General features: G+C 44.2%; 6 protein-coding genes and 1 non-coding gene across 21 annotated transcripts in view; 3 read left to right on the top strand and 4 right to left on the bottom strand.

The window, feature by feature from the left end:
• The window catches only part of LOC126076495 (uncharacterized), a 170,717-nt gene extending 133,429 nt beyond the window's left edge, over positions 1-37,288 (top strand). The window contains exon 5 of the mRNA XM_049884988.1: positions 37,188-37,288. Coding sequence (XP_049740945.1) covers positions 37,188-37,270 — 83 coding nt within the window. The 3' untranslated portion in view covers positions 37,271-37,288. The remainder of the gene's footprint in view (positions 1-37,187) is intronic.
• MRTFA (myocardin related transcription factor A) overlaps positions 1-110,746 on the top strand; it is a 138,068-nt gene extending 27,322 nt beyond the window's left edge. The window contains exons 1-14 of one of the 6 annotated variants that reach the window (XM_049885188.1): positions 37,640-37,660; positions 52,919-53,179; positions 69,594-69,659; positions 92,435-92,490; positions 94,657-94,732; positions 95,727-95,888; positions 99,411-99,586; positions 100,126-100,275; positions 102,533-102,792; positions 103,128-103,299; positions 104,348-105,385; positions 106,404-106,556; positions 106,771-106,831; positions 109,015-110,746. In XM_049885188.1, coding sequence (XP_049741145.1) covers positions 69,653-69,659; positions 92,435-92,490; positions 94,657-94,732; positions 95,727-95,888; positions 99,411-99,586; positions 100,126-100,275; positions 102,533-102,792; positions 103,128-103,299; positions 104,348-105,385; positions 106,404-106,556; positions 106,771-106,831; positions 109,015-109,532 — 2,829 coding nt within the window. In that variant the 5' untranslated portion in view covers positions 37,640-37,660; positions 52,919-53,179; positions 69,594-69,652 and the 3' untranslated portion in view covers positions 109,533-110,746. The other 5 variants (XM_049885186.1, XM_049885187.1, XM_049885185.1 and 2 more) reach the window with 5 other exon arrangements.
• Positions 15,517-15,618, top strand: LOC126076579 (U6 spliceosomal RNA). Its single transcript, XR_007517513.1, has one exon. It is a non-coding gene; the product is annotated as a U6 spliceosomal RNA (small nuclear RNA).
• A 65-nt stretch (positions 110,747-110,811) lies between the features above and the next one.
• SGSM3 (small G protein signaling modulator 3) lies at positions 110,812-123,737 on the bottom strand. The gene is made up of 21 exons (XM_049885191.1): positions 123,647-123,737; positions 123,064-123,149; positions 122,053-122,119; positions 118,366-118,571; positions 118,175-118,282; positions 117,178-117,321; positions 116,417-116,612; positions 115,777-115,922; positions 115,278-115,502; positions 114,802-114,856; positions 114,537-114,664; positions 114,218-114,373; positions 113,901-113,955; positions 113,524-113,573; positions 113,261-113,413; positions 112,993-113,063; positions 112,857-112,905; positions 112,685-112,770; positions 111,678-111,800; positions 111,502-111,562; positions 110,812-111,334 (listed from the first exon to the last, which is right to left on the bottom strand). The coding sequence occupies exons 1-21, from the start codon at positions 123,651-123,653 to the stop codon at positions 111,254-111,256; spliced, it is 2,253 nt and encodes a 750-aa protein (XP_049741148.1). The 5' UTR covers positions 123,654-123,737; the 3' UTR covers positions 110,812-111,253.
• Positions 123,738-144,100: 20,363 nt separating this feature from the next.
• ADSL (adenylosuccinate lyase) lies at positions 144,101-180,366 on the bottom strand. 2 transcript variants are annotated; one of them, XM_049885194.1, is made up of 14 exons: positions 180,153-180,366; positions 176,393-176,596; positions 174,406-174,450; positions 173,801-173,880; positions 168,996-169,167; positions 168,782-168,828; positions 167,651-167,741; positions 167,047-167,116; positions 166,765-166,912; positions 165,401-165,491; positions 164,674-164,763; positions 163,972-164,148; positions 162,246-162,308; positions 144,101-144,182 (listed from the first exon to the last, which is right to left on the bottom strand). In XM_049885194.1, the coding sequence occupies exons 1-14, from the start codon at positions 180,321-180,323 to the stop codon at positions 144,123-144,125; spliced, it is 1,509 nt and encodes a 502-aa protein (XP_049741151.1). In that variant the 5' UTR covers positions 180,324-180,366; the 3' UTR covers positions 144,101-144,122. The 2 variants fall into 2 exon arrangements, with proteins under 2 accessions (XP_049741151.1, XP_049741150.1); XM_049885193.1 differs by lacking the exon at positions 144,101-144,182 and adding an exon at positions 152,191-156,147.
• A 23,081-nt stretch (positions 180,367-203,447) lies between these two features.
• Positions 203,448-499,466, bottom strand: TNRC6B (trinucleotide repeat containing adaptor 6B). Of its 8 annotated transcripts, XM_049885184.1 has the most exons (27): positions 498,832-499,466; positions 420,133-420,290; positions 408,772-408,846; positions 399,114-399,204; positions 358,517-358,584; positions 270,823-270,910; positions 266,154-266,175; positions 252,344-252,685; positions 247,700-250,048; positions 245,330-245,488; positions 242,401-242,576; positions 240,075-240,149; positions 238,937-238,982; positions 237,279-237,415; positions 236,103-236,273; positions 232,080-232,205; positions 221,854-221,985; positions 221,218-221,316; positions 220,643-220,817; positions 215,505-215,642; positions 213,117-213,293; positions 211,689-211,835; positions 210,825-210,920; positions 208,252-208,476; positions 207,744-207,814; positions 205,104-205,243; positions 203,448-203,917 (listed from the first exon to the last, which is right to left on the bottom strand). In XM_049885184.1, exons 2-27 carry the CDS (start codon positions 420,156-420,158, stop codon positions 203,530-203,532), a joined length of 5,739 nt encoding a protein of 1,912 aa, XP_049741141.1. In that variant the 5' UTR covers positions 420,159-420,290; positions 498,832-499,466; the 3' UTR covers positions 203,448-203,529. The 8 variants fall into 8 exon arrangements, with proteins under 8 accessions (XP_049741141.1, XP_049741134.1, XP_049741137.1 ...); XM_049885177.1 differs by lacking the exon at positions 236,103-236,273 and having other exon boundaries at positions 498,832-499,463; XM_049885180.1 differs by lacking the exons at positions 236,103-236,273; positions 245,330-245,488 and having other exon boundaries at positions 498,832-499,461.
• A 13,106-nt stretch (positions 499,467-512,572) lies between these two features.
• Positions 512,573-550,366, bottom strand: FAM83F (family with sequence similarity 83 member F). 2 transcript variants are annotated; one of them, XR_007517505.1, is made up of 6 exons: positions 549,773-550,366; positions 526,972-527,139; positions 526,372-526,493; positions 524,447-525,141; positions 514,898-515,219; positions 512,573-514,570 (listed from the first exon to the last, which is right to left on the bottom strand). XR_007517505.1 is itself a non-coding variant. In XM_049885198.1 (5 exons), exons 1-5 carry the CDS (start codon positions 550,244-550,246, stop codon positions 515,170-515,172), a joined length of 1,509 nt encoding a protein of 502 aa, XP_049741155.1. In that variant the 5' UTR covers positions 550,247-550,366; the 3' UTR covers positions 514,581-515,169. The 2 variants fall into 2 exon arrangements, 1 of the variants encoding a protein (XP_049741155.1); XM_049885198.1 differs by lacking the exon at positions 512,573-514,570 and having other exon boundaries at positions 514,581-515,219.
• Positions 550,367-576,716: the final 26,350 nt, after the last annotated feature.

The raw sequence follows: 576,716 nt of genomic DNA, 5'->3' as shown, positions 1-576,716 counted from the left end.
TTTCTCCATCTCTTAAAAAAAAATGCCATTAGAGTTTAATCTGGATTGCATTCTATCTATAGATTGCTTTGGGTAAAATAGACATTTTCACAATGTTGAGTCTTTCTATCCATGAGCAAGGTATGTTTTTCCACTTATGTAGGCCTCTTTTGGTTTCTTGCAGTTTTTTTTTTTTAATAGTTCTTTTACGTCTCTGTTTAGATTTATTACTAAGTATTTTATCTTCTTTGGGGCTGTTGTAAGTGGTATTGATTTGGTGATTTCCTCTTCCAAGTTCTCTTTGTTAGTGTAAAGGAATCCAACTGATTTTTGTTTGTTTATCTTGTATCCTGATACTCTGCTGAAATCGTCTATTAGTTCCAGTAGTTTTCTTGAGGATTCTGTAGGGTTTTCTGTGTGTAAGATCATGTCATCTGCAAATAGAGATACTTTGATGTCTTCCTTACCAATCTGCATGCCCTTTATTTCTTTATCTAGCCTAATTGCTCTGGTTAGGACCTCAGAGCCCAAGGTTGAATAAGAGTGGTGAGAAAGGGCATCCTTGTCTGGTTCCTGATCTGAAGGGGAATGGTTTTAGAATCTTTCTGTTTAGGATGATGTTGGCTGTTGGCTTTGTGTAAATGCCCTTTATTATTCTGTGGAATTTCCCTTTTATTCCTATTCTGCTGAAAGTTTTTATCATGAATGAGTGTTGGACTTTGCGAAATGCGTTTTCTACATCTATCGATAAGATCTTATGGTTCTTATCTTTTGTTGTATTTATGTGATGGATTACATTGATGGTTTTTCTAATGTTGAACCATCCCTGCATACCTGGTATGAATCCCACTTGGTTATGGTGAGTTATTTTTTTGATATGTTGTTGAATTCTATTGGCAAGACTTGTGTTGAGGATTTTTGTGTCTAAGTTCTTGAGGGATATTGGTCTATAGTTTTCTTTTATTGTGGTGCCTCTACCTGGTTTTGGTATCAGGGCTATGCTGGCTTCACAGAATGAGGTTTGCGAGTATTCCATCCTTTTCTATGCTCTGAAATACCTTTAATAGTAGTAGTGTAAGCTTTTCTCTGGAAATTTGGCAGAATTCTCCAGTGAAGTCATCAGGGCTAGGGCTTTTTTTTTCTGGTGGGGGGAGTTTTTTTAATTACCTTTTAAATCTCTTGTTTTGTTATAGGTTTATTTAGTTGTTCTACCTCTGTTGGTATTAGTTTTAGGTAGGTAGTCTGTTTCTTGAAATTTGTCCATTTCCTCTAGGTTTTCAAATTTGTTATAGTATAATTTTTCATAGTGTTCTTTTATTATTCTTTTAGTTGCTGTTGGGTGTGTTGTGATATCACCCATTTCATTTATTAATCAGGTTATTTTCTTCCTCTTCTGTTTTTCTTTTGTCAGTTTGGCTAATTTATTGTGTTGATCTTTTCACAGAACCAGCTTTGGTCTTGTTTACTCTTTCAATTGTTTTTCTTTTTCATTTAATTCTGCTCTAATTTTTATTATTTGCTTTGTTCTGGTGTCCGAGGGCTTCTTTTGCTGCTCTCTTTCTATTTGTTCAAGTTGTAGAGTTGATACTTTGATTTTGACCTTTTTTTTTTTTTTTTGGATGTGTGTGTTTACTGCTATAAATTTACCTCTGAGCACTGCTTTTTCTGTGTCCCAAAGGTTCTGGTAGCATGTGTTTTCATTCTTATTTGACTCTATGAGTTTTTTATTCTGTCCTTAATTTCTTCTGTAACACAGTAGTTTTTAAGCAAGGTGTTGTTTAGTTTCTACATGTTTGATTTTTTTCTCTTGCTTTTTTTGTTGTCGATTTCTACTTTTATGGCTTTATGGTCAGGAAAGATGCTTTGTAATATTTTGATGTTTTGGATTCTGTTAAGGGTTGCTTTATCGCCTAATATGTGGTCTTTTCTTTATAATGTTCTATGTGCTTTGGAAAAGAAAGCATACTTGGCTGCTTTTGGGTGGAGTGTTCTGTATATGTCTATGAGGTCCAGTTGGTTGACTGTAACATTTAGATCTTCTGTATCTTTATTGAGCTTCTTTCTGAATGTTCTGTCCCTAACTGAAAGTGGTGTGTTAAAGTCTCCTACTCTGTTGTGGAGCTGTCTATTTCTCTTTTCAGTGCTGTTAGAGTTTATGTGTTTCGGAGCTCTGTCATTGGGTACGTAAATATTTAATATGATTATGTCCTTCTGGTGTATTGACCCTTTAATTATTATGTAGTGTCCTTCCTCATCCTTTGTGGTGGATTTTACTTTAAAGTCTATTTTGTCAGAAATTAACATTGCCACTTCTTCTCTTTTTTGATTGTTGTTTGCTTGATACATATTTTTTCTGTCCTTTGAATTTTAATTTGTGTCTTCGAATCTAAGGTGTGTCTCTTGTAGGCAACATATAGACGGATCATGTTGTTTTGTCCATTCTGCAGCTTGCTCTCTTTATTGGTGCATTTAGTCCATTTACATTCAGCGTAATTATTGATACGTATGAGTTTAGTGCTGTCATTTTCATGTCTTTTTTTGTGTGTTTTTGACGGTTTCTTTGTTACACTTAGTTTTCTGTGCTGAGTCATTTTTTCTGTATGTATTTTCTTTTCATCTTTTTCTTTGCTGTTGGTTTTGTATTTGCTGAGTCTTCATATTTTTCTTGTTTTTTATTTTGGTGTGTAGCATTGTTAGTTTCCTTTATGATTACCTTAACATTTACCCCTATTTTTCTAAGCTTAAACCAAACTTTTATTTCTTTATATCACCTTGATTTCTTCATATGAAAGATGTATGACTATATTTTTTAAGTCCCTGTTTTTTTGTTTTAATGCTATCATCTTTTACATAATGATGTCTCTGTTTCCCTATTTTCAGTATTTTAGCTTTGATTTATTTTTGTGATTTCCCTATCTGGGTTGATATCTGGTTGCTCTGTCCCGTGTTCTAGTTTTGGGTTGTTATCTGATGTTATTGGAGAGAGAGTCCCTTTAGTATTTTTGTAATTTTGGCTTGGTTTTTGCAAATTCCTTAAACATCTGTTTATCTGGAAATGTCCTAAGTTCACCATCATATTTTAGACAGTTTTGCTGGATACATAATTCTTGGCTGGCAGTTTTTTTTTCCTTCAAGGCTTTATGTATGTCATTCCATTGCCTTCTTGCCTGCATGGTTTCTGCTCAGTAGTCCGAACTACAGACTCTCCTTCGTAGATCTTTTTTTTTTTTTTTATCCTGTAGCTCTTAAAATTCTCTCTTTATGTTTGGCTTTGGAAAGTTTGATTAGAGTATGTATGGGTGACTTTCTTTTGAGATCTACCTTGTGTGGGGTTTGATGAGCATCTTGAATAGATGCCTTCTCATCTTTTATGATATCAGGAATGTTTTCCGCGAACAAATCTTCAACAGTTCTCTCTGTCTTCTCTGTTATTCCCCCCGTTCTGGTATGCCTGTCACTCATAGGTTATTCCTCTTGATAGAGTCCCACGTAATTTTTAGGGTTTCTTCATTTTTTTAAATTCTTCTGTCTGATTTTTCTTCAACTATGTTGGTGTCAAGTGCTTTGTCTTCAGTCTCACTAATTTTGACTTCCATTGCCTCAATCCTGCCCCTTTGACTTTCTATTGAGTTGTCGAATTCTGAAATTTTATAGTTAATCTTCTGGATCTCTGTTTGCTGTCTCTTTGTGCATTCTTGTAGCCTGTTAAATTTGTCATTATGTACTTCTCTAATCTTCAGTTCCTCTGTTGCTGTGTCTGCGTGCTCCTTAGCTTGTTCTGGGTTTTGCCTGATCTCTTGAAGAGTTCTGGGTATTAGTCTTTTGTATTCTACCTCTGGTAATTCCAGGAAGTTCTCTTCATCCAGAAGATTCCTTCAGTCTTTGTTTTGGGAGCTTGCTGAAGCCATCATAGTCTGCCTCTTAATGTGATTTGTTACTGACTATTGTCTCCGAGCCATCGTTAAGTTATTGTATTTATTTATTTTATGTTTGCTTACTGTGTCCTAGCTTCTTGTTTGGTTTGGTTTTGATATGCCAAATAGGCTGCTCGTGTGAGTTAGTTTGATTATCGGTGTCTTTGAAGCTCTAATGTCCTGTCACCAGGTGGTTAGAGCTGTTATTAGGTATGTGAGTCCACGAGTCCATTTACTTTTTTTGTATGTATTGAGCTCAGGTGTCCTAGTAGTTGGTCACCAAGTGTGTGATGCAGGCTCTCACCTACAATCCTAGATGGGCAGGGGTGATCGTTGTAGGCACAGGTGTCTGGCTGCAGTAGGGGGTCATGTGCTGAGCAAGACAGAGGGCTGACAGCTGCCCCTGAGGGGGAGAAAAGCATTCCCTGTTGCCTAAAGCGCGTAAGTGGGTGGGCTTTGCAGCTGGAGTATGGGCACCCAGTGCTGTTGGCTATATGGACTGGGAGGCATCACTTATTCTCGGACCCATGTCACGTATGCCTAGGTGGCACGGATGGAGCTACCAGTCTGCAGGTCCCTGATGTGGGTGGGTGAAGATCCTGCTTAATAGGCAGAGTGGTGTCAAATGTCACAAACTTGCCACAGCTGTTGAAATGGGCCCACACAGGTCCCTGTAGGGGTGAAAGGCATTCAGAGTCCATGGACCCCTTATGCCTGTGCCTAAGCATAGGAGTTGTGCCTGCCCAGAGTTACTGGCTGAGGGGAGCCAGTGGATTATTTTTTCCTTTTTGTTAATTTGTTCCCTCTCCAAGGCGGGAGAATGGCTCAGGATGCCTGGCAGGTCCTACTTCTGGCCCAGAGCACACAGCAGTCTCTGAAGCTGGTTTGGACCCAGTGCCGAGTGGGAAGGGACAGGTAAATGGGAGAGAAGTTTTTCTCAATGGAGTGTTTTTTGAACTGTGTGGTAGGTTAGATTCATGTACATTTTTGCCATTTGAGCACTGCTTTTCACTGATTCTGGGGGTGTGAGTAGACTCCCTGCTGCTCAGTCTCTCCCGATGTGGAAAACATGCCCCGCACGCCACTGCTTGGTTTACCGCGCTCGTGGCAGCAGATCCATTGTGCGGGTTGTCCATTCCCACTGGGTCATGTCTGGCAACTCCTCGCTGCTTCTGAACCGTTTCTCCCTCCCCCTGCTGCTCAGTCCAGTTCCTCACCTTTGCCTTAGATTGTCATATATATAATCAATTCACATGTTTTTTCAGATCTTTGTTATAAGAGGGACAACAGGAAGCATCTGATTACTCCACTGTCTTGGCCCGGCCTCAGCTTCCGTGTTTTTAACGGTGAATCTGGTACCTGTTCACCATGGTTAAAAGGGATGGCATTTTGAATTACAGCATAGTAAGATTTCTCACTGTACCTCCTGTGGCCAAAACCAGCATCATATGTTTGATACTAAGCAAGAACATTTTCAGTGTCTTGCCCTTAACATGCATTAGAAATTTTTTCCGAGGTAGCAAAGTAGCTTCTGTGAATAGGAAGTAAATTTAATCCTGTATATCTTTAGAATAGGAACACGGGCTGCGTGAAGGTCCTTGTTGGCTCTGGTAAGAAAAAAGGCCTTGTGCCTCTTCCCCCCTTCTCTTCTGAGCCGTGTAGTCCAGAGCTTTGAGGAACTTCTTAACAGCTGAGTTTTATATCTGGACTAAGTCATTCTATGAGATGTTTGCAAATAATCTTCCATTAGTTCTATCCTGAAAACCCCATTGCAGTTAGGCTTTTGTTCAGTTGGCTCATTGTAACTAAATTTATGTTTAATCTCAACTAAGGTGGTTATTATTAACGTTTTTAGAACAGTCTTCATAAATTTGAAGAGAAAGTATATTTTTCCATGTACTCATAACGAGCCCTGGTGGCACAATAGTTACACACTAAGCTGTTAACCAAAAGGTTGGTGGTTTGAACCCACCCAGTGCATCCACGGGGGAAAGACTCAGTAATCTGTTCCTGTAAAGATTACAGCCTAGAAAACCATATGGGACATTTCTACTCTATCACATGGTGTCACTATGAGTCAAAATCAACTCGACAGCACCCAACAACATAGAATTTGCTGGGTGTTACATAAAGGGTGTTTCAGAATCTAGAGTAAACATGGTCATCACCTTCATAAGAATCATGCTCTGATTGAGACGGTTTTGAATAAGAGTTTAAATAATATCTACCATATTTTTACACAAGTAACATGTGTGGAAACCCTGGTGGTATAGTGGTTAAGTACTATGGCTGCTAACCAAAAGATCGGCAGTTCAAATCCACCAGGTGCTCCTTAGAAACTTTATAGAGTGGCTCTCCTCTGTCCTATAGGGTTACTATGAGTTGGAATTGACTCGATGGCAATGGGGGCAACGGGAGGAACATGTGTGTTACGTGTTTTTACATGCGCCCTCCCTCTATGAGGTATTTTCGTAAACACTATGCTAATTTTTTGTACATTGTAAAAAATTAGCGTAGTGTACTTACAAAAATACTTGGCAGGGGGATCAGAGGACATGGTTGACCAAAAAATGGATACCATGTGTTACATCTACTCCTCACTTATCAACATGGTTAGGTTCCGAAGACCAGGTTGTTAGGTGAAAATAGGCATTATACGAAAATGAAGGGTGACCACATCAGGTCACAAAATGGAGGATAACTACATCGGTATACATAACTGCAAAAGTACATCATTACAAAAAACCAAAACCCGTTGCCATCAATTCTGACTCACAGTGACCCTCTAGGACAGAGTAGAACTGCCCCGTAGCATTTCCAAGGCTGTAAATCTTTATAGAAGCAGACTGCCACGTCTTTCTCCTGTGGAGTGGCTGGTGGGTATGAAGTATTGACCTTTCAGTTAGCAGCTGAAGACTTTAAACGGTGCACTACCAGGGCTCCTCTAGATCATTACATAACAGGTAAATTACATCATTACATAACTGCTGAACCACTGGGAATCATAGCCCAGTGAAGTTGACACATAACCTTCACCGTCACAGCCAGCATTACTCTTGCCTTGCACCTCAGCATTCATTACTACCAGACATACGCTGTTAACGCTCAAAGCAGATAGTAGACTTTTTATTATTGTCGTAAATGTGAAATGTCAGATAGTGAGATAGTTGGTAAGTGAGGAGTGGGTATATTTGTGTAAAAATACGGTAGGCCTGAAATCAATGTTTTTATTTATGGAGTAGTTGGTCAGTTTTCTGGAGTGCATGGGCCTGTATGATCTATCCTGCCTACTTCTTCAGCCTCATCCCTTGTGCATCCCTTTTTGCTTTCTAGGTTCCATTCTTTTCTCCCTCCTTCCTCTCCTCTTAATTTCTGACCTACTTTTCATCCTTTAGGTCTCATTTATTGCCCCCTGCCCTGGATATTTTCATTCTCTCTCATTCTCTCTTTTTGTTTTCTTCATTATACTTTGAGATTATATGTTTGTTTGTAGGATTTGTTTGTTTAATGTGTATTTCTCTCACTAGATTGTAAATTTTATAAAGGCAGGAATCTTATGTCATCGTTATTATTTTACCATTTAAAAATTATTTTATTGTTGAGAATATACTGAGCAAAACATACACAAACTCAACGGTTTCTACATGTACCATTTAATAACATTGATTAAATTCTTTGAGTTGTGCAAACATTCTCACCCTCCTTTTCTGAGTTGTCCTTCCCCCGAAACATAAATTCACGCCCCCTAAGGTCCCTGTTTTTTTTAAGGTCCCTGTCTCATAGGGTCAGTGAATAATTTCTTTTATAAGGGTCAGCATAAAGCTGGTTCCTATGAGGCAGAGGTTAAAGATACCCTAAATGTCCAACATTTCCAAATTGCGGTACCAGTCTGTCATCTCTAGCATCAACTACTCCTCCTCAGTACTCTCCTTCACGTCTTTGGGTTCCTTAATTTGCTGCACTGTCTCACAGAACTCATGAACCGCATTAAGGAAATGGCTCATGCGGTTGTGGAGGCTGGCAAGTCCCAAATCCGTGGGTCAGGCATAGGCTTCTCCTGACTCATATGACCGCAGGGGCCAATGAACTCAAATCAGCAGGCCAGACCACAAGGCTGTGGCTCACAAGGCTGCGGAAGCTGGCAAATCAGGTCAGAAAATAGGCTGCTGGCCCACGGGGCTGTGGAAGCTGGTAAATCCCAGAATCGACAGATCATATGGCAGGCCGCTAGCTCAAGTCCCAAGAACCAGAGGTCAGACAGTGATGAGCCAGATGCAGGATCCAGATGCAGAAAGAGAGAGAGAGCCCCACCAGAGCACCCATGCATACTTTGGATACAGGCCACACCCTGGGGAGGGGCAGGACTTGAATAAGGGTGGGACCCCGAGTCATGCCCTTCTGCAGGGCTGTGACTCAAGATATACCCACACTAATCCTGGCTCATTAACATATAGAGGTTAGGATTTACAACACATAAAATGGAGGATACTTAGGATAATTACATCAGATCACAAAATGGAGGACAGCCACACAATACTGGGAATTGTGGCCCAGCCAAGCCAACACACAACCCCAGCCATCACTGGTTCCATATACCTTATTTGCATAGTCCCACTTAATCATGGTGTGTGTGTCAGAAAGACTGTGGCTAGAACTCGTACCTGTTGCCATCAAGTCAATTCTGACTCATAGCGACCCCATAGGACACAGTAAAAAAAAAAAAAAAACCACCCTAAAGTGTTTCCAAGGAGTGGCTAGTGGATTTGAACTGCCGACCTTTTTGTTAGCAGCCAAGCTCTTAACCACTGCTCCACCAGAGCTAGGAGGGCCATGTTAAATAATGCGTTGTACCACATAGGGTCGCTATGAGTTGCAACTGACTCAACGGCAGTGGTTTTGTTTTAAGGTTCTTATCTAATCTTTCGAGTTGCTGTTGTCACTTTGATCCCATGTAGATGGTTCTTAAAAGCACATAATGCTCAAGGCAGACCTTTTTTACTAGTTAAGGTAAACGGTTGTTCAGTTTTAAGAATTCCGTAGGGGATATTTTTGGTTTAAGGTTTTAAGATTATCTCAGGGCAGTAGTTTCAGGGGTTCATCCAATCTTTGTGTCTCCAGGAAGCCTGGATTTCATGATAATTTTAAATTCTGTTCTGCATTTTCCCCCTTTTGATCAGAATTATAGAACCTTTGATCAAAATGTTTAGCAATGGTAGCTGGGCACCATTCAGCTCTTCTGGTCTCATGGCAAAGGAGGCATTTGTTCATGGAGGTATTCTACCATTTTATATCCAACATTTCTCAAAGTGCTTGATACATAGTAGAGGCTGAATAAGTTTATGTTAATAAATTAATGAAGTGAATGGCAAATATTAGAGAGATTGGAAAGGAAAAAGCCACACTGGAACATTCTATATTCAGGTCCCCAGCCCAACAGCTTCTCACAAAAAATATTTCCCTGCAGAGAAAATACAAACCATCCTGCTAAGCATGACTCTCTATTTCCTTTAGAAGATGTAGAGGATTATATTTTTTATACCCCTCCCCCCATTCATTTTAAGGAATGTCAGTTTTAATTTTTGTGAAATTTTCAAGATATATAAACTATAGAACGTTTGTATCCATTATCACTAGATCGCCTCTGCCCAGGGTTGAACCAAAAATTGTCTCATTTCAAATAAGGAACTATCACGTATTTAGAAACATTATATATTTTGACTTATTGATAAGAGATTTTAATTTTTGTTCTTTTTGGTTTTGTCTCAGGCTTTGGGATATAATCATGGCATATTTAAGTCATAGGATTTACCAATTTTTATTAAAATGGCAAGCATTTATTTTGAAGTTTAATAACTCAAGCTCAAATCAAGAGTGTTAGTGTCTTAATACTTCTGCTCCCCACCCACTGATTCTTATCTCTTCTAAAGTACTTCTAAAGTTAAGATTGACAGTTTCTATGCGATATATGATGCCCCTGAAATCTTTTGGCTTAACGTACTCAGTTTCAAAAATTGTTTTTATAAGAATGTCAGACAGCTTTAAGCTTGCTGTGCTAGTAGTGGAATTAAAATGCCACAAACAGACTTTATGCCTTAAAAAGCTTTCCTTTCTTCTAATTTCTTTCATTACTTTAAGCTTTTTAAATTGTTCTTTGGAGCTGCTTAAGAATTTCTTTTCCTAGCGGAAGAGGTATATAAAATAAGAAATAGAAAATTTATAGTTTAACAAATGCTCTTGTACCCTACTCATGGTAGAGAGTGCATGGCTCCCTACCATGGTAGAGATGGATCAGTTAAAGTTCACAAATTACTTTTAAGATGCAGATTGCTAAGTGGTGGTGTTATGGGTATGAGTTTCTTGGCTTTCCAGGATGTCATCCCTTTTAGCCCTTAAGCTAAATACCAGGAGGGAACATGTTCAACTATAAAACATTAGCCTCTGCCAACATTACATCAACTCCACAAAACCTCATTGACTAATTATCCCCTGGGACTAGGACATAGATTTGGCAGTTTGTGAAAGCTGCTTTTTCCAATTTCTCCCTTCCTGGCTGTGACATATCCCAAAGGAATGAAGTTGAGAAATAACCTTCTTTTGAAAGTTCTCAACGTCTCATTCCCACAGTGGTTCTCATGGTCAGGGATAGAAGATATCTTCTTCCTCTTGAAGAGTCTCTTGTAGCTGATGATGTGTTCTTAGAGTAGTGACAAAGGCAGCACGAATGAACCATGGAAGGATGATGGCCAGGAATCTTCTTAGGGATGTTTCTGAGTCGTTGTCTATAAGGAGCCTATGCTTTTGTTAGGATCTTCTTTATATTACAAAAATTGAAGAAGTCGTAAAACCAGGATTAGGAACTATATATGGCTATCATCTATGCCAATTGACATTCAGTATAAGAATGAGTATAGACATTTAACATCTCCTTTATTTTTTTTTTAGTGAGCATCTTTAAAATAATTTCATCTTGAGGGCAACCTTGGATAGTAAAAAGAACTTTATGACCTTAAGTAATCTTAATCTCCTTTAGAGTCAGTGTTTTCATCCCTAAAATAAAGATATAGTACCTGCCTTCTCTTCCTCACAAGGTGTTGTAAGGATGGAATGAGAACCCACATTTACCCAAGATCACCAGTGACCTACCAGTAAGTCACTCTACCCAGTGGGCCCATTTTAGTCCTCATCTTACTTGATCTTCTTTACCATTGACCCTGTTTGATACTCTCCCCCATTCTATATCACTCAGGGTTCTTTGGGTTAACCAACACTGGCTAACCTAGGCATATAATAAACTTATTTAAAAAGTATTGGATAGTGCACAGCCTTAATGAGAAGGTTGGATAAGGAAGTTCAGAAGATGAGCAGAAACTGAGTGAGGCAAGACATAGTGAAGACTGTGTCATGGGAGCAGTCTGCTTAGGGTTCTGTGACTAGTACTACTCACTGGACTTCTCTGCTGCTGGCCTGGCTACTGAACACTTGATGCTGTTAACACCACCACCAGTAGACACTGGCCACAATGCCATGAATAATTCTGATTACATTCTCCACCATTGTGCCATTCCCTCAACGTTCAAAGTTCTAGATGGGAGAATCTGATTGGCTGGACTTTGGTTACGTATTTGTGAGCTAGATGCCAGGGAGAGAGGGCTGTCTGTTCCTCTTCGGCATCTCACATAGGAAGAGGGAGGGGCCTGCCTTCTACCTGCATTGGAATTTCCCCCATAGGAAAGGTATTCCAGTGCTGGGCAGCTGTAGACATATGCTATAGACACAGTTCTCTCTCTCCTATCTCTCTGGCCTTCGTTCACTCCTTTTTTAATTTTTTAGTCTTCTCTTCCTTTGCTTGCTCTTTAAATGTCAGTATTTCCCAGGGTTAATTCTTGACTCTTTTCTGCTCAGTCTACACATTCTCTCTAACAATCTCATCCTGAGCTGTGGCTTCAACCACCGCTGATTCAGGGATGCATGTATCTTTATCTCTACCCCCAGCCTATTTCCTGAGCTCCAAATTCACTTATTCCACTAATTCTTTGCACCTGGGAGTCTAGAAGAAACCCTGGTGGGATAGTGGTTAAATGCTATGGCTGCTAACCAAGACGTCGGTAGTTCAAATCCACCAGGTGCTCCTTGGAAACTCTGTGGGGCAGTTTTACTCTGTCCTGTAGGGTTGCTGTGAGTCGAAATTGACTTGATGGCGATGGATTTAGTTTTTTGGGAATCCAGGTGACTCACATGCACTTCAGATTCCACACATTTAAAACTGGTACGATCATTCCCCAGGACTACCCTGAGGCCAGCTTCGCCAACTTGGTACCAGTTGTCCAAACCAGAAAGTTGGGAGTCGTTCTCGATTCTTTACTCCTACATCTGTTTGATCTCTGAATTCTATAGATTCTACCTCTACTTTTACCTTCTCATCTTCACTGTCCTAGATCAGACTCAACGTTTCTCACTGTGACTTCAGTAGCGTCCTTACTGGCTACCTGCCTATAGCCAGATCCTCCTCTAATCTGTCCTTTACAGAGTTGCCAAGATAACTTTTCGAATTATTGATTCTAATCATTTTATTCTCCTGCTCAGAATTCTTTGGTGGCTTCTAATTTCCTACAGGGTAGAATTTAAACTATTATATTTGTCTATCTAGTCTCTGACTAACTATTCATTCATCTCCTGTCACTTCCAACTTCACACCCTCCAGCAGTGCTGAACTGCTTTTAGTTTCCAGAACACTCTGTGCTCTTTTACTTTTCTATTCCTCTGTATATGGTCTTCTCTCTGCCTTGTCCATTCCACTCTGTGCTTGGAAGCCGGCTGACTTCTACTTATCCTTCAAATTTCAGCTCAAAGGGTCACCACCTCTGAGATGGGTGCTGTCTTTGATTCCCCCAGACAGAGTGAGGTTGCTCTTTCCCTGTACTCCATGTGTATTTGGTACATACCACCATAGAGCAATTGCTTGATTGCATTGTTGTTCCTAGCAGGTCTCATCATTAAACATAAACCCCCTGAAAGCAGGCATGTTGTCTTAAATCTGTGTCCCCAGTTCCTGGCACATAGCAGGTACATAATTTTTCTTTTTTAAGAGACTAAATGAATGAAAGCACTTTGAGAAGTAAAGTACTGTACAAATGGATCAGTGTTTTCGTCACTGGCATTTTCTTGTAAGCATTAAACTAAAAGCCAAACTCATTGCCGCTGAGTCAATTTTGACTCGTAGCGACCTTGTAGGACAGAGTAGAGCTGTCCCATAGGGTTTCCAAGGAGCGGCTGGTGGATTTGAACTATTGACCTTTTGGTTAGCAGCTGTAGCTCTTAACCACTGCCCCACCAGGGCTCCTTGTAAGCATTAGATCCTTCCTAATTCTAAAGCTCTGTGATCTATAAATCAGTTCTTGGAAACAGCTCCATTTTTATTTCATTCTCATCTGGGATTGCCCATTGCTATCATCTGCACGTGGCCAGGGATCCCAGAGCCCAGCAGCCCTTCAGATGAGTCTGCATTCTCTATGATCAACCTTGTACTCTTTCCCCAAGAAGTTGATGAAATGTCCTTTCTTGTAGTCTTCCCAACCTTCCGCCTAGTATACATTTTAATCTTTAATAATGATTTTATTTTCTGTATGTGTGACTCCATTTCTTCACCCCACAACCACCAATTCAGTCACTTTGCTTTAGTTGCTCCAGTTATTTTAACTTATACAGTGGTTGGAAACATACAATGTATTAATATTCTAGAGATTTATCTATGAATTTGGTTAGACTGCTGATCCAGCAGTTGCCTTGTCTCCCATCCCACAGCTCCTATCCTGGTTCTGTACTCCCACTGGGGGCCTTGACAGAGCAGACAGTATATAGTTTAACGTCACTCTTTTTTTTTTTTTTTTAAAACGACTTGGCTGCTTACTCTTGATTTACTGCACTGGGAAGAGTAAGTTTTGATTTTTTCCCTTGTTCCTCCCTCTGAGGGAGCCTGCGTCATCGAGAAATGTTTAACCTCATGGCCTTGCACTGGGACTGGAAATTTGCCTAAGGGAACTGGAAGCTGGCAGTGTTTTCACTCAGATTCCCCCTTATGAGGAGGGGGATTTCAACAGGACCTGCCCGAACAGGAAGATATTGGGGAGTTTTTTAGTAGCAAAACTGTTGCCATTGGGTTACCTAAAGTATTTGAAGAGTTTTCTGGAGATAAGCTTAGACATTTTGAATTCTGTCTGGGAGAAAGCTGTAGCTTCAGCCAGGTATGAAGGATGACAATTCAGGCCCAGAAATTTAGCTTTACACTTATGTGGTATGTTGTTGTGTGAAAGCTGATCAGCTGGGTGAGGAGGAGAGGCCAACCAGAGGGAGTCTCAGGAGTGTTAAACTCTCCTTTAGGAAAAATAGGCCCAGGCTGAGGCAAATCTCTATGGACTATGAGAAGAATTTGGCATTTTATCAACTCTGGATTATCCCAAGGGTAGATCATCACAGGGATTTTCTCTGGCAGATTTTTTTTTCCAATTCTTATTGATATTGTCACTATATTCTATTTACAAAAGCACTTTGTTGACATAATCAAGATATTTGCCCAGTAGGAGTTAGAAGAGATGATCTTTTGTGCCTGAACAATACTCTCCCTATTAGAGGAAGGTGTGAACCAGCAAATGTTTAGAATATGACTACCTCTGATTATTTTTATCTCTGTGTCACTGATGAGGAGAGATTGTACGGTCGTTCACCAGTGTGGAACCATAAGCTGAGCAGGCACTGGGCCCTGACAAGGGAGGGATTGTACACTTAGACCATTGTGGCAGCTTTGTGACTTCCTAGAAAATTAGAAGCAACTCCACAGTACTTAGTACAAACAACAGGCTCTAAAAGATAGTTGGATTTATCCACATTTTTTCCTTTAGGTGCAATAGCTCTACTGTTAGCATGGACTCATCGAGGGTTGATTATATTCGTGTCTAAAATGAGACTTCTCTTTTTATCAGCAAGTATTCAGTAATTATTGATTGTATAATTAACCCGTGGTAGATACTCTGAGGGATCCCTGAGATGTAGAAGGCACGATGCTGAGACTGAAGCACTTTCTATTCTTGTTGGAGACACAGGGGTAATAGAGGATTAAAGGGCCCTAAGACAGAAGACATGAGGTCAGAAAGATTTCACAGTGAAGGTGAAATTAGAGTTAGACCTTAACAGGCAAGAGGAATTTGGATAGGCAAGAGGCATCAGAGGAGGGAAGGACATACTAGGTGGTGTTCAGGTAGGAAGAGTACCCTAAGGAAGCACCTGGAAACTAGAAGCATGGTATGTGAGGGAGAATAAGGTTTTCACCTTGATTAGAATAGGAAGTATGGAACAGTTGGAAGAATTGTTTGAATAGGTAATAACCAAACCAAAACCAAACCAAACCCAGTGCTGCAGAGTCAATTCTGACTCATATTGACCCTATAGGACACAGTAGAACTACCCCATAGGGTTTCCAAGGAGTGGCTGGTGGATTCGAACTGCCAACCTTTTGGTCAGCAGCCGAGCTTTTAACCACTGTGCCACCAGGACTCCTGAATAGGTAATGAGTTGGATTGTTGAGGACTCTGAATGTTAAATTGGGGAGTTGGGTCTTCAGATAGTACGAGGGCTCTTCAGCAGCACATATACTAAAACTGGAAGGATACAGAGAAAATTAGCATGGCTCCTGTGCAGGGATGACCAGATAGTGGGGGTCTTTTAAGCTCTTGAGTAATTCATTATTTATCAATCCGTTTCTTACAGTAATTACTTTTTAAATTGAAATTTGTATTGAGATAATTGTACATTTACATGCAATTATAAGGAATATTACAGAGATTCTCTTTTACACAATAATTACTTTTAAGTGGTAAGTTTGTGAAAGTTACTTCAGGGGTCACATAGATACATAGGGTGATGCACCTGTTTTTCATAAGCGTATAGGAAGAAGGCATATATATACATCCTTTAAATAGATATGTAATAAAATGTGAAGTATAAACTATGTGACATGTGAACAGGGCTCTTAGAGAAATGACCAGTTACTCTTGGAAGTGGGTTAAGAAAAGCTTCATGATGGTGGTGCCTTGTAAATTCACTCAGGACCTAATATATTCCAGGGCCTGTGTCAGGTGCTAGGCATACAGCAAGACAGACATGATCTGTGCCCTCATGCAGCCTGGGATTTATTGGTGAAGGCAGGCAAGTAATTATAATAAAGTAGAATTTGGTGTTATAACACGGATTTCAGAATGCTGTGGGAGAACATAGAAGGGGGATCTAACTAACTCTGGGGAAGACTGCAGGGAAGGCCTCACGGAGGAAGGTTGTTTAACCTATGACCTGAAGGACGTTCTCACAGAACAGTGTGAAGACCTGGTGGTACACGGTAAAAAAGCACATTTCAGAAACTGATGGACTTTAATTATAGTTGGTGTAGAGGCAGCTCTGGAGTCAGACTGCCTGGGTTTACATCCTGGCCTCACCACTTAGTAGTTGCCCTGGTTTCTTCACCTGGAAAGAGGTATGACAATAATCCGTACATCATATATTAGAACTAAATGATTTAGTACATATAATAATGCCTTTAGACTGGTGCACGGCACACAAGTGCTCCATATATGTTAGCTATAACTGCTACTGGTATTGTTGTTAGGTGCCATTGAGTCAGCTGTGACTCATAGTGACCCTACATACAAGAGAACGAAACACTGCCTGGTCCTTCGCCATCCTCACAATCGTCCTTATGCTTGAGCCCATCGTTGCAGCCACTGCCTCAGTTTATCTCATTGAGGATCTTCCTCTCTTTTGCTGACCATCTGCTTTACCAAGCATGATGTCCTTCTCCAGGGACTGGTCTCTCATGATGACCTGCCCAAAGTACATGAGATGAAGTTTTACCATCCTTGCTTCTAAGGAGCATTCTGGCTGTACTTCTTCCAAGACAGATTTGTTCGTTCTTCTGGCAGTCCATGGCATATTCAGTATTCTTCGCCATCACCATAATTCAAGGATATCAGTTCTTCTTTGGTATTCCTTATTCATTGTCCAACTTTCACTGCATATGAGGCCATTGAAAACACTATGCCTTGGGTCAGGTACACTTTAGTCCTCAAAGTTACATCTTTGCTTTTTAACACATTAAAGAGGTCTTTTACAGCAGTTTTGCCCAGTGCAATGTGTCTTTTCATTTCTTGACTGCTGCTTCCATGGGTGTTGATTGTGGATCTAAGTAAAATGAAATCCTTGACAACTCCAATATTTTCTCCGTTTGTCATGGTGTTGCTTACTGGTCCAGTTGTGAGTGTAACCAGATTGTTCCAGGCCTGCTCCGCGTGGCCATAGAGACACGAAATGGGTGAAAGCGAAAGAAGCAGCTTTATTTGATTGGCCAAGCAAAGGAGCACACTTAGACTTGCATCTCCAAGATGGCTCCCAGAACAGTAGCCCAAGGGGTTTATATGGGTGAAGTAAATTGGGTCTGAGGTTTTCAGCAACGCCCGAAGGTGGGGCCAGCATGCTGTTTGGTCTGGTCCAAAAAGGCATTCCTGCAGTGGTCCGGCATTTATGTGTTTGCTTAGTCTAAAAGGAAGGGCCTCTCAAACCAGATCTTAGGCTCAGAACCCCTCACTTCTGAAAGCCTTCCCCCAATGTTGGGCCACTAAAGTTTTGGTTCCATCAGGTAGGAGAAGAGTTCCGGGGTCATCCAGAGGATGGGGTTGATGGTTCTCTGCATGTCAGGGGGGCCAGATCTAGTTCTTGCCAGTTTCATCTGGTCCTGAAACCCCAGTCTCTTGTTTCCCTCAGCTTGGCCAGAAATAGAAAGCATACCTAAATAAGGAGATAGCTTAAAGACATGGAGTTAGTTCCTATATCACAGAAGATGGCGGGCATAGCCCTTTGCTTATTCAGGATGGCGGGTAGGCTACCGGTCTCATCCCCTCCTTTTCTCGTCAGGATTTGAATATTCATACCAAATCATGACTTTCACTGGGAGTAGGGAACGAAGATTATTCCTCTGTAACTGCTTCAGGCTGGACAGGGGCGTTGACAAGAACTAAAGTCTACTTTGTACAGGCTCAGGAGGGATGGGTCTATAACCCTGGAGAATATACAGGCCTGAGAGCCTTAACCTTTTCCTATAAATTCATAAGTACTTGTAAGAGGCAGGGTCCAAAAAAGGCAAATGGCAAAAATAATTAATACAAGGGTTATTATCGGCCAAACCCATTTGAGCAAAATGGATACCCAGCTACTTGACATTTCCAGGTTGAAATGAGGAGAAAAAAGGTTTTGCTTAAGCTGATGTAGCCAAGCTGCATTCACTCGTGTTAAAACAAGGGACAAACTAATAAGTAAGATGAGCATTCTTGTTTTCTTTATGGTAAGGTGTAATCCATACTCAAGGCTGTAGTCTTTGATCTTCATCAATAAATGCTTCAAGTCCTCTCCACTTTTAGCAAGCAAGTTAAGACTATTAAATGTGAGGAAGAAAATAGCTTTAGAGGTACAAACCAAAAAACCAAACCTATTGCTATCGAGCCGATTCCAACTCGTTAGTGACCCTATAGGACAGAGTAGAACTGGCCCACAGAGTTTCCAAGGAGTGCCTGGTGGATTTGAACTGCTGACCTTTTGGTTAGCAGCCATAGCTCTTAACCACTAAGCTACCAGGGTTTCCTCAGAGGTATTTCAAAAAACCCACTGCTGTCGAGTCGATTCCGACTCATAGCTACTCTATAGGACAGAGTAGAACTGGCCTGCAGAGTTTCCAGAGAGTGCCTTAAAAGCCGCGTTAGGAGTCTGTACTTTCCTCTAAGATTAACTGCAACGTTTTAAGTGGAGGACTAGCATTAGATTTGCATTTTAGCAATATAACTCATTTCCATGTGGAAGACAGGTTGAAAGGTGTAAAAAAGGTCACAGAGAGACAAATTAAAGGCAGTTGCAAAAGTTCAGGTGAGAGATGGTGGTTATGATAAAGTGGTTAGATTGAAAAGCCATTTTTAAATTCTTTCATTGAACAAATATTTATTGACTACCATGTGCCAGGTGTTCTTCTTGGTGCTGGAGATAGAGCGCTCATGGAGCTTACTTTCTATTGGTAGGAGGGAGGTCAGTGACAACAATTAATTGTATTAGGAATGATAAATACCATTAAGAAAAATAAAGCGGAGAAAGGTGGTAAGAGTATAGTTAATTTAGAAAGGGTGGTCAGGGAAGGCCTTTCTGAGAAGGTGACTTTTAAGCAGACACCTAAATGAAGCAAAGGAGTGAGCCATGCTGAATTCTGGGGAAAACCTTTCCAGGCAGAGGTGGGAGCCTGCATAGCATGTTCAAGGAGCGGTGGAGTAATATGAGTGAGGAACGTATGTAGTACAAGGCAGAGATCATGTCCATCTTGTTCAACTAGTGTTGCCTTGAGCAGTACCTGGCACATAGGAGATGCTCAGTGAATACTTGTTGAATGGATGGGTGGGTGGGTGGGCAGGTGGGTAGATGAAGTTTTGAATGATGAGTGAAGAAATGATGTATTCTCTCAGACAAGCCTGGAATCTAGGAAAAGAGGGAGAGAAGAGGAAGATTGTACAGAGAAAGTTGTGGGTAAGTTTCCCAATTCCAAAAACCAAAAACCAAACCCACTGCTGTCAAGTCGATCCTGACTCGTAGCGACCCTACAGGACAGAGTAGAACTGCTCCATAGAGTTTCCAAGGAGCTCCTGGCAGATTCGAACTGCCGACCTTTTGGTTAGCAGCCGTAGTACTTAACCACTATGCCACCAGGGTTTCCAATTAGTGTCCTTCATAGAAGAGGTTAAGAGGAAGGACTCTAGAGCTAGACTGCTAGGTTCAAATCCTGGCGTTGCCATCTGCTAGATATGTGACCTTAGCTCTGGTGGCACGGTGGTTAAGCAGTTTGACCAAAAGGTCAGCAGTTTGAACCCGCCAGCTGCTCCCTGGGAGAAAGATGTGTCAGTCTGCTTCCGTAAAGATTACAGCCTCGGAAACCCTGTGGGGCAATTCTGCTCTGTCGTGTAGGGTTGCCGCGAGTCAGGATCGACTTGAGTCTGGATCGACTTGAAGGCAACCAGTAGATATGTGACCTTAGGCAAGTTACTTATCAGGGATTTGGGGATGGTTTTTTTGTAATGTAAGAATTTTGGTTTCTGAGATCAGCTTACCCTTCTGCTTGGGTATACAGTAGTTTTCAACAAGGTGCTAGTGAACACTGTAATCTATCCTAGTTAGAACTCACCAACCATAATAAGCACATCAGTATTTAGTAAGTATTTGGCCATTGCAGAATTCAAATAATAATGTTTTGAACATTATTTCATGGTTATATTTTACAAAGTATATTTTTCTTGCCTGTCACTTGTGTTTGCTGGTGACTTGAGTTACTTGTTTGCTGATAGTGTTTAAACTGCTGTGGGTCTTAACTCTGACTTCTTAGGCTGTGAAAGTCGTGATAAACCAAGAGCTATTAGTTTTAGAGACGTGTATGCTGAAAAATATCAGCTGACAAGTGCCGCAATCAGAATGAGGTAATTGAATAGTTTAAAGGCATGATTTATCAATACTCATTTAGGGGGGATAAGGAGCCCTGGTGGTGCAATTGTTAAAGTGCTCTGCCACGAACCAAAAGGTCAGCAGTTTCGAACTTACCAGCCTCTCTGTGGGAGAAGGGTGTGGCAGTCTGCTTCCCTAAAGATTTACAGCCTTGGAAACGGTATGAGGCAGTTCTGCTCTGTCCTATAGGGTCGCTGAGTCAGAATTGACTTGACGGCAGTAGGTTTGGTTTTTGGATTTATTTCTCCTGTTCCCCATTGCTGTCGAATTTGATTCTGACTCATAGCGACCCTGTAGGACAGAGTAGAACTGCCCCATAGAGTTACCAAGGAGCGGCTGGTAGATTTGAACTGCTGACCTTTTGGTTAGCACCTGAGCTCTTAACTACTGCTCTATGAGAGCTCCTTGGATTTATTTAGGGGATTATTAATATTTTAAAATTTGCCTAAGAAGTCTTCATGCATGTTATTAGCTGCCATCAAGTTGGCCCTGTACATATATACATAATTTTATATAGATGTGTAAGTCTGAGTATTTACATTCTTTTTTAAGTGCAGCCTTCTCCTTTTTGCTTAGTTCTCCCTCCCCTTCTTTTTCCTCATTCTGCACACACTGGTATATCTTTACCCCAGAACCATGTAAAATAACCTAGTATGTGTCCTTCCATGTTTCCCTGTGCACTCACATAAGCCTGTACAGGTCCATAAGCACACACAAACACCCACTCACAGAGGAGGGCCTCCTCCACTTTGCCATTTACTTGTTTTTAAACAGTATTATAGGGGCTTTTTGCCATTCGCTTTTCTCATGCAACAATACTTAATGAAATCCTTCTGCATCATCCGATAGAGCTCAAATTGATTCTGTTCAATGGCTGCATAATACTTCATGGCCTGTATATATTGTAATGTATTCAGCTTTTCATGTATTAGTGGCCGTTCATGTCTTGTCTTTTTTTTTTTTTTTTTTGCCATTATAAACAAGGCTGCAGTAAACATCCTTTTACATATGATTTTATATATTGCTGTACATATTTCTATGGAATATATTCCTAGTAGTGGAATTAATGAGTATTTTAAAATTCAGTGGACACTGCTACCAGAGTACTTCTTAGAAAGCTGTAACACTTCACATTTCCAGCAGCAGCGCATGACAGTACCATTCTCTCTACCTCTCTGCTAGATACAGGCAGCCCCCAACTTACCACATATTTGAGTTACGTCGAATCGCATTTAGGACCGTCCTTATCGGTTGGTGGCACAGTGGCTAAGAGCTACAGTTGCTAACCAAAAGGTCAGCAGTTCGAATCCACCAGCTGCTCCTTGGAAATCCTATGGGGCAGTTCCACTCTGTCCTATAGGATCATCATGGGTCGGAATTGACTCGATGGAATCAACGACAGGTTTGGCTTGTTTTTTTTTTATTACAAGTGATATGTACCACATGCAGTGTTGCAGCTTGTAATTTACTGATGTTGTCATTCTCAGGTGTTTACTTGCAGATGCTCAATTTTATAATTTAACTCCAGCAAATACTGCGGTATTTATAAAGATACTGATAATAAGAGGCAATAATAATGAAAAGTAAAACAACAAAAAAAATGAGGTATTCAACTTAAGTCAGAACGGCTTACAAGAGACTCGTCTGAACAGAACCCCGTCTTAAGTCAGGGACTACCAGTATAAAATAGGGTATTACAAACTCTCCGATGTTTTTTTTCGGCCAGTCTAATGAATGTGAAATAATAGCTTATTGTTACTTTAATGTTCTTCCAATCAAGATTTTAATTAGGACTCTTTAACAGACTGATCAGAAAAACTTGATATGAAAGCCCAACCTCTTTGGGCACCACAGCCAAATCTTGAAGTACCTGTGAGTCGTGGATTGTAAGACATCAGGGGATGAATACGGTTCCTTAACAATAAAAAGTTGGGCATTCTGATTCTATGGCATCTATTAGTGTGAAACTGTTGTATAAAATAGAGTTATGCTGAAGAAACCTTCTTCTTGGCAAATTACCTTGCTGCAGAGATAATTTTTCTGGGGAAGTTTACCACAGTGGTAAGCAGATCACACCTAAGAAGGGATTGCACTTTATATACCATACTTTACCAAACAGTTGATGCCATAATGCTAGTTTAATAAGATAATTTGTATTACTACTAGTTTTTTTTTTAACCTCGTAATGAATCATAACTTTAACAGCAATAGTAACCAGCAGCCACTTGCTGTGGGTTCCTTTCTGGCTCCTGGTGACCCCGTGTGTGTCGCAGCAGCACTGTGCTCCACAGGGTTTTCAGTGGCTGATTTCTCAGAAGAGGATCACCAGGCCTTTCTTCTGAGGTACCTCTGGGTGGACTCAAACCACCAGCCTTTCAGTTAGTGGCCCAGCACATTAACTGTTTGGTACTGACTGCCTGTCTTGTATTGGATACTTTAAATAGTTATTTCACTTCCAACAGCAGTCCTTCAAGTTAAGTAAAATTTTAGCTTGAGAAAAAGTGGAACCTTGCTAGAGTTAGGGTTGAAACCTTTGACTCAAAAGCAGTCCCTTGATTAGATGCAACATGAAAGAGCATAGATAAGACTCAAGATGATTTTGTTTTGACATATAGGCCACTACAGTCTAGGCCTTATCAATATCAGGGGCTAATTTGAATTATGATCTATCTCCATTTTCCTTTGTCTAGGATCTGGCAGTGATGATAAATAACATTACTAAGGCTTCAGTAAGTATTTGCTGGCTGAAAGACAGCTGGATGCTGTGGGTATCCATAATGTTTATTGAGTATTTGTTGGGTAGATGCCTGTTTTATTTAGATGATGTAGCAAGATGAAATAAGAAACAAGGTGCTGCTACTCCTTTCCTTCAGAGAGTTAGCATTCAGCTGCAGTTAGACATAGCCATGATGCCACCATATAAGAGGAAATTTATTCTGAAGGCACAGCAGGTAGAGTGACTAGAGTTTTTTGAGGTTAATCAGGGAATCTTTCTTGGAATAGGTAAGATTTAAGCCAGGTTTTTAAGATGATGGACATGAACAGGTGGCGGGACTACAAGTTTCCCGGAAGATACTATACTCAAAGAGTCCGTTCTCATTTGGAATGTTTCAAAATTGTAAAAAGACTGGAGTATCCTTCATCACACGTCTTTCATTTCAGATTCTAAGGTGAGGATTCCATATGATCAGATTCTTTCCTAGGCTCTTACTAACTTAAGTGACTGCTTCTTTCTGCCTCTCCTTGTCATTTTGATTGCTAGAAATTGTGGGAGTAAAGTTGAAATACAAGATGTGGATTCAACAGAATCATTTTCAGTTCTCTGTTGCTTTTCATAAAAATATAAGGATTAGAGAGAATTTTCAATTGTTCCTGGCCATTCACCTGATTTTGTTCATCAAAAAAGTTACTGTTTCCTAACAGAAAGGCCAGATGTAGCATTTTTCTTGAGATTATATGAAAATTTGAGCTCTAAGAAATTTGAGAGGATCTAGGCTAATTTTTTTCAACCACAAGGCAATTCGGTGATCAGTTTTGAATTTTTTTAATTAGTTTTTAATTACAAAAGTAATATATTTGTTTTCTTAAAATAGTAAACCTTTACAGAGAGGGCCCGTCATCCCCAATCCAATTTTGAACTCTCTTAACTTCATTGTTTACATTTAAAGCTGTGAAGTTTATTTTTATTGTACATTTAACTAAATATTTTCAATTGGTCAGTGAAGCTTTAGATAGTTAATTATTTTTTAAGAAGCGTCTTGGGAAATGCTGGTGCCTTCTTTGCAGTACAGTGTTAATAAAGAATTTGTTGTTGAATAGTGTCAAAATAGCACAAGTTCAAATATGTGATGAGGGACACTCTTTTTAAAATTATGAAGCATTTCAATTGAAATTGACTCCTTCAGTACAGTGCCTTTCAGGGTGCTCAGTAAACTCACTATCTTAAAGAGCTAAAACTTCTTTCACATTCCCAAATTGCAGACACTATGCAGTCAGGGAAACCCTGGGTGGGGCATAGCAGTTAAGAGCTATGTCTGCAGACTTTGTCTGCTAACCAAAAAGTCGGCAGTTTGAATCCACCAGGTGCTCCTTAGAAACTATGGGGCCATTCTACTGCGTCCTGTAGGGTCGCTATCAGTCAGAATCGACTCGACAGCAGTGGGCAGTGGGTATGCAGTTCAACCACCACTCGTCTGTCAGCTTGTCATACTGTGGTGGCTTGTGTGCTGCTGTGATGCTGGAAGCTGTGCCACTGGTATTTCAAATGCCAGCAGGATCACCCGTGGTGGACACGTTTCAGAGGAGCTTCCAGACTGAGACCGACTGGAAAGAAGGACCAGGCAATCTACTGCTGAAAAAATTGGCCAGTGAAACCTTCTGAATAGCAGCAGAACATTGATACGGTGCCGGAAGACGAGCCCCTCAGGTTGGAAGGCACTCAAAAGATAACTGGGGAAGAGCTGCCTCCTGAGAGTAGAGCCAGCCTTAATGATGTGGATGGAGTAAAGCTTTCGGGTACTTCATTTGCTGATGTAGCACAACTCAAAATGAGAACAACCGCAGACATCCATTAATAATTAGAACATGGAATGTAAAGTAGGAAAATTGGAAGCTGTCAAAAATGAAATGGAACACAGAAAGATATCACAGGCATTAGTGAGCTGAAATGGACTGGTATTGGCCATTTTGAATCAGACAGTTATATGGTCTACTATGCCAGGAGTGACTAATTGAAGATGAACGGCGTTGCATTCATTGTCAAAATGAACATTTTAAGATCTGTCCTGAAGTACAGTGTTGTCAGTGTTAGGACAATATCCATATGCCTACAAGGAAGACCTGTTAATAGGACTGTTATTCAAATTTATACACCAACCACTAATGCCAACCAAACCTCTTACCTTCGAGTTGATTCCGGCTTGTAGTAGTAACCTTGTAGGACAGAATAGAACTACCCAACGGGGTATCCAAGGAGCAGCTGGTGGATTCAAACTGCTGACCTTTTGGCTAGCGGTCTTAATGTTTAACCACTGTGCCACCAGGATTCCACTAACGCCAAAGGTAAAGAAATTGAAGATTTTTTTTTACCAATTTCTACAGTCTGAAATTGATCAAACATGCAATCAGGATGCATTGATAAATACTGGTGATTGGAATGCAAAAGTTGGAAACGAAGAAGGACCAGTAGTTGGAAAATACGACCTTGGTGATAGAAACGACACTGTAGATCACATAACACAGTTTTGCAAAACCAACAGCCTATTCATTGGGAATACCATTTCTCAACAACAGAAATGGAGACTGTACCGTGTGACCTAACCAGATGGAATACACAGGAATCAAATTGACTACATCTGTGGAAAGAGATGGAGAAGCTCAATATTAGTCAGAACAAAGCCACGGGCTGACTGTGAAACAGACTATCAATTGCTCATATGCAAGTTCAGTCTGAAGCTGAAAAAAATTAAAACAAGTCCGTGAAAAGCAAAGTATGACCCTGAGTATATCCCGCCTGAATTTAGAGACCATCCTAAGAATAAATTTGACACACTGCACACTAATGCCAGAGACCAAACATGAAGAAAACAAAGGGACATTAAAAAGAAAGAAAAGACCAAAATGGGTGTTAGAACAGACTCTGATATTTGCTCTTAAACATAGAGTGGTTAAAGTTTATGGAAGAAATGATTAAGTAAAAGAGCTGAACAGAAGATTTCAAAGTGTGGCTGGAGAAGACCAAGTAAAAGTATTATAATGACATGTGCAAAGACCTGGAGTTAGAAAACCAAAAAGGAAGAATACACTTGGCATTTCCCAAGCTGAAAGAACTGAAGAAAAAATTCAAGCCCTGAGTTGCAGTATTGAAGGATTCTGTGGGCAAAATATTGACTGATGCAGGAAGCATCAAAAGAAGATAGAATACAGAGTCACTGTACCAAAAAGAATTGGTCGACATTCAAACATTACAGCTTGTAGCATATAATCAAGAACCGATGGTATGGAAAGAAGGCCATCCGGCAGGAAGGCATTGGCAAAAAACAAGTCTTCAGGAATTGAGAGAATACCAGTTGAGATGTTTCAACAAACGGATGAAGCATTGGAAGTGTTCACTCATCCGTGCCAAGAAATTTGGAAGATAGCTACCTGGCCAACCGCTGGAAGAGATCCATATACATGCCCATTCCAAAGAAATGTGATCCAACAGAATGCGGAAATTACTGAATAATGTCATTAATACCATACGCAGGTAAAATTTTGCAGAAGATCATTCAGAAGCGGTTGCAGCAGTACATCAACGGGGAACTGCCAGAAATTCAAGCTGGATTCAGAAGAGGACATGGAATGAGAGATGTCATTTCTGATGCTAGATGGATCTTGGCTGAAAGCAGAGAATACCGGAAAGATGTTTATAGGTGTTTTCTGGACTGCGCAAAGATATTTGGCTGAATCATAACAAATTATGGATAACATTGCAAAGAATGGAAATTCCTGAGCATTTAGTTATGGTCATGCGGAAGCTGTACATAGACCAAGAGGCAGTCGTTTGAACAGAACAAGGGGATACTGTGTGGTTTAAAATAGGGAAAAGTGTGCATCAGGGTTGTATCCTTTCTACTGTAGTTAGTCTGTACACTGAGCAAGTAACCCAAGAAGCTGGACTATATGAAGAAGAACATGGCATCAGGATTGGAGAAAGACTCGTTAACAACCTGCATTATACAAATGACACAAGCTTGCTTGCTAAAAGTGAAGAGGACCTGAAGTACTTACTGGTGAAGATAAAAGACTGCAGCCTTCAGTATGAATTACACCTCAACATAAAACAGAAATCCTCACAACTGGACCAATGAGCAACATCATGATAAACAGAGAAGATAAAAGATTGAGGTTGTCAAGGATTTCATTTTACTTGGATTCACAACCCACACCCATGGAAGCAGCAGTCAGGAAATCAAACGACATACTGCATTGGGCAGGTCTCCTGCAAATGACCTCTTTAAAATGTTGAAGAGCAAAGATGTCACCTTAAGCACTAAGGTGTGCCTGACCCAAGCCATGGTGTTTTCAGTTGCCTCATGCATTCGAAAGCTGGATAATGAGTAAGGAAGACTGAAGAAGTATTGACACCTTTGAATTATGGTGTTGGTGAGGAATATTGAATATCCCATGGACTGCCAGAAGAACGAACAAGTCTGTCTTGGAAGAAGTACAGAGTGTTCTTTAGAAGGGAGGATAGTGAGATTTCGTCTTATGCACTTTGAACATGTTATCAGGAGGAACCAGTCCCTGGAGAAGGACATCATGCTTTGTAAAGTAGAGGATCAGAAAAAAAGAGGAAGACCTTCAGTGAGATGGATTGACACAGTGGCTGCAATAATGGGCTCAAACATAGCAACGATTGTAAGGATGGTGTAGGACCAGGCAGTGTTTCATTCTGTTGTACATACGGTTGCTATGAGTCGGAACTGACTTGATATAACCTAACAACATGCAGTTCAGTGGCCCTCCTGTTTGTACTCTCCTCAGACTGGAGCTTGTATGTGTCTGTGTGAACTAGTGGGATGGTGAGTCAGTGAGTGGCTACTAGGCACCCTGCTTCTAGGGAGAATGTATGGATTTACAGAAGGATTAGCATGAAGTACCCTTGCTTCAGAGGACATAAGTGAAGGGAGATGGCCTTGTGGTAGAGGGGATATGGCAGCTTTCAACTTTGAAAGATGCAAAGAATTCAAGAATCAAAGACAGTGAAGTAATGAGAAAGAGCCAGCAGATAGATTTTTACTGGACTGTACAATTCAAATTTTGTTGCCATTTCATAATGTTGAGGGTTTGATTGACTAGTGATGTCTGAGCAAATGGTACATTGCAGGGCTCTCACAAGCGGCTATGCTGAAGCACAAATGAAGAGGTTTCTAGCCTTGTTACCTCAGCTCTCCTGCATCTCAAGGGAAGAACCTACCTTTGTGCTCTATGGGGCTTTTCTTGCTAATTCACTGTAGAGCCTGGAGACCTTTGAGCAGAGTGGAACAGAGCAGGGACGCTGAGGTTGTTCAGAAGCTTCGCTAGCTGCTGGCTTCCCCGTGCATTGACAAAGGTGCAGGAATGGAGGAGGGTAGCAAAAAGATGTCCTTTGTGACACTGGGTAGGGAAAAGATGCTAGGGCTCCCTGGAAGCATGGTAATTAATCTACAGAAGGCCATCATTGTAAAGGAAATTATAAGCCACCAATAAGAAAAAGGAATGTAACTAGGTATGCGGGGATGGTTCAGCATTAGAAAAACAATTAACATAATCTATCATATTAAAAAAAAATTATTTTATTTTATTTTTTTTAATCGTATAAATAAAACAAAAGACAAGAACCACCTGATTTTATCAATTGATGCAGAAAAGGCACTTGACAAAGTTTGGCACCCATTCGTGACAAAAAAAAAACTCTCAGCAAAATAGGAATAGAAGAAAAATTCCTCAGCATACTAAAGGGCACTTATACAAAGCCAGTAGCCAACATCATCCTAAATGGAGAGAGTCTGAAAGCATCCCCCTTGAGATCGGGAACCAGACAAGGATGCCTTTTATCACCACTCCTATTCAACGTTGTGCTGGAGGTCCTAGCCAGAGCAATTAGGCTAGAGAAAGCAATAAAGGGCATCCAGATTGGTAAGGAAGAAGTAAAAGTATCTCTGTTTGCATTTGACATGATCTTATACACAGAAAACCCTAAGGAATCCTCAAGAAAACTACTGAAGCTAATAGAAGAGTTCAGCAGAGCATCAGGATACAAGATAAACATACACAAATCGGTCGGATTCCTTTACACCAACAAAAAGAACATCGAAGAGGAAATCACCAAATCAATACAATTTACAGTGGCCCCGAAGATAAAGTACTTAGGAGTAAATCTTACCAGATATGTAAAAGACTTATACAAAGAAAACTACAAAACACTTCTGCAAGAAACCAAAAGAGACCTACGTAAGTGGAAAAAACATACCTTGCTCAGGGATAGGAAGACTTAACGTTGTAAAAATGTCTATTCTACAAAAAGCCATCTATAGATACAATGCAGTTCTGATCCAAATTCCAATGACATTTTTTAATGAGATAGAGAAATCACCAACTTCATATGGAAGGGAAAGAGGCCCCGGATAAGTAAAGCATTACTGAAAAAGAAGAACAAAGTGGGAGGCCTCACTCTACCTGATTTTAGAACCTATTGTACTGCCACAGTAGTCAAAACAGCCTGGTACTGGTACAACAACAGATACGTAGACCAATGAAATAGGATTGAGAATCCAGACATAAATCCATCCACATATGAGCAGCTGATATTTTACAAAGGCCCAAATCCAGTTAATTGGGGAGAAGACTGTCTTTTTAACAAATGGTGGTGGCATAACTGGCTATCCATCTGCAAAAAAATGAAACAAGACCGTGCACAAAAACGAACTCAAAATGGTTCAAAGACCTAAACGTAAAATCTAAAACGATAAAAGATCATGGAAGAAAAAATAGGGACAATGTTAAGAGCCTTAATACGTGGCATAAACAATATACAAAACATTACTAAAAATGCAGAAGAGAAACCAGATAACTGGGAGCTCCTAAAAATCAAACACCTATGCTCATCGAAAGACTTCACCAAAAGAATAAAAAGACTACAGACTGGGAAAAAGTTTTTAGCTGTGACATTTCCGATCAGCACCTGATCTCTAAAGTCTGTATGATTTCTGCATAAACTCAACTCAAAAGGCAAATAGCCCAGTTAAAAAATGGGCAAAGGATATGAACAGGCACTTCGCTAAAGAAGACATTCAGGTGGGTAATAGGTACATGAGGAAATGCTCACGATCATTAGCCATTAGAGAAACGCAGATCAGAACTACAATGAGATTCCATTTCACTCCAACAAGAGTAGCATTAATCCAGGAAACACAGAATAATAAATGTTTGCCATCAATGGATGAATGGGTAAATAAATTATGGTATATTCACACAATGGAATACTACCCATCGATAAAGAACAGTGATAAAACTGTGAAACATTTCATAACATGGAGGAATCTGGAAGGCATTATGCTGAGTGAAATTAGTTGCAAAAGGACAAATATAGTATAAGACCACTATTATAAGAACTCGATAAATAGTTTAAACAGAAAAGAATATATTCTTTGATGGTTATGAGAGGGGGGAGGGAGGGAGGGTGAGGGGTATTCACTAATTAGATAGAAGATAAGAACTACTTTAGGTGAAGGGAAAGACAGCACACGGTACAGAAGAGGTCAGCACAACTGGACTAAACTAAAAGCAAAGAAGTTTCCTGAATAAACTGAATGCTTTGAAGGCCAACCTAGCAGGGGTGGGGGTTTGGGGACCATGGTCTCAGGGGACATCTAAGTTAATTGGCATAATAAAATCTATTAGGAAAACGTTCTGCATCCCACTTTGGAGAGTGGCGTCTGGGGTCTTAGACACTAGCAAGCAGCCATCTAAGATGCATCAATGAGTCCAATGAGTCTCAACCCACCTGGAGCAAAGGAGAATGAAGAACACCAAAGACACAAGGTAACTATGAGCCCAAGAGACAGAAAGGGCCACATAAACCAGAGACTACATCAGCCTGAGACCCGAAGAACTAGATGGTGCCTGGCTACAACCGATGACTGCCCTGACAGGGAACACAACAGAGAACCCCCTGAGGGAGCAGGAGAGCAGTGGGATGCAGACCCCAAATTCTCGTAAAAAGACCAGACTTAATGGTCTGACTGAGACTGGAAGGATCCCGGAGGTCATGCTCCCCAGACCTTCTGTTAGCCTAAGACAGGAACCATTCCCAAAGCCAACTCTTCAGACAGGGATTGGACTGGACAATGGGATAGAAAATGATGCTGGTGAAGAATGAGCTTCTTGTGTCAAGTAGACACATGAGACTCTGTTGGCATTTCCTATCTGGAGGGGAGATGAGAAGGCAGAGGGGGTCAGAAGCTGGTGGAATGGACACAAAAAGAGTGGAGGGAAGAAGTGTGCCGTCTCATTACGGGGAGAGCAGTTAGTATGCAAACCGAAACCAAACCCAGTGCCGTTGAGTCGATTCCGACTCACAGCGACCCTATTGGACAGAGGAGAACTGCCCCATAGAGTTTCCAAGGAGCGCCTGGCGGATTCGAACTGCTGACCTTTTGGTTAACAGCCGTGGCATTGAACCGCTATGCCACCGGGTACCAAAGCGTATATAAATTTTTGTATGAGAGACTGACTTGATTTGTAAACTTTCACTTAAAGCACAATAAAAAATTTAAGAAAGAAAAAGAAATGTAAAAGTATGGTATCCTTTTTGTTTATAAGCTTAGGCTTTTACTTTGGTAGAAGAGATTATAGACTGTACTTGAAAATCCTGTCCTGTTTCTCCTTTGCTTCAATTTTCCTGTTTGGGCTGAAGCCTCACATGCCTGCTTTCAGTGCAGAAGAGAACGTATGTGGTAAAGTTTGAATAAAATCAGTTTGACTTTTAAGGTCTGAGATCACAAAAAAGCCGTTCTCTCTTTGTGTTGTATATTCTGGCTTCAAAATCTTTAAATGCCCGCTGTTGTTTTGAAGTCATTTGTTAAGAAATATACATTCTTAAAAGACAGTGAAAGCATTCTTGAGTATGTGATTATAGGGAGGCATCAGTCTTGTCTTTTTGGCTTGAAAAATATACTAATTGCTCTGCCTCTTTTCTCCTGGGAGGCATGGTTACTCAAAGGCACAGCCAGTTGGAAAACTCCTTCCCCCTTGGTTTTTCTGTTTCAAAAAATTCTGCTTGCAGTAAACAGCCTGTCCACAGTGGGCTCTGGCCCCTCTGCCCCACAGCTTATGTTCAGACTGCGTATCAGTTCCCTGTGCTGTCTCTGCTCTTCACATGACTCCGTATTAGAGAACCAGAGCCAGGAGTCCTGGGAGAGATTGGGGCTGGCTCCCTATTTTAGGTGATGGTTTTTATTTAATTTACGGGGTCATGTAATACAGACAGATGTTAGCAGTTTGAGAAATCCTAAAGGAATGTTAGTTCCAAGCATGACAACTTTACAAGCAAGCTGTTGTGAATTCATTAAAGTGTGAATTTGGTAACATTGGACAGATCTTTTTTTTATACCTTTATACCTTGCTCCCCCGGTTTTCTAGCCTGTGAGTATTTTTGTATGGATGATGGGAGATCATGGCTGTCCTAAAGATGGAATATCAAAATGAAACAAAAATAAAACAAAAGGGACCATTTGCTGAGTATTTTCTGTATACTTGACACACTGACTTACAGATTGATTATCTCATCAAATTCATCCTACAGCCATAGGAATGCGGTGATGTTTTCCCCATCTTCAGGTAAGGAGATGAAAGCTCAGAGAGTTTAAGGGACTTGCCCAAAGCCAGACTGGTGGTAGGTGGGAAGGCTGGAATTTGAACAAAGGTCTGATTCCCAAGTGCAAAGCTGTCAACTATCACAAGGCTTCTATCCTATTTCTGAGGGGCAGAGGATTTTGCTAAGTCTTGGGCAGAAGAAAACGTAATCTGGTTCTCTTGGTGGCTTGGTCGTTCATTTATTTAATACCTGACTCGTCTCTCCCCAGCCTCTGCTAGCACGCGAGTTCTGTGGGGAGACCCTGTCTGCCCTGGGCATTGCTGTGTCTCCAGCTCCTAGCATTTGCCTAACAGACGCTTAGTGAATATTTATCGAATGAACAAGTGTGTACAATTAACCACAGAAAACGGAAGTCAACTGACATTTTGTTTGTAAAATTTTTGTTAGTCTGTGGCATATTTGTAAATACAGTAAAGTGCGTCTTAGACTAGTATTGAACAGGCTTATTAGTGGCATATATAGACTTTTGGATAAGAAAGAAACATATACCGCCCCATATGCTTTCTGGAAATTATCAGCAGTGTGAGTGTTCTTCATTTCCCTGCTCACCATCACCCTTGTCATTTCCACTCTACTGTCAAAGGGACTGTCTGTTCTCCATTCCTCAACTAAATGCTATTTTCACACCTTTTGATTTTGTATGTTCTTCCCTCCCTTTGGTTGGAATGCTCTTGCCCATCTTTTTTTGCTTTGTTTTGGACTTTTCTTTTTTTAATCATTCAGGACCCTGCTCAGGTGTATTCTCCTCCTGGAGACCTTTTCTGACTCCTCCAAGCCCAGTGACATACCCCTCTTCTGTGTACCCCTCATCATGCTGGAGAATTTTCTAATTGGGCACAAGCCTATTTTTGAACAGCTGGTGTTGTAAGTTCCATGAGGGCAGGGACTCAGGTGTTTCATCTCTGCTTGTGTCCACAGTGCCTGGTAGGCAGAGAGTAAGGATTTAAAGAAAAATGAAACGAACAGCGTAGCTTGCCTAGTCTAACCATAAATCTTAGAGAACCATCCCTTTTTAGAGATGGAGGAAACCCTGTTTGTCCCATCCCCTCCTTTTCTAGAGATGAAGGTGACTCCCCTGAGGTCATACAACTAGTACAGGTGCAAACCAGGGCTTCGACTCATTGCTTTTTGAGAGAAAAAAAAATTTTTTTGTTTTTCTTATTATAAAAAAAAAAAAAAAATTTTTTTTATTATAAAGGCGTTTAATTTAGAACGTTTAGAAAATTCAGATTTAAAAAAGGGAGAAAGAGAGAAAATAAAACTATCGGTTCCCACTACTTACATAGTGACCATCTTTCTACCCTTCTGTGCATATATAGAGAGGTATATGTAGATGTTACACAATCGTGTAACTCTTGACAGCCCGCATTTACTGAATGCTTATAGAGCAGGTTCTGTTCTAAGTGCTTACATCTGTTAACTCATTTATTACTTACACCAACTCTATGAGGTAGATACTATTATTATCCCTACTTTACAGATGAAGGAACGGAGGCATCGAGAAAGGTTAAGTATCTCAGGGTCACACAGCTAGTAAGTGATGGAGCCAAGATTTAAGCCCAGGCAATCTAGCTCTATAGCCAATATTCTTAACTACTACTCCATACGACCTCTATCCGTAATATTTTGTAATCTGCTTTTTAAAAAAGTTGAGGGATAATTTACTTACAGCAACAGTTACCCATTTCGGGGGGTTCAGGTTGATGAGCTTCGATAAATGGTCAACTACCACCACAATCAAGATATATAGAATATATTTCCATCATCCTCAAAAGTTCCCTCTTAAGACCAGACTTAATGATTTGACTGAGGCTGGCGGGGCCAGGGAAGACACAGGTGCCGGACTGTTAGCCCAGAATGGAAACCATTCCCAAAGCCAACTCTTCAGACAAAGATTAGACTGGACTATAAGATATAAAATGATACTGGTGAGGAGCGTGCCTTTTAGCTCAAGTAGACACAGAGACTAAATGGGCAGCTCCTGTCCGGAGGAGAGATGAAAAGGCAGAGGGGGACAGGAGCTGGTTGAAGGGACACGGGAAATACGAGGTGGAGAGGAGGAGTGTGCTGTCACATCATAGAGAGAGCAACTAGGGTCACATATCCATGCGTGTTTAAGTTTTTGCATGAGAAACTGATGGGAATTGTAAACTTTAACTTAAAGCGTGCGTGTGCGCATGCACACACACACAGAGACACACACACAGAGGCAGACACACAAAGTTCCCTCTTGCTTCTTTGTAATCAGTCTATTTTCCTACTCTCAGTCCCTGGCAACCACTGATCTGATGATTTCTGCTCCTGTAGTTTTTTAAAGTTTTGCCTTTTCCAGAATCTCATATAAATGCAGTCATACAGTATCTAGCATTTTGTGCCTGACTTCTTTCTTTCACTTAGCATAATGCTTTTGAGATTCATCCATCCCTTTGCCTGTAGCAGTAGTTTGTGGTGTTTTTTTTTTTTTTTTTTTTTAATTGCTGAGTACTAGTCCATTATATGGATGTACCACGATTTTTTGTTTTGTTCAGCAGTTAAAGGACGCTTAGGTTGTTTCTAGTTTTTGGCAATTACAAATTAAAGCTGCTATGAATACTCACATACACTTCTTTATGTGGGTATATGTTTTCATTTATCTTGGATAAATACTCAGGAGTGGAATTACTAGGTTATATGGCAAAAGTATAAGTTTAACTTTATAAGAAAATACCAAATTGTTTTCCAAAGTAGCAATAGCATTTTGCATTCCCCCAAGTAATTGTTTCTCATCCTTACCAGCAAGTTATTTATTGGTAATATTTGTATTCTAGCACTAGCCAAATATGTGTCTCTGCATGGGCTGGTTAGAAAAGGTTGTTACCTAAATGAAGAATTTCTGATTGAAGTTTTCTTGTTTTAAAAAAATTTTTTTTTTTCTATAGCTTTACCTTTGCATTTTACAAATATAACATCTTACAATGAGAGGGGAGTGGACGAGAATGAGTGAGTCTTCTCTCAAAGCCTCCTGGTTGACCCTACGAGTAGGGGCTATGGTGGGTGATGGTGACACACTTGAGTCTTATACAGTACCTATTTTTCTCCTGGGACAGAAGCTCAGCAGAGAGGTTATCCTTCCATACTCTGTACTGTGTGCCTTTCACAGCTTTCAAGTGCTGAGGAGCCTTGTGGGGAGAAGAATATGGGGGCACATCTGGCTGTGCTGCCAGCCTGGCTCCCTCTGTCTTTAGATGGGAACACCAATGAGTGTCCTAGTGGTAGCTATTTATATAATTAGCCGGATAACCAAAAAACCAAACCCAAACCCGTTGCAGTGGAGTTGATTCTGACTCATAGTGACCCTATAAGACAGAGCAGAATTGTCCCATAGGGTTTCAAAGGAGTGGCTGGTGGATTCGAACTGCCCACCTTTTGGTTAGTAGTTGCAGTTCTTAACCACTGCACCACTGGGGTTCCAATAAGCTGGGTAGGTTTTTCAATTCAGTCTGTTGGTGTAGCTGTGTTGATTTCCTACCCAGTAATTTGAATAATGGAACTCTGACATCCTAGGTAGTAAAAGCAATGGTGAAGTAAGATGAGGTTAACAAGAGAAGGGTGGGAATCTCAGATCTTTGGTGGACTGACATTATAGTCCGAAACCCTGGTGTGTAGTGGTTAAGTGCTACAGCTGCTAACCAGAAGGTTGGAAGTTCAGATCTACCAGGTGCTCCTTGGAAACTGTGGGGCAGTTCTGCTCTGTCCTGTAGGGTCGCTATGAGTTGGAATTGACTTGACAGCAATGAGTTTGGTTTTAGTTTTGGCCACTATTGTCCAGTTCATTGTCTCTGACACTAGCTAGCATTTTAAGAATATTTATTTCATTTCTAAACAGAAAACTCAAATATGTACTGAGCTATATCTTCTTTTAGAGATTTTATCAGCAAAATGTTTGCAAATTGCTAAGCTTTATTATTCATTCATTTGTTCATTCATTAAGCAAAATTGTCAGTTAACTACTATGTTTATGGTACCCTTCTAGGTGCTTGTTTCAAAGTAAATTCTTCCAGAGTTTTTTCCTTGATACTTTTTTTAACCCACATTTGATATCTTTCATATAAAAACACTTTACAAACAAATGACAAGAAAAATTAGAGCTCTCATCCCAGCTTGTGCAGGCTTTGCACAAGAAGGAAGGGAGTCAGAGGAGAGAAGAGGGAACCTGGTCATGTGATATGGCATGTCTGACAGACGCCTTTTGGTTCTGAGCAAAGAAACCAACTGTTTGCTATTTTGGGTGAATGAGGTTGGTTGGTTGATACGAGCATTTTCTCTAAGGGAACCCTCTTCTCTTCCAGCTCTACACATTGAAATCATCCCAGTCCTGCTTTTTGGCATTTGGCTAGCGGAGGGAGGTGTTTGTGTCAAGGCCCAGTGCTGACAGGAAGAAATGTTTTGCCAGGAGACTTACTGATTCTGACCTTCTGCTGTCACTGCTTTTCATGCCCCACTCCCCAAGTGGACTTGGGATCTAGCTGTTCCTGCAAGCCTTCGCACTGCAGACGTGCAGAGTGCCCGCTTTAACCTAGAGAGCCACGCTAATCAGCTCTTCAGCAAATGATGAATGGCCTCTTCAAGGAGTGAGGGAAGGAGGACTGGTTTTTGTAACATTGGCCTTCAGAGTCGCACATCTCCTCCAGCATGCTGGAGGAGACAACCAAGATTTGTCAGCCCACCTGCAGGCGTCTGCCACTCTCATGGATTGTCCTGAAGCCGGGGAAGGACAGCTCCTCGGCAGTGTGCCTGGCCCCTTATCACAGTTTGCGGGAAGGTTAGCATATTTATCCCTTTGGGATTTGCATGCTTTTGTTTCCTCTTAAATTTACTGCTGCCTTTTTTTTATCCCGTCACTATTTCTCTGTAGCCATCCAGACTTTGACTTTGCATAGTTGATTCCCCCAGGGTTTATATTACTGTGTTTTGAGCACACAACAGGTAACTGACAGTACTGAGTGTAGTACTGAAGGGTGCATTACAGGACCAGATGGAACAGAGTTTAGGACGTTTTACTTTATTATTCCTTTACTTCACCCATGCAGAGCCAAGACTAGATTGTGGAGGAAGGGAAGAAAAAACTTTAATAATTATCTCCAAGGCCCAAGAACACTAAGATACCATAATTCAAAATAAAATAACAGTTGGAAGGGTTTTTACTTGTATTACATTATTAATTTTGGTTAATTTGAACTGGCTTTCCCAATCTTTTTAGAAACTCTAGAATTGCATTAGAATTACGTACAGGTGATGCAGATAGAAGACTTTTTTGGTTAACATCCAACAAGAAGTTCTTCTCTGTGAACAGCCCTTTTTGTATTCTGAAACTGCTGGAAAAAAAATTATTCTTTGGGAGTAGAATGGACAGATTTGAGTTCTATAAAAAAGTTGTAAATTTGATGAAAATTCTTTCAGAATCAAATCTGAATGGAAAAGAATTATCAACATTTTCCTTCTCCTACCTTGGAAATCCTGTATTATCCATTCTCAGAATTTATATGTAATCTATAATATTGATTTCATAAATGCTACTTTTCTGAACACTCAAAGACATTTGAATTTTCGCGATTTCCTGGGGACTTTTCTAACCCTCGACAGGGTGAGCTGAGCATGTGGAGTAGGCAATGAATGAAGGCCCTGAAGACGAGGTGAGTGATTATCGGTGTCCACATAGTTTTCAAAGCTGGTTGAGAGGCAGTTGGTTTTTCTTGGAATATCTAGAAATGTTCTGGACTAATGCCAGAGAAACAGGAGGGCAACATTAGAGGGAAGATGATCGAGAGACGGAGAGGCAGTATGGGTCGAGACCAAAAACTTTGGTCTGCTACTGCTGACTTTCTCTAGTGCAGAGGGTTGTAACGTTTCACATTCCCAGCCTGATCCTTAAGAGTATCTTTCTCTACGTACAGAATCCTGGAGGGACTAGAAATGAAGACTTGTTGTTATAAGGAGGATCAGGATGGCAAGTTTAGATAAGTACCCCATACATTTATCTGATTTTCGGATGTGCTTAGAACCTTGTACTTAGAATTCATTGTGTCTCCTGGGTCTGGAGAGGACTCAGATAACTTTATATATATACATACATGCATAATACTATATATTATTTTGTAAACTGCAGAAAAGAAATTGGGCATTAGATGGTGAAAGTATAAAAGGTGTCTAAGGTAACTCCTTTTGGGCTGAAGCAGGTGTTTGAGGGACAAAGAGATCTTCCTTGAATTACTCAATTAAAGATACCCAGTGGAAATGACTCTTAGTCTTGTGTTTCATTATAGAAGAATCTCTACTAATAATCTTTCTCTTCTTTTATAGTTTTCATAGTTCTGTCTTTTTCCTAATAAAGAAAAAAAGATTCTAAAGCTGGTACACTTTTTTTTTTTTAAGAAATAATTATTCAGGATCATACCTGTGATACTATTCTCATTGTTTTAGTTGACAGTTGAAAAGGCCTAGAATAATAGGAACCACACTTTTTTACTTACCCCTTAGGCATTAGGACCTGCAGTTTTCTTTCTCTATAGACTTTGGCAAGGATTGGTTTTACATTTTTTAGGAGTGAGCGGCCTTGGAAGATTGGCAGTTTGTGGTTTTATACAACCTTCTGGTACAGCAGTGTCTGATAGAATACTCTTCAGTGATGGAAATGTTCTATACCTGCACGTCCAGTACAGTAGCTGCTAGCTGCATGTGGTTATGAGACTTGAAATGTGGTTAGAGTGACTGAGAAACTTAATTTTTAATCTTACTGTATTTTAATTAAATTTAAATAGCATATGTGGCTAGTGGCTGGCTACCATATTGGACAGCACAGTTCTAGACCCTTCACAGCCTGACCTTACCCAGCTTTTCCAGCTACCTTCTACTGTTCCCTTTTACAAGCTTAATGCCCCAGCTAGATTGGAGAGGATTGGTTATATTCTGAACCTTACAGCATTTCCCACCTCCAGGCCTTGGCCAGTGCTGCTCCTCTGTGGTTTGTGAAACCCTGTCTTTCCTGCAAAGACACTTTGTATGCTACTTCTCTTAGAAAGTTTACCTAATCCTCTTTTTTGTAATCTGGTAGTTTATTATCTATAAACCCTTAAAGCACTTATAACACGTATCTTTAATTACAGTGATTTGTTTTACATTTCTTATCTTCTCTGTAAGGGGCTTATGTAGTTTTTATGGTTATGTGTATGTGATATGTTTAAGTCTTTGCTCTTCTTTTCCCTCCAAATGCCTAGCAAAGTGTTTTTATACATAATAGGAGGTTAGTAGGCATTGGCTGAAATAGTCTACGGAGATTGCTGATGGTTACCGTGCTTCCCAGGCACTAGAGGGCAGTATGATGTCCAAGCAAAATGTGATGTTTTTCCCCAAGTGGCATAAGTATTTTGAGCACTGTATCCTAATTCAGTTTTGTTCAGAGTCTCGTATTAACAACTCTAGCCTACAGAAGGAACTCATATCTGTCAATTGTTAGTGGTATTAATAAATAACCTTTTCCCATAATTGTCTTCAGTTAGATTCAGAATATGATGTTGGACCATGAGATTGGTAAGATTCTTACTGGGAGGAAACTTGGAACATCTGAGAAACACTGGCCAAGGCATCAGGTATCAGAGATTAATTCCTTGAGGACGGAAGCCTTTTTGTGGTAGTCAGCTAGGGCTCCAGCACCGAGCTGGTAGTCAGGAACCTCAAATTCTTGGTTTGATCTTTCCAATGGTGAGCTTGGCTGAGTTGCTCTAAGCTTGGTGAACCAGTTTTTCTCGTTGTTTAATGGGTATAATGTCTGCTGTCTTAACTCACAGGGTCAAATGAGATACCATGTGTGAAAGTTAACTCTGTAAAGTATTATCTAGATGAGTAGTGTTATTTTCCTTCTTGATTCTGACCTAGTACCAAGGACCAAGGCGTGCACATAGTGATTCACTATATTTATGACATTAATTTTTAAATTTTAGATAAAGGATTACTCTGTGAAGATTGCCGAGCAATGTATTGATACAGTTACCCCACCCAAGTGGACACACAGAGAGGTGATTAGAGTCACAATAGTTTGGTTAACATATATCCTGTCCTTTGATGTTATGCAACCTCGAAATGAACTATATTTAAAAAAAAAAAAAAAAAACAGTTTAAACTCTTTATAGTCTCATCTCTAGTGGATTTATTCTTGTCCTTAATAGTAACAACAATAAAAAACCCTTTGCTGTCAAGTCAATTCAACTCATAGTGACCCTCTAGGACAGAGCAGAACTGTCCCATAGGGTTCCCAAGGAGCGGCTGGTGAATTCAAACTGCCGACCTTTTGGTTAGCAGCTGAACGCTTAACCACGGTGGCACCAGGGCTCCCTCTCCTTAATACTGACTTAAAATATTCAGAATGAGCCAATTATTGTGAGGTTTTTGAACTCATTATAGAAAACCAGGTTCAACTACGATTACCTAGCCCAAACTGATACAGCTTTTTGGATTAGAAAATAAGCAAGCTATTCTAGAAGAGGATAGTGTAGTGGTTGCTTTTTGTTGAGCACTACAATCAGCCTGAATGGAGCCTTCTCTAGTAAATCATTAGATATGTTGAATAAAATGTTCAGCTGAAGGTTGTCATGCAACCTCCCAGTTACAAAACACTCTTGCCAAAGAGAGTTGCAGTTATGATATCTGCAATCGAATCATTTCCTGTTCAGGCTTGAAGGTGGGGAACCGTCCAAAACTTCAGTCTTGAAAGATCTAGAAATGCCTTGGGGTGAGGCCAAGGTGGCAGAGTAGTCAGACATGTCCTGTGGTCCCTCTTGCAACAAAGACCTGAAAAAACAAGTGAATCAATTATATATGACAATCTAGGAGCCCTGAACATAAAAGACAAAGTTGAGGAGTCAGAGCAGCAGGAGGAAGGAGACATAGTTCAGAAGCAGCGAGGATTTGCCAGACCTGACCTGGCCAGCACCCTGCAGGCTGGATTGATTGGTGAGCATGGGCTCAGGTAAGCAGTAGTGCTCAGGATGTGTTTTCCACACCAGGAGAAACTGAGCAGCGTAGAGTCTGCACGAGCCTCCGGAACCAGGGAGAACCGGTGCTGAGTCTGAGAAGGTTAAGTGTGAGCATCTAATATACCAAGTGAGATTTTAAAAAAAAAACCCTTCCCTTGTCTGGGAAGTACCTCTTTCCCATTTACAGGCCCCCTCCCCACTCTGTTTCAGTCCAGTCAGGCTTCAGTGATTGCCACACCCCCTGGACTGGAAGTGGGGCCCATCAGCTTTGAAAGGGAACAAATTAACAAACAGGAAAAAATAACCTGCCAGCACCTCTAAGCTGGGAACTCAGAGCAGTTAGAGCCCCTTTGCCTAGGCACACGCATAAGGGATCCACAGACTTTGAACACCTTTTACCCCTGCCTAGACCTATGTGGGCCCATTTCAACAGCGTAGGCCTTCGTTGTTGTGGTTAGGTGCCATCGAGTGGGTTCCAACTCATTACAACCCCACGTATAACGGAACGAAACACTACCCAGTCCTGTGCCATCCTCACAATTGTTATGCATAAGTTGACTGTTGCACCCACTGTGTCAATCCATCTCATCGAGGGTCTTCCTCTTTTTTGCCGACCCTGTACTTCACCAAGCATGATGTGCTTATCCAGAGACTGATCCCTCCTGACAATGTGTCCAAAGTATGTGAGATGTAGTCTCACCATCCTTGCTTCTAAGAAGCATTCTGGTTATACTTCTTCAAGACAAATTTATTCATTCTTTTCACAGTCCATGGTATATTCAATATTCTTCTCCAACACCACAATTCAAAGGTGTCAGTTCTTCTTCGGCCTTCGTTATTCATCATTCAGCTTTCACCTGCATAGGAGGCAGTTGAAAAACACCATGGCTCGGGTCAGGTGCACCTTAGTCTTCAAGGTGACATCTTTGCTTTTCAACACTGCAAAAAGGTCTTTTACAGCAGATTTGCCCAATGCAATGCATCTTTTGATTTCTTGACTGTTGATTGTAGAGCCAAATAAAATGAAATCCTTGACAACTTCAACCTTTTCTCTATTTATCGTGCTGTTGCTTATTGGTCCAGTTGTGAGGATTTTTGTTTATGTTGAGGAGTAATCCATACTAAAGGCTGTGGTCTTACATCTTCATCAGTAAGTGCTTCCAGTCCTCTTCACTTCCAGCAAGCGAGGTTACGTCATCTGCATAATGCAGGTTGTTGATGAGTCTCCCTCCAATTCTGATGCCCTATTCTTGTTTATATAGTCCAGCTTCTCGGATTATTTGCTCAACATATAGGTTGAATAAGTATGGTGAAAGGATATAACCCTGACATACACCTTTTCTGACTTTAAACCACTCAGTATCCCCTTGTTCTTTGTGAACAACTGCCTCTTCATCTATGTACAGATTTTTCATGAGCACAATTAAATGTTATGGAATTCCCATTCTTCGTCATGTTATCCCTAATTTGTTATGGTCCACACAGCTGAATGTCTTTGCATAGTCAGTAAAACACAGGTAAACATCTTTCTGGTATTCTCTGCTTTCAGCTATGATCCATCTGACATCAGTAATGACATTCCTGGTTCCACGTCCTCTTCTGAATCCGGCTTGAGTTTCTGGCAGTTCCTTGTTGATATGCTGCTGCAGCCGCTTTTGAATAATCTTGAGAAAAATTTTACTTGTGTGCGATATTAAGGCCCTCATTAGCACAGTACAACAGAATATATACGTGAAGCCTGTTTTTCAACTGCAGCAGCTAAGAGGGAGTGACAGATTTGTGACTTTTGACACTACCCTGCCCATTAAGCAGCATCCTCACCTACCCACATCAGGGACCTGAGGACTAGTGGCTCCACCCACTTCACCTAGGCACCTGTGACAGGGGTCTGAGAATAAGTGGTGCCTCCCAGTCCTTACAGCCACAGCATTGGGTGCCCAAAGTCAAGCTGCAAAACCTACCCACCTATGTGCTCTAAGAAACAGGGGCATGCCTTTCACCTAGGCAGTCAGGGGTAGCCATCAGCCTCCTACCTTGCTTAGCATGTAACACTCTCCTGCAGCCAGATACCTGTGCCTACTCCAATCAACCCTGTGTAGCCCTGCCTGTCTAGGGCTGTAGGTGAGAACCTGGACTGCACACTTGGTGAGCAATGACCTGAACACCTGAACTGAATCCACACAAGAAAAGTAAATGGACTTGTGGCCTCACATACCTAGTAACAGCTCTAACCACCTGGTGACAAGAACGTGAGAGCATCAGAGACACCAATAATCAAAGTAGTTCACACGACCAACCTATTTGGGCATATCAAAACAAAATAAAACAAGCCAGGATACAGTAAGCAAACATAAAATAAATAAATATAAAGACTGATTGATGGCTCAGAGGCAACAGTCAATATCAGATCACATAAAGAGACAGACCATGATGTCTTCAGCAAGCGGCCAGAACAAAGAACCAAGAAACCTCCCAGAGGAAGATAAGATCTTGGAGTTACTAGAGGTACAATTCAAAAGATTAATACACAGAGCTCTTCAAAAGATCAGGAAGGTGATCAGGCAAAATGGAGACCAAGCCAAGGAACACACAGGCAGAGCAACAGAGAAACTTAAGAAGGTTATACAAGAGCATAATGACAAATTTAACAAGCTGCAGGAACTCATAGAGAGACCACAAACAAATCCAATTAGCAATAAAATTTACGAATGAGACAACGCAAGAGAAAGCCACAGGAGCAGAATTGAGATAATGGAAGTCAGAATTGGTGAGATTGTAGATAAAGCACTTGACACCAATTTATTTGAGGAAAAATCAGATAAAAGAATTAAAAAAAATGAAGAAACCCTAAGAGTTATATGGGAATCTATCAAGAGGAATAACCTACGAGTGACTGGAGTACCAGAACGGGTGGAGGGGGGGGATAACAAAAAATACAGAGAATTGTTGAAGATCTGTTGGCAGAAAACTTCCGTTATACCATGAAAGACAAGAAGATATCTACCATGAAAGATGGGAAGATATCTATCCAAGAAGCTCATTGAACCCCACACGGGGTAGGATCCCAAAAGAAAGTCACCAAGACATATTATAATCAAACTTGCCAAAACCAAACCAAAGATAGAGAATTTTAAGAGCAGCTAGAGATAAATGAAAAGTCATCTACAAAGGAGAGTCAATAAGACTAAGTTCTGACTACTCGGCAGAAACTTGCAGGCAAGAAGGCAATGGGATGACATCTGTAAAGCCTTGAAGGAAAAAAATTGCCAACAGGAATTATATATTCAGCAAAACAGTCTCTCAAATATGATGGCGAAATTAGGGCATTTCCAGATAAAACAGACGTTAAGGGAATTTGTAAAAACCAAACGAAAATTACAAGAGATACTAAACGGAGTCCCCTGGTTAGAAAATAACATCAGATAACAACCAAACAACCCAGATAGAGAAGTCGCAAAAATTAATCAAAGGTAAAACACTGAAAATAGGGAGAGATGTCAGTATGTAAAAGATGATAATATTAAAAGGAAAAAGAGGGACTAAGTAATATAGTCATAGAACTTTCATATGAAGAGGAAGTCAGTGTGATACTAAGAAATAAAAGATTGCTTTAAACTTAGAAAAATAGGAGTAAATATTCAGGTAGCCACAAAGGAAACTAATAGTTCTACACATCAAAATAAAAAACAAGAAAAAGATAAAGACTCAGTGAATACAAAATCAACAACAGTGAAAAAGATGAAAAGAAAGTACATACAGAAAAACAACACAGAAAATTAAGTAGAACGAAGAAACTGTCAGCACACACAAAAAATACATCAAAATGACAGCACTAAACTCATAAAAAAATTTTTTTTTTTTTACTTATCAATAATTATGCTGAATGTAAATGGACAAAACACACCAATAAAAACAGTGGAGAATGGACAAAAAAAAACACGATCAGCGTGCTGCCTACAAGAGACAGACCTTAGACTCAAAGACACAAACAAACTCAAAAGATGGGGGGAAAAAATATATCAAGCAAACAACAATCAAAAAAGAGCAGGAGTGGCAATGTTAATTTCTGACAAAATAGACTTTAAAGCAAAATCCACCACAAAGAATAAGGAAGGATGCTGTATAATGATTAAACAGTCAGTACACCAGGAGGACATAACCATAATAAGTATTTACACACCCAATGACAGGGCTCCGAAATACATGAAACAAACTCTAACAGCATTGAAAAGAGAACTAGACAGCTCCACAATAATACCAGGAGACTTCAACACCACTTTTGGTGAAGGACAGAACATCTGGAAAGAAGCTCAGTGAAGACATGGAAGATCTAAATGCCACAGTCAGCCAACTCGATCTCATAGACATATACAGAACATTCCACCCAACAGCAGCCAAGTATAGTTTCTTTTCCAATGCACATGGAACATTCCCCAGAACAGACCACATATTAAGCCACAAAGCAAGGCTTAACAGAATCCAAAACATCTTTTTTGACCATAAAGCCATAAAAGTAGAAATCAATAACAGAAAAAGCAAGGAAAAAAAATCAAACACATGGAAACTGAACAACACCTTGCTCAAAAACTACTGGGTTATAGAAGAAATTAAGGATGGAATAAAGAAATTCACAGACTCAAATGAGAATGAAAACACATCCTACCAGAACCTTTGGGACATAGCAAAAGCAGTGCTCAGAGGTCAATATATAGCAATAAATGCACACACCCAAAAAGAAGAAAGGACCAAAGTCAAAATATTAACCCTACAACTCGAACAAACAGTAGCAAAAGAAGACCTTGAGTACCAGAAGAAAGAAAATAATAAAAAATTAGAGCAGAAATAAATGAAATAGAGAACAGAAAAACAATTGAAAGAGTTAACAAACCCAAAAGCTGGTTCTTTGAAAAGATCAACAAAATTGATAAACCATGGGCCAAACTGACAAAGGAAAAACAGGAGAGGAAGCAAATAGCCCAAATAAGAAATGAGATAGGGGATATCACAACAAACGCAACTGGAATTAAAAAAATAACAACAGAATACTATGAAAAATTGTACTCCAACAAATTTGAAAACCTAAAGGAAATGGACAAATTTTAGAAACACACTACCCACCTAAATTAACACAAACTGATGTAGAAAAACTAAATAAACCTATAACAAATGAAGAGATTGAAAAGGTAATTTAAAAACTCCCAACAACAACAACAAAAAAAGCCCTGGCCCTGATGGCTTCACTGGAGAGTTGTACCAAACTTTCAGAGAAGAGTTAGCCCTTAAAGGTATTTCAGAGAAAAGGATGGAATACCCCTGAACTCATTCTGTGAAACCAGCATAACCCTGATACCAAAATCAGGTAGAGACACCACAAAAAAAGAAAATTACAGACCTGTATCCCTCATGAACATAGATGCAAAAATCCTCAACAAAATTCTAGCCAATAGAATTCAACAACATATCAAAAAAATAATTCACCATGGCTAAGTGGGATTCATACCAGGTATGCAGGAATGGTTCAACATTAGAAAAACAGTTAATGTAATCCATCACATAAATGAAACAAAAGAGAAGAACCACATGATCTTACCAGTTGATGCAGAAAAGGCATTTGACAATGTCCAACACCCATTCATAATAAAACTCTAAAATAGAAATAGAAATAGAAGGGAAATTCCTCAACATAATAAAGGGCGTTTATACAAAGCCAGCAGGCAACATCATCCTAAATGGAGACAATCTGAAAAATTCCCCTTGAGAACAAACCAGACAAGGATGCCCTTTATTACCACTCTTATTCAACCTTGTGCTTTGAGGTCCTAGCAATTAGGCTAGAAAAAGAAACAGAGGGCATCCATATTGGTAAGGAAGAAGTGAAAGTATTTGTATTTGCAGATGTTATGCTCTTATACACAGAAAACCCCAGAGAATCCAGAAGAAAACTACTGGAACTAATACAAGATTTCAGCAAAGTATCAAGATACAAGACAGACATATAAAAATCAGTTGGATTCCTCTACACCAACAAAGGGAACTTTGAAGAGGAAATCACCAAATCAATACCATTTACTATAGCCTCCAAGAAGATAAAATACTTAGGGATAAATCTAACCAGAGATGTAAAAGACCTATAAAAAGAAAACTACAGGACACTACTGCAAGAAATCAAAAGAGACCTACATAACTGGAAAAACATACCTTGCTCAGGGATAGGAAGACTCAACATTGTGAACATGTCAGTTCTACCCAGAGCAATCTACAGATGCAATGCAATCCTGATCCAGATTCCAATGGCATTTTTTAACGAGGTAGAGAAACAAATCACCAACTTCATATGGAAAGGGAAGAGGCTCTGGGTAAGTAAAGCATTACTGAAGAAGAACAAAGCCTCACACTACCTGATTTTAGGATCTGTTAACTGCCACAGTAGTCAAAACAGCCTGGTACTGGTATGACAACAGATACATACAATGGCACAGAATTGAGAATCCAGACGTAAATTCATCCACCTGTGAGCAGCGATATTTGACAAAGGCCCAAAGTCTGTTAAATGGGGAAAAGACAGTCTCTTTAACAAGTAGTGCTGGCATAACTGGATATCCATCTGCAAAAACATGAAACAAGACCTGTACCTCACACCACGTACAAAAACTAACTCAAAATGAATCAAAGACCTAAATATAAAATCTAAAATGATAAAGATCATGGAAGAAAAAATAGGGACAGTGCTAGGAGCCCTAAGACATGGCATAAACAGAATATGAAACATAACTAACAACATACAAACACCAGAAGAGAAACTAGATAACTGGGCACTCCTAAAAATCAAACACACTCATTCGAAGACTTTACCAGAAGAGTAAAAAGATTACCTACAGACTGGGAAAAAGATTTTAGCTATGACATTCCTGATCAGCACCTGATCTCTACAATCTGTAAAATCTGTATGATTCTGCAAAAACTCAACTACAAAAAGGCAAATAACCCAATTTAAAAAATGGGCAAAGGATATGAACAGGTACTTCACTAAAGAAGACATTCAGGTGGCTAATAGATACATGAGGAAATGCTCACGATCATTAGCTGTTAGAGAAATGCAAATCAAAACTACAATGAGATTCTATCTCACTCCAACAAGGCTGGCATTAATTCAAAAAAACACAAAATAATAAATGTTGGAGAGGTTGTGGAGAGATCGGAACACTTATGCACTGCTGTCAGGAATGTAAAATGGTACAGCCACTTTGGAAATCAATTTAGCACCTCTTTAAAAAACTAGAACTAGAACTACCATACGATTCAGCAGTCTCACTCCTTGGAATATATCCTAGAGAATTAAGAGCCTTTATACGAGCAGATACATACACACCCATGTTCACTGCAGCACTGTTTACAATAGCAAAAAAAGGGAAACAACCCAGGTGCCCTTCAGCAGACAAATGGATAAACAAATTATGGTATTTACACACAATGGAATACTGTGCAGTGATAAAGAACAATGAGGAATTGTGAAACATCTCACAACATGGATGAATCTGAAGACATTATGTTGAGTGAAATTAGTGAGTCTCAAAAGGACAAATATTATATGAGACCGCTATTATGAGAACTCAAGAAAAGGGTTAAATCAGAAGAAAACATTCTTTGATGGTTACTAGGGTGGGCAGGGAGGGAGAGGGGAGTTCACTATCTGGATAGTGGACAAGAATTAGGTGAAGGGAAGGACAACACCCAGTGCAGGGGAAGTCAGGACAACGGACTAAACCAAAAGCTAAGAAGTTTCCTGAACACAACTGAACACTTTGAGGGACAGAGTGGCAGGGGTCTGGGGACCATGGTTTTGGAGGACATCTAGGTCAATTGTTATAACAAAGTTTATTTTAAAAATGTTCTGCTTCCCGCTTTGGTGAGTGGCATCTGGAGTTCTAAAAGGTTGCGAGCGGCCATCTAAGATGCATTAGTTGGTCCCAGCGCACCTGGAGCAAAGGAGACTGAAGAACACCAAAAACACAAGGAAAATATGAGCCCAAGATCCAGTAGGGCCACATAAACTGGAGACTTCATCAGCCTGAGACCAGAAGAACTAGATAATGCCCAGCTACCACCAGTGATTACCCTGACAGTGAACACAACAGAGTCCCGGTGACTGAGCAGGAGAAAAGTGGGATGCAGAACTCAAATTCCCGTAAAAAGACCAAAGTTAATGGCCTGACTGAGACTAGAGGAACTCCAGAAGACGTGGCTCCTGGACTCTCTGTTAACCCAGAACTAAAACCATTCCCAAAGCCAACTCTTCAGACAAAGATTAGACTGGATTGTAAAACAGAAAAGAATACTCCTGAAGAATGTGCTCTTAGTTGAAGTGGATACGTGGGACTAGATGGCCAGCTCCTGTCCGGAGGTGGGTTGAGAAGGCAGAAAGGGATAGGAGCTGGTTGAATGAACACGGGAAACCCTGGGGCAGAAAGGGGGAGTGTGCTGTCACAGTCTAGGAATTGCAACTAGTGTCACGTAATAATACGTGTATAAATTTTTATATGAAGAATTAACGTGAGGTATAAACTTTCACCTAAAGCACAATTAAAAAAAAAAAAAAGTCTTGATGGGGGAGGCCTGGGTGATGTTGAATGGCAACCTAGCAAGTATGGGGATAGAGAGGGTATTCCAGGATCCTGGGGCTAATCAGGGAAACCCTGGTGGCGTAGTGATTAAGTGCTACAGCTGCTAATCTAAAGGCTGGCAGTTCAAATCCACCACGTGCTGCTTGGAAACTCTATGGGGCAGTTCTGCTCTGTCCTATAGGGTCGCTATGAGTCGAAATCGACTCGATGGCAGTGGGTTTGGTTTTTTGTTTTTTTTTTTTTTTGGTTTGGGGCTAATAAGACGAAAAGGCACTGATCAGGACATGCAAACTTGCTCCCTTGGCATGATCAGAGTAACGTTTCTTTAGGGCATTCAGATATGTGCTGAACACACTCCGGCAGTGGGTCAGGCAGATGGCACATTCGTGCACTGCTCCTCAGAGGGCTGCCAGCTTACAGAGATATCATTGGAGGTGTAGCTGTGCTCTGGCAAGAACAGCCTGGGAGCCTGGATTTCATCTGGCATTTGATCCTTCCCAGTTGAGAGGATCCTTCAGGACTGGTTTGGTCTCTGAGTCCACTTCGAGGTCGGCATGTATTTGTACCCCTCCTTCCCCTACCCTGTCTAGGAGTTGATTTTTACTTTCAGCACAGCCCAGAACGGACTCACCTCCTCTAAGTGGTTCCTTCAGGCCGGGGATGACCAGGGCTAGCCTTTTGAGATACCACCACTGCCTCCCTTCCTACCCCCAGCCTGTCTCCATGCAGATCCAAATTTTCAGGTTTGACCTTCCATCCAAGAATAAATGGTTTTTGTTTTTTTTTTAAGTATAGGGTCACTATGAGTTGGAATCGACTCAGTGCCACTGGGGTACTGGGTAGGCAAGCTAGACCGCAGTCACGTGGCCCATCATTTGCACAGTTCATCCCTTTGGCTGTGTGAAGGAAATTTGGGTGTGACCCAACCCTTGGGCTTCACTGACACTCCTCCCTTTCCTGTTGCCCTTTTGATTTGTTTAAATCTGATATTCAGCCTCTCCTCCCCCCTCCTCACACCCCATTGGAGTCTCCGGAGCTATTTCTGTCGGTTTGATGATCCCCAGCTGTTGCTGTAGTTCTGGCTGTTTTCATGCCCAGGAGAGGCCGAAGAGCTAGAGGAGAAGGGGGTTTGCCTGCCGTATGTTACACAGCGTGTCAATCAAGTCCAATTCATTTTTTCTGAAACAATTAGAGTGAGATCTCTCAGGGAGGGATGATAGTACTGGAACTGTCTGAAAATGCAGGAGATGGGTAAGTGCAAGCCAGTATCAGGGAAATATTAAAAACAAGCTTTCTGCTGATAAGGGTGGTGACTGGGTAATGATCTGATCACTTTGCATTCTATTTCCATTTTAGCTTTGGAGCTGGAATGTCCCCTCCACCCATGGTATGTGTGGAAGGAGCCAAACATCTAGATTAAAGGGGATTCTGTGTTAGGAAAATACATGGAAATCATTCCTGAAGTAGCCAGAAAAGGCATTGATTTCAGTTCTGCTTTTACTTAATGTAGGTTTGTTTCATAAAGTTTTGTGCAAGACCTGCAGTAATGAAACATTCCACTTGCAAATATAACCACACAAACTTCAGGAAATACAGAGTTGTGGTTCTTATAACAACATGACTTCCTCTATGGTTACACATTCATTTATTTTGAGCTGTTCTTTACTACTTCTGGGGCACAGGAACTGGGAGAATCCCACAGTAGTTAAATGGACTACTGTATTTTAATAAAGTGGCTTTTCCTCATGTATTTGATCTTGATAACTTTTAACCCTTTCCAACAATTTTAGTTAATAGACTTGTAGCTTTTTTTTACCTCATTTACTACATGAAGTTGAATTTCATTCTTCCAGAGAAGAGAAATTTTGCTGCGGCTTTTACCAACATTTATTTTTAAACCTTCCTTGAATTTTTTTGAGACAGATCATTGAAGTGTTATATCCTCTAGGATATAAGGATGAGAAATTATTTTTTTCTTTAAATATCCATAGAAAACTTTACACATAAACATTTGAAGAACTTTCAAATTTGTATATATTTTTTAAAAACTCAGTTGGCCAAATTTCTAATCACCTCTTTTCTCTAATCCCTTCCCCTAAAAAAAAAAAAAAAAAGTATATTAAGCAGAGTTTGCTTTTTTCCAAAATGTCAGTTAATTACTATAAACACTCAAAGTTAATTTCAAGAATATCAAGAAGCAAAACAGGAAAAACCTATCAGATAAGCTTGAAATACTTTAATAGAAAAAATTAATACTGTCCAAGTATTTGCACAATTTATGTGAGAAGATAGGCCTCCCTTGTGATTTCAGTCATTATTCTTCTGTCATAGTAGATATTTTTCAAGTCCATGTTATACAAATGTACAAAGCATAAGTACTCTGATCTTGTTTTAAGAAAAAAAAAATTTGTCTTTTCTGCCTTGCTGTAGAATGACTGCCCTGTTCCATGTTTTGGATCTGCTCACCTGTTACTTGCCCACAGCAAAGTTGGAGGCAAAATGACAGCATCAGTAATACCAGGAGGGACTAACAACTGAGATTCCAGACTGCCCACATTTCTGGATGAACGCGCAGAACTGATGTGGCAGGGAAAGTGCTGTTGCTGGTGCCTTTAACTTTGGAAGGGATTGTTCAGACGGCCATGCCCATCTAGAGGAAGCACATTCCCACGTCATCTCCACGCCATTCAGGTGTTTGGTACAAGCGAACACTATGCTCGGGTCTTATGTGATGGGCTTGTTTGAACATGGCCTTATAAATGTCAGGAAAAGATTCTGATGCCACTGAAATAGTTGGCAGTTTGAGATCTGTCTGCCCCAATTAGAGAAGGAAATTATATCAACGAGGGGAGATGGGAAACTACCCAAAATGAAATGGTGAGCCCCAGATCTTTTGAGGATTTGAGAAAGAGTTTGCTGTATGTACTTATTTGCTTATCTGTTTACTTATTTTTAATTGTTGATATTTTTGCTATAACTCTGTCCTTAAATGTAGTGCAATAGAAAGAGCATACATAGACTTTGGAATCAGGCCCCTGTGTTTGGAGTATGACTCTACCTCCTACTAGCTGTCCAACCAGTTACTTAACCAGTTTGAACTTCAGTTTCTTCATTTATGAGTAGAGGTAATACATACCTCAAATAGTTGTTGAGATTAAATGAGTCATTGTATTTAGGAGTTCCACATACTAGATTCCTCATTTCTTACATATTAGTTTCCTTCCCCAGGTAAGCCTTTTCTTACCTCAGGGCCTTTGTACTTGCTGTTCTTACTACGTGGAACATCTTCCTCTAGAGGTCATGGTGTTATTTTGGTCTCTGTGTAGAGACTCATAGTGACCCCATGTAACAGTAGAACTGCCCCATAAGATTTTCTAGACTGTAGTCTTTATGGGAGCAGATTGCCAGGTCTTTCTCCCATGCAGCCACTGAGCAGGTTTGAACCGCCAACCTTTTGGTTAACAGCCAAGCACTTAACTGTTATGCCATTAGGACTGCTTGAAGTTACAATATATACAACTTACTGTGTTTTCCTCCCTAGAATATATGTTCTGTGGGGGCAGGGATCTCATCTGTCCATTTTACTGCTTTATAACCTAATATGGTGCCTGGCAGATAATACCAAAAACCAACCCCATTGCCGTCAAGTGGATTCTGACTCATAGGTACCCTATAGGACAGAGTAGAACTGCTCCATAGGATTTCCAAGGCTGTATGTCTTTTCGGAAGACTGTCACATCTTTTTCCAGTGGAGTGGCTGGTGGGTTCAAACTACCGAACTTACGGTTAGCAGTCAACTGCTTTAACCACTGTGCCACCAGGGCTCCTCTCTGTATTATAATAGGTGTGCGATAAATACTAGTTTAATGAGTTAATGAATGAATGAATCAATCAAGATTCTCCCTAGTACCAGGGAAGAACCCCTGGTGAATGCAGGAAGGAAGTCGTACTATGAAATGGGTGTTCTCCGCCTTTGCAGAGTAGATGAGACAGCCAAATAGGAAGTAGGCCTGTGAAGTTTTCTTGTGTCCTTTCAGACTTCCTGTTGTCTCTGGGAGGAGCCTTTTTGAATGACCTTTAGACATGGCCACCGTTGTCCTATTAGAGCCTCTATTCCTTTTAGAATTGGAATGTAAGGAGCCTTTTCAGATTCTGGAGCCCTGGTGGCATAGTGATGAAGAGCTTGGCTGTTAACCAAAAGGTCGGCAGTTTGAATCCGCCACCTGCTCCTTGGACACCCTATGGGGCAGTTCTACTCTGTCCTATAGGGTCGCTATGAGCCAGAATCAATTTGGCAGCAACGGTTTTTTTTTTTTTTCCCCCCAGATTCTGGGAGACCTGATGGTGCAGTGGTTAAGAGCTTGGCTGCTAACCAGAAGGTTGGGAGTTTGTATCCACCAGCTGCTCCTTGGAAACCCTATGAGGCAGTTCTGTTCTGTCCTTACAGGGTTGCCATGAGATGGAATTGACTCAATGGCAATGGGTTTTTTTTAAGATTTCTAGAGTTTTGATGGGTCATATACTGTACTCATCACATACTGTCCCCTGAAATCACCTGGATTTTCCCCTGGTTAGTAAGTATATAGACCTCTAATCATTTTTTTCCAGCCACATCACACTGATAGCACTATTAATATAGTATCATTTTAAAACATGGAGGACTGGTGTGTTTTATGAAAGAAACATATAATAGTGGCTAATTTTTTTTTTAAGGGCTGAGGCTGTAGATACAGACAGAGCTGGGTTCCAGTTTCTGTTTGTCCTTTATGACCATGGACAAGTTGCTTAATCTCTCTAAACTTCAATTTCCTCACTGACAAAATAGAGTATAATAATAGTATCTTCCACATAGCTTCGTTGTGAGAATTAAATGAAATAATGCATGCAAAGTTTCTAGCACAGAATATTGTTCGTACTATTTTATTAGTATTATTAAAGAATACTGAGATCTTTTATTTTCCATATTTTAATAGCTTAAATCAGATTTTGATAAGTTGATTTATAAATTGGAGCCCTGGGGTGATACAGTGGTTAAGACCTCGGCTGCTAACCAAGAGGTCGGCTGTTTGAATCCACCACCTGCTCCTATAGGGGCAGTTCTGCTCTGTCCTGTAGGGTAGCTATGAGTCGGAATGGACACAGTGGCAACGGGTATGGGTTATCCTTTATAAATTACCAAGTTAAATGTATTAGTAGCCCAGGTTTACCAACCCAAAAAAATGCTTCATTTCTCTGCCTTTATCCTTGACGGTATTCAGATTAAATGATTACAAATTTATCATTTTCTTGTATTATTTATGGTTTCTAAAGTGGATTATTTGAAAGAATAACTCAGAAGGCATTGGTGGGTCAGTGGTAGAGTTCTCCCCTTCCATGTGGGAGATCTGGATTTGATTCACAGCCAATGCACCTCACATGCAGCCACCACCTATCTGTCAGTGGAGGTTTGCCTGTTGCTCTGATGCTGAACAGATCTCAGCAGCATTTCCAGGCCAAGACAGGCTAGGAAGAAAGGCCTGGTGATCTCCTTCTGTAAAATCAACCAGTGAAACCCTATGGATCACAGTGGTCCAGTCCTCAGCTGATCATGGGGGTAGTGCAGGACTGGGCAGTGTTTGGCTGCCATGAGTTGGGGGCCAACTTGATGGCAGGTAACAGCAGCAATGACAGGTTAACTTGTGTTCACACACCTTATGCAGAGATGGAAGGGGGATTTATAAAGTTGTGACAAGTTGTGATTAAGTATCGACAATACTTAGTCAAATTGGAAATCCGTGGATAGATTTTGGGATGTGTAATTTGAAACCAAATTAGAGATTCTCCTCTTCATGCCTTTACATTACATTGTGGTTAACTGTGTTTATGTCACAAACCACTTTGTAATTTGAATTTACTAGAATGTCCTTTATTTGTTCATAATTAATAGTTTATAGAAACTAATCAGTAATTCCTATCTGTCCAAGAGATGGCAGCATTTCAGTTTGAAAGACACAAACCTTGATATGTTTCAGCAATTGATTCATAAATCTTCCTGTTGTTAGGTACCGTCAAGTCGTTTCCAGCATAGCAACCCTGTGTACAACTGAACGAAATATTGCCTGGTCCTGCACCATCCTCACAATCATTGCTATGTTTGAGCCCATTTTTGCAGCCAAGTTCTCCTCGTTTTAAGCAAGCAAGGTTGTATCATCTGTATAACTCAGGTTGTTAATGAGTCTTCCTCCAATCCTTCTTCGTATTGTCTGGCTTCTTGGATTATTTGCTCAGCATACAGATTGAGTAAGTATGGCAAAAAGATACAACCCTGACTCACACCTTTGCTGATTTTAAACCTTGCAGTATCTCCTTGTTCTTTTTGAACGACTGCCTCTTCGCCTATGTATAGGTTCCTCATGAGCACAATCAAGTGTTCTGGAGTCCCATGCTTCTCAGTGTTATCCATAATTTATTATGATCCATACAGTTGAATGCCTTTGTGTAGTCAATAAAACAGAGGTAAACATCTTTCTGGTATTCTCTGCTTTCAGCAAGGGTCCATCTGACATCAGCAGTGATATCCCATGTTCTACATCCTTTTCTGAATCCAGCTTGAATTTCTAGCATTTCCCTATCGTTGTACTGCTGCAACCACTTTTGAATGGTCTTCAGCAAAATTTTATTTGTGTGTGAAATTAATAATATTGTTCGATAATTTCCACATTCTGTTGAATCACCTTTCTTTGAAATGAGCACAAATATGGAACCGTTCCAGGCATTTAGCCAGGTAGCTGTCTTCTAAATTTCTTGGCACCTCTAGCACTGCATTCCTTTGTTGAAACACCTCAATTGGTATTCCATCAATTCCTGGAGCCTTGTTTTATGCCAGTGGCTTCAGTGCAGCTTGGAGTTCTTCCTTCAGTACCATCAGTTCTTGATCGTATGTTACCTCCTGAAATGGTTGAACACACTGACTCCTTGTATTCCTTCCATCTTCTTTTGATGCTTCCTGCATCATTTAATATTTTCCCCATAGAATCCTTCAGTGTTGCAATTCGAGGCTTGAATTTTTTCTTCAGTTCTTTCAGCTTGAGAAATGCTGAGCATGTTCTTCCCTTTTGGGTTTCTATCTCCAGGTCTTTGCACATATCATCATAATACTTGACTTTGTCTTCTCCAGCCACCCTTTGAAATCTTCTGTTCAACTCTTTTACTTCATCATTTTTTCCTTTTGCTTTAGCTACTCGACATTCAAGAGCGAGTTTCAGAGTCTCTTCTAACATCCATTTAGGTCTTCTCTTTCTTTCCTGTCTTTTTAATGACCTCTTGCTTTCTTCATGTATGATGTCCTTGAGCAACTCATCTGGTCTTCAGTCATTAGTGTTCAGTGTGTCAGATCTATTCTCGATATGGTCTCTAAATTCAGGTCGGATATACTCAAGGTCGTACCTTGGCTCTCGTGGACTTGTAACTTTCTTCAGTTTCAACTTGAACTTGCATATGAGTAATTGATGATCTGATCTGCAGTCAGCCCCTCTTCTTGTTCTGACTGATGATACTGAGGCTTTCCATCGTCTGTTTCCACAGATGTAGTCAATTTGGTTCTTGCGTATTCCATCTGGCGAGGTCCATGTATGTAGTGACTGTTTATGTCGGTGAAAAAAGGTATTTACAGTGAAAAGATCATTGGTCTTGCAAAATTGAATCATTTGATCCCCAGCATCGTTTTTATCACCAAGTCCATATTTTCCAACTACCAATCCTTCTTCTGTGTTTCCAGCTTTCACATGCCGATCACCAGTAATTATCAGTGCATCCTGATTGCATGTTCGATCAATTTCAGACTGCAGAAGTTGGTAAAAATTGAACTGAATCGTGGGAATAATCAAACCATTTAAATAGTTGGGATGTGGTGTCTGGATATGTTCTCTTATAGAAGTATTTGATGTTTGTTTCCCCCATCAAAGTGTCTTTGTAACATAACCCCTTAAATCCATGATTTTCCTTCTAAGCGCTGCTTTAACTGCATCCCATAAATTTGGATATATTGTTCTGTTCAAAGCCTGACCACAACTATATTCCCAGCAACGAGCAAAGTGTCTGGCACATAGTAGACCCTCGTGTTTCTTGAATGAGTGCTTAAGGAAAGAGAAGTTTAGAAAAGGAACTAAGGAAGAACTGAATAAGGAATGGATATGAGGAGGATAAATGGGCTGACCAACTAATACATGAACCTAGAACAACTAAGCAAATAAAAGTAAACTATGAATGAAACGACGTGCCAGTAACTTATCCAGGTCTCTATTTTTTAAATAGTTTTGGTGTCTTATGCAATTGGCTGTACTACAGTAAAGAGGAAATGTAGAAAAGATAGTTATCATCGAACAGTAATGAAGGAAAAGGTGTGCATTCCAGGATCTATCCTCTCTCATATCCCTTACTCTTTTCTTATAAAACATTTATCACAAGTTGTATTTATTTATTTGTGGTCAGTCATTTGATGTCTGCTTCCCCACTGGACCGAAAGCTTTATGTGGGTAGAAACCATAGGTGTATCCAGCATTTAGCACAGGGCCTGACACATTGTAGTTATTTAATGAATATTTTGTTAGATGAATGAATGAATGAATGAATGAGTGAGTGAATGGAGAAGAACTCTTTCCCTACCCTGAGTCCCAATCCCTATGTCAGTGGTGATGCCGAAAATAACCCAGGCAGCAGAACATGGGGAACACCCTCTTCTGGGAACATCCCTCACCTACTCTTAAATCGTACATTCTAAGAATAGCCTTTGGTCCTAAGTGCTAGGCAATTTGGATGTCACTAGATAATTTTTGGATCCTGGCTGAAAGCAGAGAATACCAGAAGGATGTTTACCTGTGTTTTATTGATTATGCAAAGGCATTTGACTGTGTGGATCATAACAACCTATGGATAACACTGCAAAGAACGGGAATTCCAGAAGAATTCATTGTCCTCATGAGGAACCTTTACATAGATCAAGAGGCAGTTGTTCGGACAGAACAAGGGGAGACTGATTGGTTTAAAGTCAGGAAAGGTGTGCATCAGAATCCAAGAAGCTGGACTATATGAAGAAGAACAGGGCATCAAGATTGGAGGAGGACTCATTAACAACCTGCGTTATGCAGATGACACAACCTTGCTTGCTGAAAGTGAAGAGGACTTGAAGCACTTACTAATGAAGATCAAAGACCACAGCCTTCAGTATGGATTACACCTCAACATAAAGAAAACAAAAATCCTCACAACTGGACCAATGAGCAACATCATGATAAACGGAGAAAAGATTGAAGTTGTCGAGGCTTTCATTTTACCTGGATCCACAATCAACAGCCATGGAAGCAGCAGTCAAGAAACCAGAAGACGCATCGCATTGGGCAAATCTGCTGCAAAGGACCTCTTCAAAGTGTTGAAGAGCAAAGATGTCACCCTGAAGACTAAGGTGCGCCTGAGCCAAACCATGATATTTTCAATTGCATCATATGCATGTGAAAGCTGGACAGTGAATAAGAAAGACCGAAGAAGATTTGACGCCTTTGAATTGTGGTGTTGGCGAAGATTATTGAATATACCAAGGACTGCCAAAAGAACGATCAAATCTGTCTTGGACGAAGTGCGGCCAGAATGCTCGTTAGAGCAAGGATGGCGAGACTGCGTCTTCCATACTTTGGACATGTTGTCAGGAGGGATCAGTCTCTGAAGAAGGACATCATGCTTGGCAGTGTACAGGGTCAGCGGAAAAGGGGAAGACCCTCAACGAGGTGGATTGACACAGTGGCTGCAACGGTGAACTCAAGCATCACAATGATTGTAAGGATGGCGCAGGACCGGGCAATGTTTCGTTCTGTTGTGCATAGGGTCGCTATGAGTTGGAACCGACTCGACGGCACCTAACAAGAACAACAACAGAGTTTTTCAGGCATATACTATAAATTGAAACGTAAAAATAAAATACACCAACAAAATATGTATAATACACTGACTGCTCCAAAGATGAACATTCTAATTATCAGCAGGCTAAGCTTCATGTAAGGCTAAAACCCAGTCTGTTCCTTCTCTGACCTTCCCAGGAAAACATATTCTCCAGTTTAAAGCTGGAAACGGTAGTCCGTGTTGCTGAATTAAGTCGCATTTGCTTGTTTATTCTGGGATTGGCACCTGAAGATTAATGAAGGAAAAAAAATGAACTAATTACTAGCAGATCAGGCCTTGTGAATTTATAGAAGGAACAGCACTTAGAGTAAAAAATTACTATCTGAAATTACGTTCAACAATATTTATTAAATATGCTAGGCCGTATATAAAAGAGAACTTAGAAGATGATCACATCACATGCCTTTAGGATTTTGATAAAAAAAACTTACAGAAGTGAGTCTAGAGATAACAGATTTTATTTCTCAATTGGCTTGTCTTTTAGCCGTTTTTTTTCCCGTTTTGACAAGTCTTCAGCGGTAGGCTGCAAATAATTTTTGTGGAAAAAGTGCGTTTGAAAACGAAAATTCTCTCCCATTACAAACTTTTTAACTCAAGTTTAAAACTGAATTTTTAACTTAAAAAGATTGAACCATCGTTTAATAAACATCAGAAGATGATGTGCCCTAAAGCAGTTGGTTGGGAGCATCAGAAGAAAGACTGTTGTTTATTGATTAAATCTGCTTTGCAGTATTTAGTTGACATGATATATAATTGACGTTGTGAACATCAATGGAGCATGTTTAACTTCCCAGCGTAAGGTGAGTTTAAGGCTAAAGCAGCCTTGAGTAGGCTAATGGTCCTTAACCTGCACTACAGTACAATCCTCTGGCAAACTTTTAAAAAATACTCCATTCCAGACCAATTAAAAAGTTCCCCAAATGATTTTACTGTGAAGCAAAGGTTGAGAATCACTGGAATGGGGGGAAAGTACAGGAACAGGGATACAGAAAATTTGGTTCCAGTACTGGCTTCTATTTGCGAATATTTTGTGGAGGATTTTGAGATCTGTACTCATGAAGGATAGCGATCTCTAGTTTTCTTGTGATGCATGTGTCTGACTTTGGTATCGGGGCAGTTCTGTATTCATAGAATGAGTTGGGAAGTGTTCCCTCCTCCTCTTTTTTTCTGGCAGAGTTTGTAAAGGACTAGTATTAATCCTTTTCTTAAATGTTTAGTAAAATTCACCAGTGAAACTGTCTGGGCTGGGACTTGCCTTTGAAGGGAGATTTTTAGTCATTAATGCAATTTCTACTTGTTATATAGGTCTATTTAGATTTTCGTTTTCCTTGACCAATTCAGGTAATGTATGGTCTTCTTATGAAAAAAGTTATCTAATTTGATGTAATATAGTTATTCATAGTATTCCCATATAATCCTTTTAATTTCTATAGAGTTAATGGTAATGTCTCCTCCTCTTACATTGCTGAGTTTTTCCTCTCTCTCTCTCTTTTTTTTTTCCTTGGTCAGTCTAGGTAAAGCTTGTCAATTTTGTTGATCTTTTCAAAGAATATACTTTTGGTTCCACTGATTTTCTGTTTTTTTTTTTTTTTTTCTGAATCATTGCTTTTCACTTTAATCATATTTATTTCCTTTTTCTAATTAGGCTTAGTTTTCTTTTTCTAGCTTCTTAAAGTGAAGTATTGATTTGAGATCTTCTTATATGGGTACTTCTATGAATTTCCCTCTGAGCTCTGCTTTAGCTGCATCCCATAAATTTTGATATATTCAATTCAAAAACTTCCTAATTTCCCTTACTGAGTTCAAAATACTCCGTTTTTAAAAAGTGATTTCTTGTTTGACCCGTTGGTTAAGAGTGTGTTGTTTAATTTTGACATATTTGTGAATTCCCCCAGTTTCCTTCTGTTGTTGATTTCTAATTTAATTCCATTGTGATCAGAGAACATACCTTGTATAATTTTAATCCCCTTAATTTTATCGAGACTTTTTTATGGTCTAGCATATGATTTGTCCTGGAGAATGTTCCATGTGCACTTGAGAAGAATGTTGTTAAATAGAGTGTTCTGCAGATGTTCATTAGTTCTTGGTTGGTTACTGTTTTTCAGATCTTCTATATTTTTGTAATTTTCTGGCTAGTTGTTTTATCTGTTATTGAGAATGAAGTAGATTGTGGTTCTTGAGATAAATTTAAATACTCATTCTAAATCCTTCAATAAAAATCAAGCAATTTAATTAAAATAAAACATATTCTCTAGTATTAGTTGTGTGTTAGGGAAGCCAGAAATGATACCTACTAATTTATTCCTAGTATACTGGGGCTTTTTATTTTTGTTTGAGGGTCACTTTTAATTGTCACGAAAACTGATGCTTTCAAATTTGGCTCCAGTCAGATCTGTTTCTCGGTTGATTATTTTGGGGAGCCGTTTTTTCCTTGGAAGTATGAGGGCCTCCATAGCTTAGAGCCAAATATCTGAGTTGGGAGAAAGTTAGGTTTTGAGAAGACTTGTTTGCTTTTTGATCTCCTCACGTATATAAACCTCATTGATTTTCAGATACAGCACTCTGCTTTTTTATTTTGTTGAGAACAAACACAGAACATACATCATTTCAACCATTTCTTCATGTACATTTCATTGACATTGATTATATTCTTCAAGTTGTGTAACCATTCTTACCCTCCTTTACTGAGTTGTTCTTGTTGTGCCTTGGATGGCTGCTTGCAAGCTTTTAAGGCCCCAGGCACTGCACCTTGAACTAGGAGGCAGAACGGGAGCACAATACATGTTATTAGACATTAACATGAAGCACTGTGCACTTTTGGCTAGCACATAATTTCTAATCCAGAAAAATTTCCCTTACTAATAAGTTTATTCTGAAGCCTTTGCTAACATAAATATTCTGAAAAGCTGTGGCCAAATTCATTGTCATTTGATTAGTTTTTATTTAAAGTTTCATATTCACATTTAAAGAAATGAGAAAAATACTTGTCAGTCTTCCTGAATTAGGGCTGTTATGAAATGCCCATACAGTTGGAACCCTTGGGGCAAAGAAGAGGGATGCAGAAGTCAGGTTTTTGCTCTTTCGGTATTCTGTCATTCCCATACCAGCCCCCTTCCTATTCTTGTCTACTTCCCTCATTACTTAGACTTTCTTTCCTTGTTCTCGAAGCCTTAGTTGAATCAATAATTGGACAAGATAGGAATAGCCCACCAAGCCACACTTCTCCTTTTTCAGTGAAACCCAGAGCCAAGGACTGGTGGGAACCACAGAGCTGGGCTTGAGAACACCTCGCTCCTTTTTTTCTTTCTAGTCCTGATCAACCCAATTGTTTGACGTGTCCAGTTCTTGGACATTACCACTTGAATGCTGTCAACATGCTTCCATGGTCTTAACAGGACAGAAATTACAGGCTTTGATTTCCCAAGTAGCCAGCTATTCAAATAGCAGTAGATCACCTTTTTTGAAGGCCAGTGGAAAACTCGATTCCTTCCATGGAAAATAGGGAGCCTCAGGTTCCCCACTATATAGTTCTGTTTGTTTTCTCTTTATTCCAGCCCTATTCTGGCAGGCAACTCAGCTGATTCACCGTCCATCAGTTTTAAAGACATCTGTTCATCTACATATAGGCTGCTCACCACAGACCCATTTAGAAACAGATGATATGTTACATTTCTGGAGTTCAATAACACTGAAGGTATAAAGCTTCATGCTTGTGCACAAATAGGTATTTTTGTGTAGTTTTTATTGTTTGGGGTGCAGAGAGGGGATCAAAATGGTGATGTACGATGCAATAGATTATGTCAAGTTTCTGTTCTCTAGAATCTCCCTGATCTAGCACTGTTCTTAAAAATAATCATTTGAACTGGTTTTAAATACTTTTTAGTGAAGGTGGGTGTACATTAAATTTATGGTCTCTGAAGTAGCCTCCTGATTTGGGTACTTTTCTCCAGTGAATACAGAATATATGGCTCTTGAGTTATTTATTGAAAGTGAGTTATTAAATAATTTCTTCTAAGATGAATAGCCTCTAAGTTCTAGAAATATAAAGGCATTTTATTTAAAGTGCTTAGAATTAAGAGAAATTAAAATACACTACCCAAAAACAAACTCACTGCCATTGAGTCGATTCCGATTAATAGCGACCCTATAGGACAGGGTCCATAGGATTTCCAAGGCCGTGGTGGGTGATCTTTACGGAAGCAGACTCTCAACGTCATTTGCCCTTAGAGTGGCTGGTGGGTTCAAACCGCTGACCTTTTGGTTAGCAGCTGAGCTCTTAAACACTGTGCGACCAGGGCTCCTTAAGATAGACTAAGAAAGGGGATTCATACTTCATACTTCCCCTTCCATAGTCTATGAATCTAGGAAAACTGGAAGTTATCAAAAATTAACTGAAACAAATAGTAAGCTGAAATGGACTGATATTGGCCACTTGAATCAGATAATCATATGTTCTACTATGCCAAGATGACAAATTGAAGAGGAATGGCATCGCATTCATCGTCAAAAGAACATTTCAAGATCAGTCCTGTAGTAGTTAGTGATAGGATAATGTGCACTGCAAATAACCCTTTTTTCAACAACATAAATGGCAACTATACACATGGACCTGCAAAATGGAATACACAGGAATCAAATCGACTACATCTGTGGAAAGAGACGATGGAAAAGCTCAATATCATCAGCCAGAACAAGGCCAAGGGACGACTACAAAACAGACCATTAATTGCTCATACGCAAGTTCAAGTTGATGCTGAAAAAAAATTAAAACAAGTCCATGAGAGCCAAAATACAACTTGAGTATATTCCACCTGAATTTAGAAACCATCTCAAGAATAGATTTGATGCATTGAACACTAATGACTGAAAACCAGACAAGTTGTGGGATGACTTCAAGGACATTATTCATGAAGAAAGCAAAAGGTCATTAAAAAGACAGGAAAGAAGGAAAAGATCAAAATGCATGTTCAGAAGAGACTCTGAAATTTGCTTCTGAAGGTAGAGTAGCTAAAGGGAATGGAAGAAATGATGAAGTAAAAGAGCTGAACACAAAATTTCAAAGGGCGGCTGAAGAAGACAAAGTAAAGTATTATAAGGAAATGTTGCGAAGACATAGAGTTAGAAAACCAAAAGAGAAAAAGCATGCCTAGCATTTCCCAACCTAAAAGAACTGAAGAAAAAGACTGCAGCCTTCAGTATGAATTACACCTCGACATAAAGAAAACAAAAATCCTCACAACTGGACCAGTAAGCAACATTATTACCAACGGAGAAAATATTGAAGTTGTCAAGGATTTCTTTTTACTTGAATCCACAATTAATACCCATGGAAGCAGTAGTCAGGAGATCAAATGACATACTGCATTGAGCAAATCTGCTGCAAAAGACTGAAGAAGAATTGATGCCTTTGAATTATGGTGTTGGTAAAGAATATTGACTGCCAGAAGAACAAACAAATCCATCTCAGAAGAAGTACAGCCAGAATGCTCCTAAGAAGCAAGGATAGCAAGACTTGATCTCACATACTTTGGACACGTTTTAAAGATGGATCAGACCCTGGAGAAGGACATTGTGCTTGGTAAAGTAGAGGGTCAGCAAAAAAGAGAAAGACCTTCAAGGAGATGGATTGACACAGTGGCTGCAACGGTGGGCTCAAACATAGCAATGATTGTGAGGGTGGCACAGGACTGGGCAGTGTTTTGTTCTGTTGTACGTAGGTAGCTATGAGTCGGAAACAACCTGATGGCATCTGTCTTAGGCTGGGTTCTTTAGAGAAACAAAACCAGTGAAATGTGTAGATAGATGGAAAGAGATAGGGAGGGAGAGAGATATCAAGGAAATGGCTTGCGTTGTTGTAGAGGTTGGAAAGTTACAAGGCTGCTTCTGACTCACCTAGCTGCAGGGGCTGAGGGACCCAAGATTGGCAGGTAAGACCCCAGGCTGCTGGCTCATGGGCTGTGGATGCTAACGAATGAATACAAGTTTGGCAGGTAAGATGGCAGGCTGGTGGCTCAAGTTCCAGGAACTAGAGGTCAGATGATAATGCGCGGGATGCAGGATCCAGAGTGAGCAAAAGCCAGTAAGCTTTGCCAGAAAGTCCATATATATTGGATGCAGGCCACACCCCCAAGGAAACTCCCTTTTAACTGATAGGCTGCTCGTAACAGATCTCATTGTGGAGATGATTGCATCATTGCATAACTCCCAAACTACATCATAACTGCCAGACCATTGACAGTCATGGCCCAGCCAAGTTGACACACAACCTTAAACATCACAGCACCTAACAACAAGAAGGAAGGGGAAATTTCTGTAAATAGCCAGTTCTTCATAATTGTAAGTCTTAGAAGGATCACTACATGTATACATAGCCAAGGAGATAAATTATAAAGTAAAATGAAGTATAGGTTGTAAATCTATGTTTACTGCTTTCATTTGTTTATTCCTCCTTGTACACATTATTGGAGTTCACTGGAGAGGGTTATGCAATGTATAAAACAATACTCTTTGGAGTCACAGAGACCTGGGTATGAAGTTCATCCCGTCACAGCTCTGTGAGCTAAGGCAAATATTTCATGCCTGAGCCTTGGTTTCCTCATCTGTAAAATGGTAATAGTAATTGTACTGTCCTCACAGAGTTTTTTTTTTTTTTGTTTTTTGAGGGTTATATAAGTTAAAAGCATGTCAGTCACTTAACACAAGGCCTCACATATAGTAACAGCTAGTGACCCCTGTTATTATTTGTCTTCTGTTGTAATTATTATTGCTTTTAAAGTATAGTTACAATTTATTCTGTAGTCAAGTTCCTGGATTAATTAGAATTTATTTCACTGAAGTAGATCACCTGAGCCCCTTTGACCCTGGTGCCCCTTGTCTGTCACACCAGAGAAGGAACCCAGGTGATCACTCTCTATGCCTGTTACCTCAGTAGCTTCAGGAAGCCTCTGGAGAAGCAGAGGAATAAGGAGCCCAGGTTCTGAAATTAAAAAGCTTCAGTTCAAATCCTTGCTCCACCTCTAGTTAAGTGAGATAACCTTAGGTAAATTACTTAATCCCTGTAGGTGTCAGTTTCCTTATCTGTAAAATGGGATTAATAATACCCAACTCTCCATAAAGAAGCCCTGGTGGCCAAATGGCTAAACCCTTGGCTGCTAACCGAAAGGTCTTCAGTTCGAACCTACTAGCAGCTCTGCAGGAGAAAAGACCTCACAATCTGCTCCCATAAGGATTACAGCCTAAGGAACACGATGGGGCAGTTCTGCTCTGTTCTGCAGAGTCACTGTAAGTTGGATTCGATTTGATGGCATCCAACAACAACTCCATGGGATGTCATGAGATTAAATGAGTTAAAAAGTGAGAGTACTAGAACAGTATCTGGCACAGTACATGCTCAGTAAATGTTAGCTGTTAGTGTGGCCGCCACAGGCTTTATCTGCTTTATTCTCCAAGACTGTGTTTTTAACAATGTTAAATTGTGAAGTAATATCCTGATTAGATTTCTCAGATTGTCTTTATCATCACTTTGACATCCAGTTTAATTCAAGAAACAGTTATCAAATGCTGTGTGTTAAGTGCTGTGAAGAGCATAGATCAATAAGATATGTGCCCTGCCCTGTAGGAGTTTCAAACCTGCTAGCAGAGAGAGGTAGCTATTACACAGGAAAAAATATTGATACACTATTGATAACTGATAAAAAGGTAGCTCATAAGAAAGGTAGAGTAGTTCAGGATGCTGAGACGCTATTGGGAAGTCAGATAGAGGACAGGTGTTCCAGGTGAAGTGAATAAATGAGAAAAGGTCCAGAGGTGGGAGAGCACATGTACTTGAGGCGGAGTACCTGGACAACCTTGACTGGGAGGAATGAGGTGGAAGAGGCACAGGTAGGCAAGGACACGAGCAAGTGAACTGTCACCGTAACGTGTGAAAAACCAGGTGAAACAAAATTGGCAAGACAGGAGCATGAAGAGGTAGAAGAGGTGAGAGTAGCTTAAAATTTTTAACTTTAGTTAGTACTGGGGGGCATAGCGATACCATTAGAGAGATAAGGATGGGAAGTGGGTTGAGTTTTGGAGAGAAAGCTAAGTTCTGCTTTAGACCTACAGAGATGTAGGCAGGAGCCTAGTTATGGTCCTGCCATTCTTGGAGACCTTCTTAAAAACTGTGTGGGTGTAAAAGGAAAAGGCAGATATCAGGACGCTATGATTCCCAGGACATGGAGGCTCTCCTCAGGCATGACTTGCACGGCCCCTACAATTGAAGGCTTATCATGGAAGTGACTTTTCTTTGGCCAATCAGATCCCCTAACCCTCCTTCTCTGGCAGTTTTCTTATTCAGTCCCTGAGTGCAGGCCATGCCACTGCCATTCTGCATGATGTGTGGTCGTAACCTCTTCTAGGTTTTATTGGCATTTTAAATAAAGATAATTGGTTTTTAACTTAAAAAAAAAAAAAAATCCCTATTAAGTTGTTTCCTGAAGTGATGCTACCAGAGTGGAAATAGGAGAAACGCCCTTCACCCTCCCCTAGCCGGATGTGCTTTGAATCGTGTAGCTTGGTTGTTTCACCTCAACTGGAAAAAAAAAGGTTCTTAGTGAAGGAGTAAGAGGAAGAAAAGAGGTATGTTGATGTGAAATCTTTACTGATCTAGAGAAACGCATTGCTTGGTGAAAATAGGTATAATTTTTAGACACAAAAGAAAAGATTTTACAAATAAGCAGTACTTCCGGCTCTATGTGAATAGCTGTATCAGTCACAGTACGTACGGTCGTAATCATTTGCCACTACCAGGAAGGAAGTGTGGGGCATCTGGAAAGCATTTTAGATGCTGGGTCGTGCTCTTCATTATGATATTTTCTTTAAGAATTTGTGTTTTCTAGTCTTAGGAGGAGGACACAGTGTTGTAGGAAGTTTTGAGCAAGAGGCAAGACTCTGGTACTTTGTGGATTGTTATCACCCTGCAAGACCCTAAGCAACTTCCTCTTGCCGCCCACAGCAGAATACGGAAACCCTGCTGTATCAGGCCACTTCTGCAATTACAGACAGTCACAATTAAAGGGGACCCTCCTGTCACACTACACTCCTCTGTTTTAAGACTTTTTTGCATTTGAGAATGTGTCTTTTGTGGTGGCGCGCCCGGCTGACCGTCCATCTCTCCTCTCTCTTTACCGCCCCACAGTGCTGCAGTTGAAGCTCCAGCAGCGCCGGACCCGAGAAGAGCTGGTGAGCCAAGGGATCATGCCGCGTAAGTGCCTCTCTCATCGTGCTCTAGAGTTGCTATGAGGACAACTTGTGGTGCCCAGCGTGCCATGGGAAACACCTAACGTAAAACAAACACAGTGGGTTTTATTTCCCACTCTTTCTTTCTCCTGCTTTGCCAAGCTCAGGGACTTACAACACTCAGTAGTTCAGATAATGGCCCTCTTTGATCAAGCTGAGTGAAATAAACAGCATTAGGTTGAAAGGGTATGTGTTAGTTATCTGGTGCTGGTCTAACAGAAATACCACAAATGAGTAACTTGAACAAATTATTTTCTCACAGTTTAGGAGGCTAAAGTCTGAATTCGGGGTGCTGGCTCTAGGGGCAGGCTTTCTCTTTCTGTTAGCTCTGGAGGAAGGTCCTTTTCTCCTTGAGCTTCTGCTCTAGGGCAGTCTTCATGTGGCTTGGCATCTCTCTTCCCCCATCTCTACTCTGCTTGCTTGTTTAATCTCTTTTATATCTCAAAAGAGATTGACTCAAGATACACCCTACACTAGTCATGCCTCATTAACATAACAAAGACAACCCATCCCCAAATGTAATTAAAACCACAGGTTAGGATTTACGACACATATTTTTGGGGGACATAATTCAGTCCATAACAGGGTGCCATTTGAATCATCTCTGACTTTTTAGTTGCACCTTGTGAAAGGGTTTCTACACCCTGTTACACTTCTCCTTGTAGCAGGGCGGCTCTTAGCTGGGGTCTGGTGAGGAAGAAGCCACTTCTTCTGTAAGCTTTGCCATAGTGTTCGGGTTCCTGATAATTGGAGACAAGCGCAGTTCCGTTGTCAGGCGAGACCCTCAGGTCCTGAGGCTGGCACGGGTGACGATGTCCATAGGAGAAGCTGTTGACAGGGTTGTCCCAGGCCGGGCTCGTGGGGTGCGGAACCGCATCACTTGGGGGAAATGAAACCAGCCTTGGGATCTGGTGGAACTAAGAAATTTTGCTTTCAATGCCAGCAGCATTACAAACTAAGTAGAAACTGGAACCAGCAAGATTTTGCTCTTCGACATTTCTTTTTAAGCCATCAGCAGAGAACATAGGCTCTCCCTCTTCTTTCTTTTCTGTTTATATGCTACTGTCACCTAGAAACACCCTAATGAAGTCACAGAACTATGCCATACAACTGTTGGGTGGCTTCACAGTGGGAGGTGATGCTTCTCACCTTCACTCAATGCTGCTGACCTGCTACCCCAAACTCTCCTTCAGTCATTCATTCAAAACATTTGAGTGCTTACTATGTGCCGGTTTATATAGGAAGATAAATCCAGGTCCTGCTCTCGGGAGGTTTATATTCTATAAGGGTAAAATTTGATAAAAAACAAGGAAACGAAGATCATCTTAGAAAATGGTAAATGAAGTAAATTAACTGGTTGATTTGTTAACAAGTAATTGGAGTGAGATGGGGATCACTTTGGATAGCTGGCTTAGAAAGGCCTCTCTGAAGAGGAAATATTTCACCTGAGATCTAAGGGAGGAGGAGGAGGAGTCAGCCACTCAGCAGGAAGAGGCCCAGAGAGAGGGACAGGTAAGCTCGAGGGCCTTAGTACAGGCAAGAGCTTGGCATGTTTGAAAAACACCAAGAAAGCCAGTGTGGCTAGAGCCGTGGTGGGTGAGGGGAGAGGGGGGCAAGTTAAGATTGGCCAGGTGGGCAGGAGCCAGAACAAGGGCCTTGTCAACTGCATGATAAGGAGGTGATTTTATTTTAGGTGCGATGGGAAGACATTGAAAGCTTTTAAGCAACTGAGGACGGGATTTGCTTCATGTCATGGTAGTAGTAGGGCCAGACTTAGAACCTTATAGCAAGGTGTAAGGAAGCTAAGGCCTCTCTGTATTCTGAGCTTCAGCCTGGGAGCCCAGGTCTCAAATTCAGCTTGTGTTTACTGAAATTCACTACCAGACCATTTACCCACACCATGCTATCTTCTGCTATGGCCGTCCAGTGAGGGGTCCCCCCCACTCCAACCTTTAAAGTGTCAGATAGAGCAGATGGCTTGTGTGGTGGATCAGTAATGTGACCTGGTAGGACAAGACTCCGGACCTGCCGACGTGCAAACCTTTGTAGAGGTTGCCCAGCATCTCCGCTTACCCTTTCACCAAGGACGTTGTGTATTTAGCATTTACTTTGTACCCAGGGTGGCTGTAGATGCTGTAAGAGATTAAAGAAACATGAGGCATGGTCCCTGGCCTGAAGACATGTACAGTCTACTTGGGTAGCTAAAAATCACCCACAGGCAAGATAAAGAGCAGTTCGGTGCTGACGGTAATTCTAGCACTGGTTCTGAGCGCATCGTGCTACTTCTCAGGCTGTGTAACGTGCTCAGGGCTAAAAGCCACGTCGGGGAGGGATGCCCTGCATTCTTCTCCCTGTCTTGCATTTAATACGAGAGGCTACTGGTGATCACTGTTTAATTGGATTTATTGATTTACAGTCTCCTTGCTTAGCATTTCTTGTAGTATTCCCTGTTGTTAAGACAAATAGTGCTTAAATTATTGCAGTTATTTGCTTACATGTTTGTCCATCTGGACCATGAGCTCCTTCAGAAAGTATCTTATTTGTATTTCTGTCCCTGGTGCCTGGCACTGAATGAATGAATGAAGACAGCCAGTTGTAAAGTATGTGTGTGTGAGAGAGAGACAGGCAGACAGACAGAGACAGATACCACTCTGTTGCAGACCTGTTGGAATTCCGTGCATAGAATTTGAGTTGAAGCTCCCATCCTACTAGGAGCCAAAGTTTTAAAATTGCTCTGAATATCTAGTTGTATAGTTTTGAGTTGTTCTCTGTCTCTGTAAAGTGGGAAGAATCAACCTTCCTACAGAAAGAGAAGTGACTTGTTTCTGTGGGAACACTGAGTCTTCCCACCTACCAAGAGCCACCTTCAGCAACCAGGTAGCAAACTCTTAGATGCTGAGAGAGAATGTTGAGACTTGAGAATAGTTTTAGGTGTGACATTCTCTGGTCACCTACATACCTGGAGATACATGCATATAGTTTCCTGAGTCCCCAGAGATGAGGCTCATTTTCTCCTTGCCATCCCCAACCTGGGAGGAACTCAGCCTCCTCAGCACCACCCTGTCTCCCCTAATTCCCATGGCCATCTCCAGCATCCTCCACCTCCACACATCTCCACCACCTGCTGTCTTCCATCAGCCTTATTCCTTACCCTCCACTCTGTGTCTTTCAAAGAAAATATGAGCAGTGCTGGGCAAATCATAAATGGTCAGCAAATTGTTGTTAATTGTGGGAGGTTTGGAGACTTGAAAAAAGTAAGATCCAGTTTGAAATGCCAGCTTCCATTGCCCTCTTAGTGGCCTGAGGAGCTTCTGAAAAGAACCCTTATCTTACCTTCCTTCAAGCTGAGGGAAAAGAGCATACATCCTGCTTCATCATTTCTGTGTTTATACCTTTTATCAGTTTCTTCTCATCCTAAGCTTTTTTCCTAGCTCTGGGAAGGGGGGAAGGGGGAAACCTTCCACCTTATTTCCAGAACATTTCACACAGTTTCCATTGAGGAGCTGGTTTTAGTTCTGATATCATATCTGTAGGATGTGTTGTGTTTCAGTGGCTCTCTTGCCTTCATGTTTCTAAGTATCATTCAAAGTTGAGATGTAGTTTTTCCACAAAGTTTAGGGGATTTAGGAGGTTAAAGTGTCCCCTGGTTCCTGTGCACCTCTCTCTGCTGCTTGATGTGCTCTGTCTATGGCATCTAAATTATGAGCATAGAAGCTAGTTTCTGATATGCTGTTAAACAGGATCATTTCCCAGTATCCTTTATTCCATCATGCAAACACAACACCTCAAATCTAACACCAGCTAAACCCTACCAAATACAGGATGCCAGATAGCAAAGGATAACATATTCTAGGCCCTGAGCTTTCTCTAATGATGTATGATGCTTGACATATCTTGAGGAAGTTAAACTGGGAGAAAGGAGATGGCACAGATAGGGAGCTGGTCTTTAAATCCAAAGATGAAGACCAGGAATGGCGCCGTGTTCAGCATGAAGATCATAGAAGAGATGGGTCGTGTGTGGTACACGATGTTCTCAAACAGAGCTTCCTGTGCAGCCTTTCTCTTTGACATTTAAAGGTGTACAAGGTCATAAGGTTAAGATGAGAGTCAAGAAAAATGTTCTGGCAGAGATCTTTTGCAGTGGGATGACCTTTTAAAGGAAACCAGACAAATGAGAAAGAAGTCTCCTGTAATCTTTCTGAATGGGAGAGAAGAACCTTGTTTGTCTCTTCCTTTTCAGCCTTTTGTCATGCTATTGAGAATCCTTGAGAAAAAGCATAGAGTAGCATGTTTCTTATCCTACAATTAACCCTCAATTCCTTATTTTACCCTGTGCGAGTACTGGAGAAACTCTCGCGTCTTTGTAGACAGGTTATGAAAGAATTACTGCTGTCCTACAGATTCTCTAAGGACCTTGCTCTGTTTTCTTGCGTGAGCTCGTTTTTGTTTTCATTTTAAGTGGTGTTGCTGTATACCTAGCCCGTGCCATTGGTGATGCTTAACCTCCAAATGGCTAAGAGGATGCAAAGGGCATGAGGGCAGCATGTGTCAGGAAGAGCAGCCAGTTAGTGTCAGTCTAAGAGGCCTCTCAAACGGCCTGACCCTCGAAAGGTGCTTCAATGTGTTACTGAGTGAAAAAGTGAACAAATCAGCCAGCTAGTTTTGACTGGTTCATAGGCCTGCCAGTCGGCCCTGTGCATCTCACAGTGAAACTGGAAAGAATGGCTTCGTGTGCTGGCTTCCTACAGCTCTCTTTTTAATAAGCTTTGCCACATCTTCACTCCTAGTCGCTTCAATTCTACAATTTGATCCTTCTTTTGTCACTCTTCAGCTGTCGGTGTTTCTACGCAGAGAAATCGTGGCCCAGTTGTAGCACCCACAGCTGATGTAGTGGTGGTTTTAGTGGGCGCTAACATTAGCTGAAATCTCCTGTTCATCTGACTGTAACAGCCCCTGTACTGAGAACTTTCTTCTTCACTCTGACAGAGGGTCATTTAACACCTCAGAGTGCATTACTGTGGTCCGTTTTCCTCTGAAGATAAAATTCTTCTTAATAAAGCTTTTACTGTTTATAACTTGGGAATTAGTACTTACGTTATTCTTCCCCCTGTTGTACAAACTGGGTTTCGAGATTCTTTTTCCTGAGTACATGTAGATTAAATTCATTTTGGTAAAGCTCTTTTAAAACTAATTTTTAGTTTTTTTACCCCCGAGATGATAAACCAATCTCTTTAAGCCTCTCATTATCGTAATGAGAAAGGGGTTATGATTTAGCATTCTTCATTAATTTTAATTTAAATAGTCACATATGGCTAGTGGCTATTGGATTAAACAGTGGAGTTGTAGACCCTAACTGTACCACTTAGCAATTAAGTGACCTTGGGCAACTCAGCTTCACTTTTCTGAACTCAGTTTCCACGTCTATAAAATTGGAATAATAACCCCTCTTACCTGCCCCTCAGAGTTGGTGTGAAGATCAAATGAGATGACAGATGGTTCATGCTTTTGAAATCTAGGCAGCATGATTCTCATTTTACAAGTACAGAATGAGTATCAGGGACAGCTAGCAGCAACAACCTTCTTATGAATCTGAAGGCAGCTTTTAATATATCTCATGAAGCTCTGTGAAAGCCAGTGTTTGGGAACAGGAACTAGTTTTTAAGAAATAAAATCCTCCTTAATTTCACTTTCCTCCCTCCCTGTGAATTAAAAAACAATTGCTATAAATTATTAGAGTCAAAGAACCACTAGGCAACTAGTGGTAGGTAACTGGTTAAGATCGTTCCCCTTTCAGTCATGTATTAACAGGATGATTGTTTCGTTAGCTTGTCTTCTTCATGGTGGTGGATGTTTTCTTCTTAACCTCTCTCTCGCTCTCTCTTAAAACAAGCATACAAGTGCCTGGGTCACAAATAATGCTGCTGCTGCTGTTGTTTTCTGGGCAGCTTGTCAAGAGATAGAAATGTGTATCAGTGGGGACATGGTGGTTATTCCAGAGCAGAACTGGGTCTGGTTTGAGAGTCAACAGACATTTTTTTTTTTTTTTTAACTTTCAAAGATTTAAGTTGGCCAGATTGTAAGTTTCAAGTAAATGTCATTTGTTTTGCTTTTAAATGAAGTGTTACATTGTCAGGGACATTAGTTGCCAACGGATAGCTCATAGATTTGTGAGTTGGAGTGGGGGCCAGGGTGAGGGTAGATCTCGCCTCTCTGGCCTTGGTCCTCTCATGTTTGCTCCCGTTCCATTCGGGAGTGGCTGGAAGCTTGTGTGTGGTAGTCTCCAAACTGGTGCTCCTGTGAGCCAGAGGAGCTTGGCCACAGTGTCACTAGTGGCTCTTTCTGGTAGGAGTTGAGAAAAGGCCTCTCCTCCAAGCCCTGCAGTTCACCTGCTCCTCTAGTCTGGGCAGTGGCCTCAGGCCCGTGTTTCTTTTGATTACTCGCAGTATGTTAGTACAATCCATTTGGCTTTTTCAGATACATAAATAACTTCAGGCAAAAGAACTAGGTTTTTTTTTTTTTTTTGAAGAAACAGAAAACCGCACCTAGGAGATGATGCCTCCTCATCACAGGAATGTGACAGTTTAACTGTGGTTGAATCCCAAGTTTCAATGGCATTTGCTAAGCATTGTAGTAAAACATGTGTGTCCCAGGAATCAGGCTAACCTGATCCCTAGATCTGAAGCTAAGAGAAAATTGTGTTAGGCATGTGGCCTCAGGAATCTGCTCTTTTATCTCAGGCACAGCACTCCTGGGCGTTTGATGTTAGATCTGTGATAGATGTCAGCAGTCTTCATCCTGCCGGTGGTGTAGGGTGTGTTTCTACCTCAGTGGTCAGTGACTAGCATTAGTCGCTAACAGAACCTCCTCCTTGGCCAGTTGCTAACAAATCCTAAAATAGTTCCCTGGAGTGAGCGTACTCATTGTTGAATCCAAAGAAAACTCTGGCAGTGAACTCTGTTGAACAGATCATTAAAAGTAGTCTTCTTGATATAATTTAATATCTAAAAAGTATAGTAGGTATAAGTATAACCCCCAAACCAAACTCGTCAACGAGTTGATTCCGACTCATAGCAGCCCTATAAGAAGGAGTAGAACTGCCCCACAGAATTTTCAGGGAGTGGCTGGTGGATTCAAACTGCCAGCCTTTTGGTTCGTGGCCGAGCTCTTAACCACTTCGCCACCAGGGCTCCAGTGTAAGTATAAAAAACTCCAAACCAAACCTATGGCCATCAAGTTGATTCCGACTCATAGCAACCCTGTAGGACAGAGTGAAACTGCGCCATAGAGTTTCCAAGGAGCACCTGGTGGATTCGAACTGCCGACCTTTTGGTTAACAGCTGTAGCTTTTAACCACTGTGCTACTGGGGTTTCTGGTGTAAGTATAATAGGTATTAAATTTCATTCAATAATTGGTTCTGGAGTATCTGCGATGTTCCATCTTCTTTTAAAGATAATGAATGAAGTAGCGTAGATGATAAAGTCAGTTGTTTGGCTACTCGCTGCTTCTACTCAAATGGTACACATCCTAAAGAATCCCGTGCCCAGGGGAGACCTGACAGACTTCTGAGGATGGTGGTGGTTTAAAATTCTTCAGCCCACTGGGGTGTTATTGCAGAGGGCAAAGGCGATTTAGAGCTTGTGATTTGAGCATATTCATTATGGGCCTTCAGAAGAGGCTGGAGTGTTTTTTTCCATCTTGTTGGGCTTTACCAACGAGTATATACTGGAATGATAGTTTAGCAATCCAGAGCCTTAGATTGGGCTGTGGTGTGACAGGTAGATACAAACACAGCTGATATATATGTCAAAAAAGAAGCATGAATTGTGTGTGTGTGTTTTTTTTTGTGCTTTAGATGAAGGTTTACAGGGCAAATTAGTTTCTCATTAAATAATTAATACATGTATTGTTTTGTGACGTTGGCTGCCAATCCCAGTGACATATCAACACTCTCCCCTTCTCGACCTTGGGTTCCCCGTTTCCATTCGTTCAGCTTTCCTGTCCCCTCCTGCCTTCTTGTCCTTGCCCCCTGGGCTGGTGTGCCCATTTAGTCTTGTATACATGGTTGAGCTACGTGTATTTCATGGGCCTGTCCAACCTTTGGCTGAAGGGTGAACCTCAGGAATGACTGTAGTACTGTTTTAAAAGGGTATTCGTGGGCCACACCCTCGGGATTTCTCCAGTCTCTGTCAGACCAGTAAGTCTGGTCCTTTTTTGTGAAACTGAATTTTGTTCTACATTTTTCTCCTGTTTTGTTCAGGACCCTCTGTTGTGATGCCTGTCAGAGTAGCCTGTAGCAGTAGCCGGGCACCATCTAGTTATGCTAGGCTCAGTCTAGTGGAGGCTGTGATGGTTGTGGTCCATCAGTCAAATTGTGTTTTAAGGCCATGTTCAAAATTTTTGGCCCTTAATATGCTAATCTTTTGGAATGGCCATACCTGTTGACACTCATGTTACACAAGATCGTGTGCGGAGCTTCTCTCCCGGTGGAAACGTCCTTCACCACCATTGAGTCAAGGGTGGGAGATGCTGAAGCAGCTTGTGCTTCTGAGAAAGAAAACATTCAGTTTCCCAAGCCTTCACTTTTTTTTTTTTTTTGTGGTAAAAACATATATAACAAAACATTTGCCATTGCAGCGTTTTTACCCGTCCTGTGTAATGACATCATGTTGCACGACCGTCATCTCTGTCCCTTTCCATGTCTCCATCAGCCTTAACAGGAACTCAGTGTCCCCTCTCTCCTGCCCCTGGTCACCACTGATAAACTTTGGTTTCTATTATCTTTACCCATTCTAGATATTTCATGTATGTGGGGCCATACAGTATGTGGTGTTTTGGGACTGACTGACTTCACTTGGCGTAGTGTTTTCAAGGTTCATCACATTGTAGCATGAGCCTCCACTTGTTACATTCATTCTCCATAGTTGGCTTTCCTGCTGGTTTGGGTGGGGATGGCAGCCCAGATGCCGAAACAGGGGTAGTGGTAACCCTGAGTACCCAAACAGGATGTGTACAAAGAGCGTTTTATGACTGCTGCTTTGGATCTTTGCTCACCCAAGAATGTGTGGTCCCTTCTTCACACCCTGCCACCAAGGCTTTTCCTTTAATTCACATGAACTTCACCTTGGGTCTCATTCTCGTGATCAGACCCTGGAACTGTTGACACAACTCTTTGGTGAATGGTTTTTGTTGCAGGATATTTTCGTATGCAGGATATTTTAGTGTGTCGGCTAAAAGCAGAAAGACAAAAAATGCAAGTCAAGCCCAGTTAGCTCTCAGCTTTTGACTCCGTACATGCGCCGTTGCCTTTAGAAGGAGGATGATACAGAAAAAAAAGTTAACAGAACAATGTCTCAAGCTTAATATAGCTTCTGGCAGATGGCACAGCCCTTTCACTTTATTTAATGCAAACAGTTACCCGGGGCAGTAGTTAGTGGAATTGCCATTTTGTGGATGAGCATACTGAGGCTTATGGGGGTTATGTGACCTGCCCAAGGTCACACTGCCAGTAAAAGAGGCAGATTCATCCCAGGTCTTCTGACTTCAACCTCTGTGCTAATTCCTGAAAGTCACAGTCTAGACTGGAATTTTGTGATGATAGCCTGCAATGCTTTTACCAAAATCTCGACTTTGAAAATACTTGAAAACTGAAAACAGTGTCAGGTCAGGCAGGTGAGGCTGTGGGCGGCTGGTGAGGTGAGGTCAGAGTTGTTGGGACTGAGAGTAACGGTCGTGTTTCAGCCCACCAGTGGAATTGCTGCCAGCTCGCTGCTCTTGTCTGCTGCTTGTGAGGCCTGAAGGCTGTGGACGAGCTTCCACTTCTGTCTGAATAACCTTTGGTTGAGTTAGAGGTTCTCAGTTTCCTTTGTGTTGTGGTTTCTCCGTGGAGAACCTTACACACCCTCTCACCAGACAGTTGCCCAAGCAAGCATATGGTTTCTGGGTATTTGTAGATGCTCTAAGCTGATATAGTTTGCCCCAGGTTAAGAGCCCCTGCTCTGCCTGGACACGGAACCCTAAAAACAAACCATCTACCTAATTCTGGTGTAAACCTCACACATCAGTGACACAGCTGACCTCTGCCCTTTAGTCCCTCAGTGTGTCAGTGACCCATTTCCTGCACCGATGCCAGTGAACCTCTGTGCCCCTCACCCACTGGGTGCTCAGACCGAGGCCGGCATTTCTGTAGCTGCCTTCCATTGGGCACGGCTGCCAGGCCTCAGATAGAATCAGCAGGGGTGTGGAATCTCTCCCTCTGAACGAGGCCCTCGCCAGGGCAGGAGGAATTGGCAGGCAGTAAGCTCTGATTCTTTGACTCCCAGGAATTCATACCTTGTAGCTGCAGTGAGCCTGAAAGGGGTTCAGGAAAGAAAAACTCTTTTCCAACTTGTAGGCACCCACACAACCAGCAGAATTGAAAGTTTGACTTTGGCTCCTTGAGAAAATCCATCAAGTCCTTACCAGGGGTCCTTTTGAACCTCCCCTGGTTGTGGAGAATGAGCAGATAACACCCTCACTTTCTCATCTGCATTGTTACCACCCCTCCACCTTTTGGGCTGTGCAAGCAGTGGCTTTCCAATTTTAGTGGCATCAGAGTCACCCGAAGAGCTTACTAAAGATTAAAATTCTCAAGGCCGAGGAATCTGCATTCCAGAGAGTTGCTTGCATTCCAGAGACATTCTGATGCCAGTGGTTTCTTGACCACACTTGGATCTACTCCCCTTTCCATTTTTAGCGGTGCCCTCGGATATTGCTGTCTTCTTCTCCCCAGGAGGCTGCAGTAGAGGATAGCCCTGTCCGCAAGAGTTGATAGCAAAGCTCTAAGAGGGTGGGGTGTAGACAGCGTCTGACCCCTGCCTGAAGGCTAGGAAAAGCCCGACATGGCTGCCCCTCTCCTGGCCTTGTCAGTGGTCAGTTTGGGCAGTTAATGAACTGCCTAGAATTGTGGGACAAACTTCTGTGCTAGGGCCAAGGGATGTGGACGGAGTTCACTTTGGACGGAGTTTGATTACACAGTGACTCCCTTTTCTGGTATGCTGGCCCTTTCAAGAGACAGCTGGAGGGAAAAGGAAGGGGCGAACGTGTTCCCCCTTGGCATTTTCCAAGTTCTCCCTTCTGTCCCCTTGTCAATATTAGAGGAAAAGACAAGGCAGCGTTTATTTCCAAACGAATAGCTAGGAGAAGTCAAAATGTGAAGGATCAGATTAAAATCACAGTTGTTTGTTATTTTTTGGTGTTTTGTCACATTTTGTGGGGGGGGGGAGATACTTGATCAAGGGAGTACTTACTACCTCCCTGTCTCTCTCATGCTGAATATACGTAAATATCTAAGTTTGGGATCAAATAACCCGAGTCCAGTTAGAAAAAAACCAGTTGAGTTGAGTCTGTGTAACTCTGTGTATCAAAGTAGGACTGTGCTCCATAGGGTTTTCAGTGGCTGCTTTTTTGGAAGTAGATCACCAGGCTTTTCTTCTGAGGCACCTCTGGGTGGACTCAAACCTCCAACCTTTTGCTTAGTAGCTGAGCGCATTAACTATTTGCACCACCCACGGACTCCTCAACTCTGTTATCTTTGTTAGGTGCTGTTGAGTCGACTCTAACCTATGTGACCTTCTGTATAACAGAACAGAATGTTGCCTGGTTCTGCACCATCTCCATGATCTTTTGTTGGAGCCCATTTTTGAGGCTATTGTGTTAGTCCATCCGATTGCTCTTTTCTAGGGATTGGTCTTTCCTGGTGACGTGTCCAAAATAAGCAAGACAAAGTCTTGCCAGTTTTGCTTCTAAGGAGCACTCTGATTATATCTTCTCCTAAGACAGATTTATTCATTCTTCCGGAAGTCCACGGTATATTCAGTATTCTTCGCCAGCACAATTCAAGTGCATCAATGGAAAATACTAGGTGCGAAGAGGGTTCAACAAGGCAATTCCTAACATGCTATGCAAATGTTAGGGTGAAACAAGGAAGCTGTTTCCAGCAGATCTTTTATTTATGTTACCCTCTGAAGCCTTTTCGTCAGTGCTAAGGTTCACAGGCACCATCCTCCTTTTTTTCTGCTCCCCGTTTCATTTCCTCTAGCACCACTTCAGGGCAGAGTAGAGTCTCAAGTCCTACAAGGCCCTACATGGCTACTCCTCTCACCGAATCTCCCCCACTCTTCTTTTGTTTCCTCTGTTCCTGCCATGCTGGCCTCCTTGATGTTTCTCTGCCTTCAGCAGATTTCCACCCAGGGCCTTTGCACTTGCTGTTCTCCTTGCCTGGAAGGTTCTGCCCCACATCACTGCAGGGCTCACTCCCTTCCTCCTGCTCAAACATCACCTTACCAGAGAGCCTTTCCCTGACAACTCCATGTCAAAGTGCCCCCTGCCCCAGTCAGTCATGCCACCCATACCCTGCTTTATATTTCTTCATTGTGTAGATCACCCCCTGCTGTGGTATACGTTTACTTACTTTATGTGTCTTTCTCCACATGCATATCCTGGTGGCAAAACAGGGTCTGACACATGTGGGCTCTGAATAAATAGTTGTTGGAAGAATGAGTAACTGTTCGCACATCTGTGGTCTCTAAGGGCAGACTTACACCTCTGACTTTGCTTTCTTACCTCTGATCTACTCTTCAACCTGTCACCAGTTAGTTTCTGCCTAAGGCACTGAAGTAGCTCAGAGACCTCTGGTCACGGCCCAAGCCCGAGATTCCATCCTCTGGAAACACTGTTGAAGCCGTGTCTCCCTGACCTCCGCACTGTTACCACGTCTCTCTGTCTAGCTGCGCCTTTTTCTGGAGGCGTGCTCCCGGTACCAGTTTTGCCTCGTCTGCCTCCTGCCTCTGTGACCTCCTCAGTCCTTTCACTGGATGCTCTTCATCACCTCTCCTTAAATCCTGGAGTTCTCTGAGATTGGGCCTTGGAAGTATTCTTTCTCTACGTATGATGTCACATTGTCCCTAGATGATGTTATCTGTCATCGGACCTTCCTCCTAACACACGCACACAGACACACCTTAATAGGATGTCTCAAAAGCAACTTGTATTTGGCATGTCCAAAACTGAACACAATCTCTGTCACCCCGTCCCAGGTTTACCAGTTGCTGTCAAGTTGATTCTAACTCATGGTGACACCTTGTGTGTCAGAGTAGAACTGTGCTCCATAGGGTTTTTGGTGGCTGATTTTTTGGGAGTATATTGCCAGGCCTTTCTTCTGAGGTGCTTTTGGGTAGACTCAAACCTCTCTTCTCTTGGTTTGCGTCTCCCAGGGACTCCATCCCAAGTTACTCCCCCTGTATCCTCTGTCTGGGAGTGTTAATAGCGTAGTCATTCACCTAGGTACTCCATTTTGTTCTTCTAAGTAGATCTCTTGATCACTACCAGAATGATTTTGTACAAATAAAATTCTCACTATTTTGCTATCCCCCGTTTAATAATTAATTCTGGCAAGGATCATCAATAGATGCTATAACCGTTAGTTAAATGATTATAGGTAACAAGATTTTCACAGGGTCTCAAAGTGTCACCCCACAGACTACATATTACTTAGAAAAAGGGGACAGTGCTACCATTAAGATGGGGGAAATCTGGTGTCACTCTTTAAACTTTCAGACTCATTGGCGATTGGACAACCTGATGTTATGTACCTCTTGATGCTAAGAAGTACACACCATCTATGTAGTCTTCTTGCCAAGTGCAGACTGTAGGACATTCTGCAGGATGACCAGCTTGAATAATTAAGTTAGTATCATGAAAAACAACAGCAGGCAGGGGGACTGTTCTAGACCGTGAGACTAAATAGACAACAGCCAAATGCTGGGCATGACACTTGATGATATGGTGGATTGGGGGAAATCCAGATAGCTATAAAAGACATTTTTGGGAGCAATTGAGAAAATTTAAATATGGACTGTAAATTAGATTATATTATGAATGTTAATTTTCTTGGGTGTAATAAAGATAGTTATGTTAGAGAATGTCCTTATTCTTAGGAAACGATTGCCGAGAAATCAGAGGCCAAGTGTCATGATTATCTGCAGCCTACTTTCAAGTAATTCCATAAACAAAGTAAATGTGTGTGTGAATGAGAGCGTGATAGAAACAAATATGCCCAGAACATAACTGGTAAATCTAGATCAGAGTTATGGGGCTGCTCATTATTTATTCTTTCAGTGATTTTGTAAGCTTGAGAAGTTCAAAGTTAAAAGGCGTGGCAATAAAGGGGAGGATGTGAGTGTAGATAGGAGTCCCTGGGTGGCACGAACAGTGAAGCACTTGACTATTTAACCAAAAGGTTGGTGGTTCAGGCCTACCCAGAGGCCCCTCAGAAGATAAACCTAGCGATCTGCATCCAAAAGGTCACAACCCTGAAAACCCTATAGAGCCGTTCTCGTCTGCATACAAGGCGCCACCATGAATCAAAATCTACTCAACTGTAACTGGTTTGGTTTGAGTTTTTGGTGAGTGCAGAGAGATGAAATGAATACATTCCAATTGTCAGGTGTGCTGCTCATTTTATTTTTTTAACAGAAAACATCAAGTTGGGAATGATCTCCTCTACCCTCCTTCCACCTCCCTCCTCCTTTCGGTTCTGATGATGTTACTCCCTGGGTTAAAACCCTTTAGTCTCCTAAGGACCTCGGAATATAGTCCTTAATAGCACTTGAAAAATATTGTCCACCTTCTTCTGGCTGCCATGGTTTCTGATGAGAAATCTGCTGTCACTGAATTGTCTTTCCACATAGGTAAGATGTTATTTTTCTCTGACTGCTTGCAAGGTTTTTTCTTTGTGTTTAGTTCTGACGTTTAATTATGGTGTATCTTGGTGTGAACTTCTTTGGATTTATCTTGTTTGGGATTCACTTAGCTTCTTGAATTTGTAGGTTTGTTTCTCTTGCCCAATTTTGGATGTTTTCAGCCTTCTTTCTCCTTTCCTTCTGGGACTCCAGTGATAAAATGTTAGATTTTTTTGTTGTTGTTGTTATAGTCTACACCTCCCTGAATCTCAGTTCTTTATTTTTTTCCGTCTATTTTCTTTCTGTTATTCAGACAGGGTAATTTCTTTTGTTCTGCCTTCCAGTTCACTGCTTCTTTTCTTTGTTCTCTCCATTCTGTGGTTAAGCTTATCCATTTAGCTTTTTATTTTAGTTACGGTATTTTTTAGTTCTAAAATTTCCATTAATTCATAAGTATGTCTTCTGCTTCTCCACTGAGATCTTGTATTTCTTTGCTGAGGGTTTCTATTTTATTTTTTGTATGTTTGTAACTGTTAATTGAAGCATTTTTTTTTATCATGGCTGCTTTAAAGTCTTTGTCAGGTAATTCTCACATCTCTATCATCTTGATCTTGGCGTCCTTTTTTCATTCAGTTTTAGATCTGCCTGGTTCTTGGTGTAACAAGTTATTTTCAATTAAAACATGGGCATTTTCATAATATGAGATTCTGGATTTTGTTAAGCCTTCGGTTTAGCTGGCTCACTGTGGTACGGCCTCATTTCTGTCAGGTGGAGGTAGAAGTTCAGCTTCCCCACTCAGCATCCATGGACACCTGAGTGGGAGTGGGAGAGGGACAGCTTGTTACTGCTGGAGAGGGTTTAAGTCCGGCTTCCCACGTGGTCTCCACTGACACTGTGGTGGGGGTGGCCTCGTCACCACTCAGCAGTGGTCAAAGTCATGACTCCTCTGGCCCCACCCTAGTCGGGGAGAGGGAGGGCTGCTTCCTTACTGTAGGTGGGGGTGCAAGTTCAGGCTTCCCACGGAGTCGTCACTTGCTCTGTGGGCCAGCAGGGTGAAAGTCCTACCTGGCCTTCACCAACACCACCCCAGCAGGGTGTTCAGGCACCCCTTTAGAGCTTTGTGAGGGTGGAAGTCTAGATGCCCCATGTGGCCTTTGCTGGCTTGGGTGGCACTACAGTTTCTTCTGTGTTGTTTGGCTGGAGTAGATCGGTTATTGTCTAAAAGTTTTTTGCCCTGCTAGGCTGCTACTTCCCTGGTCCTTTGGCTAAAGAGAGCAGGCGTTGGTTAGAACTTTTTTTGTTTGCATCTCGTGGCATTTCTGGGTTGCTAGTTTCTTCAGTTCCAAGTCTGGGCTATATGAGGCAAAAAAAAAAAACAAAAAAAAACCAGGGAACCATGATGTTCCTTTTGTGTCCCAAGGTCCCAAAGTCTGCCTTCTTCTCTCCACTTTTCAGAGTCCTCTTACGTTTGTTTTATATACTATATCCTGGGTTTTTTAGTGGGAAGAATAGAAAAAAGTAAGTCAATGCCATTTTCCTGGAAGCAGAAATCCCTGCACATTTAATGCTCTTATGGGCTGGGTCTTCCAGCCACACGGTCCCTACATGAACTCTCGTTTGACCGTATCAAACCACTGGTAGTTCCTTGAACTTGCCTCACTCTTTTGTACCCTCATGCTTCTGCTCGTGCTCTTTCTCAGCCTCGCGTGACCCCTCCCACTTGTCTGCTTGCAGGGCCCCCACCCAGCTCGTTTAGATTTTTCTCTGTGAAATCTGCCTGGACAATCACACCCCCTGCCCTGGCTGAGTTTTGCTGTTTCTGTGCTTTGTAGCACCTTAAATTACTTCCCCTGTTGAACTTGCAGCTTGTGTTGCAGTTATTTATCTTCTTCCTCGACCAGATCATGAGTTCTTTCTGAGGGCTGGGACCTTGGCTTGTATATCCGTGAATCTTCAGTAGCTAGCATAGGATTTATTCATGTTTGGTTTGGTTTGGTTGGACTGGATGGATGGATGGGTGGATGGGTGGGTGGGTGGATGGGTGGGTGGACACTTGTCTAGTTGCCCACCTGGCTTGTTAGTGTGTTCATTCTCTCACACACAGACAGCCCCCCTTAATGCACTGCATGTGTGCCCCCTGCTTCTCCAGTGGAAACAGAAACCCAACAGGTTTGCCTGAAAGAAAGCCGACTTAGACCACGGCACTCCAGAATCTCTATAAGATGTGCTTTGCTTATAGCCTCTGAGTTCCTGTCAATACAAAATTGCTGGTGAGCTTCTGGCCTGTTATCTTCTCAAGGCTGGGAACCATCTTGGTAATTGTAAAAAAAAATCCAGTGCCGTCGAGTCGATTCTGACTCATAGCAACCCTGTAGGACAGAATAGAACTGCCCCACAGAGTTTCCATGGAGCGTCTGGTGGATTCGAACTGTCGACCTCTTGGGTAGCAGCCGTAGTACTTAACCACTATGCCATCAGGGTAATTGTAAGCACCTAATAAAGTGACATGCAGACCCAAGCACCTCATAAACACTCTTTAATGATAATGATGAGGAAATGAGGCTTAATGGCTAACTGCTGTGCTCACCCGCTGAGAGGTGTCCAGAGCTGCTCCGCAGGGACGCCAGAAGGCAACTTTGACTTGACTGTGTGTTTAAGGAAACCAGGTGATGGTGGGGGAAGCACTGGCTTCTGTCCTGAGTGAATGGCATAGGTTGACTTGTCACGGTGCTCATACTGACTGCTGAGTGCTAGATTAGCTCATGCCAGGTCTGATCCTGGGACTTCTACACAGTAAGCTGCAAAGTCCTGCAGACACACACTGAACAAGGCAGTGGTGCTCCTTGTATATGAAAAAAGAATAAAAGGATGCAGTTTTTCTCTCTTTATTGCTTTAATTCACAAATGACTGCATTTAATTAAGGCCGCAAATGCATAAGGGGAGAAAGAAAATGGGTGAAGATGGAGAGAGAGAGCAGAGCACAGATTGGTGGTCACAGCCAGGCAGGGCTGCTCCCGCATCACGAGCTGAAACTGATGAAGGGCGCCACACCTTTTAGCCACTTCTTTTGATTTCCACGAGAGGCTTGGTTATTTGTCCTTTTCAGTGCCTGTTGAACATGCCTTTTATTCACTCGGCTGTACAAGTGTTCCAGCAGAACCAGCTCCCAGAGGATGGCAGTGAAGGATCAAGACCTGCCCCTGACACAGCACCTAGCTATTTCTGTAGGCACACACAAGGAGCCCTGGTGGCAGAGTGGTTAAAGCGCTCGCCTGCTAACCGAAAAGTCAGCGAGCTGCACCCACCAGCCGTTGCTGGAGAGAAAGACATCACAGTCTGCTCCCGTAAAGATTACAGCCTTGGAAACCCTATGGGCAGTTCTCTTCCATCCTGTGGGGTCCCTATGAGTCGAAACTGACTCGACAGCACACAACAGCGTAGACACACATAGTTCTTTGTCTTCATTGGGAGCTGCTTTTTTCCAGAGACTGCCTTCTAGGAGTTTCTGGGAAAATGAAATTTCTCAGTGAGTAATATCCTGACTCCTACTGGCAAAGCCATTAAGGCAGTGAGGAGGAAGAGGAGCAGCAGGAGGGTGGCCCAAGATGAATATAGCCCTTCCGTGTTGGACACACAGATGGGTTAACTGTGACTTTTGTGTTTTTCCACAGTTGTTGCTGTGTGTCATCAAATTGATTTCAACTCACAACAACCCATATGACAGAATGGAACTGCCCCATAAGGTTTCCTAGGCTGTAATCTTTACGGGAGCAGATCACCAGATCCTTTCTCCTGTGGAGCTGCTGGTGGGTTCAAACTGCTGACCTTTCAGTTAGCAGCCGAGCGTGTAACCATTGCATCACCAGCAGGCCTTTGAACTGGTTTGTTCAGGTTCAAACCCCTGCTGAGAATTTGCATTTCTAACCAGTTCCCAGCTGATAACTTGTATTTCCACTCCCAGATATACTGAATCAGAATCCACATTTTAACACGATCCCCTGGTGATTCTTACGTATAACTTCCCCGGGGACTTGTTAGAAATGTGAATTCTCAGCAGGAGTTCAAATCGGAACAAACCAGGTTTAAAGCCCTGGCCACCAGGGCTTCTTTTTCCACAACTAGCAGAGGCCTAAACTTTAAAGCCATTTTCTGCTTTGGTCTGCATCCTTGTGTCTCATCCCTGCAGCTTGGAAGCTTGAGGCGCTTTGCCTAATAACAGTACCATTCGCTCCTACATCAGGAAAGCCCAGGGCTCACCTGCAGCACCCTTCCTTCTACTGTGCTAGCTGGGTTACTGTCCGCAGTTGTGGGTTTAACAAGCTGGGCTGGACATTAAGCAGGAGGGTCCTCACTTCCCAAACCCCGGTGTGCCGAGAGCCCTTGCATCCCCAGGTCCAGTCTCCCCAGGTGGACCGGAGAAGGAAGTCCTGACAGAAACCGGAAGGAAGAGAGGCCATGGCTCCCTCCTCCTTCCAGCCATCAGAAGTGGCTATTAAAATTGTCAAACCTGCCACATGAGAGCAGGATTCAAAACGGGGAAAGAGCAGCACAAACTGAGTTGGGATCCTCAGGGAGTGGGAGAAACCGACATTGTCGAAAGGTTTACACAAAGGAAGAAAGGAAGAGAGAACTAGACCTGGGTCGGGTCCAGTTCATCCACTCGAACGACCTGACAGGTTATGCTTCTCATTCGGCATTAGTTTCATCATCTATAAAACAGGAATCAAAGGCCCTTTTTCCTGGCTGTTAAGATGATTCAGTGTGATGTTGTTGGTATTATTGTTACTATAAAATGAACCAGGCTTTTGGGATTGGTAATTACCACCTTGCCTTCTTTCCTTCGTCCTCGTTTCTGGGTCTCTTGACCAGTCAGTCCCTGACCACCTAATGAGTTCCTCTGGCCTTCTCGTCCCCTCCCTGCTTTTCTCTTAGTGTCAGTGCTAAAGGCCGCCCCTTAGCTCCACGTTGAGCCCCAGGTTCCTAACCGTGGCTCTGTGTGCCCGTAGCCACTTTGAGGCCCTCACCTGAGCCGTCCTCACACCGGTTCAGTGCTGTGGGCAAGCTGACCTTTCCACGTTACCTGGGCTCAATCTGCATCTACGCAGTGCGTGTAACTGAGGCCACTTTGCTTTGCCATCCGCTCATTTCCTTCTTCTCTATTCTGTAAAGTTACACCACCCCAGAGGGGCAGGAAGAACTCTGGCTTGAGGGTGAGGCAGAATGAGGTTGTAATCCTAACTGCCACTTACTAGCCTAGCCTACGCCTGTCCTCATCTGTAAAATGGAGTATTACCTACCACGTGAAATTACTAGGAATTTTAATCACTAACATCTTTAAAACTTCTAGAACAGTGCCTGCCACATAAGTAGACACCTCGATAAATAGTAGTCTCTTCCTTCCTGTTACATGAAAATTGCCCTAACTCAGTGGGACCGGGTAGGAATCCACGTTCTGTAACCAGGTGCACTGTGCTTTGTGCGTGAAAATGATGTATAACCCCCTCCCGTCAAGAAACTCTGTGCTTTGTGAGTTGTTTTTCCGAAAGTTGGATTTGTGCCTTACCTCTTGGAATACCTAACGTGAGTTGTTGAGGCAGCAAGCCAGCCAGAGTTTTAAACAAATAATCTGTGGCCTGTGTGGGAATCGAACCGATGATCCAATCAAATCATTGTTTGAGGACCAAAAAAAAAAACCCAAACCCACTGCCAGCAAGTCATGTCCGATTCCTGGTGACCCCATGTGTTTCAGAGTAGAACTGCACTCCATAGGGTTTTCAATGGCTGTAATCTTGTGGAAGTAGACTGCCAGGCCTTTCTTCTGCAGCAGCCTTTGGGTTTCAGCACAGACCGTTCGTGCCACTCGCCTCAGACACCTTGGTGAGTGCACCCCCTGGTTCAGAGCACTTTCAGTCTCATTGGTTCTTTCAGGAGTTCTGGGAGCTGGGCAGATCCTCTCTCTACAGAAAAAGAAAATGAGACCCAGAGAGCAGCCATACCCAGTGTCACACCAAAAGCGCTTGGTAGAAGCCAGGAGTGGAACACAAATCCCTTGACTCTCTATCCAAGTTTTGATGGGAGCCAGAACCCTGGCTGTTCAAATGAACAAACGTCTAGAGCTCTAGCACAGAATCTTCCAGGTCTAGGGCACACGTTTTATTATTTGCTTATACCTTACCCATTCCCTTCGAGTCGATTCAGACTCACAGCAGCCCTATAGGACAGAAACCCACGGGTTTTCCAGGGAGTGGCTGATGGATTCAAACCGCTGACCTTTGCGGTTAGCCGCTGTAGCTCTTAACCCCTGCACCACCATGTATAAACTGTTCATCATTTCACTGGTTCAGTGAATATTTATTGAGTGTGTGCTGTGCCTGTTGGAGCTTAAATTTGAGTGGTAGGAACTGACAGTAAACATAGAGAAAAATGTACAGTGTGGCTGTGAGAATGTCAGACGGTGACGAGTGCTCTAGAGAAGGGTGAGGCAGATCGGAGCCGGGTGGGGCGGGCACGGAGGCTTCCTCGGGATTCTCTGTACTGTTGTCTCAGCCACGGGAAAAGCCCTTCGAGAGCCAGGTGTTCATCCGCTGCTGGTCCAGCACACCTGTACAGGTTCCTGTGCTTCATGGCTTCTGAAGGTTGATTTTGGAGTTCAGCCAGCTTTACACACAGTCTAAGTAGGTGCAGGGTTGTCTGCTTTCCCGGTGAAATGCCCAAGGCCGCCCCCCTGAGAGCTTGGCCGGCCCTGCTAGTGTCTGGGCATACCGCTGGCGGCTGGGGAGGAACTCTGGACTGGTTTTCCTTAGAGATTATTTGTTAAATGTAGAGCGCCCCCTGCCGTTAGAAGATGGAACGGGCTCCAAGCAGAGCCTTTAAGACTGCAGTTGTTTTATTATGTGATTAAAAAAAAATTTTTTTTTTTTAAATACTGATGGCACATTTCTTCTGGGACTGCTGTTGCTGAGGCCCAGCCCACTGGGGGGAGAGGAAGCACAGGGCCCCAGGCAGGATAGGGCCCTATCTATGCTCTTGCTACTTTTAGCGGCTCCTTAGCCCCGCGCTCACACCACAGCCGTCAGCCGGCAGAAATTATCTCTGTACACAGTTTCACAGCTGCTCTGAAGGTGGAGGGCGGCAGAAGTGAAACCAACCACGGTGTTGTCAATTTCTCTTATTGCCATTGTTCCCTACTTGGAGCGAGTCAGGCCTTTCCCCACATCCTCAGGTCCCAAATCATCATTGGTCCTCACAGCCGAGGTTTTGACGAAAGGAGACTGACCCTCTCTTCACAGTACAGCATTTGTGGAGGACCCTGGCTTGGCCCTTCCTCTCTGTGCTGTTTGCTGGTATTGAGTGCTGTGGTGTAGGTGGCAGTGTCCCCAGAGCAGAGGCGATCCCCTGACCAGGCCGCGGTGAACCTGTCCTGTCGGCGGCCCATCGTGTATGTTCACCAGGGTTCTTCAGTCCTTCCAGATGAAATTCAAGTTAATTTTAGTAGTCCTATTAATATCGGCTTTATTAATATCGGCTGAGTGAGGAGGGAAACAGTACCTGAAAGGACAGGAGTCTTTTTGGTTTAGCTGCCCCATTAGAACAGCTCTGGTCACTTTATGGTTCCTAGTGAGGTTTGAGAAGGAAGGTGCCCCTGCTGTGCTGTTCTGCTCCTCCTCAGCACCCAGCAGGCCAGTGCCGTGGGAGGCTGACCGATGAGGCTGTGCAGTGCACGGTCTCGGGACAGGGCCAGGGTGGTTTTAAAGTTGTAGTTCATGAGTGTGCTTTATAGCGCCCACACTTAGGCAGGGACTGCTCCCATTAGGATTCATAAAGTAACCCAAACTGATTTAGTGGGGCAATGATTGCATAGAGACATGCTTACTCAGGTGCCGTTTCCCCTTGACTGCAGCTTATATTAATAGTACTGCTAAAATTAACTTGAATTTAAGATGCCTCCTGACCGTAAGTTGTAGCACTGACATGATGCTTCACTGTGAAGTAACTCTCTTAAACGGCTTTTCTCCCAACAGCTTTGAAAAGTCCAGCTGCATTTCATGAGCAGAGAAGGAGCTTGGAGCGGGCCAGGGTAAGGACCTTTTTCTCCAAGGACCTGCAGAGAGCATTCCTGGAGCTCACTGCGTTGCTGGCTCTGTTTCCCTTCAGTAGCTGGCATTAGGCTTAGGCCTAGCCTCACAGTTCAGACTAGAACCTTCATCTCCACCCCAGGCATCTTCCAGGGTAATCATATGGAATGGGACCAGAATGAGTTTTCTCCTTCGGCACATTTAGGGTAACGGAGTGACCACCCACTCCTTCTTCCCCTGAGCCTTGCTTTGAGACCACTGGAATTTCCCCACCCTTAATTCCACTAAACCTTTTGTAGATGCTAGCCTGCAAGCACCAGCCATGGGACAGTTTGCCTAGCGGTGGCCCCTTTGTGTCCAGGGCTGCACTGCCCACACCTCCGGGGGGCAGGAAACCTGACCAGACTCCATCTGCCTCGAGCAGCTCCGGGTTTGCTTTCAGTCTTTGGAAAGCAGAAGCTGGGCTCTGCTCGGACCCCAGGTTTCATGCTGCAGCACCTCAATTGCAGCCACTCCCACGCTGGGGTTTCAGTTCCCCCAGGGAGCTCTGGGGAATATTCTGCTGCCCAGTGTGGGAGGAGATGGGGAAGTCACCAGAACATGCATCCCCTCCGACCCTCTTCACTTTTTTCTTTTACATAAAAGACAGGGATGAGAAGCACCCCAGACAGAAGATTGGCGGCCGTAGCTCCCTGAAGACCCGCAACTCTTTCAGAGATTCCAAAATATTTACCTCCAAGACTTTTCTTACATTCTTCTATTTTATTTTAATCTGCCTTAGAAAGTCATGATTAATGCTTAGAGGGAGTGGGAAGAATGAGGTCATAGGTACTGGGAGCCAGAGCAGTAACCGACGGCACGGTTTGAGAGTGCCAGGGCCCTGAAGAACAGAGGGGGAAAGGAATGGCATTGCCTGTGCTGCCACAGCCCATCCCACGACTTGGCACCGTCCTTGACTGCTTCTCAGAGAGGTGGAGAGCAAATACTATCTAATGACAACAGCTCCTGTTGTATCGAGCACTTTCACGTGCTGGTTACATCCGTTAGGTGCAGCTAAGAGAGGCTAACTAACTTGTCCAGCTAGTAAGTGGCAAAGCTGGGTGGGACTCAGACCATGGCCTGTGGACTCCAGATGTTTTCTTAATCACAGCTGGATTCTGCCTCAACTGTGGCCCCTGTTTAGAGCTCAGACAGCTTAGAAAATAGGCCCCGTTCTGGTGTCCATGAAGACTGCAGCAGCCCAGGCAGTAGTGCTGCCCACTGCAGATTGGGGTGGGAGACCCAGCACCCATAGCCCCTTGAACCTGTCGCTGGAGAGCACAGAGCTGCCCCTCAGGGCCCCGCAGCAGCAGGAGGCCGGGGTGAGGGCCCAGCCTCACCTGGACCGCATGCAGCGTGCTCTGAGTGTTATCTTCTATTGTGTGTATCCTGCGCTGGTCTTGACCCGGTGCTGGGGGACCTGTGGTTTGAGAAATGCTGCTGCAGACTTCAGAGCGCAGGCTCTAGAGTCAGACAGGTCTGGCCTCAGATACACCTTGCAGCACCAGCCCTGGGCAGTCGTGGCTCTGTGACCGTTAAGGGGATGGTTTAGTTCACCTGGAGCCTAATAAATGAGGAAATGAGGACACTGGACTTGGAGGAACTAGTGCCGCGACACCATGTATCAGAAGGAGTGTTCCATTTGGTAGCCATTCAGAATGAGTGAACAGCACTCCATGAGGTCGTGCGATGCAAAATTTTTAAAAACAGGATACAAAATTATATTCACTGTGATTATAGCACTGTAAAAGTAAACCTATCTGCATGAAAGAATGGCTAGAAACAGATACCCATAGACTCACGGGGGATCATTTGTCGATTGTTTTACTTCTAATTTTCTAAAGCTTTTTTGATGAACATACATTACTTTTATGATAGGAAAAAATAACAGACATTTTAAAGGGAGTCGCCGTCCAGCCTCAGAGAGACAAATGGCCTTGAAAGATGGCTGGGGCCTCCCTGGGCTGCACCTGCCCCCCTTCCTGCCTCAGGACCTTGCGGTCACAGGCGGAGGCCATGGGGGCTCAGAGGTGACTAGCAGCGTCCACAACAGCCAAGGTTGCGTCAGGGGTCCTGTCCATGCCACACGCCGGTGGATCTGAGAGCTTCCCCATGTGTTTTTTCTGTAGACTGAGGACTATCTGAAGCGGAAGATTCGTTCCCGGCCAGAGAGATCGGAGCTGGTCAGGATGCACATTTTGGAAGGTATGTCAGATTGAAAACGCTTCTTCGTCTAAACCCTCGTTCTTGCTGTCTGCACCACGGCACCACTCACAGTTCTTCCTCCCTCCTCCTTGTCACCCTCGTTGCTGTTGGCAGCGGAGATGGTGGGGTCCTAACCAAGTCCAGCAGCAATGCTGTGGTGGCCTCCTCTGCTCCAGGGAACGCCAGACATACGTGGTCACCCTCCCTGGGCTTGGCATGGCTTTTTCTTCTGTGGCCATTTGGTGACCCAAGACCTCATCAGCCTCGCTGTGGAGTCTCTTCTCTCTCCCAGGGCACATCCCTTTCTCTCCTCCAGAATCCATTTTAACAATGCATTTATTAATGGCGGGTTCATGACATTACGCCTTTGTGAAAACCCATAGAACTACACCACACAAAAGAGTCAACAGAAAAGTGCGTTTACTTTCTCTTTTTCATTCATTCATTTGTTCTCATTCACTCACTCAGGGTCTTTGAAACCTGTGAGGTATAAGTAAGGTCACTTAGACGTGCCTCACCCGCCCCAGCCTCACACGGCCTTCCACGTTTCTAGTGTAGGCAGCAGCAGCGTGCATCCATCCATTTCTCGTTTGTTTAGTTTTGCACGTTTGGGGCTGAAAGAGACCTTTCCTGGTCTGAGCCCTATGTGCAGATGAGGACAAAAGAGCAGGCGGTGCATCGCCCCCGGTCACACAGCAAGCTCACGGCAGAGTGGAGCCCACTCAGCCGGCTGCTGCTTGCTCAGCTCTGCATTGCCACCCCAGAAAGTCCTTGGGGCTGGCCTGCGCTAGTGACCACTGTCGTGTGTGACTGCACACTGCCACGGCAGGGCCCCTTCTTTTGTTTTTGCGGAACTTCAGGCCAGGCCAGCCTTCTCCGCCTGGGATGAGCCTCATCTGATGGGTCTGCGCCTTCTCGGGACGGGAGGAGAGCTGCTCAGAGTCCCCAGGGCAGAACCAGGTCTCCTCACGCACCTCCTTCTCTCGCACGGCAGAGACCTCAGCCGAGCCTTCCCTCCAAGCCAAACAGCTAAAGCTGAAGCGAGCCAGGCTGGCTGATGACCTCAACGAGAAGATCGCCCAGAGGCCTGGTCCCATGGAACTGGTAGAGAAGAACATCCTGCCCGTGGAGTCCAGCCTGAAGGAAGCCATCATTGGTGAGGAGGCCGCCCCTGTGGACTGCAGGCCAGGAGGCCAGGGGGAGAGGGAGCCAGGATTGGAGCAGAATTGGGCCAGAGCTGCAGCTGAGTCTTGGGAGACCCAGGTGCAGTGTTGGGGGGCCTGATGAACAGGTTGTCTAAACTTGAAATAGTGCTGGGTCCTCAGGGATTAGAGCCACCCAAAAATAAGTAAATAAATAGCAGAGAGGTCCTGCCTACCTTCCATCCATGCCTCTAAACGCAGCGGCCTACTTCTCTCTCACGGGGTAGGCAGGTGGCAGGAGCGGCAGGTGTGAACGGGCAGAGATGCCAGGGCTTAGAAACCTGCCCATCATGTGTTATTTTTCCTTGTGACGTCTCTTCTTGGAGCTTGGCACTTGGGACAACAAAATGTATTGATCCAAGCAGTGTGCTAGGTGCTAGGCCTACAGCCCCACAAACAGACCTGGCCCCCGTCTGATACAGCTCGTGCCCAGGGGAGGGCACAGCAGGTAAAGAGGTGTGCTGGAGGCAGCGCAGGGTGCTGTGGGCACACCGAGGCTCACCAGGGGTAGGTGACCAAGCCAGGGGCTGAGGAAGGAATAGGGATTAGCTAAGGTGTGCGTGGCGAGGAGGAGTGTCCCAGGCTGGAATGGCCGCGAGTTCGGGGCCAGGAAATGAGAAGGAGCCTGGCACTCCACAGGCCGAGGTGGTTCACTGTGGCCGCATCAGGGGGGCTGACAAGACAGGAGGCAGGAGAGGTCGGCATGGACCAGGGCAGGGCCTGGTGCGCTGTGGGAAGGCGTTCAGACTGGATTTGCTTAGGTTTGGCTGAGGGGTTGGTGCAGATCGGTCTCCCTCACTGCAGTGGGCCCGACACCTGCTCCTGGACGTGGCCAGGCCTTCCTACCCTTGGGGAGGCAGCTGCACTGTAGAGAAGAGGAGGCTTAACTCTCACACAGTGGTGAGGAGTCACAGTTGGGTAGGACATGAGACGGGACCCACTGGAGCAGGCCCCATAACGTGCCAAGTCAGGAGACTGGTTCAAGGAGACTGCGTTGCAGATGGGCTTGGACAGTTAGCGCAGGAGGCTGGCATGCACTGGGCCCCAAGCAGCCCTTTCCCCACTTCGCTGCAATCACCCTTGGAGCCCACAGGAACACCCCAACACCTTTGTCCACTGACTGGCCCTGTCCCTCCTTGGTGTTTTCTTACCAGATTTCCCCCAGATTGCGTAGCAGCTCCGAGTCACAGGCCAGGGCTTGAGCCAAGCCAGTTCTGGGCTTGACAGCCAGCCAGCAGTCTGGTAAATGTCAGCCGAGGGTCGGCACGTGCCAGGCCCCATGTGAAGTCCTGAAGTTACCAAGATGAATAGACATGACTCCTGCCCGCAAAGAAGTCAGTCTGACGTAAGAAGGCTGACAGACGGGACGGCTTCTGGGTCGGCTCCCACTCAGGGCAGCACTGTGCAGAGAAGGGCCATGGCCTGGGACTCGGAAGCTAAGTTCTCTGCCTTGTGGGGCAGTGTTCAGGGTCACGTGGACAGCCCTTAGTGCCTGGGGAGACCCTGACAGGAGTTTACTGCACCTGTGAGGTTATATAATAACGTTAATTACAGGCCAGCTAATAATGGCCCTGATGGCTATGGTGTCTGTGCCCTGGGAGCCCAGCTGAGAGGCGACGGTTGGCAGTGGCTGGGAAGGCCCCAAAGATGACGTGGCACATTTGGAGGAGGTACAGAAAGACATTGTAGGCAGAGGGAATGGCGTGTGTAGGGGCCGGTGGCCAGGCAGAGCGTGGAAGCATCCTCGGGAAGGGAGCACTTGCCAGCCTCAGCCACATCCTACCCGAGGAGTGGAGAGATGAGAATGAGTGAGGGCAGCAGGTGGGGCAGCAAGGAGGAGGAAGCTGACACGGGGCTAAGATGGAGGTTGAGCTCGGATAGAGGGAAGGAGGCAAAGCTGGCTGGACGGAGGGAAATGGGCGAGGAGGAGGGAGACAGTGAGTTCTGAGGGCTGCCAAGAATAGGGTGCTGGGAGAGGCTGTGTTCCCACCTGCCAGCACACTCCTCCTGTGGACTCACGCCTGCACCCACACACGCTCACATACCTTTTTCCTCAGGCTCCCAGTTGACCTTGAGGATTCATCAGGCTCCTCTCCTCTAGGCCGTCTCCCCGGTCTCTCCTAGGCGGTCCCATTCTCCCAGAGGGCTGGTGTGTAAACTCCCTGGGGGCAGGGACCGTCCACATCTCCACACCCCACCTGGCCCACAGTGGGCAGCTGGGTCTACTGGGAGGCCGCAGGCACAGTCCTAGGCGTTCTCAGTCCTGCCAGCATCTCCCTCGGGGTGGATGGGCCAGCGTGGGCGCTGGTGCGCCTCTGTCCTGGATTGCCACCCTAAGGAGCTGGGAGGTTGCCCTGCCCCACAGGGCCCCCGCTGGGTATAGAGACTGTGAGAAACCACCTAGATGTTTGAGGTGTTTGTGGTCAGTGAGCTCCATCCCCCAGAGCATGCGTGGCCCCAAGACAGATGGGGTGCACTTCTAGAGGAAGGAAGAGCCTTAGGTGACGGCCCTTGGTGGGAAGACACTGCTGGGAGAGTCACTGCAGGGCCAACCCAGGCGGAGCCAGCGGCTCCTTCCTGTTCCTGTGTCCGTATCTGCGGCCTTCCCCCAGAGCAGGTTTCCTCTCGGCCAGCGGCAGTGCACCTCAGGGGCCTTGGCCACTTGTGGGTTCCACTCCTCCTGTTGTGAAAAGCAAGCCCTCTTCCCTCATGCAGACTCTGGTTGTGACATGGACCTTTTGAAATGTCCCACTGGCCTCTGTAGCTCTCCCTCAGGCTCCCTGTTCCCCTCTTTTCTTCCTCCTGGTCCTGGGATCCCCCTACCCCACCTCCCAAACAGCTTGGCTTGCAGCCTTGACAGACACCCACAGGCACACTCGGGGCTTGATGGGCTCAGGTCAGGGCAGTCACAGCCAGTGGCCTCTGCTGGGGTGCCTTCTGTCTCAGCCTTAGACCCTGGCTCCCTAGTCTGTTCCCGGCCTCTGGAGGGTCGGCCAGGAGGAGCCGCACTCATTTTGTCCCTCTAGGCAGGGCAGGGTCCATCAGCGTCCAGGGAGTAGGGCGTTCTGTACAGCTGGGGTGGGGAGTGAAGAACATTTAACTGCAGGAAACAGATGGAGGGGAGGCGGGGGACAGCAGCAGGGTCTCCCAGGGAGGCAGCTGGCTGGAGGGAGGGAAGAAGGTGGAGCCTGACTGAAGACTGGAAAGCAGAGAAGAAAGCAGAGGGTCAGCACTGGTGCCTTTCCGCAGCGTAGAGCACATGGTGGCCCATAGCTTCTCTCTGGTCTTTGTTCCTGGTCCTGAGGATGGACTGTCCCGGAGCTCTGGGGCTTCTCTGGGGACAAAGCCTACGGCCTGCTGTCACTTTGCTGAGGTGTGAGGGGGCGGGGCCAGTGCTCTACTCGTGAGCAAGGCTTTTCCTCTGCTCAGCCAGCATGGGGCCAGAGGTGGGGCCTCACGCTGGCTTTGGGTTTCAGTGGGCCAGGTGAACTACCCGAAAGTAGCAGACAGCTCTTCCTTCGATGAGGACAGCAGTGATGCCTTATCGCCCGAGCAACCTGCCAGCCACGAGTCCCAGGGCTCCGTGCCATCACCCCTGGAAGCCCGAGTCAGTGAGCCACTGCCGAGTGCCACCTCTCTGTCCCCCACTCAGGTGAGCTCCGCTTCTTTCAGATGCTTCCCCAATTCCCTGAGCTCACCAGAGCTGCCTCTGCCCTGGCACAGGGAAGCGGGGGCGCCCTAGTAGCCAGAGCCTGGCTGCTTCAGCGCCAGTGAAGGGAGGGAGATGTCGGCAGTGGGCCCCCTTTTGTCACAGGCAGTTTGGACTGGCCTGAGCCTGCCTGAGCCAGTCGAGGGCCTAGCTAGAGGACATCGGCTCAGGCTGCCTTAAAACTGGACCCATGGACCTCGCTGGTCTGCCCCCATTTTCCTTCATTCCAACAGCGACTTTTTTTGATCTTACTCAGCCCAGCAAGCCTTTCACCACCCTCTGCTCTGCTTCTCCCTCTCTCTCTGCCGCTCTGGGGGCGGCTCCTGTAACCGCCTGGTCTTTGCCTGTCACTGGCCCTTTGACACTGATGCCATCCCAGGAGGTGATTGCTACCCCTGCCCCCTGTACAGGACCCTGCCTCCACCCCTGGAGGTGGCCTGTGCCTGTGTGGCTCTGCAGCCTCATTTCCCCCTCCCACTCAGGTTGTGTCCCAACTGCCGACCGGCCCCGACCCTGGAGAAACCCTTTTCCTGGCAGAGCAGCCGCCTCCGCCGCCCCCTCCTCTGCTGCCTTCCAGCCTCACCAATGGAACCACCGCCCCCGCTGCCAAGCCCACCCCGACCCTCATCAAGGTACAGTTCTCTCAGGGGCCACACCCTCTTTTCACCCCCTAAGCCTTCTGTGACCACATTCCCGCTGAGGGGTGACTGCAGAGGGTGGGATGCACGCCATTCCCTCATCAGAGACCAGCACAGGCCACTGAAGTAGTCCGGAATGTCCGCCGTGTTCTCCTTTCACATCACGGTAGCTGTGTCCCAGGCACTGGGCTGGGCTTTCCATCCATTCATTCCTCTCTCAGCCACCAGCAAACACCACACCTTCTCATTTAAGGCCATCGACAACCTCGTGAGGCAGTGGGGTCAGAGTGGCACCTTTGGGTTTTGGTTGTTACTCTCCTTCTCGAAGACCTGACCTGAAGTAACTCAAGGGGGCAAGCTTTACCACTGGGCCACAGAGCTCTCCCTGGGGGCCTCAGTGGGCAAAGGGGAGTCAGGTGGTCTTTTCAATGGCCCTCCTGTCCTGAAGCCACCTCAGCCCAGGAGCTCTGCAACCTCAGTCCCCAGGATCCCCCCCACCCCACCTCCTGTGCTTCTGCTGGGCAGGTTGCTGACTCCCCTCTTCTACTCAACTTCATCATTCTCTGAGTCCTCTGGGCTCCTCTCCACACAGTCCCTGGCCACCACGCGTCCTCTCCTCTTGCCGCTAGTCCCAGGAGCCTGGGAGCCCTGCAGAATCACGCTTTCTCAGCCTCGCTGAGCCCTCGCTGCGGCTCTTGGGCCTGCCCCTGTGGCTCCCTCCTTCTGTGCTGTGGTGACGCCCTCCCTCCCTTATCCTACTCCTCTGTTTGCGGGCGAGGCATCGCCACTGAGGCCATCAGCTCTCCCCACTCCACGCGAGAAAGTGTGCTGCCCCCATCAGTACGTCCTTCCTCCAGGCCCAGGGCAGTGAGGGGTCTCCCCAGCCCCCCTGTGCCCTGGACGTTTTCCACTTTCTCCAGGACGTCGCCCCTGTAGTGGGCACCTCTCTGTGCATCTGCATTTTCTTTCTTACTGTCCACAGAGGTCAAAGGTTGTCCCCCAAAATACCTCCTCAGACTTGCTCCTTGCCACATTCCTGTTTCCTTCCTCTGACACCATGCGTTTGAAAGGGTACTTTCTCCATACTTTGTCTGGATTTCCCCTTGCCTGGGCCTTGCCTCAGCCTCTCAGGGCTCCCAGTGCTCCCAGCCCCACCAGTGAGCTGAAGCAGCTCCCCTCAGCCCTCTCCAGGGCCGATTGCTCACCTTTCCCGCTCTGGTGGCTCCTCTCGCTGTGGTAGCTACTCTTTCCTGGGCTCCTTTTTCTCCTCTCTTCTGGGATGGGGGTTGCTCCTCGGTTCTGCCCTCAGCCTTCGTGAGGTCACCTTCCTCCCACGGCTCCATCGCCCTCTCTGCCTGCTCCTGTTTTCACCCACGTCAGTTCTGGCTCCACCTTCTAGCAGGTCTACCCTCCTCATTCCACCCTTTCTGCCTCTTCCGCCGTGTTCACAGTGGCCATAGCTCAAACGCCTCACCTGCCACCTGCCCAGGTTGTCAGGTCTTCCTCCAGTGAGTCACCTCTGCCCAGACCCTCCCTTCAGACCCACTTCTGCCTGCTGGAGACCCCAGCTGTCCCTGCATCGTGTCACCACCTTGATGTTCCCCACCTACCAGGCCTCCCTGGCACTCCCCAACTAGCGCTTGTCCACCTGGCCCCTTCCTGTCTGCCCAGTCCTCTCTGGCCTTCTGGCCCGGTGAGAAGCCTTCCCTGCTGTCCAGCAGGGAGACTTTGCAGGCACACTGGGTACATGAATATGGGCTCGTGGAGTCCTAGGCTGAATCCCAGCTCCTTCATACAGCCGGATCGGGATCACTAGTGACCTGAGGGAAGTGACTTCTCGGAGCTGCTTCATGTTGTTGCCTCGCTTTCCAGTGCCCACAGTCATTCCTGCTGTGGCAGGGCTCTCCAAGGTTGGCATGACACAGCCCGTCCAGCTCCACCGGCAGTGCCCACTCTGCCGGGCACGTGGATGCCTGTGACTGTGGCCGACGGTGCCTCTGAGCTGGGGCCTTCTTAAGATCAGACGTACACGGCGCCCCTCTGATGCCCCCCTCCCTGCTCCGGCACACTCCTGGGCACTGAGGAGGCTTCTCTTTGGAGGGGCTGCAGCCCAGTCGGGGAAGAGTGGAAGTGGACAGGGTGGAGGGTGGCCTTCTCAGCCACCGCGGCGTGGGAGGGAGGGCTGTCCCGCTCCTGGGCCTCCTCAGTAAGAAGCCTGCGCCTCCCATGACGTGCCTTCTGTCCCCCACAGCAAAGCCAACCCAAGTCTGCTAGCGAGAAGTCGCAGCGCAGCAAGAAGGCCAAGGAGCTGAAGCCAAAGGTGAAGAAGCTCAAGTATCATCAGTACATCCCCCCGGACCAAAAGCAGGACAAGGGGCCGCCCCCCATGGACTCCTCCTACGCCAGGATCCTCCAGCAGCAGCAGCTCTTCCTGCAGCTTCAGATCCTTAACCAGCAGCAGCAGCAGCAGCAGCACTACAACTACCAGGCCATCCTGCCCGCCCCGCCCAAGTAGGCGCGCGCCCCTGCCCGCCCCGCCCCTGCCCGCCCCGCCCCTGCCTGCCCCGCCCCTGCCCGCCCTGCTCCTGCCTGCCCCACTCCTGCCCCATCGCTGCCCCTCCCAAGTAGGCACCCATCTGCACCACCCACCCCTGCCCAACCCGTCACTGCCCTGAGGCCAGCAGATGCCACGCTTGTGGGGGTGACCCCAGACTTCAAAGGATCCTTGGTCTGGACTCACAAGAGTGTCTCCAGCAGGACTACCCTGCAGCCCAGGCTCTTGGCTTCTGCCTGCAGCAGCTGAGGTGGTGTTTAAGGGACTTATTTCTGCCTTTCCTTCTTCCCAGGCCGGCAGGGGAGACTCTGGGAAGCAGCGGGGCCCCCCCAGTGCGCAGCCTTTCCACGACCAGCAGCAGCCCCAGCTCAGGTGCCCCTGGGACCAGCGGGCTAGTGCGTCAGAACAGCATTTCACTGCCGGGCAAGCTGGGGGCCCTGCCCACCAACCTGGATGAGATGAAGGCAGGTGGCTGCCCCTCCCACAGGGGCTTTCTGGGAGTCTCATTTGGAGGCAGGGCAATCAGCGGGCCCTGGACCCACAGCCCTTGGGGGCAGGGGCAGGCAGGGCTCCCAATTCTGGCCTTCATCAGACAGGCTTCTTGTGCAGGCTACACCCTCCTCATCGTCACTGTCACTGTCAGTCCAGGGCCTCGGGCGGGGCTCACACAGCAGCTGTGGGCCTCTTCTCTCCCTCGATCTCGGCAGTGCAGTACCAGAAATGGGGGTGATACCCCATTCTAGGGTGCCTAGAGGTAGAGCAGCCCCAGTGACAGAGCGAGGATTCAGACTAGGGGCTGTCCAATTTCAGCACCCTCACACTATCCGCTGTATCAGCTGATGCTCCCCGGAACCTGCTTGTGCAGCTCCCGGGTCCTGGGCTTGGGGTCTCTGTCTGATCAAATGAGTGGACCAAATTCCCTGCAGGGTTTGGCCTCTAGACTGGTGGACCCTACCTGGGCCATGAGCTGGATCCCAACAGAGACCCAGCCTCATTGAGGTGGCTGGGATTGGGTGCTGGCCTTCAGGCTGGACTGCACCCCAGCTCTGCCCCTCACTAGCTTTGTCATCCTGGAGGTGTTACTTTATGTTTGTGTGCTCAGTTTTCTCATCTGTAGAATGCGCTTAGTGCCATTAAGTCTACCTGAGCACGAGGCTGGTGGCTGGGACAGCTGTAGCTGCCATGTGCCTGGCACAGGTGGGGGGCTCCCAGTCTGGCTGGCAGCCAGAGCAGGCATTTTAACTAGGCCCTGGGGTGTGGTACAGGTGGGCAGAGGGAGGAGGTGGGTGGTGGGGCATATCTTGTTCCCAGGGCTGTGGGAGGGTGAGGGCCTTGATGTCGAATGGCCAGTGGAGCCTGGCAGAGACGAGGCCTAACAGACAACGTGCTTGTCCCTCCTGTCCTCCCAGGCTGTCTTCCTGGCTGGACCCAGTTCCTTTGTCCAGCTGTCCATACCCACTGCCTGGATGAGGCCCAGGGCTCCCTGCTGACCTGGCTCTCAACCCCTTGTAGGTGGCAGAGCTGAAGCAGGAGCTCAAGTTGCGATCATTGCCTGTCTCAGGCACCAAGACTGACCTGATTGAACGCCTGCGAGCCTACCAAGACCAAATCAGCCCCACCCAGGGGGCCCCCAAGGCTCCTGCCGCTGCCTCCATCCTGCCCAAGGCTGGTGAGGTGGTGGTAGCCTTCCCAGCGGCCCGGCTGAGCACAGGGCCAGCCCTGGTGGCAGCAGGCCTAGCTCCCACAGAGGTGGTGGTGGCCACGGTGACCAGCAATGGAGTGGTGAAATTCGGCAGCACAGGCTCCACACCTCCTGTGTCCCCCACCCCTTCAGAGCGCTCCCTGCTTAGCACGGGCGATGAGAACTCCACACCCGGGGACACCTTTGGTGAGATGGTGACATCGCCCCTGACCCAGCTCACGCTGCAGGCCTCGCCGCTGCAAATCCTCATGAAGGAGGAGGGCCCGCGGGCTGGAGCCTGCTGCCTGAGCCCGGGGGCACGGGGCGAGGTGGAGGGGCGTGACAAGGACCAGATGCTGCAGGAGAAGGACAAGCAGATTGAGGAGCTGACGCGCATGCTCCGGCAGAAGCAGCAGCTGGTGGAGCGGCTGAGGCTGCAGCTGGAGCAGGAGAAGCGGGCCCAGCAGCCCGCCCCCGCCCCGGCCCCCACCCCGGCCCCGGCTGCCCTTGGCACTGCTGCCACGGCTGTGAAGCAGGAGAGCAGCTTCACCAGCTGCCAGCTGAGCCGGCTGCCCCCAGGCCCGGCACACGCCTTCGCTCCCAGCCTGGCCACCTCCACTGCTGACCACGCAGACGCCGGCGCCCCAGCCCTTGCACCCCAGGCGGTGGTGGTGAAGCAGGAAGCCGGGCTGCCGGAGCCTGCGCCGGTGCCCACCCCTCAGCTGCTCCTGGGCCCCCGAGGCTCTGGCCTCATCAAGGGGGTTACACCTCCCACCCTCATCACCGACTCCACTGGGACCCACCTCGTGCTCACCGTGACCAATCACAATGCAGATAGCCCTGGCCTGCCCAGTGGGAGCCCCCAGCAGGTATGTGGGCTGGGGGAGTGGGGCCGGGCAGTGTGAACACAGGTCAACTAGTGACAGCCCCCGTTCCCAGCACCCCCAGGTGCCCAACTTTTGTGTTTGCTTCATTTAACCTTCTCTGCACCCTCTATAGGGAGGGCCTGGCCATCCCCCATCTCAGCAGTGAGGACACAGGACGGTCAAGGGCCTGTGCAGATGCACCGCCCCGAGGGCCCCCTTGACCTCTGGCTATTGATACTAGAACATTGTTAGCACCTGGACACTCTCAGTAGGCCCAGGCGCCCATTGCTGCAGACGGTGGGGAAGGGGTATAGATGGGGCCTGGGGGCCCCTTGCCCCTTGCCCCTTGCCCCTTGCCCCTTGCCCCTTGCCCCTTGCCCCTTGCCCCTTGCCCCTTGGTGCAGTCACCCTGGCTGAGCCTGCAGGTGTCTGTGGGTCTGGCCTGGGGCTGACGGACAAGCCTGGTGCTAGCTCCTCTCCCTCAGGCCGGCTGTCCCCCGCCACAATGTCACTGGCAGCTGGTTTGCTGCTCTGCCACTCTTAACAGCCCAGACCCTCTACCCAGCCTGGCCCACAAGGGAGGCCACTCTTATGCCCTGTGTGCCTAGCCCTGTGGAGCTAGGAGAGAGAGGCTGTGAGAGGAGCCAGGCCCCTCAGGGTGGGAGACAGGGACTCTGAGCAGCCTCAGGCAGAGAAGGATGTAGATGTCTCAGCTGGGGGCAGGACTCAGCCCAGAGCCCCTTCCTCTCCCCGCGTGGCATGTACCAAACCCAGGTCACCCCATGCCTGCCCAGCTGTCTGCAGGGTCCGAGATCAGGGTCTTCCGCATCTCGTACCCTCCTCCCCGGTGGCATCCAGGAGAGCTCCTTGGAAGGAGCCAGCAGAGCTGGCCTGGCCAGAAGGGGGTGCCTGCCACTTGCCTCCTGGAGTGCAGGGAGGGGGCCTGTCCCTGCTCCTTCCCACTTTTCCCGCAGGCAGGTCTGCCCTGCAACCGCTCTTCTCTCCCCACCCTCATGTCCAGCCCTTGTCCCAGCCTGGCTCTCCCGCCCCTGGCCCACCCGCCCAGATGGACTTGGAACCCCCGTCGCAGCCCCTCTTTGGGCCCCCCACTTCTCTGCTGAAGAAGGAGCCGCCTGGCTATGAGGAGGCCGTGAACCAGCAGCCCAAACAGCAGGTGAAGAGGGCAGACTGGGGCCTGGCCGGGCCGCTGCACTGGGCCACTGGAGGAATGGGGGCTGGCAGTAATCCTCTGCCGCAGGCCTTGCCGGGTGGGCCTGATGGTGCAGGAGGGCGTCCAGTGTCCGGCTTCCAGCCTGGCTGAAGCGCAGGGGTGGAGGAGGCATCCAGCCCTGTTCCCAATCCTCACCTTTTCTCTTTTTGTGCCACAGGAAAATGGTTCCTCAAGCCAGCAGATGGATGATCTGTTCGACATTCTTATTCAGAGTGGAGGTGAGTCCCAGCCCCCATGCTTCCTCCTCTCCCTGTCCCAGGTTGACACAGCCTAGGCTGGTTGATCGGTGAGTATGTGTGTTTACTGAACACCTGCTGAGTAGCAGACCTCGCAGTCAGCACTTGGGGCACGCCAGTGAGTGAGACAAGCCCTACCTTGGCCTGGCAAGAGGGCTGAGAAGAGGGGTGACCTCAGCGTGGTTCACCTTACCAGGCACCTCTGTGGGGACACTATTCTGGGTGCTGGGGCTGTTTGGCAAACAAAATAGAGACCTTTGTCTTTGTGGGGCTCCCCGTCTAGCATGGGGAGATAAGTCGCCAACAGACCGCGTAGTAACTGACATGTCAGAAAGGGGTGCGTGTGGCGGAAACAAGTAGAGAAGGGGGAGGTCATGGGGACGGGGTGGGAGAGCTGTAGCCCGGGCGTGCCTGGCGTGCTCGAGGCCAGAGTGAGCAGGAACGGACCAGTCAGAGAGGTGCCGGGCCACAAACTGTGTGTCTCGTTCTGGTTTTTAATGCGTTCATTGCTGTGATAAAGGAGTAGGCTGTGCACAGGTTCTTGGAGGAGGGGACCTCACCAGATGGGGTTCAGGGTGGGCTTCTAGGAGGAGGGGTTCAGAATGTTCTACCTGTGCAGAGGGGGCACAGCATGAAACGTTCTGGAGGAGCAAGGCAGATAGACGGACAGACATTTGAGCATTCAAGCCTCAAGTGCTGGCATTGGGTGGGGCTCAAGGTGGTTGTTGGCAGAAGGTGCCGGAAGGGTGGCTGGACAGTGTCTGGACTGATCTCAGGGCAGCCGGGAGGCCGCTGCAGGAAGGTGACAGGAGGAAGATGGTCTCCTTTGTGACTTGCTCAAGGTCATGTGGGTTTCTGGGCAGGGGAAGAGTTTAGGGTAGAAGGTGACAAGAGGAGGAGTCAGGTGACAATGCAGCAAGTGGCAGGCGGAACTGCAGGCAGTAGTGGAGGGACTTGAGCAGCGTCAGGAGAACAGGGGGATGACTCTGGTGACGACCATTTGAGGGGTCAGCAGTGTTGCCAGGGCCCTGGCTTCTGCAGCCCGATGGGAGGTGTAGTCTGTCCAGCACAAAGGGTCCCAAGAAGAGACATGACAGGAGGACATGTTGGAGGGGAGGATTCTGGTCTGGGCAGGACCCAGCCGGTAGAGCCAGATGAGGATGGGACAGGTATCGGGACACAACAACGGCACAGCCCTTGGGGCCCATGTAAGGAGTTGATAGGCTGGTGCATGCAGCACACAGGGACACCGCACAGCAGAAGGGTGAGTGACCAGTCGTCCACTTTACAGTGGGGACTTGATGCTGGGTGAGCTTTATCTCAAAAAAAACCCAGGTTACAGTTACCTGTGAGTGATGGCCATCCCTGAAGACATTAAACTCAGTGGAGAGAGGACTAGGGTCCTGTTGGCCCTCCATGTCCTCAGGATTTAGCACTGCTGCTTGCACACAGAAAGCTCTCAAACTTCGATGAGAGAATTGAGAGAAAAGGAGAGAGATCCCCTTGTGAGGCGGTGGCACGGACTAGGATGGCAGTGACAGGAATAGAGAAGGGCAGTTACTGCATCTAGTTCTGTTTAAGATTATGCTTGTTTTTGAAGCAGTGTACCCAGACACATGACTGTCATATTAGAGTAACTATTTAAAGGTAAAAGAAAAAATGCAGCGCCCAGTAGCTATTGTTAACTCTTTAACACCTTGGCTTGTTGAGAGGCAGATGGCAGTTGTGTGTGCAGCCTGGGGTGTGCTTCTCACAAGTGTGGATGGTGCTGCGGCTGTTGGTGGGCCCTCTGAGACCCCAGCACCGGGGCTGCCCCAGGCAGTGGACAGGCTGGCCCAGAGCTCAGGAGCGGCACACCTGCACGTCCAGTGCCTAGTCGGGGACGGAAACTACAGGAGGGACGAGGCTGCCTGGGTGGCAGAGAGGGTGCGAGAAGCTTGAAGGCCTTGAGCGCTGGCGTGCGTTAGGGGATGCCGGAGAAGCGGCAACGGGTGCTGCTTGCCCCAAAGCGGGCACTGAGAGGTGGCAGGGACACCAGGAGGAGATGCTTAGATGGGGTGGTGGGACTTGCAACACTTGTCGAAAGGGCTCAGTGTCAACTGGGTGGGAGAGGGAAGGAGCCAGCCTGGCCCTGCTTCTGACCCCGTTACCTCCTTGGTTGGCAGAAATCCCAGCAGACTTCAAGGAGCCATCATCCCTTCCAGGGAAGGAGAAGCCCTCTGCCCCGGCAGCCTGCGCCTCCCCGCTGGCCCCACAGCCCTCGCCCTGTGCCGAGCTCCCGCAGACGGCCCCCCCTCCGTCAGGCTCACCCGCCCTCCCCGGGCGCCTGGAGGACTTCCTGGAAAGCAGCACAGGGCTGCCCCTGCTGACAGGCGGGCACGAGGGTCCAGAGTCCCTGTCCCTCATCGACGACCTCCACAGCCAAATGCTGAGCAGCTCTGCCATCCTGGACCACCCCCCCTCACCCATGGACACCTCGGATTTGCACTTTGCGCCTGAGCCCAGCAGCACCATGGGCCTGGACCTGGCCGACGGGCACCTGGACAGCATGGACTGGCTGGAGCTGTCGTCGGGCGGCCCCGTGCTGAGTCTGGCCCCCCTTGGCACTGCGGCCCCCAGCCTCTTCTCCACGGACTTCCTGGATGGCCACGACCTGCAGCTCCACTGGGACTCCTGCTTATAGCTTCTGCTTCCAGAGATGGGGCCTGGGGTGGGGCCTGGGGTGTTCCATGGCACGGCCCCCCCTTTGGCCTGATTCCACCTCAGTGTGGTTGTCTTGACAATCACGGTCCTTGCTTCCTCTTCCCTGGGAGGCCAGGCAATGGGTCCCTGTGCCAGGCTCAGGCTCACGGGGTGGGGGGAGAAGCCTTCGGTGCAGCTCTGGCTCACCCTGGTGTCAGAGGCCAGGCCTGTGCAGGGCATTTTAGCATGACCTCCTTTTCTGAGGTGTCACTGTCTGGCTAAGACAGGAGAGGCCCAGGGCCAAGGTGGGTAGAAGGCTCATCTGCCTTTTCTTCCCACCGAGGGAAGAAACCAACCTGGGCTTCTCCTTCCTGTCAGCCAACCACAGGGCTCCCAGGCTGCCACAAGGGGTCTCCCTGCCGTTTGAGTGTCTTGGACAATGTGACCATTTAGTGGTTAGTGGCAAAAAGTTTCTGTACAGGTGTATATACTTCTATATTATATATCAACATGCATCTATATACCTTATTTTTGGGATGGGTGGGAGGTGGGTGCAGCTCCCTCCTGTCCTGCTCTGCACATACAGATGGGCCTGGGCACAGGGTCACCTCAAACTGTGACATGGCGTCACCTCAAACTGTGACATGTGAGCATGGTCCTGCCCCAGCCTGGTGTGGAGCCACCCAGGCCCACCCATCACGTGTGTGTTTGACATGTAGACATCCTGCCACACCTGCTCTATCTGTCGTGGCTCCTTATCAGTGCCACCAGGGCAGAGGTGCTTCCTGGCCCTGTTCCTGCCACAGTCTGCCACCTGCCCACATCCCCTCCCGCTGCCCACTGCAGACACCATCAGTCAGAGTCAGCCTCAGCCTGGGACAAGAGGGCACCGGCCCAGCTCTACCAGTGGGGCGTGAGGGGTGGGCGGGAAGCTCTAGCTGCCTCCTGTCCTGATTATCTGGCCTGTCACTCAGGGGGCGTAGGGCTGCAGCCACCAAACAAATGCTGCATTGGAGGGGGGACGCTGTGTGAACTACTTTAAAATAAAAAGTACTGGCTGGCTTCAGTCCATCTTGTTGGACCTGTGCGCGGGTGGCGGTACAACTGGGCCCTGTGTGTGCTCGCTGCACACGCCCAGGGCTCACGTCAGGAGCCCTCCCGCTGAAGAAGGGTCCCCACGCCTGGTTCACGAAAGGGCCAGCCTGCACCTTTCTCAATCCCTCCAAGACAGGCGAGGCCCTAGCCCAATAGAAGCCAGGAGGCCCTTTCTCAAAGACAGTTTATTTACAGGCCAAGGAGCCTCCGCCCCACCCACTCCCTTCCTGAGCAAAGACTGACCAAACATAGGTGGTGCCCCACCTCTTCACAAGCTTTGGCAGGTATCCTCAAGGACCCAAGCAGAGCCCTCCCTGGTGTGGAGAAACAGGCCGAGCCAGGTACCCCTATCAGCTCCTGCCTCGCAGCTGCCCATCAGCCACACTCCGCCAGTCACTGCCTCCAGCCATGCGCTGGGGGCCCGGGGGATGGGCCCGCTCTCCTGATTAGGGCTGGGGCTCTGAAGTGTCTCCTTCCCTCTACCCCCACACCTTGGGGCGGCTGGGCAGCCTCAGACCCAAAGCAGCCCAAGACTAGCCAGGGCAAAGCTTCTTGGGGGAAGGGCCTGCTTAGGTGGCTGGTGGGCTGGGGAGGCCTGGGCCTGGCAGGGCCCCCAGAGGAAGATTGTCATCCGTCTATGTCCCAGCTGAAAAGGTGGTGCTTCACCAGCATGTCCTGAACACCCTCCTTCAGGGGTTTCTTCTCCTCCTGCACACAAGGATGGCCCCTCACTCACCAGCCTCGGGGAGCACAGAGCAGGGAAGCCCAGGGTGGGGCCCTGCCTCAGTCGCCCCAGGAGCCCACCTGCCCAGTGGTCAACACAGACGCCCTGCCCACTAGAGCCCCTCAGGAAAGGACTCGCCAAGACCACCCACCTCTCTCTTCGCAGGAAGTTCCCAGTCCTGGGAGAGGCTGAAGGCAAAGCAGCAGAGGACGCTGGAGACAAGGAAGGTGGAGGTGAGGGACTCCCAGCCCTCAGGTCGGCTCGACCCACCCTCCCTGTCCCCTAACTCCAGGGCCACTCCCCACCAGGGCATGGGCCAGGCCTCACCGGAGTTCACACTTGATCTGGACCCAGCCAGGGCTGCGCAGGAAGGACCAGGGCTGGTACCACTTCTCCACGGTGGGCAGGCTGGAGCAGAGCACCTCCAGCCACAGGTGCAGGACCTGCTCACTGGGGACAGGGCATGAGGGGGGCTGCTCCTGGACCCCGCAGCAGCCCTGGCTGCCCTCCATGGGAAGGCCGGCATCTTAGTCCTTTAGGTCTGCTGTAAGGGCTGTGAGGGCTCTCCCTCCCCTGCCGGCCTGGGCCAGCCCCTTGGCACCCCCATCCCAGGCCTCACTCCAGCCAGGCCCGCCCTGCCCCTTTCTCGACACTGGGGCCTCCTCCTGGGGGCCCAGCCTTCACTCTCTGCCAAGTCTCTGCGGGAGAAGGTGATCACCCTCACAGTCTCCTGTGACCCCACCCCGGGCTCCTGCTCGCAGCCCACAGCCCTGCACAGCTCACCCCCTCAGCCTCTGCGACAAGATGCGCCCAAGGCCTCTGTCAGAGGGCACAGGCCCCTCAGCCACTGTCCTGGCCCCATCCCCGCCCTGGACTCAGGGCAGTGCCTCCTCTCTGTCCGCATCTGATGCTCACGCCCCAGTGCTGCAGTCATCCAGCCTGTGCCAAGCTGCTCTCCTAGGAAACTGCTGCATTAAAGCAGCCAGGGCCTCCCCTCCGCACACAGGTCCCACCTCACAATGCCTGGCCCGACCCAGGCAGCTCCGTGCCCTGCCCTGGTGGTTTAACAGCTTCACTTCCGGGGACACCTTCACTGGTCAGCTTGTGACAACACGGGCTTCCCTAACCCCAGGGCCTTCCCTGGCCTCAAAGCAATGCCTGGCCCTGCCCTGGGGGGACCCCCGGCATCTGGCCGACACCACTCTGCATCCCCCTCCAGTGCCTGCCCTGTCGGGACTCAGTGTGCTGCCCTGCTCCCCCAGGGGCCACTCTCCCCAGGGGCTGGTGACACAGCACTGGCGCTCTCGCTGGCCCGGGGCTGGTGGCGCACTCACTTGAGCCCCACGCAGATGAGGGAGCGAAGCTTCACGTCCATCTGTGCATGTGCTGCGTCGTGGGTCACGTTCACTGACTGCACGGCCTGGGGGTGCCGGCTGTCACTCAGCTGTCCCCCCTGCCCAGGAAAGCCCCACCTGCCCAGGGAGGCCCCACCTACAGCCCCCTTACCCGGTAGAGCAGCTCCTCTGGGGTCAGGACTTTGCCATCTTCGTCCAACCTGAGGCAGGAAGGGACCACAGCTCCCAGTGCTGCCCCGCTGGCTGGGCCCCACCTCCCCCCAACCCCGGGCCAGCGCGCAGCGGACCTGTACGTCTTACAGAGCACCAGGCGGGAGTACACCGAGTCGAAGTCTCTCTCCACCTCCCGGCCCGCTGCCTGTGGGGATGGGCTGCACATCAGGGGTGGGCAGGTGTGCCCGACTGAGCAGGCATGGCCACCCACGATGTCCCCTCCCACCAGCTCCGCAGGGCCCGGGGTGACAAGAACCTGAGAAAGGAGCCGCAGGGACACCACAGGCTGGTGCAGGAGCCCTGGGAAAAGGGACAGGGGTACGGGACCCAGCCCTGGCCTACCTCCTCAATAAACAGCCAGGGGTGGCAGGCGCCACCCAGCAGGGACGGCTTCTTCAGCCCGTGTTCAAACAAGGCCTTGAGGGCCGGGCAGAGGGTCCCTCGAACAAGGTCCGTGATGCCTTCAGTCACAGAGTCGTCCCCCGCAATGGAGTACTAGGGGGGAGTGGGTCTCAGAAGTCCAGCCCCCCGCCATTCTCTCGGCACATGTCCCTGCTAGGAGGGTCCAGGCAGGTGCAGCCCCCCGGGTCGGCATGGCCCCTTACCTCTTTGCTCCGCTCATCCAGGACTTCCACAAACTTGGCTGGAAACCAGCCTGTGGGAGAAGCAGGCCCTGTGAAGAGCTGTACTGACCTCCAGCCCCACTGCACCATCAGTGCTGAGGGGCAGAGACGTGTGGTCCCCGCAGGCCGACTGGGCCGGAGGGCCTGACTCCTGCTGAGGCCAGGGGGCGCGGGCTGGGTCTCCAGTAGGCAGTGGCTCACAGCAAGGAAGGACAGGGACACAGCAGAGACCACGCTCCTTCCCCTCCCCACCACGCTCCCACCACACCTCCTGCCACGCCTGTCGGTGGACACCAGGACTCCCAGTCCACCGTGCAGCTATCCCCCTGCCCTTGAACCTCTGGGGCAGCCACACTCACCTCGCAGGCCATTCAGCTCCCCCACCCAGCAGTGCTCATCCTTCTGGGAAATGATCTGCGGGGGCGGGGACAATGGCCCAGAGCTTTGTTTCCTCCAGGCCGGCACCTCTCACACACAGTCTGATTCCCTCTCACAGCTCTGCCGGCCCAGATACCCGTTTGCCAGAAGCTCTTGGCAGGCAGGCAAAGGTTGGGGAGGGCATGGCAGGTGGCAGAGCTGACGCCTGCTCCCAACCGCCAGCTCCACGGCTGCTCCGGGGCTGCAGCAGGGCAGCCTGTCGGGTGGGGGACAGTTCCCGAACCACGTCCCCACGTACTGTGATGATGTCATTCTTTCGGAAGCCCAGCTCGTCATCGTCGTGTCGCTCAAAGTCCAGCAGGGCCTTGGCACGGCGCCTGTGGCTGCGTGAACATGCCACGTAGTTCTCATGGTCCCGCTGGTGGCTCTCCGTGCTGTAGTCCGGGGCCAGCTCCTGCCAAGCAGGACCAAGGCAGGGGTGGGGACAGAAAGGCCCGCCAGCCTGGACTTTGGCCCCCAGAGTGGGGCTGGGCAGGAAAGCCCACGGGCTTGGAGATCACCTAAGGGCTGGGGAGCACAAGACTCACTGGGGGAGTGGACAGGCGCCTGCTACTCACCACACTACAGTTCTTGGGGTCTGTGCACTGGAAATGGCGGGCCACGCGCAAGATGGCTTCCCGGAGGTCGGCCACCAGCTCCGTCTGCTTGATGTTCTTTGCTTTGAGCGCCTCCAGGTCATCCTCCCCTGGGGGGCAGTAGGGCTGTAGCGACCATGGACCCTCCTTCCACACATTCCCTGCCCTCTGAGCTGCCCACCCTGGAGTGTGGGATGACAGCTCACACCTGGGCCTGCACCCCGCCCCGTCAGCAGCATGTCCTCACCAAAGAGCAAGGAGGTGATGCCGGACTTCCTCCGCTGGGCCCTGCGTCGAACCACCTGCGGGCAGGGAGAGCAGCTCAGCGGAGCCCTGGGTGCCTGGCGCCAGTTGAGCTGAGGGCGCCTCAGCCCGGAAGAAGCCAACAGCTATGGTGCCCCCCACATGGCGGCCTTGAGTCAGCATTCACTGTGCTGCCTCATGGCTGCTTCCCAGGCGCCACCAGGCAGGGTCTGAGGGTCAAGGAACGTAGTCAGCTCAGAGCTGTGTCATGTCCCACCATGCCGGCTGGGGCACCCAGTGCATAGAGCCCCAGGAGGACCAGGCCTGCAGCCCAGTGTGGTCCGACTGGGCCCTGCAAGGCCTAAGGTGCTGAGCAGGGTGGAGCGGGGTGGCAGGGTGGGGAATGGGCAGTCAGCTCCTGCAGCCTCTCACATGGGGCTTCTCGTGATGGCCGTGGGGGCCTCCTCCCTCATGGCCCACCTGAGAGAGATGGGTGGTAGTGCTGGTCGCCAGGAGCTGGCCCTGGTCTGCAATGAGGTAGGCCAGGTGCTTGCGGCGCTGGGTCTCCACAGCCACGTCCGTCAGGGAGCCTGCCAGCCGCATGGCCACCCCCAGCAGCAGCTCTGCATCTTCTATCTGTGATGGAATATCTGACAGCGTGTTGAAAATGGAGGCTGAGTTCTCGGACTGGATCAGCTCCTCCTCCTAGGCCAGGCGAGGACGGATGAGGGACTGTCACTGCCAGGCCTCAGACCCCCCGTGGCCCCACTGACCATCCTCAGAGACCCATTCCTGTGGTCCTGCCGCCAGGGGCCTGGGACCGCACCGCGCTGAAGCCTGGCTGGGGCAGAGGTGTGTGGGGAAGGAGGGCAGGGCTCCTCTGCCAACCACCACTGGGGCTCGGGGGTGGGACCCTACTGCATCCACCCAGGAGGGGCAGCAGACAGTGACTCTGACCCGCAGGGCCTGGCCCGGGCACCTTGAGGTGCAGCATGCCCAGTGCAGTCTGGAACAGCACCAGGGAACCCTCGTAGAAAAACAGGTCCCAGATGCGCAGCAGCAGCTTCAGGGGCACCACGCTGGCGAACGCCGTGAGGAACCAGTGCAGCGTGATCAGGGACAGCTCTGTGGACACAACCGCCCCCAGCCGGGATCAGGGACAGCTCTGTGGACACAACCACCCCCAGCCGGGACCAGGGACAGCTCTGTGGACACAACCGCCCCCAGCCGGGATCAGGGACAGTTCTGTGGGCACAACCGCCCCCAGCTGGGATCAGGGACAGCTCTGTGGAAACAACTGCACCCGGATGGGACCAGGGACAGCTCTGGATACAACTGCACCCAGGCTGGGACAAGGGACAGCCGGAGAGAAGGGCGTGCCCAGGCCCTCGACCCCATAGTAGCAAAAGGCCTTGTCTGCTCAGAGAGGAGAGAAGGACAGAGTGTCAGGGAATGTCAGAGAAGAAAATGGCAGTGCAGAGCACTCATGGCTGTGTGGCACCCAGCCAGCAGTCACGAGGGCCTCGTCCTCGGCTGACTATCCAGGCCCCAGGTCTTCAGGATCTGAACCACTCTCCAGGCCCTCGGCCCCTGAAAAAAGGGTGGAACAGTCCCCGTACCGATGTCATGTTCCTGGAGCAGCTTGTCCAGCCGAGGCAGGTACTGGACGATGAGGTGGCGCAGGACGCGCTGGTCCGTCTGCACGCCCAGAAGGGTGGTGCTGAAGTAGGAGGCAGGCAGCAGGTCCTCGACGATGGCACACATCATCCAGAAGGCGTCCTCCTCCTCCAGGAACAGGAGGAGACAGGCGGCCACCTTGCCAGGGACGGGAAGGACGGGGCCTCTAACCATGTCTTCATTCAAATTAGAAAGCTCAACCCCCGAGATGACTGGGAAAAGGACGGCCTCTCTGGGCAAACATGCAGCCATCCTCTGCTCTCTGCTTGCCCAGAGGAGCCCTGGCTGGACCTCAGCCCCGGTGCTCACCCTGCTAGACTGACCATCTGCAGCAGCCCCGGCCTCCCAGCCCAACCCATCCCCCAATCCTTGCCCTGAGGGTGACATCTGAGGAACACCCTCCCCCCCCCCCCCCCCGCCCAGCCGCCTGCCTGGCTGCAGCCCCTGGTCATGCTCACCACGCCTGTGTCCCCTGCCTGGCTGGCTGCACCTGCTGGCCGTGCTCACCACACCTGTGCCCTCCGCCTGTCTGGCTGCAGCTCCTGGTCATGCTCACCACGCCCACGCCTCCCACCTGGCTGGCTGCACCCCCTGGCCGTGCTCACCACACCTGTGCCCCCTGCCTGCCTGGCTGCACCTCCTGGCTGTGCTCACCACACCTGTGCCGCCTACCCGGCTAGCTGTACCGCCTGGCCATGCTCACCATGCCTGTGCCCTGGCAGTAGCCAATGTCGGGGTAGAGCCAGGCCAGGGCCCGGAGGATCCTGCGCAGACGTGGCACCCCGATGCTGCTCACGTTGGCGAAGCAGGCGTTGCCCGGCATGGTGCGGAGCAGGTCCTTCTCGATCTGTTGGGCACCCACACCACACCCACCCCACAGACCTGTGAGACCTGGCGGCAGGCCTGAGAAAGGGTCCCCGACACCCTCTGGACTCTACTGCCGCCCTGAGACACCTATGAGGGAGGTAAAACCCCCACAGGTGTCTCTCTCGGGTGGTGGTGGCTGTGGCGGGGGGGGGGGGGGGCGGGGAATTTCCCATGCTCGTTACCCTCCTCCCTTCAGGATTCCATCTCAGCTAGTGTGTGGCCCGTCCACCACATAGGCCCAGGGAACTTAAAAATACAGATTCCTGGGCCTCAGGCCTGACCTCGTTGCTGATGTTGCTGGGTGCCGCTGAGTCGCAGAGGACCTAGATGGCAGAGCAGAACTGCCCCTAGGTTTCCAAGGTGGTAATCCTTACAGAAGCAGACTGCCACCTCTCTCCTGTGGCGCAGCTGGTGGGCTCACATCACCAACCTTTCAGTTAGCAGCTGAGCACTCAGCCACTGCACCACCAGGATACTGAATGAGAATCTCTGGATGAGGCCTGGAAATCTGTATCTAAAATCCTCCCTAGCTGACCTCATGTACACCCAGGTTTGGGGCCCAGTCTCCTCCACATCCTTCCACAGCACTGGTGGCCTCTGAGACCATTCTCCCTGTGGTCTACGGAGGACCCAGGCAGGATCCGGCTTCCTCCACACACAGGTGTGTGTGGGTGAAAGGGCCGCTCAGGTAGCTAGCACCCTGAGGTACTCTCCCCTCCCCCCCTACCATGGAGGGGCCACGAGACCCAGGAGTGAGCACCCAGGAACCCAGCAGGCCAGCCCCCGCTGCTGGCCGCACTTCCGAACTGATCTGAGAACAGTCCTGGCCTCACCTGCTTGGCAGCAATGGTCTCGTCGTTGGAGCTGTTCTTCACAGTCTCGCGGTACGACAGCTCTGAGTTGTGCTTCTTCTGCAGGGCCCCCGAGAGCCGCATCCACAGCTGGGGAGGGGCCAGCACTCAGCTCTCCTGTGACCCTGAGCCCGGGACGCCTCCCACCCACTCCAGCTCCACGGCCACCCCACCTGGGGCCTCATGCTGTGGGGGATGCCAGCCAGCACCAGGGAGCGCAGCTTCTCTGAGCGGGGCAGGGAGATGGCGATCTTGTCCCAGGTGAGGTCCCCCACGTCATGGTTATGGGTGAACTCCAGGTGGGCCTGCCACTTCAGTGTCTGCTGAGGCTCCTCTACTAGTGAGGAACCCGGGAGCCTGCTGGAGCTGGGGTCGGCGTCTGTGGGAAGGCCAGGAGGGCGGGAGTGACGCCGGAACCAAGTGCAGGCTGACATCCTCCAAGGCAGCCGGCATCTGGCCTCACAGGGCTTGGGTGTTACAACCGCAGCCCAGACCCTCCCCCAAGGCCAGACTCACCTTTCCGCACTTACCTGACGGCTCCGGTGCACCCCGTGAAGGCTCCTACCTGCACACTGAACCCCTCCATCTCTCCCCACACTACCCCTGTTGCAAGAGAACCTCCCCACTCCCGCCACCACCACCTCACTCTCCAGCTGCTCAAGCCCGAAGCGTGGCATCAGCTGTGGCTCTTACTTCACTCACACAGTAAACCCTGCTGTCTTGTCTTGCAGAACCTCTGGCCACTTGGTGTCACCTCCCCTCATCCAAGCCATCATCTGTCATCTGGGTCACCACAGTAGCCTGGCCGTTCCCACCTCAGCCCCACTGAAGGCTGCTCTCCACAGTCAGGGCGGCCCTTCTAAAAAGTCAGCCAGATCGCATCACTGCTCAGGACGCTCTCACTCAGACCAAAGCCAAGGGCTTACGAGGTGCCATGAATCCTCCTCCCTGTCCTCACTTCCTGCTCCGTCCTCGGCTCCCTCCACTCCAGTGACATGTCCTTCTTGCTATTCCCCACCACACCCACTTCCACCACAGGGCCTTTGCACTGAGTATTCCCCTCCCCCAGACTTGCTCACCACCACCACCCCCCCACCCCACCCCTTGCTTCCTTCCTTCCTGTCTCTGTTCAAATGGCTCCTTCTTGGAGAGCTTTCTTTGACCCCGATATAAAATCCTACCTCCCCTCTTCTCTATCCCAATTCTTTTCATAGCTCTTCTTTCCCCCACCATATTTTAATAGATGTGTCTCCGCTTCCACAATGGGAACTCCACAGGGCCAAGGCTGCCTTCTCTTTTGCCTGAGGCCCTGGGGATGGAGCAGCGAACAGTGCGCAGCCCACGGCTAACTTCCATTAGCTGTGGAATGAACCAGGACAAGGCTCTCCTGTGCAACTCAGCCATCTCTGTGCGGATTCGCCTCACACCAAACCTCATCCTCATTCGGCCTAACGCCAAACCTTGTTTAAATGTCAATGAGTCTGCAAATCATAAAATGCACACATTTTAAATGTACACCTTGATAAGCGTCAATAAACAAATGTATAACCCTTGTCTCCATCACGACACACAATCATGCTAGAAAGTTCCCTGGGTCCCTCTCAACCCTAGCTTATAACCTCCAAATATCTGCTCGCAAACTAGAAGAACAAGGACAGCTTATGTCAGAACTGGAAATATGAGGGACCAGAAGGTGACTGGTTTCAGCCAATTAACATGCTCTTGTCCTGATTATATCCTGGTGACAGGCTACCCTGGGTTCCGGCAGACGCTTCCCAGTAGGCCACGTGGGCACCAAAAGGTCTATTTATGGTAGAAAACAATGGAAATGGCCCAGAGGTCCACTTACAGGAAACTGGCTATAAAGCCATACAATAAATCCACTATCATGGGATATTATGCAGCCAGTGAAAGCCATTAAAGTTGTATATCCTAAAGGGATCTCAGCCAACGTGGGAAAATGAGCATGGTGTAACGGTGATATAAAAAAAAAAAAATAAGAGCACTATAAAAATGTGGAAATGATATAATCTTAGTTATGAAAAGTATGTATAATAGAGACACACACACGCACACTCACACACATACACAGCCACACTGTCGGCAGTTATTTCCGGGTTGTGGGTATGACATACACACACACACAGCCAGATTGTCAGCAGTTATTTCCAGGTTGTGGGTATAATACACACACACACACATGCAGCCAGATTGTGGGCAGTTATTTCTGGGTTGTGGGTATAACAGACACACACAGCCAGGTTGCCAGCAGTCATTTCCAGGTTGTGGGTATCACAGACACACACACACAGCCAGGTTGCCAGCAGTCATTTCCAGGTTGTGGGTATCACAGACACAGACACACACACACAGCCAGACTGCCAGCAGTTATTTCCGGGTTGTGGGTATAACAGACAGACAGACACAGCCAGGTTGCCTGCAGTTATTTCCGAGTTGTGGGTATAACAGACAGACAGACACGGCCAGGTTGCCTGCAGTTATTTCCAGGTTGTGGGTATCACAGACACAGACACAGACACAGACACACACACACAGCCAGACTGCCAGCAGTTATTTCCGGGTTGTGGGTATAACAGACAGACAGACACAGCCAGGTTGCCTGCAGTTATTTCCGAGTTGTGGGTATAACAGACAGACAGACACGGCCAAGTTGCCTGCAGTTATTTCCAGGTTGTGCGTATGATAGACACACACACACAGAGCCAGACTGCCAGCAGTTATTTCCAGGTTGTGGGTATAACAGACAGACAGACACAGCCAGGTTGCCAGCAGTCATTTCCAGGTTGTGGGTATGACACACACACACACACACACACACACACACACACACACACACACACACACACACACACACACACACACACACAGAGCCAGATTGCCAGCAGTTATTTCCGGGTTGTGGGTATAATAGACACACACACACAGCCAGACTGCAGCAGTCATTTCCAGGTTGTGGGTATAACACACACACACCCAGCTAGACCGCAGCAGTCACTTCCGGGTTGTGGGTATAACAGACAGACAGACACACACGCAGTCAGACTGTGGCAGTCATTTCTGGGTTGTGGGTATAACAGACACGCACACACAGAGTCAGACTGCAGCAGTCATTTCTGGATTGTGGGTATAACAGAGAGAGAGAGACACACACACAGCCAGGTTGCCAGCAGCCATTTCCGGGTTGTGGGTATAACAGACAGACAGACAGACACACACACACAGTCAGATTGCAGGCAGCCATTTCCGGGTTGTGGGTATGACACACACACACACAAAGAGCACCAGATTGTGGCAGTCATTTCTGGGTTGTAGGTATAATAGACACATACACACACACACCCCCAGCCAGACTGCCAGCAGTCATTTCCAGGTTGTGGGTATAACAGACACACACATAGCCATATTGTTGCAGTCATTTCCAGGTTGTGGGGTATAACAGACACACACACACACACAAAGCCAGGTTGCAGCAGTCATTTCCAGGTTGTGGGTATAATAGTCACACTCACACACATACACACAGACCCAGCCAGCCAGGTTGCAGCAGTCACTTCCAGGTTGTGGGTATAACACACAGGTACACCCGCCCACACTCAGCCAGCCAGGTTGCAGCAGTCATTTCCGGGTTCTGGGATTATGGGTTAATCCTGTTTTCATCTTTATTCTTTGCTGTTATTTTTCAGCTTCTCCACCATGAACATCATTACTCTATCAGAAAAGATCAATAAAGCTTCTCTCAAAGCTGTCAGAGGTCTCTTCCTCAGATACGGTCCAGGGATCACACCCTGGGGACGAGAGTCACTGGCACCAGAGTCTTCTCCAAGGACAGCCCACCTTACCTTCCTTGTCCACGCGGAAGCCAAACTCATCGTAGCAGAACTCTGGCTGCTCCACTGAGTCTTCCTTCTAGAACCAGGATTAGGGAGAATGGTCTGTTCCCCGTCTGGGCCCATGCTAGGGCTGCACACGGTACAGGTTCGGGGACACAGCACCCACCTCCAAGGCTCTAAGGCACACCCCCCCTTCCATAAAGCCTTCTGTGGTTGTCCCTCAGCTACAGGCGCTGCTACCTCCTCTGAGCTCTCCTAGCCTTTGCCTCCTAGACCAAGGTAGGGGACACGCTTTCTGCAGAGTGCCCGGAATACAGGGACATACATGTTTACAGATGAGTGTAGTCACTTAATGTGCTAATACAATCCTGACATGGGAGCACACGGCCCGGCGAGCCTGGCGGAGGGTGGGACGGCCCGCGGAGCCTGGCGGAGGGTGGGACGGCCCGGCGAGCCTGGCGGAGGACGGGACTTAATGATGTGCTGTCATCAGGGTGCCAACCGTAGCTCAAATCTTTTTTGGAATTGTTTAATTATTTTCCTCCCAATTATGAAATTCCAAAATAAATTGTAATTATACAAGTTCCACTAAGGCTAAAGTCCCCTTTATTTTGTATATAAAGAAATGGGGCTCATTACGTCTGCAGCGGTAGTGTCCTGGGGTACACTAGGGGCAGCCCAGTCTGGGTAATCCGTCCTTCAGGAGGCAGTGTCTCTGAGGAATTCTGGCACACCATGATACTTTTCCTCCAACCTCAGGACTCTGAGGAGCCCTGGTGACACAGTGGTTAAAGGCTTGGCTGCTAACCAAAAGGCTGGCAGTGCCAATCCACAAGCCACTCCTTCACCCTAAGAATCACTATGTACTTGGTGCTACGACACCATCTTTGGGGGTGGCCCTTGCCCCTGTGTGAAAATGGTGGAGCGAGCCACCACTCCTGGGAACCTGCGGCGGTGGGTCCCCTTCAGCGCTACAGCCTGGCAGCACGGCTGGTGGGCCTGGCGGGTGAACTGCCCTACCTGCGCACACCTGGCCAGGATCTCCTGGGGCCATATGCTCGGGGTCAGGGCTGAGAAGGGGCCACCAGCAGAAGGTGTGTGGCTTCCTAGAATCCAAGAAGAGCAGGCACAGGAGAACGATCAAGAAAATGTGGAGCATCCACAGGTGAAATTCAAGTCCGAAGACTCCCTCCCGCCCCAGCTGCAGCACTGAAGGACTGAACCATGGAAGCAGGATGGGCAGGAACCTCCCAGACACGAACTTTGTGGGGAAAGGAAGAGAAAAAGGGGCACACTACAAAACAACCAAACTTCATCTTCTTGCCTTTTCCGTCATTTAAGAGTAAGGATTTGCCGGAGGGAGGAAGAGGGCAGAGATTCAGAAATACAGAAGCGCCGGGCTGGGAAAGATGTTTCAGTAGTTCTCCCCAGGCAGCCAAGCTTTCCTCCTTTTTCTCCACCTCTTTTACCTGGATGGTCTATTCGACCAGCAAAGGTATCACACCAGCAGGTTCCATCCACTTGGTGGGTCCTCCTGGGTAAGAGCCTCCCCTGCCCCACCCTCTCACCCAGTGTCTGGGACCCCGACACCATCCCCTTCTACCTGACATTGTGTCAGGAGGCCCGGCCAGCTCGGCAGTCCCACGCCTGAAAGTCTTAGTCTCCTAATATCTTGGAGCTGGAAGGCTCCTCGGATGTCATCTGGTCAGAAATGTCATCTCCCTGTTACGAGAAGGACACAGAGGAAAGTTACTCTAAGGCACCCCTCTCCTGGGAGTCCCTCCAGGTACCTGGCTTTTGCTGGCCCAGAGGCGGTGCGGAGGGAGGGAAGTCCTGGCCATTCAGCAAGCGAAGGGAGCTTCACACTTAAATGTTCAGTCACAATAAATCAAAGGGGAGCGCCTGCCCAGCCCCCATTTCACTAAGGCAGAGCCATATGGACCTCCTGATGCCCAGTGCTTAAGCAAATGTTTCTTTAAAAAACAAAAACACACCAAAAACCTGCCATCACCGAAACCTCTGTGACTAGGTTTCCCTGAGCCTGAGTCTGAGGAGGAATCCTTTAGAACACAGCTTCCCTGCTGAGAAAGTCCCCCACTTACCCCATATGGGGACACTCTCTCCTCTATCCTTTAAAAGCACGGCTCGACGGTCTGCTCTCCCATGTGTCCCCAGCCTCGGCTGGGAAACCACACCAGAAATTGCCATCTAACCTAAAGCTCTCCTTACTCACTCACTCTCACTGCTGCTTAGCCCACTGCCCCCTCTTCTATGTCCTCTTGAATAAGGACTCAGCAACAAAAACACAGTCCCATTCAAAATGGGCAAAATATTTGAACTGCGATTTTTCCAAAGAAGAACTACAAATGGCCAAAAGCACAGGAAAAGATGCTCAGCGTCATCAGCCATTATGGCTGTGTGCTGAGTCAATTCTGACTCCTAGGGCCCTACAGGACAGAGCGGAACTGGCCCACAGAGCTTCCTAGGCTGTCATCTTTACAGGAGCAGATCACCAAGTCTTTGCTCCCACGGAGCGGCTGGTGGGTTCAAACCTCCACCTTTCGGTTAGTAGCCCAGCTCGTAACCATTGCGCCACCAGGGCTCCTTTCATTAGCCATTAAAACCCAAACCCACTACCATGGAGTTGATTCTGGCTCCTAGCAACCCTACAGCCATTAGGCATTAAAAAGCCCGTTGCTGTCAAGTCAATTCTGACCCACAGCGATTAGACGCTAACCCAAACCACCCAGTGCTGTCGAGTCGATTCTGACTCATAGCGACCCTAGACACTAAAAAAAGCAACTACAAATCCAAATCACAATGAGATACCACTGCACTGCCCACCTACCAGGATGGCTACAATGAAGAAGACAAAAACAGGCGCTGTCCAGGATGTGGAGAAAATGAAACCTTCATACATTGCTGGTGGGAGTATAAAATGGTTCATTCGTTGTGAAAAACAGTTTGGCAGTTCTTCAAAAAGTTAAACGGAGGGTTACCAGAAAGAACTGAAAACATCTTCACACAAAACCCAGTACATGGATCTTCAAAGCAGCATTATCCATTACAGCCAAAAAGTGGAAACCATCCAGATGTCCCTCAGCTGACGAACGGATGAACAAAACGTGGTAACCCACACAGCGGAATACTATTCAGCCACAAACAGGAACGAAGCACTGACAGACACTACAACTTGGATGAACCCTGAAGGCGTCTGCTATGTGAAAGAAGCTGACACAGAGGGGCATGTTGCTTTTATACAAAATGTCCAGAACAGGCAAATCTGTAGGCAGAAAGCAGATTAGGGGTGCCAGGGCTCAGGGGGACAGGGATGGGGTGTGACTACTGATGGGTACCCGGTTTCTTGCGGTGGTGATGAGACGTTCTAGAATTGGACAGTGGTAATAGCTGCACGGCTCTGTGAGCACCAGAAACCACTGAACTGTACAGTGAAACCTGTGAGAGCCAGAACTCGACGAGACTGCCTTGTTTTTCCAGGTTTCACAAGTTTCCCGTCTTTGACAGGATACAGTCATCACTTTAGTGGAAAATATTTACGTTTTCCTTCTCTGACAGGTTTCCACTTTACACAGGTTCTGGCTTTTGCATATTTTATTGCATATTGTAAAAATGGTGAATTTTATGGTCTGTGAATCGTATTTCAGTTAAAAAAAAATAAGGAAAGCCATCAACTGAGGACTCAGTACTGGAGCCTCCCTCTAGCTTTCTAACTTCCTATTTCTAAGTTCTTGCTCGTATTAAAATGAGAAAGAATCTATTATTAGTCACTTGAGCTTCAACAGAACATAGCATTTTTATTAAATTTCTTAACCTTTTTCTGAATATTAAGTCTTTTACTTCTAACTGTGGAAGGAAAGGCTGACCCATGAAAATGAAGTAACACAGAAGATGTGGTTGAGACAGTCTGGGACGAGCTGTCTTCTAGTTTTTGAAATCATACTTCATCTAGGTCTGGCCCTGAAGTTTTTCCTTTGCCATTTTTCAGATGACAACTGTCATTCTGGCCCACAGCTACATCACCCAGGCTCCCACCTACACCCTGGAGAAGATGAACCCTTGTCACAGCTGCAGGGTTATCAGTCCCCCGCCTGCAGCTTCTGGGTGAGGCGCACATCCTGACATCGTCAGTTGCAGTAGATTACTTACTTTTGTGTATGGCCCTTCTAGCCATGGTCTTGTAACTCCCACCCAGGTGACTGGGTGGGACTGTGTGATAGGGTAATTGTGGCCTACCAATTCCAAAGCAGAGAGGAGGATCCTACCACCACCAAGAAAGAACAGCCAGGAACCGAGAGCGCATACTTTGGACCCAGCTTCTCCCTGTGCTGAGAAGCTCCTGGAAGCAGGAGACAAGACAGACAAACAAAAGAGAGAGAGCTGTAACCCTGAAGACGTCGAGAAGCAGTCGCAGGAGAGACCCGGCAGCAGGAGACAGCTTGGTGGGCTTCCCAGCACATGGAGCAAGAAAACTGAGTGCCTTTGGGGAGAGGTCTACAGCCAGGAGAGGCGTGCCTACGAGCACAGTGGGGAAGAGGCTGTCCTGATGGAAGAACCTGTATCCGGAATGTTCCTGAGCCTGGACTGTAACTGTTATTTCCCTAATAAATTTCATAATCGTGAGTATGGTCTGTGAGTTCTGTGCGGCCAACGCAATGAATTATCGAACCCAGCAGAGAAGTAGTGAGTGCTGTGCGAGGAACAGTCAGTGTCAGAATCGGTAAAGACGGCAGAGAGAAGTGGCTCGAGCTCGAATGGCCTTCACCTCAGGGGAGTCAGTCTTGTGCTGTTGATCTTGGCTCTCCTTCCCCCTCATGGGGTGGAAGGAGGTCAGATGCCGCCCCCAAGCTGTTTTTACAGTTAGCTTCTTTTCACCTCAGCCCTGAAATCCTTCTGGAGCTGAGGCAGCTGACGGTGAGCCCCTCACCATTTCTCTCCCCAGAAATTGAGCTGCCAGGGTTTCAAAACCTATTTTCTTCTCCTCACTCACACCCAACTCCTGAAACTACCAGGGAGGGTGACCCAGCAGTTTTCCCTGTTAAGGAAATCTACAGCTGTAGGGTCCAGCGTTTTGCCCTGGTGGTGTAGTGGTTAAGAGTTACAGCTGCTAACCAAAAGGTTGGCAGTTCGAATCTACAAGCTGCTCCTTGGAAACCCTATGGGGCAGTTCCACTCTGCCCTATAGGGGTCACCAGGAGTTGGAATTGACTTGATGGCAACAGGTAACCTTCCCACATCCAGGCCCCTGGGAGCTGGGAGAAATGCGTCCTGACAGAGCCGGGGTTTTCTGTTTTACCTAGATGGAGATCACAATGTATCCTGACTTTCCCCCACTGAACAATTTATCAGGAGAATTTTCCCATGTCATGAAATATTTTTCAAAAATGCTGTTTGCGATAGTTGTGTGATGTTCTACAGAACCAATATATGATTTATGTAACCAGTCCTCAAATAACTGGATTATTAGACTATTTGTCACTGTTCATAGTTTTTCACTATTTATATTCACTATTTTTTTTTTTTTATTGATAGTATTTCACTGATAATGGTTTTTCACCATTACAAATATGGCTACAATTAAAATATAATTAAAATATATGAGGATATGGTATTACGGAAAACTTATGCCAGCAGCAGTGATACAGATACTGGAAAACAGTGAGAACAGAAAAACCGGGAATGTGATTTGCTAGTATGACAGAGATAACACTCCTTCCTTCGTCACGTGGGCGAACTGCAAGCACGTAATACTCCCAGGCAGGACGTTCTCGTTCCAAGCCTCGCTTGGCTTAACTAAGCTGTGTGTGAAGCCCCAAGGTTAACTTAGAGACCAATGCTAAGTCTTCATAGCGTCGTCTTCTTTGGGATGGCCTCGTGTTCACAGGACATGGTGGCAGAGTTGCTTGCTCACAACTTTTAACATATGAGCGTGAGTTTTCAAATCTCTCCTTTTGCTGAAAAACCCAATTGCATTATATGTCCAAATATATAAATGTACAAAGTTGTTACTTTCAGCAATTATGATAAAAATTTTTAAATGGCAACAACCCAAATGCCCACTTGTAGTGAGGGAGATGGCTAAGTGAATTACAGTATGGCAATATTAGAGCACTATGCAGCAGATCGGGAGCCCTGGTGGCACAGTGGTTAAGAGCTCAGCTACTAACCAAAAGATTGGCATTTCAAATTCACCAGCTGCTCCCTGGAAACCCTATGGGGCAGATCTGCTCTGTTCTATAGGGTCACCATGAGGCAACGAGTTTAGTTTATGAAGCAGACAAAGTCCATGGGTGGTGCAAACAGTTGATGTATCTGGCTGCCAACTAAAAGGTTGGAGGCTTAGTCCATCCAGAGTTGTCTTGGAAGAAAGCCTAGTGACCCACTTCCAAAAAACCAGCCACTGAAAACCACGTGGAGCAGAGTTCTACTCTGACACATGGCATGTGTCAGAGGCGACCCCACCGCAGCGGACTCTCTGGTTTACGCAGCAGAGAGACAAAGAGATGGATTTATACACCCCAACAGGAAAGACAGTCCAGTGAAATGGTTATGTAAACGCTAAGTTGCAGGACAGTATGTGTATGTAGACTAGTCACATTTTATAAAGATCATCACATACACACACACCAGACTATGAATACAAAGATTATTATTTTTTATTCCTTTATAGTTTTCCTATGAAGCTTTGAATGACAATTCTTCCTCAGGTGGTTCTCTGCAGTTATACTGCCTAGCTTGTTAACAATTACATTTACTGAATCTCAGTTTTCTTATCTCTAAAATGGGAGTAACAATACCTATGAGGATTAAGTGAGATGATGAAAATAAGGCACTCAGCACACTATCTGACACACGGGAAGTATGAGGGAATTAGTGGTAGTCCTAAAAATTTCTAGAGAGTTACTATTACTAGGTGGGTAGAGCGAGGTGTACTAAAAGCTATTACGCTGAACCATAAGAAACTGCTGATATTCACCCACTATAACCCACAAAAACGACAATTTCATATGGTTCGATCTAGCATATACTAGTATGTGCCAGCTGAGATCATGAAACAGATGGCCCCCGAAGTAGTGACATGGTGGTTTGTTCTGGAAGGTCAGAGTGAGGAAGGAAAGTGGAGATGCCTACAGTGGAGTAAACGTGCTGCGTCTGGCTGTGGAGGGCAAAGGGGGCTGCTGAGAGACTTCTCGTAAGCAGCTCCTCTTTCCTAGGCCTTAGGACGCCTCCCTTCCACCCACCCACTCACTCATTCATTCAACAAACAATTACTGAGCCTTACTATGAGCCAGTGGAAACCCTGGTGGCACAGTGGTTAAGAGCTACAGCTGCCAGCCAAAAGGTCAGCAGTTCGAATCCATTAGGCACTCCTTGGAAACCCTATGGGGTAGTTCTAGTCTGTCCTATAGGGTCACTATGAGTTGGAATTGACTCGACAGCAACCGGTTTTATGAGCCAGAGGAGCCCTGGTAGCATGGTGGTTAAGTGCCTGGCTGTTAACCGAAAGGTCGGTGGATCAAACCCACCAGCTGCTCTGCCCGAGAAAGATGTGACAATCTGCTTCCACAAAGATTTATAGCCTTGGAAACCCTATGGGGCAGTTCTACTCTGTCCTATAGGGCTGATATGAGTCAGAATTAACTCGACAGCAGTGGGGTTCTTTTTTTGGTATGAGCCAGTTATACAACAATGAAAAACAAAAAAGTCCCCGCTGTTACCTTACCGAAATCCTGGAGGCATAATGGTTAAGTGTTACAGCTGCTAACCAAAAGATCAGCAGTTCAAATCCACCAGGCGGTCCTTGGAAACTCTATGAGGCAGTTCTACTCTGTCCTGTAGGGTTGCTATGAGTCAGAATAGACTCAACGGCAATAGGTTTCGTTTGGTTACATTACAGTAGAGACTCAGAAAATAAAAAGAGATAGATGTCAGGTTGTAATAGGTATGGTGGTATGAGAAAAATAAAGCAAGACGGGGGAGAGTATCAGAGGAGAGGAGCTATTTATATACAGCTATTTAAAAATTTTATTTATTTATTTATTTATTTATTTATTTATGTATAGGTCAGGAAGCTCTGTGAAGGTGAAATCTGAGCAAAGACCAAAAAGAAGCAGGGGATCAAGTCATGTACTATCTGAGGGAAAAGTGAGCCAGGTAGATGGAACAGCAAGTATGAAGCCTTTAAGTTAGGAGCACGCTTGATGGGTTCCAGCAGCAGCAAGGAGGCCAGTGTGGCTGCAGCACGGCGGGGGTGAGGGGAGTGGGAGGAAGCTGGAGCAGAGGAGGAGGAGGGCCTTACAGCACAGGAAGGACTTGGGATTTTATTCTCAGCGAGCTGGGAAAGTTTCCAGCAGAGAACCTAACCGGACTTAGGCTTTCACAGCTCTGGCTGCTGCGTGGGGTAGACGGCTAAGGAGACGGCAGCCAAGGGTGGATCAGGACAGAGGCGCAGGCATTCGTCGATCCGGTGACAGAGGGCCAGATTCTGGACTCAGCTCTGAAATGACGTATGTGCGCCACTTCTCCCACAGGCTGCAGGAGTTCCCAGCAGGAGCCGGATGTGACCTGGCTAAGCTGGGCGCGCAGGTGTTTCCTGCCTCTGGTCACTATGGAGACTTTCCTGAACGCAGCCATCTGCGAGCTGGCAGCAGCCACTGGAGGAGTTAGCCACGTCACTGTGGCTGCCCTGCTTTTGTCACAAGACTATTGAGAGGCAGGCACTTTAGAAAAACGGGGTCCATGCAGGCACCTTTGAGGTGCTCTAGGCAGAATTTTTAAAAATTAATTTTGCATGCTTCAAAGTTCCAGTGCTGACTCTGCCTCTATTTCTCCCTAGTTTTCCAATCTTGGGATTTCCTATAAGACAAATTTTGTTCCAAAGGAAAGGCCGTAAATCCGTGCATGTGTGAGTGCGCGAGGGCTGGGCGGGGGTGGCAGAAAAGGTCCTGTCCACTTCCTGTGGCTTCTTAGACAGGTCAACCGGGTCTGGGCCTTCATCCACTCTTGATCCCCTACCTGTCCTGCCCCCAGGTTTTCACTGACAACACAGCAGGGCTGCTACTCCTCCAGGAGTGGTTTCCAACACACACACTGTATGTCTGTACGTACGCAGCACAGGCAGCAACACTGTATTCTAAGAGGTCTCTGAGGTCCTGAGGCTGTTTTTTCTCTGTGAGGAGCTGGCAGGACACTGAAAGCTGCAGACAACTAACCAGGAGAGAGACGTGCAAAGCCAGGAATGTCAGAGGAAGAGGAGAGTGTGGTGGCAGCTGCTCGGACTACAGGTGCTCAAAAAGTACAATCAGACAATTAGTGTTTGATGGAATATGAACGTTTTATTGGAAAATGATGGAAATACAGGAGTATGCTCCAACATTTAGAGGGTTGTTGTTAGGTGCTGTCGAGTCAGTTCCGACTCATAGCCACCCCACGCACAACAGAACGAAACACTGCCTGGTCCTGTGCCATCCTTACAATCCTTGTTATGCTTGAGCTCATTGTTGCAGCCACTGTGTCAATCCACCTCATTGAGGGTCTTCCTCTTTTCCACTGACCCTGTACTCTGCCAAGCATGATGTCCTTCTCCAGGGACTGATCCCTCCTGACAATATGTCCAAAGTATGTAAGACACAGTCTCGCCATCCTTGCTTCTAAGGAGCATTCTGGTTGTACTTACTCTAAGACAGATTTGTTCGTTCTTTTGGAAGTCCATGGTACATTCAATATTCTTCGCCAACACCACAATTCAAAGGCGTCAACTCTTCTTCAGTCTTCTTTATTCATTGTCCAGCCTTCACATGCATATGATGTGTGTGTTAAAACACGAAGGAGTAAGACTATGTCCTTCTTGAGTTTTTTCTGAGGTTCAGAGAGGAATGCAGCTCCTGTAAATCTTCCCTCCTTCCTTTAACAGAATTATTACTCATCACCCCAAAGACCTATCCCCACAGGGATTTAATGTTTACCCAAAGCCAAGGAAAGCAAAAATTTTTTTTTAAAAAGGGAAAACTAGGAGGAACAGTTTCCCTTTAACTGTGGAAAGGCTCTCCTCTCTCTGCGTAACTAACACTTTATTAATGCTGCTCAGCCGGGATTTGGTATCTTTGCAACCTGTGAAATCAGGAGCTTCCTAAGCTGCTAAGAGGTAAAGTCTGTCATTTTTCCAGTTACTCTAATAACTCCCTCCCTCCCCCAGCAGTTTAAGTAATCAGTGGAAAAGGAGCTGACAACACTCCGAAAATCAGGTTTTTAAGGCTGAACAAAATCCTCTGGTGTCTCACTTCCATGGGGTTGCGGGAACTTCCTATTACACTGAAGAGAACGCCTTGGCAAAAGCCACTAAAAGCAGCTTAAAGAGAAACAGACGCTTACAAACAAGACCAGAAAAGTACAGCACTTTGCAAAACAGGCTCTAAGGGAAGGGAAAAAACAAACAAAAAAAAACCTATTTCCAAATCTAAAACTAAAAAAAAAGCAAACCTGTCGCCATCAAGTTGATTCACAGTGACCCTACAGGACCAAGCAGAACTGCCTCATAGGGTTTCCAAGACAGTACTCTTTACGGAAGCAGACTGCCACACCCTTCTCCCCTGGAGCAGACGGGCGGGTTTGAACTGCCAACCTTTTGGTTAGCAGCCGAGCACTTAACCACTGCACCACCAGGGTTCCAAATCTACTTTTCCATAAATGCCTCCATGCTTCCTGACTTTTCTCCAGAGCCTGGCCCTTGGTCCCGGTCGTCAACTTCCCAGCACTTCTGGGCATTTGGTGCAAATGGCCACAAGGGTGATTCCTTTTCCCCTGGGAACAGAGAAGATGCGAACGGACTATAAACTAGCAGGATAAGTTTAAGCTAAAGGTCGGAGGAAAACCTGCATTATAAACAGTCACTGCGTTTATCATGGGCTGGGAGGTTCTGGACTCTCTTCCGATTTTTGTAATTATATTCACACCGCAACAATATTAACGGAAAGCAAAACAGAAGAAAAATATTTTGCCCCAAGTCTGCCACCCCAACAAATCACATTTCCCTCTCTCCTAGGTGCTTTTGGTTTTTCTCTACATAGCTATACTTAGTTCTTATATTATAAAAATTGTGTATTTCTTCCCTACTGAACATTCAATTATCAGCATCTTTCTCAGTAACTATGCAGTTGTCGTCGTTACACGTTCTATAACTTACTAATCCATTCATCTGCTGACAAGACATGTAAGGACTTTACAGTGATTTCTGCTGTGAAGAACTCTTCCTCTGAAAAATGTTGTTAAATGAAATTAACACATCTGTCCTGTTTGGGAGAGGGTGTGGATAAAAAAATCTGCTTTTTCTACTTCACAGTGTATCAGCTTTGTAAATATAAATCACTATCCAACTACGAGATTAGGTCAATAATGAACACCAGTATTAGAGTTTAGTATGCTGCCACCCAAAGCTAGGAAATTAACTTAATGACCCCCAAACTTAAAATTTTATAATATTTATAATTATAGCACAGTGAACAATTATTATTTTAATAGTTGGCTCCAGAATGCTTTCCAGAGAGGGAATTGTTTTTGTTTGGGAAATACCTTGACACACTCCCTGAAGGAAATAAGCCTTGAAGGCATAGATGAAAAGAAAACATATCTCAACTGCCTAGCAAAAGAAATAATAGAAATTTGGACGTGGGGGGAGTGGGAAATGGAGGTGGCCCGGACGAGACCTATGAGTCGGAATCGACTCCACAGCAATGGGTTTTTTGGTTTCGGGCTACAGAGGGGAGAGAGGGAAATCCACAGACAAGGTGAGAAGCGACTTTCTGCAGAGCAAAGTGGCCCATGAGACATTTTTGCTGGGGGTAGGGGTGACCAAATGCTTCTGAAGAAAAGGACACTGTAAAACCCAATTTACATTGTGTTGTTGCAAAGTCAAATCCCTTTTCACCCCGTATCCTCAGTAGAGCCTGCTCTGCTTGAGTGGTTTAAGGAAAAACCAAAGAAAAGGTCTGAAAGTAGTTACTAATTTCTACTTTATAGGGCTGTTATGAGGATTAATTGAATTAAAATTGGAGAAAAGTCTTGGGGAGAGTGTTGAAATGCTTGCATAATACAGGATACAGGGCTTGATTCCATTTTATTGAAATCTCAAGATAAGTGATTTCAGCTAATTATGTAATAAAAAATTTTATTAGCTTATCTCATTTCTTTCTATAGGTATAAAAATGACTACTTTGAAAATACATATACACACAAGCTGCAGTTCAGCCTACCAGGCAGTTGTACTCCCTGATTTTACAATGCTGTTCTCTTTCCCCTAAACGGTCTGTCTTATCAGTGGTTCTCAAACTGCAGTGTGCATCGGAATCGGCTGGAGGGCTTGTTACAGCCCAGGCGCTGAGGCCCGCCACCCGCCCCCCGCCCCGCCCCAGCTTCTGATTCAGTAGGTCTGAGCAGGGCCTGAGAATCTGCCTTTTACTTATTTATTTTACAAATTCCCAGGTCATGCTGGTGCTGTCTGTCCAGGGAGCATGCTCTGGGAACCACTGATCTTATTCTACTTTGCCCACTCTTCTTCAAGTTCTAGCTCTGAGGTCACCTCCTGATGAGCCTTCCCTTCCAAGCCTCATGTCCCCAACTTCCCCTCCCTGACAGAATTAATCACTGTACCTGCTCCTACTGTTTATTTCACACTATAATTTCTTCACGTCTGTCTGCCCTATACCCAGCAGGTGTTCACTGTCTGATGAATGGGGCGGGTACCACACTCCTAGAACATCCCCATGTACAGTGCACAATGTGCTCTTTAGCTTCCTGTGCCCTGGCTCCCCACGCTCCCTCTGCTGGTAACGCCCTCTATGCTACCTGACTTCTCATTCTCCAAGGCTCTACCTGACTTCTCATTCTCCAAGGCTCTACCTGACTTCTCATTCTCCAAGGCTCGGCTCAAGCATTACCTTCTCCTCCGAGATATCTCCCTCGACACTCCCCCGCCTCTGGTTTGTGTTAGGTGCCCCTTTCCTCTGTGCTCCCAAGCAACCTGTCTATAATACCCCTTAATAAGAGCTGCCATTCCCTGTAGGCTTTCTAAGTACCAGGAACTCCAACAAGCAGAGCTAGATTAAGACCTCTAGAGGTCCTGGACCCAGATATTCCCACTTCCAAAAATTTATGCTACACTTCAGCTGAATGACCCACATACAAAATAATTCTCTACAGCATTTTTTGTGATAGGAAAATATTAGATTGCAAAATACTAGAAAACCTGAATACCCATCAATAGGGGCCTGGTTAAATAAATTACAGTAGAGCAGCTCTCACAAAATGGGCCAGCTCTTTAAGTGAGAAAAGCAAGGCGCAAAACAGTCAGATGAATGTGTAAACATCTGTGCAAAAGAGGGGGGAAATTTTTCACTCAAAATATAGAAGGCTACATAGGGTCGCTGTGAGTCGGAACTGACTCGACGGCACCTAATACAACATTGGAGGGAAACTCAGTGACAGGTACCCTTTTGTACCTTCTGAATTTTGGACCATCTTAACGCACTGTCTATTCAAACAATTAAACATGAAAAAAATTTAAAGACCTTTAGAGAGCCAAAGAACAAAAAGATGAGGGTGCTGCCCTAAAAAAAGCTGCCCCTGCCTTCATTTAATTCAACATAAAAATAAAATGAGTATGAGGAAGTTCAACAAAGGTTTATTTTTTTTCCAAGATGACTTCTGCGATGTTCCTACGAAACGTTCAGTCAAGCTCTCAATTTTCTTTTTGTATTTTGTGCCTCTGCCTTAGTAGTGCCCTTATGTATATTCTGTCTCGGTCCAGCAGCCCAGGCGATATGCATTAATTAGATCCAGTGAATTCACTTCATTCTTGCCACACTCGACCCCTGGAGAGCATTTCACCTGTAACCACGTCCTCCTCCCTGACCCTCCCTTGGTTTCTAAAGCATCAGGGGCCTCTGGTTTTCCTCCTGCTGTTCTGACTGCTCCTTCTTAGCCTCCTTTCCCAGCTCCCCCTCCTCAGCCTATTTTTAAAATGCCTAACATTCTATCCCAGACTCTCCCCTAATTCTGTGTTCCCCCCTAAGCTTCTCATTTATCCTCATGGCTTCAATCCACATCTCCAGGCAGATGACTGGAATTTCTATCTCCTGGACACATTTCTCTTCTGAACCTCTGTCAGACCCCACATCCAGCTGCCGGCCAAGCAGATCCTCCAGACACTTCAAGTTTACCATCTTCCCAAATTAACTCACCATCTCCCCACACAAGCCTGGTTCTCTTCAAGCCGTCCCTGGGAGTTGGCATCACAACCCCCTACCAGCCTCCCCTGCCAGAAACTGGGCATCGTGTGTAATGGATTCTCTTTCATCTTCCTATCTCCACCACACCTCAAGTATTAGGCCCTTCCTCAATATTTCTTAAAACTTCCTTTTTCTCTTCAACCTGTTGCTACTTTCCAGTTGGGGCTGCCATCGGTTCTCACAATCTTGAGTACCACAAGTCTCTCAACTGGGATCTTGGTCTCCAGTCTTGTTTGCCCCTCCCCAATCTATTTTCCGTTTCCTTCTCCTCTTTAAAATCTTTTTATTTCCTTTGCCTTTAGGGAAAAGTCCAAACTTGTTAGCTTATAAAACCCTGTGTTGACCTAGAAGCCCCTGCTAACCAATCCAGCCTCATGTCTCAATACCTGCCTCTCACTTATCCCTCAACACACTATCTTGTGCCCGTAGTAGACTTCTTTCAGACTTTGGACCCCACCATGGTTACTCTGAGCATGCTGCTAAACGCGGTAATTATTCTGCAGGTTGGAAAGAAAGTCTCGGAACTTGGGCCCCACCAAACTCAATGATAAGGCAGCTAATAGCACTCAGCTCCCTCCTGTCCCTCCAACCATGCTGTTGAAAATACGTTTATTATTCTCATCCCCTTATGTCTCCCTTAGTGCCAGCACCACCTGAGGTGGTTAAGACCCAATGTATCATGCCAAATTTCCCAAGTGTCTCCCCCAAACTGGCATCAGCAGGACAAAAATAATCTCCAATAATCACACGCTATCTTAAGCTCCACTCCTCCTCCCAGAAGGTTTACAGCTGGGACTGCTTTCCCTTCCCTGAGTCAATATTTTCTTTGTGACCAGAGATAGAGATTGTTCCTTCAGGCAACATTTTGGCATGACTGTGCAAGGTGCACTGGACCGTGGAAACCCAGACCAGTGGAACAGGAACCTCACCCTAGAAGGCAGGAAGCCAAGGCATGGTTCTTCCTTTCCTGTGTAGCAGACCAATTAAACTAAGCTCTCCTATGCAGACCTCTGAACCACAATCAACCACCGTAGTCTTCATGTAAAGTAATTAATTACCCAAGTGGTCGCTGGCTTGCTTGCCTGGGTCCCTCCCAGGATCATTCCTCTTAATACGTACAACCTGGCAGTGCCTGGGTGGCAATGGGGAAAGTCAAAGCAAGGTAACTGCATGAACCTTCTGTCACTACCACCACCAGAAACGGGGGCAACGATCCCCTTGGGAGTAAAAGTGAAACAAATAATGGTTAGCTAACTCCAACTCAACACTCAGGCAGCTATGACAAGTAGAAGAGAAGAGCTTTTGAGAAAAATAAAGCTACTTGAGGGCTGACTGGCACAAAAGGCGGCTGTTGAGTAATTTAAAGTTTTATATTAACACAGGAGCTCAGGCACTTCAAAGGAGCTGATCACAAATACAGTTAAGGAAGTCCCCCTTTCTCATAAAATTAAACTATGCTGTTATCAGCTGCCATCAAGTCAGCCCCAACTCATGGAGACCCATGGACAATGGAACAAGATGTTGTCTGGTTCTATGCCATCATCATGATCGGCTGTGGATCAGACTGTTGTGATCCAGAGGGTTTTCACTGGTTGATTTTCAGCAGGAGATTGCCAGGCCTTTCTTCCTAGTCCATCTTAGTCTGAAAGCTCCACTGAGCATCATAGCAACATGCAGGTCTCCACTGACAGATGGGTGGTACCTGTCCACGAGGTGCATTGGTCAGGAATCGAACCTGAGTCTCCTGCGCGGAAGGTGAGAATTCTACCACTGAACTACCACTGCGTCAATTAAATCATAGAGGTCAACAAACTATCTTATTCTTTAAAAAGCCATTTATTTGGCCATCCATTTATATAATTACTAAGAATTTTTCATTGCAGACAGAAAACACCTACATAATAATCCTATAGTATGATAATCCAATCCTATTTTATTTTGTGGCAGTGAGTGGATGAGAATGGAGGTACCCAATCAAGGAAGGGAAAATAATATTTACTGGGCATTTACCCTACTGCTAAACATTCTCACATGCATTATCCCCACTCCTCACTCGAGAAAACCTGGGCTCAGGGAGAGGAAGTATCCTGCCAGTACCAAACAGTCAGGGAATCAGGACTGACTGCTCAGCAGCTTCACTGAACCACCCTGACCAGAACAGCTGTGGCTGCCAACCCTGCAGCATGGAGAGCTGAAGCTGCCTGTGTGTGTGACTTGGGATACGAAGCCCAGTAGGGGCCAGCTAGATTTAAGACACAATACAAAGCCACTGTATTAAGAAACATCAATTTTTAAGAGAATTCAAAATTAAACAGATAAATTTGGAGAGAATCCTCATGTTACAAGAGTAAATGACTTCTCTAACAGATCTGTAACATTTATTCAGAGATCATTAATTTCTTTAGTAGGAGCCCTGGTGGCACAACAGTTAAGCACTAGGCTGCGAACCGAAAGGTTACTTTGAACCCACCCAGCAACTCCAAGGGAGAAAGACCTGGCAATCTGCTTCTGTAAAGATTACAGACAAGAAAACCCTGTGGGACAGTTCAACTCCGTCATGTGGAGTTGCTATGAGTCAGAATCGACTCGACGGCACCCAACAACAATTTCTTTATTACCGGGGTGCCAGGCAAAAGCACTTAGAGAACCTGAACAACAGAGTTAGAAGTATCCTTTGAGTTTATCTCCCACTCATTTTTTTCCAAGCAAAGAAACTGACAGAGTCAGACCAGAAGCTGTCTCCTATTTCCACTATTCCAACTTGAAACTGAATCAAAAGCACAGGGGGAAAAAAAAAAACCCAGAGGAACAGACAAATTGGAATTACACTCAGATCAACAGAAATCCTAGAAGAAAAGGCACAGAGGTTGTCTCTCACTGGTGTAAACCTTAGGGTTAGGCATATCACACACCTGTATGTGGCAGGAAACTGCCTTCCATAAAATAATCCAAAAAAATTTTTTTTTGTAGTTCTTATATTTCATACTTAATACTGCCAGTTGCAAGAATCAGGTCCATAAACACCGCTCCTACGCCAGGAATTACACCACAGTTCTGACTAGTCCTGAACTAACAACTGAACGTGTGCTTTTTCCAGCCCCAGGTAAGTTCCTCTCACAGCTTTCTCCGCCCATGTTCCTCCTGGACGAGGTCAGGAAACCAGCTGCACCTGTTTATCTTCACTGGTGCACGGCAATCTCCACTCATCTCTGAATTCCTTCCACGTGACTTTCAAATCTTTGCCACCTTCCTTCAGACCAGCTGCCCTCTGCTGCCACTCACCCCCAGCTCAGGACCTAGGCTTCAGCTAAACAAAGCTGAGGTCATTAGGCTTAAGCTCCCTCAACTTCCTTCTTCTCCATCTCAAAACCACTCAGTCTTCTCACCTGTGCTCTTTCTGTTTGACATCTTAGAGGAAGAAGTGGCCTTCTCACTTCCAAGACTAACTCCTCTACCCGCAATCCTTTCAGCCACTTCCTTCACTGTTATAGTGTCTTTCCTTGAGCGTCTTCAGTCTTTTCCTCTCCACTGGCTTCATGCCCAGTGCATAACCTCAGGTCTCCTGTATGCTTAATTACACAAACCATCCCCGGACCACTCAAACCACCTAACTTTCTCTCTTTCTCCTCTGCCTCACCGCCATACTTGTCAAAAGCAGTGTAGAATTCTGCCCGTCTCCCATCCATCAACTCACTCCTTGAGCTTTTCTGACCCAGCTTCTTCCCTCACCACTTAGGCTGCTCTAATGCCTCCAGTGATTTCCTAGTCACCTCATCTCTTTAAACTCCCTGAACATTTGACTCTGTGGACTTACTTTGATTTCTTAAAACTGTTCTCCTATGACTTTTGGGGCACTGACCACTTTGGCTTTCCTTCTCTATTTTCAACTGCCTCCTTGGTGGCTCCTCTTCTTTCTCTAGAGTTCCAGAAGACGACATTCTCCAAATCAATCTTGTGACCACTCCTAATGAGGCTGTAGGAGGCCTGGCGGCACCGTGGTTAAGCACTCAGCTGCTAACTGAAAGGTTGGAGTTTCAAACCTACCAGCTGCTCTGCAGGAGAAAGATGTGGCAGTCTGCTTCTGGAAACCCTATGGGGCAGTTCTGTTCTATCCCATAGGGTCACTATGAGTCAGAATCAACTCGATGGCAACCGGTTTTGTTTTTGTTTGTTTAATGGGGCTGTAGCTGCTTGTTTTAGTTACCTACTGCTGCTATACAGAAATACTTTAAGTAGATGGCTTTAACAAACAAATTTATTTTCTCATAGTTTAGGAGGCTAGCAGTCCAAATTCAGGGTGCCAGCCCTAGGAGAAGGCTTTCTCCTTCTGTCAGCTCTGGAGCAAACTCTCGTCTCTTCAGCTTTTGCTTCCTGGTTCCTTGGAGATCTCCATGTGTCTTGGCATCTATCTTACCCCATCTGTTTCTAATTTGCATTTAATCTCTTTTATATCTCAAAAGAGACTGACTCAAGATACACTAATCATGCCTCATTCACATAACAAAGACAACACATTTTCAAATGGAACTGTAACCACAGGCGTTTTTAGGGGACACAATTCAATCCATAACACTGCTCTAAGGGTAAGCCACAAATCTCTATCTCCAGCCATGGCAACACTCCTGACATTTCCCACTTCCTGTGGGGTAGCTTCATTTGACTATCCCGTAACACTTCAAAATCTGTATTTCTCAAAAGAACCTATTATTTATTCCATCCCAGATGATCCTTTTTTTCTCATTTCCTCTTCCAAGGCACTGAGATTCTAAGCTTTAGGGTAATTTTTGGCTCTGACTTCTCTTAATAGCTTCAATAATGGGCTCAAACATAACTGTGAGGATGGCACAGGACTGAGCGATGTTTTGTTCTATTACACATAAGATCACTATGAGTAGGAGCTGACTTGATGGCAACTAACAACATTTCTCCAACTGCAAAGTCTACTGACTTTACCTCCAAAATACCTCTACCATCTATCTCTATTTCTACTGCCTTAATACAGGCCCTCAGTGCCACTTTGCTGAGTCACTCCAAGTGTCCTAAGAGGTTTCCATGCCTCTTTCCTCTCTTTCCATTCATGTTAAACACTAGATTAACATCCCCTGAAGCTCTGATTATATCATTCCCTTCTCACCTTCTTCAAGGGTCAACCAAGCTACCTTTTGAGTCAGTGTTTATTTTTCCTTCATGTACCCTTTGATTCAGCCAACCAGACCACTCAGTGCTCTCTCAATAAGCCTCTGTGCTAATTTATGGATGTGTCTCTGCTGAGAAGCCCACCTCCCATTTCAGAATGTCCAGATTCCATCCATCTTTCAGTGCCCAGCCCAAACGCCACTTCTGTGAAGCTTTTCCTAGTCCTTCCCCTCAGCACGGGCACATACCTGTCCAGTGCCACATGCTGATATCTATCTCAGTTAACTGACGGTGTGTGACTTCTTAAGCGTAAAGCTCCTTAAGGGCTGAACCCTCTTCAGCACCTGGTACTTAATAGGCACGCAGTAAGTGAGGAATGGCCAAGTTAATTCTCTGTTTTATGAGCTGCCTACATGAATATAAGCAGCCCTGGTGACGCAGTGGTTAAGCCGCTCAGCTGCTAACTGAAAGTTCGGTGGTTCGAACCCACTAGCCACTCCAAAGGAGAAAGATGTAGCAGTTTGCTTCCATAAAGATTTCAGCCTTGGAAACCCTATGGGGCAGTTCTAGTCTGTCCTGTAGGGTCACTATGAGTCGGAATTGACTCAATGGCAATAGGTGCATGAATATACCTTCCTTAGTAGTTCGGGATTGCAGGAAGAAATCTATGTTACTTTCTTTAACCATGGTACAGTGTAAAGTTGGGCTCTGGAGCAACAAGGCTTCAGTTTGACAGCTTGCTCTGCCACTTAGCTGTGTGACCTTCGGGCAAAAAATTTCATCTCTCACAACCTCAATTTTCCTATCTGTAAAATTAAGGTAACAGGTACCTTCAGGGTAAGTGAGAAAGTATTTAAAACCCCTAGCACAGCGCTTTACACATACTTGGTGTGGAGATCGTATTTCCAAAGATGGGCCACGACAATATAACCTAGCCCACACACTCTTCTTAAAACATGACACTCCCACTGAGTGGTGGGGTCCATGTCCCCTCCCCTTGAATCTGGGCAAACCTCTGTGACTGCTTCAATCAATACAATATGGCAAAGTGCTACTATTTGGCTTCCAAGTGTACATCATAAAAATGCCACACACTTTTACCTCATTGGCTGTTGGAACACACCTGGCAGGTTGTGAAGTAGGTAAGGGCACATGTAGTTGTTCTGCCAACAGTCCCAACTGAGATCCAGCTCCCAGTCACAATCAACTCCAAGATGTGTGAGGAAACTTTCAAAACGGCCCCAGCCATGTCAAACTTCAGATAACGCCAAGCGAAAACTGCCTAGTTGAGCCCAGTCAACCTCCAGAGCAAGAGATGATAATAAGGTGATTACTGTTGTTGTTTTAAGCTGCTAAATTTTGGGGTGATTGTTACACAGCAATAGATAAACAAAACAGCTGGAGCTCAATTCTTGGTGGTGGTGGTGGTTGTTGTTGTTAGGTGCCGACGAGGCTGTTCCGACTCATAGCGACCCTAGGCACAACAGAACGAAACACTGCCCGGTCCTGTGCCATCCTTACAATTGCTATTATGCTTGAGCTCACTGTTGCAGTCACCTTGTCAATCCACCTCGTTGAGGGTCTTCCTCTTTTCCACTGACCCTGTACTCTGCCAAGCATGATATCCTCCAGGGACTGATCCCTCCTGATAACATGTCCAAAGTATATAAGATGCAGTCTTGCCATTCTTGCTTCAAAGGAACATGCTGGTTGTACTTCTTCTAAGACAGATTTGTTTGTTCTTTTGGCAGTCCATGGTATATTCAATATTCTTCGCCAACACCACAATTCAAAGGTGTCAATTCTTCTTCGGTCTTCCTTATTAATTGTCCAGCTTTCACATGCATATGATGCGACTGAAATACCATGGCTTGGGTCAGGCGCACCTTAGTCTTCAAGGCAACATCTTTGGTCTTCAACACTTTGAAGAGGTCCTTTGCAGCAGATTTGCCCAGTGCAATGCATCTTTTGATTTCTTGACTGCTGCTTCCATGGCTGTTGATTGTGGATCCAAGTAAAATGAAATCCTTGACAACTTTAATCTTTTCTCCGTTTATCATGATGTTGCTCATTGGTCCAGTTGAGGATTTTTGTTTCTTTATGTTGAGGTGCAATCCATACTGAAGGCTGTGGTCTTTGATCTTCATTAGTAAGTGCTTCAAGTCCTTCTCCCTTTCAGCAAGCAAGGCTGTGTCATCTGTGTAACGCAGGTTGTTAATGAGTCTTCCCCCAATCCTGATGCCCCGTTCTTTTTCATATAGTCCAGCTTCTCGGATTATTTGCTCAGCATACAGACTGAACAAGTATGGTGAAAGAATACAACCTGATGCACACCTTTCCTGACTTTAAACCAATCAGTATCCCCTTGTTGTGTCCAAACAACTGCCTCTTGGTCTATGTAAAGGTTCCTCATGAGACCTGGCAGTCTACTTCTGAAAAGCATTAGCCAGTGAAAACCTTATGAATAGCAGTGGAACAATTCTTGGTAGCTACTATTAACATAATGCCATTTTTAATTCCAATCACATGTCCTCTCAACTCTTACCTTTTCACACTGGAGAGTCCTCTTCACTCTGAGCTCACCTGGCAGGCCCCATTATTTGATTCAACATAAATGAGTGCCTACTTGCATCAGATCCTGTTCTATGCGCTGGGATACAGCAATGACCAGAACAAAAATCTTGTCTTCGTGGAGCTTTTATTCTAGTCAGGTAGAGAGAGAAACACACCCATAATATAAAGTGACAACAATTATTAACAAATTAGTATATTATAAATGGTAATGTCAGGTAGTGATAAGCATGCTTTATCACTGTTTGCTCTAGAAATTAGAAGAATCTATATTCTACCAGAAAAACACAAAGTATTCTAACGTCAGAGGCATCTCACTTTAAACAAAGGATGGGATAGTATTTTCTGTTTTGTTTCCAAAACATTCTCAACAATGCTTTACATTTGTAGTTCTTTTGGACCACTGTAGTAGAGCGAAATTATAAACTCCCAAGTACCCTTATTAAGTCACAATCTTCCATTTTGTAAAAGTAATTTGGATTTTTTGTTTGTTTCAGTGAGCTTCCAGGTTTATCTTCTAAATTTAGTATAATAAATTCATAAAATGTTTCAGCTTATATCTTTCCAGTTCCTAAATGCAATATTTACATTGTTAAAATGTTTGTGCCTCTTCTTCCACGGCTCACTGAGATTCACAAGGTCTTCTGGTCACCTTTCTTAAGCGGTGGTTCTTCCCAAGGTGGATGAGTTTAGTGTTAAAACACTGTTTCTATTATGTGACTCAATTTGGGAAAGATATAATTTACAAAAATAAAAGTTGTGGCAACTTTTAAAGACTATACATGATGTTGTTAGGTGCTGTCGAGTCGATTCCGACTCCTAGCGACCCTGTGCACAACAGAACAAAATGCTGCTTGGTCCTGCGCCATCCTCACAATCATTGTTATGCTTGAGCCTGTAACGTAATTTTAAAGAATATACATAATGCATAAAATTAAATACATGTGTATTCTGCAATGTACATCCATATAAAATGAACTTCCAAAGTTTGTTACCCTGCCTGTCTATTTGCCTATGACATTTTCTACCTATTCTTGAATCTCAAAACACAAGCAACCAAAAAGTCACCCATATACATTCACTAAAACTTTTTCTGATAATGAGTTATATGTACTCATTATATATAACGCTATAAGAGTTATAGACAGCTTTGTGGAAAAGCCAGCAAGTTTGCAGTTAATAAACGAATAAGTAAATGAAAATTCAAATCTTTACTGATTATCTCTGGGTAGTGGGGCTAAGTGGGATTACTTAATCACACACACATACAAACACACACGGCCTAAAGGAAAATGGTTAACAATCACACAAGACATTTCTCTCATCCCAGAAAGTTATACTGAGCAGACTTTACACATTATACTGCCTTCCAGGAGAGTTCTCTGGTAGATACACTCAGTCTCTGTCCACAAGATTTCATTGACCAGGCAGATATAGACACATGAAATGGAAAAACAATCCAAGTTTGTTGTTAGGCGGTGCCGAGTCGATTTTGACTCATAGTACAGCAGAAGGCAGGTTAATAATGAGAATATGGACTACAAATGCTATCAGAGTTCAAAGAGATGAAGTCATAGCTACAAAAGTCATCCTGAAGCAAACAGATATTAGCTTAAAAATAATTCATTGAGGAATCTGCATATACTTCACAGACAATGCAAGGGCCCGAGCTAGCAGGATTTAGGGGACCATGGTTTAATAAATAGATAAACAAACCAATAGTCCTCTCCCTCACACCCCAATTCTGTCATTAACTAGCTGTGTGATCTTAGGAAAGTCACACCTCTCTGGCCCTTATGAATGGGATGATCTCAAACTTCTCTTCTGTCCTAAAATGCTATGATTCAAGGAAAACGAGGCACCAGAGAATACGGGAAGCAATGTGAAAATGGTGCAAAGTGGACAGAATGAGCTAGCTGTGCTCCTAGAACACAAAGCAGATCCACTGGTGATTCTGGGTTGAGAAAACATTCATTCATTCAACATATATTTACTGAGTGCCTACTATGTGTCAGGAGCCCTGGTAGCGCAGCTGCTTCCTGGAAACCTACGGGGCAGTTCTACTCTGTTCTACAGGGTTGCTATGAGTCAGAATCAACTCTATGGCAATGGGTTTTTGGTTTACTACGTGTCAGGTGCTGTTCTATGTCCTGATGATTCAGCAGTGCTCAAAACAGATAAAAATCCCTTCTTTCAGGTTCTGACAACCTAGAGGGGAAACAAGCCATTAAAAAAAGGAGAAAATACATTGTTTTCAGGTGATGAACAGTGCGACAGAGTAAAATGAAGCAGAAGAGGGATGGGGAGTTTCAGAAGTTGCTATTTTAAATTAGGCGGTCAGAGAAGGCTCGATGAAAAAGTGAGATCTGAGCAAAGACCTGAAGAAGGTGAGTGGCTGAGTGAAGCAGGGGTCCAGGGAAAGGGCATTCCAGGCAGAGGGAACAGCAGTACACAGGCAGTGAAGCAAGAGCACAGGAGGTCAGGTTGAAAAGGGAGGGAAAGGCAAGAGAGTCTGTTCTAGAAAGATTACTTGTCTGGGGAGTCTGCAGACTTAGATTTCAATCATACAATCATTACCCCATAGAATCAATAATCCACTGGATTATTAAGTCCTTATCACTCCTTCCAGGTGATCACCTTGTCTTTGGTTGAACAATTTCGTGGCTATTTACCTCCACATACCCTATAGCCCTACCTTACGCTTTCACTTGAACAGAAATCTGTTGCTAGTCTTTTTAGGGACGCTTTGTAGCCCCGGTGACACAGTGGTTAAGAGCTCGGCTGGCTGCTAACCAAAAGATCAGCAGTGTGAATCCACCAGGCGCTCCTTGGAAACCCTACAGGGCAGATTTACTCTGTCCTACAGGGCCACTATGAGTTGGAATCGGCTCAACGGCAATGGGTTTGGTTTTTTCTTTTTGGCTTTGTAGACTATATGCTTCACATCTTTGAAGACAACCTTCAAGTATTCTCTGAGATTTCTCTTCAGGTTAGAGATAACTGATTATTTGAACCGCTCTTTAGTAACATGGCCTCATGTCATTTAACAGTAAGTTATGGGAGCCTTAGCTGCAAGCCACAAAAACTACCTTTGGGTACCTTCAGTTACGTAATAAAGGAATGGTATTAGAAAAATACAAGATAGGGCATAGAACTGAGGAAAAGCTGAGCAATCGAGCCTTTAAAAACAAATCACAGAGCAGCCCCAGGATCTAGATATTAAGAATTAATCTGTGGTTGTGACGAAGCAGCTCCAACTGTTTGTCATTATGTCATTCAACCTAAGATTCGAATTAGAGGAGGAGCACAACTATTAGACTAACACCTGTCGGCCCCACCTGGGTCACGTGCCCACTGACCACCTTGGTCAGGGGTGGTTGACTGCTCCCCAAAGCAAAATGGTGCTGCTGCTCCCAGAAGGACGGGGACTGGATGGTGGGGAGGCCAAAACAACATACGTCCACTAAAACCTCTCAAAAGGAAATGTCTCAAATGCAACATGATAATCCCGGTGTGTAGGAGGCAAAAGCCAGGATATCACTCCTCACTTGCTATATGGTCTTGGGCAAGGGGCCAAACTTGTGCCTCAGTTTCCTATCTGTAAATGGTCATGGCCACACGTGCCTAATTCACAGGGTTATGACAATCAAATGAGAAAATGTGTATGAAATGCTTTTAAACTCTAAGTTAAATGTAACAGCTAACACGTCCTGAATGCACGTCGCAGCTGTTTCACGTATATCGTTTTATTTCATTTTCTAACCAACCCTATGAAGTAGGAGATTCTGAGCACAAACTTTGGAGTCAGACTACCTAGGTTCAGTGCTGACTTCATCACTTACTTGTATGACCACGAGCAAGTTAAGTCTTTCTGTGCCTGTTTCCTCACATGTTAAGTGGTAATGCTAATAATACAGTGTTGTTGTGAGGGTTAGTACCAGTAAAGTTCTTAGCACTGTGCCTGTTATATAGTAAACACCTGATAAATATGAGCTATTATTATGAGGAGTGGTCGTAATTATCCCAATTTTACGGAGGAGGAAGATGAGGCATCGGGAAGTCAGGTATAGAACTTGAGTAAATTTTCCAAGTATAAAGTGGTGGAGCCAGAATTTGAACTTGGTGCTCTACTGCTTTCACCAAAAATGAAAAAAAAAAAAAAAAAAAAAAAGTGGTATTTGGACTTTAACCCTATCCTCAAGTCACACAAATCAAGGATGTTTACAAATGAAATGCAAACACAAGAAAAGGGAAATGATCTGTCCTTGTCTTTGGAATGTTAGCCAGAACGCTAACTAGGTATCTAGAGAAGGCTGGGAATAGTCACATCCTTTTGTTAGAAATTCTTTTCTCAGTCCTATTAGGAAATTGGGCTCTTCCCAAGAATAAGACTTTTAGTAACTGGGTTGCTGTTTTCAGTTTCATTTCTGATGTAACTCTTACATACAAAGCTATTTAACGATTCCAAAGAAGCTAACTTCACAAAAGAACTCCCATCATTGGCAAAGAGAAAACACACACGTAAAACCTCCATCACAAACTTATAAAAACACCAAGAAAAAGTAGGAATGTCCATATCACTGGAAAGGAGGCCTAATGTTAGAAGTTAAGACACTCTCAGTTGGAATCGACTCAACAGCAATGGGTTTTTGCTTGTACTGGAAAGAAGTGAAGGTCGCTATACTCATTTATGAACTGTAACTATAATGAGCCCACATTTTCAAAAAGAAGTGGGATGAGAGTTGCATAATTTTTAAACACTGTGCTGTCTTCAAAATCAGTTAAGCCACACCAAAAAAATGAAAAACCATCCTTGATATTTCAGCCGTATGTTACTAGTCATGGCACTAGTACCTACCATGTGTTGAACACAACACCATCTCCTGTACAGTGTTCACTCAACAAATATTTATTAATCACCTACCACTGTTCTAGGAAACAAGAGATGAAGTGGTGGGCAAGATAGAGGCCCTACTTTCAGAGAGCTTCCATTCCAGGCAAGTGTTATAAGTATCTCCATTTTGTAAAGAAATTGAGGCTCAGATTCCCAGATCTATCAGGCTCTAAAGCCTACCCTATATCTCCCCACCACGGCAATCTCTCACTGGTGAGGTACAGCTTCCCCTAAAAGCACACACCTTAGCATACAGCCATGATACCACACTGTGAGACCATTTATGGCTTCTCTCTGTCTGCAGCCCAAGTGTCACCTCAGTGAAGTGGTCCTCCCTCAGTGCCTAAGACTAAGGATATTTACATGTTTGAACTTCCATTTCTCCCTCACTACTCCCTAAGCTCCCTTCAGGCAAAACTCATGTCTTGTCCATCTCTGTAAGTCTAGAAGATGGTCCACACAGTAGGCACTCAACACGTGGGTGAGTGGAGCTCATGAGAGCTGTTTCAATAGACAGTTAAGGGTAGAAGCCAGACTGCAATGAACTGAGGAGCAAGTAGAAGAGAAGGATATAGAGTCTGCTTTTCAGAGACAAGTCTAGAAAGGAAAAGAAGGGGAAATGGTGGTAATTTGAAGGGGGAATATAATCCTCTTCATGATCACAGGAGAGTTCAAAAAAAAATTTTTTTAAGGATGAGAAAGACTTGAATTTGTTTGTTGATAAGGTAGAACAGCATAGTAGGAAGGGCAGGAGTTTGAGAGTCAGATAGACTTGAATTTGAAATCTGGCCCTGCCACTTTCTGTGTCTGTAGGCAAAGCACTTAACCTCTGTGCCTCAACTTACACATAGGTAAAATGAAAATGATAATATCTACACATCACTGCATTGTGGCGACAATTACAATAAATGCCATCAATGATTATTACTGCATGTAGGAGCCTGGGCTCTGGTGTTCTAACCCGTCCCACAACACATCTTGTACTGTAGTCCAGAAACCCTGATTAAGTCTACATGTAATATGTGAAGGCAATGGAAACAGGATCTTTATTTCATCCTTTGTGCTATTCCCATTTCCTTGTAACAGTCTGCATGAGCTCACGAATGGCTGCTGTGGAAAATTACTGATGTCATCAGCTGAGTAACAGAGAGGAGCTAGATGAAACATATTAAATAAATCACCAAACATACATGATTTTGGGTTCCAGCTAAAACCTTCAGTGAGGGCTACAAAGAGAAAAACTGAAAACACAAACACACAAAACACTTCTTAAGCTTCTAAACCAGCAAGGTGTTTCTGGCATCCACTCCAGGCACAGAAAGATGGCCATATAATAAAGCAGACAATTGTCTCCTGAGTGCTTTTCTCAATATTTCACTCTCATGTCAGGTCCATTTCTGTGACTTACAGCTCCAGTTCATTGACTTTTCTGCGAACCTGTCAAGTTCTCAAATTCACAAGGTTAGTATGCTCTTTTACACTTTGAAGAATTTTTGTTTACAGCCTTTTAACGTTTGGTCATGGGTACGTTCACCTGTTACCTCTATGTGATCAACAGAAATACCTCCTGTCCCTCCTCTCTGTCCCCCAGATCGCACACCTTCTTTCTTAATGAGTTATAGGAAAGGATCAGGCTGATGTGACAATGCGTGATGAGAGAGCTACATTCACTTAGGATTATCAAAAGACAGGAAAGTTATCAATCTTTATTTAGAATCCATTATGGAAACAAATAAAACTACTGCTAGAATCCCTGGGGGTGGGGGGGGGCACAATTGGTTAAATGCTGGACTACAAACCAAAGATTGGTAGTTCAAACCCACCCAGAGACACCTTGGAAGAAAGTCCCAGTGATCTGCTTCTAAAAGGATCACAGCCTTGAAAACCCTATGGAGCACAGTTCTACTCTACACACGTGGGGTCTTCATGAGCTGGAACTGACTGGACAGGCAACTGTTTTTTTTTCGTGTTGTTTTTAAGAGTTCAGAGAGAATTGGAAGAAAAGAAGTAGGAAATGTATATGCCTACAAACTTAAAGTGAAATCACAAAAGCTACAATGAAACAAGTCAAATTTGAAAATTCAGTTCTTGTGAAGCAGGGTCTGACCAGGAACTTGAATTCACCAAGAATGAATAAGAGGATAAGGAATATTCTAAGAAGAAAACAAAAAACCAACAAAAAGACAGCTGGTAACCTACCACAAATTTCACTTTTGGCACTATACTGTAAAATAAGACAGCGATACAGCCATTTAAAGCTAACTTCAAAACATCTTTTCAGTTTTCCCATTATATAAAAGACAACCTGGCTCAGTGAACTAAGCATGAGAATAATTTTCAAAATTCCAATCCTAGCCACACTGCGTGATCCTGGCTAAAATACGCCTCCATTTCCCCAGTATTAAAATACAAACTCATTTATACAGTTCAATATAAAGTCCAATCAAATCAATTTTTCCCTCCGAGACTCAGGTGGGTCGAGCATCTCTGCTCCCAGGTTTGCCTGGGGCTGCTCCCAGGTTTGCGTGGGGCTGCTCCCAGGTTTGCCTGGGTCCGAAGCAGGACCCTAAATGCACAGGCACGAGCCAGCCCCGAGGCAGTCTGCTGCTGGAAACGCGCCCCCAGCAGCCACACTTTGAGAAGCCAAGGCAGCCGCGCGCGGCAGGTGCCGCCCCTGTAAACCGCCCCCAGCCGCGGAGGGGGCGCAGGCCGGCTTGGCACCAGGGGCCCCAACCCAGAGCCCGGTGCCGCCCCGCCCGGCCGGGCCAGCGTCGGCCACCGCAGGGCGCTCGTCGCCGGCCAGGGGTCCCCAGCCTCCGGAGCGCGCGGGTCCTCCCGGTCCCGGCTGCACCGGCACGGCGCCGGCCGGGACCGCGGAGGGGGCGTGCAGCTGCAGAGCCGCTCCCCGCCCCAGGCCCGGCCGTCCGTCCGTCGGTCAGTCTGTCCGTAGCCGCCCCCGCGGTCCTCACGGAGATGAGTGGGCGCCGGGGCCCCGCAGGCCCCAGCGGGCGCCCACCGACCGGGCGCTCCGCACTCACCTGCCCCGGAGCCTGAGAGCCGGGCGGGGGCGTCCAGCTGTCAGCCGCCGCCGCCCGTCCCGGGCGCCTCAGTCGAGACGCGGGAGAGGACTCAGTCAGCGCTCCGCCGCCCCACTGCGCACGCGCGGCCGGCCGAGGGGCACCGCGGCGCATGCTGGGGGCTGTAGTCGCGCGCGCCCCAGACGGGCCTGGCGGCGGGTCCGCGAGTCCCCGACCCTGCACGGGCGCTGCCTGCGAGCCGAGTCTCCGGCCCGGGGGGCCTTAGCGATGCCCCCAGGCCTCCCGCCTGCGCCGCAGCCCGGATGGGAGTCGATGGGGCCGAGCTCTGAGAAGGAGCGGTCCTCACCTGGGCCCCGTTACCTGAATATTGTAGTGCCTTCCTCCGGACTTCAGAGCCAGCCCTAGGCCAACCGGATCCGCTCTTACACTATTCACAAGCCTTGGAGGGAATCACAAACGGGAACAAATTGGTTGAGGTGGCGTCCAAGAAGCGGTCACTCTCCTGGGCCGCGCGTGAAGCAGCGGGTGTAGTCAGAGGGCCTGCTTCCGAGTGACTTCCCATACTAACACTGAGCTCACCCACAAGATGAGAATGGGGACTTAAGGCTCCTGGGAGAACTCCATACTGTTGGTGAAAATGTGTCAAGCACAGGACAGGACTGGTCCAGGAAGGCAGCTGCCCTGTCTCCTTTTGCTATCCAGATTCTACCTGACCTCAGGCTCTAGCCTGAAAAAAACAGGCTTGCCAGGCTCTAGAAAAGTCACCAAAAATTACAACAGTAGTACAGGAACTTTCCCCTACTCTAAATATAAATTATTTTGGAGCTGCTTATTAGACATGGTCTCCTGATGGTGTTCACAGAAGGTGGTGGCCAGGGGCAACTGAAGAGCCACAAGCAAAGCCTACGGGACACAGGAGGCAGTCTCAATCCTGACCTCACTACACTGTGTGCTCAAGTTTACAAGGCGCCCCTGTGTAAGTCTCACCACGCTGCTGTATTGAAAGCAGTGTGAGCTTCGTCATTTGCATTTTACAGAGGAGAATCTGGCCAAAATAATGAGAGCTAAGTGGCAGAGCCAGTATCTGAGCCCATTTTTTTGTGGCCAAGTTCACCTTTCTTTCCAATCATAGCACTGCCTCTTTCAGCACTCTTTTTAGAAAAAATCGTCTCAGGGCAACGAATTCCAGACTTTTTGGTGCGGTGACAGCCAGTTTCTGTCACTTCACCATTTGCAGGGGTTATATTTCTTAAATTTATCTTTATGAGAAAAGACAATGTGAAATAGATGTCAGGTAGGCTGAGGTACAGGTAATGCAATCTCAGCATAGGCACCTCAGGTTTTTGTAGTGAACTGTTAACATTTCATTTGGCCTACTCTTCCTACAGATTCAAAAAGGAACTAAGGACTTGGAAGAAATATAGCCACAGTGCTCCTTGGAAGTAAGGATGGCGAAACTTCATCTCACATACTTTGGACATGTGATCAGGAGGGACCAGCCCCTGGAGAAGGACATCATGCTTGGTAGAGGGTCAGCGAAAAAGAGGAAGACCCTCAACAAGATGGACTGGCACAGTGGCTGCCAACAATGGGCTCAAGCACAGCAACTATTGTGAGAATGGCACAGGACCAGGCAGTGTTTTCTGTTGTACATAAGGTCACTAGGAGTCAGAACCGACTTGACGGCGCCTAACAACAACAAGGGCTTGCCAATTGTTACCAAATAAAACTTCCAGCCCTCTCTCTGACACTCCTGTGGAGCATTTATCAGAGATCAATACCAGGCAGGTCTAAAGGCCACAGGAGACAAAGTGAGTACTTCCCTTTCAAGGAATGGTAGATTGGCTAACAATTATATAAAACTTTCATATTTCTAAGTGGATAGAAAAAGAAAAATGTCAAAATCTTAAAAGCTTCTAAGACAGCACTGAAGACTGGGCAGTGTTTCATTGCATCGCACATGGGGTCGCTCCGAGTCTGAACCCACTTGATGGCACCAAACAACAACCAGACAGTACCCAAGGTAAGACACTTCTCCACTCTGGCAATGCCCAATGGGAGTGGGTGGAGCCAGTGGTATTGAAGTAATTCCTTACCCAGGTGGGAAACGCAGCCCTTTCACCACAAGGGAGAGTGAAAGTGAAAACAAAGCCCCAGGGAAAACCAGGGGCAGCTGTGTGGCTTTCTGGTAACTAAAAAGTTGTATCATCTCAACAGCCCCTTTCTCCACGTAGCTCAACAAGCTTTCCCCGTGTCTAGATGTGGAATTAAAATGATCCACAAGTCCAATGCCTTTGTGTAGTCAATAAAACACAGGTAAACATCTTTCTGATATTCTCTGCTTTCAGCCAGGATCCATCTGACATCGGCAAGGTTATCCCTGGTTCCACGTCCTCTTCTGAATCCGGCCTGAATTTCTGGCAGTTCCCTGTCGATGTACTGCTGCAGCCGCTTTTGAATGATCTTCAGCAAAATTTTACTTGCGTGTGATACTGATATTGTTTGATAATTTCCACAGCTGGCTGGATCACCTTTCTTGGCAGTAGGCATAAATATGGATCTCCTTAAGTCTGCTGGCGAGGTAGCTGTTTTCCAAATTTCTTGGCATAGACGAGTAAGCACTTCCAGTGCTACATCCATTTTTTGAAACATCTCAATTGATATTCCATCAATTCTGGAGACTTGTTTTTTGCAAAGGCCTTCAGTGTAGCTTGGACTTCTTCCTTCAATACCATTGGTTCCTGATCATACGCTACCTCCTGAAATGGTTAGACGATGACCAATTCTTTTTGGTATAGTGACTCTGTGTATTCCTTCCATCTTCTTTTGATGCTTCTTGAGTTGTTTAATATTTTCCCTGTAGAATCCTCGAGGCTTAAATTTTTTCTTCACTTCTTTCAGCTTGAGAAATGCTAAGAATGGTCTCCCCTTTTGGTTTTCTATCTTCAGGTCTTTGCACAAGTCTCCTCAAGCCTCCCTTTGAAATCTTCCGTTCACCTCTTTTGACTTCATCATTTTTTCCTTTTGCTTTAGCTGCTCTACACTCAGGAAACCCTGGTGGCGTACTGGTTAAGTGCTACGGCTTCTAACCAAAGGGTCGGCAGTTCGAATCCGCCGGTGCTCCTTGGAAACTCTATGGGGCAGTTCTACTCTGTCCTATAGGGTCGCTATGAGTCAGAATCGACTCGACGGCACTGGGACTCCACATTCAAGAGCAAGTTTCGTAATCTCTTCTGACATCCATTTTGGTCTTTTCTTTCCTATCTTTTTAATGACCTCTTGCCTTCTTCATGTATGATGTCCTTGATGTCATTCTTTGATGGATTAACATTGCAAAGAATGGGAATTCCAGTACACTATCGTGCTCATGAGGAACATATACATAGATCAAGAGGCAGTCATTCAAACAGAACAAGGGGATACCGCGTGCTTTCAAGTCAGGAAAGGTGTGTGTCAGGGTCGTATCCTTTCACCATACCTAGTAAATCTGTATGCTGAGCAAATAAAATCCAAGAAGCTGGACTATATGAAGAAGAACGGGGCATCAGGATTGGAGGAAGACTCATTAACAACCTGCATTATACTGATGACACAAACTTGCTTGCTGAAAGTGAAGAGGACTTGAAGCACTTACTAATGAAGATCAAAGACCACAGCCTTCAGTATGCATTACACCTCAATATAAAGAAAACAAAAATCCTCACAACGGGACCAATGAGCAACATCATGATAAACGGAGAAAGATTGAAGTTGTCAAGGATTTCATTTTACTTGGATCCAAAATCAACACCCATGGAAACAGCAGTCAAGAAATCAAAAGACTCATTGCACTGGGCAAACCTGCTACAAAATACCTCTTTTAAAGCGTCGAAAAGCAAAGATGTCACTTTGAAGATAAAGGTGCTCCTGACCCAAGCCATGGTATTTTCAATCGCCTCATATTGGACATATTATCAGGAGGACTCAGTCCCTGGAGAAGGACATCATGCTTGGTAAAGTAGACACAGTCAGGAAAAAGAGGAAGACCTTCAACGAGATGGACGGACACAGTGGCTGCAACAATGGGCTCGAGCACAGCAACGACTGTGAGGAGGATGCAGGACTGGGCAGTGTTCCGTTCTGTTGTGCACGGGGTTGCTTTGAGTCGGAACCGACTCGACAGCACCTAACAACAAACGACAGATGTGGAATTATGCATGTCCCAGCTATTGAGGAGCCACTCGGACATTTTGTGTACAGTCTGTTTCCTGTGCTGCAACTCTGAGTGCGGCCCATCTTGCTCACCACTCTGTGTCCTGTACAGTAGGGTGGTGAATAAAATATTGCTGAAGTATGAAACCCAATCAGAAATAAGTAAATACTTGTCTCCTTCAGGTTATCTTAAAAGAAATGACGCTGTCTGAATGCAAAGTTTAAATATATCTCATTTTGCCCTCTTTTTTCCTTGAAGGAAAACAAGCAATTTAAACAATTGTCGGTTTAATCCTTTTGAGATCTGTGCTTTAAGTTTGGACCTCTGCATTATATACTTAAAATATATTTGACCTATTAGATTCTGAAAACTGGCACTATCCTCAATACTTTATTTAAGACAGCTGTCCTATTAAAATTTAAAACCATAGGTGCAATGTAATGCTTTTCAATGCGTTTAAACTTAATAGAGGATTTCTCAGGGCCCTCAAGCCATAGCAATGAAAGGAGAGACCCATGGTTGATGGAAACAGATTCAGCCTTTACGGTGCCAGTCTCCCTTCCAATCTCACACATCTGTGGCCACTTAGTATCACTGCCCCATATGAGCCAGGTATTTCCTAGGAATCCCCTAGTGGGAATTAGGGACAAGGGAGTCTGCAGTATTTCCTAAGGAGCCCCTTTCTATTCCATCCTGGGCTGAAATGTTATCGAACCTCAATTTCTGCCCCACTTGTGGTGGTGGACAGAAGAGGAAGGTCTGACATCACACAAAAATACAGAAAACTTGTAGAAGACAAGTCAGAATCTGAAAGGCCAGAGCGAACATGGCTTTTCTAAAGCCAAAGGGCCTTTATGGGACATATGATCAGGAGGGCCTCATACTTGTTTTCACCCATTAAAAAAACCTGAATCTCATTTGACCTTTGTCCAAGTGGCCATCAGCAGATGACCTGGTCCTCCCTAGTACTGAGGTTGAGCTGTTAGCCAGAATCTCAACTCAGTTTCTTCTTGAGTTTGGACTCTCCATGAAGGCAAATTACCATCCATACTCAGCATTTAAACCATTTCCTTTAGAAACTTGTCCTCTGACCTGTTTCTTTCTACACAGCATGTACTAGTGTAATGATAGGGTTGCCAGATCCAGGGTGGAGAAACGAAACACTGCTTAGATTACCTAAGTTCGGAATTAGCTAAATTCATGAGCTAAACGTTGTGTCCATTAGACCACATCTCTGATAAAGGACGTATCTTCTAAGAAATAGATAAATGAATTCCAGTATTTTAAAAATGATGTTTGTTATAATGACTAAATGCAATTTCTGTTCCAGGTGGGATCCTGGAACAGGAAAAAGGGCGTTAGCAAAAACCTAAGGAACCCTGAGTATAGACTTTAGTTAATGATGATGTATGGAAATCGGTTAATTGTGGCAAATGTGCCACACTAACTAACGTAAGATGTTAATAGGGAAAATGGGCTATGGCGTATATGAGAACTCTCTGTACTATTGTTATGGTTTTTCTGTAAACCTAAAACTTCTAAAAAAAAAAAAAGCTTATTTAAATAAAAAATGTATGTTAAAACTTGCAGAAACACAAAAGCTTAAAGAAAATAAAAATCACCTTCAACTCATTACCTAAGAAACCACACTTAATATTCTGCTCTATAGCCCACCGGAAAGCCTGGTGGTGTAGTGGTTAAGTGCTACAGCTACCAACCAAAAGGTCAGCAGTTTGAATCCACCAGGTGCTCCTCAGAAACTCTACGGGGCAGTTCTACTCTGTCCTATAGGGTCACTGTGAGTCGAAACTGACTTGACAGCAGTAGGTTTGGTTTTGGGTTTTATAGCCCACCAGCTTTTTTTTTTTTTACTTTTTCCTATTTATTTTTTTATGCTGACTCACACATCCCTCCGCCCCCCCAATTCTGGCTGGTTCAAGTTCAACAGGCACCTTTCCCATGGCAGGCAAACCAAACAGCAGCATCCTGAAGTCTCAGGCTGCTCCCTCACTGAGCAAACTCGGAGAGAGGAAGGTGGGTGAAGTTTTTTGGTCTCAGAAAGGAAGTAGCATTTTCTGAGCACTCACAGTGACCCGTATAGGACAGAGCAGGATTTCCAAGGCTGTAATCTTCATGAAGCAAACTGCCACATCTTTCTCCCATGCTGCAGCTGGTGGGTTCAAACTGCCAACCTTTCGGTTAACAGCTGTGTGCCACCTTATAATCACAAATATGTAAGTATAAAGACAAAAAAAAGAATGGAAAGAGGAAGAGAGGCAAAAACAGCAAACAAACCCACCCATTCAAATAGCCCAGGAAGAAAAGCAGGCCAAATCACCAATCACTACGGATCATAAATCCAGCCACAGAATTGTCAGAGCAAGGTTATTATCATTTCCTTATTTTCTGTGAGGAAATTTATGAACTAAAATCCATGGTATCTGATATACCCAGTGTGTCTAGTATGTAATATAAGTTCTCCGGTTACAGATACACCGATAGTAGCTGCCTCCTCTGAGAGGCCATACCAGAGGAGGACGCAGACAGGAAGCTTGCTCAGAGCCCTACGACTTAATTCCTTGGGCCAGAACTAGCAGTTTCAAACATTCCCTCAAGATTTTTACAAGAGGAATAATAGAGGGACTAACCAAACTTTCTGGAAGAGCTCTCACCTGGCTCTACGCTATCCTTGTTTGCTGCACTGAACTGCATTAGACTGGTTTTAAGGACTGCTTCCTCCTATTCTTGTTTCTTTCCAATAGGCTGAGTATTTTTTTTTTTTTTTTAACTTTAGATGAAGGTTTACAGAACAAACTAGTTTTTCATCAGTTAGTACACACATTGTCGCCTGACATTGGTCAACAACCTCCTTCTCAACCCTGGGTTCCCTATTACCAGCTTTCCTCTTCCCTCCTGTCTTCCAGTCCCTGTTCCAGGGCTGGTGCACCCCTTTAGTCTTGTTTTGTTTTATGGGCCTGTTCAATCTCTGGCTAAAGTGACCTTATTACTGAGCTGAGAGGGTATCCGGGGACCATACTCTAAAGGTTTCTCCAGTCCCTCTCAGGCCAGCAAGTCTGGTCTTTCTTTTTGAGTTAGAATTCTGTTGTACATTTTTCTCCAGCTCTGTCCAGGACCCTCTATTGTGATCCCCGCCAGAGCAGTAAGTGGTGGTAGCCAGGCACCATCTAGTTGTACTGGACTCAGTCTGGTGGAGGCCGTGGCAGATGCGGTCCCTTAGTCCTTTGGACTAATCTTTCCCTTGTGTCTTTAGTTTTCTTCATTCTTCCTTACTCCCGAAGGGGTGACACCAATAGAGTATCCTAGATGGCCACTCACAGGCTTTTAAGACCCCAGAGGCTACTCACCAAAGTAGAATGTAGAACATTTTCTTTATAAACTGTTATGCCAGTTGAGCTAGATGTTCCCCAAGATCATGGTCCCCACAGCCCTCAGCCCAGCAATTCGGTCCCTCAAGGAGTTTGATGTGTTTATGGAGCTACCATGACCTTGGCTTGTACAGGCTGTGCTGGATTCTCCAGTATTGTGTACTGTCTTACCCTTCACCAAAGTTTCCATTTATCTATTAAGTGTTTTTCCATCCCTACCACTGCCCTCTCTCTTAACTATCAAATGTTGTTTCTTTTTGTATGTAAACTTTTTCATGAGTTTTTACAGTAGTGGTCTCATACAATATTTGTCCTTTTGTGATTGATTTATTTTACTCCGCATAATGTCCTCCAGATTCATCCATGTTATGAGATGCTTCACAGATTCACTGTTCCTTCTTTATTGCTGTGTAATACTCCACTTTGTATATGTACCACAATTTGCTTATCCATTCATCTGCTGATGGGCATCTAGGTTGTTTCCATCTTTTTGCTATCGTGAATGCTGCTGCAATGAACATGGGTATACATATATCTGTGTGATGACTCTTATTTCTCTAGGATGTATTCCTAGGAGTTGGATTGCTGGATCATATGGTACTTCTATTTCTAACTTTCCAAGGAAGCTCCATGTTGTTTTCCAAAATGGTTGTATCATTTTGCATTCCCACCAGCAGTACATAAGAGTTCCAATCTCCCAGCAGCCTCCCCAACATTTGTTATTTTGTTTTATTGATTCATGACAGTAATGCTGGGGTGAGATGGTATCTCATTGTGGTTTTGATTTGCATTTCTCTGATGGCTAGAGATCGTGAGCATTTCCTCATGTGTCTGTTGGCCGATTCGATGTCTTCTTTGGTGAAGTGTCTGTTCATTTCCTTTGTCCATTTTTTAATCGGATTATTTGTCTTTTTGTTGAAGAGGTGTTGGATTTTCTTGTACATTTTAGAGATTAGACCTTTGTCTGATTTGTAACAGCCAAAAATTTTCTTCCCAGTCTGTAGGTTCTCTTCTTATTCTTTTGGTGAAGTCTTTTGATGAGCATTAAGTGTTTAATTTTTAGAAGATCCCAGTTATCTAGCTGGTCCTCTACTTCTGACTATTTTTGATTAGATACAGTTGGAGACAATTCAGTCTCTCCTCACACCATTCCTGTTAACTAGGCAGTCTTCCAGCTTCAGCTTGATTCCTGGGGAAAGATCACTCACAGCAGCTCCCATGTCTGGGCCCAAACTGTCTCAGACCCTTAACAATGGGAATCGTCCCAGTTGTGTCTCTTGGCGGCAAGAGATAATCACTCTTCCTCCACCCAACATTTGAAGCCCTGACAAATTTTCTCCTGTACAGGACAGAGTTCTAGCATTCCTTTTTTGGAAGTTGGCTCCAGTTTAACCCTGTTCCTGTGACTGCCAGAACTGAATACAACGCTCTGAGTGTGGAGCAGTAAGACTTAACTGGTGGCTTTTCTGCACACTATGCTACCACTGAGGAGCCCTGGTGGCACAGTGCTTAAGTGCTCAGCTGCTAACTGAAAGGTCGGTGGTTCAAACCTACTAGCCGCTCCACTGGAGAAAGATGTGGCAGTCTGCTTCCATAAAGATTTAAAGCGTTGGAAACCCGGTGGGGTAGTTCTGCCGTATCCTAAAGGGCTGCTGAGTTGGAAATCAACTCGTTGTCAACGGGCTTGGTTTTATGGGTTATGTTACCACTAACATCCTAAAACCATCTTCTCTCACTGGCACCCAGTTCTGGCTCATCCTGAGTTTAAGGTTAACGTATTTGCATTTATCCTTACTAATGTGTTTCTTAGTTTTAGCCACATCATTTAAGCCTGTTTAGGTCAGATGAAATCTTGGTTATTATACCAAACATTTTGGTCATCTGCAAATCTGATGAGCTTTCTTTATTTTCATCTCAATTGAAATTTTTAAAGAATGAGACAGGGCTAAGAATAGAGGCCTGAGGCTTCACCGTAGCGCTCCCCTTCCAAGTGGAAGGTAATTCATTATTCAACACTCTGTGGCTACAGGTGGCTCAATCGGCCATAAATTCACGTTTAATCCAAGGAGTAGATACTGTCCAAATCTTGATGAAATCAATATACACAAATAGCATGTCCCTGACATACAAGCCATATATATCGCAAGAGACTTTACCAAAAGATGAAGTCAGGTCTGGCACCACCAGAGCTAAGCCTGAAGAGCATATCACTTTGAGTTTTTACTGCGGCTCTAACCTTCATTACTTACCATAGCCCAATAAAACTGAACTGAAAGTACCCACTGTACATTATTTTGCTACGTCCAAATCAAATCCTCCTTCGGGAGGACCAGGAATTTCTTGCTACCTCACAATCAAGTGAACAAGTGAGAAGACTTGATAAGACAGCTAGAACACGTGCCTTGAAAGAATAGACAGTAAGCTGTGAGCTACCCTTATGATGCAAATTTGTGTTGCTGTAAAAAACAGTCCACCTGCAATTTATTTTGCTTCTGCACTATGAACCCTGATAGACATGAAAGCACCACGCAAAGAAAAAAGTGGTGTATTAATTTAAGGCAATAATTCTTGAAGTAAGACAAGGTGCTACAGTAACACCGTTTTCATGCCTTGGCAATAAAAGTTAACCAACAATGATTTTTCGTTAATTCTTTTCCGATACTATAGACACAGTTCTGCTTTCACCTTCATCACACTTTCATACGGTTTCAACAGGGGAAATACCTCCTCTTCTAGGAATCTCTGCACCTGCCGAAGAGGAAAACAAATAGAAGCCAAAAAAAATTTAGATTTAAGTTGATAACATCTTTTTCAATGTCAGCTTGTACCATTGAGACCTAATTTGATGAAGCTTTTACTCTACCACTGAGATTCTATTTTCCTCAAGAGCCTGTCAACAATCTCTCCCTGGATGGACACAGGCAACTCAACCACGAAGCTCAGACACCATGCTTTCCTACAAACCAGCCCAGCCTGCGTTCTCTCAGGTGGTCTCACGTTCTCCACCCAGTCACCCAAGGCAAAACCATCACTGCTTCTTCCCTCTTCCTTTCCAGCCCCATTCAACCAACCATCAAGCGATTAACCTCCTGAATATTCCTCAACTCTCTCTCCTCCATCTACCACACTGCCTTCACGCAAAGCCCTCCACATCTACTGAGCGGCCTACTGCAGCTGGCTCCTTATTGGTCTCCCTCCAGTTTTAAGTCTTTCAAATCTACCTTTTACATACCACCACAGTGATTTGAATATAATGGCCGTCCACGACAAGCTCCTCTCTTCAGCTTCAAATCCTATTACTTGTGAGACACTTTATATTCCAGCAACACTGAACTGAGTGTACTTTCTCTCACATGTAAATGGCTGTGCTTGCCACCTCTTCTCACCCTGGCATTCCCAGGCTAACTCCTACTTGTCCGTTAAGATTCAGTCCAGACGTCATCTCTTCCGAGACAGCCTTCCTAACTTTTCCAACTCTCCACCTCGAAAAGGTTATGTCTCCTCCTTTGTGATCCCCAAATAGGCTGTATCCCTCAATTCCTGCATGTACTGATCAGTATCATACATACCTATTTACAAGTCTTCACCACCAAGTTTTAAACTCCTGGAAGACATGGATTATCTACTTATCTTTAAATTCCCAGAATTAAATCCAGTGCCTGAGCACATACTGAGTACCTAGTATGTACTTGGTAAATGTTTTCTGAAGGTGCCCTTGTGTCACAGTGGTTAAGAGCTCGGCTGCTATCCTAAAGGTCAGTGGTTTGAACCCATCAGCCTCTCCACAGGAGAAAGACATGGCAATCTGCTTCCATAAAGATTACAGTCCTGGAAACTATACGGGGCAATTCTATTCTGTCCTATAGGTTGCTATGAGACGGAATCAACTCAATAGCACACAACAAACAAGAAATGCTTTCTGAACACACTCTTCTCTCTTCTTCAAAAGGCCAAATGAAGGAATATTTGCCAAGAACCAACATGCACCAAGCACTATGCCAGGCACACAGCCACTATGTTGGGCCCTTCATTCAATTCACACAAGAACCCTATGAGAGAAGTGTCTTTATCCTGTCAGCCAGTAAATGCCAGAAGTCAGGACTGAACCTAGATTACCAGACAGTAAAACTGAATCTTTGTCCAGTATATCACATCGCTTCTCCCAGGCCAAAACAGAATCCAGAGAAATTCACATAGGGAAATGTTTAAGGCAGCTCAAAATAGCCGAATCTTTACATTTTTGCCTGCACCCTGTTCTGAATTCATTCTAACCTCATTCCCACCACCTCTCCCCATCAAGTAGAAACATCAAAGACAGTTTTCTAGGTTCTGCAGCCCAGCAGTGTAAAAACAAAAACCAAGCCTTGGGGGTAGACTTCCACACCGTGAACGTGTTCTGACTGACACTCACCTGCTGGGGTGCACGACCAGTGAAAGAAGCAGGGTCCAGTAAACGGTCCAGCTGGGAGTGAATGGGGCCGAAGTAGCTGTCAGCCTGGACCCGCTCTATGAGGTCATTGTCACCCCCTTCCTGCTTGACCACTGCAGCTGCCTGCTGGGAAAGCACTCTGATTTTCTCATGGCAATCCTGGGAAAAGAAAGGGAAACAGTGTCAGTTTACTACCAACAGAGGGCATTTGCAAACTCTTGAAAAGTCATCAGACACTCCACACCCACTCTGTCTACACAGGTGGCACAAAAAACCCCTCTAAGCTGAGGTGGTCCCCCTCCCACTGACTCCACCAGGATCTCCACTCTCTGGTCACATCACAGGACAGACCTGAAATGGGTACCCACCTCCCTGGATCCCTTTCTCTAAAGCCACATAAACCATCTGTTCTATTTCCTGCCCACTTCCCATAGAAATTTAAACTCCATCTCTTCACTGAGTGCGCCCTTTCTGCAAGTGATTCAGTAATTCACTTTTACTAAACCAAGTTCACCCAACCCCTCTTCAGAGACTAGTCTGTTCTACGGCAGAGTATGGTCACTGTTCTGTACCGATACCGTGACTGAAGGTAATGACCGAAATGCCTTCATCCATCCTTCTTCAACGAGAGAGCGGGACTAAGGTGTACTCTCAATTAATCCAGGAGCACGAAGGGTTACGAACCTGGCGGCTACCCCCAGCTTTCACCATGGCCATGATGATGTTCTCCGTGGCCATGAAAGGCAGCTCTTGTCGAATGTGCCGCTCAATTACCTAGAAGAGCAGGGTGGGTGAGGGGCCCAGGAACGTGCCTCAAGTTAAACAGCATACACACAGCAGGGTATCAGTGATGTCGAACGCAATGCACAGAGGGAAAGGCACTAACTGCAGTGTTCATAGAGAGAGAGAGAATAATGGATTATTTTATTCTATATCATAAAAATCCAGTTTTATTTTGATTAAAGAAAAAAAAGAAAAAAAGAAATACTAATTTATGTAAACTTCTGCAAGTTGCTTAATATGAACAATTCCTAAAACCTTAAGTTTGTTAACTTTAGTGCCCAGCCTCAAAAGCCTGGTATATGACAGAAATGAACCCATGTGCCACAGGTACTTAAAACCTGGCAAACGGAGCTTCCTACTTGGCTGAGTCACCCCAGATCTGATGATTCATGGTGGTAGATGGTTTAGGTCAATTTAAAGTATTTCTTTTTCTCTTTTCTACAAATGTCTGTGAATTCCATGGAGTTAGTTCCCTAACACTCTTGAAGGATGAGCTCCAGCTGGGAAGAACTCCTATTGGACCATAAAGCATCATCCCACAGACTCACCCCACGGCGGGAAAAGGTGACATTCCTTCCCATGTTCCAACCCCTCCCGAAGTCTCTGCCTTTTAATTGAGGCCTCTTACTTTGGGGTACACCACCAATCCTTCAGAAACGTTCTGCAGCGTATTCAATATAGTATCTGCGGTAAGAAATGCCTCGGCCAAACAGATACGTCTAAAAAACAAACAAGCCAACTCAGGTATCTCTTTAAACAAGTATCAATTTCGGTGAAATGCAGGTGTGTCCCAAGAAGCTGCCCTAAGTCCTCTTCTCCTGTCATATATACTCCTTGGCCAATCTCTTTGGATCTCATGACTCCAGCTACCCCTATATCCTGATGACCCTCAAATCCATTACCTCCAGCCCAGACCGCCTGCCCAAGCGCCAGATCTTATACCCGCCCAATGACGGAGTTCCATCTGGTTGGCGCATAGGTACCTCAAACCTGAACTGAATTCAGCCATGTTCTCATCACCTCCTTCTCACCATCTCAAACCTGATCTTCCCCTCCCTGTAGCTCCTGCCTCAGTAAACGGCAACAGCAACCCCATTCACCTCGTTCCTTATCCTCACGCCAACCAACCACCCTGGCTGGCTTATCTGCCTTCAACTTTGTAACCACAGCCTTCCTCTCCAAATTACTTCTGATTCATTTTATAACTCATCAAGATGGCACTATTCCAAGACACTGCGGCTGGCATCCCCTGCCCTCAGAATAAACTACACTCCTTTCCAGGGCCTCCAACGCCTTTCGTGAGCTGGCCCCTACCCACAATCATGACCTGCCTCATCTCTTGCCGTCCTGACCTCAGTCTTCAGCACTAATATGACTAACTCCTTAAACTGTGCTCTCTCCTGGCTTCACTCAGGCTCCCTATCTTGTCATTTCTTCAGTGTTAAAGCAACGCCTCCTCTGTGAAGCTTCCTCGACTCCTGCGACACCACCCCTTCCTCTCTGCTCCCACGCTACCGTATACACTTTTTTCTAAAATTTGTTGTGCTTTAAGTTCAAGTTTAGAAATCAAGTCAGTCTCTCATACAAAGTTATACGCACCTTGCTATGTACTCCTAGCTGCTCTCCCCCTAATGAGACAGCACACTCCTCTCCACCCTGTATTCCCTGTGTCCCTTCAACCAGCTCCTGTCCCCCTCTGCCTTCTCACCTCGCCTCCAGACAGGAGTTGCCCACACAGTCTCATGTGTCGACTTGAGCCAAGAAGCTCACTCCTCACCAGAACCATTATCTTATAGTCCTACCTCATACACTTCTGATCATATAGCACTTATCGCTGTACTGTCCTCTACCATTCTTCCTCCCCGCTAAACTGCAGGCCCCCTGTGGACAAGGAAAGCAGGCAGAGATGCTCAAATATATCCTTCTACTTCCCGGCTCCGCCCCCTCCTGACCTCCCCCAGGTTGCTGGACGTGATGCCCTGTCCCACTGACCGGTTGGCGCTATCATCCAGTGTGCGCTCAAACCACTGCACAGACGCTGTCTGCAGCGGGTCCATGACGAGGGTCATCAGGTGACGGGCGAGGCTGCAGCAACGCTCTGAGCGCATGGGGTTCCGCTTGTATGGCATCGCACTCGAGCCTGACCAGGCAAAGGACAAGCAGCAAGGCAGAAAGACGTTAGAGGACACTGAACACATAGCTGGAAAGCTGTCTAACACACCCACGGCATCCCAGCACCTCTGTGGTGCTCCCAGGTGTCCACCTGACACTCACCAATCTGCTGTTTTTCAAAGGGTTCCTCCAGCTCCTTGAGGTTTGCCAGGAGACGTATGTCGGTGCAAATCTGGGGAAAGCAGGGGAACAGGCATCATCACCCCACAGTCTCAGCACGCAGGCCTCTGGGCACAGGGACCAGGCTGAAGAACAAGACTAGCTGTTCAGGTGTGGTGCCCTCGAGAGCTCCTGGAAAGCATCTCACTCAGACTTCCTCTCTGCTCCCAAAGGGTGGAGATGACAAATTCAAGGTTCCTGGTAACGTTCTGTAAAACACTACTTACAGCAACACAACACAACGCCAAGAATAACTTAATACACCCCAGAATGAGGTGGACATCTCGTAGGCTTTAGGGTAACTTTAATGAAAATGCCAAAATTAGTCTTGCCCTTTAAAGCACATCCATTTAAGAGCAGCTTTTACTTAATTGTGTGTCTCACGTGTCATGTCAGTTTTCTAGCAATTTTGTAGCTCTATCTATAGGCTACAAAATTGCTAGAAAACTGACGTGACACGTGAGACACACAATTAAGTAAAAGTCTGAGGTTGATTCTTTGGTCTGTGGTGCCCAGAGCTCACCCGGCCCCAGCGACCGCCACTCACCTTGTGCACTGATGCCCCCAAGCTAGCCAGCACAGACAGCACCTCGATATCCACCTTCCGTGTATACGTCTGCCCTGTGATGATGAAAGCCCTAGAAATAAAAAGAAAAGAATCTTAAGTCAAAATATGTCAAGCCATGACCCCACTCAGTCTTACTGCTATGCTCCATCACCTGGAATCTAGAGAACCTGACAGGTAATGTCATGGATTGAATTGTGTCCCCTCAAAAATATGTGTCAACTTGGATAAGCCATGATTCCCCGTATTGTGTGGTTGTCCTCCATTTCGTGGCTGTGATTTTACGTTGAGAGGATTAGGTGGGATTGTAACACCACCCTTAGTCAGGTTACCTCCCTGATCCAAGGTAAAGGGAGTTTCCCTGGGCTGTGGCCTGCACAGCCACCTTTTCTCTCTCAAGAGATAAAAGGAAAGGGAAGCAGGAAAAGAACTGAGGACCTCGTACCACCAAGAAAGGAGCACCAGAAGCAGAGCGCATCCTTTGGACACAGGGTCCCTGTGCCTGAGAAGCTCCTTGACCAGGGGAAGATGGAGGACAAGGAACTTCCTCCAGAGATGACAGACAGAGAAAACCTTCCCCTAGGGCCGACGTCCTGAATTGGACTTCTAGCCTACACACTTGTGAGAAAATAAGTTTCTCTTTGTTAAAGCCATCTACTTGTGGTGTTTCTGTTATGGCATCACTAGATGACTAAGACAGGTAAACTGGCCCTGGGACACACGTCCTCCATTCTTTTTACCAACGACCTGACCCGAGGAGGACGCATAGCCCAGTGTACCCATGTCATGCTGAAGCCCAGTGCAAGTGTCTAGGAGGAGCCGTGGTGGAGCCTGGTGGCCCTTGATGGAAACGGTCAGATTCCAGACTGACCCAGAGACCCTCAGTACAGGGACCAAAAACAGCATCGACACAGTTAAGGCTACTTGAAAAAATCAGAAGTAAATGGTTTTCTTTTTTCCTTATAAATTATAAGAAAATAGAATGCAGGCTGTATGAAAATAAAACCCATGCCAGAGATGGAAAGAAATGGGTAGAACAAAGGAAGAAAATGACAAATAAGTATACCTTCCATCAACTTAATGCGGAAGTCAACATTTTCCCCATTTACCTACCTCTTAAATCCTGCCTTTTCTGTCACCATCTTGTCAAGCTGCTCTACCTTGAAGAAAAAAGACACATCCCTGTAGAAATTTAGGTGTGTCTGAGTGCCATCCTGCCCAGGTGCCTGTCCTCTTTCCAGCCCAAAGGCTCCACCCAGCTGTCAATCTCTGTCATCCTGGAGGTCAGCCCTGTCCTGTGCTCCCACCTGGGACACCTTCAGCGTACCTTCTGGTCGTCTCCCTCGAAGAGCTGCAAAAAGCTTGCCTGCGTGCCAGTGGTGCCCTTCACTCCTCGGAAACGTAGATCATCTCGGACTCGCTCCAAATTCTGGAGATCCATGCAAAGATCTTGAATCCAAAGGCAGCAACGTTTCCCAACTGTGGTCAGCTGAGCAGGCCTGAAAACAACCCAAAGAGAACATATGGAAGTCTCAAACCAAAGCCTTACTTCATAAAAGCTCCATTGCTTCTCCTAATAACCACTGTTACCCCTAGGAGGGGGAACAGCTACAGTAAGAGTAGGAGAAGCCAGTAAAGACCAAACAAGTGCTAAAAACAATTCAACCAAATGACAGCTAAGGAGCATCAATGTCATTTACAGGTATTTAAAGTTTATAAAGTAAAGGGGTACTAGCATAGCGCTTTCTTCATCCCCAAGAGGCAATAAATGTAAGGACAGGGACAATGTCTGTTTTTGTTCATGGTCATATCCCCAGACCATTACAAACTATGTATCATATAACCTCCTAAGAAATACTAGCCAAGCAACCACTATGTTCTCAGTACAGTGAACAAAGCAGACAAGTTCCTGTCTCTGCCCAGTCGAGCTTACCCTGTTGTATAAACAAACAAAATAACTGCTGATGCTATAAATGGTAGGAGAGAACACAACAAGGATAGTACTGGAGAAGACCAAGCCAGACTGGCAGTCAAGGAAGACCTGTGTGAGGAGCTAATGCCTGCCAATGAAGAGCCAGCCATGCTGGGCCAGCCATGCTATGGAGAACCCCAAAATACATACAATCAAAGGACACACTTTCTAACACAATAGCTCATGGCGTTCTTTCCAGCCTGAAATCTAAATCAGTCCATTGCAGATTTGTTTCTGAACATAAAACGTAAATACAAATAAACCGCAATAATGTCTGAGTTCTAAAAGATGGTCTAGTCCATCTCAAGTGGCATTTCCCCAATTAGGCTAAAGAATACTGACAGCTGGTGACACCAAGACCTACCTACCACTAGGAATGTCCATAACAGGTACATCACAAACCATGGTCTACTCCCAAATTAATCCCATCGTATGGTTTTCCTTGTTAACTCCTGCGAACAGATTACTGGTTACAAGCAAAGAAGAGGGTGTACATGGACTTGTTCAGTCACGTATTGTACAATTCCGTTTATATGAAATGTCCAGATGAGGAAAATCCATAAAGACAGAAAGTAGGTTAGTGGTTGCCTAGGGCTGGGAGGGTTGAGGGGAATAGGGAGTGACTGGTCATAGGTATGGGGTTTCTTTGTGGGGTAATGAAAATGTTCTGAAATTCGAAAGTGGCAATGACTGCACAACTCTGTGAATATTCTAAAAATCACTGAATTGTATATTTTAAAAAAAGATTTATTTTATGGTAGGTGACATATACCTCAATGAAGCTGTTATTTAAAAAAAAATGCATGGACTGACACACCGAGGTGATGCCTATGCGTCAACACCATTTTCTGAGTTCCTAATGCCTGCTTAACTGTGGCAGCCAATTACCACTACGGTTTCGCTTTCCTCAGACAAACACCCAGATGACTGCATCCCCTGAGCGCACTCCGACAGAAATGGAGGGAAGAGGAGCTACAGCACAGACGATGCTGGGTGCGTAGGGAAGCCAGCAGAGAAGGGAACGCTGGCTGTGGTCAAGGCACACACAACTGAGCGCCAACTCCTTCACACGAACAATTTTTCAGGTATCTCCTACCGATCAAGGTAGAACCTAACATAAGGAAGACTTATAAGCTCAGCAGACTTTCAGAAGTTATAAGAACAGATGATGCTCTTGTTGCCATAGCAATAACCCATCAAAACGTATGACAGAAATGGTAAAACACCACTACTCAAGTAACATCACTCCAGCTTGTCACCGGCATTTGAAAACTGACACCGTCGGCATTAAAAAAGGGTTATTTGGTAATCATGAAAATACTTGTACATTTTCAAAACACGAAAAGAAAAAAACTTAACTGTCCTATCATCTCATAAACTAGAGCAATTGATATTAACATCCTGGAGTGCTTTTTTCCAGTCTTTGTGCAACTCATATGCTGTCTTTTCCTTGTAACATTAACACAAACACATTTCCATGTTACTAGTCTTACAAGCATCATTTCAATCGCTGCGTAATATTCCAGGCTGTAGATACACCAATCTTATTTAAGTATTCTCTTATTGTTAGAAAGCTCAATATCATCAGTCAGAACAAGGCCAGGGGCCAACTGTGGAACAGACCATCAATTGCTCATATGCAAGTTCAAGCTGAAACTGAAGAAAATCACAGCAAGTCCATGAGAGCCAAAATATGACCTTGAATATATCCCACCTGAATTTAGAGACCATCTCAAGAACAGATTTGAGGCACTGAACACTAGTGACCGAAAGCCAGACGAGTTGTGGAATGACATGAAGGACATCATCCATGAAGAAAGCAAGAGGTCACTGAAAAGACAGGAAAGAAAGAAAAGACCAAGATGGATGTCAGAGGAGACTCTGAAACTTGCTCTCGAACGTCAAGCAGCTAAAGCAAAATGAAGACTTGATGAAGTAAAAGAACTGAAGATTTCAAAGGGCGTCTCAAGTAAACAAAGTAAAGTATTATAATGACCTGTGAAAAGAGCTGGAGATGGAAAACCAAAAGGAAAGAACACGCTTGGCATTTCTCAAGCTGAAAAAACTGAAGAAAAAACTCAAGCTCTGAGTTGCAATAGTGAAGGATTCCATGGGGAAAATATTAAACGACGCAGGAAGCATCAAAAGAAGATGGAAGGAATACACAGAGTCATTGTACCAAAGAGAATTAGTCAATGTTCAAACATTTCGAGAGGCAGCATAAGATCAGGAACCGACGGTACTGAAGGAAGAAGTCCAAGCTGCTCTGGAGGCACTGGCGAAAAACAAGGCTCCAGGAATCGATGGAACATCAATTGAGATGTTTCAACAAACAGATGCAGCACTGGAGGTGTTCACTCATCTATGCCGAGAAATATGGAAGACAGCTTCCTGGCCAACTGACTAGAAGAGATCCATATTCACGCCTATTCCCAAGAAAGGTGATCCAACCAAATGTGGAAATTATAGAACAGTATCACTAATATCACACACAAGCAAAATTTTGCTGAAGATCATTCAAAGGCGGCTGCAGCAGTATATTGACAGGGAACTGCAAGAAATTCAGGCCAGTTTCAGAAGAGGACGTGGAACCAGGGATATCATTGCTGATGTCAGATGGAGCCTGGCTGAAAGCAGAGAATAGCAGAAGGATGTTTACTGTGTTTTATTGACTATGCAAAGGCATTTGACTATGTGGATCCTAACAAATTATGGATAACACTGCAAAGAATGGGAATTCCAGAACACTTAATTGTGCTCATGAGGAATCTTTACGTAGATCAAGAGGCAATTGTTCGGACAGAACAAGGGGATACTGATTGGTTTAAAGTCAGGAAAGGTGTGCAACAGGGTTGTATTCTTTCACCATACCTACTCAATCTATGCTGAGCAAATAATACGAGAAACTGGACTATAAGAAAGAGAATGGGACATCAAGACTGGAGGAGGACTCATTAACAACCTGCGTTATGCAGATGACACAACCTTGCTTGCTGAAAGTGTAAAGGACTTGAAGCACTTACTAATGAAGATCAAAGACCACAGCCTTCAGTAGGGATTGTACCTCAACATAAAGAAAGCAAAAATCCTCACAGCTGGACCAATGAGCAACATCGTGATAAACGGAGAAAAGATTGAAGTTGTCAAGGATTTCATTTTACTTCGATCTACAATCAGCAGCCATGGAAGCAGCAGTCAAGAAATCAAAAGATGCATTGAACTGGGCAAATCTGCTGCAAAGGACCTCTTTAAAGTGTTGAAGAGCAAAGATGTCACCTTGAAGACTAAGGTGCGCCTGACCCAAGCCATGGTATTTTCAATCGCATCATATGCATATGAAAGCTGGACAATGAATAAGGAAGACCGAAGAGTTGATGCCTTCGAATTGTGGCATTGGCGAAGAATATTGAATATACCATGGACTGCCAAAAGAACAAACAAATCTGCCTTAGAAGTACAGCCAGAATGCCCCTTAGAGGCAAGGATGGTGAGACTGCGTCTTACATACTTTGGAAGTGTTGTCAGAAGGGATCAGTCCCTGGAGAAGGACATCATGCTTGGCAGAGTACAGGCTCAGCGGAAAAGAGGAAGACCCTCAACCAGGTGGACTGACACAGTGGCTACAACAATGAGCTCAACCATAACAACGGTTATAAGGATGGCACAGGACTGGGCAGTGTTTCGTTCTGTTGTGCACAGGGTCACTATGAGTTGCAACCGACTTGATAGCACCTGACAGCAACAACAACTTACTGCTGGACATTTAGATAGTTTCCAATGTTTACTCTCATAAATAATACTGTAACAAAGATCTTGGTGCATAAAGCTTTTCCCAGAATTTGGATTACCTCTCGGACTACATTCTCAAGAATGGAATTACTAAGTCGATGGGTATGAACACTTTCTAAGGCTCTTGCTACTATTTCCCAAGGCTTTCCAAATGAACTGTTAGATTTCCTCTCCCCCCAGTACAGCTTTGAAGATGAGTATCAGGCTCATTCCTTAAAGCATTTTTGAGAGTTCCTGAGTTATCTGCTATGGTTGTATTTTGGGACACTTTACCTCAAAGATTACCACAAAGAATGGAGAACTGAAGGCATAACTGAAAGTCAGATGCACACCAACAAATCCCCCTCCCAAGAGACAATTATATCACTTACTGGAAATGTGTAAAACCTAAGGTGGGAAGGTTGGCTCGTTCCTTAGCAAAGTCGGCAAGTCGAGAGATCACTCTGGCAAGCTGCAAGGAAGACCATGCAGTAGAGAAAGGGTGAAGTCAGGGGGGCAGATTATTACACCATCAGTAACTAAACTATGACAATTTTATATTAAACTGGACCTCCAGCTCAGTGAAGGCAGAGGCCACACACACCTTTTCATCTTAAAGTGCCCTAGAGAATTCACAGCAACCAGTGTTCGAAAACTGTGCTGACTACCCAGTAAGTTATGAACTATTCCTGCAGGACTGTAAGGCTACTGGCAAATTCATGCAGAAAAAGAGAGCTAAGTCATAATCCTGAGCCACAGGACAGCAACGTGCCTCTGGTTACGATTCCTTCATTTAAAAGGTTATGCATCAAAAAGCATTCACTTATGAGGTTTTAACCACCCCCAAAAGACAACTACTTCCGTAGATTAGACCGAAGACTCATTCGCCTGAGAAAATGATTATCTATTTAGATTTATATTTCCTCAACTCTTAATTGGCACCCACCTCCTGTCACAGGGAATCAAGGGCTGGTAGGAAGTTCTGCCAACTCCTTACCTTTGGCAGAAGCAGGTCAAATGCATTTCTAAGAATAATCAGGTCCTGCAAAGGAAAAAACAGTGGTCATAAACACCTTTGTTCAAACAACATTATTACATAACTCTATCTGACCATCTCGAAGGAGTTTCTCAGCTAGCAGCCGATCTTACCATTGGCAACCCCTGTGCAAACCAAAAGGTACTAGGAGAAGTTGTTCTTTTCTGATTACTGTTTTAAAAGCACATGAACTTAGAAAGCCGTACTACTGGGATCCATACGGAGGAAAACCTCTATACTCATAAAGCTCTGTTTACATGGCATCTCAAGTGGCTGATCACGGTAAGAAGTAAGGTCCGACCTGGAACGCCGCACAGCCAATGTCCAGGTCAACAAGGTTTGTATCTTCCCAGAGAGGAGGGCTAGGTCTCTGAGAAGCTTCCATTTGACACTTCCGTTAGTTTTCTCTTTTTTCATGTCTATAAATTATTAACAAAGAAAAGCATGCCCCAGAACAAGATACAGGAAATTTAAACCCGCTCTGAGGGAGCTAAGAGGCAATTCCAACACGTGCTTATATGAGGCAGCAATCTGTGAGCCCCAGAGATATACTGAAAAACCAAAAAACCAAACCCGTTGCCGTCGATTCCAACTCATAGCAACTCTATGGGACAGAGCAGAGCTGCCCCCATTGGGTTTCCAAGGAGTGGCCGGTGGATTTCAACTGCCAACCTCTTGGCTAGTAGCTGAACTCTTAACCATTGCGCCACCATGGCTCCATAAAGATATACTGAGTACTTTTTAAAAAGGATATTCCAAGTGAGAGGATTATTCTTCTCCTGTTATCTTACCAATCGCACATAACTCAAAACCCACTGCCGTCGAGTCGATTCCGACTCATAGCTACCCTATAGGACAGAGTAGAACTGCCCCACAGAGTTTCCAAAGAGTGCCTGGCGGATTTGAACTGCCATCCTCTTGGTTTGCAGCTGTAGCACTTAGCCAGTATGCTCAGGGTTTCCCCTAATCGCACATAGGTGTCTTTATTCATGTACCACTTTGACTAAAAAAGTCTTTGGGGCAGCTTAAAAATTACTGGCTTCTTCCTGGATTGGAAGTTTATATGGCATCTAACTTCAGGTTCTACAGAAGCACCGGGATTAAGAATATATACGTTGGACCTGTTCTACCTGGGTTTGTATCCTTCCTGGCTGTGTGACCTTGGGCAAGTTCTTCAACTTCTCTTTATCCTTCTCTTCATCTATACAGCCAAATGATCCACTTACATGAAAAGGCAAAACTAGAGACAAAGCAGGCCAGTGGTTGCCTGAGGCAGGGGTGGGGACTGACTGCACATGGCACGAGAACCTCCTGGAGGGGTGGAGAGGCAAAACCAGAGCATGCTGAAGGCTAAACAACTCTATAAATCTACTCAAACTCATCAGTTGTACACTCAGAATGGATATATTATATGGTATGCAAACTACATCTCAACAAAGCTATTGTAAAAAGAGATAATAGCATCTATCTCTTATCGGTGTTGTTTAGAATAAACGAAGTAATACACGCAAAGTCTTAGGACAGTGCACGACACCTGGTAAACTCAGGAAAATGCCTGCTGTTAATCTTCCGTGTTTAACTCTAAGACACTTTTGCTAACTAAAGGTTTTGTTAAGCAATGATAATGCAATTCATCTTTCTTTTCTGAAATCACAGCCAAGAGATATGACGGGCTTTAGAAAGAGCCCTTTGGAAAATTACTTCAGCCACTAAAGCGCTAAGACTGTGGCTTAGATTCATAAGCACTATCTGCAGGTCTTATTTTATGGAGGTCACTAGATGCTTGTACTTTACATGGGAAGGATACCAAAAGTGTGCTCCGCCTAAAAAAACCCTAAAAATGAAGATCTAAGGAGTCACTTCCTAACCCTGGACAAAATCAGATCAACTTTATCAACGTATTAGAAAGAGCGAGTCCTAAGTGGGGACAAATGACACGGGCTCGTACTGTATTGTCTCCAACATAGCAGGAGGTAGCACCGAGATGAATAATGCCGGCGGCTTTGGGACAGCAGTGGCCGAAGGTGTGCACGTGAGCCATCACATCATGTCGCAATCGCTTCTCCTCCTCAGCCGCCATCTTGAAGTCGATGTTGTCCAGGTTCGATTTCATCTCCTGGATTTGTTCATCCGTGATGGGTAAACCCAATGTCTGCAGAACAGGCGAAATAAAAAGCAAATAACCTCAGGTGGTGTCACAATTATTTGAACTGACACAGAGAAAACATTGGTTCATGTCATCAGTTATACCCTACCTTCCAATCCTTAAATTTGGGGCAAATGAGCTAAACGTATGTGGGGAAGGGAGAGGGGAAACTTTCTCAATGTATCGTGGTAAGTTATATTCTTCGTAAACTCCAACACATACAACAATGTGATCCTGATCTCGACTGCTCCCTCTGCCCCTCTAGCTTTCCTTGGCCCACTTCCTCACATTCCTGTCTCTCCACTCAAATTTCATCTCCTCAGAGAGGTCTTCCCCAACTTCAATGAATGTAAAACCACATCTGCGTTCTCTTCTGGGGCACTCTATCCCTTTACCTTGCTTTTACTTAGAGTACTTTTCCCATGTCTGGTCCCTAGGTGATGAAAACGGTTCGCACTCAACTGCTAATTTAACGGCTGGCAGTTTGAACCCACCCAGCAATACCTCGGAAGACAGGTCTGGTGATCTGCTTCCGTTAAGATTAAAACCGAAACCAAAACCCACTGTTGTCGAGTCTATTCCAACTCACAGCAACCCAATGTACAGAGCAAAATTGCCCCATAGGGTTTCCAAGTCTATAAGCCTTTATGGAAGCTGACAGTCACATCTTTCTCCTAAGGAGTGGCTGGTGGGTTCGAACCACCTACCTTTTGGTTAGCAGCCAAGTGTTTAACCACTGTGCCACCAGGGAAAACCCTATGGAGCAAGTTCAACTCTGAAACACAAGGGGCAGCCGTGAGTGGAAATCGACTAGACTAACAACATCACCACATGACGTTTTTCATATTTATTACTTGTCCCTCCTCTTCACCATAGCTGCGTTGCCCACGAGGAAAGTTCTTTTATTTATTGCTCAATCATTAGTGCTTGGCAAGTAAGTGCCCAGAATGTGGGACCCAGGCCAGAGCTTTACATCTGACCCAGATGGATCTACTCAGAGAAACCAAAATTAGGGAATCTGTAAGTAGTTTTCCCATCAAACAAATCGTGTACAGCAAATTCAGAGCCACTGAAAGCAATTCCAGGAGACACTGATGAGAAAATAAACACATCAACAACATCTTACATTCGTCCATCACTGGAAAAATCAGGGAGGCAAAAAACAAAACGCAATAAAAAACAGTTGGCAGCCCACAGACAGCTCTGAACCCTGGATCCAAATACTGAACATATACACCAACAAATGACAATGTGTTCAAACCTCACTTGGAACTCCCAGGACACAAGCCCAAGGAGCAGCTTGCTTGTTAGACCTGTACTATCCAATACGCCAGCCTCATGTGGCTACTGAAATCAATTAAAATTAAACAGAAGTAAAACCCAGTTCCTCAGTCACACTAGCCACATTTCAAGGGCTCAGTGGCCACATGTGGCAGGGCTGCCTTGGACCTTCACAAGTCAGTAGGTACCACACGGGAGCTCCTCCCAAAGCAAAGCAGTAGAGGGCAGCCTAGCCATACTGCTTCCTCTGACCAAGTAATTTCTCTTCTCAAGACCTATACTTTCTCCACTCCTCATTGTCTGCATTCCTCCTAACCTCTCAGCCCCCAAATTTGTTTCTTAACTACTAAATTATTATGTCATTATTATTCGTACTGCTAATTTTGACACCGTTACTAATAGATGGGAGCCCCTGGTAGAAATGGTTAAGGTACTCAGCTGCTAGCGGCAAGGGTGGAGGTTTGGGTCCACCCAGAAGCGGCTGGGAAGAAAGGACTAGCGAGCTACTTCCAAAAAGTCAGCTACTGGAAACCCTGTGGATGCACAGTTCTACTCCAACACACGTGTGGTCACCCTGAGTCACAGCTGACCTAACGGCAACTGGTTTACTAACCCAGGAGATGGTACCAAAATTGTATGCATTTCAGGCAGTGTGTAGACTGGTATCTTAGTAGGGTTCTCCAGAGTAACAGTACATAGACATAGATATATTTACAGATGATACACATACAGGTACGGTATAGGTATAGATAAAGAGCGCTGGTGGCACAGTGGTTAAGCGATTGGCTGCTAACCAAAAGGTCAGCGGTTTGAATCCACCAGCCGCTCTGAGAGAGAAAGATGTGGCAGTCTGCTTCTGTAAAGATTACAGTCTTGGAAACCCTATGGGGCAGTTCTTACTCTGTCCTAAAGGGTCGCAATGAGTCAGCATCAACTTGATGGCAATGGGTTATTATGGGTTGACTGGACAGAGTAAAGAGCACCTATTCAGATGACCCTACATTCCAAGTCCAGCTTGAAGCCATTTAACAGCTATGGTGTCCTTGGCCAAGTTGTTCTAAGTGCCACTGCCCTCATCTGTAGAATGGAAATGAGAATAGCACTTGACAGCGTACATGCAAGCCTTTCCAATCCACACACACTACGAAATGTCCGTTTCTATTACCTACTTCTGTTACCTGAGAGATCATTTATTATATCTCTGCCTCCATTCCCTCATCTGTAAAATAGAAATAATAACAGTACTTACCACACCGGGCTGTTTTGAGGATAAATGAGGTAATACTTGTAAAGTTTTAAAACAGTGCCTAGCATACATTAGACACTATATAACTGTCTGCTGTTATTATATCACTTGATTTTCTCGACCATAGGGTGGGAGGGGGAGATCCAGGGCGAAAGTTTCCTGTTTGGGGAGTCCCACTGTACCAAGGTCATAGGATGTATTCAGATTTTCATTTTTATGCTGCTCGAGAGGACCTTGCCATTTAGCTTGAGGCACTTTCCTCTGCAACTTGAGAACACAGCTTTCTATCTATGTCACCTTCAGCTTCCTTCAACTCTTCTGGGAGGGGCCCTCTGGGGTTATTTCTGAAGCCAGGCTGAGCCGCTCTACATGCAGTTCTTACAGGAAAATCAATAAATCCTGTCTACTAATCAGTTCCCCGTACTCAGGTACACAGCGCTGCCTAGTAAAGCCGAAAGAGCGGCCTAGAACACCCGAATTCCAGTCCTGTCACTAACTATACTGAACGACTGTGCTAAGAAGGGGCTAAGCGTTCAGGCTCTGGATTGCACTCGAGTTCAAATCCCAATTGGATTCTTACTAACTGTGCGACCTAGGGCAAATAACGCGCTCTCGAGGCTTGGTTTTCTCGCCTGTGGATAATGTGGGGAAAACACTCCTTAGTTTACAAGATCATTAAAAGGATTATACGAGCAAAGGTGTGCAAAGAAATAACAGGTAAGGAGCGCTCCATGTCCGTGGTTAGCGCTGCTCTCCTGCGGGAATCGCCCAGATGGAGTCCCTGGAACCACAGACCCTATTTCTCGCCGCTTCCTCCGCGTCGCTAACCCTCGGGGACTAAAAACATGTGAAGCAACAGGTGACAGCTCCCGGGCTTCCTGCGCTAGCCTTCCTGGGGCTGCAGCTCCTCAAGAGCGGAAACACCTGCCGAAAATAGCCGGGCAGCTGCAGCCCAGGCGGCCCAGTCCCCGCTGCGCGGGCAAGGCACGTGCCGGGGCGGGTCCTCGGGCCCTCCTCCCCCGCCCGGCCCCTTACCTGCTCGGCCTCCGCCAGCCACAGCCAGAGCTGCCGCCACGTCCGGAATTTGTACCTGTCGCTAAACAGGAAGCACATCTCCGGGCTGGCGTAGCGGGAGGCCAGCGGTGAGCGGTAGCTGTCAGGCCCACCGGCCGCCGGCTGCACGCCTTGGTCGCCTGCGGCCGCCATCCACAACACACGAGCCCGCAGTAGACTACAGGCGAGGAGGCGAGGGCGGAAGCGGAAACCGGTGGCCGGGGCCGGGAGGGACTTCCTTCGCTTGGGGCGGGACTTCCTTCGCTAGGTCCCGCCCCCTGGGGGGTGTCCAGGGGCTCCTGAGTGCTTCTGCGGGGAGGGTGTTGACTGCTACCTGCTGAAGGTTAATGTGTTTCTCTCTTCGTTTGCAGGAAACATGATAGCGCTTAATAAGCTACTTAGCCGCTCTGCGCCTCAGTTTCCCCATCTGAGAAAAGGTACAAAAGACCTGCCTTTTAAGATCATTGTGGTAATTCAGTGAGTTAATACGTGTCAAGCTCTTGGTTAGATACCTGTATACTTAGAAATCCCTGTATGTGTTTGCTATTATTATTTGTCACTGTCACCCACCCCACTCGCACTCCTACGGCCAGCCTGGTACCAAGCATGGCTTTGGGGAGAAATGAAGATGCCCAGGAAATCGGCGTTATTGAGCACCAAGTGTGCCCCTAGGCGCCAAGCTGCGGAAAAAATGGATTCCAACGAGTGCGTACAGGTTAGGAAACTGAGACTCCCAGAAGCTGAGTGACTTGCTGAGGAGCACTCAGGAAGCGGAGCTGAACTAGACGCCCATCGTCTGAGTTCTGAATCTGAGCTCTTAGCCATTCTCGTGTATGGCAGGAGAATGTACGCAGGGTCACGCTTCCGCTGCTTGGTGAAGGCATTCCCTCGACTGAACACCTCTGTTTTCTCCATACCTCCTACTTAAGTCCCAGCCCAGAACGTGCTCCCTGATGGTCCCACTCTCATCTTCTCGGCCAGCAACAATCAAAACCACTAACGTGTATGGAGATCTCACTAGATATGGGTCACTGATCTGAGTGCTTTAAAAATGTGATCTCATTTAATCTTTGTTTGTTGTTGTTAGGTGCCATCCAGTCAGTTCCGACTCCTAGCGACCCTATGTACAACAGAACGAAACACCGCCTGGTACTGCGCCATCCCCACACTTGTTCTTATGCTTGAGAGCATTGTTGTAGCGACTGTGTCAATCTGTCTCCTGGAGGGTCTTCCTCTTTTTTGCTGACGCTCTACCTTACCAAGCATGAGGGACTGGTCCCTTCTGATAGTGTGTCCAAAGGATATGAAACAAGTCTTGCCATCCTTGCTTCCAAGGAGCACTATGGCTGTACTTCTTCCAAGACAGATTTGTTGGCTTTTCTGGCAGTCCACGGTACATTAAATATTCTTCACCAACACCATAATTCAAAGGTATCAGTTCTTTGGTCTTCCTATTCATTCTCCAACTTTTAAATGCATATGAGGTGACTGAAAATACCATGGCTTGGGTCAGGCACACCTTAGTCCTCAAGGTGACATCTTTGCTTTTTAACACTTTAAAGAGGTCTTTTAAAGCGTTTTGCAGATTTGCTCAATGCGATATACATCGTTTGACTTCTTGACTGTTGCTTCCATGGATGTTGTGAATTCACGTAAAATGAAATCCTTGATGACTTCACTATTTTCTCTGCTTTGAAAGGACCTCTCTAAAATGAGACCTCCCAGGGGAATTCCACTTTGAATTCTCCACTCATTTCCTGGGGTGAACTCCTCTTTCCCAATGACCACAGTATTTCACAGGCATTAAAAGCTACTGATTAGATCTCAAGGCTTCAAGATCTCTTCTGTGACAACTTCTTTTCTAGTCACATTTCCATTCTGTTTTCACTCACAGATTCACTTAGAAACCTCTGGAGCACCGGGCAGTGTTCTCCCTCCCTCTGGGCCTTCTTAATGTCTAGTGAACCTCCTGGCTTCCTACAGGCCTCTCTCTTAACTCTCACAAGAGTTCAAGGTTTTTGCCTTTCCCATTAATGGCAGACTTGGTGGGGGCAGAGACCATGTCTGTCTGAGTCACCCCTGGGTCCCTGGCACATGGCAAAGGATGTGGCATAGTACAGATGTCCATGTCTGCTGAATGAATGAGTGAATATGGATCTCTACCCTAAAAGAGCCTAGTCCAGCAAGAGAAAGAAGGCCCACAATAACAACTATACAAGCTAGATCCTAACACTGCACTTCCTTTTCCTCTGAACCTCACCTCTCTCAAACCTCCTCAGTGTCCTCATTCCATGGCTCTTTCATGTCTCCATCTGGATTCCAGAAGTAGCAGTCAATTAGAGTTCAGTGTGGTGCCCATTCCAGAACACCTTGGCCATCAGAGAAGCCCATCGGCTACCTGGGGTCACCACTGATGTCTTCTTCCACCTCTTGGGCTACAGGGGATCAGTTTTTGGTGTGAAGACAGACAATTCTGGAAAACTAAATAATTTGCTCCCTACAACTTCTCACTCTGCAGGGGGCTTCAGGGCTGCCATTGTTTTGATATGCTGTAATAAGTTCACTCTTCTCACTTTCCACTGTGACTGCTGCAAACTCAGCTCTCTTCTCAGTCTTGTGTACCCCCTCTCTGCCTCCACCTCACTTTGCTTTCAGTTGCTTTTCCTCCTCAAGACGGGAGTTCCTCCCCCAGTCTTCTAAATCTTTTATGCGGGAAAGGGATCTTTCTCCTTCAGTTAAAAATCTTCAATCTCAAATCTCTCCAATTTTACCTCCTTTCCCCACTGATCTTTTTTAAAGGCACGGGTCTCTTCCACCATAGAAACATCTTCACTTGCCCTGGTATTTGTCTCGTACCGTGGAGTCTGAATTCTCTGGCTGCCTCTTCACCAACCATGCCTGGCACTGCCACTTTTTAGCTGTGTCACTTGGGCAAGTTACTCACTTTTCAGCCCTTGGGTCTTCTCACCTGTGAAATGTGGCTGATGATCCCCAGGACTGAATTGAGAGAAGGCAGAGAAGATGCTGACTCCCTGGACCTGTGTCTGGGACACCTGTGCCCAGCAAGTGAGTCCCTCTCCCCCCTTCATTCCTAAGCACTGTGATGCCACTCTGCCCTCCACCCTTCCTTCAAACCACACTCTCATTCATCACCACCGTCTTTCTTTAATTGACAAATCGAAAGGCCCCTTCCCACAATAATATATGTTCGCCTAGATCTGCATAAGGAGCCCTGGTGGCGTAGTGGCGTAGTGCTCAGCTGCTAATGAAAGGTCATTAGTTCAAACCCACCAGCAGCTCGAGGGAGAAAGATGTGGTAGTTTACTCCCATAGAGATTACAGCTCTGGAAACCCTATGGCGCAGTTCTAGCATGTCCTATAGGGTTGCTGTGAGTTGGAACCCACTCGATGGCAATGGGTATATTTGCATAAAGACATACTGGAAAGACACACAAGAAGCTAACAAAATGGGGGGAGGGGAGGCAGAGCACGCAGGAACGAAGTAGACAGGGACAGAGCTGAAGCCACAGCTCCCAGTGTCCATCTCTAGATTGTTTTGGTTTTTGAAACAAAAAGTTTTAAAAATTATTTTATTTAATAATTACCAATTCAAAACAATTTTAAAAAGGTCTGCTTCCTGTACTCATTCATCCACCGTAGCTGATTGGAGTAGTTAACATTTTTTGATAAATCTTCTGCTTTGAAAACTAAATTATACTGCTTTTCCTTTTTTTGGTCTACTTTCGATGACCTTTCCTTCTTCCTCTCACTCCTGGAAAAGGAAGTGGTGGGAACTTCCTTACGGTTTAACCTACTTCTCCCCTTGGAAACTGCTTTCCCATCTCCAAGTCTTACCTTCTGAGTCCAAGGGCTCTTCACAATTTGGATTCTTGATGTTCAAAGGCCATCTAGACACTTCCAGCTGGCTGTCTTCATTACCTAAAGCAATATCTCTAAATCGGATTTTATTTTTGGATCTCTCTTGTGCCCTAATTCAATGAACAAGTCTTCTGTTTTCTCTTTTTATCTATCCTTGTTTTTATCTTAGGCCTTTTAAAACCTGGTTCCTTAACTTAGACAGTTTCTTGACATAACATCCTGTAACCCATTAGGATCATTCATTTCCACAATGGTGTGTACTACCTGCCAGGCATTGTACTAGGCATGGGAATACGATGGTCAACTCTCTTGGGTCTTTGTTCAGTACGGCAGACAATCCAATCACCAAAACATCAATCTAATTACTGGTCTGAAAGCAAGAAATATGGCTCTCTGAAGTCCAGCTAAACTCGGGGGAGGGCGTGGTTGACAAGGAAATGAGCTGGAGTGGGAAGCAGGGAGGACCATGGAAAAACTGAAAATAGGGTGATGAGGCTGGAGTGGAGAGGGCATAGGTGAGAGGAAGGGAATTGAGTTTGGAGAAGTAGATGGAAGCCAGACTATGAAGCCTTGTTGGAAATGATACAGTTATTTGGGGCTTTATTCTAAGCAATGGAAAGCCATCTAGGGCTTTATGCTGGAGGATGACTTGATCAGATTTGTGTTCTGACAAATATCACTCTGGCTATTATGTATAGAATTGATTGGGGACAGGGGAACTGGAGAAAATGCCAAGTGAGAAACCAGTTGGGCTAAAGCAGTGGTCTAGATAAGACGTAGTGGTGTATGTGGTCTACCTTGGACAAGGGAAGTGGCTGAGGAAATGAAGGAACAGGCTTAAGAGTTTAATAGATAAAATCAACCAGCTTGGTGATGGATTAGTTATAGAAGTAACGGGAAGGGCAGAGTCAAGGATGCCCCTATATTTTATCCTTGGATGACTGGTGCTGCCATTTGCCGTGGGGTGGGAGGTGGAGCAAGCGGGCAGGATCCAGGTGTTCTGGATTCACTGAGTTTGCATTTCCATAAAGATATCCAAGCGGTTTGAAATAATGAATAGGCAACTGTATACACAGGTCTGGAGCTCAACGGTGAGGGTTGGAAATATAAATTTAGGAGCCATTAGCATTATAAAGAGCCCTGGTGGCACAGTGGTTAAGCACTCAGCTGCTAACTGAATGGTTGGTGGTTTGAACCCACCAGCTGCTCCATGGGAGAAAGATGTGGCAGTCTGGTCCCATAAAGATTTACAGCCTTGGAAACCCTGTGGGGGTGGTTCTACTCTGTCCTATAGGGTCCCTATGAGTTAGAAATTGACTTAACGGCAATTTTTTTTTTTAACATAGATGAAAATTAAAGCCATAGGAATTTTAGGCCCTAGAGTTTGTACAACCAGAATGCTCCTTAGAAGGATGCCAAGACTATGTCTCAGATACTTTGGATGTGTTATCAGGAGGGATCAGTTCCTGGAGAGGGCCATCATGCTTGGTAAGATAGAGGGTCAGTGACGAAGACCCTCAACGAGATGGATGGATACAGTGCTGCAACAGTGGGCCCAAGCGTAGCAACGACTGTGAGGATGGCAGAGGACCAGGCAGTGTTTTGTTCTGTTGTACATAGTGTCCCTTTGAGTCAGAACCAACTAGACGGACCTAACGACAACAGAGTAGGTAAACAACACAGAAGACTTCTGCCTCTTCCGGTGTTTAGATTCCAGTCAGGGAATTGAAGAATAAAAAGTAAGGAAACAACTAACAAAAGACACTTTTAGGGAGTGGTAAGATCTATGAAGGAAATATAGAGAGTAATTAAGGGTGGGGATGAGGGGTGGTGACAGCTATTTCTGATAGGACAATGAAGGCCTCAAATGTGATCAGAGACCATGCACAGCTGTTGGGAAGGAGTATTCCCACCAGAGAAAAATATGTGTGACAGCCTCGGTGTTATTAAGAGACAGGAAAGCTAACGGCTAAGGTAAAATGGAGTTCAGGGGAAGCAGAGGGGATGAAATCAGATTGTGTGGGACTTAAGGACCATGGTGAGGAGTGTGGATTTTAAGTGTAAGGAGAAACCAATGGAGGTTAGTGACATGAACAGATTATGGCTACTCTGTAGAGGATAGTCGGGGGTGGGCTTAAGCAGTAGTCAGTAGACTAGTAAGAAGCTATTGCAGTGATCATCCAGGTTAGAACCAAGGGAGGTTGAAATCAACAGTTGGTTGTAATGAGATCCTAAGAGATGTGGACCATTTCTGGATATATATGTAGTATAGAGCTGATGGGGCATCCTGATGGATGAAATGATCAATGTGAAGAAGCTGTGGGTTTGAACAATTAGGTGAATGGTGGTGCCATTTACTGAAATGGAAAAGACAGAGGATGGAGTAGATTTGACAAAGGTGGAGGGATTAAGTAGACTTATAGGTAGACAGGCAATGAGGCAGTTGAATAGACTGTCAGGAGATTAACAGATTGGAGATATAATTTGGACAGGAAGGGGATATATATTTAAAAACACAGAGCTGGTTGAACTCATACAGTGCAGTCATATGACTAGAAACTAGAAGATTCAGGACTGAACCCAGGGGCACTTCAAACTTTAAAGATCAATGAGAAGAAGAAGGGCCCATGAGGTTGATGAGATTACCTAGGATTTTACTATGTTGTTGTTAGGTGTTGTTGAGTCAGTTCCGGCTCATAGGAACTTTATGTACAACAGAACAACACAGTGCCCGGTCCTGAGCCATCTTCACAGTCGTTGTATGCTTGAGCCCATTGTTGCAACCACTGTGTCAATCCACCTCATTGAGGGTCTTCTTCTTTTTCACTGACCCTCTACTTTACCAAGCATGATGTCCTTCTCTAGGGACTGATCCCTCCTGACAACATGACCAAAGTATGTGAGATGAAGTCTCACCATCTTTGCTTCTAATGAGCATTCTGGCTGTACTTCTTCCAAGACAGATTTGTTTGTTCTTCGGGCAGTCCATGATATATTCAATATTCAGTCACAATTCAAAGGCATCAATTCTTCTTCAGTCTCTCTTATTCATTGTCCAGCTTTCACATGCATATGAGGTGGCAAAAACTCCATGGCTCAGCACACTTTAGTCCTTAAAGTGACATCTTAGCTTTTGAACACTTTAAAGAGATCTTTTGTGGCAGATTTACCCAATGCAACGTCTTTTTATTTCTTCACTGCTGTTTCCGCAGGCATTGATGGTTGATTCAAGTAAAATGAAATCCATGACAACTTCAATCTTTTCCCTGTTTATCATGATGTTGCTTATTGGTCCAGTTGTGAAGATTTTTGTTTTCTTTATGTTGAGGTATAATTCATACTGAGGCTGTGGTCTTTGATCTTCATCAGTAAGTGCTTCAAGTCCTCTTCACTTTCAGCAAGCAAGGTTGTGTCATCTGCATAACACAGGTTGTTAATGAGTCTTCCTCTAATCCTGATGCCCCATTCTTCTTCACACAGTCCAGCATCTAGGATTATTTGTTTAAGAGCAACTTCTGACATCCATTTTGGTCTTTTCTTTCCTGGTTTTTGAATTACTTCTTGCTTTCTTCATATACAATGAATGTCCTTAATGTCATTCCACAACTCGTCTGGTCTTCAGTCATTAGTGTTCAATGCGTCAGATCTATTCTTGAGATGATCTCCAAATTCAGGTAGGGTATATTCAACTTCATACTTTGGCTCTTGTGGAGTTGTTCTGATTTCTTCAGCTTCAACTTGAGTTTGCATATGAGCAATTGATGGTCTGTTCCACAGTTGGCCCCTGGCCTTGTTCTGACAGATGATATTGAGCTTCTCCATCATCTCTTTCCACAGAGAAGAAAGGGTACATACACATTTAAGTAGCTGATAGTTTGCAAGCAGGAATCTGAGGGGATTTTTGTGATATATCTACTTTTCTCTATGTATTAGCGGACAAAGTCCTCAGCTGAGACTGAGGGACAGGGCGATGGCTTGAGTTTGGAAAGGTTTTCAGTAACTGTTGTGAAAGGAGAGTGAGCTGTTGAGCACTGGAAACCCGCTCTGCAGCATCGGGGCCACTGGTAGTTAGTACAGTGAACATATGGGAGTCCTCAGGTGACTTTTGGGAGCCCTGTATAGGCAGTCCTCAAGTTCCATTCCTAAGTCTGCCTTTAAGATGAATTTGTACATAAATCAGAACAATTAGGTACTGGTATCTAATGTCAGTTAGTCAAGTACTTGTCTTAGTATAGAGTGTAACTTTCTATGCATTAAAAACATTGAATACTTCCAGATACACTAAAACATCTTTAACATAATATAGTAATAATGTTTTGATGTGCATCACAATGTAGTGCCCGTTTGTTATTACAAACCACTGTATGTACCTTGTATTTTTATTAGGCCTTACAGGGGTTGGGGAAACCCTGGTGGCATAGTGGTTAAGAGCTACGGCTGCTAACCGAAAGGTCGGCGGTTCGAACCTACCAGGCGCTTCTTGGAAACTCTATGGGGCAGTTCTCCTCTGTCCTACAGCAATGGGTTTACAGGAGTTGGTTCCTAACTACTATGTAACCCAGGGACTGCCTGTAATGACTTGTTTTACAGCAATGCTGGGCTGCTTTGGGTCTGGTAGAAAACAAGAAGTGAAGGCAGTGTTGGTTTGGTGGTAGAATTCTTGCCTTCCATACGAGAGACCCTGGTTCAATTCCTGGCCAACGCACCTCAAGCACAGCCACTACCCATCTGTCAGTGGAGGCTTGCATGTTGGGTGTCGTGCTGAACAGGTGTCAGTGAAGCTTCCAGACTAAGACTAGGAAGAAAGGCCTGTACATCAGTCTCCTAAAATCAGCCAATGAAAACCCTATGGATCAAAACAGTCCACTACCATTGTGCATGAGGTTGCCGTAACTTGGGGTTGACTCGATGGCAGCTAACAATAGAAAATAGGGCTTTTGTAAAGTTGGAGTTTTGAAACATAGATGTCAAGAACACAGAGGGGCAAGTGAATTTATGGGTGTTATCAAGCATGCTATTGAAATTATGGGTTATAAAATCTAAACCAGAGTTGGAGGGCACTGAGGAAAAGGAGAGGGCCTATGGACTGGAAAACAGCAGATGGGCCAGCATGTGGGAGAGGTCAGTGAGGTCCAAGCACAGCAAAGGAGTGGGTGCCAGTGGGGAGGACAGGAGGCCATGGTCAAGGAGGCTGAAGCTAGCACTGGAAACCCTGCTGGCGTAGTGGTTAAGAGTTTGGCTGCTAACTGAAAGGTCAGCAGTTCGAATCCACCAAGCACTCCTTGGAAACCCTGTGGGGCAATTCTGCTCTGTCCTGTAGGGTCACTAAGAGTCGGGATCAACTCGACAGCAACGGGTTTGGGGTTTTTTTTTATGAGAATACTAGAGGAAGGAGTTGAGAAGCCTGGGAGTTTAGATGGATTTTTTCATGTGGACACTGAAGTCACCCAAGATGATGGCAGGTCACACAGTGGTGAGGAAGATGGAGTCAGATGCTAGTCTGGACAACCAATACAGTCCTACAGTGCCTTTTCCCTTTATGCGTTTTTTAAATATTCATAGTTAAAGTCTTTGGTGATGAAGGTCTTCATAGTTTTTGCAATGATCTCTGTTCATCAGTAATAACACCTTCTTGCAATTGGCATCTAGTACATCTCACCCCATGCCTTCCAGTGTTTACTTCTTATATGATAAGAGTTGGATGGTATGGGTTAAGACCATCCCCTAGCTTTTCTCAGAAGCCCAGGTGTTTTTCAGCAGAGGCATCTTGGCAAGATAAAAACAGCTCAGGCTTTGGAATCCAATCTGGGTTCCTGTTATGGCTTCACGAAGGACTGAGACAAGTTTCAGTGAAATGAGTGAATGTATGTGGCGTCCCTAGACAGCGACAGCTTATAGTAGGCAGTGTTTCCTATTATTTGGTAATTATTCTGAATCTTAAGTTTCATCATGAAAAAGACTTCCTGCTACCTACCACACACACCGTTCTAGAATTAAGCCAGATACAAAGGTACCTGGGAATTAGAAAATATTACCGTATTGATTTCGCAAATAATGCGCCAATATCAATAACATGCCTACATATGTAACTCTCTGAAGCGATGAAAGTAGAAACAGTTCCGGCATGGTGTGTCCATGCATATATTGTGCATGTCTTGTGACACTCCTGGGAAGTGAATTTCAGCCTCCTTTACCCGTCCTCCCATATTACAGGTAAACCACACTGTTCTGTTGATTGTCTTCAATCTCCTGCTTATGGGTATAGTCTAAAAATGTTAGCTTTGATCCGAATTATAAGTATAAGCCATATTCAAGAAGTCACGGATCAAGTTTGGTGGTCCCCCAGTAATCAGAAAGTAAACAGCTACAACTGTGTTTCTATGAATTTGATAAATATAGCACATCAGCTCAACAGGTGAATACGAAAACCTTATCAGATCGTCCTAAGCGAATCCATTAGGTTAGTCCTGCTACTTCATAGTTTGTCTTTGTAGCGTCAACTGACGTCAGCAACGTGTTAAAAAAAACTGGCAAAGTGTGCTTACGAAAATAACGAGCATTAGGGGTATGGGGGGAGGGCTGCACAGTTGGCAAGAAAATGAATTAACACATACGTTATTTGTGAAAAATATGGTAGTTCCCTTCTGCTCCTCCCCTTTGCCATTCTAGAAGTGTTTCATGATTGCACATCTACCAAGTCTCTATTTAGCAGCTAACAATAAGTACGAAACTGTCTGTTGAGTCACGGGGAAACCTAGTCTGAAGGTTAAGGTTGTCATCTCCTCAGCAGAGGTGCAGCAGCCCACACACGGAGGGGAGACCTCGGTGTGGCATCTTCCGGATGGAGCTAGCTTGCTGGAATCTCCCCTGTGTGCAGCAGCCCAGCTCTAGGCATGCGTCTTCTCTCTTCTGGCCTCTGCTCCCTTGTTATCATTCCAGAGACAAACCGGGATTAAAAAAGACAACAACAAAAGGTGGGAGGAAAACATCAATTTCTTTCAGAGGATGTGACCCCTGCCCTGTGGCAGGCAGCAAGCAACACAGACTAACTGCCCAACCCAATGGCGTGAACAACAGAAACAAGATGGACAGAGTTGAGGCCCTAGAACATAAAAAGGGTTGAGGCCCATCTTCGGATACTGACTTTCTGATCGTTTTAAATGTATGAAGCAAGAAGAGAAGAGTAGAAAAAAATACAAGTATTCAACAAACGAGCAAATTAAATTGGCAAAATAAAACAGGAAACCACAACAGTAAATGCTTAGCAGCCAAACACATTTATTAGTCTTTTTTCTTTTTTTTTTTCCAGGAACCCAAAAAATATTTTGTAGTTATAATGTAAGCAACTGAGTTGCACATAATACAATCATATCTTTCCAAAATAAAATAAAATAAAAAAAAACTAAACAAAAACAAAAATAAGCTGTTTAAAAGCCCAAAAAAAACCCTTCAGAAAACTCTTATATATGCATTACATCATCTCTCAGTTTTAATGAAATGACGACGACTTAATTCCTTATTACTCAACCTGACACAATCCAATAAAACACCACCCTTTAGTTTTTTTTGTTTTTGATTTTTTTTTTTTAAATCCAGCATGAGAAATACAGTACCTGCTATGGCAAAAAATACACATAAAATGCAACTTTGCAGCTTATTTGTACATTAGTAGAGTTTAACATTTTATTGTTTTTTAAGTGAACCAGTGATTTTAAGTACCACTATACTAAAATAGTAAAATAAAATATAGAAAAGGGGGGCCCAGCCTGCATGCAAGTGCACCTCCAAAGTGCCTAGTTTCTGTGTCCATGTAAAACCAGTAATATGAGGAGCAATCCAACATATGGGAGTTTGACTAAACCTCCATGTTATTAAAAAAAAAAAAAAAAAGACAATGCCATATCCTCCCTTTTCTCCCCACAAGCTTCCTAAAACACCACTGTCAACTTTCTCTACTGCCCACCGGAAGAGAGAAAAGCAAGCCACCAAAATAATATTGTAAAAGCTATTTCAAGTATAAGAAAAACAAAACACTTCTAGGTAACTTGCAGAGAGCATCAACATGTGCACAGCTACTGAGTCATTTTTACAGGTTTTGTTTCTGCTGACAGTGTTTCAGGTGAGAGGGTTTCTGCTGTACCTTCCTGTTACCTGTTTGTGTGCAAAGTTGGAGAGCTGCCTTTTAATCAAAACCCAGCCTCTGTTTGATGCCCTTCTCTGCACCTTCTGTTTAAAGGGGGCAAGAAGAGAAGTGAAGGCAGGCGCCGAGGAGGGAGAGAGTAACGTGTCACAAATAATTAAAACAGGACTTCTCCATCCCTCCTCCTCTGCCCCCGCCCCAGGTCTCTCACTTCTCTGGCTCAGCCCCAGTGACCTAACGCTCACTGAAGTGAGGCCCACTCATTGTGGTTTCCTGATTTGGTAGGATGTATTTTACTATGTAAACATAGCCCCCTAGGATTATGGAACCCAAAGCAGCATTTCGTGTCTCCACCTCGATGGAGAAAGAGAAAATAGTCCAGAAACCTCTCCTCAGGTTGCTTTTGTCATCTGTTTTTGGTTACTCAAAGTGGGGGTGGGGTGGGGTGGGTACAGAATGGGACATTGTGAGCAAAGAGTGGAGAGTTAGGGCACGGTTGAGCTGCTGCATCTGCCTTTTTTTTTTTTTTTGCCTCCCAGAAGGGTTTTTTGAAAACCTGTTGAAAACGTTCCTGCACCTTACGTCACACTGAGATTAAGGCCAAGGGTGCAGAAGCTTGTGCACGTGTCTGAGCACGTTCGCGGTGCACCATTTTGATGTCTTCTGTGAGATCGCTGGATACACTTTGGTCACTGGTGTGCGCAATGGGTAGCGGTGGGGGAGTGTCCCGGAAAGAAGTTCAGAGGTTAGAAAGCCCTTTGGGAGCATCATCGAGGGGTATAAGGACGGGAAGAATTTATGGGGCTCAGAGGAAGGAGATGGAGAGGAAAGGGGTCTCCAAATAAACACCCTGGGGCGACAGCGCCCAAACCAAAAGGCGGGTGGATAATATACATATACTTATAACCAAGCTTCTTCCCCTCAAAGGAAGTCGTCACTATGCCAAGACGGGTGAGGAGCAAACTAAAGAGTCGTCTTAACAGAAGGAGGGTTTCTAAGATGGGGGGAAGGAGATTGGTTGTGAAGAAGAAGCTATGCCCAATTATCCATTCCAACCGTGCCTTGTGGGTGCCCAAATTTCAGAGAGCAGTAGCTGACAGGTCCTGGCAAGCAGCGTTTGTTAATGTATTTAACAAATTTAACAAATGTATTTAAGACTCATGGATGTGAGAAAGGTCTCAGGAGGCACCCACCTTCCAGGGTGGCTGTTTGCACATCTCTTTAGGTGAGTTTCCTTCTCGGTAAGAAAGAAAAGCCATTTCCAAAGCTTCACAAAGCCAGGAGGCGATGATGCCTACATCTCCAAATAGAAACGCAAGGGACTATTTCCCTTTGTGAACTACAGAATTCTACTCAGTGAGTCAAGGGTGTGCACTTTTGAACCAGGAGAGGCTGAGAGCTCGAGGTCTTCCAGCACAGTAAACATTCTGGAGTCCCCGGCAGGGGTGGGTCTTCTGGAAGACAGGGATTCAGACACTCCCCGCCCTGTGGAACTAGGGCTCCAACAGCAGTCTGCTGTCACCGTGTATGAGAGGCCACAGAGAGAGAGACACCCCACAAACACAAACCCACTCCTCTGACCTGCTCTGCTTTTACCTCTTACACAAGAAAGAAGATCTGAAACATATGATGGCTTAAAAAATGGAAAACATCCTATTTAGGGTTACTTTCACAGCAAAGAAATTTTTAAAAAGTTATCCTGCTATTTACATGTTCATATTTTAAAAAGGATAACCTACTGGTGTCAGAAAAGGGGAGAGGAGTGAAGGGTTTACACAGCAAGAGGGAAATGGACCTGGAGGTATCGCTTTGTGTCAGACAGTTGAAACGTCAGGATTTTATTTTTTCATTTTGTTGGTTTTTGTTTAAAGGCAATCTAACAGATTGGAGCCCTGATGAGATCATGCCTGAGCAGCCCGGCACAGGCCCGAGGAGACGGGGATCAAGTCTATGACTGGTTACAGGACTGTGAACATCACCAACAGAAAGGGCTGTATGGACAACAGTGAGTACAGGAGAGCCAGCTCTTGCTCGGGGTACTGGTTGTTACCAATGGTTCCTAGACCAGGGCGATGCAGATGCCTCGATGTACCACAGGCAAGACCAGTAAAGGAACTCTGTTAGGACCAAGAGGAAAGTGCAGGCGTCCTGTGTCAAACACCTCACTGCTCACTGGCTGCAAGGGGGGCAGGGATGACATTTGGCGGGGTGGTAGGGGGAGAGAGCGGATGGGGAAGGGGATCCTTTTTTGCCTTCCAAGCAACAGCCGTCTTCCCGGCAGAAGAAGACAATTTCCTTGTAATTTAGTGTAAGTTCACTTCCGACTCTTAAAAAAACAAAAAAGAAGGAAAATGAAAAGAGAGAGAGAGGAGGATCTTTCTGGAATTGACATACAGATTAGCTTGAAGGTCAGCACGGTTTCCTGAGCTTGAAAGGGTCTGAATCCAGGAAAGGATGAGTACTTTTTCCCACAGGACACTGGAGCTGCAGGGGTCCCACTGTCACACGGGGTTAACACTGCGCGGCTAGGACTGAGTGCTGTATCAGGTCTTTATAGGGACTGCTGCAGGCCCCTGGAATTTGCCTGGCTTTATCAGGCCTGCCTGTGACCCAGAGAGGACTCCCTCCGGGGTCTCTCCCACTTCACTGTGCTGACCTGCCAGCATCTCGCTCCCCTCCCCCTCCAGGACATGGGACACCATGGACACAGAAACTGTAGAACAAGGATGCAAAGCCACTTCTTTTCCCCTTCGGTCCTCTCCTCCCCGCCTTTTGCAGAATGCATAGTTACAATTAATTCGTGATACAAAATAAAGAAGCAACGATGACTACATGTGGGACTTTTTTTGGGAAAAAAACAAAACAAAGACAACAAACTCAGCGACCTCTTCTTAAATTCAGTATCAAAATTCACATTTGCATAATAATACATTTCAAGGCCATCTGAGAGGAACGAGAGTGATGCAACGCAAGCGGCGGCATCTCGCCTGGCCTCCCTGCGTCTCCCCGAAGGCAGCAGAAGGGATCTCGCGGAGGGGCTGTTCTCCTCTTTGGGGGAGTCTGGGAGAACTACGGAAACGGCCCTTAGCATTCACGTAATATTTCTTTAGAAGACTGAAAGTGGGGAGAAGAGGTGGAATCGTTTAAAACAAGCCTAAACACACATGAATAGACACTGCAGGTTTCCATGCTTATAAAATAGTTCTGAAGAAACAAAATACGATTTCAGATTTTTCTCTTTTCTTTCTCGGACACTTTGACCTTACTTTTTCAAAACCTTTTCCCTCGTGTGCCGCGCCCTTCTCGCATAAACGGCAACAATACAGGACTCCGATTTGGGAAAGGATGGCCTTCCCGCGACAAAGACTCAGGATGGGATGCGCTCTATGCCCTGCGTGTGGCAGAAGCTAGAAAACGCCTTCTTGACATGCAAGAGTGCGTCACAGACATCACCATATTTCAGTTCTTCAGTGCTTACAGAAAAAGGAAAAGATGGCCACAGCCATGCATGCGTCCGTGTACCCAAGTACAACTAGGTAATACAGACAGAGATTCAACCTGCACTCTTGGGCCAACCTGGGTCTCAACAGAGTCCTGGGTGCTCCTTTACCTGATTTTCTCCTCTCCTGGGCCCCAGAGTCTCTTCCACAAGCAACACTGTGCAATATTGATGCTAGTGAGAAGTCCACGGCTGCCCTGGGGGCTGCCAGGAGAAAGTCAGACTCCCCTAAAGACTAAGCTGACCATCTTTCTGTTTCATCCCACTGGACAGCATCTCCCTAAAGAAGGCGGTCTCTGTACTCACAAAGGCACAATTCAGAAATACTACACAAATAATTCCTTGGAAAAAATTAAAAAGGGGGGTGGCGTGGTGTTTTAAACACAATTTTTCTAGCTTATCCCAAACTTTCTGGCAAGAAGTGTCAAGGTGAATGCATCACTTGGTGAAAAAACTACGCTACCTTTAAAAGGTCCGTAATTTCTTAAAGGTTCCAAAGGTCTTTGTTTTGCATAAATTACCCCCTTTTCAATTTTTGGCAAACATATTTAGAATACACACTCGTTCTCTCCCAAAAGCTCTGCTGTAAGGCTAGTCCTGACAGTAAGGCTGCATCATCCCACCACCAGCCATCTTTTTACAACCCGCCCCTCTGAGAAACAGGCACACCTTTTAGCAGCCAGCCCGAGGAGGAGGAAGGCCAGATTCAGGAGAGGTCCAGGAAACCAGGCGGGGAGAAGGGAGGGACGAGCACTTCGCTTCACGCCTCTGCTACAACAATATTGCAGGCTCTCTGCCCACCATTAGCAGTAAAGAGGAATTTCACTTATGGGAAAAACAATTCTACTTACTAACACTGGCTAAAAATGGGTCAATTACTACTGGGAATTTACTTCCAAGGCAGTGATCCATAGTATGGAAATAATCTGAGGCACAAAGTGCTTTAGGAAAACACTATTTTCCTTTTATGTAAAACTGAGAACAATTCTCTGCTGTCGAAGGTATGTGGCCTTTCCCTCCCATGGACAAGTATTTGTCACAATAATGATCCAACAGCTGACCCTTGCAGAGACCCATGGGGGTCAGGCTTGTACCGCTGCTCCTGCCATGCATAGTTTCTCATGAAAAACAAATGCGGGTGTGTAGTTAACTGAAAAGGGACCTGTGGAGATTCTGCGAGGCAAACACTGGCACTTTCTGTCACTTTCTCTACTTCTTTGGGTGGTAGTAGTGATTACTACAAGAGGCCGCTAGCCTAAAAACAACTCCAACGTTAGGAATATTCTGTAGGCACTCCATACCTTGTCCGTGTAACTGCCCACCCGCATCTGGAGAGTTCTCCATCCCCTTTCCAGTGCTGCCTGCACAGCCCGCAGATGCTCACAGCCTCTTGGCTTTGGTGGCCTGAGGAGGGGGAGTTACGGGCACAGTGGGGCCAATCAGTGATGTTTTTATTAAGCTACCACAATCATAGGTTCCTGGAGTTGGCAATTGTTCCAAATCTGAAGAATGTGATACCACCACCCCCTCTGTCAAGTTCAAGGTCAAGAAAGAAACGCTATCACTGACAAATGGGGACCATCTCTGAAAATGCACACGCCTTTGGCACCAGCCATAAACCTATAGACCACATTACAGGGTGTGCGTAGACACTGGAAATATCTTTTTTTTTTTTTTGAAATCAAGTGAGGCTGTCCCTGGCACGTGCCTGTTTCTAGACAGCAGGGGGCAACGCACCTGTGCTTGCAGATAAAGCAGGAGGGAGTAGGGTGCAGCATGCAGCGAGGGGCGGGGGCACACCCCATTTTCTGAATGACTACGAAGGTCGCAAGACCGACAATTCATTTTCTACACACAGACTAGGGTATTTTATCTGCATGACCACAGGTGGCCATGGTTGTCCACGTGAGGAGGGAGAACACAAAGAACAAGATTTCTCTTTGCAGTAACACCAAGAAGTGTACCGTTAATGCATAGACAGGAAGTGCGACCAAACTTGGCAAAAACACTGGAGAAGTTTGGTTGTCTTTCTAAATCCTCTAGAAATGTATCTCTATCCCTAGTTAAGGACCTTACAGATACCTAAAACAAAAGACAAAACTCAATTCCAAAACAATAAGCCTACAATGCTTTATATACTGAATTTTAGCTCTGAGGATGAAGAAGAATGGGACCTTTTCTACATAGATGCTCAATTGTTCCCTAATCTTAGAGATGGGGACCATAGCCAAGTCTGCTGAGAACATCCAGTTTACCCTGCAGAGAAACAGGCTTGGAGTAAGCTTTCTGCTCAGCACGCAGACATCTTCACTCTGTTGAACAGAGGTGTCAGGATGACGAAATACCAAAAATCAAAGGAGAATTAAAAAAAAAAGAAAGCATGTGGCCAATATGGAATCTGGCTAGTAACCCTCCTGAAAAACCGTCCCACTTCCTGAAAATGTGGTGAAAGTATTTGCAACAAGTCAACAGCCCATGAAAGCCCAGTTTCTGCTAGTTATATTAATAAAGGCTCTCCCAAATTCTTAGGCAGGAACTCCCCCCCCCCTTTTTTTTTCCTGCATACCTTATACACCACATCTGACCCACAGGAACTTGGAAGAAACAACTGCTAACTTATGCTACATTCATGTCAGAAGAGGTGGGAAAATTCTTAGAACAGGAGCCATTGTCATAGAAAAATCAAGCTGCTTTACATCAAACTAACTGAATGGCTGTAAACGGAAATCGCTGATTTACTGGGGGACATTGAGGAAAGACTGCTTTGGAGCCTTAACTTGCTGCGTTGGTATGGTAACTCCTGTAAATGTCTACCTGAAAAATCTTGAGCCTTGGGGACTAAGATCAGAGATGCTACATGGGCCATCCATTTCTTCACAGTGTCTCGGAGATCTGAACTTTGCTTTTTTTTTAACACCTAGAATCTGGTCATGGCACTGGATCTCAACCGACAGTCGAGGCTTCCGTCCTGGTGGAGGATGTCCCCCGCCCTACTGGTGCTTCCTTTCTTTTGGCGACTTGTGTGAGAGACCGATGCCAAGCCCGTGACATTTAAGAGCTGTGCACCTCTAGTCACTAGGGGCCACATGCTTAAAAAAATGATGGAAGCTAGTAAGAACATGGGAAGCTCAACGTTACATGATCAAAATGTCCATAAAATAAGTCTACAGAATGAGAGGTGACCAGCAAGCCCCTATACATGTGCCAGAATGTGGTGAAGAAAACGCTCCCACTGAACTGGAAGTCACCTAACCTCCCGGCAGACAAGGCTCTTGCCAAAGAATACCACAAAAAGGGAAGAGCTCCTCCTCTTCCATCACGTCCCCACTATAGCCTGTTCTTAGGTCACTGCCAGCCAACAAAGCAAAGCTTCCAGCAAGCTGACAAAAAAACGGAGGGAGGAAGGCGACAGAGGAGGACATGGGCAAAAAAACAGGAGCCTCTTTCTATCCGCCCAACACCGAGAGGCTTCCCGAATCGCCGCAGCTGTCACGACACCTGAAGAAGTCAACGCACAAGGCAGGAACTTAGCATGCCATATTTTGAAGACACAAAAGCACATTTAGCCTCCTTGATTTGTGCTGATTTATTGACTTATTTTAAATCTAGCCCACTGCCTTTGAGGCCTGTCCAGAACCACTCCCATCTCCTTAACGGGCAAATGTCTTCCTGTCTGTGGAGCGGCTCGACCACAAGCACATACACATGCCGCCCCTGCACAGGATGTCTGGGTGTATGTATGAAGGCACTAACGCGGTTTGAGAGAAATTGCAGGCAGCAACCCCACAGGCTCCCTTCACCTGGCAAGCTGGAGTTTCCTTCCCACTGGTTAAGCTTAGATGTCTGCAAGACGCTGTGGTCAGGCTTGGGAATTCTGACCCCCAGCCCCAGGAGGGAATACGAAAGGAGAATTCAACATCACCAAAAACTGAAAGGAAATACTCCACCTGTCCAGCTGAGGGATGGGGGTAATTAAGCAGCAGATCTTCAAAACAGCAATTAAAATGAGCACAACAGTAGCTGGGAGCTAAAAAAAAAAAAAGTCAAATCACTTGTTCCTTCTTAGATTCTTCTGTATTTTCTCCTCCTCCCTAACAAGCGGAGGTCAGACAGACATTCTTCATCAAGACAACAGTCCATAGGTATCTCTCCTCTAGTAATGCCTATATTTAAAATTTGTTCCAAACATTATTAACCTATATTTCCTAACTCTTTACATAGATTCTCAGCAATCCAAACCGCACTCTCTCTCTCTTTGTAAGCTGTGGTTTCTTTCTTCCTTCCTTTCTTTTGTTGGGGGTGGGGGGCAGGAAGAAGGGTTTCTTTGAAAAGAATTAAAAAAAAAAAAAAAAAAAGGGCAAAAAATACTAGGGGAGATTTCAATACAGTCTTAAATGGAAAGGAGTGAAGTGATCGTATTCCCATTTACAGAAGCCAAACGCTCTCCAGTTAAATTATACACAATTTCAAATGAACCCATGATAGAGCTCTTAAAAAGCTTAATCCTTCTCCCATTTTTTTAAGATCACAAATTTACCAGTTGCTGCTAAATTGATAATTTGTAAAAAATATTTCTTTCTACATGTTTTAAAATGTGTGATCCCCAGTATGACAATAACATTTGGAGGCTTTTCTTACTTTTTTTTTTTAAGTAAAAAAATTTTTTTTAAACTTTTTGAAGTTTCAGGAACTTGTAAAAGTTTATTAACAGGAAAGAAACAGCCGTCTATCTAGGATAAGATATGGTTAAATAAACCATCTTCAAAAAACTGGCTTCCTACCCTAGAATTCCTGAGAATGCTTGCAAATTTTAAAGCAGGAAAAGAAATGTTAAAAACAAAAAAAAAAAACAAAAAACACTGTTAAATGCTCCCAGAGTTAGTCTTCATCTAAAATATATATTTATATGTGTATATATATTTATACGCACTTTTTGGTCTTTTTTTTTTTTTTTTTTTTAAAGTTTAAAATTTTTTTTTCCCTTTAAGCTTATGATGGAAGAACGTTTTAGCTTCTCATGTTTATTTTTACATATTTCAAATCCCTCAGTATGTCTTGTAAACAAGAGGGGCTCTAGCACCCGGCTTTCACCGTAGTATCGTAAGGAACTCAACTAACCCAGAGTGCAGGTCAAGGAACCAACAGGCAGGAGGAGAGGAGGGCGGGCAGGACATAGCAGTGAACCAAGAGCAGCAGTGGACGGGGTCTCCACTGGCTCATGGGAGCCTCAGGATATGCCTCCTAGCCCAGGGACACTAAGATTTCACCTTCTGTTAGACGTCGGAACACAGCTGCTCTTCCCCTGGAGGCCACCACACACGACAGGGCTCTGCTCCGCCGCCCAGAGAGCAACCAGCGGGGCTGGAAGAAGACACTGTGTGCGTGGGAAGAGGTGGAAGGGCGTGGTGACGATGGAAACTGGAGAGCAGGGAGAGGACACAGTCATTTTCCTACAAGGCATTCAATGGGACCAAGCCAGACGCTGCCAACTCAAGTTTGACCACCTACCCACAGAGGGTCAGAAAGACTTGGATGAGCGTGTGTTCATTTGAATGATGCATGTCAATCTCTTTTGGGGCTAAGTTTATCGTCAACAGGGTAAACCAAGAAGACAACAGAGCTTCCCGTTCTTTGTCTCACAAAACCACTTCAATGCAAATAAGTGTTTTTTTGCCTTTTCCTATGACACCCACTCATCCGCCTACACACAAACACAAGCTACGAGTCAAAGACATTAGGCATTGTTGTATCCTTCACTGAAGATGCTAAATAAAGAAAAACTCCCTTGTCCTCACTAGCAGCGAGTCACCGAGGACAGCAGAGGTCTGCTCCCACCAAGGGTTGGAATGGGCAGGTATTTGCTGGTACAGAATGTCGGCACTTTATGTTAAACAGTATAATGCAGACGCGGGCTATCCACACAAGTGCTAGCACAGTACTGCTTGCTCCCCCCACCCCAGCCCGCCCAGCCCCGCTAGCCATCTGCTTCATGTAACAGGGTACCCCTTCGGATCTGCTGTAAATCTCTTCACAATAAGCAGTTTTATACATGTTGATTCCAACATCAGTACATACATGTTGGTGATAACTGTGGATTAAAAGTTGCCCCCTATTCTGCCCAGAGTACTACTACATTGACACTTAAAAAAAAAAAAAGTCTTTAAATACCGCAATTTTAAAAAAGCAACACTATAAGGGAAAAAAATAAGAGGTCCAAAAAAAAAAAAAAGGTGCAATACTTTAAATCTTTGCTAAGTTATACCTGCCTAAGCAAAACCACATACACAGGAAATACACAACACAGAGAAACAAAAGGAAACTTTCGCTTGAAGTACACACTGGTTTAAGAACATTCGTTAAGTAAACGTTTCTGTCAGTGATGGCCTGGTGCTGTAACACGCCACGGCCTGGCACAGGTAACGCTCAGCAAGAGAGGAGCAGAGAGGAAGGAGCTGCGGGTGCTTTCAGGAGGCCGCTCACAACGGACTCTCTTCTGTTTTCACACAATGAAAGAAGAGACCCAAGAGAAGTATTTAATTCGGCATTACCTGATTTTGCGATGAATTTCTCATACCTGATCACACAGGTTATGAAGTGGCAGGAAGGGGGAACACTTCTGCTTTTGAGACTTCATGTAATCCAAAGCTACTTTCTTATGTTCCCATTCCAACTAACAAAACAGGCTTGCATGGAACTCAGGAGATAGTGAGCTGTGCCTGGCGGCCACTCGTTTTAAAAACAAAAATAAACAAAAACACAGTTGCTCCAAGAGGAACTTCCTGCTCTCCTAAGGTTTTGGACTTGGCAGTGCTCCACTCTACTGCTGGGTCAGAGGAAAGCTCTGGAAAAGTCACACTGAGGCTAACTGCAAAGGTAAAGGAGCACTCTGCTGTCCTCGACAAGAAGCCCTGTTCATCCGAACGCAGCCCAGCGGAGACGCTGTAGGCGCAGTGGCTCCCGGTGCTTGTGGTGTTCTCATAGTTTAAAAAAAAAAAAATTAAAAATTAAAAAAAAAAAAAAAAACAGAAACAAAGCAGATGGCCGGCCAGCCAGCCTGTGGACTACCAGCATTGCAGCTTTCTCAGAAATCAGGGTGGGGGAAGGAGGAAGAGGAGGAGGGCAGGACAGAGGCACACACACACAGAGACAGAGGATGCACGCGAATGCACATGAACACACGTGCACACACACACCAGAACGAGCATGCCTGGGCAGTTACATGTGCCAGAACACACTGGTATTTATCAACCAGCCAATCACAAAATTTTTTCCTTGATTTTTTTTTTTTTTTTAGGTTTTTTGTGTTTTTGTTTTTAAAGTGAGGCTCCGTCAAGTCTTCCCTCCCCCCTCCCCCAACAATTCTTTTGAATTCCCCTCCCTCCCGGACATGGTAGACCTAAGGACGGAAACACACCCAGTGCAAACAAAGTTAAAAAGCTATTTTTTTTTTCAGTATATATGTTTCTTAGCAACAACTTCCGTATAACATGAAAAAAGTGAAAAACTAGAAACTAATTTTTTTACTTTTTTTGTGTTTAAATTTAAATGGTACGTGTACTCGCTTCACATTGTCTTTCTAGGTTGGCGTCCATGATTCAAGTATTTCAAGAGTGATATGTTCTCTTTTTGGATTCAGATTCCAACGAAAAAAACTGCAGTTATAAGGGAGGCAACTATGTGCTCAGACAGTCTGTCAACGACCCACCTTTTTTTCTCTCTCCGTTTTCTTTTTTCCTTTTAAAAATGTATTTATTGCAAGTTGAAAAAAAAAACGAAAAGGTCAAGTTAGTGCTGCTGCTGTTCCAAAAAAGGTCACGAGGTCAGAGTTGAAAGTTCTAAGTTCAGATTGAATCCGACCCTCCTCCCAGAAGGTCACCAGGTAGTAAAGAAGCAGGGCTGCCCATCCGATGGGGATCTTCCACGGTTGGAACTCCCCACAAGCTAGAAGAATAGTTTGGGGGCCCCCACAATGACGCGCCAGCAAGGTCGGCCCCGCTGCCGCCGCCAGCACTGCTGCTCCACTGCCCGAGCCCCGTGGACCCACCGAAGAGATTCAGCGCAGGTCCCACAGGATCCGACTGGTTCTGGCCGGTCTCCAGCGACTGCCAACCCGCGGCCGGCGCACTCGGGGCTGCTGCAGGTGCAGGGGGCTGAGCTTGTGCCAGAAAGCGGCTGACTTCATCATCAGTGGCAAACTCAGCCAGGATGGTAGTGTTTCCCAACACACACCTGGAAAAGGGGAAGGAAGAGGGATGGATTTGAGGAAAACCCCACAACCAGCATAGGGACCCAGCACTTTAAGTCCTCACTATTCAAAGTGTGGTTCTCGACTAGCTGCATCGAATCATCTGGGTTAGCTTGTTAGAATGCAGAATCTCAGGCCCCTCCCCAGGCTGACAGAACCAGAGTCCTCTTTTTTAACTGGATCTCCAAGTAATTAAGAAGTACTGATTTAAAGCAATAGAATGTCCCTAAATCTCAAAACATCCAAAGGCTATTAGAGGATACCACACATAGATGAGAAGCCCTGGGGGTGCAGCGGTTAAAGCACTCAGCTGCTAACTGAAATGTTGGTGGTTTGAACCCACCCAGTGGCTCTGTGTGAGAAAAGACCCGGTAATTTGCTCCCATAAAGATGACAGCCTAGAAAACCCTCTGGGGCAGTTCTACTCTGTCACATGAGGTCACTATGAGTCAGAATCGACTCAACAGCACCTGACAACAGCAGCAGCCAGGGAAGGGAGAAGAGGGTTGGTCCTGGAGGATCCCCACGACCAGGTTAGTGCCATGTGTTTGCCATGGGAAGGAAAAGGTCACGGCTGCCCAGGCTCAGACACATGGAGTGCTGCTCTGTCTCGGGCTGGCTTGGTACCACAGCTTCACCATCATACACTGGGCTCTGCCAAGTCTTCTGCCCTGGCATCGGTGGCCAAACGGAATCACATCAGCCTTTTCCTGCCCACCAGTTTGCCAGCTGCAGTAAGGGGACGGTCACTGTCTGATCTAGTCCGGCCTACCTCAGACACAGCCCTGCTGCCCACCGAGACCATATTTCATCATCACCTACACAGAGGACACAGTAGACAGCTGCAGTCTATTACAAAAAAGGACAGCACTTACTTAGCTTTCTCATAGTCATAAACGTTAGCATGGGTTTATGGTAGTTAACATTTACTCACTATGTCACAAACCCTTTACATTTGGAATTGTGATTACTGGCCTATGATACACAGAGGACAGTCCATCTTCAGCTAGGCAGAAAAGACCACAGTACCCACGACTTGCAATTACTTACCCGGCAGTGCTATTTTTGAGCATAATCTCCTGCATCTTTGTTTAAACTAAGCATGGGCCAGAATACTCACGTGTGCCTCTCCATGGTGTCTGTGTAAGTGGGCGCGGCTGGGATACTCACATGTGCAGTGCAGTCTGGGCCTTGGCCGCCTCCTGTTTGGTGCTGTATCGGATCAGGGCAGTGCCCTGGGTTAGATTCAGATGGAATGTCAGCAGTGGGCCATGCTGCATGCAGATCGTCCTCAAGGTTGACCCATCAATCTAGGGAACAATGACACTCATGAGACACGAACTGGAGGTGGGGTGGAAGAGCATATTTGAGAATGACGAAGACTTCTGGTGTGTAAATGGTAACAGGATTAAGAAGCCTTGGAGAGATGAATGAAAAACTCAAAGCCGGGAGAGGCTGAGAGAACAGCAAGGTCTTAAAGGCAGGTCTTAAGTCTGTTGAACACTGGGCTTGTCCTAACATGCCCATTTCAGCACACAGAAAAGGGCACACGCACACAGTGCAAAACAAAAGAATACACGTCAACCTGTGGTCTATTTTCCTTATGAGGTAAACAGTGAGCGTGCGTCAACTGGCAGAGCCTTAAAAGGTAGAACTAAGATGGCACCCAAATAAGAACTTCAGCTCTCAGCCTCACTGCTAATGTAGCATTCTTCTGCCGCCCCAGTGACCAATGCTCACAACGAGCTAATGAGAAAGACATACACAAGAAGAGCACAGCTAAACATGCGATGATTCAGAGTGCCGGTGGCTGGCCTAGCTCAAGACTATTTCAGTGTTGTCTCGCCTTGCTCCTACTTTGACCATCTCGAGGTGACTATTTCTACCTACTAGTCGTGTCCTCTGCTGCCCTCAGTCAATGTGACCAAATATGGCAGCTGCTCACCTTGGTCAGCCTCTAACCACTTAAGATGTTAGTGATTAAGGATAACATCCCTAGCTTACGACTCAGATGAACAAATCTATATACGCTGATTAATTTAACTTGTATCAAGATCTCAAGTAGGCTTATTGAAGCTGCTCCGTTCATTTCTTTTGAAGAAAACAGATTACTATTGGAATCGCCTTAAAACACTCTGCGACGGGCAGCAGCAGCGCACACATTCTGTGGTTTTACCATGGAAACCCTGCAGGATGAAAACCGACAATTCCACCTCAGCTCTTTGCTGAAGCTGACAGGAGAAACAGTTCTTAGCATCTTTTGGTGCGTGACCATCGACTACATAAGGCTGTCTAGATACATCAGCCTTCTCAGGACAGACGTCCTTTAAACAAGTTTTAGGTGGTGAAAAGTAAACGTATCCAGGTATCAAAGAGTTGGTCCTACAGCCTTCTTTTAAGCTGTGATTGAGATTAGTCTGCCATTAGGTAGTTTTGATTTTTAAAATTAATCAGTTACTTCTAATATAAACATACGCAATTTGCACATTTTATAGACATATACACATGTACTTGCTATTTTGCATGATAAAACAGAAATGAACAGCTGGTTAGCTTGCCCAGGCTCCTTTCAAAACACTGTGTCCCTTACAGCTTCTCCACTCCTAACCGCATCACATCCACCACACTGTGTGACAACTTTTAGAAATAATGAGGTATATACAGGTTTGATGATAGTCATATAATTTATTCATAGTTCAGACAACCATTAGATAAACAGCCTGGAATTTTTAGCTGAGTTGCTTAGATAACAAGGTTGAGAGCTGACCAAACCCATTCTATTAGGAACTACTTTTCTCAACATGTACCTTGAAATACGAGTCCTATGATTTATCCCCTATAAATGGTCTCACTGGGCAAATGAGTTTGGGAGAAGCTGTGGACACTCCCCTCCTGGCAGAGAACCATAACACACACTAACATGATAAAGAGTCTAAGAAGCCTGAGAGTGAAGAAACCTGTGGAGTTTTGTTTAACCAAGTGCATATTTCAAACATATGAGGCCAGAGGCCTATTAACACCCAGGGGAACACTCTGGGAAATGTTGGCTTAGTGATGTGTGCACCAATCTATGTATGAATGACATGCTGGACAATACATCCCGTGTGTCAAGGGGAGGCAGGCAAATTGACTCCTTTTAACAAGGTGTTATAAAGATCGTGCTTGTCAAGTCCAGAGGAAGGTCATGGGCTCAGCTCTGATGGGTTCATTTAACCTCACTTAGGGAGAAGATTGCTCAAGTACTCGACATGGTGCTCCTACAAACGTGTCAAGTTGTCAGGCAACCACAGTGAAAGGGAGGGGTCTAAGTGCAAATTAACCCCACCTAGGAAACGCCCTTATGACAGCATGTTAGTAGCACTATCCTCATATGCAGGGGGTAACAAACGGAAAACTAAGAGCACCCGTGTGGTCTTTATGCTATTCAACTGACAGATTTCTTTTACTGCAGAGATGGATGGCTAATCACTTAAGAAGCAAAACAATGGTTCATAGTGTGACTCTTGGGCCCTCCAGTCTTGCTGGATAACTGACATGAAAACAAGTTAATTTCTTTAACATGTGGTTAAAAATATTCTTTCTACACTCCAGATTTCAGGAGGCTGATTTAGGTAATAAGTTATCTCTGCCGAACAGAAACCACCAGAGAATACCGCCTGCTCTGTGTCATAAGCCACACTTGCTGGGTCTCTCTGCAGTGACCAGGAGATAAATGAGCTTTCCTATCTGCCAGCCATCCACATCTCTGAGATTCCTGCTCTCGTACTGTAAGGCAGTCCTACCTAGAAACCCACAAGAAAGCATGATTACCTGTGGAGTGAGATTGTGAAGAACCAGCCAGTAACTAGGACGAACCGAGCCACCGTCACTCCAGGTGGAAGCTGTAAGCAACCAGAAGAAAGATCAGGAGGACCAACCACCATGTTTAAGGAAGCACTGAGCAAGAAACACGTTCAGACAGCGAATGAGGTCTCTTCTCTCCTTTTATGTCTTCTCCCACTTCCACCTCACTTGGACCTTCTTTGCCCTAACTGAATAAACTCTCTTCCCCTAGCCCCCAATCCCTACGCATGCTCGTGCCTTATGTGCCTTATTTGCAAGACAACATCTTCTCTGCAGTTGGTCGTTTTTACTCCATCCATCTCCCTGGAAGCTCCTGGGTCTCCTTGCCTTATACTGACTGCAATTTTCCACTCAAGGGATACTTTTTCCTTTACCGACAACTCTTGTGAAGACTTCATTACATCTTCATCATTTGTGTTAGCTAACAGAAACCCCTCATAAACCAAGGTTGCTCCTTCTGGCAGGTCCTTCTCACCTGAGGCAAGCCGTGAGTCCTGTGTCCCCCACCCCCTGACCGATCGGGGTGCTGTGCTGCTCCAGGGAGATGATGGTTTGGGGTTGGTCAGACCGGGAGGTGGGCGGGGCAGCAATGTAGTGTTCCTTGAGGAAATATGGTTTTTCCACATCTTATTGGAGAGATGAGTGGGGTTGTGTCCTATGGGATCTGGGGACCATGTTGATTTGTAATCAGAGAACTTTGCTAGAAGAAGAGAAAGTTAAGGAAGGGGTGAGGTTAGATGGGTCACTTGGTCTACAAGTATACATAAACTTTGTCTACATATATAATTACATCTACAGTCATATTCTAAAAAGTAATACTAAGTACACATTTTAAGAACAGCAATGTAAAATATTGTTCTCTGACTTTATTAAATATAAAATTTTCAATAACCATTACTCTGAATTGACAAAATTATCACTCGAACTACAGATTTAATAACGAATTCTCCACTGTGCTAAAAATAACTTGAAGGGAAGACAAATTCAAGGAGAAAGTATTCCTAAAGACTTTAGGCTTATAGATATAGTACAATGTGAAACCTAGCAGGACTAAAGTATTCTATAAATGGTCACTGACTGAGTGAAAGTACAATAAAAAATTAGGCCTTTTTTGGTGCCTTGATCCAGCATATTAAGTATCAGCATTCAAACAGGTTTAAGAAAATCAACATACAATAAATATTCACTAAGGGCTTACCATGCTTAAGGCACTAAATCACTGCTCTGGGTAATATAAACACTTTTTCTCAGGAACCTCAGGTTCAGATGGGAAGGGAGAACAAATGAACAACAGAACTGGTGACGCCAGGCAGCACCATATACATTCCATCCACAGAGGAAAAAGAGAAAGCTGGGCTGTCAGCAAAGACTTGGCAAAGGTAGGTCTTGAAGGATTTACATAAATGAGTGGGCTCAGAGAGCTGAGGGAAACGCAAACCAAGGTTCAATTTTTACTCTCTCTATTCTGAATATATTTTCTTTCAATTCTGATTGAAAAACATTTCACAGAGACACAAAAGGAGGCCATGAAAGTAGGTTGGAGGCAGATTAAGATGGTACTGGGAGATTTTTTCAGTTGATTCAGCCTGTAGTGTTAAGAGTGTAAACTAGGGTGACAGCAAATAGACTGCAACAAACAAGATGGCTATAAGAGATACGACCGAAGAATCAACCCCTCGGAGGCCATGGTCACTGCCTGGGTGAAGGGAGTGAAGAGAGGGAAAGTGGGACGGATGACTGAGACTGTGTAACTCAGTACTGCATGGGGACATCATTAAAAACAATAAGGAGCTTGGTTAAAAAGGGAAGATAAAAGTATACTTCTGGTTTCAGACAAGTCTGAGGGGATTCTAGGGCCATCTATCAGGTGGATGACCAACTGCAGACAAAATAGTTCAACCTGAGATATAAACAATTAGAAGAATAAGAGTTAGGTGAAAACAAGGTTTTACACATATAGGAAGAAGTCCTATGAACAATGTGGGGTGGTGGTTAGAAACGTGGAATATTGAGTTGGCTCCTTTACACATTGCTCAGACCTGAGGCAAAGTACATCAGCTCTTTGAACCTCAGTTTCTTCATTTACAAAGTGGGGATAACAACAGAACATCCCCATAGACTTTAGTGAAGATAAAATAACAATTCATGCTTAGCATAATGCCTGGCCTGCAGGACCATTCAGTAAATGGTAGACATTGTAGCATTGCTGATACAACATGGGATGGAAAGAACGAGAAGACAATTTGTAGGCCATTAGCCTACAGTGTCTTAGTAGCTAAAGATCTATTTGCTTTATGCCTGAAGAAGAAAAAGCCTTAATGACTTTAATAGCCTAAGACTGAACTTGTGCAAGACCAACATGCCAATTACTAATAACTTATGTACTGATCTATAAGGCATTGTGCTGAGTGACTTCAAAGGCTTTATTATACCCATCAACTTTTTATTTTTTATTGTCTTTCTAAAACAAACAAATAAACATAAGGAACTCAACAACTGTAGTTGGCAGAAGTAAGTGAGTTCCCCTCCACTTCTCTGGCCAGCTTTCCTTAGCCTCTGTCTACAAGAGGACAGATTTCTAGGGAACGAAAGCTACAATTGGCTGCCTTAGGAATAACAACGTATAACAGTTGGTTCTTCTCATGGCCCTTGATCCCCCCTGGCCGAATGGTCAGAAGAAAAACACATGTGTCATTAAGACAGGACCTCTTATGAACACCCACAGCACCCTTCAGCTGTGTCATTATCTGCCTTGTCCTAAAGCTGTATTTGTCTCATCCTCCCTCTGTGAAACTAGCAGCTCCCTGAGGACTGGCCCAACACAAAAGGTGTGCCCGTGAAAGTCTGTTCCACTGAAGTAGGGATTCACTTCTATATAGCAGATATTGAGAAGGGAAATAAAATGAACAACTTTGAGATAATCCATGCTGACCTATGCTATTCAACTTTTGTAAAAGGATTTCTTAAGAAATAAATTCCAATTGCCTTTATAGAAAGGAATCTGATAGAAAATGCTAACCAAAAGGAAACAATAGGTCCCACTCATACCTGAAGTACTATGAACGTTGGTAAAGGAGTTGTCAGAGGCACTGTAGGGCCAGGCACCAGGTGAAGGCAGCGAGGTGTTGAGGGAAGAATTAGACCCTTTGGAGGATGACAAACAGAGAAGAAGAAAACATTGCAAATAAATGTCAGTATAACCAGTAAAATCCAGACAGTATCTCACTTAATCTTCAGTAGAAGAGGGAACAAAAAACATCTAAAGGACAAAAACATTAAAAGCTATGTACTTTTTTTTTTTTTAATTTTTACAGTGCTTTAAGTGGAAGTTTACGAATCAAGTCAGTCTCTCATACAAAAATTTATATACGCCTTGCTATATACACTCCTAGTTGCTCTCCCCTTAATGAGACAGCACACTCCTTCTCTCTACTCTCCATTTTCGTGTACATTCGGCCAGCTTCTGACCCCCTCTGCCCTCTTGTCTCCCCTCCAGATAGGAGCTGCCCACATAGTCTCATGTGTCTCCTTGATCCAAGAAGCTCACTCCTCACCTTTTTCTATCCCATAGTCCAGTCCAATCCCTGTCTGAAGAGTTGGCTTTGGGAATGGTTCCTGTCTTGGGCTAACAGAAGGTCTGGGGACCATGACCTCCGGGGTCCTTCTAGTCTCAGTCAGGCCATTAAATCTGGTCTTTTTACTAGAATTTGGGGTCTGCATCCCACTGCTCTCCTGCTCCCTCAGGGGGTTCTCTGTTGTGTTCCCTGTCAGGGCAGTCATCGGTAAAAGCTACATATTCTTACGTTTTCAGGTTTAATTATTAGGTACTACCAAATACAAAAGAACCCACAGACAGACACATCGGAAAATGCAGACTGTTGAATAAACGTGGAGAGTGTTTCACTTATTTACCTGTGGTGTTATCCCGCAGAAGTTGGTGGTCAGTATCTACAATGGGAGATGTGGCTGTACCCCCCAGCACACTTCCTGGGGTGACATAGGGGTCAGATTCAGGGTCAATGTTTTGGATACCTTTCCATGGCACTCCTGGTTGGAATTCTGAGACAAGGAGAACAAACAATTAGGGGTAGGAGGTTGTTCAAAAAATGATAAAGTTACTTTCTGCTGTGGGAAACGGGTCTGTGAGAAGGCTAAACACTGATCTATTTTACTGCAGATTTTCATCATGAAGTAAAAAAAACCGGTATGAACACCTCCTCTTCCAGCAGTATCTGCATCTTTGTGTTACAATAACATTGTTGACCTTCTGTCTGTCTGTTGTAGTGAACTTGGAGCCACTGCTTATCAACACCTGGTCCCAGTACCCTGATCTTCCTGCTCCCAGAGAGATGAAGGCCTGAAGGTAGGGAAGGTGGGATTAAGTTCTCTGGTGCTCATCAGAGGTTGTCCTGGCATCTAGGCCAAGAACGGGGAGACAATCTGGGGTGGAGATCAGTGACCCGTCCCATTTCCATCACCAGAAACTGGTGGAGAACACACCAAAGAAAATGTATACAAATGACCATCACTACACAGGCATCCAGGAATAATTTGGCTCATCATATAAAATGCCTAGAATATATCTGAGAGGTTACTTTTTTTTTTTTTTGGTCAATTTAAATCATTTTTAAAGCTATGTGGTAGAATGAATAAATTTTTATTTTCCTAATCATGCTGAGGAAGAATAACATGCATTATGACCCAACTTTAATAAAATTAAACTATACATATTTGTATCACAAATACACATGTACAGAAAGAGGTCCAGAAGAACAGCTACCAAATTCTTGGAATTATCGATTTTCATTTTAGTTTGAATTTTTCTATAATGAAAATAGATTACTTATATCAAAAAGAAAAATATTTGACCAACAATCTCATTGCACCCACTATTGCGTATCTGCAACCTAACTAATAACACATACTTGCTTAATGAATAAACAGATCAATTCAATGGACACTTCAAAGAGCCCAGGTTCCAGGCATCTTGTCCACGGGATGAATGTCAAGTGTTAGGTCAAATGTCACCTTCCTTGGCCTTCAGATCTCACTCCTCCTAACTTCCTTGGGTAATAGGCCTGGGCGATATTTACCACACAGTAACTTACTATGTAGCTGATGATCAGAGTTCACACCTTGTCGACTAAACGCTAGAGAAAACCCTCTATCTGCACACAGTACACAGCACATGCCTGGCTTTTATCAGACAATAGTTACTGAATGAAAAAATAAAATTGAGCAGCTTTAGTAAAGTGGGTTGCAAAAGCAATGTGTTCAGAATCTGAAATTAACAATGAAAACAAAAATGCTATCCCAGAGAAAGCATTTCCTGGACAATACCTGGAGGCCAACTGGCATTGCTGGATTTACTTCCGATTTTATTTGTTGGTGGAGATTTGGCAGGTAACCAGCTATCACCAGCAGGACCCGTATGGCCACCCAGTGTGTCACCCGGGATGATATCAAACTGGTTGTATGGTGACCCTCCTCGGGTCTTACCAGGGGCCACTATAGCGCCTGAGAAAGGAGGGAAAAATTAATTCACACTCAGAAAGGGCTCCTGTGAACAGAACTTGTCTATCTTTAATTCTGAGTAACTCAAACGAATACAGTATTCTAAGCTTATGCAGTAAAAAAAGAGCACTAGAATAAGTGGCGGCCTTTAACTCAGTATATAGTTAATAAGCAGAACCACCAGCACAATTCATTTCACCTGTCTTGAGCCTCAATTTCTCATGCACACAGGACTGTTCTCGTTCTTGCATATTCCTTTTAGTTTTAAAATTTTATGGCCGTACGAATTAACGGAACTTTCACAAACTAGGAAGCATACCATTATCCCCATAGTATCCAGGCTAGTGACTCATAAGTGAGAAACAGGAAAAATACTAAACAATTTACTGCAGAAGAGAGGGTTTTTTCACTACATTTCTACAGACGTTTCCCACTGAGCCCTTCAGTGCTGACCGGGCCTGCTGCAGCTCAAGAGGCAGGGTGAAGAGAGAGCCCAGCGGCCAGAAACGCATCTGCAGTTGCTTTAAATTCCAAGGCAATGAGATGGCGTTCCCACACAGGGGCTCTGCCGGTACAAAACCAGCAATGACCACTGCGGCCTCGAGAGCCAGGGCCTCACACGCGAACAGCAAAGGCTTTGTCGCCACTCTCCTGAGAGCGTGTCAGTGGTTTTGTCAGTGCCCCCTTTCTACATTTTATAGGCTATGGGGCAGGAAAAACATTAAAAGCTTAAAATTCCCTCAAACTAAAACTAACCAAAAAAAACTAAACAAAATTACAGGCATCTGTGAGCTACCATTCCACTTATTTCTCAAATGAATTTTACCTGCTGTATTATGTCATTTGATCTATTCTTAGTGTGTTTAGAAACAGATAAAATTATTTCCAGAATCATGTATCAAAATCTTTGTTTAAATATTGGTAAAAAAAATCACCTCTTTGGTTTGGTCTAGCAGGAGTATTATCAAGACTATCTCCCTGTCATTTGCTTGTCTGGAAAAAAGCCACTGGCAAAAATCTGGCTTGAGGGTCCATTATGGTGAAGTAGTAGAAAATGAAACACTCAATTACCCTGGAGACTGCTAAGGAAGTAGGGAAATATTATTTATAACCTCTAAAAAGGCAAGTGGATACCCTACCTTTGAGATATCCTCTCACAGGCCATTTTGTATTTACTATCATGCACCTATCGTGTCCTTGGAGACAAGGGCACCCAGTGAATCATCAGTCTAAGGAAGTAGTGAAAATGCCCAAAGCAAAAGATGACACTGTGCTCGGATTATTCAGGCCAGAAACAGACTTTATAATTTCAATAAATCATTCTTGACTTCGTGGCACAAAGTCAAATGATAACACCTTGGGATACCAGGTGGAGGACGCCATGCAGCCACTTCACCAACCTCTTGGATGGGCACATTAGAGAGCGGTTTATAAAGGAAACCAGAAAGGGGCTTCATACTGAATGACTTGGCCGGGGCTGAGGCCTGCCAAGAGCGCCAATAGGAATGGCCAGACACCGATTTACACTTGGTTCTCACGGGTACAGTTGAGTCCAGCTGAATTACTGTCAAACAAAGCAAACATTGACACAAAGGCTGAAGGAAGGTTCTGAGACCCTGAATCTGTTTTACAGGGAACTGGGGAAGAACTGACAGCCCACATTCAAGATCAAAGCCTGCGGTGCCCGCAAGTGCTGTCTCTGCAGACACTGTAGGTCACAAACAAGGAAGTTCTGCGGAAAGTTCCAATCTCATGTATGGACCTGTTAGTCGTCTTTTGGAGATTAAAGGGCAAAAAATTTTTTTAAAAGCTGCTGGACTTCATATAGGTCAAACAATCAACATACGTGCTCAGTGTGCTCTCCTGCACCACAAAACAAAAAACTCAACAACTGATTCTGTCCTGTCAGCCAATTTATTAGGGTTTTACCATATGGAGCCCCAGGTTCACTGCCACTGTAATGGCCCTCAATCCCCCGGGCCGGTGGGAAATCCTCTGCCCAGTCAGAACCAGCACTTCTAGGCTTTTTGTAATTTGACATACATATAACCCAGCTTTCCTATCCTCGGTGATCTTAAAAATCTAGGAAAAAATCAAGAGGCTTGTTAGAAAAAAGCTGAAGATCTATGTTTCAAGATAATTTTATAGGATGCTTCCCCCAGGTCAGGTGAGGGTCAAAATGGCTCCAACTCACAATGCTTAGCTTGCTCTTACCATTTTTGTGCATATTGGCTTCCTGTGTGGCTACAGAGGGCAGTCCCTCCATCATGGAGGTCCACTGTTTGAAGCGAGACTCGGTTCCAGCCTCCTTCCCACCAACCATGCCATAGTCCATGCCGCCAGAGCTGAAGCCTAAAAGGCAGAACCACATTTTATGTCTTTCTGTACACTTCCATATCAACAACCAGGAATTCTGAGGTAGAGGCCATGAACTGCTTTTATTCGCCACTCAAAGACTAATTCACATGAGCTTTTCCCTGCTCAGAAATAAGAGTTTTGATTCAAAACTCAGCTCTTGGCTCCTATTTGTTAAAAAAGTGATGACTTCCTTAAGTATGAAAAAAATGTTTGGGTTCCTTCTAATTAAGACTACCTCAGTACACCTGCACATTCACTTATTCAAACAGCTAACATTTGGAGCAGACAGTAGGCCAGGGCCAGGGATTCTCCAACTGAGATGGAGATGTCCACATACCACACCAATGTGGTGTAGGGGGAAGCCGAAGGACTGTGGTAAGGGCACCTGGAGGAGAAAGGCCTCACAGAAGAAGCAGTAAATGATTAGGACCTAAGGACAGGTATTCAAGGAAGTAAGGGAAATAAAGCACAAAAGCTCTGGCTCATGACAGTCAGCATGTTTAAGAGTGGTGAGAAGTTCACTGAATCCGTAAAGCGAGGTGGAGAGTGGTAGGAAAAGAGGAAGAAATGAAGAGTCCATGTCGTGTAAACTCCTTATACATGAAGCCAACCAATTTGGACCTTTCTTCTCTAAGGTGGAAGATAAAGAAATTTTTAAGTGAGAGAGAGAGATAACCAGATGCGTGTTTTAGAAAGAGAACTGGCAGTGTGAGAATGGCAGGGTGGGTGTGTGAAGAGAATTCGAGAGATCAACTTGAAGGAGGTCTTGGGGCTTGCGTTGGTAGGTAGGTAGAGTTCAGTGTTTACTTTGCCATGAGCCCTGGGCAAATCTCAGGAATTAGGCCCTTAGCAAGAGTCCGGGTGGGGACTTTGTTACAACTGCACGGGGCTGGGCAGGTGAAAGCCACACAGCAAGGCTTGTGGATGTGGCCTCCTAGGGCCCATTGTCCCTCCTGGGTCAGAACACTTCCTTAAACGGTCTCTCAAAAAAGTAAAATAAAGGACTAAAACGAACATTTGAAACTGGGGAGGGGAGAGGAAGAACAAGGAGCAGCTACAGGCACAAAGGGACGTAGCAGGGTTCCACCACTCCAAAGCCCAGGGGCCCGCAGGAACCCAAAGCCAGGCCCGACTCCACCCTGTCCCCACATTGCTCTCTAATCATCCAGAGACACTGTTCTCTCCTCCCCCACCCCTAATGTTTTACTAGCCCTCCAGTTCCATTTACCCAAACCCCACTGAGGGCCCACGTCATGGTTTTCTCCTCTGTGCTTATCCTAGTTGTCTGAGCTAGCTTTATAAATCTGTTCTAAAATCTACCTGACCTATGTTTGAGACGTTGCTATTTATATAAAGAACACTGTTCCATCACACTCTAACTGAATTTACTAATCAAAGTCACTGCAAGGAGGTGGAGGAGGGAAGGTAGAAATCCTTGGAATGAGATAGAAATATTCTGAATTAGATGACTTAAAAAGAAAAAGGATATAAGATAGTTTTCTTTTCGTGTCTTACGTAGCTTAAATGAAACGATGGACAGACAGGGAGGTAGAAAAGGACAAAAGCTTTCTCTGACCCAGGCTTTTATGGAACGAGCCGCTTCCTCTGTGGGAAAATGGCACCTCTGCCTTTGACAGAGAAAACCGGCCCGAGGTACTTGGCTTCCCAGCTGTCTGAAAACTCAGTTCCACTCATGGAGAAAGAACTTTTGGGAAAAAAACCCTAGGATTCTGGCTAAGATTAAAAACTTATAGTTCTAAGATAAGGAATTATTCTTCAGAGATTATCTCTGAAGTTGCTCTAAAATTTATTTAAAACTCATAGTGAATTAATGTCACATAATTTCATCTTATTAGAGTTCTTTTAGGAGTCCTGGTAGCACGGTGGTTAAGCGCTCAGCTGCTAACAGAAAGTTCAAACCCACCAGCTGTGCCTCAGAAGAAAGACGTGGCAGTCTGCTTCTGAAAAGATGACAGCCTCGGAGACCGGGGGGGGGGGGGGGTGGTATGGGCAGGGGGGCAGTTCTACTCTGTCCTACAGGGTAGCTATGAGTCTGAATCGACTTGACAGCAATGGGTTTTGGCTTAGGGGCCCAGAGGACTAGTACTTCCAGGGAATTGTATCAGGGCATTACTTGAAACTGTGGGACAAACTGATCATGAGGATAAAACATATGTAAGGCCCAATTTATATGTTCATTAGTCCTACCCCCGACAGAAAGGGTCTTGTTTCTCTTTCTCTCTGACTTCCATCCAATATTGCACAGTACCACCCTTGTCCTGTTTGCATTTTTAAAAACCAAGATTTCTTTTTATTTATGCACACATGTGTATCACACATAAGGCCAGATGACTTCAATTTTACCAGAGACCCTTAGCCGCTGGGCAAGCCCACTTCTGGCAAGTGTGCTAACCAGTGCTGCACTTCTCTATGTCTTTTTAAATAAAAGGCAGATTATAAACAAGTCACACCTAACATAATAAAGACCTAATAGTAGGAATTTGTTCATTTTTTAATAAGTTAACCCACTGCCGTCAAGTCGATTCTGACTCACAGTGATCCCACAGGACAGAGTAGAACGGCCCTGTAGAGTTTCCAAGGAGAGCCTGGCGGATTCGAACTGCCGAACCTTTTGGTTAGCAGCCATACACTTAACCGCTACGCCACCAGGGTTTCTGTTTAATAAGTTATAAAACGTAAATGTAAGTCAATATGCTGTTGCTTCCTAACTTGGAGTAATGAAATGCACAACTAAATTCATAAGCTATTTATGAAAGAAGATGTTAAAACACGTGAAGTTTCTTCAGAAACACGTATGTATGTGTCTGCTGGACTCTGGTCACCGGCCCCCAGGAAGGAGCAAGAATCAAGAACAGTAATCAGAAATAACACCAGTAATCCAACAGGACATCGTAAGAGAGGTACGTGCTGCTACGAACCAACACATTTGCAGCCAACACATAGTTTTATTTTCAAATAAGAGGCAGAACATACTAACCATTGTAAGGCCTGACTGTTATTGGAAGAAACACATCATGTAATTTTGGGTTTTGAACATCTAACTAAGGGAGCCCTGGTGGCACAGTGGTTAAGAGCTCAGCTGCTAACCAAAAGTTTGGCAGTTTGAATCCACCAGTTGCTCCTTAGAAAACCTATGGAGCAGTTCTACTCTGTCCTATAGGGTCACTATGAGTCGGAATTGACACAACGACAAAAGGTTTGGTTTTTGGTTTAACTAAGGTGTGCCCAGTCTAAAAGAAGTGACATGAAAGTTCTTCCACAGGCTTTACCTGGTACATTCTCAAAACATTTTTATATCTGAAAAAATCTGCACCACTAACCTATGCTGGTCAAGCCGCTCGGAGGTGCTTTTCTTTCCAGCTAATGACACATCCCAGGGATGAGCACCAAGAAGAGCGGAAAAGACCTGCTTGTGTTAACGAACGTGAGAGCTGCTTTGGGCTTTCACACGCTCTCTCTGCTCTGCACCAACTGGGCTCTACCTCAGGAACTAAGCACTCTGATGAATGGGGAAGGAGGAGCGACAGCTGCCCTGCTCTATTATTACACATTGTGTCTCAATCAGGACAACTCAACACGTACCAAAAAACCCAAATCTTAAGCCCAGCCTCATCCTCCAGAAAATGAGGGAGAAGGCGGAGACTGGGAGCCGAGGGGGTAACGGCAGTTTCATCGATCACTAAGGAAAGCTTCCCCCTTGCTTGGTGCTCTGGCATTCTACACCCCAGATAAGCACACCTAGGAAGATGTGGGATGGGTGAAGAGCTTGCCCTTCTTTTCCGTCAAGTGGAAGAGAGGTTATCTTGACCTTAAGTCAGTTCTCAGGAGATCATTTTTAAGAGATAGCCGACCTGGTGGAAGCTGAGGATGTGGAAATGAATTCCCTTAAACCTAACCCAGATCATGGATGGCTTGAAGTCTTTGCTCATTCCTGTATGTGGCCAGCCCAGCTGGAAGGTCACCCAACTACCAGAGAGTAGGGCGATGTGGCCAGGATCACTCTGTCACCTTAGAGTATGGTTTCAGGTTCTCCTAGCTCTTATTTTCCAATTTGCCAAGAACAGTGTCGATTTACCTAAAATGTCAATGTTGTCAGGTTAAGAAACCCGCCGTGGTATGTGATGGCTTTTTAACTTTTATTTTTAATTTCAATCTCTGCTGCCTCACTGATGAAATTCTGCTTACAACACGCTCCCCAGTTCTGACAGAGCTGCCGTTTGCTTGCCAAAAGATTCTTGATGAATGTCACAGGTATAACGTTACTCGTGCTGATTCTATTTAAATCAGATGCAATACTAATACCAGATGAATTTTATCGGCTTGCCCTGTAATTTTAGTACCTCATGCTTTTTCAAGAGAAGGCAATTTTATCGGTAGAGCTGAACACTTCCACTTGTACACATGTGAAGAGATCGTGATCTCAGACATACACAGCGCTCACAGCATAGACAACTACGTTTAACCTGGCTTTTAGAAATTCCTGGTGGTAGGAGAGCAGCTGCCGTTCATAAGCATGCTACAGGGAAAGCCTGCTTCAGAGCCAAGAGAGATTGGAGCTTCGGAAAATCTAGGAAACTATCTGTGCCTGAGATTTCTCTTCTGTAAAACAGGGATAAGAATATCCACCTCATATAACAAGAGAAAAAAAAAAATCAAACCTGCTGCTCAAGTCGATTCCGACTCACAGCTACCTATAGGACAGAGCAGAACTACCCCACAGGGTTTTGAAGGCTGTATATCTTTAGAGAAAAATACTGACAGATCTTTCTTCCACGGAGCAGCTGGGAGGTTCGAACCACCGACCGTTTGGTTGGCAGCTGAGCATTTTAACCACGGTGTCACCAGGGCTCCCTTCTACTCCTACAGCTGTGGTAAGGATGGAGCATAATGGGAGTCCAGCTTCTAACACAGGCCTAGGACATGACACTTAGATTAAAAAAAGAAAAACGGTAGTTTTCATCACCAAGACTTACCAGAACCATATCCAGGTATTGGCCCTTTGGTTTGAAGGTCTGGGAGGCCCACATTCAGAGTGTTGGGTACCATGTTGTCCAGATGGGACTTGGGCCCAACAGGATGAGATGGCGAATGCTTCATGCTAGGCTGCCTCTGCTGCTGCTGCTGAAGAGCACTCACCATCCGAGCAAGCTGCCGGGGAGTGAGGGTGGCAGGGGAGCCAGGTGGAGGAGGAGGCCCAAGGGAAAGCAGAAAAATGATCAGCTTGAATACCCAGAACGTCACAGGAAAAGGCTGCATATGATTCCTTCTTGCTATTAAGGAGGTTAAAGAGAGATGCACTCCTCACAGAGATTACTAGAGGGACCCTTCCGATCCCACACCTACACTATTGCCATGGAGTCCATCCCAACTCACGGCGACCCCAGGTGCCAGAGTAGAACTGAGCTCCACAGGGTTTTCAGTGGCTGCAATCTTAAGGAAGGAGATCACTGGACCTTCCTCTGCAGTGCTGGGTAGATCTGAACTGCTAACCTTGCAATTTGAAGCCGAGCGCCAACCCCACACCTGCAACTGACGAGAAGGCATGTACCTGCTGCTCCTGCTGCTGGCGCACAGCTTGAGAAATCTTTCTCTGGTTCTGCAACAACTGCTGCTGTTGCTGCTGCTGCTGCAAGAGAAGCTGACATGCCTACAAAACAAGAGACGCGACCGAGCAGCTCCTGAGCTTCGCTTGCTGAGGACACTGAACGGGTCTGTGAAATGCATTAAGGTCACTAATTCCAGAGGACCAACGAGGAAAGCATCATCACGCTTCTGGTCTACCGGTCACCTTCACCTCCAGCTAAGCTCATCTATCAACCTTCGTTGTCATTAGATGCCACAGAGTTGATTCCAATTCCCCATGTGGCAGAGGAGAACTGCTCCGCAGGGTTTTCAAGGCTGTAATCTTTACAGAGCAGACTGCCAGGTCTTTCTCCCACAGACCTGCTCGGTGGGTTCGAACTGCCAACCTTTTGGTCAGCAGCCAAGCGCTTAACAGCTATGCCACCAGGGCTCCTCTCCACCAACACTTAAGCACACTCAATAGTTTGGACAGAAGTGTGAACTGGTAATCTCTAACCAAAAAAACTGGCAAAAAAGATAAATGAAGCAAATCAGGACTAAAGAAAGCGACAAAAAAATCTTGCAAATAATCTTTTCAGCTATAGGAGGAAAATCTACTTACCAACTGAAACTGGGGAATCTGTGGAAGCTGGCTCAGCATGGCAATTTGTTGAGGAGATAACTGGGGCCCCACATTGAAGAGGCCTGGACTCAGGCCACTGTTGGGAAACTGCTTGAGCATTGAGGCAGAAACCTAGATACATGCACACACAAAGACAGAGCTTTCAGAATTTATCACAACAACGCATTTTCTGTGAAGAGGATTTTGATACATCTAAGGCAAGTGCTATCAACTTCTTCCTTGAAAAATGTTTATGGAAACTGGTATACGCTTGGGGGAAACACACCGAAGTATTCTCTCAGCAACAAGACTGTAAGAGCTTCTTAGTCTCTTCGTTAGGCTTTCCCAATTTTTCTACAATAAAAATTGTGAATTTTATAAACAGGAAAATACCTGCACAAAAAAATTTTTTTATGTGAAAGTATGGCTTTTGTCTAACTGAGAAGTTATTACTGGGAGTCTGCCGTAAGGTAAAATATACTGAACTGCATAAAGCTAATAAATGCTTAAAAGGTTAAGTATTCCAAAGATTAAGTATTCCTGTTATACAAATGATAAAAATATACTAACTTGTAAAGCACCACACTGGAGTTTCAACTCATGACTTTCCCATACTGAATATACACAGAGTTGCAGAGAGCCAATGGGGAGGGGTCCACAGGTGCTGCCCTCATTCTCTCCATGCTTTCAGGAGTGAACGGAGCTAGGCTGTGGGGCCCTCCGTTGACAGGAGAAGAACACCTTCCCATTCTCTGAACTGCTTGTTAAAAGATTTTTCAGCTGGGCTGGAATGAGTTTCCCTGTGCTTTCATCCACTGACGCCACCGGATCCCCTTGGGGCTGTGGAGAACAAATTTCCTCCCTCATCCATGAGTGGCAAATAGGACACTGGTTTAGAAGTTCGGCTCTAGAGCCAGAATGCCTGGGTTTATATCCCAGCTCCGCCATCTCTAAGCTGTGTGACCTGGAGCAAGTTGCTTATTTAACCTTTCTGAGCCTCAATGCTCTCATCTTAAAATTAGAATAATACCAACTTCAGTACACTGTTTGAGGATTTTGTTAAATGCTTAGAAACGTACTCAATAAATGTTCATATTATTCTACAAGACAATTCTTCAAATGTCTAGAGACAAATGATTACAGTTCTCCTGCATCTTACCTCCAGCCTAAATATGACCAGTTCTTTCACCTGTATCTCAATGAATTTCTTGATACAGAGTCCACAACAGAAAGCTACTTTCTAGATCAGGGTATCTCTACTCTTCTGATAAAAGTCATGCTTTTATTAACAGTACCTAAGATCTCAGTTTCTCTTGTGATCCCATCATAACTCCTACTGACTGTCAATTAAAATCTACACTATTTTAAAATATGTTTTGCAGTTGAATCATACCTCCCCCCATGTAATAGTTAAGCAGCTGGTTTAAAAAAAAATCTTTAGTAATTTATCCAAGCTTAGAACCTTGCATTTACCTTTATGTGCCTGGTACATAGCAGATGCTCAATAAATACTTATTCAACAAACAGGTCTCTATTACGTTCTAATTTGTCAAGAGTTGGCCCAAGTTCTTTTTAATCCTGTTATTCCATTTATTCTGTTTGTGTTCCCCCCATGTGGTCGGAATGTTGAACTTGACAGAGCTAGGGATAATCTAGTAGCATGCCGCTAAAAACTTCCTTCCAACCTGAAACTCATCAGCTCGGGAAGAGTCACCCATTTATTAATTTACACAATGGTTTTACTGTAGCATGTAGCCTGTATTCTTCCACCTCATCCAAAACAATGAAGCAGCTTGTTAAATGGACTGCTGAAATAAAGATACGATGACTATTATCGTTTTTTATGATCCAATATTTCTTACTTATCAATGAAGGAAATGAGTCAAGTTGAAGCTTGTAGCAAACTCTGATTACTGATTCCTATCCTAGGTGCTCAAAAGCCATCTTTTTGATCATCTAGTCTAGAATCTTACCTGGAATTGGCACCAAGAATATCAGTCTTTAGCCAGTTCCCTTATTTCTCCTTTCAAAAATTATTTAAAATTTTCCCCCATTCTTCTCACTTTCCTGTGGGGGAGGGATACTTCTTCCCCATTTCTGATCTGAGGTTTCACATGACAACGAGTCCAAAGCAGCTGTTCCCTTCTCAGTCACCACGCTGCACTAAACCCAAAGGCTCTCAGATCGGCCTACTTTTTTTGCAAGCCTCAGCTTCTTTCCCATTCTAATTCCCTGACAGAACCCTGAACTTCAATGTTGCTCTCCTATTCATGATTGCTTTTATACCTTTCTCTCCATCTTTTGAAAATGCCTCTTTACAAACTGAGTCCATCAGAAAGCACCTATCTTCAGCATCACGGTCAGGGTTAAATTCTTTCGTTTCCTAATACTTTTGAGGCATCGTCACGGCCACATTCTCAAGAACATACGTCTTTTCTCTGACATTTTCTAGTCCAGAAACTCTAAGTGCAGGTTCCCTATACCTGACTCACAATCTCATTTTCCAGACACTTTTACGTAACCTATCACTTTTTTATTCTGAGTAGTATTTTGGTTTAATGCAATAGTTTGCCAAGTTGCTTCTTCTCTACCCTGGAAGAGATACTGAGTGTTACCAACCAATATAAAAACTTGATTGATGACCTATATTAACTGCTGGTCTCCTAGCAGACGTGTGTGTAGTGAGCACTCCCCTACTGTGCGCTTGGCCTCTGTACCAGTTTTATGGCCGGCATGAAGAACACACCTCCACAATTTCCCATAAATCCCGGCTCTTCTTCACCACCTCTCCTCTGAGTTCACCCAAATAATCACCAGTGGGACTTAACTCATAGTGTCTGCTTTAATACTTCTAACTCCACTGTAATAAATGATTGGGGAAAGAGGGAGGAGTAGATATATCCTATGCTTTCAACACCATGCCCCAAACCAGAGTCTTATCCCACCGTATCTCAAAAAAAAAAAAAAAGTATCTCAATGACTCATAAAATCACATCAGTGATGTGTGAATCTTAATTCATTCAATTTAGTAACCGTACTGGGTTGATAAGCATGCCCCCCCCCCCCAAAAAATTTATGTTCACCCAGAGCCTCAGAATATGACCTTATTTGGAAGTAGGGTAATTATAGATACAATCTGGATTAGGGTGGGCCCTGATCCAATGACTGGTGGAAATTTGGATGCAGAGACAGAACAGAGGACCCCATGTGGAGACACAGGCAGAGACTGGAGTGATGTGTTTACAAGCCAAGAACCACCAAGGATGGCCAGCAATCACCAGAAGCTAGGAGAAAGGCATGGAATGGATTCTCCCTCAGAGTCTCCAGTAGGAACCAACCTGCCAACATGTTGATTTTAGACTTCTAGCATCCAGAATGGTGACGGAATAACTTTTTGTTGTTTTAAGCCATTCTGCTTGTGGTAATGTGTTGCAGCAGCCCCAGGAACGGATTTAGTATCTACACTTCACACAACTCTCTAAGCTCTAGGCCTGTGCTGTCCTCTATGTGGCGACTGAGCACTTGAAATGTGGCTAGTCTCAACTGAGATACACTGTAAGCGTACAGAACCAGACTTGGTATTAAAAAAAAAAAAAAGTAAAAAATTTCATTAATAATTTGAAAACTTAAGTACATATTGAAATAATAATACTTCTGATATGCTGAGTAAAAGAATATATGTCATTCAAAGTTAAGATCTCGGCTGCTAACCAAAGGTCTGCAGTTCGAATCCACCAGCTGCTCCTTGGAAACCCTATGGGGCAGTTCTACTCTGTCCCGTATAGTCACTATGAGTCAGAATCGACTTGACTGACGGCAACGGGTTTGGTTTTTGGGTTAAAGAATATATATCATTAAAAGTAATTTTACCCATTTTTTTGTACCTTTGTAAATGTGGCTACTAGAAAATCGAAGATTCCACAATGCAGTTCATATTACATTTCTGTTGGACAGCACTGCTCTAGGCCATCGGCAGTCTTTCCAACTTCCTTTCCAAAGTTTTCTTCTATGATTCACTGGAAATCTTGAAATCTCCTCTGCTTATTTTGCCCTCAGACCTCCTGGCCTTCAAAATTAATGGCTGTTGTCTGAGCTTTCATTTCTTTTCCCTTTTTTGTTTAGTTTAAAAAGTTCTATACTGGACAAAGCCACTGGTCTCTGGATCAACCATTTCTCTTCAGTCTTGAAAATGTATGCCATTCCTTGCATTAAAAAAAAAAAACTGGTCGCTGTCAAGATGATTCAACTCATGGTGACCCCATGCATGTCATCAAAGAAGTATGCTCCACAGGGTCTTCAATGCCTGTCACCTTTCAAAAGTGGATCACTGGGCTTCTGAGTGCTTAGCCATTTGCACCACCCAGGAACTCCCATTATTCTTTCTTCCCGTTACTATTCCTAATACTCAAAATTAGCTATATATATAAAGGGGGGGGGGCAAAACACCATACAAAGTAAAAGGGAACATGTCTGTGGTTCAGCAGTACCCCAGAGAAACTCATCTTAGGAGACAAGTATAAGAACAGTCACACAACACCACTCCTAACAGCAAAAATCTGAAAACAAGGTAAATGATCTATCAATAGTAGAACATATAACAAAACTCTGGATGAGCCACAGCTGTCCAAATCAACGTGGGAAAAATCTCATTAACAATGTCAAGTAAAAAAAGTCAGAGAATAATGCATGACTCCACAACATAAAGTACAAAAACAGGCAAAATGAAATAACACATGGTTTAAGGATAGGTAAGTAGACAGAGTATAAAGAAAAGCAAAGGAAAACTAACACCAGACCTTTTTATACTTACTTTTGAATGCCAGTATCTTCTAAGTTCTCTGAATTGACAATTACAAAGACTATGAAGGGCACACTTAGGAGTCTGTCCTACCTAGCTTTGCTCAACATCTCCCTTCTTCATGCTGCAGAGGGACTGCCCTTCTCCAATGAACACAGAAGGATCAGGGAGCAGGGCCACTAGGTTCCTGGCAAATGGCTGTTCATACCGGGGTTGCAGGGTAATTAAAGTGCTGGTTCCCACATTCCCAGGTATCAGGTTCCCACATTCCCAGGTATCAGGGTGATAATTATTCTGGCTTAAAAGCCCTTCAACCTCCAGCTGGGTGGGAGAAAGCGAAGCTCAGTACGGCAGGCTATGCACCGCAGATGCAAAATGACTGCAATTTAAAAGCAAGAGGAAAGCCTGCTAGATAATGTTACTGTCTGAATATTTGAGGAACAGGAGAAAAAAGGAAACCCAAGGCCAGGAACATTTGTAAACGGATCTTAAAAGATGAGTTTCAATGTCTTCTTTCTATGTTTACATCAAACACTGACAGCCCCTATAAAATGGTTAACATTTGACAATATTTATCAAGTTTTTAAATGTTTCGCACTTTGACCCAAAAATTTCACTCTGGGGATCTAAATTTAGAAACAATGTGGGCAAAGATCTATGTATGAGGACTTCTTTGTGGCAATATTTGTAAGAGTGAAAAATTAGAAATCGTATCCAATCATGGGGGAAGGGAATCAATCAAGGTACATGGACCTGGTGAAACATCATACTGTCCCTAAGAACAGTCAGGATGGTGCCCTGGGGGCACAGTGGTCAAGAGCTCAGGCTGCTAACCAAAAGGTCGGCAGTTTTAATCTACTATTGGCTACTTGGAAACCCTATGGGGCAGTTCTACTCTGTCCTATAGGATCACTACGAGTCAAATCCAATTGACAGCAATGGGAAGAACCATCAGCACAGAAACTATGTAGTAAAGGAAACACTTATAACAGAATGTAACAACAAATAGCAGGGCAGAGTTACCACGGATGCAACTATGTGAAAAACTTGCCTGTAAAGCAACAATGTCTACATGGGAGATGTATAAAAGCAATCCCTGTGGTTCTTGCCTTAGTTGGAGATTTCTGGAAAAATTTTTCTCCACTACTCAAACCTTCAGTGTGGCTTATTGTATAGTTAGTACTTTTTTTTTCCCTTAAGAGCTACCCACTACCTTTATTGTTAAATTTCTTTAGCAGCTTTGATTTTTAAGATACCGAAAATTGAAGGGAAAAAACTTAGGATTCCACTGCTTAATACCCTGCCTCATTACACATTAAAATACACGTTATGCATTAATTAAATGTTAACTGCATTTAGCTGAATAAACAAATTTCAAAAACAAAGAGGAACACAAGTACTTTGCCAAGTAGAGCATGTAAGAGTTTCGGCACTAAAAAGATGTGTGTCACCTAACTCTCTTAAACAGACTAATTTAATTGCACCTTCTTTCTGAACTGCATCTTTCCACGGCTCAGCATATGCTTTACTAAGTATGAAACATATTCCGTGCATAGTTCTAGGTGCTCAGGATTCAGCAGTGAGCAAAGCAGATACTGACCTTGCCAGTGTGAAGGGGGCAGGGGAATAAACAACGAACGAGTGCAACAATGGTGGTGGTGGGGAGGGGGGGGGGTTTACACAGGAAATAGGATCAAGTCATGCAGCAATCTCAGAGAAGAGGATTCCAAGAGTATGCACGCTCTGCATGGGACCAGCCGGCTGCAGAGGACAGAGCACATGGGAGAGTGGCAGGGTACTGGGTTGGGTTGGGTGTTTCACAAAGAGCCTCAAAGACTTTGCTTGGTATTCTCAGCAAGACAGCGAGTCACAGTAAGAGTCCAAGTAAAGAAGTAACATGATCTACCTTAATGTTTTCGAGCAGTGATGCCCAACAGGACTTTCTGTGATCACAGAAATAGTCTATACCTCTACTGTGCAAATGGTTGTCACTAACCGTGTACAGCTATTTGATTTTAGATCAATTAAAATGAAAGTTAAAATTCAGTTCTTCAGTCAGACTAGCCACACTTCAGGTACTCGACAGCCACACATGGGTAATGGCTACCATATTGGACAGCAGGGGTTCAGAGCATCAGTCTAACTGCTGGGCGAAGAACAGACTCGAGACAGGCAACTGCTGAATGAAGCAGGGCCATGAACAGTCCAGAGACCACTACAATCACCTGGGAGAAAACTGATGGTGGCTTGGTCAATGGCATGGTAGAAGTGCTTAGAAACGGTCGAACTCCAGATAAATTTCTGAAGGGAGGATGTGTTGATGGATTGGATGTGAAGTGTAAGAGTGAAAGGAGACAGGACTAGTTCCAAGGTCTTGCCCTGAGCACTTACAGAATGAGAGTACCACTGACTTTAAGAAGGGTGCTTCTGGAGGGGTGTGTGGGGTGGAATCAGAGGTTCTGTTTTGGACATGTTAACTTGAGATGCCTATCAGGCACCCGGGCAGAGATGCCCAGCAGTCTGTGGAGTTGAAAAGAGACGTCTAGGCTAAAGATACAATTTTGGAACTGTCAGTATTTAAAGTCATTGAACTGGGTGAGATCGCCTAGCAATGGCGAAGAGAAGAGCTTCAAGGACTTATATCTGGGACATGTGATGTTTCCATGTTGGGGAGGTGAGGAGGGGCTTGTAAGGGAGATGGAGGAGAGGCAGGTGGAGAACTGATACAGAGATCCAAAAGCCAAATGAATAAAGTGTTGCAAAAAAGAGGGAGTGATAAACCATGTCAAATGTTGCTGATTCATCCACTAACTAGAGAACAGACTGCTGTATCTGACAACCCAAAGATCATTATTGGCCTTCACAAGAGGGTTTTACCCACTGCCACTGCCCTACCTGGAGTCCTATAGTTCCCTCGTAACTGGTCTCCTTTTCTCTACTAGTTCTGCCTCTCAAACATGTCCTCTCTATTATCACCACTGCTACCTTTCTAAAACATCAGTCCTCCTGCATCACTACTCAGCAGGCAAGCCTTGCCTGACGCTGTTGTCCACAGCAGTAGTGGCCAGACGTTGTTGTTAGCTGCCATCAAGTCGGCCCCTGCCTCATGGCAACGCCACACACAAAAGAATGAAACTGTGCCCGGTCCTATACCATCCCCTTGATCGGCTGCAGGTCAGATCACTGTGATCCACAGGGTTTTCGGAAGTCGGTCACCAGGCCTTTCCTCCTAGTCCGTCTTAGTCTGGAAGCTCTGCTGAAGTCTGTTCGGCATCACAGCAACACGCAAGCCTCCAGTGACAGACAGGTGGTGGCAGCACAAGAGGTGTATTGGCCGGGAATAGGACAAAGGTCTCCAGCATACAAAGGGACAATTCATACAAACCACTGCTGCCCCACAGCCAAATTTTAGTATGTACAAAATATCATCACCTGGGGGTAACTAGGACCAAGCATAAGATTCTGTCTTCGTAAACGGGGGGAGACCTGGGGACATTTTTAACTAACTTCCTGGATAATGATACTGATTCTGCTGACAAGCACTGGCCTGCAGCACAAAGTCCAAACTCCTGAACAAGGCAAAAAAAACTTTTCCAAATCTGGTCCCAAACTTCCTCCCTCATTTCTTCCCATTTCACTCTAGATAGTAGCACGTAAGCTTCAAAGACCTCAAACTACTTATTCAAACTAACTGTAATTCCCCAAACATGTCACTTTCTTTCGGATATCACCGCCCCTCACACACATGCTCCTGCTACCCAGAAAAAAAAGAGGGCACCTTTAATGTGGCTGTGCCCAGCAAAGTGACTCATCCTTCAAGACCCAGTTCAAATGTCACCGCTACTATGAAACCTGGCCTAGTTCCCCCAACTCCGCTATACATTTCTCTGCAATATTCATCACTGTATTCTAATTATTCGCCGACTGTTCTATTACCTCCCTGGCCAACTCCAGAAGGCTGTGAAGGGAGACCTGGTGTTTTCTTCACGTGTGCATCACTAACACAGTACCTGGAGCACTGCAGACATTCGATAACCTGAAATCAGGGACGCTGCAAAGGACTTCAGGAATTCAGAAGACGCCGCCATTTTGCTGCGCCGGGGAAGTGAGGACGGACTCTGTCCAGAGGACATACTTCTGACTGAGGTTTGACGGACGGTTGAAACTTACAGGGAGGGGAAGGAGGAGTGTCCCAGACTCCCTGGCAGGACCATGTAGGGGCAGTAGGGATGGGACAGGGGGCAGATGAGTATTTCTCTTTCTACCAAGAAAGATAAAGACTCAGAATGCTAAAAGAAGAATTTGAAACCTATAGATTATGACTTCAAATAAATATTTTAAGTCCCTACCTTAAAAGGCCTTTCAAACAGAACAATAACAACAACAAAAAAAAACTTCATAACCTATTGGTTGGATCTAGTAAAGTGCCCCCATCCCTTTTACAGGACAGACTGAACATTCTTGATCTTAGTTCATTAAAGTAAAATTGAAGGAGACTAAGGTCATACACTGAGTCCTTAACGGGTGCATCAGCTTTTACTCTGGCCCCTCAGACCTGTTTTCTCACAAAAAGGTATGAGGGAGAGTGTACAGGTGTTGTTGTTGAGTGCCACTGAGTTGATTCCGACCCATAGCGACCCTAGAGCACAAGGGAGATCTGCCTCATAGGGTTTCCAAGGCTTTAAATCTTTACAGAAGCAGGCTGCCATGTCTTTCTCCCAGTGAGTGGCTGGTGAGTTCTAACCACCAACCTTCTGGTTAGCAGCCGAGTACTTAACCATTGAGCCACCAGGGCTCCTTGAGTGTACTGGAGTAGACTGACACAAATCTCTTATCTTTACCCAAAACAACTCATTGCACATTTCCTACTAAGAAATAGCCCTAAGGGGTTCCCGTGGTACCCAGTGAACCGAAGCATATGCAGAGCTGCCATATAAGTTTTTAGTCAGGAGTCTCTGCCGCTTGATTAGTTCTGAAACACCCCCTAGAGCATCTAGTCAGCATCTGAACATCTCTCTCCTCAAAATAACCCAGAATCTGGCAACTCTCCTCTCTATCTGATGGTGGACTCCTCAAGAACAATCAACTTCTCAACGCTGACACATCACATTTTATAAAAGTTTTAACTGCCTATGTAAGTTTAACATGCAATTAAAACACTACAGTACTAGAAAAATCATTAGGAGATTTAAAAGGAACAGAATCCCAATGCTTCCCATGCCAACATCTACTTTGTACGCACAGAACGATAAAAGGATGAGATCTGATACTTTGTTCAAAGTGTCTCGGTCCTTGGTACCTGGATTTTTCACATTTTAGACAGGTAACTATTATTCCTTTAATGGCCACAAAACCAGTCAATTAGCAACTGGTACTGACCACCTGCTTGGGCTTTAACTCTGAATGGTGGAAACAGAAAACCGCTTACCTGGGGGGAGATAAACTGGGGAGGCACTTGCGCCCGGAGATTAGGAGAAGAGTTCAGTGGCTGCACAGGTGTGTGCATTCCTCTCGATTGTGCTGTGCTATTTCCAAACAAACCATGATTGCCACCCTGGAAGCAGAACGGCAACAGTTAGGCTTTTTGTTAACACAAGAATAATGCAAAGAAGAACCAGCTCAGGTTTCCTAGCACTCAGAAGAACTGTAGACTATGTTCCATGGAATCACAGAATTTTATAACTGAGAAGTTCCTGATCCTGGAACATTCAGGAAAGTGACTGAAATCGAATCATGGGCGTATCATCACCGTCTGGTTACTTTATAAACTGAAAGGGTTAAATTTAGTCCAGTGTTAGAATAACCACTAAATTATTTTTTGTGATTTAAATATAATATTTATATGTAACATTTATTTCGATCACTGTATTTTCTTTTTTTTTAACCAAGTTTATTCTTAAACCTTATAATCTGAGCTCCATCTTGAAAGGCACCTGAGTAAAACCACGGGCCAATGAACAAGAACAGTAATGAAACAACACTACAGTAGCGCTTCTCTGAACGGGTTGGTTCAACCGCAAAATCACTGTCATCCAGTTGTGAGCCTAAGCCCATGAGGACCCTAACTATGGACAGACTTCCCTGTCTTGGGTCTGTTTGTCCCTTTCTTTACTAGATTAGGAAACCTGAATCAATCACCCTACTAGGTAAAAAAGGAAGAAAGGAAAAAGTCATTACAGGGACACTCAAACAGGTGTTCCTCATGTGTCACCTTCTCATTCAAATGTATGACTACCACAGCCATCCTAAAAATAAGGTTAACTCCCTAGAGGACCAAGTCATTGGGCCACTTCTAGACTGTTGCAATCAGAAAGCTACTGAGTGCTACTCTGGGCTAACAACAGCCCTTCCTTGCTGACTTGTTTCCAGCTAAGAAAAGTCCTTCAGCAAAGAAACCATATGTGGTAACTTCATGCTGTGTCCCTTCTACCTGAGGTTCTACGCCACGTTCGGTTGGCTTCTTCAAGGCCCACCTCAGAGATCACCTTCATCAACAAAGTCTTCCCCCAAACTTTCTTCCCTGTTTCTCACTCAAATTAACTGAGTTCACCTCTATGTTCTTAAAAGGCTTTAAAGCTCTTTGACAGTACCCATTATCAAAACATGCTGTATTTTCCATTCTGTCTTTCCACCCCAGCTTAGTAACTTCCCTCTTTGTATTCCCAGGACTTGATGAAGCCCTGGTCTGTAGGATGAGCACATCATTTGCCAACATTCATGACCCCAAATTTCAAATGCTTGAAAACGTCCCACTGAACACGTTCAGCAGTGACAGCTGCACCACTGCTGGCACCGAGCGTGCGTGCTCTGAACTGATGTCAGCGTCTTATTCCGGAGTCGTAACGGGTAATTTTAGAGAAAAATTTCATAACGGCATCATTAAGTTCAAGAACAGTAAAGATATCTGGATAGTTTGATGAATTCAAAAACAGATTAAGGGGCTGCTACAGGGAAATTAATGAACTTAAAAAGTACTGAAAATAAAAATGATTATGAACATAAACCAGAAATGGCAATTAAAATCTGTGTATCTCATAAAAGAAAATCAAAGACCCACCATAAATTTGATGCCTCTCAGAAGATTGTCTAAACGTGAAAAACCCTTTTAATGCTAGAAATGCCACCAGTATCCCTACTTCTCTCATCTTACCAATCAAACCGTCACTCTGAGGTGAAAGGGCTTGGCTCTAACTTCTCCGAGACTGTAGGGCTCTAGTTGGCACCTACTGCTCATTCCCATGAAAACAGGAAATGTTTATTTCACTGAGAATATTCTGCAATGATCTTTTTCATTTATGCTTTACTATCAAAGCAATGGCCTTGTTAGTAGACGTTAACTATTCACGGACTAGTGCTTGAATGGTGGGGTTTCTAGTAATTAAAGTCCTGGCCAGAACTCATGTTTTGATGGGTCCATACTGCTTTTTGAGGGTAATTTTTAATTTCAACCTTCCCTTTAAAAAAAAATCTTTTTTTTTTTTTTGTTAAGAAGTATTAAAAAGAATTTGTTTTTATTCTTTTGTAAAATCAAGCCTTACTTTCTTTTATTCCCAGTAAATAGATTCTACCCGTCTGTTTCATGTATCTATCTAGGTAAAAAATACCTTCCCTACATTTTAAAACGGCATTTTCGCATCACAAGCTGGCCATGACCTTAGCTCTGATGCAACTATCTGGCACAGTGACGTCTTTACCGGCAGTCAGGTAGGTCCTCCTATTTTGGGGGTTATATTTAGAAATTAGGAAAATGGGAATCGAAAGCTTATATATATGATGATGCTGGTCTATCTATTTCTAAAGCTGTACTGCTGTGCATGAAGCTTTTATGAAGACCTGAAGTTCTCATTTAAGTCACTGGTAAGATCTGTTCCAACTATAGAGCTTAACTCAGAAGAGTATATAAATTAAAAACAAAATTACCAAGTCGACTGAAACTTTCTCTGATATGGAGTATTTTAATCTTAAGTTTTCTAATTATGAAGTATACTGACTCTGAAAACTGCCTGAGAAAACCATGACCATATTTGGGTAGAACATGCATGCCAACGTGGTTAACAATGAACTCTGTAGCAATCCAGAGATCCGAAAATGAAGAAGGACCTTTTCTTTGCCGGTCTACTCTACTCAAGTTTATATACTAACCGAATTTATTAATCATGTGATCCTGGAGCCCCGCTGACAATCACCATTAATCAAAAGTGTTATGACTATTTTATATTTCTGTACCTCAACCCAAAACAAAGACCTCAAAAAACACTGATACAGTTGTTTCTTCTCTGTTTATATAATTAACACATATCCACCTCCTTTATGGAAACATTTCAATAAGAAAGACAGTGATCTATAAAGAAGAAAAAAAAAATTACCTAAAACTCTGAATCCAGAGACACCAATGTGAACACAAGGATGTAGGATAATCTATTCTTTAACATGCTAAGGCAATTACCAGGAAGCACAGCAAAGCCCAACATGCAACCTGAGGGGTGCAGTGCAAAGGGAGCTGTTTTATAGCAACCTTTTAATTTCTATGGAAAGTCATCATGGGGAAACAGAATGGAAGCGGCTAATAATTCGATCCTCCCAAGATATACTGAGGCAAAGGCCACAGTGCCAAGTAACGGGTCACAAAACTATGGCTAGAAAAATGATCATCCTTGGAGTCACTGTGACAAAAGCATGGTGGCTTCAAATTCCTTGTTTCCTCCACAAAAAACCACAACAGAACAACTGCGGTGTGACAGACAGAAGCTGCTGCGTCCACTCTGCCCTGAGAAATTGAGGAGGCATCACTCTACCAGCTCGGCCGATTCTGTTTCTCTTACACAACCCCTCCTTGGAGGGCTGACAAGCCTGACCCTAAGAAAGGGGCTGTCCCCGGTTCAATGAAACACGGCCACGTTTCAGCAACGTCTACTCTTTCCAAAGCTTCACTACCTAATGTTGAAGTTTCACCCTCCTCTCAATAACTACTATATTTTAAACCTCAAGACACTAGCTTTTAAAATGCTCTAACTTTTAAATGCATGACCGTGCTAGTTTTGCTATTTTTGAATTAGCAGCTTGATTAAATTGAAAAGACTCCAACGTATAGCTTTGCCATTCAATCTAATGTTAAAAGTGGCAAATGGCAAATATATTCTTAAATTAGGTTATAAAAAGGCACCTACTTAACCTTTAACATTTTCCTACAGTTAGTTAACTTAAAAAGTGTGAAGTTATGACCAAAAATGAGAAGACAGAAGAAACAGACTTAAAAGAAAATCAGTGTTGAGAAACATGGAGAGAGGTGGGTTCTAGGGACTGAAAGGATCTAAAACCTACACTTAACATCATTCTGTGCATTCAGTAATCAACAAATTTCCCCAAGACAGACAAATGATGCAATAAACTGCAGACCAGGGCCAAGGCGAGGCCACAGCCAAGCAGTTACAAATTTGAGGGGCCTCCTTACTTGTCTAGCAGCGAAGTTTTGGGGGTTGAGCCCTGTGCCGATTGCTCCAAGGCTGACGTTGGGTAGTGTGGAACCAGAGGGAGACAGCTTGTAGCTGGGAGAAGGGGAGAAGGGAGAGCAGGGAGCCTCATCCCCAAGGCACCCATCTTGATTGGAGAAAGGCAAAGTCAGCTGAAAAGTAGTAGTAGTTAGCCAATCACAATGAGTGTTGGTTAGTGAAGCAACAGAATGCAAGAAGGGAAAAGAGAGAAACACTAGGAATAAACAAAGTTAGATGGATTAGCAATAAACCAGGATGGAATTCAGATTTGATCAACATCTGTCATTCACTTTGACAGAGATTTTTCTTATTCTCTATGTTAGTAACACATTCTATCCATTGCAGGAAGACAAAAATTGCCAGACACTTTATTTTTGTACAACTAATACTGATTACTTGAACTACATGGCTGGGGAAACAGAAGCCAGCAGCGCAATTTCCTAGTGAATACGAGGCTGTCTGGTTCAGCATTTTAGTGGTGTCATCTAACAATTTTGGTTTTAACTGCTTTCCCAAGACCAGGGTACTGCAAATTGCGATTCTGAATCAAGAGATAATCTCTTCCATTAGAAATATTAAATATAAAAAACAATACATATCAATTACTTGTTTAAATCAGGTAGTTGAGAATTTGTGGGGGAAAAGAAAGAAAAGAGCTCCCTTAGAAACAGCAAAGGAGAAAGTTTTAGGTCACCTTTTCAAAACCAGAAAGGTAAGGTCTTAGAAGACGCAGGTATCTGCACAGAATCCCAAAATTTACTTTGTAGCTGCACAGTAGCAGAAAAAAGAATTCAGAATAAGTTGCTCTCTGAAATTTTATCTGTACATTTTGAGTGTGTGCTGTTGCCACTGTTAAAAGTCACACCACGTCCCCCTCCAACTTCATGAATTTTTCAAAACTCAGCCCTTCTTCACAATACTCACATTCTAAGGACATACAGGTCTAGCTCCTGCCCCATCACCTGCTGACATCAACTGTCTGCATGTCAACACTTAAACGCAGGTGACATGCATGTTTCGTTCATTAATTTAGTTTAATAATTCCATGCTTCCTCCTGGAATCAATTATCAAAAGACAAATGGGAACCAAAATGGTTCTCACAAATTATTAACCTTAAATAAAGGATTCAACTAACCTTCTCAAAATAAGGCCCACTATCTGTGGTTCCCATGTCTTTGGAATTAGGTGGGCGGAACCCAGATCGATCCTTCCTCATGATATCATTAAAATCCCCGAGATTCACTGCTCGCTTGTCCACGTCAAATTTTTTATCTGGAAGGAAAAATAAAACAAAAAGAGTGAAAATTTCAAGAATCAACATCACCCTCACGACCAAGAGTGACCTGCCCCACTATCCTCCCCAGGGTGCTGAGCAGAAGCCTTTTCTACTCTCTGGGGATGAGACAGTGAGAGCTCTCTTTGGTTCAGGCTGATGCGGTTTCCCCCAGGGAACATGTGGCCCCCCTACCCCCTGCAAATGTGTTTCTCTTGTAGCTTGGCTTCCACGGAAGACTAGAAGAGAGCCTTTGGGCTAATCTGGTAAAAATCTGGCTAAAAAAATTATACCGATTATTGGTGTGCTCATAAATTCAAATGTTCTCAGTTAGATAATCTATTTTTGCTATTTAAAAAAAGAAAAATCTGCTAAATGGTTGGTCAGGGTTGTGAAACATTTAGAAAACCAAACTTGTTGCTGTTGAGTCAATTCCAACTCATAGCGACCATAGAGAACAGAGTAGAACTGCCCCACAGGGTTTCTAAGCCTACAAATCTTTACAGAAGCAGACTGCCACATCTTTCTCCTGCAGAGCAGCTGGTGAGTTTAATCCATGGACCTTTAGGTTAGCAGCTGAGCACTTAATCACTGTGCCACCAGGGCTCCTTTTTAAAACATTTATTGGGAATGAAGAGATTAAAGACGTACAGGCCTTGCACTAAAATTCAGAACTTTTAAAACCAGAGTTGAACCCAGGAGATACTGTGTCCACCGTACAATGGAGTTTCCCAAATACAGTGATCCCCTTTCCTTCCTCTGCACTCTCAGTTTGCTATTTTGTGCTGATATGGTCAGTGCCCCGGACAGTCTATTTGCTAGTTGGTCTCGTATTTAAAAATATCCAGGATCAAAGACTGCGGGTTCCCTTTACTACCCAGGGCTGTTTTCTTTTCTTTTCTTCCTGGTTTGATTCTTTTTAAGGTCCTCAGAGCGAGTGACAGCATCATTGTGAAACCCTCCAGTCTAAGGGCTGGCACTGCGTCCCTACCGCTCACTGGGGGAGAGTTTGTCAACAGTGAAACACCCCAGTGCCGCCAGGGCTGGCAGCCTGAGGGCTGTGTCTGGCAGGGCCACACACGTATTTTGTTTGGCCTCACACAGCATTTTAGAAATCTGAATTAATTTCCAATATTTACAAGCCAGGACATAGATGCAGATCTGCATTTCTGGCCTCTTTTGGAAAATGGAAGACCTGGCAATGCCCAAGCCTGCATTTCCATTAAGAGCAGAGCCTGGCTGATTCCTTCAGGTGGTCCCCAAATGCTCCCCACTGCTCACCAGTGCCCTCCACTTCCCTCCATGTTCTCATACCTGACACCCATCACTCACTGACATGGCTTTCCTGGCCCTCACAGTTGAGTTTTCAACCTCTACCCTGCTGTCTAGTGTAGCAACATCCATGGCGTATGTGTTCCACAAATAAACCTTGAACTGCACCCAGCCCAACTGGGCGGGGGTCCTGACGGTATCACTGACACCAAACTATTGCATTCCTATCAACAGCTGCTGATACACACCTACAGACAGGTCCATTTTACTGCTTGGATTATCTTCAGTTTGACTCTGAAAAATAAAGAACAGGTGAGAGAGGATTAAATCTGCACATGTTTGAATCAGAAAGGTGTCATTATCCATGTGATAGCCACATCTTCCTACTGGCACTATACAAGGTACTGTGAAACGAACCTTAAACTGGAGCACATACTGTAACTTATTTCTGCTGTTGTTGTTTTTGTGACTTATGGAGACGCCATGTGTCACAGACTAGGACTTAGCTTCATGGGGTTTTCCTGGCTGCAATCTTTACAGAAGCAGGGTCCCCAGGCCCAGTTCTTCCTCAGTGCCGCTGGGTGGGTTCAAACTGCCAACTTTTTGGTTACCAGCCGAGTGCAACTATTTGTGCCACCCAGGCATCTTAATGACTTACTTTTATTACAACCAGTATGGACTGTTTATTTTTTATACAACTAGTTTTGGTTCCTTTTGTTGCCTGGATTCTAAAATTCAAATTTCACGTACAATTAGCCTCAGAAGTCTATGGACAGAGCAATGGCTAAACAGCTGTTTGGAGAAATAAGCCCCTGTCCTCAAGTTCCAGTCGGCCCAGGATCAAATTCCATGAGTGACCGCCAAATTATGACAACTCTTTCTCGTGATTTGTCAAGTTGTCAAATCTTGAAACGTGCAGCCAAGTTAAGTCATTTGTCTTCTGGCAACCAGGGACAGGGTGTCCCCAACAGTGTTCCCAAGAGATAAAGGAATTAAAAATTTTACAGAATTCCCCATGTAGTTAATCTCAAAATCATTTTCTAGTTTTTGAATCACTGCTGTCTTAAAAAAATACATAAAATATTAAAACTGGTAGAGTGGTCAGGGAATGAAAGTATAAACTTTAAGTGCCTGACTTTTACCTCCCTACCCTGCTGAAGAACAGGACACACAGACAATCGGCAAGCCATAACCTTTAAATGCTGGGAATATTTCTGAAGGAAGAGAAAAGAATACAGCATAAATACTGCTTAATCCAAAGGATGAAGAACACTGCTTGCCCGGTTTCTAAATCTGTGATTCTGTACTGTACGTGGCAGTGGTCTCAAAATTTGTACTGAGCGGTGAAAGCTGGGATACATGACACTTATGAAAAATAAAACTTACCAGCAATCCCATATTTGAAAACTGTTTGGCAAGTGGATTCATCCATGAATCACTGTTTCCTCCTTTTAGTGAGCACTACAGAAACGAAACGTGTAACCTCAGAACCAAGTCATTTTATCTCAACCGCATATCTGACTCGCACAAGTACTGACTGAAAACGCAGAACCGAAAGTTTACTTATTTGAACCCAAACGACTCCTCTTTAACTACAGTTATTTTCATGTTTTATCTGTTGGCTTAAATGATTAATAAGCCTTAGCTGTATCTACGTTTTTGTCCTTATTTTATTCCTCACATTCAACTAGAAGTAACTGGAAAAACACACCGTCAGCTAGTGTTTTCACTTTTTAAATACAAGGAAGTCAGTACGGAATTTTCTAAAATAACATTCTTGCATGCTAATGCTTTCCCTTTCAGTCAGCTGTTGTCCTTGTAACCCAGGCTAGTCTGTGTTAGGGAAAAAGAGTTTGATGACGTTGCATGCTATCGGGAGGGGGGCCTATTTAAACTGGTCATTCATGTCTGTAGGATGCAATGAAGAACTCATTCACCTAGCACTTTTGTCCATTTGCTTTACAGTATAAAGGACATTGGTCCCAATGTGGAAGAGACCATGAAAGACACATCACCAACCTCCTGAGCAAAGTGAGGCAGAAGTGGTTGGGTTTTTTGTTTGCTTCCTCTTTGGTGGGACAAAATGAGCTTCTCCCCTGAACAAGGTACCAGTCCTCAGCCCCGTTCTTCTGTGGAAAGGCAGGTGGAACTGTGACAGGGGACGTGGGGGGAAGGGGATACTGGGCCCGTGGGCACCTGTGCATTCTATAGGTAAAAATCCTGTTTGTGCTGTGATGGTATTTGTAATTTCAATTTCATTATTCTTGAAAATGATGAGGTGCTGATCTTAAGTTCCGCAACATGTTTCCAGGCCAAAAATGCTCTCAGCAATGAAAAGGCAAGAATTACTGTTCACGGAGCTGAGGCACTCACTTCCCAATTACCTTAACTAATTAAATCTTGGCTGTTACCGAGGAGGGTATTCAGTACTTTTCACTCAGTTGCTTCCTTTCAATCATCAGTATTCTGAACTTTCTTTTAATTTGGTCTCACTGTTAACTTGAAAATAACCAAACGAAAGCCAAAAGCAGACTAGGCAACATAAGAAAAAAAAAAAAAAAACGAGTATCGAAAATTCTAAAAAGAAAAAGTTTACTGAATAATTCCTTTTGTCACTAGTGTAATGAAATAAAAGTCCTTAAAAGAGAGGAAGCTATAAATGACTGCTTCAACAAAAGGTCTCCAGTACAACTTTAATAGAAAGTTAAAAAAACAGCTGCTGTTGAGTCAATTCTGACTCAGGATAGAACTGCTTCATGGGGTTTTCAAAGGCTGATTTTTGGGAAGTAGATCCTCAGGCCTCTGGTTGGACTTGATCCTCCAACCTTCTGGTTAGCAGCAAAGTGAGTTAATCGTTTGCTCCTACCAGTGACCCCAAAAGAAAACTAGGGTATTCACAACAAAATGAACATCCTTTAGGCAAAGGGGATGCATGCACAACCATTAGCCACCTGAAGGCCCTTTCAAGACAGCCTGTGGCATTTGAAACCTGGGAGAATAGTAGCTGTTGGAAAAGAAGCATTTCACAGGGCAGCAGGTTCCCATATTGAAATTAAGTATATGGCTGCCCATTTCTTACTGACACTAATTTATTTGTGGACTAAAAGGCTGGAATGAGAAGGAATGCTTCTGCCAAGAAAGTGACTCAAAGGCTATTGTTCTAGATTAAAAACTAAGATTGAAACTTCGATTAAAAAGTCCGCATGAAGTTATGCAGACCAAAGGGGAAGCCGGGTTGTCCTAAGATACAGACAGTGACAAGTTTACAACGCGGCAAGGGTAAGGATATAGAAAAACCATCCAGTTCCTGCAGCCGGATTACACACTGGGGCTTCAGTTTGTTGGCAGAAGGGTTTTGGGTCTTGGAATTTCCTGAATCAGAAAAAATCCAGTTATGCTGATTGGCACTAGAGACGCCAGTATTATCTTACTTTGGTTTCTCTTTTACATATTCATGGGGATTTACTGCAAGAGCTTCTCTGGCTTTGGAATGAGAAAGCAGAAAGCATTTATAAAGTGTGCCTTGACAGCTTCCCAAGAATTATTATAATGTGGAGGAATAAGGGGGAGTAGTTGTTCTTAAGAAAATATTTTCCCCCCTTACTTAGCCCGCTTTGAGGACTCCTGTTAGCCCACTCCTCCCATGAAAAAAATCTCAGCTCTGCCTTGTAAGAATGAATAAGAAAGCTCAGTCATTTGTAAAGCTGACTACCTTCATTTGTTTCTTTCCTCCTTGTCCCCAGCTTGCTGAGTTGTGGGAGGAAGCACTTCCCTGAGAGCCGGCGGTGTTCCAGACTCCTCCTTCGTCCTCCTCTTCCCAGCTGGGATGGCGAGTTCCTGTCACTGGCCCGTCACTCTCCCCCCAGCCGTCTTGCATAGATTTGGAATCTTTAAGGAAAGAAGGAGCGGATTGTATGCAGTAGCCAGATGAAGCGAAAACCACCACAATAAATTCCTTCCAGGTGCAGCATTTTAGCATTTTTATTATTTTATCTACTTCATCTACATGGCAGGGCAAATATCATACTTCAGAGAGCAGAAAATGAAAACCCATAAAGGTTCAAGGACAAAAGAGTATGTTCACCATAAAATCAAAGACTTCCTGACTTCTGGTTCACTGCCTTTTCCTCTATGCCAAGCTGGTAAGAATTCCAAAATTGAGAAGAACTTACAAATACTTCTAAGAAATGTGTCACCTCAGTTAGAACAAATGTGTTCTCTTAACGAGCATGGTTTACCTCAGTCCTAGCTTTTACTCTCCCTGAAGTACACATCATGTTCTATACATGTGGTGGACAATACAAACACATAGGAGGTTTGATAAAGGACAACCGTCTACACTGGGATGAAGTGGAAAAGAGCATGAAAAAGGGAATGAAAGAGAAAAATTTATGATATCAAAATTACGGTGAAAGAAGAGAAATTCATGTATAGGCATGGAGACGTGAAACTTCGTAAATCTGTATACTTGAAATACATTGTATACTAAAGAGATCCTGAGCAAAGACAATGTGTAAGCAATAGTTTTTTAAAAGATGGAAGAAGGAGATGTGGAGGACAGAGAGGGGAAGGGAGGAGGGAAGACAGGGAGAAATCTGAGAAGACAGACAGCTCCAATGTTCAAGGAAGTAGGACATTGTACCAACATCCTCATCTAAACAAAGTCTTTAATTTTAAGACTAGAATAAATCCTTAATTTCTCTCCAAAAACATCGCAGGGAATTGATGGGTACATTTGGCAGTAACGATGCTGTATAAAATAATGAAAGAAGGGGAAATACATCATCTTGCCTAGAAGCTTCCATCCACACCTTCACTTTACCAAATGAGAGGATGTTTGTGGAAGCGGCAGCCATATAATTTAGACAGCTTCATATGAAGAGTCTCCAGCCAAACAGTGGCTCTTTCAGACTTTTCCTCAAATGACTGCTACCATCTCCTAGGACCAGGCTATTGACGTGTCAGTCACACAGGCTCCCTCCCACAAAGTCCCACAAGGCACAGGACGGTTGATTTCTTCTAACTTTGACATCTAATGCCCCAGCAAGGCCGAAGTGAATCTGAGGGCCCTTCCATGGGGTCCATCTTAGACACATGAAGGGGCTTCTAGGCAGGTTGCAAGAGGCAGGGCTGGGATGCTGTTCTCCCTGCTGCTGGAATTGCGTCAATAACTAGGATTGTTTCCTCTGCATAGCGGATGAAAAATTCATACAGCTGATTTATATTTCGTAAGCATAGGCTTTATGCTATCCACTGGCAAGCAATAGGAATCAAAAACTCAATATGAATAACACAGACTCCCTTATACAAATGAAGACATCCAGGTAATCCCTTAGAGAAAGGAGCTAAACTTTGAATAAATGTTCTCTTATAGAAAAGAAAAAGGAGAGCTCTGGTTTTTAATAACTGGACCCGTAACATCAAATTTAAGGCATTTTTAGACTAGGGAAGGTCCCAGGTTAACAACCAGCCTCAGTGGTAAGCTGTGATGACCTAGCTCCTCCTTCCGTGCCACACACATTACACAGGGGAAGGACATGAGCCGCAGCTATAAAAGATCCTGAAGAGCAAAAGTTCTTTTTAGAATCTGGAGAAATATGAGGGTTTTCTGATGAGCTAAAGGTTAACTCTGAGGTTAGGGAGGACGCATAAACATCCTCAAGGTACAGCTGAAGCACCTCTTTGTGCTAAGGGTCTGGCTGATGTCTTCCAACAGCATTCTGGATCTATTTCAAGCCTACCAGATGACATTTCCCATGATGATATAATGGATTTTATAATGAAAATCATGATGACAACAAAATCTTTATAGACCTATTTCTGTGGAGGAGATTTGGAATTGTAAAAACACAGGCAAGTTACCTAGTCACCAGTGTGAATTTCTAGAATAGAGACAAGCTCATATTCCTTCACGTAGCACTAAGAGTCCTGAATATCATACAACAAATTTCCCAATGGAATTTTTATTTTTGTTCAAGTTTTAACCATTCGGTATGACTGCATGATTTAATCAAAAGATAACCCCTTAAATTTGCTATATGGTAGAAAATAGGCATGAATATTTTTGAGAAAGCTCTAAGCAAATGCAAACAGGTACTTGAAGTCGAATTTTTCAATTTAGAACACCCAATGAGACACCCCACAGCACCAGTTTACAAAGTGTTGCAAATGACTGACTACACATCACCAGCTGCATCAAGTACAGCTTAGATTTTCAATGATTACGAATAAGCATGACATGCTCCATTTAAAAATTCAAACAAATCTTTTTTGGGTTCCAGAAACCCTCAAGGTTCCTAGGCGGGTGGACCTATGAGAAGAGAGACAAGGGAAAAGACGGGAACAGAAGGAAGGGTAAAGTCACTTGGCAGTGGAGACCACGCTCCACATCAAAAGCCAGGGGACTCCAAGCACCTCATCAAAACCTCAACTCTGGCCAGATACTAAACCTAACTTGAAATCAACACAACTGTAAATATTTTAATATATTCCAAGTCAAGTCACTTACCACCACTTGCTATGAACCATTTATTTAACGTCCGAGGCCCTGAATCTCATCGGAACAACAATAGCCCTCACCAAAATGTCTGACCCTCCAGTTAACAGAGAATCCCTGGAAAGTAAAAACGCTGCATACTCACTAGGTTTCATGGCATTTGGAGCATTGGAGGGTGCGCTCCCCCAGCCTGTGGTCGGTGCTCCTGTATCATCCATTTCGCCCCACCCAGGACTGCTTTCATTTGGCTCACCCCAAGCTGAAGTACCATTATCTGGAGCAGGTGGTGTGCTTTTGCCCCAGACTATAAAGAAAGGAAATGTGTCTCTAAGAACGATTTGTTACATCAAACACCGTAATACCCAGTGGGACTGAACGGGGGAAGAGGCACTCCTATATTGTTTGCAGAAATAGGAACTGGCTCAACCTTCATGGAGGGCATTTGGCAATGTCGTTTAAAAAAAAAAAAAAAAATCTGGTGCACACAACTTCTGACCTAGTAATTCCACTGCCAAGAAATCATGCCGTAGACATACTAGTGAAAGTCGGCGAAATTACGTGTACGACTATGCCCACTGCATCACGCTTAGACAGATATTTGGAAGCAACCTACGTGTCTATCAAAAGGGGACTCTTGTTGTTCAGTGCCGCTGAGTCGATTCCGACTCACAGCAACCCTAGAGGACAGAGCAGAACTGCCTCCTACGGTTTCCAAGGAGCGGCTCGTGGATCTGAACGGCCAACCTTTTTGGTTAGCAGCCGAGCTCTTACCCACTGTGTTACCAGGGCTCCAGAAGGGGACTAGTTAGATCAATGATGTGGCATTGCATAATGAATACTAGAGATGAAGTAATTAAAAGAAGAGCTGTTATGTGCTGCTACGGAAAGCCCACAAATATATATAGTGAAAAAAGCAAGGTAAAGAAAAGCTTATATAGCACCGTCCCTTCTATGTAGAATTTTAAAAAGGACAGACATCAAATATTTTGCTACAGGTATGAACAAAATTGTGAATGAGACACAAACTTCTAAGAGATTACCTGTGGGGACAAAGTCTAGGGGCTGAGATTTTTTTATTACTCTTTGCTTTTCTGTACGGTTTGAAGTTTTTATAAATGCCTATGATTTTATAACTGAATGTGAGCAGGTTATACTCTAGCTAGGGGGGTTAACAGACAGTCTTCACTGATTTCCTCATTCTTTTCAATACTTAAAAATAGTTATTTGCTAAGTGGCCACGACTGGATTCCCTGAACACTAGACCCAGACAGGCTTATTTTGGGGAGTAGACAAACTGACTATTACCATTTTAATTAATTTTGACTTAAAGAAAAAAGACTTAAAAGGTAAATACCCTTAATTTGTTGAACTACATGCTTTATAAGGACTTCCGAGTTGACAATGCTAAGCTAATTAATAATGACGCATGACATCACCAGCATACTTAGAATTTACCAAGGCTGGTGTTTCCTATGCAAATAGAGAGGTAAGAAAATCTTACACACGAGCAAACACACAACTTGCAGTGTCAAAGATCCCGTCTTCTACAACCCTTTTTTGGATTTCAGTTAATTCTGGGCAACTGACTGCCATGAGTACAATCTCTTACACGAAGTGCTCCACTTCCAGAAACAATCATGAAAAATTCTCTGGAAAGCGGCTGAAACATCCCAGATACCCGCTTTGCTGCAGCATTCTGATGGCCTCTGGCAGAACCAAAATCAGCTGTCATCAAGTTGAGTCAGTTCCGACTCATGGCGACCCCGTGTGTCAGAATAGAGCTGTGCTCCACAGGATTTTCAATGGCAGATTTTTCAGAAGCAGATTGCCAGGCCTTTCTTCCTAGGCACCTCTGGGTGGACTCAAACCTCCAAACTTTCAAGTTAGCAGAAGAGGGAGGGCATTAACATTCCTACCACCCAGGGACACAAACACAATACATTTCCCTTTGCTGGGGAAACACAAAGAATCGGGTCCATTTCAGGTCCTATTTTGTTTTTACTTGTAAATCTAGAGTATAGTTTATTCAATGAGATGTAACACTTTTGGACTTTGCAGACCAATACAACCTCAAAAAATAATTTTTGAGGACTAACCTGGGGTTACAGGAGCCCTGGTGGTACAGCGGTTAAAAGGTCTGCAGTTCCAACCCACCAACGGCTCTGAAGGAGAAAGATGCAGCAGTCTGCTCCCATTAAGATTTACAGCTTTGGAAGCCCTATGGGGCAGTTCTACTCTGCCCTAGAGGGTCGCTGTGAGTCAGAATCAATGTGACTGCAACAGGCTTAGGTTTGCCATCTTTTCCTTTTGCCAAGAAAGAACATTAAGAAGTACTCCCACCATCTGCTATCACTATCAGTTTAAAAAGAGAGGCTCTTTTGAACAACAACGTCGGAAAGATTCTCAGAACGAAGTCAGTTGAATTAATGCAGCTTAATACAAAATTTTTTAATACAAATGTTGTATAAAAAGGATTTTTCTTCGTCAAAACTTCCGAGAAAAAGCCACTGCTTACCTGATGCTGACTTTCCGGTCATCGGGGTAGGCAGGTTTGGTTCTCGAGGTGCTGGGCCCCCTTGGGAGTTCTTATCCCACAGATTCACATTCTTGTAGTTGTAACTGTTAGGGTCTCCCCATGCTGAAGTGCCATCGTCGATGTCCATTTTCCTACTAATTGACTGTGGCGATGGCTCTTCCCAACCACTGGGTTCTTCGTCCTTGGGGGCTGCTGGCTGTGGCCCGCTGCTCCAGCTGGAGTTGGAAGGTCGTCCATTGCCTGGAGGGGGTGGGGGGGGGCCTCCCCAGGAACCAGAAGCCTCTGGTTGGGGTGGCGGTGGCTGCTGTGGCTGCTGCTGCTGTTGGTGCGGTTTATTCCAGGAGCTGGCCTGTCGGCCTGTCTCATTCCACGCTGGAGATCTTTTGCAATCTTCCCATCCACCTTTTGAAGCTATGCTTGCATTGCCACCGTTGCCCCAAGTCCCAATTTCATTCTGCCCCCCTTCACCCCACCCGGACACAGGTTTACTTGCAGAACTTTCCCAATTGCTGTTTTTCGCTTGATCGACTTCCTCTCCCCAACCATTCTTCCCAGAATTCCATCCTTGACTGGGCTGGCGTCCACCTCCCCACCCCTGATCCTTGCTGGAATTCTCATTCCAAGAGGAAGATGTCTTCTCATCTGGTCGTCCTCCTCCCCAGCTTGAAGAGTTGTTGTTCTTATAGTCACTCCAGCCCCCTGTGTTCTTGGGGTCTTTCCACTCTGTAGAGGCTGAGAGCTCCCCCCATCCAGACTTCATTTGATTGCTTTGGCTGGGTGCATCTCCCCAGCCCCCTGAGTTCTTGGTCTGTGTGGCAGCGCTCTCCCACCCCTCAGTTCCTTTGTCAGATTTCCCCTCAGGCCTTGGCACCTCTTCAATGTCCCACACTGTGTCTTGCTTAATTTGAGTTTGGCCCCAGCCAGTGTTTGACAGCACCCTGGGGTCCAAATCAGTTCGGCTCAAAAGAGTCTGCAAGACAGCCTGACAATCAGGGTGTGTGGGCCTGTACGACCGGCGGCCAGAATTATGACTGTCACTACTTCCTGCTTTGTGGTTGCTTCCAGTGCTTTGACCTCCAACTTCACTTCCTGCGGAGCTGGAGGATCTTCCCCAACAGGGAGCCTGGGCATTGCCTTGGTTTTCAGGGAGGGGGTGGCCCTTTTGATTGTCCCATGCTCCAGTGCTAGAATTTGGTTGGTTTGGACCACTCCATTCTCCAATTTTCAACTCATCAGACCCAGTCGGCTGTTTCCATTCTCCCTGAGAGACCCCAGATGTCATTTTGTTCCCTTCACCCCATTTGTTGTCATTAGAGTCCTGAGGGCCAAAGTTCCAGGACCCACCCGTAGACCTGTTATTGTTGTCCCAAGAGTCATTTTTTGACCCAGTTGATTTCTGAACAGAAGCTCCTTTCCAGGAGTCCTCTCGATCCTTTCCATTGTTCCCATTGTTTCCAGAATTGCTTTGTCCAGAGACTGTGTCAGTTCCAGAAGGCCCCCTAGCTGCACCCCAAGATCCAACACTCCCAGTCTTTCGATCTCCAGTGCTTTGTGAAGGGGCATCAGTGCTCCTGGAGGCGTTCCCCAAGCCCATTCCAAAGGGCATTCCCTTATTCTCCATGGGGTTTGGTGAACTTAAGTTCAAGGAGTTAGTGTTTCCATTTTTTGGTCCATCAGTGTTATGAATTTGAGCCTGTTCTCTGCCAGAGACAACAAAATTAACACCCGCATTTTCCATCTTTGACTGCTGTTCCCTGGATGCCTGACCTACTGTGCTAACCTGTGCACTGGAATTACTATTATCCGTTTCCAATGCCCCTTTCCTAGAATTTCCTTCTTGGACCAGCGCCGGCCAGGCAGATGGGTTGCTATTTGGGTTAAAGTTGCCGAAGCCAGAGCCAGGTCCAGTTCTATCCTGACCACTCACGTTCCTCCAATTCCCCAGTCCACTGTTGCTCTCTGCAGTAGAGCTGGAAGACTGAGCAGATTTAGCCTTAGGGTCAGACTTCCAGACCCCAAGGTTACATTCGTTCCCGGAACTTGCAGGCTGGCACTGGCTCCCTTTTCCTTTGTTACTAGTGGTGCTTCCTGGCAGAGTGCTCTTCTCAGAGCCAGGGTTCGAGGCACTGTTGTTATCGGTGGTGTTTTCGGAAGAAGACTCAGTGTCTTTGCTGGCAATACAAGGCCACTCTTCCATGTCAGACCCGTCTACAATCACCTTGTCCCAGATGTGAATGGGGTTGGGGGAGGCGCCGTTGTTGGAGGAGGCTCCCGGGCCCCAAGTGGAATTTGCATAATTTGAAGCAGCAGCACCTCCAAGGGTTGAATCTGAAAAAGACATCGTTTTATCAGTCACAGCTACACACGGAGGACCCGTGAACACCTCAAGCTCAAAGTGCACCCGAGAGAGCTCATCACATTCCCCACAAAGCGGCTTCGCTGCCCAGCTGCCTGCCTTGGTTAACTGTATCACAACTCTTCTCTTTCATTTCACCTGGCTATTCTATTTTGCTATGTCTAACTTCACAACATCTCTTAAACCCATTTCCCTGCCATTCCAGTTGACAGAGAGGGGCTTTCTTTTATCTCGAGACAACTGAAATAACAGCCTAAATTTGCCCTCTGCCTCCGACTTATTCTAAACACTCGTGGCTGGAGTAATTTTTCTACAGCGCACCTTTCATCACATCACTGCTGTGTAAAGCCTTCGACAGCTCCTCAGTGCACAAAAACAAAGCTGATCTTCTTGGCTTGCTGCTATCTGTTTGAGATGCTCCGAGATCTGGAATCAGCCAACCTTTCCAGTCTTTATTTTTCACTACTTTCTACGAACATGTCTACATCCCACGCTACTTGACATTCCACCACAACTTGTGCCTTCTCACCTTGGCACCATTCCATGTCAGCACTGACTGCTTTTTCCTCCTGAATTCACACACTGAAATTTTACTCATCGTTCTGGGTCTGAGTCAAGCGCCATTCCTCCTATGCAGCTTTTTTGGACTCATGACCCGAAAAAAATCATTCCTTGTCTGGAATCCGTTTGCTCATAGGCACAGTTACTATGTTTGTGTTCCCCCCTTCCCCCCTGCGTTAGCACCTTAGAGGAAAGAGACCATAGCTTACTAATGGTTCAATTCCACAAAGGAGCCAGTGTAGTGCTGCTCAGGAAATGTCTGGTGAACGATGAATGCCCACTGGGGCAAACAAGCATGATTCAAATAGCAATCATATCCTGAAGGGACTTAATCTGATAATGCTCAAATGAAGAGCTCGGTACATGTTTAGCACATACGGGGGGGGGGGCGGTAATGACATGTTTTTACTAGATAATTTCTTCTAAACTCATTTTAGCTCCTTAACCAAGCAGTTTTAAATCAACACAAAGTTGGAAAAGATATTATACAGAGCAGGGAATCCCAAACTCTTGACATTCAGGGGCCTCCTTGGTTTTAATTATGTAAACAGGAGGCTCTGACTCACACTGCACTGATGTCTACCTCGAGGTCTGACTCTACCCAGCTAAAGAAACACCTGATGTGACCAGCCCCTCACATACTTCCTTTTGCAAATGGTTACAAGGGGCCAGGAATGGAGCGCCAAGAGGCCATTTCCTGCCCGCTTCGGGCCGCCTGACAGCCTCCACAGGGAAGACTCTCAGTTAGGGCTCATCTCTGCATGAAGCCGGCGTCACTGTGTGGCTTCTTCCCGCTCTTACTCTCCACATGAGGAGGCAGTGACAAGTGTTTTCTAGGCAATTCTATGTTCAAATTCAGAGCCAGAATAAAGCATTCTATCACTGATCCACTGTCCTAGACAACTTTTGAAGGTGTTCAAGCTCTGAATTTCAATACAGCCTCAAAAACCATTCTAAGAGATAAGTTGAAATTTATTAATAAGCTAAGAAGATAGAGGTTATCTGGCAATTCTTCAATGACTTAGCATTCATCTATTAAAACCTCTCAAAACTTCTAGTAGAATCCCTTAGCTAAAGATCCCTCATTCCTACATATAGTTTTTACCTTGATAAAATAAAGGTCATAATCCAGGGTCTTCTAAAGAAATACTGATTTGCAAGATTTAATAATCTATAGAGAATATTTATATTCTAATAACACATTCTATTAAACTATTACTTGGCAATGTCCCAAGGTTCTATTATTGTTATTTAAGAGACCATTCTTTCTATATTCCTAGCATTCTAGAAACATAAACACAGGCATATGAAGATCCAGAAGTCTCCACGATAGCCCTGCTTTGAGTCATATCCTGAGCACACACTTGTGGTAACAGCTGGAACTATGGAGGATTGAAGTGGTACTGCCTATTTGAGAAGGAAAAAAAGAGCCCTAAATAGTGATGACAAATAAGAGCTCCATGAGCCTTCTCATGCCAAGAGCACACACTTAGAGGACAGGAAGACCCAGTTTCAGAAGAGAAATGCCTATACATATTTCCTACTGGGGTCCTCTCCCCTCTTTTGAATAATCCCTACATCATTAAGAATTTTTGGGTGCTTTACATCAGGCAGTGCAAGTGGGAAATCCAACAACTACTGACTCTGGGGGCAATGCTCTCTCTCAAAAGCTGCCATGAACCCGCTCAGCGACACTGATGCCGTACCTGGTGCAGTCCCACTCTCGCTCTGCAGCAGCGTTCCTGTCACTTGTGCGTTGTTGGGGTTTGCTCCAGGTGCTGTGGAGGGAGGAGGCCCTGCCCCGCCCCCAAGGAGCATGCAGGACGGTGGAGGGGGCTGCCCACGTTTTAGTAACACTTTGTGGTCCTGCTGGCAACGGAATCGCGGCGGCACCTCCCGAGGCATGTAGCGGGCGGCGCTTGGCGGTTGTCCGTTCGGCACTGCCACCCTTTTGGCATTGTTGCCACCATTGACTGGTGGCGATGGAGAGCTGCCAATCGGGCTGGCGGCCGTTGGTTGGCTTAAACTTGGTTTCGTCACTTCGGGCACTGAAAGAGAGAGGTTGGGAAACAAGCCTTTGAAATCAAATACAGTCATCCCTTGGTATCCGCGGGGGATTCGTTCCAGGACCAAAATCCGCGGGTGCTCAAGCCCTTATATAAAATGGCGTAGTATTTGCGTATAACCTACTTGCATCCTCTTGTATACTTTAAATCATCTGTAGATTACTTATAATACCAAACACAATGTAAATGCTACGTAAACAGTAGTTATACTGTATTGTTTAGGGAATAGTGACCCAAAAAAGTTGTTTTTTTCCAAGTATTTCCAACCCACAGTTGGCTGAACCTGTGGATATGGAGAACTGACTGTGTTTTTTTTCTAAAGAATATTTTTAAGAAAGCTTTCCCTGAAACCAATTCTAGTAAGACAACTCTCCTTTCACTCTAGAGCGACATGGTCTTCCCAAATTCTTCACAGCATCTTCACTTCACCGAAGGTAGGGTGGAGGTGAGGAGTAGTATTGACAGACATTCAGAGACAGCAATGTCCTGGAGTTCAGCTGCATTAATTAAGGACGAAAGAGAGGCAATCATCACTCCTAAACCAGCAATGGAATTCCTCAAAGGGCTGCCTTGCAAGGATGAGTGCACCTATGTGCTCCATGCAAAGTCCTTCATAAAGGATTCAAGGCTCTTAGCCAGACAGCTTCTTCCTTTCATCCACATTTGTAAAAACCTACCTTTGAGAAACTTTTCCTGAAATCCCTAGACTAGGTGGTCTAAGTACCCTTCATTTATGCCCCCGGAACACTGCTGCCTACCATTCGGTGCTGCTGAATTTACCGTATTATATGAAATTCTCCATTTCCAGGCCTCTCTCCCTCCCTGAGCCACAAGTTCCTCCAGGACTCATCTTTCATCTTTTTGTTCTCAGGGCCTAGCACAGAGTAGACCCCTTCAGGAACCTCAGGCCTACAGAACCACAGAACTCAATTTGCTTTTGGTTTCTACAGCACCTGAACTCAGACTTGTTTGGCCATGGGTGTAATTATTAGAAACGTTGTAAATCCTTTTGTGTCAAAACCAATTTTTTAGGTGCACATTGTGTATGGTTTTTTAAAAAATCAATTCTGTATTCAAAATAAAAAATTTAAAATGTAGATACTTTCCCTATTATTTTAAATAATTTTTTACCTTAATTTTAAAAATGGCAAACAAGAAGTATGGAAATGTGTAGGAAGACCATGAAGCTACACTGTGCAGAACCTTCTGGTTTCCCCCCCTCAACCCTACAGAGTAGGTTGCCTCATTCTAACCAAAAGTCCACTTCCTTTTCATAAAAATCCAGTTGGCAAATAGAGGCCAGTAGTATTACAGAATAATCGCTGCCTGATAATCCAGGTGAATCTGAGGCCACCCTCCCCAGCCATGCAGAGGAATGGTAGGGCCAGCTCTAGTGGCAATGCTGCTTTGAACTGACAATATGATGCTGAACCAACATGTCACTCCTTTACCTGGTCCCTTTATAAGGAGATAGACACATTATCGGAAATCGGGGGTCCAATCTATACCATCATAGATAAATACTGTAACACGAAAAAAGTAGGTCCCCGGAGTAACTTCAAGGCAACCCCTGGTTCTAAACCTAACTAGCCGGGACACAGCACTGGGCCTCTCAGTAAGGAAGGAAGTTCCGAGGTACTACAATCTATACAAATATTAGACAATTCACCTAAGTTAGCCATTGTCTAATATTTGTATACTACCTTTTGCATGACCTCTAGCAACTGATGGAAACATAACTGGAAAATGAGAGAATAAAGACTTATCATTTAATGATTTGTTTTCTGTGTCTGGAGGATTCCGTAGCATATATACAGCATTCCCGATTTCCTTTCCTTTTACTCTGCAAATAAATGAGACGGTGATACAAAGGCTGGGATTCTTCCCAAGTCATTTTTAGGATGGAAGTAACTAGCTTCTATGAGGCTGGCCCTAGATAAAAGGGCTTGAATCTTCACTTAAATTAACCAGGTCGGCTATATCTCTTATTTCCCTAAGAAGAAACAGAGCAGTCATAGCAACTTGAAGGCCTGCAAAGCAAAATGAACAGCCTATAGGACTGAGGTCTGAGTATCAGTTCGACTAGTTTTACAGCATTCAAAGCACTTTAAAAGAAAATTTTTTGTGTGTGTGCGCTTTAAGTAAAAGTTTACAAATCAAGTCAATCTCTCATACAAAAAATTATATATACCTTGCTATATACTCCTAGTTGCTCTCCCCCTAATGAGACTGCACGCTGCTCTCCAGCCTGTATTTCCGCATCCATTCAACCAGCTCCTGTCGCCCTCTGCCCTCTCATCTCTCCTCCAGACAGGAGCTGCCCACATAGTCTCATGTGTCTACTCGATCCAAGCAGCTCACTCCTCACCAGTATCATTTTCTGTCCTATAGTCCAGTCCAATCCCTGTCTGAAGAGTTAGCTGTGGGAATGGTTCCAGTCTTGGCCTAACACAAAGTCTGGGGACCATAACCTCTGGGATCCTTCTAGTCTCAGTCAAACCATTAAGTCTGGTCTTTTTACAAGAATTTGAAGTCTGCATCCCACTGCTCTCCTGCTTCCTCAGGGGTTCTCTGTTGCATTCCCTGTCAGGGTAGTCATCAGTTGTAGCCAGGTACCATCTAGTTCTTCTGGTCTCAGGCTAATGTAGTCTGATTTATGTGGCCCTTTCTGTCTCTTGGGCTCATAATTACCTTGAGTCTTTGGTGTTCTTCATTCTCCTTTGTTCCAGGTGGGATGAGACCAATTGATGCATCTTAGATGGCCTCATGCTAGCATTTAAGACCCCAGATGCCACTCTCCAAAATGGGGTACAGAATGTTTTCTTAATAGATTTTATTATGCCAATTGACCTAGATGTCCCCTGAAACCACGGTCCCCAAACCCCCGCTCCTGCTACGTTGGCCTTTGAAGCTTTTGGTTTATTCAGGAAACTTCTTTGCTTTTGGTTTAGTCCAGTTGTGCTGACCTCTCCTGTATTGTGTGTTGTCTTTCCCTTCACCTAAATTAGTTGTTGTCTACTATCTGACTAGTGAATACCGCTCTCTCCCTCCCTCCCTCCCCACTCTCATAACTATCAAAAAATATTTTCTTCTCTGTTTAAACTATTTCTCGAGTTCTTGTAATAGTGGTTTCATACAGTATTTGTCCTTTTGCAACTAATTTCACTCAGCATAATGCCTTCCAGGTTCCTCCATAGTATGAAATGTTTCACGGATTCATCACTGCTCTTTATTAATGTGTAGTATTCCACTGTGTGAATATACCATAATTTATTTATCCATTCATCTGCTGATGGGCACCTTCACTGCTTCCATCTTTTTGCTATTGTAAACAGTGCTGCGATGAACATGGGTGTGTATTTATCCGTTCGTGTCAAGGCTCTTATTTCTCTAGGATATATTCCAAGGAATGAGTTTGGTGGATCATACGGTAGTTCTATTTCTAGCTTTTTAAGGAAGCACCAAATCGATTTCCAAAGTGGCTGTACCATTTTACATTCCCACCAGCAGTGTATAAGTGTTCCAGTCACTCCACAACCTCTCCAGCATTTATTACTTTGTGTTTTTGGATTAATGCCAGCTTTATTGGAGTGAGATGGAATCTCATTGTAGTTTTGATTTGCATTTCTCTAATGACTAATGATCATGAGCATTTCCTCATCTGTTGGCTGTCTTCTTTAGTGAAGTGCCTGTTCATATCCTTCGCCCATTTTTCCAGTTTTTGTTGTTGAGTTTTTGCTGTATCATGTAGATCTTAGAGATCAGATGATCGGAAATGTCATAGCTAAAAATCTTTCCCAATCTGTAGGTAATCTTTTTACTCTTTTGGTGAAGTCTTTGGATGAGCGTAGGTGTTTGATTTTCAGGAGCTCCCAGTTATCTAGTTTCTTTTCTGGTGTTTGTACATTGTTAGTCATGTTTTGTATAGTGTTTATGCCATGTATTGGGGGCTCCTAGCACTGTCCCTATTTCTTCTTCCATGATCTTTATCAATTTAGATTTTATGTTTAGGTCTTTGATCCACTTTGAATTAGTTCTTCTTGTTTCATTTTTCAAAGCACTTTTTAACCAAAGTAATCTGGTAAGCATTGTATCACAGTACAAGGTTCCTTGCAAAGCTCACCAGGGCATTTTCTCACCACTACATGAAAGACAGAACAGACAATAAATGATGGAATCATCATAAATGGGACCAGTTTCATCCACCTTATTTCCAATAAGGTGTTCTATCCCTGGAGATTAGTCATTCAAAACTCCAGGACAGAGTCAAAAAAAATGCCTGTGGTACACACTTTAGTCATGAGGAAACTTGATTGAATCCTTTTTTTTTTTTAATTACACTTTTTTGTGAATCCAAGGAAATTTTACGTATTTAAAGGCCAATCAGAATTCTGGACATTGTAATTAGAGAACAATGAAATTGGTTAGGCAGGAGGCCCAATCCAACCTTATTCCAAACATCCAAACTCAAGTCGTCAAAATCAGTGTGCGTACCTTGTCATGCTCCAGAACAGTACGAGAGAACACAAGAGGGAGACGTTATCATTAAGACTGAATAGGTTACTTTTTAAGCCGTATCTTTTCTCTTGAAAATCTTAATGATTCGTAGTTGTTGTTGTTAGGTGCCGTTGAGTCAGTTCCGACTCATGGCAACTCTATGTACCACAGAACAAAACACTGCCCGGTCCTGTGCCATGCTCACAATTCTCGTTATGTTTGAGTCCACTGTTGCAGCCACTGTGTCAATCCATCTCGTTGACGGTCTTCCTCTTTTTCTTTGACCCTCTACTTTACCAAGCATGATGTCCTTCTCCACGGACTGATCCCTGGTAGGCTATACAGAAAGTATTTCTAAAGATGAGCTACTTAAAATAAGGGCACAACTTCTTCTTTACAGGGGAAAAGTCTGTGGCTTTAAGATGATCTCTATCATAGGGGGGAAAAAGGTAGTGCAAAAAGTGCTGGGTAGTCTATTTCCTAATTTCCTTTCATTTACTTCTAAAATCCATCTATGTACTCCAATGATCCCTTTTATCTTACACCATTCTATCTAAAAGTTTGAACTTTTGATCGTCCCTACTTCTGAAAAACTTTAATAAGATGCAACTTTTCAAATACATGTATTCTTTAATGGAATTCTGAAATAGGGAAGTTTTTTTTTTTTAGTGTATATGCATAACCAACCCCAAAACTGCACAAGACCAGTACAAACTAGTATTTCTTTTAACTACCTCTATGGTACAAAACATAGTAAAAAACGATTCGGAAATGTTTTATAATGTAGTAATTAAAAAAATAAACTAACCCTAGAAAAGACATTATTTTAGGCTGAAAATGTCTTAGTATAGCCCATAATTGAAGAATAACTAGTTATAATGCAATACAAACCATCTCAAAGTCTAACACACTGTGAGTACTGATGTTTACCGAAGGATTTTCAGTGATCTCTGAGCACTGTCTCCATTTCTTTGCCTTTCACGTGCTCTTCAACCCACTGTACCCTGGCTTTGGCGCTGAACATCTCACTGAAAGCTTCCCTCCTTATTAAGTCACCAGTGACCTCCAGAGCCAGTCTAGTAGGTACTTGTTGGGCCTTTTCTCCAACTTCTGATACTACTTTTCTCCTCCCTCTCTGATTTTGTGAGACCCTCTCCAGCTAACTCTTGTTTTCTCCCTTTCCTCTGTGGACTTCTCAATCTTAACTAGGGGCCATAAAAAACTGTTTCTGTAAAGGGCCAGATAGTAAATATTTTAGGCTTTGCAGGCCATCTGGTCTCTGTCTTAACGACTCAACTCTGCCCTTGTAGGGCAAAAGCAGGTAGACGGTATATAAATGAATCAATGTAGCTGGTGTTCCAATAAAATGTTATCTATGGACACTGAAAGAGGAATTTCATATCATTTCTGCATGTCATGAAATCTTGCTTTTCTTAGCTCACCCCCCCGCCAAAAAAAAAAAAATACGAAAACAGTTGTAAGACAGATTTGGCCCATGGGCCACAGTTGCCAGCCCCTGCTGTTGACTATCGCTTTAATCAGAGTTGCAAAATGGCAGCTGAATTTGGCCATGAGCTGTCTTTTAAAAAACCTGAATGTTTTTAGGTGTGGCCCGCACCCTTCCCACATTTAAGTTACTTGAGTAACTTAACTTTATCGCTTGTGTGCAAGTGTTTCCCAAATCACTATCTTCAATCCAGGTTTCTTTCACCCATTCCCTCACCCTCAAACTTGTTCCCCAGTCTCCACCTACATTTCCTGGCTCGAAGAAAGAAGTCCTCGCCCAGCCAACTACTCAAGTCAGAAACCTGGAAAGTGTCTTAGACTTCCCCCCTTATTTCACACTCCATCATCCAATCAGCATGAAGTTCTATTGAATTGAACCATCTCTCCAATCTATCACCTCCTCTAGCAACACTGCTCTTAATCAGACTCAAGTCCTCATCAACTCTCCTCTGGACATGCCCACCTGTCTGAGCCTCGTGTCTTAAAATACCCCAATTCTTTCCACTCTCTAGAGCCGTCAGTTCCATCTCTAAACAAGTGGCTCCCCACTACAGTGTAGTCTACAGGTGTGAGGGGCACTATAAGTAGTTTGTTGTTGTTGCTAGGTGCCGTTGAGCTGGTTCCAACTCATAGCAACCCTATGTACCATGGAAGGAAACACTGCCCAATCCAGCGCCATGCTCATAATTGTCATAATGCTTGAGCCCACTATTGCAGCCACTATGTCAATCCATCTTGTTGAGGGTCTTTCTCTTTTCCACTGACCCTGTACTTTACCAAGCAGTAAAGGGTCTGATCCAGGAACTGATTCCTCCTGACATGTCCAACATATGTAAGACACAGTCTCACCATCCTTGCTTCTTAAGGAGCATTCCGACTGTCCTTTTTCCAAGACAGATTTGTTCACACTTTTGGCAGTCCATGGTATATTCGACATTCTTCGCCAACAAAATTCAAAGGCATCAAATAAATCTTCTTCAGTCTTCCTTATTCATTGTCCACCTTTCGCATGCTAACGAGGCGAATGAAAATACCATGGCTTGGGTCATACACACCTTAGTCTACAAGGTGAGTGACATCTTTGCTTTTCAACACTTTAAAGAAGTCCTTTGCAGCAGATCTGCCCAATGCAATGCGTCTCTTGATTTCCTGACTGCTGCTTCCATGGGCATTGTTTGTGGAGCCATGTAAGATGAAATTCTTGACAACCTCAATCTTTTCTTCATTTATCATGATATTGCTCATTGGTCCAGTTGTGAGGATTCTTGTTTCCTTTATGTTGAGGTATAACCCATACTGAAGGCTGTGGTCTTTGATCTTCATCAGTAACTGCTTCAAGTTATCTTTACTTTTAGCAAGCAAGGTTGTCATCTGCATAATGCAAGTTGTTAATTACTCTTCCTCCAATCCTGATGCCCCATTCTTCTTCACATAATCCAGTTTCTCAGATTATTTGCTCAGCATACAGACTGAATAGGTATGCTGAAAGGATACGATCCTGACGCACACCTTTCCAGACTAGTACTTTAGTTTGTAAATTATTTACTCGGGGAAAAAACTCAATTTTAATACATCAGATGGACTCAAAGTTATCCCAACAACCATGCACTCACTGTAACATACTTTCTGGAACAGGCTCACAAGAAAGACAGAGTTATGGCCAATGTACTGCAATGGTGCATGGACTCCAGGTATGCTAATATAAAGGTGCTATCCCTCAGCTGAATCTCAGTGGGGTAATAGGGTCAAGGCCATGAATTACTGCTTGAAGAACAATATCCAAGCTTATTACTGAGCTGAAAGCTTTTCCCTGTTCCCTTGACTGAACACTGGCCCTCTCTGTGGCCAGACCAAGTCTCATAAACAAAATATACATGAATATATTTTACCAATGGCCTGTTAAGTGTCAGGCACTAGAGCCCTTGTAATGTTTGAAAACAGTTACCTGAGCCTCCTGAGGCACCTCTTCCCCAGGCAAAACACCTCCAGCTTTTCTGGAGGTGATGTAAATTCAAATTCCTTGACCAATCTGGCCCAATCTCTACATGGCCCATGGCAGCTTATCTTTGCTTCTTTCTATAGTGTGGTAACCACTGCAGATACTATAAAAATCCCTTCCTAGATACTGTATTTTTATTAACATAGCTTAAAGTGACATTAACTTTTATAAATCATTAATTTCATACTGCTAACTCCCCATTAAGCTAACCATCACCCCAACATCTTTTTTTTAATAATTTTTATTGTGCTTTAAGTGAAAGTTTACAAATCAATACCCCAACATCTTTTTACAGAGCATATTAGTTTCCCGTTCTAAAAAGGTATACACAAATTGTTTCATGACATTGGCTGCAATCCCTGCAATGTGTCAGCACTCTCCCCCTTAGCCACCCTGTCTTCCCCATTTCCATTCACCAGTTTTCCTCTCAGTGACTTCTCCTTTGCCTTAAGTTGTGCTGACATCTCCTATGTTGTGTACTGCATTTCCCTTCACCAACGTTAATACCTGTCTACCATCTAGCTAGTGATTTTCCCTCCCCTCCCTGGTAATCCTCAAAGACTGTTTCATTCTGCGTGTAAACCTTTTCTTGAATTTTTATAATAGTGGTCTCATAGAATATTTGTGCTTTTGTGATTGACTTATTTCTCTCAGCATAATGCCCTCCAGGCTCATCCATATTGTGAGATGTTTTGCAGATTCATTATTTTTCTTTGTCGCTGCGCAGTATTCCATTATGTGTGTGTACCTTTATTTGTACATCCATTCATCTATTGGTGGGCACTTAGGTTGCTTCCACCTTTTTTCTATTGTGAACAATGCTGCCATGAACTTCAGTGTGCATGTGTCTTCTATTCCTGTGACGGTTCTTATTTCTCTAGGATATATTCCTAGGATTGGGATTGCTAGAGCATATAGTATTCATTTCTAGCTTCTCAAGAAAGCATAGTTATGTTTTCCATAGTGGTTGTACCATTTTACATTCCCATCAGCAGTGTATGAGAGTTTCAATCCCCCCACAACTTCGACAACATTTATTGTTTTCTGTTTTTTTAATCTGTGCCGTTCTTGCAGGGGTGAGATGGTATCTCACGTAGTTTTGATTTGTATCTCTCTAATGGCTAATGATCATGAGCATCTTTTCACGTATTTGTTGGCTGCCTGAATGTCCTCTTTAATGAAGTATCTGTTCATGTCCTTTGCCCATTTTATGACTGGGTTCTCTGTCTTTTTATTGTTGAGTTGTTGCACTTCTCCATATATTTTACAGATTAGACCTTTATCAGATATGTTGTTGCCAAAGATTTTCCCTAGTCTGTAGGTTCTCTTCTTACTCTCTTGATAAAGTCTTTTGATGAGCATGAGTATTTAATTTTTAGGAGGTCCCACTCATTTAGTTTATCTTCTGGAGTCTGCACCCCAACGATCTTTTAACAAGTCCAAATTACTACATCCAATTTCCTCTACTATATAGTCAAGCAATTGACTTATTCTTCATCCCTGTAAACACGGTCCCTCTCAATTCTAATCCAAATATCCAGCAAAAGGAGGTATTACCTCCTGCCTTTTATTTGTTGTCACCTGGACAGTAGGTCCAGCCCTAATCCATGTCTTTACTTGTAATCCCTGTCTTGTTCTTCTCTCTAGAATTCTCACCACTTTTTTATTTTTTAATAATGGAAGACAAAGGAAGAACATTTAAGGAATCTACTTTTTCTGAAATACGGAAAAATCTTACTTCAGTCCTCTGTACAACCAGATACTCGGCACCAACACAGTCTTTTCTTTTTTCTTATAGGGTCTGTTGGGGAGAGAGGGGTATATTCAGAGTTAAGGGGAAGATTTGAGGAAAATGCCACCTTTGGGAAGAAGAACAGGACCCAGCAAGTTCAGCTGAGGGAACAGAAGAAGAATGAGACTTAGTGTCAATCAGGCTCTCATGAACAAAGATGAAGACGTGGCTTTCAAATTGTACCCAAAACAGGAAAGATCAGGGCCTCCCTCCACTTAAGAGTCTAACATACCCCAGGGATAATTTTTATTTTTACTCCTTGTGTGCTCTCTCGTTGTGACAATTATATCCCTTAAAAAAAAAAAAACCTGCTGCTGTGGTGTTGATTCTGACTCTTAGCAACCCTACAGAACAGAGTAGAACGGCTCCATAAGGTTTCCAAGGAGTGGTTGGTGGATTTGAACTGCTAACCTTTTGGTTAGGAGCTGAGTTCTTAACCACTGTACCACCAGGGCTCCTTAAATCCCTGAAGAGATCCTAGATAAGTTCTCAACTCACTTTAAGATTATTTTACTTCACATCACCTCACTTACATAAAAACACAAATATAGGCAAATATATAAGACCAAAGTTTATTTAGTGGTTACTAGAGGTGGGATGGAGAGGCAAAGAGGGGTTAATGGTGATGGAAAAATCACACTGATTAATGGTAGGGCTGCACAGCCAATTATCGTAACTGCTGTCAGTAAGTTATACTCCTGTAAAAAGTTGAGCTGTGTGACAGATACATTTACAACATCAACCAAAATGAATAGCTGCAGAGCCTGCTTATGTACAACCAAAAATTGGTTCCTTGGTTTGGCGGTTTAGGGTTGTGGTTTCACGGGACATCCCAGTTAACTAGCTTAATAATGTGTTTAATGGTTCTGCTCCACCTCCTGGTTTGCTGCTGGGGTCTTAAAAGCTTGAAAAGAGCCTTGAGCAACAGAGGAAGAGAGTCAGGTATAGGACGAGGATATGGAACAAGAGACTAACTGCCTCCATGAGGCCAGAAGAACTGGATGGTGCCCAGCTACCATTACTGGACATTTTGATCAAAGATCCTATAGCAGAATCCTGATCAAAAGGGGGAAAATATATACGAGAATTTCAAATTCTCATGGATTCCAGACTTTCTGGAGCCATGGAGGCTGGATGAACCCCTGAAACTACGGTCCTGAGATAATCTTTAAACCTGAAACCAAAAATATCCCCTGAAGTCTTCTTAAAATCAAACAATAGTTTAGCTTAACTGGAAAAAAATGTCTGCTTTGAGCATTATGCTCTTTTAAGAACTATGTTTATGGGATCAAAGTGATAACAGCAACTCAAAAGATTAGAAAGGAACCTTAGAGGGCAATTAATTTACACTAATGAGGGTGGAACAACTCAGAAAAGGAGGGTGAGAACGGTTTTGCATGACTCAAAGAATGTAATCAACATCACTGAACTGTACATGCAGAACACTTGAACTGGTATATGTTTTGCTGTGTATAGTCTCAACAAGAGCAACAAAATTAAATTTAAAAAAAGACTATTTTACTTTATTTTTTTGATTGGGAGGGATATGGGAACTGTGGGGCTATATTCCATTCTATTGTAAATATGAAAAAGATGCTAATTGGAAGCAAAATTTGGTAGTGAGTGAAAAAGAAAGTTTAATTTTTAAGACACTAGCAGAGGAAAGAGGACTATGTTTCTGAGAACTACCCTGGTACCAAAAAAGAAAAAAATCCCAAGAAAGAATGCTTAATGGATTTTCAGGTTTCCAGTAGAAACACCACTTACCATGCAGAGTAGCTTACTTCTATAGTAAAACTGCTACTTGGCCTCACGAGAATTAGATTTGTGGCCAGACCTAAGAACCCAACCACCATGTTCCAACAACCACAGAGCCTAGATTTTCCAGGAAAATGCCAATTTTCTCATCTGTTGTCTCCATAAATCATCAAAAAGTCCTATAAATATAAATACTTACATGCCCAAATACTTTCCTAGACAGTATGTTGGTTTAGAAAATATAGACACTGTACCACTATGAATAACACTATTTTTACAGTGAAGTATAATTTCTGTTTCAAACAAGTAATTTCCAACGATACTTCCAAAATAAAGCTTACTTCTGGGTCGGGGATTGGATGAATGTACAAGGGAAGAATACTATTCTGATTAGAATAATTCCAATTAATAACTGTTTCTCTAAGTTCGTTTTATAAACTGCTACGAAGTCCCTGGACTACATTCTCCTCCGAAATGCTTTTTGATTAGGAATATATTACAGTAATGTCTCGTCTGATTTACATCTGATTCCCTTCATCCAGGGCAGTGGTTCTCAACCTGGAGTGTGTACTAAAGTCATCTGCAGAGTTTTTCCAAATACATCTGCTAGGTCTGTGGCCTGGGACTGTGAAAGTTTGGGAGGAGGCCTGGGCATGTGTGTTTTGACCAGGGCTTTGAATCAGTTCTTGGTTCAGTCATGGCTGAGGAAGCATCACCAGAACAGGCCTGAATTTTTAAAGTTACAATTAATTGGAAAGATAGTCGGGACGGGAAAAATTACAGGTCGAAGCCCTGCTAGAAATTTAATCTCCCTGTTAGAGAACAAGGGCAGTGTACACACTGCATAGCAACCAAATCTCTTACCCTCAAATTTTAAGCACCATCCGAAAACAGCTCTGCCCCGCTTAAAGATGGTGGCCAACTCTGCTGCTTTTAATGTGTGTTGATCTCCCATAGTCCTGCCGCTAATCTAACCTTACATATCAAGCTCCTGAAAGGGCTCACTATGCCTCTTCCAAGTCTCCCATTCCCGGGCTTAGACCCATAATTTTTCCTGTTCTGGGTACCATGCTGAATCTGCGAAATCTTTGGGTCTGTTCCTATTTGCTTCATCAGCCACGACTGAACCAGTTCAATGCCCTAGTTTTGACAAGTCTACGCAAAAGAATGTATTGCATATCCTAGTAGAGAACCACATATTTAGGTGAGCAAGGATAGGAGCTAGAATGTTCTTCTCAAGGAATTAAGTCTCCCATTCTTAAAGGGAACTGACTGAAAGTATGACCATCACCAGACAAAACTGCACCATCAAAATTAACAGGAGAGAAAGAACCAAAAAAGACAAAGAGTACTAAGTTGGGAATGACCCAGGAGACATCTGCATCTGCTTAGACCACATGACTATTATGTAACAGAGTTAACCAACTCAAAACATATTATCTTCTGAAAAAGCATATTCCAGGCTCAGAAAGTAGCATAAACATCCCAGATGTAACGTTCAGCTTTCAGACAATTATCAGACTCAGTGGCATGAATCGAGGTGGTTAATAACTCACTGCAGCTCCTACCTGTAAGTGAAGAGCTGATGTTTGGCTTTTGTTGTTGTTCTAAGTTTTGAAAAAAGTTCCAGTTCAAAATCATGACCCACATACTTTCAAATCAAGGTATTACTTTTTCTAACCCGTTTTACCTCCTAACAAATTTAAGGTCAACTAGAAACATGACTATAAGTACTTCTAATTTGTCATTACCGCTCCTTAGTGAAGGCAAACACCCAATCTTAATTCCTCTACACCCACCCCCTCTTTTCAAGTGGATTGAACGGTGAGTCAGCAGGTATGTGAAATCTAAACACAAGAAGTTTTAATGACTTCTAAAAAGAAAGGAAAAAAGCTTACCTTTGGTTTTTTGTTCCGTGACCTGCAAAATAAATTAACAAACGTAAATAAATGAGATTGGCCTCCTAATCCAGTACTATTTTATAAAACTACTTTGATTTTGACAACTCCAGTACAGTTCAAATTGTCAGTTACCCCACCACAGTCAAAATCCAGAAAATGAACCTGGGATTTTGTTTAGACATCCTTCTAAAGACAATGGCCACCAGCTACAACCTGTACTTGGGAAGATACTAAAAATAAAACAGAAGGCATTCCACTCTCATTCCATCATGAGGTCCCTGTACTAGAAAGGCTGGTTGCCAACTCAATTGCTGTGACTAGAGAAAAACAAACGGACAAGGCCCAGAAATTAAATTATCCATAGAGACAGAAGGACATCCTGCTTGGTAAAGTACAGGGTCAGCGGAAAAGAGGAAGACCCTCAACAAGATGGATGACACAGTGGCTGCAACAATGGGCTCAAGCATAACAACAATTGTGAGGATGGCGCAGGACCGGGCAGTGTTCCATTCTGTGGTACCTACAGTGGCTGTGAGTTGGAACCGACCCGACACCTAACAACAACAACAACAGAGACAAGAAGATCCCCCTGTGAGTACAGACTCGAACACTAGATCTTAAATCTAGAAAGCAAAAGCTCAGGGGCCTATTATCAGAGGTAGCTGAAGGTCACGGTCAGAGAGCAGGAGTCAAAGCCAAGCCCTGCTACTTCCTGGCTGTCTGATCTCAGTTTTCTCTGGCTGTCTGATCTCAGTTTTCTCTCTATCTGGTGAATGGCGATAATGACAGTATCTTCCTGCAAAGGGTTTTGAGGATTAAATCAGCTATCCTATGTCAATATTCAATAAATGTTTGCTGTTATTATCAAAGTTTATATAAAGTAGCATGAAATAGAGCAATAAGACTGAAATATGTAAATTCTGAACAAAGAGTGTTTTGTTAAATGTGTACTTTATATAGTAACTAATATATCTGTAGAAGCTATTAACACAGAAGGTTGAGCAGGGTGAATATAATAATGGGTTTTTAAGAGAGTATGGAAATGATAAATAGGGGGCACATGGAAATCTGCTTCTGATATGGTTAAAAAAAAAGAAAAAGTAAAGGAGGGTACCTAATTATATATGCTTTGTAATATCAAAACAAACTCACAGAAGGTCAAGCGTAAGAAAAACATCCAAAAGGAAATACGCCAGAATTCCAACAGTGGTTATGTTACATTATTGAGATTACAGGTAACTCCGAACCCCTCTTCCCAGCTGTTTATCTTCCAAAGCATTTTATACTGCCTGTCTTACTTTTGCAGTGAAAATATTCATCTAGAAAAGAAGAGGTCTGATTATTTGTGGTTGGTAATAATACTAAGTTACTGCTATGGGTGTTTAGGAAAACACATCAATCTTTAGAGGGTCTTTCCTGTAGCTAGCCAGCCACCTCACAATTTACTCTGGCATACACCATTGTCAGACACTGACTGAGTTAAACAATCTACTTGCACGGCCTCTTAGAGTGTTTCTTATATTCTCACATTAAAGGAAAAGTTAATTTCCTGTTGAATTTCTGGTACACAAATCCTTAAAATGAATGACGTGCTCCCTAGTACTGTTATAGACTTAAATTCTAAATACCCTTTTATAATTTTTCTATCATCCCACTTATCCAAGAATGAACTTACTTGCACCTACATACCAATTCCTTAAGGTGATTTAGGCTTTATACCATTAAAAATATTTCTCAGAATGTCATTTTGAAGATCAGTTAAAGCAAGAAGTCAATGCCTTCCCCAGCTGTAAGCAACAAACTCAAACAACGTCAGATATGTCTTAGAACACGGGCTACTCCCCGGTTGAAAAGCTGGACGGTCAAACCACGCGTTCCGCCAATACTAAATAAGGCTCTTTTCGTGCATCAGCCTAACGATTGTGAATGTTGTTCTTCTTTGACACCTCTCTCATGAATGGAAACCTAACAGTTTTATCAGTGATGGCTCTAGAAACAGCATACAGTGGCAGCCACTGAATACAACAGAAAGCCCGTGTTTAATTTCGGTGTGGAAGCAATTTATTCAAGCTTTAGATAAAAATCAACTGTTTGAGAAAATTAAGTTTCCATCATTCATTCTTGTCCATTCACTCCTTCAACAAACATTTCTTGAGAGCCTACTATGCACCAGGCACTGCCCTAAAAAAAAAAGCTACTAAAAATCCAAAATTGCAAGAAACTTACAGTCAGGCCAAGAGGGAAGAGGGACACAAAGAGATGATTTACAAAGCAATGGGGTGAAAAGCATGAGAGATGTGGAGGCAACTAAGAAGAGCCACGACAAATGTTTGCTGACTGACTGAACAAATGGCTGCATAATAGAGCTTCCGGCACATTCTCTACAATTCTTTGCAGCATAGCACATTTTATGCCTCCCAGCTGAGGCGCGGTCTCTACAATAAGGTTGAAAGTCACTAAGACAATCACATGGTAAGCTTTGTACTCTCTCCTCACAACTGCTAAATCGGAATTTAATTCTGAAATTACACAGTGGTTCAGTATAATAAAACACTACCAAAGGCCACGTCAGCCAACCTAGAACGTTTTAGAACAAAAATCCCTGAATTTTTATTGTTCATAATAAACCACACTGAAATTTTATTTACGGTGATTTTCCCCTTTGCTGTCACTTCTTAACCAATCCTTAATGCAGACAGATGCGAGCACCCAAGGGAGACTGAGCACCCGAGGGAGACCGCGTGGTGTATGAACTATACCTTCAACATAACAATGCCAATTCACTCTAGAACACACCCAACGCCACCTTGTTTTTCTCTTTGTGAGATCACTGTGTAAACTTACAGACGCATGTGTAAACCATTTATAGATACTGGTAATTATTTATTTATTTATTTAAGAAAACACTGTCATCTGTGTTAGGAATGAAGATGGAGCGTGGTTTGCCTAAAACAATTGCTCTACACGGCATCTTCTTGTCAACAGCCTTTGCCCAAGTCCCTGGCATTCAGCTTATTAACCATTTATTCCCACCAGCTGCAAAATCCAATTTTGTCTGAATTTAAGTGGATGAAATATGAGTGCGCTGACAGAAGAAAAGCCTTCACTGAGGATCAACTTCGCATCACGCCAGCTGGAGGGGTCAGCGTGTACAGGGCCCAGCCAGGGCCAAGACCTCTGTGGTCCCACTGGCCTAGTTATGCCCACAGCTGGTGGGCCTGCACATCACAACTTTGATGACATGGCATGTGGCTGCGTACCCAAAAGAACACACAAAGTAGCCTCTGAGTCACGATGTGACTTCTTTACTCAGACTCTTTACTGTCATTTTAGACAATTCTAAAAGGCTCAGATTATGGATTAGAAGCAACACCTTAGAAGCTGGTACCTGGTAGCAGGAAGATGTGCCGGTAAGCACACAACTATTAACGGAAATAGAAACACAATTAAAAGCAGACAAGATCTTAAGATCTTAAAAAGCACAGCACCAAACAGGAATGAATGTTCCTTTTAATTGTCATGAAGAAAGATAAAATTACATTTCATATGTTAAACATGGTAGGGTCGAATGCAATCCAATTCAGAAAATACTTCCAGGGTTTTTGTGTGTGTGTGTGTGTGTTTTAATGCTGGTACTCATAAATGATTTATTCCACTAATTTGGAAAACTGAATTATGGGAAACTCTATATCCAATAATGCTGGAATTACATGTGGTGTCCGTAACACCTTGCGTTGACCTGTGTTCCATTAACTGCCTTGACTGTTTTAAATCTAGCGTTCCCTTCAACTTCTTAATAGTTTCTACCTTCCTAAACTTAGCTTTGATAAGCTAGCATCATGGCAGGGACCCTCAAATGTGCCCCACAGTCAGGCCCTGCTTCCCATGTGCTTCGGGTAGTGGCAAGAACTGGAGTCAAATCATCTTGCCTCCAAAAAAAAGCACCAAAGCAACCCTGCCCAGCCAGAGGGGGGCAACAATAGCAGAGCGGGGAGGTGGGGGAAGTAAGTAAGAACAGACAATGGCCAACGCAGATGGACATGTTCTGAAAGAATGTGGGGTATGCGCTAACCACTGTTGATCCAGACAGCTCTCAGACAAACCTTCCAGCTAGACTTTCAGTTGAAGCTGTTGGCCCTATGTCCTTTTTCTTTCAATATCTTGTCTTTCTCCCTAGGCAAATTCCACAAGGACAGGGCAATCTCCATGCAATGCTACAGCCTACGAAGAACTAAGCAGGCTCACTGGAGCCTCTCTGAGGGGGTAACTTTAAGAAATTATTAAAAGGTCCCTTGCTTCAGACAGACTCATCTTAAGGACAATGCTGTGGATGGACCAAAAAGAGAAGAGAGGGCAAACTCCAACAAGCTTTTAACACTTGCTTAAGGAAGTGGAGATTAAATTATGACACCAATGAGGCAACACCACAACAGTTGAGTGGTAACTCTCTTGACTTTGTCAAAATTATTGATTGTTCTTTTCACAAAAATTAGTGGCATTATTTAATATCTATTTGTTAACTTTGTTCTGCTTTCAAATTTTGGAACTTTTAAAACAAACTAATGCCTCTAATAGCATTATTGAAATGCCATGTATCCAAGCCAAGGGGGTCGCCTATCCTCAATGCCTGGCAGATGCAAACACAGGCTTAATTGATTAAACCCACCTTCTGAGTGGCTTCTTTTTTCTTTTTATCCTCTTTCTTCCTTTTCTTGTCTTCCATTAACTGTTCTTCCCTTTCTTGCTCCTTCTCTCTGTTAAAGTAATGTCACATCAGAAGGTTACTTATCTATATTCGCAGTCAACTTATGTAGCAAATTAAATGCTTACAAGACAGTACGCAAGGTTAACACTTCATCTCTGTGACTGGGGAGAACACAGTCTTTTACTTACACTAAGAAGATACATGAAACTCACACAAATTAGCCAATCTCATTATCTCGATGTGTTACCCCTTCTGCAAAACATGTCATTAAGTTTGGTTTCAAAGGCGCCATTAAAGTGAGCTTTTATAATATCTTCTTAAAGAAACACATACACATAGACACAGAATTCATGTATTTCCATTTAGCAAAGGATCTGACTTAAATATGTGACATCCAATTGCTTTCTGGCAATTTCCCCACAAATAATGCAGAATAAATTAATTCAGTAACGGTACAAACATAGTTATCATACTTCACGTGTTTTCGTGTGACATCTTCAAAACGGTAAAGTAAGCATAAAACTGTCTCTCCAGGCCACACTCCACACTTCCTCTACGTTATTACAACTGTATGTTCTGCATATCTCCTACTGTGTCTTTACGGTAGGCAGGTACTGAGTGTCCTATAAATTAATGTATTCCCTACCGGGGGAATTTACCATTGCAACTCCCTGAACAAATGAGTTGAGACGATCAGGTTTCGTGTCCTTCAATTAGAGTAAAAATGATACACAAAAAGAATACTCTAGGTTAAAGAAATGTGCTGAATCATAAGAAATTAAGATAATATAATTTATACCTCACATTTGAAAAGCAGCTTTGAAATATAACATTTATTCTAATGCTGTCAACTTTTGCTCTAGGTCTCAATTGGGAAAAAGGCATAAACAACCACTGGTATAACCTCTCAGCTCAAGACAGGAAACCCCAGATGCGAGGCTTATTGAATTTCAGAGCTGGAAGGAGAGACAGAGATCCAGTTCCCAGTTCCCCAGAGAACCGAACAACCCAACAGATACTGCCCAGAGGACTTGTGATAATTTTAGGTGATCTCTAACACATTGAACAATCTGTCTTGGAGGAAGTACAGTCAGAGTGCTCCTCGGAAGACATGATGGCACGATTCTGTCTCACATACTTGGGACATTTACCAGGAAGGGCCAGTCCCTGGAGAAGGGCATCATGCTTGGTAAAGTAGAAGGTTAACGAAAAAGAAGACTATCAACGAAATGGACGGACACAGTGGCTACAACAATGGGGCAAACACAGCAACACCTGTGAGGACGGCGCAGGACTGGGCAGTCTTTCCTTTTGTTGTATGCAGGGTCGCTATTAGTCAGAACTGACTCAACAGCACCTAATAACACATCAAATTCATAGTCTCCCTAGAACAAGCGGAAGGTAACAGCGAGTCGAATCAGAGAAAAACACTAAGTAAATAATAGTAGGGTTGGCTATATTTGCCTTTTAACTTCTACTCCTCTGGGCATACCTACACAAAAGCTTAAAGTACAAAATTCACGCCCTAAAGGTAATGTCCATGACAACTTTTTATTAAAAAAAATCCAAAGGAGTGTTTTCCTGCATTTTCTTAGGTCTGATGCTGGATTTCTTTGGAGTTAGATTATCTGCACATCTGCCTATGTATGAAGCTCTGCACAAAACCCACCTGCGGCAGTGGACTATTTTTAAAAAATGGATTTATGAAAATTGGCAAGATAGATGCTGACCATCTAAAGCAGGCCGGCCCCAGATCCTGTTACCTATGGTGCCTAGAGCCTCTTCCAGTGGCTGCAAGTGGAAGGAGAAGACGGGGCTCCTCAGGCCCAAGTCATTGTAGCTTGGCTTCTCTACCTTACGGTGAAGCTGACTACAGAAAAGGAGCGGGCCCAGCCTGAACTCTGCCTGTTTAAATATCCAGCGCTGTAAACAGCACTCAGTTACATTTTTTTTCTGCAAATCTAGTTATTCTAAAACAAAGTTTCTTTTTTAAAAAATGCAATGTTAAAAAAAGCATTAAGTCTTTAACGAGGCATATTCTTCAAAGACAACTAACCTTTTCAAATATTTTTCCTATAAACAGGTAATTCAGGGATAGGGACTGAAATTCTTGTTTGCTACAAGCAGATTTATTTCCAAAACAAATATTTTTCAAAGCTTTCCAGGAGACAGGCAGTGCTTTGACCCTAATGTTCTACTGTGCATTGTCGCAGTCTTCTCTTTAAACTTCACTTTCTTGGGAAGACTCTATTTTGCCAAACCTGGCTTCAAAATCTGGCATTCAGTTAATCCAGACGCATAAAGCATTTAGTGAAATCAACAGAACAGGGGTCGCCTTCCCTCTGATTCAGCAGCGCTCTCTCTCGGCTGTGCGCTGGCATCATTTGGGGCTTTAAAGAATCCCTATGCTGAGTCAGAGCCCAGGCAGGGTGAGGAGGCATCCACAGTGCTGGGTGATAAAAGACCGGTTACATAAAAAAAGACTGAAAAATAAGAAGGATTGGTGGTTGGAAAACATGGACTTGGTGACAGAAATGACGCTGGAGATCGCATGACAGAATTTTCTAAGACCAATGACTTCTTCAATGCAAGTATCTTTTTTCAACAACATAAATGGCAACTATACACTTGAACTTTGCCAGATGGAATATACACGAATCAAATCCACTAGATCTGCGTGAAGAGACGATGGAAAAGTTCAATATCATCAGTCAGATCAAGGCCAGGAGCCAACTGTGAAATGGACCATCAATTGCTCATACGTAAGATCAAGCTGACACTGAAGAAAATTAGAGCAAGTCCACAAGTGCCAAAACACGACCTCAAGTATATTCCATCTGAATTTACAGAACACCTCAAGAATAGATTTGATGCACTGAATACTAATGACGGAAGACCAGACGAGTTGTGGAATGATATTCAAGGACCTCATACACGAAGAAAGCAAAGGTCATAGGTCATTAAAGACAGGAAAGACCAAAATGGATGTCAGAAGAGACTCTGAAACTTGCTCTTGGATGTCCAATAGATAAAGCAAACAGAAGAAATGATGAAGTAAAAAAGCTACACAGAAGATTTCACAGGACAGCTTGAGAAGACAAAGTGAAGTATTATAATGAAATGTGCAAAGACCTGGAGTAAGAAAACTAAAAGGGAAGAACAACGCTTGGCATTTTTCAAGCTGAAAGAACTGAAGAAAAAAATTAAAGCCTTGAGTTGCAATACTGAAAGATTCTATGGGGAAAATATTGAACAGCAAAAGAAGCCTCAAAAGAAGATGGAAGGAATATAGAGAGCCACTGTATCAAAAAGAATTGATGGATGTTCAACCATTTCAGGAGGGAGCCGACGGTACTGAAAGAAGAACTCCAAGCTGCACTGAAGGCACTGGGGAAAAACAAGGCTCCAGGAATTGACAAAACACCAATTGAGATGTTTCAACAAACGGAGGCAGCACTGGAGGTTCTCACTCGCCTATGTCAAGAAATTTGGAAGACAGCTTCCGGGTTAACTGACTAGAGGAGATCCATATTTGTGCCCACCCCAAAGAAAGGTGAGCCAACAGAATGCGAAAATTTTCAAACAACATTATTAACATCACACACAAGTAAAACTTTGCTTTAGATCATTCAAAAGCGGTAGCAGCAGTACATCAACAAGGAACTCAGAAATTCAAGCCAAATTCAGAAGAGGATGTGGAATGAAGGATATCATTGCTGATGTCCATGAATTCTGGCTGAAAGTAGAGAATGCCAAAAAGATGTGTACCTGTGTTTTATTGACTATGCTGAGGCATTTGACTGTGTGGATCATAATAAATTATTGGTGACACTGCGAAGAATGGGCATTCCAGAACCCTTAAATTGTATTCATGTGGAACCTGTATATAGAACAAGAGGCAGTCGTTCAAGCAGAATGAGGGAATACTGCATGGTTTAAAGTCAGGAAAGGTGTGTGTCAGGGTTGTATCCTTTCACCGTATTTATTCAATCTGTAAGCTAAGCAAATACTCTGAGAAGCTGGACTACATGAAGAAGAATGAGGCATCAGGATTGGAGGAAAACTCATTAACAAGCTGTGTTATGCAGATGACACAACCCTCCTTGCTAAAAGTGAAGAGCACCTGAAGCACTTACTGATGAGGATCTAAAGACCCAGCCTTCAGTATGGATTACACCTCAACATAAAACAAAAATCCTCACAACTAGACCACTAAGCAGCATCATGATAAACAGACAAAAGATTAATGCCGCCGAGAATTTCATTTTACTTGGATCCACAATCAATGCCCATGGAAGCAGGGGTCAAGAAATCAAACGACTTATTGCACTGGGAAAATCTGCTGCAAACGACCTCTTTAAACTGCTTAAAAGCAAAGATGCCACTTTAGGGACTGAGGTGCACCTGATACAAGCCACGGCATTTTCTATAACCTAATATGCATAATACGCATGCAAAAGCTGAACAATGAACAAGAAAGACCAAAGAAGAACTGATGCCTTTTAATTATGGCGTTAGGGAGGAACAGTGAACATATCCTGACTGCCAGAAGAACAAACAAATCTATTTGGAAAAAGAAGAGTCAGGATGCTCCTTAGAAACAAGCGTAGTGACACTTCGTCTCATGTACCTTGGATTATAAGGAGGGGCCGGCCCCTGGAGAAGGACATGATGCTTGGTAAGGTAGAGGGTCAGTGCAAAAGAGGAAGACTTTCAACAAGATGGATTGACACATAACAACGATTGTGAGGATGGCACAGGATCAGGCAGTAGTTTCATTCTGTTGTACACAGGGTTGCTGAGTCAGAAGTGACTTGTTGGCACATAACAACAACATACAGGCAGACTGCAATATGATGGATCACCTTTATATGGCTTTATTCCCCATGGTCTTTTAACTCCCACCAAATGAGCAGGTGCGACCATGCAAATAAGGTACTTGTGGCCCACTGTGGGGATTGGCTAGCTTGCTAAGCATGCTAATAATGTGCATAGTACCTTTGTGTGGGGGGGACCATGCAAATAACATGTATGGAAACTTAACAAGGGGATTGGTCAGTTTTGCCATCCACTAGGCTTAAAAACAATTTCAGACTGCAGCAGCTGATAAAAATCTTCTATTTCTTCATCTTTGGCCCTAGTGGTTGGTGCGTCAATTTGAGTAATAGTCGTATTAACTGGTCTTCCTTGTAGGAGTATGGATATTACGCTATCACTGACAGCGCTGTACTTCAGGATAGATCTTGAAACGCTCTTTTTGACAATGAATGCAACACCATTCCTCTTCGAGTTGTCATTCCCAGCATAGCAGACTATGTGATTGTCCGACTCAAAATGGCCAACACCAGTCCATTTCAGCTGACTAATGCCTAGGATATCGATGTTTATGCGTTCCACTTCATTTTTGACGATTTCCAATTTTCCTGTGGAAAATGGAATGCGAAAGTTGGAAACAAAGAAGAAGGATACGTAGTTGGAAAATATGGCCTTGGTGACAGAAACAATGCCAGAGATCGAATGATAGAATTTTGCAAGACCAACAACTTCTTCATCGCAAATACCTTCTTTCACCAACATAAACGGCGACTATACACATGGACCTCGCCAGATGGACTACACAGAAATCAAATGGACTACATCTGTGGAAAGAGACCATGGAAAAGCTCAATATCATCAGTCAGAACAAGGCCAGGTGCTGACTGTGGAACAGACCATCAATTGCTCATATGCAAGCTCAAGCTGAAACTGAAGAAAATCAGAGCAAGTCCACGAGAGCCAAAACATGACCTTGAGTATATCCCACCTGAATTTAGAGACCATCTCAAGAATAGATTGGACGCACTGAACACTAGTGACCAAACACCAGAGGAGTTGTGGAATGGCATCAAGGACATCATCCATGAAGAAAGCAAGAGGTCACTGAAAAGACAGGAAAGAAAGAAAAGACCGAGATGGATGTCAGAGGAGACTCTGAAACTTGCTCTTGAGCGTCGAGCAGCTAAAGCAAAAGGAAGAACTGAAGAAGTAAAAGAACTGAACAGAAGATTTCAAAGGGTGGCTCGAGAACACAAAGTAAAGTATTATAATGACATGTGCAAAGAGCTGGAGATGGAAAACCAAAAGGGAAGAACACGCTCGGCATTCAAGATGAAAGAGCTGAAGAAAAAATTCAAGCCTCGAGTTGCAGTAGTGAAGGATTCCATGGGGAAAATATTAAACGACCCACGAAGCATCAAAAGAAGATGGAAGAAATACACAGAGTCATTATACCAAAAAGAATTTGTCGATATTCAACCATTTCAAGAGGTGGCATATGATCAGGAACCGATGGTACTGAAGGAGGAAGTCCAAGCTGCTCTGAAGGCATTGGCGAAAAACAGGGCTCCAGGAACTGATGGAATATCAATCGAGAGGTTTCAACAAACACATGCAGCGCTGGAGGTGCTCACTCGTCTATGCCAAGAAATATGGTAGACAGCTTCCTGGCCAACTGACTGAAAGAGATCCGTATTTATGCCTATTCCCAAGAAAAGTGATCCAACCGAATGGGGAAATGATAGAACAATATCATTTAATATCATACGCAAGCAAAATTTTGCTGAAGATCCTTCAAAAAGGGCTGCAGCAGTATATCAAGAGAGGTTCAGGCCGGTTCCAGAAGACAACGTGGAACCAGGTGTATCACTGCTGAGGTCAGATGGATCCTGGCTGAAAGCAGAGAATACCAGAAGGGTGTTTACCTGTGTTTTATTGACTATGCAAAGGCATTCGACTGTGTGGATCATCACAAACTATGGATAACACTGCAAAGAATGGGAATTCCAGAACACTTAATTGTGCTCACGAGGAACCTTTACATAGACCAAGAGGCAGTGGGTTGGACAGAACAAGAGGATACTGATTGGTTTAAAGTCAGGAAAGGTGTGCGTCAGGGTTGTATTCTTTTACCATACCTATTTAATGTGTATGCTGAACAAATAATCTGAGAAGCTGGACTATATGAAGGAGAACAGGGCCTCAGGATTGGAGGAAGAGTCATTAACAACCTGTGTTATGCAGATGACACAGCCTTTCTTGCTGAAAGTGAAGAGGACTTGAAGCACTTCCTAATGAAGATCAAAGACCACAGCCTTCAGTATGCATGACACCTCAACATAAAGAAAACAAAAATCCTCACAACTGGACCAGTGAGCAACATCGTGATATACGGAGGAAAGATTGAAGTTGTCAAGGATTTCATTTTACTTCGATCCACAATCAGCAGCCATGGAAGCAGCAGTCAAGAAATCAAGAGACGCGTTGCATTGGGCAGATCTGCTGCAAAGGACGAAGTGTTGAAGAGCAAAGATGTCACCCTGAAGACTAAGGTGCGCCTGACCCAAGCCATGGTATTTTCAATCACATCATATGCATGTGAAAGCTGCACAATGAATAAAGACCGAAGAAGAGTTGACGCCTTTGAAAGGTGGTGCTGACGAAGATTGTTGAATACACCATGGACTGCTAAAAGAACGAACGAATCTGTCTTGGAAGAAGTACAACCAGCATGCTCCTTAGAGGCAAGGATGGCGAGACTGCGTCTTACATACTTTGGACATGTTGTCAGGAGGGAAGAGTCCCTGGAGAAGGACATCATGCTTGGCAGAGTACAGGGTCAGCGGAAAAGGAAGACCCTCAACAAGGTGGACTGACACAGTGGCTGCAACATATGAGCTCAAGCATAACAAAGATTGTAAGGATGGCACAGGACCGGGCATTGTTTTGTTCTGTTGTGCACAGGATCGCTATGAGTAGGAATCGACTCGATAGTACCTAACAACAACAGGCTTAAAATGAGCCCTCTCAGAGGCAGAAAGGGGAGACCTTACTATCACCAAAAAGAGATGGTTGTGGAGCGCGTCATTTAACCGGGAGTCCCTGCGTTGAGAACCTCCTAGTCCCAGGATGCAGAGAAACAGCTGTTATACCAGAGACAGTGCAAAACAGTGAGGAGTGGAGGCAGAGAAATGTTGGCAGCAGAACCAGAAGACCGGCACAAAATGGCACAATGGACTTCCCAATCCACGGAATATGACACTTACAGTGGGTATGCCAATACATGGAGCGAGGGAGCTAAGTGCCTTAAGGCCGAGGCTTCCAGGCAGAGTGGGGTGCCTCTGGGTACTTACTGGCAGAGCAAAAGAGTTTTGTAACACTTGCCCGAGCAGGGCAGAGGCTGGGCTGAGAGCACAAGGGGCAGAGACAGGCCTGTTTGCGGGCACAGCTGAGAAGAGGCTGTCCTGATGGAAGAACTGTATCCTGGTTTGTAATCTGTTACTTCCCTAATAAACCCCGTAACTGTGTGGCCACTGTAACAAATTATTGAACCCAGCAGAGAAGTAGACAGTGCTATGGGAGTGATGGCTAATGTCAGAATTGGTCAAAAGGTTGGAGGGTTGTGGTATGTCTGACTTCCACCTCATAGACATTTTTACAGGGATTGATCAACCAGTAAATAGAGGATAACGAGAGCCAGTTTCTCATTGTTGGAAAAACAACTTATAGAAATGGAAAGGGAGAAAAATCAACCTTGTGGTGTTGGATTGAAATTAGTAATTGATGTGAACTCATGGTTTTCAATATGTACACATAGATATAACAATAAATATTGATCTAACTTTACATACGTGTGTGTATTGCTTCATTGACACAACCCTCTCCCCTTCCCTAGATCTCTCTGGTACTGTAAGGAGTTGCAAACAGCAACACCCAAATAGCAGTGAATACACCTACTACCCAGATCATGGCTTCTAAATAACAATGGCCAAGAAAAGAAATGGAGCTCTTTGGAAAGAGTTAAGAGTTCGGCTGCTAACCAAAAGGTCAGCAGTTTGAATCTACCAGGAGCTCCTTAGAAACCTATGGGACAGTTTTATTCTGTCCTATAGGGTTGCTATGAGTTGGAATCAACTCAAAGGCAACGGGTTAAGTTTTGGTTTGGTTTATTCTAGGATTGGGGTAAGGAAAGCAGATGATGAGCTTGAACGCCCTGTCTGTTTGCCAGAAAGCTAGGAAGTGCTCAAAGAATGATGGGAAGTGGTTACAGAGGCCAGTCTGAAGGGGCTCCAATCAGCTAAATCTGGGACAATGTCAGCATCAAAATAAATGATGATGGTGAGAGATTTTAAGTCATTGAATAAAACAGAGTTAAGAAATTAGTGAAATGAATATGTTGAAAGCGAGAAGCAGAATATTCGGAGTTTCAAAGTATCCCTTCATAAAAGTACTTATTAACTATAAAGGGGAAAATAATAATCATACAGAGGGGAGGTCTGGCAGACACCACCTTAATCAAGAGATCCATGTGAACTCATCAGGAACGGGACAAACTGGAATTGGGAACTACTTGGTAGAATGCATTGCTTCAACTACAGACCTACCATGGTGCCGAAGCAGATAAGGAAACATCAGACAACACCCAACTGACAGACATTCTATGAAATAAACGGTCTGCAATCTTCGCAAGCTTCAAAGCCACGAAAGTCAAGGAAAGACTGAGGAACTTTTCCAAAACGGAGACTAAAGAGACATGGTAACCAAATGCAACATGTGATCTTTTGGCTATGACGGCCTTTGGGACAAATGTGGAAACCTGGATAAGGCTGTAGGTTAAGTGGTAGTCACATATCAGTGTTAATTTTTTTATTCTGATAGCTGAATTGTGGTTAGAATGCACTGAAGTATTGGGTAAGGGCTGCAGGTGCCAGGGCATTGGATCAGTAATTTACTCTCGAATAAACTCAGGGAAAAAAAAAGTTTTTAACTATCATAGCTGCAATTTTTCTTTAAGCTTAATATTGTTTCCGAAATCCAAACCAAACCATGCCCAGCAATAACAAGGCAATCTCTGGGGATTTTTAAAAGTTTTCCCAACTTTTATGATTCTAACATGCAGCTAAAGTTGAGAATCACTGTTCTAAATTTTTGTTTAAATCTATACTTTGAAACATGATATGGTTTATACCTCAAAAAGCAAACCTCCCATACAGCCACCAAACACAAATGCCAGGTGACTGAGTGAAATAACTTGTATTTCTCCCTCATCTCTAAATACGCAGGCAGATATAAAATTTGTCACTTCCAAGTTACCATGTAATTCATTCAACAGATGCGGTACATAACTGCCTAAGCCTCTACTACCTAAAGGCAATATTACCGGCACCTCTGCTTCCCTACTTTGTGGTGAGAATGACTTACAGGCGTGCATGGAATACAGGTGTGTACGGAATACTGAGCCCCTTGGGTCCCTTAGACACTTCTCAGGGACTCACAGCTAGAATCTGGGGCCACCAACCAAAACCAGTCTCACCCATTTTACCCAGTGTGCTGTACAAATCTTTTCTATGTGTGTCTTGACTTGAAAAGGTTAGGAAGCTCTCCTCTAGGGAGCTGACAGTATAATACCAGGTAGCAATACATCCCTCTGCAACAAGCAAGCTTGAGTCACTTGTACTGAACTCTCATCAGGTGCTGTGTGGCTAAGGAAAAGAAAAAGTAAGTGCAAACACTATAATCTGGAATAAAACTAGAAAGGTGAAAGCGAAAACTACTCCTAAGAACTTCTAAGGTGATATAAAAAAAATACAACAGCATTTTCTTCTTTCTTTTTTACAATAACCATTAGTTGAAAGTAGAAGTGACTTTTTAAAAGGAAGTCAGTACTTGAATAAAGAGGAAAACATCCAGTATTCACCTGAACTGAGCTTAAGACACCTGTGCTGCATGTGGGTTCAGAGCACCCAAGAGCAACAGTGCGGACATTCCTAAAAACTTGCTGCATCATGGATCCAAACCTTCCAAAGGTCCAAGACTGATCAGGGCAAAACCCAACAGCTGTAATACCTAGACCACAACTCCCTGGAGCTGGCATCCAAGGCCATTCATAGGACACCTCCAACTTCCCCAGTTTTCCTCGCCTATTTTGTATATCTGACATAAAAACCATCCTCCTTTCTTTTGTCTGACTGCTTCAAGAAACCATTCCCTGACAACTCCAGTTCATAGGGAACCCGCCCTCCTCTGGACACCCTATGCTATTGCCCATCTCTCGTTTGGCTCTGGAGGTGTCCCAAGGCAGGCAATTCCGACAACTGGCACACAGAGACTGGTTTAGGGGCTCTCCTTCATGCTTCATCTCCCTTCTACCAGGATGTCCAGGAACTGACCTATTCCTTTAACAAACATTTACTGGGTGCCTAACCCATCTAGTGGCTCTGCAGGAGAGCCTAGGGATCTGCTTGCGTAAAGATTACAGCCAAGAAAACCTTGTAGGGCAGTTCTACTCTGCCGCACAGGGTCGCTGTAAGTCTAAATCAACTCGATGGCACCTAACAACAATAACAACAACATGAGTAGAGGGCCATCGAAAATCAGGGACATGCCCAGTGAGATGGATTGACACAGTAGCCACAATGACTCACACATATCAATGATCATGAAGATGGAACATAACCAGGCAAGGTTTCATTCTGTTATACATAAGATTACCGTGAGTCAGAGCCAACTCTGTGGCAACTAGCAAGAACTCCACGAGTAGGCACTCTTCTAGGCGCTGAGGATCCGATGGAAACAAAACCAAGCCCCTGCTCTCAGGGGGCTTTCATTCCAGTGAGGGAGATGGTTTGTTAACGAACAAGGTATGCAACAGAATATGTGTGTAAAATGTACATTTCAGTAGCAACAAGTGCCCTGAAGAGGAGAGCACAGGGTAAGCTGATGGAGAAGGGCACAGGCAGGCAAGAGGACACAAAATGGTTAGGGAAAACCAATCTGATAAGGAGGTCTACAAATGGAGACTTGACTGTGGTGAGATGCCACCACGAGGCTATCTCAGGGACAGCATTCCAGAAACAGGGATGAGCAAATATAAAGGAGCAAGACCAGTGTATCTGAGGAACAAGGCAAATACAAGGAGGCTGGGGCAGAAGGTAGAAGGGAGGAAGCAGTGGAGGCTAGATCAGCAGGGCGGCAGGGGCTCCTGAGAGCCATCGCATTTTCCAAACTAACCAAGACACATCTGCTGATAACTGATTAAGGGATTAAATTGGGACTAGTGTACACAAATACACAAAGCAAAACTTCCCACACACCCTATTTCCACCTCCAATCGAAAGGTCCACCTCTCATCTCAGGTGCTCACAGTCCTGCTTCTGTATTCCTGGAGCTGACAGATAAACACACGATGCAACGCCAGGAAGGAAATCGTCACCAATGTGTGAAGAAAATAAAGCTGGATAATGAGGCAGAGAGTGACCAAGAGGGAGGGACAGGGAACAGGGTGGCTGCTTCACACAAGATATTCACAGGAGCTCTCTGAGGCAATGACATCTGAGTAGAGACTTAAACGCAGAAAATTATTGGGGAGATGAATGACCAAGCAGAATGAATACTTAAGTACAAAGGCCCTGAGGTGGGAAAGTGCTTGGGGTTTTATTTTGGGGGGTAAATACTTCCCTCTTCCTCCCAATCCCATTAAACACCCCCCCAAACACACTCTTCAGTTTTCTGTATTTACTTTGTAATGGCTGTCGCTCATACCAAAAGACCTGGGTAGCTCATCTCTTCAAAGCTTCCCTTCTACCTCATTCATTCATTCATTATTTCAGCACCTACTTGACACCAGGCACCCTGCTGAGGGCCAAGATTTCAGCAGCAAACACGGTGCGGTACCGCCTGCCCTCCTGGAGCTGCCTCACTTTACAGTGCCTTCCGATCAGGCACCTGTGTTCCCGCCCTGCTTTTTATCAGCCATTGGGGTACTTTGAACATAGCTTGCAGTGCGTGCCTTCAGTTTTTCAGAAATATCACAACCTTGGACATGTGAATTCGTGGTTTGTGATAATCTAGGTGAGAGATGAACTGATGTTATCTTCTTTCCACAAACCAGAATCATGACCAATGGTTCCTGAATCATCCCCCAAAACTCACTGTGCCCCAAAGGTCAAGTAGAGGCAGGGCTGACAATTTCATACTTGAAAGAAATGATCACCGGTGTGCTGACTGGAGCGAGAAGATTACATAAGACTCGCAACCAGACAAGCAGCCAGGGCTCATCTTGACAGGTAAAAATGGCTCCATGTAGCCACGAACGTCTTCCTTTTCTTTAAGGTCTGGATAGCTGGTGGGGCAGCATCAACACCACCCCTCAATCTTTGTGATCACGAAGTGTGGTGTCACCTTTGGTCCTAGTCAATCGAGGCAGAGAGACCTGACCTGATACATCCAACAGGTGAGACACTCCAGAAGCAAACCAATACTGTATAAAGATTAAAAACAGTCATGACAATAAAAAGGAACGAGCTAGTAATACACCAACAACCTGGATAGATCACTAGGGAATTACACTGAGTGGAAAAAGCCAATCCCAAAAGGCTACATACGATATGGTTCTGTTTACCTAATATTCTTGAAATGACAAGTGGTTGCCAGGGGTTGGGGTGCGGTGCAGGGAGGCAGGTATGAGTTATAAAAGGACAACGTGAGGGACCCTTGTGATAGAAAGATTCAGTATCTTGACAGCGGTGGTGGGTATGTGAACCTACCCACCCCAAAACCAAACCCACTGCCATCAAGTCGATTCTGACAGCAACACTGAAGGACACAGTAGAACAGCCCCATAGGGTTGCCAGGACTGTAAATCTTTATGAAAACAAACTGCCACATCTTTCACCCACCATGAACCTATAATGATAAAATTGTATAGTTAAAGACACACACACAAATGAGTACACATAAAACTGGGGAACTCTAAGGCACGTGGATCACATCAATGTCAGTATCCTGGTCCTGACACTGTATTATAGTTTTGATTAAAAACTGGCTAAAGGGTACACAAGGTCTCTCTGTGTTATTCCCTACAACTTCATGTGAACCTACAACTGTCTGAGTAACAATTTAAACCATTTTGTTACCAACTCCTTAGGAACCTCACATAAAGGCAGAAAGTAATTTTAGAAATCATCTAGTACTTGATATTCTAGAATTTAAACTTCATCCTAACATAGTTCAAATTGTTGTCGTTGTATCAATCAAGTGTTCCTTGCATAAATACATGAGCTATATGATAAACATGGTAACACAGGGTATTTAAAATGCCCCTTTATCATGTAATTCATAATACAATTCTTTTGTTAGGAATCTCTTTAGTGATACAGTAATAATAAAAGCTATCATTTGACTATGTGGTGGATATGTGTGCATCAGCTCAGTCAATGCCAATTCCAAGCCCCTTCTGGCCTGCAAGGAGCCCTGAAGGTGAAATGGTTAAGCACTTGGCTACTAAAAGGTTGATGGTTCGAACCCACCCAGTGACTCTGTGACAGAAAGACATGGAGATCTGCTCCCATAAAGATGACAGCCTCAAAAATCCTACAGAGCAGTTCTACTCTGTAACACAGGGTCGCTACGCGTCGGAACTGACCGGACGACACCTAACAGCTCTAGCCTGCGAGAACTCTATTTCCCAGATCCTTAGGACTGGAGTGCCAGGTGTGATTTATGTTCTGCGGTAAGGTGCACTGTGTCCAGCTTCAGTATGCAACAGGCAGGGTGCAGGGTGCCTGGCTTCTTCTCAGGGGTCATGGCAGCCCACACCTGTAACAGGAGTTTCCTAAAAGTGCAAGAAGAGGGAAAAGCTTCCCTTGGGGAGACATCTGACCCCCAGCCTCCCCAGGATCTCTGAGAGAGCATCACCACTTCATAAACCCCTTTCACTACTAGAGTGCATTCTACCATCTGCACGCTTAAGGACTCTGCGCAGCACAGATTTACACAGAGCTTTTCAAAGTACATCTAATGTATGTGTCCAGTGGAGACGTTTATTTCCTTCAAGGACAAAAGGTATCTTGGCAATTTATAAAACAGCAAGAAAATAACCAGGCACAAAACCATTAACAACCATAACCAATTAAGAATCAATGATACCACACGCTTATGTGGGCTGAGAAAAATTAACAGAAGAAATACCCTGGAAAGAGTTAAACCAAGTGTTCAAAGTACCCATTTAGGGTACTTCTAATTAAAAATTCACACACACACACACACAAAGAGCACACTGGAATATATTCAGTCTGGCAGAGGAAATTACATATTAGGATACTCCAAATATCTGTGTTGGGTTTGTTCTGAACATTGTTTCACTTGCTGGATCTGACTGAGGAAATTTAATGGGATCCTAATGTAATGTGCACGTGGTATCCAATTGGTAGACAAGACCAAACAGCACTGCGGCACAAAAATCATTCGGCGGCTGCGTGGCTCAAAGGACGGAAACAGAGACATTAGACCTAGAAAAATGAAGGCAAATGCACTTTTCATTAATTCAGAAGGATGCAGAATTTTCTTCTGCCTTCAGTAATAGACAATCCTTTTGCCTGTCATTAGCAAAAACCTAACAGGGCTCCTTCTAAATATTGGTTATCTTCCTTTCTGAGGTTATGTAAAGTAGTGCTTCTCAAACTTTAATGGGGATTTGTTAAAATGCAGATTCCTATTGGGGGGCGGGGTTTGAAAGTCTCCATTTTGAACAAGCTCCACCCCACTGCTGAGCCCAGGACCTCACTGTGAGTACCACAAGTGTGGCACTTGCCTGTTGCCTTCCAAGAAAATACAGAATTGCGGTCACTTCTCCAAGGATAAATATTAGCCTCATTAATATTAAGCTTATGCCTCATTATTCTTTTCTGTGTTTCACTGCCAAACTACAGTGTAATCTTTATGAAGGTATTGCAAAAGGCAATTTAAAAACTCCTGTAAGTACTGACTCCGCATATAACTTATCGAAATCATGGCATTAGGAACAGCTAGGACCAAGTCTGTGCACACACAGGCAAAAACAACTGTCACCTTGATGACAGCAATTCTAAGGGCCTACAGTCTGTGGGTGTCACCACCTGTCGGTGCAGCAGACTTCAGAGATGTCAGGTGTGTGAAAGCATGTGGGTCCCAGGGTGAATGAAACATGGCAATTGGGTTTTGCAGACACGGCCTCTGACTCTAAGCTTCTCACACATTTTCGACTTTCCATATTTCAGGGCACATGCAAGGCATTGGCTTGTTTGGAATTACTCAAACCAAAAAAAAAAAATAAGGTAACATATTTAAAAGAACATGTTTTCACTTTCAGAAATTTCATGTGGCGAAACTTGTAACTCATGATTTGGGGGATTTTCCCAGGGTTAAAATGGCACCTAAGGAACATCTAATTTAAAACTACTTAGAAACTCTGACGAGGCAGTTCGGCAAACTTTAACCAAGGAACTTCTTATGCAACCTACTGTTCGAAACAGCTGCTTGCTCCATGGGAGAAAAGACCTGGCGATCGGTTCCCATAAAGATTGTTGCTGCTGTTGTTGTTAGGTGCCGTCCAGTCGGTTCCAACTCACAGCGACAGCAAGCACAACAGAAAGAAACATGGCCCTGTCCTGAGCCATCCTTACAATCGTTGTTATGCTTGAGTTCATTGTTGCAGCCACTCTGTCAATTCACCTCGTTGAGGGTCTTCCTCTTTTCTGCTGACACGTTACTCTTCCAAGTATGATGTCCTTCTCCAGGGACTCTTCCCTCCTGACAACATGTCCAAAGTATGTAAGACGCAGTCTCACCATCCTTGCCTCTAAGGAGCATTCTGGCCACACTTCTTCTAAGACATATTTGATCGTTCTTCTGGCAGTCCATGGTATAGTCAATATTCTTCGCCAACACCACAATTCAAAGGCGTCAACTCTTCTTCGGTCTTCCTTATTCATTGTGCAGCTTTCACATGCATATGATGCGACTGAAAATACCATGGCTTGGGTCAGGTGCACCTTAGTCTTCAGGGTGACATCTTTGCTCTTCAACACTTTGAAGACGTCCTTTGCAGCAGATTTACCCAATGCAATGCGTCTCTTGATTTCTTGACTGCTGCTTCCATGGCTGCTGATTGTGGATCGAAGTAAAATGAAATCCTTGACAACTTCAATCTTTTCTCCGTATATCACGATGTTGCTCACTGGTCCAGTTGTGAGGATTTTTGTTTTCTTTATGTTGAGGTGTCATGCATACTGAAGGCTGTGGTCTTTGATCTTCATTAGGAAGTGCTTCAAGTCCTCTTCACTTTCAGCAAGAAAGGCTGTGTCATCTGCATAACACAGGTTGTTAATGACTCTTCCTCCAATCCTGAGGCCCTGTTCTCCTTCATATAGTCCAGCTTCTCAGATTATTTGTTCAGCATACACATTAAATAGGTATGGTAAAAGAATACAACCCTGACGCACACCTTTCCTGACTTTAAACCAATCAGTATCCTCTTGTTCTGTCCAACCCACTGCCTCTTGGTCTATGTAAAGGTTCCTCGTGAGCACAATTAAGTGTTCTGGAATTCCCATTCTTTGCAGTGTTATCCATAGTTTGTGATGATCCACACAGTCGAATGCCTTTGCATAGTCAATAAAACACAGGTAAACACCCTTCTGGTATTCTCTGCTTTCAGCCAGGATCCATCTGACCTCAGCAGTGATACACCTGGTTCCACGTTGTCTTCTGGAACCGGCCTGAACCTCTCTTGATATACTGCTGCAGCCCTTTTTGAAGGATCTTCAGCAAAATTTTGCTTGCGTATGATATTAAATGATATTGTTCTATCATTTCCCCATTCGGTTGGATCACTTTTCTTGGGAATAGGCATAAATACGGATCTCTTTCAGTCAGTTGGCCAGGAAGCTGTCTACCATATTTCTTGGCATAGACGAGTGAGCACCTCCAGCGCTGCATGTGTTTGTTGAAACCTCTCGATTGATATTCCATCAGTTCCTGGAGCCCTGTTTTTCGCCAATGCCTTCAGAGCAGCTTGGACTTCCTCCTTCAGTACCATCGGTTCCTGATCATATGCCACCTCTTGAAATGGTTGAATATCGACAAATTCTTTTTGGTATAATGACTCTGTGTATTCCTTCCATCTTCTTTTGATGCTTCGTGGGTCGTTTAATATTTTCCCCATGGAATCCTTCACTACTGCAACTCGAGGCTTGAATTTTTTCTTCAGCTCTTTCATCTTGAATGCCGAGCGTGTTCTTCCCTTTTGGTTTTCCATCTCCAGCTCTTTGCACATGTCATTATAATACTTTACTTTGTGTTCTCGAGCCACCCTTTGAAATCTTCTGTTCAGTTCTTTTACTTCTTCAGTTCTTCCTTTTGCTTTAGCTGCTCGACGCTCAAGAGCAAGTTTCAGAGTCTCCTCTGACATCCATCTCGGTCTTTTCTTTCTTTCCTGTCTTTTCAGTGACCTCTTGCTTTCTTCATGGATGATGTCCTTGATGCCATTCCACAACTCCTCTGGTGTTTGGTCACTAGTGTTCAGTGCGTCCAATCTATTCTTGAGATGGTCTCTAAATTCAGGTGGGATATACTCAAGGTCATGTTTTGGCTCTCGTGGACTTGCTCTGATTTTCTTCAGTTTCAGCTTGAGCTTGCATATGAGCAATTGATGGTCTGTTCCACAGTCAGCACCTGGCCTTGTTCTGACTGATGATATTGAGCTTTTCCATGGTCTCTTTCCACAGATGTAGTCCATTTGATTTCTGTGTAGTCCATCTGGCGAGGTCCATGTGTATAGTCGCCGTTTATGTTGGTGAAAGAAGGTATTTGCGATGAAGAAGTTGTTGGTCTTGCAAAATTCTATCATTCGATCTCTGGCATTGTTTCTGTCACCAAGGCCATATTTTCCAACTACGGATCCTTCTTCTTTGTTTCCAACTTTCGCATTCCAATCGCCAGTACTTATCAATGCATCTTGACTGCAGGTTTGATCAATTTCAGACTGCAGCAGCTGATAAAAGTCTTCTGTTTCTTCATCTTTGGCCCCAGGGGTTGGTGCGTAAATTTGAATAATAGTCGTGTTAACTGGTCTTCCTTGTAGGCGTATGGATATTACCCTATCACTGACAGCGCTGTACTTCAAGATAGATCTTGAAACGTTCTTTTTGACGATGAATGCAACACCATTCCTCTTCAAGTTGTCTTTCCCAGCATAGTATACGATTGTCCAATTCAAAATGGCCAATACCGGTCCATTTCAGCTCACTAAAGCTTAGGGTATCGATGTTTACGTGCTCCATTTCATTTCTGACAATTTCCAATTTTCCTAGATTCATACTTCATACATTCCAGGTTCCGGTTATTAATGGCTGTTTGCAGCTGCTGCTTCTCATTTTGAGTCATGCCACATCAGCAAATGAAGGTCCCGAAAGCTTTACTCCATCCACGTCATTAAGGTCGACCCGACTTCGAGGAGGCAGCTCTTCCCCAGTCATCTTTTGAGTGCCTTCCAACCTGGCGGGCTCATCTTCCAGCACTATATCAGACAATGTCCCACTGCTATTCACAAGGTTGTCACTGGGTAATGCTTTTCAGAAGTGGACTGCCGGGTCCTTCTTCCTAGTTTGTCTTAGTCTGGAAGCTCAGCTGAAACCTGTCCTCCATGGGTGACCCTGCTGGTATCTGAATACCGGTGGCATAGCTTCCAGCATCACTGCAACACACAAGCCCCCACAGTACGACAAACTGACAGACACGTGGGGGCCCATAAAGATTAGCCTAGGAAACTATGGCACAGTTCGGCTCCGTCCTATAGGGTTGTTACTAGTCGGAATCCACTCAATGGCACCCAACAACGACGAATTCAATCTTAGTGCAGCTGTGTAGGAAGTTCTTTATTATTGCCCTGGAAATTGTCTCCTTACAGCTTCCACCCACTGGTCCTAAGCCTTCCTTCCCAGGTCACATAGAACAAATCTTTGAGATACTTGTAGTGATTTATCATGCATCCCTGAGGCATTCTCAGTTCCTCTGAACATTCCACAGGTGATGTGGTTTTCTATCCCCTCACCACTAGGGTCATTACCCCTTAACATGCTCCAGGATGTCTACGCTCATTGTATTACTGCGTGAGGCAGCACCAAATACAGTGGGCCTGCCAATTCTCTGTCCCAGATGGCATACCACTGCTACTACTGCTAAAGAGCCTGTTCACTTTCTTGGAAATCAAATCTTACAGAATAACAGCCAATTAAAACCTGCCTTTTTCCACGACACTGCTAAGTCACTTTCCCAAATCAGTGGTTAAGGTCCAGAACTTTACATGTATCTCTGTTAGTGCCTTATGTATCAGACTGTCAACCTGGCATCGATTGCTGCCCCCTACAGTCTTCCCAGCATTGCAGGGAAAGGCCTGGAACTACATCTCCCAGAATCCTTTCAGCCACCCGGTTGCAGGTTAAAAAACCAAACCAAACCTGTTGCCATTCAGCAGACTGACACCAACCCTAAAAAAAAAAAGAGTAGAGCGGCCCTATAGGGTTTCCTAGGCTGTAATCTTTCTCCCACAGAGCAACTGGTGGGTTCGAACCACTGACCTTTTGGTTAGCAGCCAAGCACTTAACCACTGCACCACCAACGTTCCCTGGCTGCACATTAGACGCTGCCAATGAGTTTCCAGCTTGGGGTTTGGAAGACAGAAGTCAATATTCTCTGGAAACAGTTGCAGGCAGACACACAGGTAGCAGCAAACAGGACTTTCCACTTTTGCAGCAGCTTCCAGATGAGCTAAAGCCTTGCTAGGACTGCAAGCAGCTAAAATCACTGCTTCCCTGGGCACCCAGCCCTCTAATTTCATCAACAATAATAGCAGCGGCCTCCCTGAACTTCCTTCCCCAGACTTTCTAATGGCTGTGTAAGCCTTTTATCCCCTGTGTTAAAACCTTTCCTATTTGGAAGATGCAATGGATTTTACAACCACCACCATGCTCAAAAAGCTTCGAGTTTAGCAAGATTACTGCATACAAAAATCAACTATATTTTACATACCAGCAACAAATAATCAGAAATTGAAAATTTTAAAATACCATTTACAATAGCATCAAAAAACATGAAATATTTAAGAATAAATCTGGCCACAAGTATGTAAGTCCTGTACAGTAAAAACGATAAAACATTGCTGAGAGATGACAAAATTGTTAATGTCATTTCTCCCCAAATTAATTTACAGATTCGACACAATCTGTTTCAAAAACCCCAGCTGGACTTTTTATAAAAATTAATAAGCCTACTGTAAAATTCATACAGAAATGTAAAGAACTCAGGATAGCCAACAACTTTTAGAAAGGAACAAAGTTGGAGAACTTACATACCTAATATCAAGACATTATAAAGCTACAGTAGTAATCAAGACAGCGTGGTACTGGTATCAAACCAAAAAAACCCATTGCCGCTGAGTCGAATCCAACTCATAGTGACCCTATAGGACAGAGCAGAACTGCCCCACATGGTTTCCAGGGAGTGCGTGGTGGATTTCAATTGCTGACCTTTTTGGTTAGCAGCCAGAGGTCTTTAACCACTACGCCACCAAGGTTTCCTATTAGCATCAAGACAGACAAAAAGATCAGTGGAATAGAGTCCAGAAACAGACCCACAACCACACATACATGGGACACCTGATTTCTGAAAAAGGTGCAAAGGCAATCCAGTGGAGAAAGGACAGCCTTTTCAACAAATGGTGCTGGAAAAACTGGGTAACTATATGTTAAAAAAAAGAAAACCTTAATCTATACTGGCATTACATACAAAAATTAACTCAAAATAGATCGTAGACCCCAATGTAAAACTATAAAACTTCTAAAAGAAAACACAGGAAAAAATCTTTTGTCACATGGGTTAGACAAAATATTTGTTAGACGCAACACCAAAAGCACAAGACATAAAACGAAAAAATTACTAAGTTCAGTGTCATCAAAATTAAGAAGTTCTGCTCTTCAAAAGACCCTGTTAAGAAAATGAAAAGATAAGCCACAGACTGTGAGGAGGCATCTGCAAATAACTTATCTGAAAAATTGCTTACCTGTCTGGAGTATATACAGAACATTGAAATCTCAAAAAGAAAACGAATGGCCCAATTTTTTAAACGGGCAAAAGATTTGAAAAGGCATTTCGCCAAAGAAGATATAGCAAACAAACACATAAAAAGATGTCCAATAGCCCTAATACAAGGCATAAACAGAATACAAAACATTACCAAAAATGACGAAGAGAAACCAGATAACTGGGAGCTCCTAAAAATCAAACACCTATGCTAATCTAAAGTCTTCACCAAAAGAGTAAAAAGACCACCTACAGACTGGGAAAGAATTTTCAGCTATGACATCTCCGACCAGCACCTGATCTCTAAAATCTGCATGATTCTGTCAAAACTCAACCACAAAAAGACAAACAACCCAATCAAGAAGTGGGCAAAGGATATGAACACACACTTCACTAAAGAAGATATTCAGGCAGCTAACAGATACATGAGAAAATGCTCTCGATCATTAGCCATTAGAGAAATGCAAATTAAAACCACGATGAGATTCCATCTCACTCCAACAAGGCTGGCATTAATCCAAAAAACACAAAATAGTAAATGTTGGAGAGGCTGCGGAGAGATTGGAGCTCTTATACACTGCTGGTAGGAATGTCAAATGGTACAACCACTTTGGAAATCTATCTGGCGTTACCTTAAACAGTTAGAAATAGAACTACCATACAACCCAGAAATCCCACTCCTCGGAATATACCCTAGAGAAAAAGAGCCTTCACACAAACAGATACATGCACACCCATGTTTATTGCAGCTCTGTTTACAATAGCAAAAAGCTGGAAGCAACCAAGGTGTCCATCAACGGATGAACGGGTAAATAAATTGTGGTATATTCACACAATGGAATACTACGCGTCGATAAAGAACAGTGACGAATCTGTGAAACATTTCATAACATGGAGGAACCTGGGAGGCGTTATGCTGAGCGAAATCAGTCAGAGGCAAAAGGACAAATATTGTATAAGACCACTATTATAAGATCTTGAGAAATAGTATAAACTGAGAAGAACACATACTTTTGTGGTTATGACGGGGGGAGGGAGGGAGGAAGGGAGAGGGTTTTTTACTGATTAATTAGTAGGTAAGAACTGCTTTAGGTGAAGGGAAGGACAACACTCAATACATGGAAGGTCAGCTCAACTGGACTGGACCAAAAGCAAAGAAGTTTCCAGGATAAAATGAATGCTTCAAAGGTCAGCGGAGCAAGGGCGGGGGCTTGGGGACCATGGTTTAAGGGGACTTCTAAGTCAATTGGCAAAATAATTCTATTACGAAATCATTCTGCATCCCACTTTGAAATGTGGCGTCTGGGGTCTTAAATGCTAACAAGCTGCCATCTAAGATGCATCAACTGGTCTCAACCCACCTGGAGCAAAGGAAAATGAAGAACACCAAGGTCACACGACAACTAAGAGCCCAAGAGACAGAAAGGGCCACATGAACCAGAGACCTACATCATCCTGAGACCAGAAGAACTAGTTGGTCCCCGGCCACAGTCGATGACTGCCCTGACAGGGAGCACAACAGAGAACTCCTGAGGGAGCAGGAGATCAGTGGGATGCAGACCCCAAATTCTCATAAAAAGACCAAACTTAATGGTCTGACTGAGACTAGAGAAATCCCGGTGGCCATGGTCCCCAGACCTTCTGTTGGCACAGGACAGGAACCATCCCTGAAGACAACTCATCAGACATGAAAGGGACTGGACAGTGGGTAGGAGAGAGACGCTGATGAAGAGTGAGCTAATTATATCAGGTGGACACTTGAGACTGTGTTGGCATCTCCTGTCTGGAGGGGGGATGGGAGGATAGAGAGAGTTGGAAGCTGGCAAAATTGTCACGAAAGGAGAGACTGGAAGGGCTGACTCATTAGGGGGAGAGCAAGTGGGAGTAAGGAGTAAGATGTATATAAACTTATAAGTGACAGGCTGACTTGATTTGTAAACGTTCACTTGAAGCTCAATAAAAGTTAATAAAAAAAAAAGATGTCCAATATCATGAGTCATTTGTTGTTGTTGTTGTTCAGTGCCATTGAGTCGGTTCTGACTCATAGGGACCCTATGTACAACTGAACGAAAAGCAAAATTAAAGGGAAAAGCAAATTAAAGCTACAATGAGAAGCCATTACACACACACTTAGTATTAGAATGTGAAAAATTAAAAGGTGCTGGCAAGGATGTGCAACAACTGAGATGTAATATGGTAAAAGCACTTTGGAAAACATTTTGGCAGCTTCTTATGGCGTTAAACACAAGCCAGCAATCCCACTCGTAGGTATTTATTCAAGTGAAATGAAACCTTATGTTTACACACACAAAAAAAAACTGTACATAAATGTTTACAGCGGCTTTATCCTGGAACGCAAAACGATACGACCACTTTTGAAAAGTTTGGCAGTTTCTTAAAAAGTTAAACATATGCCTACCGTATGACCCAGCCATTACATTCCTAGGTAACTACCCTAGAGAAAAGCAAGCGCACGTTCATACGACGACTTCTAAATGAATATTCTTAGCAGCTTTTTTTATCTGAAGTAGCTGAGACCTGGAAACTACCCCAACAGGCATCAACAGAGGAATGGACAAACTGAGGTACGGAGTAGGATGTAGTACACTCAGCGAAAAAAATGAGCTCTTGATACACCCAACTTGGATCAATCTCAAAATAATCACGCTGAGTGAAAAAGCCAGGCACGGTAAGAGTACCTACACCTGTGTGATGTCACTTCTATACAATTCTAGAAAAGTGTGAACTAACCTAACCTAGAGTGACAGAAAGCAAATCAGGGGTTACCTGGGATTGGGGGGCGGGGCAGTGAGGGGTGGGAAGGAGCGATTACGAATGGACACAAGTAGACTTTGGGGAGTGAAAGATATATTAACTTTTGTACAGATATTTCAAATTTTATCAAATTGTACACTAAATATAAGCAGTTTATTTTACATCAATCAAACCTCAATAAGAGGCTAACATAAAGGAAAAAAAAAGGAAAAGAGAAAAAATCTTGTCCTTGGAATACCTAGAACAGCCTCTTTTCCTGACAAACCCTGACTGATGCAGCCCTGTAAGTGAGATCTCTGTAACAGCTGAAATCTCACCCAGGCTATGCTTACTGTTCCATAAAATGGCAAATCTTTAAATGTGAGCTTCTGCATGGGTAACGGTCCTATACTAGGTATTCAGTTTCATTTTTAGATGCAATGAAAAACCAAATACCCAAACCCGTTGTGGTCAAGTCGATTCGGACTCATAGTGACCCTATAGGACAGGGTCCTGCAGAGTTTCCAAGGAGTGGCTGGTGGATTAGAACTGCCGACCTTTTGGTTAGCAGCCGTAGCTCACCATAGCTCTCAACCACTCTGCCACCAGGCTCCAAATGCAAGAAAGCCTCGAGTAAAAGAGAGCTTAAGAAGTCCAAGTTCTGGATATTTGACCCTTTACACCTTTACATCTCACTGCTCTAACTCCGTGAACCACCAGAACCACCAGCATCTTCACTGGGTTTCCCCTGGAGTTTCATTCCATCACTAACAACCTATATGGTATGTTTGTATAGTAACCCTCAATCAAAGCTCCTAATTTTTCAACCATTCTTATGGCTTTGCCGACCTTAAAAATCAAGCTTCTTCAAGCTCAAATGACCCCCTGAATTTTATTGTGCTGAGATTTGGTGAACAAATCTTTATAAAAACCACCATCTCACATTTTACTCCTGAAAGTACTTTCTCATACACTACAATTAATGTGCCTGGCTCCTTAAGACACCCTGAAATTAGGAGTAGTTTTACAAATACCCAAACAGGCTAGGGAACACCATAGGATGAGCGCTATATCACATACGCTAATATTTATATCCTAGAACCACTAGAAACTCTGTTTAAACCTTAAGGGCTAGACAAACCCACAAAATCCAGAGAAGCACCCTAACCTTAGCTTTCAAGAGGAAAGAAACTGAGAAGAAAATCAGGTGTCAGAGTCAAGGTCAAGGCTTTGGAAAGAGCTATTCACTACAGATAGTAATGAAATATGGTTCCTCAGCAGGGAAGAAAATAAGCCCATCGGTCAGAACCCACAGTTCTGAGGCTCGTGTTATTTAAGACAAGAATCAAGACCTTGTTACCAGCAGACAGTGGAGCATTTGGGTGTTTTCATTTTTATGTTGCTATTTTTATTTTCTTTGTTGCCTGCCTCCACACATGACCCAACACAATTTTTCTTTTATACTAAAAGAATAATAACTGACCTTTGAGATGAGTAACTCCACAGTAAAGTTACAGTAAGTTGAAACTCCTGACTGAAAGGTGATTGTGAAACAATGAAAGTGGTGGCGTATGCGTGTAGGAGAGTGTGGTATCCAAGTGCTTCAAGCTGGGCGATCAAAATGACTGCAAGTCCTTTCAGCACGTCTACACACACCAAGGCCTCATCTCTAAAAACGCTCATCTGGAAGCCTCGGATTGCGGTTTAGAATCTGTGGGGCACACTCCCAATGAAGAAATCAGTGACTCAGGGAGGTTCCCTGCACCCCAACACAAATCATAAATCATTTGCTGTTGGGTCAATTCCGACTCAAGGAGACCTCATGTATTGCAGAGTAGAACAGTGCATACGGTTTTCACCGGCTGTGACCTTCCAGGCTCTTCTGAGGTTCCTCTGGGTGGATTCAAACTGGCAACCTTTTGGTTAAAAGCTCAACATTTAACCATCTGCATCACCCAAGGACTCCTGCATGCCAACACAGGGGACTGGAATTGGGTACCGTGCATCCTGGGCTGGAAGTCTAACCTCGAGGCTCTGGACCTTCCTCTCTCACTGTCCAAAAGGCCTGCTCTCTTGGGGCTACCCTCGCACGCTTGAGGTCTAAAGGAAGTGGGTGAAAATCTTTAAAAGCATTATTCAAGTTCAAGGAATGAAAAGGAAAATTCAAACACTTACAATACACTTCAGGGAAGACCAAAGGAGTCTTGCCATAACATGGACCACCAAAGAAAGTGGCTTTTGCACGCCTTTACAGATCAGTGCATTACGAAAAAAATCAAGCCTTTCATATCGGAATTAAAGGGACGCGATCTGGACTTTGCTCAGAGATCACACAGTATCTACTGCAAACAGTGAGTGAGACGGGTGGTGTGCAAGCTCCCCAATTATCTTGCAGCACTACCATTTTATTCAGTTTGTGCTTGTTATTCCAATTCTGAGAAAAAGTAGATTTCTCACGCACGGTATCTGTATTGAAAATATTAGCAAAGAAGTAAATCAACTCCAACCTCAGGGTTTCACAGGTTGGCAGTGGTAGCCTACTTCTCAATGCTCTTAATTTGTGCTCTATTTTCAGAATAATAAAAATGGAAAGTCATGTTCCTGTGTGCCAGCAATTGTCAGTGAAATTCAACAAGCTGAGTGATAATAGTTGAATTACCTGGAGGGAAATGTGTATTTCTTAAAGATAAGCATGTTTAATATTAATAACTAACCAACTACTGAGTAAAGCTAACTTATGAACTTACATGACCCAATTCTTCAACTATAATTATATACCTGTGAGAAAATGACTCAAAATTTAAAATATGATTTATACACAGCCTTTTGGTAACAACTAAGGCCACACCTCTCTGTATTTAACTCTTCAGGATCAGACAGATACAAGAAGCCTAACTTGTTCAAAATGAGATTCACATCTCTATATACACATTGTTTTCTATTTAGGCAATGTGGGGGGAATGTGTGGTGAACGATCTACCATTGTGATTTTTAATAGATGATCTCGGTAGCAGCTACGTGTAAACATCATATTTTTTTCTGAGAGGACACTTAAAGCTTCTGTAAACAAGCTATAAAGAGGCTCTAATTTTTTTTCCCTTTTAGTTGAAAAGTATGCTTCCTATGTATCATTTCAGTCTAGGGAGTTCTTTTGATTCCATCTCTCACACATCGCAGACCCAATCACGGTCAATTACCACAAACAGGCTAGTCCACCAAGGTGCTCCCCTTCTACAGTGTAGCCAGGAATAAAGGCACAGGCTGTGGCATCTGACAGATGGAAATGCAAACTGTATTACTCTCTAACACGAATGGTAAGAACCTGGGCAAGTTATTTGGTCTTTAAACCAGCTTCCTCATCTATAAAATGGGGATTATATAATTTACCTTGAGAGAATGGTTGTATTGATTAGAGATAATGGATGGAAAAGCACCCGATAGCCCCCAATCCAAAAAAAAACCAAACCCATTGCCACCAAGTCAATTCCAGCTCATAGCGACCCTACAAGACACCAGGCACCAACTACACACAAAGCAGCAGGTAGGGGCGATGGGGAATACAAACAAGTATGAGACACACACCATTCCTGAGAAGGCACTCAAAAGCCACACGACTGGCGCTCTAAAGGAAACTGGGTTCATACCTCGTATCTTACAAGAAAATAAACTCCAGATGGAGGAAAGATTTAAAAGACAGACAAATTATCCAAACACTCAAAGAAACTGTAGATAATTTTCCTTTACTTAACTGCAGGGAACAAACACTTTCTATTATACAAACTCAGAAGCCATGAATAAATGATCGCTACATCTGACTATATAAAAACTTAAAAAAAAAAAAAATATGACAAAACCCACCAGGAACAAAGTCAGTTATATGCCAGGGAAAAAAATTTGCCATCTATATCACAAAAAGTTCCACAATACATAAGGATTTCCCACAAGTGAACAAGGAAAAGATCAACAATCCAATAGAAAAAAGGGTGATGGAAGTGAACAGGCTGTTCACAGAAAAGGGAGTAACGAGGTCTAAAACATAGGAAAAGATGCTCAATTGCATTTCCTGTAAGGAAACAGCATCTTAAAACTACACTAAGATACCGCTTCTCATTTACCAAACTGGCGATGATAAAATCCGTTAATACACAGCACTGTGGAGGCTGTCGGGGAAAGAGGCATATATTTGCTGGTATAATATAAACTGGCACAACCTCTATAGAGGGCAATTTGGCAGTTAGCTATCCAAATTAAAGTGTACATAGTCTTTGACCCAACTATCTCACCTTCTAGGAATTTATCACACAAAAATAATTACACATGCCAGGAATTATGGATGTGAAGGGTATTCATTGCAGCAATATCTGTCATGGCAAAAGACTGGAAACAGTCCACCAATTAGGGGACTGGTTAAATAAATTATAGCTTATCCACAAAAGGGAATACTGTGCAATCATAAAAGACGGAGGAAGCTCTCTATGCACTGACGATCTTCAAGACAGATTGTTAAGCTTGAAAAGCAAGACGGAAAACGGCGTGTACTTTATGTTGTCATGTGTAAAAATAAAAAGTGAAGCCTTAAACATAACTTTTTATTTGTGAATAGACTCTATGGAAAGAAACGTAAAGAATCAATAATACTGCTATCTCAGAGAGGGAAAACGTTGGGTGGCTGAAGACTCCGCTGCATTCCTTTCTTAACCACATAAAAAAAATTCCACTAAAAAAAAAAGGGTAATACAATGCCATGAATTAAATTTTGTTCCCCCAAAATATGTGTCAACTTGGCTAGGACCTGATTTTCAGTATTGTGTGGTTGTCCTCCATTTTGTATTCTGATGTAATTGTCCAACCTGTTGTAAATCCTAACCTCTGCCAGTGGTTAATGAGGCAAGACTAGGTTATGTTAAAGAGGATTAGCGTGAGATGCAACACCCTTACTCAGGTCACAGTCCTGACCCAATGGAAGGGGAATTTCCCTGGGGTGGGGCCTGCTTCACCTTTTATCTTACTAGAGCTGAAAGGACAGAGAGGTGAGCACAAAGTACTACGAAGAAAGAAGAGCCAGAACAAAGTGCATCCTTTGGACCCACGGTCCCTGCGCTGAGAACCTCCTAGACCCAGGGAAGACTGGTGCCAAGATACATGGAGATCTCCAAGGAAAGCCAGGCCCACAGATGTTGAAAGGAGACAAGGACCTTCCCCGAGAGTCAAAAGAGAGAGAAAGCTTTCCCCTGGAAGTAGCTAGCCTTCTAAACTGAGAGAATAAATGTCTGCTTCTTAAAGCTGTCCACTTGTGGTACTTCTGCTATAGCATACTAGGTAACTGAGACATACAGCAACACGTTACCACTGGGAGACATTGGGCTAAAGTGTACATGAGACCTCTCTGTACGATTTTATACAACTGCATGTGCATCTACGATTACCTCAAAATAAAAAGTTTAATTTTTAAAAAATTAAAATTATTTTATTTTAATAAATAATATAAAATGGACCTGGAAGTCAAACACATAGCCAGGTAAGTAATGCTACCCTGAGCTCAGAAGGAAGACCACGTACGGCTTCACCACAGGAGTCCCATGGGTCCCCAGTCAGAGCCCCTCATCCCCACAAAGCAAGTCCCATTCCTCTCTGCCCCCTTGGGCTCATGCACCTCCCTGCCTGGGATGCGTCCCCTCCTCCTCCTTTCTTCAGGCCTCAATCAAAGCCTTCAAATAGCCAAGAAACTTCCCCTTCCTCTGCCCATCCCCTTTGTAACTTCTTTTATTCCAGACACCTCAGCATTTTGTAAGGTGGTACATAAAGGTAACTGTAAAAAAACAAAACGAAGATACAAGCTGTCCCAGATCACCAACGATAGAATTAAAACATCCTCGGCAATAAACTGCAAATGGCATGTAAAGAGGTTTCAGGGACTCCCTGATTTTATCTCCTTGAGGAGGTTATGAGCCAGAGTGAAGACACAGCACTATAGAAGAAGATGGTTAGAGGGGGCTCTAAAGAGCAGGCATCTGTTGGTATCTCCACTTCTCCCACTTGGTAGAGGGCCACTGATGGACTGACACAGTGGCTGCAACAATGGGCTCCGACACAGTAACGACTGTGAGGATGACGCAGGACAAGGCAGTGTTTCGCTCTGTTGTACATAGGGTCCCTATGAGCCGGAGCTGACTCCACAGAACCTACAACCACCATTTCTCCCGCAGAAGACAGTGTCCCATTATTAGGTCTGGGTCATCCTGCCACCTGGTTACACTTTAAAAAGGAAAAATAGATGGGACAGACCACCTTAACTTCAATATACTAGCCATTACGATCCTTCAATTAAATCATCCTTACTTGGACTTCCATGTTTGCCAAGCAACCACCTAATTTTAATACCCAGGACACGCGGGGTAAGAAAACGCTTGGGCAGAATGTCCACTGGAAGGAAGCCTTGGTGCAGGGGGCAGCAGGAAGGTAAACAGGAGTCAGTAAGGGAGGGTAAGAAGGTAGCCAACAATCGTCACCTCGTTATACTATCGCCAAGAGAAAACTAACAACCAAACAACAAGTCTGCATTTTATCTATTTCCTGAGCACACAACTGGTGTAGGAACAGTGCTCCTGTAAGTACTAACTGTAAGTACTAGGGTTTAACAATTCACACACCTAAAAGAAGGAAGCCACAGCCCTGACCAAAAGGAAACTACCCACCACTTTGTATCACAGAAGATGGTAACAGAACTGAAACTTTCCATAGGTTGGCCTGGCCTCAGTGCTCAGACCCATGGAGAAGGAATGCTACAGACAGCAGAACTATTGGGGGAGGGAAGGAACTGAGAAGGGACACCCTGGAGGGATGCCACCATCATCAGGAAACCTAAGGCTGCCCAGAAATAGCCATGCCCTTTCGCTAAAAGCATGTTAGGTGGAGCTTTTTAGCTAAAATTTACAGTTGTTTGCTTTCCTCTACAGGCCTGCTTTAGCTTTACCATGTTTTCACTCATTTTATTTGACGTGCTCTGGGCCCTTACCAAATTAGACCAACTAGTCCAGTCTTGAAAAGCTAACAACTGCTCTCCAAACACACTAATTTCCTTTTTCCTAAAACAAAGGCTTTAAAAGGGAAAAGAAAGAAGGTGCATTCACAACGCCTGCCAATTCTTCTGGGCCAACTTGGGCTTTCTACAGCTAAGCTTCCCCTCCTCCCCCCAAATGGGCATCTTTTACTAAAAAAAACAAGCAAATAAATGAAAACAACGATAGGAGATGGGAAACAAAACACTGAACGTTCAAATTAAACCTTAAACACGCTAAGCAAAAGGTAAAAAAATTTTTAAGATAAAATGACTTAAGCAAACATTTGAACAACAGAGCTCACACATACTCGCAAAACTATTTACTGCCTCCAGCAGGGTAGGTTCAAACAGTCCCTCTCTTCTAAGTAGCTCTAAAGTTGACAGAGGCTCCCCAGTATGTGTGTGGGGGGGAGCAGCTCAAACCTCCACCCCTTCCTCAAAGGGGGTACAAATACATATACCCACCGTCAACCCTTCAACCCTAGCTCCGGGTCGTATCTGGAATTCTGGCTTTGGCTCCAAGACATGTGGACTCTCCATTGCTGTCAAGGGCTTGAGAAATTGCCGGGGAACATCCCTTCAACAAGGATTCCTTACTACACATTCCATAACCCTCAGTCAGCGGTATGGGTTTAGAGTTCAGGAAGCTATGAGAATTCTAGCTAGGAGATGCCAAGATGTTCGTCTATAAAAGTTCCACCCCTTATCTTCTTCAGCAACAATTCTCAGTGAGATCAGCTGGGAAATTTATCACAACATGTTGGTGCAGGGAGGGCTTTGGAGGTGGCAATGAGAGCTGAAGGTTGAAAGGCGCCACTTGGGGAAGAGCGCTGTATGAAGAAGTCCGAAGGCTCAGGGTGGGACTGAACTGGCTGAGTGTCAGGCACAGTAAGGAGGACCCTGTGAGCACTGCTGTGGTACTGGTTTACACAGCCAAAGTCCCCAGGGTAAACAGAAGCTAGGATAGTAGGAGTGGCATGGGTGGGGCTGTGGGGAATGCTAGAACCATACAGAAGGGGAAAGCCCTGCCATCATTTCCGTGACTCTTCCTTTCCTTGGGCCAAAAATCAAAGGATCTCCCGTGCCTCTCCCTGGGCCTCCTCACAGCCACATTCCCAAGTCAGACCTTCCACGCTAAAAATGACTTTCTCCTCCTTCCTGTACAGTTTCCATCCACCTGAAGTTCCCTCACTCAGAATCGACTTGACGGCAGTGGGTTTTTGGGTTCTCTACCCTATGGAATCAGGTCTCCACTCCTGAGCCTGGCTCTCAAAGCCTGCCATCCACGTGGCCTCAGCTTACACCCTACGCAATCCTCTAGGCAACCTATCTATAATCTGTCATCTTCTGCCTTTTCTCTGGTCACCCTGTGCTACCCACGCCTAGTCCAAGAAAGGCACTCAATAAATGCCTGTGAAAACAAGGGACTAAGGGCGTGCCAGCCAACTGTACTGGGGGCTAACTGAAGTCTCTCGCCCACAGATGCTTCCTGGCAACACTTGCCCTCCCTGTTCAGAGTTCCTAGCCCTCACTGCTCACTTTGTAATCAATCAGATGCTAGATAATAGGGTTTAAGAAATTATTTCTAGTATTTAAAATATAGGTCATGGTCTTATAAGCACTCTGAGAACAGTAGCCATACTACGTGAAAGAAGTTTAACGTAACTTTTGACAATCTTACTAGAATTTACTGAGACAAGTCGTGCCACCTTCAAGCAGCTGCAGCTGTTTTGAAGAGACTTATGTGCTTATTCCAGTAGTATTTTCTTGGCTCAAAACAGTTTTGGAACTCCTCTTTCAGACAGACTGTGACTGGTGCCAGGCCACCCTTTTCAGTACCTGCACATGCTGGTTTTTGAAAGAAGCCCTGATTTGGATGTGTTAGTTCTAGAGAGCCAGTAAGAAGTTACTTTACACAGTCACATTGTCTGCGTCCTTTCCTGACACTGCCTTATGCACACTAGGGTTTCAGTCTTCAGTGTCACCAAAAATATGAGACAGGGCATCAGGAGCCCTGGCTCTGCCACCAACACCCTGTGGGATTTGGGCAGGCCATTTGTCTGCTCTGAGTGCACAAGTGAAAGAGGGAGGTGAGCGCTAGACAACGTCGAATGCCTTTCTGCTCTAACATTTGATGGTGAATTTAGAGATGCAGAATTAATAAAATCCAATCTGGAAAAAAGAATAATTTAGGAGCTACTACATGGGACAAACATTAAGAAACGTTTATGGTAGCTGCTGCAGAGATGGCACCTGACTCACGGGCGACTCCACGCACAACGGAACTAAAAAGCTCCCAATCCTGTGCCATCCCCGCGACCAGTTGCAGATCGAACTGTCATGAGCCACAGGGTTTTCACTGGCTGACTTTCGGAAGCAGAGCACCAGGCCTTTCTTCCTCACCTACCTTAGTTGGGAAGCTCCACTGAAGCCTGTTGCCTGTTCAACGTTGTAGCAACATGCAAGCCTCCACGACAGACAGCTGGTGGCTGTGCTTGAGATGCGCTGGCTGGAAATCAAACCCAGGTCTCTTGCATGGAAGGCGAGAATTCTACCACTGAACCACCACTACCCCCCATTAAAAAAAATTGTCTCTACTTTTTTATTATTAACCAAAAAAAAAGTTGATGCCAATAATGCAGCAATGGAAGACGAGAAGCGATGAAATTAAAGCGTCCACAGTCAGTGGAATTTTCAGGTTAGGTAATGAACCCCAGGAAGGATGCATGGCACACACCTTGCTGGAGTGGAAGGCTTTTGCCCATGAGACCAAGAGAACTAGGGACTTGAAAGCTTAGGAAAGGGGGCCAAGAGCATGGCTGTATCAATCAGCCAAACGCAGGTACTATACAGGACTAGGAGAAAAGGTTTTGGAAGAGCAAATATCCACACATCATGGATTCATGTTGCAGCAAAACCTCCAATTTGGTAACTCAAAGCAAAGAAGAATAACTTCACATTTGACTTTTAAGGAGGGGAAGTGGTAACGTAGGAACCACTGGAAGAATTAGGCTTTAATGAGTTACACAGGTTTTCACATTCTGTGTTTTCACCTGAATATTTCAGCACTCTAACATGCCAGGACTTCCAACTGAATAAGTGAGTTTTCCTCCCAACTGTGCTCCTTGTCAGTGTTTTTACTGAAGTCATTTAACACACAGCAAGGGAGGCTTTCTTTCTCAAAGTTTTCATCTTGCAATAAAATTGGTTCACCAACAAGACACCATCAAAAGAAAAAAAAAAAACCAAACCCGTTGCTGTAGAGTCAATTGCGACTCATAGTGACCACCAAATAGCCCTACTTTATTTATTGAGTAGCTACTATGTGCTAGGAACTGGGGACAGAGCAGTAGGAAAAGAAAAGAATAAAAGGAAAAACAAAAAGACTGACTTAGTCCCTGCTCTCATGAAACTAATGGATTATCTGGGGGAAAAGACATTCATGAGAAGATAATACATATAAATGTACATTAGGACCGTGGTGAGCACAGTAAGAGGGACAAGGTACCGTGAGTGCATGTAGGGGGAATGGATCTCATCAGCGAGGTCGCAAAGGTGTTCCTGAGGAAGTTACAGTTAAACTGAGACTAGAGGAAGAACAAGAGCTAACTAGGCAAGAAGAGGGGAGAACAGGTAGGTAGGGGTAACAGCAGGGGCAAAGGCTGTGCACCCAGAAGAAACCGGAGGAAGTGAAAGAAGTGTGGCTGGGTCACAAAGGCAGAAGTGGAGCCAGGTGTGAGATGAGACTGGGGAAGCCAACTAGAGCCAGACCACACAGGGCCCTACAGACCCCATTAAGAATTTTCTTCTTTTTCCCAGGGCACTGGAGTCCACTGATGGCTTTTAAGTGGGGGAAATGCTGACATGATCAGATTTACATTTCATGAAGGTCACTGGCTGCAAAGAACAGAATAGGTGTGTGAGAGAAGCCTGGATGTGGTCCATCAATACCAGGGGCTCTGCTGACTTTACTAGGTATCTGTCAGGGTCCACTCAGGAAGACAGAAACCACCTTAACAGAAAGAACTGCTAACTGGGTTCTCAGTCAAGGCATCTCAAGTGCAGTCACCGCCCCTTCTGCCAGTGGAGATTACAATGCTAAACAGGTTTCGGCAGAACTCCCAAACTAAGATGGACTAAGGTGGAAAGGCCTGGCGATCCACTTCTGAAAATCAGACCCTACGGATCACAATGGTCTGATCTGCAATCAATCATGGGGATGGAGCAACACTGGGCAGCAATTCCTTCTGTGTACATGGGGTTTGGTCACATGCCAAGGCCTCGGGAGGTACCGTGAAGCTGGTCCTGAAAGTAGTGGACAAACTCCTCAGTTTGTCATTGGCTTTCATAGGGTTTTCACTGGCTGATTTTCAGAAGTAGAACTGGTGCTGCCACTGGGGTAAATTCGTATTGCTCCAGTGACCCTTATGGGAAGAGGAAACAGACAGGAAAGAACAAATTCCTTCTTCCTCTGGCACGCCCCCTACTGGTGATATCTCACAAAGAAAAAGGCAGTAATGCAGAAATGTGGTTTGCAGAGCAGTTTTAGAGCTAAGAAACAAACACGTATTAACTGATACAATCACGGCAAATACACTAAGTAAAACTTTCACCAGCCACTATTCTTTCCAACAAGACTAAATGGCTCACAAATCAAAAATATCAAATCTAGGACACCAGTGACTGGAAAATGCACCAATATTTTATGTTCCACTGAGGAAAACTGCTACCAACTGAACAGACTCAATGCTAAGTCACCACCAATTCTAAGACACAACTTGATTTCAAAGATGTTAAAATGTAAAAAAAAAAAAAAATTTAGAATTGACGGCTAACATTTCTTCAGCAGCATGTCGAATTTAATCAAAAGAAGTCACTTCTGAAAAAAAATTATAACTGAGCAAACATCCAGATAAAAGGGAAATAAAACTGAGAGTGCTTTATTCATTTTCAATAATACAAGTTCACGGCTCCAGATGCAGCAGGCATCAGGGTACATCATAAAAGAAAGGAAGGCGGATTTCAGAAGTTACAAAGTAGAAGAAACGAAAAGTCTCAGTGAACGGGAAAGTTAAGGCAGCAGTAACAGTTAAGACCTGAGCTGCTGAACATGGCAGCCACGAGTAACATGCAAAGGAGCCCTGGTGGCACGGTGGTTAGGAGCTCGGCTGCTAACCAAAAGGTAAGCAGTTCGAATCCACCAGCCACTCCTTGGAAATCCTATGGGGCAGTTCTACTCTGTCTTATAGGTTCGCTATGAGTCAGAATGGACTCGGTGGCAACGAGTTTAAGCTACACGCAGCAATTTAAATCTAAATAAAATTAAAAATTAGTTCCTCAGCCACACCAGTCACATTTCATCTGCTCAGCAGCCACATGTAGCTAGTGGCTACCTTATTGGATGACACAGATACAGAATATTTCCATCCTTGTAGATGTTCTATTGGGCAGTGCTGTTTAAGACTATTTGAAAAAGAAACAAGCAAAACAGAGCTGATGAAGGCAAAGTATTTAGGCAGGGGCAAAGCCATCCAGCTATGGAGGGAACTTCAACATGCAGGAGCAAGTAGAAACCCAGGACACAGAGACCACAGCCTTGGCCCGTGTTCACAATGGCCACAAAAATTCCAAACTACTCTGTTCCCAAAGGTATGCTTTTAAAAAACAGTAAATGCTGGCAATAAGGATACTGAAGGAAGTGCTAACAGCAGTACGTACAGAGGCTCAGAAGGGAGTGGTTAAGATGCAGAGGAGAAAGAGGCCAGCAAGGCCTCTTCAGTTAGGGCTACATCTGCAGTCTTGAAGAACAGACTTCAGCTAGCGGACACAGTGGGCAGGGCATTCCAGGCAGAGTCCGAGGTCACAGGACTGGTAGGTGGTAGCGTCAAGCCTCAAACACAGGTCTGTCTGTTTCCCAGGGCCCGTGATCCTGGTCATTACACTGGGCTAAGGAAGCTGCAGAAGCAAAGGCAGTGGGTGGCTGAAGGCCTAGGCACACGTGGGGCAACGGCAGGGAGAGGTCCACACAGTAAGATAATCAGGATCCAATATAAAAGCTTTGTCTTTAGGGCTAAATTTGGACTTTATCTTGATGAGGAACCACTGAGGGAACCTAAGCAAAGTAATTAAACAACCAAATCTGCACTTTAGGAAGCTAACACTTATAGTGAAGGAAGACTACCGGGCAGGAGAAGACAGCCAGAGAGGAGCAGGAGCACAGCACTTACTAATGCAAAGAGCTCAGACTCTACCCAGCTCCACTCAAATGCAACCTCCATAACCTTGGGCACAAGGTCCATCCTTCCTGGGCCTCGGTTTCCTTATACGGGAAATAGGGTTATCTCCCCACACATTTTGTGGGATGTGAGAGACTAACCCCTCCCACAGAATGCTGCCAGAGTTCTCTTGGTGACCCCCTCTTGCTGTCCTTCTCTGGGATAGAGAAATGTGCATACAAAGTGGGTTCTGAACTGCCAAGGCCTCCTCCTGGCCAGCCTGCACAAAAGAGCCCTTCTGAGACCGAAGTGAAGCACAGTCAGCACTGCCAAGAGATGGAGAAAGGGTGGTGTGGCTCCTATAACACAAGCCAGAAGGTTCTTATGGCTTAAAAATTTGAGCTGGGTTTCTGCTGCTTACAACTCAGACTTAGAGTAAGTTTGTGGGAAGGTGTCTTATATATGTCAGGTACTCAATACAGGTGGTGGTCTTAAAAAAAAAAAACAAAAAACCAGTACTACTAAAATAGTTCAAGCAAGCGAAAAGAACCTGAACTATGGCATGAGCAGTGACAACAATGAGGAAAGAAGAAATCTCAGAAAGGTATTCAGGAAGCAGTACCAAAAGACCTTGGTAACTGACCAACTGTGACGAGAGGCCAGAAACGCTGCCAAATACCCTGCAATGCATAGGACAAACCTCTACGACAAAGGCTTATCCAACCCAGGAACGCCAACAAGTCAAAGTTTAGAAACTCTGCTCTAGAGTAACTTCCAAGTTCTTGAGCTAGACTCACTGGTAAAGAATGGGGTGATCAACCAAGACTTAAATTAGACAGAGCACACAAGAGGAAGAATGTAGGTCTGGGGCTCAGAGAAGGAGGGATAGAGTTTAGCTTTAGACACGGGAAAGCTGAGGTGTCCACGGGGCATCCACAGATGTTGAGTGTGCACTTGGAAACAGATCAGAGGACAGTGGGGCTGGTAATAAGAACCTGGAGTCTTCCAGCGCACGGAGAAGGAAGCCCAAGTCTTAGGAGCAATGAGTTCATCCAGGGAGCATGAAGAGAGGATGACAAAGGACAGTTGGCAAACCACAGCATATAAAACTATTCTATCTTCCTTATAATTTAATTAAGTTCTAAGAAACTAAGAAATTTAATTAAGTTCTAAGAAAATAAGGGTATCAAAGAATGCTTATCATCAGCCATACGGTAATCGCTTCCAATCCCAGTCTTGAAGACTCAGCTTCCACTGCAGTAAAAGAGGTACACTTTAGAAGGGGAAATTGATCTAGATTCTAAACTCACCTCTCCTTTTAACTTCTGAAAGCAATGCATACAAAGTGTTGGAGAAAATTCTTTTCACCGAAGTGTTACTAGTTCTCAATGAACATTCTCAATGAACCCGGACGCTGAAACTGATCCACAAACCCCCTACCAATTTTAAGAAAAAGGCTGTCCAAGCCACGTGCCTTCAACGTTGTTTTATAAAGACCCAACTTTATACATTCTACAACCAGTGTTAACAGCCTTGCTCAGTGAGGGGGCCCGTGCTGGGTGTGTCAGGGAGGACACTAAGCAGGGCCTGTAGTCCCAGTGTGTCACAGATGATGGAGCATTGTCACAGCCACAGTCTCATCTCACCTGACCATCTGATCTGTGCAGCAAACCCCTGACAGTTGCTGCCTTCCCTGCTTTATCACTGAAGAAACCATTTCAAAGATTCATGTGTTTTGCCCATGCTCACACAACTAGTTAAACGGTAGGAGAAGATCCACCCCGTGTGAGGTCTGAGGAGATGTTCCTCAAGTCTTGGGAGGCAGACTGGGGACGGCGAGAAGAATGTCTGGCCAAGGGGAGACCCTCTTCTTTTTTAGAGGACAATCAGGGCCAGTCCAGGCACACCAACAACAGTAACAGCGACATGTGCTTTGTGTACATCAGTCTCTTATTCCTTAAATTAAATCTTTGAAATTGGGACTATTATCATCCCAATTCTCTGAGAGAGAAAACTGAGGTTCGGAGGCTAAGTTATGTTTTTACACATACGATGTGGCAGAAGAGGGTCTGAACCTAAGTCTGTCTGATGCCTACACCCAGGCTCTTACTAACTATTCTTTTCCTTTTGCTTACTATTAAACTTTTCAGCTTGTTCTGGTGGGAAAGGGTTTGGGCTTTTTTAATTGCCAGCCGGATGACTGCACGCCCATGCAGGCTGGAAGAAATGAAAGCTGGTTTTATTTTGTTCTTACTGCCTATTAGGTCTATGGATTGCACAGAAAGGGGCAGGTGTATGCTATCATTAAAAGCTTCTGTACTAGAGAATTCAGTGGGAAACACAAAGTTCTAAAGCAAGGCTCCCCCAAGGACAGGCTGCTATCAACTTTGACTAGAATAAACAGGGCTCTCCTAGTCAGCTACTCACATTTTGAAGTCTTATCAACAGGAGATTAGGGACAGTAAAATTAAATGGCTGACATGTTGAAAGAGAACCTAATGTGGGAAACATTTTCCATCTGGCTCAATTACTTAGATGCCAAGAAAAAATAAAATGAACAGGAGATAAGCATATTGTGGCTTCGCTAAATGTGTGACTATGCTTTCACATGCTGCTAAAACCCCCTTCAGCCAGCTCTTGAGACACACTGTCACATCTACGGTGGCAGAAGCCTTCTCAGTGCCGAAGTCAGGGGACAAGCAAGGACCACTGGGCCTTTCCCTTCGCCCCGTTTCAAGCATCTCTCATCTACAAAGAATTCAAAACACATTTAAAAATAAGCAGTCAGCGCTGAAATTACTTTTTGGATGGAGACTTGACATTTCTGTTATTTTTCCACTCTTAAAAACAGTAAAAGTTCTGGGGATAATTTTTAAAAGTGTTTCATTAAATATTTAATGCATACAAAAGAACCATTACATCTATGAAAAATAAAATGAACAGCCATGTACCCACCACTCAGCTTACGGAACTGAACACTTCTAGTACCCAGAAGCCCCTTGTGTCCCTCTAGGATTCCACCCCTTCTTACCCCCGAACAGTTAACCACCATCCTCAACTGAATGTTTATCATCCCCTTGCTCTACACCACATAATGCTTTGTAACCTAAACAATATCTTTTTAGTTTTATATATTTTGAATTTTATAAACGGAATCACACTGTTTTATTCTTCTGCAACTTGCTTTTCTCACTCAACTTTAGGTTCCTGAAATCCATCTATGTTGACCCACGCAGCTACAGTTCATTCACGTGAATGCTGTAAAGACTTCCACTGTGTTAATACACCACTCTCCTTCTGATGGACATTTACGCTTCCGGTTTTTACTGTCGGAAACATCCTTGTATGTGTCCCCTGTACATGCATATTTGCAAGGGCTCTTCTGGGGGTAGGGACATGCCTACAAGTGCAACCGCTGGGTCACAGGGTGCCCCCTTTTCCACTTTTACTAGATATTGCTACACTGTTTTACAAAGTGGTTGCAACAATTCACACTCCCACTTTTAGTCAACTTTTAGTAAATCTACAAGTTCTTACTGCTTCATATCCTTATCAATACTTGGGTATTTTTAAGCCTTTTAATTTTTGCCAAGCTGATGAGTACAAAATAGTATCTCACTGCAGTTAACCTGAATTTCCTTGATTACGAATTATGTTGGATATATTTTCCTATATTTACTGGCCATTTAGATTTTCTCTACTGTGAAATTCCTGTTTGGTTTTTTTGTCTATTTTTTCTTCCAGGTCTTTTCTTACTGATTCATAGCCATTCTTTATGTATTCTGGATACAATTCCTTTGTTGATCATATGTGCTGAAAATACCTCCTAGTTTCTTTCTTAATGGTGTCATTTGATGAACGTTAAGTTCTTAAATGTACCCATTTTTTTCATGTGATTTGTGCTTTTTGTATCATGTTTAAAACATCCCTTCCCTAAGGTAATAAAAATATTCTGTATTTGTTTCTAAAAGTATTACCTCTCCCTCTCACATTTATCCTGAATCCATCTGGTATTTATTTTTGTATATGGTTTAAGGTAAGGATCCGACTTCATTTTTTCCACAGTGATTGTCCTAGCACATCTGTTAACAAAACCCATCCTTTCCTCCACTGATCTGTAGTGTCAACTGTCACCTCTCCCCCTTGACCAGTAAGGCCATAGAGCAAAGCTCCATACCTGTGTGGGCATCTGAGCCTAGGCTTTCTATCTCTATCCCCGCCTCTATGCCACAGGCTATCTGTCTAGTAGGGTAAGTCCTCCTACTTGCCATTCCTGTTCTTTCTCTCTTTCATATAAGCTTTAAAATCAGCTCATCAAGTTTCAGAAAAAAATAATCGAGATTTTTAATGCTTTGAATTTATATACCAATAGAGGAAGACATGACATCTATAACTATTGAGCCTTCTTACCCATGACCATGGCAGAGCTCTATACTTATTTAGGTCTTATTTTAATACCTTCTAATATAGTATTACGATTTCTTCATAGAGGTTTTGTTAGGTTTAGACCCAAATTCCTTACATGTTCTGTTGTTAATATAATGATACCTTAAGTCATATTTTTAAACAGAGAGTCATTTCAATACAAAAGATGGAACCCCGCTGATCTTCAGAATGTTCCTAACCACACACTCCTGTCCAGTGACCTCTTGAATGAGCAGCTCATACAGATGTGACATTTTAAGAACCATATTAATATCGAACATTTCGGTTTTCATCATGTGTCAGAGACCACCATGATGTGTGTAGTCCTCACATCCCTGAGGTAAAGTCTGTTAACCTCACTGTACAGTTGCGGAAACAGGCTTAAGATGTAAGGACCAAGGAAGTAGCTCTAGAAATAGAAACCAGTGCATAGTTCCATCACGTGATCTTTCAGATACTATTATCCAATAGCTCCTTGTATAGTGACAGATGAGAAAAATAAAATCCACCGGAACCTTGGGAGCCAAGAAGACCTCCTTAATAACCAAGATCCCTTTTGGCTGCCCAAATTCATCTGCTGGGGTTCCCCAAATCCAAACAACGCTGACAGTGCATTTATGGACTCAGCACTACATTTCCAACTTTCTGGTTAAGGAAAAAATGCCACATAAATGATAAACATTTAACACTTGTAATAATTTCCGTTTTTAAAACAATCAGTAAGCTGAGAATATCACAAAACATGTCTGCTTGTTACAATGGTAATTTTCAGGTAATTATTCAATTACATTTTTAAAAATTTTCAATGCTTACATGGCAATTTTCAAATTAAATGACTCACTTTCAAGGTTCAGTAATGGCTGATGATGATTACTGCTTCTTCAGGCAAACCGCCATTTGACTAATCTATGATTTTCGGTGACTACATGAAATGTACCCAAAACCATACACGCTGCCTTCAACAAGTCAATTCCAACTCACAGCTACCCTACAGAATGGAGTAGAACTACGTCCATAGGGTTTTCAAGGCTATGAATCTTTACGGAAGCAGACTACCACATCCTTCTCCCTCAGAGCAGCTGGTAGGTTCGAACCGCTGACCTTTTGGCTAGCAGGAGAGCTCTTAAGCACTGTGCCACCAGGGCTCTTACATTAATATACTGTATCTAAATTCTTTCTTAATATATAAACCACAGAACCAGCACGTCTAAAGTACCTGTAGTCAACACCAATGAATCCTTTTCAGCACTGGTGCACAGAAACCTGGGTCTCAATTTATATTAACAAATAATCTGTGAATGCCAACAATTTACTTAATTACATTTATTTGCTTATCACAAAAAAAAAATCACAACACCTGTACAAATACTTATTAAACTTCTAAAAAGTGCTAGCACTAATCTAAGCTCTTGAGGGACATCAGTGAACAAAAGAAACAAGACGGACAATTTCCTCTATGATAACCAGTCAACCCATTGAAAAACCGTGGGCTCAGCAGAGCCAGGGTAGTCCACGAGCATTAGAACAGTGGAGCACATCTGTGAGACAGACCTGAAATTAACACCACTGTCGAATGGAAGGCCTTGGGCAAAGTGCCCTTTGCTACGTGGCTGTACGTTGCTCTCAATCTGAAAAAAATCGAACAGCGTTGTTTAGTACAATGAAAACGCATCAGTACTCTGAAAATAACAACTGATGAGAAGCCTTGTTAATATCAGTATTTTTAGTGGCTAAGTGAAAACGAAGATATGCCCATTTCGGCGAGCTGTTGGTACTCCTGCAAAAACCAAGTAATTGGCAGCTTATTAAAAACAGAAAAAAAGCCACAGTGGCAGTAGCCGAGTGAGACCAACAGCAGGTGGGGTAAGTAGAGCGGCGCTTCTCGACAGCCACAGGCAGCTCTGCAGCCAGCAGAGATTATTCTCAGGGAAGAGCGTCCATGAGGCCAGGCAGCCCCTCTGCGCCGGGTACACACGTATCATTTAGAAAGACAAGAGGCTTACAAAACAGTGGTGCAAACATCAGAACCCTAGTTCCACAAACTGCTTTGCACACCCAAAATTTACTATAACTAGTCACCTGCTAGCATTTTCCTTAATACAGTAGGTCCAAGGAAGCAGAAGGGCAGGCCAACAGCCAGGGAAGCAGAGGCGCGGTGTGAATCTGGAATGACCGGCCCTGGCCTCTGGCAGCAACAACCTGCCCTCGTGATCCATGAATAAATTCTGGACTCAAACTTTTTACAGAACTGGCCGAAATCAGCATCCCCGTGAAAGCTTCTCCCCTCATACCTCCTCCTCTTTAATCAAGCTATAAAGAACCCAGTCTGAACACAGTATGAAAATAAAAAAGACAGCAACATATAAAGACACAGAAAGTTTAATATTTTGGTCAAAATGCCGCGTTATAAAATGTTTCTTTTTTTTTCTTTTGAGGGGGTGCTTGCCTTTTGTATAACAGTTAATGCTCTTGGCTGCTAACCAAAAGGTTGAGGGTTCAGGTACACCCAGAGGCTCCAGAGAATAAAGGCCTGGCGATCTACTCCCCCCCCCCCCCCCCCAGAAAATCAGCCACTGAACAACCTTACGGAGTATAGTTCTACTCTGACACACAGGGTCCCCGTGAGCGGGGACTGACTCGGCAGCAACTGGTTGACCTTTTGTGTGTTGAGGAGTGTTTACTGAGTAGGGGTTAGAAGCACAGGGCTGAAGAAGGTGATGCTATTTGGGTGAGAAAGGCTAAAGAAGGAAAACTGGGGCAGGAAAGAAAGAGTGACATGGACACATTATAAAGGGTGATGAAAGATAAGCTGGAGGCCCAAGCTGATGCTAGCCACTATCCCCCACCTCACCCCACAACTAACAGCCCTACTGGATCACCACACTCTTCAGAAAGATGGGGCTAGAACTTTCAGTGGTTTCTGAAGTACTTCTCAGCTGAACCTACCATGTGGTAGGAAACAAAAACAAAACAAAATCGGCAGCAGTAGAAGGCCTAACCACATGAGACCATTTTGATGGCTGAACTGAAGGTTATATAAAGAAAGAAAGAAGATACCAGGTCTTAAAAGGTAAACGTGGAACTTACTGTAACTGTACAGAGTTTTCACAGGTGGTAGAATTTATCAAAGTCATCATTAAAGAATTCCTTGGGTCTTTCCCCCAACTGTGTCTATCTCACTGCACACAGGTTCGGTTTTGCACTTTCATGACATACCTGAAGAGATTAAAGAGGAAGTAAAGAGTACTCTCATGCAGGTGACTTCTGTGATGGAAGCACAGATGGTGGGACATGGGCTGATGGGAAGAGGAAGGTGGGTGACACAGCACGAAGCACCCCTGATGGGAACCCATTAAGGGGGAGAGACGACCCCGGGCAGTGGGGAAAACCTGTCATACTGTGACATGTTAGGTCTTTGTGATGCATTACAGGGTCCTGTCACCAGGCTGGGAAGCACTAGTAGCTTTCGACCAAGAATGCAATTTGTTTTGAGTACTGGTTAAGTTTGTTAACAGCAACGTGAACACTAACAGTTAGTTTCTCTCTACAACACTCAACAAGACAGGATGATAATCCCCAGCCAGCATTTTCCAAAACCTGCTAGTGAGCAAGCAAATGCCAACCTGCAAAACTGAAGCCCATCCAGCACAGAACTTGGCCACATCGTAGTCTAAGACAACACGCCTGATGTCCTCATTAATTCAAACAAGTGTTAGATCAGAATGTTAGTGAAAGCCTGAGCAAGAAGGAAGAGGCCAGCAAGGAACGACAAAAAGAGTATGGAGGGGAGACAGAAGCAATGGTGCTGAGATACAAGCAGTACAGACTCCCAACGGATAACTGAGGGTGGCGTCTTCCTTGCCTTCACTTATGCCCTCTCCCGAGACCATCCACTCCTGCTGCTGTCCCAGTAGGCATTCTGCATATGGGCCCCTTCAATACAACCTCAAAAACCAGAGGTCATTATTGGGCTGGTGACATGGAGGAAACATTTTACTCTTCAGAAAGCTATGGGGGTTGTTATCCAACACTGTGAGCTCTGTATCTCCAAACCGAGAAACAAGTCATTCGCTATCTTGAAGCAATACGTGAACTAGATCAGTCTGTGAGAAATGGGTTTATCCTACGTGAGTTTACATATTTCGGTATACTCACAGGTAACAATGGTTTATTTATATTCCTTCACTCAGTGTATGAAAATCACAATCTACCACAATCATAATACCCTAAAAATAAATTTGATGCTTTCAAATGTGAAAGGTAACAAGTGGAAACATTCCTGTTAAAATTTCAACAGCAAATTGGTCATTTGCAAAATAGGTCTGCCAGCAGCAAAACAGCCATTTAGAGATTTTAAAAGTCTATTCAGGTTTTCAAAGCACAGGTATACAGAAATTTAAACATCAAATTAAATGACTTTAACTAAACTAGAAGAAGTGGGAATTAATGTCTATTCCTTGCTCTAGTTTTCAAAATCCACCAGGCAAAGTTCTCAAAACATTGTATACAATATTTTCTTGGCTTATACTACTTAAAGGAAAAGTAATTTGACATTTTCTAGTGATCCACATTAAACAACCCTCTGAAACTTGAGTATAAAACTCATCTAGCTATTTTTAAATTGCTATTATTTGAAACGGAGAAATTTCCATATAAAAGCAATAACATTAAACCAACACTTGAGCATAGATAAATCTGGAATTAAGCCAGTTATTTCATATTCCATATAGCTGAAGTCCCAGTTCTCTATGGCACAGGGTTTCAGAAAAATGAAGCTCCTACTGCCCATTCTCTATCTAGTTTTTTGCACTGTTCTATGAGACTAACAACTCTGTCAACAACAAAGCTCCCCAATGGGAAGGTAACCAAATCTTTAAGTTTCTAAAGCACAAGTACGCAAAAAAAAATCTGTACGAGGCAATTTTAAGATTATTTAGAAAAGTAAAATACTATATGCTTGCTGTTGTTGTTAGGTGCTGTCAAGTCAGTTCTGACTCACAGTGGCCCTACGCACAACAGAACCAAACACCGTTGGGTCCTGCGCCAGCCTCACAATCGTTGCCATGCTTAATTAAAGCCCATTGTTGCGGCCACTGTGTCAGTCCACCTCACTGAGGATCTTCCTCTTTTTCACTGACCCTCTACTTTACCAAGCATGATGTCCTTCTCCAGCGACTGATCCCTCCCTATAACATGTCCAAAGTATGTGAGATGTAGTCCTCGCCATCCTTTCTTCTAAGAAGCATTCTGGTTGCACTTCTTTCAAGACAGATTTGTTTGTTCTTCTGGCAGTCCATGGTATAATCAATATTCTTCGCCAACACCACAATCAAAGGCGTCAATTCTTCTTCAGTCTTCTTTATTCACTGTCCAGCTTTCGCATGCATATGAGGCGACTGAAAATACCAAGGCTCGGACCTTAGACCTCAAGGTGACATTTTCACATTTTAACACTTTAATCTCTTGCAACAGATTTGCCCAATGCAACGCGTCTTTTGATTTCTTCACTGCTGCTTCCATGCGTGTTGACTGTGGATCCAAGTAAAATGAAATCCTTGACAACCTCTATCTTTTCTCCATTTATCATGATGTTGTTTATGGGTCCAGCTGTGAGGATTTTTGTTTTATGTTGAGGTGTAATCCATACTGAAGGCTGTGGTCTTTGACCTTCATCAATTAGTGCTTCAAGTCCTCTTCGCTCTCAGCAAGCAAGGTTGTCATCTGCATATCGCAGGTTGTTAATGAGTCTTCCTCCAATCCTGACGCCCCATCCTTCTTCATACAGTCCAGCTTCTCGGATTATGTGCTCAGCATACAGATTGACTAGGTATGGTGAAAGGATACAACCCTGACATGCGCCTTTCCTGACTTTAAACCATCCAGTGTTCCCTTGTTCTGTTCAAATGATTGCCTCTTGATCCACTGCAGTTTCCTCAGGAGCACAGTTAAGTGTTCGGGAATTCCCATTCTCCACAATGTTATCCGTAATTTGTCATGATCCACATAGACGAATGCCTTAGCACAGTCAATAAAACACAGGTCAACATCCTTCTGCTATTCTCTGCTTTCAGCCAGGATCCATCTGACATCAGCAATGATATCCCTGGTTCCACATCCTCTTCTGAATCCGGCCTGAATTTCTGGCAGTTCCCTGTCGATGTACTGCTGCAGCCACTTTTGAATGATCTTCAGCAAAATTTTGCTTGTGTGTCATATTAATGATATTGTTCAATAATTTCCACATTTGGCTGGATCACCTTTCTTGGGAATAGGCATAAACATGGATCTCTTCCAGTCAGTTGGCCACGTAGCTGTCTTCCAAATTTCTTGGCATAGATGAATGAGCACTTCCAGTGCTGCAGCCATTTGCTGAAACATTTCAATTGATATTTCATCAACTCCCGGAGCCTTGTTTTTTTGCCAAAGCCTTCAGTGCAGCCTGGACTTCTTCAGTACCATCGGTTCCTGATCATATGCTACCTCCTGAAATGTCTGAATGTCAACCAATTTTTTTTTTGGTATAATGACTTTGTGTATTCCTTCCATCTCCTTTTGATGCATCCTGTGTTGTTTAATATTTTCCCCGTAGAATCCTTCAGTATTGCAACTCAATGCTTGAACTTTTTCTTCAATTCTTTCAGCTTGAGATCCATTAATAATTAACATCTCCTGAGTACTTGCTCTGTGCCAAGCACAAGTATAAGCACTTCATGTATATCACTGCATATAATTCTCATTACAGTCCAATTAGATGGGTGACTTTGCCCTCGACTACTAACCAAAAGAGCTGGAGGTTCTACTTCAGTAAGATTCGCAAAACCAAACCCATTGCTTGCCGTCGAGTAGATTCTGACTCGTAGCGACCCTACAGGACAGAGTAGAACTGCCCCCACAGAGCTTGTAAGGAGCACCTGGTGGATCTGAACTGCCATCCTTTTGGTTAGCAGCGGTAGTAGCACTTAACCACTATGCCGCCAGGGTTTCCGCAGTAAAATGACAGCCATTGAAAACCCTAAGGAGCATAGTTCTACTCTTAAAACACATGGGGTCGCCATGAGTTGGAACTGACTCTCAACAACAGGAGGAGCAGTCCAATCTACAAATAAGGAAACCAAGGCACAGTGAAGTTGAATTACATGTATTTTGCAGTTGCTGGCAGGGCTAGGATGTGATTTCGGAGCTCAAGCTCCCAACCTTGATATTCCACTGCCTCTCAGGAAAGAGAGCTTAAAGAAACGATGGCATCTCCAAATAACTGAATGACATGCAAATACTTCCGGGGTGGAAGGGACTGTGTTTTTGATTGCTGGCCACTGTAGTCTCTAGGAATGCACTGTGCCTGGCACATCATAAATAACGCAATGATCAACGATATATATACATTCATACATGCCTAGGAGAGTATGCATTCATTGTAAAATTGGTATCTCCAGGGAGTGGAATCTTCAGGGGATAGGGTAGGTATTAGTGGAAGACATTATTTTTTTAATTAAAAAAATTTATTGTTAAAAAAAATTTTAAGAGTATTCCTTAAATTTGAATTCGTGCTAATGCAGACAGCCATGCTGAAGTTCACCTTTACATCACCTATGAAGAACAGGTTTGTTAAGTAAATTAAAACAAGTCTGTAACCCAGATGTTTAACCTACTTAAGAAGACTAATTGTTTTCAAGCACTTTAAAATCACTGGGCATGTGCTTGCCTTTAATTATTATCTAATTACAAATGATTTCTATTTTCCTCATTAGAGCTTTGATAAGCCTTCTATTTGATTACACTTTGTTACTACTTAAACTCAATACAGTTAAGATTCTTTTAAAATTGTCTTTGTACTGATCAGTTTGGCTTTTCATTTAATCATCTGAAATAAAGTTTTTAATTGGTCTGTGATGTCTCTTTTTTTTTAGTTTTGTTAATCTGTCATGCTGCTCAAAAGGAAAGACGCTGTGCAGTGGTCATCCCGGACCTAGCCCCAAAGGCTTCTGCTCTGCCCACCGCCCTGAAGGCCGTCTGCTCTGCTGTTTATTACGGATGCAGGTCTGAGGACCCCCAAAAAGCCATCAGGTACCATCATTTACATCCATACGGTATTTAAGACAGTCCACTTTGCAAAGCAGGGATTCGCCCAATTAATCAAATTATTCTGTACTGCATTTAAGAAGGCCTGGAAGGAGAACCCATTCTGGGGTTTTGGCACCTACTTTCTACATTTCCTAGTTTATGTGGCCGGGGACTTGTTCCTAAGAGTTCTACATGCCATTTCTTCTTATGACTCAAAAATAATTCTCCACGTGAAGTTGTCAGGAGGACTAAATGAGGTAATATGAAGTACCTGCGATGTAATAGGTACTTCACGGCCTTTCCCCCACAGAGCCTCATAGAAAAACTCCGTATTATTGGGCAATGTTTTTTAATTTGGTCACACAGAACTTCAGAGAACCTACTCAAGTTAAATGGGTCATAACTGCCAGCTTAACTGTGTCTGCCCTTTCAATGCCCCTGATCAAAAAAAGGGAAGGAAGACATGATAAAACACCAGTAAGGGGTCCATAACCTAAAAATGAGCAAGGTACCTGACCCCTTACCCTGAACTGTAGTATCAGTGATCAGGGGAAAAGAAATGAGGAATAAATAGGTTAGATTTTCTACCCTGACTTCCAAACAATGGTGCCAACTACTTCTGTTGTTGCTGTGTGCTGCTGAGTCAGTTCTGACCCTATATGACAGACCAGAACTGCCTCATAGAGTTTCCTAGGCTGTAATCTTCATGGGAAGGAGCCCTGGTGGTGCAGTGGTTAAGCACACAGCTGCTAACCAACGAGGTCAGTGGTTCAAACCCATGAGCAGCTGCTCTTTTAAAGAAAGATGTGGCAGTCTGCTCCCTAAAGATTACAGCCTTGGAAACCCTATGGGGCAGTTCTACTCTGTTCTATAAGGTTGCTAGAAATCAGAAATGACTCAATGGCAACAGGTTTTTGTTTTGGGGGGGGTTTTCTGGGTAATCTTTATAGGAGCTGATCACCAGGTCTGTCTCCCACAGAGCCGCTTGGTGGGTTCAAACCTCCAACCTTTCAGTTAGCAGCTGAGCTCTTAACCATTGCGCCACCAGAGGCCCGAATTAATCTTGGCCTGAAAGCATTGGGATCACTTAACTCATTCATCTCAGTGGTGGGCTATTTGGCTTTTGACCTAACCTGCTCGCTCTGTCAAGTTGTTGTTGTTTAGCTGGTATTCTGCCAGCCCTCAACTCACGGCGACTTCACACACCACAGATAGAAACACTGCCTGGTCCTGCGCCATCCCCATGATCTACCGCAGGTGAGACTTTTGTGACCCATAGGACTTACACTGTCTGATTTCCAGAAGTAAATCACCAGTACAACCAAACACCTCACAAGGTCTATGGGGTTTGAGGAGGGCAACTCAGACAACTGCCATAATATAGTCCATAAAGACAACATTCTACATCTTAGTTTGGTAAATAGCGTTATGAGGTCTTAAAAGCTTACAAGCAGCCATCTAAGATACAACTACTGGTCTCTACTTGTCTAGAGCTAAAGAGAAAGAAGGAAACCAAAGGCTCAAAGAGGAAACTAGTCTACACAACCAACTGCCTACTCGAACAATGACATCACCCACCTTGACACCAGAAGAACTAGATGGTACCCAGCTACCACTATCAATCGCTTAGGCCAGAGACTCAAAAGATGGTCCCGGATATAATGGGAGTAAAATGCAGAACGAAACTCAAATTGCTAAAAAGAAAGAAAAAAAAGGCCAGACTTACTGAACCAGCAGAGACTTGATGAACCCTGGAGACTATTGCCCTGGGGTACTTGTTAAGCTTAGAACTTAAATCACTCCTAGAGGTCACCTTTCAGCCAAATACAGATTTGCCCATAAAATAAATAACATCACCCATGAATACCCTGCTCCTCAAAATAATTGTCCCGATGAAACCAAATGGTAAACATTTACTGTAGACCAGATGAGAAAGGAAGAGGGGACAGGGAAGCTAGATTAGAATAACCAAAATGAAAATCCCCAGAATGCTGATACATTGTGAAGAATGTAACCTATGTCACTGAACAATATGTACAGAAACTGTTAAATGAGAACCTAATTGCCTGTGTAAACTTTCACCAAAAACAGAATTTAAAATAAATAAATAAAGCAAGGGGAGCTGGGGAGGGGGGTAAGTAAACCACCAGGCCTTTCCTTCCTAGGCCGTCTGAATCGGGAAGCTCTGCTGAAAGCTGTTCAGTATCGTAGCAACATGAGCCCCCACTGACAGACACGGGTTGTGCCTGGGGTGCATGGGCCAGGAACCGAGCCCAGGTCTCCCACGTGGAAAGTGAGATCTCTACCACTGAACGACCACTGCCCTCACTCTGTCAAATACCAGCGACTAAACAGTAGGATTTAACATCTCACAGAAGATATTACTAAAAATCTATTTAGAGATAAACAATTTTAAAAATCAAAGGCGCTAATAACATGATGCACAATGGCCCATCCTAGCAGTGTTTTTTTAAAAAAAGACAAAGCCAAAAATAGTGAACCAAACAGAAAACAAAAGGTCCAGGAGTGAATCTAAAACTGCCAGCGAATAATGCCAAATGACTGAATTGCTCTGTATTTTCAACATCTGAAATATCTAAGCTTGCCTGGCAGGTAAGATTATGTGGTTCTGGTATATTGTTTCTTTTAAAACCATGAAAATTTGTTTACATTGAAGAGATGTAAGATAGTGGCATTCTTTCCAAACTGCTTTAAAAACAAGGCCAGACATAAAAAGGATGCAAACAAAATGCTGAGGTACCATTAATACACACTGTTGTCTTTGCAAACAATTGTCTTCCTACAGAAGGATAAAACTGTTCCCCAGTTACAACTGCAAAGCTTCTTGTGCTTCCAAATGGCCTCCAGGCAACGGTTAAAGCGTGTCTCCCCAGGGCTTACAAGGGGCCTAGACACGGAGTGAGGTCACAGGCCTAAGAGGCAGGTGGAGGGTGCAGGGCCAGACACTAAATTCCTCACTCATCTGCAAGTCTATGCAACTTAACACACGAAGGAACTCTCTCCAGGAAGAGTACACATTCCTATATTTGTCAAGCTAGGAACTGTACGCATCTCCCCAAACCACTGCAGACACTACCAGTATTTCTCAGCAGACACCACAGACAATTTTCCTTCCTCTTAGGCATCACACATTAACCAGGCTTTTGTTGTTCATCCAGTCTCTCCATCCCTCCAACTGGTGGAAGACCAGCTGCTCAGGCTTTCTTCTCTAGTTGGGGGAGGAGGACAGGTGAACAGAGAGGGCTCTGCAGCCCGAGAATTCCGAGATTCACTTGCATGTAAAGTCTTCCGTAGTTGTGAAATGTTAGTCTTTCTATGTTTCCTATTAAAGGACTTTGAGGCTTGAGCAAAGCAAGTAGGAAGAATGAAGAGTTTTATATAAAGTATACTGTCACCTAAAATATAGATACTTATCTAATAAAAAGGGGACAAAGGAACAGTTCACAGCACCCGCCCCCCATATCACCCCAAATATTTCTTCTAGAGGAAAAGTAGCACAGAAACTTCCGGAAGCTATTACAAAGCTACCTGGCCCGGAAGAGGCTTTGTGTCCAGTTTCTACCTAAGGCTAGCATAGTGCTCAAGTGTACAAACTCAGCAGCCAAGTCTGCCTGGCCTGGGTCACCTGGGTCACTTCTACCTGTGTAACCTTGGGCAAGACACTTAACCTCTCTCTGCAGCTAGCTCAGAGGGTCTTCGTGAAAATTAAATGAGTTAATATGTGTAAAGCGCTTAGAACAGTGTGCCTGACATTCATTTTAAGAGGCACACAGAACATAGTATTATCTTTCCCTTCCACTAAACCAGTTCTCGCCTTCCCCCAGCCCACACCCTTTCTTGCCCTCTTCCTCCAGGGCATGTACCTGACCCTGGTCTTACTTTATTACCAATGTGGCCTGGACTCTCATCAGCACCTCCAAAGACCTCACCCCTGGCTACCCCACACTAGCTATTTAGGTCAATCCCCACTCAGCCTTAGACGAATCCCAACTGACTTCATCATGGTGACTTGCTGAAAAAAAAACCTGCATAGCCATAGATCACTACAGCTACAAATCACAGCTCTCTCTCAGCTCAGCCCTTCAAGCTGCTGGGAGGTCCTTTTTGTAGGTTCTTTTTCTTGGGTAAGGGATATATACTTCCAAATGTTTTCTCTTTCTTCCGGCTTCCTTTCCACTTAGACTTCACCTTCTATTTTACAGAGGTGGCGAGCGCCTCCCAAGAAAAGCCCTCACTTCCATTTCCAATTTGCTTGTCCCTCCCCAAGGCTATCTCTTCATCTACGCCACAAATCTCTTCCCACCCCTTGGGTCTCTTCTCTGACCTTCTCACCTAAGTTCAAGCCAACTAACTTTAGGAAATGCCTACTGTGTGCCAGTTCGCAGAGATGCCCAAGACCCAGAACCTGCCCTTACGCCTTCAGTTGTTCCTCTGTACTTGCTCCTTCCCTCCAGCCTTCCTACTCATGCTTCAGAATGTAAGCCCCAGCACACGAAGGGCTTTTTTCAGTTTTGATCATTGCTTTATACCCAGAGGCTAGGACAGCTGGTGGGGGGGGGGGGGACGGGGGGGACGGGCACATGACACAAAAGGCACTCCATAGATATTTGAGTTAATTCAAGTCATTCTTGATTCATTTATTCTTTCAACAAATGTTCGCTGGGTGTTTGTCAGAGGTTGTGCTAGGTGCGGGGGTTACAGAGATGAGCACCAGCTCCTGTCCTAAAGCTGCTCAATGTAGCCACGGGAAGAGACACAAACACCCAGGGGGAGACCCAGTGCTTGCAGCAAGCAGGAGAACAATGTGCTGGGCAGGCCTCAATGGATCCTGATGACCTAAGCTCTTACGAACCTGAACTCCTTTAGGGCGCCCTTTCCGGCCCTAAACTCCTTCAGTTTCCCTCCTACCTAATGAGGGAGCACAGTCACGCCACAACCCAGTCTACCATCCTTCTAGGTAGATGGGTTGTTTCCGAACTTCACTCTGGAGCTCCAGAGCCTTATTTCCACCTGCCAAGTTACACTAAATACCCCACAAACGCCTACAACATGTCGAGAGCAAACGTTCTGTCTCCTACTTCCCCACCCCAGACTCCTGCTCCACCCACTGAGCACCTAACTCAACTCATGGTACATCCATTCATCCAGCCTCCTCATACCCCATGGATTCCACTTCAAAGTGTCTCTAAAAGCTGGTCTTTCCCCTTTCCCTCTTTACTCTCACTGTCTTAACTTACATTCTCCAATCACACCTCTTGCTTTGACTACCTCTGTCCAATCTCTCTCCGCCTCCATTGGATTCTCAACACAGATCAGCGGAGGCAAGCTGGGTTTTTTTAAATACTACTTTCTACAAGACAAAATCCAAATTTCCTAGACAGCAGAGCCCAGTAGTACACACCTTCAACCTACCCTTCCACTCTTCTCCATTTCCTGGGCCACTCCTGTTTGTTTCTCAACTCCTTGCCTTTGTCTATGCTACTTGCTCTGCCTGAAATGCTAGCAATACTAATACCGAAAATAATACCTCACAGTGACTACAAAGCCATGTGCTCAACACTTTAAACAAATTCAAATTCACTTTTAATCCTAACAACCATTCTTTGAGGTAGGTACTATTATTAGCCCCATTTCACCAATGAGAAAGCTGGGCCACAAAGCCTAAGTTACTTGTCCAAGTTCACACACAGCTGACCTCACTTCAGAACCTGAGTCCTTAGCCACTGCTCTAGGCTACCCCCATCTACTCACCATCCCCTTTGCTAAGCCAACTCCTATTTACCCCTTAAGACCCAGCTCAAATGTTACCAGTTGGTGAGGACTTGGCCAGGTCCCTGGGTCTCTTTCTCTGTCCTCTGGGATCCCTTAGCGTTGTAAAAAAAAAAAAAAAAAAAAACCAGTTGCCATTGAGTCAATTCCAACTCCTGATGACCCCATGTATGTCTGAGTAGAACTGTGCTCCATAGGGTTTTCAGTGGCTGATTTTATGGAAGCAGGTAGCCAGGCCTTTCTGGCAAGGCACCTCTGGGTGGGTTCCAACCTTCTACGTTTCAGTTAGCAGCAAGCACGTTATAAGTGTTTGCACCACCCAAGGACTCCTCTCTCAGCATTGTCCTTCAATCTTTATTACAGGCAGCCTCCAGGGTGTCTTTCATTCATATTATCGGTGAGTTGCAAAGATGAAAGTCGTCTTTTTTACCTTTGTATTCCCAGAACTACACAGTGCCTGATGCACAATATATGCTCAATAAACACGTATGTAATAAACACATTCTTCCAAGTACTCAGGACGCAGATTACACACTGCTCAAACTGAAGTCTACCAAGCACGCTACTGCTTCCAAACATGCTACACAGCTACCCCAGCCTCTCCCCTCTTCCTCTCTCTGCCCTAGGGCTCTTCGTGATGAAGAGTCAGTCAAGCCCTTGCTGGGGCCACCACCCCCACAACCCCCTGATAGCACTATCGCAGCTGGGGCAGCTGGGCGCTGCTGGCTCTGCTCCCCTTGATTACAGGCGTAAAGGGCATCTAAGGAGCACAAGGAACCTCACTCCCTGGGAGAAAAAGACAGAGGGGACATTTGACGTGGGATTGACAGATTTAAGGTCTTTGTTATTTTAAATGTGAGAGTGAGATGATAGACATAAAAATTAAAATATACATAATACGATGGTGAATCTGTCATGCCCATTATTTGTAGCTCATGGAAAACTAACAGGCTGGTTATAAAGTATATAAGGAATACTACTCAGAAGTGGACGGAGCCCTGGTGGCACCATGGTTAAGCCCTCACCTGCTAACAGAGAGGTCGGTTATTCAAACCCAACCAGTGAATCTTCAGGAGAAAAGATCACAGTGATCTGCTCCCATAAAGATTACAGCCCAGGAAACCCTATGGGGCAGTCCTACTCTGTCACACGGGGTCGCTATGAGTTGGAATCAACTTGACGGAACAAAACAACTTAGAATGGTGACCTACTTCCCATTTTTATACAATCACCATGACTTTTTTTGTTGTTATTATAAGGTGTCGCCAAGTCAATTTTGACTCAAAGCAACCCCATGTGACAGGAAGAACCGCCCCATAGGGTTTTCTAGGCTGTAATCTTTACAGAGGAAACCCTGGTGGCATAGTGGGTAAGTGTGACGGCAGTTCAAATCCAACAGGCGCTCCTTGGAAACTCTATGGGGTAGGGCAGTTCTACTCTGTCCTACAGGGTCACTGTGAATCGCAATTGACTCAACAGCAATAGTTTTTTTGTTTTTTTTTTTTAATGTGTACAAAAGTAGATCGTCAGGTCTTTTCTTCAGAGAAGCTGCTAGGTGGGTTTGAACCGCCAAACTTTTGGTTAGCCAGCCTTTTGGTTTGCAGCCAATCACTTAACTATCACACCACCAGGGCTCCTTCACTATGACTTTATGTCTCATTAAAGTTTGCTATTTAAGGAGTTCTGGTGACACAGCGGAAACCCTGGTGGCGTAGTGGTTAAGTGCTATGGCTGCTAACCAAAAGGTCGGCAGTTCGAATCCACTAGGCACTCTTTGGAAACTCTATGGGGCAGTTCTACTCTGTTCTATAGGGTCGCTATGAGTCGGAATCGACTCAATGGCAGTGGGTCTGGTTTGGTTTTTGGTGGCACAGTGGTTAAGCCCTCAGCTGCGATGCCAAGCAAAGTCAGTGGTTTGAACCCACTAGACGCTCCATGAGAAACACGTGGAGGTCTGCTTCCGTAAAGATTACAGCCTTGGAAACCCTATGGGGCAGTTCTACTCTGTCCTGTGAGGTCACTAAGAGTTGGAATCAACTTGATGGCAATGGGTAAACTTTGCTGTACCAAACCAAAAAACCAAACCTGCTGCCATCAAGTCGACTTTGACTCATAGTGACCCTATAGGACAGAGTAGAACTACCCCACAGGGTTTCCAAAGAGCAGCTGGTGGACTTGAACTGCCGACCTTTTGTTAGCAGCCACGCTCTTGACCACTTCGCCCCCAAAGCTCCAGTCCTGATTACTATTCTAGAGTCTACAAGTGCCCAGCACCTAAAGGAGTTGGCTTAGTTTTGTTTTTTTTCCCCACACTAATGTAAAATGGTCATCTGCTCACAGTATATTCAGAGAGAACAAAGTAATTTTTTTTTAAAGTGTGAGTCAATGCAACCGTCGTCACTGTAGTCAGTAAGCATGAAGAACCTGAAATAAGATTTATTTCTATGAGTAAAGCTAATAAAACTCAGCAAGCACACAGTTAATTGTAGTACATGCTAAGAGATGGTCTCTAATCATGATGTGGCTCCCCGACGCTGAACTTCAGTACCTGTGTGGGTCTATGGGGAAAACATTTTTAAAGAAAAAAAGTAATGGTTTTCACTACATTAAAACTATTCCAAGTTAATGAGCTCTCTCTTATTCTTAGATTGTCCTTTCTATCATAAAATATATTTTTCTTTGAAATTATGGTGATAAATGGTGAGTTTTTAAAAATGACTTCACATGGCAAATCTAAAATCGATAACTCATGTTGGACCCCAATATTGTTTTTGAAATGTTAGTTCCCTGATGCCCAAGTCTGGGAACCCCTGTGTTAAAAAACGCCACAAGAGACTTGGGAAACACCCAACCCCAGTTTGTGTGACTAGGATGTAGTTTTAGAAAGGAACAATTGAAATGGAAAAGACAGGAAAGCTAACAACCATGCAGTTCCCCAAACAGGGCTCCCAGCATAAAAACAAAAAGACTGCTACTTTAAGAAAAGATTTTATATACATATCACTTAAGATTCCCAATGCACATTAGCATTTTAAAGACCCTAGAAAGTCCCACAGAAAGCAAAGACAAGTTTAATCCAGCTTAATCAGGAAGGGAACTTTTTTTTTTTTTTGGCAGACAAACCTATTAGTATCCTGCTAAACAGTGGGGGACGTGACACCCCAAGAGAGCATGGCTGTTCTCTAGGGTGCTTTTATCCAAGATTGGACACGTACCCTGGTAACAGATAGGTATTTTTCTACTCTGGGGGAAAGTTTCTTGAAACTCTGGAACACACACGGAACACACATACACACACGGAACACACACACACACACGCAGCTCAGCGTGTATCGCCCGCTCCTCCGGCTTTGAACGGGATGCCTTGGACAGAGAAGACAACACCTCCCACATGGTGAAATAACAAATTAACATTTAAACATACGTCGTTTATGAATTTTGTTAGTGTGATAACAGTGCACTGACATCTCCACAGTCCGGTAAAACTGGGAATCATTGCAGCCTGGAATACGGTGGTGACCCAGTCCCTCTAAAGCTTTCTCAGACTGCAGGGAAGCAATCCTTAGTGGAACAGCAAATCAATTAGTGGGTCACAATCAGCTTTTCTGTCTTTCTTTCTTCCTTCTTTTTTTTTAAACAAAATGGACTTGTATAGAATATATCAGAATGCATTACACATAGTATCAGGAAGTAAATCCTTTTGTTTCAGTGTACACCTTCACATGTGTAGAGGGCTGCACTGCAAACTGCATTTCTTACAGTGGGTCTGGTCAAGTTTGAAAGCCACTGCTCTAAGCCATCCAATTATCTAACTCCAGTTTATAGACAGAAACTTCTTGGCATAAAAAGAACAGCAATTATTTTCTGCAAGCAAAGGGGTAAAAGAAACAATGGCACCAAGAGCCAACTAGTGATCACATGCCTGTCTGCTTTGGGCTCCTGGGACAGGGGGCGAGAGATTTGCTAGGCTTGGGCCTTATGAAGACATTAAAGGCATTACTTAAACCTGATTTTCATAAAGCCGTAAGCGGGTAACCAAAACGCACTTCTAAAGGAAAACAAAAATGTAAGGGATTAATTTTCATATTGAGTTAAAAAAGAAACAGGACTTCACAGGACAGCTCACGCCCAAGACTTGTGAGGGGCACCTCACAGAAAAACAAGCTCCTCGACGTCAACTGAAACAAAATTGTGCAGCAGCTGACAACCAACACTCACCCTTCAGCACGAGCACCGTCTGGTTCCAAGCAGGAGTCCAGATCGTTTCTACCTTTAAATCCAGTTAATAACTACAAAGCAGTCTTTAAAATCAGTGAGATAGTTAATTTAAAAAAATCTCTGAATCTGCTTTTTATAAATGAAAAAGAACTTAAATTTAGTAAATATTTATTGCACGGGCCCAGGACAGCAAGAAATACAAAGTGAGAATGACGCCTAAGAACAACCAACCCGTCTTATCACCAAAGAGAGGTGAGATACACTGGTGGAATAATTAGCCTGTGGGCACTCTTGACCCCTTATACACCTCCACCCAAGCTAAGAGGCTGTGACCATTGACTTAAAGCTGCCAAGAATAATCCTAATTTCACACTTCGGGAGCCGGTGGCGCAATGTTTAAGCGCTGAGCTGCTAACCAAAAGGCTGTCGATTCTAATCTACCCAGCAGCTCCGGCACTGCGGGGAGAAAAGACTCGGAGATCTGCTCATGTAAAGATTACAGCCTAGAAAACCCTATGGATGGGTGGGTGGGGAGGAACCCTCTCGGGCAGTTCTACTGTATCATATGGGGTCACTATGAGTTAGAATTGACTCGACAGCACCTAACAACACAGTAGCTGCCTCCCGTAGCCACCATCTCACTGACACCAGAGTATAAAAGAAATTTATCAAAGGGGAGAGAGTGCTCCCACTCTGAATGTTTTTTAATGTCAGCCTACACGCCTGGCATTTCAGAAATATGCCACCAACATTTATGTTTAAGAATTTCTGCTGATGTACTGTCCTGTTGATCTTTGCCAAAACAATTTTTTAAATTCCTGTTTTAAATTTTGGAATCTGTGTGTTTTTATAAAAAGTTCCATTTCTCACGTATAAAATTAGGGACTGAACCCTTCCAATTGTACAAATTCCACTCGGGTAACCCAACATGAGTTCTGATGAACACACCGCCATGAAATGCCCTGAGATGGTAAGAAGCCGTGTTGGTATTTCCCAAGCGCACATTAGCTGTAGCCTAGCTTCCTCTGTAAACCTGTGCTGCCCCATAGAGTAGCTACGTGAGGCTAAGCGCACACCTGCAACGGGGCTAGTGAGGCTGCGAAAAACCGATCTTTCACTTTATTTCATTTGTTTAATTTGAAATTAAATTTAACGACTGATATTCATTTCCATGGCTGGAGAACTTTGGTATGTTTATAAAAACCCGGTTGAGTCGACTCTGTCAACTGTAAATTTTATAAAATCTGAAGATTAACATTTCCAATGAAATCAGGCATTTCCAATGAAAATTTAACATTCAAACTGAAATGCGTTAAGTGTAAAATACACACTAGATTTCAAAGACCTGGTATGAAAAATAGAACGTAAGACAACTCACTAATATGTTAAAATAGATTACATGTTGAATTGATATTTTGGATATACTGGGTTAAATAAAATGTACATTACTAAGATTAATTTCACCTGTTTCCTTGGCGCCTGGAAAATTTAAAATAACACATGCAGCCTGCATTCTTTTTCTACTGGACAGTGCGAGCATGACCTAATGATTCCCAAACCTTTCCCACTGGAACACCTCCCAACACCGAGTTTGGGAACACTGCCATAACTGGATCCTCTTCCTTCCTGTTCGTCATCTAGAACTGCTGACCACACCCGTGATTGAAAGTCCTTCTCTTGTCTTCAGCGACTATCAATGTCCTCCTACACAATCACCTTTCCTGTCATCCTATCCCAGGTCCTCTTTCTCTTCTTGTCCCCAAGGCCCTGTTTCTCAGCTCTCTTTTCTATTCTCTGCACTCCCATTCCCTCAGCTTCAACTATCACTTTGATGTGGAAGCTTTCCAATCTTTCTCTGCTTCTGACCTCTTTCTCCAGCCACAGCTCCACACTGCCAGCTGCCTGCGAAACAGTTCCACCGGAAATCCCATCAACTTTTTACACTCTGTGTGCCTGACCTGGGATTCACCACCTTCATTTCTGTTGAAGATTCCTGTCCTTGAAGCCTGGGGTCTCTGCTCCCTCTTCTAGTCCAAGTGCTACAATCTTATGGCAAGTCTTTTCACCCTGGTGGAACAGTAGTTAAGTGCTACAGCTGCTAACCAAAGGGCTGGCAGTTCGAAGCCACCAGGCGCTCCTTGAAAATTCTATGGGGCAGTTCTATTCTGTCCTATAGGGTTGCAATGAGTTGAAATCAACCTGACAGCAATGGGTTTTTCTGGTTCATAACAGTCCTTTTGGCCCCAGCCGCCTAACTGCTGAACTCTAAATTCTCCCCTTCCAGTGCCAGGTGCTAGCCAGTGGATTCCAATTCATGGTCACTCATGTGTTTCAGAGTAGAACTATGCTCCACAGGGTTTTCAGTGGCTGTGATCTTCAGGAATGGATTGCCAGGCCTTTCTTCTGAGGCACCTCTGGGTGGATTCGAACCAGTTTTTGGTTAGTAGCAGACTGGTTAACCGTTTTCACCCCCAGGGACAAATTCTTCCCTCCATCCCCCACTAAATTCTCCTTTGCCCAATATGCCATGTCAGTATTCTTAAAATTCCACTTTGATTATACAACTATCAAACTTTCAACAGTTCCCCACTGTCTACCAGCCATGCAAACTACTCACCTGGGTGTGATGCCCTCGCCTCTGGAGGCCTCTGTCCTCCAGCTTGGCTACATACATCTGACCTCCACTCAATCCCTCCCTGAACAGACCTAGTGCTCCTCTGCCTTCCTCCAACTGGAATGTCCTGCTCTCTGGATCTACTCATTACAATTCTGCCCCATCTTTCAGGCTCAGCTCAAATACAAGGTCCTCAAAAAGCCTTTCCTCCCTCAAACTCCTTGAGTATTTCTAATGGCAACCACTATAGTAATGGAGGCATATGGACTTTTCTTCTTTATGAAACAGTGTCCTTGTAACTCTTCACAGCACCCAACAGAACTTTACATTGCACACTGTAGGTATGCCATCTTTGAACATCTTACCAAAGAAATTAACTTAAAAAGGAAAATCTTTGTAAACCTGGGACTCCTGATGATTCTCAAATTATCTCCAGACCAGATCTCAAGTTCTCTAGATCTTCCATCTAGATGTCTCAGGATTCAGTAACTCCAAAACTCAACTTGTTATCTCAACTCCACACCTGGTCCTCATCTAAATGGATCCTAACTCAGTGAACGGTACCACCATCTGCCCAGTGGCCCAGGTCAGAGACACAGGTGTCATCTTTGACTCCCCCAACCCCACCTTCTCATACTCAGTAGTCAGATCCTATGAAAATCCTTTTTCTAAACGTCTCCGGAACTCATCTACTTCCTTACAACTCAGCTGACATTTCACCTGAGATTACTGCAAATATCGTCTGGTTTTATACTCAACCCTCCAGTCATTTCCCAAATACAACAGGAGTCATCTTTCAAAACTCCGGCTAAAACCCTCCAATTGTTCTCAAAATAAAGACTTCAGGCAGGGCTTCTAGACTCTTCTCCATCTGGTCAGGGTTTACCTTTTCAGCTTCATCTCTCATTTCCGTTATCATCTCTTCCCTTAAGCACATCACATTTCAGCCATGTCCAAGCACTCTAAATGTAGTTCCCCCAAACACGCCAATGTGCTCCCTTGCCTCAGGGCCTTTGCACAAGCTGTTCCCTCTACTTGGGTTAGGTGTCCCTCCCTTATAATCACCCAACACCCTGAGCACTAGCCAACCTCCTCCTCACATTTACAGTTACCTTTCTAACTACAGCCTTGGTGCCTGGAGAAAATCTTCACGCTACTCTATGCTGATACTTAGCCCAATACCTGGCACCTAGCGGGTGTTCAATAATCTGCTGAATGAATGAGTAAATACATCACAATTTTCTGGGTTTTTAAAAAAAAACAAATTCCAAGGTCAATGAAGGAGAGCCACTTCTGTATCATCCAAATCAACGGAACACCATCGCATGAAGGGGGCAATTCGTGTAAATTTTTTATTTTATCTATCTTTTGAGCCAAAATATTAATGGTTTGGTTAAACAGAATTCACATGTGTGGGCTCAGAATAATCAAACTGAAGGAAAAACCACTGTATTGTAGTTTCTCCTTGGCCTTTTACACTCTAAGGTCAGTTCATTTGAAATACTGAGAACCTTCTGATGCAAAACACAGAATATGTGAAAAGCAGCCAAGCCAATGTGGACACATCACAGAGGCAGAGCCTGAAGGAAACTGGAGAGCATGAAAAGATGACCTCAGACCACAGATATGAACGTAGGGATTTTAATAAAAAGAAAGGGCTCAACAGGGCCCTGTCCTTGTCCAGGCTGATGCTTGGAGAAGTCAGTGCACATGCTCCATGAACCTGGTAGTCATGAGACGTATATACTTCATGACCCTGGCAGTCAGATGCACATACCTCATGACCCCGGTAGTCATGAGAAGCACATCCTCCATGACCTCAGTACTCGTGAGATGCACACGCTTCATGACCCCAGTAGTTATGAGATGCACACGCTTCATGACCCCGGTACTCATGAGATGCACACGCTTCATGACCCCGGTACTCATGAGATGCACACGCTTCACGACCACGGTAGTCATGAGATGCACACACTTCACGACCCTGGTAGTCATAAGATGTACATGCCTCATGGCCCCGGTAGTCATGAGATGCACATGCTTCATGACCCTAATAGTCATGAGATGCACACGCTTCATGACCCTGGTAGTCATGAGAAAGAACAGAGGCATTCTGTGGGGTGATAAAAGCCTTTCTGGTTTATTTAGCAAAGGGGAAGGAAACACTAAGCAACAAATGTGGTGCCAGGCCATTACGTACAGCATTTCCTTCATGCTTCACAACAACATATTATCCCCATTTCACTGAAGAAGAAACTGGGCTCCAGGGTCACATGACCTTACACTCAGGCCTAACTCACATACATTCTTTAATTGAAAACATACCGTGGGTACTGACAGAAGAAAGAACAAATTAGTCTTAAAAGACACAGAAGGAATGTATTTCAGTGTTAGAATACAGAATGCTCCCGAGAAGCAAGAATGGGAAGACTTGGGTTCGCTTACTTCGGACATGTCATCAGCAAAGACCAAGAGTTAGAAAATGAGTTCACGTCTGGTAGAGGGTCAGCAACAATGAGGGCAAGTCTCAGTGAGATGGACTGACACTACAGCCACAACAACGGACTCGAACACAGCACCGGTCACGAGGACGGCACGGGACGGCGACACTTCATTCTGCTGTATGTAAGATCGCCATGAGTCGGGGCTAGCTCAGTGGCAGCTAACAGCTTCCGCCAAGCCCCGTTTGAGATGCTGAGGATACACAACGTGAGCAAAAGACAGACAAGGTCTCTGCCCCCATGAGAGCTTATAGTTTTATGGGGAAAGATGCACCATCCACAGATAACATAATTTCCGATGGTGATATTATTAACAGGTATTAAAAAAGTAAAACTGAGGGACATGGTAGAATAACTAGAGCGGTGACTTTAGGTTGCAAGGTTCCCAGACAGAATTCAAAAGACAGTTTTGCAAGGCTAAAGAAAAAAGATAAAGTGACTATCATGTCAAATCTTAAAAGAAAATCTCTGGAAGTACCAGAAGTAAAAATTACCCATCATTCCGATTATCAGTAGAGATCATTAGGTGAAAAGAACTATAGTTAACCCAGTCATAAGCCAAAACAGAAAGTTAGATATTCACCAAACAGCAAACATTTCCACATGAACTAAGTGGCTGTTCAGGGCCATGGGTCAACCCCATTAATCCTCAGATCCCCAGAACCTACAAAGTACCTGACACATATTAGGGGCATAATAAATGATTCCCGAATGAATGTATGAATTAAAGAAGGAAGGAGCACATGTTAAAAAGATCACGATCATAGGTTTAATCCCTTTTCAGGCCAAGTGGCTTGGATTCACCCCCCCAGACTCCACCTCCAGTTTTAAGCAAAAGAAGCAGGTAAGGGAAGTCAGATTAATATAAATCCACGAACAAAACTGTGCTGGGAAACAATTACCATATGCTGCCCTCTCTCCAGCCAATGTCAGAGACCCCCATCTTCAAATCACAAGTTCTAGTATGCAAATGATGACTAAAAATTAATAAATGGGTAATCACTGAGCTTCCTTAAATAAGGCGCTCCGAGTGCATATACTCAGGATACTTCAGTACCAGGTACTTGCTCTAAATACCGCACATGTACCACTAAGGTGTCCTGAGCTGTTCACAGGGTACCTTCCCTGCCAGACCTGAACCTCCTTGAGGGTAGGGCCAAAGTACCTTAGTCTTTGTTGCCCCAGGGCCTTGTCCAGTACAAATCACAGATAGTCAATGACTGTGCTACCTGAGTTATAAAAATTAAACTCCTTCAGTCATGGGGCAGTTGGGTAGGGGGAAGGACTACCCCTTACTACTATTACCTGCCTGGCCTGGTCTATCGAACCTGAAGCTCTCATCATCACAGAGGACTACTTCAGTGTCTCTTGTAGAGCTGAAGAGCTGGAAAAGCCTTAGAAGTCTCAGTTTCAATTTTCAGAAGCTTATTTTTAAAGAATTGTCTAGTGGTGATAGAGAATACCAAATGGTCATTCAACCCTGAACAACAAGGGCTGAGTCTGCACCATGTATCGGAGATGTCAATGCTTCCTTTCTGGGAACCAGATGGAAGGATGGAAAAATAAAAAGAAGATGCCATTTGTGATTGATAAATGCCATCAATTTTTGTGATGCTTCAGTCAAATCTTAATAATGAGGCTGTGACATTTCCTTCTGAGACTGAGCAGTGTAGTGAATAATAACAAGACAATAATACCACAGACTTGGAAGAAAGACTTGGCGATCTACTTCTGAGAATCAGCCAATGAAAACCCTGTGGATCACAATGGTCAGATTCACAACAGATTACTGGGATGGCATAGGACCAAACCAGGCAGTATTCTGTTCCGTTGCGTATGGGGTCGCCATGGGTTGAAGGACCGCTAACAACAACAGCATAATATCACAACTACACCAGGATAAGGAAATGTGGACAGAAGGGAGAGCTTTAGTAAGGATTATACTTATATATTTATATTATATTTACTTTCTCCAGTAAGAAACTTCCTCTGCATATGCCACCTCATTTTTAGAAAGCAAAACCACAACACGCAAGTTCTAATACTCCTGGGCTTTGCTCTTCATAATGTCCGCTACAACTCTAAAGTTCCTAAGGCTTCATTTCACATTACCAGCAGAAAGAAAACTTCAACAGACGCACAAATTAAATACTATCCATCTGCACACTTGATTTATCACTCGTTTCTATTTGTGTCTGAGCTGCCTTGGTTTTGGTGTGCCATAGGATTGGCTCTGCAGGAACTAAGACCCAAAATGGCAGCTGGGCTTCTCAAACTCAACCGGAGCCTGAATGTTTCCTATCCACGAAACCAGGTCCTATTTATCTCACCTTTCAGCCCGGCTGGGAGAAACGTGTATTTGTAAAAACATTTCAAAGACTCAGATGGCATTCTGTTAATGTTCACTATATGATCCTCCTTTCTGCCTGACAGAGCATGGCCCTACTTCTGGTTCCTCTGCTCTGTCAACTAAATTAACCTGCCATCCACATGTTTACACAGTCCACAAAAACAAGCTAATGGCAAAACATGGAAAGCCTAGGTTTCTCTCTCTTGCAAGGCCAACTTAGGAAATGGGCGTAAAATGAATCATCTCACAAGTAAAGCCCCAAATCAACGCTTTCATTTTCAGAAGAAACAACAACAAAAACCAGAGCTCTTATTTTTTCTTATGTCCACCACAGAGCACTAAGGTAATTTCTATGTCTTTTTCTTTTAAATCCACGCTGTAAAAAATTTAAAGAGCCAAATTTGTAATGTTTCCCTCTTACACAAAAGCTGAACTTACACCACCAAAAAAATTTACACTTCATCTAAACAGCCACTTCTCTGCTTACTGCCATTACTAATGCAAAAACAACAGTATTTTTAAAAATAATAAAATACTTGCTCTTTAGAAGACAGGGAAACTTTAATTATGTATTCAAATGCAAAGTCTTTTTGTTAAATTAGCGTGAAAGTCCCTTCATCTACACACAATTGGCCCAAACAGGCCGTTTTCAGCACTAGAGGCCAATCCATTTTAACAGTGAATAAAGCTTTTGAAAGCACTACACACCCTCTTCCTGACTGTCAAATTTTCAAAATGGTCCAGCGTTTTTTTCCATTTTATTATTATTTTTAACACTTTCAGGACCAACAAGCATCTTATAATTAGATTAATTAAAAAGGCAACAACAAAAAACGCTGCTCCCTTCTGATAAAAATTATTCCATTTACGCTTAATTAGCTTTAATCCAAGGCTACATAATGATGGGGATATGACAATTCAACCATCTGCATATTTAAATGCCTTTCCTAAACTATACTTTGTAACAGATTTAGAAGAACAGTCTCTTTCTCCTGCCAATATGCCACCCCATAAATCAGGAGGATACAAATTAGGGGAAAAAGGAAAAAAGAAAACAAGGCCTCTCCAAGCCAGGGATATGCTGGGGCTGGGGTGGGGTAATTTACCCAGGGTGGGGGCAGCTCACCCACAGCACCACAAACTACAATCCTCTCAGCCCACCAGACCGACAGGCATTACATCACACACACGACGATAGGGGGAGGTAGCTGGAGAAAGCAAGTTTTCAGCTTTTTTCCCTCCGTGCTGGCAGGCTTCTAGAATCCTGCATCAGGAGTAATGGAATTTAACTTCGGGCACTGCACAGTTTCAGGGTTACTAATAAGCACACGTACAGCTACTTATTTATGGGGCCCTAAATGACCATTTCACAATGGATACAAGGCCAGAACAGGCAGCCAAACGCACGCTGAATTTGTGCTGAAAAGCCCACTTACGCATCTACATAAAAATCAAATCGAAATGTTATTCAGTAGGAAATGGAGACCGATCTCCTGTGAGAACGGGAGAGAGAAATCATTCTGAATCGGGCTGAGGAGCTGCTTACGTCTTTAAAACACCATGTTTACAAGACAGTCCTAACATTTGGTTCAAAACACGATCAAAATAAAAGCGCATCTGGCTGCACATTTGAGAACAGAGACCTGGCGCAAAGGAGCGCGCTCAGAAAGGAGGGCTGATCCCCCAGACTGCCTGCCTGGGAGGTTTGCAAGCAGGGGAATCTACAAACCCCAACCCTCCTGGTGTTCACTCGCCCCCAACCTGATGTTTAAAATGTATCAGGTCTTAGTTTAGGTTTTACATCTCTCTAGGAAGGACGGCCCCGTTTTTAAAAAAAAAAAAAAAAAAGCTTTCCCGTTCTGGCGCTTGCCCTCCCAGATCCTTTGTCGGCCTGAGCAGCCGAAAGAATGCAAACCCATTTATATTTATGCAAATTTTTGCAGCAGATTTAAGGGGGGAGGGGGGGAGTCTGTGTTTTCAAAAAAAACCTCTTTCTAAATATCCAGTTTCCAATTACAGCTTCATTGATTTGCAAGACAGAAAAGAGGCTGAAAGTCTGTACAGAAATTAAAAGTGCAATTAAATCACTTCCAAATTTAAATATTTTACCGAAGCGTTTCCATTTCTAAAATGCCGAACCAAAAGTACACCACAGGTCGGATTTACAGATTCACGAAACGTCTGAAGCCAGTCTCCATGCCAGACAAATGTCGACTGGCAACAGCACTAGGGAAACGGTTAGACAAGATCCATATAAATCAATTGGTTTAAAAAAATCGAAAATATTTACCAACCTCATAAAGTGCAGCAGTGCTTAAATCCAGCAAATTGAGGCATACAAGGTAGAAATGGAAATGAAAAAAGGTCCCAAAAATGATTTCTTTTTGTCTGTCTGTTTTTTTGTATTTTAAATATTCAGAAACCAGCAGAGAGACTGTCGGCCATCTTGGCTTGAACTAACTCTCTCGCTCACTCTCCCTCTCGCTCTCTCTCTCCCCCTCTGTCTCTAAAGGAAGCAGCTTTTTGTGACCTTCAAATAGAGGCGGATCACGTGACTTCGGGGAGGTTTGTCAATCAGGAAAGGGGCGGGAGCTGGGGGAGGAAACCGCCTTAAAGGGAAAGCGGCCCTTTTCCACTCCACTTTCATTTGTGAAATGCTGTTACCTCATACCCTCCGCCTACAGATGCTGTCTGTGACAGTGGCAACAGCACGGGAGCACCCGATGAACAGAACAGAAAAACCTTTACTGGTTTACAGAAATAGGCTCAGTTGTTAACCAGTGTTGCAGAGCCTGGGTCTTGGTTTGCTTGCGCAGGCTGGCAAACTGCTCTTTAAAAGGGGGCTCAAGCGAAGCTCTACCCGAACAAGAGACTTCGGTTTTTAAAGATTAAGGTGAAATATGGGACACGACTGATCTCTACCAAGCTCCTAACACGCACAGAAAAAGGCTGAATGGAAATACACCAAAGTATAAACCCTGAATGGCGAGTCGGGGAGGTAAGTGACTTATCCCAAATCACACAGCTAGGCAGCTGCAAGGCAGAGGGCCTGGTTTCCCAACTCTGAACTCTACATTTATTGTTTTGTACATATGTGTCTGGTACCTCCTTCCCCAAGCCCCAAATAAAAACTGTGCTACAGCCATAGCAAAGAGTTCCTCTAGGGCAGGGCAGGGCAGCTCTAACTCACCTTTAAACCCCACCCCCACCAGGGAAGTAGATCCACAGGTGACTTAGAGTGGGCACTGAATTTAAACCTACCTGGTTTCCACCAGAGCCCTGGTGGCGCAATGGTTAAGAGCTCGGCTGTAACCAAAAAGTTGGCAGTTTGAATCTCCCAGCCGCTCCTTGGAAACCCTTTGCCGGCCGTTCTACTCTGTCCTATAGGGACTCTATGAGTCAGAATCGACTCAGTGGCACTGGGTTTTGGGTTTGGTTTCCACCATGCCTGTATCCCTTCTTCTACATTTGTTGTTATTGTTGGTTGCCATCCTGGTGACCCCATGTGTGCCCAGTAGAACTGCCTCAGGGTTTTCAAGGCTGTGACTGTTCAGCAGCAGACTGCCAGGCCTGTCTTCCGAGGTGCTTCTGGGTAGGTTTGAACCACCAGACTTTTGGCTAGTAGTCAGGTGCTGGCCAGGAACTCCTCTTCTCTCTGTGTGCATCTTGATTCCCGCCTACCTAAGAAATCCATGCTGGGTTTGCATCTCCAGCTCTGCACTAGCAGGCTATGTAAACTTCACTAGGCAAGTCCCCTTACATCTCTGGGCCTCGGTTTTCTCACTTGTAGAATGTGTGGGGACTGAACTCACTAGATGGTATCTAGGGTTCCTTTCAGTTTCTTCTTCAGCAGTTCTGTTCATCCTCCCTTCAGCATCTCAAAAGTAGGCCACTACCCCCAAGAGAACCTTCCTTGATCCTAATCTAGACCAAGCCTTTCTGTCAACACTCCCATAACATCCTTTTCACTTTTTCTCCACACCAACCATGACTGAAGTGTATTATTTGTGCAAGAATTTGGTTAACGTTTGTCTTTGCCATTAGACTATAAACTATGGTATGAGGCCCCTACACCAAACCCCACATGGGAAGTGAATAAATAAATGAAGACAGGCCTAGAACCACCGAGCCATTTTTCTTAGCCTCACCCAGCCCATTTCCTAGAGTTCTTTCTTTTCCTCCTCAGGACCTCCTTAAAGAGAACAGCCGAGAGAGCTAGCCAATCAGCTGAAACAGGTTCTAACCTCCATCCTGGCATTCCAGATGACCTTTAGCTCATTAGCTCATTAACTGCTTCATGCATGGTAAATGCTCCACCCCAGAAGAACTGAAATGTTAATGAACGAAAGTAACTAAGTTCCTCCTGCGTAGGAAACTGAACCCAGATCTTAGAAAATGCTTCCCAAAAAACCCACTGCCGTCGAGTCGATTCCGACTCATAGCGACCCTATAGGACAGAGTAGAACTTCCCCATAGACTTTCCAAGGAGCGCCTGTCGGATCCGACCTCTTGGTTAGCAGCCATAGCACTTAACCCCACTAAGCCACCAGGCTTTCCTAGAAAATGCTTACTCATTCTAAAATGCTCTGCGCCTGCGCGTGCACCATTTTGTAGTCTGAAGTTGGTCCTGCCTATATAAACCAGCCTCAACAAGCTGCCTGTGAGGCAGTCTTGAGTGGTATGCAGGCCCTTCTGTCTCCTTGTTGGGCCAACCTATAAAGTTGCCTTTCATTCTCCCCAGCTAGGCTGGTAGAGTTACGCCAAACAGAACCTGGAAGTTTCCAGCAACAGAATGACTTGGACCCACAATTGGCACTGCCCTGAACAACAGGAAGTCTGTCACTCAAATATAAGCAAGTTAGTTAGGTGTTGTCAAGTCGGTTCCGACTCATAAAGTCCCTATGTACAACAGAACTAAACACTGCCTAGTTCTGTACCATCCTCACAATCGTTGCTGTTCTTGAGGTCACCGTTGCAGCCACTGTGTCAGTCCATCTCCTTAAGGGTCTGCCTCTCTTTTGCTTACCAGGTTTATCAAGCACGATGTCCTTCTCCAGGGACTAGTCCGTCCTGATAACATGTCCAAAATATGCGAGACAAAGTCCTCCCATCCACACTTTTAAGGAGTATTCTGGCTATATCTCTTCCTAGACAGATTTATTCATTCTTCTGCCAGTCAAAGGTATGTTCAATGTTCTTCATCAACACCATAATTCAAAGATACTAATTCTTCCTCAGTCTTCCTTATTCACAGTCCAGCTTTCACATGCGTATGAGGCGACTGAAAATACCATGGCTTGGGTCAGGCGCACCTTAGTCCTCAAAGTGACATCTTTGCTTTTCAACACTTTAAAGAGGTCTTTTACAGCAGATTTTCCCAATGCAGTATGTCATTTGATTTCCTGACTCCTGCTTCCATGGGCATTGATTGTGGATCCAAGTAAAGTGAAATCCTTGACAACTTCAGTCTTTCCTCAGTTTATCATGATGTTGCTTATGGGTCCAGTTGTGAGGATTTTTGTTTTCTTTATGTTGAGGTGTAATCCATACTGAAGGCTGTAGAATGCAGGGGAATGAAACTCACATCTATCTGTTTTTAGGGTTACTCAAGGAAATAAACAAAAACCTAGTCGCCGTCAGTGCGTGGTTCATCACAGCAAGCCCACGTGCGTCAGAGTGAAGCCACGCCCCGTAGGGTTTTCACAGTCGATGTTTCAGGGGTCAATCACCAGGCCTTTCTGCCTCTGTGTGGACTCAAACTGCCAACCTGCTGGTTAACAGCCAAGCACATCAACTGTCTGCATCACCCAGGGACTCAATAAAGTAACTAAAATGGTAGGAAACAGGTGAGTATCCTGCAACCATCTGACTCCATCAATGTCTACAGACCAGAAAAGGACAGATCTCACCTTGTACTTCTCTCAAATGAACCAGGCTGACCAAGTGTGATCTGACACACCAAGGAGCAGAGAACTGATGGATTCTGTAAGGCAAGCTTTTCTGGAAAAGGAACCAACCTATGAACACTTTCTAAATCCCAAACGTTTGTCATCCTGGCTTGAGTCTTTCTTTACTCAGTCTCCTTCCGTGGCTTTTTCCACTCATTAATTCCAACAGAAGAACAGGAAAGGAGCTGTTTCAGGGCAGGCAGAGGCCAATGCCTAGGCGATCTGGCTGCCTGGATACTTGCGGCATAAAATACTTCTACTGTCTTTACGTAGCACTGAGTGGAGCAGGAGCCAGGACCTGGACTGACAATGGAGATGTAGGCAAAAGCAGGAAACTCCTTGGATGGAAATTCTGAATATTTATTCTATTTTTACCCTTCCAATACCTTCCAGATGAGCTACGGAAAGCTTACTTAGGTGGAGCATGCTCAGTGTGCTAAAATGCATGGAGATGGTACAGCCACCTTGTCCTAATTTGTGATGGACCCAATCTCTCTATGAAACTGACTTTTGCTAAGTCTTCATTCCCACAATGCAAGACATTATTTTACAAACGTTTATATGTGTTGTTCATAAGCATTAAAATAACAGGGTGTCAGAAAAGTCGGGAAACGTAGAATAAGCACATTTTAAAATAGTATATCTGTCTTGGAAGAAGTACATCCTTAGAGGCAAGAATGGCAAGACTGCGTCTTACATACTTTGGACATGTTGTCAGGAGGGATCAGTCCCTGGAGAAGGACATCACGGTTGGCAGAGTACAGGGTCAGCGGAAAAGAGGAAGACCCTCAACGAGGTGGAACGACACAGTGGCTGCAACAATGAGCTCAAGTGTTAACAATAATTGTAAGGATGGCTCAGGACCGGGCAGTGTTTCGTTCTGTTGTACATAGGGTCGCTATGAGTCGGAACTGACTCAACGGCACCTAACAACAACAACAACAAAATAGTATATTAGTTCTATTCTCAAATAATATTCTCAGTATTTTTCTTCACCTTTCAGACATCTTTTGCATGTGTGTACGTGTGAGATACCTCTAAATCTAAAGCAATTAATCTAATTGTTTATTTTAAAAAAACAAGCACAATAAATATACTGTATTTCCCCTCTGTTGCCAGATATTTTGGAAGCTGTGATTTATTGAAAGGTTGGCAGTTTGAACCCACCAGCTGCTCAGTGGGAAAGAGATGTGGCAGTCGGCTTCCATAAAGATTACAGCCTTGGAAACCCTATGGGGCAGTTCTACTCTGTCCTATAGGGTCATTGTGAGTTGGAATGGGCTCAACAGCAAGGGACTTGGTTTTTTTTTGGTTTTTAAGCTAAAGGCTGATGGAGATCCTTAGAGGCAAACACAAAATTCAGACAGAAAGACACTTTCTACAAGATAAAATAATACCCAACAACTATCTTATGAGTCAGAATCTACTTGGCAACAATGGCTTTGGTTTGAGTTTGGTGATTTACTTATTGTATTTTTTCACATCAATGATTAGGCGATGCTTTTAAATTATTATATTACAAGATGAGGCTACAAAGTAATAAAAAATTAGTTTATTTTAAACAAATAAACCAGAGCTTAACATTGAAGTGAGTGTTCTTTCAAAGCAGGCCCTTTTGGAGACTATACAATACCACTCACAATCTTCTTTATTAGAAAACAAGATAGAAAAATAATGAGCTGAACATTCAACTCAAAAATCTAAAAAAAGAGTAAATAAACTCAGAAGAGAGTAATAATGATAAAAGCATAAAGCAATAACCAAAAACGCACACTGGATCAATAAAACCAAAAACTGTGTTTTGGTTTTAAAGATAATAAATGTAGATAAACATTTGGAAAAATCTGATCAAGAAAAAAATTTTAAAGAGAAGTTATAAATAAGCATCAGGGCTCAGAAAGGAAACACTATAACCAAAGACTTTGAGAAGATTTTTTTTAATTGTGAGATAATTACACATAGTCTTATGTCAATAATCTTGAATAAATAAAATGGATGGTCATCAAGGAAAATACAAATTACCAAAATCAACTCAGAAAAGTTAGAGAAAATAACATAGTAGAAATTTATAAGGTATCCAAAGAACCAACCACTAAAAATACACCAGACCCAGATGGTTTTCTGGGTGAACTCTACCTAACTTTTACTGAACAGGTAATTTCCATGTTACCCCTACCGTTCCAGAATTTAGAAGTATCAAAGGGCAAGTGTCCTAATTTCTTCTGTGAGGCTAATGTATCTCTGCTACCCATGGGGACAACCCAAAACCCAGTGCCGTCAAGTCAATTCCGACTCATAGCGACCCTATAGGACAGAGTAGAACTGGCCCAGAGAGTTTCCAAGGAGCGCCTGGTGGATGTGAACTGCCGACACTTTGGTTAGCAGCCATAGCACTTAACCACTGTGCCAGATGGTATAAAAAAAGAAAACTCATGAACACTTACAAAGACAGATGCAAAAATTCTAAGTAAAATATTAGCAAAGAGAATTCAGCAGTTTTAAGTGAGTGATTCATTATGATCATGTTTTTTAGAGTGTACAGCGACAATGCAAGGATGAGTCAAATCATAGAATCTAATAGCTCTTCAACAGATATGTACTGTGTGCCTTCTATGTGTCAGACCCTGCAAGGTGCTGGGGATATCACAGCGAGCCCAATAGGCCAAGTCCTTACCTACATGGAGTTGGTATCCTCACGGGAGAAGTAAACTGCTGAGTTTGATGGGATATAGAATAACTGCAGGACGCTTATTTTAGATAACACGGTTAGGAAAGGCTTCACTCAGGAGGAATGTTTAAGTGGAGTAGCAAAACGAATCTAAAAACTCTAAAGTGGAAAACTGACATGTTCAAGGAACAGGAGGGATAGTCAGGCGGCTAGGATTTGTGAGCAGGGGAAAGAGCGATGACATGAACTTGAAGAGGTAGGAGGGAGCGAGACCACAATACTGGGTGTTGCAGGCCATGGTATGGATTTTAAGAACAGTAGAAAGTCACAGAGGAGCCCTGGTGGCATAATGGTTAAATCGTTCGGCTGTCAACCAAAAGATCATTAGTTCAAATCCACCAGTGGCTCTGCAGCAGAAAAGACCTGGCAATCTGCTCCCATAAAGATTTCAACTCAGGAATCCCTATGGCAGTTCTACTCTGTCCTATATGGTTACTGTGAGTTGCAATCAATTCAACAGCACTGAACAACAGCAAAGTCACAAGGAGCATGAACAGGGCCACTTAATCCATTAGTCTGTCTCCACCTAATTCTCAGGGTCTACGAGCTTTTCAGGGGCTTAAAAAAATGTTTGGGACCTGAAAAACATACATTTAAAACCTCAAAATCCAAAAAGAAAATTGTAACCATAAAAATTAACAAACATGTAAATGTCCTCAGAATTTAAGGACCCACCAATCTCGTGAATTGTTAACTTTAGTATTTGAAATGTTTTCATTATATTTGAAAACAATTCTTACTTTGCAAAACTTCCTAAATGTGCAGTTGCTAATTAAATCAGTACTTGTAGCCAAAGAATTTCAGAAGCAAAACTATAAAAACTCTTTAAAAATGTGATAGTAAAAACTAACTAAATAAAACTGTATATGTGATATACGTGGCTCTTAATATTTCCTATAATGTGGGATGAAGTCTCTAAAACCTCCAAAAAACAAAAACGACCATGCCAAGGACCCACAGGGGTCTTACTTTCAACCACTTTGGAAAAGACATGATCAGATTTACATTTTTAAAAGCTCACCCTGCCTGCTGTACAGAGAAAACTATACAAGACCAAGAGGAGAAGCAGTGAGAAAGTCAGAATGCGATTACGGCCATCTAGATGAGAGAGGGGTGGTAGCTTGGATCAGCTGGAGGCAGCAGAGGTGGAGAAAAGTATACAGGTTCAAGGTATACTTTGAAGGTAGATAACTGTTAGGGGTGGATTAGCCAGTAAGCAAGGTACACAAGGGCTTAATTGTGTTTACTTACTCATCTGTACAATTTCAAAGATGTGGTGAAAAACAGGTGAAATTATGCACTACAGATGAGTAAGTAAACGCATGTATGCCATTGTGTACCTTGCTTATTGGCTCATCTGTCCCTGACCACATGCACCTGTTCTGATTGACCTACAAATTCGACTTAAAGACACACTTAGGAAGTAATCTCGTTTGAAACCCAGGGATTGCCTGTAGAGTAAGGCAAATCAATTTGTGAAAAAATAAGACTCCAAACTCTGAATTGACCATTCATTCATAATGTACAAGAACTAGGCCCAAGGAATACAAAAAATTATTGACACCTCAAAACAAAAGGCATGTAAACCAGTAATTAAAATATAGCATAGTAAGTGCCATAATGCAAGTATAAATCAAGATACAACGTGGTTATATTACAGAAACACAAAGAACTAACCGCTGAGAAAGTCAAAAAAGATTTCGCAGGAAAGGTAAGATTTGGAACTGAATCTTAAAACAGTGAGTAGGAGTTTGTCATGTAGTGAACATAAGAAAGGCTTTCTAAATCTTACCAACTTCAGTACTACCGAACCATGGCAACTAGGAAGGCTGACAAGAAAAAATACATAAATGTAAGTGTCTCCAGTATTCTAACCTCCAACCAAGTCAGAAAGTGGAAATAGGAGGGTAATCTACGCGGAAATCTCCTACACAATTTAAATCCAATCATCTTTGGAAAGATTACCCTTGGAAATTAGAATGTTTGCATTTACACTCTTAGTAGGAAATTAGAATGCTAGCCAACCTTTTAGGGAATATTAAAAACAAAACAAAAAAACTCTCAAATTCTTTTGACTGTAACCTCAACAATCAAGATGCCTGTATTTGGAGGACGCCATCCTTGACACTCCAGGCTGAGTCTGGGGCCTCTGTGTGCCATGGCACCTGTGCAGACCTCTATGGTAGCACCTTCATACTCTAGTGTTATCGCTGTTTGGGTGTGGGATGTTGAACATACACTTCTCTACTTACACTGACATAATGCTAAGGATTTCAAAGCATTTTACAACCACATGATGATAATATCACCAAAAAGAAAATGAAAAAAAAAACCTTAAGACACCAATTTCAAGGAACAAGATACATTTACTTTTTAAGTAATAATGTTCCATAAAGGCACATTTTGTTCATAAGGAAAATAATAAGACATTTATTAAATTAACTGCAATTTTCTAAGGACTGTCTTAACAAAAAACAAAAAAACAAACCCATTGCCGTCAAGTCGATTCTGACTCATAGCGACCCTACAGGACACAGTAGAACTGCCCCATAGTTTCCAAGAAGTGCCTGGCAGATTCAAACTGCCAACTTTTTGGTTAGCAGCCGTAGCACTTAACCACTATGCCACCACCAGGGTTTCCAAAGACTGTCTTAGCCTATAAGTCATAGCAACTCATACAGTTTGCACTCATTTTCAGTTGTGAAATACATATTTCTTGAGGTTACTCTCATTGTAATTAATTCATGGCCCAAACATCTAAGAAAAACCGCATGAAACAATGCAGAAATTATTTATTATGATTCTGAGACACTTGGGAAAAAAGGCATTGTCAGAGGACTAGTTTTTTTAAGTTGAATGCAAATTAGAAAATTTATTAGCAATTGAACATTTCCCAAAGATCTAGTGGGAAGTGTTTATGGTTTTACTAAAATCCCCAGCAGCAAAAATTTCATAAGCATAAGCTATCATATATTGAACCTCTTGGTGACATTTTCAGAATATTAACTAACTTGAAAATAAAACTTATTTCCTCTCTCCCAAAAACAATCTGCATAGATTATATAGAAATGCCAACTATTCTTCTGATGTCCAGCTTACTGCTCAGTAATAATGACTGAGTTTATAGAGAGTTCAGTTTGGTCCGTAATGAGTTCATTTCTACATGTAAATATTTTAATGGTTCAAAGAAAAGAAAACTGGTGAAAACTTGATGGCAGAATACACAAAACAAAAAAACCTTCCCTAGGAGCCCTGGTGGCTCGATGGTTAAACACTCAGCTGCTAACCAAAAGGTCAGTAGTTCAAACCTCCCCTGCCCCCTGCCAGTGGCTTCAAGGGAGAAAGACCTGGGGATCTGCACTTGTAAAGAATACAGTCTAGAAAACCCTACTGGGCAGTTCTATTCTGTTACTGGGGTAACTATGAGTTGGAAAGGACACAATGGTACCTAACAACAACATGGCCAAATACTAAATTTTGTGTTTTGTGGATAATTATGAAATAAGTAATTTGGAAATATTTTCTTTTTTTCTGTATACAGCTGCCCAAAGTTTTTAAACAAACACATAGTAAAATGGTTTCCAAAGGGCTTGGTGCTAAGTATCTTAGTAAAAGGAACCCTTAATGTGGAGATTTGGGGAGAATAAACCTTTAAAAGTCACAGTGAATTATTAGGCAAATCTGAATAAGATATAAATACAGGTTAATTTCGTGACTTAATTATTTTTTCCTTTTAACTTTGTATTGATACTGTGTGTTTTCAGTAATGGAGGGCATGCTGAATCATTTGTTAGGTAGTATGATTTTTGTTTTATGCCTCATTCCACAAATCACACCCTTGGAATCCAGAGGTACAAATGTATAATGCTTGTGAACACAAATTCTAACCCCAGAGTCCAGAGGTACATATGTGTAACAAATAAAATTTTCAAAATTCATGTTTTTCCTACCAAAAATTCAATGGTTCAGCACCACCTCGTACAATACCCTGTAAAAACAGTAACTTGCAGCACATCCCTGTTTTTTCCGTTTCAAACCGTTTCATAGCGACCTACCTTCCTGCAGTACATACTATCAGTGGGACCAAAGGTTCCCAATGAACCCCAGAGGTACAAAAAGTAAGTGGTAGCCATATATACTACAGCCTTAGGAACCCTGTGGGGTTGCTATGAGTCAGAATTGACTTGACGGCAGTGGGCTTGGTTGTTTTTTTTTTTTTTTTTTAAATAAATACTGCCAGTCTTGAAAGGGTTAAGGAGTTTGAGTAGGAAGAGAAATATAAAGGGCAAACTATTAGAACTTAAGAAAGGTCTGTATTTTAATTATAATTAATAATTCAGAGAAATAAAAAGGGCATTTTATAAACTAGACATTAAAGCTGGGGAGAATGTAATTAGTAAGAAGAAAAGTTAATCAAGACCTTGGAGTTAAGACATTTAAAAAACAGCACCTCAAGCGCAAAAGCCATTTCACACCACACAGGGTATAAACAGCTGTGCTGACTCAGTAAATTACATTCTTTCCTCTGAATCATCAATATAAAACTGGCTTCAACACTCTGATTTCCTTAAGGTCTGCCATACGCAAGCTCTGAACAGCTCCTCCCTTAGAGAGCAACAAGATGGCACTCTAAGGGAGTAGAAATATAAACATATAGGAATAAACCAAAAAACCAAACCTGTTGCCATTGAGTCGATTCCGACTCATAGGGACCCTATAGGGGAGAGTAGTCCCTACCCCACTGAGTTTCCAAGGAGCGCCTGGTGGATTTGAACTGCCAGCTTTTTGGTTAACAGCCATAGGTCTTAACCACACCACCACCAGGGTTTCCCTATATAGGAATAGTTTCAATCAACAATCCCTCAAAAGCGGATGTTTTTGTTGTCGTTGAGTCAATGACAACTTATGGCAACCCTATGCGTGCCAGAGCAGAACTCCTCCACAGGAACTGTCAAAGCTGTGATCTTCTGGAAGCAGGTCCCCAGGCCTGTCTTCCAAGCCATCTATGGGTGGGTGGGTTAGAACCACCAAGCCTTCAGCTAGTAGTGGAGTGCTTAACCATCTGTGACCCCCCAGGGACTCTCAAAAGCTGATATACCAAAGCCAAACCCACTGCCGTCGAGTCAATTCCGACTCATAGCGACCCTACAGGACAGAGTAAAACTGCCCCATAGAGTTTCCAAGGAGCGCCTGGCGGATTTGAACTACCGACCTTTTGGTTAGCAGCCGTAGCTCTTAACCACTACGCCACCAGGGTTTCCTCAAAAGCTGATACCACGAATATAATGCATTATAAGATGAAATTTGTTTTTAATGATCCCTTTTCATAAAATGAGCCAGAAGAATTAAGAAAACTCAATCAAGAAAAATTTACTAAAAAACTGAGCCATCTTCATAGGTTAAACACAAATTAAGGATCTTTTGAGAATATGAAGCAGTTTTGGCATGAAGATTTAAAGCTTAGATTTGTTCGTAAGTTATATCAACAAAAAAAAAGGGGGGGGCAAATTCATTACCACACCAAAACTGATATTTAGCCTCAAAATAATTTACAACAAATCAAAAGCACATCTGGGTAGAAACACTTTATCTAAAGTGACCTTTTGATGAGCAAGTACCTGCTTGCGCTGCTCTCTGAGAAGCTGTAATAGTTTTTATATTTACTCCTGTGTTATACACATCATATGATTAAAGCTGTGTAATTTTCATATAGTAATTATAGGGCAGGAGCCCTGGTAGCACAACAGTTAAGCACTCGGCTGCTAACCAAAAGGTCACCAGTTCGAACCCACCAGCCGCTCCATGGGAAAAAGATGTGGCAGTTTGCTTCTGTAAAGATTTACAGCTTGGAAACCCTACAGGACGGTTCTACTCTGACCCATAGTGTCACTATGAGTTGGAGACAGCAACGGGTTTTGGGTTTTGCAATTGTAGGGCAATAAATTTAGCTTGTCTGATTTGCTACCCACCAAAACCAAACCAAACCCTCTGTCGAGCTGATTCTGACTCACAGCAACCTTATAGGACAGATTAGAACTGCCCCATACAGTTTTCAAGGCCATATATCTTTACGGAAGCCTACTGCCACATCTTTCTTCTGCAGAGCAGCTGGTGGGTTTGAACCACCAACCTCTAAGTTAGCAGCTGAGCATTTTAACCACTGTACCACCAGGGCTCCTCTGATTTGCTGCAGTAGCTCTTAAAGTGAATAACCTCAGAAAAATGATTGTGTTAGATATACTAACAGTAAATAAACTCCATTGAAAAGCAACAATAGTAAAATATAGACAAAGTGTTTAAAGCTATATTGTTACTGTTAGATGCCCTCTAGTATGTTTCATTTTGACTCACAGTGACCCCATGTGACAGAGGAGAACTGCCCCATATGGTTTTCTAGGCTGTAATCTTTATAGGAACAGATTGGCAGGCCTTTCTCCCAAGGAACCGCTGGGCGAGTTCACACCATCAACCTTTCATTTAGCAGCTGTCTTTGTGATCTAGTGCTGCTGTAACAAAAGTACCACAAGTGGGTGGCTTTTTCACAAATATAAATCTCACAGTTTAGGGGGCTAGAAGTCCAAGTTCAGGGTGCCGGCTCTAGGCGAAGGCTTTCTCTCTCTCCGTCGCTTCTGAAGGAAAGCTCTTGTCTCTTCTGAGCTTTCACTTCTGGGCAATCTTCACGTGGCTTGGCACGTTTCCCCCATCTCTGCTTCTCTTGCTCGTTTGTTCAATCTCTTTTATATCTCAAAAGAGATTGACTCAAGATGTACCCTACATTAATTCTGCCTCATTCACATAACAAAGACAACCCATTCCCAAAAGGGATTGTAACCACAGAGACTAGGATTTACAACATATATTTTTAGGGGGCATAATTTAATACATAACAGCAGCCGAGCACTTACCCACTGTGCCACCTGGGCTCCTTGTTTAACGCTACATACTCTACTAATCTTACTCACACACATACACACATACGCATACCAGAATTCAGCACGACAGATCTAAATATCAGCAGTTTAGCCCAGATATTTCTCAATATCAAAAGCCAATTATTTTTAAGAGCTTTCTACATGCATAGTTAACTTAATCCGCCTCACAACAGGCCGAGGTAAACATCGCAGAAAGCAAGTATTTTTTTCAAGACTTTACACAGAACCTCTGGTTGAAATGTTAAATGAGGTAATGAGGGAAGTGGCACAGACGCATTAACAAAAGTAATTTCAGTCCTAATCCTCCTGAGGATTTGCTCTACGACTCTGGGCAAGTCACATTACCCCTGTGCTCTACCTGCCTCCGTAAGTGACAAAGGCTGCTCACGCAGAATAATACCAGGGAATGATGGCCACTTTGGAAATCAATTTGGAAAAAATTAAGTTAGATCTCTGCCTCACACCATACACAAAAATAAACAGCAATTCAATTAAAGGTCTAAATGTAAAATATAAAGCAGAAAAACTAACGATATGTGTAATGAACTAAATCATGTCCCCCAAAAATGTGTCAACTTGGCTGGCCCATGATTCCCAGTGTTGTGTGATTGTCCACCATTTTGTCAACTGACATGATTTTTTTCCTGTGTGTTGTAAATCCTACCTCTATGATGTTAATGAGGTGGGATTAGAGGCAGTTATGTTAATGAGGCAGGACTCAATCTACAAGATTGGGTTCTGTCTTAAGTTAGTCTCTTTTGAGATACATAGGAGAGAAAAGAGAGCAGAGAGACAGGGGGACCTCATATAACCAAGAAACTAGTGCCAGGAGAATAGCTTGTCCTTTGGACCCGGGTCCCTGCACTGAGAAGCTCCTCCACCTGGGAAAAGTGATGACAAGGACCTTCCCCCAGAGCCAACAGAGAGATAAAGCCTTCCCCTGGAGCTGATGCCCTGAATTCGGACTTCTAAGCCGCCTAGACTGGCTTTGTTAAAGCCATCCACGTGTGGTATTTCTGTTACAGGAGCATCAGATGACTAAGACAATATTTCAGTCATGTTAGGGTAGGGAAGACTTCTCTAAGCAAGCACAAAACATGCAAGCCAATAAAGGCTGATAGATTGTATGACATAAAAATTGAAAAGATTTATTAGGATGAATGATACTGCAACGTTAAAAGATAAAGACTGGGAGAAAATATTTAAAACATCTCAACAGACACAGGTTAGTATCTACAATATATAAAGGGCTCCTACAAAGCTATAAAAACAAACAATCCAACGGAAACATGTGACTAGGTGACACTCAAAAATAAATGGCCAGTAAACTAACAAAAGATACTCCATCTCATTAATAAGCAGAAAAGTACACGTTAAAACAATGAAATTTCAGAGTGGGCAAGTTTAAATATTTCACTGCAGCCAAAGGTGTGGGGCAATGAGTGACTACTGATCGCCATTGCTTTTCTGGAAGGCAACTTGATAGCAGTTACCTCAATGGAAAATACACCTGCTCTTTAACCAAACAGCTCCATATCTAGAAATCTACTGCACAGAAGTACACCTATGGATAAAGATACAAGAATAAGAAATATTCAATAAGATAGTCTTTGTAATAAAGAAAACTACCAAGGTATCTGTTAAAGAATGATTAAATTATAGTACATCCATTCAAGAGAATGGGATAGATTGCACAAGTTGCCCAATAAAAAAATCAAATCTCAGAAGAATTTTATTGGGGAAAAAAAATCTATTCAGTGGTTGTCTCAACATACACAGAAAATGTTTAGGAAGACTAGGAGGAGGAGGAAGACAAAAGAGCAGTCTCACTTTTATATCCATATTTCCTATCTGAATGTTTCACAACAAGCATGTAATACTTTTATGATTAAAAAAAAAAGGAAAGCATGAATGGGAATGTCATAAGTCATTCGGCAATGGGTCACTGCCAGGATCTGAGCGTGTTGTATTCCATTCCTAGATCCCACTATCCAGGACGCAATCCTGTTTATAAAGTACAGTAATAATCCTCTGACAACTGCAATTCTGTGATACAAAGATAAAAATTTTAATCTTTTCATTGCTGTTGTCATCAACGAAAGAACACAGCACGCTGGCTACCTGCATGCACAGAAGGGGCGGGCAGGTCTATGGGTGTAGTTAGGGCCTAGTGAAAAGACAACGTTCTGCTTTATCACTTCAGTACATGATAGCAGAGCAGGCCAGAAAAAAACAAACAAAAAAACAAAACCGGAATCAATCTGTGAAAAGGCTAGGCAGTGTGAGACTCCTGAAACAAAACACAGAGAATGAATGGTAAAGCTACTTATATATGACACTTCAAGCCCGCTGAGTCTGCCTGAGACTCTCTAAAAGAAGTACAGTTTATATAATGTAAGACTTGTGGGAGAATCCGCCCCAGCAGTGTTTCCTGAAAACCTAAAGAAGCTGACTCAGGATAGGGGTTACCTACTAGAGCAGGTTTTTAGAGACAAAGACTGGTTTGTTTGGGAAGTAGATACACTCTAGTTGCATCTGTGTTTTAAAAATGGGCTTAATGCTGTTTTCATTGTTTCCCCCCAACTCCCTCTTATCCCTGAGACTTTGATCTTGGACAACTGCAGTTTTGTTAAACACAGTACTTTCCAGAAACTTAACTCCCAAGGTTGGCAAAGGATGTGGGTTCAAGGCAGTGATACAACAAGACACTTTAAGTCAGAAAGGTCCAGGTTCAAATCTTTACTGCCATTTCAAGCGGCATTACCATGGACAAGTTACCTAACTTGATCCCTGAGTGAAATGACGACAATACACACAACAAGTGGAAACAACACATACCAAGCATCCAAGCAAAGTATCTTGGGCAGAAAAGACCCTCAACAAATGGGAGCTATGATTTTTATGTTATAAGACCTTTGACCAGAGTTAGGGTGAGAAGGGAGAGAAAGAGGTGGGGGACAGGCCGAGGCCCCTGAAGCGTTTCTCCTGTAATTCCAGTGGGACTAGATGTTTGGCTTTCTAATTTGCTGAAAATGAACTGATTCTCTTTGACCATGCAGAATATAAGTGTGTTTGACAGAATACAAAGTTAGAATTTATATTGTAAGCTATTTTTAAAACTGCCTGCTTAGCAAATTAAACCAGCTGTGAAAATATCCTGGTTTCCATTCACAACAAATACAAGACACACTATTCTCCTTTAATGAATCTGGCCTCATGGCGGCATAGACCATTCTGCATAACTCATTCCTAAGGGCTTGGAAGACATAATTTTCATAAGACAGACCAAGACTAAACTATTTTTCAGGAAAAGAGAAAAAAAAAAAAGACAAGGGAAAGGAGTTTTTCTTTTCAGATTTTCAGTAAATTCCATGAATCACTGTCCTATTCAACTTAAAAGACTACTTTCGAATAAAAAATAGCCGTCCTGTCAGTACTTTACATCAGTCTCAACTGTTTTTCCTTTAAAAGGACATATGAAAAGCCAGTCTGCTCTGCAGCACAATTTTTCAAATTCGTGACAGAGAGAGGAAACAGTCTACTCAGGACCATCAGAAACCTACCCAGCCAACACCCAGCCTCAATTTTAAAACCAATCACCCTTTGAGAAGTCAGGGGAGACATCTTAAATTATTTAAAATGTTGGCTAAGTTATATTATTTATAATTCTTGTTCCTTTAGGGAAACAATTTGTTATTTAAACAAAGACGAGAAGTATAAATAACTAAATGGAATAGAATTTCAGGAAGCACTATTCAAATAAATTCACACTTGGAAGGCGGAGAACCAGTCTATTAATTCAGTCGACCTCACAAAGGCACTGCTAAGAAAGGGACGTGCCATTTTATACTTTCTTTTTTGGAAATCAACCTCAGTTCGATTTGTAACACCCTGAGCCTTAAAGCTTTTGCTAACGTATAACATAAGTTTGGTGAGTCAAATGTGAAAAACTACAAAGTCAACTTTCTTGCCCCTTCTGTTAGTTGGTTTACAAATGCCACCAAAGCTACTGGTGAGCCCCTCAACGTCCCCAGTGTATACACCCCAAGCAAACACGCTCTCGGCATGTTTAACCAAAGTGCTTCAGACAAACCGTAACAGAACCCTTTTTAAATAAACTGTGACTCACTGTTTGGTTTCTTCGCCAGGAGGTGGAGTCTTGCCATGCCCTTCCATTACAAAATCTTCCTGTTCCACCTGTAAAGGCAAGCACCGCAAGTCAGCAGTGACCACTAAGCTGTATCTCAGTCCAGAGCGCCCGGGCCTGCCCTGTGCAGAGCCACATGGCCACGTCCACCTTAGCGCCCAGCACGGAAGCCTGAGCCGATGGTCTGTCATCTCCAAGTTTGTTCAGGGAACTTCTTGAGTGACTAGATTTGCAAAATGAGAGAAGGAGCATATTAATTTGCAACTCATATAACTGTGACAAAGAATTAGCAACCAGGATATTTAAAAAAAAAAAAAACAAAAACTAGGAATCAATGGAAAAAGACAATATTAAAGAAAAATTGGCAAAAAAAACTGAGTAGGAATTTCACTGAAGAGATATACAAATGGTTTCTAGACATAGGAAACAATGTTCAGTCTCATGTCAGTCAGTACAACGCAAACTGAAACCACAAAGAGATGCCATTTCACAACTACTGTTGTTGTTGTCAGGTGTCATCGAGTCAACTTTCGACTCACACCAACCCCGTGTGAGAGCAGAACTGCCCCGTAGGGTTTTCTACGCTATCACCTTTACGGAAGCAGATCATCAGGTCTTTCTCCTGTGGAGCCGCTGGGTAGGTTCAAACCACTAACAATTCAATTAGCAGTTGAGCATTTCACCGTTGTACCACCAGGGCTCCTTTCACAACTACTAGGTTGGCTAAAATTAAGAACCTGGGTAACACCAAGTGTTGGCAAGGATGTGGACCAACAGCAATGTTCATCTACTTCTACTGGGAGGATAAATTGGTACAACCACTTTGAAAAACAGGTTGCCCCTACATGTATTTACCTTACAAGCTAGTGATTATATTTCTAAGTATATATCCTAGAGAAACTTCTGCACATGTACGAAAAAATTATAGCAGCATAATTCTTCACACACACAGAAAAAAAACAACAAACATCAGTCAGCAGTAAAATGGATAAGTAGACTGTGGTATTGTCAGACGACAGAATACTAAACTGCATGAAAATGAATTACAATCTGGATAAACCCCCAAAACATAATATTGGGTGAAAGAAGTCACAAAAGAATACATATGCAGTATAATGCCATTAATATAAAGTTCAAATATATAAGTACATATATTAATAAATATGTATATATTTATAAATATACGTATATTTATAAATATATGTAGCGTGTGTGTGTAGTTTTAAAAACACACACACACAGTTTTTTTAAACTATAAAGAAAAGGGAATGACCTAATACAAAAGTTAGTCTAGTGATTTAGCTTAGGGAGGCAGGGAGGGGATTCTATCAGGAGAGGCTCATGGGGGTTCTGGAGTACGTTATGCTCCATTTCTTGGTCTGTGTAGCAGGTATATGGGCGCTTGTTTCATAATTATTATTTAAACTGTATACGTTTTTATTTTCTCTTTTATGTATGATTTATTTCTTAATACAAATTTTTTAATGGAAAAAAAAGAAGCATTTGACTGTTCTAGATGGTTTATTGGTCAATAAAGTGACAGAGAGCTACCACTACAAACAGGATGGTCTATTGGTCCCTTGAGAACTCCCCCAAAAGGTATAATTTTAAAAAACAAGCAGATGGATTCAAGGAAATAGATGGGACTAGTCTCAATTTGGAAACCCTGGTGGCGTAGTGGTTAAGTGCTACGCCTGCTAACCAAAAGGTCAGCAGTTCAAATCCACCAGACACTCCTTGGAAACTCTATGAGGCAGTTCTACTCTGTCCTTTAGGGTTGCCATGAGTCAGAATCAACTCGATGGCAATGGGTTTGGTTTTTGGTTTTTATTCTCAATATAGAAAAAAACACAGCTCATTTCTTGTAGGAACTAGTAGTCTGGAAGACAAACAACAGTAACACAGACACACACCATAATGAAACCCAAATGAAACAGAAGCCTTTTTAGCTCTGCCATTCTCCCAGCTGCCTCAGTTTTGCAGGAATATTGGATGTTATTGCATCCCCCCAAAAAGTGTGTCTACTTGGCTAGACCACGATTCCCAGTATTGTGTTGTTGTCCACCATTTTGTGATCTGATGTGCTTCTTCTATGTGTTGTAAATCGTAATCTCTAGGATGTTAATGGGGCAGGATTAGTGGCAGTTATGTTAATGAGGCAGAACTCAATCTACAGGACTAGGTTGTAATTTGAGTCCATCTTCAGCGAGGAAACGGACCTCAGGCCACCAAGAAAGAAGCACAGGAAGTGGAGCCTGTTCTTTGGACCCAGTGTTCCTGCACTGGGAAGCTCCTAGACTAAGGGAAGATTGATGACAAGGGCCTTTTCCCAGAACCGAGAGACTGAAGGCATTCTCCGGAGCCTGCGCCCTGAATTCAGACTTCTAGCCTCCTAGACTGTGAGAGAATAAATTTCTGTTGTTAAAGCCATCCCCCTGTGGTACTTCTGTTATAGCAGCAATAGATAACTAAGACAATGAGAAACATTAGACAGCTTAAAAAAAAAAAAAGCTGAGTTGATTCCAACTCACGGGGACCCCATGTGTGTCACAATAAGGCTGTGCTCCATAGGGTTTTCCGATGACTAACTTTTCGGAAGTAGACTGCAAGGCCTTTCTCTCAAGGCACTTCTGGGTGGACTTGAACCTCCAACCTTTTAGTTAGCACCACCCAGGGAGGCTAAGTTTCAAAAAAGGGCTCTGGTGGTACAGTGGTTAAAGTGTTCCACTGCTAAGAGAAAGGTTGGCAGTTTGAACCCACCAGCTGCTCCAGGGGAGAAAGATGTGGCAGTCTGTGCGTGTAAAGATTTACAGCCTTGGAAGCCCTGTGGGGCAGCTCTACTCTGTCCTATGGGGTCGCTAAGAGTTGGAATTGACTCAACGGCAATGGGTAATGAGTTAAGTTTCAAAAAGGACAGAAAAACAGAGACGTATGCTTTATTTCTATTGAAAAAAGAAACTGGGGGAAGGGTAAGCAAGAATAAAGACAGACACACAGGATGCATAGTGGGAAATTCAAACCAGGTTTTGACTTTTATCCTGCTCTTATCCTGATATTGTAGCCGACAGGGTTTTGCCAATGGAGGGCGAGGACTCTTCCACCCTAAATTTACACTTTGTCTTAAAACTTCTAGAATTAAAAAAAAAAAAGGCGGGGGTAGGGGAGATGAGGATGTTGCAGAGGAAACCTAAGGAGCTGGAGATGATCTCTATCTCTGACCTGGCTGGGGGTGGCAAGAGCGCACACATATGTTAAAAGAAATCATTGAGCTGTGTATTTTACGCACTTTTAGCTGTACAAGTATCATTTAAGTAGGAAAAAAGTAACAAATTGTTTAAATTTATTAAGTTCCTTTGAACTTCAGGCCTAACCCACTGTCTCAAAGACAAGGATGATTGTTATCCCACTTATTTATATTATTATGTTTTCTTGATCCTTAATCTTTAAAAATGCTCTCCAATTAAAGAGCTCTAAATTGCAGACTTTGGCCTCTGCTTACCGGCTTAAGAGAATGGATTTATCTATAATGAATTTCTACTTAACCACAATAATGACAGGAAGTGATAACAGGAAAGCCCAGAGCTTCAACAACCTCTTGTACGTTGGTCCCAAATCTATAACTTCAGCCCCATGTTTTGCACACTAGTCTTCTCGTGTACGCTCCAACAGGTCCAAAATGAAACGCCATTTCAGTCCCCAAATTTCCTCAGCTTTTTGTATTCCCTATCTCTGTGGACGGAAACCCTGGTGGCGTAGTGGTTAAGTGCTACAGGTGTTAACCAAGAGGTCGGCAGTTCAAATCCACCAGACGCTCCTTGGAAACTCTACGGGGCAGTTCTATTCTGTCCTGTAGGGTCGCTGTGAGTCAGAATCGACTCGACGGCAGTTGGGTTTGGTTTGGTTTTTATCTCTGTGGACAATACCACCAATCACTAAGATCCCCAAACATGACACCTATAATCCTACATCCTCCCTTCTTCCTTCCTTAACCCCGCGTCCAACCAATCACCGAGAACCCTATTTCAATGCATCCTCTAAAACACTTACTGAGCAGTGGGCTTTGTGAAGTGCGAAATGCACATCTGATCAATCGCTCCCCTGCTCAAAATTCTTCACTGGCACTCTGATCACCTATCGTGAGGGATAAAGTTCAGCTCATCTGCCTGAGAGATCCAATCGGCTTTATCTGCCACTGCTGGGAGGGGACTCCTTCATTCTGAACTCCTGGTGGTGCACACGCCCTTCCCATCCTTATTTTTCCTTTCTACAAAATTTGTGAACACTTTTTGACTTAACTTGATGATCTGAGCCCCTCCTTGACCTCATTTCAGGAGTTTCAGGAAACTCAGAACACCATATCCTCCCCTTTCTTCCACTACCACCCACTCCTTTAACAAACACGGACTGGGCGCATAATACATGACAGGCGCCATGTTGAGGTAGTGGTGAGAAAGACAGTCTCTGCCTGAAAAAGCTTACAGATTAGTGGGAAAAACAAGCAAAACATAGCCAATTGCAACACAGTGTGAGAATGCACTAAAAGTACACAGAAAGGGCACTTCGCTTAGTCTGAAGAAACCGGACACTCTCTAGCCCTATCCCAGACAGGATACCTGTTTCCTTCCTACTTCAGCTAAGAAATGGGAAGGAACACCTCTGGCTTCATCATCAATCTGTCCTAGTCCACACCAAACCAGTTGCTGGTTGTTGACTGTGACTCATAGCGACCCTACAGGACAGAGCAGATTGCCCCATAGGGTTTCCAAGGCTGTGATCTTTATGGAAGCTGTCACGTCTTTCTCCCACAGAGCGGCTAGTGGGTTCCAATTGCCAACCTTTCTATTAGCAGCCAGGTTTTTAACCACTGCATCACCAGGGCTCCGCCCCAGCTCCCTAAATTCTGAGATCTGATTCTGACCACCTCCTTCAGCACTTGAACTTATAACAAGTCCTTTCTTTTTTCTTTTCTTTTAAATAATATTTAATTGTGTTTAAGGTGAAAGTTTACACAGCAAATTTGGTTCCCATTTAACAATTTCTACACAAGTTATTCAGTGGTATCGGTTACATTTTTCGCAACGTGTCATCAGTCTCATTCATTCAATTCTGGCTGTCGGTACCATTTCCACTACTCTAGTTTCCCCGCCCCCTTACCTTCTCCCTCTGCTTTAGAGCAATTTTTGACCACTTGGTCTCATACAGATGATTTTTTAAAAGAGCTCATTACTCACTGGTGATATTTTTTATTTTATGAGCCAATCGCTACTTTGCTAAAAAAGTGACCTCAAGGGGTAATTCAGTTTAAGATTGAAAGAGTATTTCAGGGCAAAAGCCTTGGGGAGTACTCTAGGCTCAACCAATCCAGGAAGTCTGGGCTTTTTTAAGAATTTGAATTCTGTTCCACATCCTTCTGCCGTTCTATTAGGATCCATCTATTGTGGCCCTGCGTAGCGACACCATCTAGTTCTTCTGGTCTCTGGGTAGATGAGGCCTTTTCTCTGTGAACTTCTTAGTGACATTATTTACCTTGGTCAAGCTGTGTGCACTTTACCCACAGTGAATGCTACCTTTCCCATCACCACAAATAACAAGCCTTAAAAAAAAAAAAAAAATTTTTTTTTTTTTTTAGTATCTCTACAGTGCTTCCCCCCTTCCCCTCCCCCACCCATCCCTGGTAACCACCAATGAGCATTAGTCTCCGTATATGTATCTATTCTTGTCTTCTTTTAAAAGTGAGATCATATAATATTTGCCCTTTTGTGATGGACATATTTCACTCAGCATACTGTCCTCCAGATTCATCCACGTTACCTTTCAAAACAAAAACAACCCCACTGCCGTTGAATGGGTTCCAACTCATAGCAGCCCTATAGGACAGAGTAGAACTGCCCCGTAGTGTTTCCAAGGAGCCCCTGGTGGATTCGAACCTTTTGGTTAGCAGCCGTACCACTTAACCACTACACCACCAGGGTTTCAAGGACTCGTCATTATTCTTACGAATCCTTTCTTGTAACTTCTACTTCGAAGATTCTCTTTCCTCAGAGTCTACACAGATCCTCTGGGCTCCAAAGACGGGCGTCTCACCAAGTTTCTCCTCAATATCCTAGGTTTACTCACCACCTCACTTGTTCTAAGGATATTCCTGCCTTGCCAGTCCCCCATCTTTTTCTCTTCTGCTCCCATACTCCAGGGCATAGCTGCGGAAAGTTACAGGACTGGTTCTGTTACAAAGGACACGATGAACTTCCCATGCTCACATTTCAGCATCTCCGCCTGGGAGGCCCTTCTTTACCCTGTCTTTTCCTGAACTTCCACTCATCCTTCAAAGATCTGTTCAAAAGTTACTTTTTCTAGGAAGTATTTTCTAACATCTCGCACTTGCTCCTCCACCCTCCCAAGGCGCCTCATTCACATTTAGCCTGTAACACTTAGCATGCAGCTGTGACCCTTTGTTCACCTATCTCCCCCACTGTGGGGAGCCTGGAAGAGAAACAATGATCTCTTTGTCTGTGTATCTTTATCCCAGACTCCAAGGCAGCCCTCCTTGTGGGTCATTCACTCATTCAACACACTGTCTGATACCATCTATATGGTCAGACTAGGATGAATGACTGAGTGAATGTTTGATATACTATATATGGCAGATTCCTCACTCATTTATTCTGTACCTTTTCTGATCTCAGAGACTCCAAACCTACCCATCAGGCATCCTCCCTTCTCCCTACTTTCTGAAGATGACGGTGCGGTTATACTGACAGCCTATGTCTATAAAAAAAAAAAAAAAATAAGGTCCCTCATTTTTCCTCCTCAGGACTGTATTGTTAACCTGTGTCTTCACCCGTTCCTTTTTCCCTTTTTTACCATCTTGCTAGGCTGGCCACACGACTTGTCTTCTAAACTCATGACCTACACTACGCCGCGTCCTCTGGGACCATACTATGTAAGTAATTCTTTCTCTCACACCTATTCTTCCTCCCTTTCCAGTGAATCCATTCCCTCACCCTACAAATATTTTCCAATCTCTCCTATTCTGAAAAATGACTTTTGGCCTTGTGACCATCCCCAAATATCCTCCTGTTTTTACCCTATCCACGTTCTTAAAAGACCGAACAACATCCTACTACTTCTGTGTTCTCGTTAGAGATCTGATAAAAACATTTAAAATTTTTTTATTGAAGTAATACATACGATTTTAAAAGTCAAATACTTCTACAAGGCTTATAAACAAAAACAGCACCCTTCATTGTTGCATCCCCAAATCCACCCGCACCACACACCCCTACCTGTCTTCCCTCATTCTCCCACTAAGTCACCGTTTCTGTTCAAATCACAACCTTGAGTGCTAAGAGTGCTATTAATAAATAATATACACAGTTAATAAAGTAAATAATATACACAGTTAAATCATATGGAATACTGTAATTAAATTTCCTTTCTTGTACAATTTTTGGTTTTCCCTGGAACTAACAATTGCTACTCCCTCCTCTTTCTTTTGGGGGGGTGGGGCTTAGTGTTTGAGTGTGAGAATGGTGCAGGACCCAGCAGTGTTTCGTTCTGCTGTACACAGGGTTGCTGTGAGTCGGAATTGACTCAATGGCACCTAACAACAACAACAGTATTTATTATGTATTTTTCATTAATTCATCTGCAAACTCTCCAACAGAGCTGTAAATCTCTTCTTAATAAATTCAAACACTTCAGGTAATCTATCACTTTCATTCCTGTCTTAGAGACATTCCTCAGGGGTTTTCGCTTGTTCCAGTCTGGTTTGTTTTCTCTTTAGGCTGCTAAATAGCTGACATCTTGCCAAGGATGTCTCTTCCCTTTCACCTCTGGAATTCCCTCCTCATTCTCATATGTTGGAGCCTCTGTTTCCTGGATCCTACATCTTCTCCTTCTATGGTTTACTCCCTGGTTTGGGTACAGCATATACTCCAGAGACTTCCTGATTAAGGAACCCCTGGGTGATACAAAGAGTTAATATATTTGTAACCAAAAGGTTAGTGGTTCGAGTCTACCCAGAGGCACCTCACAAGAAAATTCTGGCAATCTACTGCCAAAAAAGGGGCCACTGAAAACCCTAAGGAGTGCAGTTCTACTCTGACACACGTGGGGTTGCCACAAGTTGGAATCGACTAGATGGCAGTTAGTATGTTATCCTGATAAAAGGTATACAGAAGGTGAATCCTTGAAGACCTTGGATGGCTTACTTCACTCATATACATAACTGACATACAGAATTTTTTATTTTTACCCACACACATAACTGAATATAGAATTTCAAGTTAGTAAATATTTTTCCCTCCAAATTTTCCCCCACTGTCTTCTAGCTCCCTATATAAGAGTTCAATAACATTTTAAGTCCTAATCCTCCGGATATGACCCATTTCTTCTGTCTGGAAACTTTTCAGATCTTCTATTTGTCCTTAGTTTTATCAAAATGCAAACCACTAAATGGTTCTTTTTTCACTTATTGAACTGGGTAGTAGACAGGTATTTGCAGTTAGGAAATCCAGGTTCCTCAGGTCTGGGACATTTTCTTAATCATTTACTTGATAATTTCTTCCCTTCGAATTTCTGTTCTCTCCCTGTTATTCAGTGTTGAATCTCTGGGATTGATCCACTGATTTTCTTTTTTTTTTTTAATTTTTATTATGCCTTTTTTTTTTTTTTAAGTAAAAGTTTACAAACCAAGTCAGTCTCTCATACAAAAACTTATATACACCTTGCCATATACTCCTAGTTGCTCTCGCTCTAATGAGACAGCCCACTCCTTCCCTCTACTCTCTATTTTCGTGTCCATTCGGCCAGCTTCTGACCCCCTCTGCCCTCTCATCTCCCATCCAGACAGGAGCTGCCCGCATAGTCTCATGTGTCTACTTGATCCAAGAAGCTCACTCCTCACCAGTATCATTTTCTATCCCACAGTTCAGTCCAATCCCTGTCTGAAGAGCTGGCTTTGGGAGTGGTTCCAGTCTTGGCCTAGCAAAAGATCTGGGGACCATGACCTCTGGGGTCCTTCTAGTCCCAGTCAGACCATTATTTCTGGTCTTTTTACGAGAATTTGAGGCCTGCATCCCACTGCTCTCCTGCTTCCTCAGGGGTCCTCTGTTGCGTTCCCTGTCAGGACAGTCATCAGTTGTAGCTGGGCACCATATGATTTTCTTCTTTGTCTCTTCATTTTTATCTCTGACTTTTATTCTACTTCTTAGATTATCACAGGAGCCCTAGTTGCGCAATAGATAGGCACTTGGCTAACAGAAAAACTGGTGCTTTTAACCTACCCAGCAGCTCTGAGGGAGAAAAGACCTAGAAATCTGCCCCTGTAAATATTACTGCCCTGGAAACCCTATGGGGCAATTCTACTCTGTCCTATAAGGTCGCTATGAGTTGGAATCGACTTGACAGCACACAACAACAACAGACGATTATCTCAACTTTATATTCCAACACTTCTAATGTTTTATTTATGCTATTATAATTTTTAAGAGCTTTTTCGGTTCTCTGAATAGTCTGTTTTTTACGGAAGCCCTGGTAGCGTAATGGTTAAGTGCTACGGCTGCTAACCGCCAGGTGGTCCTTGGAAATTCTACGGGGCAGTTCTACTCTGTCCCGTAGGGTCGCTGTGAGTTGGAACGACTCGACAGCAGTGGTTTTATTATTGTTCTGGATCCCTGGTGGTGCAGTGGGTAAGAGCTCAGCTGGGAACCAAAAAAAGGTTGGCAGTTTGAATCTACCAACTGGTCCTTTGGAAGCCCCATCAGGCAGTTCTACTTCTGTCCTATAAGGTCGCTCTGAGTCAGAACTGACTCGACAGCAACGGGTTTGGGTTTTTTTTTTTAATAATTTTTGTTTGTGTGCTTTATTGGGTTTTTTTTTTTAATTGCTGTTCTATGATTGCACTATCTTCTCTTATTTTTGAGGCTCTACAGTGTTTCCGTTCGTTCATTTTAATTCTCTTTTGCTCCCTGCAGTGCCTGTTTTCTCCAAGTTCTTTATCTTTGGTTTGGTTCTCTCTCTCATTCCCAGGTTTTCATCAAACGTCTGCTCATCCTTGACTATCCACTGATACTCAAGAGTGAAGCCCCTCTGCAGGCACAATGGTCTCGGGGAATATCTAGCTCATTTGATATAACGTGGCTTATAAACAGAATGTTCTACATTCCACTTTGGTGAGTAGCGTCTAGGGTCTTATAAGCCTATGAGCAGCCATCTGGGATACTCCACTGGTCTCACCCCTTCAGGAGCAAGGAAGAATGAAGAAACTAAAGATACAAGGGAAATATTAGTCCGGAGGACTAACGGACCACATCTACCATGGCCTCCACCAGACTGAGTCCAGTACCACCAGATGGTGGCCGGCTACCACCACTGACTGCTCTGACAGGGATCACAATAGAGGGTCCTGGACAGAGCTGGAGAAAAATGCAGAACAAAATTCTAACTCAAAAAAAAAGACCAGACTTGCTCACTTGACAGAGACGGGAGAAACCCTGAGAGCATGGCCCCCAGGCACGCTTTCAGATCAGTAATGAAGTCACCCCTAAGGTTCACCCTTCAGCCAAAGATCAGACAGGCCCATAAAACAAAATGAGACTAAATGGGCACAGCAGCCCAGGGGCAAGGACTAGAAGGCAGGAGGGAACTCAAGGTTGAGAAGGGAGAGTGTTGACATGTCGTGGAGTTGTTAACCAACGTCATAAAACAATAAGTGTATTAACTATTTAATGAAAAACTAGTCTGTACTGTAAACCTTCATCTAAAGTACAAGAAAGAAAAAAAAAAAAAAAGACTGAAGCCCTAAAATGCTAGTGAAAACTATCTTTGTATATGCAGAAAAGGTCAAGTAGGGGGGTTTACTGAGTACTTAGCTTCCTGGAGGGTGATGAGGAAGGAGCCCTGGTGGCGCAAAAGGTTAAGTGCTCAGTTGCCAACCTAACCGTTGGCAGTTTGAACCCACGCAGAGGCTCCACTAAATATGAAAGACCTGGTGATCTGTTTCCATTAAGACTGTTGTTATGTGCTGTCATGTCAATTCCAGCTGAATCCCAGGGCCAGGGCGGGGGGACAAACTGTTAACATGTTAATGTGTTTGGCTGCTAACTGAAAGGTTGGAGGTTTGAATCTATCCAGAGGTGAAGAAAGTCTTGGTGATCTAATTGTGAAAAGTCAGCCACTGAAGATCCTATGGAACAAAGCTGTACTCTGGCACACGTGGGCATGGGGTCTCCATGAGTTAGAATTGACTCAATGGCACTGATGATGGATGTTCGAATTATTTCCAGATTTTGGCTTTTGCAAAAAAAGCTGCTATGTACATTCATTTAGAAGTCTTTGTATAAACATACGCTTTCTCTTCTATTGGGTAAATACCTAGGGGTAAAAAGAACTGCATGGTATGGTAGGTACATGCTTATCTTTTAAGAACTAGTCCAAACGTCTTCACAGTGATTGCAGCATTTTACATCCCTACCAGCAGTGTGTGAGAGTTCTGGCTGTCCCACATCTTCACCAACACTTGGTATGGTAAGTCTTCGTAATTTTAGCCATTTTAATAGGTGAGTATCTCTGATGTGCATCTCATTGTGGTTTCACTTGCATTCATGCTGAGGATCTTTTCACGAGCTTCTCTGCCCTCCATTCTCTGAAGAAGTGTTTCTTCAAATCTTTTGCCCATTTTTTAAAAAGTTCACCTGTTTAATAAGTACAATTCAATGCTTTTTAAATATATTTACTGAGCTGTGCAACTGTCACTAATTTTAGAACATGTTCATCATCCCAAAAGGAAACGTACCCACTAGCACTCACTCCCTATTCTGCCGTCCTCTCCCCCTCTCCTTCTCAGCCCTAGACAACCACTAATCTACTTTCTGTCTTTACAAATTTATTTTAGACAATTCATATACAAATGGAATCATATATGTGGCACCTTATCTCTCTCTTCTTACACTTAGTATAATGTTTTTGAGATTATGACGTTGTAGCATGTGTTGGTACTTGCGAGGCTAGGGATCACTTTTATGAGGCTTTTCTCGCCATGGTCTTGTAACTCCCACTCAGGTGACTGGGTGGGGCTGTGCAAATAAGGTAACTGTGGCCCACCAAGGGGACTGGTCAGTTTTGCTATCCTGCTAGGCTTAATAAGAGAGCCAATTCCTGAGCAGGAGAAAGATCTCACCACCACCACGGAAGAAGAGCCAAAAGCAGAACGTGTTCTTTGGACCCAGGATCCCTGCACTGAGAAGCTCCTGGAACCAGGAGACTGAGAGAGGCAGACAGAGAGAGAGCCGTAACACAGGAAACGGCAAGATGGTGAGAAGCAGCAGCAGAGGCAGCAGAACCAGGAGACTGCCAGGAGACAGCATGAGAAAGCTGAGTGCTTGCAGACATGAGCTTGCTGGCGGAGTAGGGTACCTCTGAGCACTTGGTGGAGCTAGGTTTCCCAACCCATGGTGCTAGACCTGAGTGCCTTTGACCGAGGCTTACTGGTGAAGTAGGGTGCCTCTGGGCACTTATCAGCAGAACTAAAAGAGCTTTGTAACACTTGCCCAAGCAGGGCAGAGACTGAGGGCCAGAGAGAGGTATGCCTGCATGCATAGCTGAGAAGAGGCTGTCCTGATGGAAGAACTATATCTTCAGCATTCCTGAACCTGAGTTGTAGCCTGTTACTTCCCTAATAAACCCCATAACTGTGAGTATGGTCTGTGAGTTCTGTGTGGCCATGGCAATGAATTATTGAGCCCAGTTGAGAAGTAGAGAGTGCAGTGGGAGGGACGGTTGGTGTCAGAATACGGCCGAGAAAGGAGGCATGTCTGACCTCCACCTCACAGGAATCAGCCTTGGGCTGTTGATCTCTCCTTCCCCCTTGTGAAGTTAGAGGAGATCAGATGCCACCGCCATGCCTTTTTTTTTTTTTTTTTACAGTTCTTCGAACCTTTTATGGCTGAATACTATTCTATTGTACGAATATACCGTATTTTGTCCATTCATTAGCTGGTAAACATCTGGGTAGACATTCTGGCTATTATGGATAATGTTGCTACAAACATCTGTGTACAAGTTTTTGTGTGGACATACGTTTTCAATTCTCTTAGGTACATATGTAGGAATGGAATTGCTGGGATTATATGGTAATTCTATGTTTAACTTTTTTGAAAAACTGCCAAACTGTTTTTCAAAGCAGCTGCACCATTTTATATTCCCACCAACAACGTATGAGGGGAGAGGGATATGGGGAGTGACTGCTAATGAGTATGGGGTTTCCTTTTGGGATAATGAAAATGTCCTAAAATTAGACTGTGATGATGTCTACACAACTCTGTGAATACTTGAATTGTTTACTTTAGATGGGGTAAATTTTATAGTATTTGAAATATATCTCAGTAAAGCTATAAAAAAGAATGAAAAGAAAACACGAAAGGTAACTCTTACAGACAGTAAAGTTTTGAGACACAGCCTGCAATAGTTCCTATTGCAGGCTGGCCCTTTTCTCATTTCCTGGGCTCATCTACTCCTATATGCTGACAACCCACCCACTCAGTGCCGTCGAGTCGATTTCGACTCATAGCGATACCTTGGTGTCTTCTCTCTCAAGAAAAAAACCCCACCAAACCCACTGCCATGAAGCTGATTCGGACTCGTAGTGGCCCTGAAGGAAAGAGTAGAAGTACCCCATACGGTTTCTAATGTGTGGCTGGGTGAATTCAAACTGCTGATCTTTTGGATAGCAGCTGAGCTCTTAACTGCTACACCACCAGGGCCCCCTTCTCTCTCTACTGAGTTCTAAAATGCCTACTACATGTCTTTATCTGGGACGCCTGCAGGCACTTCAATTTTTCAAAATCCAAACCCTCCATACCCAGTTAAAAACAACAACAGTACCAATAGCTACAACCAATATCTTTCTCCATCTCCTAATTGCATGGTATCCTTCAACCCACTCTTTTAAGCTAAAAACTCAGGATTTATCTTCGATGCTCCTTTCCTGAACATTTCTTCTGTTAGTCTACTCCTCTTCATACCTGGTATTACTGCCTTTTTTCAAGCCTTCCTCAGTCCTCTTAAGGAGATTCCTAACTGGCCTCCCTGTCTCCATTTTAAACACTGTCATCATTTCTTCACACTGCTTCCACAGTGATCTTTCTACAACACATATGAGACCAGGTTTCTCCCCTGCTTAAAACCCTTCAATAACTCCCTATTACCTGTGCACCTGCAGGATGCTGTCTCTAACCTCTTGGCCCCCAGTCTCACCCACACAACCGATGCTCCAACCGTGCCCTCTCATGACTCTGCACATGCATGACGCACTCTCACGCTCTCCCTCCCCCTCTTACACATTCTTCTATACCCAGATGACTCTTCAAGGAAGTGTTTCTGATACAGGTAAACAGAGTTGATTACTCTGTCATATAACGTCTTCAGGTTGGAATAATGAATTCAGCATGGCCTTTGGACTAAGACTGATCTGCACCTCAATCCAAATCATGTTGTTTACTAGCTATGTAAACAAATGGGAAAATTACCTGTCCTGCATGGTTTCTTTCCCAGTCTGACCTTAAAACATCAAAATCCATGAAACCTTGTTATAATTTGCTAAACCAGGGCCAGGTGAAGGTAGAGATATCTTAAACCTGATAAAACAAAGACTTTATTAAAAGATGTCTGAATCCTTCTTCTTTGCATGCCCTACCAAAATAAAAATAAATAAATCCCCATGGCCCTGGAGTACTGTGCAACAGTTTTCTTGATTAAATAAGCATTTAATATGGAGAACGGATCTTACAATTATTTATTCATTTTGTCAATTAAAACAGACTATTCAAGGACTAATGCATATTTCTTTATGCTTAAATCATTTCATTTAACCGTCTTTTGTGTTAAGTAGATAAATACATCACTTTATTCTCTGCAGACAAAGACTGAGTTTTACTAGTCATCTTTTATTACAATAAAGAGAATATTATAGCTAAAATATTGGCTTCCTGATTCAGTAATTATTTGTTATTTCTAGTAAGCAAGAGAGACATATAGGCACTTAAACTTATAATTTTTAAACCCCAGATAACATTTAAGGAGTTCCTTGGTGGTACAAATGGCTATGCACTCAATTACCACCTGAAAAGGTTGGTGGTTTGAAATCACCCAGAAGAGCCTTGGAAGACAGGCCTAGCGATCTGCTTCCAAAAGGTCACAGCCTTGAAAACCCTATGGAAGATCAGTGGAACAGAATTGAGAACCCAGATATAAATCCATCCACATATGAGCAGCTGATATTTGACAAAGGCCCAGTGTCAGTTAATTGAGGAAAAGATAGTCTTTTTAACAAATGGTGCTGGCATAACTGGATATCCATTTGCAAAAAAATAAAACAGGACCCATACCTCACACCATGCACAAAAACTAACTCCAAGTGGATCAAAGACCTAAACATAAAGACTACAACGATAAAGATCATGGAAGAAAAAATAGAGACAACCTTAGGAACCCTAATACAAGGCATAAACAGAATACAAAACATTACCGAAAATGATGAAGAGAAACCACATAACTGGGAGCTCCTAAAAATCAAACACCTATGCTCATCTAAAGACTTCACCAAAAGAGTAAAAAGACCACCTACAGATTGGGAAAGAATTTTCAGCTACAACATCTCCGACCAGCGCCTGATCTTTAAAATCTACATGATTCTGTCAAAACTCAACCACAAAAAGACAAACAACCCGATCAAGAAGTGGGCAAAGGATATGAACACACACTTCACTAAAGAAGATATTCAGGCAGCTAACAGACACATGAGAAAATGCTCTCGATCATTAGCCATTAGAGAAATGCAAATTAAAACCACGATGAGATTCCATCTCACTCCAACAAGGCTGGCATTAATCCAAAAAACACAAAATAATAAATGTTGGAGAGGCTGCGGAGAGATTGGAACTCTTATACACTGCTGGTGGGAATGTCAAATGGTACAACCACTTTGGAAATCTATCTGGCGTTATCTTAAACAGTTAGAAATAGAACTACCATACAACCCAGAAATCCCACTCTGCGGAATATACCCTAGAGAAATAAGAGCCTTCACACAAACAGATATATGCACACCCATGTTTATTGCAGCTCTGTTTACAATAGCAAAAAGCTGGAAGCAACCAAGGTGTCCATCAACAGATGAATGGGTAAATAAATTGTGGTATATTCACACAATGGAATACTACTCATCGATAAAGAACAGTGATGAATCTGTGAAACATTTCATAACATGGAGGAACCTGGAAGGCGTTATGCTGAGCGAAATCAGTCAGAGGCAAAAGGACAAATATTGTATAAGACCACTATTATAAGATCTTGAGAAATAGTATAAACTGAGAAGAACACATACTTTTGTGGTTACGAGGAGGGGAGGGAGGGAGGGTGGGAGGGGTTTTTTACTGATTAGTTAGTAGATAAGAACTACTTTAGGTGAAGGGAAGGACAATACTCAATACACAGAAGGTCAGCTCAACTGGACTGGACCAAAAGCAAAGAAGTTTCCGGGATAAACTGAATGCTTCAAAGGTCAGCGAACCAAGGGCTAGGGTTTGGGGACTATGGCTTAAGGGGACTTCTAAGTCAACTGGCAAAATAATACTATTATGAAAACATTCCGCATCCTACTTTGAAATGTGGTATCTGGGGTCTTAAATGGTAACAAGCGGCCATCTAAGATGCATCAATTGGTCTCAACCCACCTGGATCAAAGGAGAATGAAGAACACCAAGGTCACACGACAACTATGAGCCCAAGAGACAGAAAGGGCCACATGAACCAGAGACTTACATCATCCTGAGACCAGAAGAACTGGATGGTGTCCAGCCACAACTGATGACTGCCCTGACAGGGAGCACAACAGAGAACCCCTGAGGGAGCAGATCAGTGGGATGCAGACCCCAAATTCTCATAAAAAGACCAGACTTAATGGTCTGACTGAGACTAGAGGAATCACGGCGGTCATGGTCCCCAAACCTTCTGTTGGCCCAGGACAGGAGCCATTCCCGAAGACAATTCATCAGACATGGAAGGGACTGGACAATGGGTTGGAGAGAGATGTTGATGAAGAGTGAGCTACTTGTATCAGGTGGACACTTGAGACTGTGTTGGCACCTCCTGTCTGGAGGGGAGATGGGAGGGTAGAGAGGGTTAGAAACTGGCAAAATTGTTACGAAAGAAGAGACCGGAAGGGCTGACTCATTAGGGGGAGAGTAAGTGGGAGTATGGAGTAAGGTGTATATAAGCTTACACGTGACAGACTTACTTGATTTGTAAACGTTCACTTAAAGCTCAATAAAAATTATTAAAAAAAAAAAAGAAAGAAAGAAAGAAAACCCTATGGAGGAGCTCTACTCTGTGTATATGGGGTCGCCATGAGTCGGAACTCACTCAATGGCAAGTAAGAACAATAATAACAGATCTTATTTATTTTTGTTTTATTGTAAAATATTTAAATATGAAAAAAATGTACAGAGAACAAGATTAAGAACTGTCAGCGCTCTAACAACTTCTACTATACTTGCTTTAGATTTTGCTTAACAAACGAAACATTCCAAGCCTATAGTTGTAGAATTCCTACAACTAGCAAACTAACACCTACTCAGGTAGAGTATCAACCTAAACTAAATTTAAAATGAGAAATCGTTGTGGGATTGAAATTAAGAACTCTAATCTATCTTGTTAAGACATGTAATGGAAGACTTTTGTATTTAACTTCTACAAGTGTGGAAAAATAAGACGGATTCATGTGTAACTACACCAGTTCTATTCATCTTCTCTCTCACATACATAGCAAAGAAATTTCCTCAAGTGGTCCTTGGGAAAAATGTAACAATAATAATTGTGCCTCCAAATGACATATTTAGGAATTCCAAAGTTTCATATTAATAACAACTCTGTCATCTTGTCTACCTTAGGTATTTACAATAGAACCTTTCAGTAAAATAGCAGAACTCTCTTTGAGAAAGTTATTAGGTCAAACAAAATCGCACTTTTTTTTTTTTTCAAAATTGTATTCTAGCGACCATTCGGGGAAAAAAAAGCCAGTTCTAAGCAAATTTGAAATTTAACATTCTTTCTTCCTGCCTCCATTTAAAATTCTTGGAGCTCCAAGAATTAAAAAAAAAGAAGGAAAGAATGCAAAGAAAAAAAAAATGACAGCAACTTTGTGTGCCAGCTGCTAGCATAGCTCCTGAAACGTAGTTGGCGCTCAATAAATATTTGCTGAATTAATGAGAGGAAGGGAGAGAGGGAGGGAGAAGAGGTTTGAAAAAAGAAAGAAAAAAAGGGAAGAGCACTAGTACTTAATTCAAGAATTATCTGTAGTCTATCTGTGGCCTGTTGCCATCATAGTGACCCTACAGGACAGAGGAGAACTGCCTCATAGGGTTTCCAAGGAGTGGTTGGTGGATGCCTCATACGGTTTCCAAGGACTGGTTGGTGGATTCAAACTGCCAACCTTTTGGTTCGCTGTCATTGCTCTTAATCACCATGCCATGAGTTGAAATCGACTGGATGGCAACGGTTTGGGGTTTTTTTTTGTTTCTACAGCAGTCTTTTGGAAGCTATCTCATGTGTTACTTATTCCTGGCAGAGAAAAGGAGTATTCCTAAGCTCAAGATTGAAGTCTGTTATTTCCCCACTCTTGAAGAATATAGGAAACCCTGGTGACGTAGTGGTTAAGTGCTACGGCAGCTAACCAAAAGGTCGGCAGTTCAAATCCGCCAGGTGTTCCTTGGAAACTATGGGGCAGTTCCACTCTGTCCTATAGGGTCACTATGAGTCAAAATCGACTCGACGGCACTGGGTTTTTTTGGTTTTGAAGAATATATAATTCCTAGTCCATTTCTGAACTTCAATAAATTATCTCTTGCCAAGAAACAGCGATGAAAGATGCTACACAGTTTCAGAGAATATACTCTCTTCAAGAATATCAAAATTCATTCTCCAAGGCTTCCTTGACCAGTCCAGTCCTGTCCAACACTCACCTGATTTGTACTTGCACAACACTTATAGGGATATTTTTTTAAAAAACTATGCTGACTCTTTTATTCATTTATTAACTTTTCTTAGCACCCTCTCTACAACGTTGCTGGCTGCTATCAAGCTGGCTCCGACTCATGGTCACCTTACATTTAACAAAACACAGAAGTTGCCCAGACCTGCACCAAGTCCATGATCACTGATATATTTGAGCCCACTGTTGCAGTAATTGCGTCAATCCAACTCATTAGAGTTTCTAAATTTTCAGTGATCCTCTAATTTTATCAAACATGATATATCCTTTTCTAGCAACTGCTCTTTCCTCATGATGTGTCAAAGTAACCAAGTCAAAGTCTCGCCATGCTTGTTTCTAAGGAGAATTCTGGTTATATTTCTTCCAAGACTGATTTGTTTGTCCTTCTGGAAGCCCCAAATTCCCCCTGCCCCCAACAGGCCATCAAACTTGTCATTTTAAGTCCCCCGTCTTGCCCTCTAAACTCTCCGAATAAGAATGACTTCTATTTCAGAGGCAATACAAGAAAAGCCTGAACTCCACTTTTTTTCTTTCCCCCTCCAAATACCTTTCCATCATAAAACAGGAGTCAGAAGAGCAGGATTCAGGCCCAAGCTAAGTCACTAACTGTGTCCCAGGGAGCTGGACGTGCTAACCCCAAGTTCCTTCAGGCTCACAAACCTGATGAACCCTTTTCATAATTGTACACTTTGACTTCCTCCACTAATATTTTTTTGGGGGAACATGCAAGATGTTTATTTAATTTTTTTTTAATACACTATTTTATTGTGTTTAAAGTGAAAGTTTACATAGCAAATTAGGTTCCCACGTAACAATTTCTGCACAAATTATTCAGTGATATGGGTTACATTTTTCACCATGTGTCATCAAGCTCATTCACTCTGTTCTGGTTGTACCATTTTCAGTACTCTAGTTTCCCTGCCCCCTTATATTTTCACCTTTGCTTTAGAGTACTTTTTGGCCATTTGGTCTCACACAGATGATTTTTTAAAGAAGTTCATTACTCACGGGTCCTATTCTTTATTTTATGAGCCAATCTGTTATCTAGCTAAAAAGGTGACCTCAAGGAGTAATTTCCATTGAGGTTTAAAGAATATCACAGGGCCACAGTCTCAGAGAGTCTTCTAGTCTCAACAAGTCCAGTGAGACTGGATTTTTTGAGAATTTGAGCTCTGTTCCACGTTTTTCTCCTATCAGTATCCATCTACTGTGGCTCTGTTCATCCCCCACTAATGCTTTCTTTTCTCAAACATGCGTAGGCCTTCTTCATTAAAACAAAAAACAAACCTCCTTCTCCTTCTCACTGCTGTTCTACTTCTCTCCTCCATTTACTTCCAAATTTCCTAAAATTAGGTGACAGACTAAAGCCACAACTCTTACTTGTTACCACTTTTAATTTCTCTTAAACCCATAAAATTTGGTTTCTCCCTTTTTCCCTCTAATGAAATGGCACTCTTAAATACCACTAATAAGCTTTAAAAATTTTTCTTATGGAAAATTTCAAACATATATAAACAGAATAGTATTATACATGAACCCTTATATGCCTATCACCACACCATATGTCTGTCAGTTTCTTGTACTGTGGTGGGCTGCATGTTACAGTGACACTGGAAGCTTTACTACCAGTATTTCAAATACTGGCAGGGTCACCTTGATGGACAGCTTTCAGCTGAGCTTTCAGATTAAAACAGACTAGGAAGAAGGATCTGGCAGTTTACTTCTGAAAAATTGGTTGGTAAAACCTTATGAAGAGCAGCGGAACACTGTCTGATATGGAGCCAGAAGATGAGCCCTTCAGGTTGGAAGGCACTCAAAATACAACTGCGGAAGAGCTGCCTCCTCAAAGTAGAGTTGACCTTAATGGCGGATGGAGTCAAGCTTTCAGGACCTTCATTGACTGATGTGGCACAACTCAAAATGAGAATAACACCTGCAAACATCCATTAATAATTGGAACATGGAACGTACAAAGTATGAATCTAGGAAAATTTGAAGTCAACAAAAATGAAATGGAAATTATAAACACTGATATTCTAGGCATTAGTGCTGAAATGGACTGGTATTGCTCATTTTGAATCAGACAATCATATGGTCTACTGTGCCAGGAATGACAACTTGAAGAGGAATAGTGTTACATTCATTGTTAAAAAGAACATTTCAAGATCTACCCTGAAGTACAATGCTGTAGGTGATAGGATAATATCCATATGCCTACAAGGAAAACCAGTTAATACAATTATTATTCAAATTTACACACCAACCACTAAGGCCAAAGAGGAAAAAAGTGAAGATTTTTACCAACTTCTGCAACCTGAAATTCATCAAACATGCAATCAGGATTCACTGATAATTACTGGTGACTGGAATGCAAAAGTGGGAAACAAAAAAGAAGGATTGGTACTTGGGAAATATGGCCTTGGTAATAGAAATGATGCCGGAGACCACGTGATAGAATTTTGCAAGATTAACAACTTCTACGTTGCAAATACCCTTTGTCAACAACATAAACGGCAACTATACTCGTGGACCTCACCAGATGGACTACACAGGAATCAAATCGACTACCTCTGTGGAAAGAGACAATAGAAAAGCTCAATATCATTAGTCAGAATAAGGCTAGAGGCCAACTGTGGAAAAGACCATAAACTGCTCATATGCAAGTTCAAGCTGAAAAACATTAGAACAAGTCCATGAGAGCCAAAGTACGACCTTGAGTATATCCCACCTGAATTTAGAGACCATCTCAAGAATAGATTTGACGCACTGAATACTAATGACCAAAGACCAGACAAGTTGTGGAATGATATCAAGGACATCATACATGAAGAAAGCAAGAGGTCATTAAAAAGACAGGAAAGAAACGACCAAAATAGATGTCAGAAGGCACTCTGAAAGTTGCTCCTGAACGTAGAGTAGCTAAAGCGAAAGGAAGAAATGATGAAGTAAAAAAACTGAACAGAAGATTTCAAAGGCAGGCTTGAGAAGAAAAAGTAAAGTATTATGATGAAATGGAAAAGACCTGGAGATAGAAAATCAAAAGGGAAGAACACATTTGGCATTTCTCAAGCTGAAAGCACTGAAAAAAAATTCAAGCGTAGAGTTGTAATACCGAAGAATTCCACGGGAAGATACTAAATGATGCAGGAAGGATCAAAAGAAGATAGAAGAAATACACAGAGTCACCGTACCAAAAAGAATTAGTCAATGTTCAACCATTTCAAGAGGCAGCATATGATCAAGAACCAATGGCACTGAAGAAGTCCAAACTGCACTGAAGGCACTGGCGAAAAACAAGGTTCCAAGAACTAATGGAATACCAGTTGAGATGTTTCAACAAACGAATACAGCGCTGGAAGTGCTCATTGGTCTAGCCTAGAAATGTGGAAGACAGCTACCTGGCCAACCGACTGGAAGAGATCCATATCTGTACCCATTGCAAAGAAAGGAGATCCAGTAATATGAGGAAATTATTGACTAGTATCATTAATATCACACATAGTAAAATTTTGCTGAAGATCATTCAAAAGCGGTTGCAGCGGAACATTGACAGGAAACTGGCAGCAATTCAAGCCTGATGCAGAAGACGATGTGGAAAGAGTGAAATCATTGCTGATGTGAGATGGATCATGGCTAAAAGCTGAGACTACCAGAGAGATATTTACTTGTGTTTTACTGACTATGCAAAGGCATTCGACTGTGTGGATTATAACAAATTATGGATAACACTGTGAACAATGAAAATTCCAGAACACACTACTCTCATGGAGAGCCTGTACTTAGACCCGGAGGCAGTCGTTCGAATGGAACAAAGGAATACTGTGTGGTTTAAAGTCAGGAAAGGTATTCATCAGTGTTGTATCCTTTCAGTGCACGTATTCAATCTGTATGCTGAGCAAATAACCTGAGAAGCTGGACTATATGAAGAACATGGCATCAGGATTGGAGGAAGACCCATAAACAACCTGAGATATGCAAATGACACAACCTTGCTTGCTGAAAGTGAAGAGGACTTGAAGCACTTACTGAATGAAGATCAAAGACCACAGCCTTCAGTATGGATTGCACCTCAACATAAAGAAAACCAAAAATCCTCACAACTGGACCCATAAGCAAAATCACGATAAACAGAGAAAACACTGACTTTGTCAAGGATTTCATTTTATTTGGTTCAAAATCAATGCCCGTGGAAGCCGCAGTTAAGAAATCAAACGATGCATTGCAATGGGTAAATCTACTGCAAAAAGATGCCAAGAGAGACCTAAATACATGGAAAACATCAATTCTACCCAAAGCAATCTACAAATACAATGGAATCCTGATGCAAATATCAACACCATCCTTTAAAAAGATGGAAAAACTAATCATTAACTTTATATGGAAAGGGAAGAGGCCCCTGATAAATATAGCGCTACTGAAGAAGAATGATAAAGTAGTATGACTTGCACCACCTGACCTCAGAACCTACTAGGCTGCTGTGGTAGTCAAAACAGCCTGGTACTGGTTTCAACAACAGACCCACTGATCAATGGAACAGAATTGAGAATCCAGATGTAAATCCATTCACCTATGATCACCTGGTCTTTGACTAAGGCCCAAAGTGTATTACATGGGGAAAAGACAGTCTTTTTAACAAACGGTGCTGGCAAAACTGGATGTCCATCTGCAAAAAAATGAAACAGAATCCATACCTCACACCATACACAAAAACTAATTAGAAATGGATCAAAGACCTAAATATAAAACCAAAAACTATAAAGATCATAGAAGAAAAAACAGGGTCAACTCAAGAGGCCCTAATAAACGGCATTAACAAGATACAAACCATAACTAACAACACACAAATTCTAGAAGATAAACTATATAAATGGGATCTTCTAAAAATTAAACACTTATGCTCATCAAAGACTTCACCAAAAGAGTAAAAAGGCAACTGACAGACTGGGAAAAAATTTTTGGCTATGACAAATCTGACTAAGGTCTAATATACAAAATCTACAGAAAAATCCAACACTTCTACAACAAAGGAAACCCTGGTGGCATACTGGTTAAGAGCTACGGCTGCTAGCCAAAAGGGTGGCAAGTTCAAATCCACCAGGCTCTCCTTGAAAACCGTATGGGGCAGTTCTACTCTGTCCTATAGGGTAGCTATGAGTCATAATCGACTCAGTGGCCATGGCTTTGGTTTTGGTTTTCTACAACAAAAAGACAAATAATCCAATTAAAAAATGGGCAAAGGATATGAACAGATAATTCACCAAAGAAGACATTCAAGCAGCTAACAGACACGTGAGGAAATGCTTTCCATCATCAGCCATTAGAGAAATGCAAATCAAAACCACAATGAGATACCATCTCACCCCAACATTACCGGCACTAATCAGAAAAACAGAAAATAACAAATGTTGGAGAGGCTGCAGGGAGACTGAACTCTTATGCATTGCTGATGGGAATGCAAAATAGTATAATCATTTTGGAAAATGATATAGCGCTTCCTTAAAAAGCTAGAAATAGAAATTCCATATGATCTAGCAATCCCAATATTAGGAACGTGTCTTGGAGAAATAAGAGCTGTCGAATAGACAAATGTGCACACCCATGTTCACTGCAACACTGTTCACAATAGCAAAAAGATAGAAACAACCTAGGCGTCTATCAACAGATGAATGGATAAACAAGCTACAGTCCATACGCACAATGGAATACTATGCAATGATAAAGAACGATGAATCTGTGAAGCATCTCACAACATGGATGAATCTAGAGGGCATTATGCTAAGTGAAATAAATCAATCAAGAAAGGGCAAATATTGTATGAGACCACTACTATAAAATCTCATGATAAGGTTTACACACACACAAAAAAAATCCTTGATGGTTACAAGTTAAAGGAGGGGTGAGAGGGAAAACTACTAAGTAGAAAATAGATAAGTGGTAACTTTGGTGAAGGGTAAGACAGCACATGATATTGGGGAAGCCAGCACAATTTGTCCAGTGCAACGTCACGGAAGCTCCATGGACACATCCACACTCTCTGAGGGACCAAATTACCGAGCTAAGGGCTGTGGGGTCCATGGTTTCAGGAAACATCCAGCTCAACTGGCATAACATAATTTATAAAGAAAATGTTCTACATTCTACATTGGTGGGTAGAGTCTGGGGTCTTAAAAGCCTGTGAGTGGCCATCAAAGACACATCTACTGGTCCCACCCAGCCTGGAGGAAAGGAGAATGAAGAAAACCAAAGACACAAGGGAAAGATTAGTCCAAAGGACTAATGACCACAAGTTCCTCTATCAAACTCAGTCGAGCACAACTAGATGGTACCCAGTTACCACCACTGACTGCTCTGACAGGGATCATAATAGAGGGTTCCTGGAAAGACCTGGAGAAAAATGTGGAACAAAATTTTAACTAAAAAAAAAGACCAGACATTGGTCTGACAGAGACTAGAGAAATCCTGGGACTATGGCCCCTAGACACCCATACAGCTCAGTAATGAAGTCACTCCTCAGGTTCACCCTTCAGCTAAAGATTAGACAAGCCCATAAAACAAAACCTCTCTGGGGCTAGGAAGACAAGGCAGGAAGGGGCAGGAAAGCAGGAATGGGGAACCCAAGGTCAAAAAACGGAGAGTGTTCACATGTCATGGGGTTGGTAACCAATGTCACAAAACAATATGTGTATTAATTGTTCAATGAGAAACTAGTTTGCTCTGTAAACCTTCAGCTAAAGTACAAAAAAAAAAAAAACTGCTGCAAAAATCCTCTTTAAAAGAAAGGGCCCAAATCAAGGAATTATCCCTACAACTTGAACAAATACAAAGAGAGCAACAGAAGAAACTCTCAGGCACCAGAAGAAAGCAAATAGCAAAAATTAGGCCAGAATTAAACGAAACAGAGAACAGAAAAACAACTGAAAGAGTTAACAAGACCAAAAGCTGGTTCTTTGAAAAAATTAACAAAATTGATAAACCACTGGCCAATCTGACAAAAGAAAAACAGGAGAGGAAGCAAATAACCCGAATAAGAAATGAGATGGGCGATATCACAACAGACCCAACTGAAATTAAAACTCATACCAGATTACTATGAAAAATTGTACTCTAACAAATTTGAAAACCTAGAAGAAATGGATGAATTCCTAGAAACACACTGCCTACCTAAACTAACACAAATGGAGGTAGAACAACTAAATAAACCCATAACAAAAGATAAGATTGAAAAGGTAATTTAAAAACTCCCAACAAAGAAAGCCCTGGCCTGGACTCCTTCACTGCAGAGTTCTACCAAACTTTCAGAGAAGAATTAACACCACTACTACTAAAGGTATTTCACAGCATAGAAAAGGACGGAATACTCCCAAACTCATTCTATGAAGCCACCATATCCCTGATACCAAAACCAGGTAAAGCCACCACAAAAAAAGAAAATTACAAACCTATATCCCTCATGAACTTAGATGCAAAAATCCTCCACAAAATTCTAGCCAAAAAAATTCAACAACATATCAAAAAAATAATTCACCATGACCAACTGGGATGCATACCAGCTATGCAGGGATGGTTCAACCTAAGAAAAACAAGCAATATAATCCATCGGATAAATACAACAAAAGACAAGAATCACAAGATTTTATCAATTGATGCAGAAAAGGCATTTGACAAAGTTCAACATCCATTCATGATAAAAACTCTCAGCAGAATAGGAACAGAAGGAAAATTCCTCAACATAATAAAGAGCATTTATACACAGCCAACAGCCAACATCATCCTAAATGGAGAGATTCTGAAAGCATTCCCCTTGATATCGGGAACCAGACAAAGATGCCCTTTATCACCACTCTTACTCGACATTGTGCTGGAGGTCCCAGCCAGAGCAATTAGGCTAGATAAAGAAATGAAGGGCATCCAGATTGGTAAAGAAGAAGTAAAAGTATCTCTATTTGCAGATGACACGATATTACACACAGAAAACCCTAGAAAATGCTCAAGAAAACTACTGAAACTAATAAAAGAGTTCAGCAGAGTGTCAGGATACAAGATAAACATAGAAAAATCAGTTGGATTCCTCTACACCAACAAAAACAGCATCGAAGAGGGAATTACCAAATCAATACCATCTACAGTAGCCTCCAAGAAGATAAAATACTTAGGAATAAATCTTACCAGAAATGAAAAAGACCTATACAAAGAAAACTACAAGACACTACTGCAAGAAACCAAGAGACCTACTAAGTGGAAAAACATACTTTGCTCATGGAAAGTCTTAACATTGTAAAAATGTCTAGTCTACCAAAAGCAATCTATACATACAATACAATTCCGAGCCAAATTCCAAGGACGTTTTTTAATGAGATAGAGAAACAAATCACCAACTTCATACAGAAGAGAAAGAGGCTCTGGATAAGTAAAGCATTACTGAGAAAGAACAAAGTGGGAAGCCTCACTCTACCTGATTTTAGAACCTATTATACCACCACAGTAGTCAAAACAGCCTGGTACTGGTTCAACAACAGATACACAGATCAATGGAACATAATTGAGAATCCAGACATAAAACCATCCGCATATGAGCAGGTAATATTTGACAAAGGCCCCAAAACTGTTAAATGGGGAAAAGACAGTCTTTTTAACAAACGGTGCTGGCATAACTGGATATCCATCTGCACAAAATGAAACAAGACCCATACCTCACTCCATGCACAAAAACGAGCTCAAAATGAATCAAAGACCTAAATATAAAATCTAAAACAATAAAGATTATGGAAGAATACATGGCATAAACAGTATACAAAACATTACTAACAATGCACAGACACCAGAAGAAAAACTAGATAACTGGGAGCTCCTAAAAATCAAACATCTATGCTCACCCAAAGACTTCACCAAAAGAGTAAAAAGATTACCTACAGACTGGGAAAGTTTTCAGTTATGACATTTCCGATCAGCGTCTGATTCTAAAATCTATATGATACTGCAAAAACTTAACTATAGAAGACAAATAACCCAAATAAAAAATGGGCAAAGGATATGAACAGTCACTTCACTAAAGAAGACATTCAGGTAGCTAACAGATATATGAGGAAATGCTCACGATCATTAGCCATTAGAGGAATGAAAATGGAAACTACAATGAGATTCCAACTCACTCCAACAAGGTTGGCGTTAATCCAAAAAATGCAAAATAATAAATGTTGGAGAGGTTGTGGAGAGACTGAACACTTATACACTGCTGGTGGGAATGTAAAATGGTACGACCACTTTGGAAATCGATTTGGCGCTTCCTTAAAAAACTAGCATACGATCCAGCAATCCCACTCCTTGGAATATATCCTAGAGAAGTAGGAGCCTTTACATGCACAGATACATGCACACCCATGTTCACTGCAGCACTGTTTACAATAGCAAAAAGATGGAAGCAACCAAGGTGCCCATCAACCGGTGAATGGATAAATAAATTATGGTATATTCACACAATGGAATACTATGCATCGCTAAAGAACAATGATCAATCCGTGAAACATTTCATAACATGGATGAATCTGGAAGGCATTATGTTGAGTGAAATTAGTCAGTTGCAAAAGGACAAATATTGTATGAGACCACTATTACAAGGACTCGAGAAATAATTTAAACAGACAAGAAAATATTCTTTGATAGTTAAAGGAGTAGGGAGGAAGGGAGGGAGAGGGGTATTCACTAATTAGATAACAGACAAGAACTATTTTAGGTGAAGGGAAAGACAACACACAATACAGGAGAGGTCAACACAACTGGACTAAGCCAAAAGCAAAGAAGGTTTCTGAATAAACCGAACGCTTCGAAGGCCAGAGTAGTAGGGGTTGGGGTTTGAGGACCATGGTTTCAGGGGACATCTAGGTCAACTGGCATAATAAAATCTATTAAGAAAACATTCTGGATCCCACTTTGGAGAGTGGCTTCTAGGGTCTTAAACACTAGCATGAGGCCATCTAATATGCATCAATTGTTCTCAACCCACCTGGAGCAAAGGAGAATGAACACCAAAGATACAAGGTAATTAGGAGCCCAAGAGACAGAAAGCGCCACATTAACCAGAGACTACATCAGCCTGAGACAGGAAGAACCAGATGGTGCCCGGCTACAACTGATGACAGCCCTGACGGGGCACAAAACAGAGAACCCCTCAGGGAGCAGGAGAGCAGTAGGATGCAGACCCCGAATTCTCGTAAAAAGACCAGACTTAACGGTCTGAGACTAGAAGGACCCTGGAGGTCATGGTCCCCAGACCTTCTGCTGCCCCAGGACAGGAACCATTTCCAAAGCCAACTCTTCAGGCAGGAATTGGACTGGACTATGGGATAGGAAATGATACTGGTGAGGAGGGAGCTTCTTGGATCAAGTAGACACATGTGGGCAGCTCCTGTCCGGATGGGAGATGAGAGGACAGAGGGGGTCAGAAGCTGGCTGAATGGACATGAAAATAGAGAGTGGAAAGAAGGAGTGTGCTGTCTCATTAGGGGGAGAGCAACTAGGTACATATAGCTGGGTGTATAAAGAGACTAACTTGATTTGTAAACTTTCACTTAAAGCACAATAAAATTTTTTTTTAAAAATCCTCTTTAAAATGTTAAAAAGCAAAGATGTTACTTTAAGGACGAAGGTGTGCCTGACCTAAGCCATGGTGTTCTCAATCCTCTGATATGTATATGAAAGCTGGACAATGAATAAGGGAAACAAAAGGAGTACTGATGCCTTTGAATTATGCTGTCTGTGAAGAATATTGAATATACCGTGGACTGCCAGAAGAATGAACAAATCTTTCTTGGAGTTAGTACAGCCAGAATGCTCCTCAAAAGTAAGGATGGCGAGACTTCATCTCACATACTTTGGACATGTTATCAGGAGGCATCAGTCCCTGGAGAAGGACATCATGGTTGGTAAAGCAGAGGGTCAGCAAAAAAGAGGAAGATCCTCAAGGACGTGGATTGACACAGTGGCTGCAACAACGGGTTCAAACATAGCAACAATTGTGAGGAAGGCATAGGACTGGGCAGTGTTTCATTCTGCTGTACACAGGGTCGCTATGAGTGGGGATCAACTCAATGACACCTAACAACAACAACGACATGGCTATCACCTAGGTCTAACAGTTATCGACATCCTGTCATTCATGTTTCATCTATACAACCCACTCTCCACCATTTGATTATTATCATTTCACAATGTTTTCAGGTACAAAACGTACAAACATTGTCATATACCAATGTCTGTGGTACAGTTATGGCAAACAGATACACATCTGTAACCCATACCCTTATGAGACATAAATCATCTCCATGTCCCCCAGAATTGTCCCTCCTTTTAATTTATTCTTAACAAAACAAATCCAGTTACCTTTTCTCAATTATTAAGGTCTCTGACTTTTCGGTAGCATCTGACATATTGATCATCCCTTTTTCTGGAAATTCCTTTCTTAATTTCTATGATGCAAAAGTATTCCAATCCATCTGCAAGTCATGTCAGTTTTACTTCCAGTATATACCTCAAATCTGCATTTTCTCCAATTCTAGTGTCACCACACTGATCCAGCCCACCATCTTCTCTCTCACCCAATCAACTGCCAGTGTGTTCTTACTAGTCTCCCTGCTTCCACTCTTGCCTCTCTCCAACCCATTCTCCACACACACCCAGAGTGATCTTTTAAAAATGCATATCATATCACATTACTCCCCAACTTAACAGCCTTTCATGGCTTCCCAGTGTACGTAGAACAAATCCACACTCCATGCCATGGACTTCAAGGCCCTTCAAGGTCTCTGCCTCCCTCTCCAACCTTATACCAGCACCTCGCCACACAGGTCTTACAATAGTTCTTAGATGCGGCCAAGAATGTTTGCAGCTGTCTCCTCTGTCTACGACACTGTTTTTGCAGTTCTTCACATAGCTGGCTGCCTTGTCCTTTAGCACTCAGCGAAAATGTTACCTTCTGGAAGCAGGGCCAAGATGGCAGAGTAGTCAGATGCTTCCTGTGATCCCTCTTATAACAAAGACCCAAAAAACAAGTGAATCGATTATATATGATAATATAAGAGTCCTGAACATCAAAGGCAAAGTTGAGGAATCAGACTGAGTGGTAGAGGGAGGGAGAAACAGTTCAGAAGCAGCGAAGAGCTGCCAGACCTGACCTGGAGGGAACCAGCACTCTGCAAGCTGGATCAGCTGGTGCGTGCAGTGAAGAAAGCAGTGGTGCTCGGGATGCATTTTCCACACTGGGAGAGATCGAGTGCCGGAGGAGCTGCTCAACCCTCCAGAACCAGCAAGAAGCGGCACTCCGTCAGCAAAAGATAGGTATATGCATTTAACCTTCTCACCAATTAAAAAACATCCCCTTTGGGAAGCAGCTCTCTCCCATTTACCTGTTCCCTCCTTGCTCTGCACCAGGTCTGGGCCGGCTTCAGTGACTGCCCTAACTAGCACAGTACAACCAGGTATATACCTAAAGCCTAACTTCAGCTGTGTCAGTTATACAGTGGAGTGGCACATTCATTACATTTGACACTGCTCTGCCCATTAAGTTGGGTCCTCACCTATGCATATCAGGGGCCTGAGGACTGGTGGCTCCAACCACGGCACTAGCCACCAGGAACAGGGGTCCAAGAATAAGTGGTGCCTCCCAGTCCTTACAGCCAATAGCATTGAGTACCCATAGTCTGGCTGCAAAACCCATCCACTTATGTGCTCTAGGAAACAGGGACACACTTTCCTCCCAGATACTCAGGCGCAGCTGTCAGTCCCACGCCTTACTCAGCACATGACCCCCTACTACAGCCAGATGCCTGTGCCTACTCCAATCAACCCTGCCCGTCTCAGACTGTAGGTGAGAGCCTGCAACACGCACTCAGAGACCAACTATCTGGATACCTGAGCGGAATCCATACATGGACTCCTGGGCTCACATACCTAGTAACAGATCTAACCATCTAGTGACAGGACACTAGAGCGTCAAAGGCTCCAATAATCAAACTAGGTCATCCGAGCAGCCTATTTGGGCATATCAAAACAAAACAAAAAAAGAAAGTAGGACATAGTAAGCAAACATAAAATACATAAATATAATAACATATTGATGGCTTGGACTCAACAGTCAGTAACAAATCACAGAAAGAGGCAGACCATGATAGCTTCAGCAAGCTCCCAAAACAAAGAATTGAGAAACCTTCCAGAGTAAGAGAACTTCTTGGAATTACTGGCAGTAGAATTTAAAAGATTAAAATACACAGAGCTCTTCAAGAGATCTGGAAGGAAATCAGGCAAAACAGAGAACAAGCCAAGTAACGCACAGACGAAGCAATAGAGGATCTTTAGAAGACTATTCCAGACCATAATGACAAATTTAACAGGCTGCAATAATCCAGAGAGAGACAGCAAACTGAAACCCAAAAGATTAACAATAAGATTTCAGAATTAGTTCAATAGAAAGTCACAGGAGCAGAACCGAAGCAATGGAAGTGAAAATTAGTGAGATTGAAGATTAAGCACTTCATAACAACTAACTGAGGGAAAATCAGATAAAAGAATTTAAAAAATCAATAAGCTTTAAGAATTATGTGGGACTCTATCAAGAGGAATAAACTACAAGTGATTGGAGTACCAGAACAGGGCAGGGGAGGGGGGAGGGAGGGGGATAACAGAGAATACAGAGGGAACTGAAGATTTCTTGGCAGAAAACTTCCCTTATATCATGAAAGATGAGAAGATACCTATTCAAGAAGCTCATCGAACCCCACACAAGGCAGATTGGAAAAGAAGGTCACCGAGACATATTATAATCAAACTTGCCAAAACGAAAGATCAAGGGAGAATTTTAAGAGCAACCAGGGATAAACAAAAAGTCATCTACAAAGGAGAGTCAATAAGGCTAAGCTCAAACTACTCAGGAGAAACCATGCAGGCAAGAAGGCAATGAGACGACATATATAAAGCCTTGAAGGAAAAACGTTGCACCAGCCAAGGATTACATATCCAGCAAAACTGTCTCTCAAGTGGAATGGCGAAATTAGGGAATTTCCAGATAAAAAGAAGTTTAGGGAATTTCTAAAAACCAAACCAAAATTACAAGAAATACTAGAGAGTCCTCCAGTTAGAAAATCAGTAACATCAGACAACAACCCAAGACAGGACAATCAGGTACCAACTCAGACAGGAAAGTCACAAACAAATCAAAGTTACAACACTGAAAACAGGAAACAGGGACATCAACGTGTAAAGACAACAACATCAACACAAAAAAGAGAGACTAGATAACGTAGTCACAGATCTTCCATATGGAGAGGAACGCAAGGCGGTATCAAGAAATAAAAGATGGGTTTAAACTTAGAAAAACAGAGGTAGATATTAAGGTAGCCATAGAGGAAACTAACAATCCTACACATCAAAATCAAAAACAAGAAAAACATAAAGACTCAGCAAATACAAAATCAATAACAATGAGAAGGATGAAAAGAAAATACAGAAAAACGACTCAGCACAGAAAATTAAGTGGAACAAAGAAACTGTCAACAACACACACACAAAAGATACATCAAAATCACAGCACTAAACTCATAAAAAAAATATGTATCCATAATTATGACGAATGTAAATGTACTAAATGTACCAATAAAAAGACATGGGAAAAATGGATAAAAAAATACAATCCCTGTATATGCTGCCTATAAGAAACACACCTTAGACTTAAAGACACAAACTAAAACTCAAAGGATGGAAAAAAAATATGTCAAGCAAACAATAATCAAGAGCAGGAGTGGCAATATTAATCTCTGAAAAAATATACTTTAAAGTAAAACCCATCACAAAGGATAAGAAAGGACACTATGTAAAGATTAAAGGGTCAATATACGAGGAAGACATAACCGTAATAAACATTTACTCACCCAATGACAGGGTTCCAAAACACATAAAACAAACTCTAACAGCACTGAAAAGTGAGACAGACAGCTCCAAAAAAATAGTAGGAAACTTCAACACACCACTTTCAGTTCAGGACAGAACATCCAGAAAGCTCAATAAAGACACAGAAGATCCCACAACCAGCCAACTTGATCTCACAGACATACGGAATACTCCACTCCACAGCAGCCAAGTATACTTTCTTTTCCAGCACACATGGAACATTCTCCAGAACAGACCACATATTAGTCCATAAAGCAAGCCTGAACAGAATCCAAAGCACTGAAGTATTACAAAGCATCTTTCTGACCATAAAGCCATAAAAGGAAAAATCAATAATAGACAGAGCTAGGGAAAAAAATCAAACACATGGCAACTGAACAACACCTTGCTCAAACACTACTGGGTTATAGTAGAAATTAAGGATGGAATAAAGAAATCCACAGCATCAAATGAGAATGAAAATACATCCTACCAGAACCTTTGGGACACAGCAAAAGCAGTGCTCAGAGGCCAATTTATAGCAATAAATGCACACATCCAAAAAGAAGGGCCAAAATGAAAGAATTAGCCGTACAATTTGAACAAACAGAAAGAGAACAATAAAAGAAACCCTCATCCACTATAAGAAAGCAAATAATAAAAATTAGAGCAGAATTAAATGACATAGAGAACAGAAAAACAACTGAAAGAGTTAACAAGGCCAAAAGCTGGCTCTTTGAAAAGATCAAAAAAATCAATAAACCACTGGCGAATCTCACAAAAGAAAAAATAGGAAAGGAAGCAAATAACCCGAGTAAGAGATGAAATGGGTGATATCACAACAGACCCAACTGAAATTAAAAGAATCATAACAGAATACTATGAAAAATTATACTCTAACAAATTTGAAAACTTAGAAGAAATGGACAAATTTCTGGAAACACACTACCTACCTAAACTAACACAGTGGTAGAATAACTAAATAAGCCTGTAATAAAAGAAGAGATTGAAAAGGTAATTTAAAAACTCCCAACAACAACAAAAAAAAATCCCTGGCCCTGACAGTTTCACTGGAGAATTCTACCGTGCTTTCAGAAAAGCGTTAACACCACTACTACTAAAGGTGTTTCAGAGCATAGAAAAGGATGGAAAACTCCCAAACTCATTCTATGAAACCAGCATAACCCTGATACCAAAACCAAGTAACGACACCACAAAAAAAGGAAAATTACAGACCAATAACCCTCATGAACACAGATACAAAATCGTCAACAAAACTCTAGCCAATAGAATTCAACAACATATTCAAAAATAATTCACCATGACCAAGTGGGATTCATACCAGTTATGCAGGGATGGTTCAACATTAGAAAAACAGTCAATGTAATGCATCAGATAGATAAAACAAAAGAACCAAATGATCTAATCAATTAACGCGGAAAAGGCATTTGACAAAGTCCAACATGCATTCATGATAAAAACTCTCAGCAAAATAAGAATAGAAGGAAAATTCCTGAACATAATAAAGGGCATTTATATAAAGCCAACAGCCACCATCATCCTACATGGAGAAAGTCTGAAAGCAATCCCCCTGAGAATGGGAACCAGACAAGGATGCCCTTTATCACCACTCTTATTTAACACTGTGCTGGAGGTCCTAGCCAGGGTAATTAGGCTAGAAAAAGAAGTAAGGGGCATCCAAATTGGTAAGGAAGAAGCAAAAGTATCTCTATTTGCAGGTGACATGATCTTATACACAGAAAACCCCAATGAATCCACAGAAAACTACTGTAACTAATAGAAGAGTTCAGCAGAGTATCAAGATACAAGATAAACATACATAAATCAGTTGGATTCCTCTACACCAACAAAAAGAGCATCGAAGAGGAAATCACCAAATCAATACCATTTACAATAGCCCCCAAGAAGATAAAATACTTAGTAAAAAATCTAACCGAAGACTTAGAAGCCTATACAAAGAAAACTACAAGACACTACTTCAAGAAACCAAAAGAGACCTATGAAAGTGGAAAAACATGCTTTGCTCATGGATAGGAAGACTAAACATTGTGAAAATGTCTACCCAAAGCGATCTGCAGATACAATGCAATCCCTGTCCAAATTTCAACATTTTTTAATGAGGTGGAGAAACAAATCATCAAGTTCATATGAAAAGGGAAAGAGGCCCTGGATAAGTAAAGTATTACAGAAGAAGAACAAGTGGGAAGCCTCACACTACCTGATTTTAGAACCTATTATACCTCCACAGTAGTCAAAACAGCCTGGTACTTGGTACAACAGGCTCATAGACCAAAGAAACAGAATTGAAAATCCAGACGTAAATTCATCTACCTTTAAGCCACTGATATTTGACAGAGGCCCGAAGTCAGTTAAATGGGGAAAAGACAGTCTCTTTAACAAATGGTGCTGGCATAACTGGATATCCATCTGCAAAAAAATAAATAAATAAAACAAGACCCATACCTCACACCACGCAAACTCAAAATGGACCAAAGACCTAAATATAAAATCTAAAATGATAAAGATTATGGAAGAAAAAAATACAGATGCTAGGAGCCCTAATATATGACATAAATAGTATACAAAACATTACTAACAATCCACAAACACCAGAAGAGAAACTAGATAACTGCGAGCTCCTAAAAATCAAACCTTTATGCTCATCCAAAGACTTCACCAAAACAGTAAAAAGACAACCTACAGACTGGGAAAAAATTTTTGGCTACAACATATGCAATTAGGGTCTAATCTCTAAAATCTACAAGATAACTGCAAAAGTTCAACTACAAAAAGACAAATACCTCAACAAATATGAGCAAAGGATATGGATTGGCACTTCACCAAAGACATTCAGGCAGCTACCAGATACATGAGGAAATGCTCACGATCATTAGCCATTAGAGAAATGCAAATCAAAACTTCCATGAGATTCCATCTCACCCTAACGAGGCTAGCATTAATCCAAAAAACACAAAATAATAAATGTTGGAGAGGTTGTGGAGAGACTGGAACACTTATATATTGCCCGTGGGAATGTAAAATGATACAACCACTTTGAAAATCGATTTGGCGCTTCCTTTTTTTTTTAAAAAAGCTAGAAATAGAAGTACCATACAATTCAGCAATCCCACCCCTTGGAATATATCCTAGAGAAATAAGAGCTGTCACAGGAATAGATACATGCACACCCATGTTCACTGAGGCACTGTTCACAATAGCAAAATGATGGATGAATGAATAAACAAATCATGGTATATCCGTACAATGGAATACTATACAATGATAAAGAAAACAGTGAATCTGCAAAACATCTCATAACATGAATGAATCTGGAAGGCATTAAGCTGAGTGAAATTAGTCGCAAAAAGACAAATATTGTATGAGACCACTATTACAAGAACTCAAGAAAGGGTTTAAACACAGAAGAAAACATTCTTTGTGGGTTACGAGGGTAGGGAGGGAGGGAGAGGGGTATTCGCCAACTAGATATTAGATAAGAATTATCTTAGGTGAAGGGAAGGACAACACAGAATCTAGGGGAACAAAGCACAACTGGACTAAACCAAAAGCTAAGAAGTTTCCTGAATACAACCAAACACTTCTAGGGACAGAATAACAGGGGTGGGGGGTCTGGGGACCATGGTTTCAGGGGACATCTAGGTCAATTGGCATAACAAAGTTTATTAAGAAAATGTTCTACATCCCACTTTGGTGAGTGGTGTCTGGGGTCTTAAAAGGTAGCGAGCAGCCATCTAAGATGCATCAATTGGTCCCAATCCACCTGGAGCAAAGGAGAATGAAGAATACCAAAAAGTTAAGGAAAATATCAGCCCAAGAGACAAAAAAAAAAGGGCCACGTAAACCAGACTCCATCAGCCTGAGACCAAAAGAACTAGATGGTGCCCGGCTACCACCAATGACCTCCTTGTCAGGGAACAAAACAGAGAGTCCCTGACAGGGCAGGAGAAAAGTGGGATACAGAACTCAAATTCTAGCAAAAAGATCAGACTTAATGGTCTGACTGAGACTGGAGGGACCCCAGAAGACATGGACCCCAGACTCTCTGTTAGCCCAGAACTGAAACCATTTCCAAAGCCAACTCTTCAGACAAAGATTAGACCGGACTATAAGACATAAAATGATACTTGTAAAGAGTGTGCTTCTTAGCTCAAGTAGATAGAAACACGAGACTAAATGAGCAGCTCCTGTCTGGAGGAGCGATGAGAAGGCAGAGGGGGACAGGAGCTGGTTGAATGGACACAGGAAATCTGGGGTAGAAAGGAAGAGTATACCATCACATCACGGGGAGAGCAACTAGGGTCACATAACAATGTGTATAAAATTTTTGTATGAGAAACTAACATGAACTGTAAACTTTCACTTAAAGCACAATAAAAAAATAAAATGTTACCTTTTCAAAGAGACCTCCCTTGGTTAACCTATGCTTGTCTTCCCAGTTGCCCTATATTACATTACTTTATTTTACTTTCTTTATCGTATTTACCATAATCTGTAATCACTGAATTCATTTATGTTTATTTATTTTGTTATCTCCCGCTAAAATGTAACCCACCCTTGAGAGGGTAGGGACCATGTCTTCTCTGGTTCATTGTTATAATCCCTGAGTCTAGTACATAACAGGTAACTCAAGAATTATTTATACTAAAAAATGAATGAAATTACGTCAAAATCATTATGTCTTATAGAAAATTCTTACTTTCCTCAAAACCAGCTGCCTTTCCTGACTCATTTCTGTTAATACCAAGAAAAACCAAATCAGTTGCTGCTGAGTCAGTTCAGACTCATAGGGACCCTACAGAACAACAAAGGGCCATAGGGCTTCCAAGGTGTGGCTGGTGGATTACAACTGCGGACCTTTGGTTAGCAACTGAGCTCTTAACCACTGCAGCACCAGGACTCCATTTCTGTTAGCAGGCATCCACAAATTATGCAGCCATAGTACTAACTATAACAATTATCCTGCATTAAGATCAAATCATTCCAAATACAATAAGGCTTTAAAGAAAGAGAAACATAAGAACGAAAAAAACATAAAAACTTTAATTAAACCAAGATTGACAAAGTTGAAGTTATATAATCTAATTTCTCAAAACAGAAGCGTCTACTTACTCCAAGTATAAAAGGAATGCTCTTTTACTCTTTCATATAATTGCTTCTAAAACTGATACTGCTCAGTAATTGCAAAATCCCGAAAGAAGGTGGAAACTGAGTTTATGTCATAATAAATTATTTTATATTGGCCTAATTACATGCTTGCCAAGCAATCTGCCAATCATAGCTTTCCAGGGGAAGAATTTACTAGCCAGAGGATATAAGAATCTAGCCTTTAAGATTCTATTTCATCATTATTGAATAAATTAGGATGTATGTCAGAAATCCTGAGGGGCATGGGTATCCTGCGTGTGGGCGTGTGTGTTTGTACCTTGGGTGGCCTGGGTATGTGTCTCTGTGTTTGTTTTGGGGGGGGGGATTCCTAGAGTATGTGTGTGTTTGTGCATCTTACAGGTTCTGACCAACCCTACGTGAGACTCAGGATCTAAATCAGTCTCCTGAACAGGCTATGGGCTTCTGCTTTGGCTACAGAAGGAAGATATCTGATTGGATGGGAAAAAACCAAACCAAGAGGACAGAACAGTATCCGTCCCTGCACCCATGGGCTAGCTCACAAGCCTGTAGAGAAAGGGCAGTTTCCATGACGGACCCTAAGCCTGAGGACACAAGCCTGCTGCTCTGAAGCCTAGCTCACAAAGTACAGAGCTGGGGAGGGTGTGGCTTCTTGGATACTAGCTCAAGCTTAACATGAAGCCAGCAAGCAGTGATGACTGGCCTGATGGGAACCCGGTGACCTTCTGACACCTCTCCACTTCTGCTCTGCTGAAGGAGTAAGGGCTCCCACCAAAAGCACTGATAGCAGTGGCAGCAACAAAGGCCCTCAGGTGGCTTCAGGACAGCAGATAATGTTGTGGGTGCTGGAACTGCTTCGCACAGCAACTCCCAGCAAGAACTCCAGACAGTTTTGAATGGAGAAAGAGGGAAGAGAAGGTGCTACCGAAGGTCCCACAGAGAGGGTAGAGTAAGGGCCATGGAAATTCAGGACGTGGAGCCAGATATCCATGGAGATACAGATAAACACACAGACAGCTATTTATATATAGGTTTTAGCTTGAAAAACCAGACGGAACAAATTACCATTTAACAATTTACGAAAGAATAATGTCTAAAACATTATCAGCAACTGCCTCTGTGCACCAGGAATAAAGGAGACGCTTCTACTTTTTACCTTATGTACTTCCAATTTTTATAAGATGCATATATAATTTCAAAAAATATCGTGCTAGTCTTCTCAAAAATGAATCATAACATTCTCTGTGAGTTCAATAAAATTTGTTTTAAATCTGTCATACAGAATAACAAAAATGTGTACTGAGAAGAAAAAAAAAATCTCCTCAATCTTAAGCTAGGCTCTAATTTAAATCACGCTAACTTTCAGACTCACCTAAACAAACTCACTCTACTCATTCACTGCCTCTGCTGCTTCATTTCTACTCAAATTATTTGCACCTTTAGCAATTTACTGACCTTGGAGCTGCTTTCTTCCGATATTTCTCCCTCATTGGTTTGCATGGGAACAGACTCTGTGCAAAACTCCGCAGAAACACACAAATACTGCCTCAAAGAGATAAGAAGAGAAAACATGTATAAGGAATTCCATGCAAAAATTTGTTTTTTCAAAGCTTTAGATTGAAATTCTATTCACTGAGGCTAAGGAGACTGTAAAACAGTTCCCTTAAGAAGCAACTTAGCAGTGTGTGCGTGCATGCAGATCTGTGTGTATGTTTACATGCACATATACATACACACATCTTAGGTAAGAGAGGAGGAGGGAGAGGGGAGGAATTTCCCCCACCATGGGGAAGGAGGATGGTAGGGAAAGGCTTACTAGGATATTAAATAGCTCTAGATTTTTTTCCTCCATTTTATTTGGCTTTTGGCAGAGGTAATATATAAAATATTTAACAACTTATACAGCAGACACTGACCTGTAAGAAAGGACCCAAGCAAAGAAAGCAGTCGACCAGTTGCTAGGTCAAACTGCCTGGGTATTAGGCTAGGATACTGGGATTGGTCGGGTGTGTGGGTTTATAGTCTATGTTCAATATTCTTGGTATTTTATAGCATGAATTAAGATGCACCCAAAACGACTGATCCTACTTTTTTATTTTAAGAAAATTCGCTCAATAAACTAAATATCAGCTTCCTTTTACATGAGAACAAGTTTACAGAATAAGACAATGAAATTATTTTTATTTCTAAAAATAAAATGATTAAAGCAGAAGTTTGTTAAAATTTTATGAATTAAAATGTACCCAAAGGAAACCACTAAAGATTTAACAACATTTAAATTAACTCACTAAACATGTAATTGCTAAGGGATAATTGTTCAAATAGATGCAAGGCAAATCTCCACTATAATACAGGTAAGATTATTTTAAAACTTTTCAAATACTTTAAAAAGAGCACTAGCTACAAAATATAAAAGCTAAAATGCTTGGTAAGTATCCTTTTTCTTGTGCAAAGAAATCCCTTAATGACTGCAGCAGTTTGGGTGGCCTGGCATTACTGGGAAGGCTCCCAGTAACCAGCCACAAGAACTGAAGCCAAGAAGGTACTTCCATTTCCTCATCTGCTGTGGGGAGGAAGGGAGGGAGGGAGGGTGAGCAAAGAAAGGGTATCAAAACATCCACGGTCATCTGTCCTCCTCCACTCCCCACCCTCAATCAAAGCTTTAACCAAGGCTGTTGCCCTTACAGGCACTTCTTAAATCCATCATCTCCTCTCAAAATCCTACCCAGTCTTCAAAGCCCAATTCAAGTCCCACACCTTCTCTACTTCCTCAATCTTCTATTTTCCAACATGTTGGAATAGAAACAATTAAGGGAAGCATAATAAAGGATACTGAATCACCCAGCAGACAGCCACAGTGGGGACCTTACTATTGCTAGGCTGAAAGGGGCAAGGGGAAGGAGCAGAGACGGGAACCTGGAGGGACTTGTAGCTGTAACTGGAGATGTACAGATCTGAGTGCTTATATGTTGTGAGGCCTTGAGAAAGTTACTTAATTTGTCTTACTCTCAGTTTCCCTACAGAAAGTTGGGGATAATAATTATTCTGAGGATAAACTGATATTTGTACATACTAGGTGCTCAATAAGTACACACTGATGGCCAACTCACAAAGCATCTTTTATTCTGAATTCTCATTCTCCCTTTTGTCTCATATTTCCAATCGTCGCTATGTCATTTCCACTTCAATGTGCTATATAAAAGAACACTGCTTCTCCTCTCCTGCAGTTTCACTCCTGGCCCCTCTTCCAAAGTCATATACTTCCACTCCAGAGGTACAGGATCTTTCTAAACAGATGAGTTCTAAGGAGAAATAAGGTCCTCTCTTCATTTTGGAAGCCAGCTGCCCCCAGGGAGCAAGCATTCTCCTCCTCTGGCATTCAGAAACATGGCAGGGGAAGGACCACATAACTACCTGTGACATAACAGGCTGTTGTTGTGTTGTTAGGTGCCCTCGAATTGGTTCTGACTCATAGCGCCCCTATGCACAACAGAATGAAACCTTGCCTGGTCCTGTGCCAGCCTCACAAATTGTTGCTATGTTTGAGCCCACTGTTGCAGCCACTGTGTCAATCCATCTAGTTAAGGGTCTTTCTCTTTTTCACTGACTGCCCCCACTTGGTATGACGTCCTTCTCCAGGGACTGACCCTTCCTGACAACATGCCCCAAGTATCTGAGACATAGTCTCTTGCCATCCTCGCTTCTAAGGAGCATTCTAGTTGTACATCTAAGACATTAGGGTCACTTGTGCATAGGGCTGCTGTGAGTCCAAAAGAGGTTAAGTTTGTAGAATTCTGAGATTCGGTGTTCAGAAGTTCACTTGCCTGTAGATAAAAGACACATTCTCCAATACAGCTTTATTAGTAACTGCGGTGATGCAATGGACTCTCACACTCTTGCTTTATTTCTCATTTGGTACAGAACTCAGGCTAGAGACGAGTGCTATTTATTGAACCTTTCCAAGACCCTAAGACATGCTGCATGGGTCTGTAATTTTGAAAAACAGAAAATCTGAGAGCGTAAAATACAGGAGGAATATTTGCAGCATCTATTGGGGACAGGACTTTGGGCCTTGGACTTTAGTGAGGGAGCAAAGTGTTCTGACCTTAGCAGTTTGCAGAGGTTTACATTAGGCCACATGAATTTTTACAGTTGTGCCCTAGCTTTTAACTACCAAGGTTGAGCTAGAGGCTTATAAATCATAGGCCCACAGGAAAAGAAGAGTGAAGAAGAATCGATGCCTTTGAATTATGGTGTTGGTGGAGAATACTGAATACACCATGGACTGCCAGAAGAACGGACAAATCTGGACAGCCGGAATGCTTCTTAGAAGGAAGCACGGTGAGACTTTGTCTCATGTACTTTGGACATGTTACCAGGAGGGACCAGTCCCTGGAGAAAGGTATCATGCTTGGTAAAGTGAAGGGTCAGTGAAAAAGGAAAACTCTCAAGGAGATGGATTAACACAGTGGCTGCAACAAACAGGCTCAAGCCTAGCAACGATTGTGAAGATGGCACAGGACCAGGCAGTGTCTCGTTCTATTGTACACAGGGTCGCTAGGAGTCAGAACTGACTTGATAGCACCTAACAACAAGAAGTGACTGTAGTTATGGCAACTCTGTCTTCAGGTAAGTGGCTGTTTGTATGGAGACAAGGCTGCATGCACCAGGCACATAAGCTTCAACAAAGGCTTGGGGGCTTTCAGCTCTGAGGAAAGAAACAAGTCACAGGTGGTGGCAGTATTAAAAGTGTGGTTAAACATCAGCTGTGCAGATGGCCTGGGCATGCGTGGGCCACTCTGGCCTAACACGCAAATGCCAGCTGTGCTGGCCTCAGCAAAGGTTACAGGGCATTAGCAGACTTGAGTGGCTTCATCCTACAGAAGGCTGCTGCTTGACCTTGAATTATGCAGGAACAGCTTTTCCTAAGCAGGCACTGCTACGGCCAAGATTAGACTTCAGGGAAAAGAGCCTCTCTTCATACAGGCCTCGCAGCCTATAGAGAGAGGGACAATTATTTGCTGCAAGTAAACTGCAAGGCAGCTGAATTTCAAACAGCACGTGCACTGCAAAACCGGTGAAGTCCTACGTTTAAAGGGTTTGTGCTAGGCTAGACAGGCAATTCCAATGGGAAACGGAAACTAAGGGGGCTCTGATTCTACCTCATTACCAGTAAGGAAGGGAGGAAAGAGGAAGAGATAGCAGGAGAAAGGGGGAGGAAGCTCACATAAGAGTTGGTAATGGGCTGCCGCCACTATGAATCCCTAATGCAAAAGGTAGTAATGTTTCAAATACTAATCTCTAAAAGAGACGGCCGTACATGGTAGAGGCAGTGTTCCAAATTCAATCTCCTGCTGGGCAGTTTTTCCACATCTGGTGCAAGCCTCCGAGTCATGGATTCTGCACACTGGCATGGACTAACTGGCATCTTGGTGAGGGTAAAACCAAGAGGTCCTCTGACTATCCTTCTTCCCTCAGAGACGAAGGAGTTTTTGGCAAGACTGAGTTCTGTGTTCTGGGAACATGATTTTACTAGAAATAACTGCTCTTGGGCTAGAGGTAGGCTTACTTCCTGAATTTGGTGGTTGTGGGGACAGGGCTGATATAATTTTCTTTAGCCCTGGAGCTCATACAATTTATGTACTGTTCTGATCTTCTGTGGACAAAATCTATTTTGCCCACCAATGGTCCCAAGAGACTATCTGAGAACAGTGGCTGGGAGTGGGGGCAGGACTATTCTGACTTACCACCTCTCCCCTAAAGAGGAAAGGCATGTCCCTGACCTAGACTTACTGGTTAAGACCAAAGCCTTCACCAACCAAAGCTGGGGAATGTTAGTTTACCTCCCTTTTCTTGCTGCTTCATCTCTTAGTTTAATATTCCTGCCCTCATCACTCATGCTGTCGGGTGGTGGTGGGGAGTAACTTACGTGATTAATGAGTCTGGAAAGAGTCTAGCCCCTTCCTCTCCCCTTGTTCTTGGGAGTACCTGTTCTGTTCCATCTCTCTTCTAGGAGGCAGGTCTATCCCAGACTAGTGCTGCTACCTAGGTGAAAACAAACTGGAGAGGAGAACAAGTGGTGCCAAAGCTGTCATCTGATAATGTGACAGCGTAAGCGTTTGACTTCTGCTTCAACACATCATTCCACTTCAGAGCTGCCACCAGTTTGCCATATGTGGTAAGTCGTGACTGCCAAAGTGCTCAGGATACAGAGGGCAGGACTGGACAAATGTTAACGACTAAACAGGGATAATGTCATACAGCATCTGTGCCAGGTCTTCTATGTGTGTGTGTTAGGTGCCGCAGAGTCAGTTCCAACTCATGGTGACCCTGTGTACGGCAGAACGAAACACTGCCCACTCCTGCGCCATCCCCACAATCATTGCTATAGTTGAGCCCATTGTTGCAGCCACTGGGTCAGTGCATCTCCCTGAGGGTCTTCCTCTTTTTCGCTGACCCTTTACATTATGTCCTTCTCCAGGGACTGGTCCCTCCTGATAACATGTCCAAAGTCTGTGAGACAAACTCTTGCCATCCTTGCTTCCAAGGAGCATTCTGGCTGTACTTCTTCCAAGACAGACTTTTTTGTTCTTCTGGGAGTCCGTGGTATATTCAATGTTCTTTGCCAACACCATAATTCTATAAAGGTTGGCAAATACGTTACTATTTTCAAAGCCCTCCAGGGTCTAGCCCTCAACTCTCTCTTCAGCCTCATCTACCAGGTCTCTACGTTCCCTTTGTTCCAATCAGACTAAACTACTTACAACTTTGCAAACGTATCGGATTGTTTCAGGTTTTCATGTTTTGTTCATATTACTTCCTCTCCTTTGTCCTCCCCTGGTGCTGCCTGGCTTGGTACAAGAGTAGGATGATCTTGGGTTTTGAAGGAGCAGAATCATTATTCATTGTCATTTATTAGCTATATAATCTTAGACAAGCTACGTGACGTCCTAATCCTCAGTATTTTCATCCATAAAACTGGACAGGAGGAGGTGTTATGAGGATAAAATTAAAAAATGTATGTAGAGCCCCTGTGAAGGTGTCCAGGAGCAGCCAAGAGACACTAAAAAAGTTACCTCCTTTCCAAAGAGTCTCAAAGGGTTTACAGCTAGTAAAGGAGACCAAAAACAAAAAACCAAACTCAGTGCCGTTCAGTCGATTCCGACTCATAGTGACCCTATAGGGCAGAGTAGAACTGCCCCATAGGGTTTCCAAGGAGCGCCTGGTGGATTTGAACTGCCGACCCTTGGGTTAGCAGCTGCAGCACTTAACCACCACGCCACCAGGGTTTCCAAGAAAAGGAGACAGATGCAAGTAAATAGCTATAATGTAAATAATAAATGCTTTATTACTGTAATAATAGCAGGCACTCTTAGAACACAGATGAAAAAGAAATTTTGCCCAGGGCTCCCTGGAGAAGGGGACAAGAGCAAAGATACAAAGAAAGACCATGGATAGCTGCATTCTTCTCCCCCTTCCAAGCAAAGAAGAAGAGCACTGACCAAGGTACGAAGCTGTGAAAAAGCAGATCTATCTAGGAAACAGAAAATGGCCAGGTGAGGATTACAGATAAGGAATCATTAAAACATGCCAGAAATGTGCTTTGGAATTAGGGTTTGAGGGAGTTTGTAGGGTAGCATCTGTAGCAACTGGGAGCCATCGGCGCTTTTCAAGCAAAGGAAAGTGACATGAGTACATTTATAGTTTAGAAAGCTCACTCTGGCATTTATGTGGGCTACAAACTGGGGCAGGAAAGTATCAGAGGCTGAGAAGCTAGGAATATACTCACATAAAACTATGGAATTGTCAATTCTAATAACTAACTTCTGGTATTGACCATTTTGAATCAGACAATCACATGGTCTACTATGCTGGGAATGACACACTGAAGAGGAACGGCATCACGTTCATTGCCAAAAAGAACATTTCAAGATCTATCCAGAAGTACAACACTGCCAGTGATAAGATAATATCTATACACCTATAAGGAAGACCAGTTAATATGACTATTATTCAAACTTACGCATCAATCAGTAAGACCAAAGATGAAGAAATTGAAGATTTTTACCTACTTCTGCAGTCTGTAATTGATCAAATACTCAATCAAGACACATTGATAATTACTGGCCATTGGATGCAAAAGTTGGAAAGAAGAAGAATCAGTTGTTGGAAAATATGGCCTTGGTGACAGAAACGATGCCAGAGATCACATGATAGAATTTTGAAAGATCAATGACTTCTTCACTGCAAATACCTTTTTTTCAACAACATAAACGGTAACTGTATACATGGACCTCAGTGGATGGAATACACAGGAATCAAATGACTACATCTATAGAACAAGACAATGGAAAGCTCAGTATCATCAGTCAGAACAAGGCCAGGGGCCAACTGAGAAACAGACCATCAACTGCTCCTATGCAAGTTCAAGCTGAAGCTGAAGAAAATTAGAACATGTCCACAAGAGCCAAAATATGACCCTGAGTATATCCCACCTGGATTTAGAGACCATCTCAAGAATAGGTTTGATCCACTGAACACTAATGACTGAAGACCAGACGAGTTGTAGAATATCAAGGATACCATACATGAAGAACCAACCAACCAAACCAAACCCGTTGCTGTCAAGTCGATTCCAACTCATAGTGACCCTACAGGGCAGAGCAGAACTGCCCCATAGGGTTTCCAAGGAGCGGCTGGTGGATTTGAACTGCCAAACTCTTAGTTAACAGTCGTAGCTCTTAACCACTGTGCCACCAGGGCCCCATACATGAAGAAAGCAAGAGGTCATTAAAAAGACAGGAAAGAAAGAAAAGACCAAAATGGATGTCAGAAGAGACTCTTGAAAGTCGCTCTTGAATATAAAGTAGTTAAAGCAAAAGAAAGAAATGATGAAGTAAAAGAACTGAACAGAAGATTTCAAAGGGTGGATCAAGAAGACAAGTAAAGTATTATAATGACATGTGCAAAGCCCTGGAGTTAGAAAACCAAGAGGGAAGAATACACTTGGCATTTCTCAAGATGAAAGAGCTAAAGAAACAATGAAGCCTTAAGTTGGAACGCTGAGGAATTCCACAGGGAAAATATCAGACAATGCAGGAAGCAGAAGACGAAAGGAATACACAGAATCACTGTACCGAAAAGAACTGGTCGATGTTCAACCATTTCAGGAGGTACCATATGATCAAAAACCCACTGTACTAAAGGAAAAGGTCCAAGCTGCATGAAGGCATTGGTGAAAAACAAGGCTCCAGGAATTGACAGAATAACAGTTGAGATCTTTCAACAAACAGATACAGCACTGGAGGTGCTCACTCGTCTATGCCAAGAAATTTGGAAGACAGCAATCTGGCCAGCCTGGTCAACCAACTGGAAGAGATCCATATTTGTACCCATTCCAAAGAAAGGTGATCCAACAGAGTGCAGAAACTATCGAACAATATCATTAACACCACACACAAGTAAAATTTGGCTAAAGATAACTCAAAAGTAGTGGCAGCAGGACATCGACAGCCAACTGCCAAAAATTCAAGCCAGATGCAGAAGAAGACGTGGGACAACGGATAACATTTTTGATGTCAGGTGGTCATGGCTGAAAGAGAATACCAAAAAGATGTTTGCCTGTGTTTTACTGACTATGCAAAAGCATTCAACTGTGTGGATCATAACAAATTATGGATAACATTGAGAAGAATGGGAATTCCAGAACATTTAATTGTGCTCATGCAGAATCTGTACTTAGATCAAGAGGCAGTCATTTAAACAGAACAAGGGGGATGCTGTGTGGTTTAAACTGAAGAAAGGTGTGTGTCAGGGCTGTATCCTCTCACCATACTTATTCAATCTGTATGCTGAGCAAATAATCCAAGAAGCTAGACCATATGAAGAAGAATGTGGCATCAGGACTGGAGGAAGACTCATTAACAACCTGTGTTATGCAGATGACACAACGCTGCTTGCTGAAAGTGAAGAGGACTTGAAGCACTTAACTGATGAAGATCAAAGATGACAGCCTCCAGTATGGGTTACACCTCAACATAAAGAAAACAAAAACCCTCACAACTGGACCAATAAGCAACAGGATGATAAATAGGGAAAAGACTGAAGTTTTCAAGGGTTTCATCTACTTGGATCCACAATCAACACCCATGGAAGCAGCAGTCAAGAAATCAAAGGATGCGCTGCATTGGTCAAATCTGCTGCAAAAGACCTCTTTAAAGTGTCCAAAAGAAAAGAGGTCACTTTAAGGACTAAAATGGGCCTGACTCAAGCCATGATGTTTTCAAACATCTCCTATGCATGTGAAAGCTGGACAGTAAATATGGAAGACTAAAGAAGAATTGATGCCTTTGAATTATGTTGTTGGTAAAGAATTCTTAATATACCATGGACTTCCAGAAGACCGAACAAATCTGTCTAAAAAGTCAGCCAGAACGCTTATTAGGATAGCTACATTTTGTCTTACATACTTTGGACATGTTATCAGGAGGAACCAGTCCCTGGAGAAGGACATCATGCTTAGTAGAGGGTCAGCAAAAAAGAGGAAGACCCTCAAGGAGATGGACTGACACAGTGGCTCCAACAATGGGCTAAAGCATAACAACGATTTTGAGGATGACATAGGACAGGGCAGTGTTTAATTCTGTTGTATATAGGGTCGCTGAGTCAGAACCCTAAGGCACCTGAAAACAACAACAACAAGCTTTATATGTTGATGCACCAAATTCAATGTTGCTATCAATCTAAATACAAAACTACCGTGGCATCAATTCCAACTCACAGCGACCCTATCGGATAGTGCAGAACTGCCCCATAGGGTTTCCCAGAAGCAGCTGGTAGATTTGAATTGCTGACCTTTTGGTTGCCAGCTGAACTCTTAACCACTGCACCACCAGGGCTCCAATCTAAACCTAAGCGCTTTTTAGGAGACCAGTTGGCATGTATAATCCAAGTAGAAAAGCAAAGGGCTGAGGTGGCAGCCACTTTCAACCTCCTTCTGTAAGAGCTCTAGAAAGGAGCAGCAGCATCAGAGTACACACTTTCCTTCTTTTTAAGATGGAGATTCTCCTGTTTCATTGTCAATACACGGTGGATATAAATTTTAAAAACTTACCTTTGACAGTATCCTGGGGAAACACAAGCCTGTGAAGATGAGTCCAGGCTACATTCAGTGCAAAAAACCAAAACCCTGAAAAGAGAGAAAAATCACAATGAGCCGCACATTCAAAACAAGACACCATGAGGAGCAATGGAACCCAAGCTCTGATTTCAGGCACTGTTATGGACTGAACTGTATCCCCCTGTTACAGATTGAACTGCATCCCCCCAAAATATGTCAACTTAGCTGGGCCATAAGTCCCAGTACTGTGTGACTATCCACCATTTTATGTGATTTTCCTGTATGTTGTAAATCCTATCACTATGATCTAATAAGATGGATTAGCGACAATTATGTTGATGTGATGTACAAGATTAGGTAGTGTCTTAAGCCAATGTCTTTTGAGATATAAGAGAGAAAAGCACGCAGAGAGACATGGGAACCTCATACTACCAAAAAAGCAGCGCTGTCAGCAGAGCGCATCCTTCGACCCTGAGGTTCCTGTGCTGAGATGCTCCCAGACAAAGGGAAGACTGATGATGAAGACTTTCTTCCAGAGCTGACAAAGAAAAAAAGCCTCCCCCTGGGGCTGGTGCCCTGAATTCGGACTTCTAGCCTACTGGACTGGTAGAGTAAACTTCTCTTTGTTAAAACTATCCACGTATGGTATTTCTGTTACAGCAGCACTAGGTAACTAAGACACCTCCAAAAGGTATGTTGACATCCTAACCTAAGGCACCTGTGAATGTGACCTTGTTTGGAAACAGGGATTTTAAAGGTATCAGTTATCAGGAGATCATACTGGAATAGGGTGGGTCCCAATCCAATACAACTGATATCATTATAAGAAGAGGAGAAGGGACTGAGAGAGCGAGAGAGAGATACAGAGGGAGGACAGTCACACAAAGACAGAGGCAGAGACTGGAGTCATGCATCTACAAGCCAAGGAATGCCAAGGATCGCCAGGAACCACTAGAAGCTGGGAGAGAGGCACGGAACAGATTCTGCCTTAGAGTCCTCAGAAGGAAGCAATACAGTCAAACCCGATTTTGGTCCTAGCCTCCAGAACTGTGAGACAATAAATTTCTGTTGTCTTAAACCCTAGGAAACTAATATTGACAGACTTCGACTCACATACTTTGGACATGTTATCAGGAGGGACCAGTCTCTGGAGAAGGACATCACGCTTGGTAAAGCAGAGGGTCAGTAAAAAAGAAGACCCTCAAGGAGATGGACTGACACAGTGGCTGCAATGACTGAGGATGATGCAGGACTGGGCAGAATTTCGTTCTATTCTGCACGGGGTCACTACGGGTCAGAACCGACTGGATAGCATCTACCAACAACAGTATGAATCCAGGCTCTTCCATTTACCAGCTATTCTCCCTTCAGCCAATGGCCTAACCTCTCAAGACCACGACTTCCTCACCCAACACTGGGAACGATAATAGCATCTTCCTCATAGCATTGTTAGAATTTTAAAACTAGATAGGAGGAGGTGTTATAACGATTAAATTAAATAATTAATAAATTTATTAATAATTAATAAATTAATGTATAGCCCTTTGCAAAAATCCCATTGCCGTCGAGTTGCTTCCGACTCATAGTAACCCTATAAGACAGAGCAGAACTGCCCTGTAGAATTTCCAAGGAGCGCCTGGTGGATTTGAACTGCCAACCTTTTGGTTAGCAGCCGTAGCTCTTAACCACTATGCCACCAGGGTTTCCACCCTTTGCAAGGAGCAGCCAGTAGTGCAGGTTAGGGCATCACGCGCTCAATAAAGACAAAAACCGAAAAACCAAACCCATTGCCATCGAGTCAATTCTGACTCACAGGACAGAGTAAAATGCCCAACAGGGTTTCCAAGGAGCACCTGCCGGATCTGAACCGCTGACCATTTGGTTAGCAGCTATAGCACTTAACTACTACACCAACGGGGTTTCCCAATAAAGACAAGCAGTTGTTAAGAAGAATGTGAACTGAAACACTTTCTAAAGAAACATTAAAACCTACATTAAACTTTTGTTGTTTTCCCTTATTTGTTCTACCAGAAAAATACCAAATCGCCTTTTCAACATCTCCGTTTCTATGTGTTATATCACTTCAAATTCGACATGTTCCAAAGTGTACTCTTCACCCCCTGCCCAGCCCTCTTTCTCCCTAGTCTTCACTGTCTTTATTAACAGCACCACTATCTACCCAGGAGCTCAGGTCAAAATCCTAAGATTCATCCTGGATTTCTCTCCCTATACCAGCTCCCTTGTATAAGGCCTCAGCAAGTTTTCTCATTTCTGCTTTCAAAACATGTATCTCAGATCCACTCAAAACTCTTCATTTCCATCACGGTCATCATTTCTCACTTGTGGGAGCCTCTTAACTGGTCCCCCTTTTCCCATTCGTGCCCCTCCCCAATCCCTTCCTACATAATGTCTGGCATGACGAAATCAAATAGAATCATAGCAAGTTGCTAATATAGTAACAATTTTATTTATTTAATGATGAACCATTTAATTACGTGTGTGAAACAATAGCCATTTTTATGAAAACATATGTAACAAAACACATACCCATTAATTAGTTTCTACATGTAACAATTCAATAACCTTGGTTACAGTCTTCATTTTCTGACACCATTCTCACTACCTGCACCCATATTGTTAAACCAGCATTGGCTTAAACTCGCTAACTCCTAAACTTCTCATCTCTGCTTTAGAGTTACTGTTGACAATTTTATCTCATATGGATAATTCTTTAAAATAGTGCAAAGCTCAAGTCAAATGCTCTTTACTAATTTAGCTCAATAGCTGTTTAAAGATAATTTAAGGAGATAATTTTTTTTTAATTTTTATTGTGCTTTAAGTGAAAGTTTACAAACCAAGTCAGTCTCTCATACGAAAGCTTATATACATCTTGCTGTGTACTCCTAGTTGCTCTCCCCATAGTGAGACAGCACACTCCTTCCCTCCAATTTCTATTTTCATGTGCATTCGGCCAGCTTCCAATCCCCTCTGCCCTCTCATCTCTTCTCCAGAGAGGAGCTGCCCACATAGTCTCATGTATCTACTTGATGCAGGAAGCTCACTCTTCATCAGTATCATTTTCCATCCCACAGTCCAGCCCAATCCCTGTCTGAAGAGCTAGCTTTGGGAATGGTTCCTGTCTTGGGCTACCAGAAGGTCTGGGGACCATGACCTCTGGGGTCCTCCTAGTCTCAGTCAGACTATTAAGTCTGGTCTTTTTACGAGAATTTTAGGTTAAGGGGATATTTAGTTCATGGTTCAAAGACATTCCCAGAGTGACAGTTTCAGGTGCTCTTCCAGAGTTAACAGGACCAGTAAGTCTGGCTTCTATAAGAATTTGAAATTCTCTTGTACATTTTATTCCTTTTTTTGATCAGGGTTCATCTATTGTTTCCTTGATCAGAACAGTCAGTAATGGTAGCTGAGCACCACTCAGTTCTTCTGGTCTCATGGCTAAGCAGGCAGTAGTTCATGGTGGCAGTTACACCTGCAGTCCAGTTCCATCTCTGCTTCCTGGGTCTCCTTCTTCCTCTGCTGCTCCAAGTGAATACAGACCAACTGTTGTGTCTTGGATGGCCCCTCACAACCTTTTAAGACCGCTGGCACTACTCACCAAACTAGGGTGTAAAACAGTAATCCTGAGAACAGTATTAGGCCAATTGACTGGACAATTCCACAAAGCTATGACCCTGTACCTTCAAACCAACAGAACTAATCCCATGGGGGTGTTGGGTGTTTGAAAGTATGCAAGTTGTAACAACAACTTTTCCCTCTCTCTCTCTCTCTGTTTTGTTGTAGGTTGCTGCTACTGCTGGAGAACTAGAAATAGTATTTACCATTTCGCCCTTTTTCAGGTGTGGAATTTAGTGATATCAGTTACATTCATCAGGTTGTACAACCACTACCGTTAATTAATGTCAACTTTCCCATCACCGTAAACATAAACCCACTACTTCCCAGAGAATAACTCCCTCTCTCCCTTCCCCTCCCACCCTAGGTAACCCTAATAGCCAAGGGTCTCTATATATTTACTTATTCTGTCTTTTCATATAAGTGAGGTCATATAGTTTTTGTCCTTTTGTGACTGACTTATTTCAGTTGATACAATGTCTTCGAGGTCCATCCATGTTGTAGCACGTATCAGGGCTTCATTTCTCTTTAAGGCTGCGCAGTATTCCCTTCTTCATCTGTGCCACATTTTGCTGATCCATTCATCTGTTGACGGACACTTAGGCTGTCTCCACCCTTCTGCTGTTGTGACTAGTGCTGCAATGAGCACAGGTGTGCAGCATAGATCACACTTTTGACGTTGTATCTAAAAAGTCATCACCAAACCCAAGGTCACCTAAATTTTCTCCCATGTTAGCTTCTGGAAGTTTTACAGCTTTGCATTTTACATTTAGGTCTATGATCCATTTTGAGTTAATTTTTGTGAAAGGTATAAGGTCTGTGTTTAGATTCATTTTTTTTTTTTTGCATGTGGATATTCAGTTGTTTTAGCACCATTTTTTGAAAAGACTATTCTTTTTCCATTGAACTGTGTTTGCTCCTTTGTCAAAGATTAACGTCGTTGACTGTATTCGTGTGGGTCTATTTTGGAGCTCTGTATTCTGTTCCATTGATCCAGTTGTCTATTCTTTTAGCTGTACTACACTGCCTTGATCACTACAGCTTTACAGTAAGTCTTGAAGTTACATACTGTCAATCCTCCAATAGTACGTATCTTCTTAGCAGACATGCTTAGAAGGAGACAATGGACAGTTTGGGCCTTTGCCTGCTTGGTAGGTGGTCCCAGATGCTTGCCAGCATTCAGTGAAGGCAGTGGGGGGAGTTAAAGCAGAGAGACAGGCAGGTGAGAGAAACTGGGCAGTTTTCCAAGCACTCTCAAATCAGTTTTTACAGAACAGCTTCACTACTTTCTCTGCAGGGCTCATATTCAAAATAAACATAAAACATTAATTTTAAAATCAACATTTGGAATCATCTAGCAGCAGTTATCTACAGTACTCTTTTCCTTCACAGGTATGGATAATAGCAACTTCCTTCAAAACATCATCTTCAAATGTTTAGAACTACATCGTAATCCTACCATCTGACCACGTACAGTGGAAGCAGTCAACTACTCTGAGCTATTCCAATTTTCTCCATTGTCTTCCAGAGTAATCAGACTGGTCTTCAGATTCACAATCAGGGTGAGAGTTCAGTGAATTGCTGATTAAATCAACCCCAAACCAAACCCATTGCTGCCAAGTGGATTCTGACTTATAGTAAACCCGTAGGACAGAGATGTTTCAAGAAATGGATGCAACGCTGAAAGTGCTCACTTGTCTATGCCAAGAAATTTGGAAAACAGCTACCTGGCCAATGGACTGGAAGAGATCCATATTTATGCCTACTGCCAAGAAAGGAAACCCTGGTGCAACAGTGGTTAAGAGCTACGGCTGCCAACCAAAAGGGTGGCAGTTCAAATCTACCAGGTGCTCCTTGGAAACTCTACGGGGCAGTTCTACTCTGTCCTATAGGATCACTACGAGTCAGAATCGACTCGACAGGTTTGGATTTTTTTTTTCTTTTTTTGGCTAAGAAAGGTGATTCAACTGACTGTGGGAGTTATCAAACAGTATCATTAATATCACACACAAGTATAATTTTGCTGAAGATTGTTCAAAAGCAGCTGCAGCAGTATATCAACAGGGAACTGCCAGAAATTCAGGCCGGATTCAGAAGAGGACGTGGAACCAAGGATATCATTGCTGATGTCAGATGGATCCTGGCTGAAAGCAGAGAATACCAGAAAGATGTTTACCTGTGTTTTATTGACTATGCAAAGGCATTCGACTGTGTGGATCATAATAAACTATGGATAACATTGCAAAGAATGGGAATTCCAGAACACTTAATTGTGCTCATGAGGAACCTTTACACAGATCAAGAGGCAGTTGTTCAGACAGAACAAGAAGATACTGCGTGGTTTAAAGCAGAAAAGGTGTGCATCAGGGTTGTATCCTTTCACCATACCTATTCAATCTGTATGCTAAACAAACAATCCGAGAAGCTGGACTATATGAAGAAGAACGGGGCATCAGGACTGAAGGAAGACTCATTAACAACCCGCATTATGCAGATGACACAACCTTGCTTGCTGAAAGTGAAGAGGACTTGAAGCACTTACTGATGAAGATCAAAGATCACAGCCTTCAGCATGGATTGCACCTCAACACAAAGAAAACAAAAATCCTCATAACTGGACCCATAAGCAACATCACGATAAATGGGGAAAAGATTGAAGTTGCCAATAATTTCATTTTACTTGGATCCACAATCAACACCCATGGAAGCAGCAGTCAAGAAATCAAAATATGCATTGCACTGGGCAAATCTGCTGCAAAAGGTCTCTTTAGAGTGTTGAAAAGCAAAGATGTCACCTTGAAGACTAAGGTGCGCCTGACCCAAGCCATGGTATTTTCAATTGCATCTTATGCATGCAAAAGCTGGACAACGAATAAGGAAGACCAAAGAATTGGCACCTTTGAACTGTGGTGTTAGCAACGAATACTGAAGGTGTCATGGACTGCCAAAGGGAGGAACAAGTCTGTCTTGGAAGAAGTACAACCAGAACGCTCCTTAGAAGCAAGGACGGCGAGACTGTGTCTTACATACTTCGGACATGTTGTCAGGAAGAATCAGTCCCTGGAGAAGGACATCATGCTTGGTAAAGTAGAGGGTCAGCAAAAAAGAAGATGACCCTCAACAAGATGGAATGACACAGTGGCTGCAACAATGGGCTCACGCATAACAACAATTGTGAGCATGGCGGAGGACCAGGCACTGTTTTGTTCTGTGGTCCATACAGTCACTATGAGTCAGAACCAACTCAATGGCACCTAACAACAACATAGGACAGAGCAGAACTGCCCTATAGGATTTCCAAGGCTGTAAATCTTCACAGAAGCAGACTGCCATGTCTTTCTGCCATGGAACAGCTGGGGCGTTTGAACCGCTGGATCTTCTGGTTAGCGGCTGAAAGCTTAACCACTGCGCCACCAGGACTCTTCTCAAATCAACCCTCATGCCCTGCTAAACTACAAGTAGACTTCAAGGGTTCCTCCATCGCCACGTACCTAACCATAAACTCACAGGACTAGCCAGAACTGAATCTTTCTAGGGAATGTAACAAGTTGAAATAAACACAAATTCCGTAATAATGAAGTATTTACGTTACTTCGTTATTATCACCTGTTAAGACAGAGTTTTAATCTTCATACTTGATTATTTAGCATGATTCTTTTTTAAATTTAATTTTAATTTTAGAAAATGCAAGCCATATGAATAAAGCGCATGATCACTGTCCCCTTCCCCCTACCTCCCCCCCCCGCCCCCGTCTTCTTCCAGGACTCACCATTGTTATCGGTTTGACATTCAGTATAATTCTTGGGATGCAGACCATTAAGAATATACTATAAATTCCTCAGTCTCAAAGAACAGAGAAAACCCTGATTGCCTACATCTTTGGCAATGGGCCTAACTTAAAGCAAGACGCCCGGAAGAAATGTCTTAAATGAAAAAGCAGATGTGAGGAGGGGGCAGAACACCAGCAGGTGAGCTGGGCTGGTCTTCCTAGGAGGTAGGTAATCAGGGACACCAGGAGACTTGGAGCAGACGGGAGGATACCACACGTCCAGCTCTGTTACCTGGCCCAGTGGGCAGTACCTATTTAACTAACACAAATAACATCCAAAGCCTAAGGAGCACAAGTGGAGGCAGTATGCCAGAAGCAGATGAATTTATTTAGCCACTGGTATGTAAAAGCTTTGCTATTATTCCAAGGTCTGGAAATGCTACTTCTGCAGTTTCAGGCCACTTCTACTTCAGTTAAACACTTTGGAAATTCTGTAAAAACGCTCAAGGCTGTCCATTCCTAAAAACATCTCTTTAATCCTAAAATCTCCTTTAGCTATCCCCTCTTTCCTCCTCTGGCTAATCCTTTCTTTCCTCTCCTAGTCAAGCTTCTTGAGAAAGCAGTTTATATTTGTGGTCTCCTCAGCCTTATCCCTTGTTCACTTACTAATCATTGCAATCTGATTTCTGTCCCCGTAATTCCAGTTGTCAAATAGAATGGATACAACCATTTTTGCTTTAACGTCTCTTTGTTGTTGTTGTTAGGGTCTGTCGAGTCGCTGTGGCAACCTTATGTACAACAGAAAGAAACACTGCCTGGTCCTGCACCATCCTCACAACCGTTGTTACGCTTGAGCCCATTGTTGCAGCCACTGTGTCAATCGACCTCGTTGAGGATCTTCCACTTTTTCACTGACTCTCTACTTTACCAAGCATGATGTCCTTCTGCAGGAACTGATCCCTTCTGATAATACCAGATAACATGTTCCCGATAACATGTCCAAAGTACGTGAGATGTAGCTAGTCACCCTGGCTTCTAAGGAGCATTCTGGTTGTACTTCTTCCAAGACAGATGTGTTCATTCTTTTGGCAGTCCATGGTATATTCAACATTCTTCGCCAACACCATAATTCAAAGGCATCAATTCTTCTTCAGTCTTCCTTATTCATTGCCCAGCTTTCGCATGCATATGAGGCAATTGAAAACATCATGGCTTTGGTCAGGCACACCCTAGTTCTTAAAGTGATATCTTTGCTTTTTAACACGTTAAAGAGGTCTTTTGCAGCAGATTTGCCCAATGCAATGTGTCCTTTGATTTCCTGACTGCTGCTTCCATGGGTGTTGACTGTGGAGCCAAGTAAAATGAAATCCTTGACAACTTCAATCTTTTCTCCATTTATCATGATGTTGCTTATGGGTCCAGTTGTGAGGATTTTTGTTTTCTTTATGTTGAGGTGTAATCCATGCTGAAGGCTGTGATCTTTGATCTTCATCAGTAAGTGCCTCAAGTCTTCTTCACTTTCAGCAAGCAAGGTTGTGCCATCTGCATAACACAGGTTGTTAAGGAGTCTTCCTCCAATCCTAATGCCCTGTTGTTCTTCATATAGTCTGGCTTCTTGGATTATTTGCTCAGCATACAGACCGAATAGGTATGGTGAAAGATACAAACCCTGGCGCACACCTTTCCTGACTTGAAACCACATAGTATCCTCTTGTTCTGTTCAAATGACTGATCTATGTACAGCTTCCTCATTGGCACAATTAAGTGTTCTGGAATTCCCATTCTTTGCAATGGTATTCAAAATTTGTTACGATGCACACAGTCAAATGCTTTTGCATAGTCAATAAAACACAGGTATTTCTGGTATTCTCTGCTTTTTGTAAGATTTTCACTGGCTAATTCTTTTCTGAAGTAGACTGGCAGGTCCTTAACCTCTCTTTAGCATTTCAAAATTAGAACCCCTGAAACTCCTGTAATTGTGAATGCTCCCTTCCTATCTTGACTACTAAGGGTAGGATGGATCTAGCAGGAGTACCTGGGTGGTACAAAAGGTTAAGTGCTCAACTACTAGGCGAGAGGCTGGCAGCTTTAACCTACCCAGAGGGGATTGGAAGTCAAGCCTGGTGATCTGCTTCTGAAAGGTCACAACCTTGAAAACCCTACGGAGCAGCAGTTCTACTCTGAACACATGGGGTCACCATGAGTTGGAATGGACTCAGTGGCAATTAACAGCAGCAACAGATCCAGTCATGGGGCCAGGAAACACCTTGTTTTAGCTCCTGGTCTCTTGGCTCTGTCTGGGTCTTCCAGCCTCCTTGGGTTTGCAGCCAGCCTAGGCCTTTGTCGCTACTGGTTGTTTTCAGCTTCCCATCAGGGGCAGGATGGTGGTGCTGGTGGTGGTGGTGGTGGTGGTGGTGGTGGTGGTGGTGGTGGTGGTGGTGCTGGTGGTGGTGGTGCTGGTGGTGGTGGTGGTGGTGGTGGTGGTGGTGGTGGTGGTGGTGGTGGTGAGGGGTTCCTGCTACTCTACATACGGTCTGTGGGGGAAGATCATGGTGAGGGAACCAAACTCAGGCCCTGGCTTCAAAGCCTGAGCCTATTTCCGATAGGAAAGGCCAAGTTCATTATTTTTGTGTGTCTTAGACTACTTCTTTCCAGTCTGTTTTGCTGGATAGTCTTCCTCCATGTGTCCTTTCAATACTAGTGTGTTCCTTGGGAGTCCATCCTTCCTTTTCTCTTTTTATTACACACACATGCCCTTATCCTCTCCCATAGGTTTAACTACCACCTATAGATGACTCTCAAATCTCTCTAGGGCTGGCCTTTCCTAAAATCTTCAAAACCATCTACAGAACTGCCTAAGGTCATGGTCTTCTCCACGTCACATTCCACAGTCTCGGAAACTCAACATTTCTAAACTAATCCTCCCCCAAACTGTGTTCTCCTTCTGCCTCACTTAGGGATACAATCATCCCATTCAAGTCAGAAATTTGGGACCAACATCAGCTCCCTACTCTCACCAAATTCTGTCAATTCTAATCCCAAATATTTCAGTATGGACTTGCTTTCCTATCCTTACTGCCACTGCACTAAGCCCACTGCTACTGAGTTAATTCCAACTTACAGCGACCCTACAGGACAGAGTAGGACTGTCCCATAGAGTTTCCAAGGAGTGCCTGGTGGATTAGAATTGTTGACCTTTTGGTTAGCAGCTATAGCACTTAACTACTGTGCCACCAGGGTTTCTGGCCACTGCACTAGTTCTTCATTATCTCTCGCCAATTTTATTCCGGCTTCTAAAACATTTGTTTTCTTACCTTTATGTCCCTGCCCACCCCACCCCACCCCCATTAGAATTACCTTTACACAATTCAAGTCCACACTGCCTTTGCACTGTCTCTCATTCACCTTTGAGAGAAAATCCAATTCCCAGTGTGTGATATACAAGGCCTAGCACCTGCTGACCTCTCTGGCTTCATCTCACAATCACTTCCTCTCTCAAAATTTATACCCCAGCAAAGCCAAACTTAATTTTAAAGTCTAATTTTCCCTTAAGCACCACGTAGTTTCACATGCCCATGCCTTTGGACATGCTGCTTCCATTTGGACTGTCTTCCCACCCACAGCGCAAATTTCTTCTCAACCTTCCAGACGCAAGCTTAGAGAAATTTTTTCTGTGATGTCTTTCTTCACTCCCCTCTCTTGACACAGATCATATGGAAGGGTCCTTCCTCTGAGTTAACAAGTGTACCTAGTGCATGTTTCTACTAGGCTACCCACACAATTGTCTAATGGTTTGTTTTTGCTTCCTAAAGGCAGACTCTAAGCCTTATTTAGCACTATATCATCATCATTTAATACAGTGCTAGCACAAGCGACATTCCCAATAAACTCTGTGGAATAAACCTGAGTTTTTAGGGGAAAAAGAAGGTTAACTCGATATAATAGTCTGAGCTTACCCAATAAGGATAAGTACAGATTCCATTTATTCATTCATTCTTTCATTCATTAAAGTAGCCACGTGCCAGGTATCATGCTCTGTCCTGGAAACACTTCGGTGAAGTACTGCTAGGCTCTTAGGGTAGGTGTGTTACTTGCATACAGGCCCCTAGGTTTCCTGGAAGAAGCAGTGAAGAGAATTTAGGGAGTGACAGCAGGACTCTGACATAAAGATGTTAAGTTTATTCTTGTATCTTGGAAGCCTGGGACGGTTGCCTAAGAAAAATAAACTCAGTCTGAAGCAAGAATGGGGAAAAAGGTATTTCTATCCCCACTAATCCATTTTAATTGACTAACATGTCCTCCAGGCTAGTCTCAGGACAACTTGACAATTCTTCAACAGACAGGACTTAAAAAATTAAGGCTACCTTCTGTAGACCTAAGGAGTCCCTGGGTAGTGCAAAAGCTTAAGTGCTCGGCTACTAACCGAAAAGCGGGTGATTCAAATCACCCCAGAGGCTCCTCAGAAGAACGGCCCGGAGATCTGCTGCCAAAGGTTACAGCTATTGAAAACCTTATGGAGTGCAGTTTTTCTCTGAAACAAATGGTGTTGCCATGAATGGAAATCGACTCAGCAGCAACTGGTTTGGTTTTTTTCCCTGAAGACCTGAGCAGGACTGCAGGCTACAGGGACAGCAGGGGCAGCCAGTGACAGCAGATTCAACCCCACCAGCTTTACTGCACGCTTACTCAGCGCTCAGCACATGCTCACTGCTTTCAGAGCAAGGGCCCGTTGCCAGGTCTTATCACAACCGTTGGTGACATAAGAATTAAACAGATTACCAAGCTTAGCTTTTGTACCCAATTTCCTGATGATGTATGACTGATAGAAAAGTCTGCTTTGTTCCAGACTGTGTATTAATTTCATGTAGTTTTAAAAAAATTAAATGGTTAACTACATTAAAGTTGTTTGCTAATTTTTAAACCTACATTGCTTCTCTGATAAATCGGTGAGTAGGGGAAATTTTAACATTGATACTGAAGGCAGCAATAATATGAATAATCATCAATAACTGCTTATTTTGTGCCCAGCACTAAACACCTTGAAAGTCTTAAAAAAAAAAAAAAAAACTCTCTCATGAAAGACATGTTCCCTGTCTTGTTGGCACAGTGGTTAAGCACTTAGCTGCTAACTAAAAGGTCGGCAGTTCGAACCCACCAGCCACTCCATGGGAGAAAGATGTGGCAGTCTGCTTCCGTAAAGATTTACAGCCTTGGAAACACTATGGGGCAGTTCTACTCTGTCCTATAGGGTCACTAGGAGTTGGAATTGACTTCAGGGCAACGTTTTTTATCCCAGTCCTCGGGGGCTTTCCACTACAGATATGGAGAAAACTGGCACACAAAGCAATTCCAGAAAAACTCAGCACTACACTGTAGGCACAGAAGTTCAGAAAATGGATAGGTAACGGGGGTAAACAATCTGACCAGACTTCAGTGAGAAGCTGGGATTCCAACTAGAACCTACAGGATTTCAAGCTGTGATTTTCCAACTTTTTGGCCTCAGGATCCCTTTACAGTCTTCAAAATTATTGAGGACCCCAAAGAGGTTTTATTTATATGGGTTATTTCAATAATTACCACATTAGAAATGAAAACTATAAAAATTTTTAAAATGTATTAATTCACTGAAAAAATGCTGATAGTAAACCATTCCATGTTGATATTTTTTTCACTAAAAATACTGATACTTTAAAGGACAAAAATTTTGAGAGAAGTGGCACTGTTTCACAGTTTTGCAAATATCTTTAATGTCTGGCTTAAGACAGGACACTTGTATCCTAACAACTGCTTCTGCATTCAACTTTTTGTAATATCACAAGCCATGTAGCCCCTGGATAACTAACTCCACCACACGCTCTTAAGAGAATGAGTAAAGAAGGCAGATACAACATCGTAGTATTCTTACTAAAATGACTGTGACCGTGCAGCCCTCCTGAAAGGGTCTTAGAGGAGGCAGTCCCCATACCACACTCTGGGAACCACTATTTTAAAGTGATAAAGGAAATAGTAGAAGCAAGAGCTGGGAAGTAAAGCAATTAGCGAGTGGCGGGCCCTAACTTTCAAGGATACAAACACTACAATCAAGCTAATCTCCACTGTGAACCTCAGAGACAGACATGGCCAGGGCGAGGCAGGGTTCTGGGTGCCAACGGGGGCAAGGGGTCTTTGCCTCACTACCTGCGAGTGCAGCCGGGAGAGGACCTTCCCCCTGGGCAATGCTCCCTGGAGGCTGTGTCAGGTCTTCCTCTCTGGCGTCCACACCCTGCCCTGTTAGAAGCTGAAAATGGCTCACAAGAAAACTGCCTTGCCATGGCTTCCCGAGGCTGTGTTTACTAGCTGCAAAATCATCTCACTGCTACACTTTCCAATTCTTCAGGCTGGCTGTCTGAAAAATGCGAATTTCACATCAGCCACGTAGCCAGTTTTTCCCTGCCAATAATCCTGTGAGTTTGCTATTCCGTTCCTGCGCATCTTGCCCACTATAAAAACAGCTCCTGGAGCATCATATGTCACGGATCTCACTGCCATAAACCGAAAACATTTTCTTCCTATTTTGTGGCACCAACTATACGCATTCTGGATGTGGTTTGCATACAGTCCATCTCTGGCCAAAAAAGAGGTTTAAATTTATGGATAAACAAGAAAGGGGGGTGGCCATTACCATGGCTAAACTACTTTATGATCGAAGTCTTAATGTCTGATACAGACATTTCTTCATTTAGATTTTTGCTGTGACTAATGTGCCGACATTATCTTGCAATAACTATGACCGTGCTCACTTCATGAGGCAAGCCTTAAGCTGTCTAGCAGTACTTTATAGCTGAGAGAAGCACAGATAAAACAGAAGCCTCATTTGGGTCTCTTAAAAGTAAAATAATGTATAAAAAATAGAAACTGTTATGAATCTATATAGTTTTTCAGTCTTTTTTTTTTTTTTTAGGAAACACATTTGTTGAGGCACTTTAGTAGGAGCTATCAGATCATTTTTAAGTTAAAGTGAAACTAGAACCTTAAAGAGGTGTCTGCTTCTGGGAATGAAATAAAAAAACCGAACCCACTGCCGTCAAGTCGACTCCAACTCACAGGGACCCTAGAGGACACAGTAGAACTGCCCTATGAGGTTTCCAAGGCTATGAATATCTGTGGAAGCAGACTGCCACATCTTTCTCTCTTGGAGCCGCTGGAGGGGTCCAACAGCTGACCTTTTGGTTAGCAGCTGAAACCTCTAACCACTGCACCACCAGGGTTTCTTTCCGGGACTAGTAAGCTGGGTAATTCAGACCAACTGTCCTGCTGAGGAAGGAGCCCTGGTGGCAGAGTAGTTACAGCACTCGGCTGCTAACCCAAAAAGGCTGGCAATTTGAACCCACCAGCGAACCCGTGTAACAGGTTTATGGGTCCTGCTGAGGACAGTCATAAAAACTGGACAAAAAATAAAAAACATTTTAAAGGCAGAGGAGTGCTAACAAGTTAATCAAGAATTATCATACACAACAATCAATTCCAGGTAAGCTGCATTCCCAGATCTGAGCAATAAACCTAGAAGCAGATATAAAAAGCACGTGAGCACACGCTCACGCGCGCGCGCACACACACACACACAAATATGACCATAAAAAAATTCAGAATTTTTGTTCGTCAAGACACCATCATGAAACTGAAAAAGCAAGTGATGTATAAACAGCTCGTATTGAAAATAATAAGGAGTTCTAATAAGTTAAAAAAAAAAGGGGGGGCAGACAATCCAATAGGAAAGTGGGCAAGAAACTAGATGAGGCACAAACCAAAAATACATACATACATACAGTGGCCAAAAAACATATGAAAAGATGCCTACTCTATCAATGCTACACAAGTGAAATACAAAAGAAAATCACATTGATACACCGTTACATACTGTTGTTGTTAGGTGTCGTTGAGTCGTTTCCAGCTCATAGCGACCCTATGCACACCAGAACGAGACATTGCCCTATCCCGAGCCATCCTTACAATCGTTGTTATGCTTGAGCTCATTCTTCCAGCCACTGTGTCAGTCCACCTTGTTGAGGGTCTTCCTCTTTTCCGCTGACCCTGTACTCTGCCAAGCATGATATCTTTCTCCAGGAACTGATCCCTCCTGACAACATGTCCAAAGTATGTAAGACGCAGTCTCGCCGTCCTTGCCTCTAAGGAGCATTCTGGCTGTACTTCTTCTAAGACAGATTTGTTGGTTCTTTTGGCAGTCCATGGTATATTCAATATTCTTCGCCATCACCACAATTCAAAGGCGCCAATTCTTCTTCAGTCTTCCTTATTCACAGTCCAGCTTTCACATGCATATGATGCCATCGGAGATACCAAGCCTTGGGTCAGGAGCACCTTAAGTCTTCAAGGTGACATCTTTGCTTTTCAACACTTTGAAGAGGTCCTTTGCAGCAGATTTACCCAATGCAATGTGTCTTTTGATTTCTTGACCGCTGCTTCCATGAGTATTGATTGTGGATCCAAGTAAAATGAAATCCTTGACAACTTCAATCTAGTCTCCATTTATCATGATGTTGCTCATTGGTCCAGTTGTGAGGATTTTTATTTTCTCTATGTTGAGGTACAATCCATACTGAAGGCTGTGGTCTTTGATCTTCATTAAGAAGTGCTTCAAGTCCTCATCACTTTCAGCAAGCAAGGTTATGCCATCTGCATAATGCAGGTTGTTAATGAGTCTTCCTCCAATCTTCTTCATATAGTCCAGCTTCTCAGTTTATCTGTTCAGCATACAGATTGAATAGGTATGGTGAAAGAATACAACCCTGATGCACACGTTTCCTGACTTTAAACCAATCGGTATCCCCTTCTTCTGTGAGAACAACTGCCTCTTGATCTATGCAAAGGTTCCTCACGAGCACAATTAAGTGTTCTGGAATTCCCATTCTTCACAATGTTATCCATAATTTGTTATGATCCACACAGTCAAATGCCTTTGCATAGTCAATAAAACACAGGTCAACATCCTTCTGGTATTCTCTGCTTTCAGCCAGGATCCATCTGACATCAGCAATGATATCTCTGGTTCCACGTCCTCTTCTGAAACCGGCCTGAATTTCTGGCAGTTCCCTGTCGATATACTGATGCAGCTGTTTTTGAATGATCTTCAGCAGAATTTTGCTTGCATGTGATATTAATGATATTGTTCTATAAATTCCACATTCGGTTGGATCACCTTTCTTGGGAATAGGCATAAATATGGATCTTTTCCAGTCAGTTGGCCAGGAAGCTATCTTCCATATTTCTTGGCATAGATGAATGAGCACCTCCAGCACTACATGTTTGTTGAAACACCTCAACTGATATTCCATCAATTCCTGTAGCCTTGTTTTTCGCCAATGCCTTCAGAGCAGCTTGGACTTCTTCCTTCAGTACCATCAGTTCCTGATCATATGCCACCTCTTGAAATGGTTGAACATCAACTAATTCTTTCTGGTATAATGACTCTGTGTATTCCTTCCGTCTTCTTTTGATGCTTCCTGCGTCGTCTAATATTTTTCCCATAGAATCCTTCACTACTGCAACTCTGGGCTTGAATTTTTCCTTCAGTTCTTTCACCTTGAACACCGAGCGTGTTCTTCCCTTTTGGTTTTCCATCTCCAGCTCTTTGCACATGTCATTATAATACTTTACTTTGTCTTCTCAAGACACCCTTTGAAATCTTCTGTTCTTTTACTTCACTAATTCTTCCTTTTGCTTTAGCTGCTTAATGTTCGTGAGCAAGTTTCAGAGTCTCCTCTGACATCCGTCGTGGTCTTTTCTTTCTTTCCTGTCCTTTCAGTGACCTCTTGCTTTCTTCATGTATGATGTCTTTGATGTCATTCTACAACTTGTCTGGTCTTTGGTCACTAGTGTTCAATGCATCAAATCTATTCTTGAGATGGTCTCTAAATTCAGGTGGGATATACTCAAGGTCATATTTTGGCTCTTGTGGACTTGCTCTGATTTTCTTCAGTTTCAGCTTGAACTTGCGTATGAGCAATTGATGGTCTGTTCCACAGTCGGCACCTGGCCTTGTTCTGACTGGTGATATTGAGCTTTTCCATCGTCTCTTTTCACAGATGTAGTCAATGCGATTTCTGTGTGTTCCATCTGGCCAGGTCCATGTGTATAGTCACCATTTATGTTGGTGAAAGAAGGTATTTGCAATGAAGAAGTCATTGGTCTTACAAAATTCCATCATTCGATCTCCGGTATACTAGAATGCCTAAAAACTATAAAGTCTGATAATATCAAAGATACGGAAGAACAGGGACTCTCATGTATCATTAGTGGCAATGCAAAGCGTTACACCCACTTCGGAATACAGTTTGACATTATTCTTCTAAAACTGAAGATAGGCACACCCAGCGACTGCACCCCTCAGTACATACCCAGCAGAATCCATGCGTATGTGCACTGAGACATACACAAAAATATTCATAATAGCCCCAAGCTGGGAACCACTCAAATATTCCCAGTTAGTAGAACGGGTAAGTGCCTTTGTGGCAGAGTCATGAAACGGGGTACCATACAGCAATGAAAATAAAAGAACGACAGCCACACGACAACTGAATGAATCTTGCAAAGATAATGCTGAATAAAACAGACTGGACCAGGTACAAAGGAATATACAGTAAAACCTATGAAAGCTGGAACTTGTGTAAGGCAGAAACCTGTCAGAGAAGGAAAACTCAAATATTTTCCACTAAAACAAGCGATAGAAAAGACATAAGACCGCACCCTGTCAAATGCAAAAAACTTGGCGAGACTCAGAAAAACACGGCAGTCCCGGCGAGTTCTGGCCCTCGTAGGTTTCGCTGTATAATATGCGACTCCGTGTGTTCAAAAACATGCAACACTACAGGGTATAGTGTTTAGAGGTGTAAAGGTGGTAAAAATAAAAAGGAAGGTAAATAAATCGAGGGTGGTGACCTGTAGGTGGTAGGGGAGGAATTGTGATCGGCACAGGCCACTAAGAGGGAGCTGCTGGGTTGCAGGCTCTCTGTGCCCTACTCCTTGAAGAGGTTTTAAGATAATTCATTAAGTTTTACATTTGTATTTTACGCAGTTTCCTGACTGTGTCCTGTATTTCAAAATAAAAAAAGATTTAAAGCAAAACAAAAAAAATAATATAAAGGGAAAAGTGGTATCTTTGGTGTAATTTTAAAAACCAAGTCACAGAACGTAAGTTTCTTAGATGGCATTCAAAGTCCGTTCATTACTCAGCCCTGTCTTTCCCATGTCATCTCTTGCCACTCACGTTTTTCACAAGTAGTCTGCCACACTCTCTCTCAACCACGTGCTTTCTTCACCTTTACTTTTAACAGTGCTCTGTCTAGAAGACCATACAGACATAGCCCCATCACCCTCTTGCCACACTAACTACAAATTGTCATTCAAGACACAGCCTGGTGTTATTTCCTTTGAGAAACCTTTTCAGGAGATACTGACTATGGAGTCAGACTGCCTGGTTCAAATTCCAGATTTACTAGTTGTGTGACCTTGGTCAAGTTACCAACCTCAGTTTCACAGCATCTTCATTTGTTAAAACGATAATAAATATTACCTTGTGGGGTTGTTGTAAAGATTAAACGAGTAAAAACTGCTTGGAACAGTGCCTGGTACAGAGTAAGCACCGGTATTAGCTATTATCGTTACCGATAACGTACAATCTGATAGCCTTTTCCCTATCTTCCTCACATTAGATGCTCTTCCTCTGGGTTCCCGTGGCCCAGTATTACAATTTATTTTCTTGTATGGAGTCTTTATAGAGATAGATAGTTGCCATCAAGTTGATTCCAATTCATGGCGACGTTCTGTACAGCAGAACTAAAGGTTGCCTGGTCCTGTGTCATCCTCATGTTCACCAGTGTGTTTGAGTCCACTGTTGTGGTTATTGTGCCAATCCATCTCACTGAGGGTCTCCCTCACCTTCTCTGGTCCTCTGTTTCACCAAACATCATGTCCTCCTCCAGCAACCGACCCCTTCTAATAACATGTCCACAGCAATCAAATTAGACAACTTTCTCCTGTGAACCATAACGTTTTCATTGGCTAATTTTTTGAAGCAGATCACCAGGCCTTTCTTCCCAGTCTGCCTTAATCTGGAAGCTCTGCTGAAATGTGTCTACCATGCATGACCCTGCTGGTATTTGAAATACCGGTGGCATGGCTTTCAGCATCAGAGACCCATGCGAACCACCACAGCACAACAAACTGACAGATGGGCGGTGGATGCAGCCCTGAGAGCAAAGACTAAATCTTTCACATCTCTATTGCCAACATCTAGCACAGCATTCGGCATGTACTAGATGCTCGATGAATCTTTGTGGAATAAATGAGCTACAAAGACGCCAAACCTGGATCTATATCACACATAGGAGTGGTGCTTTGGTACTGTCCTATTCTGTGTGTATACTACGAAGTGGAAGCACAGTCTTGATGGGATTACTACAGGAATTACCTAAGAATATGGGTGTAGACTCCCTTTGGGCAGCAACAAATGAAGGTAACAACATGTGTCCTGTCCACATATTTAGACTGTTGTGAGGCTCACATTACAAAGATCATAACTTTTTTTTTTTAAATGAGAAGCTCTACTAGATGAGGTTTTTTATTGCCTTAATAAAACAGAATTATTGCTGAATTGTAAGTCTAGAAGGAACTTCAAGGGGTAACAAGGAATTAATATAATGTGAGAATGTAATGTGGTGTGGTCTAAGGTAAGGTTTTTATTTTCAGTTTGAAAATATTCTGCAATGAAATTTCCCAATTTTCACTTTTAAGCATTTCCCATATGGTTATCAGTGACTTATGTAATGTCAAAACAAATGTTCGTGTACACCTATGTTCACAGCAGCATAAATTCACAATAGCCAGAAAGTAGAAACAACCTAAGTGTCCATGACGTGGTGAATGGATAAGCTGTGGTACATCCACTCAATGGAAAGACAACTACTCAGCAAGAAAAAGAAACGAACTACATACCACCACATGGAAGAACTTCGAAAAGTGTATGCTCAGTAAAAGCAGCTGGATGTGAAAGGCCACGAACGGTGCGATTCCATCTGCGCGAGATGTCTAGAAGAGGCCAATCCATAGAGGCAGAAAGTGGGTAAGTGGCTGCACCAGGCCAGGAGTGGGTATAGCGATTGACAGCAAATGGGCATGAACGGGGGAGCTCTTTGAGGGTGACGGAAATGTTCTGAAATTGGGTTGTGATGATGGATGTACAATAGTGTAAATTTACTAACATTTTTCTCTTTTTTTTGTTTTGTATTTTCTATTCTGGTAAATAGGTACATAACAAATCACCTGCCGCTTCAACATTCTTCATGTGTACAATTCAGTGACATTAGTTATGTTTATCATGTTCTTCAACCATTACCATTATTGCTTCCAAATTTTCCCATCACTTTTAACAGAAGCTCAGTATCCCCTAAGCAGTGAGTTCCCCTTCCCCGCTCCCTCTCACCTGCCCCTGGTAACCACTAACAAACTTGGTCTCCATATGCTACGAGTCGGAATCAACTCGATGGCACTGGGTTTGGTTTTGGTTTTTTTCCATACGCTTGCCTACCCTAAGCACTTCATATAAGCCATACAAATTATATAAGCCATACAGTATTTTTCCCATTAGTAAAATTTTTTAACTGCGCACCTAAAATGGATGAATTTTATGGTATGCATATTATACCTCAATAAAGCTGTTTAAAAAAATACCTGGCACTCTTTTACAGCTAGCTATAATCCTCGCATCTTTAAAATCTCACCCACACAAGTGGGACCAAATAACACAAGAATAAAACATAACGAGAGAAGTCAGCTTTTAAAAAGAAAGGTATGTCACATACAAAATATCTTAAAAACTCAAATCACCTTCTTTCTACTTATTTTTCAATCCAGGAGCAACAAACACGGATCTTGATAAACAGGCTTTCACTGTCATTTGCTTAATTTCATCCCACCTGTACAAACACACACTCCACATTTATAATTGCATTTATAATTGCAAACATGAACATTTGGCATAATGCCTTTTTTTTTTTTTTTTGCCAACCCAAGCACAAGGAAAAGGTAAATACAGAAAGCACAGTGCATGATGAGATAAAAGAATAAGGATATATGTGCAATAAACGGAATTTCTAGATAGAGTTTAAGCTTACCTTTTAGAACAGCTCTTTATACAAATGTACTACGGTACTTCAGATTAAATTCTGCAAGTCCTAAAATGCTATCCAAATTAGCTTGCTGAATTGGATATTGCCTAAAGTAGGTCACTAGCTTGGGCTTGAAAGTATTTGGTAATGCAGAGATCTACTTGCAAAGTCATTTGTCATAATGAGATTTGACTTTGATAAAACAGGAGAAACACTGGTTGGGTGTCAACTGTCTGCTGTATTTTATTCAAATAAATCTCATTTTAGATTTATCTCACTGCAGATTCTTGAATAGGAAATCATAAGATGAAAGAAGTGTTTTAGAAAGGGTAAATCTGGTAGCAGTGTCTAAAAAATGCCCTTCTTGCTTCCTGCTCCTTTGTCCCTCACATCTACTCAGTCTCCAAAGCCCACGGATCCTTTTTTTGAAATGCCTTTCAGGTTTATTCCTTTCTCTCCACTCTCATTTGTGCCCTAACTTGTGTCAGGAGGAGTCAAAGGAAAAAGGAAAACTGGAAAAAGCAGCCAAACTGGAGACCTTTAGAACACACTCCAAGATGGGAGTGAAGACTTGGTCCAGAACAGTGATTCTCCAAGTGTGGTCCTCAGACCAGCAGCATCAGCAACTGCGAACTTGGAAGAAATTCCAAGTCTTAAAGACTCCACCCCTAGATCTAATAAGTCAGGAACAGCAATCTGTTTTCACAAGCCCTCCAGGTGATTGTGATGTAGGCTAAAGTGTGACAGCTAGTGTTCAGAGGGAAGCAGAAGAGGAAGGACTGGGACAAGATGAGTGAATTAAGGTATCTGCTAATCATCTCTACCATGGTGTCCTTCCAATCTCCACCCACCTATGCAAAAACCACTCCTTTTCTCCTAACCTGCCCAAACCTCTATACTGCCTAGGTTCATCACTTCCTTCCACCTCAGTCCCCTTCCAATATACTACCAATCTGGTCAATTCCATGGTTGGGGCTTTAGGCAGTGAAGGGGGAAAAGAAGTGTACCATATATGGGAAATTATGATTAAAAGGGTACTTCAAATAAGTTTTTTTTTTTTTTCAAATAAGTAGGGAAAATATGAACTATTCAACAAATGGTTTTGGAATAACTGTCACTCACTGTGGGAATGGGGGCTGGGAAGCTGTATTTCTTACTTCATATATGCTATTCCACACACTAAAGTTTCAGGTAAATAAAACACTTTATGAAAGTAGTAGAAGAAATCATGAGTAAAACATTTTATAATCTTGAATTGGGGACGGTCTTCTTTTAGGCATGATAATTTCACCCTTAAGACAAAAAAGGGGATTACTAATAAATTTTACTACATATAAACATTATCTATAGCAAAAAAAAAAATATTACATACACTAGAACCTGCACGATACCTGCAACACGTAATCGGTAAAAAGTTCTTTCATGTCATTAAGAAAAAGATGAACAAACCTAATAGATATCTGGACAAAGGAAAAGAATAAACAATTCACAAGAAGAAAAAAAAACAACAAAGGGTATAAGACATAAGGGATATTATATATTATATATACAATATTATATATTATATATAACATATAATTTTTTTTTAATATATACACACACACACATAAAGATGATTTCCACCTAGCAAGTTAGCAAAGATTAAGTAGATTGATAATACCAAGGTGTGGGGACGGCACTATCATACCCTAATGATAGAATATAAACTGCCTTTTTAGAGAATAATATGACAACATCTACCAAAATCTTTTGATGCAGCAATTCCACTTCTAAGAATGAATTCTAGAAAAACACTTAACAGCACACAAATGTATCAGTATAAAGCTGCTCATTCCTACTGCTGCTATACTATTTGTAACCCTCAACTGACAACAAACCTTAACATAGAACACTAGGGGACTAGAAGGAGCCCTGGTTGTGCAATAGTTGAGTGCTCGGCTGCACTGAAAGGTTGGGGATTCGAACCCACCAGCCACTCCACAAGAGAAAAGACCTGACGAACTGCTCCCGTATAGATTACAGCCTAGGAAACCCTACAGGGCAGTTCTACTCTGTCATATAGAGTCGTTATGAGTCAAAATCGACTTGATGGAACACAACAACAACAACAGCGGATTGGTAATATAAATTCCAGGATATTATGCAGCCATTAAAAAGAATGAGGCTAACGTAATATGGAAGATGTTCACAACATTTTGTTACATTAAAATAAAAAAGTCAAGGCACAAAACATTACTATAATTTAATCCCTCCACGGTAAAATCAAATTATATATAATGTATACAATATATGATATAGTATATACTACAAAGAAAGAACAGGGAAAAACTCTGGCAAGATATACAAAAGCCTTTAAAAACAGGTACCCTTGAGGAGTGGGATGGGGGAATTTTCCAATTTCTACTTCATAAACGTCAAGTTCTTTACAAAGAGCATGAATTACTTTTACAATGAAAAATAAATCTGATCTTGTCACTTCTTTGCTCAAAAATTTCTACAGCCTCCCAGCCCAGGCTCCCCAGTTAGGATGGCCAAGCTTTGCCATCTGACACCCCACTCATCCCCAGGGTGAACTTCCCTGGTGAGGCAGGTTAGGAAATGGTCTCTGTTCTCCCCTCACTCCTCCAGTACAGCCCTCCTGAAGCCAGGTGACACATGGCCCCTAGTGGCTCCCTCTGATATCCTTTCCTGCCATTATCCAAACTTTATTGTAGTAAAGCACAATGGCACGGCAATCCTATCAGAGCTATGTTGACAGAGCTGCTTTCGTGGGAAAATGCGTTCACATGCCAACGTATGGGCTGATCAGTACAATCCATCACTGAAAACCAAAATCTAATGCTATGCTTTATGGTTAACAAATATTAAGAAGTAATATTTAATTTTTCTTGTTTTTCACAGACATTCGTTGGCCTATATGTGACACTCTATGTAACACATGGATACGAAAACTGTTATTCTTCAGGAGCAGTGGAAGATTGAGAAAAGATGTCTCAGGATAGCAATTTCACACCGCCTGTATGATTTTTTAGTGCAAATTTGATCCAGCCTTCAATTAACAGAAATATCATATCTCAGCAGGAAAGTTAGATTCTCCAAAAAAAGACAATGTTGCTAAAGTAACAGACCTTCTCCTCTGATCATCCATAACAATCTCAGACTTCACTGGATAATGCCAGCTGGTGTTGTTAGGTGCCATCAAGTCGGTTCCCACTCACGGTGACCGTGGGTACAACAGAATGAAACACTGCCAGGTCCTATGCCATCCTCATGGTTGTCATTATGCTTGAGCTCAATGCTGCAGCCACTGTGTCAATCCATCTCCTTGAGGGTCTTCTTCTTTTCCACTGACCTTGTACTTCACCAAGCATGATGTCTTTCTCCTTGGACTGGTCCCTCCTAATAACATGCCCAAAGTACATATGGCGAAGTCTCGCCACCTCACTTCTAAAGAGCACTCTGGCTGTACTTCTTCTAAGACAAATTTGTTTGTTCTTCTGGCAGTCCATGGTATAGTCAATATTCTCTGCGAACACCACTATTCAAAGGCGTCAATTTTTCTTCATTCTTCATTATTCATTGCCCAGCTTTCACATGGATATGAGGTGATCAAAAATACCATGGCTTATGTCAAGGCATACCTTAGTCCTGAAAGAGACATCTTTGCTTTTTAACACTTGAAAGAGGTCTTTTGCAGCAGATTTGCCCAATGCAATGTGTCCTTTGTTCTCCTGACTGCTGCTTCCATGGGTATTGATTGTGGATCCAAGTAAAATGAAATCCTTGACAACTTCAATAACCCAGACAAACCAAACCCACTGCCATCGAGTCGATTCCGACTCATAGCGACCCTATAGAACAGAGTAGAACTGCCCCCATAGAGTTTCCAAGATGCGCCTGGCAGATTTGAACTGCTGACCTTTTGGTTAGCAGCCATAGCACTTAACCACTACGCCACCAGGGTTTCCAACAACTTCAATATTTTCTCCACTTATCACGATGTTGTTTATTGGTCCAGTTTGAGGATTTTTGTTTTATGCTGAGGTGTAATCCATACTGAAGGCTGTGGTCTTTGATCTTCATCAGTAAGTGCTTCAAGTCCTCTTCCCTTTCAGCAAGCAAAGTTGTGTCATCTGCATATCGCAGGCTGTTAATGGGTCTTCCTCCAATCCTGATGCCATGTTCTTCTTCACAATAGTCCAGCTTCTCGGATTATCTGCTCAGCATACAGACTGAATAAGTATGGTCAAAGGACACACTGGATAATAGCTGAGCTTTATTCCCTACTCCTTATGGCTGAGAATTCTCACAGGCTTCCTGAGAAAGCACCGGCCATTTCAGTAGTTTTCTGCGGCTAAAGGTCTGGAATCTGAAGTCTGAAAATGTCGCTCATGATCCTGGCATTTAGTGGCTGACCATTACTTACAGGCACCAATGTGTTCAATATGACAGACAGTGGTTTCCAAAACTGACATCATAGTCATGTTTACACGTTTCTGAGATAATTCACTCAGTAAAATGCAAGCACTCAGGGGTGGGGAGTGAGGTAGGGCAGTGCAGAGGTGCTAGGCTGTGCCGAAGACCCGGGTTAGATCACTATGTAAAAGGGGCCCAGTTATCTGGTGAGGGCATGGATGAGTCACTGTAATTGTCAATCACACCTGCCTTGAGGGTTATAGGTTGCAGTGCTTTAATTTTCTTGTTGTTTTGATGTCTATCTCTCCTATCAAGTATGGGAAGAATGGAATATCTTACTCATCTTTATGAGGCAGTGGTGTGTAACAGGAGAATTCTGGCCTTCCACGCAGAAGACCCAGGTTTGATTTCTTGCCAATACACCTCATGCACAGCTACCACCTATGTATCGGTGCAGGCTTCTGTGTTGCCATGATGCTGAACAGGCTTCAGTGGAGCTTCCAGGCTAAGATGGACTAGGAACCGTGCCTAGAGACCTACTTGCAAAAATCACGCAATGAAAACCCTATGGAACACAGTGGTCCAATCTGCAACCGATCTTGGCATGGTGCAGGACCGGGCAGCGTTTTGCCATGAGTCGGGTTGACTTGACAGCAGCTAACAGCAACACTCCCAAAACAACAACACTACTCACCTTTATATTCCCAGTGCCTGGCACAGGGCTGATACTCAATGAATGTTTGCTGCACTAATCGAACATATGCTTTAGGAAATATACATCACAGACTAAAGGGGCACATAACAAAAGCTGCTAGTTGCCTACCCTTCCTACTGGAATCCAGATCTGTTTGGGGGTAACCCTGTGCTGTGCTAGAAAACCACATTTCCCAACTTCTCTTATGAAAAGAGGTAGCCATGTGTCACAGCTCTGGTCAATGGATGTACATCATTAGATGAGAAACACCTTTTGTACCTCACTTACCCTTCCCTCCTTCTTCCTGTATGGAAGGCAACCGTGGGGAAAGGTGGGAAGGGGTGGAACTGGGAGGGAAGCAGTGAAGTGGCCTTAGGCACACCTAAGGATGGGGAGAAGGAATTGGAGACTTCAACACCACGGTGGAGTGACTGTACCTGCCTTGGATTGCTTCTCAATTTTCTGTTGGTAAGAAAAAAAAACTCTATTTGGTTAAAGCAAAGTTGGATTTTCCATTATATATAGCCTAATTGACAAAAGCACATAGAGGTAGGAAGAAGAGGTATAAGGCTACTGTAATAGTCCAAAGAAGAAAAACTGCTTCCTAATAACTGAGTGAGTACAGTCATCTTTTTCTTTGTGGCAAGGTTAACTGTAAGAATTTCTAGAGTGCATGATATCATTAAATGGTAGCACTCTAGCTAGCAGCTCAATGATGGCTGGAGATGATCTAACCAAATCAAAATGTTTGGAAAGAATGTTGATGCTTATATATACCCACACATATTGCAATATTAACACTCGCATCAGCAAGAAGACCAGCTACAACAGATTCACTCCAAGCTCGTGTGAAATTAGCAGAAATCTCCTCGCAACAACACGGAAGTGGTAATCAGAACCCAGAGGGAGAAAGAAAACTGAAAACACTGCAAAAAGCACCTGCAAAAGAATGCTACTATTCAAGCTGCGTATTAAACTTCTGTTTTACCAAATATGCTCTACATTCAACATCTGGTCTTTCTACAAGCTAGCACCTACCAGTTCGACGCTAAAGAAACTTTTCATTTAAGTAACGGCCACTGGGAATTTTTAATCCAATTCAAGGGTAGTTCAGTTGTAGTTTACGATCACCTCTGAAGAAATCAATGGAAAGCTACCTTAACCTCAGATATTTTATACATAAAACTCTCCACTTCACATTTAATTCTTAGGTTCAGAATACTTTCACCAAGTCCTCCTTCAAGTTGCTTGGTTTTTAAAATTATTTTTCTTATATTTCTATATTTTCTCCTGGACTTGATTAGTATTTGCTATCAAAATACTATATTTCATAAACTTTGTACATTTTTTTTCTTTACCTGTTAACATCTCTGAAATCCGGACAGGTTTTACAATTAACGCCATCTTACTGCTTACAATTAATTGGTAGCATTTTTTCCTTAATACATAATGCATAACACTGAAGTAGATCCATGGAAGAGAGGGAAGCATCAAGTTGTTAAATGTTGAAAAAATTCTACATTCCAGAGTCTTCCCATAAAGGGGCAATATTCCATTCCTGTCTAACTTGATTCATAATTTATACATACAATTCTCATCATATATTATATTCCTATTGCTATCCGTAATAAAGTACATTTCAGTGGCCAAAATATTCAGAAACACGGCTTCCTTATGCCTGCCACAAAAACTAAGATTTTCCACTAATGATGCAGCATAAACTGAGGGTAGTATGAGAAAGCAACAATTTTCCAAACAAAATACCCTCCTAAAAATGCCAAGAGGAAGACGTGTGTCTGTGGGAGGGGACTCTACAACGAGAGGGAACCTACAGATAAAAAGAGACTTAAGAAATACATTGACCAAATGCTATAGTGGTAATCTTTAAATACTGCCTGGTTTTATACTGCCAGAAATATGAAAAGTTTATTAGCATGTCTCTTCAATGGAGATGATGAATAAAGTATGGCAGACAGATGATATACAATTTAAAAAGGAGAGTTAAAACTTTAGTTTTTTCACTCTATATGTAAGGCCTTCATTTTCTTATTCCCCTGCAAACAAACAACTCCACAGTTCTTGGATTAAGACAAGCGACAAATGACAGAATATCACCATTTGCAACCGCTAATAAATTAACATATCTAGGCATTGATCTTTGATAACCATTAGTTAACTGCATAGTAAGAAAGGACGATTGGTTATTAGGTGCCTCCTAATGACAGGAAATACCACCTTCTGTAAAGTATTCTTGCCAAACCAAAAGACACTGAATTAGATTAAGCTTCTAGATGTAACTACCAGTTTACCTGAAATACAAAGATAGAGGAACAAGTTAAACACACCACGGGCATGCAATTAGCAAAATACAGAATGTCAGCAACTACAGGACAAATGACCAAGTTTATTTTAAATATTTTATTTTAAAAATAAACTGGAGAGTAAAAAAAATGGGCGGGGGGGAGGAACCTATAGAAAAAAAGAGACTCAGAAAACATAGCAGCCAAACGCTATTTAGTCGTCCTTGTTTGGATCCTGATACAACGGTAAAAAAAACACATTTTCTTTTTTTTTTTTAGAAAATCAGGGTAAATTCAAACACTGACTTTTTCATGATATTAAGGAATTATTAATTTTTATGTGTGGTAAGTACATTATGGTTTTTTTTAAAAGAACCCTTACCTTTTAGAGATAGACACCAGAATATTTATGAATGAAATATGTGTGAGGGGCTACAGTCACCTGAAGGTTTGTCTAGGGCTGGAGGATCTACTTCCAAGATAGTTCGCTCACATGGTAGTTGGCCGCAGGCCTCGGTTCCTCTCCATGTGAGCTTCTCCACAGGCTACTAAAGTGTCCTCACAGCGTGGCAGACTAGGTTCCTCAGAGTGACTGATTCAAGAGAGCACGGCAGAAGCTGCAATGTCTTTTATGACCTAGCTCCGGGAGTCATACACCATTATTTCCACAATATTCCCCTGGTTGCATAGGTCAGCTTATCAATGTGAGGGGGGACAGCACAAAGGCATGAATGCCAGGAGGCGAGGGGTCATGGGGCCATCTTGAAGGCTGGCGACCATACTGTGGCACTTAGAATAAAACACATACATCAAACTCCTGACCATCATCTTCAAAATTCTTTATCATCGGGTCCTACTGCACTTCAAATTCATTTTGCCCCACCCTTTTTTGACCTACGAAGCTCTAGCCTCACTGGCCTTCTTTCTGTTCCTCAAAGGCCTGGGGTTTGTTCCCCTTTAGAGCCTTTGTACTAGCTGTTTCCCCTGCCTGAATTATTCTTCCCACTAATTTTCTTATCATTTGTATCTGAGCATACATGTCACCTCCTCAGAGAGGCCTTCCCTGTGCACCCAGTATGAAGAAATCATCTATCCTCTTTCTATTCCAGAAACCAACTTTAATTCTTTGCAGAACACTTATCACTATCTGATATTTTACCACATCTGGCTCAGTGTTAAAACTCTCCAGCACAGCCATCACCCTCAGCATAACTTCAACATCCAAACACTCTGGCCTCTCAGTTCTCTGAACTACTCAGCTCCAAGGATCTTTTCCTTCACTGTGCCTTAGCCACATCCTACCACTGTCACACCAAACTCAATTCGCCATTACATCACCTCCAAACTCATCTACTCATTCATCCTTCTAGCTCACTTAACTCAAGTGCCCTCGTGAAAACAACTTTTCAGTTGCTATGAGATCTTCAATTCCTTAACCTCACCTTCCCTCTCCTGACTTCATTTTTCTTTTTAACCAGCTTAGATTTCATAGTTAATCATTATATCCACTCCTTTTCAAGAATGCTCAACTCTCTTCCAAGGTCTCCTCTCGAACGCCACAATCCAAAAACCCAATAAACTGTCTTCTCCATGTCAACGATACTGATCAAAGACCATTCAACCAGGCAGGTTATTTTCACCATAAAGTCAAGGTCGCCAAATGGGCACTCGATGTTAACTGACAATCCAACTAGGTTTCTCTCGCAAGCTGGCTTTCCAGTTTCTCTTCTAAGAGGGCTATTTTTTACCCATTTCTTTCCCTCCTTCACAATCTTCCCCCCATTTAACTGATGTTGTTGACTCTTCATTGAGAAGTAAAAAGCCATAACAAAACTAGCAATCTGTCATCTTCTCATGAACAGCTGTATAAACTACCCTGAATCCACATCTATTTTGCCTTCTTTCCTGTTTCGACATACGAAGAGACCCTCCTCTTTCTGAGAACAATCCCTCTACTTACATTCCTGATCTCATTCCCTTCCCCTTACTCATGAAATCCAACATTGCGATTATCCCTTCCCTCCATCAACCGTCACTCACTCTCAACTAGATCATTTCCATATGTACACATTTAAACTCTAGTACGTCCCCTCTTAAAAAACAAAAACTCTTCGTCCATTCCATATACCCCTTCAGCTACCATTTCAGCTCTCTGCTCCCTTCAGTCAAACTTTGTTAAAGTGTTAAAAATATGGTATCTGTACTTTCTCACCTCCCACGCACTCTCTATCCAACCCCTTCTAATTGACTCCCAATTCCATCACAGTAACATCCATGTTGCCAGTCCAATGAGTAGTTCACTGCCTTATCTTACTGGGCCTCTCAGCAGCACTGTGTTGTTGTTGCTGGGTGCCATCAAGTCAATTCCAACTCATAGCAACCCCATCCAACACAGTAGAACTGCTCCATAGAGCTTCTTTTTTTGAAGGTTTCTCAATAATCTAGAGTTAATTTCTTTTTAATTATTTATTTATTGTGCTTTAAGTGAAAGTTTACAAATCAAGTCAGTCTCTCATACAAAAAGTTACACACCTTGCTATGTACTCAGAGCTGCTCTCCTCCTGAGACAGCACATTCCTCCTCTCTACCCTGTATTTCCTGTGTCCATTCAACCAGCTTCTGTCCCCCACTTCCTTCTCATCTTGCCACCAGACAGAAGTTGCCCACATAGTCTCATGTGTCTTCATCCAAGAAGCTCACTCCTCACCAGTATCATTATCCATCTTATAGTCCAATCCAATCCCTGTCTGGAGAGTTGGCTTTGGGAATAGTTCCAATCTTGGGCTAACAAAAGGTCCAGGGACTATGACCTCCAGAGTCCCTCCAGTCTCAGTCAGACCATTAAGCCTGGTCTTTTCAAGAGAATTTGAGATCTGCATCCCACTGTTCTCCTACTCCATCAGGGATTCCCCATAGAGTTTTCTTGGCTGTAATCTTCACAGGAGCAGACTGCCAAGTCTTCTTTCCACAGAGGCACTAGGTGGGCTCAAACTGCCGACCTTTGGGTTAGCAGTTGAGTGTGCCTAACCGTTGTACCACCAGCAGCTAAAAACTCATAGCTGTTGAGTTGACTGCAACTCATAGAAACCCTATAGGACAGAGAAGAACTGCCCCATAGGGTTTCCAAGGCTGTAATCTTTACAGAAGCAGACTGCCACATCTTTTCTCCCTTGGAGCAGTTGGTGGGTTCGAACTGCCAACCTTTTCGTTAATAGCCAACCACTGAAGCACTGCTACACCAGGACTCCTTTCAGCAGCACCAAATACTGTTAATTATTGCCTCCTTCTTGAAATAACCTCTTCTCTTGATTTCACTCGATGGATAATCACTGAACTCCAGCCCTGGACAGGACTGTTCTAGGCACTGGACGGGGATACAGTGGATTCTTAGGTACCTCACCCTCCAGGTTTTCTTTCTACTTATTTGGCTCCTCCTACTTTGCTCCTTTGTCCTCTTCTAGCCCCATCTCCAAACATTAATAGCGATTCAGAACTTAATACCAAGCTCTCTTTCACTCTTTCCCTTAGGGATGTCAACCATTCCCATGGTCTTAATTATTATCCTTACAGTGAAAACTTTCAAATTTATGTCTGTAGCCTAGAACATACCTTGAAACTCCAGGTGTTACATTCAATTGCTTATTTGACTTTTCTACTTGGGTACCTCAAATTTAATATAATCAAAATTTAACTCTTGACTTCCCCCCCAAAACATATTCTGCTTGAATCTTTCCCATCTCAGTAAATGACACAGTCTTCAGTTTCCAGGTCAGAAATGATGGTTCTATCTCTCCCTCACCTCCTACTTCTACTCCACCAGAAAATTCCACTGAGTCTGTCTCTAAGATGTATCTCAGATATACTATGTATTTACTGTTCTCCATCTCTCTTGCTGTTATCATCTCTTGTCTAGATTACTGCAATAGCCTCCCCACTGGCCTCTCTGCTTCAACCCTTGTCTTCCTCCAATCTTTCTGATGCACATCTTTTAAAAATGTAAATTAGATCAGCTTACTCTCTGCTTGTAAACCTTCAAGTATCACGGTGCAATGGGAATAAAATCTAACTCCTCCTCTTGGTCTTCAAGGTCTTCAGTGTATGGACTCTGCTTACTAGCTCTCCAGCTCTCCAACATCATCCCTTCATTCCTGCTCACTCCAATACAGTCACTCTGGCCTTGCAGTGTCTGGATTACACTAAAGACCTTGCTCTCTTATGGCTTGGCACACACGCGATACTCTCTGTCAGAAACACCCTTCTCTCTGACTGGCTCCGTCTCAATCTTATGTCTCAGTTTAAGTATAAACACCACAGGTCCTCCCTGGCCACTTTATCCATGCTGGACTTCCCTGTTGTTGTCTAACACAGTCTTTATTCATTTTATTTATAGCACATAATATTCTACAATTACTTGTTCTTTTACTTACTTAAAAATTTTGCAAACACACACAAAAATAGAGTGAAAAAAGCATAATGAGCCCCAGATTCTTTTTTTTTTTTTTTAATCTTCTCTTTTAATTACTTCTTCTGGTATACTGTAAGCTCCAATGGGTAGAGACTACATATTTTTGTCTCATTATACATCCAGGGCCTTGTACAGTGCTTGGTTCACTGCAAACAATCAATTTCTGTTCTGAAGGATGAGGAGAAGTTAAAGATGACTCTGAAGACAACGATGGCACCACTGAGAAACATGAAGTGGGAAGGGGGCCGTTCTGAGGACGGCTGGTAATTTACTTATCAGTCTACTCCCTGCCAGGCCCTGGGCTAGGTATTAGGTTTCAGAGATAAATTAGAGAAAGTCTTACACCAAGTCTAGTGGATTCAGACATAACAATAACAAGCCCTTAATCAGGGCTACCTATGCACTAGATACAGGGCTATGTTCTCGAGAGGTGCTGTCTCATTTGATCCTTATGCCAACCCCATAAGGAAGGAAATATTATTACCCCCATTTTGTACATAAAGAAACTGAAGCTTAGAAATATTAAATAATTGGTCACAGGTCACAAAGCTGGAGAGTGGTAAAGCTAGGTTTAGAACTTAGGTTATTTCATTCCAAAGCCAAATCACTAAACAGCACTGTACTTCCCGACGTGTACTGTTATAGAGCCCCATGAAAAATGTTACAAAGAGACATGCACCAAGCACAACGAAAGTTGGCAGGGAACTCTGCTGAGGGGAAGCATGACTCCTGAGCAGTCCTAAAGCTGAAGCAGGAACCTGCGAGGCAATGCAGCCCCATAAACAGTATGTGTAAAAAAGCGTGGAGGCAACTGCATGGTGCCCCGCTACCATTAATAAACATTTTGATCAAAGATTCTACAGACGAATCCTGATCAAAAGGGGGAAAATGTAGAACAGAATTTAAAACTCTCATGCACTCCAGACTTTCTGGAGTGATGGAGGCTGGATGAATGCCTGAAACTATTGCCTTAAGATAACCTTTAAACTTTAAATAAAAAATATCCCCTGAAGTCTTCTTAAAACCAAACAGTAGTGTAGCCTTAACTGCTTTGAGCATCATGCTCTCTTAAGAATTAACTATATGGGATCACACTGACAGCAGCCACTCGAAAGATCAGATATGAGCCTCAGGGGGCAGTGACTTTATGTTAATGGGGAGGAACAATTCGGAAAAGGAGGGTGAGAAATGGTTGCCAAACTCCAAGAATGTAATCGATGTCACTGAACTCTACATGGAGAAACTGCTGAAGCGCTGTATGTTTTGCTGTGTATAGTCTCAACAACAACAACAAAAGTTTTTAAAAGCATGCAGGCCCTTGAAGGAGCACTGTATACCGAGGATATTTTGAAGAATTTCACTGCTTTATATTTTCAAACTGAATGTAATGCGTAACGTTGTGCTAGAAGCTTTTTGGATGGCTTTAGATACAAACGATTGGAAGAGTTACGCACAGAGCACTACAAGGGCACAGAGGAGAAAGGTTTACTGTGGCCTAGGGGAAATCTGGAAAGGTTTCACACAAGAGAAGAGCCTTAGCTGGATCCTGAAGGAAAAATGAACCGCATCAGGAGAAGCAGGCAGGCAAAATGAATGACCTGCACAAAGACAAGTCATAAATTGTAGAATTTATCTACAATAAACATTCATTACTTGTGTAATTAAAAAGGAACACTGGGATGACTGCAAGAAATTTCGAGGTAGATACGGTCAGTTTGGGGCAAGCAGGTTCCGGGAGAGTAGCAAAGACGAGGCTGACAGCTAGGGTACAGTTGTGATCTTCACTGTCAATATGTTATTGTAAGAAATTTAAATTTAATGTTGAGAGTATTTGAAGAAGACAGTGACATAAGATTGACTGCCAAACAAAAGTGCTTCAGAGTCACAGTTATTAAAACGGCATGGCCTTCACAAAGGAATATATAAACACAGCCCAGACACAGACTTATCTATATTGCACACTGGAATCTGGTATATAATAAAGGTGACATTTCAGATCAGTGGAGAAAGGACAACTCATTCAATAAATGCCACAGGGACAACTGGTTATCCATTTGAAAAAAATCAAGTTAGACCCCCTTCCTTCGTACCATACGAGAAAATAAAATCCGGTTAGGTCTTCGATTTAAATATAAATAATAAAACCATAAAAATTCTTTTAAAAACACAAAATATCTTATGGAATTTCTAAGTTAAATTCGATAGGAATTACCAAGTTAAAACAGGACACTTCGAAGAAATTTTGTTCTGGTGGCAGGCTTAAGTGGGCTCTGCTTCCCAGCATGGTGATCATGTTTACTCTGCTAGGAAAGACTGAAAGCACTGGTCTAATGCAGTGGTCCCCACATCCTGCTGCTCACAACTACCTGGGGAGCTTTGTCAAATCCTCCTAGAAGCATATCAAAACGTCCAGGCTGAAGGAGAGGCTTAAAAATGAGACCTTTCTTTAATAAAATTCTCGTAAAAAAAGGGGGGGGGGCATTGAATTTAGTGTGATTAATCATTAACAATTATTAAGAAACTGGTTAAGAACTTTAATGAAAAGGCTTCAAATAGTGAAGTAGCATGGATGCTTCACCGAACAGCTGAAAAAGCCAACCTCCTTGCCGTGGAATCAACGCTGACTCACAGAGGCCCTGTAACACAGACCAGAACTGCCCGCTGGCTCCCCGAGGCTGCTAATCTTTATGGAAGCAGACTGCCACAGCTTTCCCCCGAGGAGCAGACGGCGGGTTCAGACCCCCGACCTTCACCATTGCACCACCAGGGCTCCTTGATGAAAGTACAGTTTCTGTTTCTTGTATCTAAACTTCAGCTTGACAATGAAGTATCTTCAAAGTCTTAAAAAAACTCATAAATATGCTTTCACCCAGCAATTCTTGTGGAAATTTACCTAATTATGGATGTGTGAAAGACAGATGTGCAAACACATTAATTACGATGTTATCTGTAACGGTCAAAAATTGGAAACAAGCTAGAATCAGTCTGGTAAATTATTATATATCCAGACAATGGAATACAACGCAGCCATTAAAAATGAATTCTATTTATCGACATGGATACGTTCACAATATACACTTAATTGAATAAAGCAGGTCTCAATGCAATACCTATGATCCATTTTTGTGAAAAAAGAAAAAAATTTCCAAGCATCTATACGTATGTCTAGAAAAATCGGAGGTCTTCACCAAAATGTTAACAGCATTATCTCTGCGAAGTAGGATTCTAGTGACCATGGGCAATTTTATTCTTTTATGATTATGTGTATTTTCTGAATTTATCTACAATAAATATTCATTATTTATGTAATTAAACGTATTTTTTTATTAACTTTTATTAAGCTTCAAGTGAACATTTACAAATCCAATCAGTCTGTCACATATAAGTTTACATACATCTTTCTCCGTACTCCCACTTGCTCTTCCCCTATTGAGTCTGCCCTTTCAGTCTCTCCTCTCGTGACAATTTTGCCAGCTTCCCTCTCTCTCTATCCTCCCATCCCCCCTACAGACAAGAGTTGCCAACACAATCTCAAGTGTCCACCTGATATAATTAGCTCACTCTTCATCAGCATCTCTCTCCTACCCACTGTCCAGTCCCTTCCACGTCTGATGAGTTGTCTTCGAGGATGGTTCCCGTCCTGTGCAAACAGAAGGTTTGGGGACCATGACCGCCGGGATTCCTCTAGTCTCAGTCAGACCATTAAGTCTGGTCTTTTTATGAGAATTTGGGGTCTGCATCCCACTGATCTCCTGCTCCCTCAGGAGTTCTCTGTTGTGCTCCCTGTCAGGGCAGTCATCGATTGTGGCCGGGCACCAACTAGTTCTTCTGGTCTCAGGATGATGTAGGTCTCTGGTTCATGTGGCCCTTTCTGTCTCTTGGGTTCTTAGTTGTCATGTGACCTTGGTGTTCTTCATTTTCCTTTGCTCCAGGTGGGTTGAGACCAATTGATGCATCTTAGATGGCCACTTGTTAGCATTTAAGACCCCAGACGCCACATTTCAAAGTGGGATGCAGAATGTTTTCATAATAGAATTATTTTGCCAATTGACTTAGAAGTTCCCTCAAACCATGTTCCCCAGACCCCCGACCCTGCTCCGCTGACCTTTGAAGCATTCATTTTATCCCGGAAACTTCTTTGCTTTTGGTCCAGTCCAATTGAGCTGACCTTCCATGTATTGAGTGTTGTCTTTCCCTTCACCCAAAGCAGTTCTTATCTACTGATTAATCAATAAAAAACCCTCTCCCTCCCTCCCTCCCTCCCCCCTTCGTAACCACAAAAGTATGTGTTCTTCTCAGTTTTTACTGTTTCTCAAGATCTTATAATAGTGGTCTTATACAATATTTGTCCTTTTGCCTCTGACTAATTTCGCTCAGCATAATGCCTTCCAGGTTCCTCCATGTTATAAAACGTTTCACAGATTCGTCACTGTTCTTTATCGATGCGTAGTATTCCATTGTGTGGATATACCACAATTTATTTACCCATTCATCCGTTGACGGACACCTTGGTTGCTTCCAGCTTTTTGCTATTGTAAACAGAGCTGCAATAAACATGGGTGTGCATATATCTGTTTATGTGAAGGCTCTTGTATCTCTAGGGTATATTCCGAGGAGTGGGATTTCTGGGTTGTATGGTAGTTCTATTTCTAACTGTTTAAGATAACGCCAGATAGATTTCCAAAGTGGTTGTACCATTTGACATTCCCACCAGCAGTGTATAAGAGTCCAACATTTATTAGTTTGTGTTTTTTGGATTAATGCCAGCCTTGTTGGAGTGAGATGGAATCTCATCGTAGTTTTAATTTGCATTTCTCTAATGGCTAATGATCGAGAGCATTTTCTCATGTATCTGTTGGCTGCCTGAATATCTTCTTTAGTGAAATGTGTGTTCATATCCTTTGCCCACTTCTTGATTGGGTTGTTTGTCTTTTTGTGGTTGAGTTTTGACAGAATCATGTAGATTTTTTTTTTTTTTTTATAATAACTTTTATTAAGCTTCAAGTGAACGTTTACAAATCCAATCAGTCTGTCACATATAAGTTTACATACATCTCACTCCCTACTCCCACTTACTCTCCCCGTCTTGAGTCAGCCCTTTCAGTCTCTCCTTTCTTGACAATTTTGCCGGCTTCCCTCTCTCTCTATCCTCCCATCCCCCCTCCAGACAAGAGTTGCCAACACAATCTCAAGTGTCCACCTGATATAATTAGCTCACTCTTCATCAGCGTCTCTCTCCCACCCGCTGACCAGTCCCTTTCATGTCTGATGAGTTGTCTTCAGGGATGGTTCCTGTCCTGTGTCAACAGAAGGTCTGGAGAGCATGACCGCCGGGATTCCTCCAGTCTCAGTCAGACCATTAAGTTTGGTCTTCTTATGAGAATTTGGGGTCTGCATCCCACTGCTCTCCTGCTCCCTCAGGGGTCCTCTGCTGAGCTCCCTGTCAGGGCAGTCATCGATTGTGGCCGGGCACCAACTAGTTCTTCTGGTCTCAGGATGATGTAGGTCTCTGGTTCATGTGGCCCTTTCTGTCTCTTGGGCTCTTAGTTGTCATGTGGGCTTGGTGTTCTTCATTTTCCTTTGCTCCAGGTGGGTTGAGACCAATTGCTGCATCTTAGATGGCTACTTGTTAGCATTTAAGACCCCAGACGCCACATTTCAAAGTGGGATGCAGAATGTTTTCATAATAGAATTATTTTGCCAATTGACTTAGAAGTCCCCGCAAACCATGTTCCCCAGACCCCCGCGCTTGCTCCGCTGAGCTTTGAAGCATTCATTTTATCCCGGAAACTTCTTTGCTTTTGGTCCAGTCCAATTGAGCTGACCTTCCATGTATTGAGTGTTGTCTTTCCCTTCACCTAAAGCAGTTCTTATCTACTGATTAATCAATAAAAAACCCTCTCCCACCCTCCCTCCCTCCCCCCCTCGTAACCACAAAAGTATGTGTTCTTCTCAGGTTTACTATTTCTCAAGATCTTATAATAGTGGTCTTATACAGTATTTGTCCTTTTGCCTCTGACTCATTTCGCTCAGCATAATGCCTTCCAGGTTCCTCCATGTTATGAAATGTTTCAGAGATTCGTCACTGTTCTTTATCGATGCGTAGTATTCCATTGTGTGAATATACCACAATTTATTTACCCATTCATCCGTTGATGGACACCTTGGTTGCTTCCAACTTTTTGCTATTGTAAACAGAGCTGCAATAAACATGGGTGTGCATATATCTGTTTGTATGAAGGCTCTTGTATCTCTAGGGTATATTCCGAGGAGTGGGATTTCTGGGTTGTATGGTAGTTCTATTTCTAACTGTTTAAGATAACGCCAGATAGATTTCCAAAGTGGTTGTACCATTTTACATTCCCACCAGCAGTGTATGAGAGTTCCAATCTCTCCACAGCCTCTCCAACATTTATTCTTTTGTGTTTTTTGGATTAATGCCAGCCTTGCTGGTGTGAGATGGAATCTCATCGTAGTTTTAATTTGCATTTCTCTAATGGCTAATGATCGAGAGCATTTTCTCATGTATCTGTTGGCTGCCTGAATATCTTCTTTAGAGAAATGTGTGTTCATATCCTTTGCCCACTTCTTGATTGGGTTGTTTGTCTTTTTGTGGTTGAGTTTTGACAGAATCATGTTGATTTTAGAGATCAGGCGCTGGTCGGAGATGTCATAGCTGAAAATTCTTTCCCAATCTGTAGGTGGTCTTTTTACTCTTTTGGTGAAGTCTTTAGATGAGCATAGGTGTTTGATTTTTAGGAGCTCCCAGTTATCGGGTTTCTCTTCATCATTTTTGGTAATGTTTTGTATTCTGTTTATACCTTGTATTAGGGCTCCTAGGGTTGTCCCAATTTTTTCTTCCATGATCTTTATCGTTTTAGTCTTTATGTTTAGGTCTTTGATCCACTTGGAGTTAGTTTTTGTGCATGGTGTGAGGTATGGGTCCTGTTTCATTTTTTTGCAAATGGATATCCAGTTATGCCAGCACCATTTGTTAAAAAGGCTGTCTTTTCCCCAGTTAATTGACACTGGTCCTTTGTCAAATATCAGCTGCTCATACGTGGATGGATCTATGTCTGGGTTCTCAATTCTGTTCCATTGGTCTATGTGTCTGTTGTTGTACCAATACCAGGCTGTTTTGACTACTGTGGCTGTATAATAGGTTCTGAAGTCAGGTAAGGTGAGGCCTCCCACTTTCTTCTTCTTTTTCAGTAGTGCTTTGCTTATCCGGGGCTTCTTTCCCTTCCATATGAAATTGGTGATTTGTTTCTCTATCCCCTTAAAATATGACATTGGAATTTGGATCGGAAGTGCGTTAAATGTATAGATGGCTTTTGGTAGAATAGACATTTTTACTATGTTAAGTCTTCCTATCCATGAGCAAGGTATGTTTTTCCACTTAAGTATGTCCTTTTGAATTTCTTGTAGTAGAGCTTTGTAGTTTTCTTTGTATAGGTCTTTTACATCCTTGGTAAGATTTATTCCTAAGTATCTTATCTTCTTGGGGGCTACTGTGAATGGTATTGATTTGGTTATTTCCTCTTCGGTGTTCTTTTTGTTGATGTAGAGGAATCCAAGTGATTTTTGTATGTTTATTTTATAACCTGAGACTCTGCCAAACTCTTCTATTAGTTTCAGTAGTTTTCTGGAGGATTCCTTAGGGTTTTCTGTGTATATAATCATGTCATCTGCAAATAGTGATAACTTTACTTCTTCCTTGCCAATCCGGATACCTTTTATTTCTTTATCTAGCCTGATTGCCCTGGCTAAGACTTCCAACACGATGTTGAATAAGAGCGGTGATAAAGGGCATCCTTGTCTGGTTCCCGTTCTCAAGGGAAATGCTTTCAGGTTCTCTCCATTTAGAGTGATATTGGCTGTTGGCTTTGCATAGATGCCCTTTATTATGTTGAGGAATTTTCCTTCAATTCCTATTTTGGTAAGAGTTTTTATCATGAATGGGTGTTGGACTTTGTCAAATGCCTTTTCTGCATCAATTGATAAGATCATGTGGTTTTTGTCTTTTGTTTTATTTATGTGATGGATTACATTAATGGTTTTTCTGATATTAAACCAGCCTTGCATACCTGGTATAAATCCCACTTGATCAGGGTGAATTATTTTTTTGATGTGTCGTTGGATTCTATTGGCTAGAATTTTGTTGAGGATTTTTGCATCAATGTTCATGAGGGATATAGGTCTATAATTTTCTTTTTTTGTAATGTCTTTACCTGGTTTTGGTATCAGGGAGATGGTGGCTTCATAGAATGTGTTGGGTAGTATTCCGTCATTTTCTATGCTTTGGAATACCTTTAGTAGTAGTGGTGTTAACTCTTCTCTGAAAATTTGGTAGAACTCTGCAGTGAAGCCGTCCGGGCCAGGACTTTTTTTTGTTGGGAGTTTTTTGATTACCGTTTCAATCTCTTTTTTTGTTATGGGTCTATTTAGTTGTTCTACTTCTGAATGTGTTAGTTTAGGTAGGTAGTGTTTTTCCAGGAATTCATCCATTTCTTCTAGGTTTTCAAATTTGTTAGAGTACAATTTTTCATAATAATCTGAAATGATTCTTTTAATTTCATTTGGTTCTGTTGTGATGTGGTCCTTCTCATTTCTTATTCGGGTTATTTGTTTCCTTTCCTGTATTTCTTTAGTCAGTCTAGCCAATGGTTTATCAATTTTGTTAATTTTTTCAAAGAACCAGCTTTTGGCTTTGTTAATTCTTTCGATTGTTTTTCTGTTCTCTAATTCATTTAGTTCAGCTCTAATTTTTATTATTTGTTTTCTTCTGGTGCCTGATGGATTCTTTTGTTGCTCACTTTCTATTTGTTCAAGTTGTAGGGACAGTTCTCTGATTTTGGCTCTTTCTTCTTTTTGTATGTGTGCATTTATTGATATAAATTGACCTCTGAGCACTGCTTTTGCTGTGTCCCAGAGGTTTTGAGAGGAAGTATTTTCATTCTCGTTGCATTCTATGAATTTCCTTATTCCCTCCTTGATGTCTTCTATAACCCAGTCTTTTTTCAGGAGGGTATTGTTCATTTTCCAAGTATTTGATTTCTTTTCCCTCGTTCTTCTGTTATTGATCTCTAGTTTTATTGCCTTGTGGTCTGAGAAGATGCTTTGTAATATTTCGATGTTTTGGACTCTGCAAAGGTTTGTTTTATGACCTAATATGTGGTCTATTCTAGAGAATGTTCCATGTGCGCTAGAAAAAAAAGTATATTTTGCAGCAGTTGGGTGGAGAGTTCTGTATAAGTCAATGAGGTCAAGTTGGTTGATTGTTGTAATTAGATCTTCCGTGTCTCTGTTGAGCTTCTTACTGGATGTCCTGTCCTTCTCCGAAAGGGGTGTGTTGAAGTCTCCTACTATAATTGTGGAGGTATCTATCTCGCTTTTCAGTTCTGTTAAAATTTGATTTATATATCTTGCAGCCCTGTCATTGGGTGCGTAAATATTTAATATGGTTATGTCTTCCTGATCAATTGTCCCTTTTATCATTATATAGTGTCCTTCTTTATCCTTTGTGGTGGATTTAAGTCTAAAGTCTATTTTGTCAGAAATTAATATTGCTACTCCTCTTCTTTTTTGCTTATTGTTTGCTTGATATACTTTTTTCCATCCTTTGAGTTTTAGTTTGTTTGTGTCTCTAAGTCTAAGGTGTGTCTCTTGTAGGCAGCATATAGATGGATCGTGTTTCTTTATCCAGTCTGTGACTCTCTGTCTCTTTATTGGTGCATTTAGTCCATTTACATTCAGGGTAATTATAGATAAATAAGTTTTTAGTGCTGTCATTTTGATGCCTTTTTATGTGTGTTGTTGACAATTTCATTTTTCCACATACTTTTTTGTGCTGAGGCGTTTTTCTTAGTAAATTGTGAGATCCTCACTTTCATAGTGTTTGACTTTATGTTAGTTGAGTCGTTACGTTTTTCTTGGTTTTTGTCTTGAGTTATAGAGTTGTTATACCTTTTTGTGGTTACCTCATTATATACCCCTATTTTTCTAAGTAAAAACCTAACTTGTATTGTTCTATATCGCCTTGTATCACTCTCCATACGGCAGTTCAATGCCTCCTGTATTTAGTCCCTCTTTTTGATTATTGTGATCTTTTACCTATTGACTTCCATGATTCCCTGTTATGTGTATTTTTTTTTTTAATTAATCTTAATTTGTTTGTTTTTGTGATTTCCCTATTTGAGTTGATATCAGGACGTTCTGTTTTGTGACCTTGTGTTGTGCTGATATCTGATATTATTGGTTCTCTGACCAAACAATATCCTTTAGTATTTCTTGTAGCTTTGGTTTGGTTTTTGCAAATTCTCTAAACTTGTGTTTGTCTGTAAATATCTTAATTTCGCCTTCATATTTCAGAGAGAGTTTTGCTGGATATATGATCCTTGGTTGGCAGTTTTTCTCCTTCAGTGTTCTGTATATGTGGTCCCATTCCCTTCTTGCCTGCATGGTTTCTGCTGAGTAGTCAGAACATATTCTTACTGATTCTCCCTTGAAGGAAACCTTTCTTTTCTCCCTGGCTGCTTTTAAAATTTTCTGTTTATCTTTGGTTTTGGTGAGTTTGATGATAATATGTCTTGGTGTTTTTCTTTTTGTATCAATCTTAAATGGGGTTCGATGAGCATCTTGGATGGATATCCTTTCGTCTTTCATGATGTCAGGGAAGTTTTCTGTCAGAAGTTCTTCAACTATTTTCTCTGTGTTTTCTGTCCCCCCTCCCTGTTCTGGGACTCCAATCACCCGCAGGTTATCCTTCTTGATAGAGTCCCACATAATTCTTAGGGTTTCTTCATTTTTTTTAATTCTTTTATCTGATTTTTTTTCAGCTATGTTGGTGTTGATTCCCTGGTCCTCCAGATGTCCCAGTCTGCATTCTAATTGCTCGAGTCTGCTCCTCTGACTTCCTAGTGTGTTGTCTAATTCTGTTATTTTATTGTTAATCTTTTGGATTTCTACATGTTGTCTCTCTATGGATTCTTGCAACTTATTAATTTTTCCAGTATGTTCTTGAATAATCTTTTTGAGTTCTTCAACAGTTTTATCAGTGTGTTCCTTGGCTTTTTCTGCAGATATCCTAATTTCATTTGTGATATCATTAAGCATTCTGTAAATTAGTTTTTTATATTCTGTATCTGATAATTCCAAAATTGTATCTTCATTTGGGAAAGATTTTGATTCTTTTGTTTGGGGGGTTGGAGAAGCTGTCACGGTCTGCTTCTTTAAGTGGTTTGATATGGATTGTTGTCTCCGAGCCATCACTGGGAAACTAGTTTTTCCAGAAAATCCGCTGCGTGCAGTCCAAATCCCTGCGGGACGGTTCCCCGGCTCGGATGCTGCTCTTTCTGCTCCAAGATCAGTCACTGCCTCCCGGGGACTTCTCCTAACGGCTACGTCCCACGCCGCCCGTGGAACCGGCTAGTCCCCCTCCCGGGGTTAGTTCAGGGGGGTGGAGCAGGTCTCTGTGCTTGTGCCGTACCTGACTGGTACGCTGGCTCCAGGCTCTGGAAACAATCGCTGCTTCCCCGTATTAGTTCGTTCTCCGTCTCTAAATCTGTGTTTGTTGTTCAGGGTTCGTAGATTGTTATGTATGTGATCGATTCACTTGTTTTTCCGTGTCTTTGTTGTAAGAGGGATCCGAGGTAGCGTCTGCCTAGTCCGCCATCTTGGCTCCGCCCAGAATCATGTAGATTTTAGAGATCAGGCGCTGGTCTGAGATGTCATAGCTGAAAATTCTTTCCCAGTCTGTAGGTGGTCTTTTTACTCTTTTGGTGGAGTCTTTAGATTAGCATAGGTGTTTGATTTTTAGGAGCTCCCAGTTATCGGGTTTCTCTTCATCATTTTTGGTAATGTTTTGGATTCTGTTTATGCCTTGTATTAGGGCTCCTAGGGTTGTCCCTATTTTTTCTTCCATGATCTTTATCGTTTTAGTCTTTATGTTTAGCTCTTTGATCCACTTGGAGTTAGTTTTTGTGCATGGTGTGAGGTATGGGTCCTGTTTCATTTTTTTGCAAATGGATATCCAGTTATGCCAGCACCATTTGTTAAAAAGACTATCTTTTCCCCAATTAACTGACACTGGTCCTTTGTCAAATATCAGCTGCTCATACGTGGATGGATTTATACCTGGGTTCTCAATTCTGTTCCATTGGTCTATGTGCCTGTTGTTGTACCAGTACCAGGCTGTTTTGACTACTGTGGCTGTATAATAGCTTCTGAACTCAGGTAGAGTGAGGCCTCCCACTTTCTTCTTCTTTTTCAGTAATGCTTTGCTTATCCGGGGCTTCTTTCTCTTCCATATGAAATTGGTGATTTGTTTCTCTATCCCCTTAATATATGACATTGGAATTTGGATCGGAAGTGCGTTATACGTATAGATGGCTTTTGGTAGAATAGACATTTTTACTATGTTAAGTCTTCCTATCCATGAGCAAGGTATGTTTTTCCACTTAAGTATGTCCTTTTGAATTTCTTGTAGTAGAGCTTTGTAGTTTTCTTTGTATAGGTCTTTTATATCCTTGGTAAGATTTATTCCTAAGTATTTTATCTTCTTGGGGGCTACTGGTTTGGTTATTTCCTCCTCGGTGTTCTTTTTGTTGATGTAGAGGAATCCAAGTGATTTTTGTATGTTTATTTTATAACCTGAGACTCTGCCAAACTCTTCTATTAGTTTCAGTAGTTTTCTGGAGAATTCCTTAGGGTTTTCTGTGTATAAGATCATGTCATCTGCAAACAGTGATAACTTTACTTCCTCCTTGCCAATCCAGATACCTTTTATTTCTTTGTCTAGCCTAACTGCCCTGGCTAGGACCTCAAACACGATGTTGAATAAGAGCGGTGATAAAGGGCATCCTTGTCTGGTTCCCGTTCTCAAGGGAAATGCTTTCAGGTTTTCTCCACTTAGAGTGATATCGGCTGTTGGCTTTGCATAGATGCCCTTTATTATGTTGAGGAATTTTCCCTCAATTCCTATTTTGGTAAGAGTTTTTATCATAAATGGGTGTTGGACTTTGTCAAATGCCTTTTCTGCATCAATTGATAAGATCATGTGGTTTTTGTCTTTTGTTTTATTTATGTGATGGATTACATTAATGGTTTTTCTGATATTAAACCAGCCTTGCATACCTGGTATAAATCCCACTTGATCAGGGTGAATTATTTTTTTGATATGTTGCTGGATTCTATTGGCCAGAATTTTGTCGAGGATTTTTGCATCTATGTTCATGAGGGATATAGGTCTATAATTTTCTTTTTTTGTCATGTCTTTACCTCGTTTTGGTATCAGGGAGATGGTGGCTTCATAGAATGAGTTGGGTAGTATACCGTCATTTTCTATGCTTTGAAATACCTTCAGTAGTAGTGGTGTTAACTCTTCTCTGAAAGTCTGGTAGAACTCTGCAGTGAAGCCGTCCGGGCCAGGGCTTTTTTTTGTTGGAAGTTTTTTGATTACCGTTTCAATCTCTTTTTTTGTTATGGGTCTATTTAGTTGTTCTACTTCTGATTGTGTTAGTTTAGGTAGGTAGTGTTTTTCCAGGAATTCATCCATTTCTTCTAGGTTTTCAAATTTGTTAGAGTACAATTTTTCGTAGTAATCTGAAATGATTCTTTTAATTTCATTTGGTTCTGTTGTGATGTGGTCCTTCTCGTTTCTTATTCGGGTTATTTGTTTCCTTTCCTGTATTTCTTTAGTCAGTCTAGCCAATGGTTTATCAATTTTGTTAATTTTTTCGAAGAACCAGCTTTTGGCTTTGTTAATTCTTTCAATTGTTTTTCTGTTCTCTAATTCATTTAGTTCAGCTCTAATTTTTATTATTTGTTTTCTTCTGGTGCCTGATGGGTTCTTTTGTTGCTCACTTTCTATTTGTTCACGTTGTAGGGACAGTTCTCTGCTTTTGGCTCTTTCTTCTTCTTGTATGTGTGCATTTATCGATATAAATTGGCCTCTGAGCACTGCTTTTGCTGTGTCCCAGAGGTTTTGAGAGGAAGTATTTTCATTCTCGTTGCATTCTATGAATTTCCTTATTCCCTCCTTGATGTCTTCTATAACCCAGTCTTTTTTCAGGAGGGTATTGTTCATTTTCCAAGTATTTGATTTCTTTTCCCTAGTTTTTCTGTTATTGATTTCTAGTTTTATTGCCTTGTGGTCTGAGAAGATGCTTTGTAATATTTCGATGTTTTGGACTCTGCAGAGGTTTGTTTTATGACCTAATATGTGGTCTATTCTAGAGAATGTTCCATGTGCGCTAGAAAAAAAAGTATACTTTGCAGCAGTTGGATAGAGAGTTCTCTATAAGTCAATGAGGTCAAGTTGGTTGATTGTTGTAAGTAGGTCTTCCGTGTCTCTATTGAGCTTCTTACTGCATGTCCTGTCCTTCTCCGAAAGTGGTGTGTTGAAGTCTCCTACTATAATTGTGGAGGTGTCTATCTCACTTTTCAATTCTGTTAAAATTTGATTTATGTATCTTGCAGCCCTGTCATTGGGTGCATAAATATTTAATATGGTTATGTCTTCCTGATCAATTGTCCCTTTTATCATTATATAGTGTCCTTCTTTATCCTTTGTGGTGGATTTAAGTCTAAAGTCTATTTTGTCAGAAATTAATATTGCTACTCCTCTTCTTTTTTGCTTATTGTTTGCTTGATATATTTTTTTCCATCCTTTGAGTTTTAGTTTGTTTGTGTCTCTAAGTCTAAGGTGTGTCTCTTGTAGGCAGCATATAGACGGATCGTGTTTCTTTATCCAGTCCGTGACTCTCTGTCTCTTTATTGGTGCATTTAGTCCATTTACATTCAGCGTAATTATAGATAAATAAGTTTTTAGTGCTGTCATTTTGATGCCTTTTCATGTGTGTTGTTGGCAATTTCATTTTTCCACATACATTTTTGTGCTGAAACGTTTTTCTTAGTAAATTGTGAGATCCTCATTTTCATAGTGTTCGACTTTACATTATTTGAGTCGTTACGTTTTTCTTGGCTTTTATCTTGAGTTATGGAGTTGTTACACCTTTTTGTGGTTACCTTATTATTTACCCCTATTTTTCTAAGTAAAAACCTAACTTCTATATCGCCTTGTATCACTCTCCATATGGCAGTTCAATGCCTCCTGTATTTAGTCCCTCTTTTTGATTATTGTGATCTTTTACCTATTGACTTCCATGATTCCCTGTTATGTGTATTATTATTATTATTTTTTAATCTTAATTTGTTTGTTTTTGTGATTTCCCTATTTGAGTTGATATCAGGACGTTCTGTTTTGTGGCCTTGTGTTGTGCTGGTATCTGATATTATTGGTTTTCTGACCAAACAATATCCTTTAGTATTTCTTGTAGCTTTGGTTTGGTTTTTGCAAATTCTCTAAACTTGTGTTTATCTGTAAATATCTTAATTTCGCCTTCATATTTCAGAGAGAGTTTTGCTGGATATATGATCCTTGGCTGGCAGTTTTTCTCCTTCAGTGCTCTGTATATGTCGTCCCATTCCCTTCTTGCCTGCATGGTTTCTGCTGAGTAGTCTGAACTTATTCTTATTGATTCTCCCTTGAAGGAAACCTTTCTTTTCTCCCTGGCTGCTTTTAAAATTTTCTGTTTATCTTTGGTTTTGGCGAGTTTGATGATAATATGTCTTGGTGTTTTTCTTTTTGGATCAATCTTAAATGGGGTTCGATGAGCATCTTGGATAGATATCCTTTCGTCTTTCATGATGTCAGGGAAGTTTTGTGTCAGGAGTTCTTCAACTATTTTCTCTGTGTTTTCTGTCCCCCCTCCCTGTTCTGGGACTCCAATCACCCGCAAGTTATCCTTCTTGATAGAGTCCCACATGATTCTTAGGGTTTCTTCATTTTTTTTAATTCTTTTATCTGATTTTTTTTCAGCTATGTTGGTGTTGATTCCCTGGTCCTCCAGATGTCCCAGTCTGCATTCTAATTGCTCGAGTCTGCTCCTCTGACTTCCTATCGCGTTGTCTAATTCTGTAATTTTATTGTTAATCTTTTGGATTTCTACATGCTGTCTCTCTATGGATTCTTGCAACTTATTAATTTTTCCACTATGTTCTTGAATAATCTTTTTGAGTTCTTCAACAGTTTTTTCAGTGTGTTCGTTGGCTTTTTCTGCAGTTTGCCTTATTTCGTTTGTGATGTCTTGAAGCATTCTGTAAATTAGTTTTTTATATTTTGTACCTGATAATTCCAGGATTGTATCTTCATTTGGGAAAGATTTTGATTCTTTTGTTTGCGGGGTTGGAGAAGCTGTCATGGTCTGCTTCTTTATGTGGTTTGATATGGATTGTTGTCTCCGAGCCATCACTGGGAAACTAGTTTTTCCAGAAAATCCGCTAAAAAAAAATGCAGTCAGATCCCTATCAGAGTTCTCCCTCTGGCTCAGGCTATTCGGATGTTAATGAAGCCGCCTGGGGAGGGTGGGGGAGGGATCAGAGAGATAGGAGAGTAGCACCTCAGAATATAGCCAGAGTTGCTTGTCTTGCTTGGAATGACTATTATATCTGAGATTCCCACGGGGTGCGTCGCCTATGTATGCTGGCTGTGTGGAGATTGCTCCCGGGGGGTCTGGCCCGCTGGAGTCACGGTCAGATCCTCCTATGCCAGCCCCACCCCCAACGTTAAGGTTCCCCTGCTGGGACGGTGCACTCTCGACTCCAAAATCAGTCGCTGCCTCCCGGGGACTTCTCGTCCTGCCAGCCGCGTCACCGTGCCGCCTCTGCGAACCGGCTAGGCCCCCTCCCGGGGTTAGTTCAGGTGAGTGGAGCAGCTCCCCGTGCTTGTGCCGTGACCGCGTGTCCCGGCTGGGACGCCACTCTCCCCGCTCCAAGACCAGTCACTGCCTCCCGGGGACTTCTCCCACCGGCTGCATCGCCACGCCGCCCGCGCGAACCGGCTGGGCCCCCTCCCGGAGTGAGTTCGGGGGCTAGGGCTGGGCCCCTTGTTTGTGCCGTCTGTTCCCCTGGGCTTTGCCCCAAATCGGGCGCCGAGGGTTACCTGACTGGTACGCTGGCTCCAGGCTCTGAAAACAATCGCTGCTTCCCCGTATTTGTTCGTTCTCCGTCTCTAAATCTGTGTTTGTTGTTCAGCGTTGGTAGATTGTTATGTATGTGATCGATTCACTTGTTTTTCCGAGTCTTTGTTGCAAGAGGGATCCGAGGTAGCGTCTACCTAGTCCGCCATCTTGGCCCCGCCTTTCCAAATGTATTTTTTTAGTGATCTGTGTTCAATTCCCATCGCATAAAGTAAAAGGGATTAAACCTCCTGCGGCATGGCCAATGCCAAACTATTGCACCACAGTATCTTTGATTACAAAATCAACATTTCTAGTGGTTACTGTAAGAGAAGGTATGTAGGGTAAAGGTTGGCAGACTGTTACTTTCTTAAGAGACTGGAAGTGGAGCTTCTGTAGTATGAGTGGTATGATAGGAGGGACCTAGCTTCCTATTGGGAAAGAAAAGCATTTTCTTGGTCTAACCCATTGATTGGGTTTAATAAGGTCAGAAATTGAACCTGACTAGTATTTCACTTAGCTCTCAAAAATGTATGTTCAGCAAAACGTGTGAGCAACTGTGAGGCAGACTGTTGTCGCTGTTAAGTGATGTCTGGTTGGCTCCAACTCACAGCAACCCATAGCGACTCTAAATACAATGGAGCAAAACGCTGCCTGGTCTTGCATCATCCTCACAATTGTTGCTATGTTTGGGCCCACTGTTGCAGCCACTGTGTCAATCCACCTCGTCAAGCTTTCTCTTTTTCACTGTCCCTCTGCCTTGTGAAGCCTGATGTCCTTCTCCAGGGACTGATCGCTCCTAATGACATGTTTAAAGTACGCAAGATGAAGTCTCGCCATCCTCACTTCCAAGGAGAAATCTGGCCGTACTTCTCCCAAGACAAATCTGTTCATTCTCCTGGCAGTACACGGTATATTTAATACTCTTTGCCAACGCCACAATTCAAAGTCATCAACTCTTCTGCAGTCTTATTTACTGTCCACTTTTGCATGCATATGCGGCAAACGAAAATATCATGGCTTGGATCAGGCACACCTTAGTCCTCAAGGTGACATCTTTGCTTTTAACACTTTAAAGAGGTCTTTTGCAGCAGATCTGCCCAATGCAATATGTCGTTTGATTCCTTGACTGCTGCTTCCATTGGTGTTGACTGTGGATCCAAGTAAAATAAAATCCTTGACAACTTCAATGTTTTCTTCGTTTACCATGATGTTGTTTATTGGTCCGGTTGTGAGGATTTCTGTTTTCTTTATGTTGAGGTGTAATCCGTAGTGAAGGCTACAGTCTTTGATCTTCATCAGTGAGTGCTTCAAGTCCTCTTCACTTTCAGCAAGCAAGGTTGTGTCATCTGCATAATGCAGGTTGCTAATGAGTCTTCATCCAATCCTGATTCCCCATTCTTCTTCATACAGTCCAGGTTCTTGGATTATTTGCTCAGCATACAGACTAAATAAGTATGGTGAAAGGATACAACCCTGACACACCACCTTTTCTTACTTTAAACCACGCAGTACCCCTTTGTTCTGTTCGAATGACTGCCCCTTGGTCCAAGTACAGATTCCTCATGACCACGATTAAGTGTTCTGGAATTCCCATTCTTTGCAATATTATCCATAATTCGTTATGATCCACACAGTTGAATACCTTTACACAGCCAATTAAACACAGGCAAATCTCTTTCTTGTATTCTCTGCTTTCATCCAAGATCCATCCAACATAAGCAATGATATCCCTCATTCTACGTTCTCTTCTGAATCTGGCTTGAATTTCTGGCAGTTTCCTGTCAATGTACTGCTGCAACCATTTGTTAATTAGCTTCAGCAAAATTTTACTTGTGTATGATATTTAATGATATTGCTCAATAATTTCTGCATTCTATTGGATCACGTTTCTTTGGAATGGGCACAGACATGGATCTCTCCCAGTCAGTTGGCCAGGTAACTGTCTTCCAAATTTCTTGGCATAGGTAAGCGAGCACCTCTAGCATTGCATCCATTTGTTGCAATATCTCAATTGGTATTCTGTCAGTTCCTGGAGCCTTGTTTTTCACCAATGCCAACTACAGCTTGACTTCTTCCTTCAGTACCATCGGTTCTTGATCATATGCTACCTCCTGAAATGGCTGAATGTCAACCAATTCTTTTTGGTATAGTGACTCTGTGTATTCCTTCCATCTCTTTTCGATGCTTCCTGCGCTGTTCAATATTTTGCTCACAGAATCCTTCAAAATTGCAACCAGAGGCTTGAATTTTGCTTCGATTCTTTCAGCGCAAGAACTGCTGAGTAAGTTCTTCCCTTTTGGTTTTCTAACTCCAGGTCTTTATACATTTCATTGTAATACTTTGTCTTCCTGAGTCATCTTTTTAAATCTTCTCTTCAGCTTTTTTATTTCATCATTTCGTCCATTCCCTTTAGCTGCCCTATGTTCAAGAGCAAGTTTCAGACTGGGTAAAGCACTTAATTTGGGGGAGGAAGACCCGGGTTCTAGAAATTACCACATACTTAGTTACTAACTTCTCTGAACTGCAACATGATCAACTGTAGAGTCGTGAGATAATTCTCCTCTGTAAACCACTCAATACTTGCGGAATAAATGAAAGTTGTACACCATAAACAGAAAGTGTTTCACACATCTATAAATACATATGAATACTGTAAAATGTCCCAACAATCTTAGTTATAGTAACTACCAGAATGACACAATACAGACCCATATCTAACCATCTAGAGTCCACAGCTCTTCTTGCTTCTAAAACACACATGAAGGATGTAACGGAGTCTCAGGAAAGGGTTGTTCCACTCCTTTGGTTTCTTCCACCTCTCCTTTCTACTGCAAGGCCATAGTCTTGCCTCAAGGAACAAGAAGGAAGGGCAGGACTAGTTTTCTGTGTATGACTCAAGGGCCAGTGAAAGGGTCTCCTCTTCCTAAATGTCTCCATGTGAGTGTCAAAAGCTGAAGTATAAATTCAAATTTCACTTCCTTCAATAATCATTCTTTAATCGCCCAAGTCAACATGCACTCTTGTCTTCTCTCCACCTCCAGAACAGTCTACTTAGTACTTCTCTTGTGGTGTTTACATAGTCACCCATTTGTTATAATTATCTGTGTACATCTTATCTCTTCTACCACCTCACTCGTCCCCTGGGGACTGTCTTTGAGTTTCTGTGGGGGCTTTTCACAATATACACCATATGATAAACTGGTCAACAGAAATTTGGTGTATGGATGGACAACATGCTCAAAATTTAAACTCACCTTAAGAGGTTGGAGCCCTGAGTCAAAACCTTTGAAATGACAGTAACTGAGAAAATATATAATTTCACCTCTATTCATTCATTCAGCAAATATTTAGAAAGCATCTACTGTATACCTGGTAAAGCCCAAGGTATGCCATGATTCAGTCTCTATTCTCAAGGGGATTATAACCCTTTTAACACTCACTTGTAATCTTTTAACTTCTTATTTTGAGATGACTTTAGACTCTCAGAAGCACTAAAGTACAAAGAGCTCTCATATCATCTTCACCCAACTTCCCTTAACATTAACCATGGTACATAATCACGGTACAATTAGGAAAACTAAGAAATTTACATTGATACATTAACTACAGACTTTAATCTGATTTCCTCATTTTTCCACTAATTTGCTTTTTCTGTTTCCCACATTAAACTTGTAAAAGTAGAAGAGGTTTTATCCAGGTTGATAACAATACATATGACTTTTTTTTGCCAACCACTCCCTCCCCCCACCAGGTATTTTCCTAAGTATGCTATGCTAATTTTTTCACAGCAACATATAAAAAAATTAGCATAGCACACTTATGAAAATGCCTCACAGGGAGAAGGCATGGTTGGCAAAAAACATATAATGCGCATTATTTGCTTAAAATACGGTAGTTGTCATGTCTCCTTCCTTACCTCTCAATCATATTTTTTGTAAAATTTTTTTCTTATTATAGTAATACATGGTCTCTGGAAAATAAAAACAGTTTTAAAAGGAAGGAAAAAAAAAAAAAAGATCTCTGATAATTCCCCCATACAGAGAGAAGCTCAGTATGTACTAACAGCTCAGTATATAATATACTAGTTTTTTTCTATGTGTGTTTTGTGTACCCACCAGGAATCTAAATGTATACTGTGTGACTGTGCTAGTTATTTAGCACTGCTATAACAGAAATACCACAAGTGGACGGCTTTAACAAAGAGAAGTTTATTCTCTCACAGTCTAGGAGGCTGGAAGTCCATATTCAGGTTGCCAAATCCAGGGGAAGACTTTCTCTCTCTGCCCGCTCTGGGGTAAGGTCTTGTCTTCAATCTTCCCCTGATCTAGCAGCTTTTCAGTGCAGGAACCCCAGGTCCAAAAGATGTGCTCTGCTCCCAGCGCTGCTTTTTTGGTTGTATGAGGTCCCTTTGTCTCTCTGCTCACTTCTCTTTTATATCTCAAAAAAAATTGACTCAAGATACAACCTAATCTTACATATTGCCTCCTGCCTCATTAGCATAACTCCTGCTAATCCCACCCCATTAACATAGAGGCAGATTTACAACACATAGGAAAATCACATCAGATGACAAAATGGTGGACAATCACACAATACTGGGAACCATGGCCTAGCCAAGTTGACACACATTTGTGAGGGACACAACTCAATCCATAGCTGTGATGCTTATTTTTATGGCCAACTTAGCTAGGCTATGATTCCCAAATACTGGACTAGCTGCTGTTCCACAATGTAATCTAATGCAATATAACATAATCACCTTTCATAAACGCAACCTAATATAATCAATCAGTTGAAAGGGGAGTTCCTTATGGTGTGGTCTGCCTTCAGACTATAAATATTTTGGTAGAACTTGCTCTCTCAGTTCTACTCTTCCCATCACCTGACCTATGGATCTTGCAATACAAGCCTACAGAAATCTCCAGACCTACAGATTTTGGACTTGCCACCCTCCACAAACCCTGAACAAAGCAGAAGTCTCCAGCCCCCACAACTGCATGAGCCAACCCCTTAAAGTAAATCAATCTTTCTCTCTCTCTCTCTGTATGTATGTATGCATATATGTGTGTGTAAATATATAAATGTCTCTCTGTTTCTACTTCTCTACGAACTCTAAGACGTAATATTCTCCATCTTCTTTTATGTTATCATCGTTTCAGAAATATTCTCCCATGTCTTTAAAAATATCATTTTAATGACAGCATAGAATTCTATCACAATGAATTGTAATTTAACCATTTCACTGTTGATGGACATTTTATAGACCTGTAAGTAACAGTGCAGTGAACATCCTTGAATGTGGAAACAGTGTAATATGTATTGTGATGGCTAATAACAAGGTATTAGTGACACAGCCAGGAGACACACCTAATGTACCCTTAAGGAGTAGAGAATCAGGCAACACTTGGAGGAGGTAGACCCGAGGGTATTCCAAAGAATAAGTTTATTCCTTTAGTAGTATTTAACCAAACAACAGTTATTGAGTGCCTGTTACATCCAATTACGATGCTGGGTTCCAGGGACACAAAAGGGACTAAGGCTCTACAGGGAGCTCACTGTCTAATCAGGGAGAGGAGAGGCAGACACTTAAATAGAGAAACCGCAACACAATGAGGTAAATGCTATTACTACAGCGCTGTGTATGAACAAAGCACTCTGGGAGTACGGGTGATATATTTTAAGAAATCAATTATTGCAGCAGATGTTTTATCCAGTTGATAACAATCTATGAAGAAGGTTTTAATGAAGTCTGATTTTAATGTGTACCAACAATATGATACAGTTCCTTAAAATAGTTAAATTATTAACAGGGATGCAAGGTATCTTCATGGTGAGAGGTAACAGTTCTCTTATATTCTGTACCAATGAAACCACAGCTAGAGTACATTCATTTCTGAGAACTGTGTATTTTTTAATCTACTTTATTGAGGCATTGTCTACAAACAATGAAAGGTACCCACTTAAGTGTAATACGGAAACCCTGGTGGCGTAGTGGTTAAGTGCTACGGTTGCTAAAAGGGCCGGCAGTTCGAATCCACCAGGCGCTCCTTGGAAACCCTATGGGGCAGTTCTACTCTGTTCTATAGGGTCGCTATGAGTCGGAATCAACTCGACGGCACTGGGTTTGGTTTTTTGGTTTGAAGTTTAACACATTTTGGCAAGTTTATAGATCCTTGTAACCACCACCATAATGAAGATAAAGAAAGCTTCCATCATCCCCCAAATTTCCTTGTGTCTCATTCCAACCAATCCCTCTCAACCCACAACAAAAGCAATCAATGACTTGCTTTCTGTCACTATAGTTAGATGTATATTTTTTACAGTTTCATATAAATGGAATCATACAGTATGTATTTTCTTTGTGCCTGGCTTCTTTCACTCAGCATGTTTTTGAGATTCAGTGGTGTGTATCAGCAGTCCACTCTTTTTTATTGTCTGAGCACTGTATTTATAAGACCACTGGTAAACTGAAAAAAAGAGACTAGGACCATGAGGTGAATAAGAGCCAAGTGCTATGAGACCACGAGACCACAGAAAAAAAATTCTGGTTAATACTGAAAGGCAGTACACATAAAGAATTTCATATGTGGAGAAGCCTTGTTCTGGGTTATTCCAGAAGGCAAGACCAAAACTAATGGCTGCCCATGGAGGCAGTCAAGATATTTAAATGAAAGCCTTGAATCTTGCAATTCTCGTGCATAAGAAACATATTATGCTACTATTATCCATTAACATTATAACATAAATTTATTTACCAAATTAGCTATGCTGTCAGCCCTAAAGGCAATATAATACACAGCTTCAATGTCACGGGAAAGAAGACGGCAGTCTTTAGAATCAGAAAGACCTAAGTAAGTCCCTATTCTGCCTCTTACTGTGTGTCCAGGACTTAAAACCCTCTAAGCCACAGTTTCTTCATTTGAAAATTGAAATAATAATGAATAATATGCCTGCCTCAAACTAAAACCTGAATAAATGATGTTGTTAGCAAGATTCTGAGACGGTAAGAGAGAATACATGAGTTTTGATAGATTAAGGGGGCCTAGGAAAGTCCAAGGTGTTGAGACACTGCCTAGAGCTGGGGTCAGCAAACTATGGCCCATAGGCCAAATCCTGCTCATGGTCTGTTTTTATATCGTGTTTTTATATGGCCTGTTAGCTAGGAATGGTCTTTATATTTTTAGAAGATTGTAAAAGAAAACAAAGAAGATGTGACAGAGACCCTGTGTAGCCACAAAGCTTACAATATTTACCACTGGAACTTCTACAGAAAAAGTTTGTCAACCCAAGGTTTAGAGCAGACAGGGTTCAGTGTGGCTGCCCGCAAGTTATGTGGCTATAAGGCATAAAGACTGTTCATTTGCTGAAAAGAGTGCAGGAGGAGGAATTTCTTAAACATCTCTGAGCCTTGAGTTCATTACCTGTAAAGTGAAGATAAAAACTCTATCTCTCAACTTTCGCTTCTGGTCATAATGGAGTAACTCATACCAGACTTGCCCTCCCGTTATGAACAACGAGAATATTGGACAAAATACATGAAACTGTTTTAGACATTGGACAACAGTTAGCACTGAGTTAGGACTATGATCTTTGAGGGAAGGGAACCAAAGAGGTAAGATCTATGATGGCTCTGGCTTTGAGCCCGGAGGCATTTTCCAGACTGTGGCACTGGGAGAGAATCCAAGCAGAGTATAAACCAAACCCACTGCCATCGACTTGACTGACTCAGAGTGACCCTATAGGACGGAGTAGAACTGCCCCACAGGGTTTCCAAAGAGCAGTTGATGGATTCAAACTGCTGACCTTTTGGTTAGCAGCCAAGCTCTTAACCACTGCACCACCAGGGCTCCAGGCAGAGTACACTGGGCTAAGTAAGTTGAGGAGACAGACTCAGGGTTTGGGGAGGCTGAGATGGCTGGAGATTTGGGGGCAGAGTACCAGAGAAGAAGAAGTTACATATACAAGAACAGCTCCAAAAATTTGTATAGGGGTCTCCTTGAGTCTTCAGCTGAACTCTAATTTGTAGGGTGAAACTTCTAAGACCAGATAAAGACAAACTACTGGGGGAAAAAAAAGCAACAAATGGGGAGCTTAAAACTCAACAATCTGAGTTCCAACTAGCCAGGGCAGAGAGACTTCACTGAACACCCCAAGCATTCAGGCTTTAGCAGAAGGGCTAAAAAGGCCTTAGAATAAAGGCTACTCTAGACCCAACCTAAATGAATTTTAAAAACAGCACAGAAAGGATCAAGCCGAACTGGAAGTGACGTAACTGCTTCCCAAAAGAAAGTTCAACATTCTTTAAAGAAAGGCAACAAAATCTAAATACCCAACGATGTGACATTCACAATACACAGCGGCCAATCAAAATTTACTAGACATGCAAAGAAGCAGGAAAGTATGACCCATAGCCAGGAGGGGGAAAAAAAATTAGCCCACTGAAACAGACCCAATAACAAAAATGATGGAATTAGAAGATGTGGGTTTTAAAATGGCTATGATAAACAGGTTCAAAAGCTTAAAGAAAAGTATCAACAAAATGAGAAAAGAAATGGAAAATATGAAAAATAATCAAACACAACTTCTAGGGATGAGAATACTGTAACTGAAATGAAAAAGTCACTAGTTAAAGCCAACAGCACAACAGACACGACAGAAAAAAAGATCCATGACGTAAAAGAAAAAACAAAAGAGCGGAGCTCTAGTGATCGGATGATATCAAGTAGCCTAAATTATGTGTAACTTGAGTTTCAAAAACTATGTGGGACGATGGAGTAGGAGGGATATTTAAGAAATAATGGTCAAAACATTTTCAAATTTACTGAAGTTTCTAAACTCACAAATTTCGTAAATTCAAAGAACCTCATGCAGGGTTAACACAAAGAAAATCACTCCAAGGTACATCATTGTCAAACTGCTGAACACCAGTGAGGAAGAGAAAAATCTTATACAGCAGCCAGAGAAAAAGGGCACGTTACCTACTGATGCACAAAGTTAAGAATAACAACTGACTTCTCATTATAAACAATACAAGATGGAAGACAACAGAAAGTTATTTCTGAAGCGCTTGGAAGATAAAAACTGTTGATCTCAAATTCTATATACAGCAAATACAGCCCTCAAAAATGAAGGAGAAATAAAGATCTTCCAACAAACAAAAACTTAGACAACCTATGGTCAGCAGATCCTCAGACCAAGAAATGTTAGAGCTTTTTAGGCTGGAGAAAAGGTATACAGATAGGAGGTCATATCTAAACAAAGGAATGAAGGGCACTGGGAATGCAAAATATGTGGGTAAATGTTAAAAAAAAAAAAAAAAAAGCATTTCTTTTCCAGATTTTTAAATTTCATTAAAAGCAAAAATAAGAACAATGAATGATACGGTTTATAACATATGTAGAAGCAAAGTGTATCACAACAGCCCAAAGATGTAAGGCAGAAATGAAAGTATATACTTTAAAAGGTTACTACATTATAAACAAAGTGATGATACCAATTTAAGGCAGACTGCACAAGTTAAAGATGCAAATTTTAAACCTCAGAGCAACTACTATAAAAATAAAACAAAAATTTATAACTAAAAATCCCAAAGAAGCAATGGAATAGTAATAATAATAATAAAAAACCAGGGAAAGAGGAAAGAAGAAATAGATGGGATATATAGGAAAAAAATAGTAAAACGGCAGAGTTAAACCCAACCATATTGAAAATGACATATATGTAAATGGTCTAAACACTTCAATTAAAAGGCAAAGTTGGCAAGATTGGATTTACAAAAAAGAAACAAACAAAAAGCCAGAATCAACTATATGATATCTAAAAAAAAAAAAAAAAAAAATCTCATTCAAAAAAAAAAAAAAAGATACAATTAAAAGGATGGAAAAAGAGACATCAGGCAAGTGTCAATGATAAGAAAGCTGGAATGACCATATGAATATCACACAAAGCAGAATTCAGGACATGGATATTACCAGAGATAAAAGGAGACATTTCACAATTATAAAGAGCTCAATTCATCAAGAAGACAAAATAATCCTAAATATATATGCACCTTAGAAAGGTTCAAAATACATGAATCAAAAATGAATAGAATTAAAAGGGAAATAAAACCAAACCAAACCCGCTGCCGTCAAGTAGATTCCGACTCATAACGACCTTACGGGACAGAGCAGAACTGCCACACATGGTTTCCAAGAAGCACCTGGTGGATTTGAACTGCTGACCTTTTTGTTAGCACCATAGCTCCTAACCATTACGCCACCGGGGTTCCCATAAAAGAGAAATAGACAAACCTAAAATTATAGGTGGAAACTTCAATACCCTTCTTTGAAAAACTGACATAAGTAGGAAGAAAATCAGTGAGGATACGTAAGACTTCAACAATACTGTAAACCCACTTGACCTAAGTGACACTAATAGAGCCCTACACCTAAGAACAGCAGAGTGCACGCTCTTTTCAAGTACACACAGAACATTCCCTATAGAAGGCCATGGCAAGCCTCAACGAACCTCAAAGGACTGAAATAATACCGAGTATGTTCTATGACCACAATGCAATTTAATTAGAAATCAGTAACAGAAAGGTACCTGGAAAGTCCTCAAATACTGGGAAATTAAAAAAAAAAAAAAAAACTTGTACATAATGCATGGGTCAAAGAAGGAATCACAAGGGAAATTAGAAAATATTTTGAGCTTAATGATAATAAAAACACAACATGTAAAAATATGAGGGATATAGCTAATACAGTGCTAAAAGGGAAATTTATATCTTTAAATGCTTCTATTAGAAAACAAGAAATGAAATCAATGACCTAAATTTCAATGCAAGTAAAATAAAAATAAGGCTGTAAATCAATACAACGAAAACGGCAAAACAACAGAGAAAATCCAGGGATTTCAAAGCTGATTCTTTGAAAAGAAATCGATAAACTTCTAGCTACACTAATGAAGAACAAAAGAAAGAAAACACAAATTGCCAATATCAGAAATGAAGGCAGGGACATCACTATGAATCCTACAGACATTAAAACAATGTTATGAACAACTTTGTCAATATAGTAGACAATTTTGATGACAAGGCAAATTCCTTGAAAGACACAAATTACTGAAATTGACACAAGACAGAATAGAAAATATGAATAGTCGTATATCTGTTAAGGATTTTATTTGTAATTAACATCTATCACCCTCCAGGCCCCAGTGGTTCCCCTGGGGAATCCTATCAAATATTTAGGAAAGAACAGTACCAATCTCAACACAGACTCTTTCAGAAAACAGAAACGTAGAGAAAACTTCTCAACTTATTTTATAAAGCTAGCATTACCTTGATGCCAAAACCAGACAAAGAGATTATAAGAAAACTAGATACCAAAATCCCTCACGAACACAGATGCAGGCATTCTTAACAAAATTAACCTACAGATTCAACGCAATCACAATCAAAATCCCAGCAGGCTGTCTTGGAGAAATTGACAAGCTGATTCTAAAATTGATGTGGAAATTCCAAGTATTCAGAATGCCAAAGCAACCTTGAAAAAGCAATGTTGAGGAGCTTATATTACCAGATTTCTTGAAATACAGTAAGAAGGTGTGGTATTGTTACAAGCATAGATGTACAGATCAACGAAGCAGAAAAGAGAATCCATAAATAGACCCATGCCTATAGGGTCAAAGATGCCAAGGTAATAAGGAAAGGACAGTCTGTAACAAATGGTGCTGAAACTATTAGATGATATGGAAGAAATGAACCTGATCCTTACTTATACACAAAATGAGTTTGAAATGGATCACAGACCTAAATGTAAAAGCTAAAAGTGTAGAACTTCTATTAGAAAACATAGGAGAAAATCTTTACCTCGGAGTAGACAAAAATTTCTTAGATAGGGCACAAAAAGCAGTAACTATTAAAAAAGAATTGATGACCTGGACTTCATCAAATTTAAAAAGGCCTCCTCTACTAAAGATTCCATTAAAAAAAAAAAAAAAAAAGAAAGGAACTACAGATTGAAAGAATATTCACAATATATAAAACGAAGAACTTATACCCAGAATACATAAAGAACTTTTAAAATTCAATAATAATAAGTGTATGGGCAAAAATTTTGAATGTCTATTATACAAAAGAAGATATACAAATGGTACATGAGATGTTCAATATCATCAGTCATCAGAGAAATGCAATAACCACATGAGACGGTCAATATCATTTATCATCACAGAAATGCAAATCAAAACCACAGTGAAACACCTCTACTTGCCCTCTAGAATGGTCAAAAAATGTCGAAGGCTGATAAAATTGTTAGTAAAAAAAATACTGAACTCTCATAGATTGCTAGTGTCAGTGTAAAATGGTATAAGCATGTTGGAAAACAATTTGGCAATTTTTTATAATATACATCTAGCACGATGGAGCAATTCCACTTCTAGGTCATTACCCAAGAGAAATGAAAACATACTCCACAGAAGACTTGTATAAAAATGTTCATGACACTTTATTCATAATAGCTAAACCCTGGAAACTACCCAAATCTCTCTCAACTGTTGTTGTTGTTAGGTGTTGTCAGGTCAGTTCTGACTCATAGCAACCCTACGTACAACAGAATGAAACACTGCCTGGTCCTGCGCCATCCTCAAAATCGTTGCTATTTTTCAGCTCACTGGTGCAGCCACTGTGTCAATCCATCTCATTGAGGGTCTTCTCTTTTTTGCTGACCCTCTACTTTACCAAGTATGATGTCCTTCTCCAAGGTCTGGTCCCTAGATTTGTTTGTTCTTCTGGCAGTCCCTGGTATATTCAATATTATTTGCCAACACCATAATTCAAAGGCATCAATGCTTCAGTCTTCTTTATTCATTATCTAGCTTTCATATCATATGCATATGAGGCAACTGAAAATACCATGGCTTGAGTCAGACACACCTTAGTCCTTAAGGCGATACCTTTGCTTTTCAACATTTTACAGAGGTCTTTTGCAGTAGATCTGCCCAATACAATATGTTGTATGATTTCTTGACTGTTGCTTCCATGGGCGTTGATTGTGGATCCAAGTAAAATGAAATTCTTGAAAACTTGAATATTTACTCCATTTTTCATGATGTTGCTTATTGGTCCAGTTGTGAGGATTTCGATCAACTGGTGAATGAATAAACTAATTATAGTATATTCATTCAGTGGAAAACTACTCACAGCAATAAAAATGAACAAACTATTGATATATCCATCAACATGGACCAATCTCAAAAATATATTAAGTGAGAGGTTTTATTTAAAATTCTGGAACAAGCAAACCAGTTTATACTAACAGAAAACAGAAGCAAAACAGATTTATGTAACAGAAAGCAGATTAATGATTGCATAGAACAAGGGAAAGAAGACTGGCTACAAAAATGGCAAAAAGAAATTTCAGGGGTGATGAAAATATTCTATATCTTGATTAGAGTAGTTACAGAAGTTGTCAAAACTCACCCAACTCTACCCATTATGCCTCAATAAAGTTTATTTAAAAAAAAAAAAAAGCCCTCTCTAGCTGCTTGACAATAATGAACAATGAAATACAGAATGTGACAATGATTAGTAATCTTTGCCCAACCTGGGGGAAAATATGTAAGAAACAATGAAAGCTGACACTTGTGTCTAAAAAGAACTTACATAAAAAATTTGGGAGCAGACGATGGTGACGGGTGAATAACATGAGGCACGGAATTAATGCCACTGAACTGTGCATGTGAGGAGGGCTGAAAGGGCAAATGTTTTGTTACATACACATTTACCACAGTGAGAAAAGTAATAATAAAAAATAAAACTCTCTGTAGTTTATTCTGGAACATTCTCGTTCACTAAAAAAAAGAAGTTGAATTTAAAATCACCATATAATTCCAGGGAAGATAGATGGTAAACAGATAATGCCTTTACTAAGAAGATTTATTTTCTGCCTAAATGGTGAACATAAAACTTACAATCTGCATTAGCTACAAAGCATACTCTTAATCTATGTTAATATCTTTTCTTAAATTCACAATATTTTAAATATTTCAGTCTTTAAATGTACTGATTTCATATATTCTTAAAACGAAGTTTCTCCACATCTATATCCTTTATCTACTCTTAAATTATTAACCTGAATTATTTACCTTTCCTGTCACAGAAGACAATTATCACTTTAAATGTGTAAAATGTTGTCAGGTGCCGTGGAGTCGGTTCCTACTCACAGTGAGCGTATGTACAATAGAAGGAAGCACTGCCCAGTGCTGCGCCACACTCACAATCATTGCTGTGTTTGAGTCAATTCGCTGCCTAAAATAATCAGCTCTTATTTTCAAATTAAAAGGAGTCCTGGTGGCGCAATGGTTAAAGTGCTCAGCTGGCAACCTAATCGGTGGTTCGCACCCACTCGCCACTCTGTGGGAGCAAGATGCGGCAGTCTGCTTCTGTAAAGATTTACAGCCTTGGAAACCCTAAGGGGCAGTTCTACCCTGTCCTATAGAGTTACTATGAGTCAGAATCGGCTAGATGACAATGTTTTTTTTTGCTTTTTCTAAAATTTGATACTATTCTTTAATCTTCTCATTGGCTTTTTACTATTTGAGACTGTTTTCTTTGCCTGACTTCATAGCAACCTTTTGCTCACTGCCCTCATGTTAGTTGCACTTCGTGGCTTTATTTCTACTACATGTTAATTTTATAGTCAAGTTTCCTTTCATCAACCAGCATGTTTTCCATCAGTTAATGACTTGCTGTTGTTGTTAGGTACCATTGAGTCGGTTACATTTCATAGTGACCTTATGGACCAGAGAACAAAACACTGTCCAGTCAGTGACCAGAGGCTCTTTATTACGTCATAGACCCTAGTTCCCAGCCCCTCCAAAATTTCATTAAAAGGAAAAGCCACTAGATTCTTATACCCCACCAGCCTAAGCTTTGGCATACGGCCCTTGGAAATCTCTAGTCCAGTTCCCACAAGCCTCACCCATGTCGGAGACATTCCTGTTCACTGCAGAGTGCTGAATCCTAACAAGCTATGACAAGAGGACAAGGAGCTGCTGTCGTTAAAGGAAGGCAGGGAGCCCTTGACCTTCACTTAACAAGAAAAGTAGTCTGTGCTGCACTCTGCAAACACAAGGCCTCAGACGCTGTAAGCTGAGAAACCAGGCATCCTGCACCCGTAATGACTATTTCTGCTGTCCCACATATATGGCTCCAGACGCAAGGACTGGAAAAAATCCAGAACTGTGTGCCTGTGGGGGACGGGAAAAGGTGGGGGGGGGGAGGTGCTTTGTCAGTTAGGGATTTGGGACCACACAATTTGTGACTAAATGCTCCTAAACTGAATACATTTCAGCCAATACTTACTGAGCATGCCCCACCTAAAAGTGTGTACCTAATGGCCTCATTGTGGCTTAGGAGACCAGTTTTTTTTTTCCTAGCTTATGCCCTGCCAATCTCCGTATTTCCACTGTGAAGCCAGTTCTTGACTTAAATTATGTTTTGTTCAACTAAACAATCAAAGAATCTGGTTTCCATATACAACAAAAGTTTACACTTTCTTGAGGTCATTCACATTTAGAGGCACTGTGCTCTTATATTTATCAAAGGTTTAAGAACATCAATCATTTCAATCACGTTCTTAGGAGTAGTCATTGGAACCACATTGACGTCCGACTGCCCGTATGCTTACCTTGAGAACCACTGCCTCGGTGAATGAGCCAGCACCCCGCTTCTTAAAATATGTGCTTCATTAGGGAAACCTTATTGTCAAACGTTACGTGCTGTTTTTTACTTTAAAAAAGTATTTTTTGCTAAATAAAACAATAATTCATTGTATTTCTACTTATGTACAGGTACTCCCCGACTTAAGAGTTCCATTCCAATGACTCCATCCTAAGTCAGTTCTAACATACATCAAATACCTCTTTTTTCTTTTAGTTTTCAGTATTGTTGCCTCTCATTATCAGCATCTTTATAAATCTGATCTTTCAACATCCACAAGTAAACATCTGAGATTGATAACATTAGCAAATTACGCATTGTAACACTGTATGTAGTACACATTACTAACAATAAGATGTACCAAAAAAAAAAAAAGATGGTCATAAGTGTGGTTCGACTCGAATAAGTAGTAAGTCAGGCTGCAGTGTGATAGATCTCTTTTGTATGTGGCCTTTCTAGCCATGGTCTTGTAGCTCCCACTCCAGTGATGGGTGGGGCTGTGTGATAGGGTAATTGTGGTCCACCAAAGGGATTAGTCAGTTCTGTCATCCTGCTGGGCTTGAAATGAGCCACTCCAGAGGCAGGGAAAGAGAAGAGCCCCCCACGACCAAGGAAGGAGAGACCTGAAGGACAGACCCGAAGGAGAGACCCGGAGGAGATGGCGCAGTGGGCTTCCCGGCCACAGAGTGAAAAAGCTAAGTGCCTTTGGGCAGAGACTGAGGGCCAGGGAGAGGTACGCCTGTGAGCACGGCTGGGAAGAGACAGTCCTGATGGAAGAACTGTACCCTGAGTGTTCCTGAGCCTTAACTGTTACTTCCCTAATAAACCCTGAACTTCTGAGTATGGTCTGTGAGTTCTGTGTGGCCACTGCAATGAATTATAAAATCCAGCAGAGAAGTAGAAAGTGCTGTGGGAGGTATGGTTGGTGTCAGAGTTGGTAAAGATGATGGCAAGAGGAGGCAGGTCTGACCTCTGCCTCATAGGAATCAGCCTTGGGCTGTTGCTCTTGGTTCTCCTTCCTCCTTGTGGGGTTGGAGAAAGTCAGACACTGACCTCATGCCATTTTTACACAGGGACCATCTGAATATGGATAATATTTAGACACTTTCAATTAGGAATGATTAATATTCAACATATGTCTTTAATTAACATTTCAAAACTATGCAGGTTTAAACAGCAGCTCTAGAAATAAAATTTATACCTACCAGCAAGAATGGAAAAGGTTATCTCCATAGTTTAACACACAATGAACACAAAATCAATCCAAGTGGGGTTACCATGTCTAATTAGAATTTCCCAAACTGTCCCCTGGAATGTTTGAATTAAAGAGAAAGTTAGCTAAATAAGGATTTGACCTGGGGGTCTTAAAAGCTTCAAGTGGCCTGAAGCCACAGAGGAAGCAGAAGAATTAGGAAGAGGAGGAGGAAATGGAAGGTGGGGCTCATGGCCTCCATGAACCACTGCCTCCTTTACCATGAGACCAGAAGAACTGAACAGTGCCCAGATACCGTTACTGAACATTCTGATCAAAGATTCTATAGAAATATCCTGATCAAAAGGGGAAAAATGCAGAATGGAATTCAAATTCACTTGGATTCCAGACTTTTTGGAGCCACGGAGGCTACATGAACCCCTAAAACTACTGCCCTGAGGTTTAATCTTTAAACCTTAAACCAAAAATAGCCCTGAAGTCTTTTTCAAACCTAGCAGTAATTTAGTTTATTTAGCAAAGAATGTCTGCCTTGAGCATTGTGTTCTCTTAAGAACTATCTATATGTGATCAAGGTGACAAAAGCAACTCGAAAAATTAGATAGGAAACTTAGGGGGCAGTAATGTTAATGGGGGAAGAGCAATTCAGAAAAGGAGCATAAGAATGGTTGCACAACTTGAAGAATGTAATCAATGTCACTGAATTGTACATGCAGAAATTGCCGAACTGGTGTATGTTCTGCTGTGTATATTCTCAGCAACAACAACAAAGGATTTAAACCTCTAAAAGTGCTATAAAACAAGTGGTCAAAACTGGTTGGGTGGGAGGTGCAGCAGGGCAGGAAAATACTTCTCCTTTCTGTTTACACTTCTGTACCATTCGGATGTTTGTTTAACCAAAAGCGTACATTCCTTTTACAAACATATATACATATATACACACACATATATATATAGTTTAAGCTCCCACATGAGCTGAAAACAGGAAAGGTCAGTCCTGAAGAAGCCTGCTCCTCCTTCTGAAACCTTACTACTTGAGCTAGGACGTACTGGATAAAGCACTGCAAATTTTAAATCTCTTTTCTTTACTTTTATTACCACCAAGCACTTCTGAAAGGAGAGTAGATAAGAGGGGAACTCTGAGACTCTGACTATAAAGCCAGTCAAGTGTAGGAAGTAGCTTGTGGAGGTGTCACGTGACAGTGACAGCTGCCTAAGGTATCAAGCTTTGTGAAGAGGCGTCCTAATTTCTATTAACTGGCCTGTAGAGAAGAGATTTAATCTCATATCCTGTAGAAGGAAAAAAGGAAAGCAGGTTTCTTTTTCTGAAGGTAACAAAAGTAACCGAACATTAGAGCTAAGAAAGTAAACACGGGTCCATAATCCCTTATCCACAATTCCAAAATCCGAAAAATTCTGAAAACCCAAAATTTTCCCTAATTCATTTAGCGGCAAAACCTGATCTGAATTTAACTGGCAGAAAAATCTGACCTGAACTGACATGAGCCTATTTATAGGTCACCCACCATAGTGGGAAGAGTCATAGCTCTGGCTGCAAGAGTATTAATTTATTTAACTGTGAAGTGTTGCCCAACCCTGAGGGGACATTACATAATATATGTAAATGTATCTTATTAGCTTTCTAAAAATAACAAATTTCCCAATTCTAAAATACAAGACCGAAATCTGGCCCTAAGAATTTCTGATAAGGATTATGGGTCTTAAAATGAGATTTTATTAAAATTGTCTTATCTACCCTCTACTGAAATATATACTTTTTTCTAAAAATATTTCTATACATTAATTCGAACTAATTAATTTCTTTATTCCCAAAACTTATCACTATTAAAAACTATTCTACTTTGAATACCCACAAGGATATAACTGGTACTAGTTAGAATATAATAATTTATTAGTTAGAGATGACTTAAATCGACCCCTTTTTTAAGGCAACACGGAAATCAGCCTTTGGAAGAAGGGTAATAATAAATAGTGAAAAGGGGTGAAGTTTAAAAAGCAAAGTCCTGTCAATGCTTTGATGCTTCTCTTTGCATTTAAAAAAAGAGGTTATGAGAAATTTTTTTTAATGTATCAAAGAGGAACATGGGTTGAAAAAGTCAACAAGCACCAACTTAAATCGTTAAAAGAATTAACCATAAATCAGACAACTTGAGTAGCTACTAAACCACAAAATAAATTCCAGGGAACAGAACTTCTTCAAGTATGGAAAATTATATATTTTGGCCCAGTTATATATTCTATTATAATACATGACGAAATGACAAATGATTAACGAAACATGCAAAACTCAAAGGTCTCTATAATAGAAAGAAAACTATAATGCCAGATTACAGCAAGAACTCAGACATAAGAGTAAGAACCTATAATTAATTACAATGAAGAGTAATTTAGAAGATTTCATATAAAATACAGGGATAGAATGAGCACTACTTTAATGACTATAAATACAGCACTATATTTTAAACCTGTGTACCCACATGAAACAAAACCAGTTAAAAAAGTTTTTTTACTAATATTTACCAATCCTCCCTCCTTCTCTCCCCATTCTGTCTCTTTCTCTTCCCTCCCTTTCTTCCACCCCCCACTAACGAAGGCAAGAAAACAATGGTGCCAAATAGGGACCTCATTTCTCAATCCATAGACATGAAAACCTCTTTTACTAAAATGCATGGTGTGAAGAAGAACCTCACACTGTTTCTGTCAAAAAGCAGCTGTCACTGAGTTATACCCAAAGACTGGAAGAGAACTCAAAACATCCCTTAAAACAACTCTGGCAGCAAAACTGGTTGTTGACACATCCTGGAAACAAAGGCTACGGCTACCTTTACATGTCTGATTTACTAAATCGTAGTTTTTACTATGCATGAAAAATATTAAGGCCATCAGAAACAGTAAACAGGAAAACATCACTCATATATTGAATCCTAAGTTAATTAAAAGTAAAAACGAAAAACATCAGTAAATTTGGATTAAAAAAGTCCATCTCATATGTATGAATTTTTTTCCCCAGTGGACCCTTTCCTTTACTAAAATAAAACACAGGATTGGAAGAAAGGGGGGGGGGACCGCAGCAAAAAGATACTATGGTACTAGAGTATAACGGCTGAACAGCAAGCCGAGAGGATATCATAAAAGAGTATCTAAACTCTTTCTGAGTCCCTGGGTGGCACATATGGCTAAACGCTCAACTACTAGCCAAGCGGTTGGCAGTTCAAACCCACCTAGAGTCACCTCGGCAGTAAGGCCTGGCGGTCTGCTTCCAAAAGGTCACAGCCTTGAAAACCCTACAGAGCAGTTCTACTCTGCACACATGCGGTCGCCACGAGTTGGAATCCACTGGACAGCAGCTACCAACACCACCAAACTCCTTAGTATGAAGTTTACTGTGAAAGAACTGTACAGCTGTAAATTCAGTTAACTAAAAATTAAAAAAAAAAAAAATCAAAGTATGAAAGCTAAAAATCTAAGAATTTAATCCATTGAACATATATATATTTTTAAAGTCCTTGTGTTTCCTAATGGAAGGGGAGGGAAATCAGGTACAAGAAAACAAACACTGTGAGAGAAGAATTTTACCAAGTGATTAAGTTGGCATAAAATATAGTACATATTCCAATTTACTAAGTTGTAAGGATAGTCTTTGGTAAATTACATAACATATCCAGATTCAAGGCATCTCTTTGAACTGGATCATTCAAATATTCCTACAGTATAACACAAATGCAGATATGTGCTCACGCTACTGGAATTTAATGTTTTATATTAACAAATTTTAATTAAAATTATGAAGACATTAACAATGCTGCACAGATATCAGAAGTTAATTTTACATATTTATATCATGCAATGTATTTTGACAGGGTGATCTTAGTTACCTTATATGGAAATTTGCTAGTTGACTATCATCACTTGAGGAACTTCTACAGTTAAGAGTAGAGTGTAATGAGGAAATGTACAAAAGTATCCAGACATCAGTGAGTTCACAATCAAGTTAGGGAGTTGGTACTGACATAAAAACAATTTAAGAAGCTTACAAAGAAGCAGTTAAGTACAAGCTATAAATATAAGCTAAAGATACAAGTATGATACTAGCAAATACACAGAAACATTCAAATGAAAGTTATTCTTCAAGATGCCCACCTCTAAGAAGTTTTATACTTTGTTCAACCATGTTGCCATCACTCAAAATATTTTGCAACTCCTATTTTTCTTCCAAATCACACAAGGAAATCAGCCTCATTACTTTGAACTCATTTTGGACCCCTATCAGTATCATTCAGACAAATTATTTAACCAGATCTGAAAAATGACTCCTGGTTGCTCCCCAAAATCAAATCCGCCTTGAAGGAATAAAGATTTTCCTCTACAGAAATTCCAAAGAACGGCCCATATTCTGGAAGCAACTCCTAAAGATTCCTCAGATGTTTTAAGAAAAGGCAGGACTTCCAGTTTCAGAAAAGATGGAGTTACAGGGACCAGATTTACCCTTGTGCCTGAAAAAACTAAAAAGCTGGAGAAAATATATGGAACAAGTGTTTTCAAGACACTAGACATCAGTCAACACAGGACAGTGAACCCTGAGAGAGGACAAACATGGGGAACTAGGTGGGGTACATCACATAGAAGACTCAGAAGGGTATTGCTTCAGTAGTAGGTGAGCAGTTTGAATCCACCACCCACTCCTTGGAAACCCTGTGGGGCAGTTCTACTCTGTTCTATAGGGTCACTATGAGTCGTAATCCACTCGGCAGCATTGTTTTTTTCTTTTTAATCCTGGTCCCATCTGCCAAAGCTTAAAAGTTAACTCCCAAATGGATCAAATAGTTTCCATTACAGAATAAATCTCAATAATATTTACAGGGATACAAAAATATCCAGCACTCAGTAATGTAAAATTTGCAGTGTCTAACATCTAATAAGCAGCCCTGGTGGCGAATGGTTAAGCACTCAGCTGTGAAGTGAAAGGTCAGTGGTTTGAACCCAGCGGCGTTTCACAGGAGAAAGACATGGCGCTCTGCCTCTGTAAAGATTACAGCCTTGTAAACCCTATGGGGCAGTTCTAATCTGTCTTGGAGGGTCGCTATGAGTCAGAATTGACTCCATGATAACGGTTTTGGTTTGGCATCCAAAAAAAAAAAAATTACCAGGTATGAACAATTGTACACCAACAAATTAGATAACCTAGATGAATGGACAAATTTCCAGGAGGACATAAACTACCAAAACTGACTCAAGAATAGAAAATCTGTATAACAAGAGGCTATCCACTAGATAGCAGACAAGTGCTAATTTTGGTGAAGGGAAAGACAACACACAATATAGGTGAAGTCAGTGCTACTTGACCAAGGCAAAGTCATAAAAGCTTTTATAATAGTAATAGTATTTTCAAGACGTGGTGCTGGAATGACTAGCTATCCACATGCAAAAGAATGAAGCTGGGCCACTTTCTTACACCATATGCAATATTTACTAAAAATCAATCAGACACCTAAATGTAAAAGCTACAACTGTAAGACTCTTAGAAGAAAACATAGGAATAAATCTTTGGGACCTTGGGCTAAGCAAATTCTTTGTACACATGACACCAAAGGTACAAATGACAAAAAGAAAAATACATAAATGGAATTTCATCAAAGCCAAAAACTTCTATGTGTCAAAGGATATTATCAACGATGTGAAAAGACAACACAGAGAATGGGAGAAAATTTTTGCAAATCATGTATCTGATAAAGGAATTGTTTCTAGAATCTAAAAAGAACTACTACAACTTAATAAGACAACCCATTGCAAAAATGGGCAAAGAATCTAAATAGACAGCTCTTCAAAGAAGATATACAAACAGCCAATAAGCACATGAAAAGATGCCCAACATCATTAGCTATCAGGGAAGCATGCCAAAACCACAATAAGATACTACTTCATACCCACTAGGATGGCTACAATCAAAAAGATAGATAATAACAAGCGTTGACAAGAATGTGGAGAAATTGCAACCCTCATACACTGATGTGGGAATGGTACAGCCATGTTTGAAAACAGTCTGATGGGTCCTCAAATGGTTAATTTAAAGCAAAAATAATAACAGTGTATGATGGGGGTCTATAATATACGTAGAAGTAAAATATATAACAGCAAGACAAAGCCTGGAAGGGGTGCAATGGAGAGACACAGCTGTAAAGTTCTTATAAGTGAAACGATACAATATTACTTGAAAGCAGACTATGGTAAGTAAAAGATGCATACTATAAACCCTAAAGCAACCACTACAGTAACACAACAAATACAGTTAATAAGCTGCCTTAGTTATCTAGTGCTGCTGTAATAGAAATACCACAAGTGAGTGGCTTTAACAAGTGAATTTATTTTCTCACAGTTTAGAAGTCCAGAGGTCTGAATCCAGGGTGCCTGCCAGCTCTAGGGGAAGGCTTTCTCTCTGTAGGCTCTGGAGGAAGGTCCTTGTCTCTTCTGAGCTCCTGGTCCTGGGCGATCCTCCTGTGGCTTGGCATCCCTCTTCCCTATTTCCGCTTCTTTCATCTCTACATTTTTCGCTTCTTTGTTTAATCTCTTTTATATCACAAAATAGATTAAGACACAGGCTACACTAACCCTTTCTCATTAATATAACAAAGACAATCCATGCCAAAATGGAATTATAACCACAGGCATAAAGGTCAGGATTTACAATACCTATTTTGGGGGGACACAATTCAACCTATAACATAAACCAAAAAAGGAAATAAAATGGAGCATGAAAAATAATTAATGAAAAAGAAAGCAGAAAACAGAGAAAATGGAACAAAGAACATATGGAACTAACAGAAAACAAACAGCAAGATAGTAGATTTAAACCAAACTTGACCAATAATCACATTAAATGGAAATTATAACACTCAAAAGGCAAAGCTTGTCAGAGTGGACAAAAAAGCAAGATCCAACTATATGCTGCCTACAAGAAGCCCACTTTAAAAACTATGACAAAAATAAAAGTAAACGAATGGGGAAAGATATACTATGCTAACATTAATCCAAAGAAAGATGGAGTGGCTATATTAATAGCAGAAAAAGTAGACTTCAAAGCAAAGAATGTTACCAGGAGTAAAGAGATTCATTTCATATGGATAAAGAGGTTAATCGTCGAGAGAGAATTGTAATGCTAAACATTCATGTACCTCATGACAGAGCTTCAAAATACATGAAGCAAAACATTATAAAACTTCAAGGATAAACAGACAGGTCCACAATTACAGACAGAGAGTTCACCATCCTGCTCTCAAGAACTGACAGAACGAGTAGGTGTAAATCAGTCAAGATGCAGAACACATGAAAAACACAATTAACCAATTTGACCTAATTGACATTTGCAGAATATTCTATCTTATGATAGCAAAATACACATTCCTTTCTAGTACACAAAGGACACTTATCAAGATAGACCACATTCTAGGTAAAAACAAATCTGAATAAATTGTTAAAGGAGAGTCATTCATGCAAAGTGTGCTGGAGAGAGTTAAAACACAGCATGACTTGACACTGCGCTTGCAAGGTTAGCCCTTGGCCGGCATCTGAGAACTTGAATTTCAGGAGTGTTCCCACCACTCTCTAGCTGATAAGGCTGGTTTACTGTGCCTAAACTGTTTGTACAATGTGGCTTATACTGAACACCTGCTTTTCTTCTGGCACGCTAGAAACTAGATATGTGCAAGGCAGAGGGTGCCTACATGACTGATCCCTGATAAAAACCCTGAACTCCTAGGCTCAAGTGAGCTTCCCAGGTAGACAACACTTCGCACATGTTGTCTCGGCTCACTGCTGGAGGAATTAAGTGTGTCCTGTGTAATTCACTGGAAAAGACTCTTGGAAGCTTGTACCCAGTTTCCTCCAGACTTCACCCCATGTGCCTTTTTCCTTTGCTGATTTTGCTTTGTATCCTTACACCGTAACAAATTTTAGCCCTGAGTATGACGACATTTTGAGTACTTCTAGAGAACCACTGAAACTTGGTGGTGGTTTTGGGGACCCCCAACAAAGTGTGTTCTTGACCACAATGGAATGAAATTAGAAATCAATAACAGAAAGATATTTGGAAATCTCCAAATATGTGAAAACCAAATAACATACTTCTAAGTAATCCATAAGTCAGAGAAGAAATCAAAGTAGAAATTAGGAAGTATTTTTAACTTAATGAAAATGAAAACACAACATATTAAAATTTTTGGAATGCAGCTGAAGCAGTACTTGGAGGCTAATTTCTAGCACTGAACACTTATATTAAAAAAGAAAAACGTTCTCAAATTATAACCTTAGCTTCTATCTGAAGCAATCAGAAAGAAAAGGAAATGGAACCCAAAGTAAGCAGGAAAAAAAGGAAATAATAAAGACCAGAGCAGAAATCAATGAACTAGAAAACAGAAAAGCAATAGAAAAAAAAAGTCACTGAAAACCAAACCTCATTCTTTGAGAAGGATAAGTAAATTAATAAGCCTCTAGCCAGACCAAAAAAAAAGAGTGAGAGAGAGAAGACACAAATTAGAGATCTCAGGAACGAGAAGAGGACATCACTACAGACTGCAATAATGTTAAAATAATAAGGGAACATTATGAACAAGCTTATGCCAATAAATTCAACAACTTAGATGAAATGGGTAAATTCCTTGAAAGACACAACTACCAAAGTTCACTGATGAAGACAGATAACCTTAATAATGCTGTAACTACCAAACAGTTTGAATTTATAAACTTTCCCACACAGAAAACACTGAAGCAAGATGGTTTTACTAGGGAATCCTATTAAACATTTAAAGAAGAAATAATATTAATTGTTCACAAAATCTTCCAGAAAATTGAAGAGAAAGGAATACTACCCAACTCATTCTGAGGCCAGCATTATTTTGATACCAAAACCAAGCAGACTTTACAACAACAGAAAACTACAAATCAATATTGCTTGTAAATAAAAACTAATTTTTAATTTTTGCATATCAAAACTAACAGCATTTAAAATGGCGCTTATCCCAAGAATTGCTTGCTGAAAGTGAAGAGGACCTGAAGCACTGATGAAGATCAAAGACTACAGCCTTCAGTACTGATGACACCTCAGCATAAAGAAAATAAAAATTCTCACAACTGGACCAATAAGCAAAAAAGAAAAATAAGCAACAGCATGACAAATGGAGAAAAGATGGAAGTCGTCAAGGATTTCATTTTACTTGGATCCATAACCAACACCCATGGAAGCAGCATTCAAGAAATCAAATGGCATATTGCACTAGGCAAATCTGCTCCAAAAGTGTTAAAAAGCAAATATGTCACTCTGAGGACTAAGGTGTGACTGACCCAAAACCAAAAACTATCTGCCGTCGAGTTGATTCTGACTCATAGCAACCCTATAGGACAGGACAGAACTGCCTGGTAGAGTTTCCAAGGAGCGCCTGGCGGATTCGAACTGCCAACCTTTTGGTTAGCAGCAGTAGCACTTAACCACTACGCCACCAGGGTTTCCTGACTGACCCAAGCCATGGTTATTTTCCTCTGCCTCATATGCATGCGAAAGCTGGACAATGAGTAAGGGAGACCAAAGAAGAACTGACGTCTTGGAATTATGGTGTTGGCAAAGAACACTGAATATGCCGTGGACTGCCAGAAGAATGAACAAATTTGTCTTGGAAGAAGTACACCAGAACGTGCCTTCGAAGCGAGAATGGTTGAGGCCACGTCTCACATACTTTGGGCATGTTGTCAGGAGGACCAGTCCCTGGACACGGACATCATGCTTGGTAGAGGGTCAGTGAAAAAGAGCAAGACCGTCTACGAGATGGACTGACCCACTGGCTTCAACGATAGGCTCAAACATAGCAACAATTGTGAGGATAGCGCAGGACCAGGCAGTGTTTCATTCTGTTGTACACAGGGTTGCTATGAGTCAGAATCAACTTGACAGCACCTAACAACAATACCAGCAATGCGAGGCTGCTTAGTGTTCAAAAAACCAATCAAAATAACTTACCATATTAACAGACTGAAAAAGAAAAACCATATATGATCATTTCAATAACCCAGAAAAAGCATTTGATAAAATTCAACATTTATTCCTGATAAAAATTCTCAGCAAACTAGGAAATAGAAATTATGTAACCTGAAAAACGGCAGTTAGGAAAAACATAGCTAACATCACTCTTAAGGTACAAGACTAAATGTTTTCCTCCTAAGAGCAAAAAAAGCAAGGATGCCCACTCATACCACTTCTATGCAACATGGAACTGGAAGTCTTAGCAAGAATAAGGCAGACTGGAAAGGAAAAAGACAGTTTTATGGCTATCTTTGCAAATGACATAATTGCATATGTAAAAAAAAAAAAATCTACAAAAATGCCACTAGAATAAGTGAAAGTAGCAAGATTTATTTAGTTAGTTCATTACAGTCACAGTCACAGCAATAAAACAAATGAAGAGGACATTAATTAAGAAAGTCTTCTAGGACGACAAATTTAGAGAAAGCTTTTTGAGGGTGAGAAGAAAAAGGGATTGATAGCTAGAAACTGGGAGAATATTTCACACAAGGCAAAGCTTTTATAAAGCATGGAGCCAAGAGGGGAGAAAACTGTATGGAAAATGCAGAAAAGATCGCATGGGAGAAGGCAAAGATTCAAAACTAGGGAATGTCAGTTGCTAGATGGAAGCAGTAAAGGGGTTTAGCTCAGTCCCAGGTGTTGGGATTTCATAGAATAAGGAAGCACAGGTCAGTAAGGAAGGTAAAAGCAAACAGCATGAAGGGAAACGTTCCTCAGGTAGAACCTAGGAGCAGGACAACTGGAAGAAAGCTATATTTAATAATCCAGACATAGTCTGAGGATAACTTAGAATCAGGATGGAGGCATGGAAACAAAAATGAGAGTGTCAATGTCCAAAGCCAGAGAGAAAAGAGGAGCTAAAAGACTCGACGGTGTTTCAAGAGTCAATGTTTCAGGATTTCAAGACTCAGGTATCGGGAGGCTGAATTATTGATGATGGGACCCAAGACAGTCAATGACTCTTCCAAGGCAGGTGAAGCAGAGGCCCTTTTCCAGCATCCAGAGTTACTTTTCTGAAAAGCATCCTGGATGATAAACCCAAGGTTGGAGAAATGGGAGGTTAAAGGAAAATAAGAGAAAATTACATTGAATATATTAAAAGCCTAGAGAGCATCTGCTTCCAAAGCAGACCTGCTGTATCAGTGCCGGGCCCTGGCTCTGGCGGGTTCAGGAAGCTCAGGGCAGTGTCACAATGTGCTGAGGCAGACTCACAGCTGTACTGGGGGCAGATGGTCCTCTTTATAAAGTTTTAAACTCAGCCCTTACTGGCTTGAAATGTGATGTCTTTTGCATTTTCATTCTCGTGTGGTTTTTGTTATTTCTACAAAAAGCCCTGTCATTAATTCTCTTGGTATTTTAAAAGCAACGTTTTCCCCTTTGGGCCTCGTCTTTCAGCCGTAAACAGATCTCTGTTCACACCAACCCACAGACCCACCTGCATGGATAAAGAAGGAAGCAGTAATGATTGTGTTCTTTTAAAGGGACTGGGCCAAAGTGTCAAATAAAAACATGAATTTTAAACACTTTGATGTAGAAATTTAAAACTCTATTATGAAAAAAAAGGTTGATAAAAGGGTGGCTGGTGACAGATTATTTTAAAATCTGCGGCCCATGGTACAGGGAAGTGGAGGGATTCTCTATTTAGAGGTTCCACAGGGATATACATCTGGGTAAAACATCTCATGATACACCGTCAGCAAGAGTTCCACAGGAGGAAAACCGCCTAGCCCGCTGGAGCGCGGCAGTTCATCTTCTACTTTGAATCTGCTTCCTCCACATCAGAGCCTTGTACTTAGCAGATGCTCATGACATTTCTCCTGACATACTGACCAGCACCTTTCTAAGTTAGGGACCTGGGCCACTGCCCTTTTTTTTTTTTTGCTTTTTAATGAACCAAAACCCAAAAAACCCACATGCCAAAATGGTAAAAACTGTGGTATATTTTAAATGTATCTATTTAACTTATTAATACCTTTAGGAAGAGAATACAATGTATCTATACTAGTCATAAAATCCAGGGTTCATAAAACATGACAATTTGTCATAGGGCACAGATAGTGCAACCCGGTAACTGGAACATGTTGAAAGTCATAACCAGTATCTTCATTCAATCCTGTGAATTTCTCTGTATGACTGTTAACCCCTACTATCTACAAACCATTCTGCTGAATACCACTGGAAAATCAAAGGAGGATAAACTTCTTTTGAACTCAAGCTATGAACATTCAAGGTAAGAACCCATGACTTTTCCCTCTTCTCTTAACTCATCCTTCTAATGCATGTGCGTATCGCTCCTGTACGCCCATGGAAGCCATCTGGTGGCCTTGCCCCATCAATCGCCTGTCCCCTTCTCCACTCAAGCAGCTTCCATTTTTCTATCTCCCCGGTCCTTCCTACACATCTTTAAATAGCTTTTTTCTCTTACCTTAAGATGCTGCTGCCTTCTCAACAGCACCCTGCTTCCATTTTCCTCCTTCCTTTCTTTTACGAAGATACTGAAATAAACTATACTAACTGGCACTATTCCCCCCACTACCCGTTATCTTCTTACCCCTTGTAATCTAGGTCAATAAATGAATATACAGAATTCGTAACAATCCACAGCATTATGATGGGTCAATTAGCATCCTCTGACTGTGGTCAGCACTGTTGTTAGCTGCTGTTGCGCTGGCCCACGACTCATGGTGACCCCATGCACAACGGGATAGGACCACCATGATCCACCAGGCTTTTACTGGCTGGTTTTTTAAAGCAGGTTGTCAGGCCTTTCTTTCTGGTCTGTCTTAGTCTGGAAGCTCTGCTGAAACCCATTCAGCATCATAGCGACTTGCAAGCCTCCATGGACAGAAAAGTGGTGGCTTCACTCGCTGGGTCTCCCACATGGAAGACAAGAATTCTACCACTGAACCACCGCTGCAGCTTAATTACTGCCTAGGATGGACCAGTCACTTGAAATTTGCCTCCAAAATTGGAGGGTGCTGAGAGACCAAAGAGGCAAGCAACTCCAATGTGGTGGCAAAGGAGTTTTATTAGGGAGACTTACAAACGAAGCCAAGTCCTGGGTGGCTGCAGGGCCAAAGGAGGCCTCCACACCCCACAGTGGGAGAGCAGAAGTTTTATAGTGGTGGTAGACAAGAGCGGCTCATGCCAGCGGCTTACATAAGAATGCAAACTGTAGTGACCTAGCGGACCACGTGGGGGCACCCATGTTTGGTCTCACAAACCCTGTTTCCCCTTCAGTCCACTCCTTGAGGCTGGCTCTTACAATCTGGTATGTTCCTCCTCTTGTGCCTAAAATGAAGGACTCTATTCCCTGCCGGCCAGGAACAGATACAGATGGGGAGTTGGCCAGGTGCCATGTTGTGCCCATACATGTGTAAGAGATAAAGTTACTGTGTGCCCAGAACAGGGGGAGGGCTTCGCTGATAAGGAGAAGGAACTGAGAGAGAGAAGGCAACCCAATTCCCAGCCTCTTTATCAGAGAATGCTCCGGGCCCAAGGCCTTTACTTAGGCAGCCTGGTTGGGAGGTGCAAAAGCAGACCCTTCCCCCCAACAATCACCTCTTCCCATTCTGAATAAGAACACACTCTGAATATGCAATGCTCAGAAACACCAGATAGCCAACCAAGGTATCTTACAACTGTACATGAAAACAATTCAGTGATATTAAAATGAAAGATACTAAGAGACAGGTGGACTGGGGGAAAAGAGGGTACTACTTCAGAGGAACAGGGCACAGAAAGAGGGATGGAAGGGGACAGGAACAAAAAGAGCTGTTGAAACTAAGGCGAAACAAAATGAAGGAAAATGGGCTAGATTTCTAATTAATCTTCCTTTCTTGAAACTCAGCATCAAATTGGATTAATGCTAGCTCAGTGAACCACCTGGAGACTTAAAGATGTGGAGACCTTCAAGCAGTAGGAATCTTTTTTCCCAGTACACGTACTCAGAGGCCCTTCTGGGTAATCCTTATTTCTCACTTCATCCCTTTCACTGGTTCAGTATCTGGCCCACGTGAGATGGCACCAGCACTTGTCTCCAGGTGATCAAGAGGTCACTTTCTTAACTCTGTTCCTAGAGATAAGCTTCAATGAGTCACCACTGTCTAATTCCACCTGAACTCCTTTGCATGGTGTGGGTAATAAACTCAAGCAAGTATATTAACCACAAGCGATAAGCGCTATTCTGCTTTATGGTGATCTTGACTTGTACTTTACATTTCAGATGCTTTTATGAACTCAAATATACTGAGTCAAATACGTATCTCTAAAATATTTCTTGTTCTCAAATGCAGTGCAAGAGCCTGAGCCTGACGTGTCACAGTTAATCTATAAATCAGCTGCTGCCGATGCCGATTCACGGTGACTTCCTGTGTGTCAGGGGAGAACTGTGACCCACAGAGCTCTCAATGGCTGACTTTTCAGAAGCAGGTCACCAGGTCTTTCTCCCAAGGTGCCTGTGAGCGGACTCTAACCTCCCACCTTTCAGTCAGCAGCCAAGTGCGTTAGCCATTTGCACCTCCCAGGGACTCCCTTATACCCCAAGACCAGCTTTCTAAGTCACACTACTGTGCTAGTCTCCCATACACTAAATATGCTCCTCGCATGTCTGCAAGGCTGTGCCCTCTGCCTGAAACATCCTTTGCCTCTCTGACTCAGAGTGAACGTCGTCTCCCCTGGGAAGGCTTTCGTGACCTCTACCAATTGTGCTGATGACTCTCCTTTTTATCGCCTATCCCGTACCTTGAACTGTCTAGTGTAGTGCCTATTACACCAAATGGCACTCATCTACCTACAAGTCTGTTTCACCTGCTCAGCTGTGTGCTCCTGGGGAGCAAAGCTCTCCTTTCATCATCCTGTCCTCGCAGTCCTAGCTTCCGGCACAGCGCTCAGCACAGGACATGCACTCAAACGTTCAGGGAGATTATAGACATGGGAATCTCTAGCGTACAGCAAGACTTTTAAAAGAATAACCATTCTCATCATTTCCACTAAGGATACTCAAACTCTACAATGGCTAAATGAGATTTTCAGGCAAATTAAAAATTTTTATTACAACATCCTTTCTGTAATCTTAAACTGTTTACCTATTACAAGTAGAAATTAAGGAAAAGATAGAACTTGGAGATAATTTAAAAAAGAAACCCCTCCCTGCCTACACGTATTTATTATACACCATTAGAATAACTTCCCTTATTTCCTTTGAAAAATATTTAGTGAGAATATACCACATGCAGTTCGCTGGGCTAAGTGGTGCTAGATGCTGGTGATACGTAAGTGAACAAAAAAGACAAGGTCTTTTAATTCATGTAGCTATGTTCTAACAGGGGAAACAAATAACATACAAATTAAATGATTACATAATTACAACTGTAGTGTTCTGAGCAGTTAACAGGAGCACATCTAATCTCAGACATGTGGGGGAGATGGAGGAGTCCCTTAAAGAAGTGACATATAAGCTGAGCTCTGAGGACTGAAGAAGCATCAACTAAGGTGGGTGGGGACATTGTTAAGCCCTGGGAACAGCATGTGCCAAGGCCTGTGGGTAGGAAGGAATATACGTTCCAGAAACTAGAAGAGGCAGCAAAGGGGAGTTGCTGCTGTTCTTGTTAGGTGCCAGAGTCGATTTTCGACTCACAGCGACCCCATGTGACAGAGTACAACTGCCACGTAGGGTTTTCTAGGCTGTAATGTTTACAGAGCAGATGGACAGGTCTTTCTCCCGTGGAGCTGCTGGGTGGTTCAAAACCGCAAGCCTTTTGGTTAGCAGGAAACTGCCAACTTTTTGGTTAGCGGCCAAGCGCTTAACCACTGCACCACCAGGGCTCCTTCAGCAAAGGAGAGAGTGGCAGAAAATAAGGCTGGGGAGGCCCTGAGCCACATGTGGTTTCTCTGGGATTCAGGGACGAAGACAGACCAAGTTCTTATTCTCAGGGAATTTACATTTCAGAGTGGAGGTCGACAGGGCCTTTGGGTCTCATTAACTGTTTTAAGTAGGGGAAAAAAGGTGATCAGATTTACACTTGCTTCTTAAAAAAATTTTTATCAATTATAACACATCTGAAGAAATAGGCAGTTCTAAAAGGTTACTGTGGCTACAGTTTCATCAATCCTCTGAAGCAGAAAATTCCCTACTTGCAAAAGAAAAAACTGAGGCTCTGCAAAGCTAAATAATTTGGGGTTATTTACTCAACAAATATTTGAGTGTCTATAATATGGCAGACGCAATACAGTATGAACTTGGGGAGGCAGAGATGAATACAGTACAGTCAGGCTCTCAAGAAACTAACATCTAGCGGGAGAGACAGACCTAGAAACATGATGTACTACAGTTCACACCAGAAATGAGCAAAAGGATAAGGTAGCTGAGAGGAATTCATCTTCCTATGAAGAATTCACCACTCCACCTTCGTGCAAATGGAGCATTTTCTCCATACTTTTACAGTTGTCGAATTCAGTCATTCCTGAGCTTGGGACATAAGCGAATCTCTGCAATACGAACGGAACCCCAGGCCTTCTGTTAGTTCAGGGCCTTTCCAGTCACCAACTCTGCCGCTGACTCTGAAGAGTACGCATTAACTGTGGGACTATTTCGGGGCTCTTGTTTTCTAACTGCTTTCAGAGCCAGTTTACAAACCACAAAGGAAAATAAGTTTCCTTAAAGTCAAACCTGATTTCGGACCCAGCCTGAAAGCCCACAAGAGTATCTCAGCATAGTTCTTTTTCAAAAGCAACTCTGGGTAAGCGAATCAAGAAAATCTGCCATGTGCTGCTTCGTAATTCATGATCTCTGTCCTCAAAGGACTTACATTTTTGTTTCTAACTGGAAAGATAAAACATATCACATACAAAGAATAAAACAAAAATACAGGTAACATTTGCTCATTCATTTAAAGTATTTATAGGCAGCCTATTACAGGCTGGGTCAGGAGTTCTCCAAGGGATGCAAAGATGAGGAAGACAGGGTCCTGCCTTCAAGGAACTCACAGGCATACTGGGGAAGCTGACAGCAAATCCAGGACAACCCCAGCGGTTACTCAGCTGGTACCTGAACTAGACCATGGAGGTCAGCCTCGGCTGTAACTCATCAGGCACCATTGCCATTGGTCAGTGCTTATCAACTGCTAAGTACTTTAAATATTACCCCTGATTATAATACAAATTGATAAATATTATAGGTAACTGATACATGAAAAATCAATGATACAAAAAGAAGTAATGTTAAAAGGGTTGAAAGGAGATGGTGAGAACTAAGGTTTAGGGATGGCCTTGGGGCCTCCTGAGTTTCTTAGCAAGGAAAGTTAGCATATTTGGATAGGAAGTTGGTTCTAGGTAGAAGAGAACAGTTATCATATGGCCAGTGGTTGGAATTACCCAGATATGGCCCTTTACCTACGTTGAGGACATGGTTCAGGGCTGTGCTGTCCAACATTGTAGCCACTAGCCACATGTGGCTATTGAGCACTTGAAATGCAGTCAGTCTGAATCGACTTGTATGTGAGTGTTCACTACATACCAGGTTTCAAAGACTACACGGAAAAAAACAATGTAAAATATCTCATTAGTAATTTCTCACATTGATTACATCTTTAAGTACTACTACCTTGGATATATTGAATTAAATAAAATACAAAGTTCACTCCTTTGTTTTTATTTTTTAATGTGCTACTAGACAATTTAAAATTTCACATGTGGTTTACATTCTATTTCCATTGTACAGTACTTGTACAGAGCTTTAGAAAGCAGGCTAAGGAGTTCAAACCCCCTAGGGTAGGTAGGCAATGAAACATCACTGAAGGTTTTCAAACTTAAGCTGTGTGGTAGATTTGGGAGGGGCAGAAACATATAAACAATGCACTCTTTCAGGAAGATGAGTGTGGGGGCAATATGCAGGGGCAGGCCACTACAGGCATGTCAATGTCAAAAGGCTGACAAATGTCAAAGGGTAAGCAGGCTTAACTGGAAAGTATACAAGGTCCTCAGAAGCCCCATGCTGGGTGGAGAGAGGGGCCAGAAATCAAGAGCAGGCTGGGGCCAGGAAAGAGTAACAGAGTTGCAGGCGTAGACCCAGACTGGATAACCAAGGTGCAATGTTCACCACCAGAGTCGGCAAGCTCAGGCGTGGTTTAGGGTAGACATAGTCTGGTTGGTGGTAATGGCTCTCAGGTGCGGTACAATTCAGAAGGAGAACAGGATCTGTGACCTTTTCCTCAATTTCAGATCTACCTCTACGTGGCAAGCCTCCAATAAAACCAAAAAACCAAACTCAGTGCCGTCGAGTCCATTCCGACTTATAGCGACCCTACAGGACAGAGCAGAACCGCCCCACAGAGTTTCCAAGGAGCGTGGATTTGAACTGCTGACCCTTTGGTTAGCAGCCGTAGCACTTAACCACTACACCACCAGGGTTTCCAAGCCTCCAGTAGTGGGATCAAATTCCAGAGAAGGCTGGGAGGAGGTAGGCAAGGCCACTAGAAACTACAGGCTAGGGGACGAGAGCAAAAGCCCAGGCTCACACCACAGCCAGCAAATATTTACTGAGAGTCTGCCCTGTGTCAGAGGCTTGCCTAGGCTCTGGAGACGGGTGAACAAAACACAGCCCCTGGCCCGGGAGGAAGACTTTAAACAAAGCCAAAATGCACATCATGCGTTGTGGGGAGAGCTATGAAAAAAGAGCAGGGGCTTCAAGAGACTTCAGTGAGGGTGGACGGGGGCAGTGGGACGAGCTTGTAAAGGAAAAGTCTCTCTGAGGAAGTGACAATTTAATCTGAACCCTGAAATGAGGTAGGCAAAGACTGGGGGGAATTGGGGAGAGAAGAATAGTCCAAGTTGGAAAAGGCTTGGGTGATTTGAGAAACTGAAGGAAAGGCTGTTGAGTCAGAACATCAAGGGCGGGGGGGGGGGGGCGGTCGGGGAGGCAGGTGAAAGAGAAGACTGGAGAGGCCAGCATAGGCCAGATCATGTCTAGCCTCACAGGATAAAAAATAAAATCCCTAACTGGCCTGAGTACAACTGGAAGCCACTTAAAGGTTACGACCAGGGAAGCAGTGCAGTCCTTAAGGAGTTCTAAGTGCTGCCAAGCTGGCAGCAAAGGGGCAGGATATTGGGTCTGAGATAAGAGAGTTTATTACACATCCCTCCAAGCGCTCCAGGCCAGCGCTGCCAGCTTAGCAGAATGAGGGCACCCACTGGAAAATCTAGAGAAATCTAATGGAAAGGCTGATTTGGGAGGCAATGAGTTAACTTTACACATGGTATGAAGTGAATCATCCCTGCAGGTGAATATGGATGTTGTTTGGAGTACAGAAGACAGGTTAGGGACGGATATGCAAATTAGTATATACAGGGGTGACAGGTAGTTTACGCTCCAAAAGTAAAAGACATTTCCATGGAGTAGAGAAAGAAAAAAATAAAACAAAATTAAAAAAAAAAAGAAGCCTAAGACTGATCCTTAGTGTTGATTTACTTCTGGGACAAAAGATAGGAAAGGAATGCCCAAAAAAGTAAAATTAAAAAAAAAAAAAGGACAGAATGATGTTAGAACAAATTAAGTCAGAGAATTAAGAAAGGGATAACCCCAAGGGATGCCACGAAGGAATTTTTGGGGGTGATGGAATTGTTCCGTACCCTGATCCTGGTGGTGGTTACAGGAATCTATACGTGTGCTGAAATTCACAGGACGGTACCCAAGTTCATTTTATTGTATGTTATTTTAAAAATATAATTAAAGGGTGGGGTAGGAGTAGACTCTAAAGGATTGACTGCTGCAGGGAGACAGAACAGGATGAACCCTGAACAGCTGTTCTGGGAAATTTAACCATTAGGTTAACTGGTAACCTCGGGGAAAGCATCAATGGAGTGGTGAGGATGGGGGCAGGTAGTGAAGGATAGGAGGCAGTCAGCGCAACCTCCTCTTTGAGAATTCTAAAAGGGAAAGGACAGAAGGGCACAGCAGCTCAAATAGACAGAACTTGCCAAGACCCCGTGAGTTGTTCCATTTAAGTATTCTCTAGAATGCATTTTTGCATATAAACTATTCACTTTCTCATTGTCCCTGTTAAACTACAGCTACATCATTCAACTACTAAAATGAACCCGAAGTCCTTACATTTTAAACTTGGCTCCTTCGTCAACAAACATTTACTGCATCCCGACCGTGTCACGCATGGTGGTAAATACAAAAACGAGTAACACCTGGTCCCTGGAAGTGCACACAGGATTTACGACAACAGCAAGGTACTGGAGGGGAGAGCATAGGCAAGAACCTATGAAAACTTTGACCGAGGAACTAAAAATGCATTTTTAATTTATTGTTATACAAACCAAAGTGGGAGGAAATAAAAATAAAGCTTAGATTTAATTTATAAAAATGTTCTTAATTTCTAAAAACAAGAGTTAGCTTAGTTTAGCATTAAATTCCTAAGATAGGTATGGGCAACCTAATAATTGGTGGCATTCCCCTTTTCTGGTCCTGTTTACTTTCAGTTTCCTTTCTTCCTTTGGATAATTTGGCAGGCAAAATGGAACAAGTACAAGCTTCAAAACCAGACAGACTGAACACTAAACCTGGGCCCTTGAACTTACTAGTTGTATACAATAATAGTTGTAAAACCGTGTAACAATAATGTTGCCTATCTCAAGGTTTGAAGTGAGAATAAGGGATAAAAATGAAAACAAGCTGGTACACGGTAGGCATGCAATAAACATTAGCTTAATGCAGTTAAGCACCCGACCACTAGCCAAAAGGTTGATGGTTTGAGCTCACCCAGAGGCAACTTGGAAGACAGGCCTGGAGATCTGCTACCAAAAGGTCACAGCCTTGAAAACCCTATGGAGCAGTTCTACTCTGCACATATGGGGCTGCCGTGCATTGGGATCGACTCGATGGCAACTAACAACAGCATTATTACTGCTATTTCAACAAATGCTTTGTTCTGATTTTAAAACATTTTATGTGCTTCCATTTCAATCAGGGAAAAAAAAAAATATTTTAAAGGGCATGCCATTTATATGCTACCCTAGGAAAGCAGCTTGGGAATTTCTTCTCCTTAAGTCCTATCAGAAACCACTCTGCTCAAACAATAACGTTTGGGACAAGACTTGATAATGGTCAATAACTAAGAAAATATAAAAACATTATTATCATCACTGAGTCCCAGTTTGGACAAGCCAGTCTGCTTTGTGTTCTGGAGACTTACGAATGTGTCTCAGAGTAAGGACACGGTAAGTTCATTCCCCTCCCAACGGAGGCCTGCAATGACGTTGCACGCTGCGCAGGCAGAAGACAGTATGCTAAAAGTTCTGCTCAAGAGACCTTTACACGATACTTTTAAATAGACAAATACAGTTCCAAAGCCAAGATCCTTGATGCTTCCCCGATAGGAAAACTATCACCTTACTGAAATTTCCCACAATGACGAAGGGAACGGCTCCCATCATTCAATTTACACAGATGCCAAAGTACCAACTAAAGTCTGTTACATATTTTTTTATCCTTAGCTGTTAGACAGGGGGTCCTAACAAAGCCTTAATCATTGATTCTCGGTTTTATTCACCGACAATGGAGAAAGACCTCTCGCCAACTTTTGCACAGTTTTGCTTACACCAAAAACAAATGACCAACTTGAAATTCACCTTAACCTTCGCCCAATCTCTCGCTCAGAAGTTAATGGCCAAAAGATACATGTGAAAACAAGGAGTCTGAAAAATGTCACACTGCTAACCTGGGCCCACAGAATTAAGCACAGGCTGGTCCTTAGGAAGCCTGACAACAGGCTGCCCTTACTGGCTGTGGCTCTAGCTAACACAGTGCATTGGGCTGGATGGGACATTCAGGCTGTCAACCAAAACCCGTGGCCGTCGAGTCGATTCCGACTCATATGGGCTAACAAACTCGGTAGCTAGAAACTAAAGGGCGCCCGACCGGGGGAGATAAACGACAGCGCCGGGGCCGCTGTTACTCCTCCTGCTCCTCGTTTCCCAGTGGAAAGTCTGACTCGCCGGCCGACACGCAGGGCTGGGTGGGGTCAGGGGGCCGGATCCCCCGCCCGGGGTGAGCTTGGGGAAGACATTCCCTCCTTCTCCATCAGGGCCAGGTCGTCCGCGCAGGGACGCCGAGCAGGACGGGGAGGCTCCGAGGCCTGACACCTCCCCCGGCCAGCCCGGGCCTCGGCTCCCAGCCGCCCGCCGGGCTCCCCTCCCGGCCCCGAGGCCCCCGGGACGGGAAGCGACCTCGACGCCGCCAGCCCACCCGGAAGCCCTCCCCCGGCTCCCACCTGCCGGCGCGTGACGCCAGGGCCGCGCGGACGTCCCCCCGCCCCGCCCCGCCCCGCCCCGCCCCTCGGGGAGCGCGAGACCTCGGCGCGCGCCCCTCGCTCAGACCCACCCGCCGGCCGCCCCCGCCGCCCCCGCGCGCGCCCTCCCGAGCCCGTCCCCGCCGCGCGCGCGCCCGCGGGGACACGCACACGAGGCGCCTCAGCTTGACACCCGGGCGCCCGCGCGCTCCCGCCGCGCCCTCGCCCACCCCGCCGCCCGCTCCGACTGGGCAGCGCACGGGGGAGGGGAGGCCGGCCGCGGCCGTCGGGCTCCACTCACCGCCGAGCCGCTGCCGGCTCCGAGTGCGCGGCGTTCCGCTGTGAGGCGTTGCGAAGCGCGCGGCCCCGGCTCCTCTGCAGGCTGTGGAGGCGACGTGGTAGGGAGACTGAGGGTTGCGGGGGTCACTCCCTCCCGCTTCACCTCCCAGAAACACGGGGACCCCAGAAACTAAAAACAAAATAAACAAACTTTCCCCTCCGCCTCCCTCCCCCTAAACCACAACACAAACACTCGGGGGCCCGCCCAGGCCGCCACTCCATTGGTCGGAGGGAGAAGGCTTTCGGCTCTCACTGGCTGGTTTTGTGCCCGTCAAGCTGCAGTTCCGCCCCTCCAATGCCTTGCCGCTGCCGTCGCCCCTCATTGGTTAAGTGCGTCCCGTTTGACGCGCTATGATTGGCTGAGCTGCCTGCGCCAATCACTCGGGGACACACCCCCTCAGCATCCGAGAGGCCGCTTCCTCGGTCGCGGGCCGAGCGAGACGAAGGGGAAACTAGAGCATGATGGCGGCCGAGCTGGCTTGGCGCAATCGTCATCTTTTTTCTTTTTTTTAGATCATTAGTGCCTCTCCCTCGGGCTGTCTCCCCCCTGCTCCTCTCTTCATCCAGTACTGACTAATAACGGAATCTAAAGGTGCCGGCTCCTTGATTTATCCCCTCCGAAGTGCTGAGTGTGGGTGGGTAGTGCGTCATTGGGCTGGCAAGATGTCACTCCCGAGTCAAATCTTAAAACCATTGGTGGAAGAGCAAGAAAGCCCGGCCAGCAACAAGGGCTATGACCATTGGTTTTAGCTCCACGGAGTTCTTTCCCGGTCCCTTATTGGGTACACAGGTGCGTCGGTCAGCTCTGGAGTCGCTGTACCAGGGATAATCGTTCGCCAAGGAGTTTTGGATCGACCCTGGCCATTTGGCCAGGAATTGGTGATAATGACGACTACCATTTACTGCGCGCCTACTCGGTGCCAAGTACAGGGCTGAGTTCTTTACAGGGATTATCTCGTTAAACTTGTGAGTTTGAGATTACCTAAGTTTTACAGATAGCAAATCGAGGCATAGAGAGGTTAGGAAACTTGCCTGAGGTCACCAGATCGAAAGCAGTCGGGGGACCAGGCTTTGGGTCCTAGGTCTGTTCGACTCCAGAGCCTGCACCTCTTTTCACGATGCTTTAGTGCTTCTCCTTTGGCCCAGAATCGTACCTGTCAGTCAGTCCAACACCTTAGAAACGTTTTATCCGAATCCAACTTTCTAAGTTTCTGGAAGTGACGCTGTTGGGAGACCCAAGCTATGGAGAGGCTGCCATTGACTCTACCGCATCCTCCTCCCCAGCCCCGACTCGTAAATGAAACAAGCCTAGTATTTCCTGGCCAGAGCCCATCTACACCTGTGTCTATTTTCGCAGCTTTATGAATGTGTGCCAAGCTTTCCCCTCCCTCACCCATCCCCAGCTCACTCTTCGGAGAAGAGTTCTCAAGAGGCGGAAACAAGGAGGAATAGAGTTGAAAGAGAGATAAAGAATAGATCACTTGAGAAATAATTTATTGCATGCAAATGGAACAGCCCTTCAGCTTCTGGAAAGCTTCCAGGGTAACCCCCTGATGCCGAGCGAGGCGCAGGACGTGTGTTCCTGGCTCGCGGCCATTGGATTTTTGCTCGGTGGCAGCTTTCATCGATGTGAATCTCACATTCCAGCCAACGGAGGGCAGGATGCATAGGACCCATGCCAGAGAGCCAGCTCTAAGCCTCTGGGACAGAAATTATCTCCAGGAGCTCAGCGCTGGACTCCAGCCCACATTCTGTGTTATTCCCTCTCCGGCAGTTAACATTTTACCGTCCCAAATCCTCATTCCCTGTAGCTTCAGTGGGATCATGGCCCTCGGTTGCCTTCCTGATCCAAGCTGTTGTGTAACTTCGTTGGCACTGTTTTGATAATAAAACAACCACTGTAACACAGTAATAATGCTCAACACTTAAGAGCCTTTCAGCAGAGCAAGACAAGGCGCTTTGCAACATCAATTATGATTAATTGGCTGGTATTCCTAGGGCCACACTGCCAGCAAAGGACAGAAGAAAGCTGATCAGGCTTAAATTCTAATAGAGGCTCTAAGAACCTGGACCCTTACAGCTCCATGAGATACCCCCCACTAGCATTCCAATATGGGGATTCTGAACCAGAAAACACACTGAGAAATGTCTAGGGTCCAAAACTTTCCCTCCTTCCGTAGGTAGCTGTTTGTACCTCTATTTTAATCCTCAATCTAGTGCTTGGTTTTATTGCTAATTGCTGGACACATCTGCCCTAGAAAACAAATGGTTCTATTTCATCTTTGTACCCCTTACAGTGTTCTGACCATAAAAGGGACCCAAATAATTATTCAGGGAATACTGAGGAACCTGGGTGGTTCAAGCAGTTTGAGATTGGCTGCTAACCTAAAGGTTGGTGGTTCAAACCTACCCAGTGGCTCTGTGGAAGAAAGGCCTGGCAATCTGCTTCTGTAATGATTACAGTCAAGAAAACCCCGAGGAGGGCAGTTCTATCTGTAACACATGGGGTGCCATGAGTTGGAATCTACTTGATGGCAACAAGTTTGATTTTGGTTTTTTAAAGTATTTATTGAGCATGCTAGGCACTTTTCTAAGACACAAGGGTTACACCGATGAATAAAACGCCTCTGTCTTCAAGGGATCTCACAGATAGTGGGGGTTGGAGATGACCACCAGGTAAAACAGATAATCAGAGTGCAGTATGGTGGTAATGTGCCCTGGAAGCCCATGGGAAGGCATAGGACTCAGTCTTGGAAGGACAGGAACAGGTTTCCAGAAAAAGTGGTATCATATCTGCACGGAGAACTGAAGGCTGAGTTGTGTTAGCTGGGCAGGAGGCTGGCAACGTACGGGTGGCCTGCAGCATTTGCTCCCAGGGGGCAGGCATCAGGACAGTTCCAGCCAGGAATGGCCAAAGCCTGCTCTTCCTATAATCTTTGTTCCTGAGGGCCTTCAGCTATCTGTCCACTCCACCTTGTGAGCACTGTCCCTCCCCAGGAGAAAGCAGGAAACCTGAATTCCTATTGTGTCTGGCCCCTTGAAAACATGAAAATAATTTCCAAATAAGATTGTTGTTTTTCTGATCATAAAAGTAACACTGAGTAAAGATTTCAGACAGTACAGAAAGTTATAAAAGGAAAAGCTCCCAGAATCCCACTACTAGAGGCAACCCAGACACTTCTATGAATAGACCTACACGTGGATTTTTTCTTCCAACAATGGGATGTGGTTCAGGATCTTGTCTGGGATCTCAGAGCTCCCACTGGTCAGAACTATGGCTCTGGAGGGAACCTGTCCTCCCTTTCCACGTTTATCAGAAGAAAGCCAAAAAATCAATCAAATATTTATTGGGGAGAATGAGGGTCTCCAATTACTGCTGCAACAAAGGACAAACTACCACCTGTTACAGGATTTTGGGGCTTGCTCAGCCTAGTGCTCAGCAAATGACAAATTACCACCTGTTATAGGACTTTGGGGTTTGCTCAGGGATGTCAAGGATGGGGCATGGCAGGGGGTTGTCTGTGCTCACCAGACTCTGCCCTAGGGCTTACAGCCATGTGTTGGTAGCTGTGGAGTCCATCCATTCCCTGAAAAGGCGACCCAGATCAGAGAATGAGATGCCAGGCTGCTCTCCTCTGTTCTCTTTTCCTCTCTGCATGCTATTTGGAGGAAAATATATATATGCGTGTGTATGTGTGTGTGTGTGTTTATTCCAACCCACTCAGCATTAAGCATAAAAAAACTAAAAAACTTGCCAAGCCTTGCACACTCGTATGCAGGCCAAGTGCACTATGTCCTTGCAGCCCTATACTATTCTTAGAGCTCTATATGTGGTGTTCTATCGAGCTGGCTTTTTGCTGGAGGGGAAGGCAGGTTTAATGAATGATAGGTGTCTTGGATGGCTACCAAAAGTGCTCCGAGTCATCCCAAACAACAGGCCTTCCCTTTTTTCCCTTGAGAGACGGTTCTGTGATCTCTGTGCTTGGCTTGGACAAGGTCCAATGCAATGGGGATTTCTGCAAACATTCTGCAGTGACCCACAGGCTTAGGGTGGTACGGCCAGCTGGATCTGCTCCCGCTCTGATTTCTGTGGCATGGGAGAGCTCCTGCCACCCTTGGCATTGGCCTCTCACTGCTGTGAGGCATTTGGAGGTGTCTGTAAAGCATCTCCAATTCTCCAGGCTTACGACAATTGGAAGATCCCTGTAAAGGGACCTACTCCAAAAGATAAGTAGACAGCTGATAGCTAATACTGCTCTCTTGGGGTCAGGCAGTGGGTGCAGTCATAGCCAAGGGACAGGAGCAGCAGGGGAGGAGAACTCTCTGGAAGGTGCTAATTACAGAAGACATATTCATAAGTGTTTGTTACATGTCTGGTAGCACTTCTTGTGCAACAAAGCCTGGTGACAGATGCTGCACCGCTTCTAGATCACCCCTTGTTTTTTATGACCATGCTTCCTGAAAAGCAACGTAGTTAAGCGGCAAACATTGTGCTCCTCCAATGTGCTGGGATGCACACTAGAAGGTTCACAAGAGAACCAGGAGAGGTGGTTCTTAACAATAGCTTCCATCTGGTGAATACCTGCTGTGGGCTTTACGTGGATCATCATGACAACCATTATACCCATTTTCCAGATAGGAAAACTGAGGCACTAAAGGGCTCACAAGGAGTCCCTGGGTGGCAAAAACTGTTAAGCGCACAACTACTAGCCGAAAGGTTGGTGGTTTGAACCTACTCAGGGGTGCCTTGAAGCACAGGCCTAGTGATCTGCTTCTGAAAGATTACAGCCTTAAAAACCCTATCGAGCAGTCTACTCTGCACACGTGGGGTCACCATGGGTCGGAATCAACTAGATGGCAACCAACTACAACAACAAAGGGCTGACTTGCCCAAGGTCACCACAGTAGTAACCCGGGAGTTGAATCCAAGCAGTCTGAACCCAGTGAGTAAGCTCTTCTCCATGCTACTATACTGCCTCTGAGATGTCTACCTCGAGGACTCTACAAAGCAGCTGGGGAGACCATGATCCCCAAAAGAACAGTTGCCCTCATAGTCTTTATCATCTCAGCCCCAGAATGAGACAGACCTCTTCCTAGTGAAGTCACTGACTTCCTCTGCATCCCAATTCAGAGTTGGCTCTCCTCCCACCCCCCCTCAAATAGCCTCTTTTTTTCCCTCTATTTTCTTATTTCAGCTCTTCAAATAATAACGTGTAGCCATCTGCACAGGAGCCTGTGGTTTGCAGTGGCCAAAGCCTAGGAAAACCTTCAAGGAGGCGGATTGACACTGGCTGCAGTGATGGGCTCAGACATACCTAGTATTGAGAGAATGGCACAGGACTGGGCCACGCTTCATTCTGCTGTACACGGGGTCGCTGTGAGTCAGAACCGACCTGACAGTGCCTAACGACAACAAGACAGCCGAGGAAACCTTATGGAGCAGTCCTACTCTGTCATATAGGATTGTTACGAGTCAGCATCGACTCCACAGCACACAATAGCAGCTAACCTTAAAGTTGGCGGTTTGAACCCACCCAGTGGCTCCAAGGAAGAAAGGCCTAGAAAACTGCTTCCGCAAAGATTACAGCCAAGAAAACCCTATGGGACAGTTCTCCTCTGTCACACATGGGGGCGCTATGAGTCAAGGGCCAACTCAAGGGTAGCTGATGACAATAAGCTATTTCCACTGCCTTGCCATCCATGCTTCCTCATTCTTCAAACCTGGCTTGCAGCCCCAATTCTCTGCAGAAATTCATTTCTCTAAGCTCATCCATGACCTCTTCGTGGCCAAGATCCAAGAGCCTTTCTCGGTCCTCGTTTCCATGACTTCACCGCAACGTGTTACTCTGAGAATCTCCTCTTCATTTCTGAAAATAGCCAGCTTTCCTCCTACCTCTACAAATGTTCTTGTTCTTTTCCCTACCACTTTCTACGTGCCTTCAAAGGAGTCTGTATGCCCTTCCTCATGTTGTCCTCCAGGGCCGTGGGGGTGGGAACCTGGTCCTTATTTGACCTTCACCTCCAAGATAGCTATTTTCATCCTTCCAACTCCAGCCTTCGTTCTGCAGCATACTTGCTGTGTGACTTTGTGCAAGTCATGTAAACTCTCTGAGCTTCTGTTTCCTCGTTTCTAAAATATTTAATCAGATTGGTTATCCTAGACTATGAGATAATGATGAAACCTAAAGGAGCCCTGGTGGTGCAACTGTTAAGTGCTCAGCTGTTATCGCAAAGGTTAGCAGTTTCAAGTCCACCCAGTGGCTCCGAGTGTCACGTGTCACGAAATATTATTCTCCTTTTGATTTTATTTTCCTAACCATTTGAAAATGTAAAGACCATTCTTAGCTCATGGACCTTGCAAAAACTAGGCCCATAGGTCCTGGTTTGCTGACCCCTGGCCTAGGACACCCTCCTCTGTACCCCTATTCCCAGCACTCACGCTCCACTGTCACACCTGGGATCTTTACTTTACTATTGTCTGTCAAGAAATATCCCCTAGTTCCTCCACTCCCATCCCGCAACCAGATTGCTCCCGCTAAACCCTCTTCTTAACAGGAACTCTGGAGCTGTCACTGGTTTTCATCCGTCTCCTAAGTTTATATAAGTACTCATCAGGTACCCAGCCCGGTGCTGAAGGGTATACAAGAGCCCGGAGTTTAACAAACATTTACTTAAAGTTTCCTTTTATTCAGTCATTTGTTCAGACACTCTTACTGCGAACCTACTGTGTCCCAGGCACTATGACAAGGCAGATGCCGTCTCTGCCCTCGAGATGTTCATAATCTAGTCTGGAAGGTGGATGCAATGAGGCAGGCGTTATGACGGAGATATACAGGGGGTGTGGAAGCCCAGAGGAGGCACCCCGCTCTGGGGTGGGGGATGGTCAGGGAAGGCTTCCTGGAGGAGGGGGTGATCTCTGAGCTGATACCTAAGAAGTAAATGGGAGAGGGGTCATGGACTAAGGCATACCAGGAAAAGGTCCAGAGCCTAGGGGCACTATAAGCATCAGAGAAGCCCCTAGGTGGCGCAAACAGCGGGGCGTGACTACTTGCCAGAAGGTTGGTGGTTTGAACCCACACAGAGGTGCTTCAAAAGACAGGCCTGATGATCTACTTCCCAAAAGTCACAGCCTTGAAGACCCTGTGGAGCAGTTCTACTCAGCACACATGGGGTCGCCATGAGTCGGAATTGACAACGTAAGTGTCAAGGACACAGTGGAGACTTGGACATAGTATCTGCCCTCAACATCTCCCAGTCTGGCGGGTGAGACGGACTATACTAGGCTGCTTTAAGTTTGTGGTGAGAGGTTTAAAGTCGTTTTCCCTCTTACCTGTTGCCAGCAGCGAGTTGATTCCAACTCATAGTGACCTACAGGACGGGGTAGAACTTCCCCCGTAGTTTCCAAGGCTGTAGTAATCTTTACAGAAGCAGTCTGCCACAACTTTCTCCCAGGGAGCAGCTGGTGGGTTCGAACCACTGATCTGAGCACTTATCCATTGACCCACCAGGGCTCCTCGTTTTCCCTCTAGCTGTGTAGAGTTGATTATCACTGAGCCTTGAGAAGGTAAGCAGTGGCAGATGAGGTCTCCCTATGGCCTGACCAGGGGTGAGTCTGACTCCACACCAGGTACTGAGAAACTCTGGGGGGTGGGAGAAGAGACATGGGCCTGGCTCCCACACCCCAGTGCTTCTCCATCAGAACACTGGCCTCCTTGTGTCTGCCTTCCTGACACGGTTTTAACATTGTGAGGGCAGATGCCCCTTAGAAGAGAAGGGACTTGAACTGAGCTTTGAAGAAAGTGCAGACTTGGCACCAGGAAAGGAGGGAAGGAGCACAGTAGGCGGCAGGAACTGCAGGAACAAACTCACCAAGAAAGGAACGTGCGTGGCCCAGCTGCAGGGCCACCAGGGAGTGGTGAAATAGTTTCACTGGGCACCCAGGCCAGGGGCCTCCACTGTGTGAGGCTCACAACAAACCAGAGAGACAGGTACTATTTTCCTCAGCTCCACTAACTAAAAATCTTGTGACCTTCAGCAGTTACTTAACCTCTCTCTGCCTCACTTTCCTAATATGCATGTGCCTCATAAGGGCGTTATGAGGACTGAGTAGCTTAATACATATAAAATGCTTAGGACAGTGCCTGGCACTGGGGCCAGCTTCATGGGCTTATGACCTGGACAGTCCCCTAGGGCTCCCACTCAGAAGGAGAAAGGTCCCACAGTTGATTTAGTGCCCCACTGTTGCCGTCTTCTTAATTTTTGAACAAGGGCCCTACACTGTCATTTTGCCCTGGGCCCACAAATTATGTAGCTGGTCTTGCCTGGCACATTTTAATGTTGTTTAATGCACATTACAATGTTGTTGGGTGCCATCGAGTTGATTCTGACTCATAGCCACCCCAAACGACAGTGTCCATTCGAATTTCAAATTTCAGTGTCCATAAATGAAGCGCCATTGGAACGTGGCCATGCCCATTTGTTTATGCATTGTCCATGGCCACTTTAGAAGCCCTGGAGGCGCAGTGGTTAAGCATTTGGCTGGTAACCGAAAGGTCACCAGCTGCTCTGTGGGAGAAAGATGTAGCAGTCTGCTTCTGTAAAGATTTACAGCCTCGGAAACCCTATGGGGCAGTTCTACCCTGTCCTGTAGGGTAGCTATAAGTCAGAATCGACTCGAAAGCAGTGGGTTTTTTTTTTTTTTTTTTTTGGTATGGCTATATTTTAGTGTTGCAACAGCAGTAGCTGAGGCAGAAATGACATGGCCCACAAAGTCTGGAATATTTACTACTTGGCCCTTTACAGGAGCCCCTGGGTGGTGCGAATGGCTAATGTGCTCAGCTGCTAATGGGAAGTTTGGAGGTTTTGAATCCACTCAGAGATACCCTGGAAGAAAGGCCTGGCGATCTACTTTCAAAAAATCAGCCACTGAGAACCCTGTGCAGCACAGCTCACTCTGACACACATGGGGCCGCCATGAGTAGGAGCCGACTCAGTGGCAACTAGGACCAATGCTGGCCCTTCACAGACCTCTGGCCTCAGCCCCATGTCCAGGCTGCCGCTCTTACCCAAGAAGGGAGATGACATGCCACGAGCTGGCCACAAGGTGTCAGCCTTTCACCACAGTGCTTTCAGCCGCTCAGGCTCTTCAGACGGAACCACGGCAATGGAACCGAGTTCTCTCCTGAGCAACCTATGCTGGGCAGGGCCCCCAGCCCCATCCCTGCCCTTGAGCATGTTCCAGTGCAGCTGGGGACAGACTGACTGACATCTCGCAAGTGCAAAAGGCTGTACGAAAAGCTGGGGGAGGTTTGGCATCTACAGGAAGGAGACAGGACTGCCTTCCAAGGTCAAGGTTGGCAGGCTTCTCTGGATGGTTTGTTTCTTTGGTTAGGTTTTGTGTTTTATGTACAGAGGATTCTCCAAACCAACCAACTGAAATTTTTTATTTCACCCAAAACTATCAAGAAAAGTTGTTAAGTGGGGACTTTTGCATGACCAGATAAGCTCTTTCTCACGTCCTCCAACTAACACCCACCCAGCTGGGATTGTGCGGGGGTTCCCAAGGGGAACATGGATCCTTCCCAAGCACAGCTGCTTACAAACAGCGTCTCAGGCAGATTTCCTCCACCTTTCTTTAAAACCCGGGCTTTGAAACTGCCTCCAGGTGGCCGGGCATTTAGTCCTTTGAGCCAAGGACTCTGCAGGAAGTTGCCAAATACACAGGGAAGAAGCAAGGAGAGGATTTGGGGGAGAATGTTCACCCAATGAAATACACCACCAAGCACTGCTGTTTATTGAGCTCCTGTGTATAAGCCTTGGAACTAGATGCTTTTCTTAATTACTCCCAAAGGGCTCCAGAGAGTGGTATCAAGATGACCCACTTTAATCAGGGAACCTGAAGTGCTGGGATACAAGGTGCTCGCTGGATTCAGTTAGCTATTAAATGGCAGAGTCAGGGATCCAGCCCCAGCCTGCCTGTTCTGAAACCTGTCCTCTCTCCACCATCAGCCTTAGGTGGGATCACAGCACATGTTCACTCACATGGCCTTAAAACAACCCTTCCGGTCTCACCTGCCCTCCTCACTCACCGTTTATCCCCAAGCTTGTTGTTGTTTGCTGTCGGGTCGATTCCGACTCATGGTATCCCCATGTGTGCAGAGTAGAACTGCTCCATTGGGTTTTCATGGCAGTGACCTTTTGGAAGCAAATTGCCAGGCCTGTCTTCTGAGGCACCTCCAGGTGGGTTCAAATTGCCAACTTTTCTGCTAGTAGTCGAGCACTTAATTATTTGTATCACCCAGGCCTAGCACACAGTAAATACCCATTGAATGAACAAATGAACAAAGCCTTTCAAATACTGCAGGGAAGTGCCTGTCCCTGTCCAGTCACCCAAGACATATGCAGGAGAAGGTGAGCCAGAGTTCCAGGTGCAGCAATGAGCACACGATGGGGGCTTTCCTCCTGGTTGTGCCCAGAGGACCATGGGCACTGGGGCACATGGCCTGTCCTTGCCTTTTCCTCCATCCCCCCCTCCAGGCTCCCACCCACCTGCTGCCTTATCTGGCCATTCTCCTTCTCCGACGTGAACATCTGTTCCTTGAGCTGCTTTCCGGTGGCTGCAGACAGTGCCCTAACGTCCACCCACTTTTCTGGAGGAAAGCTTGTTTCCAGCTAGCTGTCACTTGGAGAGGCCACACCGGACAGTGAAAATGCTCTCGGGGGGTCCAGATCAAGGGAGCCTAGCCCTCCCAGGACCTGCTGGATGATTCGGGACAACTTCCTCACCTCAGGCGTCTTTCCTCCTCACCTGCTTCTGTGTGAGCCGTCAGAAAGGAGTGCTAGGAGTGCAGCCAGAGAGGCTGCAGCCCGGCTCCACCCAGTCCGGAGGGCTTGGGTGATGAAGACTGCCCACGCAGGGCACATGCTAACAGAGAACCTTCCCGGAGCAAGGCACCGGGTCAGGGGAAAGTGTTGACAAGTTCTGCCCTTAAGAGATTAACTGGCAGAGGGCAGAACCCCATCGGCTTCCATGCACAGTCTCAGAAGTCAGGAACAAGACAGGAAAGAGCATGACCGATTCTGGAACCTCCAAGTTTACTAGCCTGCCTTACTCTCTGTATCCCTGGGTGGTACAAACTGTTAACGCACTCGGCTGCTAACCAAAAGGCTCGAGTCTGTCCAGAGGTGCCTCGGAAGAAAGGCCTGGTGATCCGCTTCCAAACAAGCAGCTATGGAAACCCTGTGGAACGCAGTTCTACTCCGACTCTCACGAGGTGGACCGACTTGGCAGCCACTGCTTTTATTTCCTGTATTCAGTGGCTGTCAAGTTTCCAGTCACTTAACCGGCGTTGAGCAGACGGCGTGGATACAACAGTGAACGAGACAGACGAGGCTGCTGTGCTCACAGGGTCTGCTCTTGGGGCTCAGGGACCCCAAGGACAGAGTGGGTAGCAGGCCGGGCCACAGCGCGTGTGGCCAGAGCGGGTATCTGGAAGCAGGGCCTTCCAAGCTTCCAAGGGCGGTAGTGACAAGTCTAAACCTGCCTGAACTCTGCAGGCCTTTGAGCTGACCCGGCACTTGTTCCAAACACGCTCACTCCTGCCCCTGCCATGCCCCACCCCCTCGGGTGCACATCCGCTCTGTCTCGGTCGGCTCAGCTCCTGAGCTCAGGGTTCCTGTTCGGCACTGAACACCCTGCCACCAGAACAGCAGTGCAGACACTCACGGCGACAGCTGCTGGGTCCTCGGGGCAGGCGGGCAGGATGGTGGGGCACCGCCAGGTGATAAACTACAACCACGCTCACAGTCTAATTAGCTGCGGAGGGAGCCCTGCTAAGCCTGATTCAGAATGACGTCCAGATAGTGGGTCCTGGTTGGCCTGTCATAAGGAGCGTGGAAGGTGCTCTGCGGTCTGCGCTGGCTGCTCTTTGCGGTGGGGACACCGTTGGGCACACCTGGCTACGTACATCAGTGCTTTCTGTGCAGGATTTAGCTGAGATGGGAGGAAAGGAACAGATTGGGAGGAACTCTGATGGGGAGGTGAGTGGAAGGAGGCAGATGTATGCACTTAAACACACCTGTTCTGGGGTCTGGGGAGCACGAAACACTGAAGAGCCAAGCAAGGTAACTAGAGCAGAGATGGAAGGTGCCATTACATATGTCCCAGAAAGCGAAATCTTCGGCAAATCAGCCAGCCTCCCTGGGACAAAGTGTTGTCAGACAAAGATAACCATTTTGCCGGGCGGGGGAACGTGAAGAGATCCTTTGGGCTGCACAGCCGACAGTAACAGTCCTCAACCGAGTGACTGGACCCGTTCGAGGGGACATTTGCCAAAGTCTGGAGACATTTTTGGAGCCCTGGTGGCAAAGTGGTTAAGAGCTTGGCTGCTAACCAAAAGGTCAGCAGTTTGAATCCACCAGCCACTCCTTGGAAACTGTATGGGGCAGTTCTACTCTGTGCTGTAGGGTCACTATGAGTCGGAATCGACTCGATGGCAACAGGTTTGGTTTTAGTTTGGGGACACTTTTGGTCGTCTCATCTGGAGGGCTGCTATTGGCACCTAGTGGGGAGAGGCCAGGGATGCTACTCAGTATCATACAATGCGTGGGACAGCCCTTCCCTCAACAAAGACTGCTCCGGCCCTCCAAGTGTCAACAGTGCTGGGTCAATAAGCTCTGGGCTAGAGGCAGGCCCAAGTTGGCATTTCACATGATTTGAGATCTGGGAGATCTGTGTACCTTCTCATCTGAAAAATGGGAATAAGACCTGCTCTGCTCATCACACAACTTCACAAAGCTCCATCCTAAAATGAACAGCAAAACTGTGTGTTAACTTTGTAAAGGGCCCCTTTCATGAGCTGTTCCTAGTTGAAACTTGCATGTGACTACAGGATTTAGCATGGTGACTGGCATACAGCAGGTGCTCAATAAATCAAGAAGAAAAAAGAGAGAAACCACCCCAAACCTGCTGCTGTCCAGTCGACTCACAGCAATGCCATAGGACAGAGGAGAACCGCCCCACAGGGTTTCCGAGGCTGTAAGTCTCTATGGAAGCCGACTGCCACATCTTGCTCCCTTGGAGCAGCTGTTGGGTTTGAACTGTTGACCTTTTGGTTAGCAGCCAAGTGCTTAACCACTGCACCACCAGGGCTCCTTAGAGAAGCAACAGAGTCTACTAGAAAAGAGCCAGTTGCCTCTTCTTTGCCACCGGTACAACTCGCTGTGTCTTGGGTGAGCTACTTCTCTAGTCCCCAGCCTGTTTCTTTCAAATCTGATGTTAGTTGCTGAGTCCATTTCTTTTTTGTCTAGTCTTTCTATGAAGTTCTACACAGGCATAGCATTGTGTAGTGTTGGCACTGTCTCAAAAGCACTCATAAGGGGTCAGGGACAGGACTAACGTACCTGGCGCTCAGAGAGCTGACACAGACTGGGGGGCATTGCCAAACCTCAAGAGGAAGCTCCTAGTCCTGTACCGGAGTCCTGTGCTTCCTGCCTTCCGGGGCAGAATCCAGGGTGGCAGCGGCCCCGGGGTCACAGCCCTCAGCTGCTTTTGCTCACTGGAAGTTAACCTTGCCAAATAGCAGCACCAGTTGTTACACTCAACCTGGACTCGGCCTCCTTCCTTCAAGTAAGGCAGCAGCTTGGTGGGGTGGGGGCTGGGGGGCAGGGGCTGGGGACAGCAAAGTGAGACCATGGCACTGAGAGCACTGGTGTCCCGTCCTTGACCCTCCTGGAGCCCTTTCAATGTCACCAGCTTTGTGGAGGCTGCTGTGGGAGGACCAAGGGCATGATCCACCCTTGAACTTGCCATCAGACTTGGGGGGCCGGATGTACCCTTGAGATTTGATGAGGGAGAAAATGTCTCACAAAGTGTGTGCAAGCACAGGAACAGAGGGTAGAGGTACTAATAAACTGAGTCACCAAGAGGCTGAGCCTTGGCAGACTAGCAAACACTAGGAGCTGTGCTTTATGGCTTCAAGATCTTCAGCAATCTTTGCACCACCGGTGTCTCTCGTAGGAATACTTACTGCTAACATTTCAGGAGTGGAGAAGGGACAGACACCAGCTTGCCCAAACCTCTGGAAAGATGAGGAAACTGGCTGGAAGGGAGAGCCCTGCCTGGCAGGCAGGCACCTTCCCCACTACACAGAGTTGCTTCCACTTTCAACATCAGGTCTCCCCTCCCCACTTCACTTCTGTGAAGAGAGGAACTCTATCTTGGCACATGGAGAAATTGAGGCAGAAGGCCTGGCTCCAGGCTGCAGTGAGCTGGACTTCCAATCTGGGATCCTCCTAGGTGGCAGTGCTGGGCAGGGACTGGGGCCTCCTGGGCCAGGAGAGGGCAAAGGGATAAGGCAAGGCTGCTTCTCCCACAGGGGAGGGGCAAGAAGCCCTCCACAGAACTGCCTGGAAGCTGCTCCCTGCCCAGGGCCTCCTCCCTGCCCTGGAGGTGTCTGTCCACCCTCCACATGGAGGGTGGGGTCTTTTCTCCCACTGCAGTGTACTTGTCTTGGGCCCCACAGCTTCCAGACTCTTGAGGTGATGACTGGTCTGGGGAACCGGATGGAGCTGAGGTGTCATGCTTCTCCCTTCCTTCCCCTCCGGAAGGAGCACACACCACACCGCCAGGCCTTGGTGCACAGGAAGCACCCCCAGAAATCGTTTAATCCTCACAGACACTCAGGGAGGTGGGTTGGGGTCTGCAATCCCTCCCCCGCACCCAGGAAGCTAACCTCAAAACTGACAGAGGAGCCCTGGAACTCAGGTTCACCCTTCCTTCCCCTCCCCACCCCGGAGCAACCAGAGTCTTCTCAAGTGAGCGCCAAGTGCTGCCCCCACTTCCTGCTTTCTCTCAGGCACTTCTGCTTCACAGGCCAGTGCCTCCGGTCTTCTGGCCCTCACAGTTAGCTGCCTTGCAGACATCTGTGCCCCTCCCCCAGGGTGCTGGTGGTGTCCCAGGGTTTTTTTTTTTTCTCAGAAGGAAAGATATGAGTACAGAAGTTCGGTTCAGAAGTGACAGGCTGGAAGAGCCCGTGTCCTTCCACAGGCACTTTGGCCCCTCGCTCCGCTGCGCCAGGCCTCTGCATCCCCCTGCTTGGCTCTGGCTCACGGAGGCTGTAGTTTGGCAATTTCTCCCTATCCATTCACCCACTCCCCTCAGCCCCCACTAGTCACACAGTGGGCAGGGGGTGATGTGGGCTTTCTGGCTGGTCCCCCGGCCATCACGGCATCAGGCCGGCCCACCTGATTGGCAGGAGGCCGAGGCTCCCATATCAGCCTGCCTTTTGGCAGGAGGCTAAGGCTAGTCTTTGGCTGAAGGGTAACAGGGAAGGCACAGAAGTCCAGACTAGCAAAAAGGACCCAGGACTGTCCCGGGGAATAGGGCAAACACTCCTGTCCACAGGGCCCAGCCTCCCATACCACGCTCCCTGCCTTGGCCAAGCCCTCTCCTTACCTTGGGTGGCAGATCAAGGCATAGTAAGGGTGTGGGCAGCCTCAAGTGACAGTGCCATAAGGCCTGCAGCAGGCAATAGCCAAGGAGGCCTGGACCCCTGAGGGCTGAGGAGCCAAGACCATGCAAAGGAAGGGGACCTTGCAGGAGGGCTCTCAAAATGGCAGTGTCAGATCCTACCACTGGCCGGGGGGTGGCTACAGCATTTTCTCTCATTGCACTCAGGGTCTCCTTCAGCAGCCTGCAGGGACTGCACCAGAAAAAAAAAAAAAAAATTTTTTTTTTTTTTTTGCACCAGAAAGGCCATGGCAACTGGTGCCCCAGCTGCATCCTCCATATCCAGTGCAGAGACTAGAGCAAGACTGGCTCTGAACCCTATCCTCTTCCCTTTTATCCCAACAGCCTCTAGGAGGGACCAGAAGCCCCAGGAAGCCCTGGGAAGGATGAGTCAGGGAGCTGGGCTGCCCTGAGAACCCACCCCATTAAGGCATGAAGATACGACTCTCACCCCGTCGGGGGGCTGCAGGGCAAGGCCAGCCCAGTGGGGAGAGGTTCAGACATAAAGGAAGGCAGATACCATTCAAGCTTCTGCTTCATGTAAACAAGGAGGCGGAGACCCCTGCCAGGCCGACAGTCTTCCGGAGCAGAGCGTGTGATTGTCTTGAGATGCTGAAGACCCTCCTCTCTGGGATTCAGGGTCCCTGAGGCTGGGCTGGAGACTGCTAGGCAGCAGGCTGGCAGGGGTCCAATGTGCAAACTGGTGCAGGCTCTGTCCTGGTTCTCCACAGGGCAGGGGGTGGCCAGCCAGTCTCGGGCACCCGTGGGTCCTGTCCGCCGCTGTCCTGCGGCTCAGGAAATCACGCAATTGCTGGGCTTGGCAGAACGGACACTGGCTTTACCTGTGAAGACAAGGAATACAGGCAGGATGGAGGGAAGCCTCCAGCTCCACTGTTGCACAGGCCCACTCCATGAATCCGGGGCCTGGGCTGATCCCCAGCTGCTGACTGTGAGAGCAGGCCAACAGAGCGCCTGGGGAAGCAAGAGGAGAGGTTCTTCCTGCCCTGGTGGCCTCCGCAAGATCCCCGCTGGGCAAGCACGGGCTTGTCGCCACCCCCTAGTGACTTACCAAAAAACAAAACAAAACCAGTTGCCATCGAGTGGATTCTGACTTACGGTGACTCCACGTGTGTCAGAATAGAACTGTGCCCCATAGGATTTTTTTTCCGTTTTTTAGATAATGTTTTATCGTTATCAGTGAAGGTTTACACAGCAGTTTAGGTTCCCATTCAACAACTTCTACAGGTTGCTCAGGGGCCCATAGGACTTTCAATGGCTGTGATCTTTCAGAAGCAGACTGCCAAGTCTTTCTTCTGAGGCACCTCTGAGGGGATTCGAACCACCAACCTTTCGGTTAGTAGCTCAGCACTTAGCCATCTCCACCACCGAGGAGGACGGCAACTTCTCTCACACCTCTGTAAAAAGCAGGACAGCCAAAGCTGCCAACTCCTGGCCTCACCTAGAGCAAAGGAACCAGGAACCAACAACCAGAATCAGTGACTTAAGTCTTGCCAAATCATAGTCGTTCTCTCATGCAAGCCTCATAGCGGGCAGCCCTGTGAAACAGACGTCACTGGCCCTAGTTTATAGACGAGGGCAGCGAAACCAGCGGCTTGGAGCCTGTAAGCACCTGGTCTTCTAAATCCCAAGCCTCAGCTTCTTCCCCACACCAGGTGCTACAGAGGAAAGAGGAAAAGCTTGCACTCCGGGAAGGGCTAAGCAGCACCAACCAAGAGCCAGGCACTGTGCGATGGCTACAGTTTAGGGGGCAGTTTTAAGGCAGAGGACAGAGAGGGACACACTTCACTGAGAGAAGAGAGGAGAGAAAGCTGTTCTCCAAGCCAAAGAAGCAAGTTCTTCTTCCCGCAGCCCCCACAACACATTTCCACTTTCCTGACAATCCCAAGACAAGTGCAGCAATTTCCTGGGCTAGATCCCCGCTCTCTGACCCATGCAGGAGGGCGGGGGGAGCTGCGAGGCAGGCAGACGCTGACACCTCCCTCCTGTGGGGTGTCGGGTGTTAGATTCCATGTCCTGGAGTTCCGGCTGCCTTTTCCCAGGTGGAACCTGCTCATGCTATTTCTGCCAGCTCCTCTCTGCACAGCCAAGGTTGTCTCCCTGGTGCTCACACCACCTCCCAGTAGCACTTCGGCTGTGAATTTAATTAAGGTGGTGTCTGCCTTCCTTCCGGACCATTGGCAGGAGAGACACTAAACAGAAGCAGACATGGGGCATGGGTGCTGGCAGCCCCTTCCCTCCCTGACCCCAGTGACCCACCACAAGGCCACTGAGCACACTCATTGTTAACCAACCCTTGTCCAGGCCAGACAGAGCCAAGTCTTCTGCACTTAAATTATAAATCCAGCTGGGCTCTTCCCCTATATGATGACCCCAGACTCGGGCATCAGACTGTGCTGATAGGACTCAAGGCTCAGGGGAGACAAGGGGAGACGCACAACTGTGCCTGCCAAGACTCAGGGGTTCAGTAGCGCCATCCACTCCTTCAGCACAGGGCTGAGTGCTGTGTCTGCTGTGGCTTGGCTGCCGTGATTAAATCCTGCCTTCCCAGGGTCCCCTCGCTGTTGCAATGGCTCAGCCTTGCCCACTTCCTCTCCTTGGTGGTTTGTTTTATTTGCTCAGCCTACGAGGCAGATGCCAAGTTCCTCCCCAAAAGCAGCAGCATTTTGGAGGCAGGCAAGCCAGTCAAGAAGGAGCCCTGGTGGCACAGTGGTTAAGTGCTCAGCTGCTAAACAAAAGGTCGGGGGTTGGAACCCACCAGCCGCTCCGTGGGAGAGAGACGTGGCAGTCTGCCTTCGTAGAGATTTTAGCCTTGGAAACCCTATGGGGCAGTTCTGTCCTGTCCTATGTGGTTGCTATGAGTTGGAATGGACGTGAAGGGAGTGGATTTTTTAGTTTAAGGCAGTCAATCCCGGGATCTTGAAGCACGAGAAGGAAGGATGAGGCCCGGGGGGTGAGGAGGCAGGACGAGCGTCAGTGCGTGCTCCCACACCCCCCTCCTCTGACAAGGCTGGGAGAGCTTGGGCAGGGACGTTATGCTCAAGCCCATTGAAGTGAAGCTCTCAGTGTTCCCCCATTCTCCAAGGGTGCTTACAGGGAGCCCAGAACTGCAGGCATGCAGCAGGGCTCTGGGGTGAGTCAGACCTCTCACCTGAGTGGGGAAAAAGGCATACATACCAACCTACCTACCAACTGCTAGGTGCCCTGGTGGCGAAGTGGTTAAGTGCTCGCCTGCTAACTGAAAGGTCAGCAATTTGAACCCACCAGCCACTCTGTGGGAGAAAGATGTGGCTGGCAGCCTACTCCCATAGATTACAGCCTTGGAAACCTGATGGGGCAGCTCTACTCTGTGCTATAGGGTCGCTGTGGGTCGGAATTGACTCGACAGCAGTGGGTTTGGTTTTGGCCATCAGCCGCCGTGGAGTTGCCTCTGGCTTAGGGAGACCCCATGTGTGTCAGAGAACTGTGCTCCAGAGGGCTTTTAATGGCTGATTTTCTGGAAGTAGACTGCCAGGCCTTTCTCCCAAGGCACCTCTGGGTGGACTCAAAACTCCAAACTTTTGGTTAGTGGCCGAGCACATTAGCTGTTTGCACCACCCAGGGACTCCAAAGGCATAAACGGGCAAAAACACTTTTTCTGCAATGTATGTGTGAAACAAGGGTAGCCAAAGAGGGCTTATGAAAGGGAGTAAAGCTTCAAACGGAGGTCACACTGGGAGTGAGACTGAGAGGTGGGTGTGTGTGGGGCGGAGGGGAGGTCGGAAACATAACAGGGAGCTGCACGAAGCAAGGGCTGGGGCAGGGAAAGCAGCCGGGCACCAGGAGCCGCAGTCAGTGCAGTTTGGCTGACACAAGGCTGTGCAGGGGACACAGACATGACGATGGCAAGGACGATGGGCCCCCCCTTCCCACAGACTTTAGCATCCTGTCTACTGGAAGCTTCCCGCCCCCATGTCCACGTGGCTCACTCCCTCCCTTCATTGAAGTCTCTGTTCAAGTGTCCCTTCATCAGAGAGGCCTCCCTGACCACCCTTTATAGAGTCATCCCCTCCCTGGGTGTGCTCTGCCCTGTACGATCCATACTCTAAGAGCAGGGACTTATTCCATTTTGTTCACTGTTGTACCAGGAAACTTAGAACAGTGCCTGGCACAGAGCAGACACTTCATAAATGCATACTTGTTGAATAAAATGAATGAAATGGCAATGGCAGGCTACTTAAGGGTTTGTATCAATGCTAATACGACAGCAACACCACTAGGTATTGACTAGGTGAGGAACATGTCCTCACTTACCTTGGACCTCCCAGAGACAGGGGATGCGAGCTCTGGGCAGGCCCAAGGGAGAAGGGCAAAGGGCTTTGGATATCTGCCACTGAGAAGACACCTGCCTCTTCCCTGCAGCTGAGGGGGTCAGTCACCTGAAGGATGCTCACTCCACTCCCCTCGGTGCTGTGCGATCAGAACTAATGAGGCTCAGTTTATTAGATCAGATTGCAGCCTCCAGACACCAGCTGGGGCCTGACCCTGCTCTGCAGTAACAACACGGAACTGTGAGATCCAACCTTGACAAGCAGCCCTGGGGCAGACTTACCCTGGAACTGGGGGCCCAGGTCTCTTAAGAAACTCCAAGTCCAGGAAGCGCTTCCCCAGCATGCCACCTCATTTAGGGGCCCAGGTTTCCAGGAGAGAGATCCAAGACCTCCCACTCCCAGGGATGACATACCAGGGCCTGAAGTCCCCAAATCCAGAACCCCAGTGGCCACAACACTATAGGCTGTGAGCAGGAGCCAGACCACACTGCCCAGCCAGGGTGGCCCATCCATGCATGGCTCAGGGCAGCCTGAGAGAAGTCTGGAAAGGCGATTGTCAGAGCAGGTCACTTCAGGGAACTCTGGGAGGAAAAGCATGGAGCCAGGGGAGCTTGGGAAGGTCATGACCCAGAGGGACTCTCCAAGGCATCCCGGCAAGTCAGGCGCCGCCCTTATCTTTTTCTCACTGGTGGGACACCAGGGGGAAGAGTCAATCATATGTTTGGGCTGGTATAGGGAAATGGTGCCAACCCTAAACTTCCGGAGACAGCCCTAATGCTCTGAAGGCGGCCTTGGCAGTCAGGAGACCATGCTGCCCTTTTCTCCCTGTGTGACTGTAGACACAGGGACTCACCTCTCTGAACCTCAGGGGTCTTGTTTGGGAAATATTGTCATCAGGCCAGGTGGTTGTGAGGACTACACAAGTCCATGTGACAGCATTCAGCACCATGTCTACCTAGTCCCTGGGTGGCGCAAACGGTTAAGCACTCGGCTATTAACCGAAAGGTCAGCTGTTTGAATCCCAGAGGTACCTCAGAACACAGACCTGGTGATTTACCTCCTAAAGGTCACAGCCATTGAAAACTCTATGGAGCACAGTTCTACTCTGACACACATGGGGTTGCCATGAGTTGGAATCAACTTTTGACAGCAACTGGTTTGGTTTTTTTCCCTACCTAGCACACGGTAGGTGCTCAGTAGAAGTTTGTTTCTTTCTTCCTTCTCTTATCTTTAGAAAAACCAAAAGAACCCATTGCCGTCAAGTTAATTTCAACTCAAAGTGACCCTACAGGACAGAGTAGAACTGCCCCATATGGTTTCCAAGGAGCACCTGGTGGATTTGAACTGCTGAACTCTTGATTAGCAGCTGAACTCTTAACCACTATGCCACCGGGACTTCCTTCAGAAGTGTTGGCCATTTCCCAGTGATTTCCCTGAGGGCAGAGACTCTGCTGCTTGGTAAGTAGCCCGAGTGCCTACCAGATTGCCATGTGCTGGGGCGAGCCCTTCAGGTACCTGGGGACAGGCAACTAGAAAAGGCAGAGTTCTTTCTGAGGCCACCTGAGAGCCCCGGGTCCAAGGGCTGAGGCTCTGAGGGCTTCTTCATCTAGGACAGACTGTCAGGGAAGCAGGCTCCTGAGGATACTCCTGCTGACCTCAGTGACCTGGGCTCCCCCATGGTCCTGCTGCACTGTGCTAAGGTGCCCTGCCAGCCCCTGCTCACCCTCACCCCACCCATCCCATCCAACTGCCTGGGGGCCCCCAGAGCTGAAACTGGGAATGGACCAGTCAGGCTCTCACCCATGATCATCTTGACAACCAACTAACTACCTGCCTCCTCCATTAATTCATTCGTTCACATTTGCTAGTTCCATAAACATTTTCTGAGTGTCTACTACTCTGTGCCAGACAGTATGACAACACGGTAAACAAAACAAAAGGAGTTGTGGTCATCATCCTCAAAGCAACCATTGCTACCCAGCGTGCTAAGGTCTCCGTGATGGGAGCAAACAAGCTAGGGCATCTGAGTGAGCCTTGCCAGACAGGGCAGGGCTTCAGGCACATCACCAGCAACCTCCTTCACCAGCCCACAGCTCCCTGAGGGCAGGGGCCTTATCACCTGTAGTCTGCTGGCCAGAAGACTCCTACCGGGGAACACACTTAGGGCATTTCCTTAAAAATGCAGATTCCTGAGCTCTACGGTACCCTTCGCAAGGGTGAGGCCTGGACATATGCCTTTCTAACAAGGGCCTCTGGGGGACGGCTGCTCCCTGAGGTTTGGGATCTCTGTCCCCAAGGTCTGTCCAGAGCCCCTAGATGGCAAAGGTGGCAAGCCTGAGGAAAGGTACTGAATGTACCCAGCGCAGAAGCCAGGTCTAGCCGGGTGAAGAGGCAAAGGGAAAAAGGCTGTCAGCTTCTGCCACTAGAGGGAGCTGTGAGCCCTCAAACCACAAGGCAGCCCCCTGCCTGGATCCCCAGCCCTAAAGGAAGCGATTTCAGTAAGGCTCTCCCAGGGGCCACACCTGGGTTCACCAAAATTTGCATGCTGTTTGTTTTTTTTTTGACAACTATATACTTCTTATCAAGCAATTTTACAGGCTGTCAGCTCTTATCTTGTTCTATTTTTCTGTTTCACCCACTCTGTCACCAACCCACATTCTCCCGTGAAAAGACAGCAGCAGAGAGAACGGACAGCATCGGCCATGGACAGAGACAGGTCTGAGCTAGAAGGGGCCTTGGAACCCAGATGGGAAATGGGCCCAGGGAGGGGAAAGGATGCGCCCAGGGCATGGGGAGCATTGCACCAGCAGCTGAAATCCACAGGCCAGCTGTTCTGATGGTGCTCTCAATGCTCACGGTGGAAAAGGGGTCCTTCCCTGGGCAGGGACCCTACAGGAAAAGCTAAAGATGACAGTTTCCAGCTCACTAGGAGAGAGTGAACCAAGCTCAGGTCCCGGAGCCATCAGGAGCCAGACCCCTCTTGCATGAGTTCCAGGTGTTCACCTCCTGCTGCCAGAGGGAGGCCCTGAAACAGTCCAGCCACTTTCACCATTTAAGAGGCTAACCAGTGGTCGTGGAGGTGACTCCGGCTCACAGTGTCCCCATGTGTGTCAGAGCAGTACTGTGCTCCACAGGGCTTTCGGTGGCTGAGTGACCCCGTGTGTGTCAGAGCAGTTTCGTGCTCCACAGGGCTCTCGGTGGCTGAGTGACCCTGTGTGTGTCAGAGCAGTACTGTGCCCTACAGGGCTCTCGGTGGCTAAGTGACCCCGTGTGTGCCAGAGCAGTACTGTGCCCCACAGGGCTCTCGGTGGCTGAGTGACCCCGTGTGTGTCAGAGCAGTACTGTGCCCCACAGGGCTCTCGGTGGCTGAGTGACCCCGTGTGTGTCAGAGCAGTACTGTGCCCCACAGGGCTCTCGGTGGCTGAGTGACCCCGTGTGTGTCAGAGCAGTACTGTGCCCCACAGGGCTCTCGGTGGCTGAGTGACCCCGTGTGTGTCAGAGGAGTACTGTGCCCCACAGGGCTCTCGGTGGCTGAGTGACCCCGTGTGTGTCAGAGCAGTACTGTGCCCCACAGGGCTCTCGGTGGCTGAGTGACCCCGTGTGTGTCAGAGTAGTACTGTGCTCCACAGGGCTTTCGGTGGCTGAGTGACCCCATGTGTGTGTCAGAGCAGTACTGTGCTCCACAGGGCTTTCGGTGGCTGATTTTTCAGATCGCCAGGCCTTTCTTCTGATGCACCTGAGTGGACTCAAACCTCCAACCTTCTGGTTAGCCACTGAGTGTGTCAACAGCTTGCACCACGCAGGGACTCCTAGAGGCCACTATAAAGGGCATCTGGGGAGAGGAGTTCCCTTCCCTCGCCCCTGCCTTTGGGGGAACAAAGAGGCAGGGAAAGAAAAGCCCTCCTCATTAGGGAACTTGAATTTCAGGGCTCAGGTTCAGATGCCCACACAGGTAGGCAGAGGCTGTGCTGGGTGAGGCCACCCTGGTCCTTGTAAAGGATGCAGGAGGACCAGGTGATCTTGCGGGGCGTCTCTTGCACCTCTCTGACTGTGTAGGCGCACGCTCGTGCTTGCTTGCTCTCACAAGCATGATCTGGGGATCAGGTGCTCTAGGGAGGGGCTTCCTGGGGCACAGTTCAGGTAAGCTTGGCCAGGACCTGACACCGTGGGCAAACACTCGGAGGACAGCTGCAGTGACAGTGACAACCCAAGTCCTTGGAGCAAGGGGAACCCAATGCCAAGAGACACTGCAGGTGGCAGAGGAAGGACGTGACAATGGGCCTTTTGTTTCTATGGAAACTGCACCTCAGGGTGAGGGGGATGATGAAGAGAATGCTTCCTCCTCACCCCCAGTAAGGACTGGGGAAATGGCCCCCGTGTGGCTGGGCTGTCCCTCCCCCTCCCTGCCAGGTGTTCACCATGGCAACCCTTCCTCCAAACGGGAGGTGCAGAGCAGTACAGCATCTGGCACTCGGGTAGTAGGGGAGCCCAGAGCCTGGGAGGCGTGGGGATGGGCCAGCTACACTCCCCTCAAAGGACATGGGTCCTGGGACCACCAGAGCCACCTCGCAGAGCTTCCACTGGCACCTCCGTGCTTAAAGGGTGTTTGAGGGTGCGTCGAGAGCGAGCACCTAGTCAGTACCCGGCACGCGGAAGCCTCAGGAAACATCTCCTGGCTGAATGAGGAATAGCACTGGACTCCTGCTGCGCCCAGACTCAGAGAACCCTAGGTCCGTTGTAACTTGAAGAAGCCAATGTGGCTGCCATTTCCTGAGCACAGACTGGGCATGTCAGGTTCCATAGCAGGTGCTGGGGGTTGTGATCCCCCGCATTCTAGGCACTCACAGCCAGGTCAAAGCTGGGGGATGGGGTGCTGCAGCCCTGGGGACACTCAGGTTGCCCAGGGCCAGATCTTGGGCCCTACCCCCACCTGCCTGGCCAGCCCAGAAAATTCAGTTCTCATCACTGCAAAGCCCACAGCCACGGAAGCAGAAGTCCCAACGTGGAAACTTCTTTGACTCAGGGACACTGAGCTGAGAAAAGGCACCAGCCACAGCCCTAGCTGTCGCCACCACCTCCTGGGAAAGAGAAAGGCCACACAGGGCCTCTAGAGGGTCCCACAGAGGCAGCCAGAATGACGCCACCACCAGGGTCCATCTCTTCCGAAAGAGAAACAGCATATGGCAAACATCACTCATCGAATAAACCCAGGGAGGGCTGAGTCAGACTGCTGACTACAGAACTGAGGAGAGCGGATCAGGGCGTTGGTGGGGCAGCAGGTGAGGGCAGGGCGGGTCTAACCAGGTTAGGTCCCGACGAAGGTGATCTGGCCAGGAACAAGGTTAGCGAGAAAGAGCCCTAAGCCCAGAGCCGGGGTTGAGCCTCAGCTCTGCCACTCGCCTGGGCCATGCTTCTGTTGCCTCACTTACAAAGCAGCAGTTTTCTAACCGTACTTTACCCGAGTGCCTCTGAAAGGCCCCTAGTAGTAGGAATCACAGCTCCCAGACAAGGCCACGCCCAGCACTGCACTGCACATGTTATAGCCCCGAGGAGCTGGGCAAGGCAGGCGTCATTCTGCCCTTTTAGAGGAGTGGAGATGGAAACAGCTGCAGTGACTTGCCCAAGGCCCCAAGGCAGGGAAGGCCAGAGCCAGCATGGGAACCTGGAGCTGCCTGACCCCAGAGGCAGCAAGCGGGCTCTCCTCGACAGGGGCAGACTCAGGCTAGGGCAAGAGGGCTCACCTGAGAGGTTGGCACTGGAGTCCTCGTTGGGCCTCTTTCCTGTCTTAAACTCCACGTCAGCAAAGGACTCGGTGGAGAGCGAGCTGGCCGTGCCATTGGGCGCCGCTGGCCTCTTGGTCCGTCGGCTAAAGAGCCTGCTGCCAAAGCGCTTGCCCTCCTTGGCTGGGGTGGCCTCTCCGTTGGTGGCTTCTCCTTTGCCATTTTGGGCCAGTGCCTCCCGGGACTTGGGCTTCAGGTCCACGTGCAGGTGAGAGACCATTCTGGTATCCTTCCGGCTCAGCCCTCCTGAGGGAATGGGCTCCACGGGCGGTAGCACCTGCTCCAGGCTAACCAGGTCGTTGAGGAAGCTCTCCAGGCGCCGGGTCGACTCGCCACCTCCGCTGCCTTCCTGCTGCCCCTCCAGATCACCGCCAGCTTGCCGCTGTTGCCGGGCAGCCCAGCGCATCATCTCCCCCGGCGGGTGGCGGCTGCCTGACACCAAGGCGTACTTGGGGTTGATGAGCTTGCGCGCCACGGTGGAGGAGTAGTTGAGGCCAAGCCTGCCAGCACCTCCTGCCAGGCCCAGCTGCCGATACAAGTCCACCTCCTCGGAGATTGCATACAGCTCCCGGAACTCCACGTCGAAGGGCTCCACGTTCTGTCCCGTCAGGAGGAGGAGTAGGTTCCTGTCTACGTACGAGGAGGTCCACGTGAACCTGGGGACATGGGAACAGAAAAGCAAGACACACGTGCCCAGGCCTGCTGCCTAACCCTGCCAGCAGCCCCTCAGCAAGCCCGCCCCCTCCAGGGTTCCGCTGACCCCGCCCCGCCTGCTGGACCACCTCAGCCGGGCTCCTCACTGGCCAGGGGACGGGTCTCTCGCCTTCGCTCTGGACCGCTCACCCCCCACTGGCCCCCATCCTCCTCCCATTCAGGCCTTGGTCTCCAGTGCAGAAGGCAGGCAGAGGTGGGCACAGGGAAATGGCATGAGAAAGCAGGCCAGCTTTTTCTGACATTTACTGTTTCTACCCCTGCATCCCTTGGAAAGTGGGGCTGATAGGACCTACATTCACAGGGTTGTCAAGAGGCTCAGATAAAATAACTTGTATGAAACATTTTGCTCATACCTGGCACACACACACACAATAACTAGTAACTGCAGCTGCTGCTACGGTTAACGTTACTCCATTTCTTATTGGTCCTTCTTGGAAGTTTCAGAGCCTTTAGTATTTGAAAACTCCCATTCTTCAACCAAATGAGAGGACCTGATGTCATTTATCAACCGTTTCACATGGCCAGGTCTCTTCTCCCCATCTAGATTTTAATTTACTTGGAGGGCAGGGTCTCCACAGATACAGGCTCGCATGTTCCTGTTGATTTAATTTTGAATCAGAATCCTGGACACTGCTCCCTTTATGCCACATCCTCACGTTTCTTTGCGAAATCTGGTCCACTTTACTTCCTGCATGTCTCACCTAACAACTAGCCTCAAAATGCAATGGGATGCTGTGGACTATGAAAAGTAAACCGTTGTTGTAGTGTTAATACCAACTCAGGGTGACCCCATGCGTGCTGGAGCAGAACTGTGTTCCATAGGGTTTTCAATAGCTGGCTTTTCAGAGGTAGGTCGCCTGGCCTTTCCTCCTTCTGGGCATCTCTGGGTGGACTTGAGCCTCCAACCTTTTGGTTAGCCACTGAGCACGTGAACCATTTGCCCCACTCAGGGACTCTAGTGCTTAATGCTCAGTAAGACTTATGTTGACTTTCTATCTGGAATAATCCAGCAACCAGGAAGTTTGAGGGGAGGAACTGGCCAGGAGGCTCTTTGCCATTAGGTCAGATGATACCTGTTAAACCTATGACCTTGGTGGTTCCTGTCTGGCATCTTCCTGAAGTTACCATGAATAAAGCCCTTGCAGGCCCTTCTCTGACCTGGCCCAACTTACCTGTAAGATCCAGTGGCTACTTTTTCACCATCCACCATCAGGAACCTTGATGACAGGGTCCCTTTGACCTTCCCCAGGGGCAAGTAGAAGCCGACGCCTGTCACAAAACGGACACGGATGTTCTGTTGAGGAGAAAGGCATAGTCACCTAGTTTAACCAAGTCTTTGCTTGTCCCCAGGACCCTGCCTGCTGGCTCCTGTCTTCACTGACTCTCTGCTTCCCAAGGGCTCAGAGGAGCCCCACTTGGAGAGTGGGAGGAAGCCACACAATCTCACTTTGGGTGTGGACAAGCCCAGGGTGGTTCCTGCCTGTTCCCAAAGGTTTCCAGAAAACATCCCAGCCCCAGTGCTTTGGACCTCATGGTGAACTCAGAGATCCCACAGCACCCCAGGGACAGCGCTGCCTCCATCAGCCTCGGTAACCTTGGGAGAAAACGTAAGCCGGGCCTGTGGTTTAGTGGTCATCTGTTCCTGAGGCAAGGCTTTAGACAGAAGGGAAGGGGTGGCCATCTTGAAGTTCCCCTGAGCCACTGAACTGGGGAAGAGGCAGAAAGAGGAGCCAGAGGGAGTCTCTGTCTCATCTCTTAGTGGTGTTACACACCCGGATACGGAAGTCAGTGAGCTCCAGGCTCTGACACATCTCCAGGAAAGACTTCACGCCTGCCTCGTCCAGGATGATGTACACTGGGACCCGGCGCTTGTAGGCAGCGTTGACAATGTCTTGGAAGATATCGCCATCAGTGAAGAGATCCATGACCACAGCAATGACCTGGACAGGGCAAGGCACCAGAGAAGCTCATCATGACGACACGCCACAGATATACCCAAGTCCTGAGAGGACCAGCTTGGCCTGGGGTAACTGGTGGCCAAGAGTCAAACACCCTCTGCACCGCCTCTGAGCCAATCGGAGCTCTGGGAGGGTGCAGGCTGTTCTGCTCATGTTTCACCCTTGACACATCCCCACTACCCCACCTGGGAACTTTCTAGCAGCCCTTCAGAAGCCGTATCAGAGGAGATCGGGAGGCTGAGGAAAGTTGGTCTTGATGCCCTAGGGCAGCAAGCTGGAGCAGGAGATGCTGACAGGTAAGGGAAGGGCTCGTCTGCACAAGCCCCAGATCTGCTGAACATGCATTCTCAGCAGGCCTGGGGCTCTCAGGTCCCTGCAGCTGTGCAAAGCCCTGTGCCTTCCCAAGTGCTGAGCTGGGCAGAGCTCCAGGCAGCTCGGACTCCCCTGGCCTCCAGGGGTCCAGCCCATTCCACCTCATCCTCTAATCAAAGTCATGGCTCAGATCCTCATTACCCACCCTGGAAGGCCAGGCCCCCTGCAGTCTCAGGCAGGTCTGCCTATCCATCTTTCCAGTCGCTGTGGAGTCATCTCCTGACTCATGGTGACCCACGTATGTCAGAGTAGAACTGTACTACACAGGGCTTTCAATGGTCGATTTTTTGGGAAGTACATTGTCAGGTCTTTCTTCCACGGTGCCTCTGGGTGGATTCGAACCTTCAACCTTTGGGTTAGTGGCTACGCGTGTTAACTGTTTGCACCACCCATGGACTCCTTTCTATCCTTCCCCCTCAAAAAACCCCAAACCCATTGCTGTCAAGTCAATTCCAACTCACAGTGACTGTATAAGACAAAGTAGAACTGCCCCATAGGGTTTTAAAGCAGCAGGCGGTAGATTCGAACTGTTGGCCTTTTTGTTAGCAGATGAGCTGTTAACCACTGTGCCACCAACTTCCTCCATTTTCCTACAGAAACCTTCCTCCCCTTCAGCCACAAGGCTTTTCTCGTTGGTCCCAAACACTGTGGCCATGATGTGGAGGAAAAGGTATGGGCTTTGGGGGCTGAGAGTTGTGGTTATAACCTTGGATCCACCACTTTCAATGTATGTGACCCTAGGCAAGTCGCTTAACCTCTATGAGCCTCTATTTCCTCATCTGCAAAGTGGGGATACCCTGTACTTTAAGCATGTGCTGTGAGGATTAGAGACAACACCTGTGAAGCACCAAACGCAAGCCTGGTATGCAGTCAGTCCTCAATAAGCAGCAGCTGGAGGAGTCCGTTTGTGTTCACAGCTGAAAAGCACAGACTGAGGTCAGGCCGAGCAGGCCTGGTGTACGGCCTCCACTGTTGACCGGTCAGTGCCCGGCTTCCTCAACAGCAACGTGGGCATCATGGTATCACCTATTCTGTAGGGCTGTGGCAAGGACACAGTGAGATAAACCACAAAAGTGCCTAGCACAGTGCCTGGCACAAGGTAAGCTCGGTAAGTGTTCCCCTCCATCACCATGATAGTCACCATCACCGTCATCAGCATTGCTGTCATCGCCACCATTACTGTCATCACCACCATCATTGTTCCTATCACTGTCATCATCACCATCATCACCATCGTCACCATCACTGTCATCAGCATCGCTGTTATCGCCACCATTACTGTCATCGCCACCATCATTGTTCCTATCACTGTCATCATCACCATCGTCACCATCACCGTCATCAGCATCGCTGTTATCGCCACCATTACTGTCATCGCCACCATCATTGTTCCTATCACTGTCATCATCACCATCACTATCACCATCATTGTCACCAACACTGTCATCGTCACCATCATTCGTCACCATCATCACCATCTTTAGTCTTCTCGCCCCACCTTCACACTTGTGCTTTCATATCACCCCTGCCTCTAATGACTTCCCTCCCCCAGTTCACACAATATCATCCCAGGCTCTTCTTAGTGGCTACGTTTGACAATCATGCATGCAAGTAACATCTACTGAGCCCCACAGGCAGAATCGAGGATCTAAAGACAGCTAAACTACAATCCCTAACTTCAACAGGTTAATTCAGTTGGACTGATATTTGCACAAAGTAACTAAAACTTAAGGTAAAAGAAGATAAACGCCTTAAGGGATGCATGAATGGCATGTGATGTGGCTTTAAAGGAGAGAAAGAGAGATTACTTCCAGCCAGGGGGGATCAAGAAAGACTTCCCCCAGGAAGCTGAAACCTGAGGAGTGTGAAGCCTTTGGGCAACCTGAGAAGGAGCAGGGAGGACAGCCGAGCTGAGGAGGGCAGGGGCAGGCCGCCAGGCAAGACACGCAGGTTGTGCCCATACTGGCACTGGGCTGAGTGGGTGAGTGGGAGCTGCGCCTGCTTGACGAAAACCAGTCCAGTTGTCATCAAGTCAACTCTGACGCACGGCGACCCCATATGTGTCAGAGGAGAACTGTACTCCATAGGGTTTTCAGTGGCTGATTTTTCAGTAGTAGATCTCTAGGCCTTTCTTCTGAGGTGCCTCTGGGTGGACCAACCTTTCGGTTAGCAGCTGAGCGGGTTAACTGTTGGCACCGCCCAGGGACTCATATACACACAGGTGCCACGTGGGCTAGCAAGGGCCTAGGAAGTGAGCATTTCAGGCAAAGCGTACCACGCAAAGGCACAGAGGACAGGACTTAACACGCACGGAACACTTGGCTGTGTGCCCCATGCGGCTCCAGTGCTTTACGCAAATTTTCTGATTGGATCCTCACAACTACTCTATGAGGAAGGGCTGTTATTTCCATTTTACAGACAAGGAAGTAAAGTCAGAGGAGTGAAGTAAACACAGAGGGGTAATGTGTTTACGTGCACAGAGCCAGCCTGAGGCAGAGCAGGGAACTGAACTCAGGCTCGTCTGACTCCAGAGCCTCCATTTCACTGTGTCTGTCATTCTGTCTCACATGGAGATGGGCCAAACAAAAAAAACCAAACCCACTGCCGTCCAGTAGATGGGCCGGTTGGAAGTTATTCTAGAAACATCGAATCAAAAACTGGTTCTTTGAGAAGACTAAACAAGACAGACAAACTTCCGGCAACACTGACAAAAAGAGAAGAGACGCAAATAAAATAACAAATGAAAAAGGAAAAATAACTATAGACATAATAGAGATTTGAGAAATAGTAAAAGTGATTTTAAAAGAAGACTATTAGCATCAATTATACATGAGTGAATTTGAAAATGCAATGACATGAATTACATGTTTACAAAACGAATTAAACATAATATACCATAATCAGGGCCCTGGTGGTGAAATGGTTAAGAGCTCAGCAGCTAAACAAAAGGTTGGCAGTTTGAATCCACCAGCTGCTCCCTGGAAACCCTACAGGGCAGTTTTGGGTCGCTATGAGTTGGAATTGACTTGATAGCAACGGGTTTGGTTTTTTGGTATACCCTAATCAAGTAAGGCTTATCCTAAAGATGTAAGGATGATTCAACATTAGAAAACATTAATGGAATCACGGAAGGAGAAATCACACAACTATCTTAACAATTTTTTAACAAGTATTTGATAAAGTTAGATTCCTATTTGTGACTGAAATTCACCAAAAAGTAGTAATAAATGGGACCTTCCTTCACTTAATGAAGGCTACCTACCAAAAACCCGTATGAAACAGCGTATTTAACAGAGACTTCAGGTATTTTCTTCAAGCTCTCTTTAAGTCTGGAGCAAGTCAAGGATACCCACTATCACCACCAATATAGTGTTGCAAGGGCTGACCAATGAATTAAGACAAGAAAAATAAATATGTCAGTATTGGAAGAGACAATACTACCAGTACTTAGAGACAACATAACCATTTTTATAGAAAATACATAAGAATCATGAGAAAACCTATTAAATTAAGGAATTCGGCAATAAGTTAAAGAAAAAGTTACATAAATCAGCGATAATCAACTATAAACAATAAAAGAAAATAAGGCCCATTTTTTATTGCAATTTAAGCACATATAGTGGTTTAGCCTGTAAGAACACCTGCATGGAGAAACTTTGACAACTATTAAAGTACATTACAAAACACGTGAAATAAATGAAGTCTACCTAGGGGGGCTGCCTATGGGACGAGAAGGGAATGGGGTGGGGAGGGGAGGAGAAAAGTACCATGAGAGAGGCCTTCCGTGGACTGATGATGGCAGTGTACCATGAACTGAGGTATACAATCAGCTTTTTGCACCTGAGACCTCCCTTCCTCCTACCCGCCCCCCCCCAAAACCTCAAATGTTCAAGCCTTCCAGTTTAGTGGACCGGTTCACAATTAAATACAGGAAGGAGCACAGAGAGAGATAAGGTTGGAGAACCTGGGTGGGACTGGATCATGGCGGGGTTTTTTAGCATGCAGTTGCAGACTTCAGGCCTCATTCTCTCAGCAGCATGGTTCCTGGGAGCCCTGAGACTTAATAGCCCTCTTGAAGTGTCCCTGTTATCTCCCAGTGTGCTGTCTAGGGCCAGAGTCCATTGTCTCCTCAGTTCTGAACCCTCCACAGTGTCCAGCTTAGAGTTAACCCTCAATGTACAACTGGGGATTGCTTGACTGGTTCCCCAGAGCTCTTCTCAGATTCCCAATCTTACTTTTGTCTTGTGGATGAAACAGTAAGCAGGGAAGCGGGCCTGGCCCTCTCCCCATCTGACTAAGGACGTGAGGACATCACAGATCACAGACGGAGGAGGAGAAAGGAGCCCCGAGGGCAGTGGGACTTTCAGAAGGCTCGGTCTCTGGTGCCCTGGTGAGAGCCAGCCATCTGTGTCACTACCAATTAAACAGTGAAATATCTGTACTAAAAAAAAAATCAATTGCTAGCTGACTTCTGCAATCTAGTCATGGAGGAAAGTGATAATTACCCTCGGCTTTGGTCTCTGGGGGCCCACCTGACATTCAGCTCCTCAGCGTCAGACCCAGGAAAACCAGGTCCCTACGCCCTGGATCTGGAGCAGGACATGCCCACGTGATCCCCCACAGCAAACACAACTTCAAGCTTCCCTGTGTAAATGGAAGATTGTCACAGGCTCAGAACTCGGAAATGGATTTTGTCACCCCCTCCCCCTGCTGGCTCCTGCTCCCAGTGTCCCCCACCTGCCTGCCCACTGCTGTGCACAGCCGGGGGGAGAGGTTAATTTCAGATGGTGGTGGTTTTGAGAAGCTGTCGCGGGTGCACTGGCAGAGAGGCTCTGATGTTGTAATACTTCTCATTGAGTGTTTCGTTAGCTCTTGACATCTCCTCGTTTGATACCCTGCCTGAGCTGCAGGGGTGGAGGGGTAGGGGGAGCAGGCGTGGGCTAGGGAGCTTCAGAACTCCCCTCTACCTGCCACTGAACTTTAATTAAACTGCCAGCTGTTCTAATTCTCTTTCTGGGCTCCTTAATTACCATTAGATAACAAAACTAACAAGGACGGTTCCACCTTCCCTACAGCACTCTGCTGCTCTGCTCAAGATTGGCGGGGGGTGGTGCTGGCTGACACCTCAGCTGTGTTTGCATGACCCAGACTACAGCTGGCCACCACGCTGCTGCATGGCCACGCCCACGGGACAACTGCCAGGTGGTCATCTTCACCAGCCTGTCCTGCAGGTACTTCCAAAATCAGCACCTGGCCTCATGCCTGCCCCACCTGATGCTCCCAGAGAACAGGACCCCCACCGCCCGACTCCATCCTATCAGTCACCTCGCCAGAAACCCCAAGTCTACTCAGCTACTCCCTCCTGCAGACCAAACCCCACTGGGCGTCGAGTCCAGCCAGTTCTCACCTCCTCAGTGCACCTTCTCTGGCCCTGCTGCTCTGGCTCAGGCCCACTTCACCCTTACCTGAACTTCTGGGATGGCTTCCTAACTGGTCTCTGCCCTCCAATTCACTCTCTATGGCAGTAATCCATCTAAAACAAAAGACTGATGAATGTACCAAAAACAAACAAACAAACAAACCCAAAACCAAGTGCTGTTGACTCTGACTCATGGCAACCCGATGCAAATCCGAGTAGAGCTGTGCTTCACAGGGTTTTCAATGGCTGATTTTTTGGGAGCCAGGCCTTTCTTCCAAGTACCTCTGGGTGGATCTGAACAACCAACCTTTCAGTGAGTAGCACTTAATTGTTTGCACTAGCCAAGGATGAACATACAACCCTGTTTAAAAACCTACCATTGGGTCCTACAGCCCCCCAAAATTTCCAAACTCCGTAATTTGGCATCAAACAGACTTACGATGGGCCCTTTCCTCCTCTCCAGTTTCCTCTTGGGCCACGTCTCGCCTCTGCCCCTTGTTTTCAGCTATGCCGAATGACCTAGTTTCCCTGACATAGGGTTTCTCTACCACAGCACCACTGACCTTTTGAGGTGGGTAATTCTTTGCTGTGGACGGCTATCCCATGCGTTGTAGGGTGCTCAGCAGCATGCCAGTAGCATTCCCCCATTGTGACAAGTGTCTCTGTTGTTAATTGCTGTCAAGTTGGCTCCAACTTATGGCGACCCCATGTATAACAGAACAAAACATTGCCCGGTCCTGTGCGATCTCTGTGATCGTTGGAATGTTTCAGTCCATTGTTGTGGCCGTTATGTCAATCCACCTCATTTATGGTCTACCTCATTTTTGCTGACCCTCTAACCTTATTAAACATGATGTTCTTTTCTAGTGATTGGTCTTTCCTTATGTCCGAAGTAAGGAAGTGAAGTTTCACTCTCCTCATTTCTAAGGAGCATTCTGGTTATACTTCTTCTAAGACTGGTTAGTTCATTCTTCTGGCAGTTCACAGTATATTCAATATTCTTTGCCAACAGCACAATTCAATGCATCAATTCTTCTTCTGTCTTCCTTTTTCACTGTCCAGTTTTCACATGCATACGAGGTGACTGAAAACACCATGGGTTGGGTCAGGTGCACCTGACATTGATAATTTTGCCTCCCGGGGGGGCAAAATTCCCTCCACCCCCAGAACAACTTCACATACAAGGCAGCTTCAAGTCCTCTTATTCCTACCCCTGCTGTGCCCCATGAAACATCCGTGCATCGTTCAAGACTTGGCCAAGAATTTCCTGAACTTCTCCCCACCCTATAATGTTAACCAATCCCTCTTTCATGCCCATATGGTACTTCAGGCAGATAACAGAGTGCCTTGACATTCTGCTGTGTCAAAAGCATACATTTATCTGCTAAATGTCTCTGTCCCCTAACAGGCTGTGGGCTCCTGGGTGGCAGGGACCGTCTGATTTCTCTCGTATCACCCTCGGCACACAGCTCTTCATAGTCAGCTCTCCCATGTGTGGAGTAAATGTCTCTAACGTGTGCCTGTTGGGTGCAGGAGGAGCTTTGTAGTTTTCTTCTTTATTTCATTAATGTCAAGGGATTGGGTGAAGGAAAAAAAAAAAAAAAAAGAATGCTGAGCAAGATTCCTGTTTAGTTTTGCTGGAAGGCAGAATAGAAGCTCTTCCTCAAATTAAGGCACAGAAAAGGGAAAAGAATTTAGCCCCTTTGGGGACTATTGCCTGAGAGTCGGCTCAAAGGTCTGTCTCTGTGCCTTTACTCCATCCACCTAGGATCTCAAAGGAGCAGCCAGCCTGTGACGGAAAATAGTACTTAGCCGAAGGGTAGAGGCCCTGCACCAGGGCAATCAGGCCAGGAGGCAGGGCCACCACCAGCACATACAGCAAGCACCTTTGTGCAAATTAAAAGAAGGAGCCGTCCTCGCTGGGACAGACCAAGGCCAGTAAGTGGGACATGGCTGTGTGCCTGTCCTCATATTACCGCCCCCCCACCCCCGCCGCCCCAACCAAGCCCATGTACAGGGCACAAACTGCCCATTGTTCGTGGCCCCTGCAACAGAGGTCACCTCAGACACGCAGAATCCCAGAGCTGGGAGGAAACGTGGACAAGCTAGCCTGCCCCCAAGATTAAAATTACCCAGGTAGGTCTCAGGAGATGTGGGACAAGAGCCTGGGCTCCTGACCCCCAGATCTGTGCTTTTCCACAGCCCCAAGCTGCCACTCCCAAACTGGGTGGGCAGGGCATCCTCTGGCCAGGACTCCACGCCACCTCCGGTCACACAAAACCAGGCTGCAGACTGAAACTACCAGCAGAGATGAACAATGCTATCCTCTTCCTCATGGGTTTGCCCAGCTCTGTGGTCAGGGCTCTAGCACTGGGGGCGGGTGTGGCTCCCGCTGCCTGTGAAGATCCTGCCCAAACTCCATCCCTGCTCCACCCAGCTCCATGGTATGAAAAAGCAGGAGACCTTAGTTAAGGCCTGCTGACCTTGGGGCGTTCTGGTGACGGTCACTCTTCCAGGGCAGGGAAGAGAAGGGAGCCAGAAGAAGCGTCTTACTACAGTGGTGGTCCCAGTCCCCACTTTCCCACGGGTCACCTGTGCGAGCTTGGGGCTTCACCTCCCATCCCTGCCCTGCTTGCCTCCTGGGGCTGTTGGGCTGTTCAGATGAGATCATGCCCACAAATTCCCAGGACAATGCTCTGCAGTTATGAGGGATTAAACTCACTAGCTACAAGGCGAATGGGGCTAATTCCACATACCTTAAGCCCTAAAGTCCCTCAGGGCAGGGATGGCAGCAACTGGGCTAACAAGCTGTTGCCTCCTAGAATGTCCGCTGTCTGGCAGCCCAGGGTTGTTTGTCTAGGACAAAAGGGTGGTCCTCTCTCCCATGTAGTGCTGGGTCTGCCCTGCTGGCCTCCCAGCTCAGCCTCCAACCATAGACTCTTCCTCTGGTCTCCCCAAAGAGAAGGATCAAGGTCTATAGGGCAGCAGGGGTGTCCTGTTGAAAATGCAGATTCCAGGGCCTCCTAAGAGACTGAGATTCAGCAAGCTTCTGAAAATGCATCTGGGTGGGCAGATCGCACTCGGAGTGTTTTGAAGAGAATATACACTTTGAAAGCAGAAGTCTTGGGTTTGCATCTTAGCTCCATTTCTGGGCTGTGTGACCTTGCATGGGTCATTTAGTCTCCTCATGTGAAAATGGAGAGATGGTATCTTCCTAGGATTGCTGAGTTTTAAATGAGAAAATGCAATGGAGCCCAGAGTGTGGTGCTTGGTCTGTTAGAGGCAACGGGCAGTGCCCCAGAAGCTACCTTAGAGGGCGCCCAGGACAAAGCCAGCCACCAGCTGTCAGAGGAGGGGAGACGGGGCGCACTAGGCTCCCCGGGACACAGACACCGAGGTGGAGATGTTTCTCCTCCACTCAATACCGTGCCCAGCAGGCCCGGCCCAAAGTGGTAATTAAAACCCAGGCACCACCGCACGCCCACAAAGGTCAGAACTGGAGCTAATTGAGGGGAAGGGCAATTAAGTGAAGAGTCTGCATTACGTGGCGCAACGGTTAAACGCTGGGCTGCCAGCCGCTCCTCAGGAGCAAGATGTGGCAGTCGGCTTCTGTAAAGATTTACAGCCTTGGAAACCCTACAGGGCAGTTCTACCCTGTCCTGTAGGGTCACCAGGAGTCAGAGTCAACTCGACGGCAGCGGGTTTGGTTTTTTGGTTTTCTGCATTATGCACCGCGCCTAGAGCGAGGTTGGGTGTCTACACTGGACACCAAGCAGTCTGCACATGCTGCCGGAGTGCCATACAGCGGGGCCAGCTCCGGGGACAGGCGTGCCTTCTTGTCACTGCACAAACCCTAGGGGAGCACAGAAAGGTGCTACTGGACTAGGGAATCAACTCACCTCCTGGGCAGGGTGGGTTAAGGGACTCTGGGTATACTGCAAATTCAGTGAAACGGACAGCCAGAGCTCGACCAACTGGACTGCCTTGTGTTTCTGGGTTTTGCAAGTTTTCTGCCTTTGCCAGGGTGCAGTCTTCCCTTTCCTTCGCTCTCTATTAGTGGAAAATATTTGAGTTTTCTTTCTCTGACAGGTTTCCACCTTATGCAGGTTCCGATATTCGCAGATTTTCTTTGGTTACAAGGCTGCAACTGGGCCTGATCTGAATTATCTCCAATTTTTAATCAATAGGTTGTGTGAACAGCTCAATGACATACCTTTACCCAGAACTTAAGGAACATTAGTGGCACAATAGTTAAGTGCTCAGCTGATAACTGAAAGGTTGGTGGCTCAAATCCACCCAGCGGCTCCGAAGGAGAAAGACCTGGAGATCTGTTCACATGAAGATTACAACCTAAAAAACCTTGTGGTGCGGTTCTACTCCATCGCGTGGGGTCATTCTGAGTCATATTGACTCCTCGGTGCCCAACAACACCACCTGAAGCTTCCCATCATGCAGCCTGGGGTAAGAGAGGAGAGCAAAGGCAAGGAGGTCTGCCCAGCTGCCCAGGGGAGAGGCTCGTTCTTCCGGAAAGCACGGAAGTCTGCTGCCCTTCCCCCACTGCTTCCTCACACCCCTGGACTCCTGGAGAGCACAGGCTTTGGAATCTGAGGTCCCACACTAGCTGTATGACCTTGGGCAAGTCACCTAACCCTCTGAGTTTCATCTGTAATTGAGGCTGCCTCATGGCTCCGGTGAGGATGAAAAGAACTGAGCTAATGCCTACATGGAATCTAGTGGGGGGCTTGCCCCCAGCCCCTCCTCCTGGACAGTGCACAGCACACAGTAGGTGCTCGGTGTCAGTGCCATGGAAGACTGGCTTACCCTGTCCTGACGGCGCTCCCTCTTGAAGAAGGATGTGAGAACATGTTGAATAGAACACCACAGCCCTAAGCGTGCTGTACCCCTGCTCAGACACCTTGACTCCCATTTGCCCACAGAATCAGCCTAACCCCCTCTGCCAACCCAGAGACGCACTCTTCCACCTGCTACCCCAACAAGCGCACACAAGACCGTTCTGTTCTCTGAGTGCTCCTGGCGGGCTTGGCCTTCCCGCCTTGGCTCACCTCCCCAGGTGAGAATGCCTTCCCATGAAGTCCTCGCTCCCCTCGTCCTGGAGGCTGCCCCAGGATTGTCCTCTGCCCCCAGCGCCGAGGGTCTCTCCCCAGCATGCGTCTGCTCAGGCCTGGGTCTCCATCTATCCCTGAGGGCTGGGGGTGGGGACTTGTAGTTCCTTCCTGTACCTGTGGGAGATGTCCGAAGCAGACACCTCCACCGTAGGGGCTTCCCTCAGGTGCGGGGGATGCAGTTTGGCCCTGAGCCCTGAGCCCACCCAGAGGGCAGAGCCAAGACCAAGGTGCCAATGGGGTCCCACTCCCCACCTCACCAGCATCTGCGCGCTGTCAGCTGAAGCTCCCCAGCTGTCTGTAGCCATGTTCCACTGTTTCAGGCTCGCTAATTAGACATCATTAAACACCAGGCTCCTTGGCTGCACTGGCTGAGCCCAATCTCACCCAGCCGAGCTGGCTTCCTCTCCCAGATACCTTGGCCTCTGCAGGGCTCTATTCCCGACCCCATGGGCCAGGTCTCCCTGCTTGGCTTCCTCTCCCAGACACCTCGGCCTCTTCAGGGCTCTATTCCTGACACTGTGGGCCAGGTCTCCCTGCTTGGCTTCCTCTCCTAGACACCTCGGCCTCTGCGGGGCTCTATTCCTGTCCCCATGGGCCAGGTCTCCCTGCTGTGCCCCACTGGGCTCACTCCTGTGGATCTGACCCTTGGAGGGCATCACTTTTGACAGCCACACCCCATATGAGGAGGGACACAGAGGGAGACCTCAATGGCTCTCCAGGAAAAAGGACAGTCCGCACCCACGTAAGTAAGGTCAATCAATTCAGCGTGAAGAACCACAAGTGATCCACCAGGGAGTAAGCATAGCAATTCTTCTCAAGGTCCTAAGCCAGCTTTTCCCTGACCCGTGGCATACTTCTGGGACGGTTTCCCCTGCACTAAGTTGGTGTTAATTAGTGAAAAATATCTAATGCAAGCTCATTTTAACTTTAGCTTAAAGCTAAACATAATTAGGAAGATAAATCAGCCACTTAAAAGACAATTCAGTGAAGATACACAAACGATTTTAGGGTCATCTGCTGGTTTGGGTTACTGGCCTCGAGCTCCCAGCACTCTGCAATATGTGGGCAGAGCAGGCAGGAGTCAGGGAACACCTGCCGAGGAATTTCTTGATGGATCCATCAGGGCAAGACAACCGGAGCTGGCAGTTTGCCTGCAAAGGTTCTGAGAAGTAGCAAGGATAACTGCGTGGCCAGTGCCAGGTAATGTTACCTGGGAAGGCTTCCCCAGGGGGGCAAGTTGAGAATGCAGAGAGGGGTGTGGTTGGTGAAGGGGGTCAGAAGGGCATTTGGGTGATGAGAACAGTGTGAGTACATGTGCTCTCGGGTCCGCTCCCTGCCCTGACCAGCTGCTGTCAGTTCCGGCTCATGGCAACCCCATGTGTGTCAGAGTAGAAATGAGCTCCATAGGGTTTTCGATGGCTGATATCGTAGAAGTAGATCACCAGGCCTGTCTCCGAGGTGCCAACTTTTTAGTTAACCACGACAGCGTTAACCTTTTATACCACTCAGGGACTCCAAACCAGTTGGTTGAATTGATTCTAATTCATAGTGATCCCATGTGTGTCAAAAAAGAGCCGTGCTGCACGGGATTTTCAATGCTGATTTTTTGGAATTAGATCACTAGGCCCTTCTGGGTGGACTCCAACCTCCAACCTCCCGTTTAGCAGCCAATCACGTTAACTGTTTGCACCACCCAGGGGCTCCATGCCTGCCCTACTAACGAGCTAGATCAGTTGCCGATTCCAAGGGGAAGGCTCTGCTCACCTGGCTGCTACCTTGCCCAGGTGTGGTGCCCCTGCTCTCTGGGGTCACCTGCGTGGTACTGGAGCCCAGTGCATGAAAGAGCTCAAGCCTAGGAGTCAGACTCACCGCAGTTCCCACCCAGCTCCACTACTGACCAGCAGTATGACCTTATCCTCTCTGCCCCTCAGTTTCCTCATCTGTAAAATGGAAAACTGCTGCGTTGTTGGGAACATTGAATGAAATAATATATTCTAAAAGGGCTGGCATGTCTGGTATTAAGTGCTTGATAAATAAAACCCACCAACACCCCCTTCCCACTGTGCTGTAATTTATTTTCTCTTTATCTCCTCCGTTAGACTTAGGGCACGGGCTATGTTTAATTCATCTGTAAATTTCTGGCACCTGGCACATAGCAGGCTCTCGGTAATACCTGTGGAAGGAATGAACACACTGTGGAAATCTCCAGACAGTCCAAAAGCAGCCAAGGTGACCTCCTGGGGTGTGGAGTTAAGGACACTCACAGCCTGTCCTGGAAGATCCACACAAAGGCAAAGAGTCCTGGTCCCCGCCCCTGCCCCGACCATCTCTTACTCACTGCTGAAAACAAAGCAAAAGGGACACTTATCTCACCTCCCACCCGCCCAGCCAGACCAGCAAGGGGCCCGACAGAATGATGACCATGGTACAAGCTGTGCTGTCCCGCCCAGCCAGACCAGCAAGGGGCCCGACAGAATGATGACCATGGTACAAGCTGTGCCGGCGGCGATGAGCATACAGATGAGTGGGAGAGCCAGGCCAGGGAGAAGAACATTTAGAAAAGCCAGAGGCTCTTTTCCAGGGATCACCAGCAAGTCCACAGACACCCCGGGTTTCAGAGCAGGAGAGAGAAAACTAGGATGGCAGCTGCTGCAGCAAAGGCTGACTGACTGATCATAGTGCGGGTGGAGGGGGGTGGGGGGAGGGGAATAGGGTGGGGCTGGGGGAGGGAGCAGGGAGGCCAAGGTGACTTGGCCTGCCCAGGCTGGGGAAGGGGTCTCAGGACCTTGCCAGGGGCAGAGGCAGGAGGTCAGCCAGGACCCGCCCCTGGCTGGTTGGCTTTCTGCCCTGCTCTTTCCTCAACCCAGCTTGGATTGGAAGCCTTTCTCAGATCAGGCTTTGTACAGGCTGAGAAAAGGGATGCAGGTCTGGCTCCCAGCCAAGGTGGGGCAGCATCCCAAGGGGCGACACTCTGTTGAGGGGGCAGAGGGCAGCTGGGATGGGAATCCCATTGGGGCCCCAGGGGGCCAGGAAGTGGCCACTAAGAGCACGATATGGATCCCCGGAAGTTACCTAGATCCTGCATCCCCGTGACATCTGCCCCCATGCTGCCACGGGGAAGAATCCTCTCCCCTGCTTGGCATGGATTTCTGCAGCTGGGAATTGTGAGTTTGTCTGTCTCCTGAATTAGGCTACGAGCTTCCCAGGGCCTGCCTGGCCACAAACACACTTTAAATGTTTTTGGAAGTTTTAGAGGGAAGAGGTGGCCCCAGGAGGCAACCCCCAAGGGGCACCTGCATTTGTAGCAGGACGCAAGCCTTGTGCTTAGACCTAAGGTGGAATCCCAGCTAGCCTCTCTTGAGTTCTATGATCTCGTGCTTTCTCTGAGCCTCAGGGAAAGGGCCACTTCTTTGCAAGGTGTTGTAGACTGAATTAATTAAAGGAGCTAATATGCAAAGTGCCTATCTCTTAACAATGTTAGCCCTCTTAATAGAAATCCCTTTAATCTGCACGCATTACTCAACTTCTCCAAGTGCGTTCTGCTGGCCTTGCATCCAATCCTCAGAGGAATCTATGAAAGTAATCAGGAAGACAAATTATCCCCATTTTACAGATGAAGAAATGGAGCCTAGCAAGAGCAAATGATTTTTCCTAGATCACCCAGTAATGGAGGAAAGGGAGGACCAGGGCAAGAATGAGGGCACCCAGGTCTCCCAGCCAAGCACTCCTTTCCCTGGCAGTGGCTTGGGCCTCCTGAAACCTCTGCCCAACAGGCCTTCCATTGCTCCCCACAAAACCAAGAAGGTTATGAAGAAGGCACCCATTTTTCAGGGCATCCTCCACAGAGGAGCCAAGCCTGTTCTTCCTCTTCTCCAAAGAGGGAAGCACAGCCCAAGGCCATGATGACATCGTGGCTAATGCTCAGCACCACCCCCCAGTCTACTGGGCCTCCTCCCCCAGCGAGAGAAAAAGGAAGTTGGGGAGTCGCTTTCCACACTGCCCTTGGGCCCTTTGGCCTGCTGTGCAGTGGTCAGGCCCTTCTGGAGGACTGTGCAGGGAAGTGCCCTCAGGGAACCCCAGGTTAGGACCCTGCACCTTCCTGTCCAGTCTCTCTCTGCCATTGCAGACACCAGTGAAGACCCCGGACTGAGGATTAGACGTCACGGTCTCCTGGAGACAGCGTGAAGGCAAGCAGACAGTCACCCTGTCAAGCTGCCACCACAATCAAGGCCAACAGAAAAATGGGAGAAGTGGAGCAGTGGGCAGCTGCTCCCCTCCTACTCAAAGGAGGAAACATGAAACACATGCACACACAGGCCCTCCAACCCTACCAATGACAGGCAATTCCAAACTCAAATCTCCTGGCTGGGGCAACCCCACTTCTTGGGAGGAAATACCATGGTAGTTTGTATGACACTTTCTGGAGTCCCTTGGTGGTGCAAAGGTTAAGGAGCTAGACTGCTAGCCGAAAGGTTGACAGTTTGAGTCTATCCAGAGGTGCCTCAGAAGAAAAGCCTAGTGATCTACTCCTCATAAATCAGCCACTGAAAACCCTATGGTGTGCAGTGCTACGCTGACACACGTGGGATCGCCATGAGTTGGGGTCGACTCAATGCAGCTGGCAGTGGTGGTGGACGATCCTTCCTAGGTGTCCTCAGCTTTCACATGGAGTTCTCCCCTTGGTTTTCACAACCATCCAGAAACCTACGTATTATTCTCTCTATTTTACGGGGGAGGAGTCTCAGAGATTTGCCAGAGAGACCACAGTGAGTATGTGGCTAAGTCAGGACAGAACCCGCAACTTTTCCACTTCAGAGCCTGTCGCCTGTCCTTGACATGAATCAGTGTTTCTTGCTCAGGTCTTCCAGCTCCTCGGATCAGTATGTGTAAAGGAGAGTCAGGACTCAACAGCCAAACATAGGGCTTGACAAGGATGCCCCGACAGGCTTGGGCAAGATCCTGTAGGATTGCCAAAAAAACCAAACCTGCTGCTGTCGCTCCAACTCATAGCAACCAAAGAGGATGGTAGAACTGCTCCATCTTTCTCCCATGGAGGGCTGGTGGGTTCGAACTGCCGACCTTCAGTTAGCAGCCTAGCACTTTAACCACTGTGCCACCAAGGCTCCCTGGAACTGCAGCTCTGCCATTATCCACCAGCCTTAATGGGACAGGGGCTCTGGAACTGCCCAGATGCAAAGCTTATGTGGATGGGTCACCTGCAGAGGGGAAGAAGGTTAGGCCGAGGGGGCATCTGGAGCTGCCCAGAGAGGCCCTCTCTTCGCTCTGCCCTCTCCGTGGGGACTGGAGGGTAAGGATGGGAGCCAGCGGCAGGAGAAAAAAAACGATGCAGTCTGTGCATTTAAATCAGGCTTTTAAAAGGCAGCTCAGAAGCTCCTGGATAAAGTCAGGTGTCCTCTGAGATGAAAGGCGAGGGGAACGGGGAAAGGAGGGAGGTGGCAAGGCATTAGGAACAGGTTGAGAACTGGGGGCACAGGACTGGACAACATTTCCTTCTGTTATACACGAGGTCACCATGAGCTGGAGCTGACTCTGAGGGCAGCTAACAACTCCGATGAGGTGGTGAGGAAGCAATGAGTGCAATTCTCAGACTCTCAGATTTCACAAACCAGTAACATTTTTAATATGTAATTTTTTTTTTTTTTTTTGGTATCAGCTTTGTCTCTAGATCCCAATGCCCAGCACAGTGCCTGGTGCAGAAAAGGTGTCAGAACTGTGTGCTGGATAGAGCTGCGTGAGGGAGGCACCAACTGGGGCTCGTGGGGTAAGGCAGTGGGCTCTACTGCAAAGCTGAGTCTCCTGGTGAGGTAGGCCTATGACTTTAAGGCTTTGCCACACCTCCTGGGCATCTGGATCCCAGCCGGTCACACCCATCAGCTGCTCAGCCTAGGAGGCCAGGCCCCTAGCCTGAGGCCTTTCCTCAACTGTCTGATCCAGCCCTGCCCCTCGCTCACCCCCAGCATACAGCCTTCTCTTTGCTGCCAGGCAGCTTGCTACAATGGGGATAAAGAAGCCCCTGGGTAATGCGCAACTCAGCCGGAGACTCCTCCAAACCCCTGCTTCTCCAGAGGGATGGGTGGCCAGCAGTAGACGGTTTCAGTCATTTAAACAAATACTTGACTGCCTGCAACAGCCGAGGCCACGCTGAGTCCTTGCAAAAGGAGACCAAGAGAAGTCCAGACAGTCTCTGCTCTCCCAAAGCTTCCAGTCCAGGAGGAGGAAGAAACGGCTCTCACCAAGCTAGCTGTTGCCAAACAAAGTGGGACACACGAGGAGCCGCGTCAGAGAACAAAACATTGCCTTTGGATGAAGAATTTGGTAAAGTGCCAGGGAAGAGGTGGCATCTGAGCCAGGCTATGAAGGAAAGGGGACAAACATGTCAAGAGGCAGAGATGGGGCTGGGGATGGCCTGGCCACTCACTTCACTCTTTTCTCCAATCGGCTAGGTGGTCCTATTCCACTAGCGACAGAAATAAAAAGAGCAGCTCCTAGTTAAAAATGACTACCTATTATAACTCCCTCTCCTGGGTTGTTTTTATAATCTTCACGGGGTCAGTGCTAATCCTGGCCAAGGACCTAGAGAAGCTGTGTAACCTTCTTGTCCCTGGTCTAAAAGACAAGTCATTCCACCCTTTCGGACCTCAGAGGGCTTGTCTATGGAATGGAGATAATACCCTCTTACATGGTCATTGAGGCTCAGAGGAAATGGGTGTTTGTGGTAAACTACGAAGAACTGGGTAGCTGGTACATTTGGGTGTGGGGCCCATAAACACAGGGGTCAACAGTCAGTCTCTGGGTGAGGGAAGCATTAAGTTTTCCTCTGTTCCTGAAGCTCTCCAAACCTGCCCACAAAAAAAACCAAACCCACTGCTGTGGAGTCAATTCCGACTCTTGGTGACCCCATGTGTTACAGGGTAGAATTGTTTCCTAGCATTTTCTTGCTGTGATCTTTACGGAAGCACATCTCCAGGCCTTTCTTTTGCAGTGCCGCTGGGTGGGTTCGAACCACCAACCTTTAGGTTAATGGTCTAGCACAAACTGTTTGCGCCACCCAGTGACTTGCCCAGCAGGCTCAAAAATGGAAGCCACTCGTCACAAGGGAGGTTGGGCACCAGGATGGGTGGATGGCTTGGTGCAATCTCACCCTCCCTGCTGAGTTCAGACACGCTTGTAGACAGGTTTTCAGCATCAAAGGTCCTGCCCTAACTGGGTTTGGGGCTGGATTACTGCCCCTCCTGCCACACCCTGTGTCGAGCACTCATCATGTTACGTTATAATGATGGCTTAACAGACTACTACGCTAGTTAAGAGCAGTGATGCCTTTTATGTCTGTTTTCTACCTAAGTGCTATCTGTTGAGTGGCCAGAAGGAAGCCCGATCCTTCCTAGTCCCAGCTCATCCAAATTATGGTTGTTTGGTCCTCTTACTCTGGTTTTGTAAATAAGAACCAAGAGTTCCCCTGTCTACACAGTCTTGTTTTTAAGACCACTCGCTGGTAGTTACAATGATCTTAGCGGCCCGAACACTGGCACATTGCCCTGGTCTTCTCTGTGAGCATGGGCCAGGCAAAGAGTTCACTTCTGGGTCCCTGAAGGCATCTTTCTGCCTGAGGTTTAAGCTGAAAAAGTACATCATTCAGTGAACTAAAATAATCAGATAACTCAAGGGGAAAAAATCAGCAAGAAAAAACCCCACCCCAGAAGTAAACACAGCAGAGTGTTTGAATGCTGGTAATTGAGACCAGGCCTAGGAAGGCTTTCTGCCATCCGCAGAGGCCCAGAGACCAGAGAACTTATACGCACCTGCTCAAAGGCCTTTGTCTAGCCCACAGGGTCCCACCTCCACAACCTGGTTGGTTTTCTCACTGGCCACCCCCTCAGCCCTTCCTCTCCAATCTGTATTTTGAAATTGTCCCCCCATAATTAGGCCCCTCCTTCCCTGCCATCGAGTTGACTCCCAGTCATGAGGACCAGGTGTGGAATCTCTCACCACGGACAAGTCACAGCAACTCCCCCTGGGCCTCAGCTCCTGTCACTTGGGAATAAAAAACAAAGCCACCTCACAAGCTTATTCTGGGTTTTAAATGAGATAAAATGTGACACTGTGTGGCATAGTCCTCATGCAAGCATGTCACTGTGCCTCCCCTCCACGAAGTCACTGTATCTCTGCACATAAACCACTGCACACTGCGCCCTACCCAGCCTCCAGTCAGCCAGGATCTGACAGGAAACTCTCTCCCTCAGGGTGAAAAGGAAGAAGGAAGAATCTAATTTATTGGCCACAGAGGGTTGCTTGCCAGTTGGACAAGCAGGGTTGGAGGAGGGGCAGGCAGTGGTGGTCAGAGGGTGTAGCCCTGACAACAGAAGGTAGGGATCTGGGTTCTTGTCCTGGGTCTTCCTATTATCAACCACATGACCTTTGGGCAAGTCCTTTTCCTTCTCTGTGCTTCAGTTGCCTCACCTGTGAAACAGGGTCAAGCTCTCTGTCCTACCTGCTTTACGGGGTCTTTGAGAAGATCCTGTACAGACTGACATGACAGGCAGTAATTCAAAGCGGCAGGATGGGGGCCCAGAGGGTCTGGGAGTTGGGGGAGGTACCCAGAACAGAATTACCAAAAAAAAAAAAAAAAACCTAAACCCACTGCCATCAAGTTGATTACGACTCATAGCGACCCTACAGGACAGAGTAGAACTGCCCCATAGAGTTTCCAAGGAGCGCCTGGTGGATTCAAACTACTGACATTTTGGTTAGCAGCCGTAGCACTTAACCACTATACCACCAGGGTTTCCAGAACAGAGTTAGAAGCTGCTTTTTCCAGGGGGTGGTCACTGGCCTTGGACCCAGTTTTAGTACTCCTACGCCAGGCCCCACACAGTACTCAGCTCCACCACGACAACTCTCTCTTCCAGCCAATCACATTTCCTTGCTTTTCTAGAGCAAAAATGTCCGGCTCCTGCTTCTGCCTCTGAACCAACAAACTGCCCACTTTCCTTTTCTCTTCCCTTCCAACTCTGCAATTCGCCTCCCTCAGGACACCGTCTCAGATCAGGCAAGTCCAGCCTCAAAAACTCTTTTTCCCCCCCCGCCAACAAATCCCCTAGCATGTGAGTAAGTCCTTGGAGGGCAAAGGCCACAGCTTACAGCCTTTGCTTGGCTAGCGCTAGCACGCAGCAGGCAGTCAGGATACAACTACTGGTTAATAGGTCTCTGGGTGGTACGAGCTGTTGCACTTGACTACTAACAAAGAAGACTGGCCGGTCGAACCCACCCAGCGGCACCAGGGAAGACAGGCCTGGTGATCTGTTTCCATAAGATTATAGCCAAGAAAACCCTACGGAGCAGTTTTACTCTGTAACACATGGGGTCACCATGAGTCGAAATCAACTCTAAGGCGATGGGGTTTGTTTGCTTTCAGATACGTATTATTGGTTCACAATTGTGAAAACTTCTGCTGTTAGATATTTAAAGAGACAAGAAGATCCCGTGGCACAAGAGTCTTATCATTCCACATGGGACTAACCTGTTGAACCCATAGCCGTCAAGCTGATTCCGACTCATAGCAACCCTATAGGACAGAGTAGAACTGCCCCATAGGGCTTCCAATGAGCAGGTGGTAGATGTGAACAGCTGGCCTTTCAGTTAGCAGCCTGAGCTCTTAACCACTACACCACCAGGGCTCCAAAACCAAACTTGTTCCTATCGAGTCAATTCTAACTCATATGGGACTAGAAGGCCCAACTGGCAGGGGCCCAGCCCCTCGCTTTTGTAACAGGGATACATAGCCTGAGATGGCCAGGCCAGCTCCTCTCAAACTCCTTGCCTTAATCCTGCCATACCAGCACTTCAGCAGCAGAGCAGGATGGCCCAGTGGTTAAGAGCAAGGACTTTGGTGTCTGAATCCCCGCTTAGCCACTTAACTAGCTATGTGACTTTAGGCAAGTAACTTAGCTGTTCTGAATCCTGATTTCTTCTTTTCTAAACATAAGGAAGTCCCTGGGTAGTGCAAAAAGTTAACATGCTCGGCTGCTATCTGAAAGGTTGAAGGTTGGAACCCACCCAGAGGCTTGTGGAAAGAAAGGCCTAAAGATCTACTTCCTCAAAAATCAGCCACTGAAAGCCCTATGGAGCGCAATTCTAGTCTGACACACGTGGGGCCACCATGAGTCGGAATCGACTTGACAGCAACTGGCGAACAGAAGGAAAATGCCTATCTCGCTGAGTTGTTGTAAAAAGTGAATAAGAAAAGGCAGGTAAATCATTAGCACAGTGGCTGAGACATTAAATGCTGAATAAACCGAGGCTTTGTTAGTCTTACAGCATGAGACTGACCCCAGCTACAACCTGCTGCCCATTACTGCCACCCACTTCCCTTTCCCCTCCTGTGTTCAAACTTGCCTTTCTCTCCTGCAGAATGCAATATACAAAGACAGCTCAGTCAGACAAGGAGGAATGACTTAGAGAGGTAGGGTGGAAATACGGACAGTGAAAAGTTAACCCTTCCTTGTAGCTGCCAGTCTAGCCAACAACCTAGATCACCCCTTCCACGAAGAAGGGTCCCATCACTGGTCTTCCTGGGTTCACCTTCCCTTCTTCACGGGCAACAGGACTCCAACCACTCGTCCAGCTGATTTAGTACAGCGAACCCGAGCCGCTCCTCTAGTATATTCTGAATTGGGCGTGACAGGCTGCTGGTGTTTCTTAACAAATTTCAGTGTAGGGAGCCTGATTTAGCAAGTAAAAATAAAGGATGCCCAATTAAATCTGAATTTCTGGATAATCAACAAATATTTTTCTAATACAAAAATTTTCTTTTTTTTAGTATTTAGAAAGTATTTGTTGTTTATCTGAAATTCAAATTTAACTGGGGATCCTGCATTTTATCTGAAAACTCTACCCAGGTACCAATACCCAAGGGCACAGAGTAAAGGTTAAAATCTCCCCCTGCCCCACCATCTACCGGTTCTGCCAGTATTCTAACCAGCCACCCTGGAATGGCCCCTTCCTTTCAACTGTCAAGCAGAGCAGATGCGGTTAAGCGGGAGTTTCTTCCTGAGCTGCTGGGCTCAGCTACCTTGTCAAAGTGCCTAGCACGGTGCCAGGCACATATAGATGCTCAGAATATATTCCCTTACTTACTCCAGACAGCTTGAGCTCTAGTACCCGGTCGGGGTCGGAGAGGTGGGTGAATGTGAGGTTTGAGTCCAGCCTTGACTCTGGGGGGGGCTTCCAGAGAGGCTGGCGGGGGGGGGGGTGTCCCTATCCCCACTTCCTGGGGTTGTTCTGAAGATCAAATGAGAAATGGCCACGGAAGTGTTTTGTAAATCACTGGGCAGCCCACAGGTTATTACCGAGTGGCCCACTTTACCACAGGGCCTCAGCCCCCACATTCCCTAAGGAGAGGGAAGCCACAGGGAAGTAAAAACAGAGCAGAGAAAAGCCAGTGCCTCTGGACACTGTCATAAGGATGACTAACATCTGTCCAGCACCTTCTAATTTGCCAAACAAGTTCACATCCATCCTCTCTGGAGGCCACCACAGGCCCAAAAGGTGACGGCGGTCAGGGCCCATTTTCCAGAAGGCTGTTAGGGAGGCTGGCCCAGGCCCAGGCTCTGAAGTCGGGCCTGGCCCAAGGGACCTGAGGCTGGGGTCCCCTTCAACGGGGGCGAGGTAAAAGGCCTACCTTCTGGGCCTGTTGGACCATCTGCCTGACCACCTGCTTGAGGTGGGGCGCCTTCTCTTCCTTGGGGGGGTGGGTGAAGAGGGTGACACGGCTCACGCCACGGTAGAAGCCAGTGTCGGTCCAGCCCAGGTCCAGCGGGGGCACCTCGGTGTCGGAGCGGTCGGGCCAGTAGGCCAGGGACTCGGCGGGCTCGGGGGCGGCCTGCGCCGGGGCCTTGGTCTTGTTCTTGCCACGGGCGGGGGCGGCATCTTCGTAGGGGCTCCAGGCGGCGCGGAGGGCCTGGCGCTCCTGGCTGGACAGGAAGTCCCGCAACTGCTCCTTCTGGACCCGCTCGCGGTAGGCCTGCTCGCCGCCACCCAGCAGCGCCTCCAGCGCGGCCCGCCGCCGCTCGCAGTAGTAGAAGGCGGCCTGCGCCTCGGTCACCCTCTCGTTCACGTGCGCCTCGTCCAGGCAGCTCAGCTGCGACTCGGCCATGGCGACCCGGCCGCCCGCCCCAGCCCCTGCCCTCGGCCCCGGGTCCCACCAGCGCACCTGGAGCCGCCGAGGGGCGGGGCGCCTCACCTGGCCGCGGGCTCGGCCTCCGCCCACCCTGCGGCCGCGCGCCGGCCAATCCGCTCCGGCCCGACGAGGGCGCGGCTGTCGGGCGGGGACAGGCGGCCGCGCCCCCCTTCCCTGCCGGAGCGAACGGCGCGGGGACCTTGGGGCGTCCTCCGCGGGTGTTTCCGGGGCTGGGTTCTAGAACGGGGCCGTGGTGAGGCCCACGTGCGACTCCCGATCCACTCCCGCCTCTGGGCCCGACCCTTCAACCGGGGAAAGGTCAGCAAGCTAACCCTTCCCACGGCCAGCCCCTGCCAGGCCGGTCGCGTGAACGCTTTCTTTTTCGCCCCCGCAGGTAGGGCCCCGAGCACGTGGTCTGGCCCGGGCGCCTCGGGGCCGCCGCTCTAACCATCCTCCGTCGAGGGTCTGGGGCCAAAGCAGAGCTTGTCCAGCAGGCGGTGGCTGGACGGATTATGCCGGCTGGGAAGGGGGCGGTTGGTGAGTGCGCGCAAAATGGTGATGAAAGCCCCGGCTCACCGCCCACGCGTCCCAGTTCTGGGACTAGAGGCCTCCAGGGGCTGTCAATCCAACACCTTCACCGCTGTAAAAATTTCTTAAAAAAGAAAGAAAAGCCACCCAAACACAGAAAGAATGGAAGCAACTGTGGTGGAATTCCCCCCCCCCCATTTTAACCTGAAATGTGTGTGTGATTGGGCAAGAGAGGCTGCCAGAGGCCTGATTACTATATTAGTGATTTAAAATATATGCTTGAGCGCAAGGAAGGAAGCCTCGTATGCATACACACACACACACACACACACACACTAGCAGCAGCAGCGGCAGCTCTGCTGTTTCCCCGTTGGATTAAATACAATCTTCTTAGTCATTAACATATTATCTTGTTCATGTGTAGCTGTACAACTTGATCCTCCACGTTCAAAATATTTTCAGATCATAGCAACCCAAGGTTCACATTTCTCTCATTTATAGCACAGCATCTTGGAGCTGGAAGGAGCCTCAGAAGCCAGGCCAACCTCCTCTAAAGCAGAGGCAGAAGTGGGGACTACTAGGCTCTCTGTCCTGGGGAGCTTTCCCCTACATCATGGCCACCTTTGCCCTTCCTACTTTTCTTGTGAAAGGATATTGGGGGCCTGGTTTCAACCCTAGGGAATTTGTGTGTGTGTGGTAAATACATACGTAAGAAAACATTTGCCATTTTAACAGTCTTCACGTGTGCAGTTCAGCGACATGTTCATCATATTATTCAACCATCACCCTTAACCATTTCCCAAATTTTCCACCACCCTTTTTTTTTTAATAGAAGCTCAGTGTCCCCTAACCATTGTGTCTTCCTATTCCTCTCTCTCTTCCCCGCCCCTGGTAACCACTACTAAACCTTGGTCTCTGTACACTTACCTATTTGATATTTCATACAAGTGGGATTGTGTAATATTCGTCCTTTGATTCGTCTTTTCATAATATTCGTCCTGACTGACTTATTTCAGCATAATGTTTTCAACATTCATCCACGTAGTATGTATCAGGACTGTATTTCTCTTTATGGCTGAGTCATATTCCATTGCATGGGTTATGGATTGAATTCTGTCCCCCCAAAAATATGTGTTGTAAATCCTCACCCCTAGACCTGTGATTACAATCCTATCTGGGAATGGATTTTCTTTGTTATGTTAAAAGGCCATATCGGTGTAGAATGTATTTTAAGCCAATCACCTTTGAGATACAGAAGAGATTAAACAAGCAAGTGAGCAAGCAGAGATGGGGGAAGATAGATGCTGTGCCATGTGAAGACCACCCAGGAACAGAATAGACAAGGACCATCCTCCAGAGCCAACAGAGAGAAAGCCTTCCCCTAGAGCCGGCAGCCCAGATTCGAACTTCTAGCCTCCTAAACTGTGAGAAAATAGATTTCTGTTGGTTGAAGCCACCCACTTGTGGTACGTCTGTTATAGCAGCACTAGATAACTAAGACCCTATGTATGTACACATTTGTTTATCCATTCATTTGTTAATGGTCATTTAGATTGTTTCTACCTTTTGCCTATTGTGAATAGTGCTGCCATGAGCACTGGTATACAAGTATCCGTTTGAGTTCCTGATTTCAGTGCTTTTGGGTATATACCTAGGAGTAGAATTGCTGGGTCATGCGTTGATTCGGCAGTTCGAATCCTCCAGGCGCTCCTTGGAAACTCTATGGGGCAGTTCTACTCTGTCCCGTAGGGTCACTATGAGTCGGAATCGACTCGAAGGCACTGGGTTTGGTTTTTGGTGGTGATTTTATGTTTAACTTTTTGAGGAACCACCACACTGCTTTCCACAGGCGCTGTACCATTTTACAATCCCATCAGCAAGGGATGAGGGTTCCAATTTCTCTACAACATCGACAACACCTATTGTTTTCTGTTTTTTAATCATAGCCATCCCAGTGGTTATGAAGTGATCTCATTGTGGTTTCGATTTGCGTTTCTCTAATGACTAATAAAAGGAGCCCTGGTGGCGCCAACAGTTAAGCACTTGGCTGCTAATCTAAAGGTTGGTGGTTTGAATCCACCCAGCAGTTTCGAGGGAAAAAGACCTGGTAATCAGCTCAGCCTAGAAAACCCTATGAGGCAGTTCAACTCTGTCACATGGGGTCACTATGAGTGGAAAACTGCCTAGACGGCACCTAACAGCAATGACTGATAATGTTGGGCATCTTTTCATGTGCTTGTTGGCCATTTGAATTCCTTCTTTGTCAATGCCAGGGAATTTGAAAAGATTGGTTAATATTTCAGGACCTTCCTTTGATGGCCTGGAAAAATGAGAAAGTTGGATTTATAAATACCTGCAAATTTCATGACAATAGTCAGTTCTGGCATTCTGTGTCAGTCTGAAGATTGGGGCAGGTGCACGGCAGGGTGTCCCTCACATCACCTATGTCCTTTGCTACCCTTGGAAATTGGAAGGCCCCCCCCAAAAAAAAAAATTTTTTTTTTTTTTTTTTTAACTCCTGGTAACACTCTTAAGTATAAAGAAATTACATCTGTAGACAGGAGAGCATTTAGTTTGTTTCCTAATGAATTGAGGCCCATCAAGGAGCCAGGCCTCTGCCCTGGGGACACAGAAGAGCTCAGGGCAGCTTGGGAACGGACAAACTAATGCAGAGGAGGATACCAAACATGTGATGAGCTCTCATGTACACCATCTGAAATGCTTTGGGAGCAAATCGGTTCAACAAACCATAGGTGCTAAGCACGTATTTGTTAAAGAAAAGAATGAATTGGGGCCAAGAGGAAGGTATGATGCAGAGTGCTGTGGGAACTCTGGTGGAAGAAGCAATTAATCTGCCCAGCGGGACGTGGATAAGAAAGGCTTCTCTGGCAGGAAGAGGTTTTGAGTGGAGCTTAAAAGGATGAGACAAATTTAAGGAGGGGAAAGGGAGTGAAGAGGTTCTAGGCAGAGGGAGTTGGGTGTGACTGGCAACAGGCACGTGTAGGTTCATTTTAAGATAATCTTTCAGAAGAGCCCTGGTGGTGCAGTGGTTAAGCACTCAGCTGCTAAGCAAAAGGTCGATAGTTCAAACCCACCAGACACTCCACAAGGACAAAGATGTGGCAGTCAGCTTCCTAAAAGATTTACAGCCTTGAAAACCCTATGGTACAGTTCTGTTCCGTCCAACAGGTCGCTGTGAGTTGGAATTGACTTGATGGCAATGGGTTAGGTTTAACCTTTCAGAGCCTTTGTGTCCTTATGTGTAAAATGGGGTAATAATACTGACCACCCCACCCCCCCGCCCTGCTCCAGGTTGTTGTAGGGGTCAGATGAGAGCATATATTTGATTTAACTAGCACAAGTGTCTGGCTGGTAGAAAGTCATTTATGACTGTGCTGCTAAGACTTAATTGTGCATGGTAATTACCTGGGTGATCTTGTTAAAATGCAGATTCCAATTAAGTAGGTGTGGGGCAGGGCCTGAGATTGGGCATTTCTAACAAACTCTGAGGTGATGCTGGGGTACGGGTCCACAGACCGCATTGTCCTTAGCGAGGGTTTCTGGCCTTCGTGAATAAGAGCGTGTCACAGTCCTGGGATGGAATCCCACTTTTCCAGGTATCAGGTGTGTGTGCTTAGGAAAGTTACTTCTCCTTTCTGAGCCTTGGCCTCATCACCAGTGAAATTGGGGCGATAACAAGTCCTACCTCACAGGGTTGTTTCGAGAAAGGAAATAAGTTAATGGATATAAAGCACTTATTGGAATTTCTGGGAGTCCCTCAACGGAGACCCTCAACCGGTTTGGTTTAGGCACTGTGCAAAATATTTTATGTGTATTTTTAATGAATTATGCAATCCTATTAGAGAAATTGGAAACCCCGGTGGCATAGTGCTTAAGTGCTACGACTGCTAACTAAAAGGTTGGCAGTTCAAATCCACCAGGTGCTCCTTGGAAACTCTATGGGGCAGTTCTACTCTGTCCTATAGGGTCACTATGAGTCGAAATGGACTCAATGGCAATGGGTTTAGTTTTTTTTAATTAGAGAAATTATTATTCCCATTTTATAGGTGGAGAAAGCTGAAGCACAGAGAGGTTCCCTAGCTCACCCTAGGTCACCCAGCTGGCAAATAGAAGAACCAGGATTCAAAGCCAGACTATCTGACTCCAGAAGCTGCCCACTTACCCACTCTGCTATACCTCCTCAGTTGAGAATGTTATAAAGGGACGTTAGAAAGAGAAAGTGTTGTCCTGGTTTAATCTTGCATTTATTCAGCAAACATTTGCTGAATGCCTAGCACTGTGGATTGAAAGTCACCCACCCAATAAGTGCAAAACTCTGTTTAGGTGCTAGGGATACAGCTCTGAACAAAACCTTCTGTCCACGTGGACCTTACATCGATGTGGACTGCTCAAGACCTGGGTTTTGCTCTCAAGGAACACTAATGCAATTCAACAAGTTGGGATTGGACAGTGGGTTAAAAAGCAGAGGGGGATCTTTTAGTAACACTTCACAAGGGAAACCATCTTTCCTAGGTCCGAATGATATGAAAAAGTTTTGCATCTTTTCATACTGTTAGTCTTTATATGTTGTTAGCTGACGTGGAGTCAGCCCCAGACTCATGTGGCCCCCCGCCACATACGCAATCTAATGAAATGTTTTCTGATTGGTTCTGTGTTGCACGGTCCCCAAAGTCAGTTTCGGATTGAACGATTTTGATCCATAGGATTTTCGGAAGTAGACCACCAAGCTTTCTTCCTAAGTCTTTGCGTACCAACGACTTATTTATTCAACCAACATTTTTGAGCAGTAACTGTGTGCTAGATAACATGCTTGGCAGAAGAAGAAAAGTAGTTAAAGCACTCAGCTGCTAACTGAAAGGTCGGCGATTTGAATCCACCAGGCGCACTGTAGGAGAAAGATGTGGCAGTCAGCCTCGGAAACCCTATGGGGCAGTTCTAATCTGTCCTTACGGTCGTTCTGAGTTGGAATTGACTTGATAGCAACAGGTTTGGGTTCAGACATGATAGCTAGCAGCCTTGGTGGCTCCCTTAGTTTTAAGCTGGGGGGATACCCACAGCCATCTTTATAGGGCAGGCTGATAAGTAACAGTGGCATTCGCAGAGAAACTGCAGGCTACGGAGGTGTTGTAAGGTACAACAATCTACTTAGACCTGGGAGGCAGGGTGGGTGTGCAAATTTGATTAGGTAGACAGAGAAAGTCAGTAGAGGCATAACTAGGGTATGGCCGGTATGGCAGATATTGCACCTGCCCTAGGCGCCTGGCACCACTTAGCACTTTCTATTAACCTGATATGGCCGATGGTATATCTATGGAAAATGGTGCCTATGGCAAAAAAATAAAAACCCAAACCTGTCGCCATTGAGTCGATTCCGACTCATTGCAACCCTATAAGACAGAGTAGAACTGCCCCATAGAGTTTCTAAGGAGCGCCTGGTAGATTCAATCTGCTGAGTTTTTGGTTAGCAGCTGAACACTTAACCACTACACCACCAGGGTTTCCGAGACTGAAATTGTGCCCCTGTCCAAATATCTGACACCTGTCTTTTCGGTAACTTTACTGTAATATCAGCTCAAAAATACAAGATTGTTAATTAACACACTACTGTGCTTGAGGGAGGGCATTGGGCCGTACTGGGTTAATAGAAACTGTTCGGTGGTGCCCCTTGCCCAGGGCTGATGCAGCACCCTAGATAGGCCACTGATAAGGCTCCAGAGATGAGGCAGCCTGATCAGCTGGCAAGTTGGAATGCCAGGACATAAACCCACCCAGCCCGATCCCCAGGCCTTCCACCCACCACATAGCTAAATACTGTGGGCACTGTTACTGAGATTTTCTGAAAGCCTTATTGCTGTTGATGCCGCCTCATAGTGACCCTGTGTGTGCAGAACAGAACTGCTCTATGGGGTTTTCAAGGCTGTGACCTTTCAGAAGCAGTTCACCAGGCCTGTCTTCCAAGGCACCTCTGGGTGGGTTCCAGTGGTCAACCTTTCTGCTAGTAGTCGAGTGCTTAACTGTTTGTGCCACCTTACCAGCCAGGAAACTGATTTTTTTTTTTAGGTGCAGGTGCTATAAAAAAAAAAAAAAGATTGGGTTAAGTAACTTCTTGTTCGTGCTACCCCATGAGGCGGTGACACCCTAGGAAAGCCCCTGGTCCTCTACCAGTTCCTCTGGTCCTGGGTCTGGAGTTTCCCGGAGCCAGGTGGGGCCTGATCACAGTTGATTTTCCAATTGCAGAGGCCACCTTGCCCAAGGTGACTGAGCGCCTTCCTGAGAAATCATGCTTCCTCCAGCAACCCTCCTCCAGCTCCCCTTCCTTCCCCGAAGCAGCTTCCTCCTCCCTCCCGGGTATTTGGCTCTCATTCACCTTCCTTTGGCAGCTACCGCCGCCACACACTGCAGGCTGTGTGTTCGGTACAGATATGACACCTTGTAGTTAGCATTAATTGTAGCTGTGTTCATCCCCTGCACGCGGCTATTTTCTCAGACCCTCCTGTGTAATTTGAGTCCCCAAATAGCCCACCTCATGATATATTCTTAGATACGTTTCCAAGGGTTGACTTTTTTTCCCTCTGTAGCAATTTGTGTCATGAGCACCTGTTATAAAACTTTGGGGCTTTCTGAGGCTTCCGTAAAATCCTTGCTTCTTCTTCTTCTTGGGGAGAGTGAGGGAGTAAGGGGAAGTGGTTAGAGTAGACACCATGGGGGGATGGGTATAGATCCTGGGACTAAATAAAGTGAACAACTTTCGCCTGTGACCCACTCTGCTAGCCTGGAGAAAAGAATTTACTAGACCTCTCACCTGCCAGTTTGCATTTTGGTCATAATAATTTAGCAATTATTTACTGAGCACCTCCTGTGTACTAGGCAAGTTCCTGCCCCACAAAGCTTCCAGACTTAGGGACCTTGTTGCATCTAGAATTCTTGCCTTTCATGAGGAAGACCTGGGTTGGATTCCTGGCGAAGCACTTCATATGCAACCACCACCCGTCTGTCAGAGGACACTTGCATGTTGCTAGGATGCTGAACAGGTTCCAGCAGAGCTTCCAGCCTAAGACAGACTAGGAAGAAAGGCCTGGTGATCTACTTCCAAAAATCAGCCAGTGAAAACCTTATCAATCAAATGGTTGTGATCCTGGGGATGGGGCAGGACCAGGAAGCATTACATTTCCTTGTGCACAGGGTCCGCATGAGTCAGGGGCGACTCGAGGTAGCTAACAACAGACCTGGAAACATACAGCCTCCCTCTCTCCTAACCACTTTGCAATCGCCCTGCTTTCCTTGGCACCATGATTCCCTGGTATTTCTTCACCTCCCTGCCACTCCTTTTCAGTCTCCTTCATCTATTCATTACATGACCCTTGGCTTCTCTTCTTTTACACCTCGCCCCACCTACTCCATTGGCAACCTCCCCTCCTGATGGCTCTGATGACTCTTTTCTGTCTCAATACCAGAACTCTCTCCTCAGCTCCAGACCAGTTATCAGGCTGCATGCTGGTCATCTTTGCTTGGATGTCCCGCAGGCACCTCCAATGCAACTTGCCCTAAATGAAACTCTTCATCCCCTTCTCCTCTGCCCCCTAAACGTACCATTTCCCACTTGCGTAATAACACCATCCACCTGGTTGCCCAACTGAGACACATGGACTCATTTTGACTCTTCCTTCTCCCTTGCCGCCACCAGGCCAGTGATGGACACCCTCTGTGCTGTCTCCTCATCAGTCCTCTTCTCTCTATCCCTGCTGCCACCACACCCCACTTCCCCATTGTCTCTACCCTACCTTGCTACAAGAGCCTCCTAGCTGGTCTCCCTAACTTGAGTCTTCTCTCCTCAAATCCCTTCCAAAATACAAATATAATCATGTCATTTTCTTGCTTAAGATTTTTCAAAGGCCCCCCGAGGCTGAAGTCCAAGCACCTTAAGGCCATTTATGATCCAAACTGGTTGTGTCTCTGGGTCTTGTCTTCTCCTTCCTCAACCCGTGTCTTGCTTAGGGAGCTTCTGCTGCTGGAATGCTTTTCTCTCTAGTTTCCCATTTACTCGTCTAGATCCTTCAGCCTTCAGTGTGGCGGCCGTGTCCTCTATGAAGTCTTTCCTGGCTCTCCAAGTCTGGGCTAGGTGCCCTTAGTTCACACTTACCTTCATTTTAAGCACCTAACTTTTGTGTTGTATGGTCTTTCTTCCCCAGCAAACTGTGATGTCCTTGAGGACCAAACCAAAAAACCAAACCCATTGCCGTGGAGTTAATTTCAACTCATGGTGACCTCATGTGTTACAGAGCAGAACTGAGCTTGGTAGGGTTTTCTTGGCTGTAATCTTTATGGAAGCAGATTGCCAGGCCTTTCTTGAGTGCAAACCATTAGCACCACCCAGGTACCCATTCCTTGAGGTCAGGACTGTCTCATTCATCATGGTGTTTCTAGGTGTTTTACTCTAACCTCTGGACTTTGACCCCAGCCCCCCCCCATCACTTTACTCCAAACTGACCAGGAATTCCTTCTTAAAACTGGGTAGAATTTTTGCTCTTCCCCTCCCGTAGAGCAGTAAGATAATAAGAACAAGAACCTAGAATGCAGAAGGCAACTCAATTACTTGTGAGCCCTTCTTTTGTCCATTCAACTAAACAGTATGAATGTGTGTGTGTGTGCGTGTGCGTGTGTGTGTGCACGTGTGTGTGAGAGAGAGAGAGAGAGGAAGGGAGAGTGTGTGTGTGTGAGGGAGGGAGAGTGTGTGTGTTTGTGTGACAGAGGGAGAGTGTGTATTTGTGAGGGAGGGAGAGTGTGTATGGGAGGGAGGGAGAGTGCGTGTGTGTGTGTGTGTATGTGAGGGAGGGACAGTGTGTGTGTGTGAGGGAGGAGAGTGTGTGTTTGTGTGAGGGAGGGAGAGTGTGTGTCTGTGTGTTGTGTCTGTGTGTGTGTGTGAGGGAAGGGGAGAGAGAGACTCTGTGTGGTAGGGGCACGGTGGGCACGTTGGATACTCTTCCATGATGAAGGATTACGGTATCTGCACCCTCTCGGGAGGCACGGTCTGCAGAAGGCCCTTTCTCCAGCTGGCAGTGTTGGGATGGGGGTAGAGGGCCAGGATTAGGAAGGTAACAGAGGGCAAAGTTCAACCAAAGGTCTGTTTAGGAAGAGGGCCAGGTGTTTGCACTTCTCCCTGCCTGGCGACTCCTCTCCCAGCATGCCCCTAGCAGTGATTTGTCAGAGTCCATCCATTGTGTGGCTTGAGGGTGCAGTGATCTGGGGCAAGAGCTAGTCAGTGGAGACGTGACCCTGACCCGTTGGCTTTAGTTCTGTCCTCTGGTCCTTGCTGCCTCCTGCTCTGTTGCTGCTGGTTGAATATCAGGGAAGATTCCTAATGATGAAGCAGATTTAAAAAAAAAAAAAAAAATGCCATCAAGTTGATTGAGACTCATGGTGACCCCATGGGTGTCAGAGTAGAGCTGTACTCCAAAAAGTAGCTTTTCAATGGCTGTGATCTTTTGCAAGTAGATCCCCAGACCTTTCTTCCAAGGTGCCTCTGGGTGAATTCGAGCCACCAAAAGACTAAGACAATTTTAGGTTCCAAATCAGGGTGTAGTCTGTCTCATTCCTCACTGCCGCATTCCAGGGACTTCACCCCCGGAGTCAGGGGGCAGCGTGATATTAGCATCCTGCCTCCACCATTAGATTAAGTTTCCTGAGGTTAGGAGCTAGGCACATGTTGTTTGCCTTTGTATTTCCCTGCCTCCCACGCACGGTGCATGTACTTAGTAAATACTTACAGGATTGAATTTTGAGTACTATTTTCAGTGAAAACAATCATTCCATCAGCAAATATACATAGAGCACTGTGTTGTAGGTGATTTAATGAAAAAACAGGGACCACCCCTGCTCAAAAGAGGCTGAGAAAACAAGGGTTTCCAAAGCCTTCCATTCCCCCGCCAATTAGCTTTCTCCCCTGGATCCTCAGTGGAGGCAGGAGTTTTATATTATTTCAGCCCAACTGAATATATTCTGAAGACTTTGAAAACAATGACTTGAGGTTGACAGTATAGTTATGTATCATCGGCCACAATTATTTAATTTCTAGAAACAAAAATTCAGATTCAACAAATGTTTTCTGAGTACTCCCCAGGCACCGGGTACCGTGCTGGGGGTTTTCCATACATTAGCTCATTTCATCCTCATGTTGTATATTACAACCCCCTGTAATGTTATAGCTGAAAAAGCTGTGGCTCAGAGAGGCTTAGCAACCTCACCAGAGTCACACAGCTAAGAATTCAAACCCAGATCCACGCACCACCAAGTCCATGGAACCCAAAGGCCAGATGGGTGATACAATAGAACTGCACTGTCCAGTAGGGTTGCTAACTAGCCACATGTGGCTATTTAAATTTTAATTAATTAAAACTAAATAAAATTTAAAAGTTCTTTCAGTTCATCAGTCACATAAGCCATATTTGAAGTCCTCAAAAGCCAATATGGCTAGTGGCTACTGTACTGGATACTGCAGATAAAGCGCATTTCTGTCATCACAGAAAGTTCTTTTAAATGGGTCTGTTGTAGAAACTCAAAAGCAGGAAGAGGTACTTGAGGGCTGAGAAGCTGGGAAATCTTGTCCAGGGAGCTGGAACTCAAAACAGCCCATATAGGTCTTGTTTTTGTTGTCAGATGCCGTAAAACTCCATTCCCACTCATAGTGACCCTATGTACAACAGAATAAAATGCTGCCCAGTCCTGTGTCATCCTCTCAATCATTATGCATGAGCCCATTGTTGTGAGGCCAGCAGCCTCCGGCACCATTACCAACCCCCAACTTGTAAACAGACTAGCATGAGACATCTTCCATTCTAACTGGTTTCTCCAGATGTTTTTTAGGCAACCAGCCAACTTCTCGTCCAAGATAAGAAAAACGAGGCTGGGGTCTGCAGACTACAGAGCCAGTTAAAACCAGAGCTGGCCCACCTGATATGTGCAGAACCATCAACCCTGTCCTCTGAGTGACCCTGGAACTTTTCTACTGCTGGACGGAACAAAACTTCAGCGGCCCAAGATTGGGGAAAGACTTTCAGAAGGGAAGGGCCTGAGCCTAAGATCTGGTTTGAGAGACCCTCCCCCCCCACCCCTTTTGGACTGAGCAAGCACGGGCGATGGAACCACCCCAGGAGTGCCTTTTTCAAGCCAGACCAATCAACAACCTTGCTCCTTCCTGTCGGGACCCTTCTCCTAATAAACATTGTTTTGCCATTGTTCAGGGAGCCATCTTGGTGACCCAAGTCCATGTGAGCTCCTTTGCTTGGCCAACCAAATAAAGCTTCTTCTTTCGCTTTCACCCATTTTGTGTCTCTATAACTGTGCCAAGTGAGGACCTAAGACCCCAGTAACAGTTGCAGCCACTCTGTCAATCCATCTCGTTGAGTCTTGCTCTTTTTCGTTGACCCTCTACCAGCATGATGTCCTTCTCCAGGGTCTGATCCCTCATGAAAATATGTTCAAAGTATGTGAGATGAAATCTCACCATCCTTGCTTTTAAGGAGCATCCTGGCTGTACTTCCTCTAAGACAGACCTGTCTGTTCTTTTGGCAGTTTATGGTGTATTCAATATTCTTCGCCAAAACCATAATTCAAAGGCATCAATTCTTCTTCGGTCTTCTTTATTCATTGCCCAGTGTTCTCATGCATATGAGGAGATTGAAAGCATCATGACTTTGGTCAGGCGCGCCTTAGTCTTTAAGGTGACATCTTTGCTTTTTAACACATTAAAGAGGTCTTTTGCAGCAGATATGCCCAGTGCAATGGGTCATTTGATTTCTTGACTGCTGCTTCCACGGGTGTTGATTGTGAATCCAAGTAAAATGAAATCCTTGACAGATTCAATCTTTTTAGGCCTTAGAGACTCAGAAAGAAGGTGGGAAGGCATTCTAGGTAGAAAATGATGGTGGAAAACTGTGCACTTCATATTTGCATTTCCAGCTCTAAAAAGGACCTGGCACAGAGAGCATGTTGAATGGATGGATGGATGGATGAATGAATGAATGAATGAGTGAATGAATTTAATGCTCAAGGAAAATACAGGCTAAATCAACAAATTAGTTTGGGTCATAGCATGTGCGTGTGTATATATATGTGTGTGTATGCAGGTATGTGTATGAGTGTGCATTTGTGTGTGTGTGTGTGTGTGTTGTCGTTACCTGCCATTGAGCCCACTATGACTCATGGCAACCTTAGGTACAACAGAATGAAATGTTGCACAGTCCTGCATCATCCTCACAATTGCTGGCATGTTTGAGCCCATTGTTGTGACAATCTACGTGTGCGTGTCTATGAGTGTGTATTTGTGCATATATGTGAACGTGTGTGAACATGCATGTGTTTCAGGAATGCTAGAAGGACAGGGAGAGAGGACTGGCTAGAAATACAGGTTGCATCATGGAAGTTCAGAATCTTGGGATCCTAGGCTAACTTTGCACTTTGTTGGCAGTTGGGAGTCATGGAAGGTGTGTGAGCTGGGACCTGGCAGGATGAAAATGGTGCTTTAGACGGATGCAGCTGGCAGAGAGCACAGGCTGAACCGGAGGCAGGGAGAGCCCAGGGTGGGCTCCAGTATCATTTAGTGCCGGACGGATAAGGTTGCTCAAGTTCTGAGGCTGAGAGGGAAGCTGTGAGGGGGAATGGGGTCTCCTCTCTTTCCTCCTGACCGCAATCCAGAAGTGGCAGTGCTGGAGCAGTGCGCCCCGATAGAGCACACAGTTGTCGCTGCCTGGCAAGCAGTCTTCGCCTCCGCAGGGCAGTGTGCTGCTGACAGAGTGCCCCGACTACTGGGATTAAGCGCCCAGTTTCTACAGTGCCGGGAACTGGGCGTGTCCAAAACATTTTCAGACAAATATAAAACAGCTCTGGCCCAACCAAGGGACCTGGGCTAGAATATTTATTTACTAAGTGTCTGCCCATCCCTGTTCTGTGGGGAGTGAGTGGCACATGAGGGGAACTTGGACCTCAGAGAGCCCAAGCCCTGAGTGCACACACACCTGAGCCACACACACGTGAGCACACACACACTTGCGTGCACACACATCTGAGCACACTCGCATCTGAACACAAAGCTAAATGCACACACCTGGAGAAGGGTCAGCAGGGGGAGGGGTTGTTTAGGCTGAGAGTGGACTCAAAAATGACGTTGTGAAACCCATTGCTGTCAAGTCAATTCTGACTCATAGCAACCCTATGGGCAGAGTAGAACTGCCCCATACGGTTTCCAAGGAGCGGCTGGTGGATCCCAATTGCTGACTTCTTGGTTAGCAGCTGAGCTCTTGACCACTGCGATGATGTTGTGAAACAAAAACCTGTTGCCATGGAGCCAATTCCAACAGATATCGACCCCATAGGACAGAGTAGAACTGCCCATAGGGTTTCCAAGGAGCATCTGGTGGAATCAAACTGCTGATGAGCAGTTAGAAGCCATAAAAAACCCAATAGGAGGTGACAATTTCCCTGGCCTTGAAGGGTGTGGACACAGGTAAATAGAAGGAAGAGCTATCCCGGGTGGAGGAACCTATATAAGCAAAGTCACCGAAAAAGGAAAATGCAGGGCAAAGTTCAGGGGTTGAGCATAACCCGGATTTCCTGCCTGTACCCCATGAGTCGGAATCAACTTGACGGCAGTGGGTTTGGTTTTTTTTGTTTGGTACCCCATCCCCATCATCTCCAGGAGGCAACTGAATTCCAAGGAGGGTAGGAAAAAGATTTCTAGTAGAGAAAGTTCCTGATCAGGGTCGGGTAATGTGTAAAGTAATGGAGAGTCTGGAGGCAGAAGACCCACCAGAGGGAATAACGTGGCCTTAGGATGCTGCTGACACCCGTGCCTGGCCTGGCATTGTCCCTCAGGAATCACTCTCCATCAGCATATGGAGGGAGAAACAGTGTGCGGTCTAGCCAGACAATGGAATACTATTTAGCCATAAAAAGGAATGAAGAACTGATACATGATACCATATGGATGAATCATGAAAACATCATGGCAAGTGAAAGAAGTCAGACACAATATTGTATAATTTTATTTGTATAAAATATCCAGAATAGGTAAATCCATAGCGACGGAAAGCAAATGGATGGTTGCCAGGGGTTGAGGGGAGGGAGGAATGGGCAGTGATTGCCAGCGGGTAAAGGGTTTTCTTTTGGGGCGATAGAAATATTCTGGAACTAGGTAGAGCTGGTGGCTACACGTCACAGATGTTTTAAATGCCACTGAATTGCTCACATTAAAATGATTAATTTTATACTATGTGGGCTTTGCCTCAATTTAAAAAAAAACAGTTATTTGGCAATGTAATGGGCAGTTTGTCCCTCGCAGTTCAAGGGCAGCGTCACCCGGAAGAGGGTGGACGAGGCGGAGCAGGACATGTGGTTGTACTTGGGGTGGCTGATTTACTACGTCAGCGAATTATCAGTTTGCTAGGTGCAGATGGCCTCACCCTGAGGGAGGCTGAATACAGGAGAGGCAAGTTTCCCGAGCAGCCAGGAGCCAGCTGCCTGTGGAAGCCTTTGTAGCAACACGTTGTCCTGGGGATGAGGTGGAGGTAGAGGGTGAAGAAGGCTGGTTCTGCCAAGTTGGGAGGCGTATTGGGAGACGTGGAAGGTGAGACTCCCAAGAGGGGCAGGGAGATCAAAAGAGATCAGAAGACCCAGAGATGGACATGGCTTCCTTCTCAGTTTGGCTTAGGATGGCCACCTTAATCAGCTCCTTGACCTAAGACACAGAAATATAAAGAAGGAAGAAAGCAAGCATTTTATCATGCACCCTTCTACCCCTCCATGTGCTAGGTTTTTACCAGGTAGCTCCTATAATTTTGTTACTTGCGTCAACTCAGTGCTGTTGTCCCCAGTTCTCCAGACTAGCTCAGGGAGGTCGAGTGATTTGAGCTGGACAAGGGCCCAGGTCTGTGTGACTCAGAGCGCGCGCTTTTCCCACGTTTCCACATGGCCTGGAGGGAGAAGCGGGAGATAATTAGAAAGGAATGGGGTAACTGGGGTGCCCAGCTCAAGGATGGGACTTTCTGTACGGGGCTGGGAGGCTCTAGAGTGACCCAGATCACAGTTGGCCACTAAGAAACAGATACCAAGGGAGTACTTGCCCTGACACCCCAACAGTTCACACTCCCTGTGTTGTGGTTGTGTTTAGCTGCTGTGTGTTGGCCCCCGACTCATGGCAACCCCATGCACAACAGACAAATTGCTGCCCAGTGCTGCGCCATCCTCATGATGGTTGCAGATCAGACCTTTGTGATCCATAGGGTTTTCATTGGCCGATTTTTACAGGTAGGTCGCCAGGTATTTCTTCCTACTTCGTCTTAGCTTGAAAGCTCCACTGAAACCTGTTCAGCATCAGAGAAACACACGATCCTCCACTGATAGGAGGTGGCCGTGCGTGAGGTGCATGGGCTGGGAATTGAACCTGGGTCTGCTGCGTGGAAGGCGATAATCCTACCACTGAACTACCCACGTCCCCATACTCCCTATGTTCCAGGTATGAATTCCTCCTTCTATCCCCAGCCGGGAGGGAACTCAGCTGTGGAGTAGGGATGGAGAATGTTCCCTGGTATGATGACTCAAGCATCCTAGTATACACTCAGACATAACCCTGTTAGCCATGTGTGTATGGTGGTGGCAAGGGATCAGGAGTGGCTAAACCTTAGAACTGAACCCTGGGGACAGGGTCCAAAGAGGAAGGAGAAGACAGACCAGCTGTCTGTGGTTACAGGGACCATCTGTGGCCATGGGCACCATTGGCTGGTGCTGGTGTTGTCCAGCCAGCAGCATCCGGGCTCTAGCACGGGGTCAGCGGAGAGCTGAGGGGTAGAGTATGTGGGTAAGGAAGGAATCCAGCAGCCTACAGTATGTAGAGATTCAGGCAGGCAGCCAGTGTTAGGAAACTTCAGGAGCACTCTAGATTCTGAGAAGGCGATTGGCAAGAACAAGGCTGGGAAAGGCCCAGGCACTGAGAGGCCCCAGCATCTGGGCCTGGACTGGGATCTCTTTGCAGGAACCAGGGAAGAAGGTGGGGGCCAGGACTCAGAACTGAGGTAGGAGCTGTAGCAGACCTGAGTCCCGGGCAGCTGTAGGAGTCAGGATTGGCCCAGTGGTCCAGGTCGGGCTGGTTTGGGCCATGCCCCCAGCAGGGGTGGGAGGGACAGCAAAGCCCCGGAACAGATAGAACCCTGTCTGCTAGGACATCACAGTTTAGCACGCTGGGGTGGGTAGGGGTCCACATTGTGGTTTATTCCTTAGGAAGCTTAGATTCGGAAAAGGACCAAGGGAACCCCAGGGATTTGTGAATATCGATTCCAGGAGCTAAATTTCTCCCAACAGAAGGGAGACTCTCCGTAACTTTTATTTTGACAAACAGTTAAACGTTCAACTACTGACCAAAAGGCTGGTCGTTCAAACCCACCTAGCTGTGCCTCAGAAGAAAGTCCTGGCAACCTGCTTCCAAAAGGTCCCAGCCTTGAAAACCCTGTGGAACAGTTCTATTCTGCAACACAGGGTGTCGCCACGCGTTGGAATTGGCTCAACAGCAACTGGTAAATGGAGACGCAGGCCTGCTGGTTTCTCTGTTTTATTTCCGAGACTAGTAATTCAGTCCGCTCGTGATCACACCTGTCTAAGGGGGATCTGAGCATCAGTACGTCTGTGTTTCTTTAGTTTTTGCCATCTGCATGCATCATAGGTTTAGAACAAGAAAAGACCAAGCCCCTCCTTCATTTTCCTGTTGAGGAAACTGAGGTTCAGCGGGGTTCAGATTCTTCCCTAAGGAAGTCCAGGCTGCTGACTCCCAGGCCATTTCTCCTTTCCTCTGCACCCACCACCTCATCTGGACTTGCCATGGTAACTCAGTCTCCTTCAGCATGGGAAGCAGAGGCTACATCGCAGTTACCTAGCAACTCCCCGTAACCAGGTCAGAGCAGGGGGAGTGAGACACCACGCTCTGGTAGATGCTGCCTGCCCGGGGGAACTGAGATGTGCAGAAATGGGATTGCCCACATCAGAGGATGGCCGCTTATCACCCCAGGAGAGCCGTATCTAGAAGCACCTGTGTGGGAGAGTCTCACGGGAGGATTGGTGAGTTGCTGGGACGATGGAGCCTCTGTCCCAGCGGCAGACAGACCTCACTCTACACCTTTCTTGTTAATTTGAATAGCGTGAGAGCTGTTCCCATTGACTTGCTGACTTAGTCTGGATGCAGGAGTCTAGAGAGGAAGGCTGATGAAAGAGTGTGTGCATGTGAGGTGTATGCGTGGCCATGTAGACATGTCCATTCGAGGGGGAGAAGCTGGGCAGTTAGGGCTGCTCATGCTGCCTTAATTATCACGAGAAACATTGAAGAAACGACCTGATCATAAAATAGGTGACTCTGCCTCTAGTATTCCCTGTAGACTGGGTCTCGACAGCCATTCCCTAACCCCGTTACCTTTCATGCTGGAGACCTGGGTTTGATGCCCAGCCGACGCACCTAATGTGTGGCCACTGCCTGTCAGTGGAGGCTTGAAGTTGCTGTGATGCTGAACAGGTTTCAGCGGAGCTTCCAGACTAAGAGGGACTAGGAAGAAAGGCCTGGTGATCCACTGCCAAAAATCAGCCAATGAAAACCCTATGGATCACAGCAGAATGTGGCTAAGCCACAGCCGATGGTGGAGATGGCCCAGGACTGGGGAGGGGAGGGCCCAGGACTGGGGAGGGGAGGGCCCAGGACTGGGGAGGGGAGGGCCCAGGACTGCGGAGGGGAGGGCCCAGGACTGCGGAGGGGAGGGCCCAGGACTGGGGAGAGGAGGGCCCAGGACTGGCTAGTATTTCGTCTGGTTGTGCATGGGGTCACTGTGAGTTGGGGCTGATTGACAGCTAACAACAACAGCAAAAACAAGAAGCCCACCCAGACTGGCTTCCTCCTTGTGAGCAATGCCCCACTTGGGTTCCCAGATTCTGCCTTCCGTGAGGTCTTGCACGTAGAGCAGACAAGCCTTTCTTTAGCCCCAGAAGGTGAATCCTCACTGGTTTAAGCAATTGTGATGGTCTCACTCCTTCGCCAGTGATTGGTTTAGGAATGGCATGTGATCCAGTCATTGCCAATAGGATCTGAGGGCATGGTTGCTGAGAGACTTCTAGAAGAGGTTTCATCACTAATTGAAATTGGGAGAGAATGTCCTTCTTCATTGGATATTGTCATGTCGGCATGTGATGTCTGGAACTGCAACACCCATGTTGTGACAGGGAGAAGAGACACATTAACACTCAGAGGATGGCATTGTTGAGACATTGAGTTAAGCAAGCCCGAAACTGTCCTACCTTTGGGCCTCTTTTTAAGAAAATCATAAGCTCCTGTTCTTTAAGACACTTTTGGTCAGGGTTCCATTGTCTTGCATGTGAAATCCCCCCGACCGATGCTCTTGTTTTTATAGCCTCAGGATCACTCACTTTTCATGAGTCTGAGTGGACTGCTCAGTAGATGCCTGGACGAGTCTTGGTATTAAAGGTGAAAGGCTCTCGTAGTACCTGAAGTCCTCTAACTTCAGGAGGAGGAGAGGCGATCACCACCATCACCCCAAAGCTGACCCCTATGAGGTGGAATACTCCACTCTCCAAACTTTTTACCAACTCTGACACCAACCGTCCTCCCCATGGCACTCTCTCCTTCTCTGCTGGGTTCGATAACTTGTTGCAGTGGCCCCACAGAACTCACAGACCATTCTTAGGGTGACGTGGTTTATTAAGGAGCAGGCTATAACTCAGGATCAGAATCAGGAAACATGTAGGCAAAGTCTGGAAGGCTCCCCTGAAATGGAGAGCACATCCATCCCTCCAGTGTGGGACAACTCTCTCAGCTCCTGTTGGTGATTCAAGCAAGTAGGCCCTTCCCTCTGCTGTGCCTACCCCCTCTCAGCCATGTAGGCCTCTTCTCAACCCCCTCAGGACAGGTCTCCTTTTGCCACGCAACATCCCCTCTCAGCTGCGCAGGCCTCTTTGCCTTTGGCCTCCCAGCTGTTGGCCTCTCTACTGCTAACTGACCCAGCTCATAGCCAGCGTAGCAGCTTTGTTCAGCTCTCTTAGCTGCATTTCTAACAGCGAGTTTCTGCCCTCATCACCAACTCTGCCTCAGGGCCCCTTTCAGTCCTGTCACTGCCTTCAGTGTTAGAGCCCTTGATTCAGGTTACAGCTCTTTTTGGAGGTTCCTCACCTCCTCTCTCTCTGCTTCTTTTCTCTTTTTGCCTCTCATGCCTTTTCTCCTTTTCTTCTCTCTCTCTTTTTCCTGAAACTTCTATGGGGTTGGTTGCATATATAAGTAAACTCCTTGTCAATTTAAAGGCATGGGCCTCCCAGCAGGGCCACAAACTGACCAGTCCCCTTAGTGGAACATACTTAATTCATTTGCATAATCTATAGTCACTTCTCAAGCTGCCCTTTGAAATCTTCTGTTCAGCTTTTTTACTTCATCATTTCTTCCTTTTGCTTTAGCTATTCTACGTTTATGAGCAAGTTTCTGAGTCTCCTCTGATACCGATTTTGGTCTTTTCTTTCTTTTCTCAGTTACAATATTGAAGGATTCTATGGGCAAAATATTGAATGACACAGGAAGCATCAAAAGAAGATGGAAGAATTACACAGAGTCACTGTACTAAAAAGAATTGGACAATGTTCAACCATTTCAGGAAACAGTATATGCTCAAGAAAAGATGGTATTGAAGGAAGAATTCCAAGTTGCATGGAAGGCACTGGTGAAAGACAAGGCTTCAGGAATTGACGAAATACCAATTGAGATGTTTCAACAAATGGATGCAGCACTGGAGGTGCTCATTTGTCTATGCCAAGAAATTTGGAAGACAGCTACCTGGCCAACTGACTGGAAGAGATCCATATTTATGCCCATTCCAAAGAAAGGTGATCCAACAGGATGTGGAAATTATCAAACAATATCATTAATACCACACACAAGTAAAATTGGGCTGAAGATAATTTAAAAACGGTTGCAGCAGTACATCAACAGGGAACTGCCAGAAATTCAAGCTGGATTCAGAAGAGGACATGGAATGAGGGATATTATTGCTGATGTCAGATAGATCCTGGCTGAAAGCAGAATACGAGAAAGATGTTTACCTGTGGTTTATTGACTATGCAAAAGCATTTGACTGTGTGTATCATAACAAATGTGGATAACATTGTGAAGAATGGGAATTCCCGAACACTTTAATTATGCTCATGTGGAACCTGTACATAGACCAAGAGGCCAGTGTTCAAACAGAACAAGGGTATACTTGGTTTAAAACCAGGAAAAGTGTACGTTAGTGTTGTATCCTTTCATCATTCTTATTCAATCTGTATGCTGAGTGCCATGGATTGAATTGTGTCCTCCCAAAATATGTGTCAACTTGGCTAAGCCATGATATCCAGTATTGTTTGGTTGTCTTCTATTTTGTGATATGATGTAATTCTCCTATGTGTTGTAAATCCTAATCTCTGTGATGTTAATGAGGCAGGATTAGAGACAGTTATATTAATGAAGCAGGACACAATCTACAGGATTAGATTGTATCTTGAGTCCATCTTTTTTGAGATACAAAAAAGAGAAGTGAGCAAAGAGGAGAAGGACCTCACCTCATTACCACCAAGCAAGAAGAGCCAGAAGTAGAGTGTGTTCTTTGGACCTGGAGTCCCTGCACTGAGAAGCTCATAGACCAGAAGATTAATGACAAGGACCTTCCCTCAGAGCCGACAAAGAGAAAACCTTCCCTGGGAGCTGGTGCCCTAAATTTGGACTTCTAGCCTCCTACAGTGTGAGAATATATTTCTGTTTGTTAAAGCCATCCACTTGTGGTATTTCTGTTATAGAGGCACTAGATAACTAAGATACTGAGCAAATAATTTGAGAAGCTGGACTATATGAACAGGAACATGGCATCGGGATTGGTGGAAGACTCATTAACAACCTATGATATGCAGATGACACAGCCTTGCTTGCTGAAAGTGAAGAAAACTTAAAGCACTTACTGATGAAGATCAAAGACTACAGTCTTCAGTATGGATTACACCTCATCATAAAGAAAACAAAAATCCTCATACCTGGACCAGTAAACATCATCATAAGTGGAGAAAAGATTGAAGTTATCAAGGATTTCATTTTATTTGGATCCACAGTCAACACCCATGGAAGAAGCAGTCAAGAAATCAAATGCCATATTGCATTGGGCAAATCTGCTGCAAAAGACTTCTTTAAAGTGTTGAAAAGCAAAGATGTCACTTTCAGGACTAAGATACCCCTGACCGAAGCCATGATATTTTCAGTCGCCTCGTATGCATGTGAAAGCTGGACAATAAGGAAGACAGAAGAAGAACTGATGACTTTGAATTATGGTGTTGGAGAAGAATGTTGAATATCCCATGAACTGCCAGAAGAACAAACAAGTCTGTCTTGGAAGAACTATCACGAGACTGCTCCTTGGAAGCGAGAATAGTGAGACTTTGTCTCACGTACTTTGGACGTATTATCAGGAGGGACCTCTCCAGAGAAGGACATCATGCTTGAAGTAGAAGGTTAGAGAAAAAGATGAAGATCTTCAATGAGATGGATTGACATAGTGGCCGCAACAATAAGCTCAAACATAGCAACGGTTGTGAGGATGCCACAGTACTAGGAAGTTTCATCGCACATAGGTTTCATTCTGTTGTACGTAGGGTCGCTAGGAATTGGAACTGACTCTGTGGCTCCTAACAACAGCATAGTCACTTCATTTGTATAGTCTATTTTTTTGTAGTATACTGACCAATTCCTGCAAGGTGTGTAAAATAGACCAATCACAGGGCAGGCTGCAGCCCAGGACCAGACAAAAAGTATCAAACCATCAAGTTGTCTACAGCTTACCCAGGAAGTGTCAATTAATCAGGACAAAAGTAACAAACCATCTGGGGTAAAAAAAACTAAGGCAAAAACCTCAGGGTTTAGGGGGAAAAAAATCTCTCAAGCTGTTTTTCCAAAGAACCAAGGCAAAAGCCAGATAAAGTAACTCATTTCACCACAAAAGGTAAAGAATCTAAAGGGAACAAATATCTCTCTTCCTGGAAAAGTAAAAAATATGACCCATGGCCCTTTATCTCCTGTGTCAGAACTGAAATTGGACCTGTGAGTGAGTGCCCAGATTCTTGCAGGTCTAAATAGACTTCTCTCTAAGTAGCCTGAAGACTTCTCTCGAATTCCCAGTGTGGAGCATACATCATTTGTTCATGCAGTGGCATGCTGGAGCCGGCACCTACCTGGTCATGACAGCCAATTGTCCACATCACTTTCCAACTTTGAGTAGCTTGAATTCAGCCGAGGTGGGAATATTTACACCACGGAAACTGGCAAACGGTACAATTCAGGGCTTTCCTCTCAGAGAGATGGTTGTTATACATTTACCAGCACACCACTGCATTTATTCGTTAACCATTTAATGAGGGAACTGCTTGCCTTTTTCTTCAAAAATTCTCAGTCTAGGGTGGGAGTCAGGCCAATGAATCACTGACTACAGTATAGTGTTCTGAGCACCGGGATAGAGGCAGAACAAGGATGCCACGGGAATATAAAAGTGGGACATTTACATCAGCCATGACTTTGGGGTGACTTTCTGGTGGAAACCTTGAGCTCTGAGTTAAGTGTTTCAAAGTGAGTAGTGGTTGTCTGGACCTGCCCTGTCCAGTTAGGGAGCCACTTGCCACAGGTGGCTATTTAAATTTAAACTGATTAAAAGAAAACATTCAGTTTCTCAGTTGCTCTAACCACATTCCAAGTGCTCAAGAGCTACATGAGGCTAGTGGCTACCATATTGGACAGCACAGATATAGAACATTTCCATCATCACAAAAAGTCCTACGTGTGACTAACCCGTTGCTGTTGAGTTGATTCCAACTCATAGCAATCCTATACATGTGGCTAGTAGCTGCTATATTGTACAGGACAGATATAGAACATTACCATCATTGCAGGAAGTCCTATTGGATGGTGTTGGTCTAGAGATAAGAAAAGGTGGAAGAGAGGCAGTCCAGGCAGAAGGAACAGAATACGGAGGACTCAGAATTAGAGGTCTAATTCGCATGACTCATTTTGGGGGCCACAAGTAGTTCAGAGTGGCTGAAGGAAAGGGTGTGTGGGAACGGGAAATGGGAGATATGTCTGAACAAACAGGCAGTTGTCTGATCACAAAACATCTTTGGTACTAAGCTAAGGGATTTAAACTCTAGCCTGAAAGAGACGGGGAGCCCCAGAAGGATTTGAAAAAGGAGTCTCATGGCATCCGCTTTGCATTTTACTAAGACCTCTCTGGCAGCCTGCTGGGTGGAGGCTGGATTACAGGGGACCAGTTCCGAGAATATTGCAGCTGCCTGGGAGAGAAGTGAAAGAAGTTTGAAAAGAGGTAGTGGCACTGGCATTGGCACAGGGAGAGGACAGAGCCAAGAGATGTGAGGGACTGGAGACTGATTGTGCCTGACCCCTTGAAGGTGCTTTCTAAGTGTTTGTTGATTGAATGAATGAAATATAGCTAAATCCAGACTGTGCAGCTGGGTGAGCATCCACTGGACCCATGTGGTAAGTCTGTTCTACAAGCATGGAGTATAGTGGCATTCCTTTTCAGCTGAAGAAGAAAGGGGCAAGTGAGAGAAAGAGAAGAGAGAAAGAGAGGTGGAGGGGAAGTTTGGCATGCCTGCCCTGTTGACGGAGAGGGCTTAGGTGAGAAGGGGAACAAGCTGTGCTCATGGAAGACTGCAGGGGACCCTAGGCCCAAGCACTGCCTCTCTGGTACCCATGGACGAGGCTACTCAGAGTTACAACACAGGCCGCTCTCCATCCCATCTCTGCCCTCAACCTCTTGCCATGGAATGCAGGGTAGTTTTGGTTTCTTGATGGATCTATCTGGTGGGTCACCACCAGCAGAGAAATGGGGCACAGAGAGGATTCCCAGCATCATGGAGGTTATTGTCGGCAGAAGGCATGCGGGAGCAACAGAACACAGCCAGAGGAGAGGAGGCACCTAAACATACGGGCAGCACCAGCCTCTCTTCCTTGGACTCTCGGAAGTAACCTGAAATGGCTAAAAGCTACTGTAACTTGGGCATCAATATTAATATGAGCTGTTTCACCTCCGCATCTGTAGACCTGAGAAGTCTGGGTTACAGAATGAATGAATAGGTGGGATGTAGCAGGTTTCACTTTCTCATTCAGTAAACAAATACTTGTTGAGCCTCTGTGTGCCATGCTGGGTGTAAAAACGTTTCCAGAACTGGTGTGATCCCTGCCCCCATGCAGCTTATAGTCTAATAGTCCAACTCGTGTCATCATCTGTGCACACGCTATTCAGGAAAAGCAAAGGGAGCCATGAAACAGACTAACGGGGAGGGTTATTTTAGATTAGGGGTCAGGGAGGTGTCCTTGAGAAAGTGGCATTTAAACAGAGACCTGGACATGGACAGGAGTTAGCAGGTGACAAGCAGGAGGTATACATTTCAACAGAGGGAGCAGCAAGGTGAAGGGTTTGGAGCAGGGGCATGAGAGCAAGGGGAGAGGGCAGAAGATGAGGCTGGAGAGAGAGGGGACTAGATTTCACAAGGCCACGTTATGACTTTGAATTTGAACTTAAGTGTAATGGGAAGGGGAGTGATGTAATCAAACGTATTTTTTTTTTACAATGATTGCTCTGGCTTCTGTGTGGAGAATGGATTGGAAGGAGACAAGTGGGAGCAGGGATGACCCAGCAATTCCGCTCCTAGTTATAAACCCAAAAGACTTGAAAGGAGGGACTCAAACAGATGCTTGGACACCAATGTTCTTTGCGGCATTATTCACAATAGCCAAAAGGTAGAAACAACCCAAGTGTCCATCAACAGATGAAGGGATAAACAAAATGTAGTCTATCGGTAAATGGAATATTATTCGGCCATAAAGAGAGATGAAGTTCCGATACATGCTATGACATGGATGAGCCTTGAAAACATCATGCTGAGTGAAGTAAGTCAGACACAAAAGTCAAATCAGACTTACATGAACTATCTAGAATAGGTAAATCCATAGAAACTCAAATTTATTAGTGATTACCAGGGGCTGGAGGTGTTTCCTCAGGGGAAAACGGAGAGTTACTGCTTAAGGGGTCCTGAGTTTCTGTTTGGGATGATGAAAAGCTTTGGGAAATAGTGGTGATCGTTGCACAACATGTTGAATATGATTAATGTCACTGAAATGTACCCTTAAAAAGTGGTTAAAATACATGAGAAAATGCTCTCGATCATTAGCCATTAGAGAAATGCAAATTAAAACTACGATGAGATTCCATCTCACTCCAACAAGGCCGGCATTAATCCAAAAAACACAAAATAATAAATGTTGGAGAGGCTGCGGAGAGATTGGAACTCTTATACACTGCTGGTGGGAATGTCAAATGGTACAACCACTTTGGAAATCTATCTGGCGTTATCTTAAACAGTTAGAAATAGAACTACCATACAACCCAGAAATCCCACTCCTCGGAATATACCCTAGAGATACAAGAGCCTTCACACAAACAGATACAAGAGCCTTCACACACCCATGTTTATTGCAGCTCTGTTTACAATAGCAAAAAGCTGGAAGCAACCAAGGTGTCCATCAACGGATGAATGGGTAAATAAATTGTGGTATATTCACACAATGGAATACTACGCATTGATAAAGAACAGTGACGAATCTGTGAAACATTTCATAACATGGAGGAACCTGGAAGGCATTATGCTGAGTGAAATTAGTCAGATGCAAAAGGACAAATATTGTGTAAGACCACTCTTATAAGATCTTGAGAAATAGTAAATACTGAGAAGAACACATACTTTTGTGGTTACGAAGGGGGGAGGGAGGGAGGGAGGGAGGGAG

This window comes from Elephas maximus, chromosome 4, assembly GCF_024166365.1.
Source record: "Elephas maximus indicus isolate mEleMax1 chromosome 4, mEleMax1 primary haplotype, whole genome shotgun sequence".
In the NCBI taxonomy this organism is placed as follows: domain Eukaryota; kingdom Metazoa; phylum Chordata; class Mammalia; order Proboscidea; family Elephantidae; genus Elephas; species Elephas maximus.
Note: the sequence above shows the minus strand (reverse complement) of the source record. Positions and strands in the feature narration are given on the sequence as shown.

Excerpts from the sequence above, each read along its gene's own strand:
- FAM83F (XM_049885198.1), bottom strand. The coding sequence starts at position 550,246 with ATGGCCGAGTCGCAGCTGAGCTGCCTGGACGAGGCGCACGTGAACGAG. Across the intron at positions 527,140-549,772 it reads TGGTCCAACAGGCCCAGAAG|GTCATTGCTGTGGTCATGGA; the intron begins GTAGGCCTTTTA and ends TGCCCTGTCCAG. Across the intron at positions 515,220-524,446 it reads CTCCAGTGCCAACCTCTCAG|GTAAAGCCAGTGTCCGTTCT; the intron begins GTGAGCCCTCTT and ends TTGTCTTCACAG.
- TNRC6B (XM_049885184.1), bottom strand. The coding sequence starts at position 420,158 with ATGGAATCTGTACTTATCCTTATTGG. Across the intron at positions 240,150-242,400 it reads GAGGAAAGAAACAAATGAAG|TGCTCACTAAAAGGAGGAAA; the intron begins GTAGTCAGCTTT and ends TCGTTTCTGTAG. Across the intron at positions 237,416-238,936 it reads TAAAATGGACCTGTCTGTAG|ATAAAAAATTTGACGTGGAC; the intron begins GTGTGTATCAGC and ends TTTTCCTTCCAG.
- ADSL (XM_049885193.1), bottom strand. The coding sequence starts at position 180,323 with ATGGCGGCCGCAGGCGACCAAGGCGTGCAGCCGGCGGCCGGTGGGCCT. Across the intron at positions 176,597-180,152 it reads GGCTGGCGGAGGCCGAGCAG|ACATTGGGTTTACCCATCAC; the intron begins GTAAGGGGCCGG and ends CCTGTTCTGCAG. Across the intron at positions 164,764-165,400 it reads GATTGGTGGTGTACCCCAAA|GTAATTGAGCGGCACATTCG; the intron begins GTAAGAGGCCTC and ends CTGCTCTTCTAG.
- SGSM3 (XM_049885191.1), bottom strand. Across the intron at positions 118,572-122,052 it reads CTTCCGCGTGGACAAGGAAG|ACGCCGACCCCAGCTCCAGC; the intron begins GTAAGGTGGGCT and ends GCCTTCCCACAG. Across the intron at positions 113,574-113,900 it reads GGAGCTGAATGGCCTGCGAG|GCTGGTTTCCAGCCAAGTTT; the intron begins GTGAGTGTGGCT and ends CTTCTCCCACAG.